The sequence below is a fragment of the Pteronotus mesoamericanus genome, unplaced genomic scaffold, assembly GCF_021234165.1.
Source record: "Pteronotus mesoamericanus isolate MK-2021 breed Mesoamerican mustached bat unplaced genomic scaffold, CSHL_Meso_final contig_246, whole genome shotgun sequence".
NCBI lineage: Eukaryota > Metazoa > Chordata > Mammalia > Chiroptera > Mormoopidae > Pteronotus > Pteronotus mesoamericanus.
The window spans coordinates 12,873,994-13,349,393 of NW_026555104.1; the positions used below are offsets into that span (position 1 = coordinate 12,873,994).

The window sequence follows — 475,400 nt, forward strand, 5'->3', positions numbered from 1 at the left end:
AAATAATGACAGGGTGAATAATTACTTTGAATAGGGTTTAGGATATATTAAGCTACTTTCATTGTAACTGAGATTTTAGGTAACAGGATTCAGACTTTTTGGTTAAAGTATGGTTAAAGCTAGAAATTAAACATAAGATACAAGTAAATAAGCTTCATTGTCTGAATAGAGCTCCACCCTTAAGTGGTCCAGTCACCTCCCCTTCTGTGGAAAGGAAAAAGGACATCGTCACAGGGAAGCACCCAAACCCTTGAGTCTGGGCTTTGAAAAGCATTCCGTATTTCTGCAATGGAACGACCTTCCTAAATGGCTTTTACTCTGACCAATATTAAAAATGAACCCACACCCTATGAACATACACAGAACCAGGGATTCAGGGCCAGGGGTAAGGGAGCAGCGGAGAGGTAACCAGCTAGATCCCTACTCCCCAGGACTCAACCCTGCTGAGGAGAACATCGGTTTAACAAGTAGGTGTTGCCTGCTGTGAGACAGGTCCTGTGCTGGGCTCTGGAGGCGTGATGAGCAAATGAGACGCAGTTCCTATCCTGCTAGAGCTGATTTGTAGCCTGAGGAGATGGAATGAAATCATCACAGAAATGTGTAATTACAATCCGTGAGGAGAGCTGTCTAGGCAAATGATGTGATGATTATAAATGGGATTTGGGGGTTCAAGGAAGGCATCTCTGAGGAACGGACATTTAAACTGGTAACAGTTGTGGGAGGGAGGTGGGAGAGGGAGGCAAGTTCCTAGAACGATGAGTTGAAAGGAAAGCCTGCCGGAGGCAGAGACGCGGGTGAGGCCAAAGGCAAGGTGGTCACCGCAGGTAGGCCATCCTATGCAACGAAGACTGTGATCAAGGAGACCACCAGAAAGCTTCTTAAGCAAGGGATCATGATCGAGTTTACCTCGTGGGGAGAACAGATTGGGGAAAGGGAATAACTAGGGAGGCTGTCGCGGCGGTCCGCAGGAAGGATGACAGCTACCTGGGTGCTGGCGGCGGAGGCCTACAAACACGCACCAGGGAGTACTCCGGGGGTGGAGCTGACAGGACTTGGCGATGAACAGGCTGTGCAGGAAGAGAGATGTCTATACATGGGCTGCCGACTTTAACATTAAGCAGAACAATCAAAGCTAATGTTGACTGAGTGCCAGGTAGTTGTGCACCAATCAGGGACGCTCAGTTGAGGTGGCAAGAGGGCCTGTGATCTTATCCACATTGTCCTCTGCACATTTCAAGCTGTGAACCTGGCACAGGGGAAGCGGGGGGGGCCTTTTTCTACTGGTTACTCACAAAAAGGTGTGATCCACTCACAAAGCTGTGTGTCTGGTGACCTTGACCAAAACACTTTTAGAAAGCCACCAGGGACACCTATGGGAGTTATGGGTGTGGTTATTTGTAGAATGTAAGATTCACAAGGACAGAATCTATTCCACAGGAGCTACCACACTTAGAACTACTGTAATCTGATCAAAAAATTCTAGCCATTGAAGCACCCACATAGCCAACAAAATAATAGTCAAACCCCGCTTGGTGATAATGCATGAAAGAGTAGCTTTTTCCATAGCAGTAGGTATCCCTGAGTTCATATGGTGTTCTCTCAAAAGAAAGAGTAAACACAAAATGATAATGAATGAGATTAAGACTGTGGTCACCTATTGTTGGCAATCTTTGGACACTGTGGCAACACCAGCCAAGACAGTCAAACCATCATTAAAGAGTCTCCAGCTATAGAGAGCTCATGGGAACCCAAAGTCAGACTGGAAGCCTAGGAGAGCAGGGTAGCACTGAGTCAGCATAGAAACCTGCACAAATGGCAGAGCAACCATAGGAAGCTTAATCCTGCATTACACAAAACGCTAGGGTAAGTCCACATATATCTAACAGTGTTGTTATACTCTAATATAGTATCAAATTCATTTTCACTAATAGACTTTCCCAAAATAAAGGAAAAAGGATGAACCCTTTTCCTATAACCTCACCTCAATGCTCCACTTTCCTAGTTTCCTTGCTGGTACTCAGAAATGTGGAGCAGCTCAAGTACCCCACCAGCTTGAAACGAGGCTAGAAACTCCATGAAGTTCTAAAGGAAACGGAGGCTTTGAACCAGTGAACCTCCGTATGTCTAATCACTCCTTCTCACTCCCGAAAAGCTACGTCCGTAACTTCCCACATTTCAAGTGAGAAGACAGAAAAGGTCCAACCAAACCAGGTCACCTTTAAACATAGTCTATACCAGAGTGCCCACTTGGCTAGGATTCAACCCAGATCTAAAATCTAGACAAAGCAGGCCAACCACAGAAACACTGGAGGCAACCCCTGGACGGAAAGCCAGCCTGACATCTCGCTTACTCCTGCTTGTTCTCATTCTGTATCCCTAGGTGTCCACCGTCTTGGCATCTCTGCACCACAATGGAGGAAGAGTTGTCTTGGGCCACACATTAAATACACGGTAACACATAATCACGAAAAAAAAAACCCTTTTTAAGTAGTTACACTTTTGTGTTGGGCTGCATTCATAGCCATCCCAGACTGCATGTGGCCCACAGGTTGGACACTCCTGTGAAGACCCTCAAATACTGCTTTCAATGTACATCTTTTCACTTAAAAAAAAATCCTCACCCAAGGATATTTATTGATTTTTATAGAGAGAGAGAAAGGGAGTGGGAGGATGGAGAGAGGAGAGAGAAACCTCAATCAGTTGCTTCCCGGAAGTGCCCTGACTGCAAATTGAACCTGCAACCTTTTGGTGTACGGGATGACACTCAAACCAGATGAGCCACCCAGCCAGGCCATGAACCTCATTTCTTGATGACTAGTTTTTGGGTTTTGTTTTTTTTTTTAAAGATTTTATTTATTATGAGAAAGAGGAGAAGGTAGGGAGGAAGAGAAACATCAATGTGTGAGAGATCACATCCATTGGCTGCCTCTCACACGCCCCCATCTGGGGACCCGGCCCGCAGCTCAGGAATGTGCCTTGACTGGGAACCGAACCAGCAACATTTCGGTTTGAAGGCCAGCACTCAGTCCACTGAGCCACACCAGCCAGAGTTTGGTGACTAGTTCGTTTTTTTGCCTCCCACCTTATTTCCCCATTTCTTGTTCTTCAGGATATCTGTGGTAGCAGAGCTCCAAACTCTTATCCTCCTCCTGCCAAAGTGAGAACTATTTTCACATTTTCTTTTATGGAGGGGCCTCTTTTCTCTTCATATCTGTAAGATGAATACAACTCAATCTGAAGATAAGGGTCACAAAAATAAAAACTGGTATGAGCACTCCAGGCTGTGTAAAGGAACCCAACACTCAACATGTTATTTTAAAACAGTATTTTGGCATTTTTTTTTTTTTTTTTGACAAGTCAAAAGTCTTGTATCACCTTGCAGTTAAGCTTGGGTATGCCAAAATTGACTCCCCTTGCAGGAGGCTCCTTTATGTAACTCTGGGTTGACACTCTGCTTTCTATAGCAGTAAGTAGGTATGTTTTGGGTCCAAGCCAGAACACCGGCAAAGGAACTGGCAAAGACTGTCCTTTTCATTTTAAAACTTCAGCACCCATACTACACAAAACTATAGAGCATTATGTCAATTTTAGGTATATATATTCACATACTGTGTATGTGTATATAATTATCATGAAAATGTGCTAAATAAAAAAGAGTATCTATTATGCTAATATTCTAAAAACCTATTGTACAACATCCAAACTTCTCATTTGTTTTACCAAGTCCCCTACCACATCCTTATTTTCTTTACGCCCACACACAACCATTGCTGGGTGAATCTGATGCTCTCCGTCCATGTCATTCTTGATTTCCAATTAGACAGTCATTCTAACATTCCCTTCATGTCAGTATTTCCTGACTTCTGGAGACCCTTTAAAACATCACCAATGATTAATCCCAGCTATAATGAGTATCCACAGAGTGTGTATAACTGTTTCTCATTATATTGTTTGTAGTCTCAGTGCACACAACCATTATTCCCTTAGCATAACAGATTTAGCTCTTTTGTGAAAAATATTCAAAGATTACTTTCTTCAAAAGATCACCAAGCCAAACATTTGGCCATATTTTTATTTACTACATATACTATAAACATATACAATACATGCTACAAAAAAACATTTTTCAAAATTTAACTGTCAAGAAAGTGTATAGTGTTATAATACAATGGCACATGTTGATATTTTATTTCAAATTTGTTTGCTTATCACCCATTTCAAACCATTAATAGTGAAATGTTACTTAAGGATAATTAAAAATTATCTATTTGCATTATTAACAATAAACAATTCCAACAAATTAATAAGAATTAACCACGTCAAATATTAGTATCCAAAAATTGGGCTTTTGCAGAAATGATTATATAAAATATAGCAGCCAATTTCAGTTTACTTTGCTCTGTGACAATGTATATATGCACTTGAATAAGATTCTAGCATTTATTTTTGGAAGATACTTTTAAGTCCTTTGATTTCTTAAGGTCCACATCCAGCCAAATCCAACCTGACAGTTCATATTAATGGCCTCAGACAACCCATCATTGAGAAATTCTTACGATTTGGGTAGAGTTGCATGTTCCACTAATATTACATAATATGAAAAGAGACATTATAAGCCAATATCGTAATGTCAAAGGCAAAAGAAAATACAAATACTCAAATCAGTTGTGACAAGGTTTTTCTACAAATATTTTAGATGTCATACTTTCAGGAAAACAAGATTTAATGTGTATTTGGACTTTACAGTATCTATCCTCTAACTGAAAATTTAACAAAGTAGTCAGGTGGAAATTAAACCTAGTATTGCAAATTTGTTCATTCAACATTGAGCACCCACTATGTGCATAGCACTGGGCTAACATTTAAAAAGTCGAGTCAATCTCTTTATCAAGCATTACCTTAGTGTGAGGTAAAAATATATTAAATTAGCGTCAATTCATTAGTTTCCTTGTGGTAACGTATGTACTCCTGTGCCAGGTGGCTTCCCTGTGCCACATAATGAGCTCCTGCCCACCCCTCATTCACTAAGACACACATCTGCGCACCAACTGTGCCAGGCATTGTGCTGGTCACCGGGAGGCCATAATTTGGTGTACATGGAAGAAGGCAAATTAACCATTACCTATGCAAAACAATTAAAAAGGTATGTTTCTTTTCTAAAATAGGCCCTCAACAAAATATAAGGTGTTTCTATTGGTCATACCATACCACAGACCAGTTAGTGCTTTTCTAGGCTAGAAACCAGCCTTGAAAATTTCATGTTGTAGTCTATACAGCCTAGATCATTTTTGGTCTCAGAAGTCTATATTCTTTGGAGCACCTGACCCTATAAAAACCATTCCATACTAAAAAGGATTTGTAAACTAAACTTGAACATAGAGAAAAAGAGCCAAAAATGAAGGCAGTTTATAAAGTAATGTACTTCAAGCACTATTCTGGCAACGTGAAGAATAATACCTAAGTTAATTCTTGATTGATTCAAACATTTTTCAAAGTGCTACCTCTATTCCCAAACTCATGTAATTTTAACTTGACTTTTATACAAGTTGCACATAAAGCAGAGGGCAGAATTTGGCCCCAAAACCTTCTATGGAATATTCCAAGTGATTGGTCCTTCCACTCCAAGTAGAAGCTAAGAATTTCAAAGAATCCCCTAGCAGGACACTGGCACTCAGGAGAAATGTCCCTGCTGGATCCCGTTAGTCAGGAGCCCACTGAGCTGCGGCAGCACTGTGAACCTGCTATGGCCCCTCGAGGGAAGGCAGAGAGCTGAGAGTTTGGCTGTCCACTCAGTGAATCCAATACTGGCTTAAAGCTATGCACTGAATAAAGTGCTCTGCACATCCTGCTTGTCATCTGGAATGAAAATAAACACTTTTTTTTTAGAATTAACCTATCTGGAAAAGGATGACAGGGTTCAAAGAATCCCAAGAAAAAGTATGAAGCATTGACTAGGAAGGAAGACAAATGCCTCTAGTAGTGTCCTCAGAAATCTCAGGATTTGAACTGTCAGAATGAGTCATACAACGGTCGTGTTCTATAAATGAAAAAGCAATCCCACTGGGTACTATTCACATGGTACATGATTATTTTACGGGGGTGAAAGGGAACAGTCTATTGCCATTTGATAGGACGGTTTCAGAATGAAAACAATGCCACTGGATAAATCAGGGTAAGCCGTGTGCAACGCTTCTCTTCTGTCCATCAGTTTCCACAGGTTGATGTGCACTGCCTGAGAGAAAGGAGGCAAGAACCCTATCCCTCTAACACCCTCGGGCATGGCGGCGACCACCTAGAATTTCCAATTCAGAAGTTAACACACAAGCCCTCCAGTTTTGTACCCTGAATGTGGTAAATGGGACTAGGGATATAGTAGTTCAGTCTAAAAATAATCACAGGTAACAGAACGCTTATATAAACTAGACTGTTTTGACATCTGTAAGAAAATTGTATAGATGGCAATTGAAGAGGAAAAAAAAAAAAAAGATTGTTCCCATCTGTCAGCAAAATTGGTTGTTGAGCTATACTCAGCTGAAGTCCTCATCAGGATTCTGTTGATCCAGCAGACGGACATGTGTGAATGGGAAGTGACCTCGTTTGCCATTACACTCCCCTTCCCACTGACCACTGACATTAATCTTCGTAACCTTTACCAGCTCACCGACCTGCAGGAGGAGAATAAGGAGAGCACTTTATTTCCAGTTATGAATGAAAGCGGAAAAACTCCATTTCCTGATTAGGCATACCCTGCCCATATGATTGCTCAAGGGCTGACATTACAGAAATGGCTATTTGCTGCCTCCCAAGCCCCAACCACCAGAATGATTATTTGTGGTTAATGCAGGCAGAAAGAAGTGATTTTAGCAGTGCAGAAAAACAGAGAAGGCAGAAAGTAGAAAGGATCCTAAAAAGTGATACTTCTGGGAAGTCTCAAGTATCTTTTGATGAGCAAGCCCAACTAGAGTAAGCTACTTTTCCTTCTCTCCGTACCTGCTACTTTTAGTTTCCGGCCTGCCCCACAGGCCCTGGCCAGGGAAAGAAGTCTGTGTGCTGCCCCCTCCACTCTCCGCATAAAGCAGGAGCACACTCTCCCAGCCCACTCTCATACACACATCCTGGCCTGCTACTCCTTCTAGAGCAGAAGGCAATCACAGGAAGCATACTTCACTTGGTCCCAGAAAATGAAGTGTTCCCATCACCTCCCTACCAAGGCAAGGCTTTCCCCATTTGGGCAGGTATAGGCCAAAATTCCAAATACCACTGCCTCCCTGCAAAGCCCCCGACTTCTTCAGCAACCTCTACTTTGCAGGCTACTACCTGCCAAACCCTCTAACCCCACCCCACCATGCACTGACAGACTTTGTTGCTCCCTCAATGCCACTTGGTACCTGTTTATTAATAAGGGGACATTATGTTTCTGCTACTACAAAAAGCTTCCTGTTGCAACATCAAATATAAAGATTTGAGCCCTGGCTGGTGTGGCTCAGTGGACTGGATGCCGGCCTGCAAACCAAGTCACTTGTTCAATTCACAGGGCACATGCCTGGGCTGTGGGCCAGGTTCCTGGTTCGGGGCATGCGAGAGGCAATCAATCCAGGTATCTCTCGCACATTGCTGTTTCTCTTTCTCTCTTTCTCCCTCCCTTCCCCCTCTCTCTATAAAATAAATAAAATCTAAAAATACACACACACACACACAATGATTTGACAATCTAGGATATACTTCCATTGTGCTATGAAACTAAGACAAGGTCAAAAGAAAAAAATAAAAAAAATAAACAAGATGAAAAATTAAAAAATTTTTAAAATGGTAAGGTCAGCCTGATAAATGAATTTACCCTGTGGCAAAATATTAAACAATACTGCCCTGGCTGGTGTGGGTCCTCTGGTTGAAGCCTCACCTCACAGACTAAAAGGTTCCAAGTTCAGTCCCTAGCCGGGGCTCATCTCCTTCCCTCTCTCTCTAAAAACTAAAAAATAATAAAGAAATCAAAGGGCATGCCCTCAGGCTAGGATAAATATAAAGTATTTAAAAATATTGAACAATATTTTGTTTAATATTTGGAGATAAGGCCCCTTATGTCACTGGACTCAAGAGCTTATAATTATCTTTTAATTATCAACATCTGAGTACTGAGCATACAAGTGGTTTTCTAAGCCTGTTCATTTGGTTTTAAGTTAATAACTAGTATTTATTGAACTTTCATCAAGTCTGTAGAAGGTATTTTATATAAATTATTTTCTAGTCATTATAATAACCCTGTAAGAGAGGAATTGTTTTTCATTTTACAGGTGAGAAAACTGAAATTCAGGAAAATTTCATGATATATCTGAGGTCACACAGCCAGTGGCAGGGCTGGGATTTGAGCCCAGGAGCACCTGACTCCAAAGCCAATTTATACCCTTTTTTGCTCCACCAGGAGCCTTCAAATTACGCAGCCAGGGCCCTCTGGGTTCCCTAAGGATGTCTGTGAGCCAAGCACTGACCAAAGCCAGCTCAGATCTAGGCTGAGGGCCTTCTCCGGAGCCAGCCTGATCTCACTCGCAGAGGAAACAGCTTCCCTACTGGCCTGTCAGTAATTTCCTAAAGAACTATCTGAAAAACACAGAGGCCTACAGTGGTGGTGGGGGGGGGGGGGGGGTGTCACAGGAAGCTGAGAAAAGGAAACAGACACCAGGGAGTATTAGAGACAAAGGATGAGATAAAAAGGTGAGAAGGAGCTCAGCCTGCCGGTACAGTGAGGATTAAGGCTGAGGGTGGACAGGGAGGGAAGGGAGGAATGATACCGCACGCTCATCCTTGCAAACAGCTCCGTTCCTACAGGACTGCCAGCACCAGGGTTCTGCTGATCCCCCGCAATCTTCCAATTCAACCCAATTCAAAGTCCCTGACATCTGAGCAGGCCAACTATGCCAAGTAAAGATTTTTATATAGTCTTCAGGGAGAGGAAGACCAGGACATCAAGTGAAAATTTCCTTGCTAGTAAAATCAGTCTGAAAAATTTCTTCCTTTATCCCCAACTCTAGTTCTCAGACTTTGTCTCACATGTCTCCCTTTTTTAAAAACTCTTAGTGTTGCATGAAGCTAGGCACAGCATCAGCTCCGTAACTACTCCTTAGTGAATTTTCCTTGTGCCTGTCCTGTCAGCTACCCTGGACTCCTCACCCTTCCCCTTCACACCCACATGCATGTGCACACAGCACATTACTAAAATCCATGTCTCTGTGCCGCTAGCCCCTTGCTATGTTATGGTCAATTATAACAAGTGCAGCACGTCTTCCCCATTTTACATACTTATTTATGCTATCTGTCAAAACACTCATGTCATACTAAGCGCTACTCTGCTAACTGGACCCAGAATAACATAACCCCCCCACTTAAGAAAAATATTTGAGGGGAAGTGTTTGCTCATGTCAAAAATCTAAATAGCCACTCACGTGAGGTTCCCCTCCAGAGGGGGACAAAGGGGCCAATTTCTTTTAAGAAACTGGTTGATGACATCCCAGCTAATATCCCTAACAGCTATCCCATCTGAATCCGTCATTTTACTGATGTTACAGACACACACAAAGGACATGAGGGACCTTCTGGAGTGCTGGAAGTGTCCTGGACTTTCACGTGGGTGATTAACACGTAAGTGTATATACATGTAAACTGACAGCTGTCTATTTAGGATTAGCACATTTTACCAAATGATTTCAAATCTAAATAAAAAGCTGTCAAGAAAAAAAAGTCTGTTACATTTTATCCAGCTTTTCCCAGGTGTTTTGTAGGAGATGGCTCTCCAGGATACATCTTTAAGCCCACCATTCTACCCGATACCAAAAGCTAGGTTTCAACCCCTCTCTTTTCTCTCAGTGTTATATTGCCTTTATTTTTAAAAATTCAAAGTGCTGTACGGTAGGGGAAGAGTAATGGGCGGGGCGGGGAATGGGGACAATAAAATTGTAATTGTAAAACTGTAATTGAACAATAAAATTTTTTAAATAAATAAATAAATGCAAAGTGTCATCTGGAATTGCACCCCGCAGAGCTTTAAGTAACAGGTAGGACGGAAGGCGGGTCCCCCACAGCAGGGCACACCTGCCAGGCCGCCCACGGGCCTTTCTTCTTTCACAGTTCAAAGGGAGAAACAGCAGGGGTGCCTGTCAGGTAAGATATTTCTTGGCGGGAGAATTATGTGCAAACTGGACCTTTGGACAACATTAGAGCCATCTCTAACGTACATACATACTCTCTTGATTTCACTCTACAGGCAAACGGTCAGGCAAACCATTCTATGTTCTGGAATTCAAGATCTTTTTAGGTTCCTGGCAGAGAAGCCCAAATGTCAGGGAGTGAAAGGGAGGCTATGCCTTGACCAAAATGATTCTGATTTTTAAGTGGATAAAAAAAAAAGTTGTAAGCAGTCAACTGGGCTAATTAACCTGCTCAAAGTGGCCTTGTAGTGCAAATACCTCCAGGAAGACCTTATTAAAATTAACTTTGTTCCCCAAGGGTCTTCTTCCTGAATATTCAAAGCACAAGGGGACTCCTGGAGTCAAAAACAGAGAAGCCCCTGGCCCTGGCTGGAGAGCTCAGTTGGTTAGAGTTTTGTCCCAATACTCCACGGTTTCACTTAGATCCTGTCAGGGCACATGCAAGAATCAACCAATGAATGTATAAATAAGTGAAACAACAAATCAGTGTTTCTCTCTCTACAATAAAAAACAAAATTAAAAAAAAAACTGGCCCTGCCCAGGTGGCTCAGTTGGTTGGAGCATCATTCTGTAATCCAAAAGGTTGTAGGTTTGATCCCCGGTCATGGTAATACCTAGACTGTGGGTTCAGTCTCCAGCTGGGACGTGTATGGGTGGCAACCAATGTCTGCCTGTTTCTCTCTCCTCCACCCCCTCCTTCTTTTCCTCCCTCCCTCCCTCTCTTCCCCTAAAAATCAATAAACATATCCTTGGGTGAGGATTAAAAAAAAAAAAAAAAAAAAAGGACAGGTTCCAAAGGCAGTATGACTACCCTCAGAGACCACACAAAGCCCTAGTGCCACCACAGTTTGGAAGGGTGGTTGTCAAGCGTGGGGGCCTGGGGGTGGGGGCGTACAGGAGGGGACAGGGCAGTCTAAGAAAATGGTGCTAAACTTTTTTTGCCTCTGTAACCTGTTTCCTGAGCCCATTTTTAAAAGATTTTATTTATTTATTTTCAGAGAGAGGGGAAGGGATGGAGAAAAAAAGGAAGAGAAACATCAATGTGCAAGAGAAACACTGATCAGTTGCCTCTCACACATCCCCAACTGGGGACCTGGCCTGCAACTCACTTATGTGCCCTGACCAAGAATCGAACCAGCGACCTTTTGGTTTGCAGGCTCAATACAATACAGTACAGCGACCTTTTGTTGAGCCACATAAGCCAGGGCCCTGACCCCATTTCTTCGACAGCTCACTTCTTCTACCTCTGTGATCTTCTAAATAAACTTTCATAGTTTGAAAAAAAGGAAAACAGTGCTATATGAAGTGCAGTTCTTTCTCCAAGTCAGAAACATGACACATTTCTGAATGCATACTTTTGTTAGGCAACAACTTACTAAAGCAGAATTCCTGAAGGCCAGAATAGGGAGGATGAGGGGGATACCTAAGAACTAGAAGCTTGGTCTACCATATCAAAGACAAAGAAAGCAAAACTGAATACTCGTCACAATCTTAAGATACAAAGTAATATACATACTAACCAGTTAGTGCAGTAAAAACCTTAGTTCTAACACTACTGGTTTCAAATTCAAGTTCTAGACGGGAAAAACAAAATCCTAGTCTGCTTACTGATGAAAAAGACCCTACAAAGGTGATGAGAGTGATGCACTACATAGCAGCTGACCTTTCTCTTCATGAGGCAGACCTCACTGCCACCTTGTAAAGGAGATGGTGATGATTCTTTCACCAAGCTCCTGTTTTAGTGTCCAGTCAGTCCCTCAGCCTCCTGACACTGTAACACACCCTTAAGAGCAAGTCTGCAAGTAAATCCTGGCATGATCTGTAAGAAGACTGAATGTGATGACATGTTTCTTAACTCCCAGGGACCTGAGGAACATGGGTCTCTTCCCCTAGCTCTCTGCAGTTCCCAAGGTAAAACACCATCTCATACAGATGTAGTCAAACCTACAACTGGTCCTGGAGCAAAAGATTACCCAACCTATACCAGAGTTCCAGTGACAATGAGAAAAACTGGAACCTAGGTGACATTCATTTCTGGTATTCACTAAACAAGAGACATCAGGGAACTGAGTGACCCCCTTTGCTGGTGTAACCTAAGGGGGCTGACTGCACTTCGAGTGCCTGTCTCTACTGCCTAACAGGAAAGGCCTCAACAATTGCCAGCATTCCTTTGACCCCGGCTTGCTGCAGGGTTCCAGTGGTCTCAGGGCAGGGAACACACACAAACTCATATGAGTAAAGCCATGGAAAAGTATGCACATAGATAGAATACAGGGGCCTTGTCTTCAAACACACTAAGTACACAATTGGTAACTATTTCAAGATTTGGCTGAACAAGAAAAAAAGAAAACTACAACCACCTAAGCTAGGTATCAAGCTCATTTGTTGTTTTGTCTATGGCTGCTTTCTTGCTACAGTGGTAAAGATGAGTGGTTGTGACAGAGGCTGTAATAGCCTTCACTGAAAAACTTGTACACCGATGATCTAAGGACTAGGTGGTATTTAGGGCCCACCTACAGTCTTTCATATCAATGGAAACAAGGACAATTCAGCCTCGATGATTCACTTGCCTCACAGATGGACTGAAGTGGCCATGGGTGGTATTGGTAGAAAGTAGCAGGTCTTTGAGATTTAAATGTTAGGTTACCAGATGAAAAGAATTAATAGTCCTAGCTGATGTGGCTCAGTGCACTGAGTGCTGACCTGCGACCCAGACGGTTGTCCCTTCGATTCTCAATCTAGGGCACATCCCTGGGTTGAGGGCCAGGTCCCCAGCAGGGGGGCATGTGAAAGGCAACCACACACTGATGCTTCTCTCCCTCCCTTCCCCTCTCTAAAAATAAATAAAAAAAATTTTTTTTAAATTGCCCACCAAATCCTTGAAGATACATCTTACCCTGGTTTCAGTCCAAGTGAGAATATATCTTCTGAGCTCAATTAACTGATAATACCTAAAACTAAGTTCCCTATCCCCTTGGTGAGAAGTAGGGAGGTAACCGACCATACATAATCAGTACATTTCAGCTAAATATGAAGAATTTTCTAGACACTAACACACTGAACTTCCCTGAGGTTCCCCATCAGTAGTGTCAGACGCACTGCAGCAAACTCGGAGGAGTGGCGCAAAAGGTTTTAAATTTTTGATGGAAACATAACAGTAACTGATACCTCCTACGCCATGTGAACTACCAGCTCAAGGCAGTTGACCATACTGACATTTGATCACACTACATTCCTTTCAACAATGTCTTAGCTTTGCAAAGCTGGGTTTCGGCAGTTGCTGTGATAAAAAAAACAAGTACCTCATGAAAATGACGGTGGCAGTGTTCACTATGATCCCAAGGTTTGAGAAACTCTTCAGTGTCTAATAGGTGTGCACCTCATTAGTTAAGTGATTGCAGTTATTTAAGATTAAAATTAAAACACTTTTATTTCAATTATGTTTATTGTATTTTTCAAATGGGTACTAATTATTGGGATACAAATATTTACATTGTTTGAACCTACCTACGTAGTAAATGGAACTGTTAGATGTATCTCCTGGCGTGGCGCCCTGTGAAAGAGCACTGAGATGTAATGGGTGCTATGGACCAAGAAAGTCTGAAACCTCCTGACCTGTGGTTGATGGCGAGTTCCCCCAAAGTGGAGATATTCGAACAGATGTTTAAAATTCACCCAGGAAGATACCAGAGGGCCTGCCTTCAATGTCTGAGAGGCTGGATTAGTTGCTTCCAAAATCTCTTCCCACTGACATTCTATGTTTTCAAATGAAGATGTCCAAACAGGAGGGAAGGAAGAAGGACAAGACACCTGTCTCAATGAGCAATACAGAACTCTAGACCTCCTATACCAGGAAAAGACAAACTGGACATGGCACGGACATGCCACTCATGTTCTTCTAACCTCCAAACTCTTATTTTCTGTTAACAAAGGGGAAATTGGGGTCTTAACTCCTGTTTTCCATACATAGGTTAAAAGGTCTTAACAAACTTATGTTTCACAGAGTTCCATGTGGGGAGATGTGGCGTTGATATAATCATTGTTACATATAACCAGGGACCCAAAGCACTTTGCAGCTTCCCTATCTGTGCCCTGAAGAACAGGTCTAAGCCTAAGACCACCACAGAAGCTCCTTGGTTTCTCTGAAGTTTTATCATCTATTAAATGAAAAATGCCAGGTTGAATCAGAGAATGGAAATTACAGAATTATTCTAGGCTGAACTCTAACAGGCAGAATACTCCTGCTTTGGTTGTTAACTAGAATTATCCCCCTCTTTCCAGAATCTTTATTCCTAATAGAGAAATCCAGAGGGTGGGAAAGGAGAAAGTATCTAATAATTTATATTCTAGTAGAGGACTCTGGTCACAGCAAATATACCATGCAAGAAACATCCATCTGTAATAAGGCAAGGGCAGGTTGTTCTTTGAGTACTATGTTTGTTTTTTTAAGATTTCATTTATTCTTTTTCAGAGAGGGGGGAAGGGAGGGAGAAACAGGAATAGACACATCGATGTGTGAGAGAACAGAAGTTGGTTGCCTCTCGCACACCCCCAACTAGGGACTTGGCCTGCAACCCAGGCATGTGTCCTGAGTGGGAATTGAATTGGAGACCTTTTGGCTCACTGGCCGGCACTCAACCCACTGAACCAAGGCTGAGTACTGTGTTTTTAATTTATTGTTTGATAATACAAAAATCCTCTCTTCAAAATCAATCAATCAATCTTAGCCCTGACCAGTGTGGCTCAAGTTGGTTGGGCTTTAACCTGCAGAGTAAAATGTCTCCAGTTGGTTTCCTGGTCAAGACATGTGCCTGAGTTTCAAGCCAGGTCCCCAGCAGGGCACATGCGAGAGACAACCAATGGATGTTTCTCTCCCTCTTTCTCCCTCCCTTATAAACAAATAATTAAATAATTTAAAAAAATCTTGGAGAGACCCTAACATATAACACAGTTAAACACAGAGTTACTGCCTTGGCTGGTAGCTCAGTTGATATGAGTGTCATGTCCATACATGAAGGTTGCAGGTTTAACCTCCAGTCAGGGCACATACAAAAATCAACCAGTAAATGCATAAATTAGTGGAACAACAAAAAAAATTGGTATTTCTCTCTCTCTCACTAAAATGAATAAACTTAAATTTTTTTTTTAAAAAGTTACTTTAAAGGAAGAAAGGGAACCCACAGCCTTGCATCTTCAGCTTCTTCTCCCCAGGCACCTCCTGGGAACTCTTAGGACACTGATTATCTCTAAGGGCATGCCCAGTTCTAAGATATGATGACTCTATTGTATAGCAACTATAATTTTTTTTAAAAGATTTTATTTATTTTAGAGAGAGGGAAACAGAGGAAGAAAGAGAGGGAGAAAAAAATAGACGTATGAAAGACACATCAACGGTTGCCTCTTGCTCATACCCCAACAGGGAACTAGGCCCTACAACCCAGGCATATGCCCTGACTGGTAAATTGAACCAGCAGCCTCTGGCTTTGCAGGAGAGTGCTCAGCCAACTAAGCCATGCCGGTCAGGGCTATAATTTTTTGTTTTAAAGGAAAGGAAAAAGCTCAGTGGATTGAGTGCTGGCCTGTGAACCAAAGGGTCGCTGGTCTGATTCCCAGTCAAGGCACATGCCTGGGTTGCAGGCCAGGGCTCCAGTAGGGGGCACGCAACAGGCAACTACACATTGATGTTTCTCTCCATCTTTCTCCTTCCCTTCCCCTCCCTCTAAAAAGAAATAAAACCTTAAAAAAAAAAGGAAAGGAAAAAAAGAAGCCCTCAAGGAAAATACATACATACATAAAATGCAAAGATTCTAATTAATCAATTTCAAGTGTATACTGTATGTCAACTATAATTGAAAAATATTTCAAGTTAAGTGTAAAACTCCACTAAAATGTACCTAACTGGTCTACAGATGGGGATTTATAGTTGGTCAATTATAGCAATAAATTTTTGCTGCTGCTGTTGTCTTTTTAAACCAGAATTCGAAGGTCAGAAAGCCAGTCTCCTAATCTTATCTTCCAGCCTCATTGCAATAAGGTCTAGGCATAGCTCCTATAAAAAACCAGAAATGGGAAAGGACTGTGCTTCTCTGCACAGATAGTACAACTAAGCATAAGCTGTCAGTGACCCCACATAAAACCTGCACTGAGGAGGGCGGCAGCACTGTCACAAAGCAAACATAATCACAGCCTGACTCTGGGTATGGTAGAAAAGGCAGCGAGACAGACCTGGGTTCATCATCTCTACCTCCAGCTGGTCGGAACAATCCGTTCGATCTGTCTAAACATCAAAGTTTTTTAATATAATGAATAAGGACCTCTAAGGTCCTTTCCAGCTATAGAATTCTATGATGGTAAACTAGCACCATGTTTTTAATCACTTAGGATGTTTTAAAGCTATTACTTGGGGTATTTGTTCTAACTTGAAAGAGGCCATCTTCAGCCATCAACATGTGGTTCAAAACCAGTATCCAACCAGAAAACTTACTGAAATCATAAACTAGTTTTCTACTAATCTTTACTTCACAAGATTTATATTTCACAGCAGAGAGAGCAGCTCAACCACTTTTGAATACTGAAGCCTCTAATCAAGGCAGGCATCATTAAAAACAATTCTCTTTCAGAAAGAGTAATGCAAATGGAAGCAAAATTAATGTGATACCTATTCTCTTCTGGTGTTAGCTGCCTTGTTCTATGAATGCCGTTTTCACACGCCAGCCCAGCGCTAACAAGCCCTGCAATGACCGTCAAGAGTCACATCTGTCATGTTCACAGCACCGTGCTGGACCCTGGCATCATCTGAACTTAAATAAAAACATGAGGCTAGAAACTTGTTTTCTTTATCCTCCAAACTCTAAGCGGGGAAAAAGTGGCCAGGCCTAGACAACCTACATTTCATTTCTCTTCAAAGCAGGGACATGATACTTTTAAGTCACAACATGATCTCAAAGAATATACACTTCAAAAACACATTTCCCAGTCAAACCAATAAGACAACTAACTCTTCTTTGCATCCACTACACAGAACGTAAAAGAAAAATGTCAAATCCAGCAGTACCAGTGACTGGTTTGAATAAATTCTAGTTTACTCTGTGGGCTTGCACTCCCACTTGGACAGAGGGAAGCTCTTTCTCCTCAGTATATGAATATAACCAAAGAAAAAATTCAGAGAAGAGTTCAGTTTACAGGAATATACATTTGCACTCTGGTTGGTGTGGCTCAATGGATTGGTGCCAGCCTGCGAACTGAAAGGTTGCTGGTTTGATCCCCAGTCAAGACATATGCCTCAGCTGCGGGTCAGGCCCCTGGTTGGCGGTGTGCGAGAGGCAACCGAGTGATGTTTCTCTCCCCCTCTGCCTCTTTCCATTCCCCTTTCTCTAAAAATAAATAAAATCTTAAAAAAAGAAAGAAAACACGTTTGCCCCTTCTCAACGAATCTGTGCACACGTAACTTGAGCCTATGCTCAGAAAGTTACTTGCTCACACTGAGTTACAATATCAGTAGGCTCTGAAAGATGGGATAGCATGCCACCTCTGCACCAGCTTTTATGCTAAACTACCAGCTCTGCTTACCTCAGAAAGGGGGAGAGGGAGAAAAGGAGGAAGAAGGGAGAGAGGAAGGGAAAACAGGGGAAGGAAAGAGACAAAGCCATGAGTGATATAGAGAGAAATAAGGGAATAAAGACAATGCAGTGACTGGCTGGAGAAGACAGGCTACCAAGGATAACTACTTATCAGCAAAGGCAGTAAGTTACTCCTCAGGAGACACTGGCTTTCTTACCTGCAAAATGCATTAAATAACAAAGACCAAGTAAACCTGCTGCTCCTTGGAATTACTAATTTTAGATATGTATCTCTTCACACCTGTATTATGCTTTACTTTTCCTCCCGAATTCTTACTTGAACAAAATCAATCAATGGTAAGGAACCCCATGCCCTGAAAGTAAAAACATTAAGTTTCTGTGGGAAACTTAAGTGATAGGAATCACTTATTATACTCAAATCTTTGTGAGCCCACCTTATTTCAGACAATGATAAATGGAAAGAAATAGATTAGAATGTAGATAAGAAAAAAATATTTAGGTTAATTTCTGTGAATTCAGGTGGTGTTATTAAAGTAGTCAAAGTATGTTTAGTAGATCAATCAGAACATTCAGTTATACAGTTTTAAAGCTTATTCATTTCAAAACAGGTTTTCTAAAAAAAAAGAAAACCCAACTTTAAATGCCAAAATCAATACTTAATGGTTCAACATCTACAACATCACAATGCTGGTGCTTGTATTCAGCATTCCTACAAAGCTCTAAGAGGTCTGAAAGGGAGACCCTGTAGCAGATCTCTTCTTTCTATATTTTGCACATTATGTACCTCCAAAGCCAAGGCTGTCTTGTCGTAGGCATTAGGGACTCGCTTCTGGATTACCCTGGCATAAATGGGCCCATTCTGGAGGTTAGGGAGCGGAGTGTTGACGCTGGGTTGGGCATAGGGCCCAGGCTCCGGCCCACCCAGTGGCTGTGGGTGGGAACCCTCCTGGTTACCTCCAATCAGAGCCGATACTGAGGCGGAGGCAGGTCTATACTTCTCCACGTAAGGGACTGGAATCATCCCCCTCTTGCCTTCGCTGTCCTCTGCATTCCACCACTGCTCTTCAGGCTTATCCCGGATTCTCAGGATGTCTCCTTTCTTAAAGGGAAGATCTTCTTCATCATTCCCATTAAAGTCAAAGAGGGCTCGCACATACTCTGCCTCCTCCTGCCTGAGAATCACTCCACTACCCTGCCTGGATCTGGAAACTGGTTCTATCAACGTTGTAGTGTCCAAATAGTGTATTTTGTAGAATTCCAGTAAAGCAGGCAATGAATCAAACTCTTGATCTCCTATTCGGAGTCTGGAGGGGCTCACCCCTGGAAAAAAACAGAGCAGGGTATTATTTAAAGGATTATACTGGTGATAAAAAAACACAGGTTTTAAGCATTTCCCCCACACCTTTAGTCAATATTTAATCAGGACAAAGAACTGTCTAGCAAAAATAACCCCTTCTCCTCATAGTAAACAAACCGTACTTTGTAGCTGAAACATTCCCAGGAAGATGCCCAATGCCACCTGCAGCAGAGAAGGAACTAGAGCAGAGGCCATGTCAGACCAAGACACTCAGGACAGGCTCCTTGCTGGATCAAAAACAGCAACATGGAGACTGTGTTCATTCTCCCAAAATGTTCTGCACTTATACAGCAGCATAAGGTTCAAGCTGTTGTTGCAATCTCCTTTTCAACCTCAGGAAATGTAGCAAGCTCCCTTTTTCACAGGTTCCAGCAGCTATTCCAGGAAAAGGTAGGAAGAACTTGGAATCTACACTACACTCACACATTTGTTCTCTTCACATCTAGAATGTATTCTACAATTTAAAAGAAAAATAGTTTTAAGGCTGATTGCTGATATCAATTTCATTTACAACAGCAAAAAAAAAAAAAAAAAAAAAAAAGGCTTAATTAGGAAAAATAAAACGCAGAGGAGCCTGACTAGAAACTAAGAAACTGCTTAAAAATCAGTTCCTAAACCCTTCACTTGAATAAAACATAGAAACTGGATGGTTCCTTTAGAGGCAAAAGCGTCTCTCTCAGTGTCTCTCTCACACTCACACACACACACACACACACACACACACACACAGACACACACGGTAAACAAAGATGCTTGGGGGAAAAAAATAAGGAAGTGTTAAAATCCTCAACCTCTGGTGACACACCGAGGATCCAAGGCGAAGGACATATTAGGAATGCTTAAAATTCTCATGATGCAGAGATGTGTGTGGCCCAAGACACAGGGTATACTTCAGGTCCCTCTCTATCCTGAGTTCTAGAACTGAAAAATAACCAATGAACATATATCAATTCAAGTAAGAAAGTTTTCTAATGGGGAATACAAACCTTTTTCTTGCACTCTGCTAAGCACCCAAAATATCTAATCATCTTTATTGGATTTTTTTTACCTTTTGGTTTTCTGATAAGTAATAGCTTCACAGAAAATTGTTTCTTGATTTTTTTTTAATTTCCCATATTCTTCAAGAATATGACTTTTAATGGCTATAAAGTATTCCCAACCTTTCACTAGTGCTAATGATGCTGTTAGGAGCATTTTTGTTCTTATGCATTAATGAGAATTTTTTATTATTTCCCTAGGATAAACTCTTTGAAATGAAACTGCAGGATCAAATGATAAGAACATTAAGATTTATGTTGCCAGCCCTGGCTGGTGTGGCTCAGTGGATTGAGCACGGGCCTGTGAACCAAAGGGTCTCAGGTTTGATTCCCAGTCAAAGCACATGCCTGGGTTGAGGGCCAAGTCCCCAGTGGGGGGCACCTGAGAGGCAACCACATATTGATGTTTCTCTCCCACTTTCTCCCTGAAAACCTTCCTTTCTCCCTCCCTTATCTTCTCTCAAAAAATAAATAAAACCTTAAAAAAAAAAATTTATGTTGCTAAATTGCCCTCCAAAAAGTTTGTATACTTTCAAACTCCCATCAGTGGTTTATGAGCTCCCATATCCCCCATGTCCTTAATCAAAACAGCATTTTAAAAATCACTGCCAATTTATTAAGAAATGTTATCTCTTTTGAAATATCTTTAGTTTTCATATTTATTGAGTATTTGTACTTCTTTTGTAAAGGTTACTTGTTCAAGTTCTTTTTTAAAGGAAAAGTGCCATTCTACTCTCTCCACTTATATTAACACTGCCCCACCCGCCTAAAAGCCATAGTGATTAAGCTGTGAAATAGCAACACTGTGGTAGTCCAGATGTCTAAATTAATTCGCCACTCAAAAAAAAAAAAAAAAAAAAAAAAAAGAAACCCAATTATTTTGTTCAATGTTAGAAAACATTGCTCCAGAGTGACCAGAAGAACTATATTTAAAACCCTCTACTGGGGAGGGGTGAAAAGGTAAGCTTTGGAAGTTAAACAGAAGTCCTCAGTACAGAATGAGCACTGATGAGTGTGCCTTCTCTTTTTTACCCAAATGAATGATGAGAGACCAAGGCATGATTTAAAGGAGAGTTGCACATTTCTTAAATTACAAAAGTCCATCTGTGGAATTCACAGCTGTAGCCTAAAACAAGTTAGCAGCCCACACTCAGTAACGCTGGCTGTTTATTCAACTTAAGATGATGAAATAGATGCCCAGACCCAGGACTGTCCATCTATGACAAACACTTAAGCACCAGTAGAAGATAACTCCAACAGTTCCAAGTACAGGATTGGAGACATGATTTTGGTTAAGACCATACCAGAGCGAGGTGGTGCTACACTCTGGAGTTTCTCATCACTAAAGTAGATCACCAATGAGAAATCATTGCTGTTCCAGTCTGGAAGGCAAGGAGATGCATGCCTATCACCACGAGGCCAATTCAGTGATCTTTAAGCCAGCTGAACTGTGACAGACGGTCAGTTGCGAGCTCCAAGGAGACCTACTTAGCACTGCTGGATCACGGAAGTCTCCGGGGCTGAGTGGTAGTGAGAACCCTCACATCAGCGAAGAGCCCGTGGTTTAGAAAAATGGTCCTGATGACACCTGGGGAGAAAAGCTCCCTCGCTAGAGTTTACCCAACCACACGCCAAGGTGCAACAGCCAAATGGTTTTCACTGGTCACCTTTTCAACAGTGGCTGGCAGGCAGTGAGCTCTCAGGAAGTGTTAGTTGTTTCTCTTAATGAAGACAACTCTAAAGCAAGGGAAAGTTAAATGAAAATCTGTTCCCAGATTTGAGCTCACAGCATAGCTGGGATTACAAAAACATACCAAGGTGGTTGGTGAGCAAGAAGCAAAACAGCATGTTTTAGACATCATTCCGCCCCCGACCCTGGCTTTCACTTTCAACTGAAGATGTGTTCAAAAAAAAAAAAAAACCCAAAAAAAAACAAAAACCAAAAAACCCCAACAAAATGTAGCAACAACAAACCTTGTTCTCAGATACAACAAAACCACAATGAAAGAGCAGTTCTGACCATCCCTAACCATTTGCAAAGCACCCTTTTAATTCTTAGAAGGAGGCAACCACTCCCTGCCATCCATTGTTATGGCTCCATTACTGTACTAATCCAAGTAAAAAATTTTTTGGTGGGGGGTGGATTTAGAACAAATAAGACCACTAAGCCAAGTCCCTTTCAAAGATCTCTGTGCGAATTCTGAAAAGAAAAACTCGAAGCTTATCTGCCATAAAAGTAGGAAGCTGGTTCAATTCATTTCTTGTTCAAATGCTTCATGGTGTAAACTGAGTCCACAATGATCTCCCCCTGCCAATCTTGACAATCCCAATGGTCCCAGAAATACAAGTTAAACACCAAGGAAAATCTTCAACATTACCTATTAACTTTTTTTTTTAAAGGTTTATTTATTTTTAGAGAGAGGGGAAGGGGGAGAGAGGGAGAGAAACATCCATGTGTGGTTGCCTCTCCCACACCCCCTACTGGGGCCCTGGCCCAAAACCCAGGCATGCGCTGACTGGGATTCGAACCAGCGACCCTTTGGTTTGCAGGCTGACACCCAATCCACTGAGCCACATCAGCCAGGGCTACCTATAAATTCTTTATTCTAATGGCACTATAATAATTCCACAGAGGAATACCTGTTTTTGTGTACTACTGGAACAGTTAGATATACGGGGTAGTCAAGTTTTGTTGATTCAAACTCCAGAAGGGAAGGGAGAGAAAAAGAATATATATGTTACAGATAAGCCCAAACTTCACCCCAACTATGTGTTCCAGTTCCTTTTCCCTAGTTCATCTCCTTCCAACCACAAACAGCCAAAGGCAGGAAAAAGAAAGGCAGGAAAGGAAGGAGATATAGTCAGCCAGTCAGCCCAGAGAGCAGAACCAACGATATGGTTCTCATTGCTGGGACTATGAAACCTCACTGACTTGTGCTACATCAAACTCGTGCTGGATTCTGAACACGCAATTTAAACTAACACATCCAAAAATCAAAATCAATGCAAGCATCCCTGGCTGGTGTAGCTCAGTGAACTGAGTGCTGGTCTGTTGGATTCCCAGTCAGGGTACATGACTGGGTTGTGGGCCAGGTCCCCAGTTGAGGGGCATGCGAGAAGCCCCCACTCGATGTTTCTCCCCCTTTCTTCTTCCCCCCTCATAAAATAAATAATATATATATTTAGAAATCAATGCAAGCAGTTATTGTTTTGGTTTCTGTACATGCTCGTCTTACTACATTTAAGCATTTTAGCCCTAAGGTTACATCCATTTTTACCATACTATTCCCTGCAAGTTTTGTAAAGAACAAGCAAAAGCTCTGTGGGCTAGAACAGGCCAGGTCACTTCTGGCACGGATACCTCCAGAGTGGCTCTACCACCAGCCTCTTCTTGATCTCACAGCACCTCCCTTCCTCCTCCCCTTTCCTTCATTCCCACTCCCTCTCTCCCTTGTCCTCAGCCTATGGTATTTATAGAGGTTGCTTCGATAAACAGTCCCCACTGCTGTTCAATACCAAGGGCTAAAAAGACCCCTTACTTCCACCTGTGACAGCATCCTCTCTGTCATTTACTAGCTGTATGAACTGTTTTTTAATATATCATGGGGCCAAATACCCAATAAAGTTCCCAAAAGTAACCATTATAGGTGCTCAGAAAAAAAAGAAAAAAGAAAATCCAGCTTCACACACACCCAACCTCCAAATTTCTTTAGAAATTTTCAATTTATTCCCAAATCCAAAGTTGGCTGTTTCCCAGAGAAGAATCCACAGAATCTCAAGCTGCTTCTCAACAAGTTCTGTGATCAAATAAGTTTGAAAAAACCCAGTGTCCAATACCTGCCTCTCTTGGAGAGTCGTAATGTCACATGGGCATAGTAAAGGCTTGGAGAAGTCCTGCAACAAATAAACCCACTCCGTTTCACCGTGGAATCTTTTTTGGGGGTGTAAAATCTCTAAGTAAGTCAATGAAGAACTTTTCGAGAACCACTGAATGAAGGGATACTGACATTGAGTAAAACATGAGGACCAGGTTTGAGAACTGCGAAGATGAAATAAACAAATGAAACAGAGATACTGAAGGTACAAAGAAGTGGCAGTGAAGTGGCACTTAGTGGCAAGTAGCAGTCCCACAGGATCTCCAGAGAAGTGGCTTTAGCAGAACAATTACCACCCTAGCTTCTGCCCACCCCAACCCTCAAAACGAGGCAAGCTTTTATGCTACCCTCACCCACTAGGGCAACAGCTGGGCATGTAATAGGTGCCATCCTATTTCCATACACTGGATCCAAGGCCCTTTCACACCTCTTGATGCAGCTCACTCTCCTCCACCCCAGCGCTTACTCCCTAAGACATGCTGGGGTGTTTTTTTAAAATTTTTTAAATTTTATTTATTTTTAGAGAGAGGGGAAGGGAAGAAGACAGAGAGGGAGAGCAACTTTGATGGGTGAGAGAAGCATCAGTTGGCCGCCTCCCAACACACCCCCAACAGGGACCTGGCCCACAACTCAGGCATGAGTCCCACCAGGAGCCCAACCACAGCCCTTCGGTTCGCAGGCCAACACCTGATCCACTGAGCCACACCGGCCAGAGCTTTTTTAAAAAAGATTTAGGGAGGGGAAGGGAGGGAGAAAGATAGAGAAACATCGATCAGCTGCCTCTCGCACATGCCCTGGCCAGGGATCCAAACCAGCAACGCGGGCATGTGCCCTGACTGGTACTGACCTGGGGACCTTTCACCTGGTGGGACAGCACCCAACCAACGGACCCGCAAGCGTCAGGGCCCTAAGACATGCTGTTTCAGTATGCTCACCAACTGTGCTTTCTGAGGCCCTATCAATGCTGAAAAGTTTTCCATTTTGTTTCAGCTCCTCCCTCCCAACTTCATAGTTATGTTCCTAACATTGAGGTATCTAATACTTATTAGGCACTTACTCTATGCCAGTCCCATTCCTAAATGTTTAATGCACTAAAACTCATTTAATCCCTCCAATGACTCTATGATGTATTACTATTTTCCCTCTTTCACACATGAGGAACTGAGGCAGAGAAAAAGTTAAAGAACTTGCTCAAAGTTACATTTAGTAAATGTCAGGTATGATTCAAACCCAGGCTAGAGTTCAGGCTTGTAACTACTCTCCCAGCTTACTCAGTTTTGTCAACTGGTCAAGAGAAAGAAACGAGTGGATCAATGATTGCAAAGCCTTCCCAAGAGGTATACCCTGAAGTCCCACCTGACAAGGGTACGACCCACGGACTTGACCTATGGCACTGGAGCACAGCCAGGGCACTCCCAGCATATGCCACATCCCTATTTTGTAAGAGTTGAACACCCAAGATAAATTAAAAATAGGTTCACTGGAAAAGGTTGAGACCTATTTTATCCCTAAGCCTCAAAAAATTACATCTATGCCATTCCAAACAAATTCTACCTACGTGGCAGGATTTCTGAAACATGCGACCCCTGCCTTTCTTCCGTCTCAGGTGTGCCCCTTTACCTTTCTCTCCTAAATCCTAAGGGTCCCCATGAGACTTACAACTAAGGGAGCAGCTAATGACTCCTGGCGGGCTAAGCCCCTGAACCTGTCTTCAAGGCCCCTTTTCCCTGCCTTCCCAGGGAGCTGACAGCAGCCCGGCCTTGGCCCACTTCTTTCCTGTAACATTTCTAGGCAGCCGAAGCAGAGCACCAGCTGGGCTTTCTCCTGTTGCTTCTTCTATGGTAAGCCCTTCCTTTGTTTCACTGTTCCCAGCTTCAATAAACACAAAATTTTTAAAAAATTCTACCTATTATACTCACAACACACATAATGTTATCCTAAGCAAAAATATCATTTTCCAGCTCCAGCTGGTGCAGCTCAGTGGATTGAGTGCCCGCCTGCAAAGCAAGCGGTCACTGGTTTGATTCCCAGTCAGGGCACTTGCCTGGGTTGCAGGCCAGGTCCCCAGTAGGGGGCGTGCAAGAAGTAACCACACACTGATGTTTCTCTCCTTTCTCCTACCCTTCCCCTCTCTAAAAATAAATAAAATCTTTAAAAATAATTTTAAAAAATCTCATTTTCCATATTCAATTTGCCAAATAAGAAAGTTAAAAGCCTCTTCATCACTGACTGTTAGATTGCAAATGTGTATTGTCTGAACACTAAAGCCAGTTTCTTCACCATCCTTTCCTTTTGGTCTTTAAACAAAAATCTGGGACCCTAGGACAGACACAAAAGTGTTGAGTCCTCTATGAGCACTGCTGAGATCCTAAAAGGAAACTGGCTTTGGCCCTGGCCTGGTAACTCAGTTGGTTACAGCAGTGTCCCAATACACCAAGGTTGCAGTCTTGATCCCCAGTCAGGGCACATTCGGGAAACCACCAATGAATGCGTAACTAAGTGAACAACAAACCAATGTCTGTCTGTCTCTCTCTCTCTCTCTCTCTCTCTCGTATCAGTAAGTTTTTTTGAAAGTTAACTGGCTTTGACAGAAAGGAATAAAGTGTAATAGTGTCAGCTCTCAGGTCAAAATTCCTGGGCTTAAATTATGACTCAGTATTTACAAGCTGTGTGACCTTGGGCAAGTTACTGACTCTCTGATTCTCAGTTTCCTCATCTATAAAATGGAAGTATTTTAACAGAGATCACAGTACATTCTTCACTAGATTGTTAGAGACAGTCAATGAGATGAGGCAAAGTACCTGGCACAGAATAGCCAGTCAGTAAATATTAGCTATTAATATTGTATATGTCCTTTGTCCTTCTAAAACTCAGAGGTTTCTATTAGAAATTCTGTATGGTTTCAAAAGAAAAAGAGCTTGATGGGGGAGGGTGAGAACAAAGATTAAATATTCTTTATAAAGACAAGTGAATCAATTACCCTACATGGAAAATAGGGTATGCGACAGAAATTACCTCACTGCCCATACTTTCCCCACCCCACTGACAAACTTTGGCAATCTTCACTTTCTCTCTTGCGCCAAGGATCTGAACTCATATATTATGAAAAGGTGGAACTCGGTATCAAGGGAGGTGCTGAGATAGAGCCATAATGCCAAGGTGTGCAGAAAGCTCAAATTAAAAAACCTGCCTGCTGCCATTTCCAAAATTTGCAACCAAGAAAACACATACACAAACAAAACGCTGAGAATGAAGTTTCACTGACAGTTTGCCATCTTGTCACTGAGTTGTAACAAAATACCCTAAACACCAGGGTATTTTGCAGTAGAATATATCTGGTACAGAGCAAATACATCACATCAATTTTCCCATCTCATGTTATAATGCTATTAAACCAACCAGACTGGGAACGACCTAGAATAATTTACAAAGATCCCATACTCTTTTAAACTGGTGTGCATTAACAACAAAGAGACTGTCTCCCCTATTTCTGGCCAGAGTAAATAAATCTAAATTGGGATTATCCTGAAAGGGTAAGTCTGCAAAGCCCGGTTCAGGAACTTCCTAATTCACTTGAGACTGGCCTGCATCTAGTCTCAGCTGGTCAGAAAGAAAATGCTTCAACTTGGGAACAGTGAGAAGGCACTAGGACTCTTGGCCCTGTTACCAAGATAATGATCACCTCAGAATCACCCTGGATTTCACAAACCTCAAGTAGTAGGGGCATAAATCTCCTTCATATTTCCCCAACTCCAAAGGCATGGGTAAGACAGCCATATCTCAATGATCTTTGCAAAGAAGGCCCAATGCAGATAATTTAAATTCCCAGAGAATCTGCCCAGCAAGGGTCTGTTCCCCCTAAAGAGACTCAAGCCACAGCCCCAACTTACGGAGCAAGAAGGGGCCCTGGAGTACACGAGTGACAATGTTTAAGTCCCAGGAAAAATGAAGTTCCTTCCATTCACTTTCAGAGAAGGAATTGTTTCCATTGGCTTATTTCTGGTTTGTTTCCTGGGGAAAAAAAAATCTCCCTTCCACTAAACACTGAAAACTAGAACCCCCTAACTGTATGTGGAGAACAGTTTTCTGGACACTAAGACTCTTAGACAGTCAGCCGAGCATAGACTTATTCTGGGCTGGCCACAAAGGGCTTGCTTTCTATCACCAAGGCACTGAGCTCACCTCCGCGGAGGAAAAAGACGGTAAAAGTATTTCGGAAAAATGCCCAAGAAAGGAAAAAGCTGACCGGTTTCCTGAGGGTGTCTCCATGCCTCCCGGCCTGTATGTGGTGACTTCCTACCAAAGGCCACCAGTGGAGTATAGCCAAACCCAGCTCTCCAACATTGCAGGAAATGTTTCAAGCCTAAAAAGCCACTTGTAGGATTATCGGATTCATTCTGAGCACTGCTGCCAAGTGATGCCCCCGCAGTACCAACATCCCCTTCAGCTCTTTGTCCCCACGTTGCCCAGCCCTGCCCTTGTGCTTGGCCCGGGCGCTAGCCCCACCCTGGGGCCAAAGCAGTTCCCCTTCCCCTGGGCTGTCCTCCCAAGTCACACCCAGAGGCCCGGGTCAGCGGCTCCTCCTCCCCCACGCACTCCCGCTGGTCTGTGCGAACCCGCCCCGGCAGCAAGCCGCCTCCTGCCACAGTCACTCCAGCCCTCTGCCCACGTCCCTCGTGGGGGTCAGCTCGCGAGGAGCAGCCGGCCAGGCTGGGAAGTTCCACGGCCCTCACCCCCGCCCGGGGCCTCCCGTCCTGCCCGTCCCTCACCGGGCGGAGGCTGGGCGGGCGACGGTGGCACCGGTGGGCGCGGGCCGCTGCTGTTGATGATGTAGTGGGAGACGCGCGAGTTCTCGGAGACGCTGAGTACATAGTCCCCGGGGCTGGTGCTCGAGTCCCGCACCAGGAACACCCCGTGCCGCTGGCCCTGCAACAGCGCCACCGCCTCCTGCCGGCTCAACCGCCCCCAGTACCAGCTACTCCGCTCCTCCGAGTCGAAGTTGCCCGCCATGGCCGCCTCGGTGCCTACACGCTGGGCCGCCGCCGCCGCCGCGCGCGCGCCTCTCCAGCTCCGTCGCCCGCCGCCCAGCGGACCGGCTCGGGTCTCAGCCTAACAGCAGCGCCCGAAATGGCGGCGGCGGCCGCGGGCCTTCCCGAGCGGAAATGACGCACTCCCTATTCCCCAGGAGGATGCCGGGAAAGGGACCACCGCCCGCCATTAGGAGAAGGGCAAGGGACCGCTGGCGCACGCACTGCGCATGCGGCCTCACGGGCGTCGCCGCCTGGCGGGAACCGGGATTGCAGAAGAGGGAGTGGCGGAGTTTGGGGCCATGGGCGGGGCCTCAGCCCGCCGTGGGCCGTTGTATATATCTTTGCTGTTGACCGTGCGGTTCCGCCGGACTTCAAGTTCCTGGATGGCCCAGGACTTCAAGGTAGCACCAATGAGACAACTGGAATAGAAAAAAATGATATGGCCCCAAGGCCTAAGCTGCCTGAGGCGGTCTTTTTTCCGACGGTTCCCTCCAGCTTCTCCCTCCCCACACCACCTAAAGGTCTTGTTTTCGTTGATTGATTCAGCAGTTTTTGATACATTTGCCCTGTGGGAGCAAAGATGATCAAGGCTGAGAGACCTTTCTTCATTGGATTCTCAGGCTAGTGGGAGAAACCAGAAACAGTCCAAAAATATGCCATGCTAACGAATAGGGAACAGACGAGGGCTCTAGGAACAAGAGAAGGGACCCATAACCCAGCCTGTGAAGGGATGCAAGAGGGCTTCCCAGAGGAGGTGTCATGTGCTGAATGAATGTTCATGACAAGAGGGGAAGGGCATTTAAGACAAAGGGGTTCCCGGGTTTCGGCACCAAAAAAAAAAAAAAAAGACAAAGAGAACAGAATGTGCCAAGTGGGGTAGAAGTCTAGAGTTCCCCGTATTGAGGCTCTCAAGTCATCGGATGCCCAGATTCTTCTAAACCCTAATTGTGGCCATAGGTATCTTCTACTCTCTGTACCTTCATGATCACCTCTATCTCTGTATTTCATATCTATATCTGTATTCCATTGAACAGAGTGCTCAATGGTGCTCTTATTGTCTTGCTGTCCCTAATTGCACTGCACACATCTGGCAGTGTGCTCTTTCTAAATTACAACCCCGAGACTGTGGCTATCCTGTGTAAAACTTTTAACAGTTTCCAGGTGTTAAAGACTCCCAGTTGATCTCACAGCATAAAACTGGACCACAGTCTCCTCTTAACTGCTTCTACATGAAACTTGTGTTTCCTCTTTCTGAAACACCCTTCTACTCCTTTTGGGATCTCAAACTCAAATGCCTCCCCTTTCCTTTCCACATCACTCCCTCTCTGTATGGGCAGCACTATGTCCATATTATCTCCATTACAGTTCTTACCCAATGTACTGTAATCTTTCATTTACAGGTCTGTTTGTATCCCATGATAGAGCACCTCAAAGGTCGAGCACCTTATTTATATAGGAGACATCCCATAATTTTTTTATAGTAACAGCTAATAGCTAACATTTATTCAGAGAATTCTACCTTCCAGGTATAGTGCTGCCTTTGTGTAGATCATTTTATTTAACCTTCTCAACAGCCTCATGAATTGGTATTTTACAACTATCTCCATTCACAGATGAAGCTCAGCAAGCTTAAGTAACTTGTCCAAAGGCAAAGCTGCCAAGGGGAGAGCCGAGATTCAAATGCTGTGGGGAAGAGAGCCAGCCTGTTTCATTCTCCCACATCTGGGATACGAGTGGTGGAGGTGGCAGGTGGGGGAGGATGGCAGAAGTAGACGTTTTGAAGAATGAGTCAGTCCTGGGTTATGATCTTAGACGAATAACACACCTCTCCCAGACCCACTTCACACACCCCTGGGCCTGCTCCAGGAAGGAGAGGGGAGCAAGTCACCTTTCCTGCTGTGCATGACTAATCATGGTGACTCTGGCTTAGTCACAGCATGTCACCACAAGCTAGCAGCAGAAGCCACCCCAGTGTGAATTCTGTCCTCTGGGAAAGAAAAGTCCCCGCCACTCACTTCCCCAGGATGGCCTGGCTTTTCAAAAGGACTTTACCCAGAGGCTTCCGGTGAAGTTCTGAAGCCTTTTAGCCCCAGGGTATATGAGGATGAAGAGGGTGGGAGCAGAGAAGGGAACACTCCAAGAAGGAAAAAAAGGAAAGCAAGACAGAACAAAAGAAGAAAGGAAGAGAGAAAAGACAAATCATAATTGAGCTGGAAAATAAGCAAGGAGATTGCCCCAAGCAGGTACTCAGGTGTGTTCTTCCTTGGAGCATGGAGAATCTACTAGTTCAGTGGACAACAAAGTAGAAACAGGAGTGGTCTTGGGTCAAGGAGAAGGCAAGTCCACTCTGCCCCTTTCTCCTTTCTCTTTTCTTCCTCCTCTTTTCCGCTTCATACATCAGGCTTTGCAGCTATAATGGAGGCTCTTGCCCTCCCACCCTCACCCCATAAGCCTGAGACCTGCCCTACAAAGAACATGGCCTTCTTGCTTAGGATGGGCTGCTGCTGCTGGGGATGGGAGTGGGGAGAAGCAGGGGTGAGTAAGGGTGAAAAAGGGAAGACTGCCCTACTGGAGAGAAAAACACACCAAAGTTCTTTAGGCTTTATCCTAACGAAAGTAAGACATTCCTTATCACAGCAACAGAGGAGGTGCAGGGGGGTCAGCGGCCTGCGTGCCTGCCTGCTCTGTGTCACTTGAAATAGCCAGAGCTGCCTCATACAGCTGTGCAGGTTGGGGACTACACAATGCCAGGGCAGTACACCAATGGAACACTCTGGAACTGGGCTACTCATACCCACTTTCCTTTTTTTTTTTTTTTTTTTTTTTTTAAAAAAAGACAATCAGAAAGTTTATTTGTATCAAGATGACAAAAATTATTTAGAGAGGAAACTTACAGTATCACCTCCCAAAGTGTGTGTGAGAGAGAAAAGGTGGGTAAGTGTGTGTAAGCATAGTTTGTATTAGTGGAAAACTACACATCTGTGCTGTTCTTATTCATGTATGGAGACAGAGAAAGAGACAAAGGAGACAGAGAAATTGGAAATTTCCAAGTCCCTGCTGGAGCTTCTGGACTGTAAGAGAGATGCTCCATGCCTAGTGGGTAGCCCCGAGTTATGCAGAGACAAGGACCAGTCTTAAATGTGCAGAGACAGGATCTGGAGGCAGACATTAGGGGAAAGCTCTAGGGAGAAATGTGAGAGGACTCCAAGAAGGGTCTGGGGGAGGAGGCTGTGCTGGGGACCAAGGCAGGAGGCCGGACCTTCTTGGAAAGGCCAGCGAGATGCTCCCAGCAGCGACATGCAGTAGGTCTGTTGAGAATGAGTGGTCTGCTTTGCTGCAAGTAAACCTCCTCACTGCCCCCATCCTTTAGGAGAGCTGCTCACACAGATGCTTTTGTGGGGAGGAACCCAGGAGCAGGTGCCAAGTTTCCTCAAGGAGCTGAGAAAATCCAGAACATCTGAAGGAGGTGAGAGGCAAACCCACCTGTCTTCTGCTCCGCCCCACCCCCACCCTTCTCCGGCCACCCCACCTTCCTCCTTCTCTAACAAACCCCATGCTTCGTGCTCGGCCTTCCCTCTGCTGGGTATCCGGTCACCTCTCGCCCCTTCAGACTCTGTCCCAGTGCCACCCCTTTTGGAGGCCTGCCCTCACAGTCCATGTGAAACTGCAAAGTGCATGCCCAGCTTACCTCTCCCTTCTCTGCTTTGTTTATTTTTCTAGCATTTATTTCCTTTTAATTATATATTTTCCCCATTAGTTTTATGACTTGTCCTCTCTTCCCCTCTAGAATGGAAACTCCACAAATGCAAGGATTTGGGTCTTCTTGTTCCTGCTCTGTCAGGTAGCAAGCCTCTCCCAGAGAGCTGGGCACGTTCAGTAACTGTCGGATGAATGAAGGAATGTAGAGCAGAGTGGAGGCGCTCGTCCAAGGCCAAAATGAGCTTCCTACAACTCGCAGATATCTCCTGGAGGGCGTTGCACTTCCTGCAGCTTGTGAGCTGAGGGTGAAAACCATCCTTGGTTACCTCTGTGACACCACTTGCCCATGCATATCAATTGGCTGGAGAAAGGAGTGTTGTTACAGTTGTAAACCTGGTAATTGCACCTAACACAACGTTTATCTTATCTGTTGACTTCTTAGAGCCACAGTGACTACTGATAGAGCAGACAAATTATTGTGGTGCTTTCCTTTTTCTGGAAGCAAAATCTAGGTGTACTCACGGGATAGTGTCAAGCTCAAGATAGCCATACTGAACATGATATCGCTTAGTTGAGAACTTTTTGCCTTAGGTGATGAATCTAACTTGAGCAGGTAGCCTGACCCTAACCTAACTTTCCTACCTTTTAGGCCTGCCACTCTTTCTCCCAGCAATGCTCCTCCTGCTTGGGAAAAGGCTTAGCCATCTACTGATGAATTCTGTGGTTGCAGCTTACAACACTAATTCCCTTTCTTCTGGAGGCAATGCTGATTTTCTTTTGGGAAGTCATCTGCCCCCATTTTTGGTCCTTGTGGTCAAGTGTGGTGCATGCCACTTCTGTTTTGGTGAGGAATGTAGACACATGACCCAGGCCTGGCAGGCGCACATCAGGGTAAGGCCTTCTTCCTAACTATGATGATTGGGTGGGTCAGGGAACAGCACCTCATTCAAGCTGTCCACTGAGAACTGGCCCTGAGGCTTTTTTTTTTTTTAAGGATTTTATTTATTTTTGAAGATAGGGGAAGGGAAGGAGAGAGGGAGAGGAACATTAATGTGTTGCCTCTCGTGCGCCCCCTACTGGGGACCCAGCCCGCAACCAGGCATGTGCCCTGACTGGGAATCCAACCAATAACCCTTTGGTTTGCAGGCGGGCACTCAATCCACTGAGCCACACCAGCCAGGGCTACTCAGACTTTTGAATTGCTCAGAAAGAGGCACTTTTTCTCTGCCTCTGCTGCCAACTTCATAGAATAAAAGTATGGTGCTGTGGTGGCTCTTGCTACCACACAAGGAAAGGCTGAGCCAAGAGATGGTCGCAGTCACATCTGTGACAACATTGTCTGAGCACCTGGGAGCAGCCCAGCCCCAGGGCAGTTGGGTTGCACATGCCAATGTCCTTTTCTTCCCAAGCCAGTTTGGATAAGGTTTGTCACTTGCAACAGAATTTGGAGACTATCCTTTGAGAACTAGCTCGAATGTTATCTTCTCTGTGAGATGTTTGCAACCACCCACCCAGTCAGGAGTCAGTCTCTAGTGGGCCTGCCCCTTGGCACCTGCACTTCCCACACGGGGCTGCGTTTCAGGGGGCTGCACCAGGCTTCCCTGCTGGGCTGAGGCCCACTGGGAAGGGACTGTGTGTGATGTTTACCTCCCCCCAATCCATGGCACTGGGCCAGGCAGAGCAGCCCTTCGGTGGGGAGAAAATGAAAAAGCAAGTCCCCGTTGTGGCTATTGGCTGCACCTGCCCTTTCCCCTGGGGAGGGAGCCCTGCCTCCTTCCTTCTGGGAACAAGGGAAAAATTCTAATACAGGACACCTGGCTGACTTCTAGGGCTCCTCTCCCTTTCTTAACATTCTCAAGGAGACCAATGTTGGCAAACATGTATTGCTTTATTTAGTGTTTCTCTGGATTGCAGAAATGTCAGCAGTGGGCCAAGACCCCCGGAGGGCAGGGGCAGCTGGGCAGCCCCCAGATCCCCTGGGGAGGTAGTGGGGGCAGCAGCAGAAAGAGGTGATGCCCCTGCAGCTCCTCCTAAGGCCAGCCCCTTCCCCAGGTTCCCAGGACAGGGAGCACGTGAGGGCCCAGGAAAGGCCTCATATCCTTGAATCGAGGCCAAAGTTATGTGAGCAGAGTATTTGTTGTCCTAAGGTGTGGACCCAGGCGGGAGCACTTCTCCTACCTGGTGGCCCCCAAGGGTGATTGCTGGTCGGGGAGCCACGTGTTCCCTTAAGACAAGAGCCTGTTCTATGGGCCCCCTGTCCCTGGAAGAGGCAGTGAAGTGTGCTGAGAAGCCAGGGCTATAGTCCTGGATTTGCCCCAACCTGCAGCATGAAGGGCAAGTCCCTGCCCCTCTTTGGGCTGCTGTCTCCTGCTCTCACACCAGGAGGTTGGACTGGACGACCTCTCAGTCTGCCAAACTCTACTGTCTAAGACTCCTTCCCCCACTCCAGGACGCCCTCAGGCTGGGCTGATGATATTGAAAGGGCACTTTTAAGGCAGGAAGAAGGGGGCAGGCAAGGGTGGTCTCAGCCCCCGGGTGGATGTCGAAATGGGCTGCAAAGGGTATAGGTGGGCAGGCAGGCAGACAAGGTGCCAAGGGAACAAGGAGGACAGGGTGGCCTGGGCAGGGAAGAGTGCACCAGGGCCCAGGCCGCCCGGCCTCTGAGCAACATTCCCTGCCCTGCTGGATCAGGGAAAACACATCCAGTGTGTCTTGGGGTGGGAAAATGGCATTTAAAAAAAATAGTTTCCTATAAAGTGTCAAAAAATCTCAGAGAAAACCTCAGCAAAAGTTCCCTTCTCTCAAATATTTGGCATTGGCAGCAGGGCTGGCATATCTGCCTCTGGCCCCGGCTTTCCTATTGCTGTGGCCCGGCCTGGCCCACTCCTGGGGCAGCTCCCTGGCCCCCGCAGCTCCCTCAAGAGAGAGGTGAGCAGGAGACGGGAGTTTGTTGGTGGACTTTGAGGTGTCCCTGGGTCCCTGTCTGGTAGCTTGAGTCTTTGGTAACTGGGAAGGGGAAGAGAGGATAAGCAAAGCATTGGGAGGTGGGAGGGTCCAGTGGGTGCCTTCATCACCGAGAGTTCAGCCGTGGGGCCACCTGCAGGGGCAAAGGGAGAAGCCCCAGTGGTGAGCGGGAAGCAGACAGCGGCTTCAGGCATTTGTCCTCACAGGTCAGGAGCACGCAGCAGCAGCCTGGTCCTGGAGACTCTGATGCCACTCCCGCAGGACTCCCTGTCCTAGCCAGAGCGGCCCTTTCCTCCCGCGCAGCACACCCCCAGTCCCCCAAGTCTTTCCCACCTCCCCATGCCATCATCTTTATGACCCTCTGCACTGTGGGGGCTCAAAACTCCCCTCTGTCTGGTCCCCAGCAGGCAACGGGATGATAGGGGTGCTGGGGTACCCAAGTGCCACCACAGAAGCCTTGGCCGCCAGAGGCTCCACCCCAGTCCTAGGGCCGTCAGCAGGGAAGCAGGCGTTGTTGCTGCCGGGTCCCACTCACCACAGCCAGGTGGCCGTTCTTGGCCTTGGTGATGAGCAGCTCTGAGCCAGGTGTGAAGTCAATAGTGCCATCCCTGCCGGGGCCCCCTGCAAACGTGATGCTGGAGGGGAGGGGGCGTGTGAGGCCTGCCCACCTGTGTACCCAGAGCCCCCTCGCCACCCCTGCCTGCCTCACCTGCCCTGGTTGATGTTGATACTGTTCACACGGTCGGCGCTAAGGGCCGTCTTGGTCAGTGTCTCAATCACGTGGTCACTCTGCAGCACCACATCCCCCTGTGGAGCGCAGACAAGGAGAGAGGTCAGGCTCTGCCCAGGGCTACAGAACCCAGCCCACCCTGCCTCCCAGTCCCCGCAAAGGGGCACCTTCTGCTTATTGTCCTCACGCTGCACATGCAGCACAAAAAGGCTGTCGCTCAGGCTGCTGACGGAGATTCCTGAGGGGGAAGGGCAGAGGTCAGGGATCAAGGGTCCGAGCAGGGGCCCTCACTGTGCAGCCCTGGACTCTGGCTCACCGGTCAGGTTGGCGTAATCAATCCTCTGCTTGACCTTGGCATCCTCCACGATGACCACGGCACTAGGTGTCAGCAGCAGCTGCCGGGGTCGGGGCTTGTAGCCCTTTCGGTCATATTTCACCACAGGCACTGCATACTGAGGACAGAGTGTGGGTGAAGGGAAGGGGAGAGCTGAGGGGGCTCCAGGGAAAACCCCTGCCCCCTCTGCCCAGGCCTGACACCTCTCTCCAGCCCTTGGGCAGCAAAACTGTGCTGGACTGAGCGTGGCAGGCAGGCTCTCACCTGGATGGGCTCGGTGCCGAGGGCCTGTAGCACCCTGGGGCTGATCTCGTCTGCGCCTGCAACCCAGGGCGGGGAGAGGAGTCAGAGGAGGGGAGAGGGGACCAGGATGCTGACAGAGGGTCTGAGCACTGGAAAGTCGGGCTCACCAAGCCGTGTGTTGATGAAGAGCCTGGGGACACTCTGGGGGTAATTGTCCTTCTTGCCCTTGAAGATCTCACTGGCCACTGCTTTCTGATGCAGCTGAGGAGACAAGGGCAGGGCGCAGGGGTGTCAAAGGGTGGGGACTGTCACTGTTGGGGGTCAGGTCAACCTCAGAAGCTGAGACACTGCGACAGCCTCCCTCACCCACTCTGCTCTCCGGCCCCAACTCCAGCAGGCTGAGCCCGGCCACCAGCACGCCCATGAGTCCCTCCTCTACCTTACCCCTGGCTCCGCCAACTAAGGCAGAGTTCCCTAGAAGGGTCATGACAGCCTTGTTGGGGTCCAGGCCCAGTTATGGGGATAATTCCCCTCATCAGGCCCTGGAACCCCCAATATGCAGCTTCGACGTGGGACTTTGAAGCTGGCTGATGATCGCTAACACTCAAAACCTCCGCAGGTTACCTGAGCCAGGTGGGCCTTTGGCATCAACCAATATCGAGTTGGCAAATACAAGGCACATTGGCCATCCATGTCCGTCTCCAGACCCACAGAAGACATTATCAATCGATTAGTCTGAGCTATAGCCTTTTCAGCACAAGGCTCTGGGCATCCTCCACCAGTCTGGCGGAGCTGGCCCGGGAGGTGAACCCTAATTTCCACCCACAGTCTACTCCAGCCTCTGCTTCATACATGAGGCCGAAGAGGGGCTGGGGCCCCTCTGAGGTCACATGGAAAATCAGGGGTAAAGTGCGCCCCGCAGGCCGGCGCTCTTCAGATGGTGCCCCCCCCCGCCCCCCCGCCAGTCCACGCCTGCCTCCTGGCTCTCCAGACCTGCTGCTTCCACTCGGGGCTGATGCTCCGGCAGTACTTCCACACCATGTTCTTCATGCACAGGTCCCGCAGGAGCTCCGAGGCCTGCGGACACAAGCAACATCAGGGCACCCAGACAGCCCGGCTCCCTTCCCTCTTGAGCACAGCAGGCATGTGCCCACCGCCAGGCTTTTACCTAAGCGACACCCGCCCAACCTGGACCACCTCTTGCATTCCCAAGTTGTTTCAAAACAACTCGTCCTCCACAGCCCAACCCCAGTTCCCCTCCCGCGGCGAGCCCTCCCGACTGCTCTTCTGGCCACACGATCGATCTCGTTGGGCCCCTCCACGGAGTGCTTTGAAGGTCCCTACGTGGGCGGGAGGGCCCACAGACCTCACGCAGGGCAGGTGGTGGCGTGGGCCAGGAAGTGTCCAGGACATTTCGGGGCAGCTGCCTCCGCAGATTGAGCAAAAAAGAGGTGCGCACGTGGTCCAGGAAGAAGGCATTCTCGGGGCAACGGGGGGCATGGCGCAGGATGAAACCTCGAATGAGCCTGGGGGTGGGGGGCCCAACAGGGATGAGGGGGGTAAGAAGTCTGACAACAGACCCCTACACACGCCCTGCCCTGCGCCCCGCCACAGCACCCCAGTGCTCACCGCCGAATCGTCTGTGCTGCCCACTTCCTCTTGGCGGCCTTCCTCCGTCCCAGAGTCCCCCGCCACCATGACTGGATGCAGATAGCTGCAGACACCACAAATGGCTGGCCTCTATCTCATCATCGCAGCGGCCCACCCTAGCCCCAGACCTTGCCTCTCCCGAAGACCGCTGGGCCCCCGAACCTGATCGCTTCACCCGGAGAAATTTCTGCCGCCAATGGAAGCCCCTCCAGACAGCCTGGATCTTCGTGGCTGTGGTTGGGAAAGAAAGTCAATTGGCCTGAGCTCGGGGGACTGGCTGGAGGCCTGGCTGTTGGAGCTCGCTGAGTGCCATGAATGAAGGAGGGGTAGAAGGAGCTATTGAGTGAAAGGATAAAATAAGAAGGGAAGTAAATGAAGGCAAATAGGGAGGAAAGGAATGTGGGAATGTGCTCAGAGTTGGTACCCAGGGGCAGGACAGGTGGTGGGTGCTGGGGCTGGAGCTGGTGAGGAAGGCAGCTGAATGTGGGCGAGGCGGACTTCCTGGAAAAGAAGTCCAAATGCAGTGACTGATTTCCTGGCCCCCCACCCGGAAAAGACCCCCCGGGACAGGAAGGGTGGAGCCTCTCTCACCCAGGCTCTGCCGTCGGACCTCCAGGGCATCCTCTGTGGCAAACAGGGTCTTGGGAAAGCGGATGAAGATCTTGGTCCTGGGAGGGCAGCAGTGATCAGCCCCTGGTCAGCACCCCCCCGGCCCCCAGGCCCCAGGAGCGGGCACCACTCACCTGCCCATCTTGTACTCTTCTGGCTTGTAGCCAAGATGCCTGACCAGCACAGCCACCCCATCCTGAGGCCGTCCTGCCCACGTGGGCCATGTGTCTGGACATAGCGACTTGTACCTGGGGGCAGGAGCAGAAATGCACCCAGCTCCCACCCCAGCCAGCACCCTTCCCTAGGAACACAAACCAGCTTTCCTGGGCTCCTGCCGGGAGGTCCCCTGAACTGGAAGCTCACAGAAAGCCTGGAAGGTGCCTTTTAAAGACAAGGCAGCTGAGGTATTCTTATCTGCCCAAGGCCATGGGGCTGGAAAGTAGCAGAGATGGAATTCACACCTAACTCCCCAGACCCTTAACTCAGGACAACCACAAAGCTGCTCTCTGCTTTCTGAGATGATCAGGAACTGTCCTTCTCCTAAGTTTTTACCATTTCTCCTGGTGACAGGTATGAGGATGCCTGACCCACGGGCCCCTGCCCAGATGCTCCGTGAGGGCAAGGCCTGGGAGCACGGGGTGTGCTACCACGTTTGACATCAGGCCTGTAGCATGGAAGGGCCCCTGGCATGGGTCCCACAGATCAGCGCCTCAGCATCCTGTCTCTGAAATGCGGCCAAGATTCGCTGTCCTCCTTCCCAGGATCTAAGAGGCTCCGACCCTCTGGACTCCTTTTCCTGGCACTCAGCCAGGCCTCGCCCTCACCTCTGCAGGAAAGCCTCATATTTGCGGCGATAGGCAAAGCCAGCTCTGCGCACACGCAGGTTCTCCATCAGCCCCAGGTATTTCACCTGGTGCCGGATCAGCACCTCATCAAAGCGGCCTGGAGGAGGGATAACAGGGTAACCAGCTGGTTTGCACAGACAGATGGCCCATGGCCCTTGCCCAGAGGCTCAGCCCCCCAGGCCCGTGGGTGGGAGGGGCCTACCAGGCTGCTTGGCGTCATTGGGTTTGATGCAGCGGATGTAAGCCGGCTCCTTAGACTGCAGGATCTCCACCAGCTGCAGGAGGCTCATCTTGAACTGGGTGGCCACCTGGTAAGCCAAGGCAAATGGAAGGTTGGCTGGAGCTAGGCTGAGGCCGCTGATCCCTGCCTGGCACAGCCCCGCCCTGGGGCAAAGCAGCAACAATTCCCACAACTACGCCCTGCTGGGGCCCCTCCTCTACCGCTCTTTCTCACGATGGAGGAGGGGACAGACCAGGCCCCCCTGCACCACTCTGGCTTGGCTAGAGACCTCGGTTCAAGAACCTTGCTGGGGCCTAAAAATCCTGCTCAGGTCTCAACTCAACCACTTTTTCTCTTTTTATAATTTCAGGACCATGTTCCTAAACAATGTGTCCTACACCTATGCATTCAACCATTGTTCCTGTACACTGCTCTCTGCAGGACCTTCAAGCAGACTCCAGCAGCCTTGCAATCTATCGTGGTCCCATTAATGACAGGCTGCATGCCTGTGGTTCTGGGAGCAGCAAGAAGGGGCAACTACTCCAGCCTCTGGGGTAATGGGCATCAGGACAGGCCTCCTGGACATGATGCTTCAGCTAAGATTTAAAGGATGTGTAGGCGCCCTGGCTGGTGTGGCTCAGTGGACTGAGCACTGGCCTGCAAACTGAAAGGTTGCTGGTTCAATTCCCAGTCAGGGCACATGCCTGAGTTGTGGGCCAGGTCCCCAGTTGGAGGCCTGTGAGAGGCAACCAACTGACATCTTTTGCACCAATGTTTCCCTCCCTTCCCCTTTGTCTAAAAATAAATAGAATCTTTAAAAAATAAAGGATGTGTAGGAGACAGCCAGAAGGAAGACAGGAGAGAAAGGCATTCCAGGTAGAGGACAGCCTGAGCACAGGCTCAGTGCACACAGGGAGCTACAAACAGCACATGAATCTAGGTGGGAAGTAGAAAAGAGGGTCAGAGGCAGGATCAGGGCAGGCATCCAGGGCCTGAGGGACAGTGGAGAAGCGTTCAGGCCGCAGAATCGGGCAAATCGAGTGGTTGCTTGGATGAGGGAGACAGGGGAAGACTGAAGAGTCAGGGATGCTACCCAGGTTTCTGGCCTGTGGGAGTAGGTGGAGCATGATCCCTGACCCAAGTTAGGGACACAGGAGGAGCAGGCCTGGGGGACTGGGAACCCAGGGCCCATTATATAGCTGTGGAGTCTGGGGTGCCTGGGGGCAACTTGGAAGACATCACTCAACGCGTGAATCAGCTTTTGCAGAGGCCTGGGCAGCAGTGGATTAGCAGGTGTCCTCATTGCGGGTACTGAGGCCTGAAGATGAGAGTGCTGAAGAAGGGGAAGGAGGGAGGGGAGGGCAGGGCTCCAGGGAGTCAGACCCTGGGCCACACGCTGCCTCCGTGCCTTCCCTGCCAAACATGCCGAGGCCACAGCACTCTGGCCTACCCTTCCCTAATGCCCTTGCTCTCCGGCCCCGCTCTTGTCAAGCCCAACAGCCACACCCCTGCCCTCAGCCCACTGGAGCGCTCCCCAAATCTGGCACTGCTGGCCACACCTGCCTTTCCCAGCCTTTTTCCTCGATGATGCCCCTCTCCTAGACTTCTTAGGACTCTGTGTATTGGGGGCCTCTTGCTGCCTACAGTGCCCTCCCATAGGTCCATCTGACAAGCACCTACTCATTCCCATTATCTCAATGCTTCCTCCTCCACGAAGCCTTCCCTGACCCCCTCCCTCCTTCCACTCCCTCAGGCAGTTTGCTGCTCCCTATTCTAAGTCTCCAAAGCACCCGGCACACATCTCTATGACAGCACGTATACATTTTTATCTCCTAAATGCCTGCTAATATGTGCTACAAATGTCTGCTGAATGAGTGACTGCATGCAAGTGCCCACGCAGAGATGTGTGTGTAGGTGTGTGTGCGTGTATGTGTATACACACACACACACACACACACACACACAGAAGTAGGCACAGATACACCCCCACAAGCAACCTCCTAGACACACACAGATGCGCACAAAGGCGCCAGGAAACACACAAGCTCTCGTGCACATGGCCAACTCCCGGGATCATACAGGCCCTAATCCACGTGCGTGCACACACGTCCCCTCGGGTCCCACAGCCTTTGTACCGTCTCTGGTCGCTTCTTGTCACTGAGCTCGCTCCGGTCGAAGCACTGGCTCATAATGGGATTCTCCGAGCGGCACATGGTCTGTGAGAGCAGAGCAAGGATCAAGGTAGTGGTACCAGGGAAGGCAGGACAGGTTCCCGGGGCACAGGGCATTCGGAGCCAAACCTGGAATCCTCCCCCCAGGCCTCCTCACCTCCTTCAGGTTCCGGAAGAGAAGGTCATTGTTTTTATCCAGAAACCCTGGGACGGAAGGGCAGATGTGAGGTGAGGAAGAGCCCCCCTCCCACACACTGTGGGGACCCAGCCCCAGAATCCTCACCGGTCACGCTGTAGGTTACTTCCCCAGCGTAGTGCAGAAGGCGGAACTCCCCGCGGCCCAGGGATTTCCTGGTCCGTTGGTCAGCCAGCTTGTGCCTGCGTGGGGGAGGTGACAGGGAGGAGCTATAGATTGCTGGCCTGAGCCACGCTCTCTGCCTGCTGAAGATCCTTCGAGAGGAAACAGGCACCCAGTGAGGAGCAGGCATGCCCACGGTCATACCATAGCCCACTCTGCACCATGGTAGACAGGGCAAGGCCATCACCCTTCCTGCACAGAGGCGGCCACTGAGTCCAAGGGAGGGAGGCGGTCTTGCCCAGGGTCCCTCGGTGCCAGGATTGGGACCTGGGCCTCCACCCTGCCACGGCACGCTGGGCCGAGGGCAACCCCCATGCCTCTGGCTGCTGCATGACGGCTCAGAGGGCTGAGCACTTGCCTGCTACATTTTAAGAATGGAATTTGCCCCAAGAGATTACTGAAGTCTTAAGCATGTTTATACCCTTTGGCCCATTTTCCACTTTTAAGAACTATTTCAAGCAACTAACCAGAGACACAGGCAGATTTAAGGCACAAAGATGTCTGTGGCAGCCTTGTTATCTAGCAGAAGCCGGAGGCTGGCCAGGGGCCCCCGAGGCTGGTGAGGGCAGCGGGGTGTCTGTGGGTTAGAGCCATTAGAGGAAGCGTTTTGAGGAAATTTCTCTGATGATACAAGAACATGCTCAGGATACAACATTACCCTGAGCCTTCTACAGGAAGCCCTCACTCAATGTCATCAATCGGTTCTGTGACTCTAATTGAAATGATGTATAACGAAACCAATTTTACCCTATGTTAATTGATATAAACAAGAGGAAAGTTCCCACAGCATCTCATCAATGTTATAATAAAATGACACTGACCCAGTAAGTTCTCAACTATGAAAAAAAAAATGTATAGAAAAAGGCAGGAAGGAAATGCCTCAGATTGTTACCAGTGATGACCTCTGGGTAACAGGACTACAAGTGGCCTTTGCACACATTCCAGTTTTTCTCTAACGAGCAATGTTATGTTTACAATCAGAAAAAGGGTTTTAATATACTATGAAGCAACAAAGCTCAGGGCTTTGGCATTTGCGGCCCTAGGACTGAGTCCCAGCTCTGTAACTTACTAGATGTGGTATAACCTTGGGCAAATAACTCTCTTGGAGCCTCAGTAAAATGGAGACAGTGCCACGAACACCTCCTTCCGGGGCTGCTTCAGGTTGGAGGAGGAGATGTGCACAGAATGTGCAGGACAGAGCTGGGACAGAGGGGTTGGCTTCCTTTCTCCCTCTGCCCACTTTAGGGGATTCCTTAAATAAAGAGCAATTTCCAAATAAGGAAGCTAAAAAATCTTAGCAAGCTTCATTCTCAGAAAAGAATAAGGAAGAAGCCATGCTCCTGGCTTCTGTCTTTGTGGATGTCTTGTGAGCTGTGGCTTTGCGCACCTGGTTTAACTTAGCGCCTCATACGGTCACCTCTTCGTGGCTGGTGTTTTATGATTGTGAGGGGATCCCAGGCCTCCACAGGTTCTACCCCAGGGGGCCCTGCAACCCTACTCACGTCAGGAAGTGCGGATGGTGCTTGACTGTGTCCTCCAACTTCTCCAGGAAGGTCAGATCCGTGGCCTCCCCAGGGCGCAGACACTCCTCATCCTGGGGGGTATGGCATAGAGTGATGGATGTGTTGGGAGGGGCCGGAGGGCACAGGGCATTTAGGGGCACCGTGCCGGAGGCACAGACACAGGAAAAAGAGGCAGGTCATAGGGACCTCCTGGAGGCGACGTCCAGATCCCGCCAGCACCTCGCCTCACCCTCCATGCAATGCACAGCCCTGCCCTGTCCCCGCTCATCCCCAAGCTCTGGCCCTCCGTGGACTGGCCTGGAGAGAAACGGGAAAGAGTGACGTCCTCTCACCCAGCCCCTCGCACGAGTCTTTCGAGGAACAGAGGACTCACCAAAATGGAAATGATGCCCTTGAATTTCTCCTCGACCAGGTCACAGATGATCTTGTTGTTGAAATACTGGACGGGCTCCCACTGCGGGGTAGAGGGAAGGAGGGCATCATCACGGGGCCCCGGTGCCTCTCTGGGACCGAGCCTGGGCTTCCCGCGGGGCCTGGGACGCCTGCAGGCCCGCACTCACCGCGATGCCCTCCGCCTCATACTCCTCCTGTTCCGACTTGAGGGTGAGTTCGATGAAGAGCTGCTGCAGCTTCTCATTGCAGTAATTGATGCAAAACTGCTCGAAGCTGTGAGGAAGGTACAAGAGACCCCAGGAGCTCAGGGGCACGCAGGACAGGGGGTAAGGGAAGAGGGGAGAGTACCCTGAGGAGCTATGGGAAGAAATCCTCCTCAGGACCCATGGTGGCTGGGAATCACTGAAAGGACTGAAAGAGGCAGGGAACAGAGGAGAGGGACCAGGACGGGAAGACGAGAGGAGAGACAGGCCAGAGGAAGGGGGCACTGACCTGTTGTGCTGAAACACTTCAAAGCCATAAATGTCCAGGAGCCCAAGGACTGTGGTGCTCCGCCAGCTGGGGCGCTCAGCATCCTAGGGCCAGTCATTCAACCAAGAGCATGGGTCCCCACGTCTGCCAGCCCCCAGCTCCCAGCCCCAGGCCTCCCTGGGCTGCCTCCCCTGCTGCCTTGGGAGCAGCCTGGACCATGCGCTCACCTTGGAGGCCAACGACCTGTTGATCTTCCTGACCAGCCAGGTGAAAGTTCGACTGTACACAGCCTTCGCGAGAGCGTCCCGCGCATACGCAGCCTGCTCCAGGTTCAGCGGGCTCAGGAGCTGCAGGTGTGGCGTGGGCAGGGAGATGGATGCTGAAGCCCCTGCCCACCCCCACCGCTTCGGTTCAGGCCGAACACCAGGAAACTATGCCCGCTCTGCCTTCCTCACTCGGGGGTGTGCTGAGGAGGGACACAGGAGAGGACACAGAGGCTACACCAGAGGGAAGGGGGTATAGGGACAAGAGGTCTCATTCCTAGACGTAGGAGTCTTGGTTCCAGCCTGACTCTGTCACTCTCTTCCTGTGTGACCTTGGCCAGCTCCCTGCCCTGTGTCCTTCCAGCATTGCTGAGAGGTCCAGCTGAACGGACCGGGGGAAGGGGCAGCGGGGAGAGCGGGAGCGACCCCAGAACACCCGCACCCCTCACCCCGCCTACTCAGGCAGGGGCTCGGCCTCACCTCCTCTCCCTTGGCGATGATCTTCCTGTGTGTCAGGGCTTCCCGCAACGTTGAGCCATCCACACCAAGGAGCTGTCAAGAGGGGGGCACGTGGTGAGGGTGCCCTTCCCTGCGCCCAGCTGCTCCGCCCTTGCCCTCTGCTCGCTCCGCTCACCCTGGTTAGATACTTGAGTTGATTCTCCGTGGTGACCTGGGCATTGCTCTCCTCATCGGCAGCAAAGTGGATGTTGCCCAAATGCAGGACACTGGCCACTATGCTCAGCAGGTCCTGGGGGACAGGCAGGGGCAGATGAGGGTCATAGGAGGGGCTGAGCGGTTCCCGAGGGCACCCAGAGGATGGTCAGATGAAAGAGGGACTAGGCATAAAGTGTTTGAGAGGAGAAGGGCGATCTAAGTGGAAACGAGCAGCACGAGTGGACGGGGATTTTCAGAGAGTGACAAGAGGAGAGGGAGGGTCCCCAGCAGAGAGGCCTCACCTCCACTTCGTCCTCCGTGAAGTCGATGACCGCGAGAGCCTTTCTGACGACCTTCCAGTCACTCTTGTCGTTGATGGAGGAGACTTTGGCACACTGGCCCTAGAGGAGGGGCAGAGCTGGGTTGGCAGTCCTGCAGCTCCCCGGGGGCACCTGCCCTGCCTGCCAGCTCCTCACCTTCACCAGGTACAGGTAGCTCTGGGGGTTGCGCTCCAAGCCCAACCTGCGCAGCGTCTCCTCTTCACCCCCCTCCAGCAGCTGATAAAAAATGTGGAAGTTCCTCTCCCCGTGATTCTGGTGGACCACACGGGACTTCTCCAAAAGGTAGCTGAGGATGTGGCCACCCACAGGGGCACCCTGTGGGCAGGAGAGGACATGGTGACTGCTCCGGGGGACTGGGAAACGGGGTCCATCCTCCCTTCTCCCCCCTGCACCCTTGGGCGCTAATTCCAGCTCTGCCACAGCTGCATGGGCTCAGGCAAGTCACGCCTTCTGCCTCCGTTTCTTCATCTAAGAAATGAGGACATTCAACCCCATGCACTTGTCAGCTCCACTTGGCTGTACAACAGGCGTCTCAAACTCAACAGGCCTGAGGCTGAACTCCGAACCTCCCCCTCCGCGGGCTAGCTCGTCTGAGCGTCTTCCATTTGGTGAATGGTTACTTCATCCTTCTAGGCGCTCAGGCCAAAACATGCGCAGTCCTCCTCACATCACTTGCCCAGCCAACCCTCTGCCTTAACCTTCAAAACCCCTAGAATCCAACCACTGCTCACCACCTCCACTGTCACTACACTGGTTCCAGCCACAGTCACCTGTCACCTCGATGATGATTATTACTTTTAAGGACTTTATGTATTTATTTTTAGAGAGAAGGGAAGGGAGGGAGAAAAAGAGGAAGAAAAAACATCAATGTGTGAGGGAAACAGCGACTGGTTGCCTCTTACATGCACCCCGACAGGGGATCAACACACAACCCAGGCAAGTGCCCTGACCGGGAATGGGACCGGCAACCCTTCGCCCTGCGGGACTGCGCCTAACCACCTGGGCCACACCGGCCAGGGCTGTCACCTGCCTTATTATTGTATCAGCTTCCTAACTGGGTTCCCTGCCTGGCCTGGTTCTCTGACCACCTATTCTCAACAAAGTAGCCGGAACGACCTTTTTAAGAGGAAAGTCAGACACTGACACACTTCTGTTCCAAATCCTCTGATGGCCCCCTTCCACTCAGAGTTAAAAAAAAACAACAAAAGTTCACGCAAAGCCCCTCAAGGGCCTGCACCATTCAGCCTCTCCTATTCCTTGGCCCCTCGCTCCCTTCTCCAGCCATTCTAACCCCCCTGCTTGAAAGCACGACTCTCCTACCTCAGGGCCTTTGCGCTGCTCTTCCTTCTGCCTGACCTCTCTCCCCCAGACATCTGCACCGCTGCTCTCCTGTCTCCATCAAACCTTTACCAAAATGGCACCTTCTCAGTGAGGCCTCTCTGTCTTATTTCAGAAAACCACTGCCCCACCCCCACCTCATTTTATTTTTTGCCACAGCACTGGTCACCTAGATTACGTTTTTCTGTTTAGTGCCTCTCTCCCCCGGAGGCAGGATTTTTGTCTGTTTTGTCTCACTGCTATAGCACCAGCACCTGGAACAGCACCTGGCACACAGTAGGAACTCAGTAACTATTTACTCCTGCCAAAGACCTGACCAAGGGGTGCCTAGTGAACAGGAGTCCCACGCCCTGCCCTGGTACACCACAGATACCTTGAAGTCAAACTGCACGTCCATGTACTTCCCAAACCTGCTGGAGTTATCGTTCCGGAGGGTCTTGGCGTTTCCAAAGGCCTAGAAGCAGATGTGGTATGAGGGATGCCAGCCTTTTCTCCCTAGCGCAGCGCCCCCGCTCCCCGCAGATGCTGCTGGTTCCCCACCTCCAGCACGGGGTTGCTCTGTAGCAGCCGGTCACGCACAGCACCACCCCGCTCAGGGGCTGGGCAGGTCTCGGCATAGAACTGCAGCAGGCGTTTGGTGGCCTCCGTCTTCCCTGCTCCACTCTCCCCAGAGATCATCACTGCCTGGTCCCGACGCTCTGTGCGTAGTGCCCGGTACACCGTGTCGGCCACCGCAAACCTGGGACAGAGGCTGGTCAGGAGCTCAGGGAGTAGGGGTGCAAGCAGTTGCATGGAGTGGGGGTCCTGCAGGTAGGGCTGAGGGAGGGCACTCCCATGTCTGGTTGGAGTTCGCTTGTGGGTGGGAGCTGCATGTACCCTTGAAGGTGAGGATTGGGGGACTCAAGGATTTGAGTAAAGGGTTACAGCTGTGGATGGGTCACTTTCAGATGGAGGAGATCACTCATGGGTAGGGGTGTTACAGGTTATTCAAGTGGAGGTTGGGGTCACTCATAGGTAGGGCTGGAGGTCCCTCAGAGGGTCGCTCAGGTTGGGGGCTACACCAGGCAGAGTTGGGCAAGTCAGTCATGTGTGAGCATGAGTTGATGTGGGGGCTGGCGAGTCCTGCTGACGCGGTCCTGCCCAGATGAGCTGATTCACCTCGGGTAGGGGGTGGAGTCAGCGCAGGGTGAGGGACTCTGGGATTCTTCACAGATGTGGGCAGTGATTCATCCAAAGTGGGAGGTCAGGGGTCATTTTAGAGTAAGTAAGGGTCAGGTGGGGTCATCTCAATGGGGAGGCAGCTTTCACTCACAGATGGGGTGGCACCTCATAGAAGCTGACGCCACGGTAACGCTCCATGTGCTGACGGCTGTAGATCTGGAGGTCCCGGTAGGGGTTCACAGAGACCAGGACCGGGCCAATGTAGGTCTGGGGGTCAGAGGAGGAGACTCAGAATTTTCTCCCAGAGGCCACTGGTGCCTCTTTTCCCATCAGTCCTGCCTCTGAGCACCCCAGCACCCCCACTGTCTTCCCGCTTGGGCCTCACATAAATGAGATTCTCTCTGAACCGTCGCCGCAGGTTCTCGATGAAGGCGGCCTCACTGGTGAAGTTCTCCAGCAGCACAAAATCCTGTACCCCGACCCGGTCACGGGCGGTCAGTGCGCTCTCCATGGTCACCCGCACCCCGTCGCTGCCCAGGGCCTGTTGGGAATGAGCCACAGGAGGGGGTAAGGCCGCCTCTCCCCTCCACCACAGTCTGCGGGACTTAGAGGGCAGCCAGGTGCAGGCGGATACAGGAGGTCTGAACACAGGACACGCAGAGCATCCAGGAGATGGGCCATGCTGGGTACACCGGGCCTGGTCACAGGCAGCCGGCACATGGAACGGAGGACACAGGTCACACAAAACAGATCCCTTGTGGGGCACATGGGATGTGGACACAGACACAGGAGCACAGAGAACTCTCGAGGATACAGGAGCAAGGCCACTGAATCCAGAGAGGTGCTAGTTTTGTGTGGAGAAAGGAGGGTCATGAAGAGGAACTCCTGGAACAGAAAATGCTCTGTTGACCTTGGACAAATCCCCTCCCCTCTCAGGGCAGCTTCCGTCTCAAGGAGGAGGGGTTGAGTTAGACCAGGTGACTTCAGGTTTCTTAGTTCCAAGCCATGTGACAGGTGTTTTGGAGGACAAATAGTTCAGAGTGAATTCTGCAGGCAGGTTAGGGGGCGTCTCTCTCCTCCCCATCCAAAATCTCCAGGGGGAGAGGGTCTGGGGACCAGGTAAGAAGCCACCCTCAGGTCATAGGAGAGAGATCCCCCAGAGGGCTTCCCACCGGCCCTGGACTCAACACTCACCCCAAAAGGGGGGCCTCTCTCCCATGACTGGGCCACACCCTCCCCATCAGCTGCCAGGCTCCCCAGACACTCTCCTCCACTGAGAACCCTGAGAGGCCTCAAGGGGGTGGGGGTTTTACCACGGAAAGCCCAGCTGCCTGCCTCCATCTGCCTCTGGGGCCCACCAGAGGGTAGGAAGAGGGACAGGCGCAACAAAGCCCTCACTCCACCGACATACTCTTCAAGAAGGGTCTGGGGCCTCTCGGAAATTGACACCAAAAAAATGTCACGGGTCAGAGAAGAGCAAGGTGGGGGGGTGGGGTTTAGATCCCCAAGAGGCTACCAGGTCTTCCCCAACGACAGGCCACCCCGACCCCTGGCCATGGGCACCCCTCCGGGTGTACCCAGGGGCCTGCCTCCCTCGGGCCTGTCCCTCACTGCCCCTCTGTGCCCCCGTCCTGCCCTGAAGCTGCTAGCGTATCTGGCCGGCACCCCGCCCCCTCCGCCCTCTGGGTTACGGTCTCCGAGCTCTCCGCCTTCCCCGTGCGCTAGGGGCCAGGCCCCAGGTCCGCGCGCCCCGCGGCCCTCCCAGCCTCGGCCTCCTCCCGCTGCAACTTTCTGGGACGTTTTTCCACCCGAAATTCCTGGGCCGCGCCCGCTTCCTGACGCGGCCGAGGCGCCGCCGCGAGGCAGGGGGGACGCCCGCGACCCCCGCCCGGCCCTCACCCTGCTCACCGACGCCCGGTAGCGCATCCTGCCCGGCCGGCCTGGCGCCCCGCTCCGCAGCCGGGGCTCTCCGCCCGGGGCTCGGCGGCGGCGGCGTCAGGGAGGGAGGGGCCGACCCGCCCCCGCGCCGCCCCCTCCGTGAGCCCGCGAAGCGCGGGACTCCCCGGGCGCCTCGGGCTCCCCAGGGCTCGGACTCCGGGGTCCCTCTGCAGTTGGGGGAGTTGGAGCTAAGGGTGCTCTCGGGGCGGGGGCGGGGCTCCCCGCCGGCAGGGGCTCGGCCTGAGTCAGGTTTTCCAGGAGGGACGTCGTTGGTTCCAGGGTGGGGCCCGGAACCCGCGCGGCAGCCGCGTCTACACCGACCCGGAACTCACTTCCGGGCCTGTGTCTACACCACGCACCAGGCCAGGCTGAAGGGGGCTGAGGCCCGCGGGTGGCGGAGGAAGCAGGATTTCCCTCTCCCTTCCCCCCAACCTCAAGTCCAGGCAAAGTTAAAAATAGAACGAAATGTCCAAATACGGCCGGCGCACCCAGACGGGCGGAGCCTCCATGCGGGGCACTGGCCACCCCGCTACGCTCTCTTTGGGGGGTGTGGGCCCCTTGTCTTTAAGCCCCAAGAAAATCTCTTTAGGTTCCCGCGTTAACAGAAAGCGCGTGCCTAGGGGACAGGGACAGCCACAGGACGACTTTGCACAGAGCCGTGTGTGCCCGGCCTCAACGGAGGTCTCAGTTTCCCATCTGGGAAACCCACGTCCGACTTCCAGGATTTGGGGCCCATACACTTCTTCCCTATCCCGGACAGCCCAACTAGGGCTTCTGTGCCCCAGGGTCTCCTTACCTCTCTCCCTCCTCTGGATGGGGCCTCGCTCTCTGGTCCCTCCGGATACGTTCAGACTTTCTGCCCAGAACCCCCTCCTCCCCAACCAGCCCCCGGCAGCCCCACCCTGGCTGGGCTCTGGGGAGGTAACACCCCGACGAGCGAACTCGAACGCAGACCCCGCCGCTAGTCGGGTAGTGATGGCTAGGGCTTGCAAAAGGCTGGACGGAGTATTTACTACAAGCTGTTTACGGTCAAGTCAGTCGCTTCACTTCTCCGAACCTCTTCTTCCTCAAAATGAGGCCAATACCTGCCTCGAAAGGGTAGTAGAGGAGGCTAAGATACAGCCCTAAGGCACCTCCCAGGCCCTCAGTAAACACGACTTCCCTTTTTCTCAGCCAGACTCTCATTCCACACGCGCTCGGGGCAGACCTACTGAGAGCCAGGCCCTGGGCTAGGCTTCTTATCTAGTGGGGAAAGCCCCTCGGACCCGTCTGCCAGTTACAAAGAGCTCTCAACAACGTCACCTGTCCCCGCCCCCCACCTGACAGATAAGGAACCTGAGGCGCAAACTGGGGACACTGACTTATATCCTAGAGAGAGGAAGGCAGAACCCGGACCCAAAGTTCCAGTGCGCCCCGCCCTAGGACCTGGGCTCCCAGGGGAGGGGGTGAGGCTGCGGCAGGTGCGGGCTACAGCCTCGTGGGGGAAGGTTCATTACCTCGGGAACAACAGCCCGGGCAGAGCCGCGACCCGGGGAGCCCCGCGGCGCTGGCGCCAGCTGGGAGACGGTGCCCCCTGGAGGGGGCGAGGGGACTGGGTGCTACCGCACGCAGCTGGGAGCTGAGTGGGAGCGGAGGGGGAGTGGCGGTATGAAACGCCCCCGGCAGAGGCGGGCTCAAGGCAGGAGGGGGCACACGCTGCGGTGCCCCCAGGTTTAAACTCCACAGGGAGCGGAAGCAGGGAAGGGACTCAATCTCCAGTCCACCTTGGCTGGGGGAAGGAGCTCCAGCGAGCTCCACCGGGAGAGCGGCTCCCAGCGGTGAGGGGGTACTGGGCTCCGGGACCCGAGGGGAGGAGCCGGCAAGTAGGTGGAGCCTCGCGGTCGCAGTGTCCATCCCGCCCGCAGCGGCGTCAGGCGGCTGGAATGAGGGGAATCCGCGTGCGGAGGGGTCCGGCCGGCCATCACCCACCCGGAGCCGCGCCGCCGCATTCCCGGGATGCCCTCTGGCGCCCCGGGAACCACCGCCCGGCGGCAGAAGGAGGGCGCGTCTCCACCGCTGCGCGCGGCTGAGGCCGGCTGCGGCCCCGGCCCCCTCCCCGGCCCAGGCCCTCGGCAGCCCGTGGCCGGCCCGCCCCGCCCCGCCCCGCCTCCCTTGACGGAAGTGCCAGCCCGGGAGAGTGGGTAGAGAGGCAGGGAGCCTGAGGGTGTGAGAGACACGGCGACGGAGGCTGCAGCGCCAGGACCTGCTGCGTTCTCAGTCCAGCCACGCCAAGAGTCTGTATTGTTACCCCCATTCTACAGACGGGGAAACTGAGGCTGGGCAGGTGAATGACTTGTATAAGATCTCAGGACCAGGAGGGAAGGGACTACAAAGGGGGACTAAAGGGTAATGGGAAAAGATATAATAAAGGTTATATATTAAAAATAAAAATCGCAGGACTAGTAAAAGGAGGGTGGGATTGGAACCAAGAGCTCTAGCACTCATCACTCCTTCAGAGCTGCCCTAGATCTCGAAGATTTCCAAACTTCTCTCTAAGGGTTAACAGCTACTCTGCCAGGCTGTGACCTTCCTCAGTGACCTAATGACTGCAGCGCCCAGTACACAACCCTGTAGGTGTTACTATTGACATGTAGGCTTTAGGAGTAGTAGCTAGGAAGTGTGGGCCAGGGCCTTTGGGCTCTTAACATGGCCCCGGACCTAGGGCTGGGGTGTAGCCATGGCCTCTGAGTGACCCAGGACTTGTTTCCTAAAGCTGCTTCTGGGTCTCCTCCCACCTGGGGAGATGTTTCCAGTGGACCTGGATTATCCAGTGCCATTTACCTGGTATGGGCCAGGTGCCCCCAAGCCTGACCCCTGGACGAGTGGGGAGGACAATGGATAGCCCCAAATGCGCCCCCAGCCCAGGGCCAGGGCCACGAAAGTCTGGAATGCCTGCTCTGAGGTCCCCCCCCCAGATCGCTGCTATAAGCTAATTTTCACGGAGGCAGCTGCAAGGCCTGTTGGGATACTGGAAAGAACCGGAGCTTATCTCACTGGCAGTGCAGCGCTGGGAACAGAACAGGTGCTCAATTTATATTTATAAAACATTTTAGGGCTGGGCCCAAGCGGTCCCACAAAGGATTGTTCCAGACTAGAGGGAAAGTTGTGAGGGGGAAGGGGGAGGATCGGTGATGACTTAGGGGCTCTCCCTGATTGCTCACAGGACCTGATCAAGTCTAGCTCCAGAAGTGTGGGCCTCTGGCCTGCCAGACGCCTCTGCCTGGGGGTCCAGCAGAAATAAACAGAGCTCCGTGCCCCCCTAACCTACCCTCCTTGTTCAGTAGCCTGTATGTAGAGAGGAGGGAGGCACCGGCATCAAAAGGCCTGCCCTCCCACCTCCCTCCACTCCTCGCACCAAGGAGTCACCACCTGCTAAAACCTTTCTTCTGCTCCACCATCACCGTTCCACTCCTGGACCAAGCAGCAGCCTCCACACTAGCCTCCCTGCCTTACTCCGGTTAATCCATTTTCCCACAGCAGCCTGTGGTGTTTACAAATGCAATCCGATCAATTAACATCTTATGTTAATAGACTGAAGGTTTATAGGGTATCGGTCTGTCAGCCAAGCCTGCGCTTCACATCCACTGCTTCTTGCCAGGCCCCCTCTTTCCTCAATCTACTCCACTGCTCTTACACCGGGCGGACCTCTCCAGTCCTTTCTCTCCCCATGCCTCACCACCACACATGGCCAGAATGAGCTGCCCCCACCCCTGCCACCAGCCACACGTGGCTCTCTAACCTTCTTGTCTTTGCACCTGCAATTTCCTTGTCCCTGCGCACACTTCCCCTCACCAACTCAATGACTCTTAGCCATCCTTGAAGACTCAGCTCAGGTATCACCTCCTCCACAACCCCTTCCTGACTCCCTCCAACACATAGCCCCCTCTTTATCGCAATACGCTATAATCGCTAGTTTCCTGGTCAGTCTCTCCCAGGAGACTGCTCCTGCCAGGAGCATACACTCAGCCTGGCACAGTGGGGTTCAATAACCCCTTGTAGCCGCCTGTGTGAATGAATGAATCACAGAGCAGACAGTGTAAGCAGGAGGCCAGAGCGTGCCAGCAGCTGAATAAGGCGGTCGGCCAGCCATTCATTCTCTCATTCATCTGGAAGCCCCCTTATCCGCTTCACTCACTAGGGTCGAGGCGCGCGGGGCCCCTGGCAATACTGGGCCCAGGAGGCGGGGAACGGGAAGGGGCGGGACTCGGGCGGCTTCTCCGGAACCCAGAGACAGAGTATGGCCAAAGGGCGTGCTGGGTTCCTGGGTCTCGAGACCCCAGCCTCTCTTCCCCGCCCTCGTGTTACCCACAAGCAATCTAAGTCTTCGCCAGGCCGAGCCCTGGCACCATAGGGTCCTGGGACCCCGCACAGACCGGGCCAAGCCGACCCCCGACCCTGGCGATCCCGGGGTCGGCGACCTCCGCTTCCCGCACGGTCGCGGAGGCCTCCCGTAGCCATAATGCTTCTGCCCGCCCCGCGCCCGCGCCGGCGCCCAGCGTACTCACCGGCTCGGCTCTTTCGGCGTGCGGGCGGGGGCCAAGCTGGGCGGCGTGGCCGGCTCCGGAGTCCGCGGTCCCGGCACGTTCTCCCCGCCCAGGGCCCGCCCGGGGCCGGGCCGCTGCCTGTCGTCATCCCTGGCAAGGCCCAGACACGGGCTCGCGCGCGCGCGCACACACAGCCTGCTGCCCAGCACAGCCCGGGCCGGCCCGCCCTGGTCCTGACTCAGTCCTAGTCCGCGGAGACTCAGTGCCGCGCACGCCGCAAGCGGCTCCGAGAACGAGGCGCGGCACAGTCATGAACACACGCACGCAGGCCTGAACCTTCCTCCAGCAAAGATCCTGCCCCCTTGGCTGCAGTACTGGGTGGCTGGGTGCGTCTGATGGTGTTCTCCCTCACCATCCTAGGGCCCCTGTGCATCCCCAGAGCAAACCCGACCCCTCCTCTCCATGCCAGGCCCGGTCGGTTCTTTTTGTGACTGCCTCTCTCCCTTCACCCTCCGTTCCGCTCAAGCTACTGCTCTGAGCTGGCCAAAGGAGGCACTGACTGAGCCTGCACTGTGTGCCTGGAGCTTTACATGCACAAGTCCTTTGACCTCAGAGCAGCCCTGTCACCTACCTGTTGCTATGCCCAGTTCATAGCCCAGCCCACTGAGGGCCAGGGAGCAAAAGGAGAAGGAATTCAAACCGAGATCTCCACTTTGAAAAACCCTGCTCCTAGTGATGGTTAATAGTGTGGCTTTTCAAACCTTACCCCTTCTTTCCATATACTGCTCAACTCTTTCCCAATGGGTTTGCTAGAAAGAAGGCTGGGGGTCCTGGAAATATACTGCCACCCTTCCTCCCAGCCCAGACCACCCCAGCTTACAAGTTTGCAGGGCCTGTGGGGATGAACCACGCGGATGATCTCCCCGGTGGGGATCAGCTCCACTTGCAGCGCCATTCCGCCTGTGGATAGCCAGCGTTGCTGAGCACTGGGGCCTCTGAGTGAAGGCCTGCCCGCCTGCCCACTGGCTATGGCTGCTCCTGGAGCCAGGAATCTGGTCTTATGCTGGGATGGCCACTTGGTTCAGCTTCAACTTCAGCCCCAGGGGATGTGTCTGGTCCAGCGCCTCAGGACACAGCTGGAGCAGCCCAGGTCTGATTGGGAGGCCTCTTGGCCCAGAGGGTTGGGGCAGGAAGAGGAGGGGCTGAGTGATGGAGGAAATGCCTGTTGTCCCAGGTAACCAGAGCAACTGATACAGCCACCACGGGGTACCCTGGGCTCTAGGTCAAAGTGTAGGAGGCTTTCCCCAGTAACTCCCTGGCTGGGCCTCTCCCCCTGCCCACTCACTGGTGTCAGCTGGAGAGCACAGTGACCACTCCCCAAACCAGAATGCACATCCTGTCCTAAGCCAAGAGGATCCATCAGTAGGCACTGCCGCTCCCGCATGCGCTGTCCCCTTCCCCCCACATCGCCTGCCTCCCATGGCGGCATGTGAGCCCCTTGAGTTTGATAGGCCAGGGCTGCGGGGGACTGTCCATGTGGGGCAGAGGCAGTTAACTGGCTGGAAAGGCAGGAGGGCACTGTGAGAAGCCCCCTGTACCAACCGCCTTTAGAGACAAACGCTTGGGAGGTTGGTCCCTGTGTTCCCTGGTTGTGAGCAGCCTTAGTCCTGCTGGATCCTTACTTTTTCATTAGCACCCTCAGGTGTCCCCCACCCTGAATGTTCTTGTTTTTCTATGTATTGTTGCCAAATCACAGCTGACATTTTCCTGGCCTGGGACTGAGCCCTTGAGTCTCCAGCCATTCCTTACAGGAAGTGAGAAGGGAGAAGTGGATGGGGGTAGGTGGGAGGGGTGAAGTCCAGCGTTGGGCAGTCGCCTTCCCCAGGCATATTCTCTTCCCTCCTCGTAGTTTCCCCCGCCCCGGAAAGACCAGCAAAGCTTCCTTCCTTCCTCCAGGAAGCAGCACATCTATCCAGGGCAGGCTCATCCCCGGCAGCCACACAATGGCCCTTATCAGCCATGGAGCCAGGCACAGAGACCCAGCACACACGAAGTCTCACATATTTCCTGTTTCCACCCAGAGGGTCAGGGCTGGGCCCAGAGTGGCCATATCCTGACTGGGGCCAAGAGGAGGGAAAGCACTCCCCCTTCCCCTTCCCGCCTCTCAGTCCCTGTTGGTCTCACCCCTGCCAGGCTAGGAGGAGCCCTGCAACAAGAGGCGGGTACAGGGGCCAGTGCCGACTTAAGGGAGAAGGGGAGAGGTGAGCATGTGGAGGACAAGCCTGCTCCATGGGAGAAACGGGGCACCCCTGGACTCAAGAGCCCTGGAGATCCAGCCCCAGGGCTGCATTCATCAGAATGAGGAGGTTCATCCTGATTAGTTCATTCTGGCTGGTGTGGGTCAGTGGTTTGAGCTTCCCAACCTTTTCACCAGCCTGTGAACCTAAAAGGTTTCCGGTTCGGTTCCCAGGCAGGGCACATGCCTGGGTTGCAGGCCAGGTCCCTGGTTGGGGGTGTACAAGAGGTAATGAATCCAGGTAATGAGTCAATGTTTCGCTCCTAAAAAAAAATGGAGGTAGGTACAGTGTTGTTCTTTTGTGTAACTTCTCTTACAACTATGTTGTGAACAGGTGTATTATTTGTATTTTACGGACAACTGAGACTATGCGCGTAGAGATGGAACTGGGTCAAACTCAGGTCTTGACCCATCCCTGCTCTGGTCCTGCATACTTCTGCTCAGCGGTCTGACAAATGCAGGGTGCTGTGTGGCAGCACCCATGATGGTTGTGCACAGGAGGGAAGGGAGTGGGCAAGCACAAGAGTTTGAGGCTCCTCAGGGGTGTATGCATGTTGGGGGCAGGGAAAGGTTTCCATGGGAACTTCTGGGTAGGGGGGATCTGGGGCAGAAAGACAAGATGGTGATTTTGGAAAGCTTAACTCAGGACCAAAGCTCAAGACTAAGGTGTGAGGGAGTGGCCGGCGAGGAGCCAGTGAGAACAGAGTGAGCACCTTTGCTGAGTTATCAGTTCTGGGAAACCCATTCTACTTAGCAGCAGAGTGAATTAAGTGCCCACTAACACGCCTCAAGTGGGCCAGGGACCCAGAGGGCTGCTACTTCAGACCCTCACCCCAATCTCACCGAGGTCACATGCCATTTGCAGACACAGAAAGTCTAGTCTGGATCTACAGGGCCCTCATCCTGGAGTCTAGCAAAGGCCCCTCTCCAGGTACCCCTTCCCACTGCCATCATGAAGGAGTGGCACACATGAGTGTAAAAGCCATGTTTCTTGTTCTCCCCCCATGTAACAGAGAAAACACAAACAGCCAAGGCCTGCTAGGGGCCAGGGGACAGTTCCTGATGACACACATGGCTCCCAGAGTGAAGTACAGGGTGCAGAGCAGCTGGAGTGTGCCTCAGTCCCAGGTTGTACGACTGGTGTGAGTCACAGAGCAGGCTCCCTGAGGTGTCCTTTCCTGGGAGAAGGGCCATTGAATCAGCAGTGGCTGGAGGCAAGTAGTAGGAGTAGGGACGGCCACGTCCACATAGCACCTGGAGAATGTTCTCTGAAGACCCCAAGGGGCAGATTCTCAAAAACGTCTTCATTCCAGCCTGCCCTGCTTGCCCCCGCTTCAAGGTCCCAGTGAGGTCTAGAGAGAGGGCAGGTTTCTGGCCAATGACCACAGGCAGGCGTAGGGGCAGATGGGCCGGACTGGGCAAAGACTGCCCTGGAGAAGTCTATGGCCGCAGCTCCTCTACCACCTGTCAACCCTTCACAAGATGCCAGGCTGGGGGCATGATCCACCAGCAGTGAACCAGGGTCCAGTCCTCGGCTCAGGTCCTGGAACTTCTTGGGTCACACTCCATGGAGGCAGAGGGGCGCAGGCAGACCACCCCCCCAGCCGCCCACCACCCCCAGATAAGAGCCTGGGTGAAGGGGCCCCTCCATCCTGCCCACCCAGCCATACTGTTTCTGCCAAAGCAAGGATCCCAGACCTTCTTCCCATCCCCCGGGGGACAGGGAATGAGATGCCAAGACTCCTGGAACCTAGCGCTGCCTGCGCCAGCGAGTCTATGGAGCCTGTACAAATGTGAGCATCTCCCCCTCCCCGGCAGCCTGAGGCCCAGGATGGTGCGAGAAGAATGCGGGCCCGTGCCAGATGGGGCATGTGTCTGGCAGGCCTGCTTGGGCACGACTGAAACTGCGTGGGGGGAAAATCAAGGAATGAGATGAAGGCTGGAGGGTCCTTCCCACCTTTGGTGGACTATCCCCAGGTCTTCACTGTTGACAAACCAGCTGGTTTCACTTATATCTCAGCAACAAAACCCTGTGCTTAAGTGGCCAATTCCAGAGACCTGGACGGGAGAGAGCAAGAGTGTGGCCAGGACTCCCCCTGGGAGGTGGAGGATGCTTGCCGGCCCCGGCGCTCCTAGAAGTGCTGAGCAGAGCTGGCTGCCAGCTCCGGCCTCCGCCCTGGATCCCTTCTCACCGAAGCTCACACTTACGGTTGGGATTCACCCCGTGGGTCCTCCTCTGAGGAGACACGAGGCTGGATCTGCGGGGATAAGACAGGCAGTGAGCGGAGGGGGAAGAGCAGGTTTTCCTCCACGTTGTTTTGTCACTGTCATTCCCCAACTGATGCAGCCCCAGGTACACACGTTGGCTCCTAGGCCTGTGGCCTCGGGGAGTGGATGAGGGGTTCAAGCTCAAGTCCTCTGCCCATCTTTCCCCCACCCAGCCACTTTACCTTGAAGGGACTGCTCATCCCCACCACGGAACGTAGACTGTTGCTATAATAACAGAGGAGAAACTGACCCTCGGTCTCAGGGATATCGCTGATGTTGATGTAAACCTGGAGGGAAGGGTGGACAGGAATGGTGTCAGCTCCACAGCCCTGGGTCCCACCCAGCTCTTGCTGACAAGTTAGCCGGCAAGCAGGACCTCCTGCTGGAGATGTGCAATGCCCATCTGAGGAAGGGGGGCAGGTACCTGGTTCGACCCGTCATGGAAGGAGACCTGGTTGTCCCTGACCCAGATATAGGACACGTAGTCATTAATGTGGCGAAGCCCGACCTGTGAGAGGGGGGATTGGGCGGTCAGTGGTCTGAGGACACAGGACCTATGGCGAATCCTAAGGAGAGGGTGGCCACACCCCTAGGTTGGCTATCATACTGTATGCCCACCCATTCCCTGTCAGTCCCTTGGTGAGCTCTTTAGTCTGTGCCCAGCTCTCGTGAGTCCCAGCATGGATAGACCAGAGGGGTGTGGCTGATGGACTCCCCGCCTCACCCATCACATCACCTTGTAGAGTCCAATCCAGTCCCAGGGGCTGCTGGGGAAGTCTGGGGTCAAGGTATAGCTGATCAGCATATCGTCCTCCATGGTCCATGGGCCCTCTGGCATCAGGGTGATCAGTGGGACAGAGACCAATGGGTTCAGCTACACACAGGGATGGGAAAGGGGTTGAAAATCCATAGCATCATTCCCTTCTCTGAGACAAATGTCCTTACTGTGCCCTTCCAACAAGTAAGGGGCAGGGTGGGGAGAGGCACCAGGGTGGTGGGCACAGAATGCTAGGCTGCCCTGAGAAAGTAGCAGACCTTGGCTGGCCAGGTAGAAAGAGAAAAGACCAGGCCGAGGCTGGGTAGCCCAGTTGGTTAGAGAGTCGTCCCAATACACCAAGATTGCAGGTTCGATCCCCAGTCAGGGCACACAAAAGAAGCAACAGTGAAGGCGCACATAAGTAGAACTGCAAATCGACGTTTCTCTCTACAATCAATAAATAAAATAAAAATAAAAAATAAAAAAAAGAGAAAGGACCACAGGCTTGACAGGGATGGCTGGTCCTGGCAGGAAGGGCAGGGCTGAGGGCCAGCTGGGTGACCAGGCAGAGCCCAGTGCGGAGGGGTGAGGGCGGGACTGAATGGGGTGAATTGGTGACAGGTTCCAGGAGCCAGGTAGCTTGTGGCTAAGCCTTCAGGGTTCCTGACCCAAAGTCCCAAATTCAGCTTTTCATGGGAGGGTAAGGACAGATAAAGGCACATAGAAGGAACAAATGTACAAAGACAGTCAAACCAGTATGAGAAGGTAAAGGCTGAGGGCAGCCAGCAGCTCAAAGGTTAACATCGACTTGGTCACTGGATGGCAAACTACAAGCATGGAGGGAGCTCCTTTTGCTACCTGATCCAGACAGGTTCAGGACAAATAAAAGGAAGTCCTACTTCACAGAGCAGGTAATAAGCATAATGGAACTCAGCCCCAGGGGACAGTACCAAGAGGAAATGGAAACCTATTCACAAAGGGCTTGAGCACGTTTTTGGCAGGCAGAGCCATCAACAGCTCCTCCGAAGAGCTGGGATATCTGACCTGGGAGGAAAGGCAATCATGTCCCCCTACAGGTCTCCCCTGGGGGACCTGCTGACATTAGAATCCAGGGCAGGAGGGTTTCGGGATGTGACCCAGTGTGGCTGCTCCTCTCCCAAGTGCTGGGCAGCCTGGAAGTTCACCTCCAAGTCAAAAGTGCCGGTGACAGGCTTATGGTCACTGATGGTGTACATCATGTGGCTGATGTAGCTCCTCAGACACAGGGAGAAGTGGGGGGCTGGCAGCCTGGGGGTGCAGGAGCCACTGTGCAGCTGGCGCTTCAACCTCCACAGGATGCGGTCAGTCCATGCAGGCTTGCGCTTTTTCTCACTGGGGGTGGGCAAAGAGAACGGGGAGAAAAGAAAGCATTGGCAGGTGAGCACTGGGTACCCCCGCTAGCTTGCTGGAGCCCCTGACACTGGGGCCCGTCAGCAGCCACGAGCCCCCGGGCCAGAGCCGGAGCACTAGCATGGACGGCCTGGCAGCAGAAGGCAGGTACGCAACAGAATCCAAAGTGCACTGGCCTTTCTCGGACTCAGCCAAGGATCCTCAGTCCAGTCTACATTTTTATGAATCAAATGGTGGCTCAGAAACATTTCATTTCAAGGCTTTTCTTATTTCTTAAACAAAAGCAGCAGAAGATCAGGGAAGCTGAGGTTTGGATTTCGGAGTCAGACAGATCCTGAGCTGCATTTGGCCTCTCCCTTACTAAATGCGCAACCTTGGGAAACGACAGGGAAGTGTGCAGGGAATGCTCACTACATGCCTGTGATCAGTACTGTTTATTTCACTCCTTACAGGTGCAGAGATTGAGGCTTACAGGGCAAGTAACTTTCCCACAGTCACATAACTCCTGCGCGGTGGAGCCAGGGCTCAAGGCCAGGTAGCCTGACCACAGGGCACGTGCTCTGCACCACCTGGCTGAGCCCTCTCAGGCCTCAGCCTCCTCCTCTGTAAAGTTGAGACGATAACTAGTTACTGCACAGGGTTGCTGAGAGTTCGGTATGTTAAAGCACACACACTGTTTAGCACAGTGCTTGATATAAAGCTCTCCAGAGACTCTGCCGAGGCCTCCCACCTGGCCTTCACTTACCAGTTTCCCTCAGAAGCTTGAGAGAGGACCTACAGCCCTGGAGACAAGAGTGTCTTCCTCGGCTAAGTAACTGTAGTTGCCCCAAGACAGACAAGTCCCTGACTCCTAACCCAGCCCTGCTCAAGCAGCCTGTCTGGAAGATGGGCTGGGCCCCGGGCCCCGCCCTCCGGATGGAGACCCTGAGTCCTGACATGGGGTGGCGGGGGGGGGAGCTGGTATTTCTGGGTTCCTCCCCCTTGGTTTTGAATGACCACAGAGTAGGAAAGCCTGGTCAGATGAGTCAGATAATAGAAGTTTCATTGCCTCTAGAATATAGCCCCCCCGGGTGCAGCTTTCAAGGCGCTCAGGAGCCTGAGACCCCCGCCTTTCCCTCTCTCCGCTCCCCAGGCCCACCCCGCGCTGGAGCCCCTGTCAGGACATTTACTCCACTCTAAGTTTTTGCCTGGAACACCCTTTTTCACAGTGGGAGGCCCAATTCCAATGATGTCTTCGCCATAAAACTGTCCCTGCTCTTTCCTCTTTCCTCCAAAGCATTCAGACCAGTACTTTGACCAGGACATTGCATCATAGCTGTCTGTTTCCCAGTTGGCACACCAGTTAGTGTGTGAACCAGGAAGGCAGGGACTGGTTTGTGGAGTCCCCTGTGTATGCTCGGTGTTAGTACAGAGCCTGGCACCTAGGAGGTACTTGACAACTGCTTGTGAACTCAAACTAACTAAAAAACCCCAAACTCAATCTCTCTCCTCAAAAATGCCCATCTAATCTTAATGTATATATAGCTTCATAGGCTTATAATCAGTTTGAAATGCTATTTTTGTCTTCTCCTTTATTCAATTACTATTTTAAATAAATGTTGCTCACATGCTGTTGTCATTTCTACAGCAATAGTTTTCTAGCAAGAGAGGCAGAAATGGTACCTCAATGGTGGACATGGACTCTAGGGTTGGAGCCCAGTTGGGGGAAGGTTCTGCCCTGTTCATTGAGAGCCTGTGGTTCAGGCTGGTGAACACTGGAGACCGGAGAGAGTGGTGGGCCTGCAAGCCCCCGGCCCTTTCCCCGTACCTTGCCCTGTGTGTCTCTTCCACCTGCCTGTTCCTGAGTCACTGTACATCCTTTTAGAATAAACCAGTAATCTAGTTTTAAAAGATAAAAAGGCTAATGTGCCCCTGGGCAAGTGACTTCATCACTCCAGCCTTGGTTTTTCCAACTCTAAGATGGGCTGATAATAGTACCTACTTCAAAGAGCCATTATGAAGATTAAATAAATTAAGACGCGTCAAGGGAGCGGTCAAGTAGTAGTAACCGGCTAAACCACCATATCTGCTTGGGCCGCCACAGACTGTTTCAACCGTTCACTCTTCTGAGGAGTGTTCAGAGGACAACGGAATGCGGTATTTCCGTCCTAGAGGCTACACTGAGTCTCGGACGTTCAGGGCCTAACGTGCTCAAAATTTGGTAATAAACCACAGAAATGTACCACGCTCCCTTTCAAAGAATTCCTTCTCCCCAGCGTCCCTCAGAGCTAAGAGCCCAAGACTCGCTGTCATGTCGAATCCTCCCCAAGGCCCGCCCACAGGCTGTCCCTTCCTCCTCAGTGCCTCTCGGCCCTTCCTCCTCTTCCGTGGCCTGGTCCAGGGTCCCCGTGGCTGCCAGCAGTACTCATTCTTTCCGCGAGATCTACTGAGCCTTTACTATGTGCCGGGCCAACTGGGGATCTGATAAATGAGACCTGACGATGTCTTCGAGGAGCTTGACAAACAAAATAAACAAATAAGCAAAATAAATGTGTACCAATTAAATATTATACATATCCCCCCAGTTACCCATTGCTAGTAACAGTACAGCTGAACAAGGTCCTTCTATGCATTAGGCACTGTCTCACAGACTGTTCTAATCCTTCCAGCAGTGGAAGAAAGTGGCAGATTGCATTTTTCTCCTAGAGGACAACGAAGTTCAGAGAGGTCACCCTGTCCAGGTGGAAGTGGGGTGCTTGCCCAGGTCTGGTGACTGTGAAGTCTGTGCTCCTTCCACTGCACTCTGTCTCCCCAGCTTGCCCTGTGGCTGGCTCACAGCTGCCAGAGCTGTCCTACAGTGTTACGTGAATGGGGTCTCACTAATGCTCTTTGGCAGAATGGTCAGGACTGAATACAAGAATTGTTTCTGGAGATTAGTATGCCTTTATCTTTAAAAAGTTAAAACCAAGTAGCTTTGCAAGATTTTCTCAGTTTTAAAGCCTAGAAAATGGAGCCCATTTACTGATCCAAAAGTAGTGCTGTGTTCCATTTTGGGTCTGAAAGCACTTTCCCCTTCAGCTTCCTGTAGATGGCTTCTAAGTGTCTCACTGTACTCTGGACACAAGACTTGACTAGATTGATCATAATATCCTCTGCCCACTGCCTAGCAGAGAGGTTGCCTGGGTTCATGTAACAAAACCCTATTGCAATCCCTGACTTCAGCAGGATTCCTGGCCCTCAGCCCTTTCACCCTCCCCTGTAATGGAGCTGACCTCGGTTCTCATTACATCTTGGCTCCGGGACACTGCCGTGGCCGGGCGAAGCTGCCTCCCGTGCCCTGCACACAACTCGCTGTTACTTGGTGCAGCTGGGCCAGGCTCCACTCAATCTGCCCCTCATCAGTGCTGCTGACTGACTGGAATGCCTGCTCTTCTTTCTGCCAAACTCTGCTGCCTTTTTGACAACTCTGATGGACTCCTCCTGGCTTCAGCTGCTCCCCTCACCATCCGCTTCAGCCTCCTCTGGCACTTCCACAAAGAGTTCTGGGACCTTCTATCTGCCAGCCAAGGGACTTGATAGTGTGTATTTGTATCTCTTGCTATGGGTGGGTCCCTCTACTAGACGACTGCTCCTTAAATACTGTATCTTTCCCTCTTATCCTTTCAGGCTCCCAATTTAAACATATGCCAGGCACTATGCTACACCCCGGGGACGGTCATAAATCAGGTTCTATCTTTGTGCTCTGGCATTCACAGCACAGCAAGAAAGGCACACTGTGTCTTAAAAGCCACACAGAAAGTACGGTGTACCCAAGGCTTGTGATGGCATCAGGGCAGGAGAACTCTCAGTGAGACGGTGAAGGGTGGGGCAGGAAAGGCTCTCTACTAGAGACGATGCCTGAGCTGGTTGTCAAAGATGAACACATCTGATGAGGAAGGAGGGCAGGCTTCTGCTCCCAGCGCGGGGCGCAGGCCCTGGCCACCGCAGGACCTCCCCGCTTCCTCTGGCCCCAGCCAGCAGTATTCTAGTTATCACGTCTTCCTGTAGTGTCCTCCCAGCTCCCCGTTCCTGGAGTCACACAGACTCAGGTTCAAATTCTTGCTCGATCACTTACTGTTACTATCCTACTTAGATATTCCAAGACTCAGTTTCCTTATTTGTAAAAAGTCAGTGACAAGTGCCTGCCTCATGAGGTTATGGTACGAATTAAGTCAAGTGATGCAGGCAAAGCCCTGAGCACAATGCCTGGCAGTAAAAAGTGCTCAATAATATCAACTGCAACATGGCCTGTATCTGTGATGTGGAGATAAGTATCTGCCTCCTCCTTAGCAAGAATTTGCTGTCCTGATCCCGCCCACCCTTTTTGCTGCTGCTGGCAAAAAGAACAGTGCTTCAGAGGTACTGCGGGCCAGGGGAAAGTTCTGTGAGCCAGGGTCCAGAGATCCAGTTCTGAGCTCCAGCTCCGCCAGCCTTTGCTAAGCCACCTGAGGAAGTCCTTTAACATGTCGGGGCTTCTCTACCCACGCTCAGTCCCTGTCAACTGCAGCCTAGACCCAGCTGTCTGCAGGGACTTCCATGTAGTCTTCTGATGGTTGCCCTACCAAACAGGAGACTGCATGCACACAGGAGGGGACAAAGGGACACTTGGCTATGTGGCCTGTCAGCAGCTCTCTTCCTGATGGCGAGGGAGGTTTGAAAGCCAGTTGGTGGGGAGGAAGAAAGCAGACGGCTCGGCTGTGAACTGCCGATGAAGAGCAGCAACCCTTCGGAGCTGAGAATTGTCCTGGCCAACAACTAGCAAGAAAATGGGAAACACAGTCACACGCCATGAGGAAATGAATTGTGCAGACACTGAATCAGCCCAAGCCAGCACCTGAGTGTGGCCTTGTGAGAGCAGAGGGTCCAGCTACACAGTGCCCTGACCCATAGAGAAAATGAGAGAGAATACATTCGTGTTGTTTCAAGCTCTTATATTTGGATTGGTTTCTTATGCAGTATTGGAAAACTAATATATAAACTATCCCAACTTTTTTGTAAATTAGGGAGGCCATACATAAACAAAACACGAATAACCAACTGTGAGCATTGTAAAATAAAATAAAGTCATCTGGTGGAGGGTCCAGCCCCCAAGGCCTTACAATTGCGATGACCCTCATTTCCAACGGATGGCCGGGGAGAATGGCAGTCTCCCTGCAGCCGTGGGCCCGCGCCAGCTGCAGACTGCCCTCTTACCTCCTTCCTGGCCTGCTTGACTGCCCTGGCTGAACTCCGTTTCCAGTGTTCATGGCCTCTTCTTGCCCAGGCCATGACCCCGTCCTGCCTTGCTCCACATCCCTGCGGCGGGTCACCCCGCTTCTTGGCAGGGCCCCTGTGGCTCTGTCATGCCCCTGCGAGCGCCGGGCCAGTGGTCCTACCTCTCGCCTTGGCCTGGCTGCGGGGTACCTACCCACCCCCCCCACATCCCAGAGGCCTGGGCCGTCCTGGAAGACCCCAAAACATGTGAGGGGTTCTTCTTTTTCTTCCCTTGCCCTAAGCTGGGCCAGGGACCTTTTGCCAGAGCTGCTCTTGCCCTTCGTCCTAAGCCTGAGGTTTTGGTGGTTACCCCTTCTCGGCTTCTTAGATAGGTTTTCAGTAAAACTACCATCTGAAGACATGATCTAAAAACAGTAATAGCAGTTATCACAGTGCCTACTGGGTGCCAAGACCAGGTACATGCAAGGTCTCATTCAATCCTCAATCCAGGTGGATGGGTGGGTGTTGTCGTCACCCCTGCTTCATAGATGACAAAAACAAGCCTTAAATACCTTGGCCAAGGCCATACAGCAGATGCAGAGCTGCACCTCTAACGACTAGATGCACTGTCTCTATATTTTTCCCCATAAAATTCTCTACTGATGACTACTACTTCACCTACCTGAAGAGTACGTGAACCACTCACAGTGAGGGCAGGGGTATGTAACACCAGTAAGTTGCTGAGCCAAGCCCCCGTCTTAGGAGGACCAGAAAGCCCTGGGGAGTGGGGACGGGGCTTCCCAGAATGCTTAAAAGCAGCCCTTTATAAGTCAGGAAGCAGCTGCCTCTTTTCCTTCTCCAGCCCTACCTGCCCCGCTGCCCACCCCCATTCTTGCCAGCACCGGCTCCCCGACCTGCCTTGTCTGAGGACAATCTGGGACAGCTCCCACCCGCGGTCAGCGCCTCTGGCGGGTAAGAGGCACCACCCCTGAGAGGCGATGGCTGGATCTGTTCCTGCTCCCCTAACACTTCTATTCTCAGGCAGCTCCCACTGCCACTGGGGCGGCGCTGTCTGACGCCCAGGCTTCAAGGCTCCCCATTTCCTCTTCACCGGCTAATTCCAGGTCCATGGTAGGCTGATCCTCTACCGGTGGGCCCCTCACCTGGTGTCATAGTTGTTGGAGTTCTTATCAAACTTGTAGGTGGGCGGGAAGAGCAGAGGGCCCTCCTGGAACTCCCGGAGCAGCGGGTCGCACCTCTTGGCAATGCTGAGCTGCGGAGAAAGGCGCAGCCTCGTCCCCCAGCGGTCCTGACCCCGGCCAGCAGCACACTCCATTTAAGGGGTCAGCCATCAGAGGGAGGTAAGAGGCAAGCAACGACACTGCCACTTCGCTTCCTCTCGGCTCCAGGGACAGCCTCAGCACCCCATCCCCACCCCCAGGAGAAGAGCCAAATCCTTTCGCAAACATCACCCCACAGTCCCGGGGGGCGGGCAGCTGCCTGCCATTTCTCAGTTCTTGGACTATAGGGACCAGACTTTGAACTCCATCTTTCTGGGAGCCACTAGCAGAAAAGTGTCAGAGGGGAGATGGGGGGTAGCCAGGGTTCCCCAAATGGGTGGTATCTCATCCTCTAGGAGGCAAGCAAGCCTGAGGATGGGGAAGACAACAGGGATACAAGGAGACTGGTACTCAGCAGGCCTAAGCCCCTCTCACTCCCTGTGGTGATGCACACTCAGCAGCTACACCCTGGTTCCCCCAAATGAAGGCGAGGCCCTGCCAGGACTGGCTGTCCCACCCCCAGGAGCAAAGCCCTGTTGGACTCCTCCCTGCTTGGGAACAGCGGTTTCAGAGAGCTGGGAAAGGGGAACAGGCACTGAGCACCCTCCGCACATTTCATGCTGGACCTCCACCGTGGGCTCAGGTCACCCCTCGGGACCCCCCCACCCCAATACCTGGTCCTTCTCCCACAGGTCACTGTAGCACTGATTTTTTATGGATTCCCGAACAAAGTGCAACCCAAAGTCCTCGATCCGAAAATTCATGTCTCCAAACCAGACAATGACACTTCAGAAAGAAAAGAAAGCAGCCTGAGGTTTGTGATGAGGACGGAGAAGGAGGCACAACAGGTGGCTCAGGCGTGTTCACTCCAGGGGCCGCAGGCGAGAAGCCCAAGCCTGGGAGAGGACTGCGTGAAGACCAGCGCACAGGCCCAGCAGGGCTGTTCTCAGGGCTCCCACCCCATCGGTTAAGCTGGAGAGACCAGCCCTGAGGACAAGGGGTAAATAGAGGCAGGCTGCAGCCCTCCCTCCAGCTCCCGCCCTCAACTGGCCACCCGGCAAGGCTGAGAACCAGCCCTCTGGGTGACCTCAGGAACCACAGGGTGCCTGCCCAGCCATGCTCAGAAGTGGCCGAGGCTTCTAGGCAGGGGAGGGGAATGGGTCCCAGACCTGAGGCAGGCAAAGCTGGGTAAGAGAGCAGAGGGGGTATCAGGGACGAGAACAGGAGAGGGTGGGAGAGGGGCACCCACGGCCTCTGGCTGCGCAGCAGTGACCGCGCAGAGGCCACTGGCTGGGCTGGCGTGGGAAAGCGGGCAGGGGCGGCGGCCTGCGACTGCATGCTCACTCATGGTCCAGGATGTTGGGGATATCAAGTCCTTCAAAATTCTGCATCTCTAGGATTCGGTCAAAGTGCTCCAGTCGCTGGTCATTGTTGGTCATGTGGGGGGGCAGGTGGCAGTTGATGATGCTGACGTAATAGCCGTAAAGCTTCAGGCAGATGTGGACGCCCCCTTTGTTCCCCTGGTAGGACAGGCAGGCAGAAGAGTTGGAAGCTGCTCTGGGTGGGACACACCTGTTTTCCCATGGTAGGCCTGACGGGAGAGGGTCTCTCCTCCCACAGGATCTCCCAGTGCCAGACATCCAGCTTCCCAGGGCAAGCTCTCCATCCACGAGCCCAGCTTACCCAGCCTGAGCTCTCAGGGCACTAAGCGCCCAGAGGCAGGAGAGTGGGTATGCAGGGCACTAGCCTGGCCAAGATTCGTTTTACTCCTTTTTCCATTTGCTCAGCTCTAAAGCACCCGGCCCTTCCAGGCCCAGTAATAGGAGGGTTCCCCGTTCACGGCTCAGACAAGACTCAGTTCTTACCCAGTACCCGAAGAGGCCAGTGGGGGTGGATTTAGTAGAGAGGATCTGGATAAAGGGCAAATGCTGGTACTTGGCAAAGACCAGTAAGAGGAGCCCCTGCATGCGGACAGAGGAGACCTGAAGGACAGGGAAGGACAATGGTCATTCATTTCCCTGCACAGGCTGAGCGTGCCCTTCCCCAGGCTCTATGGCATCTCAGTTCAAGTCTCAGAGTTTCACTCGCTTTAGCTGCTAAATGGCGCACTGCAGGAGCTAAGCACACTTGTTTCTGGGCCTGGGCCTGGGGGCTGACGGCAGAGAAGGCAGGGCTGCCAGGGCGTCTGGCCATCGGGAGGGCATCGATCGTCGGCCCCCGCCCCATGCAGGCCTGGGCGCTCCTCTCACCGAGGACGTCCTCCTGAGGCCCCCCGGGTACCCCTGTGCCACCACCCTGAGGGCCAGGGCCTCAGAGGAATGCAGCTAGACGGGATAGTGGGTAAGGGAACTGACTTTAAAGTTAGCCAAATCTGGTTCAAATCCTGGCCTGGGCTCTTAGTATTTGGTACTGGGCAAGTCTCCCAGCCTATTATTTCACTGATAGAGCAAGAATCTATCTCATAGATGCTGGAAGAATTAATTGGCAGCTGTTGGATTCTGTTTGTTTTAAAAAAAGATTTATCTATTTACTTTGAGAGAGAGGGGAAGGGAGAGAAACATCAATGTGTAATATATCGATCGGTTGCCTCTTGCCTCTCCCCAGCTGGGGACCTGGCCTGCAACCCAGCCATGTGCCCTGACCAGGAATCGAACCGGCAACCTTTAGGTTTGTAGGCCAGTGCTCAATCTACTGAGCCACACCAGTCAGGGCTGGTTTAAGGATTCTTAAAAATAAATGGAGGGAACGAACATGACAAAGCCTTCTAGGGTGCTGGAAATATTCTGACCCTTGACTAGACTGACAGGAACATGGATGTATATACATATAAAATCCCTCAAACAGTACACTTATTTTCTGCATACATTATAGCTCAGTGAAAATTAAGAAAATGCTCCCCCCAAATAATTACCGATGGTGGGCAGCTGGATGTTCACAAAAGCAATGTAGCAGGGATAACAGCGAGTTCAGAGGACAAGTGTTCGCAGGTTGGGGAGAACAGCTGCTACAGTGCTTCATATCCCATTTAACCTTTACATCAACCCTGTAAGGGACCACTGTCCCTGGTTTTCAGATGAAGGATTGAGGCTCAAGGAGAGACTAAGGAACCGCAGGACTACCTGGACAGAAACGTCAAAGTACCAGGACTGCCAAAAGCCCTGCTGTGTGTGGCCACGGAGCGGGGTGGGCATGAGAATGGGCTACAGCGAGTGACCCTCTCTCAGAGGCAGGCTGTCTACATCCACCATCCGAGTAGCTGTTTCCGGAGCATGAGGTGCAGAGGCCAAGGAGGAAATCCCCGGGTGGGGAGTGTGTACTGGGGCCTTCCAGGAATTATGAAACTTGATCCTGCAGGTCAGGATCTCTGGCAGAGTAGAGGAGTCAAAGCAGGGGGAACCCCAAACCCAGGGCTGAGGGAGGGAGGCATGAGAACCTAGGGTCGGGCCGCGGTTGCTACAACTGTGTCCACGATCCCACCCTCCACCGGTCCTGGTTTCTACCCTTCACAAGCACAGGTGGTAATGAAAGTAAGAGGAGGGCTACACTATGAGGGACTGACTCCCAAGGGAAGGAAGAAAGATGCAAGAAGAGTTTCAAGTTTAATCCTAACCCAGAGCTGACTGGGGCCACTGGGCTCTACCACAAAGGCACCAGTCGGCTTTGTGAAGAAGGGAGGTGGAGGGGTGGGGGAAGGGCAGGAAAGTCTCAGATTGGGATAGGGTGGGGCTGCGGGGAAAGGCAGGAGATTTGTAGGGGAAATTCTAGTTAAGAGGAAATGAAGTGGGTGGGGCTAAGGAAAGGCCTAGAAAGGAGGTGACTGGGAGTCCTGGAGCCAGCAAAGGGGGCAGCCCCAGGCTTCTCAACGGACCTCCTGTCCAAGAAATAGGCTACGAGGGTTCACCCCTTCACCTCAATTCTTGGCTGGGGATAGGAGGGTCATTTGCTTTGGGTGCCAGGCCCTCAGACTGGCCTCCCAACCCTGGGAGGCGGCCTGGGTAGAATGGGTTGTGTCCCTGCCACACGCTGAGCTAATTTCCTTGGCTCAGTTCCATTCTACTGATCCCTTGCCAGTTAGCCAAGGTGCAAGAAGGCTGCCAGTCTTGGGAAGGGAGTGGGTGGCGAGAGAAGTGGTTCTGCCCTCTGAGAGGATTTAGCTCCGTGTCTGCAGGAAGAGGCCCCAGTCTGATCTGAAGGGAGCCAAGGGCTTGGGCAGGGCCTGCGTTTTCTACATCCCCTCCTCCTAGCTCCGCCCTCCTTGGGAGGAGTCCCAACTCTGGCCTTAGCGCCCTTAGGCACACTAGGGTGACAGAATTAATTCTAAAGAGATCCAGCCACCCAGTGAAGGGTATAGGGCAATTCTGGTATTTTCAAGAAGCGATGCATTAGGTGCTTTGAATGCGACTATGTTTCATCCCTTAGCTCTGCAAGATGGAAATGTGAAGCTCAGCAATCAGGAGCCTTCCTGTGGGTTCTCCCATGAGCTAAATAATTCCCCAAAGAACACTGAGCCTTCAGACTGACAACCCTTTTACTCTGCACCTATCTCCCCTTTTCCAATCCCTGGGCTCCTGAGAACTTGTGGTGCATGACTCCTATAATCAGAGGATACCCTCTGATACCAGAGGGTTAGCCATGGGATACCTGCCAGCCTTTAAGCTCAGCAGTATGGCAACAAAGTACGGTAGTTAAGAATGCGGGTTATGAAGTTTGAAAGATCTGGATTCAAATCCCAGGCAGCCTGTATGACTTCTGAATCTTGGTTTTATCTGTAAAATACTCATATTTCAGGACAAGATGTCAAGCTTTCAAAATAACGTAATAAAGAGCTTATTTATAATGCTTAATACCATGTAAAAATTGGACAAATGCCAGCAATTATTATACCCAGAGACTGCACGCCAGGCATACGAGGAGAGACTGGCTAGGGGTGGGGTAGGCTCAAGGGACGGGGCAGGCATTGAGCTGTTACTAAGCCCTGCTGCACCTCCCCGAGGCCTTCTCCCAACCTGAAAAACATCAAGGTGGAAACTAACCCCTGGGGTCCCAGCTGAGCTCCAGCTACCTCAGAAAGGCATGAGGCAGGCAGGAGCGCCAGGAGCCAGGTGTCACTGAGGTTCAGGCCTTTAAATAAATGGGAAACAATACAAAAGCCTGACTGGGAGACCAAAGGACTTGGGGTCAGTGACAAGAGGTAAGACACATTTCCCAATTGCCCATGAACTTGAAAGTTACCTTGACGAAGCTGAGAGGGGAAAGCACATCCATGAAGAAACTGCTCCATGGGTCTTCAAAGGCGGCGTCAGAAAGGAGGTTCCTGATGCCACAGTTCATTTCCTGCAAACTGCCCGACCCGGGTCAGAGGCTCTCCCTCCCAGCCTGGAGGGAGCTACCTCTGCCACCGACATTTTGTGCTGCCCTCAGCAGACCGCCAAGCCTTGGGTTCTCATGACCATGCTCTCTCCCTCCCAGGCTGTGAATCCCCAGCCCCTTGCCATTGCTGATCCAGGACGGGAGACACTGGCCCTGATGCAGCTCCCAGCCTTCGCGCTCCAGAGCGAGGGAGGACAGATTACGGCAATTCCTCATGGGACTGGGGCTGCTCAGGCTCGCCTGATCTAGATATAGGGGTGGGTGAAGGGGCCGACACACCTACCCAATAACATACATGTCCAGATTCAAGTTCTGGTTGTTCAGCTGAAGGAGATTATCGGGGTCTAAAGGGGGTGCCGCAGAGGCCACATTCCATGTCACGATATGTATGCTGTGGAAGGGATGAAAAGGAAGTCATGGAGGAAGGAGGATAACACCTTGCCCAGGTAATGGACGGGGTGTAGGACTGCTAATGGCTGCACCACAATCCACTGCAATCACAGTGGGAAACACGGTTCTGCACCTGATGGTGGGGACAGAGGTACTGAACTACATGCCCTCCACCTTTACCTTTGTTCCTGGAAGCAGGAAATTCCCACCCTGGATTGGCTTCTCCATGCAGGCCGAAAGCTGCCCACATCTGGCAGCACTGGTGCTCTTGACACTAGCAGAGCTGCCAAGGTGTGCTCAGAGGTTTTGGGGTCACGTTTGGGATCAGGCAAGGAAAGGGGTGGATAGTCAGGAATTTATTAATTTCACCAACCATTCACACTGCAGCAATCATCTATGGCTTGGTCAGCAACTTCCCACTCCCCCTTCTTCAACCCAGGGGTTCCTAGGATCACCAGAATGATTCTGGAGGTTCAAGTTTCACCTGTTGACAGGCCTCAGCAAGACCCAGCAGGGGAATTTTGAAAATAACAGAGATAACACCACATTCCCTTCCTCACTCCTTCCTGTGGCTGTGATCCCCAGAGCACAACTAATTCTGCCAGCATTTAAGAGAGCCTAAGAAGATTCTACCTAACAGGTTTTTCAACATCTCTCTCAAAAGTCTACCCTCTTTTGGGAAAAGTCATCCGTTGGTGATATCCTCCATCTCAGCTTCCTATGAGCCCTAGGGATGCAACAGAACTAGATCAGCAACTCTCATTAACACTGGCTTCCCATCAGAGGCTCAGAGGAAGGAGAGGCTTGCAGATCTCCACCGCGTAGTTACAGGAACACTCAAAGGAAGCCCCAGGCTGTGCTGAGTTCAGAGCAGGCAATGGCTACAAACCCTGTGGAGAGCAAGAACAGCCACCAAGCCTCCTCTGAGTCCTAGCTACACCACGAAGTGGACCTGCAACAGCGGCAGATCTAGAATGGGAGAGGGTTAGAAAAGGCCAGGTTATCACAAAACATCTCTTCTCCACCAGACCCCATTCTTAGAGGTCCATGTTTTAAAAAAAGCACAACTTGAAGAAATTCTTGGCCGGCTTGAAGCAACTTCCTGCTCCTTTCCACGAACAAAAACAAAACAAAAAACACCTTTCCAGGCACTCAGCCAGAGATTCTGTGCTTCGTTTGTTTACGATCTCCCCCTGCTGTCCAACGGAAGATTAAGAAAAGCAGCCCTTTTATTCCAAGACTCTCCTGTTTTCCCAGGGACCTCCTCTAAGTGAATGGGAAGCAAAAGCCAGGATTTCTTGCCCAAATTCTCAAGTCCCACAATTATCAGCAAATCCTTGCACCGTGACCTGCACTAAGTTGGTGATTAGCGTTGTTTCCTGCTCAAAAGCAAGCATGCGTCCAGGCTATGGTTACTTCACCAAAGCATCTTACCTAAATCTGATTTCGGATTTTAGGAGGTCACAACGGGATCAGGCAGACCCCATGATGTAAATACTGATCAAAAGTAAGAACAGATTTCTACCCTACAGCGGAGGCTTCGTTTTGTCTTTAACTCCAAACAGCCCAACACTGCTGCCTCCTCCAGAAGCCAACTGGGCACCTGCCTGGGGCCCAAGCGGCAAATAGCTCGCCGGCTTGAGTTTGGAAAAGGACTTAACATAGCCTGCTCGACAATGGGATAATTTGGTAGGACATCCGAACTAAAAGCAGCTCTGTAGGCCTGGCCTCTTCCTTCCCAGTCTGGTTCTACCCCAGATTCGCAGCCCCAATTGCGTCGGAAGCAGTGATCCAACCCGGACCTGTCCTTCCTCACCTGAGCCTCCTGCCTCTCTGTTCGGTCGGCTTCAACGGGTTCACGGTCGCCATCGTCCCCACGCCGTGGCCTGGCCGGCTCGCCCCAGCCGGTCCTGGACCGATCAACACTGCGCAGGCGGCAGGTCCCGGCCCGCTGGGTCTCGCCGGACTGTTTTCCTTCCGGATTCCGGACCTGTGTCTCGGCTCCCGTAAGAGGCGGGGCTTGAGCGCAAGGAGCACTCTGTTTGGTGCGGCCCGGGGGAAGAGGCGGTACTCTGAACAAGCGCGAAAAGGTGAAAGGCTGAGAGGAAAGGAGCTGAAAGGATCTGCCGTGTGAGGCGTGTCCTAGTGTCTTCAGAACCCCACGTAACATTGCCCCGCCCCGCGTGCGGGTGCGGCTGCCCGGACGCTAACGCCGGGGCTCTGCTCGCCGTCCTCAGGCTCCCAGATTGCCCCGCGCGAGGCCGGCCGGGAGGGGCCGTCTTCCGGCGCCAGCCGTGGGCGCGCCTGCAGGGGCGTTCTCGGCTCCGGCTGGTTATGCTAATATCCAACCTGAGATCTCTAATGTACGCGCTGCGCCTCCCCCGACGACTTCCCAGCACCCTGAGGCCCAAAGAACGAAGTGCGGAGGGGGCCGTCCAGCCACTGTCTTGCCTGCAGTCCAGTCTCTTTCCCCCACCCAACTCCAGGTAATCTTTCTCCTGTTGGTCATTGGGCTCCTCCACTCTTCGTTCTCCACGCCCACTTTAAAGTTTTTTCGGATTTCGCTCTTAGGTTACCAATAACACATTGGACATTTCGGGGTTCTTGGACTCTCAGAAAACTAGCCATCAACGAATTAAAAATAAATCACTGCCTCTATTTTAAGACCGAACAAGAAATGATTACTTTGTCAAAGATTAACTTATTTTTTTCAGATCGATGGTTTAGTATTTCGGGGGGAAAGGGAGGCGGAGAGTACAGCGCATGGATTCCTTTGAGGATCTGATGAGAGCCGTGACTTTTCTCAGAAAAATTCAGTTTTACAAACAAGGTTCATGAGATTCACAGACCCGGATTTTTCAATATGTTTTGCTTGGTAGGATGGGAAAAAAAGGAAGAGGTGAAGAAGACAGGAGATGAAAGCAAAAAGGAAATACTGACAATAGGAAATAGCCAAATTACTTTCTGATATGTGATGTTTGCATAAGCAAAATGAAAAGGGGATGTCTTTTTTTTTTTTAAAGGTTTTATTTATTTTCTTAGAGAGAGTGGAAGGGAGGGAGAGGGAGAGAAACATCCACGTGGGAGAGGAACACTGATGTGCAAGAGATACATGGATGGGTTGCCTCTCACACACCCCAAACTGAGGACCCGGCCTGCCACCCAGGCACGTGCTGTGACTGGGAGTCAAACCGATGACCTTTTAGGTTCATGGGCCAACACTCAATCCACTGAGCCAAGGCAAAGGGATGTTTTAATTTTGGAAACCTACCTGCAAAAATTTGAGCTACCTTGTACCTTTCCTAATCTTTCCCTGGTAAAATGGGGGACATGGGCAAGAGTTTGAGGACATGTAAGTTGTAAACTGGACATGAGGACATCACCAATAAGTTCGACTCCAGAAAGCTCTGTCTAGGATTTTATTAGACTGCTTTTTCCCCCAATATACCTGTATTGGAAGATTGAGACAAAAAGGCACAAACTCACATTAAATAAGGTAATCTAATCAAGTCTACAAAGTGTATTTTGTAAAAGAAGTAGCACTAGGAACCAACCAAAATAACTCAGGGAGTCCCAGCAGGGACTGTAAGAGAACTTGGGAAGATATACTGGTGCCCACAATACTGACCCTGTCCTTGACCTCTCTGTGAGAAGGCCAGAGCCTAGCACCCCTCCCACAGAGGCAACTGCTGCTTCCAGCTAGGACTGTGACCCTGAAAATCTAATGGAAACAGCCGATCTGAAGGGGTGGGGCCCATCCTCAGATACTACCCTGGAGCTGAGCCTTTCATCGGAAGCCCCACTGAGTGCTAGCTGGTTTGGGGGAGGGGGGCGTGGGAGGGATACCTAAAAAAAGACTACACCGTTGCCCAGCAGCAACACTATCCGTGGGGATGGAAAAGACCAGGGAAATCCCTCCTTTCCTTAATGTGGGCTGGAGCCCCAGATCCAACTGACTTCAGGAAATTCCAGCTCTGCTCATGTGGATGCTTTCCAACTGGGGCAACAGGTAAAGGTGGGAAGAGCCAGCGAAAACGCAGACAGAGCAAGCCCCCGCCAGAGCTGGAGTGATATGTGTGGTCTCAGAGAAGAGCTGAAGGAAGGAGACTAACATCTGACCCTCAAACCACCTAAACAACTGTCTGCATAGAATATTGACAGTTGTTTCTCCCAGGATAGTCCACATCTGGACTTCACTGAGATGATGGATGAAGAAGGGAGAGCGTTAAGCACAAATGTAATTACAGCTGATACAGAGCTTGAAGGAAAACATTTACATTTTTCTCCAGTAGGAACACCTCTTCAACTTTCCCAGTCAAATAAATGCTACTGGCATTTGGGATGTTAGTAATCAACTGAACTGTACCTGATCATTGCTACTACAGACTCCATAAGGTGAGGAGACTAAAGGGAAGGTGTAACAGGACATCTGGTCCCAAAGGAGCCTTGATGGAGGTTGGAGCTAACCATGTGGAGGGGTGTGAGTCTGTCTACCCTTGTCCCAGGAGGGTCACGGGGACACATCCTTCAGGATGTCACAGGGGAAATCCTGTGAGAGATTCCCTTATTGCACTTAGAAATAAGGCAAAACAAACTGACAGAAACATAAGGATAAATTTTCCCATCCTACTTCTCGCCCCCCCAAAAGAGATTTGGTTTCTCTCATTAGCAGCTACATGCAGGCTAGCATAGGCTTGGATCACTATACAGTTGGCCAACATTACTCCTCGAGGTTTGGGAAATGTTAGGTTACACCACAGCTATCTCAGATTCTCCTATTGGGAAAGGCATATCCAGGTTCTGCCAAGTCATAGGAAACTTGGAAGTGCTCAGCAGCTTCTGTTCCCCTGGAGCCTGGGCTCTCAAAGACCTACTTTGGTAGAGCTCTGTTCTATGGTCACTACTTGCTTTTGATTGTCCAGGACACAACGCATCTTGGGGGCAGGACGAGCAGGGATCTTGATTCCCAAATCCTTTTCAGTAACTGGAGACAAGAGGGAACATGTTCTGCTTGGGAAGAAGCTTTTTGCATGCTTGTTTTGTGCAGCATGAAAAGATCAGGACTCTTGTGTCCTGACCAGCCTCAAAGACAGAGGGCAAGAATCTAAGAAAGCACAGAGAAAAAGAGGATTATTGCTGAGTGTCAGCACCAGCCCAAATGGGAAGAGGAGCATGGACATACAGAGCTCCTTGGGGGGCAGACTAATTAGTATATATGGGGCAGGCTCAGTTCTAAGGGCCACACTGGACAGGCCCCTCCAGGCGGAGAGCTGACCCGGGCATATTACAGGCTCTGCAGAGATGCAGACAGAGTGGGCAACAGGAGGGCAGAGAAGCCATAGGTATTCTAGGACTAGTGACCAGAGATAACTCCTGGGGCAGGAGTTATTTGTGTTTGTTAAGTTTTCAAAACAGAATGTCTGGGCCTTGGGTATTTCCTTGGTGCTTAGAACACTTTAACAATGGGTTACTGGGAGCAGAGGTCAGAGTTATGAAGCCACATTGCTGTTCTGTGGAACTGGGGGAAAAACTAATTCATTCCCTTTCCCCACGTGAGCACTCAAAATTGCAAAGATCTGCCCAGGAAACAAAATACCTCAGTTTATCCCAAGGCTGAAAACAAACAAACTTAATTCATTTAAATCACCACATCACAAAAGGCAGCTATTTTGAAAGACTAAAAATGTCACTTGAAAATAAAGGGGGGGACACACAGAAATGGGTTGAGAACACAATGGCTGGAGAGGGAGGAGCCGTTAATACAGTAGCCTACATGCCACATATCTCAGAGGAGCAGGCTCCTGCACACACGGGCTTCATAATACCAGAGAGTATTTGTTCACAATATTAAAGGGCATCTAGAATTGGCTACAGTAAGGGATCGAAAGTTGCCTGAAGAACGGGCACAGAAAGGCTACATCCGAAGATGGCCTTCACTCAGGATGGTGGAGCTGCTGGGCCTTCCTGTTGACCACTGTCTTGCAAAACTAGAAGAGAAATACAACTGTTAAGGAAACAACAGAGAAAAACAGAAACACTGTAAATCATTAATTGAGTAATTTCAAAAGGAAGAAGGATGCCAGTTGGTGTCGGGCTTAGGGAGAGAGACAAAAGTAAGGTTTGAGCAGTGACTGAGAAGCTGGCATTGCAACAATCCACTTAATCCTACCCTTTTATCTCCCAAAAGTTCTCAAGCACATGGGGCAGGGAGAGTGAACAGAGGTTACATCACTGCTGGTGAGTTCGCAGGCCTCTTTAGCTCTTTAGTGCTACGGGACAGCCAATTTTTATTTGATAAAATCTCTCAGAGCCTGATGGGGAGCAAAACCAGGTTTTTCATTCCATGACAAAACCCACACTGAGCTTCTGGAAAAACAGCAGGTCTGGAGGTATGCAGGGCACTGGGGGCAATTAGAAGGAAGGGAAATAGGGAAGAGTGATAATATGAAACAAGGAACATCCCATCCTGGTTCTATGACCTGGGGAGAAACATTTGCCAAGCTTCTGAGAGATGTTGCCTCTGATGAGGACAGCTACTCAGTATGGGATCGGGGGTATAAAATGGAAGGAAATGAAGCACTAGGCATAACAATAAATGTCAACAGACTTTCCAGGGGATGCTAGCAGTTGGGAGCTAGGAACTGGCTCTGGGACGGGGTGGGATGGGTATAGAAAGTGTCCCATAGAAAGTGAGCCGATGCCAGCTTCGACTTGAAATAGCTCAAGTTAGGAGAGGAAGAGCAGTTAGTTGCACATAAGCTTCAATTCTGTATCCACTGTGCCCCTGTCTCACTGCCCTGTCCATGTCTCTGTCTGGGTAGTTCTTTCTAAAATTATATGTGTCTGAAATGTCCCAATAGTCATGATTTCTTTCAATAGAAGTCTAAGGGCATGACAAGCCTGTTTAGCATGGCAATGATTATTCCTAGGGGGCAGGGGGAGAAATGAAGCCGGTGTTCTGACTCCACAGTGAGCTGCTGAGGCCTTGAGGACCCAAACTGATTTTAGCACCATGACAAACACACAGGGAAACTGGGTACATACAGTGCAGAAGGGGGAGGGGTGGCTTTAGTCATCTGCTGTCATTCCTTTCACTGGGTCCTTTTGTCTCATCTGAAACAGAAAAAGCAGAAAAAAACTGAAGCTCTTGCTGTTGATGGAACTCTACAGGTAACATCATGCCCTCACAATCCTGCCGACAGGGTGGTGCACTTTTTGTGCACAAGGTCAATCAGAAGAATAGAATTCTGCACACACATAGCCAAAACCATACCATTTACAGCTCTGTGACACTGGTCCAACCATTCATGATTCCTGTTCTCTCCACTGCAGCCCAGTGTTGGGGTTTAGTTCTTAAGTTCCTTTCTTTTCTCTCTTTCAGTCATTCAACCGATATTTAGGAAGTATCACTTTTGTGCTAGGCATTGCTCCAGGCCTGAGGATTCAGCAGTGAACCCAAACAGACCAAGCCTTAATGCGGGGGAAGTGCTACTTTATGAGCTGGCTACAGAAGGCTTCTCTGGTGAGGAAGTGAGTGGGAAAATCCTCGGGCTCCCTGGAGACGGGGGAGACAAGGCACAGTGATCCAGGCAGGGGGAACATCAATTCCCTTTCCTGAGCTCTGCTTAGAGGCTTTGCCCACCAGTCAGTCAGATGGGCACAGTGTGGTACCAGAGTTTGGCACAAGAACACAAGTAGAAATGACAGGGGGAAGATCTCAGCTTAAAAGAGGTGTGAGGCTGCTGCAAAGCAGATGGGGTCTTTTCTGGAAGTACCGAGTGGTCCCTGTCACTGGTGCTTTCCAAGAAGTGGACACAAGATCTTGTTGGGCATACTGTGGTGGTGATCGTTCTCAAATCCTTTCTGACTTGAAAATTCCATTTGTAGAATGTCTATAATGTGTATTTTAATTTTCCATCAGATGTATATTATTTTATCCTCACCCGAGGACATGCTCACCAATTTTAGAGAGGGGAAGGGAGACAGAGAGGGAGAGAAATATTGATGTGAAAGAGAAACATCAGTTGGTTGCCTTTCGTATGCATCCTGACCAGGGACCAAACCCACAACCTAGGCATGTGCCCTGACTGGGGAATCAAACCTGCGGCCTTTCAGGTTGCTCGCAACCAGCCAGGGCCCATTAGATATTTCTTTACTATCTCTGAGTTTTCTGCTCAGTTTTCATTCTTTATTCATTCAATAAATTTTGAGCCCCTAAGAGTATGACCTCTGGAAGAAAGTACCTGTAATTGTATTCTGGCTTCATCACTAACAGTGTGAACTTAAGCACATTACTGGACTATTCTCTAAACCTCAATTTCTGTAATAATATGGGGTCATGGTAACGATTAAATAAAGATACTCATGTAGAATAATTAGCATAGCACAGGGTCTGGCATGGAGTACACATTCATTACATGTTATCTATGTTGTTATTTGTTCCTGAAGCATGTGTACATACACAAGCTCTGAAGAATCTGGACTTTTAATCTACAGCCCTCCTCAGAGTTATTATTCACTAAAACTTCAATACCGGCACATTTTGCAGAGACTCTTAGTAGCAATAGCTCTCCACAGGAAATATTCTGAAAATACACTTCCTGCCACATTCCAAACCCATGTTTCTTGTTCACACACACACCCAGGAAGTCCAAGTGGAACATGGGCATGGTAAAAAAAAATTCTCCTGGTCCTCCCCAGGACAGGCCAGAGTTTCCTCAAACATGGTCACTATAGTTGACTGGGGTACTTGCAGATTCTTGGATCCTGGACCTGATGAATTGGAACCAACAGGGGATGGGCCATAAGTGAGTCATAAAGTGACTCATTTGGCATAGCCCCCAGCAAAGGTCCTCTGCTCCCAATAGGAATGTCTATTTTCAGACACTTACTAGTCCCAATCCTTTGAGTAGGCTCTTAGCTCCACCTGGACAGTCTGTCTCCTGTAGATTTTGCTCAAAACTCACCTTCCCGAAGGGCGTCTTTAAATTATTACTGCTCCTGTAACTTTAGTTGTCCACATTAATTAATACCTGTTATATAATGTATTACTTCCTAAGGGTTCAACAGATCCAAGAGTTTCCAATATGACAGAAATATGTTAAGGATAAGGACACTGTCATAGTTCTAAAAACGCAAAAACTCTGTGGTGTTAGGTTGGAATTGAGGTTATTTTGTATGAACACAATATGTAAGGTAGATATAGAAATAAATATAAATGAAAAAGTTCCCTAGCTCTGTCCTATGAGAAGGACTGGGACAGCAACACCCCAACAGTGACGAGCATACCTAGCTGCCAAACGCCACCCTCCACTAAAAGAAATCAGGACTCCTTGTTGATAATGGCCAATTACAGGGCTGAGTCAAGGAAAGAACAGGACCAGCCTGGGACACCCTGTTGTGCTTCAGGTGAACAAAAAGTAACCTTACCAGTAAAATAGAATACAATGAAAAGAACACTGAATTGGTGACATTCTGGCTTAAAATACCAACTGGATCTAATCATGCAGAATCACTGGACATATCCAAATTGAGAGACATTCTACAAAATGACTAGCCTGTAACTTTCAAAAATGTGAAGGGCACAGAAGTCTAAGAAAAACTGAGGAGTATCACCAGGCTGAAAGAGATTAGAAGGCTGCAGTGTGTGATCCTGGGGGTGCATCCTTTGCTTTAAAGGCATGGAGTCTCTTGAACTGACTGGTGTAGCTTGGTTGGGTGTCATCCACAGGGTGAAGGATCACCAGTTCAGTTCCCGGTCAGGGCACGTGCCTGGGTTGTGGGTTCAATCCCTGAACAGGGCGTGTATGGGAGGCAAACCATTGATATTGCTGTCCTTCTCTCCTTCCCTTCCCCTCTCTCTAAAAATAAAAAAATAAAATATTTTTTTTTAAAAAAAGGAATGGACTTTCTGGGTAAAGGGATATTGCATTCTTTTTGCCATTTTCCATAAGTTTGAAATTCTTTAAAATATTTTTAAAAGACAAAAATGTTCTTATTAAATATCAGCTCACTAATGACCATGCACATAAATTTCTAATAATCAGACAAATAATTTAATACCATGGGAGCAAAGTTCCTTGGGCCTCAACCAGATCCTTGTATACTCTGAGAGTTTACAAAGCCAGGTCCTCTTTGCCTATTGCTTGAAAAAAGATGCAACTTCTTATCAGGGAACCTGATAGCATCCCTTACACTGAGAGACAAGGTTGCCCCCCCGGGCACCACTGAAATAAAAATGCATTGTTTCATTCTTATAATGAAATGCTCTAAGAATGCGTATTTCCTGTTTCCTGGGGCCTAAGTGACATGAGAGATTTTATCTGAAGTTTGCAGTGTTCCTTGGATCAAGCTACCACAGGCTATATATATACATATAGTCGAGGAACATGAAAATAGAAACTCATAATTTTTTTTTTTCACAGTGGTTTCCTCTAGGAATGTAGCCAGGGGTTGGAGGAAAGGGACTTTCATTTATCTATTTTATTTATTTATATGGACTTGCATTTTTTAACATTTTCTATATCTTGAAAATTGCTTTTACCATAAAGTATGAAACACTCTTGCCCTGGCTGCATAGCTCAGTTGATTAGAACATCATCCCAATATGCTATGGTTGAGAGTTTGATACCTGGTCAGGGCACATACAAGAATCAACCAATGAATGTGTAAGTAAGTGGGAACACAAATCAATGTCTGTTTCTCTCTCTCTCCCCTTCTCCCCCTTCCTCTCTCTCTAAAATCAATAAATTAAAGAAACACTTCTTTGACTTAAAAAATTAGTAAATATATCCATGTCAATATCCTGGTTGTGATACTGTACTATAGTTTTATAAGATATTGCCATAGGAAGAAGCACTTGAAAAGGAACTACAAACCATTAGCATTCCCGAAGGAACACAGATAGGAGGCACATGTGGACTTGTTTTTAGAACCTCTTAAGAAAGCCTCTCTATAAATAGATTCAGCCCTTTGGGAAGGCAATTTGGTAATACATAACAAGAGTCCAAAATTCTCTAATTCCATTTGTGGAATTTATTCTAAGGAAATAATCCCAATTACCAAAAAAACAGTGCACAAAAATTTTCATGCCGTGGCTGGTGTGGTTCAGTGGATTGAGTGCTGGCCTGTGAAGCAAGGGGTTGTCGGTTCAATTCCCAGTCAGGACACAGGCCTGGGTTGCCGGCCAGGTCCCCAGTAGAGGGCGCACGAGAGGCAACCACATATTGTTGTTTCTCTCCTTCTCTTTCTCCCTCCCTTCCCCTCTAAAAAGAAATAAATAAAATCTTTCAAAAAAATTTCATCACAACATTATTTACAACAGTGAGAACCTGGAAACAACATGAAGGAAAATTCAACATAGGATAGGTCAATACAGAGCAAAATGCATGTTGCAATCAGAAAGATCTATGTGAATAAGTTTTTTAGTGGGAAAATGCTTTGTTATGATGTTCAGAATAGAAGGTAAAATAATCGCCTGGCACATGTAATACAATCATAACTAAGTAAAAGTGTGTAGAAAAACTTGAAATGCAGGAAAATGTTTCTAGTGGTTGTCTTTACATGATAGTAGAGTGATTTTTTTCTTTCTACTTTTCATTATCTTCCCAAAAATGTTTAATGTTTATACATTACCTTAATATTGAAAAATGAAACTGCATTTAAAAAGAAAATAAAGTTACTCCCATATTTCAAGGTGTTGTACAATGTTCCAGGTGGTCTGCCCTGGGGTCAGTCATTGCCAGATAGGTCAGAGGTAATTTAGACTCCACAGGACAGCCGCATCCTCCACATACAGAGATCCCTTTGCCTCAAAAGACCTGCTTCTTTGCAGGCACAATGGGACTCTCAGATTCTAACCTCCCATGGCCCAGCAGGTGAGCTAGGTACCAAGCAGTTTCTCTTTATCAGTCTAACCCTCAGAACTTCTACAGGACAGGGCAAAAGTATGTTTACAGTTGTTTGTATGGAAAGTAATTCAATAATAAATAATATAAGAATAAACTCAGTGTTTCATGTACTCACAATTGTAAACCTACTTTTGCTGCACCCTGTATTTACCACAGTCCCAAACTGGAAACAGCATATAGTGTTCTGCCAGGCACTTCGCTGCACAGGGTAACCAGCCCAGAGTTTAAGGCTTAACATCTAAAACTGATGGTGATCCCTCAGTGAAAAAGCCACAGGATAAAGCAGGGGCCCTCTGCACCAAGATTCAGGTGATGACAAAGCAAGAGGCACACTTCCATGCAAGCACATGAATGGGAGACCGGCTTCAGGGAGGCTCCAGAGATAGCCCCCAAGGTAGGCCAGCTGAGCTGGAGTGTCACATAGCCTCTCAGCTCCATCACGAAGTACCAAGTCCAGATGGGAAGGATTATGGAGGGACTGGAAGACTCGTGGAGCCAACAGGAACTTAGAGAGGAAGACCCACAGGGAAGGCGGGGAAACAAAATGCAATGGAATCTTAATCTTGTGCTCTTAATACACAGCATCTCTGTTGTTCTTCAGCCAAGTTGTTCTAGACAGTCCAGTAAGTAGGGAAACAAGTTTTCTTAAAAATTTTAAAATTAGTTCTCTTCTCCCAGGCTCATTATCTACAGAATTAATGGCCAAAGGCCCAGGAGGCAGTTGGTTCAGTGAACTAAAACGTAGCCTTTATTTCTCTAAGTCTCAGTTTTTCTATGAAATGAAAATAATACCTACGGCACAGGTTGCCATCAAGATTTGATGACATAATACATGCAAAACTCTTACCACACATGTTAGGCACACAGTAAGACCTCAAAAAACAGATGCTAGCTTCTAGTAATAATAAAAATATTTTTATTACCACTATGTTTAGGAGCTAGTGAGTTCCCCATTACAGGAGGTTACCAAGCACGAGCTGGTGGGGAGGCTACAGAGAGGACTCAAGCACTGAATATATAATTGGACTAAATGACCTTTAAGGTACCTTCTTCTACTTTTATGATTATGAGTCTCTTAAGAGACCAAGAGCAAGAGAGAAAGAGAAAAAAGGGACAGAGGCCGAGGGTGGGGAAGGAAAGGGAGGGAGAGAGGGAAAGAGAAGGAAAGAGGGAGGGGAAGTGAAAGGGAGAGGGAGAAAGTGGGGGGAGGGGGAGCATGAGAGAACGCTTTCCTACAGGCACACATTTCCTGACGTTTTCCTTTTTGGGGTAAAGGACTAATCTTTTGATCCCGTGTTTCTCAAATCCTTGAGCCTCATTCAAGAATGTGGGTCCACCTCCAACAGCGACTAGAGTTGTATCAGGTGTGACTGTGGCCTTATAGCAACCCCTCATAACTCACAAAAAAAGACCTACCCACGCTAGACTACTATGCATTGATTTAAAGAATAACAGTTATAATTCCTATTGCAGCCCTGGCTGGTGTGGCTTAGTGGAATGAGTGCCAGCCTGCAAACGAAGGGTTGTTGGTTCAATTCCCAGTCAGGGTACATGCTTGGGTTGCAGGCAAGGTCCCCAGTTGGGGGTGTGTGAGAGGCAACCACACATTGAGGTTTCTCTCCCTGTCTTTCTCTCTCCCTTCCCCTCTCTCTAAAGAATAAATAAAACCTTTAAAAAAATTCCTATTGCAAACTTGCAGTGAGTCATGGGAGATTGAATACGTGCATTCATTGCTATTCCTCCCCCAAATCTTACTACAATGACAGTGAAAAAATAATTAAAAAAAAAAGATTTAAAGCCATGAAGACAGTAAGAACAGAGGAGACAACAGAAACTAAGAGATGATGATAACATGCTGGAAGATAAAAAAAGGGTGGATGAATAGTGACTAATTTTCAGAGTGGCCGAACTGACACCTAAGTGCCTATGAGTGGGGAGCCAAGAGGGAGCAAACCAATGTGTGCTGTAGATTCTCCCAAGTCTCGAGAACTGGAAGCACCAGGAACCTCTGAAAGTGGGAGTAAAGATGGAGTTGGAAATAGATGACTTGTTAAAAGAAAGAAAAAGAAAAAGGTGACTTGTTTGAAAGTCCAGATAAAGAACAGTTCGGCCCTGACATTCCCTCCCCCAGGTCACAGTCAAACAACCACCCTCCTTCCTGCCATCGCAAAGCCAGTTTGCTCTCAGAAGAGGCTGAGGGAAGCCTGAACTTCGGACCCTAGGCTCAGCTAAGGGCCAAGTGAACAGGATGCAGAACAGGAGAGGGCTAAGTAAAAGCCAGCCCATGATAGGTGAGCCTGCCTGGACTCTTGTCCAGCTCAGCTCTCAGAATGCTGGCTGTCTGTCCATCCCCCAAGCAGAGACTGGGGAGTCCTCTTTAGATAAAATGACCAGCCCAATCAAAAGAGACTCAGGATTCTGAAGCAGGGGACACCAATGAAACCACCTGACTACCCTGCAATGAAGCCCACCCACTGATTCAAAGAGCTTACAATCAGCTTTGCAAAGCTTCATTCTTAAAAGTGGCCAAGAACCACCAGTCATTTCAGGAAAGCCCCTAATACAAAATACAGAGTCCAACAAGACAAAGGAGCTCAGAGGAAAGAAAGACTGCTTATTCACTGGAGCAGAGACACCTTAAAAACCAAACACAGAAATAAAAAACTATAGCTTCAGAAAAGGAAGATAATGCATGTAGAAAAAAGAAAAAGTACTTTAGAAAATTAGAAGGTTAATAATTCCTGAGGCCCAGCTTCTAATAAAAAAATTCCAAAAAGAGAACAAAGAGAGGGGAAAGAGTTGTGAAATAGATAACACAAAAACATTTTCCAGAACTGAAGAGATCTTTAGATCAAAGTGTTTACCAAATCGGAACAAAATGAATGAGAATGGGCCACATCAATTACATTACTATACAATATATATCACACACCGAAGAAACCAAACCATTCATGCAGAGACTGGAAAACAAAACTTAAGGAGACAGACACATAAAACTAAGCTAACAAAGAAGGGAGGCAATTACTACTTCTTTTAATGTGTACTTTTTTAAAACATTGACTTTAGAGAGGAAGGGAGAGAGAAAGAAAGAAACAGAGAAATGTCAATTTGTTCCACTTATTTATGCATTCATTGGTTAATTCTTGAATGTGCCCTGACTGGGGACTGAACCCACAACCTTGCTGTATCAGGACAACACTCTAACCAACTAAGGAAGCCATCTGGCCAGGGCAATTACTAACTTTTTAAAACAAACTACACACACACACAATAAACAAAAATCAGAGCAGACTAAAGTGAAGAAAAGAATGACAGAGTTGCAGTAACATAAACGCTGTAAAATAAATGAACCCTAAGTCGTGATATTGAAGGATGGAGAGAGGAAGAATGTAAGTGGTGAGTGGAGTAAAAGCTAAATTTTCCCTAGGAAGAATTTGATGGTTAATAACAAAAGTTGAGAAATTAAGAATTAAGAGCACAAGCATATTATTTGGAAATGTGGAGATAATTAACCAAAAAAACCACCACAAGAATGCAAGGGGGTTCTTCTGCGAGGGGTGGCCGGGGCCTTTGGCACTAGGCAAAGGACAGCTTCTTCCTCACAAGCCTGGGACACTGAATTTTAAAGCTATAAAAAATACTTTTGGAGCTGATAGATGTGTTTATGGCACTCATTTTGGTGATGGTTTAATGAATGTATACTTATTTGCAAATTCATCAAGATGTATACATTAGATCCTGGCTGGTATGGTTCAGTGGGTTGCGTACCAGCCTGCAAACCAAAGGGTCATCGGTTCCATTCCTGGTCAGGGTACATGCCTGGGTCATAGGCCAGGTCCCCTATTGGGGGTGTATGAGAAGCAACCAATTGTTGTTTCTCTTGCACATTGATGTTTCTCTCCCTCTCTTTCTCCCTCCTTTCCCCTCTAAAAAAATAAATACAATCTTTAAAAAAAAAAGGATGTATATAGCATTTGGATGGGCGTCATCCCACAAAGTGAAGTATTGCTGGTTCAACTCCTGGTCAGGACACATGCCTGGGTTGCAGGTTCAGTCCTAGCTCAGGGCGCATATGAGAGGTAACCAATCAATGTTTCTCTCCCTCTACTTCTCCCTCCCTTCCCCTCTCTCTAAAAATAAATATATAAAATCTTTTTTATTTTTATTTTTTTTAGAAGATTTTATTTATTTATTTTTAGAGAGGGGAAGGGAGAGTGGGAAATATCAATGTGTGGTGGCCTTTTGTGCGCCCCCTACTGGGGGACCTTGCCTGCAACCCAGGCATGTGCCCTGACTGGGAACAGAACTAGCGACCCTTTGGTTTGTAGGCCAGCACTCAATCCACTGAACCACGCCAGCCAGGGCTAAAATCTTTTTTGAAAAGATGTATATATTAAATATGTGCAGCTCTCTGTATGTCAATCATACCTCAATATAGTGTTTTTTGTTTTTTTTTTCTTTTTTCAGGGGAGAGCGCGAACGCAGTCTCCCACTACCACAAATTATGCCGTCAAGTTTCCCACATTTGGGGAAATCGCAGGGGTCAGCACATCCGGAGTGCAATGGGTAAGCCTCGCCCTGGGAAAACCACCTTCATGTTCATGGTATCTCCCCTGCCAGGTAAGTATATTATATAGTGTTTTTTTTTTTTAAATAAAGAAATAAAACTATAAAAATAAATCTTTGAACCCTAACTGGTGTGGCTCAGTTGGTTGGGTGTCGTCCAGCAAAGCAAAACGTCGCTGGTTCAATTCCCAGTCAAGGGCACATGCCTGGGTTGTGGGTTCAGTCCCCAGATGGGGCTCATACAAGAGGCAACCAATCGATGTTTCTCTCTCACATCATTGTCTCTCCTTCTCTTTTGCCCTCCCTTCCCCTCTCTCTAAAAAAATAAAATCTTAAATTTAAAAAATTTAATTTCTTTCAAAAAGAAAAAAGAAAACTTTGAAGAAAGTATTTTTAGAAAGAGGAAAAACAAAAACAGAAAAATGATAAATAGGTCAGAAGAACACTCAGCATACTAAGGTACTATACAGTGGCTAGTGGGGTCAAAGTATGTCACACAGTAACATGGATTTGGATTTGGTGTTGCTTTCTCTTTCGCTGCAAACTATGTTTAAAACTGCAATTCCAAACAGCGTTTCCTGCATTTGCAGTCATCCTGAAGGGAGTGGTCGTCTAAGCTTCTGGCACAATTTTCCAGAGAATGGAGAAACATGCAAAGACAAGGAGTACGGATTGAAAAAGAACTCCCTAATGATGAGGGCTCTCGGAGTTTGGATGGGAGGGAGGCAGAGCCAGCAGATCCTCTGACAAGTTCTCCCAGGTCCAAGAATTTGAATTCTACCCACAGCAAAAGGCTGCCTGCAAACACTTCCATGAATCCTTAGGCTACATTTGTTAGACAGTGGGGGGCTGAAAGCTCCAGGCTAAACCCCCGAAGGCACTGTGATCCTCCGTTTTTAGTAACTTCTTTCTTTTTGTCAGGACTATGGTGACCAAAAGACTTGGGTCTCTCTTACACAGTCAGAATGTCCAGAGCCCTGGATGTTAAATTCCATCATATCCTGAAGATCCTTAGCAGAAGCATCAGAAATTGTGCCCAAAACCCTGCCACTCCCTGCCAGATGTAGCTGAATTAATAACCAAAACATCTGCCTTCAACAGGAACTAACTCAGCATGCCACTTAACCAGTGGGTCAGCCCACGAAGTGTCTTCGGGGAGGTGAAAACCACTCTCCTGGGGGTTCCAGAGGAAGGTAGAGCTGCTGCACCGGGCAGGATGGGACACCCCAGCACCCTGGCCAGGGGCTCCCCTGAGGCCCGGCTGGAGAGCCAGGCAAAGCCATGCAAAGCAATGTCTCCCAGACACCCGGGCTGCATGCCAACCCCACCAAGGCAAGAAGGGAGAAATGGATAGCAGGTCTTACGAAACAGAGCTTCCTCTCTTACTCTTAGCCCCAAGAAAGCAGGAGGACCCCAAGTGGCATTTAGAAGGAGAAGAGGCCTAGTGATTAAGAGCCATGGCTCTTACTCTGACCCTATCACCAGCAGGCTACGTGACCCTGGGCAGGCGTTAGGTCTCAGAGCCTCCCCGTCCTTATCAGAGAGAGGGGATCACAGTGCCCACTCACACGTGTGGTGAGGCTCACAGGAGATGATGTACGTAAAAGCCCTCCGAACAGTGCCTTACACTCAGTCAGTATGTGAGTGTTACTTATGACAATCTCCTGAGAGTAAGCCTCGCAGGGAGCATCTCCAGACGAGGTAGGGGGAATGTTAGGTCTTCAGACTTCCACGGAGCAGAGCCCTTCTGGGAGTCATGCCAACCATCCCCCAAAGCAAAGGCTTCAAATTCTAAAAACAGCTCAAAACCACCTTACAGAGGAGTCGCTTCTGTGCATGCTGTTGTGTCCTCTGTGGGTCATGTGTGTGGTATTCGCAGTCAGTCCAGCCTGCCTCCTCCCAGCGGCACCTCTGCCTCTGTAGCCGACACGATCCCCCACCAGGCTCCGAAGAACCACTGAAGCGACTGTATTACTCACTTGGCATGCAGCACCCACTGCCGTATTTGTCTCTCTAGATATGCCAAGACCTCAACTAGACTGCAAATTCAAGAGCACAGGCTGCTTTCTTCCTTATAGTTCCCAGATTGCCTGGCATTAGACCTTACCCACAGGAGACAGGGACATGTTCCTAGAACCACAGAACAGTGCCCTCAGTGAACTGCGCCAGCATGACAGTCTCCTGCACATGTTTATCTAGATGAGAGCCCCAGAGTCTTCTCTGGGCATCCACTTACCTCATCCAGCTGTCTCTTCGTCTCTTCTTCCATCCTTCGAATGTCGTCCATGGTCAGGTCAACCCACTTATCGAGCCAACAGAACAGCTGCCTGTGGAAGTTTGTAAACAGACGCTTCTCTTGCTATAAAAAGGAGGGAACATAGTTAGAACCCAGAAGATGAGGGCCACCATTGCAGCTCCCCCACCCCCATGACCTCTGAGCCAATACCCACACTTCCATGCGGAGGCTGGGGGGAGGAATCCTAGCTGGCTTGTGTGGATCGGGCTCCCAGTCCCATAGGTCAGTGGCCTTTGCATTCACACGTCTAACAGATACAGGCTTCAAGGAGGAGGGAGCCCCCAGGAGAAAATGGGTGTCTACCTCACAAGTAGGCCCTGTGCCCGAAATGCTACCAAGACAGGCAGCCCATGAGCTCACAGCTAAGGCAAGGCCCAAGAACAACGGTGCCAAATTTCCTCCTTGGCCAGGAGCTATGAAATACAGTCCAAGAGTGAGGCTCTAACACATGAGAAAAAACGCTGTAAAAACTCTTTATGTTTACCTAGCTCAGTAATTCAGGGCACTGGAGAAAAAGGCTCACAGTGCCTCTTGCCTTTTGGCTTCAGGAAAAGAGAAAGACTGAGTTTTACTTTTATTTCAATCATAGTAAGCCTCTTCCAGTTTCCTTTTTTTTTTTTTTTTTTTTTGCCTCAGTTCCCTTCCCTGTCACAGTGGTGTCCTTGGATGGACAACATTAAACTAAAAGACAGTTATGTACAAGGACAAGTGGGGATCTGTGAAATCAAGCTGAAATATTTGTCATCAACCCTAGAATATAAGTCACATGGGTTGTATGATCTTCTCTTGTTGGGCAAAGCACCTTCACCAATCCGTAAACTCTGGGAAGGCCTCACCCTGGCTACTTACCTTATGTATAAAGTTTTCCACTTTGTTCTGCAGGCCCCACCACTTGAACTTGACAGTAACCAGTTTGTATGCACACATGTATGGGCAGTCTTTCTGATTTACAAGTTCTTGCTGTATTAGAAACAGACCCACAGGCAGGCAGGTAACTAACAGGACAGACCTCTGGCTCTCCCTTTGCCCAGCCCCAGCCATTCCCTTCCTCTGTCCCTGGGCGGAGGCCCACCCACACTGCCCAGCCCCCTGGTGGTTAGAATGTGAACTGCACCTTCCAGTTGGGGCCCAAGGGCCCTCGGCCTGTTTTGATAGATTTAAATTTTGCTGGGTCTTCCTCTGCCTTGTAATCCTGAGAGAAGTGGTAGAGTTGGGAGTTGGGGGAGGGAAGGAGAGGGAGAAGGAGGGAGGGAGAAATAGGAATAAAGGGAGAGAGGGAGGGAGGAAGAAGGGAGGGAGAGGAATCAGATTTTCCATCAAAATATACACTTCATGCCAGTCTTAATGCTGTTCGAGCACAGAAAATATTATAAACAGGATATAAAATTGTTTACATTTGCCTCACAGAAGTTTGCTGTGTGACTTTCTCTGCTAGGGTTTGTTTTCAATGTTACCATATGCAAGTGTCACCAGACTGTCTGAGTAAGCCACTCAATACAGATGTCTTGCCACTGTTTTAAAGAGGGATTTTCAACCTGCAGTGAGCAACCAAATTACCAGGGACAGCTCTATCGAAATACAGATTTCTGGGCCACTCGACCTAAAACCCAATGAATAAGAATATCTGCAGGTAAGGGCAGTGTGGATTTTTTTTTTTTAAACCACTGGAGGTTATTCTAAAATACACAGCCAGAGCTGAAAACAACTGTCTGTCATTCCTGAAAGCTAATCTGATCTCCCTCTGGCTTCTTTTTTAAAAAATTTTTAAATTGGCTTGTTTTAATAAAATCAGTGTATAGAATATAATAGAATGGTCAATGTATTACAATATGTACCCTCTTGCATATTATTGTCAGCCACACTTCATTGATTTATAATGTAATCAATGCTGTGTGTTAATTAATCGTAACAAAAGTTTAATCCTTGGCTGTTTCTCTGCATTGGCTGTGGCCTTGGAAAAAGCAAACTTACTACAGCAACTATCTAACAAAAATAATGAAATCACACACACCCATACAGTCATAAAGTATTTCCCAAACCTAAGGAGATTATGTGTGCTTTAAAAAAATAAATCTTCCCTACCTCTGCTTCTTTCCATTTACATGAAACAACCAGAGCTCACAAAGTACTCAACGAGTCATACTCTTTGCTAGTATTTCTGTTTGAGAAATATTTGAGTATGTGTATTCAGTTTAAGAAAATCCATCAAGCTGTACTCTTATGATACATTCACTTTGCTATGTATGTTATACTTCAAGAGAAAGTTTTTTGAAAAACCCACTCACATTTTGAGGGTGAAGAGTGAGAATATCAGGTAAGGAAGCACAAGATGGTTTTCATATCTTTTTGGAAATGCACAAGTCAAAGTAGCTTAAGCACACAGAGTGACTCCAGGAAAGAGGTATCATACCCCTGGGATAGAAGGGCACACATTATTCCTACCAATGGGCAGAGAGCCAAATTCCTGTGCCCTGATCCCAACAGGCCCGTCAGAGAAGAGGAGCCCTGAGTGACGGAGACCTGTCCTGTCCTTTCCTAAACATCCTTTCTGGGAGCACAGCAGTGAGCATGGCAGAGCCGGTCCCTGCGCTCTCCAACTATATGGCCAAGCAATGGACTGACTGTCCTTTCTACCACCTGCTGCCATGCTTGTTACTCCAAGAAGCCATTACCAACTTCTTGAGGGCAGGGGACTTGTCTTTTCACACATCGGTAACACCCCTCGTCTGGAACACACAGAACAAAATACTCCAAATACAAGAGGCAGACAATAACTGTTTCCTAATTACTGGGCTGGAAAAATAAACTTGAGAACTACTTTCAGGCTAAGTGTCACTTCAGCAGGGCAAATCACACTTGGACTTCGAACGGCACCAACACTGTCCAGTGAGAATTTACAGAGGCCAAAGAGGACACTCACATCCGGGCCACTGTTTCTCTAGTGGTATTCCCAGGTCAAGACAAGGGAGTCATTAATACTAACTTAAAAAATAAAACAAGTGATACCCAAGAGAGAGCTTCGCTTGCAGCCAAGTTGAGTCGGGTTCTCTGGTTTCTCTGACACTTAGAAGTCATTTCTGCATCTCAAAGGCCACCCACATCTTTAAACAGTTCCTACCTTGCTAAGTACTTGGCTTCTATCTGCAATGTCTATATATATGGCTTCCACATGTTTCCATGCCTCAGGCTCCAGTTTATGCACCTGCAGGAACAAAGAGGACCACTGTGTGGTTTTTATCAGTTACAAAGCACCACTTACACAGGAGGGACACCTAAAAACTGCTGTTCCCATAGCCAGAGATGTGAGATTTCTATTAGTAAAGAATTATATACAAAATCATTCAAAGGAATGGCGGGTTGAATTTTAAGTGGACACACACATTTAAGAACTAATGCTCTGATTTTTCAGCCGAAGCACCACTTCAGTGCCCAGAACACTCTCAGGGCTACCTACCGTTACCTACATCATTTCCACATGTTCTCCCTTTGTAAAGACTATGAACACTTGTGGAGATATTGCTTGCTTAGCCATATACTGTTTATTTTGATGCATTTAAGAAATTAAGTAAAACAGGCTGTAGATGTACATGATATAAAATTATGATACAAATACAAAATGTACACAAGGATATGATAAAGAGTGACTCTCTTGCTTGTCTCCCTGTCCCCTCCCAAGTTAACACTACTGGTACCAGGTTCTATGCACTTACAAACATCCATGTGTGAAGATTTTTCTTTTAATACGAAACCATTTTGCATCTTGCTTTTTTAAACACTGAACAATTTATCTTGAAGATTTTTCCCTGTTGGTTCCTTTTATTTTTATTTAATTTATTTTTTAAATCCTCACTCAAGGATATGTTTATTGATTTTAGAGAGAGGAAGGAAAAGAGAAAAAAAGGGAGGGAAACATCCATGTGAGAGAGAAACATTGAACGGTTGCCTCCTGTATGCCCCCTGACCAGGAATTGAACCTACAACCTTTTGGTGCACAGGACAGCACTCCAACCAATTAAGCCACCCAGCCAAAGCTATTATGTAGCCTAATGGCTACATAATATATGACTATATGGTCAGAATTTATTAAACAGGGCTTTCCTATTGTTTTTAATCTTTGGCTACAGAATGCTACAATGAATCTTATATATGTTATTTTTATTTCACACATATAGAAACATAACTGTGTGGGGTAAAGGATAGGTGTATTTTACAGATTTTATTTATTTACTTTGTTTTTAAGAGAGAGGGAGAGGGGAAGGGAGAAGAGAAACAGCAATATGTGAGAAAAATATCTATTGCCTCTCGCATGCCCCCTACTGGAGACCTGGCCTGCAACCCAGGCATGTGCCCAGACTGGGAATCAAAACAGCGACCTTTCAGTTTGTAGGCCGGTGCTCAATCCACTGAGCCACACCAGCCAGGGTGATAGGTGTATTTTAAAGTTGAGGAGTTGTTATGCTCTAGAGAAGCTGTAATTCTGATATTTTAAAAATATAGTTCCTCTGTGCCAGGAGTTGCATCTTAGATGAATCCCAGTACTACAAAAAAGCTTATAAGGAGGCTTGGAGATCACATTTTGCAAATTAGAGGCAGAGGAATCCCATGCTGGTAGGACAGGTCTAGGCAGAAGCCGGGAAAAAGGGAAGCACACAGAAGACCCCACCACAGGGATGGAGAAGCTACGGGGCAGAGCCTCAATTCCCTGCTCTGAGGCTTGGAAGCCTTTGGGCTCTCAGGAAGTGCTACTTACATTCTCCTGGGTGCCAAGATCTGGTTTGTGCCATGTTTCAATTTTAATCAGAAAGTCTTCTTTCATGTACTCATTCTGGAAGGGGGAAAAATATGTTACAGTCACCAGGCTCAAAGTTGGAAAGTAACTATTTCTGTATCATGAGCAGTCGAGAGACTCCAACCTCTGTCTAATAGTAACAGTGAGCCTTACCAGGAGCCCACAATAGGCTAGACATGCATTATCTCACTCGATCTTCATCCCATCCTACAAGGTCAGTAGTAATGTCACCCTCGTTTTATTGATGAAGAAAGTGAAGGTTGAAGGGGTGAGGTGACTTGTCTAATGTCACAGAGATAAAGATAGAGCTGGGCCTCAAAATCAGGTTTGTCTGACTTCAAAATCCATGGTTTAACCTCTCTGCCATACTACCTTATGCACAGGGTGCTCATGCTTAATTAGTGGTGTGAGAAGGGCACAGACGACTTCCTCCCAACCATGAATGTTCATCACTGCCCCATTCCCTTCAGCCAGCCTTTTGCTGAGGCCCAATGTTCTCGTCTCAGCAAATTAACTCTTCATGCTAACTACTACCTTCCTCCCTTAGTGCTTTTGGAAAATTGAAACTACACAAGGGAAGAACACATTAGTCCTTGAACTCCTTAGCAGGGATTCGGTTCCCAAGGACTGCCTGTGTTGACCCGCAGGGACAAGGTACTGGATGAGGATGCTGAACGGTGGAGAGAAGGGACAATGAGATGGTCATGGAATTGAAGCCTTGCTGACTTCATACTTTGGCCAAGGGTCAGTGCTCCCTGCGGTCACCAGATGCCCAGTGGGAAACCCTACTCAGGCCGGCTGACCTGAAGTTCTGCACGACCCTGGCGAGAGCCGGGGGCGGGGGGGCCCTCGGGTCACACCGCACACGTGAGACCCACAGCTAGGGTGCCATGGCTAGGGTGCCATAGGATGAATGCTGCACCTGACAAAGCCACGTGCCAGGGCCGCCTAAAGAAAGGCTACTTTGCCAATTAACAGGTTCCTCCTTAGGGCCGAAAGGGTTAAGTCTCAACAGCTCTAAAAGTCACCCACAAGAAAAAGAGGAAAAGAAAAAAAATAAGAGGAACACCCAGGAACCTCCCGTGCGGTCACATTTTTATTTCTTCTATTCTCATAAATCATCTACAATTCTATCATCCCCCTCCCCTGGAAAATACTTACTGTAATAACTGCTCCAAGGCAGGGACATGGAAAGAAGAGAGAAAAAGATTAATGAGGATGAATAAATATCTGCCCCTCAGCGCCAGAGACCGTGGCAGTGAAGAGTTAGTTCTCCACTCCCTGGGGCTTTTCCCACCATCACCCCCAAGCCCCAGGGAGTGCATTCGGTACCTCAGATGCACCGACCCTCACATTTTAATCATACAAGAGTCCCAAAAGGCCAAACCTGGAATTTAATTTAAAAAATGCCACTATCAGCTCCTTGAGATTCTCTCCAGCTGGGCACGGAACCGGGACTGGCTCTGAGAAGCTGAAGCACGGAGACCTACCGCGCTGCCTCAGAGCATGTCCTGGTGTCCCCCGACTTCAGGGGCACAGGGCAGGGTGCTTTAGGCCAGGCACTGTCTATCTGCCCTCTGCATCCCTCCTCTTGCTGTAACCAAACCTCTAACCCTCCATACTCCCGCTCATTGTAATGAGACCCCCTCGGAAAGCACAGTTCAATTATTTATCAGAGAAAATGACTGCAGCTCCAATGTCACTGGGGAGCAGGCTAGCTCTCCTCCTGACAACAGCCCGGATCATTCTGTACCCTCTGAATTTAGGAGCTATCTCAATTTCTGATGGATGCCACACTGCCATGTTTGGACATTTATGGGACTAACAGTCAAACGTCCAAACTCCAAACCTGTAACTAAGGTTATCTCTTAAGATTGAGATGAGGAAAAGTTGAAATAAAAGGAATAAAATCTACCTTGTATAGAAACAATTCAAGAGACTGTAAGTAATTTCCCTGAGTCCAAAGAAAGAGACTTGGAAGAAAACATCAGATTAAGATTACAATTAAAAAGCTTATTGGAAAAAATGCTCTGCTGTCAGGTTGGAGAAAACTGTGTTAACAAAAAGGACATAGGGAGTATAATATCCATCAAGGGGAAGTCCAGAGGCCAGTCTGGTAAAAATTCCCCAGGGCCGATGTAGGAGGGGTAGACTCGAGCTGTGAACATGGCACATCTAGCAGCCCCGTCCTGAGAGTGGAGACAGCAGCGTTGTGCTGGCCTGGTTTGATGACCCCAGCCACTATGGTTCTCCAAGTCACCACCTGATTCTGAACCATGCTCTCCAAGCGACCTTCTCCCTCTAGTTTGGTTTTTGTACAGACAGAACATGCTCATCAATGGACACAAGAGTCTGATCACATAACCAAGTGAACATTGTCTCTACATACTGGCATTCTGATTATACTTTGGTTTTCCATGTAAAAGAGCCCACAAGGAAAGAACATCCTGATCAGCCAACAGGAATATCTGGTTTTATTAGTAATTTTAGATTTCAATATAACTTGATATATTGGCACATGGGGTGTTTATTTATGCCTTAGTCTTTTCCTTTCTTTAATTTATTGATTTTAGAGAGGGAGAGAAAGACAGAGAGAGAGAGATATTGATTTGTTGTTCTACTAATTTACGCATTCATTGGTTGATTCTTGTATGTGCCCTGACCAGCGATCAAACCCACAACCTTGGCATGTTGGGATGATGCTCTAACCAACTGAGCTACATGGCAAAGGCCTACCTTAGTCTTTCTGAGAACCTGAGAAATAGATCCACTCGGTTCTGACAAATTAGGTCTCTGAATCTACGAAGATGATGACCCTCTGTGGCCCATAATGGCAACTTGGGTGACCAACCAGTCTTCCCTACTCTCCACTTCCTGCTCCTCCGGACACCTCTGCATGCACAGCACTCCCTTCTCCTCAGACTGCAACCCTGAGCACACTGGGAAAGTCCCAGGAAACTCTTTGAAGTTTGAAAATCAGGCTCTCCAAATAAAGTACTTTAAAACCAGGGCTTAGCTAGACTATTCAGCCAAGGGTTAAGGCTAGAAGGAGAGATAGAAAGAGAAACAAACATTTTTCTGTTCCTCTTTTCATTCACAGACCAAACCCCACCTTACCGCCTCCTCACGTCCCAACCCATCAGCAAGGAGAAAGAGACAGAGAGAAATGAGGTATGAGGACAGAAAGAGCTGATGGTGAGTACAGCATTCCAACTCCATTTTCATTCCACTCAGAGTAACGTTAGAGCCTTCAAAAAGCGTGAGGAATTTATTCCATGTTCCTTTATCCATCTTGCCTCAAACTTTGATCTACTTGGACCAATCTTAGATGTCTGAATTAATCATCTTTCTCCCACCAACCCCCAGAGGGCACCGGAAATTAGCCCTCTTTATTTTATTTTAAAAGAGCAAGTGTCTAACTGAACAGATCTAAGATTCAACATATTCATTTTGTAAGATGGTGACTGTGAGTGTGAGGTCAGCACCCACTGAAGAAACCTTTCTTTCCCCCTCCCCTGCCTCCTCTTTGTGGAGTATTTAGGAATTACTTTTATCTTTTTTTTTCTTTTGGCCAAAGATCAGAACAATATGTAAACGAACATTTGATGGCTAGAAAACCGCCCATGTCAGCTGCAGCACACTCCCTAGATTACACAGAGGACAGTGGCATCCCTCAGTCAGCACAAGCTGTGTACCCAGAACCCTGCCCCAGGTATGGAGGAGGCCATGCTATCTGTTGCCTCCTTTATGCTAAGTTGGCAAAGGTTCTTATGACGCATGCTCAATGCAACTCTCTTAGACATCAAGAAAATTCACCTTTGGCCCTGGACCAGACATGCCCAGCCACAGCGCATAGTCTTTTAAGAAAGTGCGTGCATGCCTCTTGTCCAGGAATTTAACAGCTTCTTGCCCAGTGCTTCGTGAGTAGTGACATTTGCACTTTTGGCTACAGCAATAAAACCCACACACCCCAGGTCCTGTCAATGGTTGTTAATCTCCTGACACAAGGTTCTTGAGGATTGGAAAGAGCAATGACCCTGTGCTCTAGACTTTAATCATTCCCAAGTTCACAGGATAATGACCACATGGGTGGAACATCCTCATCAGATACAATCTAGGGAGTGCCAGGCCCCCATAAATAAGGCAAGTGAAGCAGTGCATGTAGGCAGGGGCTGGCAGGAGGACCCTGTAGCCAGACTGACTGTGGACACAAATGTAGGTGGGCTGGGCGAAAGGCCGCCCACCTCATCGCTAAGTTCTAGGGGATCCCTAGGAACCACCCTAGGATCAGTGCCAACTTGGGCCCTCCAAGGGATCTACTCTGGAATCGTGGAAAGCTAGGAGTCTGCACTATTCAAAGGGAATCCCAGAAAGTTCAAAACAGAAAGTTTTCTGCCGAGGTTCAAATCTTTCCTTTCCAGAAACTCCGGATAGGAGACTGGCCAAGGTTAAGAAAATGATTCCACCCCGACTCCCACCTGCTGGCCGAGTAGGAAGCCAGTCAGGGTCCTTAACTGACGTCCCTCCTCCTGGCCTCCTGCCCCCTCCAAATCTGGCGCGCACTTTCTGTGGTGCAAGAATACATCTGAGGCGTGGCTGATTCTAAACCCTTTGTCATAAAAAATGGGGCTTGTTTCCATTTTCCCAAAAACATCAGGGTTCCTTTGCTACTTTTTCCTGGTGTCTGGGCCTGGCCCTTCCCCAGGGCGGGAAGGTCATGCCACAGGCCCTTTTCTGTGATGGCTGCCTCTCTCAAGGGTCCCTGGCCTCAACGCTGTTTTTCAAGCCAAACACAAATATATCACATTAAAGCTGGAAATTTCAGCATCTAATAATAAGGGATTGGTTTAAAAAGATCACAGCACATTCATACAATGCAATACTAAGCAGCCATTACAAATTTTAAAAAATAGGAGACTATGTAGTAACAGAGGAAAGACTTTCCATTTATTGAATAAGATAAACAATTTAAGAGTTAATATAATGTGATCCAAAATTTGTCTAGGAAACATGTCTGGAGATTTTCTAATGTGTGCATATGTAAGATTTTAAAAAGGACTACAAAAAAAAGACATTAAAATGTTAACAGTGACTACCTAGAGATAAGAGAGTCATGGGTGGTCAGTTTATTTTGTTTGTATCTACTTTCTAAAATTTAAACAGAAAACATTACTTTGTAATTAGTAAAAACCAAAATTATGACACCGTCCCTGAATAAGAGGGGTTGGTTCTGTGCCGGCTCAGGCCATGACGGTTCGGTGGCTCTCGCCCTGCTGGCGGACAACACTGACACCAGCAGCCTCAGGTCTGAAGGGCGTCCCTAAACTCAGGCATCCACTGGCTTAATGTGGGAAATGAATGGGAGACCCAAAACCCTAGTTCATCTCCACCGATGGGTCTACTTGACCACTTGTCCTTCCTGGGGCCCAAACTGCAGCTTTAGCCAGGTCTGCACTCACCAGTTCTGCAATAAGGGTAGGCATTCCATGCTTTTTCATGAATATTCAGGGCTCCCTCTGGGGCCAGCATTCGAACAAACGTGGGCACTTTGCTATAGTGAGAAAAAGGGGTTATGAAGAGAAATGGAGGAGAGAATTAGAAGACAATGGGCTTTAACATCACATTCTTCCAGCCACAGCTCCAGCTTCTTCAGTGGGGAACTGACAAGTAAATTTCCATGAGATAAGTAGGTTACTGTTGTGTGTGTGAAGCCACCTGTCAGAGCCTGAACCCGCAGCTCGCCTGGCTCCCAATATCCACCCACTTGTGTCCCGCCACCCACCAGGACGGGAACAGGACCCCAGGCTACCTACTACAGCTTATCAGCCATTACATGATCACTAGGATTTTTTCCCAGAGCCCCCTGGGTTCAGGACATTATACTCCACACTGCAAGGATAAGCTACCTCCAAGAGTACACCAGTCCAGGTTTATGGGCCAGCAAGACAGACTGACTGACTTCGAGTATGGAATCCAAGATGATCTGATCTGTTGTTAGTTCTGGGGCACCAGGAGGCCCTCAGGGCCATCTGCCTCCCAGGACAAAATATTTTCTTCTATTTAATGCTTCTTGTCTCAGGTTACAGAACAGCATGTTCAGTTAAGAGTCCATTTTTTTTTTAAAGATTTTATTTATATTTAGAGAGAGGGGAAGGGAGGGAGAAAGAGATGGATAAAAACATTGATGTGTGAGGGAAACATCGATCGGTTGCCTCTTGTATGCACCCTGTCCAGGGGCTGAACCCGCAACCCAGGCATGTGCTCCAACCGGGAATTGAACCAGTGACCTTTTGCTTTGTGGAGTGACACCCAACCAACTGAGCCACACCACTCAGGGCCCATATTGTTATTTTTTTTTTTTTAAAGGAATATTTTTTAAATATTCCTCTTCCTTAGTTTTTCGCTGGTATTCTAAGCAGTCTTTAGCAGGCTCCAACAATCTCATCAACGTTAGTGCTTGAGGCCCAAGAAAAAAGAGCTAACCCCAATTGGGATCTAATTCAGAGCACTCAAGGCAACCCTCTGAGGTTCGCACTCACTGTCATGCTCATTCAGATAAGTATTTCCATGTACCAGGCCCCTGGAACCCCAGAGACTTGGCTCCTGCCCTCAAGGAGTTGACATTCTGGTGGGGAATATAACCGACCAGTGCTGCCCAGCACTGTGTGTGCCATAACAGGTGAGCACAGGGCTCTGGGGGCGGAGCGCAGGAGAACACGGTGCCGGCAGCATGGTGTACGAGGAGGTTCCTCATAAGGATTAAATGAACATATAGAGTAGAGAGAGAAGGACTGAGCTAGACAAGGACAGGAGTGGGGTAGGAAAAGCTAGGAGAAGAGGGAGAAGTTCAGAGCAGCTGGTGTCAGGCATAAAGTAGGGAATACAGGAGAACCTGCAGAGGCTGGGTCATAAAAAGTCTTGTAAGTTACATCAAAGAGTATGGCCTTTATCCTGAGGGCAAAGAGAAGCCCTCTACAGCTTTTAAGCTGGGGAGCAACAGATCCGTCTTCTAGAAAGAACACTCAAATCTGTGTGAAGTGGAAAGCAAGGTGACCAGTTAGGAGCTACAATGGTAACTGAAGCAAGAGATGGTGAGGTAAATGGAAAGGTTGGCGGTACTAAGGAGGCACAGTCAACAGAACTTGATTTGATATAAGGGAAAAGGAAGAGGGTGTTGGTGAACCCATGTTCCTGACTGGGGTAAGCAACTAGGTGGCTCACAGGAAGGCTTTGGTGTTCATGAAGAGAGGTGGCTGTGGCATTCAGCACTTTTTTCCTTTTTTTTTTTTTTTTTTTTTTGCAGCTGTATGTTTGGAGTTAAGGAAATCGTGGTAGCAGCTCAAAGTTGACACTCCCTCCTGTAAGGAGGAGGGTAAGACTGGTCCTATAGACCTCCTCTCTGCGACTTTGGTGGGACCGGCTGAGCTGATGAACCAACTGGCCCCTTCTACCAACCTCATTATCTCTTTTCAAAATCCTCTTTAAAAAAATACAAACGGAACTATGGAGAAGACAAATCTTGAGCCTTTAAAAATCTTTTATTTTTTAAATTTATTTTCCAATTATAGTTGACATAACATCTTGAGGCTTATTTTAATGAATTGTTAAGGGCTCAGTAAGGATTAGTTGTCAGTCAACTCTGAGGAGGGAAGGAGGAGGAAGAGGAGGCACAGAGGAGTCAGCACACTGGCAAGGAGATGGGACTGCGGTGAGATGCCCCCACCCCTCACCTCAGCGTTGCTTTCCTCCTGGTGCCAGCACTCACAAAATCCTGGCCCCCTCTGGGCTAGTACTTTACATCTCCAGAGTGGCACACGACATTAAATCAGGGATTTTACCCAATGAAGATGAAATTGATTTTAGCTCAGTCTGGTGACTAGAAATTAAAATTCAGGTTTAAGTTACACAGCAATGTGGATGCACTTACTGCCACTGACCTGTACACTTAAAAATGGTAAAAATGGTGACTTTTGTGTTATGTATATTTTATCACAATTTTTAAAATACTCAGGTTAATTTTTTCCAGTTTTGGATAACTTGCTTGGTTGAACTTCTATTCTAGCTGGTATATGTTTACTACTGCTTTCAACACCCTTCAGATCAGCTGAGTCTGCATGCAGGGTGGGCAAAAGTAGGTTTACAGTTGTTCATATGGAAAATAAAACAGTGATTAAAAATAATACCAGAATAAACTCTGTGTTTCATGTACTCAAAACTGTAAACCTACTTTTGGCATATACTGTAATACTGTTTTAGTTGGGGAATTTAGCAAATCTGTGTTGTTTGCTGTGGATTTCAATACACAAATCAGTTCAAATATTTAAATATTTATGTCTTTGATCCAAAGAGAGGTACCAACATTTTTCTGGTAGCTGATTTCACAATATCAGAATTTAAAATACTACACCTCATCAGCCCTGACTGGTGTGGCTTGGTTGGTTGGGCATTCTCCCACAAACTGAAAGGTTGCTGGTTTGATTCCTGGTCAGGGCACATGCCTGGGTTATGGGCCCAGTCCCTGGTTGGGGGTGTGGGAGATGCAACCAATCAATGTTTCTCTCCCTCTCTCTCCCTCCCTTCTGCTCTCTCTAAAAATAAATAAATAAAATACTTAAAAGAAAAACAAGAAAACTACCTGATCCAGCAATCCCACTTTTAGAAACGTTTACTATAGATTTACACACATGAGTACATCAAAAGATTTGCACAGGAGTTTTACTGGAGTACTCTACGTAAACACCTGGAAATGACTATAAAAATACATCCAGAGAGGACAGGTGAACCAATTTACAGCACATCTGCCAAAATAACGCTATGTGTACTTCAAAAGAATGAAACCAAATTGCTGACAGTGAAAGAAAGCTATGATATGATAAGTAACAAAAGAGCAAAGTCAACAACAGTTACGTATAGTATGATAACATCCATGTTAAGCTAACAATAAAGGAAATGAACACCCACTTACACACACATACACACACCCCCCTATACTCACAGACAATGAGTATTACTGTGGGAAGGGCCCACAAGAAAATAAACACTATCACCTCTGGGGACCGGGAGCCTGGTAACACAAGTACTACTTTTATTTAAAAAAAAATAAAAAAATAAAACAAAAAGCGACCTAAAAACTTTTAAATGAATAAAGAAGTACTACCATCTACACACACTCTCACAGGTGAAGCAACCTGAGCAACCAGCTAATAACCCGGAAACCCCCAATCAGCCACTGTCTCCACTTCAAAACCAGGCCATGTTCAGGCTCTGCTGCACAGCCACATACCTCTGTAAGTGGTAGATCTTGTGTGTGTACTGGCCTTTCTCACCGTCCTTCTCATAGGGTTCATTCACCAGGACCTCCACGCCTTCACCACCACCCGTTTCATTTTTGCTTGCCTCAGCCACAGAATACAGCTGTCCTACTTGATACTAAAGGAACAGAGAGATAGGAGTCATTGTCAATGTGGACTCTTCACAACAGTTACACACGGTCCATTTGTCAGTAACTGACCAATTAGTTCACTCTGGGGTCCCCCCATCCAAGAACTTATTCTGAAGCTTCACACAGGGCCTTGCCCAAATCCACCCAAAGCAATTGAGAACGCTGCTCCATTTAGCCATCAGATGTATTTAATTTCATTCTTCCATTTTCACACCACCATGCAGATCACAGAGTTGAAGGTAGCTTTTGCCCTGCTCTTAAGACCTCCAAGCAAATCTGGGGTAGTTGCCAGATGTCTATTTATTCCACTTATTTAAACAGATCCTAAGGCATGACTTCTTTCTCCAATGGTGCGCCCCTCCTCACCCCGCCAGCAGCTCAGAAAACAGTCTTGCAGGCAACCAGGCCTCCTGACACTTTCTGGATTCCGGATGGGGCTGATGCAAGTGCCCTGTTTCCCGTACTTAGATAGCACAGATTCCTACCCCACAGTCTCTGCTGGCTGGTACACACTCTAGGTTGGCGCTTTCTAGATGGCAAAAGCCTAGTTTTCCTTTATTTGGGTCACATGCCACCCGATCAAGTCACCAGTCAAGATCACTGGCCTCCTCTGACCCCCTCAGGACAACTCAGTGTTAGGGCCAATGACCTGGGCAGTGCCCAGGCCTGGCCCTTTTGCTCCCTTCTCCCTGAAGGAAGCTGTCTAGATAGAAAATAAGGTGAAAAGAGAACGAACAGAAGCATTTAAAGCAGGAAATTACATCTATACCACAGGATGCATCTTGCTTGTCACTGCCAGTGCCAACCAGGCACAACAATTTAGGAAGTTTGAGAAAAAGGTACTTCGTGACCCAACATGTTGTGGGGGGAGATAAAGGTTTTCCTTGCCCTCTATGCCCCCTCCCCAAGCTACCAGTACTCCCAAGAGTGAAAGATGAGAGCGTTTTTCTCCCTTTGAGATTAACACAGAGAGGCTGTCTCTCTGGGCAGCTGTCACTTAAACCACTGCCTGCAAAAGCAAGGGACAGAGGCAGCTTCCAGGGCTGTTTCCCCTCAAATTTGGCTGCTTACTCAACCAGGCAGCTTCCTAAGCACTGCAGGGAAGTTTCTGGGCAAAGTCTGGAAGGGGAAACAGCCGACCACGACAATTTACTGTTCACCACAAAGCTGAAAGAGCCCTACCTTCCAAAGCAAAAACCCAGAACAAAATGCCAAGGAAGAAGGGCCCAGGCAAGCAACCAAAGCTCAGTTAATCCCATAAAGAGGAGCAGTGGGGCGACAGCCAGTCATCTTGACCCTTCTAATCCAGAGCAACATCAGTGTTGCTTCAATGCACCCGTGGAACCCCAAGTTGTCCCCATGCCTTTGCAAGGCCACCCCCTAGCTGAGGCACATGTGAAAACCCCTCTCAAGTGGGTCAAGGTTTGGCTGAGCCAGGGGCTCCTAAGGAGGAGCAGTAATTCTGTTTCAGAGAAGAGTCACAAGAACACCTAACCACTGACTCAGCAATCCTAAAGGGCAGGCTGCGAGGGAACAAGGTCTGGTGGCAGGGACTGCGTGGCCGGCTGGGGGTGCTGCCTGGGGGTGCTGCCTGGGGGCGCTGCCTGGGGAGGGACTCCGAGCTGAGACTAATCCCCTTCACTGGTTCCTCTTCAGCTGCAGAATCAGAGGGCAGGCTCTAAGAGGATCAGTCTGTTAGACTGGCATCTTCCCCCTTTAATCTCCCTTGATACTCTGATCCTTTAATCCCAATGAGACAAGTGACAGCAGTTTTGTTAATCCAAAAGGGTAAGTAAAACTGGCCTCTGCAAGCCACAAGTGAAGGACACTGTCATTGTCCAAGGGATCCCTCTGGCACAGTGGCTCCCCATCCGGGGAAAGCAGAAAGCAGCCAGGCTCAAATGGGGTGAAGGTGGGAGTGGGGTTGAGACCACAGAAGCAGATAAAGAGCCCTGCGGGGACTGGGGTTCCAGCCGCCTCAGGCCTAGGACATTGCTCCCTGCCCTTCAGGTTTGTCCCCTGTCCCAAAGAACTAAGACGCTCAGCTAAGAAAAACAAGAGAATCCACTCCTTTGGCAATCTGGGAGTAGGAGCCCATGAAGATGCTGTGGGTGGGCCTAAAACGCTGACATTAAACAAACCAGCACCGCTGTCGGTCCCACCCACAGGGCCCCGTCAGGCCAGTTACCACAGGGCAATGGCGCCATGTGTCTTTGGAAATGAGAAGTAAAACAGCCCTGCCCACTGGAGAGGGTGGGCAGTGCTGAGCCAGGGATCACTGATGGACACCCCCTTGTCGAACAGCCAGGGTTCCCTTGCTCTGCTTCAGAAGGCCCAGGCACCCTGCATGGCGCTGGGCCCAAGGCCCTGGCCAGCCAGAAGCTAATTCCATCCCAAAATATCGATGCAAGTCATCAGGATGGCTATAAAGACATGGTTTTTTCTTTCCTGTCTCCTAAATCAGAAAGCTCTGAGGGCCTCAAATCTGGCCTCCAATTAGGAAGTGAATCTATCAGTCACAGGACACGGGGCTGTTCCCATGGGAACCATGAGTCAGGACGGGGTTATTGATAAAGACTCTGAGAAGGTTGATCATTACTTGTTTCTTCTTTGGCCTCCCATTCAAGGTTTTCTGGTCTTCTGGAACTAAAGTTCAAGCCATCAAAAGGGTAGCTGCTTCTTCCACGCTAGGCCATGCACTGCTTTCTCAACAGCAGTTTCTAGCTGGTAGGAGGTTGACCATCAGCAGGCAAACATGAATCCTAACTTTCCCAGCTCCTGCCTAGACTTCCAGCTCTGTTACCCCACCCCACCACTTCCTCAATGCTGCAAGAAAGCCATCACAAGCTAAAACTCCAAGTCGCAGACACTTCAGAGTTCCCCCTTCCCCTCCATCCTTGGCCTGCTATAAGCAGCCAGTGTTCTGGCCCCTCCACCCACACCGCAGAGCAGCTAGGAGAGGCCCCAGGCAGGTGCTGGGCCTCTGGGTCTGCCGCGCTTCTCGGAGACATTCCCACCCTCTTTTCCATCGAGAAACTCTCTGTGGAAAGATCCATTTCACCCATAAATGCCAAACCAAGGTGCTCCCAAGTTCCCAGGGACATCTTCCTGACTGGAGGAGTGGGATCATGCCGGAGAGCAGAGAGGGAGTCAGGGGACCCCCGAGAGCAAGGACCTCCAGGGTAAGAGACATGCTGGGCCTTCCTGCTTGGCCTGCTGATTTGGAAAATCGTCACTTGCTATTTTTCATAAAGACAGCAAGGCCCCCAAAGGAAGTGGGTTGACAGGGTCCCCCAAGCCAATGCCCGTCAGCCCAAGCATGTGGTTCCCAGGCCCTAGACACACCCTGGGTGCCTCCAGGGACCACAGCATCTATCCGCCATCTCCTGTCCCCAGCTTCCCCAGTTTTGCTTCTCTTGTCCTTTCCCAGAACTCCGAGATTTGTCCCAGGCCCACCTCTGGCTCCCTCCCCCAGGCCTCCACAGCCCTTACCAAACGTGCGGCCCACCACTGGAGACAACCCTCTAGGAGGCTAATGCCTGCCCACCACTTCTGGGGGGGCAAGAAGCTTGGTTATTTGTCTCACTTAAAGTGTACAGTGTTGGTCTGCTTTCATTTTTAAAACGTCCATTTCATATTTGGAACAGACTGGGAGTTACCACAGGAGCTTCATACCGACACTGCACGGAAGAGAATGACTGAGGGCACTACGCCGGCTGACAAGCGTTACCCAAACTTGAGCGTCACTGGAAGTGGGGGTGGGGAAAGGGCTATGGACTCAGAAGGAAGCAAAGAGCAAGGCTGAGCCAGGAGAGGAGACTGGAGGAAGTTTAGAGAAAGGGTGGGACAAGGGAGGCTCTGTGAAGTTCTCTGCCGTCCAAGAGACCAACTCTGAGTCAGCACGGCCTATAAACTTTCCTGTGACAAATCCTGCCAGATGCCCATAGTCAGAGATGACAGGCCCAAGGACCATAAAAGGACAGAGGGCAAGCCAAGCCCATTTGCTATTCCCTGCCCTCCGTAAAAGGAGGGTTCTGGGCCTTGGTCTTCCCAGCAGTCACCTAGAGTGTAGCTAGGGAAGTCCTCAGAGATTTCCTGCCCTGCTGGTTTGTTGCAAAACCAGAGAGAGCCATGCACACTTCCCAGTCAAGTCATGGAGGTCCCAGAAATGCACACGCTCAATCCCTTCAATAACATGTCTCCAAACAGGCACAGTCCTAGCAGGTAAAGGGGGCTGATTCAGTCTCTAGTCAGTCAACTGGCATGCCAATAACTTGAGGCGGGTCGTACACAGTGGCCTAGGTATACAAAATAAGTGCCTTCCCTGTTGGTGGGAATGCAGAGAGGAGCAGCCAATGGAAAACAGTATGGAGGGTCCTCAAAAACTTAAAAATAGAACTGCCTTATGACCCAGTGATTCCACTTCTGGGTGTATATCCAGAGAAACCCAAAACATTACTTTGAAAGAGTATATGCACCCCTATGTTCATTGCAGTGTTATTTACAATAGCCCAAGATATGGAAGCAGCCCCAGTGTCCATCAACAGACCAGTGAATTAGAAAGCTGTGGTACATACATACACACAATGGGATAGTACTTGGCCGTAGGAAAGAAGGAAATCTTACCATTCACATCAGCATGGATGGACCTAGAGAATATTATGCTAAGTGAAATAAGTCAGTCAGAGAAAGACAAATACCATATGATGTCTCTTACACATGGAATCTAAAGAACAAAATAAACGAACGAACAAAACTGAAACAGACTCATAGACTGAGTCATATAAACGAACAAACAAAACTGAAATAGACTCATAGCTACAGAGAACAGACTGATGGTTGCCAGAGGGGAGGAGGGTGGTTGGGGGACTGGGTGAAAAAGGTGAAGGGATTAAGAAGTAGAAATTGGTAACTACAGAACAGTCATGCGGATGTAAAGCACAGCACAGAGAATACAGTCAGGGATATTGTAATAACTATGTGTGGCGCCACACAGATACTGGGAATATTGGGGGGAACAATTTATAGAACATATGACTGTTTAACCACATATAGGCCATGCTGTATACCTGAAACTAATAAAAAAAATAATATTGAATGTGAACTTTAATTGAAAAATAAAATTTTCTAAAAAACTTCCTTGCCTATCCTCAAAATATTCCATTTTCAAAAAATAAATAAATAAGTGCCTTCCTTCAACCAAAAGTAGGACCAGGAAAATTCATGAGTATTGATTACCTTTATGTTAGAACAAACATGAAAACCATACAAAGAGTTTGAGCCACTTGGAGCAATTATATACAACTATGGATAAAATGAAGAAGGACTTACCTCATCTACAGACACAGGTAGGATGACTCGACTACAAGAGAGGGAAAAACAGTAACAACTTCAGGCTCTGAAACCTGCCCAAGGCTCTTAAAGCATCATCATAGAATAATATCAAACATTTTGTTGCACATGACACTACACTCACTGTCAGAAACCCAGCAGAGAAGGGCCCCAAGTGCTTTGAGTCTAGGACGCCCCGTGCCCCTCTGGCATCCCATGTAGAGCCCTGCGATTCCGCGCAAACCTGTCTCCCAACCAGCTACTTCCCAGGCAGGCCTCTGACTCACATTTGGGACCGCTTTTTCCCCGTCCTCCGCTAATCTCCCCAATAAAACTTGCCAATGAGTCTAGTAAAACAGAGAGGTTAGCACAGGAGCACCCATCCCCGAAAACTCTGAAGCCAAGGTGAGGGTACAGGCCCTGGGGAATTACATCTCTGTGGACCCAACCTTCTGAAAATATAGCCCTCAAGATGAAGGTTAGAAGGGGCCAAGCTCCTTGGAGGCTGAATCACTCTAAGAGCATGTGCCAACCATCTCTGCTCTAGGACAGGATATTACAATACAAACTACTACCACAAAGCCACCAAGAGAGGAGACGCCCAACGTGTGCCCTGACCTCCAGAAACTGTCCAAAGGCACCCCAGCTGATCACCGTCTTTTCCTTCTACATTTCAATGACCACCGACTATTGGGGGTACCACCAAAAACCTGACAGAGAAGCCATGGCCAGCAAAGCCCCCACACTGATCAGATCTCCACATGGGTGCGATGACTAGTGACACTCCTCCAGGTGGCCTGCATTTGTCAGGCAGAGCAACAGCCAACCCCCAGTTCAAAGCTGTGAGGTCATAGGGCTGATACGAAAATGCTTGGCTGTATTCATACAAATCTAGCCAGCTTCCAAGCTGCGATGTCAGTTCCCAGACCCCAGCTGGAACCCCCAGAGCCTCCTGTATCTTGTGTGCTTGGTGAAGCATGAGCTGCTATGCTCTCTGTCCTGTGCAGTGGTTTCACCAATCCGGATCTTTGCTCCAGACTGGGAAGTAGTCCACTTATAATTTTCCAGTTACACAAAGGTCCCTCAGGTAGCAAGAAGCACACAGAGGGGTCTGGGAAAAACATCACACTACATGCAAAGCACCAGGCAGAAAAGTAGCAGGAAAAACAAAATGGGCTCCAAGTCTTTACTGCCTTCTAACTCCCCTCCTCCAGAATGACTCAAATAACGTAAATCCTTCAGGTTACTGGATGCTGCTACTAATGCTCTCCTCCCATTAGAAAAAGCCAACAATGCAAAAAAATACTTCCAACTTGGTGGCCACAATTTCGGCACCGTCAGTAGAAACTTCCTGGAAAACAATCAGCCTTTTATCTTCAAGAACAGCATTAAAAATCACATCCAAGAATTTGCAGAAATCAAATCAAGGAGAATCCTGTTAGAGGAAGTGTCAGAAGAATCAACAGAGACAACCTTCAGACCCTGGATGGGCACTAAGTCTCGATACCAGCAAAAGCGACGGGCATCAGCCAGTTCCTGACAGGATGCTCACACCTGGACATTTCTCCCTGGCTCCTTGGGAGCAAAACTACTCCAGAAGCACTCGGATGCAATTCCCAAGGATAGGGCCACAGAGGCAGCGCTGGGCTGAGACTGGAGCTGTGCTCACTTCAGTGTGACCTTCACTCACACCCTTCCCAGAGCTGCAGTGCTGCAGCCATAGCCAAGTGGCTCAGATGCCCCCCTCCACGTCCCCTGCCGAGGGATGCACACACGTGTCTAAACACACACAGGACACAAGTCAGGCAGGAAGGAAACACACAGGCCAGACAGGCTCTGCATCCCCAGCACCTGGGAGCTTCCCCTAGTAGGCTTCAAGGGGAGAAGAACAAAGAATGGGAAGGGAGGACCTCTCTTAAAAACTCACTCAGATCTTTTCTGAAGGTCCCTTTCCTTCCCTGTCTGACCTTCTTTACAAAACTACAGGTTTCTACAGATTCTTGGATTCATCTGGGAATAGAAAAAAGGATCAGAAGAATGGAAAAAGCCTTTTTTTTGGACAGTCAAGATTAGAATCCAAAGTGCACCAGCTCTCCTCCTGTCGGCATCCCAAGGTTCTTCCTCCTCACCACGTAAAGCTCTGAGCTCTGACTGAGTCAACATCAGACTGGGAATCAAAAAACAAAGGCAGAGGTCTTCAAAATAATACTCTTTAGATGAAGTGTCAAGCTGGGATGACGCCTGAGCTTCTGCTCCCTTTGTTAGCCAAAGCCCTACACTATGTCATAAATGTCCTGAACACCTCCAAGGAGCAAGTCAGGTGGGCAAAGTGCCTTCACTGACAAAACAAAAAGAGCCCTCCACACACCTGCTTGGCCACCAAGTGTTTCCACCAGTTGCTCTCTACTTGGACGTCTCTCACTTCCAGAATCCCTGGGCTTCTGGCCCAATGCTGTCCACTTGCCCTCCCCTCCAGGGAAGCACAGTTTTATTGTAAATGCCGCACACATACCTCCAATCTCTCCTCTTTGCAAAGAAAAAACAAAGTCCTGAGATGTTTCCTAGGAACCATGAGTTTCAGGGATGGGTCATCTCACTTTTGGCAAACGTAGCGATCCAAACCCCCTCCTTTCATACAACCCCCTGGACTGCAGGAGCAAGCCCGTCTCTCTGCAACTCCTCCCAGAAGTCACTAGTCTCCCACCCCTTAGTCGCTACTCAAGAACTCCCTCACCCTACACTGTCTTTTCCCAATTAATGGCTTTATGGCAACCTCTTCAATTCTTCCGTTCCATCTCTTGGCCCCAAGGCTGCGAATTCCCTAGAGATGGGTTGCTCCTGTTTCCCACTCCACTCCAATGATTCTTATATTTATTCACAAACATACTCTTTCCAAACTATTCTCTACCCTGGTAACATCCATCCTAGCCCTCTCCATCACTCCCTCAGATCGCTCCAGCCCCTGCCAGGTATTTTCTGGACTCCTTATCCAAATGTCCCTGAGTCCCAAATAATCACCTTAGCTTTTGCCCCCAATACTTTCTCTTCTGTAGGGGCGGGTCCTCACACCCTTCCCCTGTCACCCGCGCCTGGCCCTGACTCCCTAGTTCTTTTCCTTTATCCACTTACTACCACTTCCCCCCTGATGCCTAAGGCAGCCATTCATTCTCCAGGTCCCCCTCAGCACCCCTTCCCATCGTCTCAGCTCCATTCCTGAAGACGTCTTACCTGCTCTTCTGAGCCCCTTAGTCTGTGCGCCCTCCACAGCGCTCCCCACCACCAGCTGGTTCCGGACCCTGCCTGCCCTTGTCTAACTGTTCCCCGGCCCCTCAGACAACTCCTCCCTCTCCCGCAGGTCCTCGCTCCCGGCAGCCGCTCCTGCAGTTCTGGCTGGTCCCCCTGTCCCTCAGCCCCCACCGCAGAACCACCCCACATCTCACCCAGTGCTCTCGATCCCCTCAGCCCGTCATGCCCTGCCCAGCTCCCACTGTCCCCTTGACCCTTTCTCAGGCCCTGTCGGGCCCTCTAGCCCCCTCGGCCTCCCCGCAGGTCAATCTGGCCCTCAGTGCCCCTTGGGCCCCCACCTCAGGTGCTGCCCGTCCCTCTCTATTCCCGTCGGCCCCACCTCAGGCCCTGTCCGGCCCTCACTGCCCCCTCAGCCCCCGCTGGGCCGCCCAGCAGCCCATCCAGCGCTCTCCACCCCGGCGGGGCCCGTCCGGCCGCCGCATCCCTCCGCCAGGCCATCAGCCTCCCAGGTCGTCATCCCCGACTCTGCCTCCTCCTCGCTTCCGCACGGCCGGGCGGACACTCACTACTCCTTGAGCAGCACCATGTCGCTTCGCGGCTCGGCGGCTGCCCGCTGCCCGCCCGGCTTCCCGCCCGCTTCCCGGCGGCCGCTCTCCCTGTGGCCCGGCCCGGCCCGGCTGCCTGTGCGTCTTCGTCGTGGTCTGCTCTGTCCCCACCGCTCCCTCTGCGGTCGCTGCGCCGGCTCCTGCGCCCTGGCCTCGCCGCCTCCCGCGCCCCTGCCGACGCCGCCCGGAGCTCCGGTTCCGCAGCACCGCGCGGGGGCGGGGCGTCTCTGCGGCAACCAGAGCGTCATACGCAGCGGTGCGCGCTGACCTCAGCGGGGAGGCGGAGCCTTCTCCGGCCGTCCCCCTCCCATCCTTAAAAGGGCTGTGGCGTCGGAGTCACAGTAGAGCTAGGGGCGTGCGCAAGAGCCCGGTTGTAGGCGGAGCAGACGCCGAGGGGTTGGGTAGGGTCCCAGGTGTGAAAGTTCCACGGCTGGAGCAGATGCACCGTTATGCTTGGGCCTCCCCAGTGGGGTTGGTTGAGATCTAGGAAAGAGTTGAGTCAAAAAAAATACTAACAATAGCCAAATTTGCGTGCAAGTGCTCTTCTAAGTGCTTGACTCCTCAAGACACCATTACCAAAAAACACTGTGCTGATTTCTACAATAAACTCAGTATTTTAAAGTATGTACATGTCTCTTTGAAATAATTTACATCTTCTTTCCACAGGCAAAGTGAAATGTGATATGCAAAAACCACTGAGAATACTTTTATATTTGATATGAGCATAAGGGATTATTTGCCACCCCTAACCCACCAGAGAGAAAGAAATAATAATAAAAGCTAACATTTATTGAGAGCATACTATGCAGCAGAAATTACTACTAAGTGCTTCCCTCCTATTAATTTTTTTTTTTTTTTTTTACTTTTACTGATTTTAGAGAGTGAAAGACATCGACTTGTCCAGGGATCAAGCCCGCAGTCTTGGAGTAACAGGATGACACTCCAAACAATTGAGCTACCAGGCCAGGGCCTGTTTCTTACATCTCTTACTCTAGCAAGCTTTGCTTCAAGTGTACATAGGAGTTAGCCCTTATATGCAGGGGCCGCAGCCCTCGTGAACTGGTCCCACTGAGTCAACAGCCCCACTGTGGGAACAGAACCCCTGGTGCCTGATGCCCTGGAGTCCCAGGCCTACCACTTGCCACCTGTGACCTTGTGCAAGTTACCGGACTTCTCTGTGTTGCCTCAGCTTCTTCGTTTATAAAATGGAACAATGATAGTGCCTGCTTTGAGGCAATGCACGTAAAGCAATTTTGTGCAGTGTATGGCACATTTCCATGCTATTATTGTTGGGGGGAGGGGGTTTTGTGAGGAAGGAAAGATGGACATTGCTTCCCCTCAAAGCTACTTCTACATGCTCCAGGGTTAAAAGGAGAAAAAGTATTAATCTCCGCCACTTGTGGGTGGTGGCAAACGCGGAGAGAACGCTAGGAAGGCCTGGCGCTGCGAGAGTGCAGGGTGGTGCGGCGCTGTTTGCCCACCCCGAGGTGCCGCACACCACCCTGTTACCGCTTGCAAATCTTTGCACCTAACCATGTCGTTGCCAAGCCCCACTTCCGGCACTTTGTGTCTCAACTGAAGAAGGTGAAGAAATCTTCAGGGGAATTGTCTACACCTGTGGGCAAGTGTTCGAAAAATTCCCCCTCCGGGTGAAGAGCTTTTGGTTGTGCTTACTAATGCCGTAGTGGGACCCACGGTGTGTACCGACACCTGACCACCGCAGGCGCGGTCACCCAGAGCTACTGAGACATGGGGGGCGCCGCACCGTGCCCGGGCCCGCTCAATCCAGATCATGGAAGTGGGGGAGATCGCGGCTAGTAACCGCCGCCCACCGGCAGTCAAGCAGTTCCGTGACTCCAAGATCAAGTTCCCGCTGCCCCCGCCGGATCCTCCTCCAGTCGCCAGTACAAGCCATGCCTCACCACCAAGAGACCCCAACACCTTCTTTTAGATGCAGGGCCTCCCTGTCCCCTGGTCCGCCCAAATAAACTCCTTAGGAAAACCAGAAAAAAACAAACACGCACAATTAAGAAGTTAATCCCCAGTGTCACAGCAATCTTTCTGTCTCTCCTGTCTCCCTGTTTCCTTCCCTCTCTCCATCTCTCTCTGTGCTTTTCTATCTCCTCTCCACCTATTCCTCTAGCTCCCTCCCTAGCTCTCCTCATTATCAACCTGTCTCCCCTTATCTCTTTATCTCACCTGTCTCTCTTTCTGTTTTTCTGTATCTCTCTGTCTTTAATCTCTCCATCGTTCTCTCTCCTCTCTCTGTCCCTTTTCATTTCTTTGTCTCTCTTTACCCTCTTCCTGTTTCTCCCCACCCCTGTCATCAGTCTTTGTCACTCTACTCCGGGTAATGCATCTTCAGCCTGTATTTCTTGTACCTTCTCTCTTTTAAAAAAATTTGTATTGATTTTTAGAGAGAGAGAGATTGATTTGTTATTCCACTTATTTATGCCTTTTTGCATACTGTTTGCAAAATATCATCACCTGAGGACATTTTCCATTGTTTTTAGAGAGAGGGGAAGGGGGAGAAGAAGAGAAACATAGATGATGTCAGAGAAAAACATCGATTGGTTGCCTCCCATGTGCATCTGGGTGGGGGACGGAGCATGTGCCCTGACCAGGAATCAGACCTGCAACCTTTCAGTTACAGGAAGATGCTCCAACCAACTGAGCCACACCTGCCAGGGCCATTGGTTGATTCTTGTTTGTGCCCTGGCCGGGGGTTCCAGCCAGCAACCTTGGAGTATCGGGTAGAGACTCTAATCTGCCGAGCTACCTGGCCAGGGCTCTTTTATCTTCTTTTCGCTGCTGTCTCCTTTCCTCCTGTCTGCTCTTTGTTCTGTCTGGGTCTCTGTCTCTCTGTCTCTTTCTCTCTCTCTCACCTCTGCCTTGGTGTCTGTGCATCTCCAGGGTCCGGCCCCCGGACGGTTTCTCCTGGCTGGCTGGCCCTCGTTACTGACTCGGTCACAGACACACCTGTAACCCATCTCTGGGTATCTCAAGGAGACTGTGTTTCACTGTTTCCATCTTCTGCTCTGTCCTTCCTGGCTGCCACAAGCATGCTCTTCTCCCAGCTTCTGTCTCAGCCTGTTTCAACCTCTTTTCATTTTATTTCTGTCTCTCTTTTAAAAAATTTCGTCCTCCGTCCTGGCTGGTGTGGCTTAGTGGATTGAATGCTGGCCTGTAAACCAAAAGGTTGCTGGTTCAGTTCCCAGTCAGGGCACATGCCTGGGTTGTGGGCCAGGTTCGCATTTGGGGGCATGCAAGAGGCAATCGATCAATGTTTCTCTCTCGCGCTGATGTTTCTCTCCTTCTCATTCTTCCTCCCTTCCCCCTCCCTAAAAATAAATAAATAAAATCTTTAAAACATTTTCATTCTCCAAATATTTATTGAGCACCTGTTCCCCAGGGACCATTTGAGGCACTGGAGGTATCACGGTGACAAAGGCATAGCACGTGCCAGCTCTCAAGGAGCATTTGTTCTAGTGGAGAGACAGACACCAGACAAACAAATACGTGACCCTGGCTGCCCAGCTTGTCCCACCGGACAGAGGAGTGTGTTGACCAGGCCAAGTCATAGGCAGGGACTCAAGCCCACGAGGGTGAGCTGGCTCTGCCTTCAGCTTTGCCTGACAATTCTGTGTCCCTAAATAGGGACTGTGGGCCACTCTAGAAGCCAGATTCAAATAATATTCATTATGTACCTGGCTGGCGGAGACACAGGTTAAAAGAAAAAGGTTCCAGCCCATGTAGGGCCACATTCTAAGGCAAGATGCATATAACATCTGCCGGAATCAAGTAAATAGACGGCAGGTGCTTCGGGCACCCAGCAGTAAGGAGGGCACTTCGTCTCTGCTTCTCTCTGCCTCTGATGGTGTTTGGCCTGCGTACAGTTAAAAGGTATTCGAGTAGCTGTGATGTTTTAAAAATATTTTTTTTAATATTTTATTTTTTTTATTTTTAGAGAGAGGGGTGTGGAGGGAGAAAGAGAGGGAGAGAAACATTAATCAGTTGCCTGTTGCACACGCCCCAACCGGGGACCTGACCTGCAACCCAGGCATGTGCCCTGACCAGGAATCGACCCAGAGACTGTTTCTTTGCATGAAAACGGTCAACCAACTGAGTCACGCTGATGAAGGCAAAACATTTTTAAGTCAGCATTTGAAAGTGGGGATATTTTGTAGAGAGAGAAAAGCAGGATTTCCAGCTGTGAAAAAAAAAGATGATCTGGCCACACTGGGCTCATTCCCACATGGCCGTAATTAGTTGGAGCTGTGTCAGAGCTGTCCCCTGAGATGGGGGCTGTGGCCTCCAGGACCCAACAGTCCCCACCAATTCCTCATGTGTCCCTGGCACAGAGGTCAAGGTCTGGCTGCCCTTGTAGCAGCACAGAGCTCATGCTGTGGCTCTACTTATATTAGAGAAATATTTCTTTGTGCTGCCTTGCTCAAACACGGGAGGATGAAAGGTAACAACAAAGGAAGTTGGCAGAGCCCCAGCTTTTGAGTTTGTGGCCCTGACAAGTAGGACATCCACCTGGCATCTCTGCCCTGGCTCCCACGCAGGGGGCCGCGGCTCACCCCTTCCCCAGCTGCCCCCACGGCCATCCACACCCCTCCCCTGGGCCTCAGGCCTCCTCCACCCCGGCAGGGCCAGGGGCCAGGCCTCAGACAATCAGGCCACCTGCCTCTGCTCCCTGGTGGTCGGGCTTTCCCTAGGGCTTCTCAGGGGGCAGGGGCAGTTGCTCCCCGCTCCTGCTGCCACTGACCAGGGCCTTGGTGGGAGGGTGGCCAGCTTGGTGGGAATTCTGTGAGGTTGCGGCCATGTCAGCGACCACCACCTTAGGATAAAAGAAAAAGGGCAAGCATGTGCTCCCTCCCCTAGAGCCAAAATTCACCAACAGCCCTGACTTCCCACCCCAGAGGGCCCCTGCTGATCCCTCCCCGACCTCTTCAACTGGCAATCCTAGCAAAGCTGGGCCAAGGTGGATGCGGCCCAAGGGAGGGGTGGGGCCACAGAGCGTATTTCCGGTGAGTTACAGGGAATCTGAGCAAGAGACAAGGGGCAAGGGAATGTGTGACTTTGGGAGAAAGAGACACAGGGGCTGAGGAGGAAGCAGTTCTTGTCATTCTCAGCATACATTTATTGAGTGCTTATGTGTGCCAGGAGGTGAGCCAGGTGCTAGAAAGAGCAAAGGGGCAGGAAGAGTCAGGGTCAGCGACCAGGTCGTCAGTGACATGGTACTGACGCTGGGTAACACAGAGAGCAGATGACCCTTCAGGCACAACTCCAAGGGCCTGCTCTTGGTCCTTGGACAGGGCCTGCCTCTGTTTGTCCAGCAACAGAAAGGGACTGCACGAGGCAAGGCCTGCCCCCTCTTGTCCACCCAGGCAGAGAGGCACACGGACCAGCCCCTACACCCTCTTCTAAACACGTTCACACCTAACATGCTCGGAATACATCTCATACCTCAACATGAGCACTCACACATGTACACACATGCGCACACATGCGCACACAAAGGGACAGCCAAGCAGTTTTACAAGGAGGTGGTATGGAGGTGCTCCCTACAGGCTGTGGTCTGAATCACCCCCACCTCAGCGTAAATCTGTCCGACTGCCTGGATATTTACCATTTAAATATTCTCTTGAGAGGCTTTTTGGCCAAGTCTCTTACCAAAATGTGAAAGACATAAAAGTGAACAAGGGGACAACGTTTTAAGGCTTTTTGCTTGAAAAGGGGTTCTGAGAGGGGCAGGCTCAGCAGAAACAGACCCCACTTCCATTACTTGGCTGCAAGTCTGTGCTGGTCAGAGCTGCCTAAAGTAGGGGTCCTGTTATACTGGAGGACGGGGGTAAAGGAGTGGAGGTGGCCCTCATTTCCTGTGCTATCTGTGCTCTTCCAGGGTAATAGAAACATGCTGTCATTTGTTAAGTGCCTAGTAAGTGCCAGATATATAACTGTGCAAATGATTGACCTCTATGTTTACCGAGCCTCATACTGAGGGTATTATCTCCACTTTACAGAGAAGGAAACTGAGGCTCAAGACTCGCCTAAAGTCACTAATGTAGTATGTGTGGGGGGCTGGGAGCTGCCAGGGCCCAGGGCAGCCTTGGATCCGCCCAGGAGGCTGAGAGTGACTCACTTCAGAGCCGTGGACATGCTGCCTGCAGAGACAAAGGAACACAGGTGGTAGCTCCACGCTGGCAGGCCACCCCCGGAAGGTGCTGCTTCTCCTTCAGGAGACTCAGGAAGCCCCGCCCTCACTCCAGGGATTGGGACAAGTTAGGACGTGGGGGCAAATGGGCTCCCAGGGCCTGCCTGCTCACCCCCAGCCCCAGGGGAGCGCTGCAACTTGTGAAAACCCAGCTCCTCACTTTGGGGGTCCTGGGCGCCTTATCCTCATAATCCCACAATCTGTATTTGGGGAAAATGGGCTACCACCCTTGAGTTGGGGCCCTGGTGATTGGAACAAATGAGAACCCATCATATTATCCTCCAGAGGGAGCTGTTGCTGAAGCAGCCCCTGAAACTCAGCCCTGTTGAGACTCGTCAGAGCTGACTGAAGCCCCTCACTGTAGGATGCCTGCAGCCTGACCCCACTGCCCATCACCCACCCCAGTTGCTTATCTGCTCATATTCTGCCCACAGGCTGATAGGCAAGTACATCAAAAACTTCACTGGGCTGAATGTGTTTCTGCTGCTGTATGGGACAGTCCTGCACATGGACCCCAAATACTGGACATCCTCCCATTTTCAGTGTCCTTGGGGCCCAGGGCAGTGTGAGGTTGACACTGGGTCCAAGAGGAGAATGGAGATGGGGCAAAACAGAAAGGCACCTGCAACCCTATCTGTGGCCTTTAGGAGGGCTGGAACTGTCCCTAGTTCAGGTCCAGGCAGCAGGAGCTGCAGGCAGAGGCCGGGAGGGTCTGGAGGAAGCCCATAAAGGAACACCTAGGCCTGGCTGATGTGGTTCAGTGGATTGAGCACTGGCCTGTGAACCAAAGGGTCGCCGGTTCGATTCCCAGTCAGGGCCCATGCCTGGGTTGCGGACCAGGTCCCCAGTAAGGAGTGCGCAAGGGGTGACCACACATTGACGTTTCCCTCCCTCTCTTCCCCTCTAAAAATAATTAAATTAATTTTTTTAAAAGGAACACCTGAGTCTAGGGGGACAAGAGAGGAGAGGGAATCTTGTCAATGCTTCTGAAGACGGGCCCTGATTCTGATTGAAAGCCTTCCTCACTCTGATTGAAACCACTGGCCAGGAATCACTTCCTGCCCCTTCCCACCAGGAGCCAAAGGACAAAAGAGGAAGATGGCGGGCTGTAGCCACTTGGTGCTCACTGCCTTTGATCAGCCCATGGGCCCTTTCTCATTGAAGAGCACTTCTCTCAAAGGCTGGGATGCCCAGAGGATTGTTTCCTTAAGAACCCATGTGTCTCCAGGGCCAAGATGACTGACTACTGAGTAGAGGTCAAATCACCCTCAGAGGAATCTCTTGGCTCCAAGAAAGTGGTGCCTGAGTTTGCTTCCCTTCCTCAAGCTGTTGCCTGGAGGCTCCCAAAGCCTGGGGGCCTCTGGGGCTACTGCTCCAAAAGGAATGTCCTGGTCTAGAGGGCTCTCTTTTGTTGCTCCAATGATGTTAAGACCCATATGCAAGTCCTGGCTCCAATCTTGAGCAAATTACTCCACCTCCCTGGGCCTCAATTTTTCTAACTGTTGAAGAGAAATGATAGTATCTTTTTAATTCTTGGATTTGTTATGAGTCAATGATAATAATAGGAAAATATGTAACCCATCAACTCTCTATGGTAAGAGCAGAATGGCCCCTAACAAGGGGGTGCAGGTTCAGGTGGTAGCTTACCATCTGGTACAGTGCTCCCATTTTTATATGTCTAATTCCCAGGCACTGTTGGCCCTAGACTGATTTCCACCCTGAACTCGTTTGTCAATGCCTGGTCTTTCCACAAAGTGCCCACGCCCTGCAGGTGCGTCCGGGAGAGAGGCAGCAGCTCCAACTTCGGGTGCTGCTGGGGACAACACAGGCCTTGTCTGTAACCTCGGTGTTTTCCTAGCTGGAAGGGCCCTTGCTAATCCTTATTTCCCTAAATCGTACTCTGTTGGTGGTCTCAAATTTTGGGGATGGGGGGGAGGTTAAGTAAAATACAAGCTCCCAATTTCCTCTAGGTCAGAGGCAAGACCTGGAGCCCACGTGTTCAACAAGCACAGAGGAACTCCATTGGGCCACACATTGAGGACAGCTCTCTGTTAAAACCACTCCTCCACAGCACATCACACGCCCTCTTTGAGGGCCTCAAAATTTATGAGCATGCCAAAATGTGCTGCAAGAGCTTGCTGCAAAGAAACACACTTGGCCCTGGCCAATGTTGTTCAGCTGGTTGATGCATCGTCCTGTAACCAAAAGGCTGAGGGTTTGACACCTGGTCCAGGACCGTGCAATCCCTGGTACAGGTCTGTATGGGAAGCAACCAATTGATGCTTTTCTCTTGCATTGATGTTATTTTCTCCCTTCCTCTCTAAAAGCACTGAAAAAAAAAAAATGGCCTTGGATGATTAAAAAAAGATAGAAACATGCTTAACTCAGCATTTCCCAAATTTGACTACAAAACTTTTTTAAAAATTAGAACCACCATTAAACCTCACATAACTAGTGTTTGAAGGAAAGGTCTGGGAAATTTAGATCTTGTTTTTTTAAAAAAATGTTTTAGAAGCATTTGAGATCTTCCTGGCAATTGTCAGTTTTGGCTCAAATAAAACCTTATAAAATTTAAAAAGTTTAAAATTTTTTTTTTTCCCAGTGGATTGAGGCCTGAAGATTAGATGTGTTCAAGGTGCCCAGCTGTTGACACAGAGCTTGAGTTTGGGCCTGGATCTGCCCCTTCCTGTTCTTTGTCTGTGCCTTCCCCCCCCCCCCCCCCCGCTTCGTTCTGCGTCTGCCTCTTTGAGCCTGAGGCTCTCCTGGGACCACCGTGTCTTGAACTCAGGAGGAACCCTCAGGATAGTTGACCAGTGACAGGAAATCTGAGTAGGGATAAAAGGGGGTCAGGATTCGCCTGTCTGGCTGGGAGCAGCAGCAGAGGGTGCCCCACACTTTGAAGATGTCTGCACAAACCCAGTTTGTTAGGGGGCGGGGTGGGCCCTTTTCCTGGCCCTTCCCCTCCCAAGCTGGCAATGATCCAGAGACTGGGAGTAGCAGGGTATGACAGGGGCTGGTCAGTGTCAGGAAATCTTGTCTTTTCTTTTTTGTTGTTTGATTTTATTTTAATTGAATTTATTGGGGTGCCATTGGTTAATAAAATTATATAGGTTTCATGTGTACAGTTGTGTAATTGTCTTGCCTTTTCTCCTCAAGCTCAAAACAGGGACATGTAGATCTTAACTGATAGGCTAGCAGGGGCAACCCTTAACAGGAGGAAAATGGATTTATTGCTTATAAAAATGAGTCTGATGACTTATAATGAAAAAACCCCACAAAACCATAAACCTAAAAATCCACCCAACCCTCTCTGTGCTCCGAAGAAGTCCCAGATCCACTTCTGGGGTCAGTCCTGGTGGGAGAATTGGTAAATCAGGCCTGTCTGGCGGAGGGCGACTGTTCCCCTGTAAACAGCGCCAGGGCCCTGGGGGCGGTCTGCCAGCAGGGGGCGCTGTGGCTCCACAGCCTCCGACAAGCTTCGGGGCCAGCCAGACTGGCTCTGGGGCGCTCCCACTGTTGCAGGCCTGGCTGGCCTCTGGGCAGCTCTGGGAGAATGAGAGCAGACACCCAGGGCCCACACCCTACCACCATCCCACACACCTCTCTCACAGGTACACACCCACGCACGCACACACCCCTAGGCCCTTCACATACCTCCCTCCCTCCCCACCGGACCTGGACTATTCCATGTCTATCAGCCAGTCTCACTTCCACCCCCACCAAAACAACTGTGTGTGTGGGGGCGGGGGGGTGCCCTCTTGATGCCCCTTTCATTCCCCTCAGGTCAGACTGGATGAAGAGCTGCAGTGGAAGCTTGTTCTCCACTTAGGTCCTAAGGGAGATGGTTAAGGGCTGCTGGTCACCTTTGTCCTCAGCTCCTGAGCCTAGTATGACCATCCAGCCCTCCATCCCCTCCCCAGGCTGTGAGCCAGGGGGGCTTCTCCACAGGCCTCTAATGGGAGGATAGGCTCTGGACAGGCAACACGGGGCTGGAAATACAAAGGAGTTAGCACCAACAACAGGAAGCGGGTCCTTCCTTCCTCAGGCAGCCTCAGGCTGACCAGGGGAGGAGATGAGGAGCCAGGCGAGGGGGTGCAGACAGTGCAAGCCTTTGTCCTCAGGCAGGCGTGGTCGGTGGGCATGCAGCCGAGGGGTAGGTGGTAGGCAGTGAATGGCAGACCCCTCTGCTTTGGCAAGAGGCAGAATCCAGATGCTTGAGGGATAGAGCCTGCCTGTCGGGGGTCCTCCTGGCTCCTCTTGCAGGTACCATGGAGCCTCAAGGCTCCAGAGCCCTCAAAGGCAGCAGAGCCAAGCCCAGGGCGGCCCCTGCTTCCAGCAGTAGGAAAACCACACACGCAGGCCCTCTCCCGTCCTTCCACAGCAGAGCTCCAAGGCAGGACCAAGGTCCTGGGAGGGGGCATGGGCTCCAACATGGTGAGGAGAGGGTCCTGGGGGTGCGTGGAGGTCCTCTGGGGTGGGGAGGAGGACACTGGTGAGTCACTGAAGCAAGGGCAGGCAGCCACAGTTCTGAGGTGGTGGGCACTACACGAAAGCCTCCTGGTTGGATGAGCCATTGAGCTTGAGGAAAAGCTTGTCGTTTTCCCTCTTCTGCTGTAGCTGCCTCTCCAGCTGGCGCCGGTAGCAGATGAGGTAGAGGGGAAGGCAGAACCCCAGCATGCTCACGACGAGCAGCCCCACGTTCACCTGGGGTGGCAGGGATGAAAATTGCCATCACATGGGGCAGGGGACCAGGTGAGGGCCGTAGTTTTTTGTGGAGTCCAATTCAAGACCCTTCCTCACACTCAGGTTTGGGAAAAGGGAGGTCACAGGGGAGGAAAGAAAAAACTTAAAGTGGAATGTCCCAGAGGCTGGAGGGCCACATTCTGGCGCCAGAATTCCCCAGTTGTCTGCAGGCCGCCCAGCAGCCCTCAGGGCCTGCCCTCCGCCACCGCCACCGCCCCTACCCCCTACCCCCAGACCTCAGACCTACTGATCTGAATCTCCAGAGTGGGGCAGGGACAGCAACTAGATTCTATTTATCTCAAAATCAGGTCCAGAAAGGACACTTTTCTCCTCCTGCCCAGCCACGATTCAGGAGGGGGCCCTGATTTAATCTTAGCCAACGTTCCCAAACTGTTTATCCTCAGGGCTCTGGAAGCCCCAGAGCAATGCCTCTCACCCACTGTCCCCTGGCCCTTCTTACCCACAGAGGATCTCCTTGCAGGGGGCCCATCATGGCCAGAAACAGGGGCTGCTGCAGGAGAGCGAAGAGGGCACTGACCAGAGACTGCAGTCCTGTGAGGCTGCCAAACTGGGTGGAAGGGTACCTGCCAGGGCCAGAGAGAACATGTCACCGAAGGTGCCATTCTCAGGCTTTCCAAATGCGCCTCGGCCCCGGCCTGGCCGCAGGTGCACTGGTGCCAGAGAAGAGGCAGGAACGGCCTCAGAGCACAACAGGACGACTGCCTTCAGATGGCTTTCTGCTGAGCACGTGTGCAAAGCGAGTCTCTCTTTTGGACCAACCCAAAGCCCAGACTCTGGGGAGGACCCCGCCCTGCCCAGGTGTGTCCTGGGCTCGTGGGTGGCTGGCTGGCTGAGCTGAGTGGAAAGTGTGGTGCCAGCAGGAATCTGCAGCTTGGGAAACAAGCCCAGGGAGCAGGATGGAGGCTGGGCCTGGCTCTGCTGTGCCCTCATCCAGAGGAGCATTGTGTAATCATGGAAACGCAGCATCAGAGCTTTCAGCAGCCTCCCGCAGACCCTGCCAGGGCGGCCGCAACTTCCTCCAGGCCTGAGTGGGTGGGGGACATTCAGACCTGGAATGACCCCCATGCAATGCTGTTGACAGGGGACAGAGTTCTGGCAAAATCTTAGAAAACATCAGGCTTTGGGACCCCAGAGGCAGGAAGAGAGTCCCAGGGGTAAACAATCTGGTCTTTGCTCAGAGAGAGATGGTGGTATTTGGGTTCCAATTTTTTTTTTTTAATCCTCACCCCAGAATACATTTATTGATTTTAGAGAGGAAGAGAAAGAGAGAGAAACATCTCATGCCTACCCCAACAGGGGATCAAACCAGCAACCTTCATATGTCCCGACCAGGAATCGAACCTGCAACCTTTTGGTGTAGGGGACTCCCCCAACTAACTGAGACACACTGCCCGGGACTGGGTTCCAATTTTTGAGCCAAGCCCCAAAGGAGGAAGAACACTGTGGTTCCCTGTGTATGCATGGCCTCTTGGGACAGGAGGCAGGGTTCATTTTAGCCAAGGCCTGAGAAGGCTGTGGGTAGAGGCAGGCCCTACAAGATTCTGGGTGAGAATTGTCTAATACATTCTGGGCTCAGTTATTCATGTCACTGCTCCTGCTGAGGGTCCTGTGAACATCAACATTGAGCTTGCGGCAGCCAGAACCCACGCCTGCCCTTCCCCTGAGCAACCAGAGGCAGCCCAGGACCCGGTGGAGCAGCAGCCCCCAAGGCAACATGAGCTGCACTGGGGTCCTGCCTCCGGCTGAGAGAACCGACTTTGTGTTAAATGCTGGGACTTGTGGGCACCCAACTGTCTGCCCACTGACCTACCTCCCGCCAGGTGTGGCCTTCCCCCGACACACCCAACAGGAGCCTTGGTACCTGTCCCTGATGCAGGAAAATGACAGGGCAGGCTGGCCCCCCTCAGAACCTCAGTCCCACCACAAACCCTGCTTAAGTCATCCCCTCACCCTCTGTCACCAGGTCCCCCACAGCCGCCAGGACTTACACTGCAGCGTACAGGCCCCCAATGGCAGAGTGGATGAATCCTCGCACAATTGTGTGCAGGATGAAGGAGAGGATCTGCAGGAGGAGAACAGGGAATGAGCGGAAGGCTGGGAGGGCCCTCACCATGTCACCGTGTCCCCCACGCCAGCGTCTGGGGCCTGAGCAACGGGAGCACTGGCAGCCGAGTGTTGGCTCACACCAGTTCTGCAGGGTTAATTCCCGAGTTTTCAGGTATTTTGCGAGCCAGCTGTTAAACACGGTCATTACGAAAACTTGAATTCTATAAACTTAACACTTAATTATATTAAAAACAAAGGTAATGAATGCTGAAAACTTATCACTTCCTAATTACTTTACTATGTTTTACTATTATCTATGTTCTTAAGGTTTTTGTATGGTAGAAATATTATACGATGGCGTGTTACTGGGATTCCCTTTCTAGCTCCACAATTGGTGACAGCATAATGATTGAGATCAGCCACAGTGAGAGCAGTTACACCATGGAAATTGGCAGATGCTAAAAATCAGCCCCCCTCTCTCTGGATCTTCTGCTATTGCTGACCTGACAACTGTACCCAGGGGTCTCCCTGCCTAGTCACTCAGACCCTAACCTCCCTAGGAGAGCTCTGCTTCCCCCTCCCCCGCCGCAGAAAAAGAGGAAGGGGTGGGGAGAGAGGGAGAGAAACATCAATCAGTTGCTTCCTGTACAAGCCATAAATGGGAACCGAACCTGCAACCCAGGCATGTGCCCTGACTGGCAATTTAACCTGAGACCTTTTGGTCTATGGGACAACGTTCCAACCAACTGAGCCACATCAGCCAGAGTAGAAAGCTCCACTTTTTAAGAAGGCTGCTCCTGGCCCTGGCCAGGTAGCTCAGTTGATTAGAACATTGTTGGATATACCAAGGTTGTGGTTTCAATTTCCGGTTAGGGCACATACAAGAAGCAATCCATGAACCCTGGCTGGTGTGGCTCAGTGGATAGAGTGCCAGAGCCTGAAGGGTCATAGGTTTGATTCCCAGTCAGGGCACGTGCCTGGGTTGTGGGCCAGGTCCCAGTTGGGAGCGTGTGAGAGGCTACCAATCAATGTATCTCTTGCATACTGATGGTTTCTCTCCCTCTCTCTCCATCCCATCCCCTCTAAAAATAAACAAACTATTTTTTAAAAAAGCAACCAATAAATGCATAAATTAGCAGAACAACAAAATTGATGCTTCTATCCCCCCGCCGCCCCCCCACCCCCCGCCTTCTCTTTCTCTCTCTCTCAAACAGTAAAAATAGAAGGCGGCTGCTGCTGCTGGCAGGCTTAGCAATTTCTAAGGAGCACTCGTTAATGATTTGAGAGGCACGAGAGTTGTCCAGTTTGCCGCCAGGACCCTTGTCCTTCATGCACAGCATTGCCATCCTATTCAGCAGCCAGGACCTGTCCCCAGGAATGTGGGCCGTGGAGGGGGCAGGGGCTGCGCTCTGTGGTGTTGAAAGGAGGCTGTGCCTGAATGTGCAGGTACGTACTTGGCCAGGCTCCCCCTTCCCACTTCAAATGCCTTGTTGCTTTTTTAGAACTTTTCTTTCCATGAGAACCTCCCCCCACAAAAAAAAGTTAAAAAAGCAGATGACTGTCCCCACTAAGCACTGACCCTCAACTGGACAAGGTGGCCAGGCAAGGGTCTTTCAGTCTCTCAGCGGGCAACCACCAGGAGGCCAGGACGGCACCAGGGAGATAAGAACACTCCCACCTGGAACTGGTACAAGTTTCCAGTGATTTCCTCCGGTCTGCACGCACAGTGTCGGCACATGCACGTGCTAGTACCCGTGCGTGGTGCACACCCGAGTATTCAATGTACCTCAACACATGGCCACTTGTAAAAAGTGACTCTTGCTTTCCACCTGACCTTGGGCTATACCCACCTAGGAGCAATGCCATCATTCAAGTCCCTCAAAATTAATACTCTTGGGGGTTGGGACTAGTGCACTTTCATGGGTCTAAGGTGGAGCCAGACAGGTGACAAAATCTACCCCGCTCACATTCTCTGCCAAAAGCCAGGTTTCAAAAGCATCAGAAATCTGTGGAATGAAATTAAGCTTTGAACCCAGATGCCAAGCGACCGCCACAGTCTTTTCCCACTGTCTCCTGTGCGCAGGCCCTGAGGCACTCCTGCGGCTGAGGGACAGACGCTCCTGTCAACACCAGGTTAGCCCGACCTCCTCAGACATCAGACCTCAGCCGTTCGAGCAGTGCGAAGTAAGTAGCTGCGCAACTGCCGAACACAGTTCTGGAAAATAGTATAATGGGGGTATTTGTGGTAAGCAAATGCACAGAAGGCCAAGAGGAATATGCCTTCATAAAGAAGAATCTTTTGTGAAAGACAATCCCAGTGTCATTTACGGCTCCCTCCCAGGATCAAGCACAAAGCCTAACAGGTTAAGAGGCTCTTGGTAAATGACAGGGGGCTGGTCAGTCGGCTGGTTGAATTAAATGAATGAAAAGTTCATCCCTCTTTGTTGATGACTTTCATGACATATCACGCACGTTTTCGTCTCACTGTCCCCTTGCCCTGCCTGACCTCTCCCTTTCCCCATACCCACCTGTAGGGGCAGGTTGGGAATGAGGCAGGTCACCCCAAAGCCCACGAGCAGCAAGTTTGTGAAGGCAAAAGCCCGCATGGCGTTGGTGACCTTCTGGATCTGCCGGTCCCGCTTCTTCTTCTCGCCTCTGCAGAGACACAGAGCACACGCTGGAGCTGAGAGCTCCCTGGAGGAGGAAGGCTCTCCCAAGGAGTCAGGCCCTGGTAGTGACAGCTTGTGGACAACTCACAACTCAGAGACCCCCCAAGAGCGCTGTGGGGGCTGTTGGGACGAGACCAGCACTGGGGTCTCCCACGACACCCTGTTGACTGAGCACTGAGCATGAGCCTCAGAGAAGTCAGGTACGAGAAGACGGTCATCAATGTACTGCACTGCTTTGGTGAAGACTAAGCTCAAATAATGGGGTGGGAAGGAAGAGAGCGGGCCCAAGTTAGGATGTGGCAAAGCCTCGTTTCATCATTGGCTTCAACTTCACTTAAGTCTTGCAGGGAACTGAAGATAAGGCAGATAATAAGCCAAATAAGGGAGTGAGTGGATTTCCCCTTGGGGCAGCAGGAGGGAGTGAAGTAGAAACAAATATGCAGCAGATGGAACTGGAATGGGCACAAATAACCTCTTGGCTGTAGGACCTGACCTAGATAACAAAGCATTCTCTATAATTATTTCCTTGTGAATTCACTATTACTGATTCTACTCTTACCACCCACAGATACCCCATGGACAACTGTATGGCATTCAAAAAGGAATGCCAAGTGCTGGGAGATGTGCAAGGAGTCTCAGGCCCAGCACTTCTATGTGGCCTCAGGTAAGCTCCTCAAATGCCTAGCTTCAGTTTCCCCATCTGTAAAATGGGTATCACCCTAGTACACACTCAGTGAGGTGTTGTGAGGCTTAACTGAGATATTGTGCCTAAAGTGCTTGGCACAGGGTCTGATAAAATAAACAGTAGCTTATTATACTTAGGTGGAGTCATAGTAGACAGCATTTAACTCATCCTCTGATCTCAGAGCCCAATCCTTACATAAAGCAGGGCTCCAGGACCCTGTTTAATGCTCATGATCATGAACAAAGCTATTAACACCTGTTACAGTTATAGCAACTTGCTACGCCCACCGAGTGGAGCCAGCCTTGTTGGCAAGGCAGCCCTGCTTTGAGATCATTCACTCACTGTGCTTCTCAGGCTAAGGATCTGAGTGCGATCCTGAACGTGGCATGGTTTGATATCCGCTGGCCGCATGCAGACCTCCCTCTCGTTTCTCCTTTCATCTAACCCAGCGCTCCCCAAACTTCAGCCTACCAAAGAATTGTCGTAAGGAGGCAAAGGCAGTAGACCTGAAGGTGCGCCCAGCTGAGTGAGCAAGCGTCTCAGAGCCCTCGAGAGGTCAGCCTGCAGCACGACCCTCTCTCACCCCTCCTGCTGACTTTAAAACCTACCCTCCCCCAACCCTGCTCCTGCCTAACATCAGACTTGGGGGCTTCTTTCTTTGGGGGCTGAGAGCCAGGCACGGGTCCTGCCTACGCACTGGTTGGCGTCTTTCTCCTCGGGCTCCTCAGAGGCATCTTCACACTCCTTCAGCCTCCAGTCCATGATGCAGCCGATGATGGGGGCCGTCAGCAGGCAGAGCAGCTGGAGCACACCGAAAATGGAGGTGTAGAGGCTAACTGGGGAGGAAGACGGGCTGCGTCACGGTGGGGGCTCCTGACAGAGGCCGGGGGCAGGCGCTAGGCACAGTTGAAAACCCCACAGGCCCTTCTGGGGTCTGCTCAGACCCCCTCTTGTCACTGTGGATCTTGAGGGGAGCCTGGAGACCTGAACCCCTGAATTCAAAGCTGGACCAAGGGGTGGGCATCCTATTCTCTTCTCCAAATTCCCTGCTTATTTCCAAGAAACAGTTAACGAAGTCCAGTATGTTACAATCAATGACCGCCCCAGAAGCTCCAGGAAGTCTCCGACTTGGGAACCACAAAATTAACCAACGCCTGGCATGGATGCCTTGCGTAAGACTGACCATGAGTCCTGCCTCTAGAATTACACCAGAAAGGCAGCACTCACGGGGGCTCTGACATAAGGGCTTAAATCTTCAAAGAGCCTTAAAATTTAGATGGAGTTTTGGGGGGCAAATGGAAACTGAAAGTTGACTACCCCACCCCACCCGCAGTTCTGCCTAAGAGGGATGTTTCCAATTCCAGGCAAGGCGTTTCTTCATTGAACAAAGACCAGCTGGGAGGGGATGCGGCCATGGTCCCCGACAGTCCCCTCTGCTTACCAGTGGCCATGACTGCATCAAGAGAGCAAAGTGAGGAAGCAGAAAGGAGCAAGGTTAGTCGCAGAAATCACGAAGGCCGTCACAGGGAGATGGGGCATGGAGGCAGGCCAGCGAGCTCTGGGCCCAGCACACATCTCATTTCCCGCCTAGACATGAACCTCTGAGCACCCATGGGTGGCTGAGCATGAGCCAGGCTCCTAGGGTAGGAGGTGGGAGGGGGCCCAGCACAGGCGCTTGCTGACGTTTCCCTGTCGTCTGGGGCCTTAGTCACGTGCAGCTGGCCCTTTGTCACAGACAGGCTGGTGAATCAGGCCTGTGGCTTGCCGAGGACAGTGATGGGGAAGTAGTGTGGGTGCAGCAGACCTAGCAGAACTCACTGCTGAATGGCCCTTCGGGAACACTGCTCTGTCACAGTTGCACTCCAAGGGCAAGAGATGTCAAATAATGCACCCCAATTCCCAGCAAAGCATCTGACACCATGGGTCTCCCCAAGACAGCCAGAGTGGGTCTCCTGTCCACCCCACCAACTCCCTGACCCTGATGCCGTCCCTCTGGGCATAACTGGGGCTGGGGGTGTCATGCACAACAGCTCACAGGAGCAGGATGGGGAAAACCAATGCCCTGTCAGCTGCAGATGGAATTTCCTGGCCCAACTTCCTCTACTTCTTGAAACTTTCTCAATGTGAGAAACAGTTGGAAAAAAAAAAATTCCTCTTAGACAGCAAAGGATTTCTCAAGAGAACCTGAGTAAAAGCTCACGACTCAGCAGCAGGGCGACTTGCTTTCTAAGGGCCAGCGAAGGCCCGTCTCTGCACACTTCAGGGTTTCCGCCTCCCTGGGCCTGGGAGTTCTTAGCAGAGGGAGTTCAGATCGGCTTCCCCCAAAGTTCGGTTCACAGATTTTAATGGCTGTTACTTAATGAAAGCATTCCTTTGGATGCAACAAAGCTAAATAGGTTATTTTTTCCCATAAAAAAATAAGGCCTTTCTATGTCAGCATTCATTAGGAAATTTTGCAAGGGCTCATTTTCACAGTGGAACCAGTGTTTTCTCGGTGCTTTTGTCATCTTTCCCTTTTGTTAAAGCTAGATTTCTCATCCCCTTTAAAAACTGCATTTGATTCCTTATGATCCCCAGGGAAAAACAATTAAACCAACAAAAAGGTTGCACACCGATGAGACTGCCAATAAAAAGCATTTACCGAATGTGTTTGTCCCGCTAAGGATGACTAACGCTGACTCAGCTCAGGCCCTGAGGAAGTACTGACTTTCTTTGTAGAATCAAAGCCTCTAATCCGCTAAAGACCTTTTGTGTTGTTTTGGAAAAGTAGTGTGTGGGTTATCGGTTTTGTTTACCAGACTTGACAAGTCTCGACTGGATTACACATTTGAGGAAGCCTCTCCCTGGCCCCGCTTCCAGTTCAGGGTACAGTTCCCGGCACCAGTCCAATTGCCTCAAAGTCTCCAGCCGAGATGGCCTGGGCCCCCACCCTGGGCCCCCAGGCTCTCCGCGCGCCAGCCCTGTGGTTTCCCAGGGGATTACTGACGTGGGTTTGACTGGCTGTCGTTTAATGGGCTCTCACGTGGAGTACTCTGCTCTGTGCAATGTTTTCATTCACGAAACACATCACCCAGCCCCCTCAGGCAATGAAAAGCATACACCTCACACTCCAAAGACACGTAGTTATTTTAGTCCTCCCTTCCCTCCTATACCGGGAAACTCTAATGGGGACATGAAAGCGAAGTTGGGGCTGGCTGTGATGCAATAGCTCTGACAAGTCCCTTGGACGCTGATTTCCAGGCCCTCCTGGTCCGGCCCAGCCCAACACCATTCAGCCTGCCGGGCAGTGGTCTCCACCTTCCCATGGGGCTGCGCACCAAGGTACAGGGGCCACCAACCTTTGTCCTGGTCGCCATTGACCAGGAACTTGAGGATGTTGTTCATGGCGCCCATGTAGAAAATGAGCCGCAGCTGCGTGATGCACATGGTGACGAGGCTGAGCAGCAGGATGGGGCTGAATATGCTCTGCATGAAGGACGGGGCTGCTGTGGGGAGAAGGCCACGGGTGTTCAGGGAGAAGTGGGGCCCACACCTCTGCCCTGCGGGGGCCTGGTGCACGGGGAGGGGAGGCTGACTTGCTGACTTAATCAATCACTGCATGCAGCATGTGAGGGCGGGCCCCAGGTGAGGTGAGAGGTGTGGGTGCTAGAGTTGGGTCACCCAGCTGTGTACCACAAGGCAGGGGAATCCCTTACCCTCTCCAAGCCTTAGTGTGCTTGTCTGAAAACAGAATGCATAGTGCTGCGTGCCCCTCTGGGAGGAAGTGGGGATTGAGATAAGACCTACGAAGTCCTTAGCCGGGGCCAGGCCTCCAGAGCTGGATTGGCTGCCCCTCTCTATCCTGGAGGTGTGAGCGTGGGCGTGAGGCAGACCTGGCAGGTGGGGGCCTCATGGCAGGTACCTGCGGCGTCTGGCTGGCACTTCACCTCCAGGTCAACGGTGGACAGGCACAGCTTGTGGCCCTCCTGCAGCGCCGCCTGCTCCTTGGCACTCCTCATGGAGCTGCCCACGCTGAGGCGGCGCCCCACTGTAGTCACCTGCTTGTAGAACTGCTTCCCTGTGATCTTGTGGTCGAAGCCCAGCCAGCTGAACTTGATCTTCACCCTGGAGGCCACAGGAAAGTGTCTGTCAGTGTTGCCCAGGACCATAAACTGGGGGATGGGGCGGGGGACAGAGAGCACATCCACTTACGAGTAGTCCATGTCCTCTGGCCCTGGGAAAGGCTCCAGAGGCCAGTTGAAGAAGCAGTTGAGGAAAACTAGCCCAGAGCAGCCAGCCCAGACCACGAGGATGGTGATGAAGGAGACACCAAAGTCGTAGATGACCTGAAAGGCACCACGGGGCAGGGGCAGGGCCAGGATGGGGTCAGCGCGGGGAAGCCAGGTTGGGGAGCAGGCAGTCGCCGGCAGCCCTGTCAGCCACAGGGTTTGGTTGTCGGACACTCCGTATCCCAGTTATCCCAGCTCACCCTGGCATGTCGTTAACCCCTGTGCCTCCTCTCGGACCAGCTGTCACTTCCTTTGAGCGGCCTTCCCTGACCACCCCCGTCACTGTCATATCACTGGCTCACTCTGAATAGCTATGCGTACTGACATCTTGATTCATCCCCTGGTCCATCATTAGTTTAGCTCCCTGAGAACGGGAACCTGCTAGCCTTGTCCACTGATGTTTCTCCAGCACCTTGAAGAGCGCCCGTAATAGGTGCAAAAAATACACGAGGAATGAACAGGCGGCTGTCTCACTTTCCTCCTCTGTGAAATGCGTGTAAGAGGGACGTGTCCTTACAGTATGGTGGCAAGAGTCAGGCAGGTGTAACCCTGGTAGAGTGCTCAGTGGTGGGGGGGAAGCCTGCTGAGGGCGAGCACGTTATCTGTTACTGTCTTTATTACAATTTATTTCCAGTACAAGAGTGCCCAGAATACTGGCAGATGCTGCCCAGCTGCCCAGGAAGGGGACCCGCAGCAGCTAGACACTGAGACAGGAGGAAGGGGCACATGCGGGCGTCTCCACACTCCAGGAGCGTGACAATCCGTGGAAGTCCACAGGATGCCTGGCCCTAGACCCTCCAAGCACCTTGATTCCCAGGGGACCAGCGCACATCGGTGACTCCTTTTCCTCATGATGGCCTCCCCACCACACACCTCAGGAAAGGGGATTTTCCTTGGTGCTGGTGCCAGGGGAGGGAGAAGCCCCTTCCGAAGCCCTGGCAGGAGCAACCGGATTTCGAGTAGGAACTGGGGCTGATGGACTGTGAGGTGTTTGCTTCATCCTGACCCTGTGTGACTTCCATGGGCTCAGAATCCTGCCTGGGAGGGAAACAGCTGAACCAACTTGGCTGGGAGCAGCGCTGGGCTAATGGCAAGCCACGGCCCAACAACAACAGACCTGGGGGCAGGGAGACTGGAGCTGGACTCAGGATCGGGGACACACTCACCACCAGCTTTCTCTACCCTAGCCCAGAGATGCAAAAGTGGCCTGCGGTGACACCCTGGAGTGACTTGTTTGAATCTTCCACCCCCCATGGCTCAGTGGGTTTCTTTTCTTACTCCCATGATGCCCAGGTACAGGCTCCCAGGTGTGGGTGGTGGGAGGGGCCCGCCCAGTACCCACGATGACATCCCTCTTCAGAGAGGGTTGAAGGAGACGCTTCTGCTCAGACACTAGGACAAAATAAATGTGCCGGCCACACCTCACCTTGATTCCTGGGAAGGTAACTGCTGAGGAGGCATAGGACCCAATCATCAAGGCAATAAACGTGGACCGAAGGTCACCAAACATATTGGGCAGCTGCAAGACAAGAAACAAGGGAGACGTCAGCTGCGAGAAGGTACAGAGGATGGACGAAGGAGGCACTTTCTCTTATCTGCTCTCCTCCCCTAATTTACAGTAGAATGAGTCCAGAGGGTGATGTCTAGTAATTGAAAGTTCTTCCTTCAGGAACTGAGGTTGTTAAGGGCAGGGGAGAAGTGTGATGCAGAACCTGGGCCCCAGATTAAGGACAGAGCTACTGGACCTCCTGGCTGGCCAGCGTCCCTCCTCCCCTCTCCAGCACAGGCCGGGGCCTTCCTGTCTTTACAGGATTACACCGGGACGCCAGCAAGCAAAGCTGGGAGACTCGGACATCCCTCAAAGGGAGCAAGCCAGTTAAATATAAGAATCTATTTGTGGACGAGGGTGTCATTTTTATAAATAAAAATACCAGTGTCCCAGAAGGACCAGATGTCAGCCAAAGCTACTTTCAGTTCTGAGAGGAGATTTCTGGAGGGTGTCAATCAGAATTCTACAGTTCCCTCAGGGCTGGCGAGGCAGCCCCCAGGGATTTCTGCTTCTGAATTCCTAGGTGCAAAGAGGGCTTTCCCTTTCCACGGTCTTGCCCCAAGATCACACTTGAGAAGGCCAATGGCAAAAAAGGCTCAGGCTCTCCTCCCATCTAGGCTACTCTTTTGCATCTCAATAGAAACCCATTCTGGGTCCAAGCCAACAACTGGATTCCACCCAAATCCAGATATGGTAAACGAAGATAATGCAGCCACGGATTCAAACAGCTGTGAGGCCAAGTACATCCCCCCCCCGCCGCCCCCCCCCCACCCCCCCCCCCCGCCCGACAGCCAGTCACAGCTTCTCTCTAGAATCTCAGGAGAGATGGCAACCGTGTTGCAAAAGTTTCCACCCACAATCACCATGTCCCTGCACTGAGGATCGCTCTCTGGGTGTCTATGCCACCTGTTGCATTGAATTCAGACTGTCTGTATGGACTTAATCTATGGTCCCCTCCCCCATTTGTCTGCAGTCGCTTTGGGGTGTTGGCAAACATGGAACATGTCATGGCTGCCTGCAAGCTAATCCATTGTTGCTGGACAGAAGCAGTTTGAACTTCACTATACACCTGCTCCGCATCACTTCTGCCTATTTTGCCCCCAACTAAAAAAGTAAGGCATATTACCAAATCATCATGTGGCACAATGTTTTACTAATACAGTGATTTATATAATTATATCTCAATAAACTAGTAAAAAAAAAAAATGAGTAACGGACATCATCCAAATTGAAAACTCTTGTGCTTCATATCTATGATGATCCTGTCCTAAACCTAAACTGTCTGTTGGAAAAAAGTTAATATGAATCTGGCTTCTGAGGTTGACCATTATAAGGACAACAGCATTTTTAAAAATAAATTTTAAATAATTTCTGATGTCGGTAAAAAATAATAAATAAAATAAAAACTTTTGTGCATTACAAGACACCATCAAGAAGGTAAAAAAAAGATGCACAGATCAGTTTTGCAAATCACACATCTGCTAAGGGACCTGTATCTGGGATATATAAAGAACCCCTACAACTCGCCCTGGCTGGCATGGCTCAGTGGATTGAGCATCAGCCTGCAAACTGAAAGGTCTCCGGTTCGATTCCCAGTCAGGGCACATGCCTGGGTTGCAGGTCAGGTCCCCAGCTGGGGGCATGTGAAAGGCAACCAAGTGCACATCAATGACTCTCTCCCTCTTTCTCCTTCCCTTCTTATTCTCTCTCTAAAAATAAGTAAATAATTTTTTTTAAAAAAAAAACCCACAACGCAGTAATAAAAAGATAAATAACCTATTTTTAAATGGGAAAAAGATCTGAATAGACATTTCTTCAAAAAATAAAAAAATGGACAATAAGCTCATGAAATATCATTAAGCCTAGGAAAATGCAAATTCAAAGTATAATGAGATACTAGGTTCATACCCTCTAGGGTGGCTATAATTTTTAAAGATCATATAGCAAACATTCTGAAGATATAAAGGAACAGGAGCCCTCACAGTGCTGGTGGGAATGTAGAATGGCACAGCCACTTTGGAAAATGGTCTGGCAGTTCCTCAAACAGTTAAGCACAAAGTTAACATGCGACACAGTCATGCCACCCCTCAGTATATATATCCAAGAGAAATGAAAACATTGTGTGCACAAAAACTCGCCCATGAATGTTTACAGCAGCATTATTTATAATATCCCCAAAGTGGAAATACTCTCAATGCCCGCCAGTGGATGAATAGGTAAATAGAATGCGGTGTATCTACACAGTACAATTATTATCCGGCCATAAAAACAAATGAAATACTGACGCATAGTACAACATGGATGAACCTTGAAAACATATGATGTGAAAGAAAACAGTCACAAAAGCCACATATATTGTATGATTCCATCTATATGAAGTGTCCGGTATAGGCAAACCTACAGAGACAGAGAACAGGTAAGCTGCTGCTGAGGGCTGGGGCAGCGAGAGCTGGGAGCAAGTAGGGAAGAGCTGCTAACGGGCACATGGGTTCTATCCGGGGCGATAGAATTGATTATGGTGATGACGGCACAACTGTGAATGCAATAAAAACCGGTGAATTGTATCCTTTAGGTGAATTTCCTGGTATGTGAATCATGTCTCAATATCACTGTTAAAAAACAGCTTGCTACTAGCCCTCTCCTTTTCCCTTAAGCTCAAGCTTGCCCTACCCCAAACCCACACAGAGGCCAACAGCACAGCAGGGGTTTGGGGCCACCATGCAAGTCTTATCTGACCTTCTGGAGTCATCTCCCTGGAACTAGATCCAGGGATTTAAGATGTTTTGGGATCCCAGAATTTAAAAGGAACATGAATAAGTCTATAGCGTATGATACCGAGGCCAAGGTGGCCGTCCAGGCTCCCCAAAGAATTCCCAGCACACGAAGAGCTCTTCTTCAACCCCCCCGCCCCCCGCATAGAGTGGGTCCTCTGTCCACTCAGGCCTCTCAGAGAGGGCCAGCAGACGACAAGGAGCATATGGAAATTCCCGCAACACGAGCCGGGGAATGCGCCGTGCTCATGTGTGCCTAGGCACACCCAGGTGAGCGCTCAAGGCACCCTCTCCCACTCTCTGCACACCTGCCTCCCAGGTATGCTGTGATTCACAGGACATGCCTCGGTTCCCAAGCTCACATATTTGGGCTTCTCCATGCTGGCTACTCCTGCGAAGGCAGCCTCGGAGGGGAGGCATCTCTGGGGCCAAATCAGCCCCAGGGAGAATCCAAAGACTGGTTCTGCCTGTATGGAAGAGGGTAACCGTTCCTGTCTGGAATGCCACTACAGCCAGAGCAGGTGAAGGAAGACAGGATCAAAGTGGGCTCAGAGCCCAACTGGAAGAGGAGAGGAGGATAAGACCCGGTGTTGCAAAGGCCGCTTGGTGCAGGGTCAAGCCAGGGAAACACTTTTGTTGCTGCAGCCACCTTTGGGCAGAGAGTGCCTCCAACTTTGCAACGGGGCTAGGGGAAGACTCCAGAGAAGCTGACAGCTTGCTAGCCTGCCCTTTCCTTTTCCTTAAGCTCAAAACTTGCCCTAGCCCTAACCCTAACCCTAACCCTAATCCTAACCCAGGCAGAGGCCAGGAGAGCAATAGGGGTTTGGGGCCAACATACTCTGATCTGATCTTCTGGAGTCGTCTCCCTGGAACCGAATCCAGGACAGGGAAGCTGGGAGAAGAGCCGACTTTCCATCTGCCCCTGGATGAGACCTCCATCCCCATGTCTGGACAAAGGCAGTAAGTTTCCAGCCGTCTTCCTTGCTGCCCTGCCTCTCCCAGCCTAGAACATTCTTAGCAACACCAAGAAAATTCTCCTCCCCGACATGTTATTTTGGTCAGCAGGGCCGTTCCAAAGGGAGAACAGAGCCTCAGGGCAAACCCTACTACACAGCATTCCCACCAACGCCACATCCTGTATTTTAAGTTATGATTCTTTTTCCTGATTAGAAAAGCGATGCATATCCATTGTAAAACATTTGAAACCAAGTATACATAAAGAATAAAATAAAAATCATCCTGATAAGAGCCATGTTACCACTTCAATATATTTCTCTTTAATTTTTTCCTATAAATACCTGTAACTTTATAACAAAATTGGGATCATATGTAACATATGGGTTTTTTTCTTTCTGGTTAGGTTTTGTATCTTTTTAAAGATTTTATTTATTCATTTACTTATTTGAAGATTTTGTTTATTTTTAGAGCGAGGGGAAGGGAGGGAGAAAGAAGAGGGAGAGAAACATCATGCGTGGTTGCCTTTTGCTCACCCCCCACCAGGTACCTGGCCTGCAACCCAGGCATGCGCCCTGACTGGGAATTGAACCGGTGACCCTTGGGTTCACAGGCCGGCACTCAATTCACCAAGCCCTACCAACCAGGGCTATGTATTTATTTTAGAAAGGGAGGGGAAGGAAACATCCATTGATCGGTTGCCTCTCATACACACCCTGTCCAGAAACAGAACCCACAACCCAGGCATGTGCCCTGACCAGCATCTGAACCAGCGACCTTTCACTTTATAGGATGAAGCCCAACCAACTGAGCCACGCCCGTCAGGGCACTACATACGGTTTTATAAACTTTTTCTTTCTTACTTGATCTATTACAAATGTTTTCTAATTTACAGCTCATCTTCAACATACTTCATAATGACTGTCTGGTATTTCTTTATCTGGATAGTCCATAATTTATACATTTTTCTGATGTTGGATCTCAGTTCCTTTTTCATTTTTATCGTAAACAACAACTCAATGATTAACATCCTTGAAGATAAATATACGTGCACGTAGCTATTATTTCCTTAAGGTAAAGTCCCCAAAGTAGAATCATTAAACAAAGGGAATACACATCTTTAAGTTCTGTCATACTCTGTGCCTTCTAGAAAACTTACACCAATCGATAGTCCCACCAGCAGCATAGCAGAGCGCCTGTGTCACTGTAGCTATTCCAACATTACACATTATTATTTTTAATATTTGCCATATCACAAATATCCTGGTGTTATAAAATCTATTCCTTTGTGTATATGAATGAAATGAATTAGTGACTGATATTTGCTTCCACATAATCTGGATGGTGGGTGGAGGCAGAAAGGAAGCAGAACTGGTCATGAGTTGATAATTGCTGAAGTTGCAAGATGGGTGTGTGTGGTTCATTGTATTACACCCTCCAATACCATGCGTATTTAAAATTTCCCATGATTAAAAAAAAAGAAATTGAAAAAACATACATTTACTTAATTACTAATGATTTTGAACATTTTTCTACAATTTTTAAAATCAGTCACATATACTCCTCATTTGTCCTTTGTTCCTATGAAGATGTTAATCTTTTCATATAGATTTAGAATAAGCTCTTTATATATTAAAGACAGTCAGTTTGTTCCTGTACAGTAGGTATGTTTTCCTAGTTTGTCATTTGACTTCTTAGTCATGGTATTTTTTGACCAACAGAAGTGTTGAAATAGGTCGCCAAAGTGTGTTTCAGCTTTTAGCTTTTATGTCAGATGAAATCTCCCTGAAAAGAACATCAAGGACGACCTTGACCAATGACACCCAAAGCATAAACATCCTGGCAACAGTGGTCACAGAAGAATAACAAGAGCAGGAGAAGAGAGGGTTTCCCTGCGGACACCAATTATTGTTTAAATGTTAATCCTAATTGTGATCCTTTAAGCCACTTCCTTACCTTCTTCCTCCCAAAGCTGTCATGCCTGCCAGAGACTTCCCCCACTTGCTGTGCCCAGGAGCAGCCTGATTACAGGATTTACCTTATTATTAAGTGATGATATATAATAATATAGCATGATTATATTAATAATGCACTATTATAAAATAATAGCATTATTATAATAGCAATTATCTGTAATACCTACTCTATATTTTATCTTAAAAACCCTCAAAACCACCTTAACAAGGTGGATGTCACTTATTACTCTCACTTAATGGGCACAGAACTTTAGGATTAGAAAAGTTAAGGGACACCCCCAAGCTGGTAAGGGTCAAATTTGGGATCCAAAGCAGGTGAAGCTTATGTGCACAACCTCTGGGCTGCTATGTCCTGTGGAAGCCTCCCAAGTACACACTTCGGTTGGGCCCCAAAGAAATGACCTTCATCTCTCATGCCTCTCTGTGTTCCTTGTTAAGCATTCTGTCTGCTCTCCCTACTAGAGATTTCTTACATTCCTCTAATGCTCCTTTTTTTAAAAAAAAAATTTTATTTACTGATTTTAAAGAGGGGGAAGTGGGAGGCAAGCAGAAAGAGAAAGAAAGAGGGAGGGAGAGAGAGAGGAACAAAAACACTGATTTGTTGTTCCCCTTACTGATGCATTCATTGGCTGATTCTTATATGTGCCCTGACTGGGGATCGAACCTGCAACTTTGGAATATCGGGATGATGCTCTGACCAACTGAGCTATCCAGCCAGGGCTCAGATGCTCCTTTCAGACCCATCTGCCCCCTCCCGTCCCCTTAGCCTTCCTCGGCCGACCTTCCAAGGTCCTGCGCCACACCATCAAGTGGACTCTCCTGTTTCATCTTCCTGTCCAAGTCACCTCCTGCCACTGGTCTTCACATCCCTCCTCCCTTCTTCTCTCTCTTCTCTGCTCCTGCCCAACATCAGCTGCACATAATGGCTACTCAGAAGCCTGGTGATGGAGTGATGGCTGAGTACTGACCAGAGTGCTCTAGTTCAGGCCTCAAGGGCCAGGTGGGTGGAGGGGCGGGGAAGAGCCAGCTCTGCTGCCAAGTAGGAAGCCGGAGCTGTGCTGCAATGACAGATGCCAGGGGAAAACACTCAGCAGAGGCTGCTTCCTGACTCGGGAGTCACTGCACTCACAGGTGGGGAGCGCAGGCCCAGTCCCCCAGCTCTGGGTGCTTCCCACCGCCGCCCCCACTGCCTGAGCGAGCAGGGCTGCAGTGGGCTCGGCTAGGCAGGTGCTGCCTTCCACGCGGTTGTGCTCCCTCACAGGGGATGCAGTTGGTGACTCATTCTCCCAGCCCCTCAGCTGCACAGTAAACAGGCCCAGCTATGTGACCTTCCTAGAGGGGAAATCAGCAGCTGCAGATGGTCTCTCCCCTGGAGTTCTGGCCATAGAGCAAGGCTACTGGACAAGAGTCTCCAGAGGCTTAGGCTCCCAGGTGGTGAGGATGGGCTGTCCTCCCAAGGACACCCCCTCTAAGATGTCTCTCTACCCAGGGGCCCCAAGACAGTCCTTGGGCTTGCTGGTAGGCAGGAACAGAAGGGCCACTGTGTAGCCACCTGGCACTGATGTTCCAAATTTGTGGTTTCCTGAGCCCACCAGCTGGGGACACACCCTCGCCCTTGGGGAGATGCCATGTGCAGCCCGGGAGGAGCTGGCGCTCTGGCCTCAGGTCCCTTCCAGAGGTGAGTCTTGTCCTTAGGTGGCTGGTGTACACACCCAGAGCTCCGTACAACCTGAACAGGCCAGGACCCAGGTACCAGTCTAGACAAGCAGACTCAGCAAAGCCGGGCTATTTCCTCACCCCAAACAACCTGGCAGATCCAAGCACTTAATGCCAGGAGCAGGTCTTTGTGGTCACCTTTCCACTTCACTGCTGAAGGGGTGGGAGGAGGGATTCCACTCCCCCAGCTACCTCATCTGCTTTCCCAGCCAGGTCAAGCCCTGCCAGTGTCCCCTGAACTTGTCACATGCTGAAGCAAGTTCACGATGCGGAACCCTTTGACAAGTAAATTTTTCCCAGGCCAATGGTGATCAGCTGACTGCTTTGGGTTCACAAGGCACGGAACAGAAACTAAGAGGCAGAATGGGTTCTGCGCTCTGGCACAGTCCTGCCCACATGTCACCTGGGCTCCTGGAGAGTTGACCAGGTGCTGTGGGGACCCTCGCCTGGCTATAGAAACAGGTCAGCTGAGCTGGCATGTTAACGCACCCCCGCCCCGCCCCACACAGGGACATCTGCTTCAGTGCTACACCTGCATATTCCCCCCCCTTCTCTCTGGTTTCAGCAGAAGGATATTTTGTTCTCCTCACACTCAGATCCCAACTGCCATGGGATCATTTCTACCTCAGGTTCAAAGTCAGATGTCAATGAATCAAACAGGAAAAGCCCACAGAGACATTTTTCATCAAGGAGCCTGGCAACCTTTTGTAATTACTCTTCTGTGAGGTTTCAGCTCAGAACTCCCCGTCCTGCCCACTCTGACCTAGATCAGGGTAATGAGGTGGAAAAGACATGTCCACAATGTTGGCTGCATCTGCCGCCATCTCTAAGCAACCCAGGCCTGGACTGTGGGGTGGTGCCCCAAAGACGCCGCCTCAGCCGCCGGCTGGTATTTGCACTCCAGCCGATGGAGCGAGTTAAAGGCCTGTACAAGTGCAAGGCACTGAGCAAACAGACCAAAGTATCCCGTCCAGGTGTCCTGGGGAGGCTGAGGCTCGGCACCTCGGGAAGGGCTCTGCACCTGCGGAGTGACCTGGCACCCTCCTCTAAGGACATCACCCTCTGTTGCAGGGACCTGAGAGCCCATTCTGGCCATCAGGTAGTCCACCTGGCATGGGATTCCACCTGCCCCCTGAGCCTCCCCCCTAGAGGAAAGTGTCACCCATCGGCAGGCCTCCGTCTGCCATCTCGTCCTGGCCTGTGGGGAAAAGGCATTTTGCCAATTTGGGGCTTCCTCTCTACCAACAGAGGGTAACAGCCTACAGTGCCTGCACGTCTTTATTTATACCACAGCCCATGAAACACAAAACCCCTTGGGACTGAGAAAGTCCCATATTAAAGTTTCCATGACAACATCCCGCACCTCCCAGGTTATCATGGACCAAATTATCCACAGCCCCAAAGCGGTTGTAGGAGATTTGATTTAGATGCTCCTAAAGGCGACCCTGTAGACTCCTTTGTCCCCCCACATTAGAATATGGGCAGGGGCACAAACAGAAAGTGCCATTGTGCTGCCAGTTCGGCTTCTCCTGGAGCTGTTCCTGACAGTTCTGCTTTTTAAAGGCCTGTGCCGTGTCAGAGCGGGATTCCGCTCTGCTTGGCAGAAGCTGCGGCAGCCCGAGAACGTGGCCCCAGAGCCCCGCCCTGTCCTCTCTGACCTGCGTCTCATCCCCCTCTCAGGGCCTGTCTTGCGGACAGGCAGCCACGGGAGCCCCACCTGAGGCCTCAGACCAGGGGCAGTGGTGGCAGAAAAAGAGATGACAAGAAGTGCTTAGAGAAAAGTGCTTAGGGAATCGGCCTGTGCAACTAGAAGGGGGGCGTCAGCAGGATGTGGGGGTGAGGGGGTGTCAGCCCGGCCTTCCTGCGGGGCACAGTGACTGGGCACCTTCTTGGTGCCTCCAGGCCAAAGGCTGTCTAACTTTTTCCGCAAAAGGCCAGACAGCATATATTTTAACTTCTGCAGGCCATATGGTCTCTACAACTACTTTATTCTGCTGCTACAGCACAAAAGAAACAAGTGGGAGTGGCTATGCACTAATAAAAGTTTGTTTACCACACCAACTCCCCTGCAACGGTCTGGATTTGGCCTAGAGGGTAGCAGTTGGCTGACCTCTGCTCTAGACCCAAGAATACGGACCTTAGAGAACAAGCCACCAGCCCCCCTTAAACAGATCCCTGCTAACCAAAGGCTTTAAGTGCCGACCAGACAGTTTTCTTGCCTGGTCACTGTCTGGCCTGCGTAGCACTTTACCTCCCAGTGGGTAAATGAGGTGCTGATAAGAGCACTCAGCTGAGGTGCTTTGAGCCTTCACGCAGACCTGGCAGTGGCTGCTGAACGCAACAGACCCTCCCTCAGACGCGCTGCAGAGCACACATCCGATCTGCCTGCCATCTCCAGGGAGTGCACAGCCCTCCTAAGGCTTATTCCCAGAGCGCCCTAGGGCAAGATCTCTTGCTCACTCAAAAACAGAGCTAATTTTTTGTATATGGAAGATAACCCTGTAGAAAAACAGACAAATGACACAGAGAAGCAATTCACAGAGTACAAATGGCCACAAAAAAGAGGTAAAAAGACGCTGTCTCACTAAGAAATGAAGAAAAAAATTTAAAAATCATGGTATATCACCCTGACCAGCCTGGCTCAGTGGGCTGAGCTTTGTTCCACAAAGCGAAAGGTCGCTGGTTTGATTCCCAGTCAGGGCACATGCCTGGGTTGCGGGCCGGTCCCTGGTTGGGGCACATGCAAGAGTCAGCCAACTGATGTTTCTCTCCCCCTCTTTCTCCCTCCCTTCCCCTCTCTCTAAAAATAAATGAATAGAATCTTTAAAAAATATTAAAAATCATGGTATATCATTTTTCACCCAATCAGACTAGCTAATGTTTTTAAAAGATTAATGATAGGCTGGTAGTGGAAGGTGTGTGGAGAAGAAAGCACTCGCATCCATGTTGGTAGGCCAGTGTCAGCGTACAGTACCAGTTTTGGAAGGACCACCTGACAGTATACATTAACATTTAAAACATGCTGATCCTGTGGCCCAGCAATCCCACTTCCTGTACATACTTGACAGAAATATATGTATAGGAACGTTCACTTCAGCAGCATCACAATCAGGAAAATTGGAAACCAACCCAAGTGTCCATTAGTAGGAAGCTGGTTAAATAAATTATGGTCTATCTACATTACAGAATCACATGGAACTCTTTAATAATGAGGAAGGTCTCTAGAGTTTCAAATACTAAGATTTCTAAGCACTGGCAGGAAAAGAGGTAAAGGATACATTGTTAAGTAATAAAGGCAAGTTATAACAGTGTTTCTTTTTTAAAAAGGGTAACACTGGTATATGCAGATTTCTTTTAAATACTGAAGAGATACATTTTAAGCTGATAAAGGTAGGCTTACAGAGTTTTATAGTGTATATATTTCTAAAATATTAAATCGTTAAAATAAAAACATTTTTGTCTCATAATTAAAAAAAAAGAAAAGAAAAATCCTTATGGGCTTAATAGTCTCCCCTAAAGGTCTCTTACACAATTATAAATTCGTTTTAAAGGCTTTCTTAGAGAGGATTCTTGGCATGGTGGTTTCTAGTTGTTTGTCTTTTGCTTTATCACAATAAAGCATCTATCTGCGTTTCAGAGCATTAACTCCTCACGTTCAAGGACCATCTCTTTCTCTTTTACCCCAAAACTCAGAACTGCCATAACACAGGCATAGAGTGACTAAAATAGTGCGGTGATGCCAGTTTTTTAATCTTCATTTTGATGAAAGAGTTGGTCATTTTCACGCTGTCGAAGAAGCAGCAGAACCGTGACTCCTGGTACACAGTTTACAAAGCTTAGTGGAATTTGTGGACTTTTGGCAGTTGATTTCCTACAGTTTTGACATTTATTTACCTGTGGGTATCTGAGTTGGGGAGAGAATATGTTTGTTTTCTCTTCAATCTACCTGGTTAAAAAAATCGAAATAAAAATGCACAAAAGAATATACACCCATGGCACAGTGAACACCCAAGTGTGCTTTATAGTTCCCTTGGCTTTGACTCTGTGCTAAAGCAATGTCTGTCCTTTTCCTCTGCATTGAAAGGACTATTTATCCTTTTAAATGTATTCAGAAAGACAGCACATTTAAAAATAAATAAATAAATAAATAAATAAATAAATAAATAAATAAATAAAAAAAAGAATATACACCCAATCTCTCTCACGCTGGGGCAGGGTGACCAGAGCTCCCATGTCTGTGCGTGTCACCCGCTGCCCAAGCACACTGTGCACGTGCTCCTGTGCCATGCCTTTGTCGCCTAACACAGATGCCGCTGAACATTCATTTCCAAGGACCTGGACCCAGACCCAGAGAGCTGATCCTTCCATCCAGAGTAAAGTTTACAAGGCAAAGCATAGGAAGGGTGAACAGAAGAGGCGCTGGGCCTGGCCTGGCCTCTGGCCGCAGCCTGCAGGCCGGGCCTCACGGCGGTGTCAGTGCCTCCTCAGGCTCCTTACAAGACCAGCGGTCCCAGGGCTCCCACAAAGCTAAACACAGGCCCCTCAACAGCCTGACTCCTGACTCCTTGGTGGGAAGAGAAATCAGAAACCAGAGTGACCTGCACATAGTGACGGTAGGTACTGGGTCATAAAAACTTGTTCATGGGGAAACCGAGGCAGGCCAGATTTTCCTGTTGGACAGAAATGCCTTTGAAGAGCCTACTAGCCTCACTTCTTTCCTAATGGCCACCTGGCCCCACCTTGCAGAGGGCTTCCTTCCTCCTCCCAGGAAAGAGTGTCCTAACTCTCCTTCCTTCACCGTGACCCTTCCTGCAGTCTCCGTCCCCTCCAAAAGAAGCATGTTCTGTGACGTGCTGGTGCTACCGATAAGGGGGTGCTCAGCACCCTAAGAAAACATCTCTTTCCCTCGAGGGTCTTTCTGTGTCCTGGCATATTGAAAACCAAGAGGAGAGGCAGCCACATTTAATTCTGGACAAAGGCAATGGTTAGAGGTGGGGAGACTCTGAGAGAAGTTTTTTTTAGCTTGTACTCTTAGCCAGAGCTGACACAGAAAACAGGAAGTGGGAAGCATGTGAGAGGCAACCACACATTGGCATTTCTCTCCCTCTCTTCCCCTCTAAATGAATAAATGTATGTATGTATGTATGTATGTATGTATGTATGTCCTAAAAAAGGAAAGAAAGTAAGAGAAAAGCAAGTGGGCGGTAGCTTTTATTTCCCTGCTCCTGTCTTCCCAGGACACATGGCTAGTAGGCTGGCTTCCTCAGCACCTGGGCCAAGGCCAGCAGGAGATGGGCCCACTCGGAGAGCCGAGCTCTGCTGTGCCTGCAGGACCCCCTCCCCGGCTGCCGAGGCCGTGGCTGCCTTTGCTGCACAGCCCCTTCACCGCCAGCGGCCCTCTAGTGCTTGGGACATCCAGGCACGTGCAGGTAAATGGAAGGCGAAGAAACGGAAGCCAGTAAAAGCTGCCTCGAATTCACAAGGAGATGACTGAACTTAGGTACTCTTAAAGAAATCGATACTTACTGTTAATGAGGTGAAAGTCATGCACATCCCACCAAAGCCATTCAGAGACAGGGAGATGAAGATGAGCACAGAGAGAGCTGAAAGAGAACAGAAGGCACGTAAGCAGGGAACCAGCAGCTGCGCTTCAGGGCGGCCAGGGCTTGGGCTCTCGCAGAAGGTGCCCCCCACCATCCCTGTTCTCCACTAACCTGAACAGTGAGTAGAGGCCTAAAGAAGCTGCTTCACTGAAACCCAAAATACAGGTATCCCCAAATCAATCAATAGTGAAACTCAAGTTCTATGTCGTTCTATGTTTGTTCTGTAAGTCCTTGAAGCAACAGCTCCGCCAGCACAGGTTTGGTGACCAGGGAGCTTCTAAACTATCTTTATTTTTTTAAGTATATTTTATTGATTATGCTATTACAGTTGTCCCATTTTTTTCTCCCCATTCTCCTCCTCTGCCCCGCACCCTCTTCCCACCAGTAGTCCCCCCTCTGCTTAGTTCCTGTTCATGTGTTGCACATGTACGTCCTTTGGCTTCTCCATTTCCTATACTATTCTTAACCTTTCCCATATCTATTTTGTACCTACCAATTATGCTTCTTATTCCCTTCACCTTTTCCCCCATTCTCCCCCCACCCCCTCCCTGCTCCTAACCCTCCATGTGATCTCCATTTCTGTGATTCTGTTCCTATTCTAGTTGTTTGCTTGGTTTTTGTTTTTGTTTAGGTTCAGTTGTTGGTAGTTGTGAGCTTGTCATTTTACTGTTCATAGTTTTGATTTTCTTCTTTTTCTTCGATTAAGTCCCTCTAACATTTCATGTAATATAAGGGCTTGATGATAATGAAGTTCTTTAATTTGACCTTATCTGGGAAGCACTTTATCTGCCCTTCCATTCTAAATGACAGTTTTGCTGGATAGAGTAATCTTGGGTGTAGGTCCTTGTCTTTCATGACTTTGAATACTTCTTTGAAGCCCTTTCTTGCCTGTAAGGTTTCTTTTGAGGAATCAGCTGATAGTCTTATGGGAACTCCTTTGAAGGTAACTCTCTTTTTTTCTTGCTGCTTTTTAGATTCTCTCCTTATATCTAATCTTGAGTAATGTAATTATGATGTGTTTTGGTGTGTTCCTACCTGGGTCCAACTTCTTTGGGAGTCTGAGTTTCCTGGACTTGGATGTCTATTCCCTTTGCCAGGTTGGGGAAGTTTTCCTTCATTATTTTTTCCAGTAAGTTTTCAATTTCTTGCTCTTCCTCTTCTCCTTCTGGCACCCCTATGATTTGGATGTTGGAATGTTTAAAGTTGTCCCAGAGGTTCCTAAGCCTCTCCTCATTTTTCTGAATTCTTGTTTCTTCATTCTGTTCTGGTTGAATGTTTTATTTCTTCCTTCTATTCCAAATCACTGATTTGAGTCCCAGTTTCCTTCCCTTCACTGTTGGTCCTCTGCATATTTTTCCTCATTTCACTTTGCATAGCTTTAACTTCTTCCTCTATTTTGTGTCCGTACTCAGTCATTTCTGTGAGCATCCTGATTACCAGTATTTTGAACTCTGCATCTGATAGGTTGGCTATCTACTTGTTGGTTAGTTCTTTTTCTGGAGTTTTCATCTGTTCTTTCATTTGGGTCATATTTCTTTGTCTCGGGGGCACCTATTAGTTTGTCAGGGGCGGAGCCTTAGGTATTCTCTAGGGCGGGGCAACCCAGGTCGTTGTGTTGTGACACTGCATGTGAGGGAGGTGTCCAGGAGGGAACAATGCCACTTGCTCGGCTCTCTTCCCACTTTCAGTCACTTTCGCTGCTACCCACAAGCAAATTGGTCCCTTTTTGTGCTCATTCCCAGGTGGGTGGGTTTGTGTACATTCTAGGACCCCGAGGGTCTCTCCAATGAACTCTCCTTTGAGGCTGGGAGTTTCTCCCACCACCACAACCCCCATAGGTTTTTACAGGCAGAGATTTTGAGGCTTTCTTTTGCCCACACTGGAACCCTGGGTTGCACAGTCTGTCTCACTCCCTTGTTGTTCCTCCCGGTTTACCTACATGCAAATGTGGGAACACCAGATGCCATCTGGCCCGCCCGGTACTGGAGCCACCACCTTGCCACACGTCCTTTCCGCCCCACCAGCCTGTATCCTCCCCTCCTACCGGTCTGGATGAATGCTTCTTCTTTAACTCCTTGGTTGTCGGACTTCCATACAGCTCGATTTTCTGGCCATTCTGTTTGTTTTTTGTTTTTAAATTTGTTGTTGCCTTTCTTTTGGTTGTGCAAGGAAGCAAAGCGTATCTACCTACAGCTCCATCTTGGCCAGAAGTAAAGCTATCTTTAAAGTACTGACCTGAGCTGCCTCAAGGGGATGCAGCTCACGATGCTGCACACACACCCCTGCATCTGGCTTGGTTCTTTGAACTTGTCTCCCAGATTGGATCAATGAGGCCATTCCAGACTGGCCTGGCTCGGCGATGCCATGGGAGTCTCACACACCCTGCGAGCTTGCCTCAGACATCTGTCCGGGGCGAATGTTCTTTCACTTAGCCACTCATTTGAGATAAGTTAAGTAGGTAAAGGCCTAACAAGCATCACCTCTAACTTGAGCAGTGAGCACCAGGCCTTGCTCAGCGTCCTAGAGGAGAGGGGCCTGTGAGCCCCTCAGGGCACTCTCCCCAGTCCCTGACGAAAGGGTGGAAGAAAAGCATACTCACAGTCTGGGTTACGTGCTCCATATGCAATCATCAAGCAGGAGACAGCAAAGCAGGCACTAAACACAAGCAGAAATGATATATTATTTCTTGTTATTGCTATTGTTAATATTATTATTTGGGAGTATTTACTATGTTTTAGATACTTCTGGAAAATTTATATACAATATTTTATTTAACAATTCTAAGGAGTATAATTGGCCCCATTTTATTGACAGAGGGGAGGGAAAAAAAGCACTGATTTCTCCAAAATCTCTAACTAGGAAGTGCCTAAGCAGGAATTCAAGCCTGGCGGCCAGCTCTGGTAAACACCACACTGCACTGCTCCCCACGCCCCGACTGGAGGTGCCAGGGCTCTGAAGCGAGAGAAGGCACAATCCATTCCCCAGGTTCCTATGCTCAATCAGCCAGCGGGTGGACAGAATCCACCGGACACAGGCGAGATGAGCGGCAGCTCCTGGGTCCCCCCTATTTGGCTCTGCTCTGCCAACCGGAGTCGCTTAAGCTCTAAAACGTGAATGAAACTGTTCTACCACCCATTCCCTTCCTGGTAACAGGCCTTGCTCATTGCACACCATTGCCCTGTAAGATGATCCTTCCCAGTGGGACTGGCTTAGGGAGGCCATAACCTCAGAGGCCAGTTGCTGGCAGACTGTCCCCGAGTCTGGTACCCTGGAACTTTATAGACCAGGGACACACACCCCAGAGGATGCACATAATGATCTACACAGGTGCCGGTGTAGGGAAAATATCAGGACTTCTATTTTATAATTTTTAATCTCAGCCATTTCCATTTATATTTTTGTATATGTATCACAAAGCCCATTAAAAAAAATTAAGAATGGCATATGTGTATATATAATTGATAATTCCATGTTCTTATATTAGAAGTATGTTTTCAAAACATTGTTTTTGCTGATATAGGTAGGAGGTCAAAAAGACTGTGGAAGCCAGTGGTTTTAATGACGAGCAACTCTAGACCCTCCCAGGCAGGCCTCGGGTCCTGTGCCTTTCTAATGCAGTATTAGTACATTACAAGGATCATAGTATCTACTGATTCGGTGGCAGAAATCCCACTCTGGGTGGGCATTTAGGGAGCTCCACAGTGTACCTGAGAGCAGGTACCAGGACTCCCTACAGTGGGGAAATCAGCCCAGGAGGGTCCACCAGGGTCCCACCCCCGACACTGACCTGCCCAGCAGCCTGAGCTTCCTTGGACCATACTTGTCCATGACGATGCCCAGGGGCAGGGTGATGGCACTGAGCAGGAAGGAGCCCACGGTGAAGGCCAAGTTTAGCATCTCATCCTGGGCCTGGCAGCTGAGCCAGCCATTCATCCAGCTCACCTCCTCCTCTTCTGGCTCTGCTGTGCCCCTGACGGTGCCGTTGGTGACATTCTCTGTGTGTGCAGAAGGAGGAAAACCTGATCACAGGGTCGTGGCGGGGGTTCCCAAAGATCAGGGGAGCAGGTGCACGTTTGAAATCACCCCACTGGGAATGAATGGCAGGGCTGTCTCTGGGCCTCCGAGGGCTCAGGCTACTCCACAGCAGGCCTGGATGTCCATCTGGCCCAAGCCTCCGGAAGCAGTAATGCAGAGGTTCTTAGCATTTGTGGGCATCACAGACCCTTTGGTGAATCCAATAAAGGAAGCTATGCTCCTGCTCCGCAGACAATGCACAAAGTCTCACCCACAGTTTCAGGGGCCTCCTGTGTCCCTAGAAGCAACCATGAGCCCCAGTTGGGGATTCCCGTTCTAGAGCCACCTATACCCTGGAATAGCAGACCTCAGGACCCAGCCTTGGCAGTGGGGCCCCGGGTTGGCCAGAGCCTTCTCAGCAGCTCTGTCCAGGGAAACAGGCTGCAGCTAGAATATAGGAGGCTAATCCTAGACCACCTGGGAAGAACAAGCTGCTGGTCTCACTGCTATACCCTGGGGCCCTTCTAAGTCAGTCTAGAAAAGGCAGAAGGGCCCCCTTTATGCTAAGTACAGTGGACTTCTCACACACATAATCCACATGCTACCTCCTCCCCTCCTGTTTTCATACTGTCAACCACTGCATATGCTGTGTTGCAGAACCCCTTGGGAAGGTTTTTCAGTAGTCCCAACCTATGTGCTTTCACTTGTGGAGCTGTACCTTTCTCATTTTTCTTGCCAGAGTCACCATGTTTACTGTCCCTGAAGCCACGCCTATGCTATAATCCTGGCCCTTAATGACCCTCTCCAAAGTCCACCCAACACGAAGACAACAAAATAGGAAGGAAAAAGTGCTGTGGCAGCTGAAGGCAGGAGGGTGGGGGACAGGTCCGGAGTGTGGCTGAAGAGCTCTCTCCTCTCTGGGGCTGCTCGTTAGGAGACGCTGACTAATCCCACAGCAGGAGGAGTGGTCTCTGATTAGATTTGCAGTAACACTGGGAGACACAAGGAAATGCCTCTCTCCGGAGAGCTGCGTGCCTCCAGGTCGAGGCCCTCTGGCGCCAGGGCTGTAAAGCTGAGATCCGCAAAGGCCTCTCAGGTTTGCCCCAAGGTCAGAAAAAGATGTCCTTCGGGTGAATCATGCCGTGCGCCAGCCTCTAACCTACCGGCCCTCCTGGGGGCATGATGATTGAGGGTGAGGTGCTGGGTCCCAATTTTGGTTCCTCCACTTCCTACTTGTATGATCTTAGAGAAATGGCTTCATCTTGCTCTTTTCCAGTTTTTTCTCTGTAAAACGAGCATAATCTAACAGTTAATAGCTACTGCCTAGCATTTGAGGGAAGAAAATCCAGATAACATTCTAGAGCTCACACAAGCATAGAAAGTGCTTAATAAATAATATCTGAAAGTTATTGTAATTACTATTATTAGAGGCTCTGGATGGAGGTGATGTTGCCACCAACTGGCAGCAGAGCTGGATGCAGCAACCTGGAGCAGAGCTCCATTACTGTGGATGCAGGAGCATGAATTTGTGTCTAGTCTCCCACTGAGCGGGTGTCTTGAAGGGCAGAGACTGTGTTCTAGTCATCTGTCCCCAACACCCTACTCTGGTCCTGGTGTAGAGCAGTTATTTACTGAATTAATGAACACCAAGGAATCAGATCACAGTGCCCAAAAGGATCAAGACAGAAGAAAGGAAATAGGACATGCAGGAACAATGGAAGACAGAGGGGATTTAAGGAGATTGTAGCCACACTGTAAACGTCCTCAAGCCATAGAAACGAAACCTAACAAGCCAGATTCCCACCCTACCCAGCCCACTACTTTCTCTCACTTTGCCAAAAGAGGCCCTGTCACACTGGCAGCCGAAACCCATGCCAATCAGGGTCATTTGAGCCCGTGAGGCTCCACCTCGGAACAGTCACACACACTGACTAAGCCGGCGGGCCTGACATGGCAGGGCAGCTTCTGGGAAGGCAGGGCTGTTTCACAGGTCGGCACTGGCTTCAGGGGACAGCCCTGCCAGCAGCAACAAGAGCTGGTTGTGAAGTGGGATGACAGCCATTTTCAGGTTGGTGTCCAGATATAAGCAAACTAGCGCAGGTGTGACCGAGTGGATGGGTGGAGAGGGGGCCCCGGAGTCCAGGATGGCTGGCTTGTGAGACTGCCTGTGGCCGTGCAGGGCCTAGAGCCCGTGGCTGCACTAGATGCTGCAGGGCCCAGCAGTGAGCAGGAAGCCACAGCTGGACGGGACCTCAGGATGCCAGGCAGCACTGTCTCTGAGTGAGGCACCAGGATGCCTATGCACAGGCTTCCTGGAGGGGAACCACGGGGACCCTTAAATCCATGACTGTACTCACCTAGAGAGAGAGAATAAAATCCCAAGGCAATATACACAAGGCAGCGTCCTTAATTCGCTGTAAGTACGGAATAGGGCACAAATATCTGAATTGCTTAGAGATCTGATCGCCCGTGGTACTAGACAGGGGGCTCCCGAGGAGACAGGTCAGGGTAGAGCCACTACACACAGAAGCAGTGACCTCACTTTGGGCTACCAGACTTCTCTTCTTAAATGAATCCCTGCCAAAGGAACCACCTGGCTCCCTGCCTTCAGGCACTGACATGCAGCAACAGGGGTGGGGGTGGAGGTGTCTGAGTGGCCCCCTTTCTGCCTGTGGAGCAATATGAGAGTGTCCTTCACCCCAGAGGAAACCCAAAAGACTTCTTGGCAGTAAAAGTGCCCACATAAATAAATAGAGATTAAGCAGATGCCCAAACAAAGTCACACCCAGGCCACTCCTCTCCCTCTACTCCCACCTGGGACATTGTGGCCAGGAGACACTCAAACAGATAAGCACCCAGGAAGTGTCAAAGCCCCCCCCTTCTTGCCCCAGGCCACAGCTCAGCCCTCCCCCCAGCCCAGCCTGCTCTGCACCTCACCTGTACCTGTTTAGTAAACAGATGCCTCCGCAGTGGGTGGCCAGAGTGGCCTGAGCTAGCCCAGCTGGGGAAGGTGAACCACGAAGACAGGCCAGGAACTGATGTGGGCAGAGGGTGCTGAGAACAGGCACATGACTGCTTAGGAGGAAACGCAGGCAAAGGGAAGAGACGACAATGCCCACACTGTTCAGCCTCACTCACAGAAGACTTACAGGCAAAATCTTACAGAGAAAGCAGAGAAGAGGGTACTGTGACCCCACTCAGGCTCCCTTGAAATCTCTAGGTCAAAGCGGGGGCTCACCCGACCCTAGGGAAATAAAGGGAGTGGGAGACTCCAGGATAGCTGGCCAGATGATGCTTGAGGTAGCTAAGGACACTGGGCTGGAGACCCCTCCAAATTCCTGAGCAGCCTTTTGCTGACTGGCTTCTTACTGAGTGCCCACTCCTGAGAGGCAGGTCCCTGGACCACCCTGCTGATATCAGGTCCCTGACCCAGGATGCCTGTCTTTCTCTCCAATTCTTAGTCTATCCGGCAACAGGAAGCAGCATCTCCAGTGTAGCAGGGGGGGGATGTAGGTGAGAGGTCAGCCTTAGACACAGAGCAAACAAGAGGCAGGACACAGATAGTCAGAGCACCCTGCTGGGTAGGCCAGAGCCTAGCCCTTTAGCTGTGGTCACCTCGTGAGAATGGGACTGCCCCCAAGATCCTCCCATGAGGTCCCTGAAAGCCAACCCAAGCTGGATAGGACCTTAATAGGACACGAAGAAGTCAGGTGGGGTGAGCAGCGGATGTGGGGGAGAAAAATTGGGTCATGAAATGAAAAGGAGGAAGGCAGGGTTGGTGGGGAGGGCCAAGGGTGCCAGCTTCTCTCTGTGACACATCCTGAGGCTGTGGGCACAGCCTTTAGACTTCTGCACCCATTGCTACATTTTTTTTTTTAATCCAAAATACACTGGGGGAAAAAGTGGCAGTGGTCATGTTCACGGCAATAAAAGTGAAAGGGTAAGTTTTCAAAAGCCATCAACCCCTGGCTATTGAGTGTAGGAGACCATAAAAAGGGAGAGCCCGAGAAGGGACTGGCATGAAGTATTCAACGTGATGAAAAGCAAGGACCTACAACCAAGATTACCTTACCCAGCAAGGCTATTATTTAAAGTTGAAGGAGAAATAAAGAGCTTCCCAGACCAAAAAACAAACAAAAGAACAGAGGAACATAGTTAAAAGAATAAAATGGCAATATATACATATTTATCAATATTCACTTTCAATGTAAATGGCTTAAATGCTCCAATCAAAACACATAGAGTAGCTGAATGGATAAGAAAACAAGACCCACAAACATGCTGTCTATGAGATACCCATCTCAGAATGAAAGATATACACAGACTAAAAGTAAAAGGATGGAAAAGATATTTCATGCAAATGGAAATTTTAAAAAAGCTAGGATAGCAACACTTATATCTGACAAAATAGACTTTAAAACAAAGTCTACAGTAAGAGAAAAAGAAGGATACTACATAATAATAAATGGGACAATCCAACAAGAAGATACAACCCTTGTAAACATTTATGTACCCCACACAGGAGCACGTAAGTACATGAAGTAAATCTCGATGGACATAAAGGTAGAGATTGACAGTAATATAGTCATAGTTGGGGATTTTAACACCCCATTGACATCAATGAATAGATCTTCCAGAAAGAAAATCAACAAGGAAACAGTGGCCTTAAATAACACACTAGATCAGATTGACTTAATTGATATCCTCAGAGCATTTCACCGAAAAGCTGCAGAATATACATTCTTTTCAAGTGCACATGGAACATTTTCTAGGATAGACCACATCTTAGGACACAAAACAAATCTCAATAAATTTAAGAAGACTGAAATCATATCAAGCATCTTCTTGGACCATAATGATATAAAACTGAAAATCAGTCACAAGGAAAATAACTGAAAATCACACAAAAACATGGAAGCTAGATCACATGTTACTAAACAATGAATAGGTTAACAATGAGATTAAGGAAATCAAAAGATACTTTGAAACAAATGAAAATGACACAGCAACCCAAAATATTTGGAATATAGCAAAAGTAGTCCTAAGAGGAAAATTCATAGCATTACAGGCCTACCTACAAAACAAGAAAAATCTCAAATAAACAATCTAAATTTACACTTAAAGGAAATAGACAAAGAAGAATATTGTCTATTTCTTCTGTTCTCTTTGGCCTTTGTTTGTATCAAAGAGAACAGAAGAAAGGAAATAATACAGATCAGAGCAGAAAAAGAGTCTAGTCCTGGCTGCTGTGGCTCAATGGATTGAGTGCTGGCCTGCAAACCAAGAGGTCACCAGTTCCATTCCAATGCCTAGGTTCCAGGCCAGATTCCCATTTGGGGGCGAGCAAGACGCAACTGATTCATGTATCTCTTGCACACTGATGTTTCTCTCCTCTTTCTCCCTCTTTTCCCCTCTCTCTAAAAGTAAAGAAATAAAATCTTTTTTTAAAAATGGAAAAGCAAGTCTTATTGAAAAAAAAAAAGAAATACAGTTTAAAAAAAATCAATACAAAATTTCAGTAAAACCAAAAAAGCTGGTCTTTGAGAAGATAAATAAGATTGACAAGCCTTTATCCAGACTCATCAAGAAAAAAGAAAGAGGGCTCAAATAAACAAAACTAGAAATGAAACAGAAGTAACAACTGACTCCACATAACTACAAAGGACTGTAAAAAAATATTACAAACAACTATATGCCAACAAACTGGACCATCTGGATGGATGAAATGGATCAATTTCTAGAAAGGCACAATCTTCCAAAACTGAATCAGGAAGAATCAGAAAACCTGATTACAATTAATGAAATTAAATTATTAATCAAAAAACTCCCAATAAACAAAAGTCCTGGACCGGATAGCTTTACAGGTGAATTTTACCAAACATTCAAAGAAGAACTAACATTTCTCCTTCTCAAACTATTCTAAAAAATTCAAGAGGATGAAAGACTCCCCAGTTCATTGTATGAGCCAGAATTCTCTCCTAATTCCAAAACCAGATAGACACCACAAAGACACAAAATTATAGGCCAATATCCTTGACGAACATAAGATGCTAAAATCCTCAACAAAATATTAGCAAAGTAGATCCAGCAATACATTACAAAGGCCCTACACCATGATCAAGTGGGATTTATTCCAGGAATGCAAGGCTGGTACAATATCTGCAAATGAATACATATGACAGAACACACAAGCAAAATGAAGGACAAAAGAAGAAAAAACATGATCATATCAACAGATGCAGAAAAAATATTTGGTAAAATCCAACACCCATTTATGATAAAAAACTCTCAGCAAAGTGGGAATAGAGGGAATATACCTCAATGTAATAAACAAACCCACAACCAACATCATACTCAATAGGCAAAAATTAAAAGTGTTTCTCTTAAGATCAGGAACAAGAGAGGGATGTCTGCTTTCAATACTTTCATTCAACACAGTACTGGAAGTTCTAGCAACAGCAATCAGACAACAGGAAAAAATAAAAGGCATCCAAATTTGAAAGGAACAGTTAAAAAAGGAACTATTTGCAGATGACACAATACTGCATATAGAGAAGCCTAATGATTCCACCAAAAGTTACTTGAATTAATAAATGAATTTATTAAAGTAACAGAATATAAAATAGACATCCAGAAATCAGCTGCATTTTTATACACCAAAAATGAACTATCACAAGGAGGAACTGAGAAAACAGTCCCATTTACAATTGCGTCAAAAAAATAAATAGCACTTCAGAGGAGGAAATAAATAAAGAAAGAAATAAAATGCCTAGGAATGAATTTAACCAAGGATGTAAATGACACGTACTCAGAAAATTATAAGACACTGAAGAAATTGAAGAAGATACAAATATGTGCAAGCATATGCCATGTTTATGAATAAGAAGAATTCACATCATTAAAATGTTCATACTACCCAAAGCAATCTACAGATTCAATGCAATGCCTATTAAAATACCAATGGCATATTTCACAGAACTAAAACAAATACTCACAAAATTTACATGGAACCACAAAAGATCCCGAATACCCATAGCAATCTTGAGGAAGTAGAACAAAGGCGGAGGAATCACACTACCTATCAAACTATATTATAATCCCATAGTAATCAAAACAACATGGTACAGGCATAAAAAAGACATAGAGATTAAAGGAACAGAATTGAGTCCAGAAATAAATCCATGCCTTTATTTTTACTTGACATGTCAAAAAAAATTGACATGTCAATTTTTACTTGACAAAGGAGACAAGAACATACAATGGGGTAAAGACAGCCGATTCAATATATGGTGTTGGGAAAACTGAACAGATATACGCAAAACAAATGAAATTAGGCAACCTTCTTACACCAAATACAAGAATAAACTCAAAATGGATTAAAGACTTAAATGAAGGCTCAAAACCATAAAAATCCTAGAAGAAAACATAGGCAGTAAAATTGTAGACATTTCTCATAGCATGATCTTTTTTAATACATCTCCTTTAGCAAAGGAAACAGAAAATATAAACAAATGGGACTACCCCAAACTAAAAAGATTACGCCCACTGGAGGAAACCAACAAAATGAAAAGACAACCCACTGAATGGGAGAACTTACTTGCCAATGACACATCTGATAAGAGGTTAACATCCAAAATTTATGAAGAACTTAACACAACTCACCACCAAAACAACAAATGATCCAATAAAAAATGGGCAAGAGACCTGAAAAAACACTTCTCCAAAGAGGGCACACAGATGGCCAATAGACATTTGTAAAGATGCTCAACATCACTAATCATCAGAGAAATGCAAATTAAAACCACAATGATGTATCACCTCACACATGTCAGAATGGCTACCATCAATAAATCAAAAAACAGCAAGTGTTGGAGAGGATGTGGAGAAAGGGGAACCCTCTGGGAATGCAGACTGGGGCAGCCACTGCGGCAAACAGTACGGAGTTACCTCAAAAAATTAAAAATGGAACTGCCTTAAGACCCAGCGATTCCAATTCTGGTAATATAGCCAAAGAAACCTGAAACACTAATTTGAAAGAATATACGCACCCCTATGTTCACTGCAGCGTTATTTACAATAGCCAAGATTTGGAAGCAGCCCAAGTGCCACCCATCAGCAGATGAGTGGATAAAAAAAGCTGTGGTGCATTTCCAGGACGGAGTACTACTCAGCTGTACAAAAGAAGGAAATCTTACCTTTTGGGACAGCATAGACGGACCTGGAGAATATTATGCCGAGTGAAATACGCCAGACAGAGAAAGACAAATACCATACGATCTCACTTATACGTGGAATCTAATGAACCAAATAGACAGACAGACAGACTTATAGAGACAGAGAACATACTGACAGCTGATCGAGGGGAGGGGGGTTGGGGAGCTGAGTGAAAACACCCAACAAACTCAGAGACATAGACAACAGTATGGTAATTACCAGAGGGGAAAAGGGGTGGGGGCGGGAGGTAGAAGAGGGTAAATGGGGGATAAATGGTGATGGAAGGAGCCTTGACTAGGGTGGTGAACACACGATACAATATACAGATGATGTGTTACAGAACTGTACACCTGAAACCTACATAATTTTATTAACCAATGTCACCCCAATAAATTCAATAGAAATAAAAAGTAAGGGAGAGGGGGTATAAGGGAACTAAACGGTAATGGAAAAAAATACAATAAAGATTAGATTAAAACAATTAAACAATCAATTGACTAAAAATGAAAAGTGGGGGCCTCAAAGCCACAGGCATGCCTCCTGTCCCCATCTGCAGCCTCGGCCCAGCCTAGTGGGGACCAGCCTGGCGGGACTTCCAGGGGTGAGGGCGGCCGCCCTGCCCTCTCAGAACCCCAAGGGCCACTTCCGACTTTGTTTCAAAAGAACCCTAAAATCTAACCTTCCAACACCAAGCGGGCTCTGCCCCAACACCACAGGTACAGTGACTACAGCGATCCGGACTGCAGGCCTGGGGCCTGCCTCGGAGTCCTCGGCTGGGCTGAACTGTGACTTCCTCAGGCAAAGGCCATGTCTCTCATCTTCAAGCCCCCACCCTACGCAGCATGTGGCAAGCCTTCAACAATTCATAAATCTAAAGAGATGAAACTGATCTCCCCCCCTCCTCGCTCCTGTGGCACTGAGAATAAAATCAAGCTTCCCCGAGCAGCCTCCTCCGCCCTGCAGGCCCAGGGCCCTGCGCGCCTCCCCCTGCTTTCTCTCCCCTTCTCCAGCACGCAGTCTCCCTTGGGGACCCTTGCCCCCTTCTCTCCGGACTCACCCCACCTCACTGTCCGCGCTTCTGCCTAAACATCAGAGAGGCCCTCCCACCCAAGCTGAATCAGACCCACTGTCACTCTCAGGCCGGACACCCTGCCTTCTGTTGGAGTCCTGACCACCACCTGAAGTTACAGAGGTCGTGTGAGGTGACTTGTTTGATGCTGACAGACTGAGGGTTCCCTGAGGGCCAGGACTGCCCTGCACCCCAGGACAGCACCTCAAAAATGTTCACTTAATGTATAGGTTAAATGAAAGAGGAGATAAAACATCCAGCCCTCTGAGCTGACCCTGCTGAAGGAGGCCACGAGATAACAGAGAAACAAAGAAAGAGGTCAGGTGTGGGGGGTTACAGTGGCCATCCAGAGGCCAAAGGACACAGTACTGGCAAAGCCCCCTTCCTCCTGGGCTAGGAACGCAACTGCAGTCAGTCTCCTGTCCATACCAGGGGGACTGGGCTGGGGAGGCAAAGCCGAAATGCCCTGTCCTGTCCCCTGTCATCGATCCTGACTGTCCAGGAGGCAGAGCAAAAGGAGCTCAGGGGCAACAGAGAAAGGGGCTCTTTCTTTCCTTCTCCCACCTCACCAAGCTGGAACCTGGCACGGTGTCTGTCTGTGGCCAGATTCTGGCTGGAGTCCCAAGAAAGAGTTCTGAGAACTTTTCAACAGGTTCAGGGAAACTTTTTTTAGAGAACAAACCAAAGCACGAGTTCTAAGAGCAACAAAAAGTGACAAATTTGCATCTCAATCAGCTGTGGGCTGGTCATCTTTTCACAAGTCTAGTTCAATAAATTCAGTAAATGGCTTAACCGCTCCTCTGTGATTCAGCCATCCACCAGGTTTGAAAATATTTGACCTCAGCAGAAACCTTGACCCTAAATCCTCCAGTCACTCCCAGTCAGGCGAGGCACGAGGATTCCCAGCCCTGAAGAGCAACAGGCTACTTGGACAGGCTACTTGGACTCCAAGAAGCCAGAGAGATAAGCTGTGTGGAATCAGCAGGCTTGTCCGCTGAGGATGCTGAGTCAGTGGGTTTGCCAGAGAGTCAGAAAAACCAAAATCAGGCAGGAGCAAAGGCATGGGATAAGAACTTGATGTTCAACCCACACCCTGACCCTTCACCTTCACTCTGAGTTACGGCCGGGGCGGGGGGGGGGGGGTACTTGTCAAGCCTAAGGGCTTAAATACCAACTCAGCACTGGGCTGGCACAATCTCTGGGACTCCTCCCGCTTAAACAATGGAAGTAGCCAAGATTGAGACAGGAACGAAGTGACTAGCCCCTGTGCTGCTGATACCATGAAGTATATTAAATCAGTGGACAAACCCTAAAATCTAACCTTCTAATACCAAGAGGGTCCCCCCCCTCCAAATTGAATAGAGCAGTCCTCCAGTGTGGACAAGATGCCAGAAGCTTCATCTGGGGGTGATAACGTTTCCTTCTGTTTTTTAAACTTTCTATGAAGCCTAAGAGCCCACGGAAGCAAGCAGTAAGGGTCATGATCTAAAAGGATGGAGAGAGGGAGAAGAGGAGCCAAATACTCCAACCTGTTCCTTCCAGAAAGTCACTAATTAATCTAACATCTCTTGGGCAGAATAGAAAGCTTGTTTAAGGAACAAGGTCTGAGTGACTTTCTCATCTCCCAAGATTTCTTGCTGACATGGGGAAAGGTATGCCAAGAACCCTTAAGACTATCAGGAAATATTTCTGAGTGGCTCAAGGTTCTAAATGACATACTCTGCCCTCACCCAGGAGTGTGTGCATCCCCTCCCTTCTTCCTGCCCTCAGCCTCTCCTCCAGGCTTCCCAAGAGACTGGAACACTCAGGAATACCCTGGGAAGACCAGAGAAGGAAAGCAGGGAGGACTCTACAGAGGGTTACAGGCAGCAGGAGCTGGATCAAAACTTTTTCTTCCTCAAAAGTAAGAACTCTAGGAAGAGAAGGCATGCTGGTATGATCAAGGGTCAGGCTTGGGCTATCTCCACCTAAAGGGACTCAGGCAGAGGGGCTGGCTGACCAAGGCACTGGGAAGAGGCATTACTGAGTTCAACTGTTAGGCTGAACCGTTGGAGGCAACAAGAGGGCAGAGGGAAATGTTTCCTACCAAGGCTGCCTAGGAAGGGGGTAGGAGGGTAGGAGCTGGCAGCCACTTGAGTCCCACTGTTGGGCTGAACCTACTGATGTGCAACAATTAGGACCTTCAAACAGAGTTGGGAAGTATGAAGGTAGGAAGGGGGATTATATTTCCTGCATTCACCACCACCAACGGTGTGTCAAAGGGAAAGGACAGACCCAGCATCATTTCTATAAATACCCCTCTTGCCTCTCTTCTCCCCGCCCCCCGCCCCCCCTCCACCGCGCTCCCCAGCCCCGCCAAAGGGGCAATGGCTACTGAGATGTTCTCACAGCCTGTGGGACATAATGTCCTTTGGAAAATCAAAAAGCAGCAAATATAGACAAGAAATTGTATTCAACAAACCCTTAAAAGTCTCCATAATGGTCTGACTAAAAAACATCTAGATTCTGGATGAACCTTCCATGGAGTGGAGGCCAAACCACTTCCTCTCTCGTTACACCCTAGCCACTGAGTCAGGAGTTCCTTTTTCTACAAAAAAGGAGTGACACGCTTACTCCAAGGCAAGTGATGTGCCAGGCACTGGGACCAGAAGCGTTCAGCAATGTTCCCAGGTGGCGAAAAGAACACCCTGGACTCAGGGGTTCTGGATCTATTACTGTTACAGTCCCCAGTTGTGTGGCCTTGGACAAGTCAGAAGATCTGTCTGAGCCTCAGTTTCTTCATCCATAAAACAGGGACAATGATAATTTACCCAGTAGAGCTAGGAGAGGATCAAATGGGGCCTTTGCTAACTGGGAGGCGCTGTGCAGCGAGGTAGTATTGCTGGTTAGGTCTGCACCGCCATCTCGCCCTATATCCAAAAGCCCCCACTCAGGAACCACCCCGACCGAGTCCGACGCGCCCGTCTCACCTGGCTCAGTACACAGGTAGGAGTAAAAGCCCTCCGACTTGAGCATGATGAGCAGCGAGCCCCAGCCCAAGAGGACTGCCGAGAAGAGGAGGTTTTCCAGCACGGCCGTGCAGGCCATCCACCAGCGGCGCCGATGGGCAGTGGCCAGGGTGGGCGCCATGACGCGGCGAGGTGGCCCGGCTTCGGCTTTGTAGCCACCTGCGCACAGACCTCGGCGTCAGCGCCCGGCCCTACCCAGTCGGAGCGGCCAAGGTCCGCCGCTGCGGCAGCGCGGAGCTTGTTACCCCTCCGCGAGCCAGACTGCAGGTGCGCGCAGCGAAGGAAGTCCCAGCCTTGCCCGGGGCCTGGGCCACCCACCGCGGCGGACTCGTAAGGTTGCCCTCTGCGTGGGAGAGCAGCTCCCGCCAGGAGGAAGACTTCTCGCGCAGCTCACTGAGAGGTAAACTGAGGTATGCTAGCAGGAAGGGACTAACGCATGCTCAGGGACGTGGAATAGTCCTGGCTCCCAGCAGAATTGACACAGCTTGGGGGATTGCAAGAGTAGCAGCCTGAGGTTCCGACACTGGGGCAGGGGCATACCTGAGGGCGGTCACTCCCTCAGACCCTGATAGGCGCCCTCCCGCCCGCTCTGGAGACCCTTCCCCAGAGCTGGTTTCTTCAACCACAAGATCAGCGCACCGAGCTCCGGTACGGCCCGCCCACGGCTCACTAATTGGCCTGCCGGCACAGGAACTGCCGTGCCATTGGCCGCTGTCTAGGTCGCTAGGCGCTGCAGCCACGCGAACCCCTCACGGGAGAGGCGAAGCCGGTTCAAACCGGCGGCGCGGGCCACTTGCACGACCCTCATCCCGGGCTCTTTCCCCCGCAATTTGCGCGTTTCGATGGGAGCAGATCCCCATCTATTTCCTTGCTCCTCCTCAGTTCTTCATCTCTTCTGGCGCCTCCTCATCCAACCAGCCTTTCCTTTTGTATTCACACATCTCCCTGCCCGCACCATCCCTCCCAGCACCCTCACCCGAGGCCCAGATTCCCAGGATCCAGCTCACCCGGCTCCTACTGACGTGTATCGGGCCCGGCCACCGCTTTTTCTGTCCCCTTTTATTCCAGCCCTTTTATTAGGACCCCAAGATGAAAACACTGCAGCACGCTGATTGGCTAAGTAGGGCTGGAAACAGGCGTTGGCCAATCAGCAGGCACCTTCCCGCCCCGTGGCAAGTAGAAGCCGGTTCCGGCCGGACTTGAAGACAAACAAGAAGGCTGGGGGAGCCGGTGCAGGCGTGGGCTGGGTCTCTGCGTTATCACCTTAAAGTGGAGTCATAGCCTGGCGGGAAACCTTGGAGGCATTGCCCTGTTGCCTCTACGGAGCCCCATCCTGAAGCCTTGCCCCCGGTTGGGTCTCGGGTTCGGCCTGTCGGCGCTCCCCAGATTTCCCCAACTGTCTTCCCGTTCCCCTAGCGCACCCGTCTCGGCTTCTGCCTTCCACTCTCCTCCGGACAGCTAGAGCCCCCAGCTTCTTCACGGCTCGATGTTCTGGCTCCCTGTGGGTCCGCTCCTCTTCCCCCGCTTCTGCGACCTCCTCCCCACGCTACGCTGCCATTCTGGTTCCTCGCTTTCCTACCTCTAGTGTCCCCCATCCAAGCCTTGTCTGCCTATCCCGAATCTCCAGACCCCAGTCCAGACGTGATCTGTCTCTTCCCTGCTCTCCTGATTCACCGACCCCGCTCCTGCGTGCCATCTGCCCGGTCCCTGGAAGGTGTTCCTCGGGGATCCCCACGTTGGAGTTTGGGGCTTTTCTTTGTCCTAGCGCCGTGTCTCCCCTGTTATCCCATCTAAACTCTGACTCACACCCCGTGGTCTCGGAAGCCGTGTCTAGGTTGACTATTTTATACCCACTGCCCTGCTCCACCTTCACCCCATTCTTGGACAGGTAAGGGCTCTCTTCAGGGTGATGCGGTGGGCAACGCCAAGCTGCAAAGACAAGTCAGGCCTCCGGGAGAATTCATGGAGTCAGGAGAGCTCCAGGTCCCAATCTCAGCGAGCTGGACCTCCTTGGAGGAACTGCCGGGCAGGGGGATGGACCCAGGCTCTGGCTTTTCAGCAGCCCGGCTTCGTCTTCCCGATCAAAGGAGCTAGCCCGACCTCAGAGGACCCTCGGTATTCCCCAGGTTGAGCCTGGTCTCCCTGGCATGCTCTCTTGGAGCTGGCTTATCATCCCGGGGCTGTGGGAGCCCCAGCCACCTCCTCCCAGTTCCATGTTCCCCAGTTTGGGAGCGCCCCCTGCAGCCTTGAATCCGCGTGCTCGTTCACACCATTCCTGCAGCTGTCGACTTAGGGGATCCTTGCTGGTTATCCCGTTTCTACCGACGTGCAGAATCTCACCCACTCACAAGATTAGGACCACCACTTGACAAACTTTAGCCCTTCCCTGCATCATCCTAGTAGGCCCCGTGCTTGAGGGCTGTCTCCAGGCAGCTGTTACATACACATCTCTAAACTGTGTAAAACACATCTCTAAAATCACTTTCTCTCTCCAAAACTGTTCCTCCCATTCTTTCTCAGATAGTAAAGGGACTTCCTACTGACGTTAGAGACGATGAACCATGAACCATCCTTTCAACACCTGCTGTTATTTTTCCTGTCCACCTCACCCCATCCATACAAGCCATATCTCCTAATTTGCTTATCTGTGTTCGTAGGACTCCAACTGCCGTTCATCCAGCCTCCGGTCTGAAATTAGATTCCAGCCCCTGAAATCCATCTCTCCACCCCACCCCACCCCACCCAGTGAGCTATGGAAAATGTAAAGCTGACCTCTGCTATGATCAGTCAGAAACTCTTTACCATTTGTCCTGCAGGATAAAGTTCAAGTTCTCCAACCTGACCCATGCAGGCTCCTACCTCCCCACTGATATCTTTCTCCGTAGAGGTTGGTTGACCTGCCTGGTTCTAGGTGCTGCAATCATACGGAATTGCTTGTGGTTCCTGCACGTGCTTTTCTCTCACCTTTGGCCCTTAGAGTCCCTTTTTGGACAGCCCCTCCTGGAAACCTTCCCTAACCACTCCCCACAATAATTTGCATTATGTTTGTTCACTGAACGTGTTGTATGTCTTTAATATCCTTGAAATATATAAATCAAGGAGAAAAAGATGAACACCTCGTTGGAAATTAGGGAAAGAAAATAACCAGATAATCTCTAGGAAAAACAAATAACGAGGATATGAAAAGAAGCTTAATCTTAGGATAATCGTAGAAATTAGATTTTTTTCCTTTCTCAATGCATTTACTTTGAAACATGAGGGGGAAATCTTATAGGTATACGTTAAAAAGACATGATCGCAGGTAAAAGCAAAGAAAACCTAACCAGAAAGCTGTAAGGCCTGTCAGCTGTCGAACCTGAAGTTCTGAGTATGACATGTTGCAGGGCTGAAAAGAATGGTTGTTAGTATTCTTCTCCCTCCCCCTCTCCTTCAACAGAATCCACACCACCCTCTTCCTAATCTTTCTCAAGGGCAGTCATGTCCTCACAAGCCTCGGAAAACTCTCGTTTCTCCATGCTCTCAACCACGTGCCAGTGGACAAAGGCACGCTCGGCACACATCGGGTCAAGCGTATGGTCCAGGCAAGCCCAGGCCTCAGGAATAGCTGTAGTGTAGCTCAGCGAGCACAGAGCTCACTGTGCTTTTAGCCAGGTCTCCACCAGCTACCACAGTGAGAAGCTGGTAATTAATGCCAACTTTGAAGCCAGCAGGGCCCCAGTCCACGCACTGGATGTTGCACTTACCTGATAGTGGCAATGACAGCACTGACATCTTTGGGAACCATGCCACCATGGTACAACAGGCAGCACGCCATGTTATTTACTATGGCGAGGGTCACACTTCAGCATCTGGTTAGCTGGCTCAAAGCACGCGTTGGTGATCTCTTTCCTGTAGAAAGCTGTTTGTGGTAGGCTTCCTCAGCAGAGAGGGCAGGGGTGGTATGTGGCCAGAAGGAAGTAGATGCGGGGGAATAGGGTACCAGGTCGGTCTGAAATTTGGTCAGATCGACATTCAGGGGTCCCATCAAACCGGAGGGAAGCAGTGATGGAGGACACAATCTCACTAATAAGGCGGATAAGGTTAGTGTAGGTTGGGCTCTCAGTATCAAGGTTTCTATGACAGATGTCATAGATGGCCTTGTTGTCAACCATGAAGGCACGATCCGAGAGCTCCAGGGTGGTATGGGTGGTGAGGATGGAGTGTAGGGCTCAAGTACAGCTTGGGAACTTGGGCGGGGGGCTGGGTAAGGGAGAACTCCAGCTTGGACTTATTGTTGTAATTGAGAGACACTCCATTAACAGGGAAGGGGACCCAGAACCAGTTCCCCCACCAAACTGTGGAAAACCAAGAAGCCCTGAAGACCTGTGCACTGGTCAGCCAGTTTCTGAATTTGGTCTAACACGAGGTCAATGATCTCTTTGCCAGTGGTGTAGCATCCACAGGCACAGTTACCGGCTGCATCTTCCTTGCCTGTGATAAGCTGCACGGGGTGGAAGAACTGGTAGTAGGTCCCAGTGAAACTCATTAATGACTGTGGGTTCCAGGTCTATAAACACTGCCCTGGGCACATGCTTGCCAGCACCTGTTTCACTGAAGATGTGACGTCATCTCTCCCCCAACAATACTCTTGTCACTTGTCATCTGGCCATCGACCTGGATGTCATATTCCAGGCAGCAGAGCTCCCAGCAGGCGTTGCCGCTCTGAACACCAGCCTGGTCAATGTGGATGGAGATGCACTCGCGCACGGCTGCGGGGCAGCAGGCGCAGGCGACAGGCGTAGACACAGGGTCCCAGCTACTGTCCCCAACAAGCTAGGAGTCAAGTAAGTGATGCACTGGAACTTCAGGGTTAAATGATACTATTTTTTCTTTAAAAAGCAAAAAAAAAATTTTTATCTGATCAAAGATTTTTGTCTAAAGTTTTAACTTTCCCTAAAACTATAGTTCTCAATAAAAGTGACTCTATCAATGAAAAAAAGTTTTGACCTGTTACTACTTTATTTTTATCGCCCTAAAATAATGAGATACCATTTTGAACTTACCAAATTGGGTGTGAAGAAACAGATACCTCCATAATTTGTGAGAACACAAAAACCATACTTTTCTGGAAGGCAATTTGGAATAAGTCTGCAAATGTTTAATGTTCTCACTCCATTACCCAGCAATTCTACTCCCAGGAATCTCTTCTACAGAAAACCTTGCACGAACATAAAAAAGTAATATGGACAAAGTTGTACACGGCATCATTTATTGTATCAAAACAATTAGAAACAGCCTAAATCCCCGTAAGTAGGGGATGGTTTAAATAACCTGTGTTATTTCCACATGATGGAATCTCATGTAGCCATTTTTTGTAAAAAGAGGTAGCTTTATATTTACTGACACCAAAAGATAATCCAGGATGCATTGTTAAGTAAAAGAGCAAATTGCAGAAGAGTATGCTCTTTTGTTTTCATGTGCACAGAAAAACTTCTGAAAGTATCTAAACTGTTCATGAGATCCTCTGAGCACTGAGATAGGAGGGGAAGCCACTCTTTTATTTCCTGACTAGTTAACACAAGTGTGTATCGAAAGGATTCGGAATAAGACCAAAAGGCATTCGATGAAAAGTAAAGCTGCCTCTCCCTGGTCCCCTAGACTCCTCTGGAGAGAAGGGAAACCTCATTTTTACTTCATACATGTCTGTGATGTTAGTCCTATTTATTTTTAACAAAGAGTATTGCTTTTTAAAAAAGAATTAATGATAAAAGTAAAAAGAATGTTCACTTTGTAAAAAATCAGCAAATTATACAGAAGTTTAAAAAGAAAATAAATATCAATCTCATCTGAGAGAAAAATGTGATTTGATGTCTTTCCTCTGAAACTTTATGGACATACAGCCTTTTAAAAGTTTGTAAATCCATCCACAAAATATACACAAAAGGGAGAATTCTAAACATGTATCCTGATGCAAAAAGAAATGTAATTTATAAAAAGAAAACTTAGGTGTATACTTAACAGTATAGCATGAATATTCTCCCATGTCTCCCATATTGCATATTCTTGCACAACATAATTTTTCATGGTTGTTTAGGAACCTATCATAAAAAAATATTTCTTTAACCAATCTTTTATCGTCAAATATTTAGGTTGTTTCCCATTTCAGAAAAATATTTTGCAAATGAAGGAAAGAATAGCCTTTTGGGGTAAACAGAGTCCAGGACAACAGAGAGAAAGTCCCTGCAGCCGTCGCGTTCCCCTCCCTGACCCCATCCCATGGGATCTCTGCCCAGGCTCCCCAGACCGTCCCCGGAGCACTGCCAGGGCCCAGAGCCAACTGGCCTCTCCCTCGGACATTTCCCCATAGAGGGGCAGAGGTCCTCGTAGGTCTTTCCTGGCCCTGGGACCTTTTTTCAGCACAAAACACAATCAGAGGCAAGGGCAGTTGGGATGCCTACTCCTGCATCCCTAGTTTCCCCGCTCCCCAAATTCATGGTCCTCAGGGCTCTGGTGGCCCAGAGATGGGGGCGACATTCTCATACTGGGGCTCCTCCTGCCCTTCCTCACCAGCCAGCTTCTGGGGCTCCTGTTCTGGGGAGCCACCCTCAGGGGCCGGCTCCTGGACCCTCCCTGAGCTCTTGATGCCATCCCTCTTTCCCCGGGCTGCTTCCTCTGGCCCGGTTCCTGCAGACTCCACGGCCCCGGTGAGCTCCTCATTTGGGGTTGAGCCAGCGCTCTGACTAGCAGAGCCAGAGGCCAGCCTGGGGCTGCCCTTGTTCCGACTCAGTGCCCGATGTGGAAGCTTGGGGATGGCACTCTTGACCTTGGGCTCTGCTTGGCCTTTCTGGAAGCTACCAAAACGGCGGAGGACAGACCGGACCGGGCCCTCCGATTCCCGGGGTGTCCCTGCCAGCATGTAGATTGTGGTTACGGAGTCTGAGCTCTCCTGGACACTGTTTTCAATGGCTTCCACACGCTCAGCCACTGTCCGGCCACCAAGTGGAAGCCGGCGGTGGCCAGTGGCTGAATCCCTGGGGCTGGCTGCCTCAGGAGAGGCTTTATCCCTTTCTGCTTGCTCAGGGCCTGTGGACCCCTCAGCCTCCTGGCTTTCAGGAGCCGGCTGGGCCCCCCGGGAGAGCCGCTTGGGCTTTCGGAGTGGGCTGGAGAGCTCCCCTGAGCTTTGGCGACTCTGCTGTGCAAACTTGGTGCCTTCAGCAAAGGAGACCGATGGTCGCTTGGCCCGTGCTAGGCTGGAAGTGCGTGGGATGGCGAATGGTGTGGAGGCATCCTCAGGGAGTGGGAAGGGACCTCCGACCAGGCTGGCCTCCGGCGACTCTGCTTGGGTCACAGGGACTATCCCTGGCAGAGGAGACAGAGGAGCTTGGCCAAAGCTGGGTTGGCCACCCCACCGCACCCTGCTTACCCAGGTCAGCTTCTTCTGGGAGGCCTCAAAAATGGGGCAGGGGAGAGGGCGAGGATGCGGAGAGCCAGGGGCAGGGCCTATTCAATAGACACTACTTCCGCACCTTCTTCTCCCCTCCCTACTTTGACCTAACGCCATGCTCTAACCAGCCATGTCCCTGTCAGCTCTGGGCCTTTGTGTCCGCTGTCCCCCCTTCCTGAGACACCATTCCCTTCTCTCCCTAACTCTCGCTTGGCTAACTCCTAATTCTGCTAGACTCAACTCCAGCATCACTAACACGGAGACATCTTCCCTGACCCCAATCTGCCCTGAAATGGCTGGATGATAGTCCTTCCTTGTATGTCCACCATCAAAGCACATATCACTTTGTCCTACGACTGTCTGATCACCGCCCACCAGACTAAAAGTTTGGTAAGGATGAGAATCTATCTCGTTTCCATTCTGTATACCACAACAGATGTTTGTACAATTTACAGAAGTAATACAACAAGGAGGATGGTTATTTCTGTAGGACAAAGGGATCAGAAGGATTTGAAGTAGACCCAAGGGCTGCAGGGGGGCTACCTTCTCGGGGTGGCACGCAGTAGGCAGGACCCTCGTCCTCCTCTCCAGACTCAGAATCAGAAGAGAAGGAGTCGTCCGAGGCCCAGCCGGCAGAGGGTGGCTCGATGAAGCTGTGGTTGAAGGGGATCTCCGGGTCGTGGTGGGAGACTGCAGAGGGCTCCGGGTCAGGCGCAGAGCCTGATGGGAAGCCTTGCCCATTCCAGCCCCCGACCCTCAGCGCCCGCCTACCTGTCACCCAGGGAAGCTTGTGGTTGCTGAGGGAACGGCAGGGCAGCGCAGAGCCCAGGCTGGTCAGTGCCCCCCAGACCTGGAGCTTCATCCTGGACACAGCAGCTCCATCTCTCGCCAGCCTGAGGAGGGTGGTCAGTGTGTAAGACCCCTGGCTGGGGTCGGCTGGCAGCAGGGGGAAAGGGCCAGGGCCGTCCTAGTCCCTCACTGAGCCCGAGATTTGGGCCCGCCACAAAGGGCGGCATGGCTCTAAAGTCAAGCGGACCTGGGGCAGAAACTCTGCTCAAACTTTTCCTCTTTCTGGGCCTCAGTTACCTCATCTGTAAAATGGGGACAACTACCATCTATCAAGAGCTTTTTTCAGGACCCCACACAGCACCAGGCACCAGGTGGGGTTCCCCAAAATGCAGTTCCGCTGTATCATGATCCCAGCTCACCTGGCTTCTGGAAGTGACACCACTTCCAGACAGCCTGCCCGTGGCCCCTCCCAGACACTGGAAGTGACTGCTTCACTCCCTGTCGTTCCTCCAACAGCCTTTGCACATGTCCTGGTCCTCACGGGAGGGTCTCCTGGCCCACCCCAGGCTCTACGCCCCAGGGGACAGACTACTAGGTCAGCACAGAAGATGACATACTGCAGGGTTAGTGCACGAACTGTAGGAGAGCGCCGGACAAAGAGTCCGGAAAACAGGACCCAAGCTTCCTGTGTGCCAGTGATTGGCCAAGTCACCTTATCAGTGTCCTCCATCCTCTGCTAATCCTCCTGCCCTCACGTTCCCTGCTCCAAACCTCCGTGCTGCTGGGAATCTCCAAGCAGCAGAGAAGTGCGATGAGATTTTATAAGGAAACAAAGCTCTTCCCGGAGCCACGGTCTGCAGCAGGCTGCACGGCCAAACCCTTCCTCTTCTTTTCTGGGAAAGCCACATTCTCGGCTAGGCCACTGCTCCGACTTTTATGTCACTCTCCCTTTTGCGGGGGGGTGAGGCCTGGTCTTTTCCACACCCTGCCCAGAGCTGCCTGCTGCTTTCGCCTTTGCACCCTCCTCCCTTGGCCCCTGTTAGTTAGTAAACCCTCAGCCTCGCGCCATGGGTTTGAGTTACACCAGCCTGGTAACCCTGCCCGTGTGACTCCCCTCGAAGGCATCTGAGGAGGGCAAGCGGCTGACCTGACGTCTCTGGGCCACGGCCACGGCCATCTACCCCGTCAATCCTGACTCAAGTGTGTGATAAGGCCAGCCCTTCCCCGCCCGGAAAAGGAAAGCCAGCATTCACCTGTCCTTGGGGTCCAGGCGGGCGGCCCAGCAGCAGAAGGCACAGCAGGCGACGCCCAGGAGGAGCAGCAGCAGAGGCACAAGGATGCCGGCAATGAGGGCAGCATCCTGGCCGCGAGGCCCTGTTGGGGTAGGCACCTGTCAAACCTTCAGGGCCTTCCTGTCTCCCATGCATCTCATCTCTAGCTGAGCTGCCTCCTCCCCAGAGCCTCCCACCTGTGGGTCCCTCTTCCGAAAGACACAGACTCCATTCAGCCTGGAGGCCGCCTCCTCCAGACAGCCACCCTGCTGGTCTGTTCCGTTCTGATGGTCCATGGTCTGTCCCACAAGCCCTTGCCCCTAGTTCTCATGACTGATGCACATCATAGTGTCCAGCCCCTACCTGCTCTCTTCCTCAGTGCTAGCCTGGTTTCTCAGAGAACAGAGGCTCTGTCACATCTTCAGGGGACCCCAAAGCATCCCTATAGATTTCAGGCATAGGGAATGTCTCTGAAGAGGCCTCAGACTCCCTAGCAAAAAATGAGCTTCTGGAGCCCATGTAAAGGGCCAGTCTTTCCCTGATTACTATACCTACACTCTCCTTTCCACCTTACCGAGCTGGCAGGCCCCAGAGACAGGGTGGCAGGGTCCCTCTGGGCATTCACAGGGGACGGAGCAGTTGTTTCCATGGAAGCCGGTTGGGCATGAAGCGTTGCAGCTGTCGGGTGACAAGGAGAGACAGGCTGAGGCTGGGTGAGGAGGGATAGAGGTGGGCGGGGGAAGGGGAAGGTAGATTTCTGGGCACCGCTCTCTGCCCCGCCATTCAGACTTCCCTGAATGGGGCCTGGGCAGGCTCCTCCCACCTCTGAGCCACACTCTCAGCACCCCTGGCAGTGCTGGGAGAATCCCTCAGCCCCTAAACCTGTCTTCCAGGGAGAGCACGCACAAGCTGTCCCTGGGCTCCCAGCGCCAGGTGTAACCCTCGGCCAGAGTCCACTTCTCAGAATCCTCATCCCTCGCCCACCCTGCTACACATGAACCAAGTGAGATGCCGATGGCGTGCAGAGACATCCTCGGGGGCTGCGAGTCTGAGCCAGGTCCGGCCCCACGCCTACCTCTTCGGGCCTTGGTCCTTTCCTATGAAACAAATAGGGTCTCTTCCACGTTATACTAGATCCTGTCCCACAGCTGGAAAGCCAGACACTGGAGACACTGACATGGATTAGGTTTTACCACCTTAAGACCTTAGGGAAACAACAGTGGGTCTTGGAGCTCTACCCCTAAATTCCTTCCCCATTGAGGTAGGGAGCCAGGTCTTTTACAGTGAGACTGACTCTGACCCACCTTTGGAAGATGCGGACCCCACAACAGGAAGGGTCACTTCGCAGTTACGAGGATGCCATGTGGGTATGTGGGAGGTGGAGAAGCCCAGGAAGGGAAGTTAAGGAAGCAGGTTGCACGGAGGCCTGACCTAGGCCCCTGCTTCTCTGCCAGGGCCTCAGTCCTCACCTGGGTCCCCAGTAGCCAGTGCTGCAGACACATTCCCCAGTCACAGCATCACAAGCCCCCTGAACACAGGTGGGGCAGGTCGAGCCACAGCCCTCCCCAAAGGTGCCACTTGGGCAGGCGTCTTCACACCTGAGGGGAGGCAAGACTTTGAACGGGGCCCTACCCATCTTCCCCGCTGCTTCTGGACTCAGGAACCCAACTGCGGGTCCTCAGCAGTGAAGCTCAGGGACAAATAGGACCGTGAAGGTGGGGCCAAACCCAACAGGCTACAGAGACTAGAATCCCTGGAAGGAGTGGAGGGCAGGAGACCTGAGCAGCAGGGAGCTGGAAGAGAACCCGGCCCAGGGCCTCATCAGCAGCCATCTCTCTCCCTTTAGTCTTCGCCAAGGGGCAGGCCCCCCCCAGAGGGCTGTGTGAATGTGTGTTTGGGGGAGGGGACCTATTCCAGAGGGAGCAGCTGGGCTGAGGATCCTGAAGGAAAGTGCACCCCACCCTGAGCAGCCTGGCCCCTTACCTGGGCCCCAGCCAGCCAGGGTCACAGCTCTGACAGTGTCCAGTATCTGGCTGACAGGCCTCCCCAAGCTGGCAGCGGGGGCACTGCTGCCCGCAGCTCTCACCAAAGGTGCCAGGTGGGCAGGGCTGGAGGCACTGGGTCCCGTTCCAGCCGGGTTCGCAGGACTCACAGCTGCCAACGTCTGCAGAGCACGGCTCATTCTGCTTGCAGTGGCCACAGCTGGGAAAAGTCGGTGGGAAACGCTCAGGGCAAATGGACGGAGTGCCCACCCAGGCCTCCAGGGGCGCTGGAGAGCACCCAGGTCCCTGCTAAGTCATTCAGGCAGATCTTAGCCTCAGCTCCCGGTGTTGTACTTACAAAGGGGCTGCACAAATGATCTCTACAGGCTCTAGTAGAATTCCAGCCCTCTCCTCCCAGTGCCCCATTCCGAGACTCATCCTTCCCTGGGCCCCTGGGTCCCAGGGTCACCGGGAGCTACCACCCCAATCCTTGCGTCCCTTCTGCCCAGCACCATTCTACCCATACTATCCCTGACAGGGGTGGGCCTCGGTAGTTTATCTCCTGTCCCATAACAAGAAAATTAATAAAAATAAAAGCATCTTAATGTCGGTTTCCACCACTATAATTTCAAGTTTATATTATCTTTGAAAATGTCCCCGAGTTTTAGTGAGATGTAATTGACATGCAGCACTGTGTAAGTTTAAGGTGGACAGCACAATTACTTCACTTGCATGTACTGTGAAATGACTGCCACAAAAAGTTTAGTTAATAGCCACTACCTCTTATAGAGACAAAAAAAAAAAAAAAAGAAAGAAAGAAAATTTTTTTTCCTTGTGATGAGAACTCTTAGGATTTACTCTCTTAGCAAGTTCTCCAATTAGGTTCATATTATCTTAATTTCTCATTGATCCTTAACAGTTTCTAGAAGTTTATCCCTCAGATACTTAATTATCTGGAATCATATGCTTTGATTAGACTCATTAGTGGGGGAGGAGGGGAGTTCCTAAAATTAGTGTAGCATTTCCCGCCCAGCAATAAAAAAAAAGGGGGGAGAGAGAGACTAGAAAACATTACAGTACATTGCACGTTATTTATTCACATATTATCGCATACTATATATGTAGTAAAGATAAGTTCAGCTGTGTTTGTATATATACGGGTGTATGTGTTAGGTGGGACGTAAAACGCATTATTGTGAATGGAGCTGGTCAAAGTTTGAAAGTCACTTCGTCTCAACGGGACCTTGCAATCACTTTGGCACGTGACTCATTCTTTATCTAAGTATGGCTTGCTATACTAGCATTTTGTTGTTATTGTTTAACAGTAACTGGATGAAAAGGGTGTGGGAAACCGAACCTCGGGGCATTGAGGGTCTTTTAATACCCTTTCATCCTGCCCTAGTAGATTTTTATGGAGAGCTCCCCGCAGCTTTCTCCCTCCTGCTCTTAACACTCCCTCCACCTCTTTCTTCCGTTTGCAACCTCTACCTGCTTCCCCCCCGCCCCCAGCGCCCCGCCCGGGTGCCCCCGCCCGCTGGCCCCGCTTACCGGTGGCTACACTGCGTCCCGTAGCGGCCTGCCGGGCAGGGCAGCTCGCAGCGAGCGCCGCGGAAGCCGGGCGGGCAGGCGCACTGGCCGGAGGCGGGGCTGCAGTGGCCGCGCACGCACTCGCACTGCTGCTGGCAGTCGCGGCCCCACCAGCCCTGCCGGCAGGCACAGCGGCCCGATTCCTGCGCGCAAGGGGAGCCATTGCAATTGCAGCGGAAGCTGCAGCGGCGGCCCCACCAGCCCGCCTCGCACAGGCAGGAGCCCGTGTTTTGGTCACAGCGCGCCGCCACTTTGTTGCATTGGCACCGGTGTTGGCACTTGGTCGACCACCAGCCGGGCTCGCAGGAGCAGGCGCCTGTCTTCGGGTCACAACGCCCCTGAGGGCTGCAAGAGCACTCGAACTCGCAGCGGCTGCCCCAGCGGTTGGCCTGGCAGCGGCACACGCCAGTATCAGGCTCACACTGGCCATGGGGGTAGCAGGGGCAGCTCTCACGGCAGTCGGGGCCCCAGTACTGGCCCGGGCAGCCTGCGGGGCAGGGAAGGGAGCAGGTGGGGAGAGACGAAAGGGGGTCAGTGGGCTCGGGCCTGGCACCGATGCAGACTCTGGGCCCCCTTGCACAACGAAGAGGGGCACCAGGCCCATCCTTCAAGAGCCAGGAACAGACCTTTGGAACATCTGGTATCATATCCTCTGGGAGCAAAGCTCACTTCCTGCCCCAGATTCTGAACTACAAAAGCCCTTAGCAGTGACCCAGCCTCCAAGATCCTGAGTGGGGAAAGGGGATTGCCCAGAGTCATACGGAAGAGAGAGTGTGTGTGTGTGTGTGTGTGTGTGTGTGTGTGTGTGTGTGTCTGGGGGCGGGGCGCTTCATTCATGCCCCCTCCTCCCTCTCACTGGGTTCCTCCCCTAGGCTGGAGATGCCCTCGGCCCAGGGCAGGCCTGGATGGATGCTGCCCATCAGGGTTGCTGGAGAAGCAGCCACATTTCCTCCCAGGTCTCCTCTCAACCTCGGTTCCTGATGGCTGCCCCCTGGCTACCCTGCCCACCAACCGCTTTCCCATGCCCTTCTTTTCTGCCAGAGAGGGCCGAGAGCCTGGCCACCACCCTCCTTCCACCCACCACACATGTATAGGTATGTGTGGGGGAGGCTGAGAATGCATCCATTCTGCAATTAACAGGAATCACCAGCAACTCCTCCGAGTTAAAAAGGAAGGTGAAGGGCCCAGAAATGAAACTGTGCGTAGGGCTTTATGGATAGAAGTAAAAGCCAGGTGACTCAGGGCATTACCCAGGAGTGTCACTTCCTGTCCCTGGGCTTCAATTTCCTTAGCTTGGAGAGGGTCTGGCTCTGCTGTTCTAAGACAACGGTCCTACCTGCGTTGCCTCCCTGCTTTCCCAGGTCTGCCCAGCAACTTCATCCCCCAGGCGAGACTCAGGACTCACGGGAGTTGCACTGGGCCCCGAAGAATCCAGGTCTGCATCGACAGAGGCCTGGCTTCACGCACACTTCGCCTTCCCGGCAGGCATCGGGCCCCTCACAGATGGCTGGAAAACACCCCACTCAAGTCAGAAAGACTGGGGCTTGACCAGGGGACGTTCTGCCCTCTCGCTGGCTCCTGGTTCCCTGCCCCCTCAACAGCTGTCCCCTCAGGGCTGGGTGTGTGTGTCACAGGGCTGGGTGTGTGTCACAGGGTGGACTGTAGCTCCTGGGCTCAGGAGGGGAAATAGGCCCTGTGGGGAGCGGGGGTTGGTCTCGGCTACTCACGAATGGTGCATTCTTGGTCTTTCTGTCTCCACCCTGGGCAGCACTGGAGCTCAGCAGAGGGGCTGTGGGGGCAGAGAGGGGTCAGCCAGCAGGCAGCCTGGTTTCAAAGGCGCTTCACTGTCTCTGGCTGAGATGGGGGAGCCTGCCTCAGCCCCACCAGGCAGGCCTAGCTGAGAGTCGCAGCCCCGCTGACCCCAACCCTGTCCCTCTCCTTCCCTGGCCTTGCCACCCGCTGTCCTGACTGCCCACACCCCACCCCCTGCTGATCCCAAGCCTCCTTTGCTTCAGCCCCATGACCGCTTCTCTCACTTCCTCCTCTCCGCCATGCCTCCGCCCCAGTTCAGCCACCACTCCACATCAGACTCCCGCAATACCCACCTGTTGGTCACGCAGACATGCCGCCCATTAGGGTCCAGCTCAGACCCCTGGGTCCTCGGAGTCCAGAGCAGTAGCAGCGGGAGCAGCAGCCGCAACCCCATGGTGGCCAGTGCCGTGAGAGGGCTGGAGTTAACCTGGCCCCCACAGCTGTCTACCCCTCCCTGTTTCCTCCCAAGGCTTTTCCTGAGGAAACCAGGCCGGAGGGGCGGGCTGCCATGAGGCACCTCCCTGAGAGGGTTGGGCACTAGGTGTTGGGAAGACTGGCGACACTAGAGAAATGGGAGGGAAAGGTGGGCCAGTGCCAAGTGCTGAGTTGGGGCTTAAGGGGCTGGTTTCAGTCTGGAGAGGGAAGGAAGATGAAGCTGTAAGCCATGGGGTATCGGGAGCAGGCAAGGGGGTGGGGTGAGGGGGGCAGCTACAATTTTCCATTAGGTCATATCCTCAGTGAGGCCCAAGCGGGGAGAAGCCTCCCCACCCAGTGACGACCAGGGAGACCCTGTGAGGAACCTCAGCCTGCCCTCACCCCTGCCCAAGCCGCGGGGAAGGGAGGGCAGACTAGTGACAGACAGACATGGAACAGTTTCCGGGTATCACGGGCAGTTACTTTATTGCATTAGTTTAGGCAATCTGCACAAATCACTGGGAGGTAGATAGTCAGTTCTCCATTTCATGGATGGGGAAACTGAGACTCACAGACGAAGCACTTTTATCTGACGACAGTCGCTGAGCTCAGAGATATAGGGGAGGAAGACAGGCCGAGCTCCAGCGATGCCCTGGGTCAGGCCAAGATTGGGAAAGAGCCTGGGAGAGCTGGGAAGGAGGGAGCCCTGTCCTCACTTGAGGTCACACATCCATCCACAGTCAGACTCCACAGTCCAGCCTCTGGGGCACCTGAGACCCCCAGACAAAGGTGTTCACTGAGGGTAGGGCAGGGCCGATCAGGAACTGCCCGTAAGTTCCACGTGGGGTTGCTGCGGGGTCTCTTCTTCTCCCCCTAGCTCGCCAGGAGCTGTGCTGCTGGTCTTGGTTTCGGGGGCCTCTGCTCCGCCCCTATAACACTGGCCAAAGCTAGGGGAAGAGCCGAGAGGTACTTTGAGCCTGGATGCCAGAGAGATCAAGGATAGGGGCTGAGGACAGGGGACAGTGAGAAACGGGGATATAGGAGGAAGAAAGGGCAGCGTGAAGTAGTGGGGAAGTGAAGGGGCCAGGGTCAGAGAAGCGCAGAAGGCGAGAGGCACGCTTGGAGCTCAGGACAGCGCGGGGGGGGGGGGCGTGGGGGGAGCAGGGAACGGGATGCCGAAAAGAACTGTCGCGGGGCCCGCTTCACCACCACCACCTTTGCCCTTCCTCTTCCCCCAACATACAAACTCTGTATCCTGGAATCAGTGGGCGGGGGGTGGTCTCCCTTTTGGCTGGAGAGCAGGACCCATGAGCCATCCTCATCGTCACTGAGGCAGAGGAAAGAGGAAAAAGAGGGTCATTTATCAAGGCCAAAAGGGGAAACGGGACTACAGCTATGGTCAGCCTTCTGTGAGGCCCCCAGGAGCAGGCAGGGGAGGACAGAATGACAACACGACCCCCAAGTCTGGAGAGGAGACACTGGGGAGATGAAGGATATCCTGAGACTTTTATTTTATAGCTTGATGGACAACAGGCCCCTGACAGGCTGTAGTTACAGACTTTTCATTTCTCGGGGGTTTTTTACGTACTAGATTACTGATTTATTATAAAAGGATATAACGGATATAAGTCAGGAATGGGCAGACGGAAGAGGTGCAGAGGGCAAAGTACGGGGAAAAGGCACGGGGCTTCCGTGCCCTCTTTGGGCCCGCCATTACTCCCGCATCTGCGTGTGTTCACCAACCCAGACGCTCTTTGAACCCAGTCCTTTTGGCTTTCTGTGGAGGTCCCACAGCCACAGTCTTACCCCTCTGAGAACAAACAGATACAGCTGGGACAGGGAACTGAAAAATGGATGTGGAGGAACAGCGTTAGCGGGGTTCTTCAGCAGGAGGCATAGCGAGGATGGCAAGTGCGATCCAGAGAGAAGGATGGCAGGCTCAGGACAGCAGGCCCGGGGGTGACGAGGCAGGCTCAGAGGCAGGCTCAGCGGCGCAGGCTACAGAACAGGCTCAGGACATAACCAGGCCAGGTTAGCAAGTTCAAACGCGACTAGAGTGGCATAGTCAGGGGGCAACCAGGCTGCGGTGATAGGCTCAGCCTGAGACAAAAGACTCAGAAAATAACCGGGTTGGGGTCAGCAAGCTAAATGCGGTAACCTGAGCGGTCTGTAGACTTAGGAGATGCCAGGCAGGGTTAGAGTATGACCAGGCTGGGTCATCAAGCCAGCACGAAGAGGGAGCGCTGGCTCAGTGGGAATGAAGGCCGGGACTTGCCTGCTCTCCACTTCCTCTGGGGTCCCTAGCATCTTGGCCTTGATCTTCTTCCGTTGCTTCCTGACAGCCACCTTCATGGCTTCCAGCAGAAGCCCAGGGACCCTATGGTCTGAGAGGAGCTCCCTACAGGGGAGGGGAAAGGGCAGGGGAAAAGTGACCGAGATGCCAACAGTAAGTCTCACACCAAAGTACCCTCTTTTGAAACACTGTGCCTTACTAACAGCCCTCAAACCTTAGCTTAGGTGTCACTGCTCCTCGTGACCCTTTGCACTGTCCACCCCCCTCACTGGATGAAGTCCCAGGAGGGCAGAGGCTGTGTGATTCATGACCTTCCAGTGTCCAGCACAGTGCCTGGCACATGTCACTGAGCCAAAGAATGAGGCAGGTGACCTGAGGCCCAGGAACAGGTGACTGCAGCCCCTCAGCTTCCCAGCTCCTGCCCAGCGTCCTCACCGCTGGAAGTAGGCCAACTCCTCCTTCAGCAGAAAAACATTGGCTTTGAGCTCATTCCGCTCCTGAAGGATCTGCTCAAGCTCCTCTCGACTGAAGCCACACTGCCCTATGTTAGACGGTTGCTGTGGCTGCTGGGCGGCATCCTCCTGCGAAGGGCAGGCTTGGTCTGAGGGCGGCCTTGGTTGGCACTTCTCTGCCCCTGGGTCGTCACAGGAATGCTAGAGGGAGTGACTGGCAGGGAGACTCGGGAAACAAGGGCGCTACAACAGGTGACAGGGTGCTCTAGACCAGAGTGGGACAGAGGCTGGCTTGGGGGGGCATACTTGTATGCCACCTTCCAACTTCCCACTGGGCCTGCTACGCAGCACAGCAAACCTTTCCCGAGTGCCCACCAAGTGCCAGATGCTGTCAGTACTAGGAAGGGTCCCTGACCTTAGCGGGCACTGACCGGGTCCTGAGGGGTCCCCGGGACTCCTGCTTCGGCGCTCACCTGCTCGGGCACCTGCCTCTGCTCACACCCAGGACCCCCGGCCTGTTCTCGTGCCTGCTGCTGAGCCATCTCCACGGCCCCTCGACGCTGCAGCTCCCGCTCGCTCTCGCGGTCCCGTGCAGCGCGCAGCTGGGTTTGCACCGCGGCCAGCTTGTGCCGCAACTCCTCATTCACCAGCAGGAGGCGCTGCAGCTGCTCCTGCAACTAGGGACGGAGCAAAGGGTAGGGCTGGTGGGCGCGGCGCCGAGGGAGCTCGGCCCCACGCCCCTGCCTCTCTGCGCCCTCACCGCCTCCGTCTCTTGGCTGCGCTGCAGCAAGTCACGGTTGTGCGCCCGCAGTTCATCCCGCTGTCGATCGGTCACTTCCTTGAGCTGCCGCAGCAGAGCCCGCTCCTCTGAGAAAGGGGTGGTCTTGGCAGCGGCTCGCGGGAGGTAGGCTCCGAGCCTCCCAGACACCCCCACCCCCACCCCCACCCCCACCCCCACCCCACCGCCTGCCAAGCCACACTCACCCTGTGGACCGCAGCGCAACTCTCTGCGGAGGTGCTCGTTCTCCTTGCGCAGCTGCTGCAGCTCCAGTTCGGCCTGCAGCGCCGACACCTGCAGCTGGGGAGGCCGAGCTCTCAGGGTTAGGACCCGGCCAGCCCCACGGGTGGCGAAGAGAGCGGGCAGTGACTCACCGAGTCGGGGGCGGGCCCGACTGCAGCCTTTTCTAGGAGTTCCAGCGCCCGCACCACGAGAGGCACGAGCCCGGCCACAGCCTCCGGCCCGAAGCGGCGCGCTAGATCCTTCAGCTCAGTGCTCAGGGCCCCGGCTAGATGGTACACAAGCTCCGCGGCCGTCTCCACCCCCGTGGCCCCTCGAGGCCCCCAGCCATGCTCCCCAGGCGCCGCCCTCCTGGGCTCCATGCACCCCGGAGGCCAAGGGCTGCCAGTCCCCCCCAACTCTAACTGGTGCACGGAAAAGCCAAGCAGTTCCCGCCCAGGAAGCAGTTTAGGTCAGTAGAGGGTAGGGTAGAAGCGACAGGGGAGGAGCGAGTAAGGAAAACAAAACAGCGTGGGTGGAGACAGCGCCCCGGGTCCCCGGGCCGTCCAGTTCAAGTCCCCAAGGTCACAGGAAGCTGCACAGCTAACCTCCAGCCAGGCGTCCAAAAGCTGAGGCTCAGGGCTGGTAAGCGGTCACTTTTGTCAAGCCCTCCCCGGTGCCCAACCCAGGCTCCACCCCCATGTCGGGAGTCATGGGGCCCCACTGGGCTGCCAAACCCATGAGCAAGAGGTGAGAAGTCCAGGGCAGTCACTGGCCTCAGCCGGAGGCAGCCAACTGTCCAGCCCTGTGCCTATTTCTCTGTCAGGAGTGACACAAAGCTTAAGGGGCTAGGCTGGGCACCACAGCTGCAGAGAGCAAGCCACAAGCTTCTAGGCTCAGGAAATGGCAGCAAGGAGTGACGATCTGCAAGTATTTTGGAGTGAAATGAGCAAATGTGGTCAAGTAGTAAAAGTGTAAAAGCCCCCCACCCCCAGCATCAGTTCCCCAAGTCTAGGGGATATTTAGCCCCACAGCCCCTCATAGGGGCCCTCCTTTCCCCTCAAGGCAGAGCCCAGCCTCCTGGCAATCCTACACCCAGAATTTGAGCTGGTGGGGGGGACGACTTCACAACTCCAATTTATACAAAATTTATTATACTCTGTTCAGGATTACAAGCCACCAGGTCCACAATACAAGGAGGACAAAATACAGGAAAAAGGGGCCAAGCTGCTGAATGTCAACAGCTTGTCTGTGGGGGTAAGAGTCTCCAGAGCCTTTGGGGAGTCTGAAGCAGGAGGAGGATGGCAAACAACTAGGCGTAGAGGTCCTCTCGGTCCGCGGAGTAGACCTCACCCTCCTGCAGGAGGGCAAAGTTGAGGAAGTGGGAGGGCCTGTGCACCTCATGGTAGAACTCCTTGGGGTTTGCCAGCTGTAGCTCATACTTCATGTTGGGATCATGCCGTACACCTTGGGGTAGATGAAAACGTCCAATGTTAACGAGGTCTGCCCGCCTCACCCCACTGGGGCCCCTGGCCCATCTCCAAAACAGTCAGGCCCTGAGCGTTAAGGATGATGGCCTAACCCCATCCCCACTTCCCTGTGCTCCCCACTTACCCATAAAGTTGTAGTTCCATGAGGACTGGGCAGGGACCATGAAAAAGCCAAGGAAGCGGTCTGACAGCAGCATCTGGACCCTCTCATAGTGCGAAGGGAGGTAGCCCTTGGGGTTGTTGCCCTTGTCTGTGTTCTGGCGGCCCCACTCGTAGCCACTGGGTGTCAGTTTGTAGGCTGTCAGCGTGCAGGAACCTGGCGTGAAGCTGAAAGAACGATGAGGGTAACGTCAGCGCTTAGGCCACCATCCTGGTCCCTGGCCTGCAATGTCAAATCCCACCACACTTCTTCCCAAGGGGGCTCCGGCCCACCTGCAGGTGATGATGATGGTTTTCTCGCCATCCCAGGACGGGTTGTCAGCCATGATCTTGGCATGGGTGGTGACATCCTGGGGTGATAGCTGGGGGGACTCATTGGGCTGAGTGTGGATCCAACCTAAGGGTTCCATCTCCTATAGTCAAGAGCAGTGAACAACTACTTAGAGCCCTATCTGCAGACAGGAATTCCACTGGTGAGAACAACAGGCCTGCCCTCCCTCCCCCACCCTGAGAGCAGAGAGCCCCTGTTCTCCCACACCCCCATTACCTTGAGGTACTCATGCTGGGGCAGCTGGCTAGGCAGGTGCACGGTCTGGTGGGTGCCCCACTGTGGTACCATTACGATGCAGCGGATCTCCTTCACCTGGGGGTTATCCGGGGGGCTCACCCCATACAGGTATCCTGCAATCTGTAGACAAGGGGGTCAAGAACCAAAACAATTCTTAGTATCAGCCTAGACTCTGGGCTGTTAGCCCTGTGTTTCCTTCCCTCCCCCAAGAACAAGGACAGACTTTCTCAAAATGTAGTCAGAATCTACCACATCAGAATCACCTGGGGTATTTGGTCACAACATTAAACATGGATCTCATCTCAGACTTGCCACATCAGAATCTCTTGGGTGGGGTCCAGGAATCTGCACTGCTCACATGCTCCGCAGTTGATTATTTTAGTATCCATAAACAAAAGAGCACACACGTGCACAGCTTACGAACATACCTTTAAAACCAACTCTAGGTGGTATTTTAAATTTAACATTGCCATTAACAAGGTAAGAGGACCTGTGTCCCGATTAACTCCCCCACAAAGGATATTAACAATCTTTTAAGGTTCACCAAACAGAGGCCATATGTGGAATTTTATAACACATGAATCCTCATGATTACTAGTAAAGATGAGCATTTTTTCATTATATTTGCCATCTGTAGTTCCTTTTCTGAACTACATTCATATTCTTTGTCCATTCTTCTACAGGTATCCTTTTTAAAAAAATCAACTTCTGACTATTCCCTATTCCAAATCCTAATCCATTATGTCTAGATTTATGTAAACATTTCCTTTCTGTTTTTAGTTTGTCTTTACCCCTTGTCACACACACGTTATTTAATTTTTAAAGAATGTTCACTTGAGGACATGTTTTTATTGATTTTAGAAAGAGGCACTGAGCAGTTGCATCCTCTAGGTGCCCTGACCAGGAATCAAGCCCACAACCTTCTCGGTGTTTGGGATGACACTCCAACCAGTTATTCATTGTGACTGTGGCTTTATGCTTTGTGTCTTCTTTAAGAAGTCTATCCCAAAACTAAGGTGGTATTTTCTTCCAATACTCTACAGTTTATTTAGTATTTTACACTCAGACCTTTACTCCACCTGGGTTTTATTTTTCTAAGTAGTGTGAGGTAGGGATCTAGATTGCCTTTTGTTAATTGTTTCAATATTATAAGGCATCCTTAATCCTACAGACTTGATATACCATATTTATTACATACACATGAATCTGTTTGACTATATGCTATTCTCTTAACTTCCATAAATTTATAATGTTTTGGTATCTGGTAGAGCCAAAACTGCCCTTGCTCCTTAGGCTATCCTTGTATGTTTACCTATCTATGAATCTTGAAAACAGCATCTCCAGTTCCAGAAAACTTAGGTGAGTTTTAGACACATAAAATGTTTGGGCACACCCTGTGACTATGGCCTAGCTGAGCACACTAACCTGGGCCCGAAGGTCCGATATGCAAATGAACTTCTTAAGCACATTCTTGGGAAGGATATAGGTGTAACCAGTCTCCTTGATGTCATCAGATGAAACATAGATGTGATTGGTCCTTAGGTGCAGGTTGGCAGCTGAGATGGCCCTAAAAACAGAAAGGGATGTGAGCACTTCTCAACCCAAGCACCTTAGGGAGCACCAGCAGGCCCTTCCATCCCTACCCCTCTCGCCCCTTACAGTACCTGACCCTCCATTCAGTTTTAGATGAAAAAGTCTGGGTCTCGTAGTTGCTGGTGGTGGAGGTGATGATCTCATCACCATGCTTGTTCACAGTACGCGTCTGTGTTGCAGTCAGCTGCGACTGTTCCTTGGTCTGCTTCTCAATCTCCGCTATCTGCTGCCGCTGCTGTGAGGGTGCTGAGATCTCCATTCCCAGGATGATGTCTCGAATTTCTGACTGTGTCAGGGATGCCACGTTCACACTGTGGGGACAATGGGTCATACCACAGTGATCCCTTCTCCTTGGTCACTTATGCCTCAATGGCAAGAATGTAACTTGGTGGTACAGGGGAGACCATGCTACCCTAGACAATCCTCGAGTGACACTTATAAAGGAAGTGTGAAGTGGAGATGTGCTAATACTGATAAGAATCGTCACACCCCAGAATGGCCCTGTTCACATGCACTTTTCAGCTACGTTCAAACCTGCTCAGCATCCATACCTCCCACTTTTCCTTGACAAAAAGTGCCCTAGGAAGCCCTGGCTGGTGTTGCTCAGTGGACTGAGCACAGGCCTACAAACCAAAGGGTTACTGGTTCAATTCCCAGCCAAGGCACATGCCTGGGTTGTGGGCCAGGTCCCTAGTTGGGGGCGTATGACAGGCAACCACACACTGGTGTTTCTCTCCCTCCCTTTCTCTAAAGATAAACAAAACCTTTTAAAAAAAGTCTCCTAGTGCCTTGGCTGGTATGGCTCAGTAAACTGAGTGCCAGCCAGCAAACCAAAAGGTCGCGGGTTTGATTCCAGTCAGGGCACATGCCTGGGTTTTGGGCCAGGTCCCCAGTTGGGGGTGTGCAAGAGGCAACCACACATTGATGTTCTCTCCCTCTCTTTCTACCTCCTTCCCCTCTCTCTCAAAATAAATAAAATCTTTAAAAGAAAAAAAAATAGCCCACTCAAAACGGCAACAGTGCCTCTGCTGAAACACAATGCCCCCAAAAATCAACATGAAGCCCCAAAGCACAGACACTTCTTTCACCATCTGAAGACCCTGCCTTCCCTTCTTCTATAGGCATCACCCAGGACAATTGTTGGAGAAATGTCTGTGCCTAAATGTTTCAAAAAGCCCAGAAGCCGTATACTGAGCCACTCATTTCCCTCTTTTTGGATCCTCCGCCTGTCTCGCCACCACCACACTCACTTGTTTTTCTTGCCATAGTCAGCCAAGATAAGATCCTTGAGCTGCACCTCCACCTTAATCCACTCCTCGTCGGTCAGAGTGGGCCAGATGTGGTGTGGTTCTGTAATGGTAGTCTTGTCTGGCTTCAGGATCACCTTCGCCCGGTCATTGTTCACATGCAGGGCACGCAGAATCAAGATGAGGCGGGAGAAAGCCTAGGAAAAGAGGAGGCCGTGTCAGGGAAGGCCAGCCGCTTGATGTTCTTCCCCTGCCTGGATACCGCTCTTCCAGGGAACCCAGGAATTGATTTCCAATTCTAAGGTGCTATTCCCTACCCCTTCAACGTGAGTCAACTTGATATGCAGAGCACAGGGGTGCTGTCCACAGGCTGGAGATGTGAAAATGGCCCCCGCATAAGGGGCCTGTGGTTAAAGCCAAGGCACAGGACCTTCTCGTGGCCTCAAACCCACTCCTCTTAAAGTGACCCTCTTTGTGAGCTGGCTTCATACCGTGTAAGATGAGATAGTCTTGAGCCAGTCATCATAGAGGTTAAAGAGAACCATCTGGGGCTCAGTGGCTTTCAGGATGAGGTCCCCAAACTTTTCCACCTTGAGACAAGCCTGGAAGGGGAGCTGGAGCTCTGATCCTTTGATCACAATATTGGGGAAGTCCAGCAAGTGCACCTGAGACAAGATCAAATCCAAGATTAGCAACAGAGCCTACAGGCCTCAGCCTTCCTTTCTTCTACCTTCCCCACCTCTCACCTCCAGTGGGTCCAGCATGCCCTTTCTGGTGACAATGATCTGCTTGGGCTGCTCTTCCACAGGGAGAGACCGGATCAGAGCAGCCACCTCCTCAGCCGTCTTCCACTTGGCCAACTAAAAAGCAAGAGAAGGAAATGAAAATTCAGTTCCCGCCCTCCCAGGTAAACTAAAACAGACGTTCCTAGTCTTAAAATAATCAAACTATGTTTCTATTGAGCACTGCTATTGAATGTTAGGTACTTTGGAGGTAAAATAAAATGGTCTTGCCCAAAAAGGGTTTTTCAACCTACAGAAAACTCATACAACTTGGTATTTGTTTATACTACACTATGTCAGGGATAAAAGAAATTAAGACTAGCCCTGGCTGGTGTGGCTCAGTGGATTGAGCGCCAGCCTGTGAAACAGAAGGTTATCAGTTTGATCCCTGGTCAGGGCACATGCCTGGGTGGCAGGCCAGGTCCCCAGTTGGGGACATGCAAGAGGCAACTGACTGATGTTTCTGTAGATATAGGAGCAAAGCCACAAAGGTGGAGAGGAGTAGCAGGGTTTTGGGATACTAGGACCCTGGACTTATAGCAAGAGGAACATGCTAAAAAGGAAGAGAAGTTGCAGCTGGACGGGTGACAGCTCAGTCAGATATCAAGTGTCTTTGAAGCCAAAAAAGAATTAATTCAGCAGTAAGGGGCAACCAAAGGCTTTGATGTAGAGAAGAAATTTGGTGAAAGTGACACTTTAAGAATGCTCGTTCCCTTTAGAAAGATGATTTTTGGTAGATCTGTTCAAGAGAGGTTATAGGTAGGCAATTCAGAAAGCAGGGAGACCAGCTGGTAAGGTAATAAAGGACCACATACACTCTTGGTCCTCCTATAGAATACTTCCCAAGTTAAGTAATTCAAAGAAAGAGTTCAAATGAGATGTCCTCAATCTTTCAGAGGAAAATAGAGGAGAGTCCTTCTCTCACACATAACTCACTCAATCATCCCCACACACCAAAGATTAAGAGCAAGTTTCTACAGCTTCTTGGTGCTTTAACCAGCTCACCTGTCCCAAGCGCTTCTGTCCAGCCCACACAGATGTGTGGATTATCTTAAGGAACAGCTGCCCTGTGCGTGGGTTGAAGATGAAGATGGCCCCATTGATGGGCTTGGTTGTCAAGTTCCCTTCAAAAGTCTAAAGAACAATTACATCAGTTAGCACGGCCTAGACACAACCATCCTGCCTTCATTCTAATAGGCACACACTTTCCCTAACACCCTCCCAAAGGCATCTAGAGTCCCACACCCCACGCTGACTATAACCCTTCCCACCTTGTGAATAGTCACTCTGTAGACATTGGTGTCATCCACAAACCAAATAATCTGGTTGGAGAAAAGTTCACCGTAGTTCTGAGAAGACAGATAAGGCTCAGTGGGCTCAGATGAATAGAGCTGCAGCCCCTTGCGAATCCGTTCACGTAACACATACAAGGCAGGGTTTGCTTTCATGATCTTGGCCATGGCCTGCTGTATGAGAGGCTTGCTGCCTGGAAACCAGTTTCCATAGGCACTGTGAAGGTGGAAGGGGCAAAAGAAGTTAGACAAGGCTGGTAGCCTCAGGAACAAGGCGAACTGCAATTCTACAGAGGAGGAGATTGTTGGCCAGGCTAATAAGCGTCTGCTGGTATACACGGAGGCAGGGAAGAAAGAGTCAGTGATACAGAAGAGGGAAGAGCCAAACCTCATCTCACCTGGGCAAACTAAAACATGTATGTTAAAGTGTGGGGCTGATGGAAAATATATGCTTCTGAACCCCGCCTTACCTGTGCAGGTTATAGGCCAGGTCAATGGCAATAAGCACACCCGTGGGTGAAGGGTAGATACTCATGTTGTCTGTGGTGTAGTCCAAGAACTTGGCCCGGGCATAGCGCTCAATGTCATGAGAATCATAATCCCCCCAGCGCAACTGGATGTCAATCCAATACTTCTGAGTGGTGGTGCTGTCCATCACATCCCTGAGGGTGGAGAGGGGTCAGGATCCAGGCTTCCAAGAATGCCACCAACACAACCACTACATCTCTCAACCACTACATCTAAATCTTAAAACCAAGCCCTCTGTCTGCTCCCCAGAGAATCAGCAGCTTGGCTGAGGGTGCCCCCAGGATGCAGGGGTAGCACTGGCTCCAAGTTAGAAAAAAGCCTGGCAGGGACAATTCCCATGGCACTACTAGAAGAACAGTAAACTAAGGTTCCTGGGTGCCTAGGGCTGAGTCATAAGGCACGTACTTGGAGTCTGCCAGCAACGAGGGCCGGGAAACATTCCACTTATAGGAAGCAAAGAGCAGGATATCTGCACAGGAAGAGTTCATTTTATAGGACTTTCGGGGGTGGATTGTCTCCTTTTGTACTGTCTCAATTTCCAGTGCATCCAGTTCCTGATCAAACACCTGGAGGCAAAAGTGGAAAGGTTACGACTGGCTATGGAAGCCCACTTAGAATAAAGGCTTGTAGAACTTAAGATAATGTGGCACCCAATACCACAACAGAAGTCTTGTCGCAAGAGCTTCCAGGGTAAATGCCCCATAAGGGCTTGGTGACCTGACTTTTCTCATCATCCTCCGCCCTCAATTCTAGCCCACCTGGCACAAATCCATAACGATGCTCTCATGGATCTTCTGCCACAAGTGAGCTCGGAAGATCTGGATGAGAGAGATCTTCAGTGTGGGGATCTTGCCGTGCATGAAGATACCTGTCAGGTCTAGCTGCACCTGAAAGCCTACATATACCTGGCAGAAAAAAAAGAGTGACACCAGAGATCAAGAAACTTTGGTTCTCAGGACATAATTAAGGAAGCAGAAACACTTATTTTTTAGCTTCTGATCTCCCAAGTCTACCAGTCACACTCACATTGGCTCGGTTGATGGTTGGGGACCACCAGAGGGTGAATCTGCGATTGGGAATCTGGTTCAATCCTGATCTCTGAGCATTAGTTAGCTTCTTCCACTTCATAGACTCCTCAAAACCACTGGCCTTCTCCCTGCGAAGCAGAAGAGACCAGGTAAAGTGATGTCGTGCTATTTCCCACAGTGCTGTTGACCTCCTAGGTGCAACAAACCACAACAGAACAAAGGAATACCAGGGATGAGCTCAGACAGTTGTAATAGGTCACTGTAAGGGGAAGAAAGACTCCTCACCAGAAAAGCCCCTCCCAGGTAGGAAAGTAAGTGCCCTTGAAAAGAGTGTGTTCCAGAATGCCTTCCACACCACCCAGGGCCTGGATCATATCTGTACGGTAGTTGTTCAGGTTCCAGAGCTTTCCATCATGCCGCTGGTGTGTCCACCAGAAAGGGTTCTGCTTCAAAACCTAGATGCAAAGAAAAGTATGGTCAAGCCTCTAGGTGCCTACCACCCCAAATTCCCAGCATGACCATGGAGTCTCTTGATTCAGGAAAAATCTCTGCATTATCCCCTCCAGGTACCTGGTACTGCTTAAAGTCAGTTCGAACACGCCAGCCCTTATCATAAGCCAATGTGTGCCGGTCCTTCTGGAAGAGGGTATTGATTCGAGGAATGCCACGATCCCATGAATCTTCTAGATCTTCTAACGTCAGTCGTCTGCCAAAGAAAAAAAGATCAAAGTCAAATGTGCTCATATGAAGAGTTCCGCATACCTCCTAACCAAGGATAAGGAGGGTCACATGTAGAACCTACATTCTTATCTCCATAAAAAGACGTCATACAGGGCACAAAGGTCACCCCCACCCCCAACCAGACTGCCATGTCTTCCTGGATGCCCACCTGTTCTGAGCAATGGCTTCTTGTCTCTTGAGTGCATACTCAGCCCAGACCCGCTGAGAATCAATAAACTCACTCTCCCATGGCTGTATGTAGCGGTACAAGTTGGGAATCAGCTGGTCTTCTTCATGGCTCATTCCTGAACGAAAGTGTGTGATACCTACATCTGTCTGCTTGGACCACCTGTTTTGGGGTACAATCAAGATTAGAGAAGAAATAAAGTCTAAAAGGAAAGAAACATAGCCTTCCCTCAGTGTTTAACAAGATTTTCCACCAAGGCCTACCTGAGGTCAGATTGGGGGATAAGCACATGACCCATTGAGAGCATGCCGAGTCCACCCAACTCCTTAGGGGTGTAGAACACAACAGGGGGGAATCGACTCGGCATCTTGGAGTTGAGGCCAATCTTGATACGTGTCTGGATCTTGTTCTCACACTTCACTAGCAAGTCCAGGAGCTCCTGGGTATTTACCACAGCTTCCCGAAAGTATGTCATAAGGCCAATAAGAGCTGTGTTCCACTTATTCACAATCTGAAGGAAGTGGGAAAGAAGTAAATTGCAGATGAGCCATTGGGTGGGGGACAGGGAGGCAATGGACTACTTAATCCAGTTAGTTATACTGTCCCTACTTCTCATGAAAGATATCAACTCAAAGTCATTAGGGAAGTACATATAAATCAAAACCACCAGGAGATACTGCTTAACACCCACTGAAGTGGCCATAAGACAGTGACTAGTGTGAGCAAGGATGCAGAGAAAATGGAACTCCCATATACTACTGGTACAAATGTAAAATGGTAAGACCACTTTGAAAGCCAGTCTGGCAGACCTGACCAGCATGGCTCAGCTGATTGAGCATCATCCCACAAAGCTCAAGGTCTCCAGTTTGATTCCTGGTAAAAGTACACGCCTGGGTTGCAGCCTGGTCCCCATCTCTTTCTCCCTCCCTTCCCTTCTCTCTAAAACTAAGTAATAAAAACTTAAAAAAAAAAAGTCTGGCACTTCCTCAGAAAGTTAAAACAGAGTTACCATGTAACCCTGCAATTTTATTCATAGGTATATAACCAAGAAATATGAAAACATATGTCCATACAAAAATGTGTACACAAATTTCATAACAGCATTATTCCTAATATTCAAAAAGTGGGGTAAAAAAAACCCAAATCTCTATTAACTGACAAATGGATACACAAAATGTGGTATATTTATATGATGGACTATTATTCAGTCATGAAAAGGACTTAAGTACTGATACATGCTAAAATATAAATATTGAAAACATTATGCTAAGTGAAAGAGGCCAGACAAAAAAGGTCACATACGTTTATATGATCCCATCTATATGAAATAGCCAGAATAGACAAATCCATAGAGACAGAAAGTAGATTAGTGGTTGCCAGGGGCTGGAATGGGGAACAATAGGAAGTGAGTTATTGCTAATGGGTACAGTTTCTGTTTGGGGTGATGAAATGTTCTGGAATTAGTGCTGATATCTTCACAATTTTATGAATATAATGAAAAGTGTGAAAATTTGGTTAAAAAGTAAGACCAACTACGGCACATAATCCTAGGGTGGGTAGGGGGAGAATAAGGGATGAGAAAAGAAACTATGAAAAATTAACAGAGGGAATAAAAACTAATGGGGCCACAGAAACTGCCTTCTCACTATAAACAACTAGAAAACTAAAAGATTTCATATATAAAAGATTTCAATATATAAAACAGCATTTTCAGAAAACTGGCAAACAGGCAACGCAGACTAAGAACCTTGAGAAAAGGGAAACAAATGAAGTGAGCCCCACAATGGCCTCGCTTACTGCCTAGTGGCAGTTTCCACACTGCAGCACAAACATGGAGGGATAAGGAAAACAGAGCCCACCAGTCGCACTGAATTGAAGAGACCAAGATTAGAGTTCTGGTGGCCAAAGCAGCTAGAAATTGTGGGGTAGAAGTCCTGAAGAGAAGAAAGGTACATGAAAAGAGATCTCTGGAGATCCATGAAGAGATTCCCCCTAGTTTTTGACTGAGTCCCAACCTATATGCTATAAACCTCCCAGGTCAGAGAAAGAACCACCAGAGGTCAGTAAGCTGAACAAGTCCCCCAGCTCATATAAAGCTGGCAACAGTTTGTGTTGCCACCAGCTAGAGTAGGGACCTTACACTACAAGGGAACTGGGTAGAGTCCCCAGAAAGCTATCAACTTAATAGGGTAGGTAAATTATCCCCAAACAACAGGTGCTCTGGATTGGCCATAACCAAGCTTAAAGCAAGCCTCCAAAGGCTCAAACTAATCCACAAATTACTAAACTACACACGAAAACACAACGCAATACCCTTTAAAGGAATACAACAAAACCCATAAATCAACTATATAAAATTCAATTTCTAACATGCACTCAAATTACCATGGCATACAAAGTAGAAATAACCAAAAGAAAAATCAATGAACAGAAACACCTAGAAACAAAAGATGATGGGATTAGCACACAAGGACCTTTGAAACAGCTATCAAAAAAACCGTGTAGCCCTGGCCAGTGTGGCTCAGTTGGCTGGAGCATCTTCCTGTAAACCAAAAGGTTGCAGGTTTAATTCCTGGTCAGGGCACAAGCCTAGCAACATATGGGTTTATTAGTCCCTGGTCAGAGCATGTACAAGAGGCAACTGATCCATGTTTCTCTCTGGAATTGATGTTTCCTTCCACCCCCCGCCCCCCAAATCAATAAGCATGTCTTCAGGTGAGGATAAAAAATTAAAATATTAATCTAAAAATGTCTTGTAATTATGCTTGAGGATATTAAGAAAAACATGGACATAATGAGAGAAACAGAAGATGTTAAAGACTCAACGAGAACTTAGAGATAAAAATGATACTATCTGAAATTTTAAAAATACACTTATGGAATTTTATTTAATTTTTAAAAATATTTTATTTGAGAGTTGGGGAGGGAGAAAGAGAGGGAGATAAACATTAACGTGTGAAAAAAACATCAATCGGCCGCCTCTCACATGCCCCCAAACTGGAGACACGGCTGGCAACGGGGGCATGTGCCATGACTGGGAACTGAACCAGAGAACTTTTGGTTCACAGGGTGGTGTGCAATCCACTGAGCCACATCAGCCAGAGCAATACACTGACAGGATTAATAACACTGTAAAACTGCATTAGAAAATAATGGTTTACATTAACAGAAATGAAGGCAAAATAAACCCTCTTCCAGACAAGCAAAAGCAGAGTGTATTCATTGCCAGTAGACCTTTACTAAGAAATGTTAAAGTAAGTTCTTTAGGCAGAAGGAAAACAACGCCAGATGGAAATTTGGATCTACATAAAGTAATGAATAACACTAGAAATAGTAAGTATGTGGGTAAAATGTAAAATACATTTTTTCACATTTTGTAATTTCTATAAAAGACAGTATCTGTTTAAAACAAAAACAGTTAACAAAGTATTGTGTTTATAATACAGCTATAATTAAAACATGATGAAAATACTACCAATAAGAGGGAAAATGGAAGCATAGTGCTGTAAGGTTATTGTAAAGCAGTATTAGTAGTAGACTAGTGGTCACGGTAGACTGGTAAGTCAGAGATGTATGCTGTAAACCCTATAAACAATAAAAAAAAACAAAAACCCAACCAATTAAAAAAAATAAAATAGCCCTAGCTGGTGTGGTTCAGTGGATTGAGCTCCAGCCTGCAAAGCAAAGGGTTGCAGGTTCAATTCCCTGTGTAGGGCACATGCCTGGGTTGCAGGTCAGGTGCCCAACAGGAGGCGCATGAGATGCAACCATATATCAATGTTTTTCTCCCTCTCTCTCCCTTCCCCTCTCTAAAAATAAATAAAAATCTTTTTAAAAAATAAATAAATATAAAACAAAGAAACATAGCTAATAAGCAAAGAGTAAATATAAATTAAAATACACAAAACCACTTCATCCAAAAGAAATCATGAATAGAGGAACATACACATAGAATCAAAACAAGGTTCACTATATGCCATCTACAAGAAATGCACTTTAATTATAAAGACACAGGTTAAAAAAAAAAAATGGAAAAAAATCCATGCAAACACAAAACAAAGCTAGAGAGGCCCTACTGATATAAGAAAAATTAAGACTTCATAACGTAATACTACCAGGGATAGAGGATCATTTCATAATGATAAGGAGTCAATTCATTAGGAAAACATAATAATCCTAAATATATTACGTACCTAATAACAGGTCTTCAAAATAAAAGAAGCAAAAAATGATGGACCTGTTAAAGCATAAAATTCAAAAACAAAAAAAATCACATAATCATACCTAAGTGTATGAACAATACATGTTCCTTTCAGGGGCATCAACAGAGTTGCGTCTGTCTATAGAAGCGTTTGTGTGTGCGCCAGCCGTCAAGTCCGTTTCTACTCCTAGCTGCCTCTTCAGGCACACGATACAGCGCTCCACCTGGCGCGCACCTTTGTCATCACCCACATGCAGGGTTCACTGCTCCCTGGACTAAAGGTTCGTCAGTCTGCATTTTGGTATCAACAAAATAGTCCTCACATCCCCTCAGCACGCTTATATCCTGGATAACTCCTTGGTTTTCCATCTGCTAGCCAATTACACTTTGCGCAACTTTCAGCTATGTTCAACAAAATCTCCTGACTATTTTACCTTTTTAAAAAATTACATTCTAATTGTTATGTAATTTTGTTTCAACTAAATATATATTTTTAGTCCTCACCCAAGGGTATGATCTTAGAAAGAGAGGAAAGAGAGGTAAAGGGAAACACTGATGTGAGAGAGAAATAGTGATCAGCTGTTTGTGCCTCGACCAGGGATCAAACCCGCACACCTTAGGTATGCGCCTGTATCGGAAATCGAACCCGCAACCATTTGGTGTATGGGACAATGCTCCAACCAAATGAACCACCTGGCCAGGGCTTGACTAAATATTTTAAAGATCAGAGCAATCTGACTTTCAGACATTCTTTCATGGTCAAAAAATGTATAATTTTCTTAAAAAACGTCATGTGGCTTTATGCTATAAGTTTGGATATCTTTAATGAAGTAAACAGTGTCTCAAGCCCCCCTCTCCCTCAAAAAGGACTTGAAAGGGGAAATAAGTACACGACTGTAGATGGAGATTCCCAGCACTCCTTTCTCAGTCACTGATACAAGAAGACAAAGAGACCTTAAGGATATAGAAAGACTTGACCAACAAAATAAATTAATCAACTAGATCTAATTTACAGTTATTAACCACTCTATGGAACGATAGTTTTCAAGTACATATGAGACTCACAAGATAGATGTGTGCTAGACCATAAAAGTAAGTCTCAATACATTTGAAAAATCTAAGGTTATACAGAGTATGTTTTCTGAGTATAACGGAATTAAACTTGAAACAGAAGAGTACCTGGAAAGCCCTCAAATATTTGAAAAATAAACAGCATAGTTCTAAATAACTTATAGGTGAAATAAAAACTCACAAGGGAAATTAGAAAATATTTTTAACTGAATGAAAAGTAAAAACAACCTACCAAAATTTGAGGGATATAGCCAAAGCAGTGCTTATAAGGAAAATTTACAGTACTGAATGCTCTTATTAAAAAGGCTGAGAAATGATTATCTTTTTACCTTAAGATTAGAAAAGTAAAAGCAAACTAAACCTGAAGTTAGTAAAAAGGAAAGATAACATAAAAACAGAAAGCAATAGATAGATTTTCTACTCCAATGAATAGAAAAAGTAAAAATTGACGAAACCAAAGCTGATTCTTTCAAAAGATCGATTAAAAAAAGATCAAACCACAGACCACCAAATGATATAAGCAAGACTTTAAGGTAAAGAGTACGTTAGAATTCTGGACAATTGTTAAAGTGAAAGGCCACGTTGGCTGGAGTTACAGAAATTAGCCTTGAGCAAATAGCAGTATTCAGGTAGGCAAGGTAAGGGGACTGCGGAGTGAGTGAACAGCATGAACCAAATCACAAACAGTAGATTCACCATCTAGCTTGTGCTCAGGATGAAATTACAAAGGCAGCAGACCTATAGAAAGGAGGGCTGGAGGCCAGAATGGGCTAGATATGGGGACTGAGACAAACAACCTCAGTAGGACAATTCTGAGGCTTAGTTAAGTTCTCTGTATGTATTTGTTCTTGGAATTGCTGGCTGCACGGTTTTTATCACAGAACATGCCAGTTGTTCTGCTGCAGTTACTAGTGCTTTATTCCTGGAAGGGAGTAAGTATAAATTCCCAAGACTGCCATATTCCGCCCTAACTGGTTCGCTCAGTGGACTGAGTGCCAGCCTGCGGACTGTAAGGTCACTCACTGGTTCGATTTCCAGTCAGGGCACATGCCTGGGTCACAGGCCAGGCCCCCAGTGGCGGTGTGTGAGAGGCAACTGATTCATGTATCGCTCGCACACATCATTGTTTCTCTCCCTCTCTTTCTCCCTCCCTTCTTCTCTCTCTAAAAATAAATAAATAAAATTAAAAAAAAAAAAAGCAACCATTAAGTACACGGATGGGTGGAGCAACAAATCGATGTTTCTCTCTCCCTCCCCCTCCCCCTCCCCCTAAAAATCAATCAATTAAAAAAAAAAAGTGGATGGCAGGGGGAGATAAATCGGCAGAAAACAAGATTTTCAGGGCAGTGAAAATACTCTGTATGACACTGTTGTGGACATATGTCAGATGTCACAATACATTTATCCAAACCCATAGAGTATACACCACCGAAAGTGAGCTGTATGGACTTTGGGTGATTATGATGTGTCAACGTAGTTTCATCCTTGGTAAAAAATATACCACTCTGGTATGTGATACTGATAATGGAAAAGGACATATGTGCGGGGGAGGGGCAGGGAATATACAGGAAATCTGTGCCTTCCTCACAATATTATCATATATCTAAAATTGCTCTAAGTAAATGAAGTCTTCAAAAATAAGTAAATAAATGTCAAAACAAAAACAAACAAGAAAGAAGAGAGAAATACACCCACTGCCAGGCAAAGATGTTCTCTAAAGGTCTCTCCCTGTTGACTTCAAGCCATGTAGATTCATTTAAAGGGGCTCGCTGGCGGGCGGGACAGAGTGCCGACTGTTTGTGAGAAGGCAGGGAACTGAAGGTAGCCTTACAGCCCTTCATTAACTAAAACTAAGTTGCTGGACCTTCTAAGTCTGGTTATCTAACAAGGTGCATCTCCATTTTCCTTCTGTTATCCTAACCCTTATCAAGTCAAAGTCTTGTTTAAATATCCTGGTCTTATTTCACAGCTACTACTAGGGCTGAAGAGAAGGGCCCTGGCTCTAAGCTCGGGCTAGTGCACTGCATATGCCTAGAGAAAGGATGGTGGGAGTACCTAACGTGGTAGTGGCAGCAATGATTACGAGAGCCCAAGGTGGAAGGCAAATTTTACAGGGCAGGGATAAGGCCACCTCTAGTCCTACCAGATATTTCTCGTCTATTATCAATCCTAGAATACCAGGAAATTTTATAGGAAGAACTGTTTTACTTTACCATACCTCAAGAAGTGAATCCCAGTATTGTAGCTGATCATAATCTCTGACCCCTCTAATTAATAACAGCAAATATTTATTAGGCAATTTATCGAGTAATATAGCTGACTGCATACATTATTTAATTCTCACCAAGCTGGGGAGTATCTGTTTCCCCATTTTATGGGTGAGGGAACTGAAGCCCAAAGTGGTGATTTGCCCAAAGACTCAACTAGTGAAATGACAGACCTGTGATCTGAACCCAACTTGACTCCAGAACCTGCCCTTCTACCCGCTTAAGTACACTCCTAACTTCTGACATTCTCCATTATTCAGGCTCCTAACTCTCACACACCTACACCCTTGATCCCTACAATTTTTCTAAGGCCATCGCCTTTTTCAGTCTCTTTCTTCTCACCCCTCCCACAATCCAGGATTCCAGCAGAGGCCAGCACCCTTAATTCCCCTGCATCTAATCCCTTAGCACACCACAACAGCCCTCCAACAAAACCCTAATGCTAAATGACCATAATCTATCCACTTTCTCCATCCCATCACTGGGTAGCTGAGTGCTTCTGGGAAAAACTCACGCTCACTCATGGCTGTCTTCATTTTCTTGACACCCACCTAGGTCCGCCACACACAATTTCTTCAACAATCCTATCATACTCCTAACACTGCACTTAAAAGTCCAAATCCCTGGCCCTGGCCCTGGCCAGTGTGGCTCGGTTGGGCATCGTCCCACACACCAAAAGGTCTCGGGTTGGATTCCCAGTCAGGGCCCACACCTAGGATGCAGGTCCCACCCCTGGCCAGGGCCCCTACCAATCATTGGTAGGGCAACCAATCACTGTTTCTCTTTCAACTCGATGTCTCGCTCCCTTTCTCCCTCCCTTACTCTCTCTCTCAAAGCATTAAGCATGTCCTTGGATGAGGATTAAAAGAAAACTGGAAACCCCAGGCCCCTTACTCCAGCCCAAGCAAAGCTGAAAAATTCAACACTTGTTATAACTTCCTATTAAACTTCATTAACTTCCTATTAAGCTACATTCAGCCCTGGCCATGTAGCTCAGTTGGCTGGAGTATTGTCCTGATAAGCCGATGCAGGTTTGATCCCTGGTCAGGGCACATACAAGAATCAGCCAGTGAATGCACAGATATAAGTAGAGCAATAAATCAATGTTTCTCTCTCTCAAATCAATCAATAAAATAAATAAAAATAAACTTACCTACGTTCACATCTATCCAGACCTCTTTTCTATTAAGTTCAGAGGATGTTTCCCTCTGCTTGCCTTTTCCATCATCTCTAAGCAATTCCTCCAGACCAATGCTCTATCACCTTTTTAAATTGATTTTTAGCAGCTTTTTAAAATAATATATTTTATTTATTTTTAGACAGAGGGGAGGGGGGAAGAGAGGGAGAGAAACAACAATGTGTGGTTGCCTCTAGTGTGCCCCCTACTGGGGACCTGGCCTGCAATCCAGGCACGTGCCCTGACTGGGAATCGAACCTCAACTCTTTGGTTCAGTCGCAGGCTGGTGCTCAGTCCACTGAGCTATACCAGCCAGGGCTGCTCTATCACTTATCACACCTGTTACTCTCTGAACCACTACAGGGTCCTTAATAAACTTTACCCAAAGATACTCCCATTTAAAAATACCTGTCTTGACTCATATCTCCCTCTAGGTGGCATCTAATGTCCTTCCTCCTTACTCCAGCTCTGGCAAATCCAGTCCTTGCTGTTTCCGCTCCCTCACTTCCCATAAGGCCTCATCCACTGCAATCTGGCTTCTATCCCTATTTCTGAAACAGCTCTTGCTAAGGTCACCAATGACGTCCAGACTGCCAAACCTAATGGATACTTTTCAGACCTTATCTAACTGAAAGACTCTTAGGCAACTGCAACTGTTAAGTGGTCGCCCCCTCCAGACACTTGGCTCCTACGACCCAGCACTCTCTCAGTGTGGCCATACTGCTGCTCGGTGTTCCCAATGGTGCCGAACTCATCTCCTTATATTTTTCCTGGATAATCTTGTTCATTCTTGAGCTTTCAACCATCTTCTTTAAGATGACAAATATCTAAATCTACATCTTCAACCCAAACATCTCTAAGCCTCAGACTGTAAAATACCCTCACTTGGAAATCCCAAAGGAACCTGTAAATTACTCCTACTCCTCTTACTTTCTCACCTCATTTCTTTTTCTGGAGCTTCAAACTCAGTATTTTTTCATCAAATCTAAGAGACCATCGATTCAAGAGGGAAAAATACACATATACATATATGTATATATTTATCATGGAATTAAAGAAATATATAAATATTTGCTGGACACCTCCACCTGGATGTTCTCAGGCACCTCAAAGATTTTTACATCCTAAACTATTAATTCATTTATTTTCCCCCTAAACTTGCTCTCCTTCTGGTTTTCTTCTAAATGGTGACACCAGTATCTACCCACCTAGTCACATGCCAACTGAATGTTATTTTGACTTCTTTCTTTCCCTCTTGCAGCCCATCAAAACGAAGCTCTGTGGATTTTACCGGCTAACTGCTTATCAAATCTGTTCCCCTATCTTTACCTCTACTTTCAGTGCATTCATCATTTTTATATGGACTTTGGCAGTAGTTCCCAAACCTGATCTCACATCCTATTCCTCTAAACCCATCTTCCCCACAGCTGAAGGAGTGAACCATGCATGTTAAGCATGCGAGAAATCTAAAAAATGTTACTCCCATGCTTAAGACCCTTACCAAACTCTTAACAAGGTGTGTAATACTCTGTGATCTAGCCCTTGCTTATCCATCTGGCCTCCACCTACTAACCGTCCCGACTCCATTTTACTCTAGTAAATTCTCAATTTTTTATAGCCCCACATACACCACGCTAGTTACCTCTCCATACTTCCGGCTGAGGAAATGCTCTCCCTCACCGCCTCATCACGTTTTTCTTTCAGAAAGCCTTTCATCTCCTTCTCCCAGAGTGGGCTACTCATTAACTTGAGCGTTCTCAGAGTCCCAAATAACACAACAGCTTTACTTGAGTCCTCCTGACTATGTATCTGCGTCTCCAACCAGGTAGGAGCACTCAGTGAAGGCAGACTTACATGTAGTGTGCCCATAATGCCCTGAACACAGTAGTTACCAACAAGCACCAATGGAATAAATGTGATACATAATTCCTGTTGTCTGACCCTCAGAGGGAATCGCCAACCTAAAAGACAACTTCTTCCTGGCACTATATTCCAAAAAAAACGCATCATGAAGAATTTTAGGGATATTAAGGTAAGATGTAGCCTCAAAAGAATTAAGTCTAAAAAATTTAAAGCATTCTTTGCCACATATTTGAAGGGATATGAAGGTCAGAATGAAAGAAAAATGCTACAGCTAACAGTTTTCATTCTGAGGGAAACCAGGATGAAGTGACTTTTTTTAATGTGCCGAGATACTTTATTTCTATGTATGTATTATGGTCCTAGAAAAAGAATCCCAGGATTTTCTATTTGCTTTTTTTTGAGGTCTTGCTTCTGTGGACCATGATGCCAGCTGATATTGTCAGGACAAAGAAAAAACGACAGGGTGGGCGCAGATTATTTAGCTATTTTTCTAGATCTCCGAGTTGCACACTAAATCTGGGGCTGAGCACACCATACCTGCTTAACCTGCCTGTGAAGCTCACAATTTTCCCAGCTCTGTGATCATCGGTGCTTTCAACGTCACCGGTGTAACTCTGCCTCATCATCTCAGTTAGAAACTGGACAATGACTTTGGAGCACAGCCTGCTAAGAACCTGGTGTTTCCCTCTCTTTTTGGCAGTACCGATGCTCTTGAGAGCACCAGTCAGGACATTCATGTACGCCATTATAACAGCAAGGAAAGACAGTGGAAAGGGCAAGGTTACTTTTTAAACCTTGCAAAAACTTAAGTATACACAAGGCAACAAACCCTGAGATTATTCTTTTTCAATTCCAGCTGCCTTCAGCTGGGCCTCTGGAAATAAATGAAGGGAAAATAAAAACTGAAATAGCTAGTTATATCTGCTTTTCAACATGCACACTATGTTATTTAAAAGACGAGTTATATGACTTGGATAACTACCCCTTGGAAAGATGCAAAAACGGTGATGTTTGTTTAAATTTAAAAATCCAACTTCTGGCCCTTGCTGGTGTAGCTAAGTGGATTGAACGCTGGCCTGCAAACCAAAGAGTCTCCAGTTCGATTCCCAGTCAGGGTACAGGCCTGGGTTGTGGGCCAGATCCCCAGTAGGAGACGTGTGAGAGGCAACCACGTATTGATGTTTCTCGCCCTCTCTTTCTCCCTCCATTCCCCTCTAAAACTAAATAAAATCTTTAAAAATAATAAAAATTCAACTTCAACGCTTGCCTTACTTTAGAATCACAACTACACAGAAGCAAGCTGCAGATTTCCTAAAGGGAATTCTCAGAAAAATAACTGTGAGCTGATTTGACACACTAAGTACGGAGACTGGTACAGTGGACAACACTGGGAAAAAAGGAGAGCAAACCAAGGGCTGAAAGAGATGTGAGAAGGACAGAGGACATGACGAAAGCTGGTGCTGACTGATATACCTTGGTGAAGGTGGTGGAGCCAGAGGCCATCAGTATTTGACGCACGCGGTTGTGGAAGCGCTGCATTGACTCATCATCCACACGCAGGAAACACTGGGCTGTCCGCTCCTTAGTAACCTAAACCACAAGGTCAAGGTTAACTTGTCTCCAGTACTGCCAGAGGAGCAAGAACCAACTCTGAGTGCACTATGCCCTGCCCACCCAACGAGCCTCAGCTGATCAATAATGGAAAGTTGTGTCAGTATCCCTCACCCCCCCGGGGAGGCAAAGGGATAGCAATGCTATGTCCAGCCCCCTTCCCAAGTTGTACCTCATTCTGTAGGTTCCAGACCCCATCCTTGTGGGTGAACTCTTCATAGCTGGTGCGACATTTAGGCAAAATGCGGCACTCAAAGCCACACATGTTGAAAAGCAGGTTGGGGTTGTCCTTACTGTACACGGACACAAAGCTGTTCTCCCATTGAACTGTAGTCACTGACCGCGGCAGACGGTTTTTGATGTCCCAGAACACTGCCCGACCCCTACCCATAGAAAACATATGGTCACATCAGTTTCCTGGAAGAAACTTTCCTTCAAGGCTAGAGTTATATCCCAAAAGAGGACACTCCTCACCCCCAGGACACTGCCTCTTAAACCCCCTCTAAAGGTTCTCCAGGCCCCTCAGGCTGGCGTTCTTCCAGCTCCCACAGCCCCCATCTGGACTCACAAGTTGACATCATGCTTCATGAGGCGCATACGGGCGTCTCGGGGCCAGCACTTCTTGTTATTATAGCCAACGATGTTTTCATTGTTGGGGTCAGGGTGCTCTGTCAGGTAACGCTGGATCAGGTCTCGAGCCTCATCTGCTGTGAACCTACACCAGGCAAGGTGCATTGCTGAGGCCCCAATACACTAGGACCTCATAAGACCTACAGCTGGTAGATGGAGCGCACCCCAAACCCCTATCCTACTCATAGGACTTCATTCCAATTTGGAGCCCCAACCCAGCAGAAAGTCAACTTAAGTACACAAGCCACGTCCAGGGGCTGGGCATAGGTCTCAATGCCCTGCAAGGATAAGAATCCAGCCCTGGCTGGGTGGTTCAGTTAGTTGGAGCATTGTTCTATACACCCAAAGACTGCAGGTTCGATCCCCAATCAGGGCGCATACAGGAGGCAACGGATGGCCGTTTCTCTCTCTCACACTGACATTTCTCTCTCTCTCCCCCCACACCCGAAATTAATAAACATATCCTCAGGTGAGGATTTTTTAAAAAATGGGTAAGAATTTAGGCAAACCCTCACCTGAAGAAAATATGGATGCGATCAATGTATCTACAGAAGAGACGAATTGGGTGCGCAGTCTCGGTGGCTATGTCCTGGAAACTGAGAAAGTCATTTGGCATCTGAGGGGGCCCAGCCATCTCACTGGCCCGGTGTAATCCCAACACAAGCAAATCCATCACCAGGCCATAGTACTGCACGATGAACGAAGCAAACTGCAGGCCTCTGATGATCCCATATGAATTTGTGTGGTTCATGTCCTAGAAAGAGAGACTTACGACTCTTAACCCCTGGCCATGTCCCAGGCTTCTCCAGGGCCCACCCTCAGTGGGCAAGACAGTGCCCCCCACAATTCCTCGTTACCCTGTCCCTAAGACACACCTTATAGTTGATGACGACGTTGTTCTTGGCTGTCATATAGTCAGCTATGTTATGGTCTACAATGAGTCGCAGCAGCCTGTTCAGCAGGGTCAAGTCGATCTTTTCGTACATCTTCTCAAAGCGTGACTCCAGCATGACATTGCACTCACCCTCACTTGTCTCCCATACGTCCTGTAGGTTATTGATGCCTCAAGAGTAAGCAAGACAGGTCTCCAGGTTAGAAATTCGCTTTTAGCATTAGTGCCTACAGTAGCTATCACACTGCATAACCCCATCGTACTACCACTCTGTCCAGTCATCTGGATGGCTGAGTGTCAGCTCTGTTCAGTTTAACACTAATACTTACTTCCTTGGTGCCACGCAGCAAGATACTAAATGAATTATGCTGCAGAAATGAGAATTTTGATATGTAACTCAATTCACCTCCCTTCCTCGGGGTGATTCTAGAAGTTTACCTTGGCACCACTTGTAAACAAGCAGAGGAGGTGGTTCTGTGTCAGCAGGCTTGATCCAGGGCGGGAAAAGGCGGCGCTTGTCAGCTTCGTACCAGAGGTACTGGTCCAGGTAGGCATCAGTGATCTTCTCCAGTGGTTCCACATCATATACTGGCACCAGGTGGCTATAGAGATCCATGAACTCAATGCCCACCTGTGGGACAGAGAAAGTGATTCACACCAATCCACCAATCACCCGAGGCAACCTGCCAACCTGGGTGTCATGAATGAATAACAGAGCCAAAATAAAACTTGGGGGGCATCTCACTCACCTCTTTAAAGGCTCTCTGTGTGAGAAGGTGACGCTTGATGCGAGACAAGGCCTCATGTGGGTTGTCGTAGGCTTGTTCAATCAGCCCTAGCTCCTCTCTCTGAGACTGGTTTAGCCGAGACTTCACACTGACAAGGCAACGGGAAAGTGAATGAGAACCAAGAAGAAACCAATCCCAGAAAGGACTGAAGCTAAACCTTCCCTTGGACTCTGACAATGATGCCATTCTCCCCATCACCTTCCCACAGAAACCTAACTACCCCACTCCTCACCTGTAAGCTTCCTTGAGCCGCTCCAAGGCCAAGATGAGCAACTTGGTGTCATGTTTATAGGAGAGTGGGGGGAACGGGATGGGTGAGAACCTACGGCTTTCCAACCAATGCACAGTGGTGGTATACACTGCTACCGCTTCCTCTGCTGTGATGTAAGGCCCATCCTGCAAAGTGGACATCATAATTAGCCTCCCATTGTAGCCAATCACTCCAACACAAGGCATGGGCACAACTCTGCAGTGTACCCCCTACCCAATCCAGCCTACTCTGCCCAACCTTCAGGTAGTTGTGCTGCCGCTCCTGTTCTGCCTTCAGGTAGAGACGGGTGAGGCGGCCCAGGTTCTTTTTGCAAACAGTCTTGTCCACAGTTGCTCCACGGCGGATGCGTTCTCGGTTGTAGTGGGCAGTGTTGGTCCACCAGTCAGCCTTGGCTTTCACATAACGAAGGATCATATTCTCTATGGGCGTTGGCAGTCCAGGGACCTGAATGTGTAAAAGGCACAATGAGAAAGTGATGCCAGCCCTGGCTGGTGTGGCTCACTGGACTGAGCACAGGCCTGAGAACCAAAAGGTCGGTTCAATCCCCAGTCAGGGCACATGCTTAGGTTGCGGGCCAGGTCCCCAGTTCGGGGCATGAGAGGCAACTGATTGATACATCTCTCATACACTGATGTTTCTCTCATCCTCTGTCTCCCTCCCTTTCCCTCTCTAAAAGTAAAGAAAGTGATGGGAGCCACACGGCCCCCTGAAAGCATCCAGGAGTGGTAATCCTAACCCCAGGAAGATGCCCATGTCTCCTCAGAGTTGTGAGATACCCACCTTCCAGGGAATGTTGGCCTTCCAGCACCGCCAGGCTTCACTGAGGTGCTGCAGAATTGTCCGAGCCTTGTTCTGTTTAATCCCCTCAGGCATCATGTCCAGAATGTCATGCATCACAGCTGCCCGAAGCTCAAGGTCAAAATGTGACTCCACTCGCTGCTTTGTTACAGTCTTCGCCACCCCCTTTGAGTGGCGGCCTACAAGTGAAGTGATTAAAAGATTCATTGCTTTTAGCTCTGACCGATGTGGCTTAGTGGGTTGGGTGCCAGCCTGCAAACCAAAGGATCAGTAGTTCGATTCCCAATCAGGGCATATGCCTGGGTTTGGGGCCAGATCCCCAGTTGAGGGCATGAGAGGCAACCACACATTGATTTTTCTACCCCTCTTTCACCCTCCCTTCCCCTCTCTCTAGAAATAAATATTCTAAAAAAAAAAGAAAAGATTCATTGCTTTTAATGAAGGCTTCTACTTTCATGACTCCCTCACGAACCACGATTACAACAAAAGAAACAGAACACAAGGTAAGACTCATTAAAGAATGGGACTTAGAGACAATCCAGCGGGGATTTTCAGTCTTAAACAAGGGCAGGGGACAGAAAAGCACACATATGATCTACCTTTAAGATATAACAAGAAGAGCTGGGCATAGGAAAAAACACTCACCTTCAAACTGCCGGGCCAGGAGGTTGCCCAGCCATCGCTCCAGCAAAGGGGTGATGCCACGCATGAAAAACAGCCAGACCCGCCAGCCAGCAGCCCAGAAGCCACAGCCAGGGCCCTTCCCTACAGGGCCCTATGATCCCAAGCAGAAGTCAAGAATACAAGTTAGCAATTCATTTAGACAACAATAGAAAATTAGGCAGAGATGGAACAGAACCTATGACAGCAAAGGAAAAATAGGGAAAAAATCTGGGACTTCTACAACTAAAATGGGGTAAATGAGAAAATTTAAGGGAGAAACCAGTAACTGAAATTTCCTATTTAGACCTAAGGGTGGACTTTGGGGGGAGGGCTATTGAGAGTCACACGGTGAGGGTGGTAATGACACAAATAGGTCCCTGGAAAGCACCCCGACTAGATATAAAAATTAAAATGGATCTGACAGTCAGAGTATGGGCAGGGTCCCACCGTGTTGAAGCGGTAATAGATGAGATGTTTCAGGTCCTTGCACATGCGAATCTGCCGCATCAGCTTGTATTTATAGCGGTACATGCCCGTCAGCTGCCCCACATGGGCAAAGATATACTGCAATCCATCTGCCAGCTGCAACACAAATGCCCCATCAGGCTTTAAGCTGGAGCCAGCCCCATAATCAGCCCAGGCTCACCCGGTTTTGCACCTGGGACAGGGGCTGGGGATACTCAGGCTTACCTGGAAAGCATCCACGTTGCCCAATCGATACTGCACATGACTGTCTACCACCAACTTAGTTAAACGCAGAACTTCTCGACATAGGTGGAAAGCATTCCCAAAACGAGATTTCTTTCTTTCCTGCAGAAGATACCAAGAACAGAAAAATCATTAGTCAGCAATGGTCCTGCCTGGTTGTATGCCTTCTTTGGGAGCCAGAGGAAAACAAGTCCATCCCTCAAGCCCAGGAGACCCTTAAGGTCTAATGCACGCACCTTGGTGGTGAGCGTCTTGACAGGCTTGAGGTTGAAGTTGTAATCCAGATGCAGATAGTTAAGGTTTTTCCGGTGAATGAGAAGGTTGAGCATGTTGTAGCCCTGGCGGCAAACCTGTAGCCCCACCTCCACCCAGTCCAGCTTTGTGGACTGAAAGAATTTGGTAGCTTTGAAGGAGCGGAACAGATACCTGTGGTGGGAATGACAGTGTTAGCCTCCTGATTTTTTTTGGAACAAAAGAAGCCTGAGCAGGGGCCTTCAGGCACCTTACCTTTTCTTTTGGGCTTTAGGAGGCCGGTGCTTCAGGGCATTGAGCACATAGTACTTAAGAAGCTTCTGGTAAGACACCCTTACTTTCACAGGCTGCCCAGCAGGACAATGTTCCCGATACCTAGGAAAACACACACACAGATAGGCCCAGCTGTCCTTCTAGCCACACTAAGAAAGGTTGCATGCCTACCCAGTTGGAGCCTTTTCCTCTACATCCTGTACCATCCCCCCAGGTAGTCGCCTTACCAGTTCTTGACAAGGGGTATGTCTAGGGCCCGGCGGGTGCGACCAGAGCGTAGGTTGAAGGGCCGTGGGGCCCAGAGCAGGGCAATGCCATTGGCTGTATTGTCCGTGTAGAGAGGCGTGTCCTTCAGGAAGGGCTCCACAAACTCTGGGAGCTCAAACTCCTCATCATCATCTGGTAACGGTTCTTGGCTCTGAAAGAACCCCCAAAGGTTCAGCTGTTGCTGAACTGGGATGAAAGGGAAACTGTCTGGGGTCAAGCAGAGCGACTACAACTGCCATGGAAACTGGGCTGCCTGACAAGAGAAACCCTAAAGGACCAGGGCAAAGGGGGCCAAGAAAACAAGCCAGGGCCAACCAGGAAAGCAACCACCTCTAGTCACACTCCAGCTGGCTCACCACCAAAGGCCTCCCAAAGGAGCCCAATACCGTAAAAAGTAAACACTGCTCTCAACTCCTGCCCAAGCTCCAAAAACTGGGCTTGGGGAAGCAGATGTATTCAGGTTAAGAACATAATGGAACATAGATTAATATAAAAAAAAAAATTCCATGTGTAAGAAGCCAGTCATAAAAGACCACATATTGTAAAAAAACAACAATAAAATAAAAGGGGGGGAAAAGAGCCCTGGCTGGTGTGGCTGAGTGGACTGGGTGCCGGCCTGCAAACCAAAAGGTTGCTGGTTCGATTCCCAGTCAAGGGCACATGCCTGGGTTGTGGGCCAGGTCCCTGGTTGGGGTTACATGAGAGGTAACTACACGCTGATGTTTCTCTCCCTCTTTTTTCCTTCTCTTCCCCTTTCTCCAAAAGTAAATAAATAAAATCTTTAAAAAAAAGGAAAAATCACATATTGTATAATTTTATGAAATATCCAGAATAGGCAAATAGAGAGACATAAAGTAGATTCATAGTTGCCTAGGCAAGGGAGGTTCAGAGGAAATGAAGAATGACTACTAATGGGTACACGGTTTCTTTGTGGGGTAATGAACATGTTCTAAAATTGCCTGGAAGTTGATGGTTGTGCAACTCTGTGAATAAACTAAAAACCACTGAATTGTATGCTTTAAATAGGTGATTTAAATATCAAGAAAAGAATTTAAGGGAAAAAAGAACATATTGGAAATAGACCAGAACGAACTAAAGAGTTCTGGAGGAGTAATGATAAAGTCCAGAAGGATAATCACAGAAACCAAAATTATACGAATAACTTCCTCTTGATGAATTCTTATGTGGTAACACATCAGCCATGGTCAGAAAATTTCTCTTGGAAGAGCTGAAGTCTAATGTCCTTTCCTCTCACCTTGACTGAGTGCCTGTGGGAAATTGGGTTGATCAAAGGATCAAAGTAGAAAGCTGGCAAATCAGGATCCTCAGTTTTGATGAATACAACATTAGGAGTGTGGTACCTAAAATGAAAGGAGAGTTAGCCAAAATTTTCCTGTCCTGGCCCAACCTAAATGCCAGGCTTCTCCCTCCCCTGCTGTGTTCTAGCTCTCTCACCAGGTGAGGTGGACATGGTGTGGAAGGTTGTTGTACAAGTAAGGAAAAGCAATCTTGTATTCAGTGCGGATAGGCTGCCGGATGATGATCTTATTAATATCATTGAATTCATTCCAGTCTTCATCTCTAGGGTACAAAACCAAAGGTGAGCAGACTAGTTAGATCGTAAGGATCAAGATTAGATTTTATTCATCCCCAAATCCCTCTTCTCTCCAACTTACTGTAGGTTGATATCTCGAACAAGAGGTTCAAATTTGGGGCCTCCAGGAATGGCCATATTGAGTGCCTTGGAGGTAAAGAAGGCCTTCAGATCAAACAAATAGAAATAGTTGTCATCCACCAAGTCTGTCAGAAGCTGATTGGCCAGGCGGTAGAGAGTGGACATCATGGGCAGTGTGAACTGCCAGCGCTGGTAAGTGGAGCCATTCACATACCTACAAAAAAAAGAGACCCATGTCAGGTAGGTATACCAGCTAGCCAAGCCACACTACCGACTGCTCTCCCAGGACTCCTGGATCTCCACAACTCTTGCAGGAGTGGTAACTCCAACCACACTCACTTCCTGCTGTCTCTCAATGGCTGGTGGTCATAGAACCAGTCCAACACAGGGGCATCCTCCTCAGGGTCCAGTTCTAGCTGAATAGCCTCCAGTGGCTCAACATCTAGGATGTTGTCGGCATAGTCCAAAGGCGGCTCCTCATCATCAAAAGGGGGGAAACGCATTCTCTTGAAATGCCTCCTGTCTCTTTTTTCTCGCCGCATCATAATCCACATTGACCTGGAAGCCAACAACAATGCCAAATAATGGTTTCTACCCATTGCCTCCCAACCACCACCACCACCACCACCACACACCATATTCCAGCCGTCCTTACCCCCACTGGGAGATGTAGACAGGCTCAATGACCCAGGGAATCTCATTGACAAAGGAAATAGCTCCAGTAATGTGGTATAGCACGGGCACATCCCGAATCTGCTCCCAAGGCATAGGCATGTTCTCCAGGAGTTTGAGGACTGCATGGGGCATGTACTTCAGGGCACTGCAGCATTAGGAAGATAGATGTTTACAAGTCACAAGGTGTTCTGCTACCTGTCCCACTAAGAAAAGCCACATGTTATCACAGTACCAGATTCCACAGAAGATCCTACAAGATAACCTTAGCACACAGGCCATCCATGACCAGGAACTCTGCTTTCCCCTCTCCAATTGTGCTACTCTTCTTAAACTTCACAGTCCCACAATACTGGGTTTCAGTCCCTCTAGCTCTCTCTCTAAAGATAGCTTTTAGGTTGTCTTGTTTCCTAAACAAGAACTCTCTGAACTTTACCATAAATAATGTTCACCATATTTTACAGTAACCATTTGTCTCATGTCTGTCATGCCACCAGACTAAAAGCCATTACTTCCTATTCACCACTATATCCCTAGTACTTAGCACAGTTCTCAAGAAACAGTTCTGAAATAAACAAATCTTCCAAGGCTGTCTTAGTGGTTAATGAACTGGTGTTCATAATGAACTGGTTAATTAACATTTTTGTGTCCAAATGGAAAAGGGATCTGCTAAAGTATTTGTTACCTGTACTCATCCAGCTTTGGGCCACAGAAAAACAAGAGTACAGATACCGCAGGAGTAACTCTTCTTCAACCTGAGAATTCTGGTCACTGAGGAGTTACAGGCAAGAAGAATGCACAAAGTGTCCTGCTATGAGCTTCAACCCCTTCAAAGACAGGGACGTTTTATCATAACACCAATGGGACAAATAAAGCTCCAGTCCCAGATCAGGAAGTAAACTCAGGGCAGTAAAGAGCATACAGGAAGATCTGGAATTATCACAGAATCCTAACGGTTTTCTCCATTTTCTTATAATCACCAAGATGGGCTGTCCTAGAAGATTAAAGTCCTAAAATGACAGAGTAGCTACCTAGGACTACACCTTATGGAACAAGAGAAAGGAAAGGGGCCAAACTCCAAATGAAATAATGCCAGGATGTTCTTTACCCCAAGTAGACCCTTTTGTCATGGCGAAACTTCCTGTTGGTCATGTCTCCATGGTCTCGAATGATCTTCCTGACATGTTCTGGGGGCATGTCTTCCTTCTGAGCATCCACAAATCCAAACTTCCGCTTCTCGGCATAGCGCTTGGCCTGCAACTGCTGCCATTTTCGGGCTACAAAGATACCTCAGTTTAAAGGACTGCACGTCCTTAATCTAACCATTTCCATATTTCCTACAGCAGCAATTTCCAACCAGTGTGCTACAAGAATTTTTAAAACACGAATGCCTGATTATTTCTTCAAGGGCACTGACCTTTTTTCCCTTAGATTGTCAAGCAAAAAATGACAACAGCCAACATAACAATAGCCGTCCGGTGTGAATGAATCAAAATTACACCTGTTTATTTTGTCAGATTGGCAAAAATATATTTTTTGGTATGCCACAGAATTTTAGTCATTAGTTTATGTGTGCCAGGAGATGAAAAAGGTTGAGCCCTGGCTGGATAGCTCAGCTGGTAAGAGCGTTGCCCAGTACACCACATTTCAGTTCCCAGCAAGGGCACATTCAAGAAGTAACCAATGAATGCACAAGTAGAACAAGAAATCAATGTTTCTCTCTCTTAAATAAATTAATTAATTTAAAAAAAAAACACAAATAAAATGTTGAAAACCACTGCCCTAGGGTGAGGGCCTGGCAGGATGTATAAAAGAGGGGCTGGCATCCAGCAGGAGCACTGCCAGCTAATTCTCTTGTCATCCCGCTATTTATTTTTTTCCTTCATCACACTTATGTTACAGATCGATTTTTGAACCCTTCACGAATTTGCGTGTCATCCTTGCACTGGTACGTTAAAGATACTTTTTTTTTACTGTCTATCTCCTTCACTGCACTTTAAGCCCATAGAAGGGCAAGGGTTCTGTCTGCATCGCTATGGTATCACCGTTATTTGAATTAGTGTCTGCAAAGATAGAAGACGTTTTTAAAGACCTGATTAGGTGTGTGTGAGGGGGCTGGGGGGGATGGGTTGGTGGTGGCCTAGTAAGCGCGTTAACATCTGAAGTTTTGACACTTGCCACAACAGAAAAAAGGTTCAAACCCGCTGGACGCGCGCACGCGCACACCCATCCCCACATCTCCGGGCCTGCAGACACCCCGCCCGCACGCTTTCTTCACCTTTCTCCTGCAGCTTCTCCTCTGACATGTAGTCCGGCAGCGGGGCTAGAGGGCCGGGCACCGGGTTACCCGGCCCTCGGTAAGGAAATACTCCAGCCATGTCCGGAGAACCTGGGGGGAAGGCGGAAGAAAAAAATTAACAAGCAACAGGGCGCGGACCCGCAAGAGGCACAGCAGCAACGCGTCGAGATCCCCGGCCTGCAGGCCTTCCTCGTTCAGAGTGGGCGCAGCCCGGCCTAACCCCTCCGGCCGCTCAGCCCAACCCCACCACGCCTCCCGCTGCCCCTTAAAGTCCGCTACACACCCCCACAGCCTCACACAGACCGCCACTTACGGACAGGGGAATGGCGGCAGGCCTACGTCCGCGCCGCGTTGCCAACAGCGGGAAGTGCGCAACCCAGGTTCAACAGCTGACCCAATAGGCGTCGATGTGCTCAGACAGATTTGAAAGATCACCAATTAGAGTTGCATATCGGGCCCGTAGGGGGCGGGTCTATGGGCGGAATTATTTGATGCAAGGGGGCGTGGTCGGAGGAGGTATAAGTCCCGCCTCCCGCGTTTCTGAGGGTGATTTTGGGCCCTCTCGCAGACCTCAATGTTTTATCTTGCAAAAGGCATGGGACCGCTAGAGACCCAAGCTTCCAAAGTTTTAATTAAAATTGTCAAAATTTGCACATTATTCTGTGTCTAGTCTCATAATGTAAACTTGAGGTGCAGTACTAGCTCAGAGTCAACCAGTCCTTTGTTCATGCATGCTTTCATTCATTCAACCATCATTTATTTTTTTTATTGATTTTTTCGAGAAAGAGAGATTTGTTGTTTCACTCATTCATGCATTCATTGGTTATTTCTTGTATGTGCGTGCCCTGACCAGAGATCAAACCACAATCTTGGGATACTGGGATGACACTCTAACCAACTGAGCTACCCTGCCAGGACCTCCACCATCATTTATTGAATACCTACTATGTATTATTTGGATTATAGCAGGGAAAAAAATAGCCTCACTGAGCCCCCGGGTAGCGGGGAGGGGGACCATGTTCTTAGATGTGGTGTTATGGAAGTTTGGGGGGCAGGGCACTTAACCCTGCTTGGGAAGTCAAGAAGGAGTTTATTCAATGAACCCAGAAAAATAAGAGTCCATGAGGAAAAACATTGCTGGGTAAATTTCCCCCGTCCCTCTCCATTTCTCTTTCTCTGCAATGATTATACTATGGGGTATAAATGACTCTTGAATCCCTCAGTCTCTGCCTCTGTGTTGCTTCCTGAATTGATCTCCACCTCTTGCTATCCTTGTTTCATTTCCCATCCTTCTTGCTTCATCCTTTGGTAACAGCTTTCAAGCTGACTTACTGTAACAGAGAGTTTATTTGAACTCACACCAAGTTTACTGTGGAGGATGCAGGGGAATTGTAACCAATACAGCCTCTCAATCTAGTTGGGAACTTAGGACTCAAAGGTGAAATAATTAGGGAAAAATGCCAAGGAGAGTTTAGGCAAGTGCTGGTTTTTGTGGAAGATCATACACTTTAAAGAAGGGAGAGGAACATTTTCGAAAGTTTGATAGAGATGGATGGGTGTGAAGGATTTGATGAGATAAAGAAAGAGAAAGGAAGAAGGAATTGCCGGTGGTGGAAGTTGCTAGAATAAGAGTTTGTTTGTTTGCTTTTTGGAGAATCTTTATGAGTTTGGGCCAAACTGATGACATATGCTGGGAGCAAGACCTCAAATGCTTGTACAGTTTAGAAAGAGAAACACGGCCTGCTTTAAAGAGCCATCCCATCGACCTGACTCCGGTAAAGAGTCCAGGGCCATCATTATTATGTTCATCATCACCATTGCAGTGAATTCTCTACCCTCTACATAAGGTTCACTGTGCACGAGTTATTGTTCTAAACCCTGGTAAGGTCCTAATATTGTATATAATTTCATAAAAGTATTGTATTATTAATGTCAATTTGTAAGAATGTCAACGATCAATTTCAATTTCCTGGTTTTGATTGTCCTACTATTGTTATGTAAGAAGTTCTCACCCTGGCTTTTGTGGCTCAGTGGATTGAATGCCCACCTGCAAACCAGAAGGTTGCTGGTTGGATTCCCAGTCAGGGCACATGCCTAGGTTGCAGGCCAGGTCCCCAGTTGGGAGCATGCAAGAGGCAACTGATCAATGTATCGCTCACACATCAATGTTTCTCTCCCTCTTTCTCTCTTTCTTCCCCCTCTCTAAAAATAAATAAGTAAAATCTTTTTTAAAAAAAGTTCTCACGTGGGCAAAAGATACATAAGAACTCTGGCCCTAGCTGGTATGGCTCAGTGGATTGAGCACTGGCTTGAGAACCAAAGGGTTGCTCATTTAATTCCCAGTGTAAGGCACATGCCTGCGTTGCAGGCCAGGTCACCAGTGGGGAGCGGTGAGATGCAACCACACATTAATGTTTCTCTCCCTCTCTTCTTCCCTCCCTTCCCTCATCATAAATAAATAAATAATCTTAAAAAAAACCACCTCTGCACTATTTTCTAAATCGCTTTATTGAAATATAATTTGTATTCCATAAAGTCTACCTGTGTTAGCCCTGACTGGTGTAGCTCAGTTGCTTGTGCATTGTTCACACAAAACAAAAGGTCGCCAGTTAGATTCCTGTTCAGGGCATACAAAAAATGTTTACCTGCTTAAAGTATAAAATCCAATGATTTTTAGTGTATTTACAGAGTCATGCAATGATCATCACTATCTAGTTCCAGAACATTCTCTTCATCCCTAAAAGACACTTTGTTCCCTTTAGCACTCACTCCCCATATCCTCCCTCCCACCACCCAATCCTCAACCCCAGGCAACCACTAATCTATTTTCTGTTTCTATAGATCTGCATAATCTGAACATTTCAAATAAATGGTATAGAATAGTGTGGTCTTCTGTGACTGGCTTATTTTACTAAGCATAAGGTTCTTGAGGTTCAATTCTTTTTGTAGCATTTATATAACTTCTTTGGAGAAATGCCTTTTCAGATCCTTTGCTCATTTTAAAATTGGGTTGTTTTCTTATTATTGAGTTGTAGGAGTTCTTTATATATTTAAGATACAAGTCCCCTGTCATATGTAATATATGTAAAAATTTTCTCCCATTCTTTAGGTTATCTTTTCAATTTCCTGATGGTGTTCTTTGAGGCACAAAAGTTTTTAATTTAGATAAAACCCAATTTTTCAAATTTCCTCTTCTATTGCTTATGAGTTTAGTGTCAGATCTTAGCATTGCCTAAGCCAAGTCAAAGATGTACTCTGATGTTTTCTTGTAAGAGTTTTATAGTTTTAGCTCTTACATGTAGGTCTATGATTCACACTGAGTTAATTTTTGTATGTGGTGTGAGTTAGGGGTCCAAATTCGATCTTTTGCATGTGGATATCTAGTTGTCTCAGCACCGTTGGTTAAAAAGCGTGTCCTCCTCCCTTTGCGTTATCTTGGCCCTCTGTCAAAAATTAACCAACAATTTCTTTGTTTCTGGATTCTCAATTCTATCCCGTTGACCTGTATGTTTATCTTTACGCTCTCTGTGCCATTTTTGTAACTTCCATATGAGTCTATAATTATTTCAAATAAAGAGTTAATAAATAAATAAATAAATAATAAGCTAACTCAATCCTCAAAACAACCTAACAAAATAGGTATTATTGTTAACCCCATTTTACTAATGAGAAGCTCAGGCTCAGAGAGGCGGAATAACCTGCCGTAGGTCACATGATTAATTACATAAAATATGTGTCAGGTTCTCTCTCACAACTTTATGTGCATTAGTTCATTTAATTGTCATAAAAATTCAATGAGGTAGGTGTTATTATTAGCCTCATTTTATAGGAAACAGCCTGATGCTCAGAAAAGCGGAGACATTTGCTGAAGGCCCCACAGACAGTAAATGGTAACTCTGGAGCTCACATCCCTAACCATACCACCATATCTTTTTCTAAGCTCATACAAAAAACATAGATGACGTTGGATGACACATTTGAGCTAAATTAAAGCTGGTTTTGAATTCCAAACAAAGTTTTGACATTTTGCCAAATTTGGACCTATTTGACAATGATTTTCAAGCTTTTTTTTTTAAAGCTGGAAAACACCTGTACAAATGAGATAATTTACACATCAAGAAATTAAAACTTAAAGAATTAAGAACTTCTATTAAGGTGTCTTTACTAGTCAAAAATAGTCTAAGTTAGTCTGATGAAGCTCGATTGAGTAGAGAACCAAGCCAGAAACAGATCTGAACAGAAAATACTAGCTGCCATTATTATGGACCACTCATTGCAGTCAAACCACTCTGCTTATTGTTTGAGTTTAAAACTGGACTTGGAGGTGACTGCAGGTCATACAAATGGAGAAGTCCTCTAGCTAAAAATACACAAGTGGCAGTCTAGAGCTGAGATGAGGGGTTGAATTATCAGACCAAAATTGATACTAAAGTCATGAGAAAGAGTCAGTTCACAGAGGAAAGAGTAACAGAAAAGCAGACAAGAAAGGCTTGAGACACACAACAGTCTAGGATAGGAGGAAGCCAAGGAAAAACTGGGAAAAAAAGAGCTGGCCAGGTTGGAAGAGGCCTACAGGAAGGAGGATTTTCAAGAAAAGATGTTAAATGACGAAAAGGTAGAGGAAGACTGAGAAAGGACACAAGCTTGATATGAAAGAATTCTCTGACCTAGGATAGCAATTTCAGAAAAATAATGGGAGAGGAAGGTTCTAGGTTGCCAAGAATGTTCATGAGACAATGGAGGCAGTGGGAATCACCTATTTATTTGAGAATTTAAGCATAAAAGAAAAGAAAGACATGAATTTGGACTGAAGCAAGAGGGTGAAGAGCAATTGAGAGGAGTAGAAAAGTAGATTAAAATCCTGGAACTGTCAGGTACATTGAAGATCTTCTTGTCCAAATTCCTGTTCAATGCAGGAAGTCCTTCCAAAGCTTATACAGCCCTTAAACATCTCCTACAAAAGTTTAATGCACACCTCAAGGTGCAGTCCTTGCTAGGGTGCCAGGATATAGTGGAGAGCAGACCAGGCCTAGGCTGCTGGGAGCTTGCATTCTAGGTATGGTGATGTACATTAAATAGCTAGCTATACATATGCATATGCCCCACGTGGGATTGGTTTCAGGCCCTCCCACGAATACCAAAATTCAAAGATGCTCAAGTCCCTTTTATAAAATGATATAGTATTTGCATATAACCTATGCATTCTCTTCCATGTATGTTAAATCATCTCTAGGTTACTTATCGCCTTGGCCAGGTAGCTCAGTTCATTGGAGTATCATCCCAATATGCCAAGGTTATGGGTTCAGTCCCCAGTCAGGGCATGTACAAGAAACAACCAATGAATGTATCCATAAGTGAAACAACAAATCAGCATTTCTCTCTCTCTCTCTTTCTCTGAGATTAATTTTAAAAATCTTTAATTTGTGGTACACATAATGTAATTATGTATAATACACAATACAATGTAAATGTATTTGTAAATGTAAATGTCAGTAGTTGTTATACTGTATTGTTTAAGGAATAATGACAAGGAAAAAAAGTCTGCATGTATTCAGTACAGACACAGCCACCGCAGGCCTAACTACCTAGTACATGCCAGCAACAATGGAATGTTTTTCCCCAATAGTTTCCATCTGAGATTGGATGAATCTCCTACAGCTGTAATGTTTTTAGTTTTAGTTTTTACAAAGTTATACAGTCTTGCAGAATTTGTTGTGAAGATTTGTTACAAAGAACAGCCGCTTATGCTCCCTCTGGTCATTCCGCCTTCCCCCAAAGACCACTTTCACCAACTATAGCTGATTATTTTGGCATTTATTGCTATATCTTCAAGTAATAAGCTTGAATCAGCATTTCTTGACTTTTTACTCTCAGGCATTATCTACTCACTCCCCACTACAGAGAATGGAAATGGAACTCTCCCCCTAGCCTCCCAATACATGTATGAATGTGAATTTTTAAAAGTCAACATATGTCATGGAAATGCTGCTGCAGATGTCCTAGGATGTACCCTCTCTTTTTCTCCCTGAAAAAAAAAAGGTATTTTTAAAAAAAGATTTATTTATTTTCAGAGAGAAGGGAAGGGAGAGAAAAAGAGAGGGAGAGAAACATAGATGCGTGAGAGAAATATTGATCGGTTGCCTCTTCCGAGCCTCCAACCGGGGACCTGGCCTGAAACCCAGGCATGTGTCCTGACCAGGAATTGAACTGTCGACCTTCTGGTTTGCGGGATGACACCCAACCCTCTGAGCCACACCAGTCAGGGCAAGAAAATGATGTTTGCTGAGGCTGCTGAGGGGAGCAAGTGTTGTTCTAGACCCGAGCAGCAGCAGGGATTTGTGGCACTCCAGTTCTTCAGGTTCCACTGTCCTCCTTTAGCAGACCCTGACCTGGGATCTGGGTCAGAGAGAGCCACTGTGCCAGTGTCTCAGCCCTTGGGATGAACAATGGCAGCCAGAAAAGTTCAAGGAGGTGAAGTTCTCTCAAGAGCACAGGCAGGCAGGCCAGAGTGAGGGGGAAAAGCTTAACCCACAGAAGTCATTTACTACCCCTGGAATGTCAGCTACTACCCCAGAGTCTGTTTTTTTGGTTTGTTTTTTGGTTTTGGGATTTTTTTTTTTCTTGCCTGGTGGCAGGCACAGAACCCTTTGCAAGGACCCTCATATCACGCTATAGGATCAAACTCCATTCTTCTACCCCTAAAGCCAACATGGCCGGCACCCTTATCTCAGTGTGAGAGCCACTTCTGTATTCAGTTCCTGTAGACGTGGCAAGTGAAATTTTGTCTCCCACCCGGTTAAAGGCAGGGAAAGAACATGCTCACAACCCTGGGTCAAATGGTGCTCATGACTGCAGGGAGAGCTGACATGGACCTCTGCCCTGAACAGCCACTGCATTCCTGAAAAGGGCAGAAATCGATACTCAGTGAATAGAAGTCTGGCATTCAAACTGAAGCATCCTGACTTATAAATACCACTTCAGAAGCGATTTATCTGACTTGATTGATCTTCAGTTGTCAGCTGGCTCCTATTTTTCTACCTTAAAGTGGCTCCACTCCTCATCCTTCCTATAAAGAAAGAGACAAAAGAGTGTAGAAGGAGCCTGACTAAATTAAAGACCTGGGTTCTAATTCTGGCCCTGCCACAGACTAGTTGGGTGTGCTTGGATAAATCACGACTTTTGTAGGCTTCAATGTTCTGCAAATGGAAATGAGAAGACTAGATAATATTTTTTTTTAATACATGTTATTTATTTATTTTTAGAGAGAGGGGAAGGGAAGGAGTGAGAGGGAGAGAAACATCAATATGTGGTTGCCCCTCACATGGTCCCCACAGGGGACCAGGCTCACAACCCAGGCATGTGCCCTGACTAGGAATCAAACCAGCAACCCTTTGGTTCACAGGCCAGCACTCAATCCACTGAGCCACACCAGCCTGGGCAAGACTGGATAATCTTGAAGGTGATATATTAATATACAAGGTCTATCCACAAAGTATCCAGCCACGTTCAATGAAAAATAGAGACATTTATTGAAGAAGATACAAGAAACATTGTACAAAGGACAATGACACCTCAGTCCCCTTCAAAGTAGGCACCTTGGGACCTCACACAGTTCTCTCAATCACCAGCAGCTGCCCCATCGTATTTTCCTGAATTTCATTGACAGTCTGAAATCTCTTCCCTTTTGAAGGTGATTTTAATTTTGGAAAAAGCCAGAACTCACAGGGCGCCAAATGTGAGCTGTAGCAGGGCTGAGTCACCTGGTTGATTTGATGTTTCACCAAAAAACTCTTCAGGAAACATGATGCATCAGCAGGCACATTGTCGTGATGAATCTGCCAATCACCAGTTAGCCGTAGCTGAGGCCTTCTAAATGATCCAAATAGTTTCCAAGGAGGAATGTTCAAGCTTACTGCGAAATTTGACACATATTCGTTGTTTTAGTCACTCAGTCATTTTGAATGCAATGGCCACACAGTACACATGCTCACTCGACAGTGTCTACCACCCCCACTGACTAGTACAGTGAAGTCATCATTGTTCACACATGAGCATTCCGGTCTGCTCTCCTTGAAGGACAGGTCACATTCATATCAAGCAAACTGTTCTCATTATATTAACAATGTTTGGAATTTTTCCAGACAGACCTTATATATGTTTGAGCCCAGGCTCCATCACTAACTGGCTAGGTAACCTTGAGAAAGTTGCCTTGGTTTTTCTCATTGCAAAAATGGGATGAGGTCCTGGCCCAGTAGCTCAGTTGGGTAGAGTGTCATCATACCACCAGGTTGTGGGTTTGATCCCACATCAGGACACGTACAAGAATCAACCAATGAACGAATAAGTAAATGGAACTACAAATTGATGTGTGTCTCTCTCTCCTTCTCTGAAAATCAATAGATACAAATTTAAAAATAAATAAATAAAGGGATAAATCTCTATTGTACAGGATTAAATGAAATAAGGTATAAAAGGTGTCTGATGTGGTAGTAGTGCAACATATGTCTAGCCTGGGATGCTGACTTTAAGGATCCTAAACAAACACCTTATTTCAATACAGAGAAAGTTTAAAAAAATTTTTTTTCCAATGGCAGTTTACATTCAATATTATTTTGCATTAGTTTCAGGTGTGCAGCAGAGCGGCCAGACAATCACGTACTTTACAAAGTGTTTCCCCCGATATTTCCAGTCCCCACCCGGCACCACACGTAGTTATTCTAGTGTTGTTCATAATAGTCCCTATGCTGTGCTTTCATCCCCGTGACTATTCCGTAACTACCAATTTGTATTTCTTAATCCCTTCACCTTTTCCACAGGAGCAATTCTTTAAAAACTAACTTTCTTACAAAGAGAAGGCTCCTAACTTCCAGCCTAACAAATCCAGACTTTACATACAATAAAGCCTTGACAACTCTGTTATGGACTTTTCTGTTGAATTAATTTTCTTGTTAAGTTGTCTAAAAGATTCTTTGTTTTCAACCCTTAACATTGAGAATCACTCTAAACTGTCAGCACCCACTCCTTGCTCTAAATCCATTCTACTAAACAAATTGGGTTTGTTTTTTGATTGTAGAGAAGCTTAGAACATGTTAGGGCTTTGTAGGTCATAAATTAGTGCCAAGAGATTGTCTCACAATAAAGTTTCTGCAATCCAGCATTGCATTATATATCAGGACACTACTGGAGCCAAAAAAAAAAAAAAAAAAAAAAAAAAGTGACTCCGTGTAACCATACTCACAAAAGACATGTAATTATTTGCTTAGCAATTTATTAATTTATGATCAGGATAGTGTTCCAAGCCCATAAAATATCAATGTTCCCCCATCAAGAAAACCCCCTCCTCTGTGCTAGAAGACAAATAATTCATCAGCAAGTAGCTTGGTAGGCATGGAGCCAAGTCTTGCGGACCACCTTCCTGGGCCACGGTGAGGGTTGACAGAGCACTGCTACGGTGACCCAACACATTGTACCAAATGTAGCATCTGTCAACCTCTGCATTTTTTAGCTTCTCTCTTCCAGGAAGAGATTCCCTTCATCTGTATCTGATTCCCATCACCTACATCTCGTGCACACTATAACTGGTCTAGTTGATGAAATGCCACTTTATTATAACCACAGTCCAGTCCGGCCTTCTTGCAGTTTCTCTGGGTCACCATGGTGGAAGTGTGTGCGTTGCCCCGCACCCTTCTGGTTTTCACTTATGTCCCACACCCACCGGTAGCTAATCTCATGCTTCCTGTAGGGGTTCTACTAGTGAAGCACAGAAAACAGCCCAATTTCCCTCACAGTCTCGTTCTTGGGCACCCTTTATAGATAATTATCAAGTATTACCAAGAAGGGTATTTACTTGGAGAATGAATTTGTGACATTCTCCCTACATATGTCACATTTCTGGTTTGTTTTGTTTTGGAAAACTTATGACAATGTTTTTGTTAATCAAGGCATTCTCTTTAGAGTGTTGAAGGTACTACGTCTATTAAAGGACAGACTTTGCCTTGGCCGGCGTGGCTCAATGGATTGAGCATGAGCCTGTGAACCAAAGGGTTGCTGGTTTGATTCCCAGTCAGGGCACATGCCTGGGTTGCAGGCCAGGTCCCCAGTAGGGGGCACATGAGAAGCAATCACACTTTGCTGTTTCTCTCCCTCTCTTTCTCCTTCCCTTCCCTTCTCTCAAAAAATAATATAAATAAAATCTTTAAAGGAAAGACTTTGACAGGATTCTATTTCATTTCTCTATCTCAACTTCTATACCTTTGCTTCTCTGATTTTAGTCCAATTATGATTAAACCCTCTGCTCTTATTTTTTTTGCCTGTTTACTTCGCAGTTTCTCCTCAGCCTCTATTTGTTATTTCTTCCCATTTGAGCCTGTTTTAATGACTCTGTGATGAGGGAATCTCTCACAATCCTTCTCTCATATTTTCTCCTATCTCTACTATATATTTTCTCTTTCCCCTTCTCTGTGTTCCCTCTTTTTCCTTGTTCCTTCCTTTGGATGTTTATTTAATCATTCTGCCTCCTCCCTCTTTTCTCCCTGTGATTTTTCAGTCTTTTGCCCTATTCTATCTCAATGTACATCCCTGATTTGTACTGTTTCTCATCTTCCTACCAGTCTCTGCCTATCAGTTCCCGTCGGTCTGTCTTTGCTTTGCACTGTAGCTGCCTGTCCTTTGTCTTTCTGCCTGCCTCCAACACTACCTATTTCTTGCTCTTTTTCTGTCAATAAATCTTTCCACTGCTTGCCTCCTCCATCTTCTGCTCTTTTGCTTCTCAGCTCCCTTGACAAATCCCCTCCATCTCTTCCCACCTCCCCTCTCTCGCTCTGCTAATCTCTCAGGCTGCCAGTATTACCTCCGTCTCTCCTGAGTCTGGTTGTTCCTCCTTGTCAGTCACTCTCAATAAATCACTGTCTAGACTATCTGTGCCTTCTACCCTTGGGGGCCCTTCCTGTCAGCTTTTTTTTTTCTTGTCCTCTTTGTTTATGACCATTTTACCAATTGCATGATTTGGGTTTATTTCAAGCTTCCACAACAGTCTTTCTTGATATTTCTGCCAAGGATTCTCTGTCATGCACTCCATCTCCCTTTGCCTCTGTCTCTTCTATGCAACTAATCCTTTCCCTTCCTATCTGTTCTTCAATCTATGTATTTCTGTCTCTAACATCCCCTTTGTCTTTCTCAAGTTCAGTTTTTCTTTCCGGCAGGATATGTTTAAAAAATCTTCCTGTTTCTTGCTTTTGCTCATGTATCTTTTCTGTGGGTGATTAAGGGTTATCTCATGTTGTCTAGCAGAGTAGCAACCTTAATCTGCTCTACACTTCCCATAACCTGGATGTTCTGCTTGAAGAAGGGAGGGGTCTTGTGCAACAGAAAAAAAGAATGTAGGTCTGGCCTGGCAGCTCAACTGGTTAGAGCACAGCCCTGACACACCAAGCTCATGGGTACAATCCCAGGCAGGCAGGGCTCGTGAATGCAGAGATCTCCCTTCCTTTCTCTCTCTAAAAATCAATAAATATTTTTCTTTTATTTACTTTTAAAATTTTATTTAATTAATTTATTTATTTATGTTTAGACAGAGGGGAAGGGAGGGAGAGGGAGAGAAACATCAATACGTGGTTGCCTCTAGCACGCCATCTCCCGGAGACCTGGCCCACAACCCAGGCATGTGCCCTAACTGAGAATCGAACTGGCGACGCTTTGGTTTGCAGGCTTGCATTCAATCCATTGAGCCACACCAGGCAGGGCCTAAAAATAATTTTTTTTAATGCAGCAGAAGTGGCCAGGGAGAAAGGAGAACCTGCAAATGACTCCCAGAAGAGGCAGACACTCTAATCCCTCTGCAGCCAAAAGGAAGGCTTCCCTCAGCTGCTTCTGCCTCTGCCTCATGCTTCCATGAAAGTCTGGGCCTAGGAAGACCTCACACGTTGCACCAGAATAGCTGTTTGAGTCCCTACTCTGGCTCTGAACTTCAGCACTGTCCTAAGAAGAGAGACCTAGCCCCATGTTCCTTCCTCTCAAAATATGCATTTCCTTTGAAAAGGTCAAGAGATACTCAAGAAATTGAAAAGGCAGATGCTGGACACAGTAGAACTAAGGTTAAATAGAAACACAATGTGGTGGGGGTTTGAGAACCAGAAATAACAACAAGAGTCACTATGACCCAGGTCCTTTGTCTCTTGGCAGCTGTTAGGTCCAGTAGCTACTGGCTGCAGACAGCACCTGTTGCACTCCCCTCACTGCCAGAATTTGGCCATATGTGAGGTCTCTTCCCTCTGACCTTACTCCCTCCATATCAGATCTCTCTGACACGGGTAGGACTTCACCTTTCCTCATCTGTCCCTGTGCTAAAGTAAAGGGGTTCTGTTCCCATTGGCAGTTACTTTCAGTTTCGTGCCTCCTTCCACCTTTTACTGGTAGCACTGGCTGTACCTCTTGTAGTATTAGTTTTCTGGAAAGGATGGTTAGTTATCTGATGATGAAATTCAGTGAACAATAGCCCAGATTCTCTCCTACCCATGAGCATTACCATTTCTTCTCAGATCCAAGGATTGCAGGGGGTCGGGGGGATGTGAATTAGCTAAGAGGAACTGAGATACTGAAAATCCAGTCCAGTCCTTAACCCAATAGGGGGCTGTGCATTGAAGACCACCATCTCTTTGTCCTGGTCCTGCCTCCCCCAACACAGGCAGAAGACAACCCTGAAGCTTCTCTCTAGTCTTTCAGGATGAAAGGGGAATCATCCCTGGTGCCAGGCTCACCATCACACGTCCTGGTGCCCCTGGTTTCCTTGTGCCCAGGGATGAGTGAATGAGGCCGCAGCCACAGCACATCGCTGACCAAAATGTGAATACCCAGTGTGATGCTCATGGCTCCCGCAGCGGCCAGCCCAGTTCCACCAAGGACAACCAGAGCAGGAGGCACCTGATGGTGCTGCTGGATCAACTGCAGGCTCATCCACTCCAGTGGTACCAGGCAGAAAAGGGCCAGGGTGGCTGGGGTGGGGCCTGGTGAGAAAGCAGTAGCAACCTCCTTAGGTACAGGCAGGCGCAGTTCAGCTCTAGGAGCAGAGACACCGCAGAGAAGCCCAGGTATAGTGGCCAGAGAGAATGGCAGTGCTGAGGTAGCTCACTACCTGGGGAGCTAGGGTCAAAGGTTAGAGGACCTTCCAAGACCTATCACTCATCAAGTCCCAATATCGGTCCTTCATAGAGGGGCTCCCAAGCATTTCCTGGCACTCCCTCCCCCTGAACACCCAATCTTACGCTTACACTTATGTCAGGAGCCTGAATGGCCTCGAAACAATCTTGCTGGGATGGAAGCAGCCTTGGCTCAGAGGCTGTCTTCCCTGAGGCCACAGCATCTGTACAGCACCCCAATAACTTCCATTCCTGGCCTCCATGCCCCATTCCCACCAATACTGGGGCTCCGCCTTCTCAGAAAAGCTCCATATTCAACATTTCTGCAATTGACAGGACACCCGTGGGAATCCAAGCTCCTGAGGCAGTGCTCAGGCTCCCCGTTGTGGCCAGCCGTCAATCCCCTCCCACAGTTCAGCCCAAGGTTGGGAGGCTCAAGCCCAGGAGAGAGGGGGTGCCAGAGACTGTCTTGGAAATCAAGGAACATAAAGCTGATGAAGAGACTGGGGTCCTCAGTCTTTCCTGTCTAGTCTCTCACCACCAAATCATGACAAAGAAGGACCCAGGCCTGGCCCTAGGTCTGGTTCCACAGCATGTCAGCTCCATCAGCCAGGAAATAACCTGTATGCAAGAGGGGCGAAGGGGCAGGGGGTGAGCGTTAGGCTTCCCCCTGCCAGTGTACAGCCTGGAGAGGAATCTCCAGCCCCTGCTATCCCCAGCTCTTTAGTTTCTCTTGCTGACAGAAGAGGACCTGGAATTACTGTTGGAAGCTTGTCTCCTGCCCTCACAGTGGCCCAGCCTGTCCTGTAGGCTCACCTACAGATACAGCCACCAGCATCAAGGCCCAGGGCAGGTGGCCATGAATGGGGTCGGCAGCCATCTGAGGGTATAGCAACAGCCTAGAGGAGCTGGGGGAGCCACAGTCAGTGTCCTGCAGGCCCAGGTCCCATTCTCCTGTTGGGCACTCCCGCCCACCCATCCCGGTCTCAGACTGGCAAGATTTAACATCAGTTTTAAAGGTGCCTGCCAGGTCCTCTAATGTTAGCTTTCCATCTTTTCCCCTCACCCAGGTGCCTCCCGAAGCTCTAAGTCCCGCACCCGAGCAGCACCCCGGCCCCAGTGAGCAGGCTGTGCTCCAGGGAGACACAGATGTTCTGCCACTTCCAAGGGTCCTGAGCCCCAGATTCCGGTGTGGGCAGCAGCTGCAACCCTAGTGCATCCCCCGGAAGGCAGCGAAGGAGGCACCCGTCATGAGGAGCCCCGAGGGCGCCATGGCCTGGCGGGCGGGCTAGGACCGGATCAGTTGCGTGGGCCCCTGCGCACTCGGCCTCGATGCATCCAACGCCCCCTACGGAAAAGGAGAGTCCGCGTTCGGCCGGGCTGAATCCCTGGGTTCTTGGACCCGCCGGGCCTTTGGAATCTGCTGTAACTTTTCCAAGGGCTCGCCCACGGTCTCTCGGCTGGGCGGTGATTGGAGCAACCGTGCAGCCACCGCCCCTGGAGCCAAGGCAACGGATCGCGTCCCGCCCTAGCAACGGACAGCGGGGTTACGGGCTCCTAGGACCCTGCGGCGCAACGGAGCTCTCAGGGGGACTTCCGGGCTGTCGGTAGAGGTCTTCCCGAACTCTGTGTCCTGAACTCTTCGCAGCTTCAGAAATAGGTCACTAGTCTCACCTGACACTCCCGGAGGCCCCGCCCCACTAACTTTCACCTCTTTTCCTTACTCAAATCTTACCTGCTGATCATCCCTCCCACCACATCCACTCGGTAGAAGGCAAGGCAAATGCACTCGCACTTGCTTCCACCTCGCTGACCCCGCACTGCTCTCCCTCCCCTGCCAGTCTCAGATGCGGGGGAGGGGGCACTTCACTTTCTTAGAGCCACCCCTCCTACCTCGAGAGGTGTGCAGGCCTCTAACACATCCCAGCACCCATGTAATTCCAGAAGTCCTGTCCTCTTACATAGTATTTCTCAAAGAGAACAGCAGCTCCCATTTTGGAGAAGCGACCCATTGGGGACTCCTCCCCCAACCTTTTTTGGGTGCCCTACAGAGGAGCCTCATTATTAGGAAGAGGAGGCAAAGGGAACTACTTAGCACTATGGTTTTGAAAGTTACCCCTCCCACCGAGGGTGGTACCTGTTGAGCAGATAGAATCTCTCTTCCAATCTGAGGAGGCAGGAGAGGTCGACCACACAGGCTCACCCACCGCAAGGTCCACACAAAATCAGAGAGGAAAACAAAGACCCACCATGCTCTCAGCAGCAGGACTCTTAGGATGCCAGAACCTTTCAGCCAGGGGAAGAAAGTCTTCCTCCCGGCCCGTTTCCTGAGTTGTTCCTGGGTTTTTGCTGTTCGCCCTCTTACTCAGCTCTACTTCTTCAGCTGGCTGCCAGCCTGAGATTCATGGAGCCTTTCCTGTACATGGAGCAGGTCGATTCCAGCTCCTCCCAAAGAATGAACTTCGTAAACTAAGAGGTGCTCCCCCAAACACTCTCACAACCCCCTTTCTCCACAAAACCCCATTAAGTACAAGGGGCGAGGGGCATCCCTTCATTCTTCCACACCCACCACCCCAAGTTTTTAAACAATTGCACTGATTCTTTAAAATTTTATTTGCTCTATGAAAGCCATACAAAATTAATCGAGTAAATTTAGAAACTACAGAAAAAAACTGGAGGAAAATTACAATTACCATATTCCACCACCCAAACCAACCACTATTAACACTTAGGAGTATGTCCTCGGTCTTTATCCATGTATTGTGCAAGTATATATCTTAAAAAAATAAAATTAAGATCCCATGATATACACTATTTTGATAAACTTTTTAGTATTCAGAGAGCATTTGTCTTTCCAGTCCAATGTCTTCCACATGATTTTAACGGCCGCACAGCAGTCCCCCATCTGGATGGACATACAATGATTTACTTAGGCAACGTCCTACCGCACATTTTCGTTACAGTAGAAATGAATTCCCAATCCCTTTTTTCTCTATTGCAATGCTGGGATGAACCCCTTTTAACTAAATCTTTATTTTCTTAGGATAAATTCCCCAATGTAGAATTACTAGGTGAAAGGCCACGGTAATGTTTGATACATATTACCAAACTTACATCCAGGAAGACTGTATCAATTGGTACCCCCAATGTGTGGCAGTGTTACTGTAGCACACCCCTTTGCCAACAACTGGGTCTTATTTTTTGTTATAACTTGCTATGGGAAAGATGCTTATAGCTCTATTTGTCTCTCTTTAATTACTAATGAAGCACACATTTTTCCTTGATTTTCTCCATTTCAATTTCTTTTATGACTTTCCTGTATGTCCTTTCAAAGCTGGCTCTTGTTCCTTGAAGCTGCTTATATAAAAATTATAGGGCGGAGGAGAGGTGGAAGTAGGAGGATGAAACCGCAGGACACTTTAATATGGTCCCACATCTCTGAAGGAGGTAGAAAGACTGCAGGTGGCTGAAAGCTTGCCCTTGCTGGACGCTGGCTGTTCTCCTCCTTCCCGCGGCGTTCCTGGCTCTTATAGGCCCCCTCTGCAGGGTGCCCAGACAGGTCCCTGTGCTCTCCAGGCCCTGTTCTTCACTGCTGTTCTTCCTCATGTCTTCTCCATGATAGGTGAGGTTGGCAGAGCCACATATCCACGGCTGAAGGGAACCCTTTGGCCAGTGAAGCGAGGTGAAGGGGAGCGAAGGATGGAAGCAACGTCCAGGGATGCAGTGATCTTTGTTGAAGTCAATGAGTGGACTCAGTTTACCCGCTCCTTTCTAACCACAGTCCACACACATCCAGCTTAGGCTGCGAGAGCTCAGTTCAATGGTCTACTCTCCCCTAAATCTTTCAGTTTCTCATAAAGGGAGAACAGGACCCAGCTCCCTCTACACCTCCTCCCCCAAAATAGAACAAACAGCTTCCTGCAGCCCCAGAACATAGTTACCTTCAGGCAGGGAGACTGGGCCAAGGCTGAACCACACCAGAGCCCAAGCCAAAGAGTGAGACTGGGTCAGGAGCTGGGGGAGGCAGGTTTACACTGCCTGGTGCTCCAAAGTGGGGGTCACATCCCAGAACCCAGCTCTCCCGGTTGCCAGAGGGGAGAATTTCCTGCCCTGTGCAGGTCTGAGCGGAGTCTCACACACTAGCCTGGAAAGTAAAAGTGAGGAAGGAGAGCAGTGGTCGCGGGAACCCCACCAGGGGTTGTAGTCCTGTTTTGGGTAGCAGAGGATGCCTGGTGCCACTTTTGCATGATGAGGAGTCTATGTAGAGACTGAGCTCCTACTAGCTCCTCTAACTCTTCAACCCCCTACCCCTACCTCCTGGGGTTATTTATGGTCAGGGAGGGAGGAGGAGCAATAGCTTAAGTGAAAAGCTGTTTTGTTCCCACCCCAAGCTCTGAGTCTGCACAAATGGGCTTCTGATACCCTCAAGCACACTCAATTGGGTGATTTCCCCATCTCACAGGAAGGTAGAGGAGCCGAGACAGGAGGTCTAAGGGTCCCACATATACTAAGTATCCCTGAATCTAGAGTGTGGACCAGTCTAAGAAAATGCAGGGAAAGGTAAGAGCAGCGGCATGACTGCTCAGATGGGAGCTTCAGGATGAACTTCTCCCTGAGAGAAAGCTTACTTCTGGACCTCACCTGGAAAGGCTGGTGGAAAGAATGAGGGGTAAGGAAGGAGGGTCAAGAAAAATTCTGGATAAAGGGATAGACAGGGTCTTCTTTGCTCTACTTCCTCCTATTATCACACAAAGACTGACTAACCTTGGGTAGTTAGGGCCATCTGTTCCCTAGTTCAGCCAGGCTTTCTAATCTAAGATTGTTCTCTCTTGCAGTGCCAATCAGGGTGAAGACTCTCCAACTGAACAGGGTTCCCTTTCCTGAAAGATCTCATCATCACTCCTGCTGTTCAGACCTTCCCGGCCCCAGTTCTGTCACCTTCCAGATGAGGGGGAAAGCAGCTCCTTCTCCTCCTCGAAGCCAGGGGCAGAGGGCAACAGTTCTTCAACTGGCAGCTTTAGCTGGGTCAGGACATAAAGCTTGCCACTGAAGAACTACTGCGGCTCAGCCAGGTGAGAGTGTGGGAGGTACAGGCGCCTAAAGGCAAAGGGAAGAAAAATGGGAAAGACCTGAGCAGGGCCATGTCACAGGGACACTGTCCAACTGGCTATGCCAGTCCAGCCCCAGCACTCAACTTTCTAACAGAGGGTTCTTGGCTCTCACCTTGGCTTGCAAAAGCTGTTAACTTCAGTGAGAAGCAAGGGACAGTTCTAAACATACTTTCCTTTCTTCTCTTTCCAGAACTGAGGCTGTAGAAACCCAGGCCTGCACTCAACCCCTTACCCCAGCTACCAACGGGGGACCCCAGCCTATTTAGTATTCAGAAAAGGCAGGACCTGGGACCCTGGACACACCCCACTCATCACCCAGGTACTAGGTGAGAAGTTGTACCTTAGTTCCAGAAATGTGAGTTCAGTGATCAGCCCAACTGACTTATTCCCAGGGAGTTCAGCTGGAGTTTTGGGGGCCTGGATCTGGGAAAGAATGAGGAAGGGAAGAGATCTAGAGTTTGGAAGGTCAGCAGCAGCTCCTGGGACTGTGAGGAGAGGACAAGGGACCCAAGTCTGGAGGGGAGGGAGGTTAGGCAGGGAGGTTGGGCAGCCTCCCCAGGACTCTCAAATGCCAGGCATTCCGCTTGCGCATTCCGGGTACATCTGGTATGAATTCCAGGCTGTCTGCCGGCCCCTCCATGTCTGAACTTTGTTCCAAGTTCCAAGCCCCGCCCCCACAGTTCCAACGCATGAATCAGCAGGAAAAGCCGGGCCCTGCAGCATGGCCCAAGGAGGGGGCTGGGGGCGTGGCAGGCTTGGGGGCTGTGAGCTGGGAGGGCGGGAGGGTTTGTGCTGACACGCAGCCCAAGGGCATGCCCACTCCAATGGGAGGGGCCAAGGTGGTCTTGCCTTGAGATTTTTATACTCAGAAATAATAAAGATTAGGGTAGGGGTGGGAGGTTTTCAAATTATAAAACCCTCTTGGGAGGCATGAACTTTGAGGAACCTTCCATCCCCCAGGTGACAAGTCCCCAGCTCCTTCCCATTCCCCTCTCTGGAAGCCGGCTTTGGTCAGCCCATAGGATTTAGCGGCTGCTGAGAGTATGTGCCAAGCAGGTGCCCTTGGCTGCAGGGCGGGGTGGGTCCAGGGCAGTGACCCTCTGACCAGCTGCTCCATCAACCTTTTGGCACCATGACAGCTTCCAGCCCGGTCTGACAGCCAGGATGACAGGCCAAATGAGTTGGAGGCAGGAACTAGGGCCGAAGGGAGGTGGGGGCGACAGCTTAGTCCGAGGCCACGGGGAGGGGCCAAGAGTTGGCCGAGAGGTGGGGAGAAAGGGAGCCCAGTGATGACTAACCCAGGCGCCCCACCCAGCCAGCCGGTTTCCCAGGCGGTCGGGGCCAGGTTTGGGCTAGGGCCCCCACAACCGAACAGGCTGGGGGGAGGTGCAGAGGTGACCTTCTCTCGGCCCAAGACGGCTAGTGAGGCTGGGGCCGGGGGTAGAGTTTCCAGGCCCTCCTCGTGTCCGCTCCCCCCACCAACCGCGGTGAAACCCAAAACCTTTGGGTTGCATAAGGCCCCGGTACCGCCGCCCCCTACTCCTCTCCCCTCCCCCCTTACATAACATCCCCTGGAGGGAATCAGAGGGGCCGGCCCGCCCAGAGACCCCTTCCCTGCCAGGACACTCAGCTGATCCTGACCCAGTGAGTGCCGGTAGAGGTAAAGCACCTCTGTCGCCACCCGCCCGATCAAAATCCTCCCCAGGCTGTGTGGCCGTCTCCCATATCCTCGGACCAGAGGGCGTCGAGGTTAGCCGCCCCCAGCCGTCCGGCCCCTCACCTCCCTCCCAGCTACTCCGCAAGACCTTCCGCCAAGACTCCTGTCCCGGACTCTTTCTTAAAACCTCCTGACACACTACTCCAAGCAGTCCAGGCCCCTCTCCCCCAGAGCGCCCCTGTCTCCGCCGCCCCCTCTCTCCTCCCCCGGAAGGGCAGGGTGTGGCCGCCAGAACCCTACTTGCCCCCATTACCCCGTTAGCATGGTTCCCTCCAGTGGGGCCAGGACCCCAGCTCACACCCACCTGGTGCTGGGTGTGTGGTGGGTGCTGAGAGTAGGGGAGCAAATCAGTGCGTCCGTTCCCCACGGCCGGCGGCGCTCTCTTCCCAACGCCCAGCACACACCGGCTCCAGTCTCCGATCAGCTGGCGACGTCGTGACGCACAAGTTGCGATTGCACCGCCCAGGGCCAATCACCGCCTACTGGTGGGCAGCGTGACCACACCCACTCGGGGGCGCCAGCCCTTCGCTCTGGTCCCGCCTCTCCGGCCGTCTAAGCACTGATTGGCAAGGAAGCCACCCCTTTATCTAGTAGAGTTGCACTAAGCCACACCCACCAGCTCACGAGCTGGCCAATAAGTGGAAAGGTGTGGCTCAGCCCTCCTCCTAGGCTACTAGCTTTCAGGAGCGCTACGTCAAAGCAGGGTCCGGGAAAGAGCAGAAGGAAGTTAAGGCGTGTGTGTTTGCAGTGCACACTGGTCAATGTAGTTCTCGATCTGACACATCGTTCCCAGAATCCAGAGCGCTCTGTGAGTTGGCATTTTTAAACTCATCTCTGAATTCATCCCGGCTAAGTCCTTAAAGGGCTACAGCCCCTCCTTTTTTTAAGCTGTGAATGCTTCTTTTAGACAACCCCAAAACGGATTCGCTGACCTCTGCAGGAGGCTCTCTAAGGAAAGGTGGAGCAGGCGAAGGAAGCATCAGGACTGGGCAGAACCGAAGGTGGAACTCAGCCCCCAGGGCGGCAGACTCTTCCACTGGATGGGAAATCCTTAAGGGCTTTTGGGATAGGGAGGACTGTCCATCTTGCCAAGTCCCAGCTTTCACTGGAAGATCTAGTCCACCCCTCCAGGGAAGGGGTAGGGTGGAGGTTTCCTGATCAGACTTTTCTTTCCCTGGAGATGTCTCGTCCCAGCCGCAGCGACAGAGCCTCTTCCTAACAAAAGATTCATATTTTTCAGCGGCTGTGAGACTGGGGAGATCCCGGCTGGGCCTAGGACCTGGGACCTCGTTGTCTTCCCAGCCCTTCGACCCTCCCCCGAAGGCCCTCGATAAAATGGTTTGATACCTTCCCCCCACCCCCTCCAAAAAAGATTCATAGCACAGTGTTCATCTGAGGGTAGAAGGAAGACCTGTAGCCAGAAACTAGGGGATGGGCAGTGTCAAAGTACAGATGGTCACAACCCCATCCTCTGCCTAAACCCCCATTCTGCACCGCCCTTCAGAAGCTTTCCCCTGACTCAGACCTACTTAGGGAAGAGATTCCAAAGGTAGAGGCCAGTGAGGAGGCTGCTCCTTCCTCCAGGGACCAATCGGAGTTCAGAGGGGTGGGGGATGGGCAAAAACTGAAAGGAACCCAGTGACTTGGCAAAAGCTGCTGAACTGCTTATTAAATGGGGCAAGTTTGAGACCCACCCCATCTTATCACTCGTCCGCCCTCACCCCTCCCCAGACTGAACAGAAACGTGTAAACAGGGATCCTTGACTTTTCCATAAGCGCCAAATTGGGGGTGAGGATAACTGAGCTGGAAGGATTAGCCTGAAGTGTGAGATAGTTCCTTTTGTATTAAATACAGGCTCTGCCAGGTGATTGCTATGGTTCCTAGGAGCTCCAGAATTCTGAACTTCTGGTCAGAATATTGTACCTTTAAGGAAACTTCCTGCCTTCCACCCCAGTAACAGCTGATTGTTGGAAAGTGTGACCTCAGGGGACGAATCAGCTGTTACCACATCCTCTTTCCTTTTGGCCTGCCTTACTCCATCCGCTTATTCCCTCCTCCCCCACCATCAGTAGGGAGGGAAGGAAGGAGATGGAACCCCAAATATGGGGGACCTGCTTGTATGTTCTTTTCTCTCTTTCTTACTCCAGGACTGTCACCATCTGCCCCCGCTTTTTCTCCCTCCAAACTGCTGGTTAGTTCTTCAGATGTCCTGAGCTTGGAATGAGAGGTATTTCCTGTCAGCACAGTCATCTCAGACCCGCCCTCCCTGGTCTAATAAGGGAGGCCACTACTGGGGGGAGGCCCAGAGTGGAGGCTGGATGGGTGAGTGGGAGCTCCAGGAACGGGTAGTGGGGAAAGTCCAGTGAAGCTGTGGAAAATAAGCTTCCTGGGTATCAGTACCCTGCTTCCCAGGCCACCTGCCCCCTACTCCCTGCTGAAGTTGCCCTATTCCTTCCCTGACAGGGACCTCCTAAGGGGATTCTCCTGGCCCTTGGCTGCTTCAGTTTTTATACTCTTACCCTGCACAGCAAGGGAGCTAATGTGGAGCTTCCCAGGGCTGCGGGTGGAACACACTGGCCCCAGGAACCAGGGGCTTTGGCTGGGAAGTCCTACAGGAAGACCTAAGTAAATATTTTGCCCCAGCCCTGAGCTGGGAATCAGGGTCACTGCAGGACAAGCTTAGTGTGAAGTCTCAGGACTGGCTTGGCAAGGTTGGGAGAAACTGATCAGGGCCTTGGTCAAGCTTGGGAGGAAGAGAAATCTCACCAGCTGACCCATTCCCATTACCCTTAGCATAAAAGTCCCATCCCTTCCCACCCAAGGCCCTTGTAGTAGTCTCTTCTCTCTCTTTTGTTCTGCTAAGTCTCCGTCCCCTCATCCACCCTATAGGGCAGAAGCACAGGCTTTGAGTCCAGGGTTTCTCATCCTCAGCACTACTGACATTTTGGATTGGATAACTTCTTGTTGTGGGGCTGTACTGTGGGGGCCAGCACTCCTGGCCCACTAGATGCCATGGCAATCAGAAGTGTCTCTAGACATTACCAAATAGTCCCGGGGGGCCCAAATTACCCTCAATTGAGAGTCACTGGGATAGACAAACTTGGATTCAAATTCTAACTCCCATCAGCTCTGAGTCTGATAAATATACTTAACATTTCTGAGCCTCAATTTCCTCATCTACAAAACAGAAGGAATACTAAATTCATGGTTTATTGTAGGAATTAGAAAAGGATTATGTTTGAAAATACCTAGTACAGTACCAGGCCCACTGGCCCACAGTTGGTGCACTAAACATTAGCTTCCTTCAGTTTTCACCCTGCCAAATCAGCAAAGGCTAACCTCACTCACCACGGGCAGACCGCTGGGTCAGCTGCAGCCTGCCTTCCTGACTAATAAGCCATGACCTCCAGGAAACTCAACATTGACATTGGTGAAGGGGAGAGGCTAATTTGGTCCCAGATTCCCCAAAGCCCAAGGGTGCTTGGGTTGGGAATCAAGGGAAATTTGGGACTAGATCTGTTACAGAGCATTATATCTCAAGATGTGGCCTGCAGATTGCCTGCATCAGAATGACCTGGGGTGATTATTAAAAATTCAGATTCCTGGGTCTCATTCCAGACTATTAAGTCAGAAGTACATCATAAAGCTTGAAGACCACTGTTTTAAGGCTCAGATTGGGCAAGGTGTCATTGTGCCAGAAATCTTAGTGCACCAGTGCCCACCATTGAAAGGACTTTACTATTCAAGGGAAGGAAAGAATTCGGATTGGATTCCGTGTCCTGGAAATACATGTTCATTGGCAGCCAAGGTTGATCCAGCCCCGTATGATTCATTAATCCTAATCAGATCATTAATTCTCTTCTTTCCTCTCACTGTTTTTCAGATTCAGGATATTATTAGAACAGTTCAATTTATTTTAGAATGTAAGCTACCTCCAAATGTTCTGAATATTCCCTTTTATATTTTGGCATTGAAAAGACATAACTTAAGTGAAAATTAAAATGAAAAATCTGGCCCTGGCTGGGTAACTCAGTTGGTTAGAGCGTTGTTCCCATACGTCAAGGTTGCAGGTTTCATCCCTGGCCAGGGCACAAACAAAAATCAACCAATGAAAGCATAAATAATTGGAACAACGAATCAGTGTTTCTTTCTCTCCCTCTTTCTCTCTAAAAATCAATAAATAATAAATAAAGGCACTATCTCATTAAAAATAAATAAAAGAAAAAATCTTATGGAATGATTAAAAAAAAGAATTCTGAAGTAAGGTTAGTCACACCCAAGGTCATTGTTGCATTGCAATCCAAAACCACTAGAGGGCAGGGCACACACAGACTTGCAGAAAGAAAAAGTGGTGCCTGCTCAGTCTAGGTAAACTGAGAACAGAGCAAAGACCAGGTGGATCCAATTTTATTGGCACTAAGAAGCAGGCACTTTCTCCTGACCATTAAAACTCATCCTCTAGTCTCAGGCACTCAGACCAAAGTTGGGGTTGCAAGATTGTCAAGGAACACCTCTTTTCCCAGCTGGAAAAAAACAATAGGGCAAAGGCCAAGGAATATACAGAACATTGCTTTTAGAAAGAGATAGGTCTGGGTTTGAATCCTGCCTGTACCACTTCTTAGCTATGGCACCTTGGGAAAGTTACTTAAGGAAGTCATTTTCCTCATCCTAATTTCTTCTTAAAAGAGTTGTGGTGAGGATTAAACAAAACAAGTTATGCAAAGTGCTTTGCATGGTGCCTGGATCCTAATAAGTGCTTGATAAATGATGGTTGTAAGTTATTACTTATGACCAAGTCCTATGACCATATAAATCAACGGCTCCAGCTGCCCCTGCAAGAAAGAGGATACAGGTGGAATCAGATCATGGCCCAGCCATTTCTGTCTCCTCTTTAATTCGAACTTTAGTTTTTAAGTACCTTTATGGAACCCCTACACCTCTATACCAAACTACTAGGAGTGAGACTCAAAAATCAGTTAGTGGTGGCCCTGGCGGGGTAGCCACATTGCTTGGAGCCTCGGCCCCATACCCCGAGATTGCAGCTTCCATCCTCAGTCAGGGCGCATACAAAAGTTAACCAATGAATGCATAAATGAGTGGAACAACAAAAATCGATATTTCTCTCTCTCTTTCAAATCAATTTAAAAAAAAACAAAACAGCCAGTGGTTTCACTGCAGACAATGGCTTATCTGTTCTGCAAATGAGTCAGAACCGAGACCCCTTGAGGGAATCATGCAGTTTTTGTGCCAGCACTCTGGTTTTCACTCAGTATCCTGTGCTGCGCCCTCCCCGCAGCCACTGTGGCATCTGCAAGGCTCTGGCACAGCAAGCAGGCTCTGTGGCACCGCAGAGGCTGATCTTCAACAGGAAGTCTTGGGGAACATTTCCTCCCAAGAATTCCAGGCTTCTGGACCTGGGCCACTTCTCTCCCTCAGATCGCCCAGAATTGGGGGGTGGGGGGGCAGGAGGCACAAAAAAAGCTCTGTAAGAGGACTTCCAGCTGGGAGGACTCCAGGGCAGAAAGTCTGTGCGCCAGCTTCTAAGCCTCCATTCTGCCACTTGGACAAACCTCTTTGACAGCTCTTGGTTATCTCCTGTAAAATATAAATGATAATAACCGTCCTCCCTACGTGTTGTGAGGCCAAATGGAATGTTATTGATCACATGTTTTGGAAGATTAAAAAGCCCCTTATTTTGGAAGCCGGCATGGAGGCGACGAAGGGACTTTCTGTGAGAAGTCCCACCTCAGCCTCGGGTTTATCTGTAAAACCGGGCGGGGCGGTCAGCCCACCTAAAGGCTGGATCTCTGGGAAAAGCCTTCCTTGGATCTTCGTTCTGGAGAGTGCAGGAGGAAACAAGGAAGGTAGGGCAAGTTGTGAGCGGTTCAGGATCCCCCTCCTCTACACTGATCGGGCCGACTGGGTCCCCTTCCAGCCCCAGAGAAAACGAAGCCGCCACTAGCCCGGAGCAGAGCTCTAGGCCGGAGATCTAGGAGGTGGCGCGGGCGGTAGGCGGGGTCTGGCCCGCCCCTTTGAGCCACGTGCGGTTGTTTCCGTGCCGGAGCGATCACGTGAGCCCCGTCAGCTGACCAGTCACGGTGCAGCCCAGCGCTGGCACCCCTCAGCGCCCGCCCTTCCGCGTTCGGAGTGCAGGACCCTGCGGAGGGGTAAGAGCGCCCCCGCCCTCTGCTCCCCGGTCCCCAGCCCACCCCGCCGTGTCAGCCTAAGCAGCTCTCCCTCGCGCATCCCAACCCGGCCGATCTGGCACCCCTGAAGCTGACGCGAGGAGGGCCGTGGCCGACCTCAATCCCGTGTTGCCCCCAGGCAGCCAGGAGGGGATGGCCCCGGGGAGCAGGGGACGGGAAGTTGCTCTTACCTCCGAGGTCGAGGGCTGGTCCCCGCCCCCAAGTCCTGACATGTTGGAGCTGCTCCAGAGCGTGGAAAGGGACCTGAATATCGATGTCCGGCAACTGGCTCCAGCCCCCGGGGGCAACCACGTGGTGGCCCTAGTGCCCGCGCGCTGGCTGGCCAGCCTCCGCGAGCGCCGGCCCCCGGGACCCTGCCCCCGGGCCGAGGGCCTGAGCGAAGCGGAAGTCAGGACTCTTCTGCAACGATCAGTGCAGCGGCTGCCTCCAGGCTGGACGCGAGTAGAGGTGCATGGGCTGCGGAAACGGAGGCTGTCCTACCCGCTGAGCGGCGGCCTGCCCTTTGAGGAGGGGTCCTGCAGCCCTGAGACCCTCAATCGCTTCATGAAGGACGTGGCTGCCCAGAATTATCGCAATCTGTGGCGGCATGCATATCATACTTATGGGGAACCCTATAGTCACAGCCCTGCTCCCTCAGCTGTGCCTGCCCTGGACTCAATAAGACAAGCTCTACAGAGGGTCTATGGTTGCTCCTTCATGCCAGTGGGTGACACTACCCATTGCCCATCATATGCCAGAGATGGCCCCTGCCCTTCTCGGGGCACCCCAGCCTGTCCCAGTCTTTTGAGAGCTGAGGCCCTGCTGGAGTCGCTGGATATGCTGTATGTGGTGCACCCTTATGTGCAGTTCACCCTGCATGATGTAGTCACTTTCAGCCCTGCCAAGCTGACCAACAGCCAAGCCAAGGTGCTCTTCATTCTTTTCCGTGTGTTAAGGGCCATGGATGCCTGTCACCACCATGGATTGGCCTGTGGGGCCTTATCTTTGCACCATATCGCTGTGGATGAGAAACTTTGCAGCGAGCTCCGGCTGGACTTGAGTGCCTATGAGAAAGTGGAGGAGGATGAGAATGAGGAGACTCCTGTATCAAGGGGGGGCCGGACAGGCACTGATTGTAAAGAGGACGGAGGAGGAGGAGGACCTGAGTGTCCTACCTGCCAGGAGGAACTTAGGGGCCTTGTGCTAGACTGGGTCCATGGCCGCATCAGCAACTTCCACTACCTCATGCACCTGAATCGGTTGGCAGGTCGGCGGCAGGGGGATCCCAACTACCACCCAGTGTTGCCCTGGGTGGTGGACTTCACCATACCCCACGGGCGCTTCCGAGACCTGCGCAAGTCCAAGTTCCGCCTCAACAAGGGGGATAAGCAACTGGACTTCACATATGAGATGACGCGGCAGGCGTTTGTAGCAGGTGGTGCAGGTGGCGGGGAGCCACCTCATGTTCCTCATCACATCTCAGATGTGCTCTCTGACATCACATACTATGTGTACAAGGCTCGGCGCACACCCCGGTCAGTGCTTTGTGGACATGTTCGGGCCCAGTGGGAGCCCCATGAGTACCCTGCCAGCATGGAGCGTATGCAGAGCTGGACACCCGACGAGTGTATCCCTGAATTTTACACTGATCCCTCTATCTTCTGCTCCATTCACCCTGACATGCCTGACCTGGATGTGCCAGCCTGGTGTGGCTCCAGCCAGGAGTTTGTGGCTGCCCACCAGGTGCTGCTGGAGAGCCGTGAGGTGTCCCAGGACCTGCACCACTGGATCGACCTCACTTTTGGCTATAAACTCCAGGGCAAGGAAGCTGTAAAGGAGAAGAATGTGTGTCTGCACCTGGTGGACGCCCACACACACCTGGCCAACTATGGCGTGGTGCAGCTCTTCGATCAGCCACACCCCCAGCGCCTGGCTGGGACTGCCGCCCTTGCTCCCGAGCCCCCACTCATCCCTAGGCTGTTGTTCCAGACCATCCAGGAGAGCACAGGCCGAGAGGACTTCCCAGGACAGCTTACGAATGGGGTGGGCAGACTAGTTTTGGAGGCCACTCCCTGTGAGGCTGGCTGGGCCAGAGACAGGCCTGTGGCAGGGGAAGATGACTTGGAGCAGGCCACAGAGGCTCTGGATTCCATCTCCCTCTCTGGGAAAGCAGGTGACCAGCTGGGTCCCTCCTCCTCCTCCTCCTCTAATCAAGCTGCCTCAGGCCTCCTGTCTTTTTCAGTGGCCTCAGCCTCCCGACCGGGGCGCAGGAACAAAGCTGCTGGGGCAGACCCTGGAGAAGGTGAGGAAGGGAAGATCCTTCTTCCGGAGGGCTTCAATCCCGTACAGGCTCTGGAAGAGCTGGAGAAACTCGGCAACTTTCTGACCAAAGGCTTAGGGGGCCAGTTGGAGGTGCTTGAGCAGCCCCAGGTCCAGCCAGCTGTGCAGCTGCGGGACTTCTTCCATCGGGACATGCAGGCGCTGGGTATCCTGTTGGCTGAGATGGTGTTTGCCACCAGGGTCCGAACGCTGCAGCCTGATGTGCCTTTGTGGGTACGCTTCGAGGCTGTTCGGGGGCTCTGCACACGCCATTCCAAGGAGGTCCCTGTGTCTCTACAGCCCGTGCTGGACATGCTTCTGCAGCTGAGAGGACCCGAAGGCCCCATGGTAGCCAGGAGGGACAAGATGGGCCCACTGTTTGAGTACAGGCCTGTCTCCCAAGGGTTGCCCCCACCCTGCCCGGCCCAGCTCCTCAGCCCCTTCAGCTCCGTGGTTCCCTTCCCGCCATACTTCCCAGCACTGCACAAGTTCATCCTCCTCTACCAGGCAAGGCGCGTGGAGGATGAGGCTCAGGGGCGAGAGCTGGTCTTTGCTCTGTGGCAGCAACTGGGTGCAGTGCTGAGCGACATCACCCCCGAGGGCCTGGAGATCCTGCTGCCCTTCGTGCTGTCACTCATGTCTGAGGAGCACACGGCTGTGTATACGGCCTGGTACCTGTTTGAACCTGTTGCCAAGGCACTGGGCCCCAAAAATGCTAATAAGTACCTTCTGAAGCCTCTCATTGGTGCCTACGAGAGCCCCTGCAGGCTCCACGGCCGCTTCTACCTGTACACTGACTGCTTTGTGGCCCAGCTTATAGTGCGGCTGGGCCTGCAAGCCTTCCTCGTCCACCTGCTGCCCCATGTCCTGCAGGTGCTGGCTGGTGTGGAGGCCTCCCAGGAGGAAAGCAAGGGCCTGGCAGGGGCTGCCGAGGACGAGGAGAGCGAGCTCCCAGGGGCCAGGCCCAGCTCCTGTGCCTTCGGGGAGGAGATTCAGATGGATGGGGAGCCTGCTGCTTCCTCGGGTCTGGGGCTCCCAGATTATACATCTGGCGTCAGCTTCCATGACCAGGCCGACCTCTCTGAGACAGAGGACTTCCAAGCTGGGCTCTACGTGGCTGAGTCCCCACAGCCCCAGGAGCCTGAGGCTGTGAGCCTGGGCCAGCTGAGTGACAAGAGCAGCACCAGTGAGACCTCCCTGGGGGAGGACCGGGCTGCAGATGAGGGGGGCGCCCCTATGGACAAGAGCAGCCTCAGGTCAGGTGACAGCAGCCAGGACCTGAAGCAAAGTGAAGGCGAAGAGGAGGAAGAGGAGGAAGAAGAAGGCTGCGTGGTTTTGGAGGAAGAGGAGGAGCAGGAGGAGGAGGGAGAGCAAGATGAAGTCACTGGGACATCTGAGCTCACTCTCTCCAACACGGTGCTGTCCATGGATACAGTGGTAGCCGGCAGCGGTGGGACACACGGGGAGGAGGAAGAGGAGCCACTGAACGAGCAGTCAGAGGGCCAAGAGCAGAAGATCCTTCTTGGTAAGTATTTAGGCCTGAGGTGTAGGTCGAACAGTCATCTGGTTTTCACTCTACATTTGCTGAGCATCTACTCCATGCCAAGCAGTGGATCGAGTAGATCCACAGCAGCATAGATATGGGCCTGCCCCCCGGGAGCTCACATCTAACAGAGGAGATGCCCTATTGTGGACAATCTTTTCTAAGTGCAAGTTATGGTAGTGCTATAAAGTACATGGCTGGGTGCTAGGAGGGAATACAAAATGGGGCTTAGATCTCATTTTTGTGGGTCAGAGAAGACTTCCTGAAAGTAGGGCCAGTTGACGTTCAATGAGGAGGAGGCAGCTAGGCAAAAGTATCAGGGTCTGCAGGGGGAAGAGCATTCTATGCATAGGGGACAGCTTGTGCAAAGCCGGGAGGCAGTCCTGGATCCACTAAAGAATCAGTGAAAGCCAGCATGGTTAGAGCGTGGAGGCAAGAGGAGGGAGCAGAGGCCAGAGGGGGCGGCAGCCAGCGCGCAGCCAGGGCCTCATTTATGAGCTGGAGAAGATTCACTGGAAGGGCAACCTGGAGCATCTCCAAAGCGAGTCCCTCAGGCCACCTCCACTCCACATCACGGTGTGGGGTGTCCAGGCTCAGGCGGGCTCCTTGGCAGAGCTGCGGCCAGAGTTGGCTGGGTGGGGTGCCGCAGGGTGGAGTGGGAGGAGCGGCGAGCCACCGTTATCTGATGAGCTCAGGGCCTGCTCCTGCCCTGCAGACACAGCCTGCAAGATGGTCCGCTGGCTGTCCGCCAAGCTTGGCCCAACGGTGGCCTCTCGCCACGTGGCTCGCAACCTGCTCCGCCTGCTGACGTCATGTTATGTGGGTAAGGCCCGTGGTCACTGCTGGAGATGAAGCTTCTCCCAGGCGCCCCGCCCGTCTTCAGCCCCTTCTAGGGGATCCTTCCCACTCCCACTGCAGTCCCCCCTGCCCTGCCAGGTCCTTGGTCCCGGTCTGTAAGCTCCTCCCTTCCTTAGGGGGGGCATGGGGCACACCCCGGGCTAGAGTACGTGGGAGCGGCTGCCACAGACCCTGGAATGCCGCCTGCCCTCTCCCTCCGCTGGCACCCAAGGCTCCTGGCCTGCCTTTGGCAGGGTCCGCTCGGCAGCAGTTCACGGCGAGCAGTGGTGAGAGCCCCCCGCTGAGTGCCGGCAACATCTATCAGAAGAGACCGGTCCTGGGTGACAGAGTGTCGGGGCCCGTGCTCAGCTGCCTCCTCCACATCGCGCATCTGTACGGGGAGCCCGTCCTCACCTACCAGTACCTGCCCTACATCAGCTACCTGGTTAGTGCTGACTTGGCAGGCTGGGGACAGCGGGTCTGGGGAGCCGAAGGGATGGCCGGGATTTCTGGGGGTTCCTGGGGGTCTCTGAGGCAACCTGGCCCTCATCAACTCTGTGGCTCTAGGTGGCCCCAGGTAGCACGTCCAGCCCCGGCCGACTGAACAGCCGTAAGGAGGCAGGGCTGCTGGCAGCGGTGACTCTGACCCAGAAGATCATTGTGTACCTCTCAGACACCACCCTCATGGACATCCTGCCCCGTATCAGCCACGAGGTCTTGCTGCCTGTGCTCAGCTTCCTCACGTCCCTCGTCACAGGGTAGGCCCCTGCACCCCCCTGTGGGGGGTGCAGCCCTGCTGAGGGGGCTATGGAGGTGGGGCTGGGAAGCTTGGGGGAAAGTCCAGGGACACTGGGCTGTATGTCTTGGTTCTGATCCTAGCTGTGCGACTCTGAGCAAGCCACACCTTTCTTTGCCTCAGTTTCCTCACCTGGTTTGGACCCATTGGTCTTGTAGCTCCTTTCACTTACAGCTTTTGATAGACTCTGGGCAAGTTCCCCAGTCTGGGAGGCTGGCGCTTATGAGCTCTTTCCAGGTTCCCAAGTGGAGCCCAGGCCCGGACTGTCCTGTGTATGAAAACCATCAGTCTCATCGCTCTCATCTGCCTGCGCATCGGACAGGAGATGGTCCAGCAGCACCTGAGCGAGCCCGTGGCCACCTTCTTTCAAGTCTTTTCTCAGCTGCATGAGCTTCGGCACCAGGTGGGTAGACCTGCATGGCTGGGGTGAACTGGGCCAGGGCCGTGGACTCCGCTGACTCCCTGGGCTTCCTTCCCCCAGGATCTGAGGCTGGATCCCGTGGGCCGCAGTGAGGGCCCGCTGCTGGAGGTGGCCTTCTCTGATGGGCAGCAGCGGCTGGTGGACCCCACCCTGCTGGATGAGCTGCAGAAGGTGTTCACCTTGGAGATGGCATATACAATCTACGTGCCCTTCTCCTGCCTTTTGGGTACTGCTCCCTCATGTTCCCTCACATAAGCTCCGTGTCTGCGTCTCTTCCCCTGGGAGGGCGCCACACTCTCCCTGCGCTCAGAGTCAGTTGTGGGTGTTAAGCAGTTTTCTGGGTCAGAGCAAAGGAATTTGGCCTCAATCCTTGAGTCCCAAGGTGACGTAATAACAGGGACTTAGTATTCGCCAGTAAGGAGGCTCAGGAGTGGCCTGGCGTCTCCCTGCAGAACGCAGGAGAGTCAGGCTGACGTACTGACGTCTCTAGGAGCTGCCTGACAGGAATGAGCAGCCCACTGTTTACGTGGCTTCCTGTATGGTATAGGCCAGACGCTGCGCCCAGTGCTGACAGGTGTCATCTCCCTGAATGGGATGCACGCCTGTGATCAGATAAGTTGTCACCCCTCCACTGAAATCTAAGCCCTGGGAGCGAGAGCATGACCTGTGTTGTTCACTCTTTTGATGCCCTGCATGGGATGCCCAGCACATACAGAAGATGCTCACATGTACGTAGTGAATGAATGAATCCACGTTTTCCCGGGGAACAAACTGAGGCTCAGAAATGAAGAATCACTTGATGAGAGTTGCAGAACTAGTACCTGTCCTGTCTTCTGTGGTTCTCCAGCCCTTGGGTGGGTGGTGGCAGCCACCTGTTACTTTTCCTAATCTTAGGACCATTTCCACTTCAATCCAGGTGACATCATCCAGAAAATCATCCCTAACCACGAGCTCGTGGGAGAGCTGGCGGGGCTATATTTGGAGAGCATCAGCCCAAACAGCCGCAGCCCTGCCAGTGTGGAGCCCAATGTGCCCAGCACTGGCCTTGAGTCAGACCCCCAGGGTGGGGGCTGCCCCCAGGATGACGGCCACTCGGGGACCTTTGGGAGTGTCCTAGTTGGGAACCGCATCCAGATCCCCAGTGACTCTCAGCCTGAGAGCCCCGGCCCCCTGGGCCCCATCTCTGGAGTCAGCAGCGGGGGCCTTGGCCACGAAGGCGAGGAGAATGCACTGAAGCTGGAGCTGCCTCGGAGTGCGCATGTGCTGAGCGGGAACTGGCTGGCGTACTGGCAGTACGAGATCGGTGTGAGCCAGCAGGACGCCCATTTTCACTTCCACCAGATCCGCCTGCAGAGCTTCCCGGGCCACTCGGGGGCTGTTAAGTGTGTGGCACCCCTGAGCAGTGAGGACTTCTTCCTGAGTGGCAGCAAGGACCGCACTGTGCGCCTCTGGCCACTCTACAACTCTGGGGATGGCACCAGTGAGACAGCCCCACGCCTCATCTATGCCCAGCACCGCAAGAGTGTCTTTTTTGTGGGCCAGCTTGAGGCCCCACAGTATGTTGTGAGCTGCGATGGGGCTGTGCACGTCTGGGACCCCTTCACAGGTGGGTGGGCCCAGATGAGGCCTGATCTGTTCCTGGCACCCTGTCCCCACCTAGGCCTCTGGGAATGGAGCCCGAGGGTGGGGTGGTTGGGGTGTAATTGTGTGTGTGTGGTTTTGGCTGACCCAGTGAGGCCACATGGAGGAGAAGTTAGGACTTAGAAGCCATTAAACCTCAGTTTGAGTTGGCCCCTGACCACTTATTGCTGAGTGACTTTGAGCAAGTCACTTCACTGATGGAGACCTCAGTTTTTCCATCGGTAAAATGGGAATCAGAACAAAATAGTTGCACTTAACACAGAGGTTTGGCTTAAAAGTTAGCATGTGGTATGTGTTCGGTAAATGGTTGCTCGATTACTTTTTGGCCAAGAAATGAAGTTAAAAAGGAGGGGGTAGAATAGCATTGAGGTAGGCAGGGGAACACTCAGTCAGGGGGTGTTTTGTGAAGAAAGAGGTTGCTTTGGGGATGAGAGGCTGGCCTGGCCATGAAATCAGGTGGGAGGGTCAAGAATCAGCATTTTCTCAGATCCCATGGGATATGGGGGGCAGGTAGGGGGTAGTTCGGGGGGAATAGCAGGAGTCGGGGCCCTTTCGTCAGCGGCTGGGACCCCAAATCCACTGTGCCTTTCCTTTCCAGGGAAGACCCTTCGCACGGTGGAGCCGTCGGACAGCCGGGTACCCCTGACCGCTGTGGCCGTCATGCCCGCTCCCCATGCCAGCATCTCCATGGCCAGCTCGGACTCAACCCTGCGCTTCGTGGACTGCAGGAAGCCTGGCCTGCAGGTCAGCGGTGTCTGTTCCCTGAGCCTAGCCCGGGCGTCTGGCAGCAGGGAGAGATCCTGAAGAGAGAGGGCCAGGGCGTAGTTTCTCTTTGAAGACAGGCGACCAACAGCAACAAACCCTGAGGGGAGGAGGAGGTGGGACTGTGGCCCGTGATGTGAGGAACTCTTCCCCTTGATTAGGGGACAGAAACTCAGGCCTTCCAGCTGTGTGGGGCTTGCAGGGTGAGCAGGGCCTCAGGGAGAAGCGGGTTGGGGCGGGCGGTGGCACCTCAACTTGTCCCCCTCTGCCTGCAGCATGAGTTCCGCCTGGGTGGCGGGCTGAACCCTGGGCTCGTCCGCTCCCTGGCCGTCAGTCCCAGTGGCCGCAGCGTTGTGGCCGGCTTCTCCTCGGGCTTCATGGTGCTCCTGGACACCCGTACGGGCCTGGTTCTACGCGGCTGGCCTGCCCATGAAGGGGACATCCTGCAGATCAAGGTGACAGACCAGGGCCCCTTCCCCACCTCATTGTCCTGGGCCCCCACCTCTCTTTAGGCCCCTCCCAGGACAGGCTCAACCTCATCTCCCTGGTATCTGCCAAAGGACAGGTGTAAGGGAGGGTCAGGAGCCAGCTTCACTGCGGGGGCCTTAGCAGGAGGCAGGCCGTGGGGGCGGGCACTGGGGCCGAGCTGACCCTGCTGCTCCCAGGAGATGTTCTAATGAGTAACCCTTGTCCATATTTGTCTTGCTTGGAGGATCAGGGGTCGGGTCCTGTCCGTGACCCAATTTAGGTTAAATAAAGCTCAGCTGGGAGGCTGTTTACTGCCCCCAGACCACTGGGCAGAGTCCATGCCCCCTGCCTGGCTGCCCAGGTGGGGGCAGGGGCAGGCTGGGCATGGGGATCCTGCCCCCAGCCTCTGCCCCGCCCCATTCTCAGTCACAGACCTCGGGAAGTTGCTCAGGCGGGCACAGGGCAGGAGGCACGGGGCTGCTTGTGGGAGGATTTCCCAGGCAGCTGGGGTTCCCTCCCCATCCTCAGCAGGATGCCTGGCCAGGGCACATGCACTGACGCCGCTGGGCACAGGCTGCCCCGGCTCCCTCCAGCGGCCCCCACCAGGAGACCCTGGGCTGGAGATGCCTCTAAATTCTGCCTTTCCAATCCAGACTTTTCAGGAGGGCTCTGGGGTCAGCCTGGGTGTTAATCCGGGCTCTGCCACGTACTAGCTCTGTGATGTTGGTATGGTTACTTTCCTGAGCCTTAATTTTTCTCTGTAAAGTGGGAACAGTGACAGCATAGAGTTGTTACAAAGATTAAAGGTGGTGATACGGCATGCCTAACACAATGACTGAACGTAGTGAGTGCTCAAACTAGAGTGTGGTGAGTAGGTTAGTGACCTTTTAATGTATTCATATTAACTAACATTAACATAATATGGGAGGGTGGCAGCCTGTCAACTGCTCAGGACACCTTGTCTCCCTGGGAGACACTGGGAGATACTGTGGGAAGCACTTTGGGAGGAAGTGGGAAGGCCCCAGGCCTTGGTGGGCACACGGGAGGCCCAGGCCCCGCTGAGGCTCTCCTCTCCCTGAGCAGGCCGCGGAGGGCAGCGTCCTGGTCAGCTCCTCCTCTGACCACTCCTTGACCGTCTGGAAGGAGCTGGAGCAGAAGCCCACACACCACTACAAGTCAGCATCCGACCCCATTCACACCTTCGACCTGTATGGCAGCGAGGTTATCACTGGCACCGTGGCCAACAAGATCGGGGTGTGCTCCCTGCTTGAGCCGCCCTCCCAGGCCACCACCAAGCTCAGCTCCGAGAACTTCCGTGGCACGCTCACCAGCCTGGCCTTGCTGCCCACCAAACGCCACCTCCTGCTGGGCTCAGACAATGGGGTCATTCGCCTCCTGGCATAGGCTGAGGTGGGATCCGGCCAGGCCTGGCTACGCAGACATCCTCTGGGAGTCCAGCCCTCACCCTTGTTTCCCCGGCAACCCTCTCCACGCAGGCCCCATGCCCGTGTGCCCCATGGCCTGCCAGCTTCGGCAGAGTGGGAGTCTGGGCTCCTGAACCCCCAGAGCCACCCAGGCTGTCAGTAGGGATCTCATTTATGGCTTGGGGAGACGCTGCTCCTAATTGGCAGAAAGCAAGAGGCGGAGCTGGGAAAGCATCGCGCCCCTTCTTTTCCTAGCTGTGTCCTCTGGGTCCACATGGGGACAGGGAGGCTCCAGAAGGGGAAGGGAGACTGGTCCTACCCACCCAGTTTCCAGCAAAGACACCCTGCCCCCCCCCCCCCCGCTGAGCTCTCTGCCCCTTTCCCGCAAGGACAGGGAAGCTGCCCCAGTCCAGGACCTCGTGGTGCTTGGGCTCCAGCCTCTGAGGAGGGCTGGCCATGGTCCAGGAGGTAGGGGCCTTGGGCTGGGGTTTCAGTGTCCCCCCAGCCAGGCCCTGCCCAGTGTGGGACCAGTAGGACAAGAAAGAGTTCAGGACCAGGGAAAGGAAGGTGGATTGGGCTGGCTGGTGCCTGCCAGGGGTGACTCCATGCCTTGCCTGCCTACCCCAACCACAGCGTTTGTGCCTTGAGCTGAGGAGGCAGACCCTGAGCCCAGAACCCCTGAGGCCGGTGGGGTGGGGTCCAAGACCCTGAGAGAAGGGACAAGAAGAGTTCCATCTCTGCATCTCAGGTCTCTCCCAGGGGACAGGAAGACCCTGGTGTCCCTGGGTCCTCACATTCTGGAGCAGAGATGAGGTCTGGGACTGGGCCCCTGCTGCCTTCTCACGATTTGCAATAGATGTAAATATGACCAATAAATCCTTTGGAAGAGCCATGGAACTGTGTGAAGCTTTTTTTGACAGTGGTGTCAGGTGGGGAAAGGTTCAGACCCCACAGCTTGCAGGGCGGGGGGAGTCAGGCAGGAGCAGGGAGGCAGCCTGATCATTGTTCTTCAGGCAGCACGGGGCACAGGGCTTCTGATTGGTGCAGCCCCATGTCCTGGGAGGGCTCCCAGGACACTCGCCCCCGGGGAGGGGAAGGAGGCTTTGGTCCTCGTGAGGTAGGATGCTGAGAGAGGCTGCGTCCCTCAGCATCTCTTCCCATGCCCTGCTTTCTGACTCAGGCTGAAGGCGGCCAGCCAGGATTCTGGGCATGTCTGGGTTGGTGTGGGCATCCTATGCTGGGTTCCCCACATTAGCTCTTCCCTTGGGATGTGGAGGCAGTTGTGGTGGAGAGAAAAGGATATTGGGAGTGGAAACCTGGATGTAACTGAGCCCAGCTCTGTGTCCTGGGGCAGGTTCCATAGCCTCTCTGAGCCCAACTAAAGCAGGGGCAGCTCCCCACCTAATGGGGTCTCTGGAAGATCCCCGTCCTTCCTGGGTCTGCTCTCTAGATGAGGACAGCCACCTCCACTGTCTCCTGAACCTACGTTCTTCAGGCTCAGGTGGGACCTAAATCTGTGTGGCTGTCTCAGGATCAGATGCCCTGGTGAAAGAGGCTTGTGGCCCGATATCAATGTTTAACGGATATGCAGGTCAATATTTACCAGAGGAGAAAGCAATCTGAACAGGGGTTGGCTGAGAGCAAAGGTCCTGGTGGGAGGGGAGGGCTCAGCTGGGCTGGCTGGAGCCCGAGCAGAGCGTGGGGAGCACCCAAGCGGGGCCAGAGGGACATCGTGTGCAGAGGAGAGGAGCCCACAGAGGTACAAAGGGAGGGGTGACTCGGCCTGCTCCTCGGGCAGGACAGGAGGTAGGAGCTGCCCACCTGGCTGAGGGGGTCAGGGCTGACCTTGCTCAGGAGGCCTGTTGTTTCCCAGCCTCTTGGGGTGATGAAGGGCCAAGGTGGGGGATCCAGGAGAAGTATCCCCTGGGACTTGAAAAACTGGAGGTCTTTTCTGACCAGAAAGATTCAAAAGCCCCGGTTGGGGATCGGAACCTTGGCCAAGGGCCCTTGGGTGTGATGGGGGTGAGGCCAGGGGCGATAGAACTGTCCGGCCATGAGATGGGGGTGGGGTGTGTGGGACCTGCTCTGAGGCTAGACCTGGACCTGTCCATCCCCTCCCGCCAGCCTGGCTTCCCGGAGGTGGCCTGGGACAGAGTGTTTCCCATAAGTCCAAAGGTGGCTCTGGCCAGAGTCATTCATTGAGATCGGCTGCTGGGTCAACAAGGCGGCTCTCAGGGCCAACCCACCACCGGTGCTGAGACCTCAGGACCTCGCTGGCCTGTCCGCCCTTGTGGAGAAGACCAGACGAGACCAGCCAGAAAAGGTGGACCAGATGGATAGGGATCTGGGGAGGGTGCCCACGTGCAGGCCTGGATTCTCAGAACAGGGGCTGCGGGCTAGGCTGACAATAGCCATTACTGAGTGCCGGCTCTTGTGCTCAGGGCTCACAAAGACTGTCTTATTTTGGTCCTCACAATCCCCGTGGGAGGAGGTAGGGACCTGTGCCACCATTTTACAAGATAGGACGCCCAGAGGGGTTTTCAGGGAGATGTCCAAGTTCCTCTGGCAAGGGCCAGCATCCGGATTCAAACCCAGGTCTGACAGTGCCAGGCCTTGAAGAATGAGGGCCGTTCTTGTTTTGATAGTATTTTCCCCCTATGAACCGGAACATACCTTCTCAGTGCATGAAACGCGAAAACCCAGAAAATATAAGGGAGGAAACAATTCAGGGGAAAATTCCCACCCCGCAGAGCTGAGAGCCCCTGCTAATGTGTTTGGCGGGTGGGTGCTGCAGCTGGCGTTGTCCCCTCAGGACTTTGCCAGCCAGTGGTCGTCTGGGTGGGATTCCAGGGCGGGGGTGGGGGCTTGGCCTCAGATAGCCAGGCAGACCATTGGTGACAGAGTGCGAGGGCAGGCGAGTTTGGAACCAAGGCTTCCTGTCCCTCCAGGAACATGGCGCTGCTTCAGGGGCTCCTCGTGCTCAGCTTGTCCTGCCTGCAAGGCCCCTGCTCAGTGGTGAGCCTGCGTGGGGGTCTGGGACTGTGGGGGAAGGGAGGTGGGTATGGGAGAGGCCAGAGAGCTGAGAGGGAAGAAGAGAAGGGCTACATGGTGGGAGGGTTTGGGTCTGAGGGGTTCCCCCTCCTGTCCTCATCCCTTTTTCAACAGCTCTCTCCAGCGAGCGCCATGGAGCCCATGAGCCAGCAGGTACTGGGAAGTGAGGGGACGTGACCTGAAGGAAGGCCCCAAGGGGTGTTGCCGTGACTTGTACAGGGTGAGGGACATGGAGGAAGAGTCCCTCTCCATCTGCTTCCTCCTTTCTTCAGGTAGTGATGTGGCCAAATCAGGAGAAGCTGTCCCCACTTAGCCTTCTCAAGTTGAGCAACCAGGTACAACCAGGTGGGGCTGGGCAAGAGTGGACGGGGCGCAAGGGAGGGGGACCAACCTGCAGGGGTGAGGGAACTGGGGGGCGTGCCCTTGAGGCTGAGAACTGAAGGGAGAGGGAGAGAGGGACCAGAGGAAGGGATCCAGTCTCCAGAATGTATCAGGACTGGGACAAGGCCCCACTGTCCCCAGGTACAGGGGCTACAAAGGAAATCTCCAACACAGAACCTGGAGTTGACTCCTGGCCCCCGCTGACCCCTGATATCTTCCTGCAGGAGCTTCGTGGCCCGGCCACTCTGAAGAAGGCCTTGGGAGACTGCAAGGAGGAATCCACCCCAGAGAAGACCCACAGGCTGGCCAAGGCCATGATGGCCTTCACCGTAGACCTGTTCTCCATGGTGGCGCAAAAGTCCACCAGCCCCAACCTCGTCCTGTCACCCCTGAGTGTGGCCCTGGCACTGTCCCACCTGGCACTAGGTACTGTGGCAGCACCTGTCCAGACCAGCAGAGCTGGGAGGCCAGTGGGAACTCACTACTTCAGAGTTACTTCTCCATCGGGGTCACTTGGACATTTGGTGAAAATACAGATTCCTGGGCCCACCTCACGTTTCTGTGAATCAGATTCCAGGGACCGGGCCTTTTATGCAAGCGTTTAATAGCTACAGTGTCTCCGCTGGACTGGAGGGTCTCATTGTGAGAAACCGAGGTCCAGACAGGAACAGCAGCCTGGGGGAGGCGTGGTCCCCCGGACTGGCGGCAGCAGCAGAAATGAAAGCGGGACTTGGGGGTCCTGTCACTCAGGCCAGTTCAGTGGGCATGAGGAGAGTGTGTGGTCCCAGGGGCGTGCTCACTGTGGGTACTCGAGAGGGACTGGGTGGACAGTGGAGGTGGGAAGGAACCCCAACCCGGGCCACAGCCGATGGGGTCCCCTCCAGGTGCTCAGAACCAAACGCTGCAGAGGTTGCAGCAGGTGCTGCACGCAGACTCAGGGCCTTGCCTCCCCCACCTGCTGAGCCGCCTCTGCAAGGACCTGGGCCCTGGGGCATTCCGAATGGCTGCCAGGATGTACTTGCAGAAAGGTAGGTGCTGGTGGTAGGGGGGCCCCAGGTAGCGCCCTGGGGTGGACTGCGTGAGGGAGAGGAGCTTGGCCTCAGGTAGCCAGTTGAATCATTGTGGTGCCTGAGCCCCAGGAACAGCTTGTGGCCCCTTCTGTGTAGGATTTCCCATCAAAGAGGAATTCCTGAAACAATCGGAACACCTCTTTGGCGCAAAGCCCATCAACCTGATGGGAAGGAAGGGGGACGACTTGGCGAACATCAACGAATGGGTGAAGGAGGCCACGGAGGGGAAGATCGAGGATTTCCTCTCGGAGCTGTCTGATGACACGGTGCTGCTCCTCCTCAATGCCATCCATTTCCAGGGTGCGCTCCCCTCTTCTCAGGTCCTCCGCCCTGGCAGCTCCTGCCCCGCCCTGTAGACTGAGCTGGCCGTGCAGCCTTTGTTCTGAGGGTCCCTCTTTCTCCCTCAGGGCTGAGCAAGGAGGCAGGGAGCTTTCTGGGTTGTCACTTGGGGGAGGGTAGGAGACGGGTGATGGTGTGGTGGGAAGGGGGCCCAGGAACTGGGTGGGGCTGTTGTGGAAGATGTACCCGAGGGGGAAACCAAGTCTGCAAAGACCCAGGGGGAGGTTTCTGGGAGCGTGGCAGGGCATGGGAAAAATGCACACCCAGATTTCAAAGGAGCAACAAAAAAAAGACCTCAGATCAACTGTGTTTCATCTGGCACAGCGCCCTCTGTGGTCTCGGCCCCCACATTTTGTCCCTCAAATGGGTTCTGGGTGGTAATGGGAGGAGGCTCGTGGTATAGAACCCACCCTGGTCCCCGTCTATGCGGCCCCCGCCCTCTGCTGGATGCAGGTTTCTGGAAGAACAAGTTTGACCCGAGCCTCACCCGGAGAGGAACTTTCCACCTGGATGAGCAGTTCGCGGTGCCGGTGGACATGATGCAGGCCCTCACCTACCCTCTGCGCTGGTCCTTGCTGGAGCAGCCTGAGCTGCAGGTCACCCTCGATTGCCCAGGCCTGGCCTGGGTGCTGGGAGGTGGGGAAGGGAGCAGGCAGGCTATGGAGCAGGCACAGAGGTGGAGGGGTGTCCCCACCTTCCTTGTAAGCATGTCCCTGGGGCACATGGCTCTGAAATGTCTCACTCTGCCCCCTACAAGAGAGCATCAAGCTGCAAGAGAGCATCAAGCCCGTGTTTCTCATATTTCTTTAGCAGCATGAAATGTCTCACTGAGGCTCTAGGCTCTTTGAGGTTCATTTGTTCAACAAAATGATGCTGGGCACTTGCTGTGCGCCAGATTCTGTTCTAGGCACTGGGGACTTAGCGGGACCCAAGGCGGGCCCTGATCCCTGTTCTCAGACAGAAAGATGCACAGGGCACAAGCACACAAAAATCGACAGGAGAATTTCAGTTAGTGATAAGGGTTATGCAGGAAAAAAAATTAAAAGTGATCTATTAGTGACTGGGGAAGGTATTTTAGAGAGAGTGGTCCTTTTTTGAGGAGGGGGCACTGAGTTGTGACCCAGGTGATCTCTGGTTATGGAGGTTATACTACAAAGACCCATGGGTTGTGGGGTGGGCACCTTGGCAGCCATGGAGCCCCCTAGGACCTCAGCACCCCCAAACCTGGGCAATGCGACCTGAGCTCTCCCACAGTGCCCCTCAGAAGCGAGGATCTGATTGGGATGGATTTGTCAGCATTCTGTTGGAACATTCTGGTTGGACAGAGTGCTATTCCAAGCCATCTCAGGCATGGACTCCCTTGCTTCTAGCCTAAATGTGATCCCTTGGGCTTAGGCACTGACTCCTGGGCCAGAAGAACGGGTGCTTGTGGCTGAGATGGTAGTGTTGGCTAGTTTCACAAGGCCAGCATGACACAGACCACGCCTGCTTCTGCAGCCCACCCGAGGGCGGCTGTCGGCGAGGCAGAGCCGTGGGGCAGCATGCCGCCGTCTCCCTGCTCACCCTGAAAGGCGGCGGTCCAGTTTACCACCCCACCGGTTCTCTTGCTGCAGCCCCTTCCCTCCAGGCTATGTCCTGCCTGCTCTTCCTTCCCCGTTTGTCTCCATTCCTCGTCCTCACTGGCCTTCTGGTTCTCAGGCCGTCTGTAGGCAGACCAGGCAGCCGGCTGCTGGTATAGGGGTCCTGCCGGCTGGGCCTGCTGAGAACCTCGGGAGTCAAAGCTGCAAGACAGCATCGAGCCCAGTGGTTCTCATATTTCTTTAGCAGCAGAAACCTGTTCATATAAAATCTTACCCCAAGTCACAGCAAATACACAGGGCTGGGCAAAGTCAGTGTTGAAGGTGAGAGGGGTAGAGAGAGGGCCACCCTTTGCAGCAGCTGCTCTGTAGAGCCGAGGGGGTAGTTTGCAGTGTAAAAACGAACAACCCAAGTCCATTGAATACACGGAGAAAGGGAAAGGAAAGGGGAACACACGGGATTTTCCACCCCAAGTTACAAGGCTAGCAGGAAACAGCAGATGGAGAGAGAGAGAAATGCCGTTTATTGATGCAGTCTATGCACAGACATTCTGCTAGAAGCTTTGAAAAAGGCTATCTCTTTGGTCACAAGTCAACCTGCAAGGTGGGCAGGTAGCGTTACTCCATTTGACAGGTGAGGAGTTGGAGGCTCGGGGAGGCTGAGATTATACCTAAGAAGGCTGGACAAAAGCCCCGATTCATTGCTCTCAGAAGCACATGCTGGCCCAGACCCCAGCTAGGTCTGGGTGGGTGCCTCCTGGTCCTCACGTTGTCTCCTTCCTTTTTCTGTAGGTGGCTCATTTCCCCTTTAAGAACAACATGAGCTTCGTGGTCATTGTGCCCACCTACTTTGAGTGGAATGTGTCCCAGGTGCTGGCCAACCTGAGCTGGGACGTCTTGCATCAGCCCTTGCAGCGGGAGAGGCCCACCAAGGTCCAGCTGCCTAAGCTACATCTGAAATATCAGCTGGACCTGGTGGCCACCCTCAGCCAGCTGGGTAAGGAGGCTGGGAGTGGGACCGCCACCTAGGTCAGGCTGAGCAGGGTGGATGAGGAGGGAGCCCCCAGCTGGCAGGAGGTCAGAGGCAAAGCTAGCCTTGTGTCCTCACCTTTTCTGAGGCTTAAGAAGGTGAGAGGGTTTGATGTGAGGCTCTGGGCCCTCTGTCTTGGTGTGTGCTGGGCGGTCTAGGGAATGAGGACCTGCTCTGCCCGAGGACCTGGTCTCCAGGGGAAGAGCCAGGGGTGGTGTGCAAGCCTCGCTGGCTCTCCGGTAAGGGGCATTGTACTCCTTGTGTGTACAAAGAGCTCAGTTTAATGGACTGGGCAGATGAGGAATCAATATTTACGATTCAGCGTAAGTGATAAGACACAGGGCTTCTCTCCAGTTCATCCAGAAGAACATTGAAAAGGCACCTGTTGGGACTTTGGAGCAGAGGATCAGGGAAGGCTTCCTGGAGGAAGTAACCTTTAAGTTGGTACTTGGAGATTAAATAGGAGTTAGCCAGGGATCTGTGGGTTCCAGCTGTTCCCTGGCCAGGAGGCCAGACAACCTCCCCGGCAGGTGCAGGCAGCCTGTGGGGCAGCGGGCAGCTCTGACCAGCCACCTGTTGCCCCGGGCAGGCCTGCAGGAGCTGTTTCAGACCCCAGACCTGCGTGGGATCTCTGACCAGAGTTTGGTGGTATCCAGCGTACAGCATCAGTCCACTCTGGAGCTCAGCGAGGCGGGTGTGGAAGCGGCTGCGGCAACCAGCGCTGCCATGTCCCGCATGTCCCTTTCCTCCTTCAGCGTGAACCGCCCCTTCCTCTTCTTCATCCTTGAGGACACCACGAGCCTGCCCCTCTTTGTGGGCAGCGTGAGGAACCCCAGCCCTGGTGCGCAGCCAGAGCACAAGGAGCAGCAGGATTCCCCGGACAACAGGGACTCCTTCTGGAAGCTGAAAGCCTTCCCCCACGGAGACAAGCTCTTGGGCCCTGACTTGAAACTGGCGCCCCCTTCGGAGGAGGATTATCCCCAGCCTAGCAGCCCCAAGTGAGGGGCCGCGGGCTCCCGCATCCTGAGTCCCTGCCTGGACCGGCCTCTCAATTCCTGTGACTCTTTCCAAACTGCTTTGTGGGGTAAGGGGCGGGGCCGGAGGAGGCATTCTGAGGGGGTAGGGTCTTTCTCTCTGTCTCCTCTTGGGGAGTGTGGGGTGGGGTGGGGCCGGGAGGAGGGGCAGCTGTGGACCCACTTTTGTCAGGAAGGTAGGTGGGTATTCCCTTGATCAGCTGGGGTGCTTCCCCGTTTGTTTACCGGAGGGGGGCGGACAGGAGGGACGGGATGCCCTGGCTGGGGAGAGGAGAGACAGGCCCTGGGGGTGAGGGGGGCAGAGCCCTGTCCTGGGGTCAGACGCTGGGGTCAGCCTTGGCCTGCCCTCTGGGTGGAGGCTGAGCATCCCGCGCGGCCTCTGTCGTTACCGGCCCGAGGCCCACCGGCCTCCGCCTCCACGCGTCACCTTGGCCTCCCTGCTGACCCTCAGAGGTGCCGACACTGCCAGGACTCCCTTTCCTTCCTCTCTCCTCCTCCTCCTCTGCCTGGGGTCTCGGGGGCTGAGGGGTGGGGGGTGGCATTAGCTCCTTAAGGCTCTTTTGTAAAGTTTTTGTAGTGATTTTTATGCTACCTGAATAAAGAATGAATGGGCTGTTCGATGTCGTTGTTCCGGGCACACGTGGGAGCGGGGGGCCGGCGGAAGGTGGAGAGGAGGCCGCAGAGCAGCCTGGGCTGAGGGTCGGGCTGGACCCTGAGGAGCAGCAGCCCTCTCTGTGCCACGTTTGATCCCTGGCTACTCGCCAGCCCTCCTCCCCCGTGCAGTCCCCTCTGACCTCTCCGGGCCCCTCCAGGGCCACCTCCACGCCAGCCTGGCTCTGTTCTCAGCCTGCTCCTCACTACAGGCCTCGGCAGCCGGCAACAAGGGCTGCTCAGAATAGCACCGGCCTCCTGTTTTGGGAGAAGAACTGGCAATTAGGGAGCTTGAAGGGTTTCTAATTACACGCTGGCCCCTCTGCCAGGAGCTGGCGCCCGCCAGCCGGGGGGCTGGCTCCAGCTGGAGGCCGTCAGCGCCGGAGGGTTTGGAGGAAGTGGTCGGGGGCACCTTGGCACCGGGCTGGGGCCACAGGGGGTGTCCGCGTGGGTGGGCCCTTGTTGGTAGTGCAGGGTGTCCATGCCACCTGAAGCCTGAAGTGCGGTGATTCAAATCAAGGGGCGGAATCCTGCTTCTCACAAACTAGCAGCGTGGGGAGATAGGTGATAACTAAACAAGGGAAACACATGGAAGGGGAGGGGGATCAGAGCTATGACGAGAAATAAAGCGGGGAGGTGAGACTTGAAGGAGGTGAGGGGGCACCGTGGAAACCTAGGCAGTGGACTAGCAAACGCAGAGTCCCTGAGGTGGGAGTGTAGTTGGAAGGTTCAGAATGAGGAGATCCGAGGGGCTGGAGTGGGGTGAGGGAGAAGGAGTAGGCCGGGGTCAGAGAAGAAGTGGGGACAGATCGCGTGGGGTTTTAGGGCCACTGAAAAGGCTGGTTTTAATCTTCGGGGAGGTAAGAAGTAATTGGAAAGTTAAATCAGTAAGCCCACCGCCTTAACTTTACCTCCTAAGTCTTTCTTAGCTCTCATCTTTTTTCTGGCTCAAGTCATGGCTTCAATCGAGTCATCTCTCTGAGTGTCACTGCCATTGCCTCCTAGGTGCTCCCCGCAGCTGGCCTGGCTGCTTTCATTGCGTCCCTAATCAGGCACCTCCTGTGTGCCCAGCGGCCCACCCAGCTCTGGGGATGCGGCAGTGAACAAGAAGACAAGATCCCCGCTCCTGAAGCCTAAACCTGTGGTGGTAGAGTGTTTTAGCCAATAAACAAGAAAACATTTTGTGTGGAAATATAGTATGCGAAGTACACAAGTCATAGCTGCGCATAAGCTTAATAATTTTTTTCTCTTTTTAAAAAGATCTTACTTATTTTTAGAGAGAGGGGAAGGAAGGGAGAACGAGAGGGAGAAAGCCATCGATGTGAGAGAGAAACATGGATCACTTGCCTCTCACACACGCCCCAACTGGGGACCTGGCCCACAACCCAGGCGCATGCTCTGACTGGAAATCGAAACTGCGACCTTTCTCTTTGTGGGATGGTGCTCAACCAATTGAGCCACACCACTCAGGATTAATGAATTTTTTTTCATGAAGCAAATACCCCTATTGCAGCGAGCAGCCAGATCAAGAAGCAGTGCTCACTCTTCTGACTTCTAACAAACTTGTTTTTCCTTGTTTTGAACTTTATGTAAAGTAATCATACAGCCTGTGGTCTCTTGTGTCCTGCTTCTTTTGTTCAACCTCATGTTTGTGAAGTTCACCTGTGTCATTGCGGAGGACAGGGATTCATTCACTGGGGGAGGCTTTTAAATGAGGGTGCCATGGTCTGATTGAAGCTCGAGAAGGCTCCGTGGGCTGCTCTGTGGAGACCAGCCCACGGGGGACAAATGCGGGACTGGGGAGGCTGGGCAGCCAGCAGGAGCGCTGGCGGGGAAGGGACGTGGTCAGAGCTCAGGTATGCTTTGCAGGTAAACGTTGTGGCGTCTGTGGATGGATTGTGTGGGAGAGGAGGGAAATGAAAGGCTCAAGGGTGGCGGGGTTCATCGTTCCCGTGCCTGGAGTTTTGTCTTGATGAAATGGCTTTTGCTGAGATGGGAATCAGCGAGAGACAGATTTTAGGATTGATGGGAGATTTCCATTTTAAGTGTCACACTAATACAAGGTAAGCATACATATGTCCCAGGCTGCCTGGGGCAGTTCCAGTTATGTCTGTAGTTCCAGCTTAATTCATTGCACTCATTTGCGCTCTTAGAGAAGTGTTTGGATAACAAGTTATGTTCCACCTACTGGGCACCCATGTGGATATGTCAAACAGGCATCTGGATATCTCAGTCAGGGCTGGAAATGTGTATCTGGGAGCGTGCCGATGCGTTTAAAGTCACAGAACTGGCAGAAGTCACCTAAGAGGAGGTGCAGAGGGAGAAAGAAAGAGGTCCCAGGATCAAGCCACCACAGGGCACAGGAAAGATGCAGCAATGCAAGGTGGGAGGAAAACGGGATGTTCGAGGAGTCCAGGTTTCCAGAAGGAGGAACAGCCTGCTCTGCTGCCTGCTGCCGGGGTGGAGATGCCCGCTTGGTGGGCGATGCAGAGCTCACCCGTGAACGTGGCAACAGCAGTTGTAAAGGCGGACACAGAAGCAAGTCTGAGGTTGGGGACGGCAGTGCGGACGCAAGGATAAACAGCTCTTTCCCGCGCGGCTGTGAGAGGGAACAGAGACACAGGCAGCAGCGCTGGGGACGTGGCAGAGAGGGAGTGTTTTTAAAGAGCGGGCGTAGAGGATGTTTGAATTATAAAAGGTTGACCGACTAGGCATTAAACTTCAAAACTTGTTTTCATGAAGAAAATACCCTGCAACAAAATGAAACACGCCCCACACTTTCATAAAGGCTGTGGAATGACCCCTCAGCAGGGGGCTGCCTAAGGAAGCCGGGCTTTGAAGAGCACCAGCGGAGGCCTCTTCTGCAGCAGGAGGGGAAACACTTCTTCTTCTTCTTTTTTTAGATTTTATTTATTTATTTTTAGAGAGGGGGGGATGGGAGAGAGGGAGAAAAACATCAATGTGCGAGATGAACATCAATGGGTTGCCCCTCACACGCGCCCCCCACTGGGGACCTGGCCCGCACCCCAGGCACCTGCCCTGACCCCGAAGCACCACCGAGCCCCACCAATGGGGGGGTTGTGGGGTGGGGGAGGGGGCCACACTCCTTTAAGGAAAGAGAAATCTTCCTCTTTAAAAAAAAGGATTTTATTTATTTATCTATTTTTAGAAAGAGGGGAAGGGAGGGAGAGACATATAGGTCTGTTGCCTCTCACACACCCCTGACAGGGGACCTGGCCCACAGCCCAGGCGCGTGTCCTGACTGGGAATTGAAACTGCGACCTTTTTGCTTTGTGGGACAACGCTCAATCCACACTGAGCCACACCAGCCAGGGCCATTTTTAAAAAAATTGTTATTATCAAATAATTGGGACATACCAAAGGGAGTAGTGAATTGCATAGTGCCGCTGCCCAGTTTAAAAACATTCTCAGGATCGTGACAGCCCTACCTCCCCTCCCCTGCCCCTTCCCCTGCCCCCATAACCATCATCCGGAATTTGGTTTTATTTTTATGCATTTCTTTTATTTTTACCAGGCGAGTTTTTATCTCTAAGTGCTATATGGTGTCATTTTGGGTTTTTAAGCCTTACATAAATGTAGCATCCTACTTGTATTCTGCTGCAACTTGTATCACTCTGCGTTGTGACATAAATCTGTGTCTATTTTAATGGCTTCCCTCCATTATTTCTCAGGCTGTATACTTTTCCAGTTTTTGTTTAGTCTCCTGTTGATGGACGAGCGGAGAGCTCCCATTGTTTTGCCACTACAAATTGTGGTTCTAGAACATTCTTTACATGCTTCCTTGTGCACACACATGGAACCTTTTCAGCTCACATGCTTAGGAGTGGAATTACTGCGTTGTGGGTTTGGATTTATCCACCTTTAACCGCCAGGGCTCCCATATACAGTTACGCACAACTTTGCCACCTTTTGCCAGACCGCTCCTCCAACTGGTTGTATTAGTTTACATTCTCGTCAGCAGGGCATAGGAGATCCTGGCTGTTCACATACTCGCCAACATCTGGTTTTGTCACACGTTTAAATTTTGCCCAGCTGATGAGTGTGAAATACACTCATCAGTGATGGTATTAAGCCCTGGCTGGGTAGCTCAGTTGGTTAGAGCATAGTCCCGCTACACCGAGGTTACGGGTTTGATCTTTGGTCAGAGCACATACAAGAATCAACCAATGAATGCATAAATAAGTGCAACAACAAATCTCATTCTCAAATCAATAAATTAAAAAATTAAAAAAATTAGGATTTTAATTTGCATTCCCCTGGTTGCTTAAGTTTATTAGTCATTTAGGATTTGTCTTCTGTGAATTACCTGGCCCTGTTTTTCTGCATTGGTTTTTCTTTCTTATTGATTTGTAGTTCTTTCCGTATCACAGTTAGTGATTTCTTTTTGTCCGTTATCTCTGTTACAAATATTTTCTCTCAGTGTGCGACTTGTTTTTCATTTTGTTTTATGGTATATTTTCACCAAAACAAGTTTTTAATTTTAGAGCCAAATCTATCAATCTCTTACAATTCATGCTTCGTTTGGTGTATTGTCTTAAAAAAAAGTCTTTCCTACCCAGGGATCACAAAGATATCCATCTATAATTTCTTTTTCTTAAACACTTACAATTTTTCCTGTTGTATATGTGTGTTTGCTTTTTAAAGCACTAAAAATATCTCTGGAAGGATATGCATAGGAGAGAGATTAACATCAACTGTCTTCAGGCAGTGGAGTCCAGTAACTGGAGAACAGAGCGAGAGGAAAATTTCTTACTGTATATCTTTTGTTGCTTTTGCATTTTGAACCATGTGAACACAAGACCCTATTAAAAAATAAGTAAATAATTTAAATAAAGAGTCATTTTAAAGGTTCTGCAAAAACAGAAATGATTTTTCACATTTCAATTGCTAATGTGTCTGGAGCTCTCCTTTTTTTCATTTTTAAAGATTTTTATTTATTTATTTACTTTTAGAGAAAGGGGAAGGGAGGGAAAAAGAAAGGGGGAGAAACATTAACCAGCTGCCCGTTTCATGTCCCCATCCAGGGACCGGGCTTGAGACCCAGGCAGGTGTCCTGACTAGAATCAAACCGGTGACCTTTCGGTCTGCAGGCTGACGCCCCATGCACTGAGCCACGCCAGCTGGGGCTGGAGTTCAGTTTTGTATATGGTGTGAGACAGGAATCCAGTTTTAATTTGTCCATGTGGACGGCCGTGCCCTTCCTACCTGTCCATGCTTAGCTCATTCTCCCTTCAGGATTCAGCTTAGACTCCTGTGCCCCAGCTGCGCTGCCGCAGTACCTCCCAGAGCAGTGCTGTCCAGTAGAAAGACAGTGCGAACCACGTATGTAATTTAAGATTTTGTAGCAGACACAGTAAAAAAGAAAGACGTCAAATTACTTTTAATGACGTATTTTATATAACCCAATACGTGTAATCAGTGTCACATGACTGAGATGGTTTACATTGTGTTTTCATACTAGATATTCAAAATCTAGTGTGAACGTCACACTTACAGTGGACAGCAGCTCAGACTAGCACACTTGAAGTGCTCATGGTCACTCTTGGCTAGTGGCTGTTGTATCGGGCAGCGCGGCTATAAACACTGCCATCCCAGAAGGTGTCACATTGTATTGAAATGATCTGCTCCCATATCACCCTCTGCGATCAGCCAGCAGGTTTCTGGAGCGCGGGCGCTGAGTCGCTTCGTCCATGTCCTCTTTCCGCTGCGTGAGCCCGGCCCGTGTTGGGGCGCGCTGCTTTTTGTAGAATGGAGTGACCTCTGACTGTTGACCCACTCTTCTTTATATAAAGCTGAACTTTGCCCACTGAAAAGTTCTACCCGGGGCCCTTGCTTTGCTCCCTGGGACCTCACAGGAGGTGAGGTTCCCCTAAATTTTCTCTTCCTCAGGCTAAATAGCACAGAGCAATTTCCTTTCCTCCCCTGACCAGGGCTCATACCTGCCAAGAAAACATTTTGTTACATTTTCTAATTACATCCCCGGTCAATATTTTAGTTTCACAACCACATTGCAAGTTCCTAAAGACCCCAAGGTGGGCAGGGCCTAGGTATTCTGCGCAGGCGACATCGATTGTGTCTAGGTGGGAGCCAGGGACATATCCTCCCCTCAGGACTGATACATCTCATTTCTTCCTTTGGTCACATATTTTCCCCCACTGTCCTTCTGAAATCATAGAACTTCAGGTCTGAAAAAGCGCACAGATACCTGAGCCGGGAAAGGGAGGATCCATGAGAGTGGTCTTGCCCCAAATCCCAGTTAGCGTCAGAGCCAAGGGCCAGGAGCAACCCAGAGTCCCAGGACTGGGCCAGGTGTTCTCCACTCCACCAGCCTGCCCCTGGGGCTCCTCCTGCAAGACTCTCCCTCTGTCCCGTCTCCCACCTGGGCTGGCCAGCGTGCCCTCTGGGAGTGGAACCGCAGGCAGTGAGGAAGGCCGGGGCCTGAAGGAAGGTGTGGTGCAGGAGTAGGGTGTGGGAATGCGTGTGTCTGGGGGGTGCGTGAAGGAAGGGCAGCAGTGGGTTAAAGTTAACACTAGGCAATGATGCAATCACAGAATCCGAATTTGAGTGTAGGTCGCTTTAAGACAGGAGTAGCTGTAATCTGAAGCCTGCTGGAAGCTGGATAGGGAGGCAGCAGAAAAAGCTCTTGTGCTTGCGGGAGCCCCCTCAGTGTGCAGACCTAAGCTGGGAGCTGAGCTGCAGTGCACCCACAGGTAAAGCGGCTCCCTGCCTGGTCTTGGTGTCAGGGGAAGACGGGACAGGCTCCCGGGGGCTTTGGGGACTGGGGAGAGGCAGGGTACCCAAGGGAGCGGGAAAGAGGGGTGCAAGGAAGAGAAGGTGGGGAAAGAGTAGTCTTTGCAGTTTGGGACTCAGAGTGAGTGGATGAGAGGGGACAGAGGGGGTTGGGGGTCAGAAGGTGGCAACCCAGTCATCCCCAAAATCTGCTGCACCACTAGGAGAGGCTGGAAAAACTTGAATGAAGTGGGTGGGAAGCAATGGGGGGGGGGGTGGAGGCTGGAGGCGAGGAAGCAGGGAGCTCAACTCCTGGGCAGGTCTGAGCAGCATCTCAAAGCATCCAAGGGTAGGGGGCTGCCAGGGGGCTGTGCTCCCGCCAGGGCAGGTGGGGAGGCAGCCCACCCTGCAGCCCAGCCTTAGCCTGAGCTCAGCTCTCTGCTGCTCTTCCAGAGTCGACCGGTGTGGATTTCAACTGTAACTTCCCAACACCGCCAGGCTGGCCTGTGGAGCCATGCTGGAGGGCTGGGATGGAGGGCCGCTGGGTCCTTCTCCCAGTGCCCGCCCTTTTCCCTTGGCCAAACTAGCAGCCAGCAAAAGCTGGGAGGTCGATGGGGTTAGTGGCCTCTCACAAAAGACGGCTGGTATTTAGCCCAGCCAGTGTTTGGGGTTTGGGGGCTCAGCTGCCAGTGCTGGAGAGAACGCTGCCCGCATCCTTTCCACTCCCCGAGGCAAGCCACAGCAAGGAGCGGCCCGGGCCAAAGAAAAGCTGCAGGCTTCCCAGAAACCCCATCGCTGCCTGGCCCATGCCCATCCACTGGGAGTTCAATCCCCAGGCTGCGGGTGGGACAGGGAGGGCGCCAGCGCTTTCTGCTCCTGGGGCTGGTCCTTCTGGGGTGCAGGGAGGCGAAACTCACGGGCACCCTGGCCCAACTTTGGTCTTCAGGGGAAGCACTGCCGGGGCCTGGCGGAGCCACCACAGGTGGGGTGGGCTGGGAGGGGACCCTCAGAATCTCCCTCCCAGAGTCAGGGGAAGGGCGGTGCCCTTCCTTGCACTGCCCACGGGGTCCAGTGCCATGTGGCGTGAAATCTGTGTGGTTCGGGGAGGAGGAGGGGGAAGAGGAGGAGGAGGAGGAAGAGGAGGAGGGGGGGGATGATGTTTGTCTCACAATTGGGTTTAATCTGAAACACATGTATTGGCTCAAATGCATCCTCCAAGCTTGAAGGCAAGGTCACGAAACCCCAGTTCCTTATGCCTTTGACTTGGGCGATGTGGCAGAAAGTAAGGCCTGATCTTGGCCCAACAGGGAGGATACCTACCTCCTCCTGTGCCCTCCCCCAGCTGGCAGGACAGGAGCCCGGCTGGGATACTGCCCTCTGGACAGGATGGCATCGTTGTCCCTATGCCCCAGGCCAGGCAGTGGCTGCCTGCCCCAGCCCATGGGACAGCCACCTTGGACAGGGCTTTGAGTGCTCAGAGGGGCCCCCGCGCAGAATCTTCCTTCCTCTCCGCCCTCTTACTGCCTTTGCAGGGGGCTTTCCATAATCCCTGCCCTCACCCCCAGGGTTTAAGGTGGGGGCATCAAGAGGTGCTGTTAACACTACGTGTCCCAGTGACTGGCTCGGGGTCCGTTGCAGAGCCGGGTGCCTTTCCCTGACAGGGTCCCTCATGCATCTTCAGTCCTCAGCCCACCCACACGGTGACGGTGATCGCAGGACCTGAGGCGTGGGCGCAGCCTCTGTAGGGGCTCCCACAGAGAAGGTCCCGCTCTCAAGGGTATTGGAACTGTGAACGTAGTTTGCTGACTGTCCCAAGATGACCCTACCCCCTCGCTCCCATCTCAACTCCCTACTTTGGCGAGAGTGACTAGAGCTAACAACTTTTCCTCTAGTCTTATCGCCTGTGGATCTCACTGAGTTTTCAATATCCAATAAACCAGTCTCCTGAGGCTCAGGCAAGCATGGCTCCTGCCAGCTCTGGGTGGGGCTGGCTGGGTGGAGACAGCAGCTGTGAGCCTGGATGGTGTTGAGGTCTCTATCTTGCGCTGCAGAAAGCTTTTTGCACTGGTATCTCGATGGAGGATTTCTCCCTGCGCTGCAGGGGCAGCCGCGTGGAAGGGCAGCTGGAGGAGCACGCGGGGCTCCTGGCTCTGAGGCCTGATCTCCACAGCGGGGTTCACAAGGAAAGCGGGCTCGTTGCCCCCGCGGTCCAGCCATAAGCCAAGCAAACTCAGGAGGTGATCTGCTTTTTGTTGCCTTTCATGCTCTACAGTGTTGCTGAGTGGATTATCAGACTTAATTTTAAGGACTTTGGCCAAAAATAACACACTGCGCTCCCAACTTTTGTCTTTATTCTGAGAAGTCAGAAAAGTATGTGTTGTGTGTGCGTGGGGTGTTATTTGGTACATAAAAGGATAATGAAAGAGCTTGAGAGCCTTGGCGCGTGTGTGCACGCATGTGTGTGCGTGTGTGCGTGTGTGTGTTGCGGGAGAGGAGAGGGGCAGGGAAGACAGATTATAAATTCTCGACTTGGCAATGTGTATGGAGGAAGCGCATGGGACAGACAAAGGTCCTGGTTGCTGAGACTTTGTCCCACTCTCTAACCAGAAGGCCTCTTGTAAGATCCGATCTGTGAACCACCCCCCAGGCGCCTCGTCGCTCCCCATATGACCCAGGGGTGAGCCCACAGGTGCAGTGAATGCAGGAGGGTGAGGGACGGCGGGGTATATAGAGCCCTGGGCCCAGACCTCCCTCTTCCCTTGTGGTCCAGGAGCCAGACCAAAGCTGGCTCAGAAGAGACCATGGCCGGGGAGTTGAAGGGGCTTGGGTGGTCTTCCTGAGAAGTGGGGTTGTTTAACCTGAAGGAAAGAAGGCTGCGGAGGTGTAGGAGTTATTTTTGAGCTGATGACGGAGGAAGCCCTGGCTCCCCGGGGGAGAAGGTGCTCTGGGGTTCCTGCTTTAGGGACACACGTTGACTCAGAGACCGTTGGAAAGCTCGTGGGTCTGCGGCGGCGGTAAGCGCTGTTAGGGCATCAGGCACGATCCAGTGCAGCCCTCCTTGTCACAGTGAGGAACTACTTGACTTCCATCTTACAACAGAAGGTATTATGATTTAGAAAGCTATTAAGATATGGGATTGAGATTTGAACCCAGGCTGTCTGACTCTAGACCCGGCAGTCCTAACCATGAAAAGAACAGCCCTTGGCACAGAACTGTCTGAGAAGGGAATGGGTCCCGAAGGAGGTCACAGCGTCCAGGCCAGAGGAACGCAAGGAGAGAGTTTGAGAGCCTCTTGGGGACAGCAGGGGCACGACCGGATGCCTGCGTTCTCTGGACACTGTGATTCTACACATGAGACCTACATGCCGCCCCCATTCTGTGACTAGACTTTGCCCCAAATCCTATATCCTAAGCTGGTCAGGCATGCCCAGGGCAAAGCCTTGGCATGCAATTGCTTGACCATATCCACACACAGGAGCCTACTGCTGGATCTCCACTGTCCTGGAGCTCTGGGTTTGAAGGTGGGTCTCCTGCCACAGACAGTGGGATGGAAGCTCAAGCTCACCTGCTATGGCTGTGGGCCTTGAGGCAGGTGGAGGGGTGGGGAGTTGCTCAGAGGGAGGGATCTAGTGGAGGGTCCACTTCCGGCCAGGGGAGGCTGGAGGGAAGGTGCCTAGTCCTGCCAAGCCCCTGCCCCCTGCCCGGGGTGGGCAGTGCAGGGTGGTGGGTGGGGGAAGCAGCCTGCCACCTCTCGCTTTCTTGCAGGCCCCGGGATGCAGGCCCTCATGCTACTCCTCTGGATTGGAGCCCTCCTCGGGGGCGGCGGCTGCCAGAACAGCGCTGGCAGCCCGGAGGTCAGTGGTGGGGGCGGGTTGTGAGGGTATGAGCAAGCCCGGCTTCTCTTCAGGGGACACCCAGCTCCCAGGCCAGGGTCTGGCCTCCACGCCCAGATAGACATCAGCAAAAGAGAAAATGTCTTGCTTTGCCTTTCGGAGAACATAGTGGGACAAAAATAAGATCCAAAAAAGTGAAAAGCAAAAGCACTCTCACAAGCCAGGGCTGTCCCTTCAGGGAAGACCTGTTCTCATTATCTTGTGTTACAGTGGGTCTCATGGGGTGGGTGGCATTCCTGGATGTTTGTTCTGACGTAAGAACGTAGAAAGGCCTCCTTCCTATGCGGCAGGAGCACGCTGGGGCTCCAAAGGCAGGCGCGAAGAGGCCTATGCTGCGTGACCATGGGGGGTGACTGTCACACCATGGTCCAGGGCAGCCAGGGCACACTGACTGGAACCCTGGACTTTGTTGTGAGTTCCGAGTTTAAATTCTGGCTCTACCTCTCACTAGCTTTGTGATCTTAGACAAGTTGCTTTTACCTGAGTCTATTTTCTTATCTATAAAATGGGATTCAAAATACCCATTCTTATAGGACCACGTGGCCAGTCGCTTATATTTCATCTACTGAACACCTACTCCGTAGGTGCTGGGGATGGGTGGAAACATGAAAGACGCAGTTTCTTGCCTTTAAGGACCTTGGGGATATCAAAGACATCAACAACTACGAGACGAAGTAATTCAAATGAAAAGATCTAGCACAGAACCCAGTCAGTACGTGGTAGGTGGTTAATACGTAAGCGCTCTTTGTCTCTAAAAAAGATCAGAAAACTAAAAAGTACCTTCAGATTGGAGCCAGCTGGGGAAGTCTGTGGCGGAGGAAGTTTGTGGTGGAGAAGTTTGAGGGGGAGGAGGTGATATCTGATCAAGGCTAGGAAACACAGAGAGGCTTTGATAGGTAGGGACCTGGGAGCAGTAAGTGAGGGTGAGCAGACAGGAATCTGTTCTGGCCTGAGAGCAGGGTTTTAAAAACATTTCTTAAAAAGATTTATTTTATTTTATTTTTAGAGAGAGGGGAAGGGAGAGAGAGAGGGAGAGAAACATCAATGTGTGGTTGCTTCTCATGTGCCTCCTACTGGGGACCTGGCCTGCAACCCAGGCATGTGCCCTGACTAGGAATTGAACCGGTGACCTTTTGGTTTGCAGGTTGGTGCTCAATCCACTGAGCCACATCTGGCTAAATTGTTTTAGCCAGAACTAAAAACAATTTTTTAAGTATGTCACAGGCCTGAAGCTCACAGGTCACTGGTATTTGAACCTGGCCAGCTCATCTCTCCTCGGGGCTGCCTGTCCCCAGCAGAGAGCCCCTGCTTGGTCGGGGAACACAGGCTCATTCAGCGTCAGGCTGAACACACAGTACTCGGGCGGGGAGCCAGAACCATGATCCCGCTCAAAGCAGTGAGGAAGCCAGTCATCCGCTGCTCACCCCCACTGGTCCTTGTACTCGAATCCAGGGCTCCCCAGCCCCCGAAACCACAGGGGTGTCAGTGGAGGAGGAGGATCCCTTCTTCAAGGTCCCAGTGAACAAGCTGGCAGCGGCCGTCTCCAACTTCGGCTATGACCTGTACCGCGCGAAATCCAGCACGAGCCCCACTGCCAATGTGCTCCTGTCTCCACTCAGTGTGGCCACTGCGCTCTCTGCCCTCTCGCTGGGTGAGTTCTCTGATGCAAAAGCCCTAGAATCCTAGAGCTGACATTCGGCCACCGCACATCTCTGGTGCTCCAAGCCCTAGAGACACTTCGCCCCAGGGAGGGCCGGAGAGGCGCTAAGACCGGCCCCGGCACGCGAGGGGGCCTTCAAGGCTGTGCGCACACGGCTCCCTCACACCGCAGGAGGGTGCGGGGCACTGCCGACACAGGTGTGTCACTTCAGGACCACTTAACTGCCATGGTGACTTTTACACTCATAATTCCTCAAATGAGCTTCTACTACGTGCCAGCCATTCGGCTGGGTTCTGGGGACAGAACAGCACACGAGTGGGCAGAGTTTCACCCGGGTCACAGCTGAGTTCATGGGGAAACTGACAGACAGGTAACTACAGAACAGTCTGCTGAGCGCGGCGGCGGGAGAAGCACAGGCCTTGGACGCCTCGTTCCCATTCTTGTCTCTCTCTAGGCCCGAGGCCCTTAGCCTGCTTTAGGAAAATCTCTATTTCTTCTGTTGCCTTCGAGTTCCTTCCTACCTAGAATGTGTCCAGTGTCAGAAGACAAAAAGACTAAGGGTGTAGTGTCCCTGTCCTGCCACGGACGCTGGCCAGAGTCAGGGCCTGGTGAACAGTTAGCGAGGCCCATATCCTCTCTTTCTGGCAGGAGCTGAACAGCGGACAGAATCCAGCATCCACCGGGCTCTCTACTATGACCTGATCACCAACCCAGACATCCATGGCACCTACAAGGAGCTCCTTGCCTCCGTCACTGCCCCCGCAAAAAACTTCAAGAGTGCTTCCCGGATCATCTTTGAGAAGAGTGAGTGGGCTGGCCCAGCCGCCTGAGGGGCCTGGGGCTCTGTGCTCCCCACCGGGAGGGCTGGGCGGTTCTTTCTGAATGACAATCATGTCTGCCCAGGCCAGGCCTAGCCCTGGTAGGCAGGAAGGGGACTTGCAAGCCCAAAGGGGATCCGAAAGAGGAAGTAAGTGGGCTGAGGGAGACAATGGGAGGGTCAGTGGCAGACAGTAACATGAAGAGAAACAGCAATGAGCAAAATCTGTAGTTCCCTGTCCAGTGCCGCCTGGGGAAGCTGGCCCCAAGGCCCAGCAAGTCACAGGAAGACACTAGGCAGGAAGTCAGGGCCTGCTGAGTGTAAACCAGAACCTAAGCCTGGCATGCTTTCAAAGAGGGTATGCTGGTTCAGCTCTCACACCACACTAACCCTGCTCCATCTATTCCCAGAGCTGCGGATAAAAGCCAGCTTTGTCGCACCACTGGAAAAGTCATACGGGACTAGGCCCAGAATCCTGACTGGCAACTCTCGTGTGGACCTTCAGGAGATCAACAACTGGGTGCAGGCCCAGATGAAAGGGAAACTTGCTAAGTCCACAAGGGAAGTGCCCAGTGAAATCAGCATTCTCCTTCTGGGTGTGGCTTACTTCAAGGGTGAGGGCTTCTCCACTTTTTGTTTTGGCCAAGGGTGGATGGTGGGGGTAAGACAGGGCCAGGAATGGTGGGGAGTCAAAGACCTAGTTCAACATCACCTGAGACGCAAAACCAGAGAAAGGCCTGAGAAATGCACTTGCTCGAGTGCTATCTGCTTGCCATCGAATCCAAGACCGAGGAAGTGTAAGAGGCTTGTGGAAAGACGAGCAGGGAGAAGAATGTACAGCTACTCTTGTGCCTGTCTGGGGTGGGTGCTCTTTGATTTCTGGCTGGAGTCAGACGAGGATCAAAGCCCAGCCTTGCACAAGCTTCGCAGCCCTTCTGGGCCTGTTTTCTCACCTCTAATCCGGGGAGCATTCGCTTACTTCAGAGGTGCTCCACGTCACCTCCCATTTGCACATCAAGCCTAGCACGAGGCCCCGGACACAGCAGGCGCTCACTAAACCATGGCTGGCTCTCTGACAACATTCCTCTGTGCTCTGTGATGTGCCCAAGACTGCTCCACAGGCCCGCTGTGGGGCCAGTCCGTTTGGATAAGCCTTGGGTGGCATTCTGGGCAACCTCCCCTTCAAATGCTTTGTAACCATCTATTAGGCAGTAGTAAGAATGGACCCCTAAATTCCTGGAGAAAAGCTCTACTTGAAGCACTGATCCTCAGGAAGCGAAAGAAGCAGTTAGACATGAAAAGGCAACATTAAACAAAGGGAGCTTGATCATCAACTTGCTGAGTGAGTGGTGACAAGTGGCTTCCCCTCTCTGGGCTTCGGTGATGTCTCGGCTCTGAGAGGGGTGATAGGATGATGTCCAGGTCCCTGCCAGCTTGGACCTCCTTTGACGCTGTCTCCCAGACATGCCACAGTAGGAGCGTACGCCATTTTTCTCCCAGACGATCATCAACTTGTATAGTCCAGACAGTCAAATCAGTAAAATCAATGTATTTCCTTCTGAGTTTACTCACTCCCTGATGTGTCCGGGCCTCTGACAGATAAGATCCCTTTAGCCGGGCCGTTTTCAACACTATGCTTCGGTCTCAGCACGGTCCCGATGCCTGTCCGGTGTCCTGGGGCTTAGGGGACCGACCCCATGTGTCTCATTCCAGGGCAGTGGGCAATAAAGTTTGACTCCAGAAAGACTTCCCTCCGGGATTTCCACTTGGATGAGGACAGGACTGTGAAAGTCCCCATGATGTCAGACCCTAAGGCTGTCTTACGCTATGGCTTGGATTCTGATCTCAGCTGCAAGGTCGGTAGGCGTTGGGGGAGGGTGGTGGCGGCTGTGGGGAGAAGCCACACACTGACGGGGGGTGGAGACAGAATGACAGTGGTTTCAATTTTACTACTGTGTGACTTTCAGCAAGTTCATAGCTTCTCTACACCTTTTTTTCTTAAAACAAAGGTGGATAGCAGCTTACTCTCAGAGTTGCTTGTAAGAATGAGAAATGCAGCGTGAAATGACTTTACTATGAAATAAGGGCCCTCGAGGCTGGGTATTCAAATGTTGGTGTTTTCTTATATTTCCTTTCCTTCCTTCTTTCTTTTTATTTTTGTGGGGGTGGAGAGAGCTTTTATTTCTAGAATTCAAAGCCAAACTTTCAAAAACTGTCCCAAACTCTAAACTGCTGACATTCTTTCGTCTTTTACAGATACCTGACTTCTTTTAAATCTAACTCAGTAGTTCTTAATCTTTTTCTTTGGGAATCTGACGAAGCCCCTGAAATACTGGAAAGAAATGCCGTGCATACGCACAGGCACATTTCTGCGTATCATTTCAGGGGTTATTGAGGCCCGTGATGCCATGTGTCCCAGACACCCTAGGTTAAGAACCTCCGCTCAGAGGACCCATTTTATTGCTGCTTCCGTGTGGCTGTGTACAAGGTCCCCGTTTCTACTCCAGGGCTCTCTATGTAACAGGTGATCTGTACCTGCTGGCAGATAAACCTGGGGAGAAAACAGAGACCTGGAACCACAGGGGAAAATTCTTTCAGCAGATCATTTCAGTTGGTATTAGGTCCAGGTAAAGAAAAGACAAGTCAACTTTTTGAAGGAGCACTAGTAAACATCTTGCTGCCAGAAAACAACAGCCTAAAGGGACGATAGCTGAACAAATGAGGGGCTGGGGAGAGCAGGGCCAGGGCCCCGCTGCAGGGGAAGAGGCGGCGACTGGTGTGTGCATGTGTCTAGGCCTAGGCTCCTAGGCTCCAAAGGACGAGCCCATGTGGCTTCTCCCTGCTGTTCCAGATTGCCCAGCTGCCTCTGACCGGAAGCATGAGTATCATCTTCTTCCTGCCTACGAAAGTGACCCAGAACTTGACCATGATAGAAGAGAGCCTCACCTCCGAGTTCATTCATGACATAGACCGAGAACTGAAGACTGTTCAAGCAGTCCTGACTGTCCCCAAGCTGAAGCTGAGTTACGATGGTGAAGTCACCAAGTCCCTGCAAGAGATGAGTATGTCCGCAAGGCTCCTTTACTCTGGGGGTGGGTGGGTTGAGTCTTTGGGCCTTCCACCTTGCTACACAGAACTCAGAGGCTCCATGACTTGGTAGGGAGACCAGGGATGATTCTTTAATTCTAATACATAGTGCTAGAGGGGAAGACTGAAATGCCTTCCTTATCAGACCCATTCCTTAGCCCCGTGACCATGTATCCTATGACAGGAACTCAGAACACTGCCTCTAAAAACAAGTCTTGTGACCTGGTTTCTAATCTTAACTGCAATTGCTGTGTGTTCTTGGGCAAGTCACTTACTGTAACCCTTAACCAGAACCCTGCGTAACTCACCTAAGGTCGAAAGCGGCGTTCCACTCCCAGCTTGCTTACCTCCTTGAATCAGGATTTAGGAATTAGGGTTGTGTTCTTCCTCGGGGTGTTGGAGAAGACAGGACTTTAATGGAAATCCCTCTCAATCTCTGCAGAGCTGCAATCCCTGTTTGAGTCACCAGACTTTAGCAAGATCACAGGCAAAGCTCTCAAACTTTCTCAAGTGGAACACCGAGCTGGCTTCGAGTGGAACGAGGAGGGGGCGGGCCCCACCCCCAGCCCAGAGCTCCAGCCCGCCCACCTCACCTTCCCCCTGGACTATCACCTCAACCAACCGTTCATCTTCGTGCTGCGGGACACAGACACAGGGGCCCTTCTCTTCATCGGCAAAATTCTGGACCCCAGGGGCACTTAATGCTCCAGTTCAACGTTCAGATACGCTGGAGGGGTGGCAGACTACACATTCCAGGAAGGCTGCCCCTATCATGGTTCAGTGTATACTTTGCAATAAAAGTGCTTTATCCTTGACTTGTTACCTTGTTCCTTCTCCTATTCTGAGCTACATTAAGTTTAATATGAAGATAAATAGCCCTTTAGGAAGGTTCTGATCCCGCACTTATAGCCTGGGTCTATCTAAACTCTGCAGAAAGACACCATTTATCAGAACTTGTAGTTACCTGCACTGTGTAAGGCAGGAACTGATTCTCTGCTCTGGGACATTTACAGACGAGGACCACTCATGCCCCCCGGAGGGTGTTTCCTGGCTCCACAATCTTAAATACAGCAGACTTGAATGCCAGCACAGACCTCCAGTCAAGTTAATGTCACGTGGCAACATGGGACAACACGGATAGATGAGGGAGGTAATTTGTAACGTCAGAAAATAATTCTTTAGGTGATAAAGCATTTAAAGGGAGCTCTCAGGTACCCATAAAATAGGACCTGACATGTAAAAACACTAAACATGTTCTGATTGAGGAACGATGCCTATTTCACAAAGTACAACAGGACCTTTTCCAGGAACATGAAAGGTGCCAAGTGTCTGAAACATTGTATATAGGATGAAATATTTCTTCTTCAAAAAGTTAGCTCAACCAAAAAATTTCACTAGCCACTGCTGTGCCAGAGTCAGTCAGTCGTGAAGAAAATAAATAAATTCTGCCTGCCCTTCCTGAGTACGTTCCGCCAGGCATCCTCGGGGCTTCTCATTCCCTGGTTGTAAGGCTGTGGGGCAGCCAGCGGGCTCTTCTCGGGCCTGGCCGGGGGGAGTGAGCTCTCGAAGCAGCGTGGGCCTGGCGTTCTTTTCCACTAATTCATCTGAACCACTTGGTCGTCGGGGGCGATGCAGCTGCCAGGGTTCAGACCCCGGGAGTCTCCCCACCTTCCGACCAGGCCAGGGCTGGACTGCTGCTACATATCGAGGCAGGAGAGAGTTATCACCCCTCACCTCCGTCTCTTAAGTTTCAAATCACAAGTGGTAATGATGCCCGAACCCTCAGCATCTTCTGAAGTCCCCTCCCCACCGCTCTTCTCAGTACTCATGTAGCCTGCAATTTCATTTGCCAGCCTGGGGAGGTCTGGTAGAAAAAAGGTCATCTCTTCAGGCTTGCTAATAAACAGAATTCAGACAGAAGGCATGTATGATGTAAAGTCATTGCTACAAGCCTGACTTTATTAGTATTTGGTCAGTGAGTCTGCCAAGAGTATAGAATGAAAGCCAGATAATAAGGACTAGAAAATTGGTAGAAAATAAATTTAGAGTTGCCATCCTAGGAGGAAACTGCCCGACAGTAAAATGGCCCCCTATTTATTTCTCTGTTCACAATTTATACTCCGCCAGTTTTAACAAAAGATTTGAGGAAGCTGGATACCATAAATGAAACTGCGTTTCCAGCGGTAAGGAGCCTCATGGATTTCTTGCTTTGTAATTATTTTTCAATTACAATACAACTACTGAGAGTTTCGGTTCCCACTGGAGGGGTACACTAAATTTCATTACTACTGGAAACCATAGGAATGTTCCAAGGAAACAGACTACCATCATTTAGTGAGGTGGCATCCAGCCAAAACTCCAGGCTCATGTCCAGATGCCTGCAGATCAGCTAGAATCCTTTTAAAGGGCTTACGCTCTCCAGATACTAATTTTAAGTCTTTTCTGGGAACTGGGAGTTTTTACTGGAGGGCCATTAACTATTTCAAGAAACATTCATCAAAATAGGTGAGCATCTGTCCAGCTGCAAGGCTTTCCAAGCCACCCCCTGGCCCCCCCCGCCCCCCCAGCTCAGTCAGCTCATGGCTGTCAGGCAAGACCTGTGCTTCCTGGTGACAGCTCCGTGGCAACAGAATTCCTTTAACTCTTCCTCCATGGCTCCCTTCTTGTGGCTCCCAGTCCCCCGGGGGCCCTACACGGAAGGCCCCACAGGGAGGGGCGGCAAGTCCAATAAACAGGATTTCATGTCCTGCAGCTCCTGGACCTCGTCGTTCCCAGGGCCGCAGTGCACCAGCAGGATCTTTTCTGCCTTTTGTATTGCGTCCAGAGCTTCGGGTACCGCACACCTGAACCAAAGGAGGTGAGGGGAGCGAAGTCACTCATTCAGTCAAGCAAACATTAACTGGGGGCCTACTGACACCCTGCAAAGAATATAAAGATCACTTTTGTCCTTAAGGATCTTACAATCTAGAAGGGCAGATAAGACAACTTTCACAAACACACTGCAAGTCAGAGTTGGAAAAAAAAAAAGTATAAGGAATCTAAGACCCTGGGAAAAAGGCAAATCTCAAAGCATTAATCTGATATTTACCCCAAGGTTTACTCCAAAGTCTTCCTCTGAGGGTAACCACGCCCACTCCTGATGTTAAGTCTGAGGCCTGTTTCTCTCTCTCTGACCAAATGGACCACCTCTATGAATCAAGTCCACCATTCCACCCACCGTTCTTCATGAGCTGGACAGTTCTCAGCTGGACGTTTAGCAGCAACTCTGGCCTCCACTCTGAGTCATGACAATCTGGAAGGGCTACAGGCATTGCCATATGCTCCTTGGGAAACGACTGCTGGTCGAGAACAACTGCTTTAAGAAGAACAGGACCAGAGAAAAGGAAGAGCCCCTGGAGCTGTGGGCGCTGAGAATGAGAGCGCGAGGCAGGTGGGAGTGACCGGGAAGGACTGAGGGCGGCGCTGTCGCTGTCGCTGTCGGTGGACAGTGGGCTGCCTGGCGGTTCTCCGTAGGCAACGGCCTCAGAGCTGAGAGCTCTCCCTATATCCCTCAGGAGAAAATTCTAAAGCTTCAACTTAGCAAAACAGAAGGAAAAGAATCTTCCCTAAAGAGGAAATAAAGAAGTTTCAACATGCTGAAAAGCACTGCAGAAAAAAGCCTCACATGGAAGAGCCAAATAAAAGAGCACAGTGCGTGGCTGGCGCAGCACTGGGGAAGGAGAGCAAGACTTACCCGTTGAAAAAGATCTGGGCCAGTTTGAAGAGCTCATGGCCCATTTCAACGCTGGATGGCCCATAGCGAGCCTCGACTGCTTGGAGACTCTTCTGCAAATGAGTAGCTGACTTGTGCCAGTCCCCTGTACGGAAATACAAATCTGGTTCCAGAAAAGAACCACAATCAACTGTGGATGAACATTTCTGTGGAGGGAAAAGCTACATGGCAGGGAAAGCAGCCTCAGCTGAAAGACTAAGAGATGACGACCCAGACAAGACTAGGGTCATGACCAAACACACAAGGCAACTCATTCCCTGCAGCAGAAAATCAAGACGCACGCCATACCTAAAGCAGCATAGGCCTGGGCCAGGTCATCCTCGACTTCCCCTACGACGCCGTGTTCCGCCGACAGGAAGCCCTCAGCGTCCTGCTGGCACCCCAACAACAGCTGAATGGCTCGCTCTGTCAAGTCAAAGCAAAGTGGCCTCATTACAGACACAGCCTTAGAAATGACAACCCAGCTCTCAAATTCTCGGCCAGCTGGGCTACATGTGGAAACCCCACACTGCCTCGCTGGGTTGTGACCAACCCACTGCGTTTGTTCCAATAAGGCTGTTGTTCTCTTATGTTTCCTCTTTCGATAGAAAGGAGGTGCTGGGAGAGGTCTCCTCGTATTTACTCTGGGTTTCCAACTTTGGTTTGAGGTGGAACGTCACATTCCACTTATGCTCATTATTTCTCTTGACTCAGAAATCTGAGTTAAAGGTCAGTCTCATAAAGTAGGGAAAATAAATTGCCATGACATCGAGCTCGAAGGCCGAGTTTTCAAAGGGTAATGAGGACTTCCACAGCTGCCTCTCTGAGGAAAAGCGGGGGGCCTTTGTCCACTGGGCACTGCCCCGCTGGCTCTAGAAGAGAGATGAGGTTCTGACCAGGGCAGAACAATCTCTCTAGGAAATTAGGTCATTAGGGCCTGGAATTAAAATAAATGACATAGGATACATAGTTGTCATGGGATACTTTAACTTAGCCATCTGACGCATAAGACAGCTACAGCTTAAATCACCTGGTTGCTCTCCAAACACCACACAAACTGAGCTTTTGAGGGTCTCGTGTCCTTGGCCTACACAGCCATCTTGTGGCTGGCATGGGGATAATTAAATTCAGTTCTTCAGTCATGACTGAGTATCCCTGATCTGAGATGATCTCACAATGAATAAAAAGGAGGGGCCGGAGGACCGAAGCAGGGACCCAGCCTCACCTAGTTTACCGTTTCTGAGAAGCTTTCGGGCCACCCCAACCTGCTCCCGAAGGTCCCGTAACCGAGAGACTAGGAGATCCCTGCTGACCGATCCCGTGCAAGACGCATCGCCACAGCTCAGCACGTCATCTCCCTGTGGAAGTCAGTTGGGTCTTTATTTCCAGAGTTGGTTAGAGAGACCACATGTGCTCGTGTTACAGATCACTCCGTAGCTTCTGACCCTGAGGGGGAAGGAGGCTCCCGCACTAGCACACCACGGCCGAAGCCTGACAGAATCCGGATTGACAGCAGCACTTCTAACAGAAGCACTAACCAATTCCCCTCCCCACTAAGATTTAAGTTTTATAACCATAATTAAACTGGCACATTCCACAATTTCTTTCCATCTCAAATGGGGCCAGCACTTTAGATGACAAACACATTTCTAGTAGTTATGAAAAAGCCGTAAGAAAACCAGTAGGAAAAGGTGCTAGGTGAGGTCCCCTACATTCGACCTTGGGCATATAACTAGCTTTCCGACAGACACAACCAACTCTCCATTCCACTTCTGGTTCCCCTCACAATACTGGATCCTCGGGTGGAGGGGAGAGCCTCTGAGGTGAACATCTGCTGTTTTAGACATTGCTGTCTATGCCCTCACTCGGCAACAGCAGCCCGACTTCTCCTGAGGATCCTCGCCCACCCGCCCACAGCCAGTGCCTGGCAGCTGTGGGGATGTGCGTGTGGCTTGGGTCTGCCCATGTGGCTCAGGTCTGCCCATTCCTCTGGCCAAATGGCTGGAGGAAAATTATTTGACTCTGATTTTCCTCCAGCCACAGGAATTGGATCAATTAAACTGAAAAAATTTTGGCCCGGACCGTTAGGCCAGCACGTGTTTTTGGTCATCTTGCCCCCTTAAGAGGGACGTCTGTCTGGGAATGAGTCTAACGGAGAAAATGGAGCTGAGGGAGGTAGAGAGAAAAATTGGGTCTCGGTGACATTACCTAAGCCCCTGCATCAAGAAGTATCGGAAGTGCCTCTATCCTGGGACTTTTTAGTGATTTGGTTGAGCAAATAAATTCCCAGTTTTCCTCCCCACTCCCTTAAGACAGTTTAGGTGGGATTTTCTGTTATTTGTTCTTGCAAATCTTTTTCTTGTAGGATTACTAAATTCGACCTTCCACTGTGGTTCCTGCGGAGGGGTAATCAACTGTGTGGCAGATGGGCTGCAAGGGAAGAGAGAGCACCGCTCTGGGCACCTGCACGCCCTCAGGGCTCCCCCTTAGAGGTTTATGGCCCCCAGGCTGCGTAACCAACCTCCAGGAGCCGCTGACAGGAGAGGGAGAAGAGGTTCACCTGCATGAGCTCTCCGCAACGGGCGCAACAGAACGCTTCCCACCGGGGCCCTGCCGCCGCGCTGTGCTTTTCGTTTTGACAAGCCAGGCAGCTGCAGTCAAAGAAATACTGAGACCTCAGCTTCTTCTGCCTTTCAGCCACACCCATCCTGCTCTCATGAGGCCCTGCAGAGAGATCACACTTGGTCAATATTTAAAGAAAGAGAGAGTCAGGCCCTACTTGAAAAACTTCAGCTTAACAGAGCGACGGTCCGGTCCATCATTCATCATGTGACAGGTACACTTTACTTAAACATTTGTGGAACCAGACATGGAAATGAGCATCCAAGTTGCGGGAACAGGAAGAAAAAGCCAAAGCGTTGTTTCTAGCCCATTTTTAGAACAGGAAGTTTATGGGGATGAAGCAGTGACACACATGATAGTTTAGAGCCAACAGTGCCCAGGACAAAGGCCCCCCTCCCGCCTAAGTATGCACTGTTTCTTCCAGGAAATGATCGCCGGACAGGTGAAGACACCTGCCCAGTGGTTTGCTAACTGTAGTTCCTTTTCTGCTGGACGAGGTAGACGGTAGCGAGGAGAGGTGGCTCACCGTAGCAGTGGAGAATCTCCTGTCCTTTTCCAATCTGCTGTGACGCCCGAATGGTGGCGACAGTGCTAATGAAGGACACGCTGGTGTTGGGGCTGCAGGAATGGTTCAGGAGGCTGACGACAGGGAAGATGCCTGTGGCAAGGCGCACCTGCCTGCTGTCGGTAATGATGTTCTCTTTAGATCCTGAAAGTCCAAGATGAAAAAAAATGTGTCAGGACATTAGTTCTGGCCTCGCCATCCATCCCTCAGAAGACGAGCTGGGCAGTCGGGCCTGATGCCCATCTGAGTCACAGCTCCACAGCCGGATCCAATATAAATCAGATGGAACATGACTCACAGCGAGCTCCGGTCCCCAGGAAGCAAAGCAAATGAACACATGAAAAGTCCACCAGAATCCTGAAACCTAACCTTTGTGACTCAATACCCCCCCCACACCCCCCCACCAAAGATTAGAATTTATAAAAAAATAATAAAGGAATTATCAGTAGAGAGCTTTCTAGGTAGATACCTTCATAACGTTCACAAGGACACAGAAGCTAGAGTATCTGTTATTTCTCCAAAATTTTTATAGTCTTATTGCTTTTGTTTAACTGGTCTTTGGTTGGTTAATAGAACAAGGAACCTAATTACCCTCCGAAACTAAACAGGCTTCTAATATATTTTTAAAAATCAATAGTCCCTGTGCTCACTTGTTCATTCTGCCCTTTGTTCCAACTTTATGGGAAATCAGTCAGCAGTAGTTCTCACTGAAATAAATTCTGAACTAACTCTATTAAAGATAAATCCTGTGTCCCAAATTGTCTTCTTTTTTTTCAAACTATGCTGAAACACCATTAACTAGCAATTTAACTACATGGCTGAAAATTAGGAAGGAAGAAAAAGGCCTCTAAGCAGTGAGGTTATGTCTGCACCCACGCTCATGCACTTATATTTGTGAGGTCTTTGTCCTCTCGAGCAGGCCTCCTTGTTCTTATTTTAGCCACAGTTCTAACTGGCTTAGTTATGCAGTTTCTCAGCCCACAACAGTTCAGAAACAGAGAACTCATAAGAGGCAGGTTTTGACAATGACCAAAGTGACAGGTGACAGAATAGAGAAGGAGGCAGAAAACTCATACAAGAATAACAGCCTGCCCTTATTGGTGTGGCTCAGTGGGCTGGGTGTCATCCTGCAGACTGAAAGGTCACTGGTTCAGGGCGTGTTCGATTGCCGGTCAGGGCACATGCCTGGGTTGTGGGCAAAGCACCCCCGTTCGGGGGGTGCAAGAGGCAATCGATTGATGTTTCTCTCCCTCTCTTGTTCTATCCCTTCTCCTCTCTCTAAAAAAATAAACAAACAAAGAAATAAAGTCTTAAAAAAAAGAGAAAGAGAATAAGAGCCTTAGAGCAAACAAAGACACTACCACTTGAGCTTTGCCACACTGCAACGTTTCACTTAACCAGCGGCTCCTGGACTGACGGCCCACCTGCGCGGGTTCTGTAACAGTCGTACGTGTCTCAGGAACAGGCACATACACCGATAAGCTGGGGCACCCTAAAAGGCTTACATTATGTTCGTGGCATTGGTTTAAATATGGGGAAATTGCACTTAGAACAAAACTCTTTGAAATGTAAAAGATATTAGTACTTAAAGGGAAACTTTCAGTTCTCTGGAAAACTGAGAAACCATCAGATAATTGTGGTATCACTGTATATGCCAGGAATCATAATACACCAATCTCCAAAGAAATAAAGTAGTCTAGGTACAAATGTAATGAATAAAGGAAATATCATGAACCATCACGTGAAAATGTTCTAGAAAGGAAAACATGAAATACAGAAATAATGTTGTTTCTCTGAAGACCATTCTATTATCTGTTGCTATGGAGGACAAGACTAGAACAAATAAAATTCACAGAGAATCCAAATGATTCAATTTTAGTCAACAATTCTACAAATTGTATTGAAATCTTTCATCAGAGCTTCTCCTGAATACTTAGCAGACTCTAGTTTCTCCTCATTTCCCTTGCCCAATGTCTCCCTTCTGCTACCTGTGCTAATGAGCAGGGAAAATGCTACAAGGTGGGCAGCTGGAAGGAGCAGCACCGGGCACGAACAGCTTGTGGTCTGAATAATCAGCCTCTGCATAATTAAAAGTTGACTTGCATTCCCAAATACTGATAACTGGCAATCTATATTAGAACAGCTGCTAAGATTTTCCCAGAAAAAATGATCACAATACAGTGAGTAATGTCAGCTTCATGAATTATTTATAGGTTATCCTCTAACAGAAGCAGGCTCAGGAACTGAGTGGGGTGAGTATTTATGTCAGAGTTGAGTCTCTCTCTAATTATTTCTAAAAAATTAAGTATTGATTAAAAAATACTCAATATTTTGCATTAGTCACCTATTAGTAGATAATAGAAAATGAGAATATTTATGTACTTTACCTACCAAATTTAATATGTGACATTTTGTGCATAAAAGAACAACAAAAAAAGAGAACGGTTCTTTATTTTACCGAAGTGCATCTTGTTAATATCCCTAGTGCATTTAAAATTGGATTCAAGTAAAAGAAAAAAGATTCATTCACAATACTTCCAGTATGTACCTATTCTGGTAGATATTTTACAAAACAAGAAATCTGTGTGTATATCAAGTAATCAAGGACCCACACTGATGGTAGATCCCTTGGTCGTTGAAGAGTGAAGCGAAGGGCAGTGAACTGATCTGGACCAACGAAGAAGCTCCCTGAGCCTTTGCTACAACAGGAATTCAGCTACGCTACGAATGTGCCGTTCCCACTGGGATGGACCCACAGGTACCAAGGTCTAGAATATCATCACTGGTCAGTTATCACCCTTAAGCACCAAAGAGAGGTTTCTGAGGAACTTTGATCAAATAGGCTTTATGCTAAGATAAAAATATACATTTTTATAGCTTTTTGTCAAAGTCTATCCTAGTTAACACTGTAATCCCTAATCCTTCTGTGCTACTAATGAAACAGCTGCTAATGAAATTCAATGAGAACACTAAATTGGGAGGTGCTGGAAACCCAAAGAAATAATAAAAAGGGATATAACAAGATTAGAAATAGAGCAGACAAAAACAAAATCTGATGGAATTCAAAAATGAAAGTGAACGTTGCTGGTGGGGCGTAACTGGTACGACTTTCCTGAAGGGCAATTAGGAAATATGTATCAAGAGCCTTAAAAATGTTGATATAAAAAGTATTTAAGTCATTTGGATTATTGTTATTATTTTAAAACTAATCAAAAAAAGGAATACATGGTGCTCAGAAAAATGTTTAAAAACCTGAAAATTACAGAGAAAATAAAGTCAACTATAATCCGATCAGCCAGGCATAACATTTTGGTGCATTTCCTTGCAGTCTTCTCTCTAGCCTTACCCATGTAATTTATTTATTTGTTTATGAATGTATTTATTTATTCTGCAAAGAAAAAGTATTTTTAATATTGCCCTGAATATGTGAATAATCACTTAGTAGAAAACTGAGTAAACCATTTAAAATTTAAACATGAATGACTTCAGTAGTTCACTAGAGCCCTTTCTTACATAGCCCTAGATCAGTGCTATTCAAATACTATTGCAATCAAAGGGTTCTCTGTAAACTATATCTTCATGTCACCCTGGCTAGTGTGGCTCAGTGGACTGAGCGCTGGCGTGCAAACCAGAAGGTTGCCGGTTTGACTCTCAGTCAGAGCACATGCCTGGGTTGCAGGCCTTGTCCCCAGCTGGGAGCATATGGAAGGAAACCCACCGTTTCTTTCTCCCTTCCCTTCCCCTCTCTCTAAAGATAAATAAAAATGTTTAAAAACCAATAACCTCATGTTTTAAAATTAGTTTAGTTTTTCTTATCACAGGTAAATTTTCTTATTCCAGCATTACCACCTGCTTTGTAATTGTTTGACTTCATGCAAATCAGAAGGCGCTAGTGGACAGCCAACCCGTCTCATAGTGCTCGGCGTGAGGACAAGTCAGTTTAGATGGATGATGGACTAAAATCCCACTACCTGAGGCTCCAAGCAGTCAGAGGAACAGCCATCAAATACCTATGGAATTCTTAACATACTTGGCAACATGGTGCTACTTCTTTTCACTAGGGTGGCCATTTCCTTATGCCCTAGCGTAAATGTGTATAATAATAATAATAATAATAATAATAACCACCACCACCACCACCACCAAACCAACAAAACTTCGCCAATCTGCTAGGCAAAAATGGTATCTTCTAATTACTAGAGAGAGGTTAGACAAGACCACCTTTACTACTACTTTGGTAAGTGCTTGCTTATGTATATTTTTAACAGCTCTATTAAAATATAATTTACCATAAGGTTCACCCATTTTAAGTGTGCAAATTTAATGATTTTTTTGGAAACTTACATTTCCAAAAGTTGCGCAACCATTATCACAATCCAGTTTTAGAACATTTTCATCACTGTGCATATTTTAAAAAGTTGATTTTAAGAGATGTATAGCTGCTAGCAATGTTCTCTCATTTTAATTTTTGATTATGAGTTTTTGGAGGTAGGGAGTGTTAAGACAACAACAATTTTATTTGCTTACAATGCTGTCTGCCAGCAAGTCTCCCAGAGCTCCACGAGGCGCTGTTTCTGCTGGTCTGGCCTGGATCACTCACATGATTGCATCCATCTGGCACATGGTCTTTTATTCCCCAAGGAGGCTGGCTCAGGCTTGTTCTCATGGCTACATCAACATTTTTAAGAAGGTGACAACAGAAGCTGCAAGGTCTCTTAAGGCTTAGATTCAAAAGTCACATAAGGTCACTCACTTCTACTGCATTCCATTGGTCAAAGCAAGTTAAAGGGCTGGACCAGATTCAAGGGCAAGGGAAACGGACACCACGTCTTGATGGGAGAAAAGGCAATGTCAAATTGCAAAAGGACAAACATACAGGGATGGAAAAAATTGTTGGGGCCATTTTTGTAAACAATCTTTCCCAGAGGCCTGGAGGTTCATCCAGTCCTTTCTTTATCCATATGAGAATACTGAGATACACAGAGTTCAAGTAACCTGACCAAGTTCCTCCTGAGAGTCAGTGGAACATCCAGAATGGGACCTCAGGTCTGCTGCCTCCCCATCCAAAGTTTTAATTTCTTCAAGGATCTCTTTTTTCACCTATACTCTCTATCTTCTTTACTGATTATAGTGTTTATTGAAAAAAATAAATTTTTCTTGAGAGAGGGGACGGGAGGGAGGAAGAGAGGAAGAGAAACATTGATGTGCAAGAGATACACTGATCCGTTGCCTCTGGCACGCCCCCACCTGGGGACCTGGCCTGCAAGTGCCCTGACTGGGAGTGGAAAAGGCAGCCCTTTCCTTTGTAGGCTGGCACTCAGTCCACGGAGCCACACCAGCCAGGGCACTGTTTTCGATGTTTGGTATTTAGGTTAAGTCTAGCTATCTTTTAAATTCCTACATTTAGTATTACATACTTCAGAAAGTCTCTCACCCTAAGACTATGTGCATGCTTACTGAACTTTTTCTACGTATTTTTTTGTTTAATTTAAAATATTTAACTTTGTAATGATTTGAAGGATGTAACAGTATATCAGAACCATACTGTTTTTAATTATTGTAGCTCAATGTTGATATGAAATCTGATAGTATCAATCCCCTTTGATCCTCTTTAAAACAAGAAGGCTGTTTTGATCCACTTATTCAAGGTGAACTTTAGCATCATTGTCAAATTCCAAGAAAAACCTAATTGTGATTTTGTTTGAAACTGCATTAGACTGATTAGATTAATGTGGAAAACTGCCACTTTTATACCGTTTTTTTTATTATTCCTCACTCAAGGATATGCTCATTGGTTATAGAGAAAGGGTAAGGGAAGGAGAGAAAGGGAGAGAAACATCGATGTGAGAGAGAAACGTCAATCAGTTGCCTCTCATATACGCCCTGAATGGGACTGAACCTGCAACCTAGGCATGTGTTCTGACCAGGAATTGAACTTGTGACCCCTCTGTTTACCAGACAATACCCCAACCCACTAAGTCACCTAGGCCAGGGCCATATTTACGGTTTTCATTTTTTCCAACTAAGCATGTCTTTGCATTTATCCAAGTCTTCTTTTATATCCTTCCAAGTTAAAATATTCTTGCATTTCTGGAAGAAACCCTACTTGGTCATATATTAATATTCCTTTAATAAACTGCTGGATATGATATGGCAGTGATTTATTCAGGGTTTCTACATCTATATTCACAAGTGAGACTGGTCTATAATTTTTATTTTTAACTTTGCAAAATAAATGGGAAAGGGTTTTAGGCTCCCGCATGTCCTGGCATAATTTATATTGAATAAAAACCATCTGTTCCTTGAAAGATTTTTTTTTTTTAATTTTTGTAAATGTGACTAAGTATGTTCCTTAAAAGTTTTAGAGAACTCACACAGAAAAGAATGGGTCTGGCTTGTTTTTATGGAAATATTTTGGTAACTTTCGATTTCTTTCACAATTCCTGGATTTTTGAAGTGTTTTCTCCTTCTGGGAAAATTTAGGCGATATATATTTTTCTACAGAGTTGTCTACTTAATATTTTCAAATTCAGCAGGTTAAAGTTGTATGAATATTTGCTTAATATTTAAAAATAAACTTATATTATTGGCTATACCCCCTCGTTGTTTCTAATTTTGTGGAGTTTTCTTTTCCTGGATTTCTTAATTACATTTGCCAAATCTTCGTCCATAGCAGGAATCTGTAAATTGTAGCCTGCGGGCCAAATCCTGCCTGCTGCCTATTTTTGTACAGATGTGGTCTAAGAATGGTTTTTACATTTTTAAGTGGTTAAAAAAAATGAAAATAATTCTCATGACATGAAAAATTGCAAGAAATTCAAATTCCAGTGTCCATAGTAAAGTTTTATGGGAATCCAGCCATGCTCATTGATCTATGCATTGTCTACGGTTGTGTTCAAGCTACAGTGGCAGTTGAGTAGTTTCAGAAGAGACGGTATGGCCTGCAAGGCCCCAAATATTTACTATCTGGCCCTTCACAGAAAAAGCCTGCCAATCCCTGGTCTATAGGATACAAGTTTTGAGGGATGTCTCCACTGAATCCCCTAGACTATTACGTTAGTTTGGTTTCTAGATTATTTTTAATACTGTTGATCGAAGTCAGAGTGATATATCAAAGTTTCTCACAACTATGGAATTTTGCCAGTTTCTTCTTGTATACTTATTTTTTTTTATAGACACAATATCTGTTTGAGAGCTAAGTTGATGATGTATTTCACTGTGGAGAGTTTTATAAAGATAAAATGCCTTCTTTACTTCACTAGATATCTTGCCTTGAGTTCTACTATTTCATATTGAAGGGGAGCAGAGTTTGCCACCCCAAAATATGCCTAAAGGGAATTTAGACAGAGGATCTGCTTCAGGAAGGGAGTTATCACAGATAACTGTAGACTAACATGAACTAGTGTGTAATAGAAAGGAATGTAGCCTTTGTTCGAAGTCTTTTCTGTGTCCCATTGTTAAAGATGGCCCAGCAAACATTTTTTTACCAAACATTTGCTTTTCCATCTCCGTGTAAATTGCCCCTTGACCTCCCAGGCCCCAAACCACAAGCTCCTCCTTCTCGGGTCCAGAACAGCAAATCAGCTGCAACTGTCCACTGGTCTCCCCGGGTCTCATATTCTGACGGCACCCCTGCACGTGCATCCACAACAAATTTTAGACATTTTCTCCTGTTAACCTGTCTCATGTTAATTTGATTATTAGCCCAGCCAAGAAGAACTTAGATAAGTGGGAGGAAAGTTATTAATAATGACCCCCACGATACTAATACCCTGAGTAGTTTATGATTCCTGACAAGTCTTGCCCAAACACTCTGTGTTATTTTGTTATAGGTGTCACCTTTGTAAACAGAATATAATTGGATCTTAATTTTTTGATGCATTCTGAAAGACTTATTTAATAGAGTTTAGCCCGTTTATATTTATTACTATAGACTTATTTTTATTATCTTCCTATCTTTTGCTCTGTGAACTGTTTTTTTAAAATGCCTTTTCTAGACTGATGGGAAAGGTATACAACTCATTTTACATTTCCTAGAATAATATTACCACTATGTGAATTTTTAATTTTAAAAATATAGAAAAGTTCAAAGGAGAAAGTAGCAATCACTCTTATTTCCACTCTCAAAATTAATCGCTGTTAATTAAGATTTTGGTATTTTTGCTTCTAGTATTTTTTTCTATGTGTGTATATATATTTAAAACATCATATGAATAAGAATAAATGATGCATAAAATATTAGAGCCTTATAGATGAAGCCAGAGTCCTCAGTCCTCTTTCTATCACTGCAAGTGGCCAGTATTATACTACCTATCTATTTCTCTAGTCCTTATTACCCATAGAAAATACAGGTATTCCTGGCTATATACATACTCTTACTATCCAAAAATTCCCTTTTTTCTTAAAAAAATTCTCTTATTTTTAGAGAGAGAGGAAGGAAGTGAGAAAGAGAGGGAGAGAAACATCAACATGTAGTTGCCTCCTGTGAGCTCCCTACCAGGGACCTGGCCTGCAACCTAGGCATGTGCCCTGACTGGGAATCGAACCAGCGATCCTTCGGTTCATAGGCCAGCACTCAATCTGCTGAGCCATACCAGCCAGGGCTAAAAATTCCCTCTTAACAGCTTGTAAAAAATTTTACCCCAAACTTACTATGCAAAGAAAAAGTTGAGTGTAATGAAATGTCATGCATATTAAGCAAAAACATTTTTTTGGACTGTAAGGTGTAGGCCAATGGAGGAAAGCAGAAGGAAAACACCTTTTTTGTCCAGTGGCTCTATCGTTCTGCCTCAGGGATTCAGCGATAGTTAGTGGACACTGCTATTGTTTACCCAGACAATAGTTTCTATAGTTTTCAGAGCTACTGACATTTGTATCTTTTTTGTTTATTCTATTAAGTAGTTTCTAGGCAAGACAAAATGGAATCAAGAGTCGGTTACTTTCTGCCATTATAATCTGGAAGCCCATATCTATTTTTTACATTCAGAAAAACAAAACAAAATGAAAACCATATTTTTTTAAAATGTTAGCAAATGTACTCAAAGGGAAACATAATTCTGGGAAAGCACTCAACGGATGTATTTTAGAAGGTAGCAATGGCTCAAGGAGGCAAAAGAAGGCAGAGAATAAAATAGAGACTAGCTTGCAGTGTGACTCTGTAGTACCCTGGGATGAAGCCAGTGCTATGATTGGATGTTCATGTGCCACAGGACAAGGAAGACAGTCTTGCCCCAAGACTCCTCTAGTGAAGTACCTATATACCATATAACTTGAATTAAAATTAAAGATAAAAATCTGTAAACAAAAGGTTGACAAAATTCGACATTACCTAATATAAGAAAACCAAAGAGCTCAGCACATTTAGCTTAACCAAGCCACATTTAACATTAATCTGTCTGTAAATCCTAGGTTTGGTTAATACCTAATTTCCCCCCCAATAGTTAATCAGAAAATTCAGGAAAATATAATGAACTGATTGACTCAAAAGACATTATCTGCTAAAATGCAGATCATATGATAGAAATACTACACATACCATTTCTTTTCTAATAACAGTTCTGTTCTCAGTATGTTCATATTAGTGATGTCATTCGTGATGCTGGGCACATCCAACCTCCCCATGTACCTTAAACAGCCTTGTCTACGCTGTTTGAGAAACGCAGGGCAGGGCTGGTCTGTGTGTAGAAGTGGCCCCTGATTGTTAGCCACCTGATCAGTGCACAGCACAAACACAGGCTAAGCCCACATGTTGGCCTTGTGTGAAGAGCTGTGCTCGGCCAGATTCCTCGCTTGCAAATTTAGAACAGAAGAATGGGAAAAGTTTGTCAGCTGGAAAGAGAAGAGATAGGGTGCCTGAGCCACACGGGTGGGCTAAGAGTCTGATAGCCTAACTACAGATGCTGTTCCTTCTGCAGTCTTGTTTAGCTAGACTTTCAGTTTTCCCTCACAATAAAACATTAGTAGGGGTTTTAACTTTACAGTATTTTTACAAACAAATATATCATCTTCACAACTCTGAAAAGTTGTACGGAATTCAACGACCCACTTCAAGGATGAGTAAACTGAGGCAGAGTGGGGTCAAACACTTCGCTAAGGTCACATAGCTTCTCAGTGGCATAATCATGACAATACATGACAACTGTGTCTTCCCATAGAACCACCTAACCTGTTTCTTTACGGTTCTCTCTCCCCAAACATTAGCCACACCGGGAACAATGCTGTAAGGCAGAAAGTCTCCCTCTTACCCGTTTGCTGTACGGTAGTTATTGCCTGAGCATTACAATGCAGCTGTAACACGTGTCGCAGCATGGCCACTCCCCAGGCGTGCAGCTCCTGACACGGCGCAGGGACCGCTGCTGCTCTCGGCTGAGGGGATTTCAGACTTGTCTTGAGGGTGAATAAACTGGCTGCTTCCAGCTGCCTGCACAGTGCAGAGACACTCAGAGCACAGAGGAATTTGTGTTCTGGGCTATGGTTTTTAGTATGGGGCAAAAGGCTGAAGACAGCATTATAATTACTTTCGTACTTCCCATTAGTATCGCATCCAGGAATTGGGGGCTCAAGTGTTTTGCCATTTTTCTCACTCTCCGCTACCAGGTCCTTACTGAGTGTTTGCGCCAGATTCTTGCTTTCAGGTAAACTGATGTCCTTGTTATTAATCTCAGCCCAAAGCGTCCTCATGACTTTGCCAATATCCTCAAATCTAGCTAAAAGAGTTGACCTCAGGGCAACATGGCAAAAGACTCCCAGCGTGAGAAGTAGGCCCCCTAGAGAACACTCAGTACTGTGGTAGAGATCCCAGGCCTGCTGCATACACTCCTGGCTGCAATACTTGGCATAGCTGCATCCATCACAGGGAACTGTGGCCAAAGTGTGCTTCAAACACCGGTGGCAGTAGAGATCCCCGTTGGCAACCCTGGTATCCCACTTGCTCTCTGGGCCATTCTGTAGTGGTGGCATTTCTCCTGGGTTAAGGACACTCACGAAAGCATCCTCCTTCACCAGGAGCTCTCCTGGGAGAATATCTTTTGTGGCAATCAGACAGCGACCTTTTAAAGGGTCTGTGCATAAGCCGACAGATGCTGATGCACTGGAAATTTGTTCATTCTCTTCCCTTAGGTTCATATCCTCGAAGGCGTTGGTTAGAGCTGCTGGGAAGGTTTCTGTGAGAGTCTCCTTTTCTTGTACCTTCATTTTCAGGCGGCAGAGGGTTCTCTGCAGAATTAGAAACTGGGAAGCTGCTAGGGTTTGTGTGGCAGCGAAGTCACTTTCAAGATCACTGATGATCTGCCTTGCCTCCTGTAGTCTCCCCAGATTCACCAGACACTCTGCCCTACGCAACATCATCTTGGGTTGCAATCTTTCTGGATACCCATGCATCTGTGCTCTGATGGTGTCTTTGAGACATGCCTGAAAACAGAAAGGAAATCCCAAAGTGATCCTTGGTCCCTGCTCTTCAATAGCTACTGAAAGTCTGAACAAAAATCTATAGGAAAGTTAAGGATTATTAAAAATGGAGCAACTACAATCACGATTATCTTAAAACAATCATATTCTACCACATGATCTTTTTTTAATCCTCACCCGAGGATATATTTATTGATTTTAGAGAGCGAGGAAGGGAGAGAACGAGAGAAACACTGTTGTGAGAGAGAAACATCGACTGATTGCCTCCAGTACATGCCCAAATCAGGGATCGAACCCGTTCCCTTTGGTGTACGAGATGACACTTCAGCCAACTAAGCCACCCACCAGGGCTACCATGCAATCTTTTAGCTGAGTGATTAGAAATCCATCTAAAGAGATTGTATTTAACTATCTTATTAAATATTTCTGTTTTTAAGGAAAATACTCCTACAGATAGAAGAATTATAGTATGGTGACTAAGAGGGCAGGACCTGCATTCCAATACTGCCTCTGCCTCTTATTGTATGACTTTGTACAAGGGACTTAACTTCTCGGTGTCTTACCTTTCTCACCTGAAAAACAGGGATAGTCATATCTTTCTCATAGGGTTGAAATAAGGATGAAAATAAGGTCATGTATCTAAAGTGCCGAAAGAAGTACCTGGAACATAGTATGTGCTCAATGGATGGTGACCATTATTATTAGAAGGGAAGTAGAAATAACAAATACAGGAAAGTTATAAAGGGTTAAATGTTTTACAAGTTTCCCAGTCATTGCCTTCAGTAGTCTGGGACTTTCCTGCTTAGGACCTAGAGTTAGAGCCCTGTTCTTTTTTAGTCCAAAGGGCAGTAAGTGTGAACTTGTGAGTACTGAAATATTATAGTTCTTACTTCTAGAGCATAATTTAAATTTCTGTGGAATTCTAAAACCGATGTACCAAAATGGCACTTTAGAGCCTATCCTCGGAACGCAAGCGGGGAGTGAGAAGAAAGCCTCCCCTCCGAAACCCGCCCCCGACGGGCACACACAGGCCTTCTGGTGCCAGTTTTACCTTCCCATTTAAAATGCATATTGAGGGTGAGCTCTATTATCGCAGGGGTCATCTTGAACATGCTCTACTTATTTAAAAAGCAAGCAAGTATATAGTTTGCAAACACTTGGAACCTGAAGTATTATTAGCAATGTATCTCACAGCTGATCTCGACACTGAGAACTGCCGACCCACTGGACATAATCCAATGCCCCGTGGAATGTGCCATGACTCTCTTATCAACCAACGCTGCCCCACATAACCACTTCTGATAGGAAAAAAATGTTTCAGGAGAAAGAACAAGTTTGGGAGGATATCAATTTGCTTCCAACTCAGCCTGCAGCATGGCTCAATTCTCGTGTTCTAAGGCAGAGGCAGAGACAAGGGTCCAGCCCTCCAGCACCCCTCTTCCGGTCCTCTCTGGTCGCGCCCGGCATCCTGATACTCACTTCGTACTGACCCAGGTGGAAGAGGGCTGCGGAGCGATTGGCATAACACAATGAAATGTCTTCAGTATTTGGTCTTGAATGTGATATGCCCTGCAAAACAATGAACCAGTTACAGGCATAAATGGAGACCAGCATCTTTAAAGTATTTTTTCAGATAATAAGGGCTCTGCTACTAAAGACTGAATGAGGAAATTTACTGGATTTCTTTGTGCTTCACCTGCTTCAGCTTCATTTTAAACTACCTTAGAGCAAAGCTGTGAAGATCAAGGACAGAAATAAATATTCAAAGCACTTTGAAGATAACAGCATCAGACACAGACAGCTTCAGCCACAAACAATACTAAAGGTAAATGAAAATGGGGAAGCATAATCCTACACATAACAAAGGATGAATAGCACAAACAGAAATTCGCAAAAGAAGAAAAACTAATGGTATATGGGAAGCAAATGGTTGATTCATATATAGATAGCCAAATAGGGTGAAAAGGAAAGTGGAGAAGGACTACTTTTTTCCTACCACCAAGGATTAATGATAATCATAAAGGTGGTATCTCAAATCACTGGTGAAAAGATGGGAATTATTCAATGAAAGTATTGGGAAAAATAGGTAGCCACTGAGGAAAAATAAAGTTGGTTCTCTATATATGATAAAACTTTCATTAGGATAAATTCCAAATGAATCAAAATCTTAATGTAAAAAAAATGAAACTATAAGAGCGCTAAAAGAAACTATAGAAATAGTCTAATGTGATGTTGGAGTGAGGAATACCTTTCTAATTACAACACAAAATGCAGAAGTCATAAAAGGTTAATAAATTTGACCACATAAAAATAAGAAATTTCTCTACAGCAAAAACCAATAAAAGCAATATCAAAAGACAAACACTGAACTGAAAAAATATCTGCAACTCATATCACAAGGAAAGGGTTCATTTCTTTACTTTATGAACAATTCTTACAGATCAATAAGATGGCAACCAATAATTCAATTGGAAAATAAGCAAATGATATGAATAGTTGTAATGGGAAATATAAATCGTTCTTAAACATATGAAAAAAATGCTCAACCTCATTCATAATCAGCAAAATACAAATTAAAACTACTGAAAAAAAAATTTACTGAGACTCATTTTTTACCTATCAGTTTGGCAAAGAAAAATAAAATTGATAGCACACTGAGGTGGCAAAGGAGGGGGATAATGGAATAATTCTCTTATGTTGCTAGTGGGAGGGTAAATTGGTCTTAGGAATATTGCGGCAATTTAGAGAGAGATATATATATATTTAGAGAGATATATAAAAAAATATGTATATTTATACACACAGACACACACACACACACACATACATACATATATTTCCATTGACCCAGCAATTTCTCTTCTAGGAATTTATTCTACAGATATAATCATTTATATTACATATATGTGCAAAATAACATACATGTAAAGTTCCTCTTCACAGCATTGTTTGAAATAGCAAAAGATAGGACACAACAAATGTTCATCTATAAGACAATAATTAAATGTAAAAATAACATTAAGACATTAAGTGAAGCCCTGGCTGGTATGGCTCAGTGGATTGAGTGCCGGCCTGCGAATCAAAGAGTCACGGTTCGATTCCCAGTCAGGGCACATGCCTGGGTTGCAGGCCAGGTCCCCAGTAAGGGGCGCACAAGAGGCAACCAATCATTGATGTTCCTCTCCCTCTCTTTCTCCCTCCCTTCCCCTCTGTCTATAAATAAATACAATATTTAAAAAAAAAGATATTAAGTGGAAAAAGTGCAGTACTAAAGAGTGTATATAGAATATTATTTATGTAAAAAGTGTGTGAGGGAATGGGAGGTTACTTGTATTTATTTATAGATGCCAAAGTATCTCAAGAAAGACACGTTTAATCGTGTATCTTCTGGGTATGGGAAACAAAGTGGCTAGGGGACAGAGGAAGTAGAATACACTGTATAATCTTGTAATTTTTGAATGCTAACTATATAAACACACTTCCTATTCAAAATAAATAGATAAAATAAAAATAACAATACTATAATAACCAGTATTGCTTAGGCTATAGAGATAGGAACATTCCCATACTCTGCTAGAAGGGAGGTTACCAGTTTTTTCCTGAAAAACAATTCAGCATCATGTACCAAAGGCCTTAAAAACATACATTCAATAGGCCCAGAAATTGCTCTTCTAAAAATTTAATCCTAAGGAAATAAGCAGATGTGTACAAATATTTACATAGAAAGATGTTCCTTGCAGCTTTATGATACAAAAAAAAATCTGCCAACATTAGATGTTAAATCAAGTACAGTGCTCTGTAATGGAACACTAAGCCAGCCGTAAAAAATCATGTTCTAGTGGAAAATTTAATAACACGAGAAAAGGGTCACAATAAATTGTTGAGGGAAGAAAGCAGGTTACAAAACAGTAAGTACAGCATTATCTCAATTTTGTAAAAGAAAAACATATTTTCAGAGGAAAAAGTGGCTGAATGGTATAAGTAAAAATGTTAACAGTGCCTATCATTGGCTATGGGACTTTTTTTATTCTTTATGCTTCTCTATATTTTCCAAGTAAACATATATTGTATTTGCAATTGGACAAAAACAAATATTATTATAAAAAAGAAAGAAAACTGCTTTATACAATTTGCAAAGTACCACAATCATCAAAATATTAGCTCCATCAAATAGTATTACTGGACCAGGTGTGTCTCACCTGTGGTCTACAGGCCCCACGTGGCCCAGGATGGCTATGAATGCAGCCCAACACAAAATTGTAAATTTACTTAAAACCTTTTTTTGCTTATCAGTTTTCATTACTGTTTGTGTATTTAATGTGTGGCCCAGAGACGCCAAAAGCTTGGACACCCCTGCTGGACAGTCAGTTGGTGTGCCCGGGAGCTCCTCCCATTGGCCAAGATGGCGACAGGGGACGTTCTTACACTGAACGTGACAAAAGCTAGAAAGATGAATGGATAGGGCTCCTAAGTGCACCAAAAGATAGCAAGATAATTGGATAGAAAAAGAAGTCCTCCCCTCCCTATCCTTTTAAGAACTGTGGGCTTAAAGGAAGGGGAGATGGTCTTTGAGACAGGAGTCCACCATTCTTTCAGGTCATACGGCACCTGAATAAAACCTCTTCTCCTTTGTACCAGCACCGGCCTCACGAGTTTGGCTTTTATTGCGGCAGGCAGCCAAACCTCCATGTGCTCAGTTACAGCTTTTGGTGACTCTGGTGGGAGAGCATGGACCTTGGTAAGTCCCAGAGGGCCCAGGCTGGGGTACTGCTGCCTGTAGCAGGCCAACCATGGAAAAGCAGGTCTGTGGGAATTTCCCTGCCCGCCTTCTCAAGGCATCAGCTGTTTCAAACACTTCTCTGGTGAAAGGAAACAGGTTTTGGGGGATCAGACAGGCTCCAAAACTGTGTTAAGTCGAACTGGCATGCACACCGGGTGTCCTCTATCCCTGCCACTTGGGCTGTGTACCACTTGAGATTTGTGCCACTCTGGCTTTGTGTCCCTTGGGCTTTGTGGCACTTGGGCCTAGTTAGGACCACTTGAGGTACCAGTTGGCAGGCTATCCTTGCTACTTGGGCTTTGTGTTACTTGGGTCCTTTTAGGACCTCTTGCCATATTGGTTGGCAAGAGATGAGACACTAAGACTTGCTTGTGAGCACTCATTTGGAATAATGAAATTATGGATCCAAATTTTGTTTATATGTTCCCACTTTGGGCTCTTGTTACAGTTATGGTTTTAGGTTTATACTTTTGTGCCATCAAGAGTTGTTGTTTCAACTCCTACAGGTAGCCCACTGGGCTAAATTGTAACAGATTGGTCCATGTACAGCTATGATCCAATGGCTAAGAAGGAATAAGTTTTGCATTGTAATACTGCTTGGTCTACGTATACTCTAGACCAGGCATCCCCAGCCTCCCTCCTCCCTGTCCATAAATGCCGCTCTAATTACCACTTGAGCTCCACTTTTCTCCCCCTTCCCCACCCAATCACAGTTGGTGGAAAAATTGTTTTCTACAAAACTGGTCCCTGTGCCAAAAAGGTTGGGGACTGCTGCTTTAGACTATGGGGAAAAATGTCCTCTTAATGGTTCCCTAAATTAGTACACAGTCATACAATTGTAATTGTTTTGCTGATGGTCAAAGAAATGGGACAAAATCCCTTATGTCCAGGCACTTATGTCTCTATAAGGATTCGACAAAGAAAGGAAAACAAACTAATGAGACACAGAAGGGAACTGGCTTCAAAACCCCTGCCTGATAGTAAGACACAGGAAGAAAAGGAAAAGGAGGAGATGAGCCTCTTTAATGCCCTGAACCCAGGGAATGCAGGATTAGCAGCAGGAAATATTCCCCTGCTGCTAGATACCCCTGAAATAGAGCGCTGGGGGGAGGTAGCCCCACCCCTTTATGAGGAAAGAATGATCTCCCCCTAGGAGACCTAGCAGGGCACCCAATTTGGCCAGGGAGCCTCCCTATCACTTTGAGGCAATACCCTACAGGTGGACCAGACCACTGGCTACTATTGGGCCCATATGCCATTTTCACTTTAGATTTACTAAACTGGAAGAATTCCATCCCATATATAGGAAGGATTCTTAGAAAATGGCAGATCTTACCACCTCCAATTTTGCCATTCACCATCCAAACTGAGCAGACGTACCAGCTCTCCTTAACATCCTGCTAACAAGAGTTGAAAGGTGACTAGTGATAAATAAGGCTTATGCAGACGCTCATCACCTCCATCAAGAGACCCAGCTGGGGCAATTCCCTTGACAGAGCACAACTGGGACCCAAATGGCAGGGACCTAGCCTTCCCAGAATATTACAGAAGGTGCGTATTTGAAGGGCTTGAGTTTTGGGAGAAAGGACTACCCAGAACTCAAAGAGAAAAATAAAAAGAATAGGAATCCTTGTCAAGAAATGTTAGAATGACAAATCTGATGATGAATGAGGAGGCCCAGGGAATCCCATAGACATCTCCTGACCTATTACTATTTCCCCACAGGAGCCCCAGGTACAACTGACAGTGGGGAATGAGCTAGTTGACTTCCTCATAGATAGAGGAGTTAATATTCAGCGCTAAATACAAAACTAAGAAAGGGTCAGCTGCAGTGATGGTTACTGGAGTGACCAGACAATCACAAAAACAGGTGTTCCTTCCACATCTAGAATGCCAGCTCGGGTGTCAAAAACTTACATACAGTTTTCTCTACATGCCAGACTGCCCCATTCCATTGTTGGACTGAGATTTACTTTGTAAACTGCATGCACAAATTACTTTTTCCTCTGAGAAGCAGCAACTACGTGTGGAAGTCCTGCTTGAACATGCTCTCCAGCTCCAGGTGCTCCTGACTTGCTAGGAAGAACCTGGTAGTGAACTCTTCCCACCTGAGATCTATGAGCGGGTTAATCTTCAAGCCATTTGGGCTGACGGAACCCCAGTACGGAGGTTAGCATCCAACCCATAAATATTAACCTACAAAGAATGGGTGTGGATGCTACAGAAGAAACAAACTTCAGAGGGAATGTAACCAGTATTGCAGAAATTCTTAAAATCAGCATTAATTCAGCCATGCCAGTTTCCTTATAACACCCCCATTTGCTAGTCAAAAAACCTCACTCTCATAAATATTGATTTCTATAGGATCTTATGGCCATAAATGAAAAAAAATGAGCCACACAATAAAAAAGATTCTGGCAAAAATATGCCAGAAAACACACTTGAAATGGGACCTGGCACTCCCTACTGCCTTGCTCCAGATTAGAGTAGCGTCCCAAAGCAGGCTTAAATTAAACCATTTAAAAATAGTTTATGAGAGACCCTTCCAAGTTTCTGCTTTAGGAACACCCGCTTTAGATTTAGAACATGAATCAAAAATCAAACAATTTGTACAACATCGAGGGCAAATGCTAACAATTTTGCTCAAGTTTGCAGGTCTATCTACCCATCTGATGAGCCCTTGTACCTGTTCCAGCCAGGAGACCGAGTCTTACTAAAGAGCTGGAAGACGCAAGGTCCTGAAGAGCATTTAGCCGAGTAACGGACTGGTCCTTATGACATCCTGCTGACAACACACTCTTCCCCAAACCTCACGGGAATCAGGCCTTTCATCCACCGTACACGGATGAGGCGGGCACTGCCCGAGGGGGACTCAGAGCTTGCCGCTGCCATCGATGCTGCAAGGGAAGGCTGGACCTGAGCTCCTGAGGGTTTACAATTCCTACTTTGGAAAGGGACAGCGCCTCCCAAAGCTAAGTGTCAATGTTACTTTTTATTTTATTCTGCATTTCCCAGAGAGTAGCTTCCTTGGCAAATTTATCCTGCTGTTGGGTGTGCCACCCAAAGCCCTGCTAAGGGTTAGATCACAGGGATCCCTCCGTCTCTCCAGAGTCGGATTTCACTACAATTCCCCCTGCACTGCCAGGCATACCCTTCAGGAAACGCTTGATTGTCTGTCTGCACAGTAGGTACCACTTTGCATTTTTTTAATTTCTTATTTTAGAGAGGAGAAGGGAGAGAGAGAGAGGTAGAGAAACATTGATGAGAAAAACACTGACTAGGTGCCCTTTGCACGCACACCAACCAGGGACGGAGCTCACAACCAAGGTATGTGCCCCAACCAGAACCAAACCAGTGACCTTTCAGTTTGCGGGACGGTGCCCAACCCACTGAGCCACACCGGCTGAGGCGGGTCTCCCTTTGGCAGCCCTCTGCTGCACCGTCTCTTGAAATGTGAAGCAGTCTACCCGCTACGCTTGTTCAGCAGTGCCATCCTCTGAATACCGTGTGTGCCGCCTTCTGAAGAAAGCAATCCTTCCTCACATAAACACTTCCCTCCATTCCTGACCCCCTCTTCCTTAAGTAGATAGTAAGAATCTCTGGACCCGGGGATAGGTAAGACTAGACAGCAGGAAGAAACTACAGAAGGTGAGACCTTCATCCATTTACCCTTTTGAGATTACAAGTGTCCAGAGTTCGGAAGGAGGTCATTGTAGACAGTCGGTCAGAGTGCCAGCAAGCCTCTCCCATTGGCCAAGATGGCAGTGGGGAAGGCTCTTACACCGAGTGTCCCATAAGCTAGAAATATCAATGCGTAGGATGTGAGCACAGCAAACGTTAGCAAGATTAATTGGATAGAAAACGAAGCCCTCCCCTCCCATCCCTGTAATAACTGTGCGTTTGAGCAGGAAGGGGAGATGATCTTTGAGACAGGAGTCCACCATTCTCCCAGGTTGCGTGGCACCTGAATAAAACCTTTTTCCTTTTGCACCAGCATCTGACTCGCGAGTCTGGCTTTTGTTGTGGTGGGCAGCCCAACCTAAGTTTGTTTGGTTACAACAGGGAGGCTCATCCCCCTCCACAAGCAGAGCAAACCTTAATTTTTTTGTCTGATTTTACTTGTTTTTTTTTGAACAACTTCCTATGTGACTGCATTTATGATACACACTCATAAAGTGGAAGAGATTAGCTCTGAAGAAGAACCAAGCCATTTATCAGTGGATCATTACATCTAATGGATTTTAATTCTTCAGCAATAACTAATACATTATTCAGCCAAATACAAGTGGGTTTTTTTAATCATTTATAGAATCTGCTATTATAGGTCTGATAGTTTTTGGAAAAATAATTCCAAACTTTAAGCACAGGCATGTTAAAGATTCACAGTAGGGGTGCACTTTCAAATTCACACTCATTCTTTTTTTTCTTTTAAAGACTTTATTTACTTCTTAGAGAGGGTGTAAAGGAGGGAGAAAGAGAGGGAGAGAAACACTGATGTGTGAGAGAAAGATTGATTGGTTGCTTCTTGCACACTCCCTTCTGAGGAGGGATCCATAACCCAGGCATGTGCCCTGACTGGGAATCGAACCAGCAACCTTTCAGTTTGCAGATCAGCACTCAACCCACTGAGCCACACCAGCCAGGGCTACACTCATCCTTTTAATATACAAGCTCATCAACCTGGTGCAAAGGAGTGCTACATCTTGCTTTAAATCTATATTTATCTTTCAAAGGTTATAGAAGGAAGAGTCTCGGGGATCTTGTTCCACTTCTTACTATGGAAGCAGGACAAGAGCAATAGGCTGATAAAAGCCAGTATTCCTTCTCAAAATCTAGATCATTGATGGTTAGGTAATTTTAAATAGTTGTTGACAACCTTCAAAATGTAGTTCAGCTGGGCTGTGCATTAAGCTTATTTCTAACTCCATCTAAGTCATACTGATTGTAGCTAATACTGTGACTAACCAGAAATCTACCTGCTCTCTAAATTGGGACTATCAAACTAATACCTCATCAGTCATTTAGACAAAAATGGCACACAACTCAATGAAAGCTGACAGACACGAACAAAGCAGGCTAAGGGATCCGATACTATTACTACAACGTGTCTGAAAGAATATGGGAATAGAAGTTCTTGATGAAGTTCAGGACATATAACACAAATTACCCTTTGTTTCAGAATATAACCTACAGTGGAATTTTTCCCAGTTTTCTTTTTCAAATCCAATTCACAAATTACAAAGCTACCACTGGCTACACGATTCAGCCTTAAGGCTCTCTCTTTTGAAGAAAGATGCTTTGTTAAATTGTTAAAATAGCCCCTCCAGCAGAGCTGGGAGTGTCCTACCTTAGAATATAGCAACGTGGCTCCCATATAATCCTTCTTCTGAAATTTTTTGTTCCCTTCTCCTCTGTAAAAAAGGGGGGCATCGGGGTCCTTTCCCACAAGGTAAGCGCTAGAAAGCTTTTTTAAAACCATCTCATCTTCAGGTCTTTAGGGAGAAAGAAACAAATAAAAAAAAAGCATAAATGTTATTTTAAGGAAAGCTCTTAACCATTGCACTAGAAACCAATGGTCTGCACAACATTGGGACACATGAGGTTCTATTATGTAAAATGGTGGGAGTGGCAGGAGGTGGGGATCTTGTGGTTCGGAAACGCAGGGACTGGAATTTCTATTTAGAGGATGGAGCGCTAATTTTTTATTCCTTTTTTAAAAAGATTTTATTTATTAATTTTCAGAAAGAGGGGAAGGGAGGGAGAAAGAAAAGGAGAAATACATCGATGTGTGAGAGAAATATCCATCAGCTGCCTCTCGCACGCCCCTAACCGGTGACCTGGCCCTCACGCCAGGCATGTGCCTTGACTGGGAATTGAACTGGCAAACTTTCAGTTCTCAGGCTGGTGCTCAATACACTGAGCCACACCAGCCAGGGCTAATTTTTTTATTCTTTATCTCAGAATTCCTGGTCAATGAACCATCCCTTGAATAATACATTACATAGAAGCTTGGGTGTGGAGAATGACATAATACAGAGTCTTTGCACCAAGGCATATTCTCAGCTTAAGCCCTGTTGAAAACACCTGAGTTGAATGGCTGCCAGAGGAAAGGAAGGAGAAAGGGAGGGAAGGCAAGCAAACAATAAAGTAAAAGCAGTGAAATCTTAACATTTGGATAATTTTTTTCCCCCTTAATCCTCACCCAAGGACATGATTATTGATTTTTTTTAGAGAAAGAGGGGAAGAGAGGAAGAGAAACATCAATGTGAGAAACATGCAAATGCTCTATATAGTAAAATTAATAAAGTTGATTTAACATATAATACACAAATATACATGCACACTGGCAATAGAAAACATACCTTTTTTCCAATAAGGAAAACTGATATAGAATACCCTAGACAATACTCTTTGACTACAATGCAATGAAGCAAATAGACTATGAATAAAATGGGAGCTAAAAATTATCTTAAACTCTTGGGTCAAAGAAGAAATCAAAACCAAAACTGCAGAATGAATAGAAAATGTTTTTCAAATTTTTGTTTACAAAGATCCTTAATAAGAAGTACCTTTTATACTGTAATTAAGTATGATGCATCTGTGTATGCATATATTAGACGTTCACAAAACATTATTTATCTTTGCTATGTATATCAAATATTTAATATTTAAATACAATATAGAAAAAAATCTCAAAATAAGTGACATATATAAAAATTAGCAAATATTTTATTTAGCTCAAAAGGTGTGCTTGCCTGTTCTAAATTAATTCTAGTCCAGAATACATGAGGACAATGCCCCATGCACATCTGGTGTACCATAGAACCTGTTCTTTGTTTTATTTGTTTTTCTGTTGTTTTAAATTAGGTTAACTTGAAAAATCCTATTCAAACAAAATGGTTTTGTGTGAACGGTAATAATATCAAGACTCTTCTTGCCCAGCAATGGATATTCTTTAATCTTAATACAAAATAATGATAAACTCAAAGTTTTGTAATTGTTGGTCAGTGTAATTAAGACCTGAACTACAATAATTCATTCTTTTCTTTGAGGAAGTTACGTAGAACAATTTTTCTAATTAATTTTTTTACTGTGGTAAAATATAAATTTATCATTTTAACCATTTTTAAGTATACAGTTCAGTGACATTAAGTACATACACAATATTGTACAATCATCACCACTATCCACTTCCAGAACAATTTTACCATCCCAAACTAGTATAGACACATTAACGATAACTCCCCATTCTTCGCTCTCCCCCGCCCCTGGAAACCTCTATTCTACTTTCTGTTTCTGTGAATTTGTCTATTCTTGGTACTTCATATAAGTGGAATCATCCTTTTATGTCTGGCTTATATCATTTAGCATAATGTTTTCAAGGTTCACCCACATTGTAGCATGTACCAGAATTTCATTCCTTCTTATGGCTGAATAATATTCTATTGTATTTATACACCACATTTTGTTCACCATTCATCTGTCAGTGGACATTTGGGTTGTTTCCACTTTAGGCATTTGTGAATAATACTGCTACGAACATTGGTGTACAAACATCTGTTCAAGTCCCATTTTCAATTATTCTGTAAACCCGGAAGTGGGAGTGGCCAAGTAGTATTCCATTGTGTAAATGTCCCATAGTTGTTTTATCCACTCATCTACTGATGGACACTTGGGCTGCTTCCTAGCTTGGTGATTGTAAATAGTGCCTCAATGTACTTAGGGGTGCTTATGTGCTTTTGAATAGTGTTTTCCATTCCTTTGGATATATTCCCAGAAGTAGAAGAGCTGGGTCAAAGGCAGATCCATTTTTAATTTTTTGAGATATCTCCATACTACTTTCCACGGTGGCTGCCCCAGTCTGCATTTCTACCAGCGGTGCAAAAAGGTTTTCCTTCTCCACATCCTCGCAGCACTTGCTGTTTATTGATTTATTAATGATAGCCATTCTGACAGATGTGAGGTGATATCTTATTGTGCTTTTAATTTGCATTTCTCTGATGATCAGTGACATTGAGCATCTTTTCATATGTCTATTGGCCATCAGTACATCTTGTATGAAGTGTCTATTCAGGTTCTTTGCCCATTTTTTAATTGGGTTTTTTTGTGTGTGTGAGTTTTGTAAGTTATTTATAAATTTTGGATATTAACCCCTTATCAGATATATCGGCAAATGTGTTCTCCCATTATTAATTTTTTGAGGAACCACCACACACACACAGTCATTATTCCTTTTCATGATTTTCAAAAGTATCTTGGCTCTTTTATAGACATTATTCTCTTGTGAACTTTAGAATTAGATGTTAAGTTCCATAAAAAATGTTCGGCTTTTGATTGGGATTGTGTTGGATTTATAGATTCATTTAAGGAGACTTGACATCTTTACAAAACACTGAATTTCCTCATCTCAGTAGGCATTATGTCTTGCCACTTTTTTAGGGTTTCTTTTGTGCCCTTAAGTAAAGCTTTGTCGTTTTCTTTATATAGGTCTTACACATTTCCTCTTAGATTTATTTTTACTTGTTGTTAAGATTTTTGTTTTTACTGTAAATAAGACCCTGTCCCCCCAATTACATTCTTTAACTGATGATTGGTGATATAAACACAAAAGCCAAGAACTTTTTTATCATCTTATAATTAGTCACCTAACTTCACTTTCACATTATTTCATCATTTTTATGCCAATCCACTCAGAATTTTTAGGTAAGTATATATCTGCAAATGGTAATTTTTCTTCCCAATATTTGTACCTCTTATTTTAGTTTTTAGTTATCAATCATTAGTTAGACCTCCAGAGCAACGTTGAAGACGAACAGCCATTCAGAACATTTGCCATAAGTTTATGGTGCATTCGCTTTTTCAGTTTAAGGAAGGTTCCCAATATTCTGTCATAAATAGGTGTTGAATTTTATCAATTTCTTAAAATGTATTTTGGGAGGAGTGATTTTCTTTCTCCTTTGGTTTGTTAATGTGGGGTTTACAACAGCAGATTTACTGAATACGAACTTGTTTCAGAGCACGTGCCCTGACTGGGAATCTAGCCCATGACTTTTTGGTTTACAGGGGATGCTCCAACCAAGAGCCACACCAGCCAGTGGGGGAATTTAATTTTTTTAAAAAGATTTTATTTATTTATTTTTAGAGAAAGGGGATGGGAGAGAGAAAGAGAGGGAGAGAAACATCGATGTGCAAGAGATACATCAATCAATTGCCTCTTGCATGCCCCTACCTGGGAACCTGGCCCACAACCCAGGCATGTGCCCTGACTGGGAATTGAAGCGGTGACCTTTCAGTTCACAGGCCAGCACTCAATCCACTGAACCACACCAGCCAGGGAGGAATTTAATTTTTAATAAACGTAGCATTTTGAAGCAATAGGGGAAGGATGGACTATTCAATAAATGCTGTGAAAAATTATTAGGGGAAAAAAACTTTATATACTCTTTTCATGTAATACACAAAAATAAGTTCCAGATGGATTAGAGAACTAAAACAAAAACACAAAACTACAAAAAAAGAAGAAAATAAAGAATATTTTTATAATCTTTGAGTACAGTAGACTATTCTAAGACAGACATATAACCCAGAAGCCACACAAGAAAGTGACAGGTATTTAGCTGTATAAAAGTTAAAACATATATATACATTTATATACAATGCAAGACACCGTAAGTAAAAAAGATAAACAATAGAGTAAGAGCAAAATTAGTAACAGATATAACAAAGAATTATACAGCCAGATTTATAAATTAAGAGAAATAGAGTCCACTAGAAAAATGATCAAAGAACAGAAATGAACAATTCACACAGTTGATATATAAATGGGCTGTAACATTAGAAATGGTGCATGACTTTACTAGTAATCAGAAAAATGCAAAGTAAACAAGATTAGTTTGTCCTTATGGTTGGCAAAATTAAAGACAATTTGCTTTCTAATGTTGGTGAGGACATAGGAAAATGGTTTTCGTATGCTATTCATGGTCAGCTGGTAAAGCCTCTTTGAAGACAATTTTGCAGTGTTTATTAAATTATTTACTTTTTTCATTTATTTATTTTTCCATTTCCATTTATCCTCCCTATACCCTCTTCCACTCTGACCTACCCCTCTCTCCCATAGTATTTATTGTTTTAAAAGCTCGTAACCATTGATGCAACAATTCCTCTTCTAAGAACCTGTGCTAAGTTCTAACTGTGTATACAAAAAACGTAAGAGCTGTTCACTGCAACACTCTTGGTGACAATTAAAATAAAACAAACCAACATCAAAATAACTAATTGTGTTCTGGCCGGCATGGCTCCGTGGACTGAGCACTGACCTGTGAACCAAACGGTCACCGCTTTGATTCCCAATCTAGGGCACATGCCTGGGTTGCAGGCCAGGTCTCCAGTAGGGGGCATGTGAGAGGCAACCATACATTGATGTTTTTCTCCCTCTCTTTCTCCCTCCCTTCCCCTCTCTAAAAATAAATAAAGTATTTTTTAAAAACCCAAATTGCCTATCAACAGTGAAAAGATAATAATTAAAGTGTGGCATATTACACTAGCAATATCATGTGGTTGCTAAAAAGATTAAGGTGTGATATTGGAAAAAACCTCACAGAACAAAGCACATAATATAATTTAACAGAAAATAAAACAGATATGTGCATATTTTTCTACAAATAAATAAGAATATATAAAAAGAATTAGACACTGCATTAATTGCTGGCACAAAGATAAAATGTCCAGCTTGAACTTGAAAAGTATGTGTTTATGTATCTGGGTATAGATGAGGCTCTCATTTATTTGTCATATTTAGCATTAATATGCACCAGTCACTGAACTAACAGCTTTCTACACATTATCAAACTGAGTATCTGTTTTTTTTTGACACTGCACTGTTCTTGTCTACAGAAAGACAAACAAATATTGACAAGGTGCTTGTCTTTAGGAGTTTATAGTCTAGAAGTGAATACAGACATTAATCAAATGATTACACAAATATGAAAGGAAAGGTATGCAGTGTTGTAAATGTATAAAAAATGAAGATGACTCAGCTGGGGTTCAGGAAAGCTCTCTTTAGGAAAGATCTGGCTGATCCTGAAAGATGAGCAGACATTAATTAGTTCTTAGGGCGTGATGGAGTAGAGAGAACATAGCAAAAACATTTCAGACAGAAGAAAAAAGTGAAGGCCATGTGGAGTGAAGAAGCACAGTGCATATCAGGTATCGAAAGACGGCCACCCCGGCTGGTGTGGCTCAGTGGACTGAGTGCTGGCCTGTGACCTGAAAGGTTGCTGGTTCAATTCCGACTCACAGCACATGCCTGGGTTGCCAGCCGGGTCCCCAGTTGGGGGTGTGCGAGAGGAAACCGATGAATGTATTTATCACACGTCGGTGTTTCTCTCTTTTTTCCTCCCTCCTTTTCCCTCTCTCTAAAAATAAATAAATCTTAAAAAGAAAAAAAAAAAGAATCGAAAGAAGGCCAATATGCCTAAAAGGAGAGTGTGGTCAAAGAGGAGGTCAAGAGACAGGCAGTGGTCAGATTACAATGTCTGACTGGCTACCTATGTTTAGAATTTTAGTCTTTATCACGAGGGAAAAAGAAAAAAACTCCTGAAAGGTTTTAAGTAAGATCAATAAAATTGGCTTGTTTTGAAAAATGATTCCAGTTGTGGTATAGAAAGTAGTTTGCAGTGAGGCAAGGATGGATATGGGAAACCAGTTAGGAAGCTATTGTAATGGTCTAGCTACTGATAGTAATTTGGATTAGGGAAGTAAAAGAATTGTATTAGTTTTTGTTTTTGTTTTGATGTTGCCGTAATAAATTACCACAAAATGAGTGGCTTAAAATAAACAAACATTTATCTTACAGTTTGAAGGGCAGGAGTCTAACATGGGTCTCAAAGAGCTAAAAATCAAGGTGTTGATAGGAATGCATTGTTTTCTGGAGGTTCTGGGGAGAAGCAGTTTCCTTGCATTTTCCAGTTTCTAGAGGCTGCCTACATTCTTTGGCTTGTGACTTCCTTTCTCTTTCTTCAAAGCCAGCAATGTTGCCTCTCTCTGACTATTCTTCCATAGTCATGTCTTCCTCTGACTCTTCTCACCTTCCTCCTTTTTCCACCTTTATGGACTCTTGTGATTACACTGGGCTCACCTACATAATCTAGGCTACTCTATCTTAAAATCGGCAAATCAGAAACCTTAGTTACACCTGCAACCTTAATTTTCCTTTACTATATAACATAGTCACAATTTCCTGAAATCAGGACATAGACATCTTGGGATGTATTATTCTGCCTAACATATGGGAAAAGGGGGAGAATTGACTTGATTATAAATTTTTATATATATTTTTTTTGCGATTACCCTACAAAGTAAAGTTACAGAGTAAAAGGTTACAAAGTAACCTTTTTAGTGATTTCTCACTATCTTCAGTTAGTACTTTTACCATTTCCCAAACAATACCAGAATCTTACAACTTAACTCCATTTACCCATCTTCCCTTTTGCACCATTTTTGTCACATCTCACTTCTAAATGTTTTAGTTTCCACTCAGTTTTGAAAGATATTTTCATTTGGCATAGAGTTCTAGACTGGCAAGTTTTGTTTTGCTTTGTTTTCCTTTCAGTACTTTAAATGTGCCATTCAATTGTCTTCTGGCTTCCATAGTTTCATTGAAAAAATTGGCCATTATTTTTATTCTAGTAAGAATAACATCTTTTTTCTTTGTTTTTAAGATTTCCTCTTTTTTTCCTTAATTTTTGGCAATTTGAGTCTGCTGTCCCTAGGTGTGATTTCATTTATTTACATTGTTTGGGATTTGCTAAGCTTCTGGTATCTGTGGATGGACACTTTTATGGCTCAAAACAAGTGATCAATAAAAATTCACTAAATGAAGCTGTGGGAAACTCTTGTTTTGGTTTTCTATGTCTGTGTATGTATACTATGTTGTGATGTGAAATATTTCTTAGAGGAGAGCATAGTCACAAGAGTTTGAAAACACTGGGTTAAACCTCTAAGGTCCTTTCCAAATTTGAGCACATAGGAATTTCTATGTGCAGCTAGTAAACTTCCACTACAGTCTTTGGGAGATGGCAAAGTTTACAGCCTAGTGACTAAAGCAAGGCACCGATTATTGAAGCATCATATTTACATTGAAAAAGCTAAATAGTGTCTTTAATCTCTTCTATAATAGTAGCTTAGGAGGTAATGAAAATAACAAGAACTGCTGAATGCCCCAAAATACAAAATAAAAATCTAAGTTTCATCCTTCCATCAAAAAGAGATATAACTTAAGAGCAAATGACAAAATATTTTCCAGATCAAAATTTCCCTGGTTAAACCTTCCATTCACTTACTGAAGAAGTGAAGAGCAGTGAAGAAAGATATCACTCAAAGTTTCTGCTGTACAAATTGTGACCTGAATGGACTTTGGGAGCAAAGACCACTTCTGAAGTATATATGATTTCCACTCATTCACAGGCAGATCCATGCTACTTTATATCTATAAAGTGAATAAGAAAATAAGTAGGTCAGATTTCTACAAATGTATAATTCTAGAAAATTGAGATTTCATTACAGGAAGCATGAAAAAACAAAATCAATTCTTGTGGTCCTTTTCAACAGTTGTTTATATTCTGAAGGAGCTATATTCTCTCACACCAATTTACTCAACCGTCTTTTTACTCAGAAATATTTATTGAAAGCCTACTCTGTTCCAGGAACCATGGCCGGTGACTAGACAGCGACCATCTCTATCCTCTTGTACCTCCATCTATCCCAGTTGCCCAAGTCAGAAAACTGCAGGACATTCCAGATTTTTCTTTCTCACTCTCCCCAGCAACTATTAAGTTACCAAATTTATCTCTCTTACATAGTTATTTTTTCTCTTTCAATACCCTTTAGTTGAAGCCCCCACAGTCTCCTGTCTGGCAGTGTTTCCAGAGTGTCGTAACTGGACTTCATGCCCTCAGTCCTCCTCCCCATCCCCCAATTTAATCCATCCTCCACATTGAGACATTTGTCAGTCCTCTGCCTTAAATTAATCAGCACTCCACCTAGCATTTAGGGAAGCCCAGTGCAAACCCGTTATCATTTGACCTTTGGCTTACTTTCTAATGTTCAAGTATCACTTTTCCTCTGTAATCTACTATCCTAAGCTACTCAAAGCTATGCCCAGCTTGCCAGGCTATTCATCTCTTTAGTTTTTGCAAAGGCTCCTCATTCTTCTGGGGGCATCCCTACGCTCACTTGGAGTCCACAGAGCAAACTGTCACATATCCTTCCGGACTCCGTTCAAATGGCACGTCCTACGGGAAGCCTTCCCTGATTTCCCACGTGTGATTCTAGCACACCTATCTTTCTCTTGGGGTCCGTACCATGTCTACCTTGAGGTAGGGCTACTTACAGTGGAAACTCCCTCGACAGGCTGTGCTCTCTTCTGAGGTCAGGAAACGGGTTTTATTTACATTCAGAAACCCCCGCTGTGCTAAACTCAGGATGGGATGGAGTCACTGCTTTTACTACACTTAGCAGCAGGGCTATTAGCTCTAATTCTGGGTTACTACTCTGCCTGCCTCCTAAAGGCCGAGCTGGGCATGTTTGCAACAGCCTGCAAGCAAGGATCCCGGAACTGGTTCTGCACGACCCGTAACTGCGTTCGCGTCACCCTTGACGCGCCCCACGGTTTAGCTCCCCGCGTTCCAGCCCACCCATCCCGCGACTGCGCCGCGAACCTGGATTCGGGAGGGATCTGTGGGCCGCCCTCGCCACCTCGGCCAATGCGGTGGCTACTCAGCCCCTAGGCCCGCCTCCGCGCCCTGCGTACGTCAGGAGGCGGAAATGGCGTACGCGGCTCTTCGGACCAATTGCTTTAGAGCGCGCCGGACCTCGGCAGTGAAGCCCGTGACTTCGGGATCGGAAACGCGGGAGTTGGCGCGGCGGAGCCATGGTGGGCCACCTGAGCGAAGGGGCCATTGCGGTAAGGCGACGCCGGCGAGTCGAGCCGGGCGCCCAGGGTTGGCTGTGGGCCTTAGAGGTGTGCGGAGTGGAGAAGGCGAGAGAGGAGCTGGGGGCGATGGGGAGAGAACGCAGTAGGACAAGATAGGAGGGACAGAGGGGAACTGCCGGGTCATTCCCCGGAATCATCAGCCTTTCTTGCAAGAATTCTTTCCGTTGTCTTTTAAACATGCTTACATTTTCCTGCCTTCCTGCTTAAGAATACGAAATAAAATAAACTTGATTTTTTTCCCCTCCATCTCCCACCCACGGCCACTGTGCCCCCTCTCCTCCTTCCATGCACAACCAAACTTCTCCAGAGTTGTTTTTAGCTATTTCATTTCCTGACCTTCAATCAATCCTTGAACCCACTCCAATCACTTACCGCCCCCATCACTGTAGAAATAACTGTGGCTGACATTAAGGAGTGCCATCAAATCGTTAAATCCAGCGGACACTTTTCAGTTTTCAATTTACCAGCGTCCTCGTCAGCGTTTGAGTCCGTTGAACATTGCTTCCTTCTGGTGACACTCTTGGCTCAGCGTGGCTGGTCTTTTCCCATCTTATTTGCAACTCTTTGTAAGTTTTTATTGACTCAAAGCTCAGCTCTATGCCCTTTTCTTACAAGACAGTCTCATGTAAATTGCTCACAGATTTCTCTGCCGGAGGACCTTTAACTATGAAACACAAACCTCTATCTATCTACCTGGTATCTCAAAGGTATTTTATTTTTTAGAGAAAGGGGAAGGGAGGCAGGCAGAAAGCGGGAGAGAAACGTCTGTGCAAGAGAAACGTGGATCGATCGGTTGCCTCTCGCACGCCCTGAACTGGGGACCTGGCCCACAACCCAGGCATGTGTCCTGACTGGGAACTGAACTTGCGATCTTTGGGTTCGCAGGCTGGCGCTCATTCCACTGAGCCACACCACCCAGGGCACAAAGGCATTGTAAATTCAGCACTTCCCAAAGCAAATCCTTTGTTTTCCTAAATCAGGGCCTCTGGTGTTTTCCTAAATCAGGGCTATCTGGATGAATTGCACCATTATACATTCCGTTATGCAAGCCAGAAATTGAGGAATCATTCTTCCTACGTCACCCTGAATGACCAAGTCAGATGTATTTTACTTTATGTATATCTCTTAACTCCATCGTTCTCTCCATCCACACTGACACCATTTTTTGCCTGGGTCACTCACCTCCATTCAGCGTACCCTCCTCTTGCCATTTCCATACTAACTTCCCAACTTGTTTCCTTTTTTCCATCCATTTTTTAAAAAATTTATTTTATTTTTTAAACATTTTATTTATTTATTTTTAGAGAAGGAAAGAGAGGAAGAGAAACATCAATACGTGGACCTGGCTTGCAATCCAGGCATGTGTCCTACACTGGGATTCGAACCCACTACCCTTTGGTTCACAGGCTGGTGCTCAGTCCACTGAGCCACACCAGCAAGGGCCATTTTTAAAAAAAAATTTTAATTCCATACTCTTGCTTTCCATTGGGTCTTTAATCATTTTTTTTCCTCCACCTGTTGCCTAGGTGGTTTTTCTCACTGATGAACATAATCTTCAAATCTCAACTCAGTTGTTACTTCCTCAGAGAAGCTTTGTTTTCCCTTATTAGGCTACACCCCTTTATTCTGAAACCAGAATTTCTGTTTCTCACTTATTAGCTATGTGACTTTGGGCAAGATACTAAATTCTGCTTTTCCTCTTCTGTAAAATCAGGGTAATGATACCTAATACCCACTGCCTAAGTTTAGTGGGAAGATTAAGTGAGTTATTACATTTAAAGTGCTTGGCCTATGCCTGATACATAGTAAATGCCCAGCATGTTACCTATTATTGATAATCACAGATGCTATTTTTACATTTCTTGATTTGATTAACCTCACTCCGTTTCCCACACTGGACTGTACATTCTTTTATACCTGTGGGCTTCTTTTTTCCCCCCTCAACATAGTATCTAATACTTCTATCAACACCTGAGGCAGTGATAGCAAACTTTAGGTACCCAATACATGTTTACTAGTTGCATATCAGGCAGTGAAAAGAAAGGGACAGAGATCAGTGGGGAAGAAAGGGAGCGTAGGGGAAACAGGGAAGGGAAGAACATTTGGTGGAGTTAGTGAATATTTGAATAAGTTAGAAATAAGTAGACCTGGGAAGTGATTGCAAATTGTAGTCCTCAATTGCTTTATAGCTGCCACCTTGCACCTTTAAGACACATGAGGGGGATAGAAAAAAAAAAAAGAGGAACAGTTCTTCACCTTTAAAAAAGAATGATCATGGGATTATGTAAATATAAATCATTTGATCAGTTAGTTTTTGCTATATTCAAAATTTTAGAAACATATTCCCAGTGTTACGTAAAGTATTTACGTTTGTGATGACAAGATATGGAGAACCTTTGTCAGCTGGATTAGTAGCTAAAGCAGGTAGCATCACATTAATTTAAAAGATAGGCCCTTAAGGGTATGCAGCTAACAAATAGTAGAGGCATTTTAGCCAAGGGCTAACATCATAAGAGATAATACATGGAGCTATTGTGGAAAATAAAATAAATAGAATTTTGGCTTAAGTAATAGAGTAATAAAAAGAAACATGAAGGAAACTGATATTTTTGTCTGTTTGCAACGCACCCCATACTTTGTATTAGTCATTACTTACAGTAATCCCGTAACGTAGATTTTATCATTACCCCCATTTTACAGATGAAGGAATTAAAAAGTACAGCGGAGTTAAATTGTTCATGGAGTGAGTGGTCACAGCCATGCGCCTTTGACTATTACATTCACTTACCTTGTATTTTTATTAGCAATGTTAATTTGGAAAATTTATGGCAATTTTACTTAAGTGTATATATCATGCTGTATGTCCTGGAAAAGAGTAAAATGTTATATTCAGTATTTATTTTTAAGATTTATTTATTTATATTTAGAGAGAGGGGAGGGAGGGAGAAAGAGAGGGAGAGAATCGATGTGTAAGAGAAACATGGACCGGTTGCCTCTTGCACACCCACAGCTGAGGACCTGGCCCACAACCCAGGCCTGTGCCGTGACTGGGAATTGATCCAGATACCTTTCGGTTTGTAAGCTGAAGCTCAATATACTGATCCACATCAGCCATGGCTACATTCAGTATTTATGATGTGTTATTTGTTTATTTTAAATTATATTTTACTGATTATGCTATTACAGTCTCGATTTCCTCCTCCTCTGTCCCCCTTCACCCAGCACCCCCAGTCCCTCAGGCAGTCCCCACACCATTGTTCATGTTCATGGGTATAAGTTCTCTGGTTACTCCATTTCCTATACTGTACTTTACATCCCCATGGCTATTCTGTAACTACCTATTTGTACTTAATCCCCTCATCTCCTCACCCATTCCCCCACACCCCCTTCCTGTCTGACAACCTTTTTCTTAAATAAGTCCCTTTAACATTTCGTATAATATCCTTTTGTTTGGTGATGATGAACTCTTCCTTTGATTCTAAATGATACCTTTGTTGGGTGGGACAACCTTGGCTGGAGGTCCCTGCTTCTCATGACTTGAATACGTCTTGCCAATCCCTTCTGGCCTGCAAAGTTCCTTTTGAGAAATCAGCTGACAGTGTTATGGGAACTCCCCTGTAGGTAGGTAACTGCCTTTCTCTTGATGCTTTTAAGATTCTCTCTTTATCTTTAACCTTTGGCATTTTAATTATGATGGGTTTTGGAGTGGGTCTCTTTGTATCCATCTAGTTTAGGACTCTGTGCTTCCTGGACTTGCATGCCAATTTCCTTCATCAAGGGAAATTTTCTTTCATTATTTTTTCAAATTGTTTTTTGCTTCCTTATATTCCAAATCATTGGTTTGATTCTTGGCTTCATCCACTCCACTGTTGATTCCTTGTAAATTGTTCTTTATTTCAGTCAGTGTATACTTTGTTTCTGACTGGATCTTTTTTAGCTGTTGAGGTCCTCACTAAGTTCTTGAGCATCCTTATAGTCAGTGTTTGTAAGTCTGCATCTGATAGGTTGCTTATCACCGTTTTGTTTAGTTCTTTTTCTGGAGTTTTGGTCTTGTCTTTCATATGGGCCATGTTTCTTTGTCTCCTCATTTTGGCAGCCTCCCTGTTTTTGTTTCTATGTATTAGGTAGAGCTGCTTTGATTCCATATCTTGGTAGCGTGGCCTAATGTAGTAGGTGTCCTGTAGGGTCCAGTGGCACAGCTTCCCCCATCACCCAAGCTGAGTACTCAGGGTGCACCCTTCGTGTGGACTGAGTACACCCTTTTCTTGTAGTTGAGCCTTTGTTGTTGTTGGCAGGTCAATGGGAGGGATTTACTCAGGCCAGTCAGCTGCAAGGATTGGCTGTGACCACTAACCACCACCTCCAGCCTCTGTGGAGTATCAGCTGTGCAGGGGCAGGTTGGTGGTACTTTGACATGGTCTGTAGCTGTCCACTGGGTACGTTGGCCCGGGCGTTTCCTGGGTAGTGCAGGCCAGGATCAGCCCCCACCTGTGTTTTGCCCAGGGCCACCCTGCCTGAGCTATAAAGTAAGCTGAGATGGCTGCAACTTACACTGGGCTTGGAGATCCCCAGGCAAAGCCAAACTGTGAATCTAGGCCGCCAGTTCTGGGCCTGGGGCTCACTGAGGCCAGCTGTTGCTTGTTTGAGAAGATTTGGGAAGTTGTGAAGCAAGAGCCAAGACCAGCCATTCCTATGGAAAAGCTGCTTGGGTGGGCCTGTAAGTTGTGTGGGGCGGAGTCTCTGGGGGTCTCCAATGCGGGTCAAACAGTGTTAGCCAAGTTGATGAAGACTCAGGTATGAAATCAGCTTGATGGCTGCGGGAGGAAGGTTTAGAAAAGGGACAGTGGCCTCTGCTTGCCTTGATGCCAGATGCCTCAGTTCCTCCCTGAGTACCACTGGTGCCTTACAAGCTACTACCCCAGTGCTGGAGCTCAGAGGGAGTGAGCCTCTATAGGTGCCTCTTTAGGTGAGTCTATGTGTGGGTTCTTTAAGAGGAACTGCTTGAAGCTCTAGCAACTTATTCCACAGACTCAGTCCCTGCTGGTTTTCGCAGCCAGAAGTGGGGACTTACCTTCCTGGCACTGGAACCCTGGGCTGGGGGGCCTGGTGTGGCACTGGGACTCCTCTCTGCTGAGATATCCCTCCCAAATTTTTATCTACTACACATGGGTGAGGGACCAGCCTGTTCATATCTGCACCCCTCCTGCCTGTCTGGATGGTTGTGGTTTCTTTAATTCCATAGTTGTCAGACTTCCATTCAACTTGATTTCTGATGGTTCAGAGTTGACAGTTGTTCTGTATTTTAGTTGTAACTTTGTTATGGTTGTGTGAAGAGGTGAGCCGTGTCTGCCTATGCTGCCATCTTGACCAGAAGTCCTGAATGCATCATGTTTATTGAGTTCTCTCTACCCTGGCTGGTTGAAACACAAATGTATGATAGCCTGTGTGAGCACCAGTAATTTTTCAAGTTATAGCTCTCTTAATACTTACTCTTTGCCTGGCCTTGTGAAGTCTCATTTTGTATGTGCACAACTTGGAATCCAGCAGAAAACTCAAGGGAATACCTGTGTGTAGCTTCTCTGGGTATCTCCTCCCTCTGGTATTCCACGTCCACAAAATCCAGCTGGCTCACCTTCCTGATCTCTGATCTGTGCACCTCAGAACTTCTTAGATTACCTTTTCCGCATTCTGGTCCAGAAAGTGCAGAAAGCAAGCCCTAGTGATCATAGGGCTCACCTCATTTGTCTTGCTGCTTTGAGGGATCAGTTTTGCTTGACCTGTTTTCAGCATTTGAGAACAGTTCACATGTTTTTATCCAGTTTTTTAGCTTATGTTTGAAGAGCTCGTCTGGTATCATTTGTTACCGCGTGGGCAGAGGCAGAGGTTGGACAGCCGGTTAGTTTTTCTGACAGTTACCTTTGAGAGGTGGCTTTTTAATTTTTATTTTGTATTATTTTTTAAAAATTTTGTTTATTAACTTTTAGAGAAAGGGGAAGTGAATGAGAAAGAGAGGGAGAGAAACATCAGTGTGTGAGAGATACATCAATTGGTTGCCTCTCACACATCCCCAGCTGGGGACCTGGCCTGCAACCCAGGCATGTGCCCTGACTGGGAATCAAAAGAGTGACCTTTCAGTTAGCAGGTCAGCACGCAATCCACTGAGCCACACCAGCCAGGGCTTTTAAATTTATTTTTAGAGAGTGGGGAAGGGAGGGAGAAAGAGAGGAAGAATCACATCAGTGTGTGAGAGAAACATCGACTGGGAGCCCTTCACATGCCCCCAACTGGAGACCCAGCCCACAGCCCTGGCATGTGCCCTGACTGGGAGCTGAACCAGCGACCCTTTGGTTTGCAGGCTGATGCTCAATCAGTGAGCCACACCAGCCAGGGCTGTCTGATGGCTTGTTAAAAGACAAATTACAACCTGATCAATAGGGTTTTTTTTTTTTTCTTTAGAAATTATTTTTATAATCGCTGATAGAGCGATGAGATTTAAGATGCGGAAGGTACAGAAGAGGATGTAGTGCAGTCTGCCTCTCACGTGTGTCTCCGCAGCTCATCTAGTTCCTGTTACAGGAGGCAACCAATATTATATAAATAATATCTGCTCTTCAAGTCTGTGTAATATTCTGTTTTAAGGATTTACCATACTTATTTAATTCCCTGATCATGGGCACAATAGGGAAATTTATGTGCTGTTATGCATGAGTGCATATGTGATGCCAGTATTTTATTTTACTTTCTAAAAAGATTTTATTTAATTTTAGAGAGAGGGGAAGGGAGGGAGAAAGCGAGGGAGAGAAGTATCGGTGTGAGAGAGAAACGTCAATCAGTTGCCTCTTGCATGTGGCCCAGCTGTGGACTGAACATGCAACCCAGGCATGTGCCCTGACTGGGAATCAAATAGGGGACCCTTTGTGTCGTGGAACGGTGCCCAGCTACCTGAGCCACACCGGTCAGGGCAGGATGCCAGCATTTTAGATGAATGAGTGTATCCTTGTTTGTAAGCATGTATCTCATTATGATTTTATAATTTGTCCCGAGTGACATAACTTAAACTAGATTTTCAAATGATAAGCTCCAAAGGAGCACTTTTAACATTGTTATCTTTAGTTTATTCCAAATACTAAGCAGTACAAATATGCCAAATTTTAATCATGGTATGAGTGCATATCTCACAAAAATCTGTTTTTACTCTTTTAGGCCATAATGCAACAGGGAGATACATCCATAAAACCCATCCTCCAAGTCATTGTAAGTACCTACATATATTTTATGTCAAGCAGTTTTTAAACTTACATGTAATCATAAGTTACATTTAATGAAGAACATAAAGATTTGTTCATTTTAGGAAATGCCCTCCATCGTCACAAAAAATAGGCCCATTCATGTTACAACCCTGAGAAAGGAACCAGGCTTTTAAAAAATACATATTAGGTTAGCCAGAGGTAGACCTTCGGAGACTGAGATCTGAGGTTTTGCCTCTCGTTTCTTTCCGCAGTTAATGGATGCTATAGTGCTACACATCGTTAAAACTACCTCCTTGTCTTTCTGCCCTTAGGTTTGCCTTGCTCAAATCTGCCTCATATATGGCCTTTCTGTAAAAAGAACTTGTCTGCTTAAAATTCTTTGTTAACTCTGTCATATACGGGGTTCTCAAATTTAGTGGGAATTTTAAAATACAACAGAAGCAGAATCATGGATTATACCTGCAGATTCTCAGTCAGTAGTCCTGATGGTCTCTGTTACTCAAACTAGCTGCCAGTCATCTGAAGCCTTATTTCACCGTAAGGTTCTCTTTACATGTTTCACTTAAAGCTGCCTCTAATTTCCTTCCAGTTGGGATAAATGTCTCAGCTCTGACCCATGTCGTTATGAGCACACTGCTCTTAGTCTCTCTGCCTCCATCTTTTTTCTAATTGTAAGCCCCTTCGGGGAAGAATTTTTTCTTCCTTTTTGTATTTTTAGCATGTTTCCTACACAGTATCTTGCATATATTAGATACCTTGTTATATGTATATTTTTTAGAATTTATTTTCAACCAAATTCACGTTAAGGAAGAGAGAACCCAAGAGTATAGGCAACATTTTATTCTCATCTATGTTGTATTTCATAATATTAGTGGAAAGAGGTTGGTCGGACAAGCATCAAATCTACTTTCCTTTTACTTGGATTTAGGTGCTGAGAGAATGAGCAAGCAGTTCAGTTTGTGCTGATCTAATGTTAAGCCCACTCTCCTGCCACTTAGGTTTTCTGATCTCTGGGGACTGGGCAGACAACCTGGCTAATGAATCAAGTTTTCTGTTCTAGAACATCCGTCCCATTACTACAGGGAATAGTCCACCCCGTTATCGACTGCTTATGAGTGATGGGTTGAACACTCTGTCCTGTAAGTATGATGTATAAATCTAGGAATTTGTATTTAAAATCATACTCAACATTTCGATTGCAGTAGTTTGGAGCATGTTAGAATCCTGCATTTGCTTGGCCATGCAGTTCATTCAGACAGAACTGCAGTTGGCAGAGAGCACTCTTAACAGTAGACTGAATCTAGTGGAAAGCTGCCACTTGGCTTAATTAATTTTCCGTAACTGGTGCTGTATGTTTTCTTTGATTAATTTCCCTCAGGATGATATCGACATTTAGTGACTATGATGAGTTAGCTGTCTTATTCTTGCCTTTATGGTGTTTTACTTCTGGGTTGGAAGCTTTACCTGGGAAGAAGGAGAGTTGTATAGTACCTGATTGCTATCTCTAGTCACAATGTGAAAGACCTAGAAAAGATTTTTAGTCTTTGTCATAAAACTTGAATGATGGAAAAAATGGTTTGAGGCGCTTTAAGAAATACATGTATTTCAGAGTAGTAGCAGATGTTTAATGCACAGAAAATTACACTGTTTTTCACTATGCAGAGTCTGTCTGACTAGTTTTAATTTCAGGAACATATTTAAGGCATATTTTTCTTTGCTAGAACAGGTGTGATCAGCTTTCAGATTGTCATGGCTGAAATGTTTTGAAGACTAAAGTAATCTCTGTTTTTCAGCTTTCATGTTGGCAACACAGTTGAACCCTCTTGTTGAAAAAGAACAATTGTCTAGCAACTGTATTTGCCAGATTAACCGATTTATTGTTAACACGCTGAAAGATGGAAGGTATGTGGTTTTTATTTTTTCTGTTTTATTGTCTTGTAGAATGGGGGCTAATTTTTGAACAATTCTTTGGATGCCAGAATTCAATTAGGAATCCAAAAGGCAGTGGTGAGCTTCCAGTTAAGAATTCACAGTATTAAATTCCCTACTCGGGTGACTAAAACATGGACCAAAGGGAGAAAGATACGGAAATAGTGGAAATTTCGGAGCAGGGGATTAAAGCAGAATGTAGAACATTTCTGGTTTCTAATCTCTTCAGAAGCACTGTTTTTAGGACTGTCTCTCAAAGTTGCTTAATAAAAAGGGGTCACTTATCAGAGCAAAAAAAGATACAATAAATTATGTAATGCATCCCTTTTTCTGCATTCTTGAATCTTTCATAGCAAATACTTTATGCAGCCAATAGAGAGAATGTTGAATAACTACAGATGCAACATGCTAGAGATACAGTGATGAACAGAACTATTATTCACTTGTGGGTAACCATTGCTAAAGTGTGGCTTTTTTGTTGAGGACTGGCTTTACATTCTATTTTCTCAAGTTTTTTAGTTTTTAATTTCAAAATACAACCAAAACACATAAGGAGCAAATGTGGCAAGCATTCTCTTCTTAGTAAGGGTATATGAATGTATGTTACATTATTATCTGTCATTTCCAAATAACTTTTCTGGATGAAGGAGTTACGGTGGCTTCTAAGGCCTGCTACCTGAGGACGGCTTTTTGCTCTGGCTATTGCTGCAGCCAAGAAAGACACTGAGGAGACACTGACGCAGTTTAGAAGGACTGATTGCAACATCTCATGACTGCATCAAGAGCCTTGCTTGGGGTGATGGCACCAAGAAGTGTATGAATGACATATGGAAGAAGATACACAAGAGGTTCATTCATGACTTGAAAGAATTTGCCAAGGATGAGGAGGCTGCAAAAATCAACGATACTGTGGCTGAGATGGTGAACAACTTCCACCTGGGTGCGGGTGAGGCTGCCTCTGAGGGACTTCTGGAGATGGTTCCTGAGGAGATGATGAATCACAAGTTGTTGGAACATAAATGTGTACTTGAAGAAAAGGCAAGAGAAAGGAAACTGCAGGAGAAGAAAAGGAAAAACACCCCCCAAAAATATAGTGAAGGGTTTAGCAGAAGCTTTTGTAGATTTCAACAAGCTCCTTTAAAAATTTGAAAACACAGACTCCAACACCAACAGGTTTTTATTTACTAGAAAAGAATGTTCATGGTGAATTATCTTCTTACAACAATTCCGTGATAAAAAAAGAACAAACCAAGCAAACCGCCAGGGACATGTTTCTGAAAAGAGCGACTCCTCGTGAAGAAGAGCCCCAGGCGGGTCTGTTAGGAGATACTTTAGAAGAAGGCCTTGTGACCACAGGAGATGACAGGCTCCACGTGTGTTACCGCCCCGCCGACCTTTCGATGGGCTACGTCGTGGAGCTGGAAGACGGTGATATAGACGGTCCTGACCCTGTGTAGGCCTAGGCTACTGCGTGTGTCTGTGTCAGAGTCTTTTAACCAAAAGTGTAAAGTAAAAGTATTAATAATAATACTTTTAAAATAGAAAAAAAAACCTTATAGAATAAGAATATAAAGAAAGAAAATACTGGGTTGGGGAGGTAGAAGAGGGCATGGGGAGATGGATGGTGGTGGAAGGAGACCTGTCGGAGTGGTGAGCACAGCGTACAGATGATAGATTACAGAATGTACACCTCGAACCTGTATAATTTTATTAATCAATGGGGCCTCAATAAAGTTAATAAAATAATATATAAAAATAATACATTAAGTGCTCTAAAATGTCACCGTTTCAACTATTTTCCACATGCCTTCCTAATATATAAAGGGAAAATGGAGCCTTGCTGCCAGCACTTCATAACGTGCCAACACGACAACGCTCATTATAAGGTCCCAGTCTGCATGTATCTGCCAAATCTGTTACTTACTGCATTTCTGTTCGCATGATGATGGCTCCCTAGCTCTCTTTAAAAGTGAGGTGATTGCTTAATGAAGGGATAATCATTTCCCAGTGTGAATTAACCACGCGTGATGTAACCCTCCTCAGCCATGATGTACCTGACCATATGCACAGGGACCAAAAGGCGACTGGGTTAAGTGGAGACACTGATTTGATTAAGTGATGAGATTGTAGATAAATTCTGCCCTCATTTCTTGCTAGTCATTAATAATGTAAAATGCATATGTATTTTTTAAAAATTCTAAGCCTGTAAAGATATTCATGAATCGGTCATCTTTATATTGTAGTCTAAGAAATATTTTGCTGTGGTGCTAGTGAATAATAAATATTACATGATAATGAGAAAAATAGTTTTGTACAACTATACAGTGTGTTTGTGTTTTAAACTAAGTGTTATTACAAAATAGAACTGAAAAGTAAGACAAAAATATTTTAACTTTGTAAAGTAGAAGAGGCAGGTGTGCAGCAGGCTGCACCGTCTAGGTTTGTGTAAGTGCGCCCTGTGGCGTTGGCACGGCGATGAATGACCTAGGAATGCATTTCCCAGAACACACCGCGTGGATGAGCCGCCCGTGACTGTTACTGTTCTTGCTCTCTTTCTTCCTCAGTAATCCAGTCCAAAAGCCTTAGGTGGGGCCGAGCAAGGTAGATGTCCGTGGGAAGGGGTGGTGGTGGTGGCCTGGAACCAGGTGTCAGCACAGAGCGAGGAGGGTGTCTCTGTGGGCTGGCACAGGATGTGGGAGTACGAGCAGGTAAGGTGAGCGCAGCCCAGGACGGCTTGTCGGAGCCTGAGTAGCGTAGGCCAGAGTCTGAGTGGCCGTTGAGCCCTGAGCAAGTGAAGAGGACATTTGTGGGTACAGGAGTGGAGGGGCAGTAGCAGATTGTTAAGAGACTGAGTGGGGTGAGGAGGGAGCCCAGGGCAGGATAAGGAAGGTGTCTGCAGGGAGGGGTGACAGCCCAGCCTGAGACCGTAGAATCCAAGTGCGGAGAGGAAGGTGCTTGTTTGTAATCGGGTGCTGGTGGCCAAGCGCGACGGATGAGAACACAAGCATTGTGAGGAAGGTAGCGTCCACGTGTGCAATGGCGGTGATGGCGACAAGGTTGGTTACATATGCGGACAATTTGATCTAATAAACATAGAGGACAATAGGAGCCAGTCAAGGAAGAAATCTGTGGTGTTGGATTGAAGTTGGAGGGTTAGTGGGCTCAAAGTTTTCCAGATAGATAGATAGATATAGAAACAGTTTGCCTGTGTGTGTCACATGCAGGTTGTGCACGTGCATTCTCTAGCTCTCTACTGAGAGGGCTTTGGAGCAGCAACACCCCCTTAACTAAGAGCCTGCGTGGCACTCAGATCTTGGTTTCTGAATGTCATTTTACACAAAAAGGAATCAGGGCTTCTAGGAAGATGTAAAGAAATGCTCAAAGGGAGATGGGGCTGTGTCAAAAGAACAAAGAAAATAGCCTGCAGGGTCTTACACTTGCCAAATCTAGGACAATTTTTAAAAACCAAAAAAAGTATGGTAACAGATTACAGCCTATTGAAATCATATAGGAATTCCTAAGTCTGTATTGAATAAACGGATATATGGGTGAAACAAAATATTTTTTTTCAGATTTTATTTATTTTTAGAGAGAGGAGAAAGGAGGGGGAATGAGAGGGAAAGAAACATCGATTGGCTGCCTCTCACTCTCCCCGCTCCGGAACCTGGCCCCCGACCCAGGCATGTCCCCTGAACGGGAATCAAACCCACAACCTTTTGGTCCACAGAGCAGCGCTCAATCCACTGAGCCACATCAGTCAGGGCCAGAAAGTTTTTTTGTACAATAGATGGTGTTTAACAAATGTAGAAGGAATCATGGAATTAAAATTACACCATTTGGTAACCATTGCAGTAATAATTCAGGAAACATCAGGTGTTGTATACACTTCCTGTGGCTGCTGTGACATATTGCCATAAACTTGGAGGTTTGAAACAATGGGAGTTATTCTTTCTGGAGGTCAGAAGTTGACGTTGGTTTTACTGGGTCGAAATCGCAGTGTCCGCTGCACTCTGGAGGCTGTGTGGGAGAATCCATTCTCTGCCTCCTCAGCTCCTGGCGATTGCTCGCATTGGCTTAGGGCTGCATCGCTCTGTTCTCGGCCTCATGGTCACGCTGCTGCTTCTGCCTTTGTCAAATCTGCATCTGCATCTGCCTCCCTCTTCTAAGGAAACATGATCGCTTTTAGGGTTCCTAAGGTGATCTAGGATAATCATGCTATTTAAATCTTTAACTTAATCACACCTACGAGGTCTTTTCTTTGCCATATAAGGTAACAGTCCTACTTTCCAGGAATCAGGAGGTGCCTGGCTCTCTGGGTGGTCGGTCATTCAGACCTTACCACAGGCGCTGAAACCATGGGTGATAAGGAACAGGTTATAATAGGGTTCAGGTCCCTGCCCACAAACATGACTGTGACTGTAAAAGGAAAAGTGGCAACTTTACAGTGGGGAAACCAGGCAAGACAGCACCTTATGCCAACGATGAATGTTAACATCACCAGTAACAGGACAAATAGGAATCGTGTATTACCTGATAGGATGCAATGAGAAGAACACAGCTTCACTACAAGTATATTCTTGCCAAAGATGCATAATCTGTATCCAATCCTGAGGAAGTCTCCTGTAAATTGAGGGACATTCTACAAAGGAACTGGCCTCTGATCTTCAAAATCTCAAGCCTGAAATAAAAGACAAAAACTGTTCCAGATTGAAGGAGCCCAAAGCCATGTGATAAATAACAAGCAGTCTGGACTGGATCCTTTTGCTCTTAAGGACATCATTGAGACAATTGATGAAACTTGAATGGATTCTGTTGTACTAGATGAAAGAATTCTTTATGTTTCCAGTTCAATAACTTAACCAATCTGTGTCTCAATATCAATTGTTCTTATTTTTTCCCTTGGTACATGGTATGCCATTTTAATCTGATACTCCTTTCTTTTTGATGAAATTTTTCTGTGTGTTGTTCCGTAATGCTACTTCCTACTTCAATTGAGCTCCAGTTTATGTATGTTGTGGATACCTCTGTCCTCCGTGCAGGCCTTCAGTTTGCTTTAGCCTTTTTGTCTACTGCATGCATTGGAAAACCTCAAGATTTTCCAACATAATAGCAGTGCAGTTATTAGCTTTTCTCTTTTCTGTTGCTTGATGTTTATGATGTAAGTATTAGATGTATAATGGCATTAACTTTATTCTGAGTTTTTCCTTGGCTTTTCAGTCTCCACTTTTTTTCTTAATCTTTTGTTTTATCTCATCTTTTGACTTATTTTATTGACTTCTTACTCTTACATATTTTGCAGACCACTCCTGAGAAGTATTATTCTCTTTCTTGGCTTATGTTCTGGACTGGATTCTTTAAATGCCTCTGCCTCCTCTGTTCTTTTCCTTTTTATACATTGTGGTGTGTTACATTGTTGCCACGTCATTTCTTTTTACCTTGTTTATGCTTAAAATGGACAATTCTGTCCAGACTTCATACTTGTCCTGACATATTGAGGCTAGGTATATCTCCTTGCCAACCTTCCCACCTGGGACTTCTTATCTTTCACTCCAGGCTACTTTTAGGTACCTGAGTGTGCTTTCTATCCACTTCTCTGTCCTCTCGGGCATGGTTGTGGGAAAGGATGGAGAGCTTTGCTGGGCTTGAGTACAAAAACTCAGGCTTCATGCTCTCTAGTCAGGGGTAGAATTCCAGCCCATGGGCTTTGCCTTATTCCACCGCCTCAGTATGGTGGCATGCCTTGTATTTTCTCCTACCTATGATGGGAACCTCTATGTGTACATCCTAGTTTATTTACTTTTTGCCTTTTTAATAGTTACTTAGGTTTATTCCAGGCAGGGCTTTAGCGTTCATCCTTGTATATTACATGCGCATGCTCTTATTTCTGAGTAGATTACTAGAATTAGTACTGTGGGACCAAAGAACATCTATTGTAGAAAGTATACCAATTAACATACTCATGAACATTGTGTGAGAGTTCTTATTTCTGAATAGACAAATCATAGACACAAAAGTTAGATTATGGGTTCCCAGAGGCAGGGGATAGTACAGGGTTTCTTTTGGGGGTGATAAAAGTGTTCTGAAGTTAAGAAGTGTTGGTGCTTGTGCAACTCTATGAATAGACTAACAGCCACTGGATTATACTTTCAGAGGATGAATTTTATTATATGTAAATGCTATCTTAAAAGCCGTTATTTTAAAAAAAGAATACCTGTTTCCCTTTAACCTTGTCAGCATATTACTGATTTTTAAAAATATAGCTAATTATTTTTAAAATTAAAATTTTTATTAATAGGATCAAGCATTTTTTTCATATACTTATTGACTATTTATGGTTCTTCCCTGGATAGCTTTTTATTATATACTTGACCATGTTTTTGTTTTTTTGTGTTGAGGAGAAACTCTTTAAACCTGAGATGCTGGTTAATTCTTTGTTAGCTGTTTCAAATATTTTATATCACTTTATCATACTCTGCTTATATTATCTTGTGATGTGGAATTAAATAGTTTATGAACAATTTATTTTTATATAAGGTATGAAGGAGGAGTTTATCTTAATTTTTTCCCAAATGGAGCGCCCATATCATGGAGGGCCTGTACGCCCCAGTAAGGAGTTTCTGTTTTATTCTGTGTGTGATAGGAAGCCATGGGGTTTGGAGCAGAGCAGTAGTGGCATAATCTAAACTAAGTTGTTTTTTTAAATTTCCAAAAGATTATTCTGATAGCTGTGTGGAAGATTGATGGTTGGTGGCAGAAGTAGATACAGAGAGACTGGTATTTCATTTATCTAATTTATTCTGAGTTTGCCGTCTTTTTCCATTGATCTGTTTGTCTATTCTGTGTCAGTGCAATGGAGGATTTATGTCCTTTTCCTCTTTTTTGGTAACAGCTTTATTGAGAGATAATTCACATACCATACGATTCATTCACTTGTGCAGCCATTACCACAATTAATTTCAGAATATTTTATCACACCCCAAATAAACTTTGGACCCTTTAGCTATCATCCCCCAGTTCCCCATCCTTCCCAGCCCTCAACACCTACTAATCTACTTTCTGTCTAAATACATTTCTTTATCTGGACATTTTACTAATTTTTTTTTTTTAAGATTTTATTTATTTTTAGAGAGGTGAAGGGAGGGAGAAAGAAAGGGAGAGAAACATCCATGTGAGGTTGCCTCGCGAGTGCCCCCTCCTGGGGACCTGGCCCGCCACTATCCTGGACATTTTACATAAATGAAGTTATATAATATGTGACCCCTTGTAACTAGCCTCTACTCACTTAGCATAATGTTTTCAAGTTTCACCCATGTTGTAACATATACTTCATTCCTTTTTATGGCCAAATAATGTTCCATTATATGTATGTCACATTTTGTTTATGTTTTTGTTTGGACATTTGGTTGTTGCCACATTCTTGTTATTATGAATAATATTACAGACATTTACATACAAGTTTTTGTGTGGACATGTTTTCACTTCTTTTGTATATATCTTATCTAGAAGTAGAATTGTTTTCAAGTGGTAATTTTATGATTTTTTTGAGAACTACCAGGCTCTTTTCCAAAACAGTTTTACCAATTTACATTTCCACTATCAATGCATCCACCAACATGGATCATTACATCTGACATAGTGTTTTCAGTTCAAGTGTCATCTGTAGAATATTTCAATAACTTATATAGGTGAAGTCTTCTTTTATTCTCCCCCATCCCAGTTTTCTTGGCAGTTCTGTTTATTCTTCCATGTGAATTCTAGAGTTACTAGAATTCACTAGAAAAACAAGTCTTGTTGGAATGCAAAGAATTGCATTAACTTTATATAGGTTTTGATAGTAAGTTTTTTCATTCAAGAATGCACCGTATGGACACCCACACGCCCCCCCATCCAGCTTCGGATCACCACCCAGCATTCAGTCTTGTTTTGTCTTAGCCCTTCCACGTCTGCTCTCCTATAATTTTGAAGCACATCTCACATGCATTATTTTATCCAAAAATATATTAGTATATATCTTTGAAAGACAAGAGCTCTTTCTTAAAAAATACTACTTTACACCTAAAATATTAAATATCCTGTGGTGTTCTTTTTCCAACTCCGTGTGTGTGTGTGTGTGTGTGTGTGTGTGTGTGTGTGTAAATAATTTATCTGAGTCAGGATCCAGAGCGAAGTTCAGGCCACGGTAGTTCTTTTAAGTCTCTGAAGAGTAGCGCCCTCCTCCATAATTGTTTAGTCCCTCACTATTGTTTATTTGTTGGAGAAACCAGGGTGTTGCTGATTGTGTCCCCAAAAAGGCATGGTGTGTTCTTATCTGTGTTTTCTATAAATTGGGAAGGTTTATTCTTTTGATATGCTGCTGGATTCATTCTGCTAACATTTCAGTTAGGATGTATGTATACTATAAGATAAAAAAATGTTGGTTTTTCTTAGTGTGTTTTCTCTAGGGTTTTGGTACTAGGGTAATGCAAAATTATTGATAAGCCTTTCATTTTTCTATTTTCTTGTGTAATTTGGGTAATTTTGGAAGGTCATTAAATACCAGATCATTTTTATTGGGTATATGTATCAAATTTGCAGGAACAAATAGTTTCAAGTTTATTTTACTGAAGTAATATACCCTTGATATGAAAACCTAATAAAAGTAGCACAAACTGATCGTGTATACATAAAAATTCAAAATAACAGCCATCAGACCATTTAAAGAATGTGCATGGTGCTTCCACCCATCCACTTTTTACAGTGTTTTATTTCTGTTGCTGCTACCACCATCACTTCTCTTCTCTTGGTCTCCCTGCTCCCACTTGTGTTCCCCTAAAATTCCTTTTTCATATTACAGTTTTCTTTAGAATACAGACATGATCATGACATCCGTATCCAAGTCTGTATTGAGCAACAAGCAACACTGGACCAGTTGTGGCATTAAGCATGGGAGGGTGCCTGCCCTCACTGAAAGGACAGTCTAGAGGGAGAAACAGGCAATCAAATAATGAACGTACAGTTATAATATACAGGGTCCAGCAGGAGTGACGCCTGTTTGAGTGTGGTTCATAGGGCAATAATATGGGTGTAATAATTTATAGTTTTAGTTTGAACAAAGTAAGTTTACAGTTGTGAGTATACAAAACAGTTTATTCTTGTAATTTATTACTGTTACTATTTCCTATATGAACAACTGTAAACCTACTGTTGGCCACCCCTGTATGCATAAAGAAAGAACATGTATACTATATATTAATACATGTTCATATATATTAATTAAACCTGAGAGAAGTGATCTGAAGGAAAGCAATTACGGTTATAGAAAAGAGCATAAGAGAAACCTGATCTAAACAGGTGATTAAGGGAGTGTCTCGAAGTGATAATTTGAGATGAAAAGCAAAAAATGAGTATTAGATGAAGCAGCGTGAGAGAGAGCCGTCCCAAACAGAAGGCAGCACACGCAAAGGCCCTGTGGCAGGAGGGAGCGTAACGCCCACCAGGAACCGGAAGGAGCCTGGCTAGAGAGCAGGGACGCTTGGGGAGCCGGAGCGAGGGGAGCCGGACATGAGCAGTGCCAAGCCAGGCAGAGCCTGCAGGCCACGCAAAAGACTCTTTCTGTTTTGGCCTACAGCCCTTGGGAGGTTATTGGGGGGTTTTAAGCAGGGTTTAAAAAAAATAGGTCAAGGGACTGTATATTCTTAGATAGTAATTATATTTTTTAAAATAACTACAGTCATAATGGTTTTCACTGGGAAAGGTAATTGTTTAGGTAAGTGTTACGTTTCTGAAAGCAGATCATCTCTTGTTGTGGCACATATTCTTATGTTTAATGATCTAAATTCTTATCATTTGCTCCGTGAAGATATGGTATGTAATAAGGACACTGCATTTTAATTAAGGGACTAGATGAAAAATGAAAACCCAGCGATCATAAAAAGCCTTGATAATAATGCATTGAAAGATTAAGGGAAATATTTATGTAGGAACTGTTACCATATATTTCTCAAGTTATTCTGCAATGAAAACCAGCTGACAAAGAGAAATAGTTTTATCAGAACGATTATTGGGGAAAAAGCTTTTTAAGTAGCTTGTTATTTGACAGGCTTGTAAATTTATTTTTTCTAACTTGTTTCTGTTTCTTTGATTTTTGTAGGAGAGTAGTTATTTTGATGGAGTTAGAGGTTTTAAAATCAGCAGACGCAGTTGGAGGAAAGATTGGCAATCCAGTGCCCTATAATGAAGGTAAAATGCTTTTTGTACGTTTTAACAGTCAAATGAATACCTCTTCGTAGATCAGAAATTCTACTTTTTGGATTCCGTTTGATTTGTCTTAATAAAACTAGTGATTTGGTTGGGGGACTAAGAACCAGATTCTTCCTTGAGTGTTTTTCAGGACTGAAGAAACGATGGTTAGATTCCATAAAGCAAAAACCTCTCCTCAGTTTCTCTTTATTCAACACTCACACTTCTGGCACTTCTGTGACTAGATGTAGAGAAGGCTATCCCGTGCTAAACAGACTGATCGAATCCACAGCCTAGGCATGTGCCCTGACACGGAATCGAACCCGTGACCTTTTGGTTTACAGGACAGTGCTGCAACCAGCTGAGCCACACTAGCCAGGGTTACTCTACTTCTTAAAAAGCTCTCATCCTAAAGATAGTTCCATACATATACTTAGAGGTCTTCCTTTTTCTTTTAAATAGTTAATGGAGTGTTCTGTTCTGTGTCTGCTTCGTAATTTAACCAGCCCTTTACTGATGGATACTTGAGTTGTTTTCACACTGTTCAGACACTGCTGCAGTGAATAACTTTATATATGCAGGCAATGTGGGCGGAAGGAGTGTGAGCTCGGAAGTGAGATTGCGGGTCAGTGGGTGAGCAAATCTGTGGCGGAGGGGGAGGTAGGTTTGGTCAGCGTGCCCTCCACGGGCTGGTATCATTTGCATTCCCACCAGCGATGCATGAAAATACTGGTTTCTTCACAATTGTGTTAGGCTCTACAAACATTAACAATATACTCTGTTGTTAATGCTCTGAGTTTTTACCAAACCCATAGGTGAAAACTGGCATCTCCATGTACTTAAGTTGTATTCCAAGCAAGGTGACCATCCCTTTAAGTGTAAAGGGCCTTTTATTCTTTGTAAACTGACTATTGTATTGTCTATTTGTCTTTTGGGTTGTCTGTCTTTCTTTTCTCAATTTCTAAGAGTTCTTTAAAAAGTAGGGGTATCAATCCATTTTCTCCAGTATGTGTTACAAAGGCTTTTTGACTCTGCTTATGGTGTTTTTGCTATGTAGCTGTGTTTTTGTTTTTATGAAGTTGAATTTTCCAATTATTTTATTATGACTTTGGGGTTTTAAGCCATAGTTAGAAAGGTTTTCCTCACTCCAAAGTTAGGGTATTTGCCCATGTTTTATTCTAGTACTTGGCGAGATTTTATTTTTTACATTTAAATCATCCATGCTGCCTTTGCCTTATCATTGTGGTTTCTTTGTTTGTGGTGTTTAAGGCCTCACTTTCACATAATTTGGAATTTGTGGGTTTTCTCAGTCCCCTGGTTTCACTAAAAGATGTAGTCTGTGTGTTTGAGTTATGTTGTGGGTATTTATCCTCTTTGTTGCTTTATGTCATTTTTAAGAGAAGTGGGAAGATTTGGGACTTGGTCATCACCATACTTCTTCCAGAAATGGAACCTTCTATATTTTAATTTGTACCTACACAAAACAGTAATTTAGTGCTTTAAATTGGAAAGGGAAACCTGGCTTATTCAGGTAAAGTTCTAAAATATTAAATTGGAACATCACATTTGTTTTGTAGTAGTGATATTTTGTTAAAATGAGCACATTGGTTTATTGTATTCTCAGCTTTTAGGAAGGAGAGCTAAGGCAAAGCAATTCTTAGCACCTCTGAAATCTCTGGATGCTGTAGCAAGGTCAGGGAGAGGGGATGGTGCCTAATTTTATCGGCCAGATTTCAAATGTTTTTTATGTTGTATTTAATTGAATGGTTGTTCAGACATTTTGTGTTTCAGGGGGGAAAGTATTTGAAATAAAGATAAAGATTACTGCTTAGGGTTAGAACTGTAAAACTGTGGGGAAGACTCCTTTGTCCCAGTATCCAGTTCCACTGGTTCTTCCCTTCAGGATCTGTTCCCGTGCAGGGGGTGAGAGGAAGATCTTGCTGTCCAGAGTTATTTGCTATTGAATTTCATTGTAACCAGGTGAATAACGTATTGTTACTTGGGCCATGATAGAAATAGCTTTGTTACAATGATTACTACCTTACAGGTGTATTTCACATAAATGTTTTCTAATTGTCTATTGTGAGAGCAAGGAAACTCTGTTATTAGTGGATAGAGAACTAAAGTTAGATTTGTATCCTCCTAGCACTTAACCCAGAACCTGTGACATAATTAAGTGACCAGTAAAATTAATAGACTAAATCCAGCCCAGAAACTGGCAGAGGAATTCCAAAATGTACACTGAAATTGTCTTATGGTACTAGTACTACCTCAAATAAAGATACAGAATTTTTTAAATGTGAGAAATAAAACTTCAGACACAATTCATGTTGCATACAGTACTGGACTGGATGATTTTAAATCTCCCATATATTTTTGTCAATATGTATATTCTCTGTACCTACATTATTTCTAACCATAATCTTTTATGTAGACTTAAATTTCTTACACTTAGTAGTATTACTCATTAATTGGAATTTTTTTCTGCCTGATGCTGTCCATTTTCTCCAACAGGAAATTGTAACTATTGGATTGACTCTCCTTTAAATTCTTTGTAGCTGTTGTTAAGAAAGCACTTGCTAGTAGAAACTGAGCTTTTGTGCACTCCATTGTGTGTTACCTAATTTTTATCTGCTGGTGGCTCACTCACCGCTACAATGATAATGATAGGTGTGGATGCAAGCAACCTGAGGAACTGGAGTCTGCCTTTTAAATGTCCCATTTTCCTCCTGGGTGAGAGCCAATGATGTGAAGCTAGCGTAGAGCACCTAAGAATTACGACCTTGATCCTTCTTCCTGAAATAAATGGTTTGATTTGCAAGTGGCATGAAACAGACTATCAGAGGTTGAGTCTGTGCATTTCAACTTTGGGGTATAATTTTAAATTTTAGAAAGATTTTTATTTAGCTATAGACTAATTTCTTTGACTTCTCACGGTCAGCAGCCGCGTTGCAGTGCATTAAGCTGAAGGGCAATTGTTGCTGTTTACAATGCACCAGGATGCTTGCCATCCATTTACTTTGAGGCTGTCCCTTGTGTCCTGTGCCAGATTTGCAAATGTAGACCAAAGCAGAAGTTGAGGATTGCTCTGATAAATGAATTAGTAACTTCTCCCAGCTACCAAATGTTAGGGTTATTAGTTATGTTCTATATAGTTGTGGCTGCCAGAATTGGTTGCTTACAATTAAAAATTAACTACATGGTGAAGGAGTTGGATCTAGTCAGACAAACCTGAGTTCAAGATGACATTTTGCCTCTTCCTAGCTGCGTGACTTTGGGCAGGTTACTTGACCTCTGTGACCCAGTTTTCTCATCTGTTAAAAGGGTATAATGATACTACCTATATCATAGGGCTGGAGATTAAATGGTATAGTACCTGGTGCATAATTAGCACTGAAAAATGGTAGCTATTATTAATGTCTACTTCACTGAATCTAAGAATCCAATAATTATATAAGACTGTACTATTTTATTTGTACTACTAAAAGGAAATTATAACACGCTTATACACACACACACACACACTTTTATCCTTACTCAAGGACATGCATACTGATTTGAGAGAAAGGGAAAGAAACGTCAGTGTGAGAAATGTTGATTGGTTGGTTGCCTCTGGTGTGCGCCCTGATCAGGGACTGAATCCGCAGCCTAGGCATGAGCACTGAGTGGGAACTGAACCCACAACCTTTTGGTTTTGGGGACAATGCCCCAACCACCTGAGCCACACTGGCCAGAGCAACACGTTAATTTTAATACATACGTTAAAATGTCAAAAATACTCAGAATAGGTAAATAGCTAAGTTATATTTTTAAAAATTGTGGTAAAATATGCATTGCAAAATGTATATCTTAACCATTTTTTAAATGTATAGTTTAGTGGCATTTGAGTGCATCCCGTTCTTAGGCAACCATCACCACGTCAGAACTCTTTCCCCACCCTGAACTGAAGCTCAGCGCCCGTGAGACACTAACTCTGCACTTCCCGCTCCCCCAGCTCCGGGTGGCCACGGCGCCGCTCCCTGTCTCTCTGAATTTGAGTACTCTGGGTACCTCATAAAGGTGGTTACATTTTGATAGAAATTAAAGGTAAGAGATCAGCATGTCCCATGACCACGTCCTGTTTAGCAGTGTACTCGAAGAAGCAGGCATCTATCAAGATGAGGGCTCGAGAGTTTGTGCGTATTTGAGACCATGGGAGGAGAGGGAGGCACTGGGTGGAGTAGGGCCGGGGTTTGTGTATTTTTATGGTACCATCTTTGGATGTTTAAATCTTTTCATTCTTTCGAATATTTCATGAAGCAGGGGGAAAAGAAAAACATTTCCCCCCAAGCATTAGCCCCTAATACTGTTTACTGAGCCACTCATGTTTTCCCTACCGATTTTTAAAAAGGTTCAAAATACTCCTTCGCAAGACATAGTATGAAAGAAGAGCAGTTCTCTCATTCAATTTCTATGACACTTTGTAATTTCAGAGACAGTGCGGAAGCTAAAAGCAAACACAAAACTTGCTTGTCAAGAATCTATGTCCCTTTTTCTATGTAAATACAGCCTTGATTTTCCTCTCCATAGGAAGAACTAAAGAATAAACAATTCTGCTTAACCTTTCCAATTTTATGCTAAATTAATTTTACTCTAATGGCACAGTTAACTCTCATTTAGTCGTACCACTGAAGAGTAATATTGGCAGAAGGAAATGACACCGGCGGCGCGTGATGTGCCCGGTTGAGGTAGGGCCTTGGAAGCGCAGCAGGAGAGTCGTTGGAGAAGGCGGGGCGGGGCGGGGGCGGAGGCTGCGGCGGCTCCTTCAGCGGGGCTCTCCGTCGGGGTTCCCAGGCACTCGAGGAAATTTTTTTTTTCTCCCACGAGCACTCTTGGTGAGCAGGCCAGGCTGACTTGTACTTTTAGTGCCAATTACAAAGGCAAAATAAAATTCCGTAAATCTATTGGGGTTTTGTTTTTTTTTTAATTAGGTGTATTTTGCTATTTTAACATTTTCAACTTAATAAACATTTGTAGAAAGGATGAGGGGCAAAGAAACACCTTGATGGTATGGCATTTCTTACTTTCTGCTTCAGAGAGTTCATTTCCCCTCTTTTCCTTTTAATCTTCCTGTTTCCTTCACACACCTGGTTTCTGAACTCCATTCTCATCTCTTCCTGCTGTGACAGTTCACAGGCACTTCACGGTACCTAAGGTTCTTTCAACTCTTATTTTCCACCAGCCGTCAGTTGCAAAATAAAGTAGCTTTGTTTGGGAGGGAGAGGGTAGAATCCTTTCTGAATGTCTTTTTTTCCTTTGAAGCAGGAGCACTTCAGAGACAATTGAACCGCTTTTAGGTTTTTCTTACCACCCAGCTTTTTCTTCTAATAGTTCCTGCCGTGAACACACAGTTCTGTTGATGACATCGATTTGTTGCTATGGAAATAGCGGTATTGTCGGAGATCTAGCCCAGTGACTTGACTTCAGGTTCATGCAAGAGAAATGGGCAAGGCTTTAGGGGAGAACCTCATTAAAACTGAGAGCTATCAATTATAAGCAGGTGAAAGATAAATGGAGCCAGCCTTTTATGAAATGAAAACAAGAGCGAACCCCCGAGCAGAACCATGGCATGCTATCGACTGCCCCAGCATGGCTTGGAACCCATGAGAGTCTTCAGCAAAATCATAAATTTGTATTTTCTTTGAGTATTTCTTCTACTTAAGTTTCAGCCCTCGAATCCAAGTTATTTGCACCAAAATGATCTTTCTCTTTTGATCCTTAGGACACGGGCAGCAGCAGGTAGCTGCTTCTCCGGCCTCAGCAGCCAGTCCACCAACCAGCAAGCCCCAGCAACAGAATGGGAGCTCAGGAATGGGTAAGACTGCCACGTGAGGATGTGTGCTGATTATGCTGCTGATCATACGTGTCAGGCTTTTGAATAATGTTTTGAAATTTAATCTGGGACTATCGGGGGTGTTTAGAATGCCATTCATGACAGTTGCTTCTTGCAAAGAGTAAGTTCAGTTTTCATTGCAAAGTATGTGATTGAAAAAGTGATTAAAGGTAGTCTTTTAAAGATACTTAATATGTCATTTTTTATCAGAATGATATACTGTTCTCTGTTAATAGTTTTTCTGGTAGTTTTCCACATTTTGGGTTTTATACCCTCTTGACTTTGTGAATTTACATAGCTTTTAAATTCCAGTCTTTTAACTATCTAGGATCTGCTTATTAAATTAGGCTTGTCTCTCCAAGTTTCCCGTTTTGGGCTCCTGACTATTTATCTTAGCTTGAAGACAGTGTCATTTATATTGATCATAGATTCGCTTCTCAGTTTCGTGGATGAGAAATAGTTTCTTCTTTTAACTTTCTCTGCAGCGCGTCCTCAGAGGCTGTAATGGAATCACTTTGCTTCCTTCTGGCCTTTACTGTAGGAACCACCGTTGAAAATTATGATTCGTAGAACTTGGTTGGGTTTATCTTTAGAGGTCCTTTCTTCTGTCACAGCATCGCATACGCCACCTCCGCGCCTCCCCTCAGCTACTGTTTTCTATTCAGTGCTAAGATTCTAAAAAAGGCAAAGTTATGACGTCAGTAATGTTCCTATGAAACTTTCAAGACATTACTTTTTCCCCATTGGTCTTGGATGTTTTTATCTACCTTGCAAAGCTATCCACCTGCTTTCTGTCTCTCTCTTTATAAGTGGATCTATTCATACACAACTCCCAAATCCACCTACTGTTGAAGGGAGGTGGTGGACTAGATTATCTAAAATGGTAAACAATCAAAAAGTCACTTCCTTATGCTGAAATCTAAATAGTAGCATATCGTTCTTATCTCTCCTTTCACAGACTTATTTTCTCAGTTATTCGTCTTTGGCTTGTATTAATATTTAATTGTGAAAATCTGTTAATGTTTCCTAAATACACATCAGCTGGATGGTGAAAGAAAGAAGACTGGATATGTACTGAGAAAAGCTACCTGACTTGAAAACTAGATGTGTGTGTGTGCTTTACATAATTGTGTATTAAATATTAGGTATGTAAACACACACACATTCTACATAGCCCGTGTGCTTCTTTGCATATTCTTGAAGTAACTGTTTCTGTTCTGTATATAGCTGTCTCTCAGCTCCGCAGTTAGAATAGAAAATTTTAAGATCTGGGACAGTCTGTGTATATTTTTTACTAAAGTGCTACAGATACCTAGAATAGTGTGTGGTACCTGCTTTGAAAACTCAATAAATAAATGCTGAATAGTGGTAGATTTATACTTCTAGAAACATTCCATTGTGAAGAAATGTTTTGATAGAGAAGATATGAAGTCACTGGACTAAATTATGTTTTCTGAATGCAGGGGGGTGAGCTTTACAGAAGCAGCATGCGGAGCAGTTCGTGTGCTTCTGGGCTTTCCTAACCTGCCAGGTGGAGGCTGCTGCTTGGGCTTGGACTAAGGAGGCGGAGGGAATCGTGGTGGCCAGCCGCCTGCGTGTCTTGAACCAACAGCAGATTCTTCCCCTCTGCTCCCAAATAAACCCCGTGCTGTAGATTCCATTCTGTCCTTTTCAGACCTGTAGATAGCTGAGGACCGGGAGTTTTGAGGGGATATACAACGTTTGTGTCAGGTGTCCTTCACCTTGGATGGTTCATCCACTGTGAACCTGGCCTCCTGGCCTGTCCTTTTGTTCTTTTGCACCTAGTGACTTGCATCCGTTTTACCAGGCAAGGCGGTCGATTCTCTTTTGCTGACCTGTCCTCTCACCCACTGATACAAGAGCAAAGTGTGAGAAGGGCGGACCTCTGAAGGGGCACTGCCTTTGTTCGCTTGTCCTCAGGACTTAAGTCACCAAATACACAGGGAATGTCTGTGTGCCCAGCCTTCGTTCTAGATTGGTTTTTAGCCTCCTGTGTGGGCTCTGCTTGATTTTCATGTCTCTTGATACTAAAAAGGAGGAACTTTGCCTCTTGTTTTATGATTTCACCAGTGACACCTCTGTAACAGAGTCAGTTTAAAGAGAATAATGGTTGTCCTTGTGTTTGTTTTGAAAGGTTCCACTGTATCCAACCCTTATGGTGCCTCAAAGATATTTGGAAAAGCCGGAGGAGCGAGCCTCGCGAGCAGTTCCGGGGGCACACAGGCCAAGGTGGTGCCCATTGCCAGCCTCACCCCTTACCAGTCCAAGTGAGTCGCCCTGCGGAGTCAGTGCAGAATGTGCTGCAAAGTAGTATGTGAGGGCACTATGGACTCGTCTTATTTGTGTCTGAACTCTTACCACACATGAAATTGGTTTCCTCTTTTTTGTTTTTTCTTTACCCTTTAACTCCCTTGTCAGATAAGAATGGCCAAAAGAAAGATCTGCCATACCTATTGAGTTTCATTCATTTTGAAATTTAAAATATGTAACGCAGAAAGAATCAATGGACAGTCTTAGGAGTAAAACTAAGTATTCGTTCTAATTCAAGAAGGCGTTTATTTTCTCATCATGTAAATAGGTGGCTTGTAGTCCATAAATGTTACTCTTGATATAGTTGGCTGAAAGAACATGTCCTATATTTATATTTACATTAATATACCTCAAAGAGATCATTTTTATACCTTTTTTCCATTAAAAATTAATTTGGCAGCTGCAGTTCAGTTCTTCACAGTGCGGGAAAGACATGTTCAGGATGGGCACCGGGACCGGGTGTCGAACCTTGTGCCTCCTCTTCTAGTGGCTTCTGGGTCCCTACTGCTTCGGTGTGTTTTGCTTTGGCGTCTTACCAACACCACGTTCCATAGCCGTGTTTTTCTGTTCGACGTGTGTTAGAAATGAGACTGAAGTTTGGCACCAGCCATACCAGTTCCCGTAATGAAAATAGTGGCAAAATATAATTGCTGGTGTTACTGCATTTCTAGCTTCAAACCTTTCATTAAGGGGATATTGTTGCCTTGGTGATGCTTTTTGGAGAAGGGAGAGAGTTTGTAAATTTACCTATTTGACAGGAGAATGAGTTAGTGTTAAATCGCCTGGTATGTTTTACTATTTGCTTATTCTATAAACTGTCAAACCTTTATGTCATCTTTCGGTTTAATTAGGTGGATTAAAATAGAGCTTACATTGAAAAATGGAATACGCAGGAGCTAAGAAAAGCTGTAGGAAGATGTTAGGGAACCTTTCAGATCCTTCTCAAGTAAAATTCGAATGCTAATACAATCTTACTTGGTTTTTAGGTGGACTATTTGTGCTCGTGTTACCAACAAAAGTCAGATCCGTACCTGGAGCAATTCCCGAGGGGAGGGGAAGCTTTTCTCTATAGAACTAGTCGATGAAAGTGTGAGTACTTGTCAAGTGGGGAGATGACTCTGAGAAACAGAAGGCTCATCGCTGAGGGCCTGTGGGGTGAAGAACAATGGGAGGCCAGGAAGAACCGTGATTGTTACTGTTTTCCTCTTTTGTAGTCTTGTAGTCTTTCCTCTTTGGGGGACAAAAAGGGTCAAAGGTTATAAATAAAATCCTCAACCTTAAACGAAAGCATTTCTAGCCATGGGAATTAGTTTTCTAAATTTATAAGTCGCCTAATGGGCAGGATAAAGCAGCGATGCCCCGTCCGACTCGCTGGTGGGCTTAGTTGAAGCTGGGGGAGGTGGTATGTGCTCATGAGCAAAGTGGCGCTCGAAGCTGCAGCAGAAGGCACACAGCAGCCACCCCGATAAGTGACTGATTTTGTGGGAGGTGGATCCCGACGATGCGGACTCTACGTGCTTTACTCAGACAAAACCAAACCACAGCAAGGAGACCAAAAAGCCAAGCTGTGGAGTCTCTACCGTCTTGTTAGCTGTTTCTCTTCTGTCCGTTAGTTTTGTTTCTAATTCCTCATGCTATGTATACTTCAGGCCCTTCAACTGCCGCTTATTTCCTATCTGTTCACACCTCTTAAGGGCAGAGAAAAAATAGGTGGTTTGTTTTTAATTTTTGTTCTTGGAAGATGGAATGACACCCCAGATGTACAGGGGTGAGGCAAACGGCGCTTCACAGTTGTCTGTATGGGGAATAATGCAGCCATAATACAAGATCAACTCTGTGTTTCACATACAACTCTAAACCTACTTTCGCCCCTCCCTGTACTGACTGTAATGCCTAAATCAATATCAGAACCTAATTTTTTACCAAAATATTGGCCTCTTCTGTCAGTTGGCAAAAATTTCACTCATTTTTTTCGGGTTTTTGTTCATCTGTAGCATTTTGACTGATAAAAAGTAAAAGTGAAAATCAAATCACAAGCAACTTGGAAACGTGACTTGCTGTAACATTTTTGGCAACGACTCCTAAACATGAACTAATTCCTTACTTAATGCAAATGCGAGGGAAGCCGGTGAATCATCATGGTCCAGCTCACTCCCCCGTGGGCTGTGGTCGTGCCACTCAGCGTTCAAAGTTGTCTTATTTTTGTTGTCAGTATATTAAACTCACTGTTGGGTTTGTTGTAGGGGGGCGTTGTATTTTATTTTTTAGGTTTCTAACTTGAAGTTAATAAAGCGTGGTAACAGGATCAGTTATCTAAACTAAACTTGTTTTATGGGATTAATAACTTGATTATGTGACTATAAAACGTGTGTTTCTTTAAAGATGTCATTCAACAGTAATGTATTCTGTTTTTCACTGGCAAAACTGGGTGAACCGCACAATTCTCCCCTCTTGCATGCATCCACAGGGTGAAATCAGAGCTACTGCTTTCAACGACCAAGCCGACAAGTTCTTCCCCCTCATTGACGTGAATAAGGTACGACAGTGTTGAGTCTAGGACTGAAGCGGTTAAGGATGAGGGAGCTCCCGGTCGTGGGAGGGCTCTGTGGTGGTGAAGGGTTTTTATACCCAGTTTGACGGACTGTCCCATGTTCCGTGGCTCGGACTCTTTTGCAGGTCTATTATTTCTCTAAAGGCACCCTGAAGATTGCTAACAAACAGTTCACAGCTGTTAAAAACGACTATGAGATGACCTTCAATAATGAGACTGCTGTCCTGCCCTGTGAAGACGGTCGTAATTTGCCTACCGTTCAGTTTGATTTCACAAAGATTGATGACCTAGAGAGCAAACCGAAGGACTCGCTTGTAGGTAAGCCTGTGTCGTGTCTGAGAGCAAAGGGAGTGCTGGTTGTCAGTTTTGTTTGCAACACACAGGGAAGGTATGAGACCTCCCTGCGAGCTCTTCAGCCTGTGGCCGTGCCATAACGGGAGCCCTGCCCACCTCTCGCTAAAACGTTGTGCCTGTGTTTTAGACATAATCGGGATCTGCAAGAGCTATGAAGATGCCACGAAAATCACAGTGAAGGCTAACAACAGAGAAGTTTCTAAGAGAAATATCTATTTGATGGACATGTCAGGGAAAGTGGTGTCTACTACTCTGTGGGGAGAAGATGTAAGTCCTTCCGTTCAGCAGTCAGAGCGTGTGCAGAAAGGTGGTGGCTTGTCCTGTAGACGCTTCCCAATGAAGGATTGGGCTGTCATGGGAGTATTTGAAATCCATTTGGTTTACTTCTGCACTTAGTAGAATTTAAGTTTTACATAGCGAAATGCTGTTTCTTCTACATCAGTTTTGATGTATCTCTGAGCAGATTCTTGTGTGTCGGGTTATCTTGTATAGATTCCCTGCACCATTTATTGCATTCACTCCACTATTGACTGTTTTCCATGTTTTCTCTAAAAATGTTCTGTCTGCTCTTGCCAGTGACACATGTTTGTATGTGTTTGGGATTTTTGTTATGATGCAGGCTGACAAATTTGATGGTTCCAGACAACCCGTGATGGCTATCAAAGGGGCCAGAGTGTCTGATTTTGGTGGACGGAGCCTCTCTGTACTGTCTTCAAGCACAGTCATTGTGAACCCTGACATCCCAGAGGCCTATAAGCTTCGTGGATGGTAGGTGTTACGGGGCTAAACAAGGGGGCTGTTAGAGCCTGGGCTTTGAGAAGCACTGGCTCTTTGGGTTCTTGCAATCAGCATGTGAGCTGTCTGCCAAGCAGAGGGCTTTGTTCCTGAATGGAACAGTTCCCATATTTCGTGGTGGCATTATGCCTTCTGAGAGGATGGCTTTAAAGCCCTTAAACTGACAAACCTGTAATCCCTTGACAAACCTGGAGAGACAGAGGAAGAGGCCATTAAAATGGAAGTGCTGCACGCCGACCTCAATCCTGCCAAAGCGGGATGAGGCCGGGCTTTCGCAGCTGTGTGCTAAAGGCATCTGTCTCTCCCAGGTTTAGCGCCGCGGCCTCCTGTGGTGTGGGGGGAGAAAGTGCTCTGTTCCGTCCAGTCTTTGGTGCCGATTGCATCTTCTAGTGTGTGTTCACGGGACTCTGATAAAGTGCCGTGAGAACAATGGGCTTTTGTTGGCGTTTTATCGTTATTCCCAAAGCACTCAGGCGATGAGGGGCGCCTATTAAAATCTCCTTGCTATATCTAGCTTTTTAGGGTGTTAAAACTCTGCCTCAGAGGAGCACTTCAAACTGAAACATGGTATGCAGGAATTGATGTGGTCAGGGAGAACACTTTCGCTTGAGCTTAAATAATTTGTACAGCTGTAGTCACAGGGGGGAGTGTGTCAGTTTTCAGTTATGTTTTAGGGCTTAAGGGACCAACAAATTAGCTCACATTACATACTCCCTGCTTTTGTTCTGAGTCTAATGTGAAATAGTAGCACTAGTATTTTAATAGTTCCATGAAACATCTACTGGAATGTTCATGTCATTTACACCAGCCTTATGAGTATGGCCCACGTGTATCTATATGTAACTGTCCTGGTAGCTGGCATTGTATTAGAAGACAACGGGCCTGTTAGTAGTCTGACCAGAAATAACCACAGCTTTGGGTCCTTACTGCTTTCTTTTCTTTCAGGCTCTGGAGCTCGACCTCAGGTTAATTGCATGCCCACATTAAGGTCTTTATATTTTACTTGTCAAACAATAACTGTCATCCTGGTCAACATAAAAAGACATGGCTGTCTCCAAAATAAAATAACTGGGCATTGATCAAAGAGGTTCAGTGTGCACAACCCACTAGGCAAGGACTGGAGATGTTTAGATCTCGGTTATAGCAACGTGGAATTTTTATTGTAAGAAGGGCTGCCTCTCTCCTTGCTCTGTTGACTCCTGATGAGCTGCCTTTGGTGGCAAATGTCTCCTTGGAGTTTTTGAAACCGTAAACTTGTGTAGCTCGTCGTGGCAGAACAGATTTATGGACCTTGCTGTGCCTCTCTGACGGATTTAGCCGCTTACCTGGCAGGATGAGAAGGCAATTGTCTGCAGCTCAAGGCAGCACGCATCCCTTTAGGTGGGCTCTTTAAGGAGCCTGTTCTGTACGTGGTTAGCTTTTAGTTATCCTCCATTGGGATGACATTGGCATGTTTTTAATCTCAGAGTCACTCTTCCCTGCCACAGATATGTGTCTGAGCCACTTTCTCCCTGGGCTCATTTCCTTAATATTGGCTGATACGTAATCAAGGAGTGTAATCAATTTTAATAATAAATGCAAATCAATTTTAACGTTAATATTATGTAACTACAACTCTCACTAAGAAGGTAAAGCTGCAAGAAAACTGATAGTACCTCTTAATACATTACTTTCGGTTATATAATCCTTTGGGCTCTGTATCAGACCTCAAAGCTCTCTCACCTGGGACTTTTTGTTGTTGTTGTTGTTGTTGGCTACCATTACAATATGTTGACTGTTGCTCTCTATACTGATACATTCCATTGATGATAAAAATGCATGTGCTGATAGAGGGTGAAAATCCGTAGCCCAAAGGACTAAACCAGAGCTCTACAGTATTGCTTTTTTGTTGCTGACTGTCCAGGTTGCTGTTTCTTGGGCCTTGGGCCTTTGGGCCAGTGTTGATAGGCAAGGCCAATTTAAGAAAAGGTGGTGTGGTACTTGGGCGCTGACTCTCTTGACCACTGGGGGGCATCAAAGCAGTTGAGATAAAAAGAGGTCACTCAGTTTCCTCAGTAGGCAAAAGATACGGTGAAAAAGACAGTCATCGCAGCCTGTGTGAGTGTGACCTATGAAAGTTGGGCGGAGGAGTGGATAGCCTGTATTTGGCGTAAAGAAATGAGTGGCATATTCAGCCAGTATATAAAGTGTCTGTCATTCTTTGATTATTTCTCAGGTTTGACTCAGAAGGACAAGCGTTAGATGGTGTTTCCATCTCAGATCTAAAGAGTGGAGGAACAGCCGGAAGCAGCACCAACTGGAAGACCTTGTATGAGGTTAAATCGGAGAACCTGGGTCAAGGTGACAAGGTACCCTACGCTCCTAGCCTTCCTCACAACAGCATGTAGAGTGCGAAAGGATGCGTTTCCAAGGCCCATTCCCGCCACCAGCTGTCAGGCATTAATTCTGAGCTGTGATTCGCAGTGGGGGCTCTGGCCAGAGCGTGGCGCGATGGCTGGGGCGGTGGCCATGCTCCTAGTAGGGGTGCGTTGTAGGCTCCGGTGCGTGGAGGCCGGAAAATGTGGACTCTGACTTAGGGAGTTGTTTAATTCTTAGAGGGATCTTAATAAAGGGGTCATAACCGAGCCATGTATTTTAATGAAAACTGCCCCGGAGTCCATATTCCTTTTCTTTGATTGTTCCTGCAGATTGAAATGCCTGCACACCAAGAAGAGGTTTTGGGGTTGTATGTAGGGCTCACGCGGTGCACGCAGCAGGCACGCTGTCCCACAGCCGGCAGCGTGCCTGTGCTCTCGCCGCTGGGGAATATGAACCCCACCCGGGCTGTGAGCCGCCAGTGTGTCTGACACGAATTGGCTCTGGCGTTTGACCTTGGTCGCCGCTTCCCTTCAGTGTTAGTATGGAATGACCCTCCTCTCATTTCTGTCTACAAATTCATATTTAAATTATTTATTTATTCTTTATGCTTTACCCAAACAGCAATCCCCACTTTGTTATTTCCGTGCTACACAGTGCGGCCCTTACTCCTTGCTGTCTCGTCTTGCTCTGTGCCCTCGCCCGGCAACTGTCGTCGGGCAGCCCCCAGCGCTGTGTTCAGGCCTCGAGAGCAAAGCGTAGGCAGACCTGTCCGTCCTGTCAGAGGAACAGCCCGTCTCTGGGTTCTCTGTCACCCAGTCCCTCTCCAAGATCTAAAGGTGGACAGTCTGTCATAAGCAATCAGGCCTAGAGATAACCTGTTTGCACCTGGACTTTCAAGTCTGGCTTTGAATCTGGACCTTGTCTGGAGATACAGAAAAACTCCAGGCATTCTCCTAGGAGACTGCCTGCCTGTCGAGCTCTCTAGACTGAGGGCTCGTCCAAGCTCTTTAAACATCCACGTGATTGTTTTGCCTCTTTTGTTCTGAAACATCGGAAAGCCCTAGAAGTTGCTGACCTGGCTCTGAAGTCAGTATACCCAGAGGGAACTGTTCACCCCCAGAAAGAATCCATTTCACATCCTTTCTGTGAGAGGTGAAAAGCAAAACAAAGAGCAACAACATAAAGCCCCGGCACATGACTTGGTCCTGGCTGCCTTTACTTATCAGTGATTTCTCCACTTTGAATGTCCTTTCTCAGTTATTTTTGCATTCTTCTGAATTTAATGCCTTAGACCAAAGCTTGGCAAACTAGCCCACAGGCCAAATCCAACCCACTGCCTGTTGTAAACAACGTCTTGTTGAAACGTACCCACGTGTTTTTATTTACAAATTGTCTGTGGATGGTTTGCTGGCAACAGCAGAGTAGCTCCCACTACCCTGACCCGAAGCCTAGACAGAGAAAAAAGTGAATCTGAGCCCTAGAAATCACTCCTGTTGTTTTTAATAGGGGAGGTGGTCAAACATCAGTGTGTTAGGTTTTTCTGCATTGCTTTGTGTTTCCTATGTCTCCCACCTGTGGAGGGTCAGACGAACAGGAGAAACAAGTCTTTGTCTCTTGAAGTCTTTATCTTTGGCACACTGTATTTCAGTTTTAATTAATCTAGTTTAACTCGGAGTTAACTCTAACTGTTAAGAAATTATATGCTTTGGAACTTGATTTATTGCCTTTTTAGGGGTTTTGTGGTTAGCCCAAGTGATTTCTAAAGCTACAGAGCAACTTACTGCCTGTAGCTGCCTTGTGATTAGCCTGTAAAAACGCTTGCATGTGGGGGCAGGCTTCCGGCTGCCGCTTGGTCCGGCCCTGGCTGCCGGCTTGGCTGCTCAGCGTCCCGTGTCGCCCTTTCCTCCTGAAGGCAGACTACTTCAGCTCCGTGGCGACAGTGGTATATCTTCGCAAAGAGAATTCGATGTATCAGGCCTGCCCGACTCCGGACTGCAATAAGAAAGTGATTGATCAGCAGAATGGATTATACCGCTGTGAGAAGTGCGACCAGGAATTTCCCAATTTTAAGTACCGCATGATCCTGTCAGTAAGTAGAATGGGTAGATGCGGGGCACTGCAGGGACAGCGAAGCACGGGCATGAGGAAGTGCTAAAGAGCTGATTATGCTCCGTAAATGCAGAAGTAGGGGCCCTTTCGATTGACTAGCAGTATGTCTGCTCCTATGAAAAGCGTTTTTTCATAGCAGGGAGTTACACGTAGATACCCAGCTGATGTTGGTCTGCGGTGCGTGTGGTACAGTCACGGCATTGGTGGCACTTGCCTGCTAACTGTTATGAAGATAGATTAATTTGCAGTGGCATTTCTGGAGAGCAGTAATTATACGTGCAGCTGATGCCTATATTTAGTTACTTTTCTTGTGGGTCATCCGTTCTCTAGCCTCAGCAGAGCTGACTTCAGAGGAGTATGACTGCACGCTGGTGTGGGGCTGGGGCCCCTCCGCGCGGGGAGAGCCGCTTCCTTAACGGTCTTAAAAACCTTTGAGATGAGGGGTGACTGTTTTTTAAACAGTTATAGTAAATGATAATAAAGGTACCAAAAAAACAGACACTATCATTTTAGAACATGATTTGGCAGTAATATATTGGAAGCCTTAAAAATATTTATATTTTCTGACACAATAAACACCTGGAAGGAATTTCTTCTAGAGAAATAATCCAATTTACATCTCTGTAAAGTTGTCTGTTACCTTGTTATTTATTTTTAAAACTTGGATACAACTTAAATGCCCTTAATATTCTACTGGTTAATTCCTTCATTGAATATCTATAGAGTGGAATACCATGAAGAAATAAAAATTTGATGTTTGATAGTCCCAGAGTTAAAATCTTAGAAAACCAATGTTAACAATTTACTGTTCAGTAATTTCCAAAGTTAAAGTATTTGAAAACTAATGTTAATAAAGATTGTAAGCCCTGGCCAGTGTGGCTCAGTTGGTTGGAGTGTTGTCCCATAAACTGAAAGGTCACAGGTTCAATTCCTGGTCAGGGAACATGCCTAGGTTATGGGTTCGATCCTCAGTCATGGCACTTAGAGGGGACAACCTGATCAATGTTTTACATCAGTGTTTCTCTCCCTCTCTATCTCCTCCCCTTCCCCTCTCTAAAATCAGTTTTTTAAAAAATGAAGACCATTAAAGGACATCAATAAATGTTCAGGTTTTATTAATTTTGAAAAGAGCAGAATTTAAATGGTTTTTTTTTATATAGTCTTGAGGTATGTATATGGATGAAAAACCAACTAGGTGGATGAATACCAGACTGTTGGTGATGGTTATTTCTGGTTGATTTTCCTTTGTTTTTGTTTAGTTTTGCATTTCTTACAGTGAATAATACTTTTATAATGGGAAATTTTTTAAAAATCTTTTTAGATAATGAAGTCATTCTACCCACCCTTTCTATATTCTAATTGTCCCTTAAAATGTTAATTCAGCAGGAAAGTTACATATGTAAGCTTTTTATTTTCTGTAAACAATACAAAACTAAATCTTCATTGAACTAAAATGAAGAAAATTGTTTCAAAGAGTTTATTTCATCAGCCTTTCTGTTAAACTTCTAGGTGGACTCTCAGGCACATGGTTTCACATGATGCTCACCCATGTATCTATTATTTTTTTGTTTTTTAATTGTTGTTCTCACCCTGGAAAGCAGACGCCCTGTGCATCTGGGAGGACAGCCTGGGGTGAAGTGTAGGTGTGAGCCCCGTATGTGGCATGCCCTTATATTTGTGTTTTACCTTTTCTGGTTTCCCTGGGTTTTTTTGTCATAGCTTTGTATATTAACCCCACGCATATGCAAAGTGAATATGTAAGCTCACCAAAATGATACCTAAAAAAAACACCCCCAAACCTTTGCTCTCTTGTTTCTACTAAGCCTTTTACTTTACCCTTTTAGCAGCTGGATTCTTTGTGATCCGCTTTCTTCCTTGACTCCCCTATTTAATTTTACACCATGGTCCAACTGGAGACATTTGATTGCTCATTTCTGTTGCTAAAAATTTGGTGGCTGACCAAAGGCCCATAGCTCAGGCTTTTCAATTGTCTGGGATGCTCAGCAGTGGCTGAGAGCCGTCCCATGGAGCTCCTCCTCGCCACCGAAGGATGTACAATTTAAATGCAGTGAACCTGCCCTAACTCATTGGAGGCTTGTTCACACCCTCAGTCCACAGGCCATCGCAGCTGGAGGGGAGCTAGTCCACTGTGCCTGGATTCTGCCTATAAAAGACAGTTTAGTTGGGCTGTGTCTCCATTGAGATCTGAGCTCACACATCCGCAGCCTCTTGTATTTCTGCTGTGATCCAGACTTCCACTTCAAACTCTCCTTCTTTGATACTTTCCATGTTTTTTGGAAAGAATATAGTATATATACATGGTGGTAATGGTTTTTTTCCCAGGTGATTATATTAATGAATGGAAAAAGTTGACCTCCCATCTCCTGAGCGTGTTTTCCCTTTATTCTTTCTTTGCTGAAATAATGCTGAGTTGTGTTTTGTAGGTGAATATTGCCGATTATCAAGACAATCAGTGGGTCACCTGCTTCCAGGAGTCTGCAGAGGCCATCCTGGGTCAGAGCGCGGCCTACCTGGGCGAGTTAAAGGAGAAGGTCAGCTGCCGCCCGTTCCCACCGATGCGGTCCCTGTGCTGGGGCACCGTCTTTACTGTTTTGGGGTTTGCTTCTTTTGGGTGTTGTATATAGTTCTCAGCCTGAGGATGATTTGAGTTGTTCGTCTGATTTTTACTTATGTTTGTCCATCTTGGATTTGCTAACAATGAGGTCATGAAGTGCCATAGACAAAAGTGCCTGAAACGCAGCCCCGCGCCCCCGGTTCCTGGAGCGCTCCGGCGTGGGTGTGCCGGGTGCCTGCGGCCGCGTGAGACACGGGGGCGTCTTCTGAGGGAGCCTGACGTACAGGTGTGCCCTTGCAGCAGAAACACCTTCCCAAAAAGTTGTGTCAAATCCTGGTTTAAAATTACAGATAAGGTACTTGCTGTTATAGGTCATCAGATGCAATTTTTATGAAGTAACTTTTTTTTTTAATGGTTCTAATACATTTCCCTGACACCACTTTCCCCTGCCCCACGCACCCCCACCTCCCACCCTCCGTCCTTCCCCACTTTGGCTTTGTCCATGGGTCTTTTATATGAATTAACTTTCTTTCATAAATTATTTCATTTTTATAAATTTGAAATTTTACACTTTAGGTTTGTTTAATGCAGGTAACAGATTACTGATTATGCTAATAATTAGCATAATCTCTTAAGGAAGACCATTAAAAACTATTTTCAGGGCCACACAAATTGGCATCCATCTATTAACTTTTTTTTCCCCCCACTTTCTCCAGATCAGTTAGAATACTTGTAAAAGCATAAGAAAAGGGGATGTGAGGTTTGGGTGTTTTTCTTATTCTTTTCTGTCTTCAGTTCTGTCTCTCTGCCCCTACCTCTTTCTAAAATTTTGTCTTTGACATCTCTGGAAATAATCCCAACAAACCCTTTTATAGAAATAACTGGAATTGACTCTAAAGTATGATGGCCTCTTTTACCTGTTTTGCCTGGTCGTCTATTTTCATACCAGATTTTAAGGCTCAAGGCAGCCTTTCAGGGTTTTCACGAGCGCATTACAGCGGACTGTTCTTACTGCTGGCGAATGAGGACATAGAGGAGCCCTTCCCTCAGGAGCCACGACCTGCCTGGAGTGCGGCTCCGGGCTGTCCCTCGGCCTGGAAGAGTGATGGCCGCTGGTATAACTTCCTGAAGGTTTAACACATTGTTTTATTTATATGTCGGAAAGCCCAGAGGACTTGTTTTGTGAGTGTGTAGTAACCTTTACACAAAAGAGTTTTATGTGACAAAGCTAGTTTTATGTTCCATGTGGCTTGCCTGATAGGAACTTTTTATATAAAGTTATTGTAAATTTTATGTGTATTTCTATAATATGCTTTCTCTAACCCCGCTGTTGACCAGGCTTTTTTTGTTTTTTTTTAAACAAAGATGCTTAATCAAATAGTATTCGAGGGGCGAGAGAAAGATGAAAAGCGCTGTGTTTTAAACTTTCCCTAAGTTTGTCCCCTTTTCCTGTCTTCACCTGCTCATCAGGTTGGTAGCTGTAGACACAGAGGCTGAAATAGCACATCCGACAACGTGCACCCCTTTCTGAAGGGCTTTTTTCATAGTTCTCAATTTATAAGGAAGATGCTGGGCCTCAGGATCCATTTCGCCTTAAACTTTTGAAGTTTAGGAATGTGTTTCCTAGAAGTGTTTCCTTTTTTTTATTCAAATGCTTTTCTTGTTACAAAATATACATAACAAAGTTTCTTACCTTAACCATGTTTAAGTATAGGCTGTATATTCACCACTCTCACCAGCATCCAGCCGCAGAGCCTTTCCCCTCCTCAGGCTGAAACTCTGTCCCGTAAACACCGGCGCCCCCAACGCCCACCCCTCACCTGCAACCACCATTCTATTTCCTGTCTCTCGGAATTTGACCTCTCTAGATAGACTCTTTTAATTTTTAATAAAATTGTACTTAAACAGTTTTATGTAATGAAATGTCACCTGTAGATTAGTCATTCCTGAGTAATTTTAAACCACTGGGGTGATAATTTTCTCAGATTTTTCTCAAAGTCTTTTTAAAAGTCTGACAAATATTTTCAAATGGGTCAGTAGTTTTCAGGTCTGAAGTTTTCTATTTCTTTTCGCAGAACGAGCAAGCATTTGAGGAAATCTTCCAGAATGCCAACTTTCGATCTTTCATATTCAAGATCAGGGTCAAACTAGAGACCTACAATGTAAGTCAGGTCACCGCGCTGCGGCAGGGTCAGCGGTGGGGCTGCGGGGGTCTGCCCACCACGCATTGCGGTATTGGCCGCCAGTCAGTTGCTCACTGTGTGCCTGACCCAACGCTAAGCGCCCTGCGTGTATGATTCACTGAAACTTCCCAACACTGAGGTACCACTGTCGTCCCCATTTTCAGATGAGGAGCGTCCTTAGAGGTTCGGTGTCTCGTCCAGTGTCGGGCATCTGGGGGAGGAAATGCTACGTGGTCTTTTCAGTTAGAACCTGGGGTTTTTCTTTATGTACAAACAAAAGAATGATAATATGTCTAATGGACTTGCATCTTCCACAAAGTCTGGGTTCTAAAGTCAGTATATAAAACAAAGACCACATGCAGTTAAAATTACCTTGAAAATTCCTTAAATTGCCCAGAATATCATACAGTTGTGTAGTCATAATAAAACAGCATTTATTGAGCAGTTAACTGTCTGCCAGATTGTGTTCTGCACCCTTTACTTTCCATTTATAACCTCACTAGATCGTGACAGTGACTCTATATGTAGGAACTATTGTTATCTCCATTTCACCAGTGAAAAATGTCACGTACAAGAGAATAAGTAATTTCCCCAAAGTCATATGCTAACAAGTGGCAGATGTCAGATCCCTAGCCGGGCAGTCCAAGTGCAGAACTTCGCTTTTAACCATGTGTAGAAATATAACTGTGCTGAGTAATTACTGAGCCTGCTACAGTGAGCGAGCCCCGGAGGTAGGCTCTGCCGCCTCTGGGCGTCACCCCGCTCTGCCTATAAAGGCACTGATCAATCAAGGAGGGAGGATTCTGAGAACATCTCTACTTGTTTCAGGGTTAACTCCTTCTGTTCTATTATTAGACCTTCATCTTCATCCCTGGTGATAAATGTGTTTGTTTTCATAAGCATTAAGTGAGACTAAGAATCACGTGCCCGTGAGACAATGTGTGAGTGAGTTGGGCTCAGGGAGGGATCTGAAGGGTCATTCAGTCCCTGCGTGGCTTGGATGGGGAAGGTGAAGTGCAGAGAGGTTGCCTCTGGCAGAGCTGAGGTGGGGCCCAAACAGGTCTCCCTCCTCTGCCACAGGTGTCACACTCAGCTCTCAGAACCAGCTGTGTGGCTTTAGGCAAGCCACTTGTCTTCTCTGGGTTCTTCCCCCCCCACCCCTCCATAAGGAGAATGTATTGCTCCTGGTAAGCCCGCTGAGGGCCATCGCACTGGATTCCAGGTTTCTGCGTGTTGGGGGCAGGAGGGAAGGGTGAAGAGAGCCTGTGTTGAAGGGAGGTCTCTGTCCACTCTCCCAGCCCTGGAAATTTTGGGCTTGGCCCTCACTCACAATTTTTTCTTTATTGGAATGACTGAACTCTGGATCTAGCACGATAACATATCTAAGGGATGTGCATGTGTTTGTGTTTTCTCCTGCTGGGATCATTGAAACCACTGAAGCGAAGGGGGCTATCCCCGTGGCTGCTGCCACGGGCTTTCCTTGATTCACATGCTGCTTTTCTCTCCTCAAAGGATGAGTCTCGAATCAAGGCCACCGTGATGGACGTGAAGCCCGTGGACTACAGAGAATATAGCAAAAGGTTGATCATGAACATCAGGAGAAATGCAGCACTGTGAGAAGAGCAATGCTGATTGGGCAGAAGTTTGAAAATAAAGAGCTGAATGAAATTGATTTCTTCTCACCTCCTGTGCCACAATTTCACATTAGCTTCGTGGCACCTAGAGCCTCTTTATTGGTGGACTGAGCGATTTCCTATCTTACGTGCACCTTGCAACCCACTGGTAGACAAAGGAAACTAGGCTCAGGTGGCTGTGGTGTGAACGGTCAGACCCAGGGGGTCGGATGGCGGGTAGTGTAGTACCAGTCACTTTCTCTGTCTTCAGACTTCTGTTGGTTTTATTAGGATTTCATTACCTTCGAGCAGGAATTATGTCCCGAGTAACTGACCCTACATCTGCGGATGGCGAAATAAAGTTTATAACCAGAGTTTCTGCCTCTCCAGGAGCGACACCTTCACAGCCTGGGTCCCTGCTCGGGTGAGAGCGCCAAGAAGTGGTTGTGTGGGACCTGGGCGTCTCACTAAGCATGTCTTCCCAGAATTCAAAGGCTCCCTTTCTAGCGGGGCCACACGTTGGTAATGCTTGGAATGGCAATAGGGTAGAATTATTCATCAAAGACTTATCTTTTATATCTGAAGAATATCCTTCCTTCGGGGTTTAATAGACCAAGTCAGATAGGTCTGATATTAATCAAAATCGTCTCTTCTGAGGAAGGCTGATAAGCATTGACTTGCTGTCCCCTAGGGACACCCAGGCAACTACAAAGCCCAGCTTTAGTTTTCACTTAAATTAATGTTGCATTTCAGTTGGCGGACACACACTCCTTACCTATACATATTCCTTGATTAAGGCTCTGTTAAATAGGGGAGATTTTGAACAGAGTAGCCCTTGTTTCCCTTGCTTTGTTTTAATAAAGAGTATATTCTTTGCTTGCGAATCCTACTTTCTTTGAATGCTGAGGGTTCTTCTAACTGGAAAGCAATTAATTAGCCTTCATAATAACTGTTCACTTGGGGGAGATGTTAACTCATTACAAACTTGAACATCAGTCCAAGGCACAGAGATCATTCTTCCTAATGCTTGAAACCTGAAATTCATCTTTAAAAGAATGAAAACACTACAAACAAAAAGCCACTGTGCCCAAGAATGCTGATGATCTGGCACTTTGGGATTTTATTGATGTTTACACAGCAGTCTAACACCAACCAGCCTTTGAAATGTGTAGAGAGTGAGCTGGTAAGAAAACAGTAATTATGCTACTGGGCTTTTCAGTCAGCAAGAGCATGCTTGCTCTGTGTGTTCCTAATCATATTAATTATCTATCCGGTTGCGGCAGCCCACTTCTTGGCATTTGCCGCACATCCCTCTTTGAGTTCCCCGGGCAGCGGGATGACCTGGGTTTTGATTTGTGCCAGTGCAACGTATGGAGGCCCTTTGTGGAGCTGTAGTGATGATATCCTGTCTGTTTCATCCTTAGCTGTCCCCTTGTGGGAGGAACTAGCGGCTCCAGGCAGGATGGCTCCTGCTGCTCAGAACAGACATAAAGAGTCTTTTTCTCAAGCCCGCTAATTGTTTAGACACATTCTAGTCTCCGAAGATGGTCACTGGGCTGCACTTGATTCTTTTGCTGAGGCCTCAACGATTATTGTGGAAGTTTTTTTCTGCATGACCTTGTTCATAAAGCACTGGCTAGAAAATTAAATCTTCACTGTTCTGCATTGACACATCAGGGGTTGGAAGTGGTAAGCTAGCTTTCTGTCCAGTAACCAGTATTTTATATCTACCCCTCCCAGCATTCCCTGCCTCCCCGGCCCCCTCCCTACACGTCTATCTACTGGCAGTGTTACCATGACGCATCTCAAGAGTACCAGTCACCACGTGTCCTCAGTGATCATGTGATGAAACCAGCGTATCTACACGGATGTGATTAGGAATCCATGGGGTTGCTTGGGGGGAGGGCAGCAACCTCTAGGGAGGGTGTTCAGCAGATTTCCCTACTAAAAATCGGATCACCAGTAGAGGAGCATCAGAAATTGGCTCCACTGTTATGCTTTTAAGAGATTTAGGTCCCTGAAGATTGCCTAAATAGATTCTGGCCCACTGCTCTTAGAATTCTCTTGGATATAGTTTACTCAAAAGGCTGTTCATGTCATTCTGTTCCTCATCTTTCACTTAGAGATCGATGCTTATTTTGCATGTGCCATGACATCAGCGTTAAGCAATTAGGAAAAAATCTAATCATTTCGCCCTTATTTTAAATGGTTCTTGGATTCCCTCCAGTCTCGTGAAGGAGGCAAGAAAAAAAATAAAAGCGTAATAATCTGATTTCTGTCCATATTTTTAGTGTTTTATGCTTTTCCATTAAAGCCTTGCTAATCTCTAGTGTGCTGTTCTGACTTTTTTGAACTTCAGGGTCAAAAGTTTCCCCCTCCCCGACTTGCCCCTCCCCCGTGAGTGGCCTGTCTTCAAAAAGGATAAATAATATTGATCATGGTATTTAATACACTAATGAAACCCATGGTTATTGAGTACATAATTAATATACTGTCTAAAAGTGAAGTTCAGCAGCCCAGTATATAAAGGTTTCTATTGACTTGTGTTTCTTTGGCGATATGCCTTCTAAGGTTTTATTTATAGAAAATGAAACAGGTTATTTGGTCTCCTTTCCTTCTTTTCACTTGTTAGAAGGCCACTTACTCCCCTAGTAAATTGATTGTTTCCTTATCTCAAAGAGAGGATTTCTTCCCTACCCCCTACCCTGCCACCTTTTTATGTGGTTGTTAGCTCTTAGATTTATAATCCACTCTGTTGATAGAGTTCTGGCTTTTATAAACACTCTTAGCATATTTTATTATTAAACTGATGTTAAGTATTGTTAATGTCTGTTAAAGGGAAGGAACGGGGTCTGTTTTGATCATTATTTCTTATGCAAGTAATTCGTGTTCATTGTAGAAAAATAACCTGCAGATAAGAAAAAATAAAATTACCCATAATCCCACCAAGTCAGCAAGAATCACTTGTGTAGCTGACTACTTTTTTCTATGCATAGAAGTATAGTTTTGATTTAAAAAAAAGGGAGGGGGACTATACTATGCATACTTTTCTCCTAGCATAGACATTCTATGTCAATAAAAATAGACCTGCACGATTTTAATTGGTATTTGGCTATATGGATGTGTAAATTTATTGAGCCTATTCACTTACTGAGTGCTTATGCCTTTTTTTTTTTTTAAGATTTCATTTATTTTTAGAAAAGAAGGGAGGAAGAAAGAGGGAGAGAAATATTGATTGGTTGCCCCTCACATGCCCCCAACGGGGGACCTGGCCCCCAACCCAGGCATGTGCCCTGACCGGGAATCGAGCTGGCGACCTTTGGATTTGCAGGCCAGGGCTCAGTCCACTGAGCCACACCAGCAAGGATGTCATGCTTTCTAATCGTTACCCTAATCTCAGCTTCTGGTGGTTTCGAGCATTTATCCTTTGTGGGGCGGAGAATGTATGCTTCCTCTTCTTGTTCTCTCAGGTTCTCTGATTGCTTTTCTTTTGCTTCAGTCTAGTGATAACCCCTGTAACGCTGTATACCATGAGGGGCTGGCAGGTAACCTGGGCGGGCCCTAGAAGCCTCTGGAGCCAAGCAGATAGACTGATGTGCAGAGGAGAGGGGCGAAGGCTGCGGAGCCACTGTCGATGCGTCCCGCCCACCACACCGCGGGGTTGTGCCTCCTGTGGAGAGGCCCAAACCCTCTTGTTTTCTGCTGGTGTGGCAGAAATGGCCTCTTGAGAACACATTTGAGTTACTTTAGAAATCAACCTGATTCTTTAGCCAAATCAATCAGTTAACGATTATTAAATCTTTTAATTACATTCGTGTTGGTGGTTTTGTGAAGTTGAGAACAGTATGTCGCATTGGTCTTCATTGACCACCTGTCCTACTCATTCTAGGTGATTTTAAATCAAGATACCCTTGTCCCCAAGAACTGGGGTCTATTTGGAGCTAAGTAGTAATATCACAAGTCAATGTAAGAGTCAAGAAATGGGGAAATCCCTGGAGATGAAAGTCATCAGGAGAGATATTACAAAGAATTGGGTGATCGGAGACATACAAACTGTAGCCTTCACGCAGGTCGAGCGCTGTCTGATCTATGTGGGGAAATGTGTGCGACACCTGGACACAGTCACTCTGTATTTAGCACTGACGGGTGGAGCTACTAGAGGCCAGGGGAGCTAGGTAGACAGCACCCAAGGAAGCTGGGTTCCTTATGTGCGTTCCTTACTTGTATTCTCTCTTGCCAGCCCCCTAACTCTTGCATTCTGACTTTCCAGTGAACTTGTACTTGAGACTTTAAACCAACCCCCGGGCCGTTTTTAAAACCTCCCAGCTTTTCCTGGCTCTTAATTGCTGTCACCGTGCAGCCCCTGCTTCTTAGTTGTTGATAAGTCTCAAAATAACAGGATTTTCAAGTAAACAACTTTTTTTTCCAGCCTTGAATATAGACCACTCGCAAGACTTAATCCCACGTGCCTCGTGAGAAGTATTTATATCCAATTCAAAAGTAATCATGTAAACTTTTAATAATTGTGAGTCATTCTTATAAAATCATCCCCGCTCCCTAGTGTATTACCCAGTTGGTAATTGGAAGTTTGTGCTGTCATTAAAAATGACAGCTTCCTCAGATAACTTCCTTGGTGCTTGTAAGATGCAGATAACTCAGCCTATATTTAACTTGCGTGTGGCACAGCTTCCTCGCGGTGGTTAGGTAACCGAGGGGCTGGTGCTTGGTGAAGCGGGGGGCTCGCCGCAGGGAGCGAGCAGCTTTGTGCTCATGAATGCCATCCACTGAGCCGGAGTCAGCACAACCTGGACTTTCAAAAAATAAGCCCCAATTGGACTCTCATCTCTTGTCTCACAGTTGACACTGCTGTTCATGTTGAAGTTTATTTATATCTTCAGTCAGCCATGGTACAGAGGTCATTCCTATTGGCCTAAAATTTCAGAGGATTCTGTGTTTGCTTAGGGCAGCTGATCCCCGCGCGCCCCCCCACGCCCCCCCCCCCACCCCGCGCACTTCGGCTTGGAATGCAAAGCTCGTCTCCTGTGGAAGCTTTTCTGCCTCCATAGCCCCCTACTCCCACCTCCACCACCGTTTCCTTCTCCACTATTTATTTTAAATTCCAATAGCTTAGAAGGTGCATCTCCATAAATGAGCTCTACTCCTCTAATGGGTTCTCTCCAGGCTGCAAACCTTCCATAAAGGAGCCACTAATTAAGCCGAAAACGGTTTGTCTTGCTTAGCCACGTTCCATGAATCTAGCAGTCAGTTTAGAAAATGGCAACATCCTTCTTTATAGCTATGATGTTAATAATATTCTTTTGTCTTTCCGCCAGCGGGGAGGGCGGGGTGGGGGGGGGGTGTGGTTCCTGTTTTGTCTTTCCATCTTCAAGAGGAAAATTCGTTCCCGTGGACTTTTATTTTTACGAAAGCCCTTAGTAAAGTCGCTCTTTAAGGATCAAACCCACCTGAGCCTCCCTGGTTGGGGAACGCTGCTGTGGGAGAGAGGCTCGATTTGCAGTGGAGACACGCACAGGTGTTCAGGGAAGATGCCTGTCAGTCAGCGGGGCCCCATGTTGGGGGCGGCCTGAACGGCTCTCTTCCCTTCCCGTCTGAGGGAGAGTTGAAGGTGTTAGCAGGCTTCCCCGGGTGGCATCACTCACGGGGGGGATGTGCGTGCCGCAGCCGCGTGCTGCACATGCCTCCTAATAGAACCTTTAGCTCCTGGAGCCAAGTCTCATTTTGTGTGTTATTAAAGTGCGGGCGGCTAGGAAAAGCAGAGCCCTCTTAATTAGAGAGCGACATCCTTGCATAGTACTAGTGTTCCGTTTGTGGCATAATTGTCACAGCAAATTACCAGTTAGGTTAAATATTGAGCTGGTAGTTCTCGGAGCTTCAATTATTTGCTCCGCCCCGCCCTCCCCACCCCTCCTACCCTCGCCATCACCTGCTATCCTGCTCTTCCAACTTGGTCTTCTGCCAAGTGGTAGCTTTTAAGTGAGGCTTAGAGAAGATACACTTTACAGCGGGAGCAATAAATCTGGCTTTGGGCAAGTTATAAGATGCCAAGAACATCTGAACGAGGGGTGCAGTTTTTGCTCTGTGTGCGGGGGAGGGAGTGCTGGGTCATTTACGGATCTTCTAACTCCAGCTATAAAACTACTAGGTCAGTCAGTGTATCGAACCTGGGGATGCTAATGTGAAAGCCCTACTGGAGGTGCCACAAGAAATGAAAGGAAATAGAAGACTTAGTTCCTTCCCTAAATCTTAATCCGAGAGGGGAAGGCCCCCACCCTGCAGGAACACTTCAGAAAGGAGCCGAGAGAGACGCAGAGCCAGAGCCGGGTCGAGGGTGTGGCGGAGGGGAGGGGTCGGGCTCTGGTGGGGGCAGTCACACAGCCAGAGCCTTGTGATTGCGGGAGAAGAGTGGGTTGGCAGGGAGAAAAGTCGGCTTCAAGCTGAAAGAATGGCACCCACAGGAGGAACGAGAGTGGGGGACAGTAAACCGGGTGCAGGTGACAAGGGAATTGGTTCAAGGGGGGAGATTTTTGTAGAGAGATAATAAATGAAGTGGCTGAACATCAGGAGAGCAGCCCCACCTTCATTTTCTTGAGGCTTGATACTTACGCCCTTAGGAATGCGGTCTCAGTGTGTGTTTTTTGTCTTTAATTGACCTTTCAGTGGTTCCTAGGTGGGCATTCTGGCAAGCCAGGGGCCCAGGGCAGCCTGCTCTGCTTAGCCAAGTAAAGAGCTGAGGAAATCCTGCAGTGGATGTCATTGGAGTGTTGTGCACTCAATTCCTCACAAGCTTCATGCTGGGCTGCTCATTTTCTTTGGACAAAGATAGACTGGCTCCCTCTCTTGTTGATGGCATGAAATTCTCTCTCTCATTATGGCTCGTGTGATAACTTTGGTCGCGGTGGCGTGGGGATAATGAAGAGTCTCTTAATGGCTCCGGTTAAACCCGGTAACATCACTCTATCAACCTTCAGCCGACTGTGGGAATCTAACCTAGTTTCATATTCCTAAACATCTAAAACCTGCCCCTGGCATCTTCAAAGAGCTAATAAGGAGCCAACCGTCACTTCTCTGTTTCCCAGAGCGTATTTATAAGCCAGTGCTAATTTCTTGACTCTGGAATTGTGTGTCTCTTGCAATTCCAGCTCCCTGGCCTGAGGTCACTGTCCTTGGATAAACTTGTGGCTGAAGTTATTTCAGCCACAGCATCACCCTTCTCTGCCTCTTAGCTACTGGCATGCTGGTTTGGTACCCCCAAAGGAAGAGGACTCATTTTATTCTGGAAAATGGGGAAATGAGTTTGCTTCAGGACCTGCCTATGTCTAATGAGTCCAATCTGTAATCAGAGTTTGCTCTGTGTATGAGGTGCGTATGTTCGTGTATTTGCGCATGCATGTGCCAGGTGCCTAGGTGTGCCGTTGGCTTAGATAATATGCTCAGCAACAGCTGCTATTCACTCATGTTGCTCCACTTCCATCCAGCTCTTTAGAGAGCTGTGGGTGTGGTCATCCTACCACCCCTTTGTCTTGAAAATTTCACCTATTCACCCCCAAATGGAGAAGTAGCCCAGTGGGATAGGAACGTCAAGGCAAGTTTTTGATGCACCTGAACGATTAAGGAAATGAGGCCACAATCTAAGACAGAAGAAGGGAGAACGGAGAAGGACTGGAAGAACAAGCATAGGTGGGGAGAGAGGTCATTTTAACCTAAATTAACTAATGGAAATAACAATTACGAACAGCAATGAGAGCAATCATTCCGTAGCCAGAACTACATGACCATGACAAATGGCTCTCCTGGGAAAGAGGGTGCAGCCTGCTGCCCTGGAAGTGGGGGGAGGGGTGTCTCCACCAACCAGGGGCAGGAGGCAGGTCCAGTGGCTGCCTGAGTCAGCCTGGAAGTTGAAATCGCTGGAGCAGTTTATAGAAACCAGAGTGATCTGTGGTGCACAATCTACTGTAGGCAGGATCCAGCGATGATGGCATAAATGTTTCAAATGTGCTCAGGGTAATTAGTTTTGAATTACCATGTGCATATTTTAAACATTTAAATGATCATCCCAGGTTTTCGAAAACAGCTTCGCATGGCTTCATGTCAGTCCCCCTCCTGGGGTGGCCTCCCCACGGGAAAGCAGCCAGTATGATCGCTCTGGATGGAGCCAGGTGGAGCATAGCCGTTCTGCAGCTTCAGCGAAGGCAGCAGGAGCTGAACTAAACCCTCGGATAAAGGGGGATTAGGCCGTACGTAGCCCCTGGTCCTGGCGCAGCCAGCTGGCCCAGGACCTTCCTTCCTCCAAGCCAATGTCGGTTGTGCCAGTTTTTCAAAAACGATTTGTTCAGCTTTTAAGTGTTCCATTGTGCGTGAAAATGCAATTCTTTTTGAGTAGGATTTTTTGTTGTTGTTGTTTTGTTTCATGAAGCTCTGGACAGCTGGGAATCTTGAGAGATGATTAGCCAGGTAGAAACGACGCATAGTGTTTTAAACCAGTGAGCATGTCTACAAGTCATTCAGGGCCAACTGCCTTCCAGCAACTTCAGTCTCCCCAGTGTTTGGCCCAAAATGCAAACTGCAGTTTCAAAAATCCCCAATGCAGTTAACGGTGGAAAGGGCAAAGGTTTTCATGCTGTATCCCCTCGAGCCTCCCTGCCCCGGCAATAGTCGTTAAAGGAGCTTCCAGACGTCCTTTCCTCTTTGGGAGGGACTGTGTAGTCAGGTCTCTAACTTTACGGACCTAAATTTGGAGCAGTGGCTTGGAAAAGCTGCCCTGCATCCTTTTCTCCCCGTTAGGTGCTGTTTCTCCAGCAGGGGGAGCCGGGAGAATGAAAACTCAGTCAGTGCCTGAGACCCTCGAGTGGGAGCTATCTGTGCTTAGATCCTGATTGAATGAAAATTGTTCATTATGCAAACTGTCTGGTTCAATGCACAGAGGCGGCCCCCAGGCACAAACCCCAAGTAGTTGCTTTTTCTCTCCCCAGATTAAAACATATGAATTGCTTTGATGTAATCTTATAACAAAGCCTAATAGAAATTTTATTTCTTCTGAAGTTGCCTGTCATTTCTTATTGCCCCCCTTCTTTTGTCCTATTCACACCCTTATAGTCAGGGATATGCAGTTCAGGGTAGACTGTATTTGAGGAAGAGAACAGTGTGTTTTTCTTGACAGTTGCCCAGGTTATTTAAATACAGTTACACTGCTTGCAATATTTTTAATCTCTTGGTTCCCCCCCCCACTGCTATTTATCATTTTAATGGAATGTTACAGAATATCATGTTATGCAATGTGTTTAAATTGATAAATTATATTAGAAAAATATTAGGATTTTTTAATGGTAAGTGGGTTTTATAGAAATATTTTCTCATTAGTAGATCAGCTGCTTGCAAGGATTTGGGAATAAGCTATATTTATGACCTATTTGGCTAATTAAAATTAAAGCATAATTTTAGCATGAAGTTCCTGCAAGACTTTGCAGAGAGGGTGGAGGAAGAAACTTGCCCAAATCCAGTTACTTTTAAATGTCAGTTGCCATAACAACTTCACATGAGCCATATTTTTACTTGAAAATTTCTGTTAGGATTCAGTTGCTATAATAATTTGCCTCAACTCTTTTTAGGAGACATACTTTCCTATTTTCCTTTTGTGACCATTTCAAGGCTTTTATTACTGTAACGAAAATGACCATGTAAAGATCAGCTCTTCTGGACCCTGACCAGTGTGGCTCTGTTGGTTGGGTGTTGTCACTCAAAGCAAAAGGTCACTGGTTTGATTCCCGGTCAGGACACATGCCTGGGTTGCAGGCCCGGTCTCCAGCTGGGGTGTGTGTGATTGATGCTTCTCTCCCTCTCGAAGAATAAATAAATAAAATCTTTTTTTAAAAATCAACTCTTCCTTTTTCCATGTGCAGGAGCTGGGTGGCCCCCCAAAGAGAAGTGTGGGCTACAGGAAACTGCACAGAGGGCGCTCCCTGGCCAGGATGGCGGAAGGGCCAACATCTAGCTGTCCATTGCCACAGCCACCGGTACCCTTCTGGGTGGGAATGATTAAGCCAACAGAATTTTTTGAAGTGCGACTCTTCAGTTTCCTTGGTCCTGGGGCTTTGCGTAAGGCAAAGACCTGCCTGACTCTCGAAGGAAACATGGGTCCACTCATGTATTCTGAAGACCTTTTGGCTGCCATCAACTTGTGGTTCACTGGAACTGCTTGCATCTGAGGCCGCATGAGGCAATCCCCAAAGTACTTACTTAGAAGCTAAGTGGCAGCAAAGTAAAGTTCAGTGCCCCTCCTTTCTCTCTTTGGCTGTTAACCTTAATTCACTAGACAACACAACCTCAGAGAAGCCACCTGCATCTACGATCTCTTCTGGTCCCACACACACCAGAGGGGACGTGTTCCCGCCAGCCTGTCTGGAGCCAGCATCGCTGAGGACAAGCTCATGGTCCCAAGGAAAAGCTCTTGCAGGATGGAAGAACATTTAATTTCAAAAGACTTCTGGTCCCATCTCCTCCTCCAAACAGCCTGGGTGCCTCCAAACAGCCTTGCTCATCTCCGTGGCCCTGGCGGAAGCTGCCATCAGTCTCCGATGACCCCACCGCGGCTTTCATGACCACAGCTCCCCTTCCTGGGCCGTGGCCATGGCCCCGCCTCTCCCTCTCCTGTCTTTCCTCCCCTCTGACCCCAACTCTTTGGTGTGATCACAAATAGTCCCATCTTTTGGGGGACTCTGAAGCACCCAAAGGGATTGTGGGGCTCCTGTAAGAGGATAGCCGAGAAAGAGGGGACCTAATTGCTGTCCTGCTTCTCTTGGGGACTCATCACTGGGCATTCCACTTGACCTCCTGACATCTTCCCCTGTGCAGTGAGAGTAATGTCTGCCCCCCGCCCCACAGGGCAGTGGTAAGTGGGAAAGAAAGCGCATACCAGGTTCCGCGAGTGTGCAAGCGCTAACGTGCTTTCTGCTCGGGGTGAACCAGACTTTGGAGGTTCGACACTTACACTCTAGCAGAATCAGCTGGGCGGGCAACATGAGCTGCTCTTTTCAAGTCTCAGTGATGTGCCTGCGGAAGAGGCTGTGGTAAAGGTTTGCATCTGTTTGGGGATGTTCAACATTTTGATTGTTCTGTACACGTCCGCTGAAATGTAATACTTGACATTTCTCAGGCACCAGTTGGGCCTTTTTTTTTTTTTTTTAAAGCCGTGTGTAACTGAACTACACGTTCAGGGGAATTGAAATAAAACATTATTGCTCGGTTGAGATGTGAAGCTGGCGTTTCTGCTTCATCCTCACCCTCCGTTGAGAACTTGCCTCCTTCCCTCACTCTCGGGCCCCCAGACACAGGAAGCAGGCTGCCCCTTCGCCCATGAGGGAAGCAGTGTGGAAAGGAGACGGTCTGGCAAGTATGCAGTCAGACAGATCTCGGTTCAAATCTCACCTCTTCTTTTTTTAAAACATATGTATATTTTACTTACAATTTTTCTATTGATTGGTTTGAGAGAGAGAGAGGAAGAGGGAGAGAGAAAGAGAGAGAGAGAGAGAGAGAGAGAGAGAGCAAGAGACAGAAACATCGACTTGTTGACCCACCCATTCACGCATTGCTTGGCTGACTCCCCCACACACCCTGACCAGGGATTGAAACCGCAACCTGGAGCATCTCACCAACTGAGCCACCCTGCTGGGCCCCAATCTCACAGCATCCACCTAGCTAACCTCTGAATTCATTCCCTCATCGATGAAGCATGGATGATGATAATGCATACCTTTCAGGCCTGTTGTGAGAATTTGGAATGGTATACATGAAACATCTAGCGTATAATGGGTTAATTTTTTTAAATTGCAGTAACAGTTGCTATGCTTTCTTGTGGAAAGACCGACATTCCTTTGGTCAGTCTGGCCCAGCAGTCAGTCCCCTGTGACCTCTGGAGGGATATTTTCATCCCCTCAACTGGGTAGAATGAGGCAGTTTTCTGGGAGTCCCCTGGTGACCTTCATTTCTAGATCTCCCAAAGGCCAGTAGGGGACAGTGGGTGGCTGGCATTACAGGTAGGTCTGTTTTGACTCACCAAATAAAGCGTTTTCTAATTATCGGAACAACCAATGACATAATAGGTCACATTAGAATATAATGAGCTTCTACCCTTTTCCCATTACGAAAAGGCTGGTAAACATTTGCAAAGCCTCTGCAGCAGGGAAGCCCTGTGCTTGTTCCTGGTAATTTCGAGCCTTGGATGAGGACAGATGTCAGGAAAAATACCCTGCCTTCAGTGTTTAGCGTAACCCCTCCCTTCTGATTCCCTAGGATGCCTCGTGGGCTTGGCGCTCCGCTCTGGCCTGCCATCCTAGAAGCCACCGCAGAGAGAAGGTTCTCAGTGCTGAGTGACACTCTGAGATGGGGAAATGGTTTTGGGAGCTATAGCCTGACTTAGAGGAAAGGCTCAGTGTCCCTGTGGCTTTGCGACAGAGCCCACATCACAGGAACCTCCAGGGCAAGCAGAGTGTCTGTGAGAGAAGGTTTGCCTTGGGAGCAGTTCTCCGGGTGGCTTTGGCTGTCACACTTCACCCATGTCACACATGGGCGAAGGGGCAGCCTGCTTCCTGTGTCTGGGGGCCCAAGGGTGAGGGAAGGAGGCAAGTCCTCAACGGAGGGTGAGGACTTTTGGGGTGACTCCCGAATGACATGTCTAACAGAACCTGTAAATGTGACCTTATTTGGAAAGCAGATCTTTACAGATGTAATTATGTTGAAGATCTCAAGAGGAGATCATCCTGCATTAGGGTGGACCCTAAATCCAGTGACAAGTGTCCTTAGAAGAGAAGAGAAGGAGAGAGGATACACGGAAAACAGAGGCAGACATTGGAGCGAGGCTGCGGCGTGCCAGGGGCACCAAGGACCGCTGGCAGCCGCCGGAGACAGAGAGGCATGGGACAGACTCGCCCTCAGAGCCTCCGGAAGAAAACAGCCCTGTTGATGCCTTGATTTCAGATTTCTGGCATCCAGCTCTGGAGAGAATACTTCTCTGTTGTGGTCAGCCCCCCAGTTTGTGGTCACTTGTGTCGGCAGGAACTAAGAAACCTACGGCTGTCATCCTGCGGCCCTGAATCCTCTCCTGCTCTTTGAGCTGGGTCAGTGAGGGCCGCCATGGGCTCACCCACATTTCCACTGTATTCCATGAACTACTGGGACTTCTCTTCCCGGTTCTTCTGCTGGGCTCCTCGCCTCAGCACTCACCCGTCTCTATCCCCAAATGCTAGCTGGTGTCTGCTTTCTCCCACCTCAGCTACGGTTGTATCATATCCTTAGTGGCCGGGGTTTTATTGCTTAATGACGTCTAAGCCGCAGCGCAAAGAAACACAGGGCCATCGGCACAAGGCCTGTGCCCCATGCAAAAAAGGCACGTCACCCACAGTGGGAACATTTTTGAAAATCACCTCAAAGGAAAGAGTAGCACTAAGCATGCAGTAAACAGCTTTCAGCCAGCCTGTCAGCCCTACATTTAATCTGTTTTGACCTGGACACAGCTGGTATCCTCTCCTTTGTTCGGCATCTTATTTGGAACTGGCAGTGGTCAAGTGCCCACTGTTGTTGTGAGTTTTCATGTTGAAAAGCATTTTAATGAGAGAATTGGCACCATGTTCTGCACCTCGGTGGTACTGTTCCCTCGGCACAGTTTTTAGCTAAGGGGTTTAGGGGTTTCGATCTCGCATATAACGCAGAAGGCCCCGCCGAGACTATTCTTTGGAGACAAGCATGAGGCAAATACTGGTTTCCAAAATTTGCAGATCAGCCTGGCGGGGGTTGGGGGGCGGAGCGCAGCCTGGAGGCAGACCATGCAGGAGGGGTGGGAATTTTCCATCCCACCCACTGCAGCCCCCAGGCCAGCCCCCTGCTCTCTCCCGGGAGGACCCCTGAACCACCCCCCGCACCGGGTGTGCTTCTCTGAGCTATGCTGGCCCATCCCGCCTTTCAGAGAAAGACACGTTTCTTCTCTGCGCAGCCCAGGATTAGCATGGAAATAGAGACATCATTCTTTAGGGGACCTCTGTTGACATCTCCCTCACACATCCGTATTGGGGAATGGGTCCCTGGGCCGTGCTCTGAGGAGAGAGGATACATTCATCCTGCCGCCTGGCAGGTGGTACCCAGGCACTCCGGCAATGCACCCTGTCGCTACAGAATGTCAAACATTCTGGCCGTCGCGGTCTCCCAGCCAGGTTCGGATGTCTGAAGAGCAGCGGTCTTTTCTAATTCTCAGGACTAATGAGAGCCTTTCAAACCTTTCTCTCTCTCTCTCTTTCTCTCTTTCTTTTTTCTTCCTTTTTAATATTATTTTTTCTGTCTGTGTGAAAGCACCAAGCACTAAATGCTGCTGAAAATGAAGGGATTTGTCAAAAATCAGAAAGGGAGGGGAATAGCCAATGTGACCCCCAACAGCAACAGCTGAAAGGTCGTGCATCATGGCCCACCCCCGTTCCTCAGCGGGGGAGCGCCTGGTGCTGGCCTTGCTGCCACTGCTCTGTGGTCCTGCGTGGTCACGAGGAACTCAAGCACCAGGGTAGTCTTCCAATGACGCCACATTCAAACAACATCCATTTACCTTTCACGCGCCTCTGCTTTGCTTCTTAGTTCCAGCGGAGTTTGTCTTCCAAGGAAGCCTCTTTTGCCCACAGAATCCATTTCCTCCTCCTCCTGTGGAGATGCTGTGGTCTCACGTGCATTTTATGGCAACAGATTGTGATCTGGGGAACGCGGTTGTGATTGTGATCCAGAAGGCAAGAGAGCTGCTGGGGGAGGGAGGCCCCTTCTGCGGAAAGGCAGCATCTTCCATGCAGTCCTCAGTGGTAACAGGGAGGGGCTCCAGAGGGGGAAGGCAGGAAGCTGCCGCACGAAGTGTAAATACGATGATTGTTGTCTCTTTCATGGGAAGTAAATAAATCAGCTGGATGTAGATTCGAGAGGCGGCTGGTGAGGCTGTGTACTTACACGGCCTCCCAGACCTGGACTCTTCAGAGCGCTTCAGACACTGATTCATTATGCCTTCCACCAGCCCACTGAGGGGCTGGGAGGTGGAGAGAATTATTCTCTCTTCTCTAAACCAAGCGACTGAGTGAGGTTAAGAGGCAGTAAGTTGGGAGTAGAAGGCACCAGTCCCAGCAGCCCATCCTTTGCTTCCGCCTCTAGATCATGCTCCGCTTAGAAGCAAATAATTGTCAGGTAACCTATTTTTCGGGGGCTAATTTCAGCATATGAGGGCTTTGTGTCCTCGGTATATTTCTTTACCTGAAAGATGTATGAGCGTATGGAGAAGGAAAGACCGACTTTAATCATGTGTCGCACTTGTCTAGGGGTCAAGGGGCCAAGGGAGAAAGAGCAGAAGGATGTGACCCGCCCCAGCCCCCAGCCCCACCTGAATGGAGTCCCTTCCTCATGTAGATGAAAACTTTAAAGCAGGGAATGAGGCTTATGGTCTTAAACTTCATGAAAATGTGCACCTGGAATCATTTTCTTATTAAGAATCTGTTGACCGGGTATCATGAGGAAGGGCTCGGCCATGGGCTCTGCTCAGCAGCTGTGCTGAGACAATGGAGCAGCAGCTGGGGTTTACAAAGGGGTGGACGGTGGACGATCTATGTGACTGCCCTCTGGAGTTCAACCCCAACTGCAGAATGGGAAAGCCGGCGGTGAAGAAGGGACGAGATTCAGAGCCCGGTAGGGCAGCACCTTAGAAAAGTTCTCTCCAGTTCAGCTGCCCACAGGGCCTTCTCATCCCAAACCCTGCAGGTTGGTCTCCCAGGGCGCCTGACAATGCCAGGCGAGAGCCGCGAGTGCCTGCAGGCCTCGGTCATGTGCATTACCAAGGAGCAAGGGAACAGAGGAAACTGCCTTGCGTATCCCCAAACGCCAGTTTCCTCCAGCCCCAGCAAGTGCTCAGAGCCTGCACCAAGTCCCCGCAGGCAGGGTGGCCAGCTCAGCATCTCACCAGTGGCTTGGCTGATGGATGCAAACCCAGCACCTCCAAGCACCCAGGGGAGTGCATGGCTCCTTCTCCCAAGGAAGGTGCATCTGGGCATGCCTGCCGGGGTGTCACCTCTGCCCGGGGCAGGAGCTGTAGGAAACCTGGTCCCTGTTTACTCAGCCTGAGGCTGCAGGGCCCAGGCTGATCCCAGCTACACTGGGCAAGCCTCTGGGGCAGGCCAGTACGCGCTTAGGACTGTTGCAGGTACCTACACTGTTCTAGCTATCTGACATGCTCTTATCCCCCCTTCCATCCCTCCCCTTCATTCTCTCCCTTCTCCTCCTCCCCCTACTCTCTCTCTCTCTTTTTCTCACTCAGCCTCTCTGCTGAATTCTGCATTGACATCAGCACTTCCAAAAACAACAACAAAGGAAAGTAGGTCACTGGCGGCTCCAGGTTGGAGCTGGGCCCTGCTGCCAGCTGAGTCTGGGGTGCAGCCCCTTTCACAGAGAACAGAGGGACGCCCCCAATTCTGTGCTCACTGCCTTACAAATGGAGCTCGCCCCCCTCCCCCGCGCCGTATTCTTAGTGGGGAGAGCAGGCGTGCACATGTGCGCTGCGTGTCCGCATACTGGCTGACAGGCAGGGGCTCCTGCTCCGAGAGCAGCGCTGCACACATGTGTCCTGATCCTGGTCCTGGCCCAGTGTGGGGGTTCCAGGGACCTGGGCTGCACACACCCAGTCTTGTGAGTGGGGAGTCAGCCAGTAAATACATGTTTACTTACACACACATGTGCACAGGCCCGGCAGTTCTGCCTCCTCCGCCCTGTTTCTCGGGGGCACACGTTAATATTTCCTCTGCTCTCTACGGCCATGGAAGTCCCGGTTCTACTTGAAAGATTACCCAACACGCTAATTGGGACTCCTGCTATGATTAAAAAGAAATTTCAGATTAGAGCCACCATGCTGTAGAGCTCAGGAAGAAAACAGCTCTTTATAAGCCCAGCAGGAGCAGACTTTAGGGCTTTTTTCTTTTCTAATTTTGAAAGGAATCTGCATCTAACTGTTGTTTTGCCCACGACAAGTCAAGTACAAATAGCCACCAGGTAGGGCTCAAACCATAAAAGCAGGAGCACTTGCGAGGAGATAAAATTGCAGCTTTCTCTTCTTTTTAATACAACCACCGTAATGGAGCTACATGTCTATAAGCCTAGATCCTGCCTCGGCCGGCACCTTTGGCCTCCTGACTTGCGAGATGCCTCCATTCATTCTGGGTCAGGCCTTACCCTGGATAAAGCTTTTATGAGCAGCCAAGGGTGAGGAGCACATTTCAATCAAGCTCTCTGAAGCGATTAGCTCTGGAGGTCCCCCGAGGTGGCTGGGAGGGGAGATGGAAGCTGTGGTCAGTAAGAAGCTGGCACAGCAATGAGGGCAGCACTTCTGAATGACTTTACTTGCAGGGCTGAGCTCATCACCCTGGTACTTTCAGATCTCATTAGCTGGGGAGGGCGGGTGCACATTGTCCCAGGTACCCAGAGCATCTTACCTTTTAAAGCAGCTCCTCTTGTTTCAAGAAGGAAAAAGTCCTCCCGACTCCTTCCTACCCCAGCCATCAGCCAGCCCCAAGCACCAGCCCCTTGGTTAAGATTTTAAAACTTTAACATTGAACCCAAACCCCACTCAAAAGGAACCATTTGGCTTTATGTAAATAAAGTATCTCCTGAATACCAGCTTCATTAAAAGACCCAAGAAAAGAACATCAATGTTTGCTGATGGAAGAGTATAATTGTCTTTAAGAATAATTGGCTAATTATTGCAGATAATTGTCTGCAAATATCAGACAGGCAGGAGATAACGAGGATGAATGCTGTGTGAGGGGCTAGCACAGGTGAGCAGGCCCCTTGGCCCAGGGCGGGGGGCGGGGGGGGCGGGGGTGGCGCAGGGTTGGGGCCGGAGGATGTACGGCAAGGGTGGTACTGCCTGACTCCTTCAAAACCCCTGTTCCCAGAGTTTGGGGATTCCCCGGAGCTGTAAAATTCCAAAAAGAATTTGGAGGCCCTACCTGGTGTGGCCAACATTTTATTTGGCCAACTAGAGACATTGAGAAACAACAAGCTGCTATGCATATCCATATGTTCAGTTCATTAAAATAATAACAACAATAAATAAATAAAAAGATCTTTTTAGGACAATTGTTCTCCCCCTCCCACCCAAAAATAGAGACACAATTTCAGAATAAAGGATTATCTTTACATTGAATAAATTTGGCTCAATAAAAAGCTCCCTACATTAATGTTTCATTGCAAAGCGGTAAAATCTCAATTACAGGCTCCCCTGGTCTTCAAACTGGCATTTGGAAATCGCTGTTCCGGGAAAGCTTTGCTTCTGCCAGTAGCCACAGCTTTTGGAATGAAGAGGAAGCAGGAGAGCCTGGGTTTAAAATGCTGTTGTCGTCTTCTGGTAGTCTCTTAATCCTTTTCTCACTTCCGCTTTCCTTGTGTCAATGACCATTTCCACCACAGACTTGGTAACTTTTCCGGCCAACGTTGCCCTTGCAGCCAGCCAATGGTGTCAGCCCAAAGGCAGAGCGCCACCTATGGGTCAGGGAGAGGAGGTGCAGCAATGCCCAGGATTACCCGAAGGCTTAATTAGAGCCTAGACCAGCAGCTCTTAACATTTTTGAGGATCTGAGGAAAAGCTCTGCCTAGAAACCTGCACATTCCAAAAAGACCTTGCATAAATTCCCATAAGATTATGTACATACTCCCCCTCACTCCCCTCAACTCTGACATGGACCGTGGTTAAGATTCCTGATTCTGGACAAACATTTCTTATGTTTCATTTCTCAGTCCAATGATAAATTTACACTAAAAATCTATGTTTCATTCAGAAATACCCATGAAAAAGTGTGACCACTCATATCTTTGTCCCTGAAAATAAATTTAGAATTGAAACGATGTTATCCTGGGAAAAAACTGAGTAAAAGATACACAGGATCTACCTGTATCTTTTTGGGGGGGATCGAACCCACAATGCTTTGGTGCACAGGGATGAAGCTCCAAGCAGCTGACCCATAGGCTGTGAGGCACGGGGTCTCCACTAGTGACAGCCCGAGCCTGGGACTGCCCAAAGCCTTTGGATCCCTTCCCCTCAGGGGACAGAAGCACAGAGCTGTGTTGAGGAACAGCCCCTGCCTTGGACTCAGCAGCTTGGGATTGTATAACCAGGAGGTCCATTTCTTCAACTATAAAAAGGAAATTATAATCAAATCCCCTGGGAGGTGACACTTCCCAGTTTAATATGAGGTTATGTCTACGAGGAGACCTCCAAAACCTGAAATACTGCCCAATTCTAAGTTGCTTTTTCATTTTCACTGCCACTGACCTTACGAGAGGAAATGGATGAGGAGCAAAGATCTGTAAGAAGACAGGGCCGTGGCCTGGCTCGCAGATGCCTGCCCCAGGGGCTGAAGTGGGTCAGCGGCTCTGAGAGATGAAGCTGTGTCTGAGCGAGAGGCCAAGTGGGCCAGAGGAAGCAGCTCCTGAAGTTCCTGATGGTCGATACTGGGGAGGCGAGGCCAGGGCTGGATCCAGCGTGAAGTTGGTGGGGGAGGAGAGAGGAGCTGGTAAGGAACAGGAGTGACTGCAGGGAGGACTTCCCGCACAGGTGTCCCCTGTGAGGCCGGGAGCGGAGGGACGCTGGTCTGTGGGGCGGTGCGGAAGACAGACATGGAATTGGAAGGCATCTCAGAGGCGTGGAGTTCGCAGCAGCTGTGACCACAGCAACTTCCAACCAAAACACTGAGTTTCCACCCGTCTCCCCCATGTGCTCATCGAGCTGAGAGCCTGTTTCCTGATGGACACTGGTGACAGCCAGCAGAGGCATGGCAGGAAAGTGAGCCCGGCGGTGGCTCCTGGAAAGGAGGCTGGTGTGGAAATTCAGTAGAGCCTGCACCTCAGACTTGCAAAGTGCCAGACATTTGATGACACTTTAAATGCCACAGATAAAACAGTGAGAGACTCTCCAGGTGGCAGGAGAGACAACAGGTCAAGGCCCTTAGGGCCTCTGAGGTCAGAAAAAGAATAAAAACACCTCGGACACTCCTGTGAGCTGGAGCTTAGAGGGAGAATGATAATGTGGCCCAGCTGGGACCGAGAGACACAAGCCTGAGAGGCAGTGTCAGGGGATTAAGGGGTCTTGGAGCCTCCCCATTGCCGGGAGCTGCACAGACCCTGTCAGGGTCAAGGATCAGAGGGGAGCGCTGAGGCCCAGGGCTCAGACAAGAATCCGCCCCTCATCCCGCACAGGTGTCCCTGATGGGTGGTCATCAGCATGTGGGGAGGGCGGGACTTGCCCCCCCCTTTACTCTCATGTGAGTATCCAGGTGACAGACCCTCTGTCCCTCTCCTCACCACCCCCACCTTGTAATCAGATAAAGGGGCTGATCTTGGCTGGAAGGGAAGCTGCTGGCAGACAAGCGCTCTTTACCAGGGCATTGCAGGGCCTGGCTGGGGCCATGCACGTGGTGGGCGATTGCATCCGTGAACTACGTGACTGTCCCACACTCAGCTGCACGAGGGACAGAGACAGGACATAGTGCCTGAGTAATGGGTGTGTGCATGTGTGCAAAATGGCTCTCTCTCTTTGTTGTGCCCTCCTGTCTGTCTGTCTGCATCTTCCCCTGCCTCTGACTCTGGCTACACGGTTGCCCCTTTAGCGATGTGCTTTCTCTCGCCAGGCGACCTTGTGCCTTCTTCAGTGCCTCGCTCGGACTCCCCCCTGCTTCGCCCATCCTGTCCATCTTGACCTTGCCCCCTGCAGCTCTCCCTCTGTGGGTTTCTCTCCCTGGCCCCTCATCGCTGAGAAAGGCTCCGTTGTTGATTATATCTTGCATCACTTTCTGGCTGGAGCAGTGAGCAGCCACCTGGATTGCTGAGTCTCCAGTCAGCTGCCATCCCGAGGGCACCATGTCTTGCCCCTGCTGGTCCCTGGAGCTGTGTGTGTGGTGGGGCTGGGGTGGGAGGATAGGGAGCTGGTCGCTTCCGAGGCCTCCCACCTGTTTAGGTCCCCAGCACTTGAGTTTCCTTCTTCCTTAGAGTCTGTCCCCTGGGAAATGATACTTACAGAGATTGAAGAGTTTAATACATCTCTCACTTCCTTTCTCTTTTCGAAGGCCCTGAGCAGGAGCAGGAGCAGCAGAAACTGTTGCTGGCACCACCCGTCCCTCCCTCTCCAGATGCCTGGGTGAAGGAGGAGGGGGTGGCGTGGAGCCTCAGCCAATTTGGAAAACACCGTGACCCAAGCACATTTCGCAGCAGCAGTGTCAAATTCCGCCGTTCAGGCATGCCATTAGTGTGCACGCTGCCACACAGAAATCAGGGACAAAAGGCACAGCCTTCCCCACCCTCCTGGTGCTTAGGAACTAACAGCTCTAATGAGAAATGAGAGCTGAAAGGAGAGAGATGGGGATTGAAGGGGGGACAGGCCACATCAGTGCTGGCTGGTGTCAGATCTCGGAGGAGGTTGACCCATTTCTTTTGGAGGTAAGGGGCCTTGTGGACCAGCCTACTGAAATGTCACTTAAATTAGCCACTGCTTCCTGCACAGGGGTCCTCTCTGTCCTCACTCCTCCCTTGTTGTTCTTGGAGGAAACCTGTCAACATGGCACTAGAGCTGCTTTCTTTTCTTATCTTCCTTCCCTGGGGCATCCTTGGTCCCTTCACCCAGTGGCCTTTCTAGAGCCATAACTACCCCGAGTCCAGCAGCCCTCTTCCAAAAGACAAGCAGGAGCAGCCTGAGTTGAGAGAGAGCAGGTGGGCGTGCATTGCTCCAAGCTTCCCTTTTTTCCCAAGCTTTTGATTGTGCTGGGTTATTTAGCCAACAATAGATGTTTATGTCTATTTTTTTAGAGCTTGTATTTATTAACAGCCTGCAAAGGGGAGACCAGGAGATTTATACAAAAATCGCAATGAGTTAAAAGGGACAATTTGAGAAGAAGAAAGAGATATCGAGCATAGAATTGTAAAGGATGGTTTAACGCACAATCAAAGGTTCTTGAGGTATTTTCTGAGTAGACAGAAAGTAAAAGAAAATTGGCCCATTACGAGCTGAGAATGGGATATTTGTGACAGGGGAATGGAGTGATGGCTGATGGGCTGAACTCCTACCTAGAGAAAGGCGAGGCCAGAGAGCCAGGCTGGGAGGGAATGAACCAGAAAGTGATCACAGCCAGGTCCGGAGGCTTAACAGAGGTCCTGGCCAGGACCCCATATGCTTGCTCTATGTCAATCAAAGAATGTGCACAGAGAAAGGCTGGTGTCCTCTAGGTCTATGTTGAGTAGGGCTCTTTGGTGCTGAATCCCAATGATGGGGACAGTCTGGGATTTTTTTTTAATAAAGTTCCTTCATTATTTCTTCATGATAACCAGCTTTTTTTTTTTTTTAAAGGATTTTATTTATTTATTTATTTTTAGAGAAAGGAAGGGCGGGAGAAAGAGAGGGAGAAAAACATCAAGGTGTGATTGCATCTCGCGCGTCCCCTACTGGGGACCTGGCCTGCAACCCAGGCATGTGCCCTACACTGGGAATCAAACTGGCGACCCTTTGGTTCGCAGGCTGGCGCTCAATCCACTGAGTCACACCAGCCAGGGCTGGGGTGTTGCTAACAACACCAGGAAGGATCTACTGGGAGCTCCTGAGGTCCTGAGGCTCCCAGCCAGCTCCAGAAAGCCTTCCCAGCAAATGTGTTCTTTCCGATGCAGGGCCCACAGCTCATCCTCCAAGGAGCCTTCCTGCCCCCCTGCCCCCTCAAACCTGCCAACAGGCCTTCTGGAACACCATTTGCCACAGTGGTAGAGTGCTGGGTGATTAGTTAGGTGATGAGCAAACATTTGCTAAATTGGCTTCTTGGCTCCCTGGTAATGAACAGCCCTAGTAGGAGAGAAAAAAGGAGGGGGTGCAGGTTGGGAGGTTCGGGGATCGCTGATAGTCAGCCAGTGCGTGCACATTAAAGGCAGCCAAGAGGGTGGCGTCCGGACAGCCGCACTTGGAGCAAGGAGAGGGGCTGAGGACTGAGCTCTCGGTGGATGGGAAAGGAGGGAGCGCGGGAGACAAGATGGCAATGGGATACTTTCTGAGCTTGGAAGCAGCAGGTGTCTGGGAATGGGACTCTGGCCCAGGCAGATTTCCAGTGAAAATCTGCTTGCTGGCACAAGGAAGGGATCTGGCTGAGCAGAAGAGGCAAGTTGCGATGATGAAACCCACTGTTGAAGAACACTGGCAAGCATGACATTGGTGGGGACCATGTGCTTGGAGAGGGAATGGGGATGTGGGGCAGAGAAGAGGACTCCAAGTAGGAGGACACACTTTCACTTCCAGAGTAGAGGCCATGTCCCTCAGCAGGCAACCCAGGCCTTTCCCTTGCCAGACCCACCTCCTGCACCTCCCCAAACAGCATTTCCAGTCCTCAGCTCACAGCTCTTCGCCGATACCCCAAACGTGGTGCTATTGCATGCCTCCTGCCCTTTGCCCCACACTCTCCTCTGGCCACCTACTCCTCTGAGAGCCATGGAGTGTCACCTCCTCCTGGAAGCCCTCCCTGACTGCCTCCACCCCAAGTGAGTTTCTCATTGCCGGGGGTGGGGGACAGAGTAGAGTGGGCACTAAAAAAGGCAATAATCCCACATTGGTTTCTTCCATCCCATATTTGTTTTCACATTTAGATTCTGAGATCCCTGAAGGAGAGTTACGTCTTCTTATTTTTATGTCCCCAGGGTCTGGACCAATGGCTGGCATACATAGGTCCTTGATCTGTACTTGTTGAATGAAGGGTAGGGAGCCAGCAGAGCTCTGGGGTCATGGGAGGAGCTCGTCTGGAGAGAGACTCAGACCACCAGCGGCCACCCAGACCCTCCTGCGGGTCACCCCTCAGAGTAGGGCTGTGTGGCTGGAGGGGAGAGAGGAAGGAGATGGCTTCCTCCTGAGACCCAGGGCAAGTGCTGAGCGAAGATGGCAGAAGGGCTGGCCCCACCAGGAACAAAGGAATGGTCCCAGCCCCTGGGAGGAGAATAGGATTCCAGGGGCAGGACCCCACACCTCCCTGCCCTGACCCACCCGGAAGGGACACTGGGTCTGGTGAACACAAGAGCCTCCCCTTAGCCCCTGACTGTCCCCTTGCTCTGACGTTACTGGCAGTGGTGTCATAACTGGGTAGCATGTGACCTGCTGAGTGACAAGTGATGTCATCCACAGTAGAGTGGCTTTTATTCCCTCTACCTGTTAGAGAAGCTTCTAAAAATACCCCTGGTGTCCTGGGCCCCTCTGCCTTGCCTCTAATAACCGTCGGCAACCAGAGACTGCACTGTGCCTGACAGAAGAGGATCATTTATAGAACATTAGCATTTCTCGTTCTGACATTTTACTTCCATATTATAGGGACTTACTGAGTTTTTAAAAAAAAATTTAATAAAGTGCTTGGGCTCTTGATTTTCCCACTGAGGGTTTTGCTCTCTAAAGTTGGAAATGAAATCAGCAACATCCTCGGGTTCTAAGGAACGGCCAGGCTTTGGCACTGGCTTCGGTAAGAGAAGGCGGGCCATCAGGGAGCAACTGCAGGCCAAAGACAATTTGTTCTGCCCTCCCTGGACTCCCTTTAGTGCCCGTTTGAAGCCTTGTGTAGAAGGGGATTTGTCCAGACCTGAAAACACAGCCTCCTCCCTCTATCTGGGAGCTCTCTCCTTTCTCCGAGGCCAGAGGGGCAGGTGCAACCTCCAGACCCAGTCCACTGCTATCTGGGTCGGTCCCTGGACTCCTGGAAACCCCTCTGGCCCCAGGAACTGGCAGTTTCTTTCCAGCCACCTCTGAGCCCCCTAAGAATCACTAACTCGGCTGCTGTTGGCGAGGCCCTTGGGAGTAGGCCAGGAAGGATCCAGCTAGCCTGCTCCGGGGGGAGCCATAGAGATGGTGCCGACCCAGCACAGCCAGAGTGTGGGAAGTGAGTCATGTTCTGTGCGGGCGAGAAAACCACCATGGAACGAAGAACAAGTGTGTGTGTCTGTGTGCGCGTGCACGCGCATCGCGGTGAGTCAGCGTGCCCCTGCCCCAAACAGCTCCTCCCGCCAACAAACATGCTGTGTTCTCAGAGCTGTGCCCAGGCAGGCTCGCCCACCCCACAAAAGCTTGGGAATGCGGGGTTAGGAAATGAGAAACGGGATTCTTGTCCAAGAGAAATTTTTTTAATTATTATTTTTCTCTCTTAATTGGATTCAGTGTTTCTTGCTCCTCATATACATCCTCTCTGGGGGGGGATTCAGATTTGTGCAAAGCGCAAAGGAGACTGTGCCCACTGGGGCCCCAGCTAGCAGCATGGCCGACCTGGACCGGAGCCCGGTGCCCTGTCTGGGCCTGTTTTATTCCCTGCACGTCCCCCCTCCTGAGTCTGGCCCCTTGACCTCTACCCATCCCTGGGCATCTTCAGAAGGGCCAGTAGGGGCAGGGCCTCCACAATGCAGAAGTGCCCAAGACGGTTCTTGAAACGCCCTCCCTGTATCCCTCTGCTAAGGTCCACCCGATGCTTTCCGTCCTACCACGCTACCCTGGGCCCACGCTGGGGTGCTCGTCAAAGAGCCCCAAGGAATAATTCAGCAGCTGAGCTGTGCTGGAGGCCTGGGCTCAGGCCCAGTGTCCGGGCCTGTCTAGGCCATCGCTGGCAAAACGCTAGGCTGACGACACTGCCCAGCTTGTTGAACTAACACTGTGAAGGCTGCTTCACCCAACGGCCTAAGAGACCCAAAGCTCCTTCCTTCCCCTTCTCTGTCCAGCCTGACCCCATACCTGGCTCCCTGATGTCCACCAAGCTGCTCCTCGCTTCTCACCCAGGTGCCAGCAGTTACTGTAGTGGGGATGATTGTGTTCTGGGGCAGCAGACGGGCTTGTGTTGCATATAAAAACAAGGTGATGCTCTAAATATCTAAGAATATTGGTCCCCTGAAGTGACCCTTGCTGCCTCCCCTTCTCTCTGACCCTTTGCTGCCTCCCTACTGACCATGTGCCCGTGCCCCTGGCAAGCCCTGGTTACATAGGGACTGTCATTGCAGGTTGGGATTCTAGACAAAAATCCTATCACTCTTTTCTTGCTAGAAATCACCAATACAATCGTTAGTTCAGCAGATAATAGTGTTCCATATAGTTTATAAACATGATAAGACATACAGTTTGGTAGGGGAGTGGGGCAGGGGACCTGTGCCTTTGTGTGTATATATATATGTAGAGTGTGTGTATATATATAAGTGGACATAGTTATAAAATTGCACCTCCTGTGAGAACCTCATTGCACCTGATGAAGTTCTGAATTTCAGCCTCTGATGATCTTTCCTTTGGTAATTGGTTCTTGGAGCCCAGGGTCTGGGCTGGGTGCGCCAGGGCTGCCTGAGACATCAGCAATGAGAGGTGTGACCCCAGGGAAAGGACCAAAGGTGGCACACTGTTGGATTCAGGGCAGGTTGACCACGTGGCTTCAGGCAAAAGCCAAAATGCCACCTGCTCATGTGCTCCCAGACAGACGGTCAACACAGCCTCTTGGGTGAGCATCAGCTGTTCCTGAGTCCTGCTTCCTCCAAGAATGGTGAGGGCCCTTCCGACCTCTCCGTGTAACCAGGATCCCACAGAGCTCGGCTCCTGGGGGGCGCCGTGCCATTGTTGCTAATGAAGGATTCTTCTGGAGCACTGTAACCGCCTTGCTGGGTGGCTGCCGTCCGCGGCTGCTCGGCGGGGGCCAGCCGGGATAGGCGGGTGAGGCGTGCTAATCCCCTCGCTTGGGGCTGTACACTTTGGGTTTATAATCCATCGGGCAGGGCCCAAACGGCCGCCGAAGCCTTTACCAGACTCTGTCTGAAACCCAGCAGATCCTCCACTTGTAAAAAAGGGAAAGAAATTCTGTTTCTTGGTGGACGTGTGGCAGTGCTGGGTGCTGGTGCCCTGGGTCCTCAGCCGAGAGTGACTGCCAGCCCCAGTATCCAGGCCAGGATGGGGGCCCCCAGAGGACTGCTGGAGGAGGCCTGCTGCACCCCGCTGGGGGCACGGATGGGGGTCCTGCGGGCACACTTGCCCTTCCTCTTGGGCCGCACGGTGGGCATGATGTCGAAGCTGAACTTGTGCTGGTAGTCAGGGGCATAGTCCTGCAGCTCCTGCGCCTGCTTCCCAGCGCCCACCTTGGTGACCTGGTTGCGATTCCTGTGGCTGGTGCAGTTCTTGCCTGGCTTCCTAGAGCCCGTCCGGGAGCCGGGCAGATGGCCGTGTGGGTGGCCCTTGTCCCTGGCGGGGCCACGGGCTGGGTGATGTTCCTTCCGGGCAGCCCTGTCGGTGGTGGTGAGCGTGTGTGACTTGATCTGGTGCGGGGACGCTGGCCCGGTGCAGTTCCGGAAGTCCTCGGCACTCAGCAGCTTCAGGTCCTGGCCCTGCCGCTGCTCGGGGGACGTGCAAGGGACAGCGGAGCTGGAGCCGCGGAATCTCCGAAGCCATTCCCACAGGGAGCGAGCGCGGCAGCCGCAGTCCCAGGCGTTCCCATTGAGGCGGAGGAACTCCAGGGCGCCCAGGGGTGCCAGGCAGTCGCCGGGCAGCTCGGAGAGGCTGTTGTTGAAGAGAAAGAGGGTGGTGAGCCGGCGGAGGTCGTGGAAAGCCTTGTGGTGGACCCACTGCAGCTGGTTCTCGTGTAGCAGCAGCCGGTCCAGATTCACCAGCCCCCGGAAGGTGTCCTGGCCCAGGCTCCACAGCTTGTTGCCATGGAGAAACAGGTGGCTGAGGTTGACCAGGTCCACAAAGATGTCGTCCTGCAGGTACTCAATGCGGTTGTCCTGCAAGTAGAGGTACTGCAGACTGTGCAGACCGGCGAAGATGCCCGCGGGCAGGGCGCTGAGCCCACACTTATAGAGGTAGAGGGCGTGGAGCTTCACCAGGCCCTGGAAGGTCTCCGGTGCCAGCGTCCGCAGCTGCCGGTTGTCGCCGAGGTCCAGCTCCTCCAAGTGCACGAAGCCCTCGAAGGTATTGGGGTCGATGAAGGTGATGTTGTTGGAGTAGATCCACAGGGTGACCATAGCGGGGCTGAAGTGGCCCTGCTGGAGGAGGGTGATGCGGTTGTTCTGCAGGAAGATGCGCTCGCTGTCCTCCGGAATGCCCTCGGGGATGGCGGCAAAGTTGTGCGCCTGGCAGCTGACCGTCATGGGCGCCGGGTAGCACACGCAGTCCCGCGGGCAGCCGCCGCCCAGGGGCAGCTCCCCAGCCAGCAGCAGCAGCAGCAGCTCCACGCAGCACCCTGGTGGGGAGAGAGCACAGCCAGGTCAGGGGCTGCCCCGAGGCGGAAGCAGACTGGGTGGGGGCGGGGGGCGGGCGCACGTGGCTCTCCTCGGCCTGCGGGGGCTCTGTCCTGTCTGCTGTCGCTTGTCTGGGACGGTGGTCCCCTTGAGGGCCTGGCTCCTGATGGGATGAAAGCAGGGGTCAGGCCCAAACCAGGCCCCCATCTGGGACTCGATACTACTTCCCACAGTGGCACCCCGGCTTTACTGGGGGTTCTATCCCCCGCCTGGATTGTGAGGTAAGCGAGGGCAGAAGGCTCTGATTCTCACTCACACTCCCTAGCCCCGCCCCTAACCCCAGCCCCGCCCCAACCTCCTAGCCCCACCTCCTCCGGCTCTGTCAGCCCTGCGAGGAGGGGGATCAATCACACAGAAGCGAGCCTCCCGTTTCCGTCCCAGCTCTGCCACTTTCTCGATGTTACCTGTGTGAATACACAGTTGTGCAGACTCCTGTTCTAAGGAGTCTCATTATTTAAATTATTTCCCAAAATACGCAAAGCATGTATGCATGACACCAAAGTTCATCTCTAAAGATGTCTCATTTCTAAATAATAATAGTTGTCCCTGGCTCAGCTGTGAAGAGGTCCTGAGAGACTACACATGTGCAAAGGACGGGGGAGAGTACCAGGGCTGACAGGGCTCTGGGGCCCATGAAGCTGCCAGACAGAGGATGCCTCCCATTCAAGTCCACCTCGGGCCCCTCCCGTCTCCCCATTTCACTCGCTCCCAGGCAGTGGTTGCAAACCAGGCCTTGCCTCGAGACTGTCCGGAGTGTTTCCTCTGTAGCTTCCCTCTAATTGGGCATTAATTAGGCATTCGTTAATGGATCCTTAAAATAATTTATTTTCGGATGTGTCCAGCCTGTGGTCAGATAATAGCCTCATGCTCATTATCGGAGCAGCCTCATTATGGCCGACAGTCATTACCTGCCTTTTTCCAGGGTCGCAGCTGCCCCTGGCAGCCTGGCAGGCGCGCCGGTGTTGGGGGGACAGGCTCCAGACTCGTCACTGCCCGAGTTGGCCTCCTGCCCGTCCCTTCCAGCTTGGCCCGCCCATCTCTCAGGAGAGCTGGGGGCCTGGGGCAACTCTGCCGATTCTTCCTGCCACCAGCTGTCCCCGGAGTGTGCAGAACGAGAGAACCAACCCTCCCAGCTATTCTGTCCGGCCCCCGCCCTCATGCTGGCCACCCAGCCAGGCTCCCAGGCCTGCCTCTGCCCCAGCTGCCTGCCCAGGCTCAGGCAGGCCGCTGCACCGCTGCCACCCCTCAGTTCTGGCAGAAATGGTGTCGTAAATAAGTGACAGCTCCCAGCTGTTGGGAGTTATGGGCTCCCAGAGAGTGGCAGCTGTTTCCCGTCCCCTTGTAATCACCCGGCTTCGACCTAACGTTTCCAACACATAAAAATCATCGCACATAATTTGGTTTTTGCATAATTGGGTTCAGTTACAATTTCAGAGCAATTATGACCTTAGCAGTGGTGGTGGAGGCAGTGCAGCTGTGGGGACCCCTTCTGGGCCAGGCCATGGTCTGTGCAGCCCCTGCAGGGCCTACAGTCAGCAGGACCACTGGCTGGCCGGCCGCCCGCGGGCCAGGCCCAAGGCTGGCGTGCCTCCTCGGCCTGCTTCCTTTCCTAACGCGCCACCCACGTGGAAGCTTGGATCTGACCTCCAGCTGCCCACTGCCCACCTCGGTCTGGCTGGGGGACCCCAGCCCCAGAAGGAGAGGCCGGCGTGTGCGGGGATAGGAACCTGGACCTCGAACCCCAGCGGGCTCCTGCAGAGCCTGCCTGCTGCCCTGGGCCTCCAACACCCGGGGTTGGGAGGAGGGCCCAAGCCACTTTCCAGAGCCTGACATTCCCTTTTCCTTTGTCCAGCTCCACTCCTCACTCTTGCCCAGGCTGCTGTCTTCCAGGAATCCTGCCCCAGGGAGGCAGCCCCACCCTGCCACTCTGAGGAAGCCCAGGGTCCCCTCCTAGCTCTAGGGCGTTCGTGATGTCACGTGCTGAAGGGGCCGGGCCCTGGCCATGAACCTGTGCTTGTGGGACGCACAGGGCCATACCAACCACTCTGCCTCCAGGGTCCTGCAAAGACAAAGTCATATCCTTCCCTTAAGCACCTCACCACGGGGACGGGGGTGAGCTGGGGCAGGCTCAGCGCTAATGCCACTTGACATTTGTGCAGCTTATGGAGTTGACAAAGCACTTCTGCTCAAGCTCCTCTGATCCTCAGAATTACCCTGTGGGTGGGGGGTGAGGGGTTTTCCTGCCCCGCAACCTGGCGGGGGTTGGGGAGTGGCAGACAGCCCTTCTGCCTGCTGCTGTAGATCTGCCTTTTTAAGGTTCTGGGATGGGGGTCTCTGAAGTGACCCCCAGAGAAGCTGAGGGGACCACAGAGAGCAATACCGCTTCCTCAGACAGACTCTTCCAGGGGATATTGGGGCACAGGGGAAACCAGTGAAGACCTCAGTTTGGGTGACAAAGCCAATTGCCCAAAAACCTGGGTGCGAGCTTAGGAGCTGGCACGTAAACACACTTTGGCAGCCATTCCAAAAGGGGAGGGGGTCAGAGATCAGAGGGTAGGGTAAAGGCAGGACCCAGGGCAGGAGCCACCATGCCTGTCCTCTTGAGAGGGGTCCAAAAGGAGGCAGGGAGCTCAGCCAGTGCTTGGAGCTGCTCTTCATGCCCCCTACTGCCCAGAGGCCAGGGGACCCATGCCACGGAAGCTGCCCCTCCCCCTGCGTATGGAGTGGGTCTCATTTGAGTCTGTTTCTCCACTCTGGAAGCTGATCCCATCTTGAAGGCCCTGGACCAGCCCTCCTAGCCAACCTCACCTGCCTCCAGCAGCCCCTGCCTGAGCCAGCGGGTGCCGTGGCCCTAGACTGCCACCCTGCTGGGTTCCTTCCCCGGGAGGCTCGCACTACATTGCCGAGACTCCTCTGTGCCCCCTCCATGCGGCCCAGGGGAGTCCCAGCCCACTGATTGCTGATTAATGTACTAACAAGGAGGCCGGTGCCTTTGCTGTGCATTTTAAGATTGCAAATTAGCAGGGATCCCAGTCTCCATGGAGGAGGCGTGTTCCCCCTCCCATCGGCCTCCTCTGCTCTCTGCTGGTAGGGCAGAGGTCACTCCGCCCGCCCGAGGGGGCTGAAGAAAGCGAGGCTGGGTCTCTCCCACTCTGTGGCCTCCTCAGGCTCTCCCTCCTCCTCCTCCTCCTCCAGGAGCGTGCCCCCAACTGACTGCTCTGCTCAGCTTCTCCCATGCCTCCTGGCCTCCCACACATCTGAGCTTACCTGTGTCTCTGCAGCCTCATTCACTCCTCCCTCCATTCAGCACCTGCTGCCAGAGTCTCGGAGTATCCAGTGTGCCAGGGCAGGGAAGGGACTAGCGGACAGAGGGTCTTACAGTGTGAGGCAGTCTGGCTAGGTGCCGGGTCTGAAATAGGCACTAGGTATGCAGGGGGAGTTGGGGAAGTTCCAGGAAAGCTCTTGCTGCCCCTGTGTCACCTCCTCCATGAAGCCTGCCAGCAGGGAGGATGTGCAGGAATGAAGAGGGGGCACTGTTTTCCTCCTTCCTGCAAACCCCAGACCCCCTCGCCTGCCGGATGGGGGCCTGTTGGGGCAGAGGTGAGTGGCCTGAGCACAGGCAGGCACCCACCCAGTCCACTCAGCAGCCCATTCCTAAGAAGTGGTTATGAACAGTCCCACAGGGGCTGGACCTGGTGGGATAGGCAAAGGCACTGAGACAGGGAAGCAAGCGGCGGGCCCCCATCTTACCCTGGTCGCTCTGCCGGTGTCTAAGTAGCCAGAGCTCCCGAAGAGGCTGTAACACCAGCTCAACTTGGTGGGGAAGCCAGACAACTCCTGGGACCCACATGGACAGGGCTCCTACTCCAGCTCCAGGCTAGACGGCCAGTGTGGCTGGGGCCCCCTCCTGGCAGCAAAGGGAGCTACGCAAGGAAGACCCAGCCCCTGCCCCACCAGTTTCTTTACAGGGAATCCTCACAAGAGCCCACGGGTGCCGTGCCCTTTCACGGAGGAGGACACATGGCACACGGGGAAGTGGCTGGCTAAGGCCACACAGTGGGCGAGCCAGGCAGTGGGGCAAGCCTCACCCAAACGACTCCCAATCCAGACGCTCCTCGTTGCGTGGGGAGGGCAGGGCAGCCCCATCGGAGGGCTGGTTAGCCCTTTCTGGCCCCAAGGTCTCAGGCCTCACCCTGCCCTGAGTCTGACACTTGGCCCCAGAGGGTCCTCCCCTCCATATACCTGCACAGGAACAGCCCGATGGACTGGCATCCCCACGGGCCCCAGGCGGGTCTGTGGGGCTCCCTGCATCTCCGAGATCAATAGCCATGTGGTCAGTTCTGGCTCTGCCACGCGCCCTCCTCATGAGCAGGGCAGAGCTCCCCTCACCCCCAGCCTTGCCAGATGCTCGTCTTTAAGCCAATCGATGCTAACCGAATGGCTCTGCTGGTCTGCTAACGACCTCCGGCCGGGCCAGTGATGCTCACAGAGCTACTGGCGCCTCAGGCCAATTGGCACTGTCCCTCCGTGCTGTACCCCAGCACTAGTCACTTCCTGGTGGGCATTCCTCCACCACCTCAGCCTGGCCCGGCCCTGGAGACAAGGAAGTCAGCCAGGGCAGAGCAGGGCTTTTCTCCTCGGCCCCCACTGCCGGACACGGGGGATCCGGCAGGGCGGCTAGGGGGTCTCAGGGCACAGGGCAGTGGGACGAGCGCAGGCTTTGGAGCCGGAGAGACCTGGGTCCTGGTTGTCCAGCTGAACAAGAGCATCCCCTTTCTTGTGTGAGCCTCGTTTTCCTCACCTGTAAATGGGCATCACCCTTTAAAGCTGCAGCCTGACGCTCTCTGCCTGCTCGCCCCCCACCAAACTTCCTCCGACTGCTCCCGCCAAGAACCTCAGAGTCGTATCAACTCTTTCTCTCTCATCTCTCACCCAATTCGTCAGAAATCCTGTCGGCTCCACTTCAGGACTGATCTGGAATGTATCCACTTCTCCCAGCCACCACCTTGGCCTGGGCCACGATCACATCTCGCCTGGACTATCACAAGAGTCCCCTGAGGGGTCCCCCTGCTCCCAAACCTGCCCAGACACCTCTGCTAACACAGCAGCAACAGCATGAGTCAGAGCACGTGGCTCCTCTGCTCAACCCACTGTGGCTCCCATCACGCTCAGTAAGTCCTCACCTTACCCCCAAGTTCCTATGGGCAGAGGTGGCCACTCCCTTTCCTTCCCTCCTGCTCGCTCCCACCCCCAGCTTCACTTTCCTCCTTGCTGTTTTCTCACAGGCTCGGCAGGCGTCCTGCCCCATGCACACGCTGTTCCGTGGCCTGGAACACTTCCCAGGATCTCTGCAGGGCTCCTAGCCTCACCGTTCTGGTCTCTCCCACGTCACCTGCCCAGCAGCAGCCTATTTTAACCAGGCCCCTTCTCTGTCTACTCTTCCCCGTAACATTCGTCCTCTTCTAATAAATGACATCATTTATATATCCTGTTTATTTTCTCTCTCCCCCTACCAAGTGCCAACTCCACGAAGACAGTGATTTTGTCCAGTGCTGTCCCTGGTATAGCCCCAGGGCCTAGAACAGTGCGTGGCACACAGTAGGTGCTCAAGAAGAAAGCCCTTAGGCCTAGCTCATAGTAGATGCTGAATAAACACAGTGGTTCTTGTTAGTACTGAGGCCTCAGGGTGAGCAGACTCAGCCTGCTCTCTCCCGAGGGCCGCTTGGCCACGCAGAGGTGACAGACAGGAGAGTCCTGGGAGCGAGGAGGGTGCGCATCAAACCGCCTGAGGCCGGGGAGGAGTCGGGGGCAGGGTGACCAGTGCAGGTTTGCCCAGGACTCAAGGATTCCCAAAAAGTAACACCTTCAGTGTTAAAACTGGAAAGTCCCAAACAAACAAGGACAAGTTATTCACCCTACCCAGGGGCCAGGAATGCGTCCCAACCCCAGCAAAAAACAAAACAAACCCATCTCTGAGCACAGGAGGAGGGACAGACAGTCAGGCGTGAAGCGTGGGTTTTCTCCAGACACCTGCACCTCAGGCCCGGTGCCTGCAGCCTGGACGCAGTCCTGGGCCCAGACAGACCCTCTGTGTGCATGTGTGCATGCTCATGCATTTGTGTGTTTATGTGTGTACATGCTGCATACACATGTGTATACATAGGTCTGCGTGCACAGGCATACATCTGTAAGCACGCCTGTCCATGGAGACCATTAAGCGGGCTGGCAGCTACACCCTTTCATCCCGAAACATCCCTGAGCCCCGTACCCAAGAGGGGGCAGGACCGGCTCTGAAGAGAGGTTCACCTCTGGGCTGTGATGTCCCCCGTCTTATCTCGGCGCTCACTCTGGCTCTGCCTTTAGCTCCCACTTTCCTCTGACACGCTGAATTATGTACTCGCCCCAGGTCTCTCCAGCACACCAGGATCTTCTCAGCTGGCAAGTAGGCAGCCCCTTATTGAAATAACCTTTCAGCTTTCATCTGCTGCGCCCAGTCCCCCGAGCGGGTCTGGCCAGGAACACCAAGTTAATTGGGCTGCCAAGCTCTCAGAAGGCCTTGTGGGAGCAGCCTCGGCTCCCCTATCCTCCGCCTGTCTGCGTCTCCCACCTCCTCACCGCCGGGGTCCCTGCGTGGGAAGGAGGCGTGAAGGCTAGGGCGGGCAGCTCTGCCCCCAGCCACTGCCTGGGCTTCGGGCCAGCCCAGGAGCGCACTTCCATTGGGCCACCTCAGGCAGGCCACTAAACCTCCGAGGCCTCAGTGTCCTAGTCTGGAATTGGGTGAGATCGCCGCCTTACTGGGTCTTGAGAGCATACAGTGTGGCTGTGGCCCTGAGCTTCCAGTCCGGGGGCTGCAGACAGGTGTTCCCCAAGGGTGGCGATGTGTTTTTCTCTTACTATTATCAAAGGGAGCTGCTGCCCAACCCCTTAGGGTTCTCCCCAACTTCCAGGGAGCCCTGGCTTTCACCCCACCCACCCTGGTGCTCCTAGACTCGAGAGGCTGGGCAGAGGGGCCCTGAGAGATCAGAGACTACAGGTGGAATAGGGGTTCAACCCCAAGTTCAAGTTCCCTGCCAGGCCTTGGCTGCCCTCAGGGCACAGCTGGCGGAGATCAGGGCTCGACCTCTCTGTTTTATTCCCTCTCCCAGTCCATCCATCAATCCCAGTCTGGAGCGCCAGCTCTCTGCAGGGAACCCAGGGCTCGTGGGCTCTAACCTTCATCTTGTGAAGCCCTCCATGGGATCATAAAATGTGTCGCATGTAACTCAAGTTTGCTGCTCAGTTCAGGGGCTCCAGAACCTGGGCTGTGGCAGCCCAGACTCCAAGGCCAAGGGTGAAGAGTCTGAGAATGAGCTCTCTCTGGGAGGCTTTGACGTGGTGCTTGGCCCTCCCTCTTCCCTCCGCATCCTCTGGTCACTCCCCTCAAACCACAGCAAACTGTGGGCCCACGGCAACCCGACAGGCCCACTGAAACCAGGGTGGTATCTTAGGTGTGTTGAGTGGGGCAGGAAACCTCTATGGGGGTGGGACAGCCCTCAGGGCCAGTGTCCATTGAGATGCCTGCCTGGGGCTCCTGAGGGAGTGGGAGGGGGGCGGGGATCCGCCAAATCCCAAAGACCCTGGCAACGGGCAACACAAAAACAGGAGCTGAAAACCAGCCTTCGACGTGCAGAAATCTCTGCCAAGAGCCCTTGTTCCTAGGCCCCAGGGACAGCTGACCCTTCCTTGCCGTCCGTGAAAGGCATTCAGAACCACATCCAGGTGCCGATCGCCCCCTTCTCATTTTGCCCCTCAGCTCCCTCGTTCATGCGAGAAACAGCCCCATGCTTGGCGCTGCAGCAGTTAAGAGACAGGCCTCCCTCTTCCACGGAGCCTGCATTGTGGGGGGAAGACAAAAGGGGCCAGGGGAGCTCAACGTGACAGTGGGTGGTAGGCACTGGGGTCACACGATGGGGGTTAAGGCTGAGAAAAATGAAGGGACCGACATTAGCTTATGTGCTCACGGAGGCAAGTGACACCTGAGCTGAAACCTGAAGGGTAAGAAGGAGCCAAGGAACGACATCCCAGGAAGAGGGACCCGCAGGAGCAAAGGTCCTGGGACTGGACTGGGCCTGGTGCGGGCGAGGAAAGAGGGGCGAGAGATGCAGTCAGGGGTGCGGGAGGCGGCCCGTCCAGGGCTCTGAAATCCTCAGGAAAGACCTTGGATCTAATCCTGGGTGTGGCAAGAAGCCACTGAAGAGCGTGAAGTAGGAGTGAGGTGACTGGATTTGGGGAGCTGCTGCGGACATTGAGGCGGGGCAGGAAGTGGAGGGAGGGAAGCCTGTGGCCATCCTCTGGGAGAGCAGTGGGCGGCCTGGAGGGGGAGGGGCCATGAAGACAGACATGGAGCAGTGGACAAAAGGAGAAACGTCTGGGACAGAGACCTGACAGGACACACAGATAAAGAGAAAGGGGGTGGGAGGTCCACGGGGCGGCTCGAGTGGATGACGGTACAGTGAGACCAGACGAGCTTAGGAACGCAGGCGCAGGGGCCCCCAACAGCTCAGGTTAGGACATACAAAGTTTGGGCAGCCGTACAGAGATGTTTACTTGGTGGCAGCTGGGCGTACCAAACGAGAAGCGAGAAGCGAGCCGCACACCGGGGAGCCGCCGGCTCAGCGATGGTATTTCAGCCCGTGGGAATGGATGAGGTCACCGGGAGAGCCAAGAAAGAAGATCCAGGGCTGAGGTCTCTGGCAGCACAGCCGTTCGGAAGGAACGGCCAATGAGGTCAGAGGAAAGCCGGGAAGTGCTGTGTGACTGAAGCCAAGAGTGTTTCCAGAAGGAAGGCGGAATCCGCCCGTGAGGAGGGCTGCGCAGGGCGTGTGTGAGGATGGGGGAGTGTCCGGCTGACTGGGCATCACAGGGCCCTCAGTGGTGCTGGCAAGTTCGTTTCCAGGAGAAAGGTGGGAGCAGAAGGCACACCGAGTGCGATAAAGAGTGAATGGGAGAGGGCGCTGTGCTGAGTGAAAGATCAATAAATCAGATACGGAAAGACAAATACCACATGATTTCACTTATAGGTGGAATCTAAACAACAAAATAAACACTCAAACAAAGCAGAAACAAACTGACAGATACAGAGAACAACTCGATGGTTGCCGGATGGGAGAGGGGTTGAGGGGATGTGTGAAAAAGGTAACAGGGATTAAGAAGTATGAATTGCCAGTTATAAAAACAGCCATGGGGATGTAAAGCACAGCAGAGGGAACACAGTCAATAATGTTGTGATAACTACGTCGGGTGTCAGAGGGGTACTAGGCTGATCAGGGTGGTTCCTCCGTAAGGTATATAAATGTCTAATCACTATGCTGTACACCTGAAACTAATCTAATATTGTGTACAAACTATAATGGAAAAACAAATTATTTTAAAATGTCGAATAGTGAATGGGATGTGAGGAAGGGGAGACAGCACTGTTATCAGTCAGGACCGGCTAGGGTAGGCTGACGTAACAAGTGACCCCGGAATCTCAGTGGCTGACAACAAAGGCTGGTTTCTCTCTCAGGCAGGACAGCTGAGCCTCTGCTCAGTCTCCTGGCAGAGAAAACAGCTGACAGGGCCAACTACTTACTGGCTCTTACAGCTTTTGTTTCAAGTGACACACATCATTCCCGCTCAGGTTTCATTGGTCAAAATTGGTCTCATGGCCCAGCCTGTCTGGGGTAGGGAAGAACACCCCCAGGGGAGCCAGGGAGCAGCGTGTCGGGGCACAGGTTTTGCTGTGAAGGGGACAGAGAAATAGGGCAGGACCTGGAGGGGCCGAGGGCCCAGGGAGGGTTTGTTGTTGTTGTTGTTTTGTTTTAAGATGGAAACTTGTTTGCATGCTCCTGAGCATGACCCAGGAGGAGGGAGGGAGGGGACAAACTGATGCAGTGGGAGTGAAAGGGCCAGGACGCCACCGAGGCCGGGCTCCTCCCCTGTAACGGGAGGGAACGCAGCCCGGGCGGTGTTAGCCCTAGAGCTCCTGTTTGCTCCACGCCGCCAGTAGGGCCCAGGGGGCCCATCCGCTGAGAGAGAAGGCAGGGAAGAGGGTAGGAGTTTAGGAGAAAGAACAGAGTGAAACAGGAGGGTGTGTGGGGACAAGGAAGCGGCAGGTGTTTGCCAGCACAGGTCCCTAACGACCACCGCCCCAGCCTCCGCTCCAGCTCCCCACCTCCTGCTGGAGGGCTGGGGCTATCTGGCCCCTCCAATTAAGTCTGCTCGGGTCACTCCCCTGCTGACAGGGCATTGGCTCAGCACCATGCCAAGAGGGCTCTGGGGACAAAAGACCCAGTTACTGGCTTCCACAGCTGACAGTCTTCCCCAAATGCCTTCAGGATAGTATGTTGTGAACATTTGTCACCTTTCTTTCTTTTTTTTTTTTTTTTGCTACTTGGCCACTGAAGCCTCTTCCTGTAATTTGGGAGCTCTCCCAGTTTATTATGTAAGTGAGCCCTTCTCCTCCCTGTGGCACCTGAAAAGGTCAAGCCCTCACTTTCAAAGCCTCCCTTGCAGCTTGGGCAAGACTCACGGCCTGGACTCAGCCACTTGACACGCCTACCCCAGACTCGGAACTCGGAGTCAGTGATGCAGGTAAGCAGGGACCGAGCAGGATCCCCGCCCGCAAGGACGGCGCCAGCGGCAGAGCCAGCAGGGCTGGCGGCTGTGGAGGGAACACTGGAGGTGCAAGCCTGGGCGTGTCTTTGCCTTCATTTGGGACTCACTCCTGCCTATGGAGCCCCCAACCCTCTGGAGAGTCTGTGAAGTATCCAATATCCTTGAAATAAATCTTCTTTTTATTTAAATTAGTCGAGGCTGGTGTCTGTGGCTTGCAAAGAAGAATCCTCACTGCTGTGAGGTCCCTCCAACTGAGCGTGGCTGACAGGCCCATGCACCCCTGGTCTGGCCCCGCTGCCCCCACTTCTATTCTCTGTCCACATACATCTCAGCTCAGGGGCTTCTCACTCCGCTCTCCTTGCCTTCTCGAAGGAACAGCTCCCCCAATTCTCTCAGCGAAGCACAACCCCCCGTCCGCCCTCTGTGCACACACAGGGCAGGTGATTCAAGAAGCAGGGCTATCAATCGGTGGCCAGACTCAGCCTGTGAGAATCTCCCCCAGGAATGTGAGCTTGAACTTGAAGCAGAGTGACGGCTGGAGATGTTTCAACCTCATGGGCTGTTCTAAGGACACTTCCCCAGCAGTTATTCCCACCAAGACCCCCAGAGCCACCCTGGTTTCTGCCCTCCGCGGAGTTAGGCTGTTCAGCTTCTCCTTTGGGTCCCATTTTCTTTTCTTTTTTCTTTTCTTTTTAATTTTATTTATTTACTTTTAGAGAGAGGAAGAGAAATAGCAATGTGTGGTTGCATCTTGCAGGCCCCCTACTGGGGACCTGACCCACAACCGAGGCGTGTGCCCTACACTGGGAATCAAACCAGCGACCCTTTGGTTTGCAGGCCGGCGCTCAATCCACTGAGCCACACCAGCCAGGGCTGGGTCCCATTTTCTTTTTGCAGAGGTCCACTCAACACCCCTCTTCTTGGCTATTAGGACCCCAGTTCCTTCATCTATCAGGCAGCCAGCTGCTCTAGAGGAGCTGGGCACCTCCCCAGCCCAGGGAAGGGGGTCTTCACTCCGCTGTCGGTGCTTAGTTTAGACAGCAGCATGTGACTCCATTCTGACCAAAGAGACACGACAGTCTGCTGAGGCACCATCTTTTGACCACAAAGGGACCGATCTAAAGGCCAAATCCTGCTTGGCAAGAACTACAGAGCAAAACGATGGAGAGAACCTGGATCCATAGTGACATTATTGAGCCAATAAGCAATCCTGGGATCTGCGAACTTCTTGGTATATGACATAATAAATCCTCTTCTTTTTTTAGCCATTTTGAGTTGTGTTTTCAATTACTTACAAGCCCAAAGTATCCTAACTAAAATTCTTCCAATGATTCTCCTTTTGCTTAGTCAGCCAGGCTAGATTTCCCTTGCTTATAACCAAGAAGTCTAACTTACGTTAGACAGTGACCGCATGTCTCGGCTCAGGCAGGACCTGCTCCCAGAAGCCTCTCCAGACCCCTCCTTCTATGTTAGACCCTCCACCCTCCTCAGTGCTTCCTCCTCTCAAAGTGCTCGCACTCTCTTAAAGTTACCTGAGGGGTGGAACTGCTGGGGTGTCCAGAAGGTGCCTGCTTCGTAGAGCTCATCCATGCCTGTCTGGTGAGTGAGTGAATGAATGCATGATCCAGCTGATGTAATTCCAGCCAAAAGCAAAGAAATAAGTGCTGCAGTTAGCCAAGGTGGCCTTAGTGTGGGTAAATGAGGATATACAATAAACCTTGGCCACCAGAAACCCTGGGGTAGAAGCCTCATGCCTAAAATGATGAATGAATTTACCAGGCATTTCAGGTCTTACCTCCCAGGCCTTTCTTGTTGGACCCCTCAGCAGAATCCCTCATGACTGTCTACTTAGGACACCCTGCCGGGAATGTATATCTGGTGTTCTGTGTCTTAAGCTGAGGGCTGGGCTCACGGGTGTTAATTTTTTTATTCTCTATACCTTATACATACATCTTGATGTATGTGTTTACTATTTAATACAAGAAATAAATCATGCAAAAGAAAAAACCAAAACAAACCCCTGCGGAGCCTGGCTGAGGATCTTGGGGCCTAGGCTCTGACTTGCTTCCTCCCCCCGGGTGGCTGAGACCCTGCGCCTCCTCCAGCCGCCCCTCCCCACCCCCAAGCTGTGGCACATGCCAGCCTCTGGCCCGGGCCAGGGAGCTGGCCCAGGGAGCCATCAGCGTAGGCTTGCCACTGTGGTCCCCAAACCCTATTTTCCCCCTAAGATTTTTAAAAAATTCTTCATTGTTCATTGTAATTTAAAAATAATACTTGCCAATTGTGAAAAAAGTTAAAAGTATGGAAGTAAAAAGGAAGAAAAATCACCAAAATCCCATTACCCCTGACAACCATCCATAGTGCCTTGCTGTACCTTCTTTTAATACTCCCTTTACTTATGCAGAGATACATAACATTTAAATAAAAATTTTATTTGAAGCAATAAAATTGGGATTATGCTATACATGCAGCTCGGTAGCGTGTGTTTCTGCCTCCCTCAGACCATTCATCCATCCAGAGGCTCTCTGGGGGCCGCATCGGAAGGCTCTGCGCCGAGGCAATGGTGGGGAGCCCAGCAGGCAGTGACCCCACCCTCCAGGAGAGCACAAGTCGGGGTAGGGGAAACACTCACCCAGCGGCCACCCGAGAAGGAAGAGTGAAGGGACAGAGGCCCAGGGAGCTGTGAGAACTGTGGGGCTCCTCTGGCCCGTGGGGGTGGGGAGGCTGGGAGTTTGAAAACTGAGGACCCCCCGGGGCGGGTGGGGATGCCAGGCCCAGGGAACAGCGAATGCTGAGGGCTTGAGGCCAGGGGCAAGACACAGTTAAAGAGCCAAAGAACGGTGTGGTAACGGGCGTGATTTCCAGAGACTGCACAGTATCCTACTACACGGACAGACCATAATTTATCTGTGAAACATTCAGATTGTTTCTCATGTTTCACCGTTATAAATTATCATGGCAGAATTGGTAATACTAGTTGCTTCCTGGGAGAGCTACCGGAAGCTCAGGGCCTGGGGTCAGGGGGACTTCACAGTAGGCCTGTCGGGAGCTTTTGATTTATTACCATGTGAATGTACCTATCGGCTCCTTTAAGAGTCAGTTACATTATAACTAAATAATATTGGAATGAACATCTTTATGCAGAAAGCTTTGTCCAAATTTCTGTTGCCCTAAACCAGAGATTCACTGAGTTAGACGCCTCTTAATGCATAATGACAGGTCACCTGCTAGAAAGCTGAGCCCACGAGGCCCGGCCTTTCCTCTGTTTGGCTCCCCCACTAGCCTGTGAGCTACCCAGACGAGAGGAGAGCGATGTGCTTCGAACAAAGAGGAAATCTCCGGGGTGGGGAGGCAACTCAGCGTGATATGTTGAGTCCCTCCTGTGTGCCAGACCTACCCATCTGGGGGCATCCACATCACTCCCTGAATGTTCCCCCCCAAACCCCCATCTTGTAGTTGAGAAAAATAAGGCTCAACAAAGTGTGGTGATTTGCCCAAGATGGCCAGGATTCAAACCAACACTGGCCTGGCATCCACGTGAAGAGAGCTCTCTCTCCTTTAACACCACTGCCCCTCAAACCCCTCTTCTGGCCTCCCCTTCCCCGCCCCCTCCCATCCAGCCCCGCAACGGGCAGCTCCCCCGCCCCCTGTGGACTGTGTCCTTGCTCCCTGGGCGATAACGCCATTCCTCTCTGCCTTCATTATTTATTTCCTCCTCTCATGCTTCACACGCATGAAGCTGGGGAAATGGACAAGGCAGATGGGGAAGGAAGTGGAAATTCTGTGTAATACCATCGTCTGTATCACAAAACTTGTCTTAAGTGCCAGCCCCTGGGATTTCTGGAGTTGGTGCGACAGAGGTGGGGCTGAAGGTCAGATTAAATTGGACTAGTAACCCCAGGGGGATACTTGAAAGAGGTTGCTAAAGAAAGCTTTTCCGGTGGATCGCTGGGCTGCCGAGGCGGTGGCGGAGGCGGGCGGCACACAGGCCAGCGGCTGGGTCCAGCTGCTTAGTGGGGCTCGCTGGTGACAGGCCTGGGTTCACACGTCCTCCCCCAGAAACCTGAAATCTTGCCTTTTTCCCCCAATAATGAGTTGGTATAAAAATGGATCTTGAATAAAATTGTCTGCAGTTTTCAAATTTCAAACTGCATTAGTCAAAATATATCAAATTTCCATGTACTGACTTACCACCTGCTCAAAATCTGATCCTTTTTCAGCTGGAATACATTGAAATATGAAATCACCCCCTGAGAGGAAAAAGGGAAAAGAAGCGGAGGGAAGGCCCTCTCAAAACATGCCAGTGGGCGAACTAGGATCCTGAGCTCCTCTGGGCTTCCCAGCCTCCCCCGGCCTCCCCCGGTCTCCCTCCAGCCAAGGCTCCCAGGTGCCCCGGGCCCCTCAGCAACTTCCCTTTGGTACCCAGTCTCCAGCTCAAACCTCTCCGCTCTGGGAAGCTTGTCATGCAGTGCAAAGCCTGATCGTTTCAAGCCCACCAGCCTTTCCATAAGCACCTACTATGTGCTGGGTGCTCAGGCTCCCAGAGAGGCTGGCCTTTATATTGTTAAATCTAACAGTGACTTCTAATAGTATCTAATAAGCAGCTCAAACTCGACATGTCCATCTCGGTAAACAACTACTCCATCCTTTTGGTTGCTCAAGCTCAAAATGTAGACGGTGTTCTCTATTCATTGCTTTCCTTCATTCTGCCCCTTTGACCCAACAAGTCTCATTGGTTCTACCTTCAAAATAGATCCCAAATCTGTCCATATCACTCCATCCCCACTGCCCATACCCTGTCATCGTGGCCCGCGCCGGAGCCACAACGGCCTCCGCAAACAGCAAGGCCCATCACGTGGCTTGCCTGCTTGAAACCTTCCAAGGGCTTCCCATTGCACCGGAGTAAAATGCCAACTCCTTCCCACCCCACGATGTCCGCATAGCAGGCGCCCGGCAGCTCGCTGGCCCCGTCCTCTACCGTCCTCCCGCCCCTGGCTGCCTGAGCCCTTCTGTGCCTAGATCGGGGCAAGCTCATTGTTGCCTTGGCGGTTTTTGTTTTACGGTAAAATACACATAACATAAAAACTACCCTTTTAACCATTTGAAAGCATACAATTGAGTGGCATTCAGTATATTCACAGTGTTGTACATCCATCACCACTATCTGGTTCTTGAACAGTTTCCTCACCCCAAAGGAAACCCCGTAGCCATTAGCAGTCAGTCCCCAATACTTCTCCCACCCCAGCCCCCAGCCCCTGACAGCCATTAATCTGCTCCCTGTCTCTGTGGATTTGCCTGTTCTAGATATTTCACACAAATGGAATGATAGAATATGTTTGCGCTGACAGGAGCACTCTGCCCCAGGCCCTTGCAGGACCGCCTCCTTCCTAGCATCCCGGCTTCCTCGGGAGCAGCACCTCTCTGCTTAAGGCGGAGGTCCCCCACCCGTCCCAGTCGCTCTTGAAGACTTAAGTACCCTGCTCTGTTTCCCCTTCTGTACGTAACACTCTCTGAGTGTGTCTTGTTTAATTATTTGTTTACATGTTTATGGTCTTTCCCCCTTCGGCTTGTTCTTGTGACGCCCCGGCCCCTAGGACAGTGCCAGGCAGCTGGGAGGTGCTCACCAATCATTTGCTGATTGAATGATCGAGTGCACTGTGTGACAGAGCAGTCACGGTGCTACAGAAACAGGGCTGAGGGAGCGGCAGCGTCACAGAGGGAAGGCAGCCACCAAGGGCGAGCGGAAGCTGCCCGGGCATTCAAGGAGGGAAGGGAGGGTGTGCCAGGTGGAAGGAATGGCTGGCCTAAGGCCTGGAGGCATGGGACAACACATCCCCCTTGGAGCGTTAGGCTGTCTTCTCCTCTAGTCTGCAATTTGTCCCCTAATTGCCTCCCCAGGCTTCCATGGAGAAGAGACACAGTGTGTGTCTGGGAGGTGGGTTTGATACAAGATGTTAAGTACTGAGAGGAAAGCAAGAACAGGGTCTTTTTCATTTGCCCCTCCCCCTACACTCTGGTCTTAGCTCGAGCTGGACATCCACCCCTCAAAGACACAAAGGAAACAGACTGGTTCCAGGTTCTCTAAGTTTTGAGTCATCCTGCAACCACCTTTAAGAGAGATGGGAAAGGGGAGGGGGTGAGGATGTACACTATAGACAACTTTCAACTGTGTTTTGAGTGTGGGGGGTCTCTGGAAGTGGGGCAGAGCCAGGATGGACCTGTGGCCCCCATGTGCTCTCCCTGTCCTTATCTTTCTGGGCTGAGCCACCGGCGCCTCCGGGCACCGGGCTGCCTCTGAGCCCGCGTCCTTCATTTCACCTGATTGAATCAGGCCTGGCTGACCCAGGCAGGCCCTGTGGCTCTGGGAGTCCGGCTGAGCTCCCAGGAGGAGAGGCCCTTCCCCAAAGCTGGGAGGCTCAGGAGGGAAAATTCAATTGTGTGCACGGCAGGAGCCATTAACCTGTCTGTGGACCTGTTCCCGCCCTCTCTCCCCTCTTCCAGCTGGGCCCATCCAGGCTGCTCTGTGGGGTCCCAGGCTCCCACCATCCCAAGAGCTGTGCCCAGCCTCCTCTGCCCCTCGGTGTTCACAAGTTCCATCATCCTTGCCTCTAGATCAGAGAGGACTTTGAGCTAAGAAGGAAAACAAATGCGTGGGGCATCGGCCCTCTCCTTGGAGGCAAGTCTGGCTCTTGGCCATTCCCGCCCCTCAAGGTTCCGGGCACGATCCGTCTGCCCTTAGGAGTCCTGATGGGGAAGAGGCCTTGGAAGCAGGCTTGGCTGTTTGAGCAGAGAATTGCGGGTCTCAGGCACCGAGGGTGTGGTCTAGAGCTCGCTGCCCGGTGCAGTCGCCGCTGCCCACATGCGGCTCCTGAGCACTTGAAATGTGGCTATTTCGAAGACTTAGTATGAAAGACAGTGCTTGCTATATTGATTACATGTTGAGATAATATTTCTAATATATTGTGTTGAATAAAAATATTTTTAAATTAATTCCACCTGCCGCTTTTTATTTTTTTCAATGTGGCTGCTAGGAAATTTAAAGTACATGCTGCTCACACTTCTATTGGAAGGAACTGGTCTGGAGCAATGGGCATGGGCTCCAGGTGGGCACAGTTCCTTGGCCCCATGGGCTCTTTGCACCTTGGGGAGAAAAATGACAGGAAGAGGACGGAGCAGGGGCCTCCGCAGGATGGTGTTGCTTGGAGGAAACCGGCCCTGACACCCCTCAAAGGGCTCCCCTAAATGAGTGCAGCTGGAAGACCAGAGACGCCCGCTCGCAAGCACAGAAAGATGGGCCCTGAAAGGTCCGCGGGACAGCCCCGAAAATGGGCGTGGCCTGGCGCGAAAGCAGGGGCAGGGCTTTGCTGTCATTGGCTCCTCCAGCACAGCGCGGCTGGAGCACTTGCCCGGGGCCAGGGGCAGCGCGGGCACTGAGGACGCAGCTGCGAGCGGCTCAGGCCCCGTGGCCGCCCTGGAGTGGCTCACGCTTTCAGAGCGGTGGCAGGCCCTCACACAGCTCTTGTGGCCACCGGGGAGGGGGCCGGGGGCAGGGGTGTAGCCAGGAGTTTGGGGTCCCAGGAGGCAACTCTGAGTAAAGCAAACAGGGCTCTCTGGGAAGGCAGCAGCTCCCCAACCTTAAATGCCACAGACGTGAGATAGGAAGGAGGAGAGAAGAGAGGAAGGAGGAAGGGAGGGAGTGAGGGAGGGAGGGAGGGAAGGCAGGAAGGGAGGAAGGGAGGAAAGGGAGGGAAGGGAGGGAAGAAAGGAGAGAGGGGAGAAAGAGAAGAGAGAGAATGAGAGAAAGAGGGCCCAAAGAAATCAAAGTGTCTACTCGAGGTGTGGACTCTGGTGCCAAGAACTGATGGCCTTCCAGAAGGGTCTGAGAGGCTGGTGAGAGGAGGAGCGGAAAGGGGCCGATGAGGCTGACTGGAGGTTTCTGCTTGGGACTGGGAAGGGACATTGGGGGGTGGGGGTAGCAGGAGGCTTCCCAGGGTAACATGCTGTCGCTGAAACGAGGAGCCATGGGTAGACCCACACGGGACAAGCCAGGAGCTCGCTGCCGGGGGGCGCTGTAGCGGCACTGCTGGGCAGGCCAGGCTGGGGCCGCTCTGGCGTCTTCTCCAACGCCTCCCAGGAGCCCCCTGAGGGGATGCCCGTGTGCTGACCGGGGAGGAGGAGGGCGCCTTGGGAGCACGTCTGGGTGGGTCTGGCTGACCCTCAAGGGTGCTCAGGGTAGAGCTGGCCTGAGGCCTCTCCTGGTAAAGACCCCTCGCCCCTCTGCGTGTCCAGGCCTCAAGGCCACACGCCACCACAGAGGACTGTGGCTCCGTCTTCCCCCCACCCCAGCAAGGGACAACGAGTTCACTTTCCTGCTTCAAAGCCCAGCTCACCCTTTTAGGCTCTCCACTAAAGCTCCCCCTTCCTGCTGGAGAACGGGGCCAGCCCGCCGAGGCAGCCGGGAGGAGGAACGAATCAGGAGCTCCTTCAGAACTAATGAATGAGTGGAGCCTCTGGCTCAGGTCAGCCGCCCCCACCAGCCTTCCCAGGCCTCGCGATGGCTCATTATTCCCGTACTCCCAGGAGACAGGCGCAATTTTCCCCAACATCGCCTAGTCACATTCCAGCTCGCCTGACGCAGTGACATGTGTCCAGGCTGCACTCGACTCCCAGGAAGACCGAGAGGACAGCGTTCGAGCATAGGGTGCAGATGGGAGGTGTTTATCTTGAGGTGTGTTTGAGAGCTGTGACGGGACTGAGACCCTCCACCCTGGCGACTGATAACTAGCCCTGAGGCCACAGCAGGCAGACTCAGACTTCAGAGGGGAGGCAGCTGGGGGAAGGGTGCGTGACAAAGTGTGCCTCCTGAGGGCCTGCCACAAGGAGCAGGAGCCGCCTCTCAGGGGCCCGGCAACTTCCCCCAGGGCTCCCCTGGAATGAATCCCTCCCTGTGCAGAGCAGAGCCTCTCGCATGGTCGTGGCCTGGGAAGGGGGAGGGCAGGCTCTGTCTTCTGGGTTCTGTCTGCAAGGCCCTGAGTCTCAGGGACTGTGCACACCCACTAACAGAGCCCAGGGGCACTGAGTTGAGTATAAAGCTTCTGGAGGTCAGAGCAGACTCCTTTGCCCACTTGCTCCGCTCCAATCCCTGTCCTGTTCACCCACATGTTGAACTGGAGTGGCTGAAGGTCCCTGGCCCCCAGTCCTAGCCGGCCCCGGTGCTGCGGCCACCCCAGCATCCATCTATGCTGCCTTCACAGCTCCCCCTCCAATTCGCCTCAGTGACCATTCCAAACTTCCCCATCCCCCCACCTTAAGTCCCTGTCCTCGGACTCCAGGCCTAATCCCTCACCTCAGCTTCCTCACACAGCCTTCAGCCTGTGGGTGGTTCTGGTCCCACCCTCTCGCCTCAACTCACCCCAAGGCTTCAATTCAAACGTCTACAGGGGCCAAGCAGGAGATAGAAAAAGGTGAGATGGGAAGGTAGGAAGGGGAAGGTGGCCGCGTGGAAGCCAGGCCCATCCAAAAGTCCCCAGGTTCCAGCCTCCGCTGCCCTGTGGAAAGGGGGTCCCGGGTTATCAGATCATTTATCAGAGTTTGCTAGAGACTGGGAATCAGGACTTTTATATGTAATTGGCTGGCAGCAAATTCAACCAAAAACCCCACTGTGTGGGCCAACCCAGCTCCTCCACCTGCAGCCTGATTCCACCCAGGGCCAAGGTTTCGGACAGCTGCCTGCCTGTCTGCTACGCCCCGTTTCGGGCACCTTTGGTTCCCCACCCAGGCTACTGGCTGCTCCCTCTCTGCCTGTAGACGTTCAAGTCTCCTGTTGAACAACACAGCTCGCCTCACCAAAACCTCCCTGCAGCTGCCACCTCTTTCCCCTCAGAGGCAACTGCCTGAAAGGCCTGTCTCCACGCAGAGGCCCACTTCCTCTCCCTTCCCTCTCACTTCAAGCCCCTGCACCTGGAATCCCACCCCCTTCTCACACACAGACTCCCCACATGGGTCCAAACCCAACAGTTTCCAGCTGCTATCAGCTCAACTGCCCTGGGGGCAGAGCACCCCTTGAAATCTCCTCCCCTAGTTTCCCTGACACTGCTCTCTCCTGGGTGGACGCCAGCACACGTCTGCTTGACATCCGTCTCAGCCCCTGTCATGGGCCCCTCTTCCTCTTGTCATTTTACCCACAGTCCTCGGGGACCACCATGACCCACACACACTTATCCTCCTCCTAGTGCTCTCTCACCTCCAACTCCAAATCTCCAGCGACCCCCTGCCCGGGTTCCCTGGGACCTCCCAGACTCTTCCTGCTCAGCATCTCCAAAACAAACATCGCCCCCTCCAAACCTCCTCCCCTCTTCCTGGGCCACCTCCTTGGTGACCACCAACTCCTCAGTCTGCAGAAAACAAGGACTTTGCCTCCTTCTCTTCCCTGGCGTCCAGCTCACAGGGCCTAGAGCGTCGGCCTCTGGGACCCTCTCTCGATGCTACAGTTGCCTCCTCACCAATCCGGCACTCACCCTTGCCCCGCTCTATCTTCTCCATCTGACGAGTTTTTCTTAAACTCAGCATTGATTATATCACTCCGGATGTCTGTGATCCTTCTTTCAGGGGCCACCTACCTCTGCCTAGTGCCCCGGGTCCTGAGCCAACACTCACTGCCCATCACAAGCCCAGCCAGGTCTGCCTGTCGCAGTCTCTCACGCATGCCCTGTTCTCGTCCCTCCCCAGGCCGCACGGGTCTTGCTGTCCCCTCCGCCTGGAATAGCCCTCTTTCCTTCCTCTGCCTGCTCCTTCTCGCTCATTCTTCAAGCTTGGCACAGCCTAGGGAGGATCCTCCCCACCTTGGACCTGCATAGTCCACTCTGTTCATTCAATATGGAATCACAACTACCAGTTTGTATACAGGTGCCCATTGTTACATGAGAGACGGAACGTACAAACAGCCAATGCTGGATCACATATAAAAATAGAACTCTGACATCCCAATCTACATTAACCAGCCCAGGAGACCATCTTATTTTCTATACAGTAACCACCCCAAGAAGCCAGACTGCTTCTTGCAAGTCAGACCTGTAGGAAATCAGACCAGAGGTCTAGCAAACAGTCCAGGAAGACAAAGAGCCACCCTCATGACAATCAGACCCAAACAGTCAGGACTTCATTAGCTTCCTTAATTTTTGTCCCCACTTCCACCTTAGGACCAACCAGAGAACACCAGCTATGCATCCCTAACCAACCACAGAGGACCCCTCCCCTCTGTTTCCAGTTAGCCCGCCTCCAGCTTCCCCCCCACCCCGCCCCCAACAGAGCTCCAATCAGGGCAGACCTGAAGCCCTGTCCTTTTCCTACTATAAAACGTGCTCACTCCTCTGCCTGCTTTTGAGCCCCTACCAAAATATAAGTGACAATAGCTGATTCCATGTGAATAGCAAGCTCTGGATAAATAGCCTTTACCTGTTCTCATGTGGTTGGTCTCCTTTTATTTCCACATGGGCAACAAGCCTTTCTTAACTTGAGTTGAGGGCTTAAATCAAAACCATTTCATGACCCAGGACTCAGTGGGTGAATGGGGTCCGCAGGATGGTTCTTCTGTTGTTCCCACCTGGGGTTTCTCATGTGGCTTCGGCCAGATGGTGGCAGCCGCTGGAGTCGCCTGAACCAAGATGCTGGCATATCTGGGCCTGTCTCCCTCACCGTGTGTCTCTGCATGTGATCTCTCTTACAGGGGAGCCGGGCTTCTTACGCAGGGTCTCAGTTCTCCCAAAGCCACAACAGGGAGGCTGCTGGCTTGGGACTGAAACTGGCACAGCCTCGCTGCCGCCGCATCCTACTGATCAAGACACAGGCCAGCCTGCTTCCACGTGGGATGGGACCCTCGCACGGATGGGAGAGCAGGAGGCTTGTGGGCAGTCTCTGAAGACTGGCAGTGCACATCCTCCCTCCGCGGACACTGTGCTCAGTCTCTGGGCCCTCGGCACCCAGCAGGGGGCCTGGCTGAGTCAGTGCCCCCGCAAGGCTTGATGGGCCAGTGAGTGAATGGGAGGATGAGGGGTCCAGCAGATGGACACAAAGGCTCCACGCTGGCTTCCCTGCCCCCAGGCCCACGCCCACCATGTTTTCTTCACATAAACACTGCTTGCTCTCTGCTGCTTAACATGCTTCTATTTTTAAACCTCTCAAGCAGTGAGTGGTGCTTAACATTTTTTGAATCAGGGACCCCTTAGGGAATCTCATGAAAGCTACAGGAGACCCTTTCTCTGGAGAAGTGCAACTCTGTATGATCACAATTCTGCAGCATTTAATGACAGCTGCCCCTTACTGAGGTCTTTCCCATGTGCCAGCAACAGCACAGTGCAGCGCATCCGCTACCCGACGTATTACCCCACACATGCTGCAAGGCAGGCATTGCTATTTAGTTCCATTTTATAGATGAGAAGGCTGAGGCTCAAAAAGGTTAAGGATACCTAGAAAGCGGCACCAGGATTCAGAGAAGGCAGGTCCAGCAGACCACAGAGCCCGTACACTCCCAGCCACTGCCCCACACAATTTCAGGAGGTTCCAGGATGCTCTGAAGTCTGTCTGGGAAACCCAGTTAGAATTCCTTCTTTAAAAAAAATATTTTATTTATTTATTTTTAGACAGAGGGGAAGGGAGAAAGAAAGAGAGGGAGAGAAGCATCAATGTGTGGTTGCCTCTCATGTGCCCCCTACTGGGGACCTGGCCTGCAACCCAGGCATGTGCCCTGACTGGGAACTGAACCAGTGACCCTTTGGTTTGAAGGCCAGCACTCAATCTACTGGGCCATACCAGCCAGGGCAAGAGTTCCTTCTTCAAGGGCCCCTAAAGTCCTGCTTCTGGATCTAAGTACCTGGCTGCAAGACTCCAAATAAGCCAGACCCACCCTCTGCTCTTCCCTTGGATGTCTGGCTACTCCCAGACCACGCTTACTACTCCCTTTAGCCCGGCCACCCCGACCCTCTTTGCCTTGTGGTCCCTCTCCTGAAATACCCTCTCTATCCTCTGTCTTCACCCATAGGTCAAGGCTCCTTCTCCCGGTCAGCTCCCCTGACAGCCTGCCCCAGACCAGTGCCTTTTTATTCCTCTCCCACTTGGGCTCTCATCGCTTCCTGAGTGCTAGCTTCCCAACTTAGCTACGAACCTCTCGGGAGCAGAGACCCATTCTCTGTGTCTTTTCACCTTCCTAGACAGGCACTCACATAAACAGCAACGCTTCACAGCCTCCTCCCCAGGCCCATTTTCTTTCTTTCTTTCTTTTTTTTTGGAAAAAAAAATTATTGATTGATTTTTCTTTCTTTCTTTTTTTTTAGAGAGAGAGGAAGGGAGAGAGAGAAAAAGAGAAGAGAGGAACAGTGATTTGGTGTTCCACTTATTTATGCGTTCATTAGTTGCTTCTTGCATGTGCTCTGACTGGGGATTAAACCCTCAAACTTGGCGCATGGGGACAGTGCTCCAACCAACTGAACTACCTGGCCAGGGCCCAAGGCCCATTTTCTCTGCTACCCTTTTGGGTGGGTCCTGAATCCTCAAACCTAAAAACTTAATGAGACCCCAGAGCAGACTAGGCTAGAGAGGCGCTGGTGGGCACTGGCCGTGCCTGCTTTGTGCAGAGAAGCAGCGGCTGAAATGGTTTCAGAAACAAGCCTAGGGGCCCACCCTCTGGCTGCTCCAGCTGGGATATCTGGTGTCATCCATTTCTTTTGCATTCTCAGGGGACACCATGTTGTTTCCTGATAACGATACATAAAGATGAAAAAGAATGTGCAGGCCCTGGCCAGGGAGCTCGGTTGGTTGGAGTGTCATCCTGACACGCCAAGGTTGTGGGTTTGATCCCCAGTCAGAGCAGATACAAGAATCAACCGACGAATGCATAAATAAGTGGAACAACAAATCTCTCTCTCTCTCTCAAATTGATAGATTAAAAAAAGAAAATGTGCACATGTTGGCCAGGTGAGCAGCTTCTGTGGGATATCACAGAACAAAAGAAATATCAGCCTCTTGAGTGAGATTTTGCTCTCCTGGCGCCACCAGTCAGTGGTGCCTGGCTCATGGACGGAAAGCAGAGAGCTGCCAGCGTAAGCTGCCGTAGGCCCAAGGACAGAGGTGACTGACCAGTGTCCCCCACACGGTTTCTATCCCTGGGGGCTACGGTTACTGTCCTCCAGGCCCTGGGCTGAGCACTTTGCATTCACTTGCAACCCTACAAACAAACTGTTCAACAGTGAAGTTCACTTTACATGTGAGGGAACCAAACCTCTGGCTGCTATGCCCGGCAGGGGTCATTAGGTTATTTGAGGACAGTTCAATAAAGGGACAATTGGCAAAGGCATGTGCAGGGCCCAGGAAATGCATGGGGTAGTAATGAACAGGCAACAAACCACCAATGTCAACAAGCCTTGGCCTGAAGGGAGAGGGAAGGGATGGGAAATCAGAACTGTAACAGAGAAGCTCTGTGGAGGAGGCCCGCGACCAGAGCTGGACCCGGGTCAGGGACAGAACCGGCCTATAGGGAGGGGGACGCATATGCGGCAGTCACCCTCCTCCCTCCCCCTGACCCCCTGCTGGTGCCTCTCATGGGCACAACCTGAAGCCCGAGGGCCAGAGCCCACAGCTGCGGACATCCAGGCCAGCTTCCAGGCACAGTGCCACAGGTGGGAGGCCAGGATGACAAGCAGAATTCCCTGGCACCTTCCCCAGCTAGAAAGTGGCAGAGCCCACATTCAAACTCAGGTTTGCCTGCTTCCAAAGGCAGGCACGTAGCCCTTCCACGGCCACCTTCCCGCAGGTAGAAGCCAGAGCCGCAGAGGGGTCGCACACAAGCCTGGGGTTTCCTGCCGCCCTGAGCATGGGCGTCCCCATGCACCCCAAGCACCACAGTCCAAGTCCTACCTTGTTCACTACGCAGTTCTGACCCCAAAATGGACCTTCTAGATCTTTGAGGCGAAATGGCGTGGGAGGTTTGAGGAAGTCGCCAGCAAAGGGGACCTGTGGCTCTACAATTAACCTAAAAGCTCTTATTAGCATCTTGGCTTAAGAGGCCCTGAACACCCACACAGAGTTGGGTCTCCTCCATGTCACCTGGCTCCCAGCCCAGAGGAGAGAAAGGATTTCAGCAAAGGTGTGCACTAAGGCTCTGCAATTCAGAGCATCAGCAAAGAGCGCAGCCCCTTTGGGTGGAGGGGTCAGGCTGCGCCCGTGTGGCAGGAGGCTCAGGGCGAGCTAACCCATCATCTCACCCATCGCTGCTCCATTTGCAGATTTATTAAATCGAGAGCCAATTCTGACACAGTTTCTTTCCAGCAGTTCTACCTTGCAGGTGTGCAAAATTTATTTGAGATTAAAAAGAATTACAGAGGGAGCACAATCTTCAAAGCCCACCTCTGAGACCAGAAAGAAATGAAAACAGTAGCCCGTACAAATGTGCAATTAAGTTTCCAAATACTTGGGAGCCATGAGAAACGCCATCCCCACAGAGAGCAAGTTTTTAAGGTAATTTTCTTGAACTCTATTCAGCATTCATTCAAAATGCCTTTAAAAATAACATATGATTTTCCTCCCTCTCCAAAGGCTCCCTTGTTCTTCCTCTCCCAGGTAAGAGCAAGCCAGCTCTGGAGCGAGAAATGCAGTCGTTCATTTTGCCAGCAGATGATGGACTGTATTTCCAGGAAGGCAGATAAGAAAGCCAAGCATCCCTGCCCACCGGCGCAGGCGTCCTCCTGGGGTGTGCGCGGTGCCAGGGGCTGGGGGCCGACCCCGGGGGACACGCCCACCCACAGAAGGCCACAGTTCCAGAGATGGGACTCGGCTCTGAGGAAGTGCTGAACCACAGCCAAGGCTGAGTTGGACAAGTGTCCTCTCTCCCAGATGGAGATTTGATTCCCTGTGAGAGGGAGAGGCTCCTTCTGCTGTGTGACTTCTGAGAATGAAAGATCCCTCTTTCTGCATGGGGCTGAGCGAGCGACGAGGAGGTGCAAGATACAGTCAGCACTGCAGAGGGAGATAGGACGCGCCCTCCGCCACAGGGTGACTTTGGGCAGGCGGCTTGGCCTCCCTGGGCTGTAAAGTGGGGCACTTTACAGGGCTTTGGGGGGAATGTGTGGTTTATCTGTAAGAGCACCTAGTGAGTTATATTCCCTGGGGCAAGGTAAAAACCACTGCAGCTGGGGCTCAAAAATCATTGCCCCAGGCCTGGAAAGAGCTACCATCCGGCCACCAGGGCAGGGAGCCAGCGGTGCCAGCACGCAGAGGGACAGAGCACAGGCCATGGCTGAAAGCCCAGCTTTTGGATGAGACTCATCATTCAGCCTCTGCATGCTCTGAACCTCAGTTTCCCCATGTGTGAAATGGGAACATTAATAACACCAGGTCAAATGAGCTAATCCACATGAAGTGTTTAGCTAGTGCCTGGCACAGAGTAAGTGCTTATTAAGCAGGGTTTTGTTTTTTGTTTTTTTTTTTTTTTTTTAATCATTATGCCCCTCCCAGACCAGATTCTATGTGCTAAAATTTAATGACATTTTGTTTCTTTGTATTTATTTCTGCAGTTACTTTTTATTTATGGCAAGTGATACTGAGTCTCTACTTACAAGAGTGTTACCACGTTTCCTTTTTAAATACATTTATTTAAGTTAAAGAGAGTCAATATGCGGATGAAAGAAGTGAAAAAATAGTGCAGTGGCGCACAGGTGGGTGAGACACTGGGAAGGTGTGAGGCAGAGACCAAAGTTTGGGAAACACCCAGATAATATCCGGTGTGCAAAGCCAGAATCCAGGCCCAGCTGTGCTCCACACCCATCCCACGGCCATCTCAAAGCTGTTCACCTCGGAGCCTGTCCTCCCCCACCTTCCGGGTCCTCCCTGGATCTCACCACCTTGCCTCGGGCGGAAGGCCCCAACTCCACTGAAGATGGCTCTTCCAAAACGAGGGCGCTGAGAAGAGCCTGCGGAGGCCCCTTGCTGCCTACCCGGCTGGGGATGGGGACCCCTGGAGTGAACCACAGATCCCGAGGCCGGTCTGGCCGGAGACCGCTGGGCTGAGGCTGGGCCGGGAGCCTGGGGACCGGGGGTGTGTGTGGGTGTGGTCCCTTTGAGGAGGAACATCAAATCCTTCTACAACTTCTAAGGAAAAACTTGGAGCAGCTAGAAAATAAAAACATCACCCTGGCGCTTGCCTCCGAGGTGTTACAACTCGGTCTCAGTTGCCTGGCAACCGTGCAGGTGTGTGATAGGGCGAGCGGCGTTCCCAGGGAGCCAACCAGCTCCCGCCGGGCCGGCCCAGGTGGGAGCTGGTGGGTCGGGGCGGGGCCTGCAGCCACAACGCTTCCCGCAGCCGCTAGTGCTTCCCGCCACCCTCCAAGGACCGCCATTGCCTTTAGGGGTCGAGGTTTGGGCGGCTTCCAGGCGCTGGCACGCGTGCTCATGCCTCCTCTCCTGTCTTAGTCGGTGTTGGATCACCGGCTTTGGAATCAGCGGTGCTGCCACACACACCGCACGAGCGCACACTCCGGACTAAACCCAGCATTTCAGAGAAACTCCAGAATGGGGAAGGGTGACACCTTCCTTTTTGGAATCTGGGTTCTCCTTTGGCACACAAGTAACAACTCAACAAGAAAGTTGCTAATGGAGCAGACGCCTTCCGAGGAGGAATTTGGAGTAGTCCTGCAATAGCCATCCAAGTAGAAGCATTCTGGTGGGTTCTACAGCCAAGAGCAGTGGCTGAGAGGGCTGGCTTGGAACTAGGCCTGCTCTCGGATCCCGACTGCTCCTGACTGACTGGCTGTGTGACCTTGAGCAAGTCAAGTAACCTCTCAGTTTGCACATATGTAAAATGGGGGGAGGGGGGAGCAGGACCGCCATCATAGGGCTGCTGTGCAGATTCAGTAATGCACATGACCACTTAGCACAGTGTTTGGCAAATTTTTAGTCCTCTATCTCAGAAAAATAAATAGTTCTGTTAGCGCCTGGAAGCTGTTTCCACTAGGCACAAGTCACAGAACTGCTGTGGAGACTCCCACCCAGAGCCCATGGTGTTGCAACCTCCCTTTCAGTAGTAACCTGTGCAGGGGCGTGGTCTCTCAGAGGTGGGGCCCAGTGAAGGATGGCGGGCTACCCTGCTACCCACGTGGTGGCCTCACCCAGCCAGCAGAAGGCATAGTAGCCCCTGTATTTGCTGCCTCCATTTACAGCCGTCCCAGAGAAACACCAAGGGAGGGGGCAACTGGTGGGGGCACTCAAGGTTCGCCCTCTCCTGGCCTGGCCTGGCCTTTTCTCTCTCCTTCTAAGGCAGCAATTTCTGTGGGGTCCTCATCAGCCTGCACTAAGGACTCGCCTCCCCAGGACAGTGATTACTTATGTGCAATTCAGCAAGGCTGGGCACTGCCCCAATACACCCCCGCGTGCGTGTGCACACACACACACACCCATCTTCAGGGGGGAAGAAGCCCGCGGGGGAGCAGGTCAGCCCCTTCCAGCCCTTCGTCCCCTAGGGCAGCCCTTCTCTTCGGAGATGCCTCCCTCCTCTGCACCCCATTCCTCCATCCTCTCCCATACACTGCCTTCCACTTCCAAGGCAAGCAGGCAAGCAGGCAGGCCACGTGCAACGTGATCCTGCCACTCCTGCCGGGCAGTACGTGAAGAAGGAAATCTCTGTGACAGAGGCAAACCTCACCCAGCCCCTGGGAGGCTCCTGGGGAGCCTTTACGAACCCCAAGGGTTGAAGACCCAGAATCCACACCACACCCCCAGCCCTGGAGCTTCCTCCAAATCCCTGTACTACAAATCCACTTGGCTCTCATGTGCTTTCTTAAAAAGATTAATTCCATGGAATTCCCCCTTTGACATTGATGTCTGCATGGGGTTTTGAAAAGTTCCTGCTTTTCAGGGGAAAGCCAGCATACTAACATGTCCAGGGGTGTCCAACCTGCAGCTCAGGATGGCTGTGAATGTGGCCCAACTCAAAATCATAAATTTACTTAAAACATTATGAGATTTGTTTGTGACTGTGTGTCGCAATGTATTTACTGTGTGGTCCAAGACAACTCTTCTTCTTCCGGTGTGGCGCAGAGACACCAACAGGTCGGACACCCCTGGATTGTGAACAGTTGTGCTTGGCTCTGCTTTGGTGCCTGGGCTCCCTGCTACCCCCACCTGCTTCATTTATAGTTTTCTATATGTTTCATATTTTCCACAGATGGCATGTTTTCCTTTTATAGTAAAAACATAAAAATAAACAAAAACAAAAGATTAATTAGCGGGCCTGCTCAGCAACCTGTTTAAATTCTTATCGGAAACACAGCAGGGATTCCCTGGGGGACAGAGCTGGCCCCTGGTCCCGCCTCCAGCTGCTTTGTGGAGCCACGCTGGGCAGGAAGGTCAGGGAGGTCCAGACGGGACAGAGTGCTCCTGGGGAGCCCCCGTGATCCTGCTGGCAAATGGCTGTGGTTATGGTGGGCAGCAAGGGGCCGGCAGCTGCCCAACCAGCCAGAAACAGCCCTTTTATGAGGCCTAGAAGCAAAGCTGACTCCATCTTGGTATTTCCCTTTGCCCAGCTCTGTCTCGGCAGCGATGTTCAGAAAATGGGCTGGGGCGGAGGGTGTCCTCCTTCATCCTTGCAGCCGCCTCATCTGCCCAGCCTGACCCAGCCTGACAGGCATGAGCCACTGTCCCCTTTCAGCTCCAGCTCGATGCAGTGACACCGCCCTAGGCACTGTCCCTGAAGCTCTGTCCACGCCTGGGCCTTGACCACTGTACTCCCAGGCAGCTCTGGACCAGGCAGAAAAGGACACTCACCAGGATGCTGGAGAAGAAAAGGTGTAAACGCCAAGGGGCAGGAAGGGCTCTTCTAAAATAATAACACTAGGTAAGAATTTACAGGCGCTGACCACAGGGCAGGCGCTGTGCTCAGCCCTGCATGTGTGAAATCCTTAACCTTCTCAACACCCCAGCAAGGTAGGTGTTATTATCCATTTTGTAGACGACAAACTTGAAGCTCAGAGAGGTTCAGAGGCTCCCACAACACCCACAAGTAGAAAGTGACGGAGCAAGAGTCAAATTCGGGGTCTTGTGGTCAGCCGCTTGCTCACGGCAGCACCTTTCTTGCCATCATAATATCCTCAGTGCAGTCACACAGCCGATACCCAACGAATATGAACTAGTGGAACGACTGAGACGGGGCGGATGCAGCTCAGGGCTTCGACGCCCCTGACCCTGCATCTTTCAGTGGCCCTGCCCACAGCCTGGGCCTGGACACAGCACCACACTCTGCTCATCTCCACAGAAACTAAGGGAAGGGGCAGTGCCACAAACACAGGTCCCCTCCTTCGACAGCTTCCGGCAGCCCTTGCCCCTTCCGGCACAGATGAGGCTGCCGGGGGTCCCCAGATCTGGATCCTGCTGGGGACCCCAGAAAATGGAGTGAAGGGGGCAGGGCAACAGCAGGCAGGTCCCTGTCTACAGGGAAACTGGGTCTCCCTTTGCTGGGAGCTCCCTGAGGGCTGGCTCTTTTTTCACAGTTCTAGATGAAGCATCCAGCAGGGCAGCAACCAGAGAACAGGGCAAACACCTCAGGAGGGGGCGGGGTGGGTAACAGACCCTGAGGGGTCATTCAATGGGCGAGCTCGACTGATACCTCCCTTTCTCCCAAGGATGTTTGTCCAGTAACAACAACGACGCCAGCAGAGGCAGATTTACAGGGATGTTAACGAAGCATCCACAGCCCCTCCCAAAACCCTCCCCTAGTTCTGCATTCAAGATTTGTTATGCTTCTTCCCAGAAGGGGGCCCCCACATTGTATAAACTTTAGGCTCCACAAAATCTGAATCTAGCTCAGAATGCCAAAACCTGGGCACTCCCTGCAGCCTGCTCCTGGCCGGCTGGCGCAGGTGCCCTGGTTTTCTGGGGAAGAAAAGTGCAAACCAGGCTAGAGTGAGAAGGGCTGGCGGGGGCCCTGAGGTCAAGGATGCCCCACCCAGATCTTGGTTGCGGTGGAGGCTGCGTATCCACCAAACCAAACGCAGGCAGGAGGGATGGTCAGTATCCCTCCCTTCACCCTCTTCCCCTGTATTCACAGTATCAGAATCCAAAAGTTCTTACTCTTTTTTAATGTTAAGTTCCTTTGAAGAATCTGTGAAAGCCCTGGCCAGTGTGACTCAGTTGGTTGGGCGTCGGCCCACAAAGTGAAAGATCGCCTCTTCGATTCCCGGTCAGGGCACACGCAGACTGAGTATGAGAATCAACCAATCGATGTTTCTCTCCCTCTTTCTCCCTCCTTCCCCTCTCTCTAAAAATACATAAACAATATTAAAAAAATAAAAGAATCTGGGTGCACTAAACTGCCCCATACCCAGAACGGTGCACCTCCCTGCGGGGTTACGGATGCCGGAGGCCCACGGGTGGCCCTGTAGGAGGCAGACAGGCCAAGATTGAGGCGCCTGCTATGGACGCAGCATGATAGGACAATGCAAAATGGTGACAGTCAGAAGACTGGGTTCCATCCCAGCTTCTAAATCTCTTCTCTTCCCCAGACGTCCACTGGGCTTTGCACCCGGCAGTCATAGTCCTTCCAACTCTGGAACCCTGATGGGCTCTGTGACTTTCATCTTCTGCAGGCCTCTGCACTGCGCCCAGACCTTAGATGCAACGAGCCTCTTTCACGCTGTCATAATTTAATTCTCTCAGTTACCCAATGGAGTCAATGTTCTTTGTTCCATTTTACAGATGAAAAAACGCCTCTATCGGGATGGGGGCTGAAGGAACACCCCGAAGGTGTGGTAAGTGGTGAGGCTGGGATTTGATCCTGGGTCTGCCCAAGCCTGTGCCTTTACCATGACTCGCGCCAACACCCTCAGTCCCCCCCTTCTTTTCACACCTACCATCAACTCTGCCTTGAAATATGGGTCTTTCCTTCCACCTCTTGTACCTCTTGGCCCCAGGTCGCCTACCTCCCATTCTATGTCCCCAGGGCCTGCTAGCCACCTGGCAGATGGAAAATGAGGACCCCATTCCCACCCAGCTGGATCAAATCCTACTGAGTTGGACCCCTCCTGGAGCCACTACTTCACTGGGGGACAATTAATGGCTGTGGTTAATTACTGGACAATGGCACGGAGCAGCATCAACCAGAATTGCACTCCCAGCTTAAAAGCCCAGATTAATCGCCCTGGGCGGTTCTGTCACACACAGGGATATATTTTCTTCTTGGAATTTACAAGCAGTTCCATCTGAGAAATAAACAACCAGAGATAAAAATTACATTGTCACAGTGCAGGTGTGATAGATGTAGGAAGCAAGCCATCGTGGTCGCTGAGGAGGTAGTGTGCCAACAGAATCCACCAAATGAGGCCTGGAGGAGCCCCAGGTAAACTGAATGAGATGCTGATGGGATCTCAGCCGCACGGGAAGCCGGGAAGCAAGGACTCTGTAATTTACATTTCATCACTCTAAATCACAGGGTTCCGATGCTGGTCTCCCGGAGCCGGGGTGAGAGGTTGATTGGCAGGAGACCTGCTCAGGCTGCCCTGCCTCTGAGCGGCAGGTCTCAGGAACTGGTCCTGCCAGGACACTAGGAGCAAGCAGGGAGACACCTGCTATAACCTTGGCAGCTCTGTCTCCACGAAGACATTGACCGCCTGTCTTATCTCTATTGTTGAGTACGACCAGCTGAGGGGAGCTAAGCCTACCTATGAAGAAAGCCACCTGGGAGAAGACCACAGGAAGATCTGGCTGGATCTGGAGTCAGAATGATAATAATAACTAACATTTATTCAGTACTTACTGAGTGCTTGGTACTCTCTGAAGGGCTCAGTATGAGAATTATCTCATATTGTGAATCTCATGACAACCCTATGGAGGGGCTATTATTATCCGCACTTTACAGACAGCAAACTGCGGTTCAGAGAGGTTAGTGATTTTTCCCAAGGTCCCTGGAATACACTAAATGGTGGCCCCCAAAAAGATATATCCATGTTCACAACAGTGTGGGGACTGACGGTGGGGGCAGGGGGTGGGCTGGATGGAGGACGGCAAAAGGGGAAAAATTGGGACAACTGTAATAGAATAACAATAAAATTTTTTTTTAAAAAGATATGTCCATGTCCAAATCCCGGAACCTCTGAACGTGACCTTATTTAGAAAAAGGGTCTCCAAAGGTGTGATTACAAATCTTGAAATGAGATCACCCTGGATTACCCAGATGGGCCCTAAATTTAATGCCAAAAGTCCTTATAAGAGACCGACCGAAGAAGAGAAGACAGAGAAGGGAGTGACCTCGTGAAGACAGAGGCGGAGCCTGAAGCGATGCAGCCCCACGGACAGCCAAGCACCGCCAGAAGCCGCAAGCGGCAGGGAACAGGCTGTGCCTGGTGCCTTTGGCGTGAGCATGGCCCTGCCAGCACCTTGCTTTCGGGTTTCTGGCCTCATGACCCGTGAGAGTAGATTTCTGCTGTACTAGCCACTAAACGTGTGGCAATTTGTCACAGCAACCTAGGAAACGAATACAGCCCCACAGGTAACAAACAGCAGAGCCAGGATCCCAGTGTGGCAGGCTGACCCCAGGCTCGGGCTGTGCCCACCAGGCAATGCTGCCAGGCCCCCAGTTTGGTGCCAGTCCTGGGTCCGCTGCCATTGAGCTGTGGGACCTGGAGAAAGTCCCTAAGCCTCGGCCTACTCCTCTGCCACATTGGGGGATGGGCCTGAGGAGCACAGTTAGGGGCGAGAAAGAAAGAGCCTTAACAAGCCACCTGCAGGCTACAATTTGTGTGGACTCCTGGCCACCCACAATATGTTCCTGAACATCTGGACACAGCACCTTGGTCGTCCTTTGGGAGAGCTGGTCCTCCCCAACTCTGCACCCACGAGCTTCGATGCCGCCCGCCCCGGGTCCCCATCCGCTCATGCCCCCAGGCCTCCATGACTGATTCAGAGCGGCATTTGGCCAGTGACACTCAGCCATTTTGTTCAGGCCACTGCAGGTAGAGGGGCTCTCTCTTTCTGAGGGGAGGGGGACGTGAACTGAGAGCTGCTAGAGCCTTCTGAGCACTCCGGCTCAGGGGAAGCCACACGAAGAAGCCAAGTCCTGGTGGCACTGTGGGATCAAGTGACACCTGAAGAAGGACCTCTTCGTTTTAGGAGCCTATGAGATTCCTTTTTTGTTCTGACAGTTTGGGCTTCTGTGATTTATAACCACAGTGTTCTACCTCCCAGGTGACCAGGCACCACCATTTCTAAGGGTCTTTCTAGTTCTGAAGCACGTGATTTCAGGGCGAGAAAGTCCATGTGGGCATTTGCCTGTAATGCATATGTGTGTGATTCACAGACACGCCTGCACGTGTGTACTTTCCTTGCAGCGCCCCCACCCCCTGCCCACACATCTCTGACAAAGAGCATTGAGCCTCCCCTGCCGGAAGCCTCCCTTAGGAAGCTGCTGGCCCATTGGGGGTCCAGGCCGAGCCTCACTCAACTCTTCCTGGGGGCTTCCAGGTAACTTCCAGGTTACAGTCCGAAGCCTCGGAGCCCAGCTCCTTCCTGCGTCTGCAGATGGTTCCCCCAGTCTCTCCTTCAGAGCCAGCCCTCCCACGGCCCTGTCAGGGGTCCCTAACGTGACCTGGCCTTTTAGCATCTTCACTACTTCACAGCTCACACCCATTCAACAGGAATTTCCTGAGCACTTAACATGTGCCGGGCACGGGGTGAGAGCTGGGGACACAAACTGAAGAAGTGGGCACAATCCCGTCCTCACGCAGCTCACAGTCCAGGGACGCGCATGGCTAACTGCAGCGCTAAACAAGTAACACAGCGTTTCAGCTCCTAGACACCACCCTAGTCCACGTGGCCGCTCTCCTCTGGGGAGCTGCAGTGTCTCCTAACTTCTCTGTCCTCTTCCTCTCTTCTTCCCCAAAGTCGCTTCCTCACATGGCAGTCGGGGCGATCTTCCAAAAATAGGAGTCCTTTAAAAATGTAACGCAGTCCTGCCCTAGCTGGTGTGGCTCAGTTGGCTGGAGCGTAGTCCTGTAAACCGAAAGGTCACCAGTTCTATTCCCAGGCAGAGCAAATGCCTAGGTTTCCAGTTTGGTCCCCCCTCGAGGCCCCCAGGGGAGGCAACTGATCTATGATCTCTCACATCAATGTTTCTCTCTTGCTCTCTCTGGAATTAAAAAAAAAGTAACCTGGTCTCTCCTATGACTCCCCATCACACTGAGGACAGAATTTAGCAACCGCACCACGGCCAACAAGGCCCTGTGAGGTCTCTCCCCTCCTCGCCTCCCCTGCCCTCCCCATCCCTTTGTCCCAGGCCGCCTGGAGGCCACCTTGCTGTGCCTAGAATGCACCAAGCATAGTGCCCCTCAGGGACCTCACGTCGGCTATTTCCTCAGCCCAGCTGCTCTCTGGGCCCAGCTCCTCCCTCACCTCACCCAAGTCTCTGATCTACTTCACCTCTGCAGGAGGCGTCTTTGAGTGCCTTACCCCAGGCTGCCATCCCTCACCTTCCCAGCACTCGTCAGCCCTGCCATTACTTTCTCGTCTTGACCCACCTGGAGTGTGAGCCCCGTGTGAGCAGGGCTGTGCCTGCCTCTCTCACCACCGCGTCCTCCGCACCCAGGTGCGCGGTGCCCAGCTGGGGTCATTGGGTGTCTGCGCAGTGAATGAATGGATGTTGAATGCTGTAGGCACACAAAACTGGAAGAGGTACTTGATGTAGGCTGGGGTCCGGACGACTTCCAGAGGGGGCAACATTTGAACGGAGCCCGGAAGGAGGAGAAGGAATTAACTACCCAGGTGAGAGGGAGGAGGTGGGGGCAGCGTCGCCGGCAGCACAATCGCTTGTGGGAGGGCCTTTAGGTGGAGGGAGACTGGCAGGTGTGAGGGACAGAAAATCCGCACATGTGAGGGGCAGGCGGTGATAGGCAAGGCCAGAGGGACAAGCAGGGGCCAGTTCACAGCAGGCCCTGAAAGCCCTGTTTAAAACCTGGGCCTCTATTCCCAGAGCTGTGAGAAGACACTGAACAATTTTAAGCAAAGTGATATGATTAGACTGTGTCCCCTAACATCACTGTCTAATGTGGAGTCTGGAGACAAGAGTCTAGAGCGCCGAACAGGAGGCTACACAACAGTCCGAGTGAGCGATGAGGCCCCTGGTTTAAGGTGGTAGAGACAAGGGAAAGGGAGAGAAGGGGATGAGTTTAAGCAACGTGCAGCCGGTGGACTGGATTGGTGGATGATGACGAGAGAGGATGACTCAGTGGGTGCTCAGCAGAGAGAAGCAGGTCCCTCACCGTCCTAGATTTGGACACTGCTATTAATATAGCCAAAGATTACAGATGCTTTTTTGGGGGAAGGCACATCAAACTTTGAATCACTGCGCTTGCAGGCAAATGCTTCCTCATCATTACAACCCTTGCAAAGACAAGAAGGGTCCACTGTGAGGGCGCTGGAGCCTGGGAGCACGGGCAAGCTGCCGGCCGCAGCCTCGGGAAGGGCGCCCAAGGCAGCGCTCCCTGGCCGAGGCCAGAGAGCCACTGGGGGTGGGACGCGGTTTCAGGAAAGGAAAAGTGGCCATGGGTGAGGGACACACATTCTCACCTTCCTCTAGGCTAGTGGAATTTTGAGACAAGAAGAAAAGAAATAGTAGGCGAAATGTCACCACACTATATTACCTACATGTCTGTTTCTAGAGGCTTCCATGACCAATACCCATGTTCTTCTGGACTGCCAAAGCCTGTGTGTGATTTCAGAGACCAGAGGAGGAATCCCCCTGGGGGGAGGCTCCAGGACAAGCGTCTGGAAGACGTGAGTGGACCACATGCCACGTCTGAGCCAGAATGACCTCCTTCAGCAGAAACGAAGTGGCCAGGAAGGGGCATTTTTCAGACTTTCTCCAACTTTCTTTTTTTTCCAGTTTGCAGACCAGCACTCATCCCACTGAGCCACACCAGCCAGGGCTCTAACTCCTTTTTTAATTGTATTTTTCCCTCCCTTACCATTTAGTTCCCTTATATCCACCCCCTGAAATCACCACCCTGATGTCCATATCCCTGAGTCCTTTTTCCTTTTTGCTCCATCCCTCCATCCCCTCACATCCACCCCCCCGCCTCGCCGCTGTCATCTGCTCTCCATCTATGAGCCTGTCTCTATTTTGCTTGTTCGTTCAGTTTGTTCATTAGATTCCACAGGTGAGTAAAATTATATGGTATTTGTCTTTCTCTGACTGGCTTATTTCACTTAGCATAATGTTCTCCAGGTCCATCCATGCTGTTGCAAAGGGTAAAACTCTTTTTTTTTTCTTAATGGAAGTAGTATTCCATTGTGTAAATGTTCCATAGTTGTTCTATCCACTTACCTACCGATAGACACTTGGGCTGCTTCCATATTTTGGCGATTATAAATAATGCTGCAACAAACATAGGGGTGCGTATGTTCTTTCTAATTAGTGTTTTGGTTTCCTTTGGATATATTCCCAGAAGTGGGATCGCTGGGTCAAAAGACCGATCGCTTTTTTGATTTTCTGAGGCACCCCCGTACTGCTTTCCACGGCGGCTGCCTGAGTCTGCAGTCCCGCCAGCGCTGCAGAAGGGCCCCTCTTTCCCCACATCCCCGCCAGCACAGGCTTCCTCTAACTTTTAACAACTCTCCTGGCAGTACCATGAAAAATGGTCGTCACGGATTACACACCAATGTGACAGCACTTCCTGCCACAAAAATGTATAGGTAAAATAGTGAATTTTATGTTATGTATAACATAAATAATAAAAGAGATACCTTACAGACCACTGAAATAACCCACCACGTCATGTTTTAATTTCTCCTACAAAATGCCTGCTAACGTTGCCTTTCAGCCTGTGGTTGAACACACAACAGGCAACTCACTATCACGCTTAACAGAGAACTCCACCTTTTATATTTCTATTGGAAAGTTCTTGGAATAAAATCAGACTGAGCCCCGCCTCCTTGTGACTCGCAGCCACATCGGACAGAGCGGAGGTTTGGACTGCACACAGGAAAGAGTCCCTCTCTGGGCGCAGACAGAGCTGGCCTGGGTGGGATTTGGGGTCTGACCTTGGCCAATTAGTACCTTGATCGGTGTAACCAGCCGACTCACAGATTCAATTTGATTCAGCAAACATTTATCAAGCATATTCGTGCCAGCCCATTTCTGTCTGTTCTGTAAGTGCAGTGAAGCTCAGCCTTCTCTCTAGATTAGAGTTATTTGTATTTCAAGGCAAAAAGGCAGGTTTTAAGTACCAGTAAGAGGCAGTAATGGATGCCTTGAGGAGGGCTGGGCACAGGCTGGGGCAGAGGGAGAGGCGCTGAGCGATGGCCTGCGCGTCGGTGCGGCAGGGCCTGGCTGCAGGCGGGGAAGACAGTGGACAGAGAAGCCAGATGAAGCCTAGGGGGTGTGGGGAAGGTGTTTGTTTAACACCTCTCTCCACTTTCATTTTAATAGAAAAGATAATGCATGCACATAGTAAAAAAAAAAACCAACCAAAAAAACTTCTTTAAAAGAACACAAAAGGGTATACGGTGAAAAATAAGTCTCCTCTCCACTCCCACACCCCCAGTCCCTAGTATCTTTCTTCAGAGGCATCCCACTGCTAACAGTTTCTTTTGTGTCTTTCCAAAAAATTTCTATCACGTACAAGTATATCTTGCTTTTTAAAACCCAAATGGTAGTGCAGTGTATTCCCACTGCGTTTTCACTTAGCAATAATACATCTTGGCATCCATCCCGTATCAGCACACACAGTCACCCATTCCTGGGAGTGCAGAATCCCATTGAATGGGGGCGTTGTAATCTACCCAATTGGTCCCCTACCGACGGACATTTAGGTTGTTTCCAGTTTGTGTGATTATAGGCAATGATAACATGCATGCTCTTCTGTGCGTATTTCTGCCCACAGGTGCCAGGGGATCAGTCAGATAAATTCCTGGAAGTGGAGCTGCTGCTATATTAGGTAACTGGGATTGGGGCTGCGGCTGTTACATCCAGCTGGAGCTGTGTCTCTGGGAGAGGAGATGTATGTACCGAACCTCAGTTTCCCTCCTTCCTTGCACACACAGGCCCCCAGTTCCCTCAGTGACATGTGGCCACGTCAGACAAGGGTTTGGACTGCATGCAAGGAACGATCCCCCTCGGGGTTTAGAGAGCCAACCTGTGTGGCTGGGGACCCACGTGGAAGCTAAGAGTATGCAGACCCCCTCTAGTCTGGGGCTAAGCTCATCTCATGTAGAGAGATCAAAGCTTAACAGTCAGGCATTTAGTTAGTCTCACGCCTGGCACATAGTGAGTGCTCCATCAACATGAGCTGTTATTGGTATTTTTTTTTAAAGATTTTATTTATTTATTCTTAGAGCAGGGAAGGGAGGGAGAAAGAGAGGGAAAGAAACATCAGTGTGTGGTTGCCTCTCGTGTGCCCCCTCCTTGGGACCTGGCCTGCAACCCAGGCGTGTGCCCTACACTGGGAACCAAACAGGTGACCCTTTGATTCACAGGCCGGCACTCAATCCGTTGAGCCACACCAGCCAGGGCTATTATTGGTATTATTATTATTATTCAGAGGGAGCCCTGTCTTGCCAGTGGCCAGGAAAGCCCCCAGGGTGAGCCTGTCCAAGAGTCCAGTTCATTCAAAGGCGCGCGCTCAGCATTTGGAGCTGCGTGAGAGCTGAGAGGGGCCGTTCCCACTTATCACCGCTTGGCATCTGGAACTCCTGGACCTTGCCAGTACCTAATAAACACCATACTTCATGCCTTGCCATTGTCACCCACGCGTTCCCTGATGCCTGCTGATGACGTCTGCCGCTACACACAGTCAGCATTTCACCCTAGCACATGACTCCTTTATGACCTGCTTTCTTCTTTAAGTGGTAAACGCAGCCTGACTGATGTCACTGTGACATAACGAAACCAAATGTGTGTGCTAGTGGGGACACGGAGGTGTGGGGTAGGTACACCAGAATTTACCACACAAGGAACCCCAAAAGGCACTGGCCTTGATTTGGGAGGGGGGAAATCCTGGGTTCGAATCCTGGCCCCAACCCTTCTAAGCTCTGTGTCCTTGGGGAGTCATTTAACCTCCTTGAACCTTAATTTTCTCACCTGTGAAATGAGCTAAGCATTTGTTCTAACAGGATTACTGTAAGGAGTACACAAGATAATGGATTATTTATTAATTTTTTTTATAGACCAGGCTTATTCCAAAAATGACTTCAGGCCGTTGAAATAATGTATGTAAAGAACCTGGCACATAGTAGTGGCTCAATAAAGCATCCATTTCCTTCCCCTGCCCTTCTCTCAAAGTGGTCACTGTTGGACCCAAGCCCCCCACCCCCATTTCATGGTGCCCCATCCCTTGAAGCACTTCTGGAACTTGTGAGAAAACAGGCTCAATTCTTGAATTCCATCTTGTTTTTAACCTTAAAAAAAAATCCCAACAACAAAGGAAACCACATTCTGCAGATTGCTCATCTCCTTTATTCACAACACACAGCCTCAAATTACTTTTGGCCTTTCCTAAAAAAAATCAAACCCACCCTCAAAGGTCAAAGATTCGCCACTGGCCAGGGCTATTAAGAGGAAAATGCTGTGAGATCTGAAGCAATTTCCCAAGAACCTGTCAGCTGTTTCGAGCCAGCACAGCGGAACTGGAGTAAGAGCACAGCCCCCAGCCCCCGCCCCTAACCTCAGGGCACTCTGAACCAGCCCGTTCTGTAGGACAGCAGTCCCCGACCTTTTTAGCACCAGGGACTGGTTTTGTGGAAGAAAGTTTTTCCACGGACTGGGGTTGGGGGGAATGGTTTTGGGATGATTCAAGTGTGTTACATGCAAGCTCACCTCCTGCTAGGTGGCCCGGTTCCTAACGGCCGAGACCGATAGCGGTCCAGGGTCTGGGGTCTGGGCCGGAGGCTGGGGACCCCTGCCTTAGGACACTTACACTCAAAGTGTCCTTCTTTGTAGGAAAATCACCTCCCTGCTCCTTGGTTCTGCCCTGCGGATCACATTTCCTAGTCTGAGGGGGCAACGCTGGTTTTGCTGCCCCTGAGAAGCGTGAGCTCGGGCGGAATTCGTAGACGCTGGGTGTGAGAATAAGATGTTGAAAGTGGTGCGCAAGTCTGAGAGGATGGAGTGGCCTTCCTCTTGTCTTTCATGGGGGCACTGAGAAAGCAGCACAGAGACTCTGGGTCAGAGACAGGCCTCAGGGGCTGAGAGCAGCGCTTCCCCTGCGCCCGCGCCCACTGTGTTACCAAGCGCCCTCCCACACTTGGCAGGGCAGATGTTGCCCGGGGTCTGAACTCCCTCAGCCTTGTCCCCACATACTCTCCAGCCAGAAAATGTCAAAGGGCCCCCTCCGTCCTCTCCCTGCCAGCTCCGAGCTTGTGCCTCCCAAATCCACAACTTGAAAGAAGTCCCTGCCCCTTTCGAACCTCCGAGAAGGCTGCAGGCGGTTGGCCAAGTGGAAAGACCCTAGCCAGGCCTGGCTTCAAATCGCTTGGACAGCATAGGCAGGCTCTGCCGCCTCCCACCTCCAAGCCTCAGTTTCCTGGTCTAAAGAAAGGGATGATACCTACTGGGGTTGGGGGTTGGGGTCAGGAAGGGGGCTTATAAAGATGAATCAAGTGTGGGCCCTCCACCAATGGCAGCAAATATTCGCAAGGCCCTCTGGTACAGGCCTGTAGCTGGCACGTGAAGCCTGGGACCATGCCCGGAGCCCACAGGGATGGAAGGAGTCACGGAGGCCCCAGCAGCCCACTGAGCTTCCACAGTGTGGCTGTGGAAGGAAGGGAGAGGAGGGAAGTCCCTGAAGCAGGGGGTCTGGACTGGCTTAGCTCTCAGCTCGGTCAGGATGAGACCTTTGACCTTCCCTTGCTCTCCTCCTTGGCTCATTCCCAGGGGGAGAGGGTCAACTCCTGCTATGAATGAAAGCACCATCTGCCAGAAGGCAGTGGAGCACAATGGTTATGCCTGGCACTCAGCACTGAGAAAACACCTCTGTATCCTCGTCGTTCCTCTTGGCTTGCTGCAAGGTCTGCAGTCGGTTAAAATAAACAAGTCCTTCTCCCCTTGTTAACTGGTTCAAATTGATTGACCTTGTAAGTCGGTTTAATGTAAAACTGGTAAAGAATGACCTGTAAGTCAAACAACCCTTGCATTTAACTAGCTGTTGCTCAAGCAACTGAACAAGGCATATTAACCCAAATTTCTCAGAACACCTTGTCCTGATTGGCCGCAGAGCCCGCATTTCCCCTATTGAGCTAAAACGTTTGCTGGGTCAACAGGCATGCTTAGAGGCACAGGATCCTATCAGAGGGGCGGTGATAACACTAGTAGAGCCTTGACAGAAGTCCCAGCACCCTGCCCTGGCTCGGGCTGCCTGGCGGGAGAAGGGGCTGCGTCCCAGGCATTGGCGGGGGGCGGGGAACAGGACGGCGGTGCTCCTGGCACTCTCATGATTGGCTTCCACGGCCTTCTGATCCGTCTCTCACTTGGCCAGTTCCCAGGAAGGCTTGGGTCTGTCTCACTGAACCCACCCGAGTTGGGTCACCACTGCTTTCCAAGTGGAGCTGATGTTCAGTCTTCCATTGTGCCAGGGTCTGAAATGGTCTGGAAACTGATGAAGACAGCAGGCACCAGGAGATGGCCTAGAGATCTTGGCCTGGGTTGGGGGAGACAGCAGCCCTCCCTCCTCCCCGGCGCCCCCACGGAGGGCTCGCTGCTGGCCTGAGCTGCCGCTCCGCGGGCCAGAGCTGCGGCCAGCCACCTCTGACTCCGCTCCGTTAGTAAAGCTCAGCTGAGATCCTTCCGAGCCCCCTCCTCAGGGTTTGATCCTCCTGCTTTGCCTTATCAGCCTCGCTTTTTCACAGGCACTTAAATGTGTGAGAAAAGGGAAAAAATGAAATCAGATAGAAATGCAGGTCTGTTTGCTATTTTCTCCAATGAAATGGTTCTGGGTAAACAGCAGACGCCTTTGATGAAATCCCAGCAGGCTTAAACAATAAAGCTAGTTACAAACTCAATCTGGCAGAGATATCAGATCTGAAATTGTTTCAAAAAACATGTCAACGATTTCTAACGCTCCTTTAAAAACTTCCTGCGCTGCCCACTGCGGAGATAGGACAGGGGCAACCCCAGGTCTCAAGTGCTGTGGAACTCCGCGAGCCAGGAGCCCAGGCACAGGCTGTTCTGGCTGCAGGGATGGGGGTGCTGCCAGCTGCAGCCTAAATGGCCACTTCATGGTCACTGCCCAAGCTGGGCAGGGCACTGGCCTCCCTCCCATACACCTCAGCAGCCCCCTACCTCCCCCACCTCGCCTCCCTGCCTCCACCCTTAACTCCCTACCTTCTATTCTCCAGACTGCAGCCAGTAGAAATTTTTTAAAATGTACACGAGATCATGCCATTCCTTTGTTCAAACCCGTAATACCTTTGTACTGTACTTGGAATAAAAACCAAACTCCTCCCATGGCCTACAAAAACCCTGTGGGGTCTGCCACTGTCTACTTCAACCCCACACACTCCACACCAGCTTCCAGTCCTCGCACCCCAGTCTCTTTCCTGCCTCTGGGCCTTTGCACCTGCTGTAAACGGTCTGGGATGCTTTTGCCACGACCCACTGCCCTGGTTCATCTCCCTGACCACCATTGCTAGTGTTGCTCCTCTTCCTGGACACCTTGCTGTTTATTCTTTACACTAAATTCAACTACTATCTGAAGTTGCTTACTTTATGTGTTTACAGTTTCCTCCTTTGGAATGTAATCTCCCTGTGGGCCCAGGCTTCTGTGTCGCCTTGCTGGCAGCCTGTATAACTGGCAGGTAGTAGGCACTCAATAATTATATACTGTATGAACGAATGACCGGCAAGAATGTCCTCATCCTTCTAGGTGTTCTCCAGGGCGATGGCCAGGAGGCCTGGAGTACAGCACAGAAGAAATACCTTTCCAGCCTCTCCCACCGCTCCCGCGGCCTCCCTGGCTGTGCTCGCCCCACCCGGGCCTCCCCAGAGGCCCCTGCAGGCCTCGGCCCAGCAAGCCTTGGAGGTCAGGTCTAGGCTGGGGGCAGGAGCTCCTGAACCAAGGGGGACTCAGATGTCCCCCACTTTCGCTGCTTCCCTCCCCTGGGCTGCCTCCTCCTCTCCTGTCAGGAGACCCAAACTCACAGGAAGCCTGTAAGATGTGGGTGGGCCGCAGTGGAGCGCGGGGGGGGGGGGGGGGGTCGGGGGGGCGCCGGGCAGGGTCCGCACGCTCCTCACAGGCTTTCTTGGAAAACCGCAGGCCTTGGTCTGCTAGGGTCTCCGGGGCCCAGGGCCAGGGATGGACAACGGTGCCCCTCAAGGGAGCAGGCCCCCAGCCCCACCCCGCCTGGGCCGCAATCGATCCCGGCCGCTCCGGCCTCATTACGGAGGAGAGCTGCGCGGGCTGGCAGAGGAGCCAGACGGCTGCGGAGGGGGCGGGCAGGCCTCCTTGGCTCCCTGGTCCGGATTAAATATTTACTATGTTTTGTTTGGCCTTTGGGGGAAGGGCGGGGAGGACTGTCGCATCGATCCGGAGCTGCTCGCGAGGCCGGGCCGGGCCCAAGGGCGAGGGCGGCGCCCAAAGCCGTGTCCCCATCCTCCTCGGGCGGCGGGGACCGAGCAGCCCCGGGCGGGGATTGCTCGCGGCCGAGCCGCTGGGCCGCACTGACAGATCTGGGTTACCGCGCGGGGCCGCGGGGAGCCGCTGCGGGCCCGGAAACGCCTCGCCCTCGCCGGCGCCGCGCTCTTTGCAACCCCGCTCGCTCCGGCTGTCGGTCCTGCCCGCAGCCCCGGGCCCCAGCCCGCCCCGCGCAACCCTGCCCAACCGGCGGAGGGTCCGAGCGCCCAGGCTGCGCTAGGCCGCCTTCCTAGCGCCATCTCATCTGATCCCAGCGGCAGCCCCGAGGGAGCTTCACGTTCCCATTTTCCAGATGTGAAATCCACCAGAGACAGAGGAGGATAGATGCGCGGCCAGAGCGGGCACAGGTATGCCCCCTAAGCCCGGGGCTTCCACACCAGGCTCGCCCCGCATCTGATCGTGCTTTTCGACCCGAGGAGGCGTGGTGCCAAAGCCCTGGCCCGCTCTGCCCACCGGCTGGGTGAGCTTGGGAAAGAAAGGCAAGTGGAGTGGTCTCCGCCTTGCAGGGACCGAGTCTGGGAGCGCTCTGCAAACGCCTGCTGGGTGGGCCGGTTTGACCCGCTCTTCCTGCAGCCAGAGGGGACCCTGGCGTCCTTTCTGTGGGGCACACACACAACTCCTAGCCACCCATGCTCACATGGAACAAGCGCAGTTGGGGGCAGAGGGCAGGAGAGACACGGCCATCCTCCCTGGTATATGCACAGTTAAGAGCTGCCATTCTCCCCGTCCCTACTCAAATGCGCATTATGTCCACATGCTCACACAGGGGTGACTACTCTCCAACGATCCAGTTACCTAAAGAGCTGCTCACATCACATTCTACCCATGGAGTACACACACTTGTCCACCCTGACCCCATCGCTACGCAAATATGTGTACATGTGCCCACACACATACGCACATCAACTAAGGAGTGGCTGCCCCGTCCATTGTCATGTGTGTGCCCACTAACACACACACATACATACATACCAAAAACTGCCCTGTCCCTACACAAGAATGTGTATATGCTGGTGCACATACATTCACGCACAACACCCACCTCCCCCTCTGTGTCTGTTGGTGCACACACGGAGCTGACGATTCCCTCACCCCATCCCTGCACACACACGCACATATACACAAATGCACTGGTGCCCACCCCCACACACGATCCCCCTCCCCCCCCACACACACAGATACACAGGCAGACTTGCTTGTGCACTGACTACAGGCGGCTGGGGAAGAGCTGCAGCCTCCAGCCCTGCTCCTATTTAAAGAGAAGCATTGCTGGAAAAGGAACAAAAGCAAAGCCAGCTATAAATAGCCACCTCCCTCCCTGCTTTTCCTGCCCTCCGGCCTTCTTGGCCTTGCCTCTCCTCTCCTGCCTTGCGGGACCAGAGCAGCCAGGGCAGGCCTGTCCCCAGGCGCAGGCAGCGAGGCCTGAGAAGCCATGTAGCCAAGCACTGACCACTGGGACAGGCCAGGAATTCCGGGCCTGGGTGGGTGCGGGGGCACAGGGCCAGCCACCTGCAGCCAGCGCGGTGTGCGTGTGCCCAGCTCAGAGGGAGGGGGGCCCACTCAGGCCGGGGCTGCTGCTTCAGCAGAACTGCGAAGGCTGGCAGCTGCAGGGGGAGGGCGAGAGGGTGGGTTTGCCAAGCAGCAGCCACGACTGCCCGGATGCTCCCTTCGCAGTCACGCCAGCCCTTCCCTGGGTTGGCTCCTGGTTTGGTTCCTGGGCCGAGGGTCGAGGATATTGGGTGCCCTGTGAGGAAGCTGCATGGGACGGAGGACCAGAAGTGAGGGAGAGGATGCAAGTCCTACTCTGAGTTCTAGTTCTATCACCTACTGGTCCACCAGCCTTGGCCAGGGCTCCCAACCACATCATCCAGCCCTCGGTTCGACGCCCCCTGTCCAGGGTGTGGGAGTGCGACCTGGACACCAGGTGCGCCTGGCAGCCCCTGGAGAACTGGGCAGGGCCACGGATGGGGAGATTGCGGGCTGCCTGTGTGTCTGGGAATTGGGTGAAAATTACAATTCCATTTATTTTGCACTTACCACGTACCAGGCACTGGATCCTCTGTGAGACAGATGCTGTCTATATTCCCATTTTACAATCGGAGAACCTGTGGTTCAGACGCTTACCCCCAAGGTCACACAGGCCCCTAAAGCAAAAGCCAGGTTGCAGAGCCAAGTGGGGACTGAGACCAAACCCTCCTTCCTACCTCTCGCACTGTGGGGGGTGGGCGGGTTCTGGGGTAGCCCCTCCTCACCGGCCGGTTGGGGGCTGGCTCAGCTGCCTCTCTGCTAGCCCAGGACTGGAAATGGACAGGCCTCGCAGGCAGCCCCGCCCCCCCCCCCCCCCCCCCCCCGTCCTCCCGTCCTGAGGCCCCCCCCGGGGTGACTTGCCACCTCAGCCCAGCCCCACCCAGCCCTGCCCCTGGCTCCCCGCAGGGGCTTCTCTCCGCCAGCATTGGAGTGGGGGGGGGGGGGGGGAGAGCTTAGGCAGACCTACTTCCAAGGCTTTAATCCTTTTTGCTTAAAGGATTTTTTTTTTTTTTTTTTTTTTGGCTTGGGGAAGACTTGGTCTGATCAGAGGAGAGACACAGAGAGCTGACAAGCTGCGGAGGATGGGGGGTTAAGGAGAAAGAAATACATATTTATTAGCCTCAATTATTAAAAAATAGATAGTACCGGATCTTAGGCCCTGGCAGACACTGCAGTGGCGGCATGTGTGCAAGGACTATCTTCTTTTCTTTCCCTTTTCTCTCTCTTTTAAAAAAAATGTATATTTTATTTTATTTTTTTGACTAATTCTGTTAAGATTGTAATGTGGCAAGCTTGTTAGTAAAAACGTCCTGGCCAGTTCCCAGTGGGGCGGAAGGGCGGGGCCCTGGAGACGCAAACCTACCACCTGGGAGCCCCCGCACCCCAGGCAGGGGGAGCCTGGGTCCGTCTCTGCGGAGGACAGGGCGAGGGGCAGGAAGGCCTGGGCCCCCATTGTGGGCTACACAGTCTGAGCCCAGGGCAGACGTGTTTACCAGCAGCTTCCCTCTCTACCCTCTGCTCTCTAAGGACAACCCTCCACCAATAGCAGGCCTTCCCGTGTTGCTGCTGCTCTTTCCAGGACAGTGTGAGAGAGAAATTGATCCAGCCTCCTCTGTAGAGAAGGTGACAGCTCTCACCCCAGACTCCCGAGGGCTTCGCCCAGCGGCACTGCCAGCTCCTCGGACACACCCTGCTCCTCCCAGGCCTTGTCGGCCAGCTGAGAAGGGGGCGGGCTGTCAGCCTGCGCAAAGCGGGGAAGCGCCCTGCAGAGGTCCCGAGGCCTGTGGAGGTCTGCTCGGGCAGGCAGGCAGGGGACACCCCCGGCCACTTTTGTATGGATCCTAGAACAAAAAATAAAGGGATCTACAATGAGGAAAAAGACCAGGGAGGCAAGGCCACCAGGAAGAGGGCTGTGGCGTTCATTTTGGCACTTGGGGTGCCCACAGGGCCTGGCACGCAGTAGGCTTCTCTGTCCGTGGCTGCTGAAGAACAGATAAGGATGATGAAGATGGAACACTAGCAACGTCTCACGGAGGCCTTGCTCTGTGCCAGAAAAGCACTTTACATCCATTTTGTCACAAATCTCAGAACCCTAAGAGGTAGGAAACATTAGCCCACTTTTCAGATGACCAAACTGAGGCCCAAAGAATTAAAAGCACTTGCCCCAGGTCAGGCAGCTGATAAGCGGCAGAGCAGGGCCCTGGTTCCCGCCTGTCTGGCTCCACAGCTCCTGCCTTCAGCTGCCTGGCTCCACATATGGAGGCAACAGGAGAAGCCACGCAGACCAGAAATAAATGCGAGAGGAAGGAGCCAGAAGCAGCGTCTGTTGCCCAGGCCAAGGCACGGGGCTGGGTTTTCCTCTCTGCTCAGGGAGACCATGTTGAGAAGGAAAAGGCAGGTGCGTAGAGGCCAGGGTCATGGGCCAGCAGTTAGAGGAGATGCACCAGCTTTCTGGGGAGGCCTCCAGCCTCATCCCACTTTTGTAAGCCCATGGAAATCACGTGGGAATGCCTTCCACAGCTCCCCTGCACTGCCTTAAAGGACTTCTCCCTGGCCCTCGGTGGAGGGGGCAAAGAGTTCAGGACACAGCCAGTCCTCCCCAAAGAGAGCCCCCTCCACCCAAAGGGACCTGTCCCCGCTGGTCCTGAGACTCCTGCCCCTAGCCAGGACTGTCCTGTGTCAGTCTAACCATTCCCATGGACTCAGTCCTGGATACAGAGAGGCAAACCTTCAAGAGCGGTTACGCTGGCCTGCAGGAAGGACAGCACCGGAAGTTACCACTACTACTACCACTGAGGCGGTATGTGTTGAGCTCCTATTCTGGGCAAGAACTTTATCAGCATCATCCCATTTAGTCTTTATGACCCTATGAGATAGGTACTCTTATTAGCCCCATTTTACAGATGGAGTAACTCCAGTTCAGAGAAATAAGGTCATTCCCAGAACTTGAACATGGGCCTAGTGAGATCCTGTAAGTGAAACCACCCCACTTGGAGATGAAGGGTCTAGCCACTGACCCCTGGAATGAGATCTCCCTGCCAGACCTCCTCTTTGAGAGAAAGCCCCCACTGAGCAAGGACAACCGCTCGCATGGCCGGAGAGGCCACCAGCGCGGGCTCTGCTGGGGTGGAGGTACCAGGAGAGGCTGGGAAGGGGGCTCTGGAGAGAAAAGCGGCACGCTACCGTGTTATCGGCCAGTGCGTCTTGGACATTGCGGAACACATCAGCCGATGGCCCCTAACGCTGCGTGAGGTTGGGCAAACAGCTGCAACTCTCTGGGCCGCGGTTTTCTCCAATGAGCTATAAGGTCCCTTCTGGCATCACAGAGCCTACAAATCTGTCCAAATCACACAAATCCCCTGGTCCCGATCAGAAGCGAGGGGCATGGTCTTTATCATACTCCATTCTCAAGAGTTTTGGGTGCCACACGCCACTCCAACCTCAAGGGAGACTAATGCCTCTGTCCATCTCCACCCCGCCCCGTGTACCCACACAGCTTCACTGGAGATCTAGGCATGTTCACAGCCTCAAAACACACAGGCGTGCACAGGCCCCCACAAAGCTCCAGAGCCGCCTGGCTGCTGCTTGGGGGAGTGTCAGGCCCACATACTAGGGGGCTTCTCCAACCTCCTACAATGGTGTCCACCCCCCGGGCTCCCTGTGAAGGCCTTGACCTCTCACCCTCGTCTCCTTCCTCAGCCCAGAGGCCCTCACAGCCCGTGGGTCAAGGTGTGTACACAGGTGTTGGCTGTGGCATGGTTCCTAACAGCAGAAACCTGGAAACAGCCTCCATGCACACCCCAAGGGGACTAGCAGTTACAGGATGGACAGTTTGTAGCCATTAAAACAGGTTTAGCCATTAAAAACATTATGAACCTCGGAAGGTGTTTGAGATATACTGTTAATTCAACAAGACAGGGCACACTTGCATGAATGTAGGTGAGAAGCATAGAAGAAAGGAGGAACCAAATGTCCTGAGAGGGATGCGCTTTCCACTCTCTGGGTTGTGGGATTTACAGCAATTTTCTTCCTTTTGCCAATCTGTGGTTTTCCAATGTTTTCTGCCATGTATATGCATTATTTGAAAAGTTGAAAAAATTTCCTCTGGGAAAAAAGGCTGACATAAATGAGGCAGTGGGTGAAAAAGACAAGACCACATGCAGAACTAAGTTCTGTGTTTCATACTTGGGGGTAAAAGGGAGCTGGTCTCTGCCCTTGACCTCAGGCCGCAGCCTGGGCTTCATGAACAACCGAGGAGAAGTGTCTGACCCAGTGGGAAGGGGAATCCCCAGACTCACCGCTCCTTGGAGGCCCCATCAATGCTGTTGCTCTGGTCTGTGCTTGGACTCCTCCCCCTGGCCAAGTGGCTGCTGGACTTGGGGTGACCCCAAACTCTGGGGCTCTCCAAAGGAACCTGAGCATGGGCTACACCTCGGAACACTTGCCCTGCCCACAGTCAAGGTCCCAGAGACAGAGCTCGGTAGTGTGTCAAGCACCCGCCTGCCTCAGGGCCTTTGCGCTTGTCCCCTCATCCGGAGAGCTCTTCCCAAGCAGGAGTAAGAGCTGATGGCTGCAGAGAGCCTGCCCTCACTTCACTTAGGCCTCTGTTCCCATGTCGCCTTATCAGAAAGATTTCCCAGCCAGTCTCTCTAACAGCTCTCTGGTCACCCTCTGTGCCTTAATTAACTTCTGTTAATTTTCACCTAAGCACCTACCCCCACCTAACAGAACAGTCAGTCATTTATTGTCTATTCTCCCCGCTAGAATGTAAGCTCCATAAGAACAGGGGACTTGGTTTTCATTCATTGCTTCATCCCCAGTACCAAGCCAGCAGTAGGCAGGCACTCAATAGTGGTTCAATGTCTGTCAAATGAAGAGAGCCTCCCCACACCCTTTCGGCTGACAGAATAAAAGGCGACCAGCTCATCCACGGATAGATAATCCATATGTGACAATGATCCATGACAGGTGTGAGGTGGAAAAACATAGCTGGCGAAGCTGGGGTCTTCCTTCTGGGAAATAAAGCTGGGAATACCAAGAATGTGGGGCAATTAGCAGCGGGAGGAGGAGGTGAAAAGCCACCCTGAAGAGCAAGCCACGCAGGCGGAGACGCGGGCCATGAGTAAGATGGAAAACCCTGGGTGCCGACCCCGGGGCAGGAGCAGGGGCAGCCTGGCTGGGGGGAAGGAGGGGCCGGGGAGGGACCGCGGACAGGCTGCCACTTCCTGTTCTGGAGGTGTCTGGAGTCCAGTTCCCACATCTCTTTGCAATGATCCCCCATTTTCCAACAAGCATATCTAACCTCTGCAATCCGATTAGTTCATTAAGGCAGAAATAGCAGCCCACGGCGGGGCCAGGGGTGGGGGTGGCGGGCAGCGGACCAGCTACAGGAGGGTAATAACGAACCTCTGCTACTTCAAGGCAGCCCCAGGGCCAGGCGCCACCCCGCGGTCTGGTGGCAACATTTCCCCCTTTGGCTGGTACTTTCTCCTGAGCCTGGGCCTGTGAACTGCCCCCAGCCTCTCTCGCTCAGCTCCGAGATTCTATTTCAACTGCAGACCTGGGCAACAACCCGGGAGGAAGCAGTTCCAAGTAACAAGGCCGGGTCCCCTCCCCCAGGCACCACCCCGAGCTGGACTTCACCTGGCAACTGTATCTCCTAGTGTTCGGTCCAGCCTCGTGTAAACATTGCAGATCTCTGAAGCCCAGAGTGTCCACCAGAGGTTTTTCATTTGCCACGGGATCAATAGTGCAAATGTTGTTCCATAAAAACCTGCCAAGCACAGCCCTAAACTTTTCTGAGTGAGAGTCCTGTTTCTTTCCCCGCTCTGCTCCTGCCCCACTGCAATCCGCTCCTGCCCCCCTGCAATCCGCTCAGGCTTTTTGTGCCTGCGGCTTCCAGGGAGGCAGCAGCCCCGGCCTCTGTAGCCTCGCAGAGCCTCAGTGTCCTCGCCTGTAACTTGGGGCTAAGAAAAACAGCCTTTTTTGATTTCAATGAGTCACTGCACAGGGAAAACTGTGAGACTCCTTTCGGCATCCTCCTCCCTAAAAAAAGAACCAAACCCAAAAACCTGTTTTCTGCTGGCCCCTGGCACTGAGTTTTTTGTTTTTCTTTCTTTTTAATCCCTAAGTAACCATGATTTAATTTTTCTTACTGTTAAAGTACAATGTAAAAATTATGTTTCGGCAGTAAGTTTCTTGGGTTCCAACTTAAATGCACATTCAACCAACATTTCTAATCAACTCATAAAGACATGACATTAGTTGTTGATTCAACACTGTCTACTCAATGTCTACATTATGTGTTACACTTTCTTTTGTGCAGGATGCTGTTTCAGTTGGATCTTGGTAAGAAAACCAGAGAGCATGCTCAGATTGAGTAATTCGATGAATCCATAATAAGGGTGAGAAGGACAAGGGTTGGGAAAGCCCTAAGAGACACTGTTTTCTTACCCCGCCCCTCCCCTGCAACCGGGCCTGAGAGGGGAAGGAGCTCTCACTGAACCTGGAGACAGAGCTGCTGAGATCTGCTGGCAGGAGCCCCATAGCAGATGCTGTGAGGACCTGCCTATCCCTTGCTTTTACCATTTCAGCAAACACCAGCCTGACTTCCAACTGCCAAAACCTGCATTTCTTTGCCTGAGGGCTTTCTCCAGCAGCAGAGCAGCCTTTGCTCACCCACAGAGCAGGCCGAAAGTGCCTGGGAATTCATCGCCCCACAGGCACAACACTCAGCCAAGGCAGGTGGGAGGTGTGTATAAATACCCGCTCCCTGCCCTTTGGGCGAGCTAACTTTGAGGTGCGTGTTCTAGACTGTGTCCTGAAATTCCCCAAGGGGGTGAAGTTCTGGTTGCCCAGGCAGTAACTGGCGCGGCAGGCACCCGTTGTTGGCTCCTTCCCTTCTCTGTCTCATTTCCCCACTCGCCTACTGGCATTTCCCAGGATGCCTCCCAAACTAATGACTGGCCCTTGAATCCTTGTCTCAGGCTGTACTTCTGGAAGAAACTTTGGGTGATGGTGGAGGGACCTGGGGAGCCATGGAGACTCATCACTGGTTGAAGCCAACTGGAAGCAAGAGGGCACGGGAGCCCACAGCTGAGGCTGGACGGGCCAGCGTCCTGAGACAGGCAGCAGGGGAGAGTGGGTCTGCAGGGGCAAGAGGTGAAGAGTCTCCTCGTGGCACTTGCCATCCAGTGGGGAAGGCAGATAATACAAGAGTAACTGCAGTAAAATTGGCTGAGTACATGATGGGAAAGGCTAGGGTGTTACGGCAATTTCAGGACTGCACCCCTAGTCCAGAAGGCGCAGGAAGGTTTCCCACAGGCAGTGATGTGTAAGCTGGGTTCTGAAGCGCAGGACTGAAGGCAAAGGGTGCCCTCAGCAGAATAAGGTGCTTGTGCAAAGCCTTACAGATGAGACAGCGCGATTCAGTGGGACTGAAAGAAATTCCTTAGACCTGGGCTTCAGAGTTCAAAGTGGGCGCCCTGGGGAAGGGGGAGGGGGGAGCTGCAGGTGGGGCAAGGGGGCGGGGCTTGACGGCCAAGCTGGGAAGTCTGGACCATCCTCCAGAGAAAAAGGAATCACTGAAGCTTTTTCAGCAAGGGACTCGCTTGTACTGCATCATAGACTGTGGCCACAATGGAAAGGCTGACTTGAGTGAAGGCGAGTGTAGAGGCAGGCAGGCAGGCTGCTGACGTGGCTGGGAGAAGACAGTGGCCGGGCTAGGGTAGAGGCCTGGGGAGGAGATGTGAAGGGCACCCACGGAGAACGCGGCACTTCCCGGCGGCCTCCTGAGGGCCTGGGGAGAGGCTCGTCCCTGGGTCCAGTTCTCAGGCTGAGGGTAGCTGGGAGGGTAGTGGTGCCCGAAGCCAGAGATGGGGGACATGGGGAAGGAGCAGGTATGCAGTGAGCTCTGGGAGCATCAGGGATCAGCTGGAATGGTGGCTCTGGACATCAGAAGCAACATGTCGACTGGAGATGGAACAACGTGGCGGGCAGCCAGCGAGTGGGCGCTGCAGCCAGAGCATGCTGAAGCCCCCAGCGCTGCGTGCGCAGGAGGGCGGGCCCAGGGCACGGCCCGGAGGGCACCGCGTCTGAGCACGGCAAGAGGAGGTGAAGCCAGCAGAGAGGCTGCGGAGCAGCAGCCAGAGGAGAGGAAGACCAAGGAGCTGCTAGCAGGGAAGCCAAGGGGCAACTGTGGCCGATGGAGTCAAATGCCACCAGAAGGTCAGGTGAGACAAGGGAAATGTCTGGTAAGGTCAGCATCAAGCCAGAGCAGTGACAATGGAGTGATGGAGGAGATAGCCAGAAGTCCCTGAGCCGAGGGTGGGGGGACGAGGGGGCGGGGCGGGGAGGGCAAGGAGACTCCACGGACAGACAATTTCTGCCCGGGGCCTAAATGGCCACACGGTGTCCAAAAGGAGAGGAGGAAGCTGCCTACCTCACTGTAGGAGGGAGCTCAGACTCAGGCCCTGGGGTCAGTGCAGTGTCCCCTCTGTTAGCACATAACATACATCACATCCAGTGGCCTTCCTGGGGGCACTGTCCTGCCAGGAGGGACAAGAGGGGAGGCTGCTGGGCGACAGTGAGGCTAGAGGAGGAGGCCCCTTGTCCCAGCTCTGTGCTTGTCCGTTTTATATTCTGGGTTCCAACTCTGGATATCCTTTCAAGAAACTCTTCTACCGCTCAAAAACATTTGGAAAACCATTAATCTTGTCATATTACAGATGGGGAAACTGAGGTCAGAGAGGCAGAAACATGCCCGGGGTCTAGTGAGTCAGCCACAGAGATGGAACCAAACACTGCCCCAGGACTCCGAGCTTGGTATCCTGTCCACACTCCCTGAGTCCCCCCGGGAGAGCAGCGCCATGGCCAGACCAAAGCCAGGGTCGCACAGCTGGCGGCCAGCGAAGACAGAGACAGACAGGAGAGTAAACACACACGGCGTGATGCCCGCAGCACATGCCAAGGAGGGGGACGCTGGCGGTGACGAGCCGCCCCAGGCTCGCGGCGGAGCTGCTTTCCCCAACGTCCGGCCAGCCCGGCTGTGCCACACTGGCCACCGAGCGACCCACCCAGGCCCTGCCTCCCCGAGGCTGTCCGGCCTCAGCCTCGAAGCCCCTACACCACAGGCTCCTTCCCTCTCCCAGCCTGCTCAGACAAGCCCATGAATAGAACATTAAAGGCAAACCTTCTAAAAGAAAAGGCAGCTCCCTGGTAGGAGTCGCCTCACTAAATGTCAAATGCAGAGCAAGGCTTCCTGCCTTGTGTGCTTCTCACTAATGGAAGCACCTTAGCCTCCATACCCCCATCATCCAATTGCCCTATAAATAAATCATCGTAAGAAGAATGCCAGTTTCCCCCCGAGGGCCTCATGAATCTTGCTATAGAAGCATATGTAAAGGCCCCTTTGCTATGTGTTGGCTCAGGTGCCCGGAGAGAAAGAGAAAGATGGCAAGGCCCATGAGGAGAGTTTTAGGGGTGGAAACAAACTTTCACGCCGCCTCTGTGGGCTGAGACTTGAGGGCCCAGCTTTTCTCCTGACCTGGGAAGACTTTTGCTCAATTGCCTGCACACCCGCCCCAAACAAGATGCCACTGCCCTTAAGAATCAGCCCAGAAAGCTGCCACCAGGCCCCGTCCCCGGGGGCTGCGGTCTGTCTTATAGCAGATACCCAGTGAGTCATGTCCACCCACCTCTGTGTGGACAAGCCACATACCCGCTCAATAATCTTTGCTCACATGTGGCACATGCGGCGCTGGCCTGCCCACTCCTGGAGTCCCCCTCTGAGTGGCTCACCAGGCCACCCATGGCACCAATGCCGTGCTGGACCAGGGGCTCCAAGGCCAGCAGGCCAGGAGCATGCACTGAGGTGCTCCGCTCTGCGACAGACCTCTGGCACGCACACTCCCGGAGCCTGTTGTGAGCTCACCAGGTGTAATTCTTTCCTTTTTTATAACATATTTTATTTATTTATTTAGAGAGAGGGGAAAGGAGGAAGAAAGAGAAGGAAAGGTGGATGTGTTAGAAAAACATCAATGGATTGGGTGCCTCTCACACGTGCCTCAACTGGGGACCAGGTCCAAAACCCAGACATACGCCCTGACCGGGAATCGAACCGGCAACCTTTTGCTTCCAGAGAAGACGCTCAGCCACACCAGCCAGGGCTCACCAGGTGTGTTTCTGCGCACACACAGAGTGCTGTGCCAACCCTCTTGCTCTGCCAGCACTGAATCAGTCAGCAGGGGCTGTTTGCAGTTTTGGATCCCAATTTGGCTGGTTGATTAGACTTGGAAACACCCATGGTATTTGCTCGATCAGACACCCCGCCCCTCTGTGGTAAAGGGGGCTCCTTGCGCAGAGATGGGGTTCTGTTCTTATAGACCCTGAGGTCAGCTAAACTCTTTCCCTTACTTCATCTTCTTCTTTTTTTCCCCCAAACCACAGGAAGAACTGGCCTCTCTGGAACTTACCCATGGTGGAAAGGCAGAAGTCCTTTCGGGGGTCCAGCTCTGAGTTCTGCAGTTACCATCCCACCAGCAGGCCAGGGCTGGGCCATGAGGAAGCTCCCCAGGGGCGACTAGCACTCCGGGGGGGGGGCAGGCACGGGGGGGGGGCCCCCTACCTCATGCATGCCGACCGCCACCCACCTGGGCCAGCGCATCCTGGCGCTGGCGCTCCCCAGACAACTACCAACCAGTCTGCGACACACAGCTATTAGCAAACCCACCAGGTCAGTCCGGAATGGGAATCTAGGGAGAGCAATGTATGGGGAGGGTCCAGCGCCCAAGCAAACCATGGCCGGGCCTTTCTCAAGGGCATGAGAGCCGACAGACTGGTGCTGGCCCACTGTCCCACCTCGGTCTACAATGCAGAAACCAAAGCAGGAGACAGCAGGCGATAGGTGCATCAACCCAGACATAAAGTGGGGGAGAGGAGGAGACACATGTGAGACAGTGGCTCAGGGTCCCTGAAGCCCCAGGTCCCAGCCAGAGACATTCCTGGAGGAAACCCAGGAGGGGAGGGCAGGGGAACTAGCAGGGAGCTCAGTAACAAGACACAAATGAGCCCGCAGTACCCAACACGCTGCAAAACAAATGTCACATAAATCAAGGCAGATGGGCACGTGAGACAGTGGGGCTTAGAGGCTGAGAGAGCAAGGCAGAGAGTGTGAGAGCAGACAGGGCTGGGACTGCGTTCTGTGCCAACAGTGTGCCAGCTGAGAGACCCAGGGCAAGCGACTTCATTTACCCGTGCCTCAGTTTTCTTATCCGTACAGCAGGGACAAGCACAGGCTGATCTTGAAGGGCGACTGCGGAGATGGCGTGAGGCAAGGCGTGGAGTACACTTAGCGCGGCCCATCGGTAATTATAAGCACTTATTGTCAGCATGTGGACAGGGACTGGCAGAAGCAGGCCCAAGGCAGGTTGGGAAGAAGAGTCCAGTCCCAGCAGGGACTTCGTCCAGCGAGCACCCAGCCCTCCCAGCAGGCTCAGCCAGGCGTGCTGAGTCCCAAGGTGGCTTTGCCTCACGCTGGTGATGGACACCAAGTCAGCTGTGCTTCCTGTCCAAGTCAATGCCATCGGGGAGGTCCCTGCTCCTGGGCCCCCCAGCCAGCTCCAAGGACCCCTCGCCCTGAGGTCCCCACCCCGCCCCTCTCTTCAACTCACTTCTGCTCAGGGCGGCCTGGCCAAGCATACCCCGAAAAAAGGGCTGCTTCCGGCACTCTGCACGGAGGTCCTGCCTTCTGCTGTCCCTGGAGGCTCTGTTCCTGTTTCGCCAGCTATTTTGCTTCCTCGGCCATCTGTTCCCTCCCTGTCATCTCCTCTCTGCTTTAACCTTAACCACTACTTTGCTGCAGATGGTAGCGAACAGATCCGTTCTTGACATCCTTCGTGATGCCGCCCCCCCCCCCCCCGCCATCTCCAGCAAGTGAACTTCTGCTCTGTCCTTTTCCAGGCCTGACTCCAAAGCTGGGAGTTGGGTTCACCCCTCAAGCCTCCTTCCTAGGTCCCATCTGCTGCCACTTCTGCCACAGGTCAGAGGGCAAACACCTACTCTTTCCTTCGCCTTTGCCTTTTCCTAACGAGACTTCCTCTTTTCAAGGTTGGCCAAGAGCCTCTCCTGGCACCACGCCCACTGTCTGCTCCAAGTGTCTACCTGTTCTGTACACGCAGAGCCCTTTAACCCTCCAGAGGGCTCCGGGTTGGCCGCCTGAGACAGAGACCAGGAGCTCTGGGATGTGGTCCCTCCTGGAGAGGTGGGACCAGCGAAGCCATGCGGGGACTTTGGGTCCTGCACAGTCTCTCTGTAGAAAATGGACATGTGAACTGCACTGAGGTGTTGGCATGTCAGGAACTGAACCAAACAACACACCCCTATGTTGTCTCAGCTCACAAGGGGACGCCATACTGCCTTCCTGGTCTTTCTCTGGCTACGGTAAGAACACGCACGCAGGGACTTTAGTTAGCAACTCGCTCTGCCTCTTCTTTCTCTGGAGGTGTCCTGGCGCTCCTCGAAATTTCCTCTTCTTGGCTTCTCTTTTCTGGCAAAAGGACCAGGAGCTCTGAGGAAAGAAGCAGCCCAGAAGCTCCCAATTAAAGAAGCTGTTTTCATGACATTGGCTGCACTCCTTGAGTGGGACGGAGCTGGTCCGGGGAGACTGAAATTCCACTTCTGCACCTGCATTTGGCTAAGCAGCCTCCTAGCTCAACCCCCTCAAGCGGGCTCTTGCCGTCCCCTCCATGCTTTCTCTGCAGCAAAAAGAAGAGTGTCTTCGCTGTCCATGGAACACTCCTCTCTTCCCCTCTCCGCAGGGGCTCAAGTGGGCCGGGTCACCAACAGCTCCAAGAGTGGCCTGCTCACACCTGGTCACATGGAGGCCCTCTGACCATCTAGGGAACCGCTGGATTCAAATCAACTGAGCATCTGACAGCCCCACGGTCCGGTCCTCCTGGTGCCTCCCCTCCTTCCCACAAAGGAAACCCAATCTGGCCACCAGGCCAGCCCATCTGGCTATGGAAACCAAAAGGACAAAATGCATCTTACTGGGTTGCAGGCCTTAATCTAGCTCTTGCTGAATTATTCAGGGGTGGCATTAACTTATAAATGTGTGTGTTTGACTGATTTTGTGGTTGATGTACAGATAAATTCTAATGAAAGACAGCTATAAGATTTTAAATTATTAATTAGACTGCCACTTAACAAAGTCTATTTGGCACTCTATTTCTTTGCTTAACAAGACAAAAATTTTAAGGTTCTGTATTAGCCCAGGGGCTGTTGATTTGCATTCTCTTTTTTATAGCTCAACAAATGAAAACCATAGATTCTAACCTTAAGCAGGCCCCTTCTGGTAAAGCAAAATCCCCAGCGGGCTGACCTTCCCTCCTGGGTGGTACTGGGTGGCCTGGGGCCTTGCTTGCCCTGCCTGCCTCTCGTCTCTGACCAGAGGTTTGCTTTTTATATCCCTGGTTGTACCAGGGTAGGCCGGGGTATGGAAAAGCTGGCAGGGCAGCTGCCGAAGCCTTCAGCTACCAGCACTGTCAGCAGCAAGATCCACTCAGGGCCGTTCTGGTTCACCGAGGTGGGGCTGTGCCCAGTAGAGTCTGTTCATTAAGAGATGCAAGGCAGCACCCCCTAAAATGTTCTGCGAGGGTACAGCATCTCACTAGCTGTAACAGGACAACCAGAAGTCAGAGAGATGACTGACCCTCATGGGCAATGCCCACTCTCACCCGCTCCCTTCTCAGGCTTCAAACCACTGTGCCTCCTAAGTCCACAAAGCACTCCATTGTCAGGGCCATGAGCCTTGCCCTTTGCAGAAAGATAAGGCCTTCCTCCAGGACCTAGGGAGGGTTAATTTTTTTTCCATCTTTCAAACCCTTTTCCAAATCATAATTAACTATGAAACTCCCTCAGGGCCAGGACCCTATGCAGTGTTCTGAATCTGATAGGCAGGGAAATTGCAATCCATCCTATAACATTTTTAATTGGAGACTTTAGGGGCAATTCCAGAAGCAGAAGCTTCCATGGCCACCTCCCTTGACATTAGCTGCAGGCACTCCTTTGGCTTTGGACACATACCTAGAATCCACACCGAGAACCTGAGCGTCCTACATGTGTGTAAAACAGACAAGTCCTAGGGATCAGATCTGGGGCTGAAGGAGAAAATCGCCCAGGAAAGAACGAAAATAAAAGTCCTTGGCCCACACAGGGTCCCAGCAGCAGGCTCCAGGCCTCAGAACAGAGCCATCTCTGTTCTATTTCCCTCGGGCCAATCCAGGTGGAAACCTCTTCATTGGCTGAAGGTCTCCCACCAGCTAGGCTGTGCAGGAAGGGAAAAATAGCCTTAGCGGAAAACACACGTGACTTCCAAGCCTCCAGGGCCACCTCTTGAGCAGGGTAAGGGCCTCCCCCAGGGAGCAGCCCCCAGAATGCACTGGGCTCATCCCAAGCTGGGCCTCTGGCTAGCAAGGATGGGAGAAAAAGGCTCCTGGAGGCTGCTCAAGCCTCCCTGGGCACCTAAACCATCTAAACACAGTACGTGGGCTGCTTCATGGCTCATTTCTAACTGCAAACTGCCAAAAGACAAAACACCAAAAGGAAAGTGAGATGTTAAGTCCTCTTCACTATCTCCATCACAGACCAGCAGCCAGACGTGGTGGCCTTTTAAAACTGCTTGGGAAGCCTTCTGCACTGGGGCAAGTTTGCATGCTCCAGGCCCAAGTTTCTCAGATCTGGGCCTGCACTCAGCTCTGTAACAAGCACCTTCTTTGTGCAGAGACATGCTGGCCAGCACACCGGTTGCTGAAAGGACTTTTAGTCTCTTTCTACAGGGACAAGGAACTGGAGTGTATCAGTGAAGTGTTTTCTCCAACCAACCAGAGAGACTTTTGTTACACCACATTGAAAAGCAGCCATCATTTCCCTGGCACCGCACCGACCCACGTGGAGGGCACAACTCACACCCAAGTTTGTGAGTATTGACAGGACAGGGGTAACCCAGGATCTTGGGTCAGCCTGAGCGACTGGGGACCATCACACAACCCTTACCGCTCCTGGCGAAGGCGTGATTTCTTCCCCCACCTGCCTGACCTACTTACAGGGTCTCTTCCAGCACCACCACACCTGCTTCTCTCTGCCCACCTTGAGGTTTTTTCTTCCCCCTCCTCCAGCCACCTTCCCCTGCCGGTTTTCTCCTCCATTCTACTGTGAGGTCAGAATCCTGTGCTTACGACAACTCGGCCTGTTGCCATGGAAACAGGGGCGGATTAAGGCTAGAGCGCGGAGCGCAGGGATCAGGCCCCTCCGCTACCTGAGCTCCCGCTTCAGCCGGTTTCCGCAGGGCCCGGACAGCCCGCTGCAGGCGCCGTGGCTTGTCGGCCTCCCGGCAGGGGCCGAAGACCCGGAGGAGGGGCGGGTCCCGCCGGGGCATCACTGCCCACCCGGACTTGGGAGGGGATAGAGGCAGGCTTAGAGGTCGGGGCAGCGGATAATGGGGCCCACGCGGTCAGGGCATGGTCACCTGCCTTCCTTGGGCCCCACTACCCGCTCCCCGAGCGGCAGCCACGTGGGGGCGCGGCGGGATTTCCCCAGCGCCCGCGCCAACTTTGCAGCGCTTGCCAATGAGCCGGGCTGCCGGAGGGTAGCGGTGAGGTGGCCAAAGAGCCAGATCTGAAGTTCAGCCTGGCACAGGCAGCGCACGCAGCCAGCACAGCCTCCGCCTTCGCATCCCTCCACTCCAGGCATAGAGAAAGTTTGAGAAAGCGGACATTAGGCGCTAGCCATCCCCCTTGACCGCTGGGTGCCCGGAGCTTGGAAACCAAAGCTGGGCTGCAGCGAAGGTGCCGGCGTCCGGGCCCCACCTGGGAAGCTAGCGCGCGCAACGAGCCGCCCGGGCCGCTTGGTGACTGACCTATGGCTGCGCTGGAGCGCGGGTTGGACGCGGCCCCCCCGCTAAAGCAGCAGAAGCCGGCGACGTGTGCCCGCGCAGGGGACTGAGCCTGCAAGTGCAAAACTTTGTAATGGCAAAGCAAAGGTCCCAGGAGGCCGGCTCCCTTTCCATCATGGGCAACTCACTGTGGTCTGGAAATGACCTCACCGAGCCTGATCCCTAGGCCCGGTCGCTAGATCCACGGGGCAAATCCCGTGTCTCGCAACCAGCCACCGGCCGGGATTGAGCTCCAGCAGCAACCCCCCGCGGGTGCGTCCCCGCAAAGCCCGCCAGCCCGCCAGCCCGCCAGCCCGCCAGGGGCTGCTCCAAGGCCGGAGCCCCGGCGCCAGGCAGCTCTCGGAGAGCTCCAGGGCTCGCGGCTCTGCCCCGTGCGCATCCAACTCCAACTTGCCCCTGCGGCTCCAACTCACCTTTGCGAAGCATGTTGGCCGCGGGGCCGCCACTCCGAGGTCGGCCTAGGCGCGCTCCCTCCAGGGTCTGGATTCAAATCCTTGGGCGCTGGCTGCAGCTAATCCGAGCGCGTCGAGGCGGGGGCAAGCCGGGGATCCGCTTGTGCCCGGCGGCCCGGCCCCGCAGGGGCATGGTGAGCCTTAGCCCCGCTCAGAGGGCACCGGCGCCCACCAGCAACCGCGGCGCTGCCATGCAGCCCCGCGCGCTCGCTCAGCTCCGGGACGAGCGTCTTGCTCGGCGAAGCCGGCGGCCTGCTTCTGCAGCCCAGAGCACTTTGCAGGCGGTTTTGAGGGGGGACGCCGCCCCCCGGCCGCGGCCCCCTCCTTTCCGCCCCCTCGGGCCGCCGCCGCCGCGGCTGCTGCAAAAGGGCGCTCGCATGCAACGCGGAGCTCCCAGGAAAGCGCCCGGCGCGCGTTTGCAGGACCGAGCGTTCGGCGGAGCGGGGCGCCTCCCTTCCTCCCCCCAGCGTCCCCACCTCTCCTCCTCCCCCCTCCCTCCCTCGCTCGCTAGCTCCCTCCCCCTCGCTCCGCTCCCCGCCCCCGCTCACGGAGCGCCTCCCATACAAAATTTATGAAAGTGCTCTCAGCTCGCGGTGCCGAGTGCCGTCCTATTCCCAGGGCAGCGGCGCTCAGCCGTGCGGCGCCGCCTCCTAAGGTGTTTTCGCTGTGCCCGCCCCCGGAGACGTTCCTCCACCCGCGTCCGTCCAAGTACCTGCCCCAGCCCCCTAGCCAGTCGTCGGACCACTCGAAAGCCCCTCCCGGGCCCCTGGGCTCCCCAGAGCTCGCACTCGCAGCCCAACCCCCGCGCGTTCGCCCTTCGCGGATGGAGGTCACCCAGCCAAGCGGCTGGAAGCGTGCGCTCTGCCGACCGGCTGGGACGAGACGACCGCCGCCCGGAGCCCTCAATCACAAGTCCGCACCCCTGCCCATCTCCTCTTTGGACGGCTCCTCCCAGCCCGGAGCAGCTCCGACGGACCCTGCCGCCTCGCATCCCGTGTCCCAGGACACTGTTCTTTTTGCGAGGAGGTGTGGCGTGCCCCCAGGCGGGTGTAGACCTCGCGGCAAGCAGTCTAGGAGGCTCCGTTGCAAACCCTACAGAGAAAGAAGAACCAATGTGGGGCTCAAGTGGGCTATCTCCGCCTAGAGGGCCCTCTGATTTCCCTTGGACTATACAGACCCCACCCGGGGCTTCGTAGGAAATGGAGGCTGCACCGCCTAGAAAATAGGTCCCGCAGGGGGCAGGCAGGGCCGAGCGTCGGGAAGGTTCAGGCTAGTCCAGATCCCGGGTGGAGGGCGGCACCCCCTGCTGGCCTCGGATAGAGGGGTCCTGGAAGAGGAGAAAGAGTGGGCTAAATCACTCATTCAACACACTTTTATTGAGAGTGTATCATGTGCAGGGCGCTACTATTCTTGGGACTTCAGCCAATGAAAAAGACAAGGTCCCTGCCTTTGTGGAGTTTGAAGTCTAATAGGAACCTAAGGAGGAAAAAGTCTGGATGAGATGGTGCTTGGGGAAAAAAAACAATTATTCTGAAGCTGACATGAGGGGGTCAGGGAAAGCTCTTTGAACAGGTGACATTTAAGCAGAGATATAATTGAAGCGTGAGAATGAGTTGTGTGATTCGTTGGAGAAAAAGTTCGCATGACAGGAAGGTCAAAAAAGCTGATATCATTCCTTCACTCACGCATGCATTCACTGCACTTAAGTTGGGGTGTGAGCTAACTATGTAGGCTGGGATTTCCAGAAGCTTGGGGAAGAGAGACCCACAAGCCACCTCAGAATGTGACAGGGGGAGACACAAAGTGTGGGAGAGGTCCCTGCGAGCCCTGTATGGGGATGAAGGACCATCAGGGAAGGCGTCACAGAAGAGGTGACATTTGAGTTAGGTCTTGAAGGCTGTGTTCAACAGGCTGAGGAGAAAGGCCATTTCAGGCCGGAGAATTTCAGGCAGGCGAGTTGCTTGGAGGTGAGAAAGTAACCTTGCTCTGAAGATTAAAAAGACTGGTCCACCTTGGGGTGGGAACAGAAGAGGAGGCGTTCTGTCTCTTAGCCTTGACCAGCTGCAGGGCTGGACCGGCCCCGCACCCTGCCTGAGCCCCGCCAGGCTGACACGCAAGCTGAACTCAACGACACCGAGAACTTGTGGCGGCCCTCCGCAAGTCAACGGAGGCCCACAGAGGGTGAACAACTTGCTCAGCATCACACGGCAGATCAGGGCCAACGTGCAAGCCCGAATCAGGGTGTGTTCCTCCGCCTGCCACCGCCCCTTACCTCCCTGCCCCACAAACCCCAGCATCTTAGGCAAAGTTGGCTGGAGCTGGGCGTGAGTGTGAGAAGCAGAGTTATTTCAGCTTCAGGAGGGCTGGGGTGGGGGTGACTGCAGGCGGGTGTTGTGGTATAATGTGGGGGTGCACTCTGCCCACCTTCTTGTCAGGCAGTAATTACTCAGACTGCTGAGTAACTCAGGCAGGGAGACCCCCACAGACAGATGGAGGTGTTCTTGGACCAAGTTCAAAAACAGCCCCCAACGTTTAGCACTGCAGGGTCTTGGGGGACATGCTCCCATCTGTTTTGATGTCTAGTTCTCACAAACATCATCTGGTTTCCTAATGGGGGCCAGGGCGGCTCACTTAGACAGAGGCTGTTATAAGAGGAGAGGGGAATTTCATTACCAACAGGCCCCACCTCTAACTTAGAAAAAGCCCGAAGGGGCAGGGTGTCTGCTAAGGAGAAGCCACTGCTCTGCTGGAGCCGGTCTTCTCTCCCTTGGAACTTATAACTGCAGCCAGAGGTAACGCTGCCGAGGAGCTGGACCTTAGTGATGTGAAGGGGGAGGAGCTGGGCTCAGGGGATCCCTAGAATTGATATCCCTCTCCCTGGGGATCCAGAGAAACTAGGGGAAGATGGGAAAGTCACATTAAAGGGAGAGGTGTGCTCCGGGGACCCATGTCAGCCACATTCCTGTTCCCAGTTGTGACTGTCTGAAGAGCATGAGTCAGTGGCCCCAGAGGCAGAGCACGGCCCCTTCTGGTCCTCCCCTTGGCCGCTGACCTCCTCCCTGCCCAGCCATCCCTCCCTCCTCTCTGGGCAGCCTCCTAGGTAGGGCCAGTCCTGGGTTGCTTGTTTTTCACTTCTCTCCGCACCTTAATTAGGAGTTTCCAAGCTGGGAGGGCCTCCAGGGGAGCCTGAGGCCACAGAGCTGACTTAAAGGGCCAGCTGTGCTCACATCTGCATGGGCTGCAGAGAGGGGACCCGGTGCCAGAAGGCTTGGTGGGCAAACGGCCCCGTGGAACCATTGCTCTACGGGGCAGACCTTGCTGAAGGCCAATCCTGAAGGTTATTTGATTTTCCAAAGGTCAAGGCTGTCTCCCTGGCTGCTTTGCCTTTCCTTTGGGATCCCAGGAGCTCAGGCCACTGAGCAGGAAAGTCTACCCTAGGCCTGAGGGGTGGCCTAGGCCGGGAAAACGTTGGCCAGAATCCAGAATGTTTAGGGCATCTGAGTCCTTGAACTGCTCCATCTTCACAGAAAAACACTCTCAGGCTCAGGACCTTCCCCTGGCAGCAGTTCTCCACATGTGAACCTTCCACACTGTGGGTATGGAAGGTGCTGAGGGCCACTGGTGCTCCGGAAATCGGCACCAAGATTCAATCTGGAGCTGGGCACGAAGTTCTGTCCTGTGGGGCCGCGGAGTTCGCCGAGTAGGGAATGTGGCCCCACCCAAACGCGTCCACTGCTTTTACCAGGGAGGGAAGTCAGAGAGGGGAGCAGAAGGGAGACCTGGTGGTATCCCCAATCACAGGACTAGCCCGCAGAAGCCAGGCAGGGCGTGGGCAGATAGGGGAGCCCTGGTCTGGGAGTACCAGTCTCGGGTCAGAGGGGAGGACAGAGTCGCGGGGAGAGCGTAACCGCGATGGTCCGGGACCACTAGGGGCTCTCGCGAGTCCCGACCTTGCGGGCTGAGATTGGCCCGCAATAGCCCCGCCTAGCAAAGCCCCGCCCGTCGCTGGCCCGTCGGCGAGCGACCGCGATGTCTGCGCGCTCCGCGTTCATCTAGAGCTGTCTTTTCGGTCCCCACGTGGGCAGGCCGGTGATGGCGGCGTTGGTTGCATCCGAGGCGGCGGAGCCGGGCGCCCGAAACGGCCCTGGCAGAGGTGGGTGCTACAACGCTGCGGCCTCCGGACCTTGCATCTCGGGGTAGGGCCCCCAACTCAGAGACAGCCCCCTTCCTCTGCCAGACGTGGAAGGCCCCGCCGTCACTCTATCTGGGCGGCTGTCACCGGAGCCCGGGGGACCGGTCTTTCTTTTGTAGCCTTAGGGCGCGATCGTGAACAGCCCCTCCTAGGAACTTGTAGTCCTTAAGCCGGAAACGTTGTCCTCCGCTTCGGCCGGCAGACAGACGCCGGAAGAAGACGCCCGGGAAGGACGGGCCCGACTGGGAGAGAAAGGAGCCGGAGCTTTGCAGCGGGCATTCCACAGTGGGCTCGCAGGGAGTGCTTTCAGGGAAGGGGCACGTGGTTTCAGGCACTTAACTGAGCGCGCACTGAATACCAGGCCTGTGCAGGGTGCAGGGACTAGACTACAGCCCTGTCCTGGGGGACCTCGCAGTCTTCCGGGGAATGCTGATGTAAACAGAAGACTTAGTCACGTGATAAAGGAGGACGGGCCTACTGACCCTCGGGACAAATTGAGCTGCTAAGACTACCAGCTCCTATACCCCAATACCACAAGGGACTTAGTTGAGAGGAGCTTCTGTGAGGGGCCTAGGGACACTGGGCTGGTTATTTCAAGGCGTTGAAACACCTGAACAAAACCATAGGAGTGGTAACGTTCAAATCTGGTCTGGTCCCAGCTGGCCTTGCTAGTTCTCCACTCCACCATCACCACCACCGCCCCACTCACCCACCTATTCCTACGGTCCCCCAACACACAGGGTGAAGGATCAGGTCTGGGAGGATCCCACCCATTATAGTAAGGGGCACTTGCAGAAGTTTTGGCAACACTGTACAAGTTCAATCAATATTCGTTGAGTAAATTAACTTCTTGCCTTATCACATTCCCGAACTGGCTCCTAAAGGGGTAACTGGAGCCCTGGCTAAGTGGCTCGGTTGGAGCATCATCCCATACACCGTAAGGTTGCAGGTTCAATCCCTGGTCAGGGCACATACCTAGACTGTGGTTTCAATCCGCGGTTGTGGGGCGTACAGGAGGCAATCAATGTTTTTCTCTCTCTTCCTTCCTCTCTCTAAAGTCAATAAACTTATGCTTGGGTGAGGATTAAACAAAAAAACCAAACATTAACATCTTGGCTGGTGTGGCTCAGTGGACTGAGTGTTGACCTGCGATCGGAAAGCTTGCCTGTTCGATTCCTGGTCAGGGCACACGCCTGTGTTGTGGGCTGGGTCCCCAGTTGGGGGTGTGCAAGAGGCAACCAGCTGATGTATTTCTCACACATCAAGAGTTCTCTCTGTCTTCCCCTCTCCTTCCCCCTCTCTCTAAAAGATAAGTGAGTTTTAAAAAATCTTTTAAAAAAAAAAAACTTTAATCAAGGGGTTGAGTCATTTATTTATTTACATATGCCCCCCATTACAATACTGCCCCCTAAATATTGAGGCCACTTCTCTGTCCTTACCTTTTGCCCATGGTCCTGACTAGGGTGTGTTCTTTCCGTCCTTACTGGGGTAAGAGGCGGGGTAGAACAAAAGGACTGGGGAACTTCAGTCGGTTAAATGTATGGTGTTTATTTTCCTTGTAAAGGAGAAGAGGGGAGAGTGCAGGAATTAACCAGTGGAGACATAATTGGTGTACTTAAGTGAGGAAGGTCTTTTAAATTAGCACTTGTAACAGTTTGCTTATAGATCTCTTATCTAGCACCTCAGAACTTAAAGATGTTCTCAGGTGCAGGGAGGAGGGACATTTCCCCAGAATACTTGGGCTGCTTTGGTTCATGGTTTTTCTTCAGGATTGTTCTCTATCAAGGATAAGTTATATGGATTTTTTTTTTTTTCCATTTGCCCCTCAATTCAGTCCCCTGCTGTCACCTCTGCCCTCCTGAGGTACAGGGAGAACCAACCATGCCCCATTTATGGGCACAAGTCTTTGATTCCCAATAATCTCGCAACATGGAAATTAATTGTGCAGGTTTCTTCCTGGCTTAATGAGTTTTCTTTCCAGCTTCAGGATGAACTCAATGGGGAAGGTGACAGGACCAAGCCCCAGTGCATCTGGGATCTAGGACTGAAACATGGGCACATGGGCGGCGCTAACAGTTTAGCCGAGTCTGGCTCTGGTTTTGGCCAGGGACTCACTGGGACCTTAACATTCATCCTAGGTCGAGCCCCGCGGGGCCGCTTGGCCAATCAGATCCCCCCTGAGATCCTGAACAACGCCCAGCTGCAGGCAGCCATTCAAGTCCTGCCTTCCAACTATAACTTTGAGATCCCCAAGACCATCTGGAGGATCCAGCAGGCCCAGGCCAAGAAAGGTGAGCCCTCAAGTTTTCAGCTGGGGTGTGGGTGGAGAGGTTGCGTGGCCAGTTAGGGGCTGTGACCCCACTCCAGCCTCTTCGCATCTCTCTGCTCTCATATCTCTGCTTTGTCTTGCAGTGGCCTTGCAAATGCCTGAAGGCCTCCTCCTCTTTGCCTGCACCATTGTGGATATCTTGGAAAGGTGAGGCTTGGGGCACTGGAGAGGGAGCTGAGCCAAGATCCCATGCCCATTACAGCCTTGCCTGTTGACGTCGTTTTTTTCCCTTCTGGACCTCTGTCCTACAACCATACACACTCAAAGGGGGAAAAAAACCCTAAAATTAAGGTAGAGCAGTTAGTAGGGCCTGAGGAAGAACCTAGGAATCCTCAGAACTGACCCTGGAATGGGCTGAGTAGTCAGTGGGGAGTCTGGCTAGGGGGAACCGTTCTGTCTGGCACAGCTCGGGGAGTAGGGCAAGGAGGGGCTTGGCAGGGGAGAAGTGCCTTGGAGATGGTATTCAGTTCCTCTGCCCCCTTGTCTAAGTTTCTTCAATACAATGAGCCATCCTTTGGGGGTAGGGGTGAGTGCTCAGCCATCTGGTACTGGCGGTGCAGGAACAGGGAGAGAGGGGAGGTCATCTTGTGATGGGAACCTCCCACTTCCCTGCTGCTGCCCTCCCCCCACCCTGCTCCTGGTGCTGCTGCCACAGACTCACTTCCCGCTCCCACCCTCTTGCCCCTTAGGGATGCTCTCTGGGGCTTGGGCCAATTTGCATACATTTTAATCTATAAAAAATTAAGTACTCAGGCTGACTCAGATGCCTGGGCTGCATTCTAAGGAGGTGAATAATCTGCTTCTATGCAACCTGATTTGGGGGTGGGGAGGAGGGGTTGGGGGAGGTCCCGCAGCAGTTCAGCTTTCCCCACCATGCTCCCCGGAGAGGCATGGGGAGACCTCAGTCCCTGAAACAGGGTACATGCCTGAGGGGTGGGTCTCTCAGAGGAGAGCTCCATTCCTGTAGTGAGTTCGGGAGGTGAAGGGTCTTCCCCACCCACCCCCGTCCCACAGTGATTCAGGCCTGGCAGCAGATCCCATGGCGATGTGCTGGCCAGAGCCCGCTGTTCCCGGCGCATGAGGTGCGTGGGCAGTGCCATGTGCTGTGGGGGAGCTGCGCATGGGTCCCCCCACCCTGGGCGCAGAGGGCCCTCACTCAGGGTGAGGAGGTAGCAGGGGGTCTGGGCATCAGGGAGGCTGTTGTCCCCGCACATGCATGCCCATGTCACCACAGTGCCAGCACTTGGAGGCAGGTGCCTTTGCACTTGTGTTCACCCTCACTGCTCTGCATGGGATGACTCAGGCTATTGGGGGTCCGTGTTTGACCCTGTGTATGTCAGTCTGAGATTTGGGGGTTCCTCTTGCAGCCCAAGCCTGAGCAGAGGAATCAAGCCTGAGCTACAGAGACCATCCTGTAGTTCAGGAGCTGCTGCCAGGGCTGGAGGAGGTGGCAGCTGGGTCCCTCCTACTCTCTGTTGGCAGAAGTGGTAGCTGCCTATCCAAGGGATTGGGAGAGGCAGGGAGAGAGGAGCTGGGTCCTCCACAGGCTTAGGTCCCTCTTCCACCTCACTCCTTGTGTCACGGTGCCTTTGTTGCCCCCACAGGTTCACAGAGGCTGAAGTGATGGTGATGGGTGATGTGACCTATGGGGCTTGCTGTGTGGACGACTTTACTGCAAGGGCCCTGGGAGCCGACTTCCTGGTGCACTATGGACACAGCTGCCTGGGTATGGCAGGCCAGGCCACCTGGACCCTCGCAGGGCTGGGAGGGAGGCAGGACAGCATGCTGGTCTTCATCACAGGGCCTTGTCCTGCTTGTGGGCATGAGATCCCGCCTGGTTTCTGGGATGGCCTCAGCCTTCCCGCTCCCACCTTTGGACTTTGTTGCTTTGGAAACCATGCTGCCGTCCCAGATGCGGGTGTTTGAAAGGCTGTTGATGGTATGGCAGGCTGGGCCCCCAGCCAAGTGAGAGAGGAGGAGCTTCTCTGGGAGCTGTGACCTCCGCCCCCCTCCCACCACCACTTCCTTCTACCCCAAACCTGAAGCCACTGATCCTGGGTGCTCAGAGACCTTGGCCTAGGCCAGGCCCTCCGGCACTCCTGCCCTCCAAAACAGAGTCTCCTGGACTCTTCCCTCCTCCCAGTTCCCATGGACACCTCTGCCCAAGACTTTCGGGTGCTGTATGTCTTTGTGGACATTCGGATAGACACTACCCACCTGCTGGACTCTATCCGCCTTACCTTTCCGCCAGCCAGTGCCCTTGCCCTGGTCAGCACCATACAGTTTGTATCAACCTTACAGGTAAGTGGACAGAGAACAGCCAGTCTGCAGGCTATTTTTGGGTGCCCCCTCCAGGTGCTGCAGGCTGGTCCTCTGGCCCTGGCTCTGCCCCCCAACCCCCTGCATCCACTTGCTTTCCTTCTCTTGTTTTCCCTACAGGCAGTTGCCCAGGAGCTGAAAGCTGAGTATCGTGTGAGTGTCCCACAGTGCAAGCCCCTGTCCCCTGGAGAGATTCTGGGCTGCACATCCCCCTACCTGCCCAAAGAGGCGGAAGCTGTTGTGTAAGTGAAAAATGGGGGTGCCAGTTGTAGAGATGTATGAAATGTGCCCTAGGAGTCTAAAACTCCTTAACCATTTGCTCAAGGTCACCCTCTGAGAGGGAAGCCAAATAGGTTTCCAGGTTTTGTTTCCCTCCCCAGTGCTCTGTCCACCCTCCAGAAGGCGTGCCCAGGGTGGGGCAGGACTCAGAGAACCTGATGGGGGGATGAGGGTGGGCTAGAAATGGTGGGAATATAATTGGAGAAGATGGATGGGCACACCCAGGCTGTAGCCCCATTAATTTAGCATCCGGACAGCTAACAAGCAGGAGCAGCGTGTCTCCTGCTGCCTAATTATTTTAGGTAATGGAAATGCTTAATGTTGTGTGAATGCAGCCAGCCTCAGAGCCGACAGCTCCCGGCTGGGACTGGGGAGGGGAGCCCCGTTCCCAGCTGATGGCAGGAAAGCAGGCAAGGGCAGTCCCCGGACTCAGCCCCACCCCCACAACACTCCTGCCCGTCGACAGGCCCATGTCAGGGCCGTCCCCAGCCCTGCCCGGGCAGTCCTTCCCAAGTGACGTTTCCCTTATGTCTGTGCCTGCACAACTGAGCTTACAGATGCCTACCCTTGGGGGCCGCGATGTGTGTGTTGGAGGGAGGGACACCCAGAGTGTTGGCCATTCATCAAAATTTGGTGTGGTCGCCCAGAGAAGGAGCTGCTCTGGTCTCTTCATCTTCTGGGAAGGAACTGTTAGAGGTAGCATCTCCTAGGGCATGCTGGGTACAGCCTTCCGGTAGTTAGGCCTAGAGGGGAGTCCCAGATATGGTGCCTAATAATTGTGTGATTTGGGCAAGTTTCTTAACATCTCTGGACCTCAGCTGTATCTTGTAAAATGAGATCACTATAGGTTAGCTTGGAGGATTATTTGACAGGACTGAATGAAGTCATACATGCCAGGTTCTTAGCCCAGGCTGGTGCACAGAAGGCATAAGTCCAATAAACAGTAGCTATTGTTACAACTCAGCAACTGGACCCAAGAGCTAGTTAGGACAGAGAGTAACCAGTGCATACCCTGAAACCTCATTTATAGCGTAGATAACAAACTACCTCCCTTGTCTGTATTAAGCGAGGGAGAATCTGTCCCCCTTCCTCCAAGTTAGGATCTCTACAGCCTGGAGTGGCCTGCCTGGCCTCAGATACAGCTTTACTCCTCCCTCAGAAGGTTGGGGGTTGGGGGCATTCTTAGATTCTGCATAACCAGAGGGGCTTTATGGTCATCCAACTCAAACTCCTTGTTTTACGTGTGAGAAAACCAAGACCTCAGGAAGTGAAATGACTCGTCCCAGTTCACACAGTCGGTAGCACAGCCAGCCAAGAACTTAGTCCTCTGTACCCCAAGCCAGTGCCTGCTTCCGCTGCTGCCCCTCCCACACTTACCACCTCCTTTCTGGCCCCCTGCAGATATCTTGGAGACGGCCGCTTCCATCTGGAGTCTGTCATGATTGCCAACCCCAACGTCCCTGCTTACCGGTATGGGCTGAGCTGGACTAAGCGGCTAGGGAGAGGGTGGGATTCTCTGCCACTGAGGCCCTCAATCAGCCAAAACCTCCTCATTCTCTGGCCACTTAACAGCCCCCAGCCTTAAAGATCTGAGGTACTTGGGTCCTGAATCTGGGTATCAAACCCAGGACTGCTGCTGCACAGCACCCAGCTACCGCCTGGGATTCACGCGGACATCCTAAAACCCTCTTCCACGCTTGCCTGCTCCAGCTGTGGGACTGATCTTCCCAATGACAATCCACGCTCTTGCCTCTGTTCCCAGTTACCTAAAGAGAGCCTGAAGGTTCAGGAGACCAAGGGGCTGAGTCAGGGAGCTGTGTATACAGCCCAAGTCCCACAAGTGGCCGTCACTGTGATCCTGATAGCTTTTTTTTCCAGATATGACCCATACAGCAAAGTCCTATCCAGAGAACACTATGACCATCAGCGAATGCAGACTAACCGCCAAGAAGCCATAGCCACTGCCCGTTCAGCTAAATCTTGGGGCCTTATCCTGGGCACTTTGGGCCGCCAGGGCAGCCCCAAGATTCTGGAGGTCAGAGGGCTTGGGATGGCCTTTGGAGGAGGGGACTGGCTGGGAAACCCAGCAGCAAAAATCAGTAGGCTAAGGAGTTCAGCCTTGGCAGCCTGATCACAGTGACTCTAGCTCTGCCTCCCTCTCGCTACCAACAGCACCTGGAATCTAGGCTCCAAGCCTTGGGACTTCCCTTCGTGAGGCTGCTGCTCTCAGAGATCTTCCCCAGCAAGCTTAGCCTGCTTCCTCAGGTAGATGTGTAAGTTTCCCCACCTTACCTACCTAGCTATGGCTGGCTAAAAAAGTTTAGAATCTGGTTTCCGCCCAGCACACATTGAAGGCTGGAGTCAATGGGAATTGCTTCCATGATCCTGAAATTGTAATGTTTATAGAATACTCATCCAGCAGGGGCTAGATAATACTTATCTTGCCTGTCTTGGAGCTTGTAGGCAACTGCAACATCAAAGTGATTCTGTGTGAGATGAGTTGGAGGGGTGGTTGGCACTGATATTGTAACAGGCACTAAATTTGATTCTGGGGATACTATCACAGAGGAGCTGCCCAGGCCCTGCCCTCACAAAGTGTAGTCAGTGGAGAAAACGGGAAGACGAGCCACACTGTAGTGTTATTCTAAACAGCACTAAGTTACAGCCTTTACTTTAGAATTCATAGTACGCATTTACTGGGTGTGTTGGGGACACAGTCATGTTCCGCTTGCTGCCCAGGAGAGGGGAAGGTCCTCCCTTGAGTCTGCTCTGATTTCCCTTCACAGATGGGTACAGGTGGCATGCCCACGCCTCTCCATTGACTGGGGCACAGCCTTCCCCAAGCCGCTGTTGACACCCTACGAGGTAACACCACTGTTTGAGAGTGGGCTTTGTACCTGGTTCTGAGATCGGAAGTGGAGTGGGGTAGGTGGGCAGCACTTGGTTACAGCTGAGCCACTTCCTCTTTGAACCTGACATTTCGTCTGTGGTATGTTAAGAGGACCTTCGAGGCCAGTGTGAGGATGGGATTAAATAATCCTGTGCAGACAAATATTGGCAAATGCTACTGTCCAGTTTTCCTCCCCGAGGCGGCGGTGGCCCTGAGAGACATTTCCTGGCAGCAGCCCTACCCCATGGACTTTTATGCCGGCAGCTCGCTGGGCCCATGGACAGTGAACCACGGACGGGACCGGCCCTCCCAGGCACCCCGCCGGCCTGAGCTGGGGAAGGTAGGCTGGGACTTTCAAGGAGGGAGGAGTGGTCGCTCCCTAACGACGCGAACTGAGGCCGCCGCCACGCGGCCGCTACGGGAAATGCATGAGAGGGATAGAGGACGCTGTGGAAGCGGGACTCTGACCCAAGTGTGCGACCTCAGGTGCAGGAGGGGCCTACGCGCCCTTCTCCAGACGCGATGTGCGAGGGTTGCAGCTGCAGAGATGAGAAGGTGGTGCCACTAGCTCCATGAGACGCTCCTGGGTCTCAGGTATCTGCCCTGCTTTGGCTGCGCCTCACCCTTCTGCGTTGTCATGGGAACGCCCGCTCGCTCTGAGGCTCGCCTTCAGGGTGGTGCCAGCATTTGGCTCCGCCCGCTCCCCCCGCGTAATTCAACTTCCGCTCGGGGAAAGGCCGCTTCCGTTGTCTACGGCGCACTGCCCAGTACTATGGCGGCGCAGCGACCTCTGCGAGTGTTGTGCTTGGCGGGTTTCCGGCAGAGCGAGCGGGGCTTCCGCGAGAAGACTGGAGCGCTAAGGAAGGCGCTGCGGGGCCGCGCCGAGCTCGTGTGCCTCAGCGGCCCGCACCCGGTCAGGGACGCAGCAGGCGCCGGGCCGGAGTCCGGTGAGACGAGTCATGCCCCGGAAATGAGCTCCGAGTCTTCTGTATCTTGCTGCGTCTCCACAGCAGCCTTCAGCATCGCCTCACCCTGTATCCTCACTCATTCCTCCCACCCTCCCACTTCATTCTGCCCATACCTGTCATTTCTTCCATCCCAGCCTCGCAGGTTTCCACCTTGATTTGTTCCGCGCCCCCCGCCCCACCAATGCCAGTCAATCTATTCCCCATTCTCATTTTCCCCAGACTTCGTTGTCTCTCCGTAACCGCCTCTCCCTGTCATTCCCAAAACCCTCTCATTTCTTTTCCCCTTGCTCTAACCCCTTCCTATCCCCCATATCGCTGTAGGGCCCTGCCCTCCGGAGGAGCAGCCTCGAGGCTGGTGGTTTTCAGAACAGGAGACAGACGATTTCTTCGCACTAAAGGAGCCCACGGTGTGCAGAGGTCTGGAGGAAGCCCTGGGAACGGTGGCACAGGCACTGAACAAGCTGGGACCTTTCGATGGGCTCCTTGGTTTCAGCCAGGGGGCTGCGCTAGCAGCTCTTGTGTGTGCCCTTGGCCAAGCAGGCGATCCCTGCTTCCCCTTGCCAAGGTTTATCATCCTGGTATCCGGTTTCTGTCCTCGGGGCCTTGGCCTCCAGGAATCCATCCTGCAGGGCCCCTTTTCACTGCCTTCACTCCATGTTTTCGGAGACACTGACCGTGTCATCCCCTCTCAGGAGAGTATGCAACTGGCTAGCCGATTCACTGGATCCACCACTCTCACCCACTCTGGTGGCCACTTCATTCCAGCAGCTGCATCTCAGCGCCAGGCCTACCTCAAGTTCTTGGACCAGTTTGCAGAGTGAAAGATCAACAAATGCTTGGGACGCTATACCCCCCTCCCCACCCTAGTGGGGACACAATTGGGGGTAGCCTCTATGATCCCTGCCCTCCCTTTTTCTGTACTCTGGAACTTCCACTGTTAGTGCTTTTCACAGTCTCCAATTAAGACACAAATATCAGTGCTTAAAACCTCACTATATAAACCCAGCTCTGCACTCAAGAAAATGGGAGCAGGGGACCTTAATGGACTTTCACCTTGGCAATCTTGTACTCAAACACGGAAAAGGCCAGTGGAGCCCTGAATGAGTGGAGGGTGACATGGAAAAAGCAGGGGCTAGCACCACTGGGAATGCCACACAATAAAGTGGTGATTTAGATTTTGAGCATCTTTTTCCTGATCTGGAGGGCGGGTGGGAGTTTCGCCATCTACACAGTTCCAGGGCAGCACCAAGCAGGGAGGTGTTTCCATTTAGGAGCCCCCAGGAGAAGCTCACGTATGTGTGCACATACACTCACCCATTTTTGGTGGAGGTCTTAAGTACCACCCTGAAGGAAAGGAGGTCTTGGTAACTGAATCAGGTAAGAATTTATATCAGAAGTTCTAGGAAGAGATTACCTGATAAGGCTCCACCTGGGCCACACTGAGTTGAGGCTTCTTCCGTCATGATCCCTGACAGCTGTGTGCTGGCCTTTCGTCAAACTCTGGCTTCTTGTGTCCTCTGCTTTCTCCGTAACTGCCTTAGCTCCTCTGAACTACGAGCTATAAGGGTTGGATGGTGATAAACCTTGGGTGGAGGCCAACGACAACATAGAAGAAACGTTTTTCCAAGCTTTCCCACATTTGCAGTTTCTGAGATGGAGGCTACAATGTAGTGACCTCAGCCAAAGTCTAAGCAGCCCCGTCTGGTTTGCAGTTGTTTCTGGGCACTCTGAAGCCTACCCACTTCAGCCATTTGCCCTACTTCCAGCAGCCACCTCTGCCCCTCCCTGCTCTCTGATTCCAGCCCTATTTCTACAGGCTCACCAACTTGTTCCTTTTCTAGAACATCACAACAGACCCTATCTATGCCTCAAGCATGACTGTCCCCAGGAGTTTAAATGGTGGAGCAGAAATAGGTTTGGGAGATGTAGCACAAATACCCCAGCCCACCTTGAGAAAACCAAACTGACAGTCCCTAAGTTACCCCAAATTCTGAGTTCCTCACTATAGATAGCAGCTGTCCAAGGTAATTCTTTAAAATTCATTTTTCTTTAGTATTTTCTCAAAAGCTGGAGTTACGTGCCTAGACAGACGCAGTTTACTGGGTTTAGGACCCTTACAGCAGCAAGTGAAGGAATAAAGTTCTTTGCTACAGTCTGCCTCTGTCTTGCTCTTTGCATTTTTATTTTTGATTGTATTTATTTACTTATTTTAGTGACAGAAGGGAAGAGGGAGAGAAACATTGATGTGAGAGTGAAACATTGATCAGTTGCCTCTCTGCACCCCAATCAGGGACCAAAGCTGCAACCCAGGCAAGTGCCCTGACCAGGTATTAACTGGTGACCTTTCACTTTGCAGGATGACAATCAACTGAGTCACACCAGTCAGGCCTTGCTCTGGTTGTTTAAAAGGGTCTCTTCCTTGACAAAAGGTGGAGACTGAAATGGACTGATTTACTCCTATAGACCTGTTGGATTTGGCACAATTTTAGAAAGAATTGTATTTATAGGATTTAAAGCTTTAGTAATTTCACACAAAAATTAGGATTTCTGGCTTCTCTGGAATTAAGCGGCTCAAAATGGAATGCAGTAGCTTTGCAGTTCAGGGTTCATGACCATGGCAATCAGGCTGCCCCTTTCAGCAAGGTCCCCAGAGGGGGAAACGATGGCCTGTGTACAGCAGCTACTGCTACTTGTATTATTGTTAAGATTAAAGGAGAGAGGGGAAGATAATGTTGGGGAATGAATTTTAAGCCAGGGCTTAAAGTTAGAAGGTTGAAGGTGGGGCAGAGCAGTATTGGGCGCAGCAGAAGTGCTCATGCTAGGGATGAGAATTCTCCCCCAGAATCGTAAAACCTCCCAGAAGCAGCAGATCATGTGAGGATCCAGTCAGGTTCCAACATGTGACATATTGTATGTCACCTGGCATCATGCCCTCCAGGAACTGAGAATCCTAGCGATCTGTACCCTGCCCTCACCCCACACATACACAGATTCTAGGGACCATTTGCATCAGCCTCATGTTGAATCTTGGATTCCTGGGGCCAAACTCCATACCCATTGAGTCAGTCGCTGAGACCCAGGAATCTGTATTTTGACAAGCTATCTGGTCATTTTCATGCAACATAACATTTGAAAACCACTGCTCAAGAGAGTAGAATTTAAGTCTGTTAATGTGTTGTTTGACAAAAGCCAGCCATGTGATTCTCATGCACTCCGCTAGGGAGGGGGAGCAGGCTGTCAAGAGTCATTGACCTAACATTTTCAATGTATAACTAAGGAAAAGGAGATCCAGAGGATAGAGAGAGGGATACCATTTATTGAGTGCTAACTATGCCAGATGTTGCGATAAATAGAGCTTTACAGTTGCCTAACTTAATCTTCACAATTCCTGAGGTAGATATTATTAATTTTACAACTGAGAAAACAGGTACAGAGAGGCTAAGTAACTTATCCAAAGTTAGTTTGGATTCAAGAACTCACATTCTTGACTTTTCCTAGTCACTGTTTCCTCTGCTGCCCTATAGAAGGTGAGCAGAGGCCACCAGCCACTACTGTTGGGCTAAATGTCATGTCTGGGCCTCATCTTCCTAATCCATAAAATAAGTTGGGGTGGGGTGCATTAAATGGTTTCCAAGGTACTAAAAAAACTCTTAATGTTGTACAGTCAGTCTTCTGGTTATTTCCTTTCTGACCACCTTCTTCAGATGGGTTCTAGCTACAAAAGACTTGGTCTCTTCAGAATACCCTTACATTTCTCTTACCTACCTTTCACTCCACTTTCCTAAAGCGACTGGAAGAGTGTCCCTTGGCAGAGAACCTCTCAACAGCCCCAGTCCCAGAGATTCTCAGAGAGCAATCGAAAATCTTAGGAGGCCCCCCTGCCCTGTTCACTTTGCCTAAGTGTCCAGAGCTGGGGTCTCCCCAACACCACCATCCCCTCACAAAGACATAGTAGCCTAATGGAATAGTGCTTAACAGCAAAATAGCATTCTGCAGTTTTAAATGGTTTTTACTTACATCATCCTATTTGATCCTCACATTAGGCTTGCCCAAAAGGATTATCTCATTTTACAGAAAACTTAGAAACAACATGGCCCCTTAAGTAACAACCAGCTGATGATGATGCCTCGTTGGACCTCCCGCCTTGTAGTGCACGCTCCCACCTACATACACTACATCTACCCACAGTTGGTCCACTGGATTCCAGAATCGACTGCATTTTAATATAAGACCCCCGAGTCCTCGGGTGGGAGGCAGGCAGCATGTGAGCCTTGATTAGCTATGAAACCAGCACCGTCTTAGAAGTTTAGAAGGGGGTAAAAATAATTAACAAAAAAAAAAAAAAGAAAAAGAAAAAGAAAAGGAGGGGGTGTGGAAAAGTAAAGAAAATTTGATTAATTGGTGGCAGGGCTGGGCTGCATTAATCATTCCCAATACTGTCCCTAGGGAAGTCGTGCATCCCATAGCCAACGGTCAGCCCCTGCCATAGGTGCCGTTGGTGGCGGCAGATGACCTACACAATGTTTTTGAAGAGGTCATTGCTCACGCTTTACTGACACAATAGCATAACACTTTAGGCCCCTCTGATTCACTCCCCACCCCCACCCCTTGAGGACTAATTTTATTTTTTCTTTTTTAGATTTTCTTTTTCTTTTCTTTTTTTCTTTAGGGCTAATTTGAGATAGTCCCCAGTTGGGATCCAGCACCTAGAGATAGACTGAGGGGAGGATGTTGACAAGTTCCGGCAACTATATGGGTCTGGTTAACTTCACAAGCCCACTGGTTTTCTGAGGGTTGGGCACCTTTCTTACCCTGCATGTGTCAGAGGAGGGAAGGACGGGGAGAGGAATGAGGGGAGGCTGCAACTCCATCAGAAAATGGGTTCAAGAATTACTCTTCTCCCACTGCCAGCTCAGCTAAGGGTTCTCAGAAGACTAAGATTGTGTCATACTTAGGAAAGCTTTCCTTTCTACCCGCTTCGGTGCCCAGGAGGCAAACATTTTTTTCCCTGCCTCAGTGGGCAGCCTCCCTTCCACTGAGGCGATAAAAAGAACCCAAATTTCATAACTACCTTTTTTCTCGCCACCCCTTGGCTGCAGTACCTTGGCTAGGAGAGCAGGACAGTCGCTGATCTGGACGGTCAGACATAACTCCACTCACTCCGCTTCCTTCTCTGCCTCGTTGGAAGCGCGGCCATTAGACCCTGAAAGAGCCCGCCCGCCTGCGCCAAAACTCCCGCCACCCCCGCAGACACCTTGAATTCTGACTCGCCACCCCCGCTTCCTCCTCTGCTCGGTCTCCCCCTTACTGGGCTGGCAGTGAGCGGCGCGGCGTGGCGCGGCGCGTGGGCGTGCTGCGGGGCGACCATGGCTGTAGACTGTTACCTCCGGTTCCCACAGTAACAATCGAAAGCCACGGTTGCCCTGGAGACGCGGGGGCGGGGCGCGCGGCAGCTCCAGTCAGGCTGACGTCAAGACCGCGGGTGGGGGCCGGGGGCGGCGCACGCGGCAGGGACCCGGCGCTGGACTGCTACGGGGTTGCGCGACGTGCACGTGGACCAGCCGCCCCTCGCCGCCCCTGGGGACCTGGGAAGGGACCGCCTGACGGGGAAGCTTGCGCTGGATCAGCACCGCGGACAGCGGCGGCGCGAGCAGCGAGCGCGGGGCAGAGGACCCCAAGGGACAGAGGGGCCGGGGGCGCGGCAGGTGGCCGGGTCCGCGGTCCTGGGGCGGGGCGAGGCGTCGGTGGCCGTGACTGGAGACTGTTACTGAGGGCGGCCCGGGCAGTAAGCAGTCTACAGCCAAGGTGCCGGCGCGCTGCCCGGGGAAGGAAGGGGTGCAGGGGAGCGCCTCCGTCACCCGCCCCTGGGGGCGCTGCTGCTCTTCCTCCCCCGCGACTCCCGCCTTTCTCGACCCCAGCGCTCGCGGACAGGCACGCGGCCCTTGACGTCAAAGCCCTGTGACGTCAAAGATGTCCCTGCTGAAAGACACTTCCGGCGGCGGGGGTGTTGGTGGGGGTGGGGCGGGGCTGTCTTGCCAAGGCCCCGCCCCCGCCTGGTCCTGAGAGGACAGCTCCTCGCGCAGAGGCGGGAGGCTGTCGAAGCGTTGGTGAACCGGCCGACGGGACGCAGAGGCACCAGCCCGGAGGGACGGGGAAGGGGTGCCCCGGCTGGATGCAGGGCGGGGGGTCCGGAGAAAGCCGTAGCTGGTGCCCGGCTCAGCCGGCCAGGGGCAGCGAGGCTGAGTCACCGTGCTGCGGGGAGGGTTAGGAGGGGCGCGTCTCCTGAGGCGCCAGCATCTTCGCCCCACTTTCCTGGGGGGATGGCGCAGGAGCCCCAGGAAAAGCCGCGGGGACTCTGGGGTCCGTCCTCTGTTCGATGCTCTTCCGAAGTGGCTGCTTCTCCATCCGGGCAGGTGCTGCATAGTGTTCTATGTACGCTTCTGGCCCGGGCTCCGCGAGCTGCAAGGGAAACCTTGCCCCGACCCTGTCCCCAACCCCACCCTGTAGGGGCCCTCCAACCTGTCGCCTGCCGTTCTCCTCATTGCTCTCCTGTCCGTGCCTGTCGCCTGTCGGCTAGTCAGTCCCGCTTACCTGTCCGGCTGCGTCGCGCCAGCGCCCGCTCGCCTCCTGCAGCCCGGCTGGCGCGGCGGCTTTTATAGTCGCGCGTAGTACTCGTGCGGCGGCTCATTCATGCAGCCGGCTCCTACACACTGACGCGCTGCCGACGTCAGCAGGGAATTTAGGAAACGGGAAGAGGGGCTATTTATAGTGGCGGGGGGGGGGGGGGAACCTAGGCGATGGGGAGCTGGAAGGGGGAGGAGGGCGCCCGGAAGCAGGAACAGGGAGGGGGAGCCTGCGTCCCCTGTTCCAGTCCACAAGGGACCCGCGGGAGGATGGTGTCAGGAGGTCGGGTGGACCCCCTACATTTTTATTCACTCTGGGACACCTGGGGCGCAACCCCACCCCCCCGCCCCAATCTTCCAAGTTCCTCATCCTGTAGCCCCCACTTCCACACCTCAGTTCCTGGACCCGACGGCTCTGTGACGTTACAAGATGCCCCGCGGCGGCACCCCAGTGGCCCTGAGGTGCCATCACTCTGCCGGGGCGGGGCGGGGGGCAGGAGAGGAAGGTGGACCCTCAGAGAGCAGCATCTAGAGCTGTGGTGTAGGGGGTGGGGAGAAGAAGAGTAGGGGAGCTCAGGGGCCTTGGAAGGCTTTGTAGGAAGAGGCTGGGCCTGGAAGGAATGCCCAGTGGGGGTCAGGGTACCATCAGGAGCTGGAGACCAGAGGCAAGGCAGGAAAATTGAAAAGAGTGGTTTGGACTCCCTGGATATGAGCAAGGCGCGGCGTGGGGGGGGGGGGTCCTCTGTGGAGAGTTGGGAAAAAGGTGACAGGAGAAGGTGAAAGGAAGAGGAGCAGGGGAGGACAGGTCGGCAGTGTCAGTTTCTGAGCCTTGCACCCAGCAAAACGAGTCTAGGACCCATTTGTGGAAGGATGGGCATTGGCAGAGCTCCTGAAAGGGGGATGATGAGTGAAGGAGGCCAGGTGCTCAGGAGCAGCAGCTTGGCAGAGAGGGTTCTCAAGGGGGTGCAGAGCAGAGACCACCTCCTGGAGGAGAGTTCCTGCAGGTCGCAATTGGCAGGAAGGGGACATGCCCTGCTGGGCAAAGTTTCCCTGGACAGGAGCAGGGAAACTAATTGTCTTGGCCCAGCCTAACTCCATCAGCTGAGGAGGACTCTCACTGGGGCAGGGAGTGTGTTCAGACAGAGAAGCTGGATTGGGGTGGGGAAGGGACAGCACCAGGCCAGAGCAGGTGGAACTAGGTAGGGAGGAAAAGGTCAAATGAAGTCCACAGGAGGGCAGCTAAGCCCGGGGTCGGGGACAGGTCTGTGAGATCCTCCCATATAGATGTAAAGGCAGCTTGAGGTTAGGGGCCAGGGCAGTGAGTTAACTTGGAAAGCGGGTATCTGGGAAAAGTGTTAAAGAAAAACAAGGACAGTGGGTATAGGAGACACTGGGGTGGGTTTACAGTGGACAGATTCCACTGCACAAAAGAGACACAGAGCTAAGGAACTCCCTGTGGGGCTAGGATCTGGCCCCTTTTATCAAGAGGATAAAAAGTAACGGCAGAAATGGGGTCAGAGAGGTCCTTCACACCCTTCGGGATCTAGCCACCCGTGAGGTGTGGGTTTTTGTTTGTTTGTTTGTTTGTTGTGTGTTTGTTTGCTTCCAGGCTTTGTCTTAGAAGTTATCTTTTCCAGGAATGTCTTCCCGTTTGGGTGAGAACTCCTATTCATACGTCAAAGCCCAGCTCTAAGAGCACTTTTGAAGAGCCTTCCTGCCTCCTTCTCGCGGTCCATTGTTTTCCCTCTCAGTGCACAGCAGGTCCCTCTAGGCCGTAGAGGTTGCAGCTCGGGAGCCCACCATTTTCATTCTTGGAACCTCACCACTTCCCTAGTGAGGGTACCATGCGGGAGACGGAGGAGAGGATTGGGATAAGGCTGACCAAGAACACGGCGTGGAAACGGTGAGGGCGGAGGCACGACGCAGTGCGAGTGAGAAGGCCAGATAGAGGCCAGGAGCCGCCTCCTGGCCCGGAGGCCACGAAGCCCCCTGCAGAAGAAGGGGAGCCTCTTGGGAGCGACCGAACCCTTGGTGTCTGTCTGGACTGCGAGAGGCCTCGCCGGCGTCCCCTCAATGAGCGACTCAGCCGCTATCTCTTGGGAGGCCTTGGGGGCTGGGGAGCCCACCGGGGCGGCGGCGCGGTCCCCACCCGCCCAGCGGCCCTGCGTGGTTGCTAAGCTCTCCAAGGCCTCGGAGAGACGGGATCTGGGCGAACCTCACCAGTTACCATGGTAACACTGCGCCCCAGCCTCTCCCGCCGCGGCTGAGGGAGGCGCAGCCAATCATGAGCGGCAGGCGTTCTCCGAGACCCACTCCCAGCCTTCACGTGTGGGCGGGGGTCAGGAGGTGGGGGAGGAGGCGGAGCGTGGGCCGAGGCCGGACCTCGTGCCCGCCACCAGCCTGGGCGGCGCGGGAACACTTCCGGAGTAGCCGGGCGAGAGCCCGCGCGCCAGTGCCGTGTCCCCTCCCTCCCAGAAGGGATGTCACCTGCCAGAAACGGGCCTTCACGTGGGGTGCGGGACCTTGCCTCCGCAAGGCTTCAGGCCCTCCTGTCCTATCTTTTTCGAGTCGCTTGGTTGGAGACGGCGTCGTCCAGTCGGGCCCCTAAAAACGGCCCCCTTGGGAAATCTAAGGGCTGCAGTCGCTTCTGCGGGACCCCCAAGAAGTGTTGTCCAGCCATTCCCAGTTGAATATCCTGGGGTCCCTCCAGAGACCAAGTTCAGGGCGAGCTGTTTGGGAACCCCTCTCCCCAGGTTCACCGAGGCTCTATGTGGCTGCCCCTGGGAGTTTCCCAGAGAGCCAGGCCTTGAACTCCCGGGAGGGGTCAGCTGTGTGTCTGTGCAAACATTCGCGCCCACGGGTGTTAATGCCTGGGGGGATCGGGGTGCAAATGGGCTTATTCTCTGCATACCTAACCCATGTGTCTGATTGGGGGGTGGGTATAAATAGCCCCATCCAGGAATGTCTAAGGAGAGTCCCCCGCGATCTTGTCTATTTTCTTCTCCCTTAGGATTTTCGTAACCTCTTTCTCACCATCTACTGTCACCAGAGTCTCTTCCTTGAGGGCAGGACTTCTCCCAATTGAGGAAATATGAGAATCTGGAAATATGTACTCTGTAGATGTACTCGGAAGCGTTCAGC

The 475,400-nt window shown here is 49.5% G+C and overlaps 17 protein-coding genes, 1 long non-coding RNA gene, 4 other non-coding genes and 1 pseudogene across 34 annotated transcripts; 9 read left to right on the forward strand and 14 right to left on the reverse strand.

Annotated features, from left to right (window-relative positions):
* Window positions 1-4,030: 4,030 nt before the first annotated feature.
* CRK (CRK proto-oncogene, adaptor protein) lies at window positions 4,031-29,196 on the reverse strand. 3 transcript variants are annotated; one of them, XM_054573294.1, is made up of 3 exons: window positions 28,818-29,196; window positions 18,564-19,099; window positions 4,031-6,665 (listed from the first exon to the last, which is right to left on the reverse strand). In XM_054573294.1, exons 1-3 carry the CDS (start codon window positions 29,056-29,058, stop codon window positions 6,528-6,530), a joined length of 915 nt encoding a protein of 304 aa, XP_054429269.1. In that variant the 5' UTR covers window positions 29,059-29,196; the 3' UTR covers window positions 4,031-6,527. The 3 variants fall into 3 exon arrangements, with proteins under 3 accessions (XP_054429269.1, XP_054429271.1, XP_054429270.1); XM_054573296.1 differs by having other exon boundaries at window positions 6,522-6,665; window positions 18,734-19,099; XM_054573295.1 differs by lacking the exon at window positions 4,031-6,665 and adding an exon at window positions 13,379-13,752 and having other exon boundaries at window positions 18,734-19,099.
* Window positions 29,197-33,939: 4,743 nt separating this feature from the next.
* On the reverse strand, window positions 33,940-56,623 carry MYO1C (myosin IC). 4 transcript variants are annotated; one of them, XM_054573297.1, is made up of 32 exons: window positions 56,387-56,623; window positions 49,431-49,586; window positions 49,197-49,312; window positions 48,425-48,623; window positions 48,258-48,338; window positions 46,682-46,861; window positions 46,508-46,606; window positions 46,186-46,299; window positions 46,032-46,103; window positions 45,516-45,635; window positions 45,310-45,392; window positions 44,985-45,090; window positions 44,798-44,878; window positions 44,404-44,495; window positions 42,827-42,921; window positions 42,701-42,747; window positions 42,508-42,588; window positions 40,355-40,460; window positions 40,132-40,249; window positions 39,442-39,555; window positions 39,290-39,366; window positions 38,861-38,929; window positions 38,678-38,762; window positions 38,415-38,574; window positions 38,042-38,125; window positions 37,216-37,309; window positions 37,070-37,125; window positions 36,788-36,923; window positions 36,639-36,709; window positions 36,451-36,548; window positions 36,277-36,376; window positions 33,940-35,874 (listed from the first exon to the last, which is right to left on the reverse strand). In XM_054573297.1, exons 1-32 carry the CDS (start codon window positions 56,459-56,461, stop codon window positions 35,848-35,850), a joined length of 3,192 nt encoding a protein of 1,063 aa, XP_054429272.1. In that variant the 5' UTR covers window positions 56,462-56,623; the 3' UTR covers window positions 33,940-35,847. The 4 variants fall into 4 exon arrangements, with proteins under 4 accessions (XP_054429272.1, XP_054429273.1, XP_054429274.1 ...); XM_054573298.1 differs by lacking the exon at window positions 56,387-56,623 and adding an exon at window positions 50,945-51,038; XM_054573299.1 differs by lacking the exon at window positions 56,387-56,623 and adding an exon at window positions 50,954-51,037.
* A 2,160-nt stretch (window positions 56,624-58,783) lies between these two features.
* On the reverse strand, window positions 58,784-76,440 carry INPP5K (inositol polyphosphate-5-phosphatase K). 3 transcript variants are annotated; one of them, XM_054573303.1, is made up of 13 exons: window positions 76,284-76,440; window positions 74,361-74,468; window positions 73,940-74,048; window positions 70,573-70,689; window positions 70,052-70,227; window positions 69,382-69,493; window positions 68,591-68,700; window positions 62,012-62,198; window positions 60,807-60,944; window positions 60,495-60,578; window positions 60,253-60,357; window positions 60,011-60,060; window positions 58,784-59,860 (listed from the first exon to the last, which is right to left on the reverse strand). In XM_054573303.1, the coding sequence occupies exons 1-13, from the start codon at window positions 76,334-76,336 to the stop codon at window positions 59,839-59,841; spliced, it is 1,371 nt and encodes a 456-aa protein (XP_054429278.1). In that variant the 5' UTR covers window positions 76,337-76,440; the 3' UTR covers window positions 58,784-59,838. The 3 variants fall into 3 exon arrangements, with proteins under 3 accessions (XP_054429278.1, XP_054429279.1, XP_054429280.1); XM_054573304.1 differs by having other exon boundaries at window positions 74,648-76,440; XM_054573305.1 differs by lacking the exon at window positions 74,361-74,468 and having other exon boundaries at window positions 73,940-74,041; window positions 76,284-76,303.
* Window positions 76,441-77,872: 1,432 nt separating this feature from the next.
* Window positions 77,873-116,879, reverse strand: PITPNA (phosphatidylinositol transfer protein alpha). Its single transcript, XM_054573306.1, has 12 exons — window positions 116,613-116,879; window positions 112,801-112,831; window positions 107,311-107,456; window positions 103,487-103,578; window positions 99,189-99,196; window positions 97,989-98,063; window positions 96,357-96,440; window positions 94,353-94,430; window positions 94,088-94,198; window positions 93,179-93,301; window positions 81,512-81,580; window positions 77,873-80,454 (listed from the first exon to the last, which is right to left on the reverse strand). The coding sequence occupies exons 1-11, from the start codon at window positions 116,630-116,632 to the stop codon at window positions 81,536-81,538; spliced, it is 813 nt and encodes a 270-aa protein (XP_054429281.1). The 5' UTR covers window positions 116,633-116,879; the 3' UTR covers window positions 77,873-80,454; window positions 81,512-81,535.
* On the reverse strand, window positions 90,841-91,004 carry LOC129070365 (U1 spliceosomal RNA). The gene has a single exon (XR_008529109.1). It is a non-coding gene; the product is annotated as a U1 spliceosomal RNA (small nuclear RNA).
* Window positions 116,631-119,005, forward strand: LOC129070195 (60S ribosomal protein L18a-like; annotated as a pseudogene).
* A 2,813-nt stretch (window positions 119,006-121,818) lies between these two features.
* Window positions 121,819-169,225, reverse strand: SLC43A2 (solute carrier family 43 member 2). 2 transcript variants are annotated; one of them, XM_054573307.1, is made up of 14 exons: window positions 169,185-169,225; window positions 168,139-168,336; window positions 155,660-155,867; window positions 154,472-154,527; window positions 151,796-151,872; window positions 138,730-138,822; window positions 137,227-137,360; window positions 136,937-137,139; window positions 136,374-136,520; window positions 133,733-133,871; window positions 132,210-132,336; window positions 129,624-129,697; window positions 128,075-128,198; window positions 121,819-127,575 (listed from the first exon to the last, which is right to left on the reverse strand). In XM_054573307.1, the coding sequence occupies exons 2-14, from the start codon at window positions 168,296-168,298 to the stop codon at window positions 127,414-127,416; spliced, it is 1,704 nt and encodes a 567-aa protein (XP_054429282.1). In that variant the 5' UTR covers window positions 168,299-168,336; window positions 169,185-169,225; the 3' UTR covers window positions 121,819-127,413. The 2 variants fall into 2 exon arrangements, with proteins under 2 accessions (XP_054429282.1, XP_054429283.1); XM_054573308.1 differs by lacking the exon at window positions 169,185-169,225 and adding an exon at window positions 168,718-168,788.
* LOC129070379 (small nucleolar RNA SNORD50) lies at window positions 140,101-140,173 on the forward strand. Its single transcript, XR_008529121.1, has one exon. It is a non-coding gene; the product is annotated as a small nucleolar RNA SNORD50 (small nucleolar RNA).
* On the forward strand, window positions 150,263-150,396 carry LOC129070383 (small nucleolar RNA SNORA22). The gene has a single exon (XR_008529123.1). It is a non-coding gene; the product is annotated as a small nucleolar RNA SNORA22 (small nucleolar RNA).
* Window positions 169,226-173,420: 4,195 nt separating the features above from the next.
* SCARF1 (scavenger receptor class F member 1) lies at window positions 173,421-183,486 on the reverse strand. Its single transcript, XM_054573309.1, has 11 exons — window positions 183,335-183,486; window positions 182,957-183,018; window positions 182,635-182,736; window positions 181,191-181,716; window positions 179,644-179,862; window positions 179,130-179,258; window positions 178,235-178,338; window positions 177,643-177,763; window positions 176,372-176,493; window positions 176,144-176,290; window positions 173,421-175,515 (listed from the first exon to the last, which is right to left on the reverse strand). Exons 1-11 carry the CDS (start codon window positions 183,433-183,435, stop codon window positions 174,656-174,658), a joined length of 2,493 nt encoding a protein of 830 aa, XP_054429284.1. The 5' UTR covers window positions 183,436-183,486; the 3' UTR covers window positions 173,421-174,655.
* A 410-nt stretch (window positions 183,487-183,896) lies between these two features.
* RILP (Rab interacting lysosomal protein) lies at window positions 183,897-187,607 on the reverse strand. The gene is made up of 8 exons (XM_054573311.1): window positions 187,353-187,607; window positions 187,185-187,278; window positions 186,961-187,067; window positions 186,674-186,877; window positions 186,184-186,329; window positions 185,731-185,853; window positions 184,699-184,782; window positions 183,897-184,402 (listed from the first exon to the last, which is right to left on the reverse strand). The coding sequence occupies exons 1-8, from the start codon at window positions 187,578-187,580 to the stop codon at window positions 184,273-184,275; spliced, it is 1,116 nt and encodes a 371-aa protein (XP_054429286.1). The 5' UTR covers window positions 187,581-187,607; the 3' UTR covers window positions 183,897-184,272.
* Window positions 187,608-188,336: 729 nt separating this feature from the next.
* On the reverse strand, window positions 188,337-219,546 carry PRPF8 (pre-mRNA processing factor 8). Its single transcript, XM_054573312.1, has 43 exons — window positions 219,483-219,546; window positions 219,149-219,259; window positions 217,979-218,147; window positions 216,854-217,018; window positions 216,538-216,756; window positions 216,200-216,412; window positions 215,979-216,104; window positions 215,779-215,884; window positions 214,484-214,674; window positions 214,239-214,358; window positions 213,968-214,157; window positions 213,714-213,833; window positions 213,471-213,605; window positions 213,006-213,135; window positions 212,343-212,539; window positions 211,800-212,006; window positions 211,524-211,687; window positions 211,253-211,379; window positions 210,942-211,134; window positions 210,487-210,674; window positions 210,127-210,365; window positions 209,550-209,696; window positions 209,154-209,364; window positions 208,844-208,960; window positions 197,055-197,302; window positions 196,774-196,953; window positions 196,455-196,590; window positions 196,170-196,339; window positions 195,883-196,012; window positions 195,615-195,761; window positions 195,262-195,422; window positions 194,799-194,990; window positions 194,308-194,545; window positions 194,042-194,170; window positions 193,001-193,114; window positions 192,746-192,919; window positions 192,258-192,451; window positions 191,079-191,318; window positions 190,840-190,981; window positions 189,394-189,534; window positions 189,120-189,259; window positions 188,812-189,014; window positions 188,337-188,664 (listed from the first exon to the last, which is right to left on the reverse strand). The coding sequence occupies exons 2-43, from the start codon at window positions 219,246-219,248 to the stop codon at window positions 188,510-188,512; spliced, it is 7,008 nt and encodes a 2,335-aa protein (XP_054429287.1). The 5' UTR covers window positions 219,249-219,259; window positions 219,483-219,546; the 3' UTR covers window positions 188,337-188,509.
* A 12,331-nt stretch (window positions 219,547-231,877) lies between these two features.
* On the reverse strand, window positions 231,878-233,575 carry TLCD2 (TLC domain containing 2). The gene is given in 7 exon segments (XM_054572980.1): window positions 231,878-232,161; window positions 232,164-232,257; window positions 232,260-232,298; window positions 232,841-232,923; window positions 233,119-233,201; window positions 233,401-233,515; window positions 233,518-233,575. Coding segments are annotated over 7 exon segments (756 nt in total).
* A 1,297-nt stretch (window positions 233,576-234,872) lies between these two features.
* On the reverse strand, window positions 234,873-239,628 carry LOC129070353 (uncharacterized). Its single transcript, XR_008529108.1, has 3 exons — window positions 239,435-239,628; window positions 237,754-237,836; window positions 234,873-237,399 (listed from the first exon to the last, which is right to left on the reverse strand). It is a non-coding gene; the product is annotated as an uncharacterized LOC129070353 (long non-coding RNA).
* A 5,625-nt stretch (window positions 239,629-245,253) lies between these two features.
* WDR81 (WD repeat domain 81) lies at window positions 245,254-256,413 on the forward strand. The gene is made up of 10 exons (XM_054573313.1): window positions 245,254-249,160; window positions 249,894-250,001; window positions 250,270-250,460; window positions 250,583-250,773; window positions 251,049-251,214; window positions 251,293-251,458; window positions 252,149-252,838; window positions 253,472-253,617; window positions 253,911-254,090; window positions 255,187-256,413. The coding sequence occupies exons 1-10, from the start codon at window positions 245,470-245,472 to the stop codon at window positions 255,505-255,507; spliced, it is 5,850 nt and encodes a 1,949-aa protein (XP_054429288.1). The 5' UTR covers window positions 245,254-245,469; the 3' UTR covers window positions 255,508-256,413.
* A 766-nt stretch (window positions 256,414-257,179) lies between these two features.
* Window positions 257,180-264,617, forward strand: SERPINF2 (serpin family F member 2). Of its 4 annotated transcripts, none has more exons than XM_054573317.1 (11): window positions 257,195-257,286; window positions 257,652-257,850; window positions 258,476-258,542; window positions 258,693-258,731; window positions 258,851-258,913; window positions 259,184-259,385; window positions 259,844-259,987; window positions 260,126-260,329; window positions 260,822-260,964; window positions 262,738-262,942; window positions 263,565-264,617. In XM_054573317.1, the coding sequence occupies exons 3-11, from the start codon at window positions 258,480-258,482 to the stop codon at window positions 263,975-263,977; spliced, it is 1,476 nt and encodes a 491-aa protein (XP_054429292.1). In that variant the 5' UTR covers window positions 257,195-257,286; window positions 257,652-257,850; window positions 258,476-258,479; the 3' UTR covers window positions 263,978-264,617. The 4 variants fall into 4 exon arrangements, with proteins under 4 accessions (XP_054429291.1, XP_054429290.1, XP_054429292.1 ...); XM_054573314.1 differs by having other exon boundaries at window positions 257,199-257,333; XM_054573316.1 differs by lacking the exon at window positions 257,652-257,850 and having other exon boundaries at window positions 257,180-257,286.
* Window positions 264,618-271,341: 6,724 nt separating this feature from the next.
* On the forward strand, window positions 271,342-281,649 carry SERPINF1 (serpin family F member 1). The gene is made up of 8 exons (XM_054572981.1): window positions 271,342-271,391; window positions 275,176-275,264; window positions 276,756-276,954; window positions 277,612-277,767; window positions 278,191-278,394; window positions 279,494-279,636; window positions 280,632-280,842; window positions 281,310-281,649. The coding sequence occupies exons 2-8, from the start codon at window positions 275,184-275,186 to the stop codon at window positions 281,567-281,569; spliced, it is 1,254 nt and encodes a 417-aa protein (XP_054428956.1). The 5' UTR covers window positions 271,342-271,391; window positions 275,176-275,183; the 3' UTR covers window positions 281,570-281,649.
* A 1,811-nt stretch (window positions 281,650-283,460) lies between these two features.
* On the reverse strand, window positions 283,461-318,597 carry SMYD4 (SET and MYND domain containing 4). Its single transcript, XM_054573319.1, has 11 exons — window positions 318,381-318,597; window positions 317,332-317,477; window positions 309,339-309,483; window positions 300,691-300,780; window positions 298,050-299,214; window positions 287,767-287,949; window positions 287,179-287,342; window positions 285,844-285,976; window positions 284,928-285,044; window positions 284,601-284,724; window positions 283,461-283,710 (listed from the first exon to the last, which is right to left on the reverse strand). The coding sequence occupies exons 2-11, from the start codon at window positions 317,463-317,465 to the stop codon at window positions 283,557-283,559; spliced, it is 2,409 nt and encodes an 802-aa protein (XP_054429294.1). The 5' UTR covers window positions 317,466-317,477; window positions 318,381-318,597; the 3' UTR covers window positions 283,461-283,556.
* LOC129070390 (small nucleolar RNA SNORA79) lies at window positions 291,664-291,810 on the reverse strand. Its single transcript, XR_008529130.1, has one exon. It is a non-coding gene; the product is annotated as a small nucleolar RNA SNORA79 (small nucleolar RNA).
* A 256-nt stretch (window positions 318,598-318,853) lies between the features above and the next one.
* Window positions 318,854-361,967, forward strand: RPA1 (replication protein A1). The gene is made up of 17 exons (XM_054573320.1): window positions 318,854-318,953; window positions 326,187-326,237; window positions 327,294-327,372; window positions 328,027-328,135; window positions 338,292-338,380; window positions 344,142-344,234; window positions 346,408-346,540; window positions 347,570-347,672; window positions 349,051-349,119; window positions 349,260-349,452; window positions 349,616-349,755; window positions 350,108-350,256; window positions 352,499-352,631; window positions 354,554-354,730; window positions 357,195-357,302; window positions 359,401-359,487; window positions 361,021-361,967. The coding sequence occupies exons 1-17, from the start codon at window positions 318,921-318,923 to the stop codon at window positions 361,123-361,125; spliced, it is 1,851 nt and encodes a 616-aa protein (XP_054429295.1). The 5' UTR covers window positions 318,854-318,920; the 3' UTR covers window positions 361,126-361,967.
* Window positions 361,968-386,361: 24,394 nt separating this feature from the next.
* RTN4RL1 (reticulon 4 receptor like 1) lies at window positions 386,362-452,676 on the reverse strand. Its single transcript, XM_054573321.1, has 2 exons — window positions 452,621-452,676; window positions 386,362-389,389 (listed from the first exon to the last, which is right to left on the reverse strand). The coding sequence occupies exons 1-2, from the start codon at window positions 452,631-452,633 to the stop codon at window positions 388,065-388,067; spliced, it is 1,338 nt and encodes a 445-aa protein (XP_054429296.1). The 5' UTR covers window positions 452,634-452,676; the 3' UTR covers window positions 386,362-388,064.
* A 3,986-nt stretch (window positions 452,677-456,662) lies between these two features.
* Window positions 456,663-466,065, forward strand: DPH1 (diphthamide biosynthesis 1). 2 transcript variants are annotated; one of them, XM_054573322.1, is made up of 13 exons: window positions 456,663-456,812; window positions 458,990-459,142; window positions 459,264-459,327; window positions 460,785-460,906; window positions 461,324-461,481; window positions 461,620-461,741; window positions 463,180-463,248; window positions 463,657-463,813; window positions 463,951-464,051; window positions 464,565-464,643; window positions 464,868-465,008; window positions 465,155-465,262; window positions 465,958-466,065. In XM_054573322.1, the coding sequence occupies exons 1-12, from the start codon at window positions 456,752-456,754 to the stop codon at window positions 465,242-465,244; spliced, it is 1,317 nt and encodes a 438-aa protein (XP_054429297.1). In that variant the 5' UTR covers window positions 456,663-456,751; the 3' UTR covers window positions 465,245-465,262; window positions 465,958-466,065. The 2 variants fall into 2 exon arrangements, with proteins under 2 accessions (XP_054429297.1, XP_054429298.1); XM_054573323.1 differs by lacking the exon at window positions 465,958-466,065 and having other exon boundaries at window positions 464,933-465,008; window positions 465,155-465,260.
* OVCA2 (OVCA2 serine hydrolase domain containing) lies at window positions 465,414-467,847 on the forward strand. The gene is made up of 2 exons (XM_054573324.1): window positions 465,414-465,615; window positions 465,958-467,847. Exons 1-2 carry the CDS (start codon window positions 465,441-465,443, stop codon window positions 466,455-466,457), a joined length of 675 nt encoding a protein of 224 aa, XP_054429299.1. The 5' UTR covers window positions 465,414-465,440; the 3' UTR covers window positions 466,458-467,847.
* Window positions 467,848-475,400: the final 7,553 nt, after the last annotated feature.

Coding starts and splice junctions, on each gene's coding strand:
- RILP (XM_054573311.1), bottom strand. CDS start 187,580: ATGGAGCCCAGGAGGGCGGCGCCTGGGGAGCATGGCTGGGGGCCTCGA. Junction 186,330..186,673: donor AGAGGCAGGTGCCCGAGCAG/GTGAGCGCCGAA, acceptor TGCCCTTCGCAG/GAGGATGCCGCCCAGCAGCC. Junction 184,403..184,698: donor GATTCCAGGATACAGAGTTT/GTATGTTGGGGG, acceptor CTCTTCCCCTAG/CTTTGGCCAGTGTTATAGGG.
- PRPF8 (XM_054573312.1), bottom strand. CDS start 219,248: ATGGCTGGAGTATTTCCTTACCGAGGGCCGGGTAACCCGGTGCCCGGC. Junction 214,158..214,238: donor CCTAAAGCCCAAAAGAAAAG/GTAAGGTGCCTG, acceptor TTCCCACCACAG/GTATCTGTTCCGCTCCTTCA. Junction 189,535..190,839: donor TATCGGACCTTCGGGCCCAG/GTTAGTGTGCTC, acceptor CCTTGTCTACAG/ATTGCAGGATACCTGTATGG.
- RPA1 (XM_054573320.1), top strand. CDS start 318,921: ATGGTGGGCCACCTGAGCGAAGGGGCCATTGCG. Junction 349,120..349,259: donor CCCTCATTGACGTGAATAAG/GTACGACAGTGT, acceptor ACTCTTTTGCAG/GTCTATTATTTCTCTAAAGG. Junction 357,303..359,400: donor TGGGCGAGTTAAAGGAGAAG/GTCAGCTGCCGC, acceptor TTCTTTTCGCAG/AACGAGCAAGCATTTGAGGA.
- PITPNA (XM_054573306.1), bottom strand. CDS start 116,632: ATGGTGCTGCTCAAGGAGTA. Junction 96,441..97,988: donor ATCTTGGCACCCAGGAGAAT/GTAAGTAGCACT, acceptor TTGTTCCTGCAG/GTGCATAAACTGGAGCCTGA. Junction 94,199..94,352: donor CCTTGGGCCCCAACTGGAAG/GTGCAGTTCACA, acceptor TTTCTAATACAG/CAAGAACTTGTAAATCAGAA.
- OVCA2 (XM_054573324.1), top strand. CDS start 465,441: ATGGCGGCGCAGCGACCTCTGCGAGTGTTGTGCTTGGCGGGTTTCCGG. Junction 465,616..465,957: donor AGGCGCCGGGCCGGAGTCCG/GTGAGACGAGTC, acceptor ATATCGCTGTAG/GGCCCTGCCCTCCGGAGGAG.
- WDR81 (XM_054573313.1), top strand. CDS start 245,470: ATGGCCCCGGGGAGCAGGGGACGGGAAGTTGCTCTTACCTCCGAGGTC. Junction 252,839..253,471: donor CGTCTGGGACCCCTTCACAG/GTGGGTGGGCCC, acceptor TTTCCTTTCCAG/GGAAGACCCTTCGCACGGTG. Junction 254,091..255,186: donor GGGACATCCTGCAGATCAAG/GTGACAGACCAG, acceptor CTCCCTGAGCAG/GCCGCGGAGGGCAGCGTCCT.
- DPH1 (XM_054573322.1), top strand. CDS start 456,752: ATGGCGGCGTTGGTTGCATCCGAGGCGGCGGAGCCGGGCGCCCGAAAC. Junction 461,482..461,619: donor AGTTTGTATCAACCTTACAG/GTAAGTGGACAG, acceptor TTTTCCCTACAG/GCAGTTGCCCAGGAGCTGAA. Junction 465,009..465,154: donor GCCGGCCTGAGCTGGGGAAG/GTAGGCTGGGAC, acceptor GTGCGACCTCAG/GTGCAGGAGGGGCCTACGCG.
- SLC43A2 (XM_054573307.1), bottom strand. CDS start 168,298: ATGGCGCCCACCCTGGCCACTGCCCATCGGCGCCGCTGGTGGATGGCC. Junction 137,140..137,226: donor CCAGAGGACATGGACTACTC/GTAAGTGGATGT, acceptor TGTGGCCTCCAG/GGTGAAGATCAAGTTCAGCT. Junction 127,576..128,074: donor TGCAAGGAGATCCTCTGTGG/GTAAGAAGGGCC, acceptor CTGCCACCCCAG/GTGAACGTGGGGCTGCTCGT.
- CRK (XM_054573294.1), bottom strand. CDS start 29,058: ATGGCGGGCAACTTCGACTCGGAGGAGCGGAGTAGCTGGTACTGGGGG. Junction 19,100..28,817: donor GCCCGCCCAGCCTCCGCCCG/GTGAGGGACGGG, acceptor GTTTTTTTCCAG/GGGTGAGCCCCTCCAGACTC. Junction 6,666..18,563: donor AGACAGCCTTGGCTTTGGAG/GTACATAATGTG, acceptor CTCCTCCTGCAG/GTCGGTGAGCTGGTAAAGGT.
- INPP5K (XM_054573303.1), bottom strand. CDS start 76,336: ATGGCGACCGTGAACCCGTTGAAGCCGACCGAACAGAGAGGCAGGAGG. Junction 70,228..70,572: donor CTGGCCTCTTCGGGTACTGG/GTAAGAACTGAG, acceptor CTGTCCTACCAG/GGGAACAAAGGGGGCGTCCA. Junction 68,701..69,381: donor ACCTGTGGGAGAAGGACCAG/GTATTGGGGTGG, acceptor CTTTCTCCGCAG/CTCAGCATTGCCAAGAGGTG.
- SCARF1 (XM_054573309.1), bottom strand. CDS start 183,435: ATGGGGTTGCGGCTGCTGCTCCCGCTGCTACTGCTCTGGACTCCGAGG. Junction 176,494..177,642: donor CGCCTGGACCCCAAGGACAG/GTGAATGCTGGC, acceptor CACCCTCCTCAG/GCTGGCGAGAGATGGAGCTG. Junction 175,516..176,143: donor CTGCGTGCCACCCCGAGAAG/GTAGCCCCCCTG, acceptor CTCCTCTGCCAG/GGATAGTCCCTGTGACCCAA.
- SERPINF1 (XM_054572981.1), top strand. CDS start 275,184: ATGCAGGCCCTCATGCTACTCCTCTGGATTGGAGCCCTCCTCGGGGGC. Junction 278,395..279,493: donor GGGTGTGGCTTACTTCAAGG/GTGAGGGCTTCT, acceptor GTCTCATTCCAG/GGCAGTGGGCAATAAAGTTT. Junction 279,637..280,631: donor ATTCTGATCTCAGCTGCAAG/GTCGGTAGGCGT, acceptor CTGCTGTTCCAG/ATTGCCCAGCTGCCTCTGAC.
- SERPINF2 (XM_054573316.1), top strand. CDS start 258,480: ATGGCGCTGCTTCAGGGGCTCCTCGTGCTCAGCTTGTCCTGCCTGCAA. Junction 258,914..259,183: donor TTCTCAAGTTGAGCAACCAG/GTACAACCAGGT, acceptor ATCTTCCTGCAG/GAGCTTCGTGGCCCGGCCAC. Junction 260,330..260,821: donor CAATGCCATCCATTTCCAGG/GTGCGCTCCCCT, acceptor TGCTGGATGCAG/GTTTCTGGAAGAACAAGTTT.
- MYO1C (XM_054573297.1), bottom strand. CDS start 56,461: ATGGCGCTGCAAGTGGAGCTGATCCCCACCGGGGAGATCATCCGCGTG. Junction 42,748..42,826: donor AGTAACCTACAGCGTGACCG/GTGAGGATTCTG, acceptor CTTCCGTCCCAG/GGTTTCTGGATAAAAACAAT. Junction 39,367..39,441: donor GAAGAGTACAAGATGGGCAG/GTGAGTGGTGCC, acceptor CTGCCCTCCCAG/GACCAAGATCTTCATCCGCT.
- SMYD4 (XM_054573319.1), bottom strand. CDS start 317,465: ATGGATCTGCCTGTGAATGAGTGGAAATCATATATACTTCAGAAGTGG. Junction 287,950..298,049: donor AACTACCGTACAGCAAACGG/GTAAGAGGGAGA, acceptor TTGGACTTTCAG/GATCTAAAGAGAACATCATT. Junction 285,977..287,178: donor GTTGCGGAGAGCTCATGCAG/GTGAACCTCTTC, acceptor TGACTTCCACAG/GGAGATGACGTGCTGAGCTG.